The 532440-nt window shown below is 42.8% G+C and overlaps 11 protein-coding genes across 31 annotated transcripts in view; 5 read left to right on the top strand and 6 right to left on the bottom strand.

Annotated features, from left to right (window-relative positions):
* The window catches only part of LOC123991163 (matrix metalloproteinase-16-like), a 77558-nt gene extending 42602 nt beyond the window's left edge, over positions 1-34956 (top strand). For both annotated transcript variants that reach the window (XM_046292443.1, XM_046292444.1), the window contains exons 5-10: positions 9716-9877; positions 11645-11862; positions 19718-19856; positions 25274-25424; positions 25925-26040; positions 29688-34956. In XM_046292443.1, the coding sequence (XP_046148399.1) occupies positions 9716-9877; positions 11645-11862; positions 19718-19856; positions 25274-25424; positions 25925-26040; positions 29688-30016 (1115 nt within the window). In that variant the 3' untranslated portion in view covers positions 30017-34956. The remainder of the gene's footprint in view (positions 1-9715; positions 9878-11644; positions 11863-19717; positions 19857-25273; positions 25425-25924; positions 26041-29687) is intronic.
* Positions 34957-110259: 75303 nt separating this feature from the next.
* On the bottom strand, positions 110260-169324 carry cnbd1 (cyclic nucleotide binding domain containing 1). 5 transcript variants are annotated; one of them, XM_046290769.1, is made up of 14 exons: positions 169166-169324; positions 168750-168828; positions 168359-168475; positions 164816-164935; positions 152684-152875; positions 134877-135022; positions 132412-132509; positions 129989-130126; positions 129626-129758; positions 117451-117569; positions 117020-117170; positions 116823-116890; positions 116577-116636; positions 110260-111486 (listed from the first exon to the last, which is right to left on the bottom strand). In XM_046290769.1, the coding sequence occupies exons 1-14, from the start codon at positions 169197-169199 to the stop codon at positions 111265-111267; spliced, it is 1677 nt and encodes a 558-aa protein (XP_046146725.1). In that variant the 5' UTR covers positions 169200-169324; the 3' UTR covers positions 110260-111264. The 5 variants fall into 5 exon arrangements, with proteins under 5 accessions (XP_046146725.1, XP_046146726.1, XP_046146729.1 ...); XM_046290770.1 differs by having other exon boundaries at positions 117463-117569; XM_046290772.1 differs by lacking the exon at positions 110260-111486 and adding an exon at positions 113155-113210.
* Positions 169325-174444: 5120 nt separating this feature from the next.
* Positions 174445-203396, top strand: LOC123991162 (cyclic nucleotide-gated cation channel beta-3-like). 3 transcript variants are annotated; one of them, XM_046292441.1, is made up of 18 exons: positions 174445-174816; positions 175428-175485; positions 176179-176350; positions 183128-183288; positions 183548-183850; positions 184226-184434; positions 185140-185190; positions 185361-185447; positions 185717-185781; positions 187691-187813; positions 188128-188269; positions 194822-194981; positions 195335-195432; positions 197904-197987; positions 201228-201346; positions 201656-201808; positions 202106-202250; positions 202420-203396. In XM_046292441.1, the coding sequence occupies exons 1-18, from the start codon at positions 174628-174630 to the stop codon at positions 202444-202446; spliced, it is 2346 nt and encodes a 781-aa protein (XP_046148397.1). In that variant the 5' UTR covers positions 174445-174627; the 3' UTR covers positions 202447-203396. The 3 variants fall into 3 exon arrangements, with proteins under 3 accessions (XP_046148397.1, XP_046148398.1, XP_046148395.1); XM_046292442.1 differs by lacking the exon at positions 188128-188269 and adding an exon at positions 188587-188728 and having other exon boundaries at positions 174446-174816; positions 175431-175485; XM_046292439.1 differs by lacking the exon at positions 188128-188269 and adding an exon at positions 188587-188728 and having other exon boundaries at positions 174447-174816.
* A 497-nt stretch (positions 203397-203893) lies between these two features.
* On the top strand, positions 203894-243815 carry LOC123990397 (cyclic nucleotide-gated cation channel beta-3-like). Its single transcript, XM_046290954.1, has 18 exons — positions 203894-204022; positions 205723-205801; positions 207314-207443; positions 215114-215274; positions 215569-215880; positions 228465-228673; positions 229156-229206; positions 229456-229542; positions 229817-229881; positions 232974-233096; positions 233420-233561; positions 233820-233979; positions 234164-234261; positions 234376-234459; positions 241111-241229; positions 241587-241739; positions 241907-242057; positions 243470-243815. The coding sequence occupies exons 1-18, from the start codon at positions 203894-203896 to the stop codon at positions 243503-243505; spliced, it is 2289 nt and encodes a 762-aa protein (XP_046146910.1). The 3' UTR covers positions 243506-243815.
* A 208-nt stretch (positions 243816-244023) lies between these two features.
* cpne3 (copine III) lies at positions 244024-279426 on the bottom strand. 5 transcript variants are annotated; one of them, XR_006830760.1, is made up of 16 exons: positions 278296-278429; positions 276128-276268; positions 275640-275819; positions 271681-271755; positions 271523-271594; positions 271245-271325; positions 270061-270150; positions 263067-263165; positions 262840-262986; positions 262491-262624; positions 262005-262059; positions 247938-247989; positions 247714-247847; positions 247288-247524; positions 246644-246895; positions 246178-246316 (listed from the first exon to the last, which is right to left on the bottom strand). XR_006830760.1 is itself a non-coding variant. In XM_046292436.1 (16 exons), exons 2-15 carry the CDS (start codon positions 276257-276259, stop codon positions 246758-246760), a joined length of 1626 nt encoding a protein of 541 aa, XP_046148392.1. In that variant the 5' UTR covers positions 276260-276268; positions 278296-278429; the 3' UTR covers positions 246178-246316; positions 246726-246757. The 5 variants fall into 5 exon arrangements, 4 of the variants coding, with proteins under 4 accessions (XP_046148391.1, XP_046148390.1, XP_046148393.1 ...); XM_046292436.1 differs by having other exon boundaries at positions 246726-246895; XM_046292435.1 differs by lacking the exons at positions 246644-246895; positions 278296-278429 and adding an exon at positions 279155-279426 and having other exon boundaries at positions 244024-246316.
* On the top strand, positions 278849-287719 carry rmdn1 (regulator of microtubule dynamics 1). The gene is made up of 10 exons (XM_046292438.1): positions 278849-279358; positions 280323-280428; positions 280628-280715; positions 281609-281768; positions 282543-282632; positions 282728-282783; positions 284729-284816; positions 286156-286186; positions 286755-286888; positions 287458-287719. The coding sequence occupies exons 1-10, from the start codon at positions 279227-279229 to the stop codon at positions 287500-287502; spliced, it is 930 nt and encodes a 309-aa protein (XP_046148394.1). The 5' UTR covers positions 278849-279226; the 3' UTR covers positions 287503-287719.
* Positions 287720-293032: 5313 nt separating this feature from the next.
* Positions 293033-350528, bottom strand: LOC123991159 (NEDD4-like E3 ubiquitin-protein ligase WWP1). 4 transcript variants are annotated; one of them, XM_046292433.1, is made up of 24 exons: positions 349468-349774; positions 334433-334492; positions 329541-329770; positions 321154-321278; positions 320664-320804; positions 320462-320528; positions 316251-316450; positions 311769-312135; positions 311560-311655; positions 311181-311355; positions 307199-307253; positions 302673-302757; positions 302405-302533; positions 302015-302087; positions 301823-301894; positions 301427-301515; positions 301052-301211; positions 300813-300946; positions 298451-298591; positions 297839-298064; positions 296776-296872; positions 296490-296562; positions 296193-296320; positions 293033-293426 (listed from the first exon to the last, which is right to left on the bottom strand). In XM_046292433.1, the coding sequence occupies exons 3-23, from the start codon at positions 329747-329749 to the stop codon at positions 296221-296223; spliced, it is 2814 nt and encodes a 937-aa protein (XP_046148389.1). In that variant the 5' UTR covers positions 329750-329770; positions 334433-334492; positions 349468-349774; the 3' UTR covers positions 293033-293426; positions 296193-296220. The 4 variants fall into 4 exon arrangements, with proteins under 4 accessions (XP_046148389.1, XP_046148388.1, XP_046148386.1 ...); XM_046292432.1 differs by lacking the exon at positions 349468-349774 and adding an exon at positions 350479-350528 and having other exon boundaries at positions 293033-296320; XM_046292430.1 differs by having other exon boundaries at positions 293033-296320; positions 349438-349774.
* Positions 350529-375035: 24507 nt separating this feature from the next.
* Positions 375036-388802, bottom strand: LOC123990197 (agouti-signaling protein-like). The gene is made up of 3 exons (XM_046290767.1): positions 388489-388802; positions 382017-382093; positions 375036-377500 (listed from the first exon to the last, which is right to left on the bottom strand). Exons 1-3 carry the CDS (start codon positions 388631-388633, stop codon positions 377342-377344), a joined length of 381 nt encoding a protein of 126 aa, XP_046146723.1. The 5' UTR covers positions 388634-388802; the 3' UTR covers positions 375036-377341.
* An 84199-nt stretch (positions 388803-473001) lies between these two features.
* snx16 (sorting nexin 16) lies at positions 473002-494378 on the bottom strand. 2 transcript variants are annotated; one of them, XM_046292425.1, is made up of 8 exons: positions 494206-494378; positions 492356-493004; positions 489868-489954; positions 482397-482545; positions 481847-481916; positions 480713-480849; positions 480484-480615; positions 473002-476275 (listed from the first exon to the last, which is right to left on the bottom strand). In XM_046292425.1, the coding sequence occupies exons 2-8, from the start codon at positions 492827-492829 to the stop codon at positions 476158-476160; spliced, it is 1167 nt and encodes a 388-aa protein (XP_046148381.1). In that variant the 5' UTR covers positions 492830-493004; positions 494206-494378; the 3' UTR covers positions 473002-476157. The 2 variants fall into 2 exon arrangements, with proteins under 2 accessions (XP_046148381.1, XP_046148382.1); XM_046292426.1 differs by having other exon boundaries at positions 492356-492957.
* Positions 493921-527116, top strand: LOC123991155 (WD repeat-containing protein 37-like). 5 transcript variants are annotated; one of them, XM_046292421.1, is made up of 14 exons: positions 497755-497974; positions 498980-499114; positions 499692-499879; positions 504082-504178; positions 504741-504836; positions 505236-505300; positions 506095-506230; positions 506493-506609; positions 507017-507093; positions 510358-510595; positions 517144-517285; positions 524989-525123; positions 525390-525504; positions 525975-527116. In XM_046292421.1, exons 3-14 carry the CDS (start codon positions 499733-499735, stop codon positions 526104-526106), a joined length of 1497 nt encoding a protein of 498 aa, XP_046148377.1. In that variant the 5' UTR covers positions 497755-497974; positions 498980-499114; positions 499692-499732; the 3' UTR covers positions 526107-527116. The 5 variants fall into 5 exon arrangements, with proteins under 5 accessions (XP_046148380.1, XP_046148377.1, XP_046148379.1 ...); XM_046292420.1 differs by lacking the exon at positions 497755-497974 and adding an exon at positions 498150-498432; XM_046292424.1 differs by lacking the exons at positions 497755-497974; positions 498980-499114 and adding an exon at positions 493921-494014.
* Positions 495212-498000, bottom strand: idi1 (isopentenyl-diphosphate delta isomerase 1). 2 transcript variants are annotated; one of them, XM_046292427.1, is made up of 5 exons: positions 497598-498000; positions 497099-497277; positions 496521-496613; positions 496272-496402; positions 495212-496066 (listed from the first exon to the last, which is right to left on the bottom strand). In XM_046292427.1, the coding sequence occupies exons 1-5, from the start codon at positions 497744-497746 to the stop codon at positions 495749-495751; spliced, it is 870 nt and encodes a 289-aa protein (XP_046148383.1). In that variant the 5' UTR covers positions 497747-498000; the 3' UTR covers positions 495212-495748. The 2 variants fall into 2 exon arrangements, with proteins under 2 accessions (XP_046148383.1, XP_046148384.1); XM_046292428.1 differs by having other exon boundaries at positions 497099-497274; positions 497598-497999.
* Positions 527117-532440: the final 5324 nt, after the last annotated feature.

Raw genomic sequence — 532440 nt, 5'->3', positions numbered from 1 at the left:
ATATACATTTTATAGTGAAAAATCGGAGTCTCAGCGTAATTCTGCAAGCATGGAATTGCCCCAAAGCAGAGAGCACAGGTATGCAGAATGGGGGCGGACAGAGAGAGAGAGAGGGGTGGTGAGAGAAAGAGAGAGAGTGTAAATCAGGGCGATAGAGAGATAATATTGTGGCGGGGTGCTGTAGCTTGGCTGCAGCCACAATGGCCAGTCTGTCTGTTCACACCCAAAAACCAGGCCAGGCGCAGCAAAAGAAACAGAACCTGAGCCCAGCTGGCAACAACGCAGACAGGCATGGGCACCAAGCTCCCAGACTACTCTTGGAATCTCAGCACTCAGCTACTGCTTCCCTCCCTAACTTCCCTCCCTTTTCTCCCTCCCTCGCCTTGCTCTCGTTCACTCTTTTCCTCTTTAGGTTCGACTCTCCAGTTCGTATGCGTGACATGTTATTGACAATGAACTGAAGCGGCGCTGCTGTCAAAATATTGGGAATCACTGTTTTCCTTGTATTTCTTCAGCCTCTTTCTCATCTTTCTTCCGTTCCGTCTCTCTCCTCTCCCATTTCCTCTTCCTCCTCTCACTCACCTCCAGTCCTTAAGTTCCGCACGCCGACGCCCGCACGCACTCACACCTCTCAGACGGCTGCTCTACTCTTTAGGGGCCTCGACCCAGGGAATTCTGGGTAGGAGGAAGACAATTTAGCTCCTCCAGGGACAAAGGAAGTGCTTATTCTCGGTGCTAAGACCCGGGCGTAAACAACAACAGCAACAGCAAGCATGCAATAATAACACAGTTGTCAACACAAGTGTCAGGCCTTGAGTTGAGGGGGAAGGCTGATGGACGGCAGATCTGTCTTTCCTTGGGGAGCTCTGCTAGAGATGGGAGTGTTGTACTACATCGTTGGTAATTATATGGCATGCGGACGATAACAGTTCAATTGTTTTTTGTTTTAGTTCCTGCGGAAGATGCCGTGTCAGCCTTTTCATATCGTTCAAACAGCCCTCTCTGTCGCTGTTTCTGTCTCGCCCCTCGCTCTCGTTCTCCCTCTCACTCCCCGTCTCCCTACCTCTCTCTCTCCCTCCCTCGCTTGCCCTTTCACAAACCCATGATGAATTGAATGAGTAGAGAAATATAGAGCTACTGAAACAGCATTCATGGCAAAAGCAATGATACGCTTTGATTTTGTTAAGTTTGGAGCAGAAAGAGAGAGAGCGAGAGTAAAGTACAGTACTGTACGTAAAGAGGTAGAGCAGAGAAAGGTACAGTAAACCACAGTCCAGATCCATATGAATTTGTTTCTTGTCGAAGCAAAAGTTTATTCTGGTGAAATACTGTCGTCCCTCTCACTGTATGGGGGATAGGAGGTCGGAGTTACAAGCCCCGATAGAGGCCAGCACTGCCATGCAGAGCAATAAAACTCCTGTGTGTCGAGAGCCCTAGATCTAGTGGAAAACGAAGGACTCAGAGTCAGTCTGGTGAGTAAGAAACACAGTCAGACTGAGTCACGTGCGTCCCCGGGAGCAGCCCTGCACTGTGGCATGTGCAGCTAGCCACGTCACCAATCAATTATGAAGAAAGGCCAGATCCAGTAGAGCTCCAGGTTCCTAATCACAGCTCCTGTTTATTTTGCTGCTGCTGTGAGAGAGAGAGAGAGAGAGAGAGAGAGAGAGAGAGAGAGAGAGAGAGAGAGAGAGAGAGAGAGAGAGAGAGAGAGAGAGAGAGAGAGAGAGAGAGAGAGAGAGAGAGAGAGAGAGAGAGAAAGAGAGAGAGAGAGAGGCAGAGAGAGAGAGAGAAAGAGAGAGAGAGAGACAGAGACAGAGAGAGAGAGAGGCAGAGAGAGAGAGAGAAGCAGAGAGAGAGAGAGAGAGAAAGAGAGAGAGAGGCAGAGAGAGAGAGAGGCAGAGAGAGAGAGAATAGAAAATGAGATGGTGATCATAAATCTCCTGTGTCTTCCCCACCCTTTATTTACTTTCCCTTTCAACTACTAGCACATTGTTACAACACTGTACAAAGCCAATAATATAACCTTTGAAATGTCTTTATTCTTTTACATTTTTGTGAGTGTAATGTTCACTACTGTTTATCTTGTTTATTGTCTATTCCATTTGCTTTGGCAATGTAAACATGTTTCCCATGTCAATAAAGCCCTTTGAATTCAATTGAGAGAGAGAGAAAGAGAGGGAGGGAGAGAGAGAGAGAGAGAGAGAGAGAGAGAGAGAGAGAGAGAGAGAGAGAGAGAGGGGGGCAGAGAGAGAGAGAGAGAGAGAGAGAGAGAGAGAGAGAGAGAGAGAGAGAGAGGGGGGCAGATAGAGAGAGAGAGAGAGAGAGAGGGGGCAGAGAGAGAGAATAGAAAATGAGATGGTGATCATAAATCTCCTGTGTCTTCCCCACCCTCCCTTCCTCCTGCCCTCCCTCCTTCCCTCCCTATCTCTTCTCTCTGTGTGAGAGGGTTAGCTTCCTCCCTGACTCATTTATAACAGTATGACCTCCAGTGTCTGTTTAGTAGGAGAGGACTGTAGTGGCAGAGAGAGGAGAGGAGAGGAGAGGAGAGGAGAGGAGAGGAGAGGAGAGGAGAGGAGAGGAGAGGAGAGGAGAGGAGAGGAGAGGGAGAGGAGAGGAGAGGAGAGGGGAGGCGAGGCGAGGCGAGGCGAGAAGAAAGGGGGAAGAGGGAAGGAGAGGAGAGGAGAGGAGAGGAGAAAGGGGGAGATAGGGAAGGAGAGGAGTGGAGAGGAGAAAGGGGGAGAGTGGGAAGGAAAGGAGAAAGGGGGAAAGAGGGAAGGAGTGGAGAGGAGAGGAGAAAGAGGGAAGGAGAGGAGTGGAGAGGAGAAAGGGGGAAAGAGGGAAGGAGAGGAGTGGAGAGGGGAATGGGGGAAGGAGGGGAGCGGAGAGGAGAGGAGAAAGGGGGAAAGAGGGAAGGAGAGGAGAAAGGGGGAAAGAGGGAAGGAGAGGAGTGGAGAGGGGAATGGGGGAAAGAGGGAAGGAGAGGAGAAAGGGGGAAAGAGGGAAGGAGAGGAGTGGAGAGGGGAATGGGGGAAAGAGGGGAGGAGAGGAGAAAGGGGGAAAGAGGGAAGGAGAGGAGAAAGGGGGAAAGAGGGAAGGAGAGGAGTGGAGAGGGGAATGGGGGAAAGAGAGAAGGAGAGGAGAAACGGGGAAAGAGGAAGGAGAGGAGAATGGGGGAAAGAGGGAAGGAGAGGAGTGGAGAGGGGAATGGGGGAAAGAGGGAAGGAGAGGAGAAAGGGGGAAAGAGGGAAGGAGAGGAGAAAGGGGGAAAGAGGGAAGGAGAGGAGAAAGGGGGAAAGAGGGAAGGAGAGGAGTGGAGAGGAGAATGGGGGAAAGAGGGAAGGAGAGGAGAAAGGGGGAAAGAGCAAAGGAGAGGGGAATGGGGGAAAGAGGGAAGGAGAGGAGAAAGGGGGAAGAGGGAAGGAGAGGAGAAAGGGGAAAAGAGGGAAGGAGAGGAGAAAGGGGGAAAGAGGGAAGGAGAGGAGAAAGGGGGAAAGAGGGAAGGAGAGGAGAAAGGGGGAAAGAGGGAAGGAGAGGAGTGGAGAGGAGAATGGGGGAAAGAGGGAAGGAGAGGAGAAAGGGGGAAAGAGGGAAGGAGAGGAGAGGAGAAAGGGAGAGAGAGAGAGGGAAGCAGAGGAGTGGAGAGGAGGAAGGGGAGAGAGGGAAGGACAGGAGTGGAGAGAGGAGGAAGGGGGAGAGGGAAGGAGAGGAGTGGAGAGGAGAATGGGGAGAGTGGGAAGGAGAGGAGAAAGGGGGAAAGAGGGAAGGAGAGGAGAGGAGAAAGGGAGAGAGAGGGAAGCAGAGGAGTGGAGAGGAGGAAGGGGGAGAGAGGAGAGGAGAGGAGAGAGGAAAGGATGGGAGAGTGCTGAGAGGAGAGGTGAGAAGGGGGATGAGATGGGAAAGGGGGAGAGATGAAAGATAAAAGGGAGACATGGGGAGGAGAGGAGATCTCCAGCAGGTTTTCACAATGCGACTGTCTGTTGGTCACGCGGGATGGAGATATAGAGAAGAAGATATACATACAGTAGTTGTTTTTAAACTGATATCTGAAGGACAGTGATCCTCCCTTCATCCGGTTCCATTGTTGGAGGACGAGATATGACTATTGACAGGATATGATGTCACAGAGACTACAGGGGTCAAGGTGAGAGTCAAGGTAGCATATGAATCTCTCTGCACTCTGTACCATTTACTGTACAGCAGGGCTCTTCAACTGGTAGCCCGCGGGCCAGATCTGGCCCTTTTATCAATTTAGGCTGGCCTCTTGATCAGTTCTGAAAATTAATTTAAAAATCCATATGAACCCAATGATTCTTGAAGAATATAACTTAGAAATGCCTCATGAGCTTAGTTCAACTGTCACACTACATGAGAATGTAGTGTTTTTCTCCAATGTTTGTAAACAATGTAAATGCAAACAATAACTGTATAGCCTCAAAACGTGGTTAAAACTATCATGTTGATATCATGGATGGTCAGTCCTTGCTTCCCTAGTTCTGTCTATGAGAGTGGTTCCATTTCTCCAGCTCCATCCTTCAGCTTTTTACCGAAACAGGGGTCTGGAGGCACTTTGTTATTGTTTAAACTGCTGATTGCCTCTTTAAATAAATGTGCACACATTTGTTTGCTAAAATAGAGAATCAAATGGTCCATGTCATCACTGTCTGTGAGTTAGGGCAGTAAAGAGAAAACACGTCATTTTCAGAGGGTTTTAAAATGACCTAGTTACACTAAGCAACATCTAAGTGACATATGTTTTTGATACAGTTCATCGGAGGAATAATCACATGCTGTCCAATAGATAAAATTTGTTAAAGATGCTTTCAAATTGACACATATCGTTTTCCTCATTGAGCAAATCCTGATATAACGTCTGCAAGCAGCAATGAAACAGTAGCATGGACTCAATATACTCTTTAAGTTGATAAAGGGAAGAGCAGTGAAGTTATTAGGGCTTTTTTAAATTCGTTTTTTATCGCTTCGGTTTTCTTAAACGATCATTATAGCGCCACCTATGGGTATATTTTTGTATATATTTTGTTTTTACAGTTTACAGTTGCCAATCGGGCATTGAGATGTTGTGACAAAGGCGGAAGAATAATATGACAGAAAGAAGAATTCCATCAAAAGCAACTTCGCTGCCAGCACCCCTAATAAAATCTATCAACGGAGATGTGTTCCAAAAGTTCTATCACTTGATGAGAAATGTGTCTTCTCCAAAAAAGTGTGTTTTTCATGGCCCTAAGCTCCCAAAATATATATATATATATATATATATATATATATATATATATATATATATATATATATATATAGTGATGCTAGCTCTTCTGCTCAAAAGAGTGTGTGTAAAAAAAACTGGTAACCAAGTAACCACTGAACAATACTGGAACCGCTTGAAAACAAAGTATTATGGTAGATGTAAGCAGGAACAGGAAGACCAAAATTGGGCATGCATTTTGTAGGAAGAGGTAGTCCATATATGGGCATGATCAAAGAATCTCTGGTTGCTACTCAATTCGATCAGACCTGCTTTAGCCAAAATCCGCATGGCGGTGGTTTTGGTGGTGTCGAAGATGGAACTGCGTTAGAGCTGTCAAATCCACAAGTGACTCCCGGCATTACACCTAAAGCGGACATTGCCATTGGCTGCACATTAACAGAAATGCAGCCTTGTTTACGAGTTCTGGAATGAGAGATGTAATCTACACCTCTATTAGGATGATAGAAACCCTCACTATTTAATTGAATCATTTTTCTATTTGAGCGGCATTCTTTCTGTATAGCCTCCACTTTCTCGTTCTGACTCATTAACAGAGTGGGACGGGTGTGGGACGGGTGTGGGACGGGTGTGGGACGGGTGTGGCTTTGTGACAATGATCAAGAGCAGCTGGTCACTGATTAAACGGCTTCAAGGAAGTTCCACCTCTGACACCTCCACCTCTGACACCTCCACCTCTGACACCTCCACCTCTGACACCTCCACCTCTGACACCTCCACCTCTGACACCTCCACCTCTGACACCTCCACCTCTGACACGGCCAAAACACCCGCTGTCTGCTATTGCTGGTTAACGCTGGATCTGATTGAATCCAGGCCTACGTTGATTCCCAACTTTCACCTTAGCAACAGTGCTAAGACCGAGACAGCGCAAACAGCAAATGTCCCTGGAATCTGGCGGTAGATAGTGACAGGTGAGCAAACAACAGTGGATAAAAGACTGGAACTATTCAAATATCAACAGCCAGTGTGAGACTTTCTGTACAGAGACAAACTGTGACTTATTGAGAGATTATAGTGAGACATTTGAGAAATGATGCTGGTGGTGTGTGTGACTGTTGTCCTGGGACTTCTCCTCACTGGGCGGCTCCCAGGTGGCCCCTTCAACCTCTGCGGATCTCCTGAGTTCACCGGAGCAGCACAGCCTCAATCAGACTCTGGGTAACTCTGTGGCTGAGAGTTCAAAGCGTCCTTCTTGGGAGTTAATCCCTGTTGGTAACCAGAACAATCCACTTGACATCACCCAGTTCCATGATCTAAGAGGAACACGCTTCAGGATACTCTCTAACTTGTCTCGCAAGCTCCACTGCTCGAACCCCTGATAATAATTAACGCCAAGAATAACAATGGGGTTTCTTGTAGGTTCTGTTACAATTGTTACAGGAAAAAGATGTAAATGTTTCTAAATACCAGGGTCAACAGCATCATCGCATTTCTCGTTCCATGATGGGCATATGGACACATGGCAACGCCCGCTCACTGATTTGCTGCACCCTAAAATAAAATGAAGATTTGTTTCAAGGCGGTCTCAACTCTGTCCTCAGTTGGTCCACATGGGCCAGCTCAGGAGAATCACTTCCAACGATATCATCAGTCTCTCAGTGTCTCTCTCTTCTCCTCAACTCTCCTCTTTTTTCCTCACCTCTCTTCTCCTCACCTCACCTCTCTTCTCCTCACCTCTCTTCACCTCACCTCTCCTCTCTTCTCCTCACCTCTCCTCACCTCTCCTCTCTTCTTCTCACCTCTCCTCGCCTCGCCTCCTCACCTCTCTTCTCCTCACCTCTCTTCACCTCACCTCTCCTCTCTTCTCCTCACCTCTCCTCACCTCTCCTCTCTTCTTCTCACCTCTCCTCGCCTCGCCTCCTCACCTCTCTTCACCTCACCGGTCCTCTTTTTTCCTCACCTCTCTTCTCCTCACCTCTCTTCACCTCACTCTCTTCTCCTCATCTCTCTTCTTCTCACCTCTCCTCTCTTCTCCTCACCTCTCCTCTCTTCTCCTCACCTCTCCTCTCCTCGCCTCGCCTCCTCACCTCTCCTCGTCTCGCCTCCTCACCTCTCTTCACCTCAACTCTCCTCACCTCTCCTCTCTTCTCCTCACATCTCCTCTCTTCACCTCACCTCTCTTCTCCTCACCTCACCTATCTTCTCCTCACCTCTCCTCTCTTCTCCTCACCTCTCTTCACCTCACCTCTCTTCTCCTCACCTCACCTATCTTCTCCTCACCTCTCCTCTCTTCTCCTCACCTCTCTTCTCCTCACCTCTCCTCTCTTCTCTTGTCCTCACGTCTGCTATTTTCTCATCAGCTCTCCTCACCACTCTTCTCTTCCACTCACCTCTTCTCTCCTCTCCTCTCTCCTCTTCTGCTCTCCATCAGGGAAATAGATTGGAGTAGACATCTCGCGCTCTTCATTTGCATAGCAATATGCCCCAATTTCCCAAGTGATTCTTAAACCATTGGACTCTCTCTCTTCTCGTTCTCTCTCTCTATCATTATTTATCTCATTCACCCTCATTATATTCTTGCATAAATCTTTTCTGTGATTGTTAGCATTTTGCTCACATTTTCATTTTTGATGTCAGCTAAACCATAACAGTCATTTACATAACAAACTACAGCTGGAATCATTTTTTACATTGCCTATTATAACACTGTGAGACACGACCCACTTGGGCACAGATGTCAATTCCACTTCTATTCCACTTTGGTTCAAAATAATTTCATTGAAATGTAGTAGAAACCATGTTGATTCAACCAGAGTGTGCCCAGTGGGTACTATATTTTATTTTATACTGCCATCTATTTTATTTGCTGTATACACAAATCCAGACCCAGTCGTGTGTGTTTGTCTATAGCAGCATACTTATTGAGAGAGCACATCTGGACTGGTACTGGACTGGTACTGAATCTGCATGTCCTGGTACACATTCCTCTGTAGATAAGGGCTTCAAGTCAATGAGAACAGAATGAATCAACTATGCTCCTTGTAACCATGCCGGGTGCTTCAGAAAGAGTGAGAGTGAGGGGGAGAGGAATATGGAGGGAGAGAGAGGGAGACGGTAGGAGGAAGAGAGGGAGGGAGAGAGAGAGGGAGGGAGAGAGAGCGATATACAGGGGAGAGAAGAGAGGGGGGAGAGGAATAGGGAGGGAGAGAGAGGGAGACGGTAGGAGGAAGAGAGGGAGGGAGAGAGAGGGAGACGGTAGGAGGAAGAGAGGGAGGGAGAGAGAGGGAGGGAGGGAGAGAGAGGGAGACGGTAGGAGGAAGAGAGGGAGGGAGAGAGAGGGAGGGAGAGAGAGGGAGACGGTAGGAGGAAGAGAGGGAGGGAGAGAGAGGGAGGGAGAGAGAGGGCGACGGTAGGAGGAAGAGAGGGAGGGAGAGAGAGAGAGCGATATACAGGGGAGAGAAGAGAGGGGGGAGACAAAAAGAGGAAGAGAGAGGGAGACGGTAGGAGGGAGAGAGATAGAGACAGCGGAAGAGAGAGAGAAAGAGAGAGACTAATTGATCATGTGGCTTTCCAACTGTTCTCTAATCATTCTGGGTTTTCTGGTTCCTGTCCTCTGTCCCAGTTAGTGAATGGATCTAAATCTACGCCCCAAAAGGCATCATATTCCCTATGTAGTGCACTATATGGAATAGGGTGTCATTTGGGACGTACACTCTGACTGGGACGCGGCTGGTTGCCACTGGAGCCTTCTGGGGTCAGAGATCAACCCAGCGTAAAATCACCGGCTTACCCGCATAATTACAAAGGGGACCAGTGCTTCCCATGCTCTCACAGAGGGAAGACACTCCAGTTTCTTTTGATCTGTGTGTGTGTGTGTGTGTGTGTGTGTGTGTGTGTGTGTGTGTGTGTGTGTGTGTGTGTGTGTGTGTGTGTGTGTGTGTGTGTGTGTGTGTGTGTGTGTGTGTGTGTGTGTGTGTGTGTGTGTGTGTGTGTGTGTGTGTGTGTATTAAGACCATAATGGTTCCCATCAGTGGTAGTGGTTGTTTTTACTGCGCCATCCTTTAATTTGGGGAATCAATGGGGGACCACACACACTCTCTGTCGCTGTCACACACTCTCTGACCCTGCTCTGATCCTGCCAACCCTGCTTTGACCCTACTCTGACCTTAGTCGCCTCTCACACACATATGACTCATCTCTTTCTGTGTGTGCATATTTAGCGATTGTGGGTTTCTTGGGTGTATAGTAAAACTCCAAGAAAAGTTTCAGCATAAATTGCGCTGCAGATTATAATTCACACATCCTGACCATTTGAAGTATGATGGTGCATTTTCTCATAGGGATTGTATGTGCGCGAAAGGCAGATGTCACCCTTAGTGCTCTGATCTGATTTCACACTACACATGTCTCACACACATCTCTCTCTCTCTCTCTCTCTCTCTCTCTCTCTCTCTCTCTCTCTCTCTCTCTCTCTCCCTCTCTCTCTTTCTCTAGGTAATGATCTGTTCCTAGTGGCAGTCCATGAGCTGGGCCATGCCCTTGGTTTGGAACACTCCAACGATCCCACAGCCATCATGGCCCCCTTCTACCAGTACATGGACACAGAGAACTTCAAGCTGCCCCACGACGACCTCCAGGGCATCCAGAAGATCTACGGTAGGCTAGCCTTCCTCTCGTTCAATACAACCATCTGCTTATATCATCAGTGTGCTGCCAGAGGGAGGGAGGGAGGGAGGGGCAGACCTGGGTACACCATCAAACCTCTCCTCCTCCTTCCTTCTTTTCCTGTTCTTCCTGCGCCACCCTTTCCTTGTCATTTTGGTCTTCAAGGGTAGCGGGCAGGACTCTTATAAAGCGGATGGGACTTAACCTTTTCCCCTCTTCCTCCTCTTCAAATCAGGGTTGTATTGGAGAGATGTGTGTGTGTGTGCGTAGCAACATGAGGGTTTACCGTCATAAGGGATAGCATCGAGCGCAGACGGTTTCTGTTTATGGTGTGTGGTTTATCTCTCCATCATTCTCGCTATCATTATGTAATTGCAAAGTGCTTTGCCCCCACTAATCCAGGGTCTATTTCAAGAGATTTAATTCAGTCAATGAATACAATCCCTGTGGTCTTCCCAGGAAGCAGCTGATCAGTTCACTGTACTGACTGACTGGGATGATGATGATGATGATGATGATGATGATGATACCTAGTGGAGTAGTACTGTTATCTGCTGATCCTATGGGCCTACAATCCCTGGGGATGATTGCCTACGGTCATGTGTTCATCCATGTATTCATTTGTTGGTTAGTTTGTCCGTTCATTCATTCATTTGTTTTTTGTTCATTCAGTCATTCACTCATTCAATCACTCACTAATGCATTTATTCACCCTCTCTTTTTCTATTTCCTAAAGCTGTCACCTCTGTGTAATAGTCCTATCACTGTTGTTGGCCCCAGCCTTGTTATCCGGCTGCATGATTGGCACCGGTCCTGTCCAAATGGGATTAATGATAATTGAATAACCCACAGCTATGGACAGACATCCATTGTAGAATTTCAGCTGTTTATTTATATAAGCTAAATAAGTACACCAAACACTGAACCCAAGCCGCTTAACATTCAATAACACTACTGAACTAATAATGTCAAAGAATCACAGTCAATTCATTTAATAAGAACAAAGTGAGAGTTGAGTCTGTTTGGATAGCAGGGCTGAGTCCCAAATGGCACCCTATTCCCTGTGAAGTGCACTTCCTTTGACCCATATGCACTATATCGGGAATAGGGTGTAATTTGTGATGCAGGCTAGGCCTCGTCTCCTTTTATTGGCCGTAGTCTAGCTAGGTTAACATTGGACTGTAATTGATGTGTTAATGATGACAGTGTGTCACGCTGTGTTCCTCTGTTCTTTATTCCCAATCTAAATGACTATTACATTTGCTAAGCCAATTGCACCACCTCTCTGTAACAGGTGGTTTAAGGGGGGATTAGCGTCGAGTGTTTTGGTGGAACCCTGCGACACAAAGCTCCGCTGAGATTGACTCATGCGTGTCTGTGTCCTGTGTCCGTCGGCTATTGCGTTAGGACCAAAAGTTTCAGATACCCTTAGGTCCGCATCTCAGATGGCAACCTATTCCCTCTACAGTGCACTGCTACTTCATAGAGCCCTATGGACATAACGTAGAGAACAGGCTGCGTAGACCCCCCCCCCACCTTCTAGCTCCGAGTCTACGGATAGCTACGCTATTGAGGAAAAATGTACTTTCTTTGCCTGTGATATGTGGTTGTCCCACCTAGCTATCTTAAGATGAATGTACTGTAAGTAGTTCTGGATAAGAGCGTCTGCTAAATTACTCAAATGTACTGTCGTCTTTTGAGCGTTTTTGTTCATTTGTTTGTTTGTTTAGTAATATTGTTGATGTTGTTTTCATTCAGGTCCACCAGATAAGGTACCGCAGCCGACCAAGCCTTTACCAACAGCCCCCCCACACCGCTCGCAACCCCCCTCGGACCCTCGCAAGCCTGACAGGCAGACGCGACCCCCCAGGGTACCTACGGGGGACAAGCCCAGCCAGCCCAACGCCAAGCCTAACATCTGTGATGGGGGCTTCAACACCCTGGCCATTCTGAGGCGAGAGATGTTCGTGTTCAAGGTGGGAAGTCACTGTGTTTGACCATCCACTACTTTGACTACATTCCAAATAACTACCTGAGTGGCCAATGACCTTTGGCCATGTGAGAGTTTGCAACAACAAGAAAAACAACAACATCATGACGGCATACAACAAACATACCACATATGACCAACACAGCAACTTCACAGTAAGATAGCACAACATCAACATGTCATGTTCCTGGGTGTGTGTGTGCATGCCGGCTCGAAGGACCAGGGCTCGCTTGCATAAAACACCTTCAGTTCATTTTCCCCTTATATCTTCCCTTATAGTTTCCTTAACTTTCAGTCAGTCGCACAAAACATTTGAATGTGAATTTCCCCCTTAAATGAAGTGAACAATTGAAGTGTGCCCATGAGGTCCCTTAAACACCTCATTCAGTATGGATATCAATTTAAACAGCATTTGTGGAGATGAATGTTGCTTTCATCTGCTCTGGTTACAAAAGAGAAATGTCAACCAACCAACTTAGCTACTTAGGTAAACAAGGGAAGATGCACAATCCATGGCTATAAAGCTAGCTGGCTAGTTAACTATAGCTACTCTGGGAGCTTGCTTGACGTACTACAAAGTGATATAATGTATTTTGAGAAAAAAGTAACTACAAGAAATGTGGTTTATTATCTTCTGAAGCAATATGGTTATCCTATATTTGATTGTAGAAGTTCTTTTTTTGATATTTTACAAAATGAAAGCAACCTTTTTAATGGTACATTTTTGTACTTAATATTTTGAATATAAAGCTACAATCATCACGCACTCTCAAAAACCATTCCCATTATTATAATATTTCCCAGCATGCTCTATTTCAGGTTGATGTTTAGATTTTTTTGTTTCAATATGTGTGTTTTTGATTGATAGCTTGATCTTATGCTACACAAAGATAAATTGCATACGTAGTAGTTGCAGCCGTTTTTGAAATGGTTGTTTCCATTTTAGATGGTTTAGGTTGTCTCATTTATCAAATTTCCCCTACCTTTGGCAGTCATTCTAAATGCAGGTTACAGGTGAATAACTCTGGCTGGATTCCAATAAGAATTACTATCACTTTGCAAACAGCATAATGTGACTCGTCCGATGTGGCCAGGAAACCAGGAGTTTCAGACCACTGTTTTGGGCTAAAACTAGACTCAACATATGGTTTTATATGTCAGGTAGCAAAACGGATCTGTTAGTAGTTGGATTTATTGCACCTGGTTGTTTTTGCATGCACAAAACAGACACCCTGGGAAATATTCAAATAAGGTTTTTACACCCTGCAGTGTTAAAACAACACCTAAAACCTGTTTATGACGTACATTTTTGCCCCTTAAAAAGAATTAAAAGGCAACCACAAAAAAAGGGAAATGTTTACCTTTTCCAAATGTATGCGTCTGTGGACTACATGTAGTAAGGTACTATCTCATCCCCTAAGGTACACTATTGGCTCTTTTAAGGTACGAACTGCAAGGGTACAACTATATATCTATAACTAAAGGTACAAACGACCAGGATACCACAACAGTGACAAGCGTTTATACCCCTTTAAGAACAAATATATACCTTTATTTCGGAGAGTGTGCTTTCAGTTAGTCAGGTCTCAGAGTCAAACTAATGGAAAGGCTCTGTGTGGGAGGGCTTCATATATGTGCCTAATATGTACTAATGTAGCAGATAACTGAAGCACTCTGGGTAGTGTGTATACCCGTAGTTATATATAGCTACAGAGTAGTCAGTACATATGTACTGCACTGTAGCTCATGTAATTTACACTTTAACATCTCTAAAATGTAACTCTCTTCCACATTCATTTTCTTGAGAGGAATTTAACAGACTGCACTGTAGGATAGTCTACATATAGCACTTTATAGTGATTATGTAAGTGACTCACACATTCTAAATGTGAGGTCTGTACGCTATGGCAGGGATGCGTTCCAAATGACACCCTATTTCCTATATAGTGCAATACGTCTGACAAGAGCCCTGGTCAAAAGTAGTGCCGTAAATAGGAAGTAGAGTGCCATTTGGGAAGCAAGCCCAGGACTTGTTTGAATATCTATTAGCTTACATAGAAATAACATCTAGTCCAGATGGAATATGGTTTTCTCTTCCCAAACAAACCCCACAGTAGTAACCTCATCTCAGTTTACCCAGAACAAAAATGGTGCATAATTTGGTTTATGTTTACGTGGTCTGTCCACGAGAGATTATCCAGTAACAAACCCCACAGTAGCTTTCTGTCCAGTAACAAACCCCACAGTAGTAATCTCATCTCAGTTTACCCAGAACAAAAATGGTGCATAATTTGGTTTATGTTTACGTGGTCTGTCCACGAGAGATTATCCAGTAACAAACCCCACAGTAGCTTTCTGTCCAGTAACAAACCCCACAGTAGCTTTCTGTCCAGTAACTAACCCCACAGTAGCTTTCTGTCCAGTAACAAACCCCACAGTAGCTTTCTGTCCAGTAACAAACCCCACAGTAGCTTTCTGTCCAGTAACAAACCCCACAGTAGCTTTCTGTCCAGTTTAACACAGAGTCGTGATGTGTCTATGCTTATGTATCCTCATCCAGAGACTCAGAGTCTCCGAGTACAAGGCCCTGGCAGCTCACAGTCAGCTAATGCACGCCCGCACACACATATACATATGCACACACACAGGAGGAAAGGGGAAAGCCCTCCAGGCAACACAAAGATCAACTATGTTCTCCACCAAAGAGAAAGAGAAAGAGAGAGAGCGGCTGTTCTTTTGTGTGTATTTTTCAGGGGTTATAAATAGCTAGTATTCATTGGTTAAGTAGGCTAAAACACGTGGAACTCACTGGGGAAATACCCCTCTCATAGAATATTGCCAAACACACTTACACTGTGGTTTGGTTTATTTCATTTGAACAGTGATTCTACTTGTGTCTTACATTGCTTGGAAAAATCCTCATTCTCACTCGGCTTTCCAAAAAACAGTAACAGCCATTGCACATTTTTCTCTTCTCCTGTCTCAGTCCACTGTACTTAATCATGGAGACAAGGCAAATGGACAAATGTATAATATTTGTGTGTAGGAAAAACCTTCAGGCCAACAGTCTCAGTGACCTGTGTCTCCATGGAAATGTCTGCCTAAGAACCCCTCTCACATGGTTTCTCCCTCCTCTCCCCTGGCAAAGGTTGGCGTGGAATAACCCGGCTTTGGTGATAGTCAGTAGTGGAGAGAGACATGAGATTTCAAGACAGAGCTAAGAAGGATAGATAGTACATCAAATAGTGTCCCATAGGGCTCTTGACGAAAGTAGTGCACTATATAGGGAATAGGGTGCTATTTGTATGTACACAAAGGAACACAGGAAGTCTCAGTCTGATCGTTTATGAGTTTGGCACCTCAGCTCAGGGATGGATGGATGGATAGATTTCCACAATAACGACTCTGTGGATATGAATCAAAACACTGGCCAACTACTCATGATTCAGGCCGTGGATAGAGGTCATATTTAACTCGCAGATCAAAGGGAGCATTGACCCGTTTTATTTATTGGTTTGGTTTAGTGGTATTTCCCTCCAATCTTTCAACTCCAGAAAGAGTTGGTTTCAAGGGCTTGTTGTACTATTGTTTATTTCGTTTTGTTTTTCAGCTGTCAATGAGCATATTTAACGAAGCTACAATGAAAATAAATCACATTCCCTGTTCTAACCATCATCATTATCTCCTCTCATGAAGAGACAACACAAAATCATCTATTATGCAACTTCCTTTATGTAAATGAATTGTGTTTCTCTAAGTTGTTTTTTTACACTATGCGTTTAAGCTCATTGTAATTATAGTGTGTGGCTTGAATCCGGTTTTCAAGAGAAGCTCTCAGCTTGTCCATCGTCTGCAACAAAAGCACAATGCATGTTTTTTCCCAAATCCAAATGTGCTCCGCATGGTCAAGACACATCTAAGCTAGGTATTATGAGAGAGAGAGAGGGTGAGGGGGATTCTATTAGCATCACTTAACCAGCAGCAGGGGAGATGAAGAGGAAGTTAGTGCTACTCTCTGACTGGCTCACAGCTACTCAGAGCCTATCACAATCCCTCCCACACACATCAGACAGGAAGCAGGACGCTGAGAGTATGGATGTTCTGTTCAGGGTAACTGAGGTTGCCATGGTGGAGACCGACTGGTTAAGAGTGGGTGATTAACAACAGAGGGAGAGAGGGAGGGAGGTTGGGAGGGAGGGATATGTAAGTAGATAAAATTCATGATGTGTAGAGATAAACAGTTTCCTGAACAAATAAGTCCTCTAATTGAATAGCAATTTGGAAGGACGTTTACTACTCATACTTAGGGCTGTATTCTGCAATGTACATGAATTGGCTCCAGTAACAAGTAGAGTTGGAATCTTCATTAGTCTGTGCCTGTGGTATTTCCTCTGAAGCAGGCCTGTGTGCAGAGTGACTGTCTGTCTGGTTGATGGGTTACTGAGGAGGGAGGGAGGCAGGGAGTACGAGCGAGCTTTGGCTATTTTGGCTCACCTAGTCCTCCAGTTGATTGTGTTGGAAGACACGCTGTCACTACCTGCCAAGTCATTTAAAGATGAAATCTCCTCAGCCCTGAAAGACTGAAACACAGGTGGTCCCATAATGGGAAATAGGACTAGAGAGGATGGTGTGGTAGACCTACAATCGTTTTCAGCTGTAAGTTATATGAAACATTGAAGGAATATCATACGCTTCCATCAAACATCAAGAGACCCCTTGAGGGAGTATCTCTCATCATAACTACAGTTGCAGTCTCAAACGCTGGGGCCTCTTCCGTACCCCCCCTGCCTATCTGACGTACCACAGGGATGTATAACGGAGACTTTCTGCATTCAGACGGAGTCACCTTTCCTCCTCTCCGCTCTGCTTTCAACAGGAAGAGGAGGGAACGGATGAAAGGAAAACACATGCTGTTCAGTAGCTTTCCAGTGTCCTTGACGGAGCTCAGAGCCAATGGTAAAACCATACAGCCAAGTCTGGATTTACAGTTATTACGACCCTGCCGTCTTCAGTGGTGGAGAGGAGGGGTTGAAGAGGGTCGGCAAGGTTTTAAGAGAGAACAGTAAATTGTACAGGCATGACATGTTGCGTCCAGCAATCACCACCACATGATACCGCACATGCCCCCAAAAATGGCACACTTCCTTATGCTACCCCCTGCCTCCCATCCACCTCCTCCTACCCCCCTCCTCTCCCGTGCCCCTGCGTACAGGGATTGAGGGACACATTCTCATGCGAGAGCCCGATTTATACCAGAGCAGCAGAGAGACACTTCTTTCCTGTCCTGAATGTGTGAACAGATTTAGTGCTGGACTGGCAGTGGCAGAGCAGGAAGATTCATCCCTCTGTCCCTCCACCTTTCAATCTCCATCTCTTTGACTGTGACTACACCTTTTGTTTGGTAAATGGTTTCTCTTGTTCTCTCTCTTTCTCGCCTCCCACCCTCTATTCCCTCCTTCTCTGCCCCTCTCCTCCCTGCTCCTCACTGCTCCTCCCTGCTCCTCACTGCTCCTCACTGCTCCTCCCTGCTCCTCACTGCTCCTCACTGCTCCTCCCTGCTCCTCACTGCTCCTCCCTGCTCCTCACTGCTCCTCCCTGCTCCTCACTGCTCCCCACTGCTCCTCACTGCTCCTCACTGCTCCTCACTGCTCTCCCCACTGCTCCTCACTGCTCCCCACTGCTCCTCACTGCTCCTCCCTGCTCCTCACTGCTCCTCACTGCTCTCCACTGCTCCTCACTGCTCTCCACTGCTTCCCCTGCTTCCTCTGTCCTCTTCGGTTGGGCTTGAAGAGAAGAGCGCGCGTCACTTAACTAGGTGTCTTTCACTCATCCATCCCCACCCATGTTTCTCTATTATTCCCTTCCTCCTTGTCTTAACTGGAGTAGTGTGCTTGTCTCTACTGCCTGACTTCCCCTCTCTGAGGCGGTAGGTAGCCTAGCTTTTAAGAACGTTGTGCCAGTAACCGACAAGTCGCCGGTTTGAATCCCCGAGCCGACTAGGCGAAGAATCTGTCGGTTGTGCCCCTGAGCAAGGCTCTTAACCCTAATTGCTCCTGTAAGTCACTCTGGATCAGAGCGCCTGTTAAATGACTCTGATGTATACGTACGTGTGCGTTGATGTACGAGGTCTACTAGGAGGTGTGTATTATCTGTGCTTATCCCTCTGAGGTGAACCCAGACCCTGGCTTCTTTCATCTCCACTCGTTTCACCCCACTGTCCTCTCACCTTAACCCACACGCACATCAGATCAGCCCCAATTGGCTTGTTTAGCCTCAGCTAACCTCATTGTTGACCTCTGTCACATTCAGTCTCTCAGGGATGCCCCTATGCAGCTTTATGGCTGTTCTGTGGTTAGGTGCTCTTACTTACAGGACTTTTGATGCAGGTCATTTATTAGTCAGTTGTTGACTTATTGCCCTACATGCAAACCTGCAGTGATATTTGCACTACATTGAGGAACATCTGTGAACTCAAACATTCCGTGTTAAGAGTTTTTTATTTTCTTGTTGTCCTTTTTTGACAGCTGTACCTCTGTCTAAATGCATCATCAGTATTGCAAGGTAGCAATACCTTGAGTCTGTTTGTCTGCATTTGTAACAGGTTTTCGCAAACAAAGCAGAAATGAAACAGAGCCATAATCTTCTGTTACAGAGGTTATAGTAGTTATTTTGATTAGTTTGGACATTTGGGTAATTCCAAGTTGGCTCAGTGTCCATATTTTCAGAGCAGGAGAAAGAGGGAGATTGGAACATTTTGTCTTCTACAGAGTCGAAAGGAATCAAATAGCTCCGATTTCACAGTTTGATCTGTTTTCAATTACCGGGCTGAGTCCCATACTGAAGAAAACGCTGAACAATTGAAATCAATCAGGGCTTAGTGTAGAGTGGAGGGGCCATGGGACGCTGTGTGTGTGTGTGTGTGTGTGTGTGTGTGTGTGTGTGTGTGTGTGTGTGTGTGTGTGTGTGTGTGTGTGTGTGTGTGTGTGTGTGTGTGTGTGTGTGTGTGTGTGTGTGTGTGTGTGTGTGTGTGTGTGTGTGTGTGTGTGTGTGTGTGTGTGTGTGTGTGTGTGTGTGTGTGAAAGTGTGAAAGTGTGTGTACATGTCCTCCACACACACACACAAGAGAGCGACAGAGGGAGTTTGATAAATGGGCTGTGCAGGTTTTAATATGAATAAGGCGTGGTGTTGTGATGATGCCAGTGATGAGGTATCTCTATCCTTCTCTTTCCCCCTCACTCCCCTCATCCTCTCTTTCTCTCTCCCTCTTTCGCCCCTGTCTTTCTCTCACTGTCTCTCTTCGCCCTCTCTCTCTACCCCCCTTTCTCTGTCTCTTTCTCTCTGTCTCTACTTCTCCGAGGGCAGGTCACTGTGTGTTTGGCCTCTGTGGAAGGCTAGAGCGGCCATTCCGTGCCAAGGGTGTGGTGTCTTACTGAGCCATAATGTCTTTCTCAGCTGGGCCTGTGAGCTCTTTCCTCTGAGTTTTGGCCCAACTCTCTTATCTTCAGGTTACATCCAGCATCAAAAAGACAGGCACACCTTAAACTTGGCTATGTGCATTTTTCCATTAGATTGTTAGATTTTTCCTCAAGTTTCTTTAAAAAACTGAGCCATTTGACCTGAATAGTTTAGCATGTTTACAGTACAGGTTACATACTAATAAGCCTAATGGATGTTGATGCAGAGTAATGGAATCATCTCTCGGTCATTAAGCTTCACAGCTGTCAAACTATCCAGCTGGATTTCCAACACATTTTAGCTTGTGTTGATATGTTGGTATGCCAGTGTGTTAATGACCCTTTCTCTCTCCTCTCCTCTCTCTCCCTCCTCTTCTCTCCTCTCAGGATCACTGGTTTTGGAGGGTACGGGACAACGCAGTGATGACGGGGTACCCCATGCTCATCAATGTCTTCTGGAGAGGACTGCCCCCCAAGATAGACGCTGTCTACGAGAACAGCGAGGGGAAATTTGTCTTCTTCAAAGGTAAGGATGCCCGCAGATGTATTATACATGATCTATATCAGGTATTGGCACCTGGGGGTCGCATGGCCCCCCTTTTGGGGGGGCTCATTCTTACTTACTGTTGAGAGTTAGAATAATAGTACACAAAGTGCAATTTTCGAAATTTGGTTGTGCATCAGCAGTTACTCAATTAGCCCATGTCAGCTCATTTTTGGGGGGTTTGGTAAGTTAGTCTAGCGGCCAGCTATCTAAACTTGTAGTAATCATGGTCGAATTACTGACCAGGGTGGGGCCCATTGATCATCAGTTATCATATTAAAAGCTGCACGCATTTGCCTCCAACCTACAGTATTGCAACATGTGTAGAATAGCAGGAAAATAGCTGTAAAACTGCAACTGACCAATGTTGCCCATCCCTGATCTGCATAATCAGACAAATCCTAGACCAAAAAGCATTTTCAATAGGATACAGTAGGATGGGTCCTGCTCCTTATTCTTGGTTATGTGTGTGTGTGCGTATGCGTACATGTGTGCGTGGAGTGACGTTGCTGTAGTAGAAGGATTAACCAGAGGCTTATCTCTCTAGACTACGGGACTACAGACCCTGTACTTACTGTAACCCAGGCAATTTGCCTCTTAATCTCAGACAGTCAAAAGCAGTTTGTCCTTTGAAAATGTGCGCGTGCTTTCATGCATTGTCTCTTCCATAATCAGTCCATTCGAATGTATGACCTCACTAGCCCCACTGCAGCACAGATTAGTCTCTTCTCTGAGCGTGTTTACATCGTATAAACCTATAGCAGACGAAGGGGATGTCTCAATATATACATTTACTGAAAGAGACAGCAAATAAACAAACAAACAGGCTTGTATACTCCCATGAGAGAGGAAGGGAGGGATGTGGGGAAGAGAGGAGACGGGTGTAAATCTGGGTCTGTCTTGATAATAACTACAAATCACAGATGGCTCGCAAACACATTTCTGTTTTTCACAGTTCCTCGAAAAACAGACTAGTTGTCCCCTGTGTACCCGAGAGCTCCTGAAATCCCTTTCTTCTTCTTTTTCTTTCTCTTTTTCTGGTTGTAGAGTTGAGATTTCCGTGAAATGAGAGGGTTTACTACTATGTGCTGTAATAAAACAACAGTGAGCTTTAAAAACAGAAGAAAGTGACTCTATAGGTGACAATGTAGGCTACGCCTATTCAAGTAGGTGTCTGTGGAGATAAGCATCCATGGACGTTTCTTAATTGACTTTGAATGCCTTATGAAGACGTTCTGCCGTTGTTTGCAGCAGACTCATGCAGACTCAAATGGCACCTCATTTCCTATTTAGGACATTACCTTTGACCAGGGAATATATATTTACATGTTTTATATGTAACCTTTATTTAACTTGGCAGGTCGGTAAAGAATAAATTCTTATTTACAATGACGGCCTACCCCGGCCAACGCTGGGCCAATTGTGCGCCGCCCTATGGGACTCCCAATCACAGCCAGATGTGATACAGCCTGGAATCGAACCAGGGACAGTGGTGCCATCTCTTGCACTGAGAGGCAGTGCCTTAGACCACTGCGCCACTCGGGAGTCCTAATTTAGAGAAAAGGGTGCCATTTGTGACGCGGACTCCCTGTTTTTTAAAGCTGTGTTATACAAACACTGAATCGGCATGTAAATTAGACCCTCATTTAAATAAATATGCATCGCTCATAACAACCTTGTTTCTTAGCTGTCTGCCTTTACGACTAGGGATGTATATGTTTGGCGAAATCTGCTCATAAAGAAAGTCATTGACTCAATAATGTCCACTCATACACTGCTGACCTTTAAATGGGAGCAATGCGATAAGATAGAAAGTTATAGTATCAAAGTGCACTGACTATAAGGTTGTGTCCCAATTGCCAACCTATTCCCTATATAGTGCACTACTTTTGAACAGAGCCCTATGGGTTCTTGTGAAGTGTAGTCCACTATAAAGGGAATAGGGTTCCTTTTGGGACTTAGACTAAATGTAGAAGAGCTACCAGAATAACGGCATCAACCCGTTAATTCGGTAGCACTGCATCCATGGTCTTTCTGATTAGCCTGACAGAAACACACACACACACACACACACACACACACACACACACACACACACACACACACACACACACACACACACACACACACACACACACACACACACACACACACACACACACACACACACACACACACACACACACACACACACACACACACACACACAATGGGTATATCAATGCTTGGTTCTAAGAGAATTATGCATCTATACAATCTACCACTCGGGGGAGAGAGAGACAATTTAGCTACGTATACTGCTAGAGCCAATCAATGATTTATTTAACTTGGCCTTGATTATGTTTTGTTTCTTCATACAGAGAAAGCTAGCCTACACGGTCAATGCATGCACGGTGTTTTGTAATGTTTTGTGTGGTCACTATGTGAAAGAGTGTAGCAAAAGGGTGTGTGTGTGTGTGTGTGTGTGTGTGTGTGTGTGTGTGTGTGTGTGTGTGTGTGTGTGTGTGTGTGTGTGTGTGTGTGTGTGTGTGTGTGTGTGTGTGTGTGTGTGTGTGTGTGTGTGTGTGTGTGTGTGTGTGTGTGTGTGTGTGTGTGTGTGTGTGTGTTTGATCTGTTTTCAATTACTGGCTCCATACAGAAGAAAATGTTGAACAATTGAAGTCAATCAGGGCTTAGGGTAGAGTGGAGGGGCCATGGAACCCTGTGTGTGTGTGTCTTTACGTAAAGTGTGTGTGTGTGCGTGTCTGTGTGTCTGTGTGTCTGTGTGTGTGTGATCTACACACAAATACATGTGTGTGTACAATACACTCTGTGTGGTCCATGTGGAGGAGGAAGGAGCCTGTTGTTCTTGGCACCTTGCCCAGACTCAATGATCACCATCCCCTGTACAACACTGTACAACACTGTTTAGACATTGTTAGGAGATAGCAGGAGATTATCAGTGTTCACTGCAGGAGGAACATCTGAGCTAACATTAAATACTGACAGTTAAAGTTAAAAGATGTAGTCAGTCTAGTCTGAATCATTATTTACTCCCCAAATATTTCAACCTGGTGAGTTCTGAGAAGCCCCTTATGTCCAATATCCTTCACACCCCTCTTAACACACACACACACCCATACATACACACACACACCCCAATGCCCCCTGACCCAGTTTACCCAGACTTCCTTAGTGCCTGTGCCAGGGGGAGGGGCTTGGCAGGGCTGGAGTAACCGTGGTAACCATGAGCCTACAATGTATGGAGCATGAGAATAAAACAGGTGTAATGACAGGCATTTCCTGTGACATGGCCCTGTCACGAGAGCTAGGCTATACTCCTGCGACCTTCCCTCCCCTTCCTCTTCCCCTAAAACCATCTCCAACCTTCACACATCTCTATGTCCCACCCTCACTCCCTCTCCCTTCTTCCCTTCTTCCCTCCCTTCCTCCCACCACAATCACAGTTGCCCTTCTCTTCCACAGACATTAAAACCAGTTCATTTCCTCCCCAGACCTATGCCAGTGAATTAAAAAAACACTTCCTGGGCTCACCAAGTCAAAACCGTGCCACAACCTAATTACCAGAAACATATCACTCCTCCTCATCCCTCTCTACCTCCCTCCTCTTTCTCCATCCCTCTCTACCTCCCTCTTCTTTCTCCATCCCTCTCTACCTCCCTCTTACTCCCTCCTCAACTCTCTCCTCCTCCCTCCGCTCTCTCTATCCCTCTCTAACTCTCTCCTCAACTCCCTCCTCCTCCCTACCCTCTCTCCATCCCTCTCTACCTCCCTCCTCACCCTCCATCCCTCTCTACCTCCGTCCATAACTCTCTCCACCCCCTCCGCTGTCTCCATCCCTCTCTACCTCCCTCCATAACTCTCTCCACCCCCTCCACTCTCTCCATCCCTCTCTAACCTCCCTCCTCCTCCCTCCATTCGTCACACAAGACAACACTTCCTCAAGTCTCGGCTTTGCACTTCTCAAACCTGATCATAATGAATAACACTATATGGACAGCACTCCTGCTTTGAGATACTTCTTGAATACAGGCCCTGGCATCTAGACTCTTAACACATTGCCCCACGTGGCACCCTATCCCTGAGCCATGGTCAAGTGTAGCGCACTTTTTAGGAAATTGGGTGCCATTTGGGACTCAGAATAAAGACTGCCTCTTGGTTTGTGAGAAGTAAAAAATCAACAACTGACAAAACAAATATGCCACTTACCACTATTAGGCAACAATTAAGAGGTTGAATACTACTGGAACAGTGGGAAACCTGCTTGGTAGAAGACCCACGTGTATCTTGTCTCCACTAGCAGTGAGGAAGATGGTTCGGGAGGCAAAGAAAAGAACAAGGGCCACAGTTGGAGACGTACAGAACTTGGTTTTATCTTGGGGTCAACAAGTCTCCAAATCTACAATTAGATGCCAACTCCATGCCAGTAGGCTATTTGGAAGTGTTGCCATGAAAAAGGCATTCATTTAGAGCAACCACCACATGTAAACAAACGCCTGGAGTTTGTTAAACCATTGACACTTTGATTGGAACCAGATGAGGGGGAAATGGAGCTCCACACACACCAGTGGTGGGTTTGGCCTCAGAGTAAGGATGCGTACAAGTATGCAAAAACAAACCTCACGCCTACTTTAAAATACGGTGGTGGACCTTTGATTTTATGGGGCTTTTTTTTACGTCCACTGGTCCTGAGGCCATTGTTAAGGTCAACGGCATCATGAACTCTACCAAATACGAGGCTGAAACTTGTCCACAAGTGGATCTTGAATGTTTGTTCCCCCTAAATGTCAAGTCAGACCAAATAATGCAAATGTTAGACTAATGCTTAGATATTGTAGTTCCCTACTGAACCAACATTTTATGATTATTGATTGTTCCAGAGAGAATGTTAAGGTATTATCATTGAACAGATGACCCACCTAATATATTATCATGTGGTTATATATAAACAAAATTGAAAATGCTGCAACTCTTGTGCAATGTGATATGACTCTAACAACCTTGCTGTACTGTAACATTCATGATCTCCAGTGATGTAGTAGTCTAGCAAGAAACACTACAGCTTCAGATATGGTACACCTTGGGGTTCTGAAACTGATTTGGTATGGCTCACGTTAGGCAGGCTGGATTATAGTTACCCTGCCTGGCCAACCAAATGTCATCCCCAGGTTTTAGTAACCCCTCCTGGCCAACCAAATGTCATCCCTGGGTTAAATCCCCTCAGTGCTGGTGAGTGAGTGGATTCGTCCCAAATGGCACCCTATTCCTTGTATAGTCCAATACTTTTGACCAGAGCCCTATGGCAAAAGTAGTGCACTATAAAGGAAGTAGGGTGCCATTTGAGACGTGTAATGTCCCAGCAGTCCCTCTGAGCCCTGTTGTCCTTGTGTCTCTTCCAGGGAAGCAGTTCTGGGTGTTCAAGGACACCATGCTCCAGCCCGGCTACCCCCAGGACATCTCTATGTTCGGCCACGGCATGCCAACCCAGAGCATCGAGACTGCCGTCTGGTGGGAGGACGTAGCCAAGACATACTTCTTCAAAGGGGACAGGTGTGTACACTGAGCTGAGCTGTGTGTGTGTGTGTGTGTGTGTGTGTGTGTGTGTGTGTGTGTGTGTGTGTGTGTGTGTGTGTGTGTGTGTGTGTGTGTGTGTGTGTGTGTGTGTGTGTGTGTGTGTGTGTGTGTGTGTGTGTGTGTGTGTGTGTGTGTGTGTGTGTGCCTGTGTGTGCCTGTGTGTGTGTGTGTTTGTGCTTGCGTGCATGCGTGTGTGTGTGTGTGTGTGTGTGTGTGTGTGTGTGTGTGTGTGTGTGTGTGTGTGTGTGTGTGTGTGTGTGTGTGTGTGTGTGTGTGTGTGTGTGTGTGTGTGTGTGTGTGTGTGTGTGTGTGTGTGTGTGTGTGTGTGTGTGTGTGCCTTCGTGGGGAATTGGGGATGTGTGTGTGTATGTGTGTGTGTTTCTAATGTATTGGGACTGGGATGCCCATGAAATTGTGAGATGTGTGTTTTGATGTCTGATTATCCCACACCCTAATCCCCATGGCTGTCTGTTCAGGTACTGGCGCTACAATGAGGACATGAGGACAATGGACCCAGGCTATCCTAAATCCATCACTGTCTGGAAGGGCGTCCCAGACTCTCCACAAGGAGCCTTCGTAGACAAAGCCAATGGTATGTCCACCTATCTATCACATAATATCATTACCTAGACAGTAACATAATGACACTCATGTCTCCCTATCTATTAATCCTCTCCTTCCATCCGCTAGACAGTAACACTCACATAATGTATACCAAACATAGTCTTTACTTCAGCCTCGTAACGACACATTTTAATACCTTGCAGCTACAATAAGCTATGATTTTAGTAGCCATGTTTTGACAGTATATTGTAAGACCCAGTTGGAATATGACAGGGAAGCAGAAAACAAAATACCACAGTCTGCTGCCCAATCCGGTTGAGGCCAGTTGGTCTGCACAGAGGGTGGGAAAGATGAGGTTTCTATTTTTTTTGTCAGGCCTGCGGGCTAGACTTATTAGAGAAGTGGATCGTACAAAAAGCCTGAGAATGGCTACTATTGGTTGGTAATGGCCAGCAGGGCGGGGTTTGAGCGGACCTGGCAATGCCTCTATGGGAAAAACAGGCCAGGTTGGGAGGCGGAGCACACTCATGCCATCTGTCCCCGTCCCTCTCAAGGGGAACTGCCCCATCCTACCTTCAGGCTATGCTCAAACCCTACACCCAAAACCGCACTCCGTTCTGCCACCTCTGGTCTCTTGGCTATCACAACCCTACTGGAGGACTGCTCCCACTCAGCCCAGTCAAAGCTCTTCTCTGTCCTGGCACCCCAATGGTGAAACCAGCTTCCCCGTGAAGCTCAGACAGCAGAGTCCCTGCCCATCTTCTGAAAATGTCTGAAACCCAGGTAAACGTCTGGTACCCTGTTAAATGTCTGAAACCCAGGTAAACGTCTGGTACCATGGTAAACCTCGTAAACCCAGGTAAACGTCTGGTACCATGGTAAACCTCGTAAACCCAGGTAAACGTCTGGTACCATGGCAAATGTCTGAAACCCAGGTAAACGTCTGGTACCATGGTAAACCTCGTAAACCCAGGTAAACGTCTGGTACCATGGGTAAATAAACGTCTGTAAAACCCAGGTAAACAGGTAAACGTCTGGTACCTGGTACCATGGTACCAATGTCTGTAAAAACCCAGGTAAACGTCTGGTACCATGGTAAATGTCTGAAACCCAGGTAAACGTCTGGTACCATGGTAAATGTCTGAAACCCAGGTAAACGTCTGGTACCATGGTAAATGTCTGAAACCCAGGTAAACGTCTGGTACCATGGTAAATGGTAAATGTCTGGTACCATGGTAAACGTCTAAAACCCAGGTAAACGTCTGGGACCATGGTATTTTCCTACCAGCACTGACTTAGTTGACTTAATTGCTTTATTGAGGGAAGGTGAATTCCACAATAACGGAATTGAGCTTCGATTCAGATTTTTCACTTTACAATGTATGCCAAACAAAAACCATTGATTTCAAAGTTTAACAAACCATACAACTCTATGCACAAGGACTATTTTGAACATTTTACGCTGAACATTTTATTATAACACATTTACTGGAAAACTGCAGATGTGAAATTTGTAACAGAATTATGGTAAAGGTTTTTATGTGACCACATTTTCCTAAAACAATGTTAAATATCTGCTCTGAATTAATATTCAAAGATGTTGTTAGGAGTGTGTATTGGAGGCGAAGTCAGGTGCAGGAGAGCAGAGTGTAGTGAACAGGCACACTTTTTATTCCGGTCAAAATGACAGCACAAAGTAACATAAAATGTGCCCAAAACACGGAACATAGAACAAAAAGTAATGCGCGTAACAATATCCATAATCTCAAAATACACGTAACACAAAACAATCCTACACAAAGACATGATGGGGAACAGAGGAATAAATACATATGAAATTATTGGGGAATGACAACCAGGTGTGCAGGGAACAAGACAAAACAAATGGATTCATGAAAAATGGAGCAGCGATGGCTATAAAGCCTGTGACGTTGACCACCGAACGCCGCCCGAACAAGGAGAGGACAGTACCCCCCCCCAACGCACGGCCTCGGGGACGACCCGGAGGGCGAGGTGCAGGGCGATCCTGCCGGCGACGGTGGAACTCACGCAGTAGTTCAGGGTCTAATACATCAGTCACCGGAACCCAGCACCTCTCCTCCAGACCGTACCCCTCCCACTCCACGAGGTACTGAAGGCCCCCTGCCTGAAGCGTTGAATCCAGGATGGAACGGACGGAGTACGCCGGGGCCCCCTCGATGTCCAGAGGGGGCGGAGGAACCTCCCATACCTCAGACTCCTGGAGCGGACCAGCCACCACCAACCTGAGGAGAAACATGGAACGAGGGGTTAATATGGTAATCAGGGGGAAGCTGTAATCTGTGACACACCTCGTTCACTCTCCTCAGGACATTAAATGGCCCCACAAACCGCGGACCCAGCTTCCGACAGGGCAGGTGGAGGGTCGAGAGCCAGACCCTGTCCACTGCAGTGACAGCCCGCGCTGGTCTTTTGCTCGGCCCGCGCTGGTATCGCTCATCCGCTCCTACACACACCTTCACTCAGTGCTCGGTCTTATGGTGGGATTATTTGTCTCTCTGAAATGAGAGACAAACAAATACATGTCTGTCATTGAACAACTGGGCCATGAAACCACACCAATCTCTTCTATAATTTCTTTAAATAATAAAAGCTAATTTACCAACATTTCTGAAAATGGATATGGAAAATGGATATATAGGGTTTTGGAATTAAACTCTTCTTTCGCCCACACCAGTCAGAGCTCAACTAAAAGCCAAGTCTCTCCCTCTCTTCTTTCCCAAGATGAATCTTTCAGGACACTGCTCTCTCTCGCGCGCGCTCTCTCTCACTCCCTGGGTTGCTAACCGTATAAACAACTCAGCTGCCCATGTGATTTAGAACCCCATTCCCTCTGTTTCTCTCTCACTCTCACTCTCTCTCTCTTTCTCTCTCTCTTCCCTTCTAAAGAACTCCTCTGCTCTGTGCACTTGGAAATAGAGCGCATATCTCATCTGTTCTTCCCTCTCTCTTTTTCTTTGAAGAATTCATGAATAATGCAGAGAGGTATAGAGGAGAGGAGAGATGGGGAGTTTAGCCAGGTTGTCATGCTGGGGATATGTCACTGGTTTACAGTGTGTTTGAGGTCCAGTGTTTCAGGTCATCCAGAGAGGAGTAAGCACTTGTCTTTATCACTGCCAGGCTTTATTCTACTGGCCTGTAACCCCCAGGGATATATTGGGCACCTGGAATAAAGAGAGAATTACAAACTACAGGGAAACAAGTTCTTTACCAACCTCAGATTGACATCCAAATGAATCCTGTGGAGACCATATTAGGACACTTAGACTGTGAACAGATTGTACTTAATTGTATTCTCTCTCTCTCTCTCTCTCTCTCTCTCTCTCTCTCTCTCTCTCTCTCTCTCTCTCTCTCTCTCTCTCTCTCTCTCTCTCTCTCTCTCTCTCTCTCTCTCTCTCTCTCTCTCTCTCTCTCTCTCTCGCTCTCTCTCTCTCTCTCTCTCGCTCTCTCTCTCTCTCTCTCTCTCTCTCTCTCTCTCTCTCTCTCTCTCTCTCTCTCTCACTCTCTCTCTCTCTCTCTCTCTCTCTCTCTCTCTCTCTCTCTCTCTCTCGCTCTCTCTCTCTCTCTCGCTCTCTCTCGCTCTCTCTCGCTCTCATCCCCCTCTGTCACTTTCTTTCCATCACTTTATCTCTCCAGGTTTCACCTACTTCTACAAAGGGAAAGAGTACTGGAAGTTCAACAATCAGAGGTTGCGAGTCGAACCCGGTTACCCCCGCTCCATCCTGAAGGACTTCATGGGCTGCGACCTGACCCCCATCGACCCCGAGTGGCCGCCCACGGAGGACGTCGACATTGTCATTGAGCTGGAAAACGAGGCCAACACAGTGAAGGCCATTGCCATCGTGATCCCCTGTGTCCTGGCGCTCTGTCTTCTTGTCCTGGTCTACACCGTCTTCCAGTTTAAGAGGAAGGGAACGCCCAGACACATACTGTACTGCAAACGCTCCATGCAGGAGTGGGTGTGATGACTCTGGGTGACACACAGGGGTCCGCTAGTTGGACCAATATGACTTTATTATACCCTCTAGTATAATGGAATCAATGGTCCGGAAATGACATCCAGACAGGTGGTGGCGGTTGCAGTACGTCGGTGACTCCACTATGATCTGATCTCACTTTAGGCCTACTCCCAAGACTCCCCCGTCTTTTCAAATGGGGGCGGGAGAGGGTGGGGCCTTTGCCTAGATACCCCTCCACCCTGAGATTGAACAGAGGGTACTGTTATTTTGTATCCCTTCAACCCCCATTCCTAGCCCCGCCCTTTTAGGACGGCGCCTGGTGCAACCGCTCTTAAACGGGGAAGAACTTTCATGTGGCGTTCAACTCTTCCCATGGTGCACTGCGTCAGTCATCTTCCTGTTGTCATATCAGGCTGTCGCCCAATCAGAGGAAAACAGCCGGTTCTTATCTACAGTATCTTAGGTCTTAACCCCTACTGCACGCGCTCAGAAAGACAAAAGAACCCCAATAACAAATGTTGCTGAAGTTAACCACCGAGTTACCAACTCCTGTCTCTTTTTATTGTTTTTTTCCTTCAAAATATAATTTATTTTTCAAAAATGAACGTTTTTTCAGTCCCCTTTAAAACAGTCCTGAAGAAAAATACAACCCAAACCAAATAAATACGTTTTTTCTCTCTAAAGAGGATGCTTTTTTTTTTTCTTAATCATTTTTGCTATCACTTTCTTTTTATTTTCTTTTCTTTTTTCTATCCCTGCTCTTCTTGATCGTTTATGCAGTGGAAACTTTGACTGTTGTGGCAGTCTGTCTCAAAAACAGGGGCCAAAATATTTTGCAATATTTTTAATCGCCTTAATTAAAGATCAATTGTGTTCTTCTTGTGTTTAATTTTCTTGTTTTTTGCTATTTTGTATACTGCTTTGTTTGTTTATTTGTTTACTTGTTTATTGAAAGAGCTGTTGGGGCCATATTGGTTGCTATCCAAGATAAATAGTCATGGGTTCAACAAGCTGCGTGCCAAATGACACCCTATTCCCTAGATACTAGTAGTATATAATATCTAGGGAGTAGGGTGCCATTGGGGGCACAGACCATGTTCTATTACCCAGAGGCATCAGCGCTGGTTTGCCAGACCACCAGAACAGGAGAAAGATTCTGCCTGTATATAGAGTTTAAGATATTAGTCAAAATAGGGAGGATGATGGTTCTTGAAAAAAAGCCACTAAAGTTGAGTGTTATGGTAATGTTATGGTATCTGACTTGATATATATCAGTTTGATAGGAAAGACTGATAAGTTAAAGAGATTAAAATGCTGTTACACTATAGATTAGCTTATTGTTTGGTCCTGTCAACCGACACTTACCCCTCTGAAATGGTAGTTCTGTATTGGTTAAGTTTGCATCCAAAATAATTGTATGGTCTTTGTAAACGTACGGACAGACCGTATTTAATCTTCTTGACTGCCTTGTTGAGAGAGTTCTACTTAAGTCACAGACGCCTACTACCCATGATGCACTTGTCCCTCGACCGAGGACCAATAGGAGTGACAGTGACGTCAGTCAAGACAATGCAGTGTCTTCTCCTGTGTCCAAGTGCATGCAAGCATCTACATCCACGTTTGGACTGCTCAGAAAACCTCTACGGAAATCAAACAGAAGAAGTGGAAACCAACGATATGGACAAACCGGATTCACAGATACAGCAGTTTGTTCCTCCAGTGCTTGAAAACAGGTTGCAGTTACAGTTCGGTGGAACATTCCTGCAGGTTCCTTGTATGCGAATAGAACACACCATGTGGCATGCAGCTTGACCAGTGGTTCTGTCCAAAGCTTACGGAAGGACTCGATGACGATGCTCAAACTCTTGAATATACCTTTGTCTGCATCTATTTGTTTATGTTTCATGGCTGCGGGTTCCCTTCCTGGTACCATAAAAACAAAAAGAGTCATTGGAACCTCACGATTCAAATGGAAAATATCTCACCGGAGCTATAGGAAGCAGGCATTTAGGTCATTTCTTGGTAATTGGCGAGTTTAGGTTAGGTTGGCCAGAGGAAACTTGATTTGATTTGGTCACTGAATTCTAAAAAAGTAACTAGTGTCGTTGCTTCATGGTGAGCAGTGTTTGAATGTGTGTCTGTTTCATGATAATGGTTTCTACTTTCTTTCTTTTTGCAAAAACAAATGCGACATCCTTCTTCCTTCTTCGTGTAAGACAGATTGGGACAATGGAAAATGTCCTGACAGAATTAATAAATTGATCAGTATATGATTAAAAAATGATGCCTTGAAACTCATTGTTTATATTTATATATACATGATATACCCAATGACGTTGTGGCGTAAGGGTGTGTTATGTGAATAGTTTTGCTATGGGGGTGTGAGGTGGGATTTGACATGTTTTAGCTATGTGTGTAAGCTTGCCCCTTGCTGTGTTCTTAATGGTAAATCCTCACCAAATCCAAACCACTTCGGCTCACAATCCATTTCTCTCAGAAGAGATTAACTCACACATGTCTGATGTGTAGAAAACAACTCAATTGGTTTGAGATGTCAAGACACAGTACAGTGCTCTCAATAGACATGTACTTAAACCTTATTTACCAGACACTCAGCAAGTATCCGGCAGCCAGGGCAAATACAACAAACTCTAAATATATTCTCCAAACTCTAGGGGGATTTCCTTCGTCTAATCCGACCACAAAAGGAAAAATGACAACATTTATATTTCAGACTTAAACCATGTTGATGTTTATGCGGGAAATACCAAGACTGAAAGCTCAACATCCTTCTAACTGGTATTATGTGTCACATTAAGTCGCGTGATAAAAATCAGACCTTTTAAAGATATGCAGGCATTTAAAGGCCCACTCTGTGATTCTTACAGCTGTTTTGGATCATTTAAAAGCATGCTGGATAGCAGGCTACAGGGGCAGACGCCAGACAGTAGTGTTTATTCTACTGCCACTGCACTCCAGTCCAGACGGTAACTAACTGCCATCAACAAAGAGGTCGACCCAGTTCACTTACTTGGGCTTTGGTTGTGGTCATGGACACATACGGGGAGTAAGACGATAGTCCTACTGTGGCTAGAGAGTTCACTGTTCCCTCGTCACAATACAACTCAGCTGCAAAATGGCGTCTGTGCTGTGAGTCTGACTTAGACAATGGCATAATGGTTACAGTTATGTTTAGGGCACAATCCAGCCATGGCTTTCTTCTAGGGCTTTTTGTCTTCTGTTTGCACTTTTTACCACTTAGCAAGTGATGCAAATACACTCCTGTTTCTTTTCAAATGCCTGTGTGTGTGTGTGTGTGTGTGTGTGTGTGTGTGTGTGTGTGTGTGTGTGTGTGTGTGTGTGTGTGTGTGTGTGTGTGTGTGTGTGTGTGTGTGTGTGTGTGTGTGTGTGTGTGTGCGTGTGTGTGTGTGTGTGTGTGTGTGTGTGTGTGTGTGTGTGTGTGTGCGCACGGGCGTGTTTGCCGCCTGCGTGTCTGCCTTTTACGTCTCTAGCATTACTTACCACTGGCTGTGTGCTTATTCACAAATGTAAGTCCGGGTCTCTTGTCTACGTCTACATGTCATTCAGTGTGTGTGTGTGTGTATCTACGTCTGTATCTGGTTCTGTAGCTCGAGACTGGAGCCTGCACTGTCCCTTGGAGACGTGTTGCTCTGGGAGGCAGGCTGAAACATTGGTGCTAACCGAACCTACAGAACACTAGCCAGGGCTGGAGCTATGGCCAAGCAGGGCTAGTTTTATGGTGCTGTTTTTTGGTTGTTTTCCCCCCCTATTCTGTCATTGACTTAAACTTGAGTGATTACAACGTGAACAAGAGTCATACATTTTCATTTAACACGAGTCGTTACGGTGCAGTGTTTAATGGCTGTAGGTAAATGGAAAGCATATATCATCCTGGTGGTTGTTAATGTAATGTATCCCAGCAGCCACTCTGCTAAGAGACTAGGGTCGCTACTAAAAGGTCACAGGGTCAAGTAGTCACCCAGACCCAGTGGTGTATAGCCTGCGTCCCAAATGGTACCGTATTCCCTTTATAGTGCTCTGTGGGCTCTGGTCAAAAGTAGGACACTATAAAGGGAATAGGGTGCCATTTGGTACGCTCCCGTAGCTTACGAGGTCTGATGGTAGGTATGGAGGAAAGAGAGGAGGGAGCAAGACATTGAAAAGGTGAAGGTTATTTATGTTTCACTGTAAAATACACCAGCGAATGGAAGTGGGTTGGAAATACAGGTTGAACCTCTGTTTTCTGGAATAGCGAAGAAATAGAAATAATTGTTCAACCATCTTCTTACCTCTTCTCACCATGGTCCACATCTGTTATCAACGTGTGTATCAGGCAGAGAGTGGAGGGGTTAACAGTGATAACCACAGGACTTGTGTGTGTGTGTGTGTGTGTGTGTACTGAGTCAGATGTATGCTGTTCCATTGTATATGTGTGTGTACAGTATGTGTGTATCAAGGGGACTGACCCCCCCCCCTCATGCAAACACTATGCTATGTCTTCATTTTCCTGTATTCATGTCATTACATTTGGGGAGGGGTCTTATTAAGATAAATAAGAAACATAATGAACTACACATTAACCATCTTTTGTATACTATTTTCCATCTTACCTACATGCTGAGCATCATTCTCTACATTGTGTTGTATCAATGGAGCCTGGATCCGTCTTGTTGATCAATAAAGACATTTTGAAGATGTCCTCATTTGCGTTTTGTCATGTTCATGCAAGTGTGATACTAACACATCTTTTCCATGTCAAGTTTCAGTTGGTTTTCCATTGATGTTCACTAATATTCATTCGACCTCAGCGATATAAAATAAGTGAAGTCACATTTCAGCTGTGTTTTCACTGTCATGAGCCAGGTCTTACTATGGCTGCAGTAGAGTATGTATCAAGGCAGGAAAGCATTAAACTATTTCCTCCATGGATGGTTTGGTCAATTAACTATTTTTACATCTTCATTATTGCTCTATCCGTACGTACAATACCACACCAGGGGTCATGTTGGGTCAAACATATCTTCCCACAGCACCTCAGTATTTTTACTGAACCTCCCACAAGGATAAAAAACACTTTAGGAAGGAAGTGACAGGTGAGAGGTTTCTCCCAGGCCTTCAGTTAGCTCCCATATAGAAACAAAATACAGTACATTGAGTTCCATTCCATATATAAACTGTACATTAGAGTTCCTTTCCATACAGTACAGTACAATCCTCTCCAGCTGTGGTAAAGTAAAGGTCTGATCCAGAAATAAGGCTGTGTCCCAGATGGCACTCTATTCCCTGTATAGTGCACTACGTTTGACTAGGGCCCATGGTCGAAGTATTGCACTAAATAGGGAATAGGTAGCCATTTGGGACACCCTACTCTAACGCCTGGCTGTATCCCTTGGCCTCCAATAAGGTGTTCAGAACACACTGGATGGACATCTGTTTTCAATTTCTATCAATGGTTCCAAAGTTTCCCCCATTTCAATGATACTTGCTGAAATGTACTTAGAACAACATCTAGTGTGGTATGAAAACATATTCAAGATGTGTTATATGTTCCAGACACTCAAATGAGATCGATCACTTAAAGGATTCCTGACTGTACAGTACTTCAGCTGTTTTAATCGCTGACCCATGATTCAGTGATTCCCAGGAGTTGCTTGAGACCTGAAGCCTGGTGTTAGCTCTCCGAGAGAATGCCTAGGCTTTAGAGCAGTGGGCAAACATAGTCTTACAGGAGACCCAAACTAAAACAGTTATACTGTCTAGTGGGTCTCAGTCCTAGGTGCGTACATACACACTGAGAAACGACAACTTGGCTGTGTACACGGGGTACCAGTGTACATTGAGGTAGATATGCACATATAGGTAGTAGGTAGGGATAAGGTGACTAGGCAACAGGATAGATAATAAACAGTAGCAGCAGCGTATGTGAGGAGTCAAAAGAGTTGGCGCAAAAAGGGTCAACTATTTGAACCAGTCTTGTTGATGTGGATGAGGGTTTGCTTGGCTTCCATTTCCTGTTGTCCACGATCAGCTCCTTTGTCTTGCTCACATTGAGGGAGAAGTTGTTGTCCTGGCACCACACTGCCAGGTCATTAACCTCCTCCCTATAGGCTGTCTTAATGATGGTGTTGGAGTCGTGCACGGCCACGCAGTTGTGGGTGAACAGGGAGTACAGGAGTGGACGAAGCATGCACCCCTGAGGGTCCCCTGTGTTGAGGGTTAGAGTGATGGGTGTCTTGTTGCCTAGCGTCACCACACGGGGTCTTCCCGTCAGAAAGTCCAGAATCGAGTTGCAAAGGGAGGTGTTTAGTCCCAGGGTCCTTAGCTTAGTGATGAACTTGGAGGCCACTATGGTGCCAACCTTAGCTTAGAGGGCACACAGGGACTATGGTGGTCTGCTTGAAACTGGGTCAGGGACAGATCGAAAATGTCAGTGAAGACACTTGCCAGCTAATCATTAGTGATCGCTGTTCTGATGTCCAGAAGCTGTTTTCGGTCATAGGAAATAATGGCGGAAATATTATATGTAAAAAAGTTAAGATCAGAGTAAATAAATTGGTCAGGAGCCAGTAAAACAGCAGCTATCCACTGCAGCACCGTTTCCCTTTTCAATTCTACACTTATTCCACATTGGTTCAACGTAATTTTATTGAAATGGCGTAGAAACACTATGGATTCAACCAGTGTGTGCCCAGTGGGAAAATAATTAGAAAGAAGAAATAGAAAAGGAAAGAGTGAGAGAGGACAAGAGAGGACAGGAGAAGACTAGAGAGGAAAGGAGAGGACAGATGCATGGTATGAGACTAGCCCAACACTCCCAGGCTGGCTATACGACTTGTACAGTACAATGCACTATACATCCATGTTTAAAACTCATTAGTAGAGAGGTTTCATAGGGTCATACAGGAGGAGTTAGAGACCAGAACCCAAGCTACGGTAATGATTGGAGGTAGTTATTGGTTTGAGACTTTCCCTACACTACACTTCTCTGTGCATTCAGAGAGACAAAGCTTAGGTAATGATTGGAGCATCCAGGTGAAATTAGTTCCATTTATCACTCCATTGATTCCACTACCATTCCACTACCCAGCATGCTGTGCTTTGTGCCCCGCCTGCCTGCCCTTCTACAGTCCCTCCCCTCCTCCCTCCTCTCTTCTCTCCTCTCTTTCACAATCCAGCTCCTGGAAGGATACACTCAGTGGGGCCTGAAACTAGTTCAATGTGAAAGTATATGTCAAAAGTGAGGAAAAATACTTTGAAAATTTGAAATGGTTTGTGTTTTCCTATTTGCGGAAATAGATCTGCAATCAATAACTGTCGTCATTTAGATTAAGTATCTGGCCTGAAAACTTTCCCATTCTTTGTTCATTCGCAGGAGACTCTCAACTATAATTTGTCCCCAAACACGTCTCATTTCATCTTTCAAGAGAGCTCTCAGCCAGAGTCAGATCCAACACCAGAGACTATTATTTTTTTCAGAGACCATTAACTGCTCTCATTTTGAGGGGCCAAACTTTTGGGTGAGAAAGATTTATATCTGATTGATGTATCGCATTTCCTACCGTTCAGGGGAATACACTGTTACCATGGCGCTTGTGTGTGTCTGAGAGAAATAGAAATACTCTACAGTTGTCTTCTGAACCAATTGAGCGTTCACACCGGCGACTCACACCACTGACTCCGGCTTACAACTGAATAATAGTTGTGGGCCCTGGTCAAAAGTAGTGCACTACTTCAGAAACAAGGTACCATTTGGGACGGAGTCAGTGAGAATTCAAGCTTGGGCTTAAGACGAACGGTAACAATAGTTTCTGCTGAATATGATACGTTATCTCCTTTGTCTGAGAGGTAGGACGTGGTTGGATGATCATCAGACGCTAATGCGTGGATTCACCTGTGTTTTGTTACCGTTGTCATGGGGATCTCCTGTCTAAAGACGTGCGGTCAGCCAGGCTAAATGATGTGGTGATATCGATCTAATCCATCTATCCTCTCACCTGCTCTCGCTCTCCTCTCTCGCCCTCTTTCGCACCCTCCCTGTCTCTCACGCTCCCTCTCTCCATGAGAAAAAGAACAGTAGATGGGATTTCCATTTATGTGTTTTCCCATCCCTGCTTTAGTCTTTGAAGAAGAGACCAAGGGAAATGATGTTTCTGGTCTCAGTCATGAGAATGAGAGAGGAGGAAGAGAAAACGAAAGGCTGGGAGAGAATGAAGGAAAAAAAGACTGAGTGGGAGAGGAGAGAAGAGACGTTCCCTGAAAACTGGCAGGGGTGGATGAGGTCAGTGATGACTGCAGCAGATGTTTCAGCTGCCACTGATCATGACAGGATACAACTTTGCCATGTACACTAGTTATTTATTTCACTGCCAACAGAAATATCTTATTTTACAGACCTCTTGAATAATGTTCCAAACCTTCTTTTTTTTGCAGGGGGTTGGGGGGTATTAAGTACACATAGGCCTATTGTTGAGATACATATTTTTACTGTACAACATAGTCCTGAGGGCAATTCTATATCTGAATTTCTGTGGTTCTGTAATCTCCATAGAAGTATCAGTAACCCAACCACTCTGTCAACATTGACTGTTTGACCATGTACAGAAGTCAAACAGCCCATTTCCAAAAATCCATATATATTGAATGAATGTGGCTGTTTGTCCTGTGAATTCTTTCTGCGTTCAGAAACTGTGAAGTTCTTTTCTTGATTGTTCTCAAAAGAAGACATGAGAGGGACACGGGTTAGCTAGTCTACAGACCCACATGTGATCTTTTGCACCATTCTGAATACCCCAGCAACACGTTTTTTATAGCAAACAGCCACAGACATATTTCCTTTGCTTTCTCTCCTCTGCTCATTTATTTTCTCATGGGTTCCTTGTGGAAACACAGGTTTAGGAAATGTAACTCATTCATTTCAAAAACTGAAAAACACTGGCTACTCGTTAGTCGGCAGTCTGATATATTTACTTTCCATTTATTTGTGTTGTGTCTAGCCTTGTGAAGTTAATTGTGTCTTTGCTCCAGTTATTTTTGTGTTGGGCAGCCTATTGGCAACAATGTTAGCCTCATATCCACTTACACTGTTGAGGTTCGGCTCCCTAGATCCACAATTGTACAGTATAGCTCTAACAGACCATCATGTTTAGTTTAGTGTGTCGTGTTTAACAATTATTTTCTGCTGAAAGTTTTACACTGAGCACAGCAAGTTTCATACTCAGTGAATGAGTGATCCATCATTTTTACAATAGCAAACCAAAGTCTACATTAGTTCTCACGGAAAAACTGTCTCAGATTTTTGCTCACAAATCTTCTTTTGTCCTGTCCAGGGGACAGTCTGGAGAGTGTGTCCCTGGCTCCAGTCCTACTGAGCTGTGTCCTCGTGGCAATCTGCTGCACGAAATTGCATCCCAAATGGCACCCTATTTACCCTTTATAAAGCACTAATAATTTAGCATTTTTCAAACAGCTGAATAGAGACATAATCTAGAGACATAATCATTATGCCTAATTATATGTCAAATAGATTAAATATATATATATATATTAAATCATTTCTGCAAAGGTTAACTAAGCATACCTCTTTACCTGTTCAATTGTCATTTTAATGACAGGGTCACGCTGCCTGTTATAAATAGCACATGTCAATATACTGCACTAACATGCATAGGCTATTACACCCACATTGCAACACAGCACATGGAATCATAACACACATCATCAATACAGGCACATATCATGGCATCGGAATGAATACACAAATATCATGATATTATCATAAGGTGCTAGATTACATTGAAACCAAGTATTTTTCTTCATATCTAGCATACCTCTTGAGCTGTCTGTATCTTCCTGAACCTTCGTTTAAAAAAATAAAATAAACTAAATATCTCTGCATCTCTGCAAAAAATCTGGGGAAATTACTGAAAAGAATGTGAGTCTTATTCAGTACATTTACTAATTGCTTGCTTTTCTAAAGTCTAGCAAACTTGCCAGCAGACACGCAAGCTAAAATGATTGATAGCCTGAAATGGCTTGGTAGCTAGGTATGAGGTTGGGAGATTAGGAACCTATCTAGCTGGCTACCTAAAGCCAACTTCATAACATTTCTACGTGGCTGGTATTACAGAGAAACAAAACATTTGAAGTATTATTTATTCATCAAGAAGAAATAGGCTACATAGCTTGATCAAATAAAATTAACAAACATACTGTACCTCCTGCGAGTCCTTGCCAATCACTGGCAGCTAAAATTAAATCAAATGCTTTGTGTGTCTCTCTGCACTCTCACTCTTGCTCTGTGTTACACCTTGGAAGGAACCACTTACTAGCCCAATATTACCAACATGTGATGAGAAAATACTATATTATATTTGTTCTTCTGACATTGGGACACTTTGTTAATGTATAGGTACACAACAAATGAGATGCTCAAAACATGTACATGTTCACATGAGCTATCATTCCAAGGTGTTTACTAAATGGTTTGTTGAATGGAGCTGAGAGTAAGGATGGTCTGTTCCTCTAAGTGGTAATTTTCCTCCACCATCTGTTTGAACCATCACTTCTTGTCCCTGTTCTCCCTGCTCCCTCCCTGCTCCCTCTCTCTCTCCCTGCTCCCTCCCTCTCTCCCTGCTCCCTCCCTCTCTCCCTCTGTCCCTGCTCCCTCCCTCTCTCTCTCCCTGCTCCCTATCTCTCTCTCTCTCCCTGCTCCCTCCCTCTCTCTCTCCCCGCTCCCTCTCTCTCTCCCTCTCTCCCTCTCTCCCCCTCTCTCTCTCTCCCTGCTCCCTCCTTCTCTCTCTCCCTGCTCCCTCTCTCTCTCCCTCTGTCCCTGTTCCCTCCCTCTCTCTCTCCCTGCTCCCTCCCTCTCTCCCTCCCTGCTCCCTCCCTCTCTCTCTCTCCCTGCTCCCTCTCTCTCTCTCCCTGCTCCCTCCCTCTCTCTCTCCCTGCTCCCTCTCTCTCTCTCTCTGCCCCCTCCCTGCTCCCTCCCTCTCTCCCTCCCTCTCTCTCTCCCTGCTCCCTCCCTTTCTCCCTCCCTGCTCCCTCCCTCTCTCTCTCCCTGCCCCCCCCTCTCTCTCCCTGCTCCCTCCCTGCTCCCTCCCCCTCTCTCTCTCTCTCTCTCTCTCTCTCTCTCTCTCTCTCTCTCTCTCTCTCTCTCTCTCTCTATCTCTTTCTCTCTCTCTCCCTCTTTCTCTCTCTCCCCCTCTCTCCCTCCCTCTCTCTGCCTCTCTCTCTCTCTCCCTCTCTATCTCCCTGCTCCCTCCCTCTCTCTCCCTCCCTCTCTCCCTCCCTCTCTCTCTCCTGGTCCCTCCCTCTCTCCCTCTCAGGGGTAATCAAAACATATCTGCTTAATTAAGCCTGCCATGAAGGAATAGAGGGAAGACAGGGAGAGAGAAAGAGAGAGAGAGTGAGAGAGAGAGAGCGAGAGAGAGAGAGAGAGAGAGAGAGAGAGAGAGAGAGAGAGAGAGAGAGAGACAGACAGACAGACAGACAGAAAGAGGACAGACAGACAGACAGACAGACAGACAGACAGACAGACAGACAGACAGACAGACAGACAGACAGACAGACAGACAGACAGACAGACAGACAGACAGACAGACAGACAGACAGACAGACAGACAGACAGACAGACAGACAGATGATGATGATGCCTGGCTGCCGTGGAGGAAGAGAAGATGCTGATATCGACTCTACAGCAAGAATGAGGATGGGAGAACATTTGAGAAAGAGAGAGAGAGAGAGAGAGAGAGAGAGAGAGAGAGAGAGAGAGAGAGAGAGAGAGAGAGAGAGAGAGAGAGAGAGAGAGAGAGAGAGAGAGAGAGAGAGAGAGAGAGAGAGAGAGAGAGAGAGAGAGAGAGAGAGAGAGAGAGAGAGAGAGAGAGAGAGAGAAAGAGAGAGAGAGAGAGAGAGAGAGAGAGAGAGAGAGAGAGAGAGAGAGAGAGAGAGAGAGAGAGAAAGAGAGAGAGAGAGAGAGAGAGAGAGCACTCAACATAGACAGGTCCAAGGTGTGTGTATCTGTGTGTAAGAGAGAGGACTCAGAGGAAGATGACTGCAGTGATCCAACAGAGCAGTTAAGTGCTCTATGGCCAGACAGACAGACGGACGGAAGGACGGACAGGCGGACAGACAGAGTTTCTTTCTCCATCTCTCTGCCCTGAGGCCTGTAATGTATGATTCATGAAGCTGGACTCTAAACCAGGTCAGTCCTCAGCCATCATGTCACAACCACCACTGAGCCTAACTAACATCACCATGGAGACCTGAGACCCTAGCATCTCAAACTGGGGGATGGGGGGGATGTGTGTCTAGACATATCTTTTTTTATCCACCGGAAAGTATCAACAGTACAGTACATTAATATTCTTGTGAATATTTATTGTACTAGAGATTTCACAAATGATGTGTAATGAGTGTGTGTGCGTTCTCAAGACACTGGGTTTGTATACAGTACCCTTACTGAAAAAACGCCTACATTTAACATGTGAAGTTAATGTGATAACAAGTGACAACATGTAAAAGCCACGTGATAACGTGAAACTACACATATGAAAACATTGAGCACATGTGCAAACACTGAGCACATGTGAAAACACTGAGCACATGTGAAAACACGATCTCATATGAAATGAATCTGACAACATGGGGATGCAAAATTTCAGCAATTGATACCATGAAACTACACGTGACAACATTTAAAAGTCTTCGGGAAAAAAAGATGACATTTTCCTCACATGTGAAAAGGTGGTGTGAACGCCTGACCTCACACGTGTCTCTTTTGTTTCACATGTGAAAGTTTCAGCTCAACGTGAAAACAGCTATTTCACATGTGAAATTGCACATTTCGCGTGTTCTTTTGGAAGGGAAGTAGCATTAGACACTTTGAAATTTGACGTTTGGAACAATTTTCGAAATGTGATGTTTGAGAAACATGGATGAATGTCTAATTCTGACGTGAGACTGTGAGAGCTTGTAGGAAGAGAGAGCTTCATGTCTATGAGAGCTTCAAGTTCCTTGGTGTCCACATCACCAACAAACTAACATGGTCCAAGCACACCAAGACAGTTGTGAAGAGGGCACCACATAACCTCAGGAGACCGAAAAGATTTGACATGGGTCCTCAGATCCTCAAATGGTTCTACAGCTGCACCATCGAGAGCAACCTGATTGGTTGCATCACTGCCTGGTATGGCAACTGCTCGGCCTCCGAACGCAAGGCGCTACAGTGGGTATTGCGAACGGCTCAGTACATCACTGGGGCCAAGCTTCCTGCCATCCAGGACCTCTATACCAGGAGGTGTCAGTGGAAGGCCCAAGCTTCCTGCCATCCAGGACCTCTATACCAGGCGCTGTCAGTGGAAGGCCCTAAATATCGTCAAAGACTCCAGCCACCCTAGACATAGACTGTTCTCTCTGCTACCGCACGGCAAGCGGTACTGGAGTGCCAAGTCTAGGCCCAAGATGCTTCTAAATAGCTTTTACCCCCAAGCCATAAGACTCCTGAACATCTAATCAAATGGCTACCCAGAATATTTGCATATCCCCCCCCCCCTCTTTTATACCGCTGCTATGCTCTGAATGTCCTTGAGTTGGCCCAGCCAGAACCCAGACTTGAACCCATTCAAACATCTCTGGATAGACCTGAAAATAGCTGTGCAGCGACGCTCCCCATCCAACCTGACAGAGCTGGAGAGGATATTCAGAGAAGAATAGGAGAAACTCCCCAAATTGTATTTTATTTAACCAGGCAAGTCAGTTAAGAAAAAACTCCTATTTTACAATGACAGCCTACCCCAGCCAAACCCTCCCCTAACAACACTGGGACAATTGTGCGCCACACTATGGGACTCCCGATTGAACCAGGGTCTGTAGTGATACCTCTAGCAGCACTGAGATGCATTGCCTTAGATCGCTGCGCCACTCAGGAGTCCAAATACAGGTGTGCCAAGCTTGTAGCTCCATACCCAAGAAGACCCAAGGTGGTAATCGCTGTAAGTGCTTCAGCAAAGGACTGAGTAAAGGGTCTGAATACTTATGTAAATGTGATTTTAGTTTTTAGTTTTAATACATTTGCAAACATTTCTAAAAAACTGTTTTTGCTTTGTAATTATGGGGTATTGTGTGTAGATTGATGAGGAAAATAAACACATTTAATCCATTTTAGAATAAGGCTGTAATGTAACAAAATGTGTAAAACGGTTATGAATACTTTCCAAATGCACTGTATGTCGAATATGTAACAATGTACTCGTGTATGTCAAATATGTAAGCTGAACACTGATTGCGTAACGTTCCGGGGACATCCTAATGACACATTTTTGTTTGCAAGGTATCACCTGTGAAAAATATCCACGTGAAACTTCTTGTGACATTACATCACATGTAAAGTGTTCAAAGACCTGTGAAATCATGTGGGTTTTCATGAAGGTATACACATAAGATGGGCTGTGTTAAACTATTTATGAAATGCTGGTTGCCTTTCACACAGATCTGCCATCTGAGAGTGTGGGAACATGTAAGCTCAAGTAGAGTATCTGTCTCCGTAAGCCTGCAGTCTGTCCCTGGACTTGCTTGTACAGTCCAAAGAGCAAACTGACAATGTAAATGAAAAGGTCTTTGAAAGGAAAACCAAGTCCAAGTCTACATAAATATTTGTAATCCAATGGGGAATACAAATGTAATGGAAATCAGGGGCTGTAGACATGGGTGGGTGTGGGTGGACACAGGCCCACCCACTGCGGAGCCAGGCTCTGTAAAGGCCCACAATCAGATTCTGCAAAAAACAAAAAATTATATATGATTATTTTTAAATACTCCTCAGTCCCCCCTCCCCCGAATTTTGGTCTATGCCCCTGAAATGGAAAATGGATTGCTCTTAAAAGGGCAGCTGACCTAAAATGTATCTGGTTGAAAATGCTTATGGTTCTAGTGTAAACATGGCATAAGGGAATGATGAGCGGATAAAAGGCAATCTGTCATTTTGATTAAGACATTAATGAGCGTGCTAAGACAGACATAGTCAATATAACTATTTGTTCAGCACTTTTGAAATGTACAGCGACAGAATTCAGAACATGGGCCGTTCTTACAGTATTCTCCCTGTACACCAAGTCAGAACAGTAGTATAAATAAAGGGGGCATATAAGCAGACAATGAAAGCTCTTACAATATTCAATGATGACATTTCTCTAAAACAGGCTATAGGCTACATGTGCACCACCAAGTCAGAGCAGTAGGCTAAGTTATGAGGGGAAAGGGACCAAATGATTAGGGTGAGGCACATGGGCAACTAGCAGCTTACTAAACAACATACACTCAGTAATACTTTCTTAGCTACAGTATACATATCTCCCTGGCATATTACATCATTTATGCAGCAGCATACAATACATTTCTGGACTCACCGTTGTGCTGTTCTCACTTGAACAGGAAGGAGGTGCAGCAGTCCTTCTTGTGGGCAAATTTTGTCATGAAACTTTGTCATCAAAGTCTGACATTCTCTGGATTTATTGTGCTTTCAATACAACTGGGAACTCAACAAGGTTGAATCATGAGGTCAGTGATCTTCAGGTCAGAGCTCTAGAAAGATGCCAGATTTCCCGAGTTGGAATATTTTTCCAGTCAGAGCTAGTTTTTTCCGAGTTCCCAGTTGTCTTGAACTCACTGAAGTCTGAGATTTCCCAGAACCGAGTTTCCAGTTTATTTGAATGCGGCAGGTGTCATGCTGGATTGACAGCATGGCCAATGTATTCAAACTTTTCTGGCCCATGGTTTTGCGAGTGAATGTTTATCTGTTTATGCTTGGAAAAGAGACCCTTAAACCTAGACTTGGACCCTTTACACCGAATAGCAGGGGAAGCAAAATAATGATTGCTTTGCAACGCTTGCAGTTAGCCACTGATTCTTTCCAAACCACTCATTGTTGAATTTTCAATTTCTTGTGTCATTTTGATGTCAAGTGGCTGAAGGGCACTGATACATTTTATCTACAATTTCTCTTCATATGAAAAGGATTGAAAAGGTTTTGCCAGTATATTGTCGACGTGATTCATGATGATGACTGCTTGTCTAGCTTGCTTGCTAAGATTTTGAAGGTATGATGTTGACATGAACAGTCCAATCAGAGCTACTTAGATATAACATGATTTGACATCATTTTATCTGTGGCCAATTATCTTGAGCCATCTTGGATGTGCACTTCTAATGTAAATCTATGGCAGCACCCAAGGGGGCTTGAACATTCAAGCTCTCCCTGTAGATTTTGCGGTGATTTAGTGTCCCCATGAGTGACAGAACACTGAGCCAATCACGCGCAACTAGAGAAGATTACCAACCCCTACACTTTGTATTTTTCTCTGGCTGCCCCTCCACCATAGAAAGCACTGAGCTCGGCTGAAACACCTGCATTTTGCAGCTGGAAAACTCAATAAACCAAAAAAGAGGTATGATTGCTGTTTTATCAACTCAATACATTTTTTGTTTTCAAACTGATTTGTGACACGTATTAATGCCAAAATGACATGCAAAACAGGCAACAACAAAAAATTGCTAAACAGGTAGGGCTCAAAACAGGTGGGGATCTGCCTCACATGCCCTGAATGATGGGTCTTATCCTACTATTCTGACTTGGTGTACAGGGAGAATACTGTAAGAACGGCCCATGTTCTCCACTGTGCCTGCGGAGAATTGTCATGTACGCTCTATCCAATCGTATTGCAGACAGACCTGCCCACATTATGCAGAACCTCAGACAATACTCGCCAATATTATGTTAAAATAACACTTGGTCCCTAAGCCCTTTATTGAGCGGCTACTTGCTGATATGTTTGATAGTCATCACTCGAGTCTACCACTGTTTTGTGCAAAGTGAGATTTGAGAAGGCGAACACTTGCATCCTAACTGCCACTTGACAATATTCCAAAATTCAAAACCTATTCTTGTGTTCATGATTCGCTATGAAACAATATTAGACAAACGCACAATCCGGTAATAGATTGTGAGAACGTTGTAAAAACGAAACCAAAGCACTTTGCCACATGCCTGTGACTTGGTAAGCTGATTTACTGTAGCTAGCGTGGACTGTCTGCTCAATGTGCCAGCTTCATTGACAAACACAGAGATTGAGCTTGGCTGGCTAGTGATTTTGTGCACAGATAAAGAGAGTGGACCTTGTGCTTTAGAGTATTTAAGATAGTTTTACAGCTTGCTGATGAAGTTGTTGACATGTTCTCAGAAATCTTTCATGGGCAGCAGCAGCAGCTGACTCGATACGGTCTGCAGTCATGTAAAAGGTTTTACTTGAGAAATACCGCACCAAACACTTTAGCTAGATGTTCAATTGTGCCTCAATTGTGCCTCGGCTGGCGCCTATCCGAGCTTGCATACTCCCTTAAACCTCTTAGATGTAAGGTCTGTGGGAGGATTTTCCAGGCATCTGGTGACTCTCAGTAACTATATGTCATGTTTTGTCTTATATTGTCTTGTCATTTTGCTTTTCCTTCTGTTCGTTTTCCCCCTGCTGGTCTTTTTAGGTTTGTTCCCCTTTTTCTCTCTCCCTCTCTCTCTCTCTTCTCTCTATCGTTCCGTTCCTGCTCCCAGCTGTTCCTATTCCCCTAATCAATCATTTAGTCTTCCCACACCTGTTCCCTATCTTTTCCCCTGATTAGAGTCCCTATTTCTCCCCTTGTTTTCCGTTTCTGCCCTGTCGGATCCTTGTATATTGTTCACCGTGCTGTGTCTTTGTATCGCCCTGTCGTGTCGTGTTTCCCTCAGATGCTGCGTGGTGAGCAGGTGTCTGAGTCTGCTACGGTCAAGTGCCTTCCCGAGGCAACCTGCAGTTTATTATCGAGTCTCCAGTCAGTTCTCGTGATTACGAGTGAAATTGTTTTTATGCTTTATTTACCGCTCCGATTTGTCTAGGAGTATTGCTATTTCCTTAAACTGGATTAAAGACTCTGTTTTCGCCAAGTCGCTTTGGGTCCTCATTCACCTGCATAACAGAAGGATCCGACCAAGGAATGGACCCAGCGACTACAGACGCTCGTAACACTGCCGTCGAGATCCAAGGAGCCATGCTCGGCAGACACGAGCAGGAATTGTCTGCTGCTCGTCATGCCATGGAGAACCTGGCCGCTCAGGTTTCCGACCTCTCTGGACAGTTCCAGAGTCTTCGTCTCGTGCCACCTGTTACTTCCTGGTCTGCCGAGCTTCCGGAACCTAGGGTTAATAACCCACCTTGCTACTCCGGGCAGCCCAAGGAGTGCCGCTCCTTTCTCACCCAGTGTGATATTGTGTTCTCTCTCCAACCCAACACATACTCTAGAGAGAGAGCTCGGGTTGCTTACGTCATTTCACTCCTTACTGGCCGGGCTCGAGAGTGGGGCACAGCTATCTGGGAGGCAAGGGCTGATTGTTCAAACAATTACCAGAACTTTAAAGAGGAGATGATTCGGGTTTTTGACCGTTCAGTTTTTGGTAGGGAGGCTTCTAGGGCCCTGGCTTCCCTATGCCAAGGTGATCGATCCATAACGGATTACTCTATAGAGTTTCGCACTCTTGCTGCCTCTAGTGACTGGAACGAGCCGGCGCTGCTCGCTCGTTTTCTGGAGGGACTCCACGCAGTGGTCAAAGATGAGATTCTCTCCCGGGAGGTTCCTTCCAGTGTGGACTCTTTGATTGCTCTCGCCATCCGCATAGAACGACGGGTAGATCTTCGTCACCAAGCTCGTGGAAGAGAGCTCGCGTCAACGGTGTTTCCCTGCTCCGCATCGCAACCATCTCCCTCCTCTGGCTCAGAGACTGAGCCCATGCAGCTGGGAGGTATTCGCATCTCGACTAAGGAGAGGGAACGGAGGATCACCAACCGCCTGTGCCTCTATTGCGGATTTGATGGACATTTTGTCAATTCATGTCCAGTAAAGCCAGAGCTCATCAGTAAGCGGAGGGCTACTGGTGAGCGCTACTACTCAGGTCTCTCCATCTAGATCCTGTACTACTATGTCGGTCCATCTACGCTGGACCGGTTCGGGTGCTACATGCAGTGCCTTGATAGACTCTGGGGCTGAGGGTTGTTTCATGGACGAAGCATGGGCTCGGAAACATGACATTCCTTTCAGACAGTTAGACAAGCCTACGCCCATGTTCGCCTTAGATGGTAGTCATCTTCCCAGTATCAGATTTGAGACACTACCTTTAACCCTCACAGTATCTGGTAACCACAGTGAGACTATTTCTTTTTTGATTTTTCGTTCACCTTTTACACCTGTTGTTTTGGGTCATCCCTGGCTAGTATGTCATAATCCTTCTATTAATTGGTCTAGTAATTCTATCCTATCCTGGAACGTTTCTTGTCATGTGAAGTGTTTAATGTCCCTCCCATTTCTTCTGTCCCCACTTCTCAGGAGGAACCTGGCGATTTGACAGGAGTGCCGGAGGAATATCATGATCTGCGCACGGTCTTCAGTCGGTCCCGAGCCAACTCCCTTCCTCCTCACCGGTCGTATGATTGTAGTATTGATCTCCTTCCGGGGACCACTCCTCCTCGGGGTAGACTATACTCTCTGTCGGCTCCCGAACGTAAGGCTCTCGAGGATTATTTGTCTGTGTCTCTTGACGCCGGTACCATAGTGCCTTCTTCCTCTCCGGCCGGGGCGGGGGTTTTTTTTGTTAAGAAGAAGGACGGTACTCTGCGCCCCTGCGTGGATTATCGAGGGCTGAATGACATAACGGTTAAGAATCGTTATCCGCTTCCCCTTATGTCATCAGCCTTCGAGATTCTCCAGGGAGCCAGGTGCTTTACTAAGTTGGACCTTCGTAACGCTTACCATCTCGTGCGCATCAGAGAGGGGGACGAGTGGAAAACGGCGTTTAACACTCCTTTAGGGCATTTTGAGTACCGGGTTCTGCCGTTTGGTCTCGCCAATGCGCCAGCTGTTTTTCAGGCATTAGTTAATGATGTTCTGAGAGACATGCTGAACATCTTTGTTTTTGTCTACCTTGACGATATCCTGATTTTTTCACCGTCACTCGAGATTCATGTTCAGCACGTTCGACGTGTTCTCCAGCGCCTTTTAGAGAATTGTCTCTACGTGAAGGCTGAGAAGTGCTCTTTTCATGTCTCCTCCGTTACTTTTCTCGGTTCCGTTATTTCCGCTGAAGGCATTCAGATGGATTCCGCTAAGGTCCAAGCTGTCAGTGATTGGCCCGTTCCAAGGTCACGTGTCGAGTTGCAGCGCTTTCTAGGTTTCGCTCATTTCTATCGGCGTTTCATTCGTAATTTCGGTCAAGTTGCTGCCCCTCTCACAGCTCTTACTTCTGTCAAGACGTGTTTTAAGTGGTCCGGTTCCGCCCAGGGAGCTTTTGATCTTCTTAAAGAACGTTTTACGTCCGCTCCTATCCTCGTTACTCCTGACGTCACTAGACAATTCATTGTCGAGGTTGACGCTTCAGAGGTAGGCGTGGGAGCCATTCTATCCCAGCGCTTCCAGTCTGACGATAAGGTTCATCCTTGCGCTTATTTTTCTCATCGCCTGTCGCCATCTGAACGCAACTATGATGTGGGTAACCGCGAACTGCTCGCCATCCGCTTAGCCCTAGGCGAATGGCGACAGTGGTTGGAGGGGGCGACCGTTCCTTTTGTCGTTTGGACAGACCATAAGAACCTTGAGTACATCCGTTCTGCCAAACGACTTAATGCTCGTCAAGCTCGTTGGGCGTTGTTTTTCGCTCGTTTCGAGTTTGTGATTTCTTACCGTCCGGGTAGCAAGAACACCAAGCCTGATGCCTTATCCCGTCTTTTTAGTTCTTCTGTGGCTTCTACTGATCCCGAGGGGATTCTTCCTTATGGGCGTGTTGTCGGGTTGACAGTCTGGGGAATTGAAAGACAGGTTAAGCAAGCACTCACGCACACTGCGTCGCCGCGCGCGCTTGTCCTAGTAACCTCCTTTTCGTTCCTGTTTCCACTCGTCTGGCTGTTCTTCAGTGGGCTCACTCTGCCAAGTTAGCTGGTCATCCCGGTGTTCGAGGCACTCTTGCTTCTATTCGCCAGCACTTTTGGTGGCCGACTCAGGAGCGTGACACGCGCCGTTTCGTGGCTGCTTGTTCGGACTGCGCGCAGACTAAGTCAGGTAACTCTCCTCCTGCCGGTCGTCTCAGACCGCTCCCCATTCCTTCTCGACCATGGTCTCACATCGCCCTAGACTTCATTACCGGTCTGCCTTTGTCTGCGGGGAAGACTGTGATTCTTACGGTTGTCGATAGGTTCTCTAAGGCGGCACATTTCATTCCCCTCGCTAAACTTCCTTCCGCTAAGGAGACGGCACAAATCATCATCGAGAATGTGTTCAGAATTCATGGCCTCCCGTTAGACGCCGTTTCAGACAGAGGCCCGCAATTCACGTCACAGTTTTGGAGGGAGTTCTGTCGTTTCCGGGTTTCATCCCCAGTCTAACGGTCAAGCAGAGAGGGCCAATCAGACGATTGGTCGCATACTACGCAGCCTTTCTTTCAGAAACCCTGCGTCTTGGGCAGAACAGCTCCCCTGGTCAGAATACGCTCACAACTCGCTTCCTTCGTCTGCTACCGGGTTATCTCCGTTTCAGAGTAGTCTGGGTTACCAGCCTCCTCTGTTCTCATCCCAGCTTGCCGAGTCCAGTGTTCCCTCCGCTCAAGCGTTTGTCCAACGTTGTGAGCGCACCTGGAGGAGGGTGAGGTCTGCACTTTGCCGTTACAGGGCAGAGACTGTGAGAGCCGCCAATAAACGTAGGATTAAGAGTCCTAGGTATTGTTGCGGCCAGAGAGTGTTGCTTTCCACTCGCAACCTTCCTCTTACGACAGCTTCTCGTAAGTTGACTCCGCGGTTCATTGGTCCGTTCCGTGTCTCCCAGGTCGTCAATCCTGTCGCTGTGCGACTGCTTCTTCCGCGACATCTTCGTCGCGTCCATCCTGTCTTCCATGTCTCCTGTGTCAAGCCCTTTCTTCGCACCCCGTTCGTCTTCCCTCCCCCTCCCGTCCTTGTCGAGAGCGCACCTATTTCCAAGGTACGTAGGATCATGGACATGCGTTCTCGGGGACGGGGTCACCAATACTTAGTGGATTGGGAGGGTTACGGTCCTGAGGAGAGGAGTTGGGTTCCGTCTCGGGACGTGCTGGACCGTTCACTGATTGATGATTTCCTCCGTTGCCGCCAGGATTCCTCCTCGAGTGCGCCAGGAGGCGCTCGGTGAGTGGGGGGTACTGTCATGTTTTGTCTTATATTGTCTTGTCATTTTGCTTTTCCTTCTGTTCGTTTTCCCCTGCTGGTCTTTTTAGGTTCGTTCCCCTTTTTCTCTCTCCCTCTCTCTCTCTCTTCTCTCTATCGTTCCGTTCCTGCTCCCAGCTGTTCCTATTCCCCTAATCAATCATTTAGTCTTCCCACACCTGTTCCCTATCTTTTCCCCTGATTAGAGTCCCTATTTCTCCCCTTGTTTTCCGTTTCTGCCCTGTCGGATCCTTGTATATTGTTCACCGTGCTGTGTCTTTGTATCGCCCTGTCGTGTCGTGTTTCCCTCAGATGCTGCGTGGTGAGCAGGTGTCTGAGTCTGCTACGGTCAAGTGCCTTCCCGAGGCAACCTGCAGTTTATTATCGAGTCTCCAGTCAGTTCTCGTGATTACGAGTGAAATTGTTTTTATGCTTTATTTACCGCTCCGATTTGTCTAGGAGTATTGCTATTTCCTTAAACTGGATTAAAGACTCTGTTTTCGCCAAGTCGCTTTTGGGTCCTCATTCACCTGCATAACACTATACTGTTCTCTTTGAAGTAGAAAGAATAATCAATATATGTTCAAATATTAGACATGTGTAAGCAGAATGAAGGCTGTATAAAGCTAGATCAGCTATCGAATTGACCATTGGACATGTGAAAAACAGAACGTAAGCAGAATCTGTGTGGATTAGTCAAGGTAAACCAAAAAGACTTGTATGGTCTGGGCCATGTCTGATCTTGTGAAGGCTACTGGACACACACATGGGTTAATCATACATAGACAACTTCGGTCTGAACTTGTGAAAACCTTTGGTCAGGAACATTAGCTAATCAGTGATAGGCAACAGTAGGAGTGTGCATGTCACGCCACCACTAGAATCTATGCCCCAATGTCTGAGCCAATAAGAGAATGGAAACTATGTAAGACAACAAGATTCGTAACGTGGAGTGATGATGATGTGTACAACAGAGAGTTTCCTAAAAAAAACAATAATTGCCAAAACATTTCTAGCCTGTTTATTTATGGGTAACAGGGTTGACGTGTTATGCTTGACCCGCTTAGTCTCACACCCAGAAACACCCAAAAAATGGCCAAGAGTAGAACCAGCTCACCTGTTTTTTAAACTATGATTTGAACAGTAGGATTAGGAGTTAGGATTTCATTTGGATCCCCGTTAGCTGTTGCAAAAGCAACAGGGTCCTCTATATGGGGTCCACACAAAACATAACATAATTCAGAACAATAATAGACAAGACCAGGTCAAGGATAGAGATACATACATATATTATTAGATGTTCAATTTTAAAATGAGGGACAGATGTAAATGAATCACTAATCACATGAAATAAATAATCATCTTCAGAAATTACTTTGTCAAAGCAACAAAATAACTCGGGCTTTACAATGATGGTGAAATTTGGAGAATTTTGGGGATTAAGTGGGTTGAAATCTTCCTAGAAATGACACGGGTTGACAGAGGGACATTGGCACTTTGGCAAGCCTTTATTCATAAGGCTCAGTGTACACAGCAGAGAGAGTGAGAGAGAGCAATGACGTTGTGCACACACAGTGTCTGCACATACACTATGTGAGTAGTACGAAATATTCAGGGACCATTTTTGGCTTGTAAGTGCTACTTTCAGAACTACTGGCTAAAAAGTATAAAAAAGTACCAGAGAATCTCTTTAAAGGGCACTTAATTGAATATAACAGGCTTTTAAAATGTTATATTGGCGAACAATGTCTGCTTAAAATATCAAAGGGATGCAATAGGCACCCTTTTCGTGGAACAACCCTGCTAGGCTCTCTCAAACAATGGGCCTGAAGCCTAATTCAAAATGGCACCTGTGGGTTGGACACACCTCCAACCATAACCATACCTGCAGCCTTAAAGGACTACTGCTTATTAGGTAATTATCAGTAAAATAGTGTTGGTCGAATACATACAATAACACATTATTTTCACCCCAAAATTTTTTAGGGGCCGTGTTTCATTTCATTTTCATTTTATGTTTTCATTTAGCGAGAGAAGGAAGAGTGAGATAGATAAAGGGAGACAGAAAATACAACGTCTGAGATAAAAGAAACATGGTCCCATTCCTATGGGGATTTTAGAACACCTCAGGGATTCATGATGGACACCTCCCAAATCCCCAAAGCCTGTCATTTTAGGGAGGTGGCAGCGTAGCCTTGCTGCTGACCTCATTGAGGTTGACCAATCAGGTTCACCACAGACAACCACAGATACAGTAGACCGCAGCCTGTCGTTTCGATTGGGAACAGACGAATCATAGTGGGCAGAACAAGTAAGGAGGTGGGCAGAGCCAAGCACGAGCTAGCAAGATCTTATTGGCCCGTTCTAGCATATATCTGCATATTTCCATTTGGGAACACCTACTCTGTGAAATGCACGTGTGCAAGAAATCAATTCGACTTTGCACTCCTTCTAAACAATGAGATTTTATAAAACTTTGGCAAAGGGTAATATCCACTCTGTTCATAACAGATTCTAGTTTAGGGAACAGATAACTGTTTTGAGATCAAACATTTTATTGATGAGAAAATGTAGACTGTAGGCCAAAATCCATCTTGTTCAATCTTCCACCACTTCCTGCCCATGGGCTTCCTCACACTACCATATTTGGTAGTGAGTGGAAACGCCAAGTAGATGCTTCATATTTATACATCCAGTGAAATATCTGTCTCATTGTTCTATCTGTGCTATACGTGGTTCAGCCAACACAACCGGGGGGCATTTTAAATGACCAAGGTCTTCCTCCTAAAATAAACACACATAAAACATCTGTCTAAGAATGTAATATCAGAAGCATTCGATTTCATATCACGTTCAACAGCGTACAGGTGTCGGCAAGCTACTGAAGTTGACTTTTTTTTGGAACCAATCAATACCCAACCTGAACTGTCCGTTCCTCTGCCCAGGTTACAGCTGGCTTTAGGCTTTACACAATAGTGCTGGATGATTATATAATGAGCTGTATTATGTAGAGTATAACCCAGTGTTAGATCCTTTTCCTCCATCTCCTTCACCACGTATCAAGAGAGTCCCATTTGTGAAAGTTGTACAGTATTTTTATATTACTGTCTATTCCAATAAAACCTTGAGGATAATATTAGAAGTTTCTATGCCATTATCTCTCTAGAGCTTCCCTTAAACTGGTGGCTGTAACAGTCTAAAATAGGAATATAACGACAGTACAGAGACTTCTCTTGGCCTTACAAATCGCTCTTACAAAAACCAGCTAATTAAAACCGACCTTAAGTTCACGGTTATACAGTATCTGATCTACCATGATCTGCTGTGTGTTGTGTCAAAAGCAATTAATGGCCCTCAATCGACTCGGCTCAGCTTTTTGTTCCTTCAGAAACTTGAATTAGATTTCTGAGTGAATGTCTTCAGAAAAACGAGGACACACAAGTTCTTCAGATAGAAGCCGGAGACAAAAAAAATGGCTTGTTCTGTTCTTCTTCGGCTATTCAATAAACAATAGGCGTGTTAAATCATGATTCATTTTGACTGGGGAAATGTAAACTCGCTTATGTCCCTTTTACTCTAGCACTGCTAATGGCCTTTAAAAAAGATATCATTTAACTCCTGTACATAATTCTAACAGTTGGAGCCTCATTCAATAAACAAGAACAGTACAACATCCGTTAAGTACTCTGCAAAGCCAGGGACCAATATTGGAAGAATCAAACCAAAGCACTTTTACATAGTCCTATAAGGGCACAGGGGCGAGACCCAGATGCAGACACGGGAGGCAGATGGTTCGAGTCTCTGATATTCATTAGTATCCAAGGGGCAGGCCAGAGAATGGTGGTGGACAGGCAAAAGATCATAACAAGGTCAGAGTCCAGGAGGTACAGAGTGGCAGGCAGGCTCGAGGTCAGGGCAGGCAGTATGGTCAGGCAGGTGGGTTCAGAGTCAGGGCAGGCAAGGGTCAAAACCAGGAGGGCTAGCAAAATACAGAACAGAGAAAGCAGACGCACAGGAAATAAATGCTGGTTGACTTGACAAGACAAACTGGCACAAAGAGACAGGAAACACAGGGACGAATACACTGGGGAAAATAAGCGACACCTGGAGGGGGTGGAGACAATCACAAGGACAGGTGAAACAGATCAGGGTGTGACAGTCCATCTCTGATCAAATCATGTAGCTACAGTAGCCTGATCCAGACTAATATCTGGTTAGTCTCTGTCTATTACCCCACATGAGTGTCCTTGAATCATAAGTGGTGTCCCATATTCCCGTTACTCCCAGTCTTTTCCATGGATTCAATAATTCTGACTTCCAGATAGATTCCTGGAGGCTCAGAGCACAGTGGCCATGAAGTGGCTTAACATAAATAATTATTCCCATTGTGACTTGTAACTGGAGACAAGGCAAGGCACATGGGGCTGCAAGAGGAGACAGGGTGTGGTGTGTGTGTGTGTGTGTGTGTGTGTGTGTGTGTGTGTGTGTGTGTGTGTGTGTGTGTGTGTGTGTGTGTGTGTGTGTGTGTGTGTGTGTGTGTGTGTGTGTGTGTGTGTGTGTGTGTGTGTGTGTGTGTGTGTGTGTGTGTGTGTGTGTGTGTGTGTGTGTGTGTGTGTGTGCAAAGCTTTCATCAAGGCAAAGGGTGGCCACTTTGAAGAATATATTTTGATTTGTTTAACACGTTCTTGGTTACTACATGAATCCATATGCGTTATTTCATAGTCTTCACTATTTTTCCACAAATGTAGAAAATAGTCCAAATAAAGAAGAACCCTTGAATGAGTAGGTGTGTCAAAAGTTTTGAGTGGTACTGTACGTGTGTGTGTGTTATTCTCTCCACTATCCCTCATTTTGAGATAATGTCCTTATCTTAGTTGACCTTTTGGACTAGAAAGACAATGCAAAATCTTCCATTCCAAATAGTGTTGCGGCCCCACCAGGTAAACCATTTAGGAGTGAAAAACACTTAATGTTCTTGTTTCACATTCAATTACAGAAGTGATTTGAAAAAGCACCCAAGTGGTGCAGCAGTGTAAGGCATGGCACCTCAGTGCTAGAGGTGTCACTTACAGACCCTGGTTCAACTCCAGGCTGTGTCACAACCCATTGTGATTGGGAGTCCCATAGGGCGGCGCATAATTGGCCCAGTGTTGTTAGGGTTTGGCTGGGGTAGGCCGTCATTGTAAATAAGAATTTGTTTTTAACTGGCTTGCCTGGTTAATCAAAATAAATAAAGCAGAGGTAGGTCGTTTAATTTACACATTTTAATACAAACATTTCTACGATACAATTATTTCCCATTTGAGCTCGTTCTGACTGTCTGACTCCTGTTTTAGAGATGATCTTGAAAGATAAAACAGGAGGTAGCAAACAGACAGAGAGCAGGCTAATGGTCCCTGGGAGAGAGATGCTAGCAGAGCTGCCACGGCCACCGTTAGGTGTTGTGTTTATAGAGATCACTCCATTGATATCCCTCAGGTCTTGTTATAAAGGAGAGGAGACAGAAAGAGAAAGAGGGAAAAAGACAGAGGAAAGTGACAGATAATAAGCCAATTCAACATCAGTACACCAACACATGGGATAATAACTAGAAGGTGTGTGCAGTTTGCTTGATCGCAGTGCCTGTGACTTGCTCTGCTGTGCATGCTTGTCTGGGTGCATGCGTGTGTGACATTGCTCAGTACAGTCCTTCTGCCATGATAATAAAGGATTTATAGGGTGTATAAGACGGTAATAAAAATATGAATTGTGTTATTTTAGAGAACGCTCCAATAGTTATTGGGGTGAAAGGATAAAATAAGTAACCTCAGACATATAGAAAAATTTTATCCTATCTCTTTGTTGTTAACTACAGGATAAAACAAGGCTCAGTGCTGTTATCCTTGCAAGGGGAGGGTGCAAGAGTATTAAAAACAGAGGTGCCAATAAAACATTTTTTTACTTGATAAACAAAATCTCTTTCTCTTAGCAAATGTATTAGTATAAAATAATATAACTTTCCAACTTTTTTAAATATACAATACAGCTCAGTATTTGTATTATTTAGTTTATACAGTCTTTTTTGCTCATCTTTATCAACGGTGCCAATAATTTAGGTTGTGACTGTACAGTATGTCCAGTATTGCAGAGATTGGCCTCTCATCCCTGTTGAGCGGTTATCTGGCCAGAGGCCTCCATTGGTAATTAACACAGAGAGAACACCCTTCAGTTATTAAGCCTTACATTCACACACGTACAAAAAACACACATACAGGAGGAGGCTGGTGGGAGGAGCTATAGGAGGACAGGCTCATTGTAATGGCTGGAATGGAATAAATGTAACGGTATCAAACACATCAAACATACAGAAACCAGGTTTGACTCTGTTCCATTAATTCCATGCATTACAATGAGCAAACCCTCCTATAGCTCTTCCCACCATCCTCGACTGACACACACACACACACACACACACACACACACACACACACACACACACACACACACACACACACACACACACACACACACACACACACACACACACACACACACACACACACACACACACACACACACACACACACACACACACACACACACACACACACACACACACTCTAAAGATAGATGGCATCCCCCCTCCAATCTCAATGATACAGAACACGTTAGTGGTTATAGCATCCTCTCCCTCTTCAGTCCACCAACCCTCACCCCAGGGGTCAACAATAATCTACATTTCAATGAAAGTGGAAAACAGGGTTTAAAGATGCTCAATGAATGATGATAATGCTCTGTCCCGGGGTGCAGGAGGTTTCAACTGCTGCGCTGAGGAAAAGTGGACTGCTGCGTTTAGGCATAATTATTTCATTATCTGAAATCCTGCTAACACCAGAGCAGTGGCACAGTGAGACTACAGATTAGCCCAAAACACAATTATTATTACAATTAGAATTGGAATAGAAGGCCCAGAAACGTGGCCTTGGGAAAATGTGAATGTCAAGACCGCAATTAAAGTGTGGAGAAGGAGAAAAAGCAAGTGACAGGAGTTTGGGAGTAAATATTGTGTGAGTTTGGGGGGGGTACTTGTTTGTCTCACCCCTGATTGGTTGAGATTGTTTTGACATGGATGGCTGTTGTGATGGATAAGGGTTGCCTGGGAGAGACAAGTATGTCAGGTGTCACAGGTGAAACTTGTAGCCCCGCATAGTAGTGCAAGAACTCATAATGCCATTTCCTGTATGGGAAAAACATGATTCTCGATCCAAAGAGGTAAGAATGTCTAGGCAACAATTCAACATCAGTACACCAACACATAACTATAACTAGGTGTGTGCAGTTTGCAGTGCCTGCGATTTGTTCTACTGTGCATGCTTGTCTGTGTAAACATTTCCCAGTATGGGCCTTCAGCTATGATAATAAAGAATTTATAGAGGGTGTGTAAGTCGTTAATAAAAACATTTCATGATGTTCTTTTGGAGAACGCTCCAATAGTTATTGGGGTGAAAGGATAAATTAAGTAACCTCAGACATGTAGAAAATATGTTTTCCTTGTGTGTTGTTAACTACAGGATAAAACAAGGCTCAGTGCTGTTATCCTCTCAATTCAAGTGTGCCGGAGTATTACAACTGATATAATAAAATAGAACCCAGCTGCAACATGCGGTCATGTTAAACCAATCATCAGAAAACACAAGACAAACGCATATTTAGTGGTAAATATCTTTGAACATAAGTTCATACAGGAAAGTGAGAGAGAGAACACATGTCGACATTTGAACAGGGGGATTTCCACACGTTCTAACATTTCAATGTTTTTGAACAATCTCATTCTGATGAGACAAAGTTAATGGTATTAGCTGTCAGCGGCGCTGCTATGGTAACGGCGGTAAAGAATGGCTCCGTTATAGGCCATAATTACTACCAGTTCTGCTGAGGTCATGACCGGTCTGTGAGAAAACTTGTCATACTGAAACAAAGGAAAGTCTAATAGCGTATCACATTGCCAGCAGCATACCACCCTGCATCCCACTGCTGGCTCGTATCTGAAGCTAAGCAGCGTTGGTCCTGGTCTGTCCCTGGATGGGAGACCAGATGCTGCTGGAAGTGGTGCTGGAGGGCCCAGAGGAGGGACTTTTTCCTCTGGTCAAAAAATATGTATATCCCAATGCCCCAGGGCAATGATTAGGGACACTGCCCTGTGTACGGTGCCGTCTTTTGGATGGGACGTTAAACGGGTGTCCTGACTCTCTGTGCTCACTAAATATTCCATGGCACTTATCGTAAGAGTAGGGGTGTTAACCCCGGTGTCCTGGCTAAATTACCATACCATTATGGCCACCTAATCATCCCCAGCTTCCAATTGGCTCATTCATCCCCCTCCTCTCCCCTTTAACTATTCCCCAGACTATTGTTGTAAATGAGAATGTGTCAACTTACCTAGTAAAAAAAATTGTATAAAATATTCACTGGATCCATACAGTACATACTGTATTTATCCATTTCCCACTTCAGCAAACACCACTGGCTCCCCAAGGACACTTGGTAAAAGATAATGTATCAACAATTCAGTAAGTTATGATGTTTTAAGTCTGTCCCGGGGAAAGTTAGAGAAATGTAATGTATTGGATAATCATATGTACAAAGTGAAAAAAATCACACTGACTGACGGCAAAATCACATCTTAGTATTATGGTATCAAAATATGAACCAACTCTCTATCAAGCAAACTGTCTAAACATATACCATACACATACACATTCCATTATTCCTATATCCCAGATGGTTTTGTCAAATTGAGCTGGACTTACTATTGAAGAAGTAATACAGGCATCATCCCTTCACATAAACAGGCTTTAGCCATACTTTACAGGATAACTGAAAAGGACATTAAAGCTGGGAAGCTTCGCTCAGAGTAGAGGCGAGGAGAGGATCAACTAGAGAGGCATTAGCTGGTGGAAATCATTGGGTATTGGAATAGGTCATCATCAAACTAATGACTGAGGCTTAAGTGGACCCAGGTCAAACATTCCCTTTCTTCAAAGTTGTTATGAAATGGCACCCTATTCCCTATTTAGTGCGCTACTTTTACCCAGGGCCCATGGTCAAAAAAAAACATTTGGGACACATGGACCCTGGACTAAAGGAGGGTGCATATACAGTGCATTCGGAAAGTATTCATACCCCTTGACTTTTTCCACATTTTGTTACATTACAGCCTTATTCTAAATTTGATTAAATCATTTTTTCCCGCTCATCGTTCTACACACAATACCCCATAAGGACGAAGCAAAAACAGGTTTTTAGACATTTTTGCAAATGTATTCAAATTACAAAACTTAAATATCACATTTACATAAGTATTCAGACCCTTTACTCAGTACTTTGTTGAAGCACCTTTGGCAGTGATCACAGCATTGAGTCTTCTTGGGTGTGATGCTACAAGCTTGGCACACCTGTATTTGGGAAGTTTCTCCCATTCTTCTCTGCAAATCCTCTCAATCTCTGTCAGGTTGGATGGGAACGTTGCTGCACAGCTATTTTCAGGGCTCTCCAGAGATGTTCGATCGGTTTCAAGTCTGGGCTCTGGCTGGGCCACTCGAGGACACGCAAAGACTTGTCCCGAAGCCACTCCTGCATTTTCTTGGTTGTGTGCTTAGGGTCATTGTCCTGTGGATCAGGGGTGGATCAGCTTAATATTGCAGAAAGATTGTTGCTTCCATCAATGTAATTGTATGCATCATTTCCAATCCCCCATATATTTTTGGGGTAAATATATATATCCCTATACATACACGTATTCATACATATACACATACAGTGTCATGCAGGTGAAAGAGGACCCAAAAGCGACTTGGCGAAAACAGAGTCTTTAATCCAGTAAAGTAAATACAAACAAAAAACACAACTTTCACTCGAAATGACGAGGACAAACTGGAGACTCGATCTTGAACAGCAGGTGAACAGCAGGTTGCCTCGGGAAGGCACTTGAACCAGACAGACTCAGACACCTGCTCACCACGCAGCATCTGAGGAAAACACGACACGACAGGGCGATACACAAACACAGCACGGTGAATTCTAGACAAGGAACCGACAGGACAGGAACGGAACACAAAGGAAGAAATAGGGACTCTAATCAGGGGAAAGGATCGGGAACAGGTGTGGGAAGACTAAATGATTGATTAGGGGAATAGGAACAGCTGGGAGCAGGAACGGAACGATAGAGAGAAGAGAGAGCGAGAGAGTGAGAGAGGGGGGAGGGGGAGAGAGAGGGATAGAAAGAGGGAAAGAACCTAATAAGACCAGCAGAGGGAAACAAGATAATAGAATGGGAAGCACAGGGACAAGACAAGATAATAAATGACAAAACATGACAGTACCCCCCCCATGTCCATGATCACCGAGGCGCCTCCTGGCGCACAGGATCGACGAAGAGGAATCGCACAGCCAGGATTGGACCTGGGAGAACGGAGGAAATCATCAATGAGTGAACGGACTCTTAATCCAGCACTGTGCCCTGTAACCCAGACCTCACCCTCCTCCAGGTGCGACGTTGGAACCCAACTCCTGGGATGAGAACAGAGGAGGCTCCTCAGGACCGTAACCCTCCCAATCCACTAAGTATTGGTCTGACCCCTTGACCGTTAGACCCCGAGAACGCATGTCCATGATCTTATGTACCTTGTAAATAGGTGCGCCTTAGAGAATCACAGTCTCGACAAGGACGGGAGCAGGGGGAGGGACCTGTCTTTCAATTCCCCAGACTGTGATCCCCTCGGGATCAGTAGACTGTCGCCATTCGCCAGGGGCAGATGGCGACGAAGACGAAGGGGGGTGCGAAGAAAGGGCTTGACACAGGAGACATGGAAGACAGGATGGACGCCCACTGAAGAACAGCCAAGATGTTCTAGGACAAGGAAGACGCAGCGTGAGTCGCTTAACCTGTCTTTCAACAGAGTTAACCCGACAACACGCCCAGGGAATTGATCAGTAGAAGCCACCTGGGAGACACGGAACGGACCAATGAACGAGCGAAAAACAACGGAGTCAACTTGGCAGAACGGAGAAGTTCTGGTCGTCCAAACGACAAAAGAGGAACTGGCCATTGCCTAGGGCTAAGCGGATGGGAAAGTTACCCACATCATAGTTGCGCTCTGGCCGCAAGGATGAAACAATACCTAGAATGGACTCTTAATCCTCGACAATGAATTGTCTTTATTGGCGGACGTAAAACGTTCTTTTAGAAGATCAAAAGTCTGTAAAACACGCCCTGTGAAGGGGCGGCAAAGTGCAGAGCGCTGCACTCGACACTGACCTTGGAACGGGCCAATCAGACAGTGCGCGGAATCCATCTGAAACGAAATAACGGAACCGAGAAAAGTAACGGAGGAGACATGAAAAAGCACTTCTCAGCCTTTACGTAGAGACAATTCTCTAAAAGCGGAGGGAACGCTGAACATGAATCTCTGACGGAGAAAAAATCAGGATATCGTCAAGATAGACAAAAACAAAGGGATGAACATCATTAACTAAGAAAAACAGAGGACCAAAGCAGCTGGTACTCAAAATGCCCTAACAGACTACTCGTCCCCCTCTCTGATGCGCACGAGAAACGGAGGATAACCTGGCCCTGCAGAATCTAGGCTGATGACATAAGGGGAAGCGGATAACGATTCTTAACCGTTATGTCATTCAGCCCTCGATGACGCAGGGGCGCAGAGTACCGTCCTTCTTCTGCCCAGGGGAGCTCAAGAGACACAGACAAATAATCCTCTGCCCAAGACGCAGGGTTTCTGAAAGAAAGAAGGTAGTGTCTCTTCTGGGAAGATGACTACCATAAGGCGCTGCGTAGTCGGGACCCGACTGAAGACCGTGCGCAGATCATGATATTCCTCCGGCACTCCTGTCAAATCGCCAGGTTCCTCCTGAGAAGTAGGGACAGAAGAAACGGGAGGGATGTCTGATTTAAACACTTCTGACTTGACTAGACCAATTAATAGAAGGATTATGACATACTAGCCAGGGATGAAACAACAGGTGTAAACGGTGAACGAAAAATCAAAAAGAAATAGTCTCAGTTACCAGAGACTGAGGGTTAAAGGTAGTGTCTCAAATCTGATACACCAATCAAACGACTGAAAGGAACTCCATGAAACAACCCTCCAAAACGAACCGGTCCAGCGTAGATGGACCGACAAAGTAGTACAGGATTTTGATGGAGAGACTTGAGTTGCGCTCACCTGTAGCCCTCCGCTTACAGATGAGGCCTGGACATGAATTAACAAAATGTCCAGCAACTGATCCTCCGTTCCCTCTCCTTAGTCGAGAACGAATCCCTCCCAGCTGCATGGGCTCAGACTCTGAGCCAGAGGAGGGGAGGCCACGTTGATGCGAGCTCTCTTGAGCCCTGTCGTTCTATGCGGATGGCGAGAGCAATCAGTCCACATCTGAAGGAACCTCCCGGGATAATGATATGTGCCGTCTCCACTCACTAGAGGCAGCAAGAGTGCGAAACTCAATAGAATAATCCGTTATGGACCGTTCACCTTGGCATAAGGAAGCCAGGGCCCTAGAAGCCTCCCTACCAAAAAACTGAACGGTCAATGATCATCTCCTCTTTAAAGTTCTGGAACTTGTTAGAGCAATCAGCCCTTGCCTCCCAGATAGCTGTGCCCCATTCTCGAGCCCGGCCAGTAAGGAGTGAAATGACGTAAGCAACCCGAGCTCTCTCTAGAGTATGTGTTGGGTTGGAGAGAGAACACAATCTCACACTGCGTGAGAAAGGAGCGGCACTCAGTGGGCTGCCCGGAGTAGCAAGGTGGGTTATTAACCCTAGGTTCTGGAGGCTCGGCAGGCCAGGAAGTAACAGGTGGCACGAGACGAGACTCTGGAACTGTCCAGAGAGGTCGGAAACCTGAGCGGCCAGGTTCTCCACGGCATGGCGAGCAGCAGACAATTCCTGCTCGTGTCTGCCGAGCATGGCTCCTTGGATCTCGACGGCAGTGTAACGAGCGTCTGAAGTCGCTGGGTCCATTCCTTGGTCGGTTCCTTCTGTCATGCAGGTGAAAGAGGACCCAAAAGCGACTTGGCGAAAACAGAGTCTTTAATCCAGTAAAGTAAATACAAACAAAAAACACAACTTTCACTCGAAATGACGAGGACAAACTGGAGACTCGATCTTGAACAGCAGGTTGCCTCGGGAAGGCACTTGAACCAGACAGACTCAGACACCTGCTCACCACGCAGCATCTGAGGAAACACGACACGACAGGATTTTGATACACAAACACAGCACGGTGAATTCTAGACAAGGAACCGACAGGACAGGAAGAACACAAAGGAAGAAATAGGGACTCTAATCAGGGGAAAGGATCGGGAACAGACTAAATGATTGATTGGGGGAAGACTAAAACATGACATACAGTATATACATACACATACCTATATAGATATACATACTTTTAGCTGGGAACTGGAGAAAAGCAGGATATGCCTCGGATAGACAGAACCAAAGATGTTCAGCAGAATGCCTGATATACTGAGACCTTTATTAAAGGGAAAGAACCTAATAAGACCAGCAGAGGGAAACGAATAGAATGGGAAGCACAGGGACAAGACAAGATAATAAATGACAAAACATGACATACAGTATATACATACACATACCTATATAGATATACATACTTTTAAAGAATATACTGTACCTTTATTATAAGGTGAACCTTCGCCCCAGTCTATGGTCCTGAGTGCTCTGAAGCAGGTTTCTATCAAGGATCTCTCTGTACCAGTGGAGGCCGGTGACTCGAACAATTGAGGAGGATGGGAGACTCACGGTATGTCACAAGGTATGTTTCAAAAATCATCAAAGACTAATTATTTTACCCTAAAGCATTTAAGACGATTATAGTACAGTATCATGGGGAAGGGGAATGAGAGGGCTACTTACACAGGGTTGGAAAGGGATCACAGCAGTGATTGAATGAGGGAGTGAGGCATGAGTTGAGGTGTTCAGAGGCTTGACCAGTGCAGGATGGGATTTGACTGGGAAGACAAAAAACAATAACACAAGACACTACACCGTTAGACAAAATAGCTAAGGATGAATTAGTCCAAAAGGAGTAAAATCGTTGCTGTGTAATAATGTGATTGTGTATGTGATTGACTCTACATACAGTAATGAGATAACATTGATAGGGGTACTCACAGTGCTTGGAAGGGAAATATTCTATGTGCCAGTGGATGAGTGGGCACATGAGACATCGTGGCTTCAGTCCATGTCAGGAGAGAGTTGACAATGGTAGTGAAGTGGAGTAGTCATCACCTCTTAATCAGGGATTCCATTACAGCTGCGCCATCGTAGGTTTGGACAACGAGTTTCTCTATGAAGTTCCACTCAGACATCTCAAAATTCATAAAGTCAAACACAGACTGCGCATCTCGCCCACTTGACACATAAAAGTAGCCCAAGAAACATTTGTGAATAAATCCCTGAACATCCACATACCACTATGGTGGCACCATAGATCCCAGAGCGGTGGGGCAATTTTTACCCCTTGGGGCCTGGAGTTTTCTTTATATGTTAACTGAACTAGGAAAACTCCGGACCCTATAAGGTATGACAGTGATTCATCATAAAACTGTTTTATATGGGCTATGATGGGACCAGTTTTCATAATCAAGTCACATGGTTTAAAAAAGAGTTCCTCTTAGAGTTCCTCTGTACAGTGTCTGTGTTCTTTTGTCCATCTTAATATTTTATTTCTATTGGCCAGTCTTAGATATGACATTTTCTTTGCAACTCTGCCTAGAAGGCCAGCATCCCGGAGTCGCCTCTTCACTGTTGACGTTGAGACTGGTGTTTTGCGGGTACTATTTAATGAAGCTGCCTGTTGAGGACTTATGAGGCGTCTGTTTCTCAAACTAGACACTCTAATGTACTTGTCCTCTTGCTCAGTTGTGCACTGGATCCTCCCACTCCTCTTTCTATTCTGGTTAAAGCCAGTTTGCGCTGTCCGTGAAGGTCTTAGTTCACAGCATTGTGCGAGATCTTCAGTTTCTTGGCAATTTCTCGCATGGAATATCCTTGATTTCTCAGAACAAAAATAGACTGAAGAAGAAAGTTATTTGTTTCTGCCAATTTTGAGCCTGTAATCGAACCCACTGATGCTCCAGATACTCAACTAGTCTAATTGCTTCTTTAAATCAGGACAACGGTTTTCAGCTGTGCTAACATAATTGCAAAAGGGTTTTCTAATGATCAATTAGCCTTTTAAAATGATAAACTTGTATTAGCTAACACAACGTGCCATTGGAACACAGGAGTGATGGTTGCTGATAATGGACCTCTGTACACCTATGCTGATATTCCATAAAAAATCAGCTGTTTCCAGTTCCAATAGTCATTTACAACATTAACAATGTCTACATTGTATTTCTGATCAATTTAATGTTATTTGAATGGACAAAAAAAAAGTTTTTCTACTACAGGTTATAGTCAATAATATCAAACGTTGCACTGAAATCTAACAGTACAGCTGTCATGTCTTATCATATTATGTCTTGTTCCTGTTCCTTCTCTTCACTCTGTCTCCCTCTGCTGGTAGTATTAGGTTACCTTCTCTTTCTCTGCTCCTCCAGCTGTTCCTCATCCCCTCTAACTACCTCGTTCACCCTTTTCCCACCTGTTCCCTTTTCCCTCTGATTAGGTCTCTATTTCTCTCTCTGTTCCTGCTTCTTTCTTTGTCAGATTCTCGTTTGAGTTTCTCATGCCAGAAACAAACTATCGTCTCGTTTGCTTCATCCCTGTCCCGTCCCGTCCTGTCGGAATCTGCCTGGCAAGTGCATCCTGTACTCAGCTAACTGTCTTATCGTTTGTACTGTGTCCAGTTCATCTGATGCTACGTGAGATCAGGTACCACTGTTCCTCTCCGACCCGCGACTACCCAGAGAGACCTGCAGCCTGTCGCCGCTAACCCAGCTATTCTCCTCTGCTGCTAAGAAGGGGGCTCTTTTGACTCTGTTTTTGAATACCGCTTTTGGGTCCTCACTCAAGTGCATAACAGAAGAATCTGACCAAGATGGACCCAACGACTCTGGATCCTTTCCACTCAGCCGTCGAGATCCAGGGAGCGATGCTAGGCAGACACTAGGAGGAATTTTCTGCTGCTCGACATGCATTTGAGACTCTGGCCGCCCAAGTCTTCGACCTCACAAGACAGATTCACCATCTCCGCCTCGATGCACCGGCCACTTCCAGGGCTTCCAAATCTCCGGAGCCCAGAATCAATAACCCGCCGTGTTACTCTGGGGAGCCCACTGAATGCCGCTCGTTCCTCACTCAGTGTGATGTTGTGTTTTCTCTCCAGCCCAACACTTACTCCAGGAGCACAGCTCATATCACCTACGTCATATCTCTCCTTACTGGACGGGCTCGTGAGTGGTGCACGGCAATCTGGGAGGCGAGGGCTGAGTGTACTAACCAGTATCAGGACTTTAAGGAGGAGATTATACGGGATTATACGGGTGTCTTCCCTATGTCAAGGTAATCGATCCATAACAGATTACTCTATTGAGTTTCGCACTCTTGCTGCCTCCAGTGACTGGAACGAGCCGGCTTTGCTCGCTCGTTTTCTGGAGGGTCTCCGCGCGGAGGTTAAGGATGAGATTCTCTCCCGGGAGGTTCCTTCCAGCATGGATTCCTTGATTGAACTCGCTATTCGCATAGAGCGACGGTTTGATCTTCGTCGCCGAGCTCATGGAAAGGAGCTCGCGTTCTCCGTTGCCCCCCTCTCCGCATCACTACCCTCTTCCTCCGCCGGCTCGGGTTCTGAGCCTATGCTGATGGGGGGTATCCGCATCTCGGCTAAGGAGAAGGAACGGAGAATCACCAACCGCCTCTGTCTCTATTGCGGTTCCGCTGGTCATTTTGTCACTTCATGCCCAGTAAAAGCCAGAGCTCATCAGTAAGAGGAGGGCTACTGGTGAGCGCTACAATTCTGGTCTCTCCTTCAAGATCCTGCACTACCTTTTTGGTCCATCTCCGCTGGACCGGTTCGTCAGCTTCCTGCCTTGATAGACTCTGGGGCGGAGGGCTGTTTTATGGACAAGACCTGGGCTCGGGAACATGACATTCCTCTCAGACAGTTAAGGGATCCCACGGCCTTGTTCGCTTTGGATGGTAGTTCTCTCCCCAGGATTCAGTGTGAAACGCTACCTTTAACCCTCACTGTCTCTGGTAATCATAGCGAAACCATTTCTTTTTAAATTTTTCGTTCACCTTTTACACCTGTTGTTTTGGGCCATCCCTGGCTAGTTCGTCATAATCCTTCTATTAATTGGTCTAGTAATTCTATCCTCTCCTGGAACGTCTCTTGTCTCTTGTCTCTTGTCTCTTGTCATGTAAAATGTTTAATGTCTGCTATCCCTCCTGTTTCCTCTGTCTCTTCTTCACAGGAGAAGCCTGGTGATTTGACGGGGGTGCCGGAGGAGTATCACGATCTGCTCACGGTGTTCAGTCGGTCCAGGGCCACCTCTCTTCCTCTGCACCGGTCGTATGATTGTAGTATTGATCTCCTTCCGGGAACCACTCCCCCCCGGAGTAGACTATACTCTCTGTCGGCTCCCGAACGTAAGGCTCTCGAAGATTATTTGTCTGTAGCTCTCGACGCCGGTACCATAGTTCCCTCCTCCTCTCCCGCCGGAGCGGGGTTTTTTTTGTTCAGAAGAAGGACGGGTCCCTGCGCCCCTGCATAGATTATCGAGGGCTGAATGACATAACAGTTAAGAATCGTTATCCGCTCCCTCTTATGTCTTCAGCCTTCGAGATCCTGCAGGGAGCCAGGTTTTTCACTAAGTTGGACCTTCGCAACGCTTACCATCTCGTGCGCATCAGGGAGGGGGACGAGTGGAAAACGGCGTTTAACACTCCGTTAGGGCACTTTGAATACCGGGTTCTTCCTTTCGGCCTCGTAAACGCTCCAGCTGTCTTTCAGGCATTAGTAAATGACGTCCTGAGAGACATGCTGAACATCTTTGTTTTAGTTTACATTGACGATATCCTGATTTTTTTCACCTTCACTCCCGATTCATGTTCAGCACATTCGACGCTTCCACCAGCGCCTTTTAGAGAATTGTCTTTATGTGAAGGCTGAGAAGTGCACTTTTCATGCCTCCTCCATCACATTTCTCGGTTCTGTTATTTCCGCTGAAGGCATTAAGATGGATCCTGCTAAGGTCCAAGCTGTCATTAATTGGCCCGTTCCTAAATCACGCGTCGAGCTGCAGCGCTTTCTCGGCTTCGTGAATTTCTATCGTCGTTTCATCCGTAATTTCGGTCAGGTGGAAGCTCCCCTCATAGCCCTTACTTCTGTCAAGACGTGCTTTAAGTGGTCCGTTTCCGCCCAGGGAGCTTTTGATCTTCTCAAGAATCGTTTTACATCCGCACCTATCCTTGTTACACCTGACATCTCTAGACAGTTCGTTGTCGAGGTTGACGCGTCAGAGGTGGGCGTGGGAGCCATTCTTTCTCAGCGCTCCCTCTCTGACGGCAAGGTCCACCCTTGCGCGTATTTTTCTCATCGCCTGTCGCCGTCAGAACGTAACTATGATGTGGGAAACTGCGAACTGCTCACCATCCGCTTAGCCCTAGGCGAATGGCGACAGTGGTTGGAGGGGGCGACCATTCCTTTTGTCGTTTGGACTGACCATAGGAACCTTGAGTACATCCGTTCTGCCAAACAACTTAATGCGCGTCAGGCTCGTTGGGCTCTGTTTTTCGCTCGTTTCGAGTTCGTAATTTCTTATCGTCCGGGCTCTAAGAACACCAAGCCTGATGCTTTATCTCGTCTCTTCAGTTCTTCAGTAGTCTCCACCGACCCCGAGGGGATTCTCCCTGAGGGGCGTGTTGTCGGGTTGACTGTCTGGGGAATTGAGAGGCAGGTAAAGCGAGCACTCACTCACACTCCGTCGCCGCGCGCTTGCCCTAGGAACCTTGTTTTCGTTCCCGTTCCTACTCGTCTGGCCGTTCTTCAGTGGGCTCACTCTGCGAAGTTAGCCGGCCACCCCGGCGTTCGGGGTACGCTTGCTTCCATTCGCCAGCGTTTTTGCTGGCCCACTCGGGAACGTGACACGCGTCGTTTCGTGGCTGCTTGTTCGGTCTGCGTGCAGACTAAGTCCGGGAACTCCTCTCCTGCCGGCTGTCTCAGACCGCTTCCCATTCCCTCTCGACCGTGGTCTCACATCGCCTTAGATTTTATCACCGGACTGCCTTCGTCAGCGGGGAAGACAGTTATTCTTACGGTTGTCGATAGGTTCTCTAAGGCGGCTCATTTTATTCCCCTCGCTAAGCTCCCTTCTGCTAAAGACACGGCACAAATCATCATCGAGAATGTTTTCAGAATTCATGGCCTTCCGTCAGACGTCGTTTCGGACAGGGGCCCGCAGTTCACGTCTCAATTTTGGAGGGAGTTTTGCCGTTTGATTGGGGCTTCCGTCAGTCTCTCGTCCGGCTTCCACCCTCAGTCTAACGGTCAAGCCGAACGGGCCAATCAGACTGTTGGTCGCATCTTACGCAGTCTTTCTTTTCGTAACCCTGCGTCTTGGTCAGAACAGCTCCCCTGGGCAGAATACGCCCACAACTCGCTTCCTTCGTCTGTGATCTCCTTTTCAGAGTAGCCTCGGGTACCAACCTCCGCTGTTCTCGTCTCAGCTCGCAGAGTCCTGCGTCCCCTCCGCTCAGGCTTTTGTCCAACGTTGTGAGCGCACCTGGAAGGGGGTCAGGTCTGCACTTTGCCGTTATAGGGCGCAGACTGTGAGAGCCGCTAATAAGCGTAGAACTAAGAGTCCTAGATATTGTCGCGGTCAGAGAGTATGGCTCTCCACTCAAAACCTTCCCCTTAAGACAGCTTCTCGCAAGTTGACCCCGCGGTTCATTGGTCCGTTCCGTATTTCTCAGATCATTAATCCTGTTGCAGTGCGACTTCTTCTCCCGCGTTATCTTCGTCGCGTCCACCCGGTCTTCCATGTCTCCTGTGTTAAACCCGTTCTTCGCGCCCCCGCTCGTCCCCCCCCCCCATCCTTGTCGAGGGCGCACCTATCTACAGGGTCCGTAAGATTTTGGACATGCGTCCTCGGGGCAGTGGTCATCAGTTCCTAGTGGATTGGGAGGGGTACGGTCCTGAGGAAAGGAGTTGGGTTCCCTCTCGGGACGTGCTGGACCGTTCGCTGATCGATGATTTCCTCCGTTGCCGCCATGTTTCCTCCTCGAGTGCGCCAGGAGGCGCTCGGTGAGTGGGGGGTACTGTCATGTCTTATCATATTATGTCTTGTTCCTGTTCTTTCTCTTCACTCTGTCTCCCTCTGCTGGTAGTATTAGGTTACCTTCTCTTTCTCTCCTCCTCCAGCTGTTCCTCATCCCCTCTAACTACCTCGTTCACCCTTTTCCCACCTGTTCCCTTTTCCCCCTGATTAGGTCTCTATTTCTCTCTCTGTTCCTGCTTCTTTCTTTGTCAGATTCTCGTTTGAGTTTCTCATGCCAGAAACAAACTATCGTCTTGTTTGCTTCATCCCTGTCCCGTCCCGTCCTGTCGGAATCTGCCTGGCAAGTGCATCCTGTACTCAGCTAACTGTCTTATCGTTTGTACTGTGTCCAGTTCATCTGAGGCTACGTGAGATCAGGTACCACTGTTCCTCTACGACCCGCGCCTACCCAGAGAGACCTGCAGCCTGTCGCCGCTAACCCAGCTATTCTCCTCTGCTGCTAAGAAGGGGGCTCTTTTGACTCTGTTTTTGAATACCGCTTTTGGGTCCTCACTCAAGTGCATAACAACAGCTCCCACAATTTTCTTATTATCAATTTCTTTCAACTAATCATCAGTCATTTGCGTCAGTGCAGTACATGTTGAGTGCCCTTTTCTATAAGCATGCTGAAAGTCTGTTAATTTGATTACAGAGAAACAGCATTGTATTTGGTCAAACATTTTTTTCCAACATTTTGCTAAGAGCTGGCAGAAAGCTTATAGGTGTGCTGTTGGAAACAGCAAAGGCTGCTTTACCACTCTTGGGTAGCGGAATTACTGTGGGTTCCCTCCAGGCTTGAGGACAAAGACATTCCTCTAGGCTCAGATTAAAGATATGACAGATAGGAGTGGCTAGAGTTAGCTACCATCCTCAGTAGCTTTCCATCTAAGTTGTCAATGCCAGGAGGTTTGTCATTATATATCGATAACAACAATTCTCCCACTCTAACTTTACAAAATTCTAACTTTCTTTCATTATTTGTTTTGTTATGCATGAGTACGATGGCTCACTGTTCTTTGTTGGCATTTCCTGCCTAAGTGTGTCCACTTTGCCAATGAAGTAATCATTCAAATAATTGGCAACATCAAATGGTTTTGTGATGAATAAGCTGTAATGGGAATTGCAATGTTTGTGCTTTTCTGATGACTAATTTCTGTGTTCTATTTATGTGCTGTTCTAATAACCAATTTCCGTGTTCATGCAAGTGACTGATTTAACGAATCCTCACTTATCAGTATCTGCAATTTGGCAGTACGCCCAGACTTTATTTTGAGAACGAAAGAAGATACCTGTCACACCTGCTCCCGCTCCCCAGCATTACGCACACCTGCCTTTCCCCTGTTACGCGCATCAGCGATTATTGGACTCACCCGGACTCAATCACCTCTGTCATTACCTTCCCTATATCTGTCTGGTTCCCTGCTCTGTTCCCTGCTTCAGCATTCATTTCCGTTTGTCATTGTTTACCTGTGTGCTGACGCTGTTCCTGTTTTGTTATCTGTCTGTTCCTGAATAAATATTGACTCCCCATACCTGCTTCTCATCTTCGGCGTCGGCCGTTACAATATCTCAGTTTCCATGTCTCAGCTTAGAGAGAAGAATCCTTGTGAGATATTGGCCTGTCACATGTTATGAACCATATTGGTCAGTCATATGAATAAAACAAAATGGTAATTATTCATTAATTACGCTAAATCTTGCAAATATAACGTTTCTATGTATAGCTGTATATAAGACAACTGCTGGGACTGCCCAGGCAGAGCTTCTGATTAGCATGTGTACTATGGTGCATTGAGTTGGTTGGAACCTCTCCAGCGCACTGACAAATAAAGCATGATTCATTTAAGATTGACTTTGAGTGTCCTTGTGTAAGAATTTCCACAACAAAGCCATCTCATTTGATGAAAGATGGAGTTGAATGTCTTTCTGCCCATAATTTCATTTAAAGAACTCCAAAGTTTTTTTCCACCATTCTTTATATCATTGATCTTGGCTTCATATTACAGTTTCTTCTTATTTTTGTTAAATTTAGTCACATACAGTAATTTCTCAATTTGCAGTTAAGTCAGCCAGTCAGATGTGCAGCCAGACTTACCAGCCACTCCTTTTGCCCCATCTCTTTCAACTATAAAGTTTTTCAAATTATCATCAATCCATGGAGCCTTAACAGTTTTATCAGTTAGTTTCTTAATAACCTGAACCAGATTACATGCATCCTGATCTGTTTCACCTGTCTTTGTGATTGTCCCCACCCTCCTCCAGGTGTCGCCCATTTTCCCCATTATCCCCTATGTATTTATACCTGTGTTTCATCTTGTTTGTTCAAACCTACCAGCATTTTGTCTCAGCTCCTGCTTTTCCCCAGTCTCTCTTTTTCCTTGCCCTCCTGGTTTTGACCCTTGCCTGTCCTGTCTCTGAGCCTGCCTGCCTGACCACTCTGCCTGAGCCTGCCTGCTGTCCTGTATCTTTGCCTTACCTCTGGATTACCGATCTCTGCCTGACTTGAGCCTGCCGCCCTGTACCTCTCCCCCACTTCTCTGGACTATTGACCCCTGTCTGCCTTGACCTGTCTATTTGCCTGCCCCTTTGGGATCATTAAACTATTGGTTATCTGACGTGGTCTGCATCTGGGTCTTACCTTCATACCTGATAAGGCACTGGTTACAGTGAGAAGCTTCCTCTTGAAAGGACAGCTTGAAGAAGACCAGTCAATATTGAGGTCCCCAAGAAAGTAGACCTCTCTGTTTACATCACATACACTGTTAAGCATTTCACACACATTATTTAGATACGGACCTCTTAGCACTTGGTGGCCAAGTGAACCTGCAACCACAACACTTCAATAACACTTGACATACGATCTTCTCTAAGCATTACAGGGATATGGCTCTGAATATATACAGCAACACCTCCCCCATAAGCATTTCTGTCTCTTCTGTAGATGTTATATTGCTACTGCCCTATCATCAAATGAATTATCTATGTGAGTCTCAGAAATGGATAATATATGAATACATATATTAATATACGTAAATATGGGCTGTTTTCATCCCTTTCCTGGGTAGCTTATCAGAGAGAGACATAATATGGAAAAGAGCAAACAAAGCAAGAGAAAATAATATATATGCACATGGAGTAAGCAATAAACACAGTGGAAATAATTTAAAAAAGAGTCTATATACATTGTGTGCAAAATGCATGAGGAGGTAGGCAGATAATTACAATTTTGCAGATTAACACTTGAGTGATAAATGATCAGATGGTCATGTGCAGGTAGAGATACTGGTGTGCAAAAGAGCAGAAAAGTAAATAAATATAAATAGTATGGGGATGAGGTAGGTAAATTGGGTGGGCTATTTACCGATGGACTATGTACAGCTGCAGCAATCGGTTAGCTGCTCAGATAGCAGATGTTTGAAGTTGGTGAGGGAGATGAAAGTCTCCAACTTCAACAATTTTTTCAATTCGTTGAGCTACAAACCCATGGTTTGGCTCTCTCCTCCCTTCCAGGCTTCTGGGAGGGAGGGTGGACAATGAGCCTGTCATAGTGGATGTAAGCAATCACCCCACGTGCTCTGGCAGCTTTCATGGCTGGGATAAGTTCTTTCCTCTTCTGGTGCATAGCTTCAGGATAGTCCTCATTGAGGAAGATATATGTTCCTCTCAAGTTTTTGGTATCCAGAACAGCTATCTTGTCCTTGAATCTCAGGAACTTGAACACTATTGGCCTGGGCCTGTCACCTGGGACCATGGTGGGTTTTCCAGTCCTGTGGGTGTCTTCCTATGGTCCATCTTCAATTTCTTTAACTTTGTCCATCCGGGTCTCATGTGGAGATTCTGAAATTCCGTCCACAACCATGTTATTCCGCCTTGAATGTCCCTCTGATTTCTGCGTCATTGTAATCATGGATTCACACTGATAGAACTGATGTCCTCTCTCAATGACTTACAGATTGCTTTCATCTTGCCATTCTCCTGTTTCAACTCATCGAGCTGACCCTGGGAGAACTGCAAGCTGTTCTTCAGGTCCTGGATCTCTCTGGTCAGGCCGTCCATTCTTTTTATAAGTTGAATCCACCAGTATTGTTGTAACAACTGTTGTTGTAACATCCTTCACCTGCGATAGAGAGACACCACTGTCCTCAACAGTACTCCCGCCGGCTCTGGTCTTTGTCATGGTTGCTAGCAACGTAGGTTACACTGTTACTCCTCACAGTTCCAGACAGAGCAGGTCACAGAGAAGATTGAAAACAACAAACAGCAGGTATCTAGACAGACACCAACTCGGGACAATCCGTAGTCCCAGCCACAATGGCTAACTGTGTCGTGGGCTGTGTTCAAGCCCACAAGAAACCCTGCTAGCTTGATAGGCAGCTAGCTAGCAGCTAGGCTACCTGCTATGCCAAATAACTCCTCAGATCCGGCCTTGGTTGACAGGATCATGGGCTAGAGAGTAGCAGTCCCAGCAACTGATGCAAACTGCGTTGCAGGATCCAAAATAAAATGTTAGCTAGCTACTAATTTCTTTTCCAAAACAACAAACCGAGCTCTCCCTCATTCTGCATTCAAACAGGAAGTCAATTGAATTTACCACAGGTGGACTCCAAGTTGTAGAAACATCTCAAGGATGATCAATGGAGACAGGATGTACCTGAGCACAATTTTGAGTCTCATAATAAGGCGTCTGAATACTTATGTAAATGAGGTATTTCATTTTTAAAAATATTTCTAAATGTTTTCGCTTCGTCATTATGGGGTATTGTGTGTAGATTGATGAGGAAAAGGGTAATTTAATCCATTTTAGAATAAGGCTGTAACGTAACAACATGGAAAAAGTCAAGGAGTCTGAATCATTTCAGAATGCACAGTATCTAGGAGGTAGGGGGTGACATTCAGACACAGCAGGAGAATGTCTAGTAGTCATTTCTGATGTTGTTTCTCTCATTCAGGGAAAATGGAAGGATACCAAATCTCAGCTGCTGCTGGCTATTTGCTGTTGCTGCCTCTTTGGTCCATGCAGGAATACAGGTCATAACCATAACATTAGCGCTTAAGTGTTATGATGTTCTGAGAAGGGCTAATGGTTAATGGGAAGTTAATGACTATGGGTGTGAGAGGGGTTGTGAGGTGTGGAGGAGTGTGGGGTTCTGGAATGCTAAGCAGTTCCATTCGAGAACATGTGATAGTACATGACTATGATATAATGGGGGGAAAGATGGGATTGTACTGGGAGCTGAGGGTGCTGTGTGTGCCCCTCAGATGGGATCGTACTGGGGGCTGAGGGTGCTGTGTGTGCCCCTCAGATGGGATTGTACTGGGGGCTGAGGGTGCTGTGTGTGCCCCTCGCTTTGGTTATGATGGAACTGACATATCTAACCTCTCTAGGGAGAGTTCCATCATTACTTATTCATCATAGAGCTCCTTCCTCTGCTTAAGAGGCCGGATCAGGTTACCTCTCCAACAGGTGCAAGCAACGATATTCCCCAACTCTTCTGAGAGAGACAGACTGTTGACTGTTTCAAAGAGAAAGATACAGAGCAATACTGGGTCTGGGAGACTAATAGAAAAGATAGGGAAAATCCAAACTGAGACTTAAATGCAAAAATATAAATGAGTTATTAGGGCATACATATTAGGCTGGGACATCACACTTTACAATCAGTGGAGGATGCTGAGGGGAGGATGGTTTATAGTGATGAATGGAATGGAATGCTGGATACCATTCCAGGCATTCCACTCCAGCCATTATTATGAGCCGTTCTAACATGTATAAGTGTAACATGTATAAGTGTAACTAGCGTGAATAGAGAAAATAATTTTATGTTTTCCTCTGTCTGCCTGTCCCTTCCTCCCTCCCTCCCTCTTAATCTGTAAATTAAACTGTCAGTAGCAGTCAGTCTTTAGCGTCCTTGCGGAAATCAACGCTAAGATAATCAAGCTGTGCAGGTCAGGGGGAGCGGTAGGAGCAGAGGCAGGAAGTTGTGTTTATAGGCCGCTTAGGAGCCCCATTCTGATTGGCTCTTGTCTCCATGGAGTCTTCCGCTCATCAGCCAGACTTTATGCACACACACACACACACACACACACACACACACACACACACACACACACACACACACACACACACACACACACACACACACACACACACACACACACACACACACACACACACACACACACACACACACACACACACACACACACACACACACACACTTCTGACAAATGCCAGATGTGCTGGACCATTTTTTTTTGTGTGAGCTGGTCGTAATTGACACACACACGTTTTCTATACGGTGAGGGGAAAAAGTATTTGATCCCCTGCTGATTTCGTACGTTTGCCCACTGACAAAGAAATTATCAGTCTATAATTTTATTGGTAGGTTTATTTGAACAGTGAGAGACAGAATAACAACAAAAAATCCAGAAAAACACATGTCAAAAATGCAATTGCGGGACAAACACAGCTTTGGAAACTTCTTCCTTTGTCCCTGTAGAAAAGAGGTGGGTCTCAAATTTCTGTAGATATACGTGTCATTTGTCAACTGTCAATATTCAGCTCAATAGCAATTAATTTAAAATCAAGATATTTTAAATGGCTCTGACATACAGATCTAGGATCTTAATTTGACCAGTTATTCACAGCGGGAAAATAATCCTGCAGCAACAGGAAACTGTATTACAGTGTGGATTATAATTCATGGAAATGTTTGTAGGGGTTGATACATTTTCAGTTAGGACAGATCAAGTATGAGCATTTTAAGTGGAAATTGCAAGCTTTAGAAGTATTTTTACACCTTGAAAATACTACACGTTTGCATTTCCTGCTGTGCATGTAATGTCCTGCAACAATAGGGTGATCAAGCAACTATAGTCTAATTGTCAACGCAAAATTCATGACAATCAGTGGATTAGGTTGCACATCAAAATATATTGAATCATGCATTCCTGCATAGTCGTGTAATTTCTTGAATACCTCAGTAGTCTTGCCACTCCCACAGGCTTCTAATTGTCTCCAATAACCCTAGGCCAAACCCCTTCCCTCCATACCTGTTACCACTCCTTTTATCACCTCTCCTCTACCTCTCATATGTTACCCCATTTCATCTGCATGCTCCTTCCTACAGGATTAGTTTATGGTTGGTGATGCCATGGGGCGGCTCATTTCTTCTTCCTTCCATTGTGTGCGAAATAATCAAGTGCCCTTTATATTATACTGTTAGGAGAATGTCCTAAATAATATATATATATAAAGGGATCACTTAAACAACACAATGTAACTCCAAGTCAATCACACTTCTGTGAAATCAAACTGTCCACTTAGGAAGCAACACTGATTGACAATAAATTTCACATGCTGTTGTGAAAATGGAATAGACAACTGGTGGAAATTATAGGCAATTAGCAAGACACCCCCAACAAAGTAGTGGTTCTGCAGGTGGTGACCACAGACCATTTCTCAGTTTCTATGCTTCCTGGCTGATGTTTTGGTCACTTTTGAATGCTGGCGGTGCTTTCACTCTAGTGGTAGCATGAGACGGAGTCAACAACCCACACAAGTGGCTCAGGTAGTGCAGCTCATCCAGGATGGCACATCAATGCGAGCTGTGGCAAGAAGGTTTGCTGTGTCTGTCAGCGTAGTGTCCAGAGCATGGAGGTGCTACCAGGAGACAGGCCAGTACATCAGTAGATGTGGAGGAGGCCGTAGGAGGGCAACAACCCAGCAGCAGGACCGCTACCTCCGCCTTTGTGCAAGGAGGAGCAGGAGGAGCACTGCCAGAGCCCTGCACAATGACCTCCAGCAGGCCACAAATGTGCATGTGTCTGCTCAAACGGTCAGAAACAGACTCCATGAGGATGGTATGAGGGCCCGACGTCCACAGGTGGGGGTTGTGCTTACAGCCCAACAACGTGCAGGACGTTTGGCATTTGCCAGAGAACACCAAGTTTGGCAAATTCGCCACTGGCGCCCTGTGCTCTTCACAGATGAAAGCAGCTTCACACTGAGCACATGTGACAGACGTGACAGTCTGGAGACGCCATGGAGAATGTTCTGCTGCCTGCAACATCCTCCAGCATGACCGGTTTGGTGGGGGGTCAGTCATGATGTGGGGTGGCATTTCATTTGGGGGCTGCACAGCCCTCCATGTGCTCGCCAGAGGTAGCCTGACTGCCATTAGGTACCGAGATGAGATCCTCAGACCCCTAGTGAGACCATATGCTGGTGCGGTTGTCCCTGGGTTCCTCCTAATGCAAGACAATGCTAGACAGATGGCGCTGTACTGCAGCACCAGCTGTGCCACCAGACCCCCTGGGTTCGCGTCCAGGCTCTGCCGTAACCGGCCGCGACCGGGAGGTCCGTGGGGCAAAGCGACAATTGGCCTAGCGTCGTCCGGGTTAAGGTTTGGCCGGTAGGGATATCCATGTCTCATCGCGCACCAGCGACTCCTGTGGTGGGCCGGACACAGTGCACGTAACAGACACACAGTGCACGCTAACCAAGGTTGCCAGGTGCACAGTGTTACCTCCGACACATTGGTGCGGCTGGCTTCCGGGTTGGATGCGCGCTGTGTTAAGAAGCAGTGCAGCTTGGTTGGGTTGTGTATCGGAGGACGCATGACTTTCGACCTTTGTCTCTCCCGAGCCCGTACGTGAGTTGTAGCGATGACAAAAGATAGTAGCTACTAACAATTGGATACCACGAAATTGAAGAGAAAAAGGGTCTAACATTTAAAAAAATAAAATTTTAAAAAATGATTTAAACTCCAACAAATCAAAAGAAATCAGCCAAGACCTCAGAAGTGTTTTTTTAAACAACACGAATCTGGTTCATCCTTGGGTGCACTTTCCAAATGCCTGAAGGTACCACAATCACCTGTACAAACAATAGTATGCAAGTATAAATACCATGGGACCACACAGCCGTCATACCGCTCAGGAAGGAGACGCGTTCTGTCTCCTAGAGATGAACGTACTTTGGTGTGAAAACTGCAAATCAATCCCAGAACAGGTACAAAAGTATCTATATCCACAGTAAAATGAGTCCTCTATCGACATAACCTGAACGGCCGCTCAGCAAGGAAGAAGCCACTGCTCCAAAACCGCCATAAAAGATCAGACTTTTTGAAGAAATTACCTCTGGTCTGATGAAACAAAAATAGAACTGTTTGGCCATAATGGCCAACTTTATGTTTGGAGGAAAAAGTGGGAGCCTTGCAAGCCAAATAATACTATCCCAACCATGAAGCACAGGGTGGCAGCATCATGTTGTGGGGGTGCATTGCTGCAGGAGGGACTGGTGCACTTCACAAAATAGATGGCATCATGAGGGAGGGAAATTATGTGGATATATTGAAGCAACATCTCAAGACATCAGTCAGGAAGTTAAAGCTTGGTTGGGTATTCCAAATGGACAATGACCCCAAGAATAATTCCAAAGTTGGCAAGATGGCTTAAGGACCACACAGTCAGTATTTGAGTAGCCATCACAAAGCCCTGACCTCAATCCTATAGAAATTTTGTGGGCAGAACTGAAAAAGCGTGTGCGAGCAAGGAGGCCTACAAACCTGACTCAGCTACACCAGCTCTGTCAGAAGGAATGGGAACAAAATTCACCAAACGTATTGCGGGAAGCTTGTGGAAGGCTACCGAAACATTTGACCCAAGTTAAATAATTTAAAGGCAATGAAACCAAAAACGAATTGAGTGTATATAAACTTCTTACCTACTGGGAATGTAATGAAAGAAATATAAGTTGAAATAAATAATTATCTTGACTATTATTCTGACATTTCACATTCTTAAAGTAAAGTGGTGATCCTAACTGACCCAAGACATGAAAATTTTACTGGGATTAAATGTAAAGAATTGTGAAAAACTGAGTTTAATTGTATTTGGCTTAGGTGTATGTAAACTTACAACTTCAACTGTATGTGCAGTTTTAGCTAGCAAACTAGCCAGTAACAAAAAAGAAGCTCACCAGCCAGCTAATGTTAGCTATTTAGCCAACAAACATTAGCTCTTAGCCTAGCAAGCCTAGCAAACCAGCATGGCTATAGTCGGCACGCTAGAGCCCAACTACTGGAGTCCAGTTAGAACACAACTAACACATAGCCACAAATGAAAAGAGCAGAGACTTACAGATTGTCGGCTGGAGGCTAATCCAATTTCTATAGCGGAAAATCCAAAGTAGATTGCAGATGTCAGTCAGTTAGCAAGCTAGCACTACGACAAGTTGCTTTTGGAGTTTTTCTGATGTAGGCTGAAAAGTTGACAAAACAAAACGGAGAACAGACAAGGTACCGCCGGTTGGAGAAAGCAGGTATGATTTTTTTCCGTTTTGAGCCCATGGCAAGAAGGCACCAGAGCCTGCAGTGCTAACGCGTTCTCAATAGATTAAAGTCCCGAAGTCAATGAAGAGCATGAGGTGTGGCTAACATTAGCAAGCTTGAGCTAGCTTGTAGTTATAGGTAACCAGATCGTGACTACAACTAAGTTACTAAGTCTTTGACCACACTGCTGTTACTTTGGTGATTCAAAATCATGCTTCCTACCCTTTAAGCAGACACAGACAGACAGACAGACAGACAGACAGACAGACAGACAGACAGACAGACAGACAGACAGACAGACAGACAGACAGACAGACAGACAGACAGACAGACAGACAGACAGACAGACAGACAGACAGACAGACAGACAGACAGACAAGAGTGATGTGGGCTGGTGTGGATCAAATTTCAGAGCCAAATTCTTGTCCCAGTCCACACCTGCCTACACACACACACAGACAGATTTTATGTAGAAATCACTCTTGCCTCACCTCGTTAATAGGACTGGGGCTAATTGCTAATTACCGATTCCTAACGAAGGAACTGAGTGCGTACAGCAGGAAGGAGCTGATGAATCAGAGGTGTGTCAAACGAACGCCCCTGAACGCACCCCTGAATCACCCGAATAATTTCTAATTTAGCCAAGACTAAAGAGAGATACACTCACTCAAAGGCATGCTGTGCACCATGAAAATGGGAAGATTATAAGGGAAAATAGAGAAAGAAAGACCTGTCGAAAAAAATATATAATGTAGACGCTAACCTTTCAAGAACTATTACCTTTTCAGTTTGACTGTTCATTATCTTTTGGAAGTTAATCTGAATAGGTTAGCGCCCTATATGTTTTTTATTTAACAGTGTTGCTTTAAACCAAGGAAACCAACTATGGTTGGTGAGGTGCATAGAGTTGCATAGAAAGAGGGCACATCTTTCTAATAAACTCTATGGCTATGTCTCATGTATCTCTCCTTCCTCCCAATGTGTGCTTTTGTTTATTTCCCTTCACTGATATGAAAGTAATTGACATAAATATGGTGGAAACCCACACTAGCTCAGACATCCACCAATCCAATGCTTTTAGATTTGTGGGAAGTGGTGAATGAGTGCACACTTCAGGAGAAAGGAGACATTATTGGGATGAACCCCTTGATTTAAACCGAAGATGGTTGATAAATGAAGAGTTCACTCAGGCTTTTTACTATAGCAAAAAAATGGTCAGTTCCTGTCTGCTTAACGGGGTGGCACTCCTATAAAGATCAATGCGATAGCATCTGTGTCTGGTATATTTAGTTCATTGACTTTAATTGAAACACAAATAACCAGAAAAAACTGCGAGGGGGGTGTCTCGCTTCCTCTACCGTCTCTGTTTCAAATACTATATTCCATCCATTGGCACTTCCTGTTACTGACACTTGTTGCCTCAATGAAGGATGGACTAAATTACTAACCTTGAGAAGCAAAATGCAAATGAAGGAAATCACTCTTCCTGTTTTTAATTCCTGTATATTTAACATTCAAGCTTTCTCCTGTTGGCTTGCAGCTAGGTCATTTCCTGTAAGTCTCAGCGATATGGATTTACATTGCAAATCACATAGCTTTCCTTGTTTCTACCCCACAACAGGCACTCAAAAGATGGGCAGATCATAAAACAGCATGCGCTCTCCAAATATGATGTGAGAGTCATCGATTCTTACAGTACATTCCGGAAAATATATTTTTCTCTCATAATAAATTTGTCATGATAATGAAAGCCCTGAGTGGGCTATACCAAAAGAGCATACATACCCTGATCTCTGGAATGCAATGCAGTTAGCCATACAAGTACACTGTTCAGTACACCTCTCCACTTTCAATCAACTATACGCTCACACAGCGCACACACACACAGCACGCGCGCACGCACACACACACACACAGCACGCACGCGCGCACGCACACACACACACGCAGCACGCGCGCACACACACACACACACACACACACACACACACACACACACACACACACACACACACACACACACACACACACACACAGCGCACACACACTCACACACACACACACACACACACACACACACACACACACACACACACACACACACACACACACACACACACACACACACACACACACACACACACACACACACACACACACACACACACACACACACACACACACACACACACACACGCACACGCACACGCACACGCACACGCACACGCACACGCACACGCACACGCACGCACACACACACACACACACACACACACACACACACACACACACACACACACACACACACACACACACAGTGCACACACACACTCTCACACACACACACAGTGCACACACACACACACACACACACACACACACACACACACACACACACACACACACACACACACACACACACACACACACACACACACACACACACACACACACACACACACACACACTAACACAGACTAACACCCACCCAAATGGGGACATCAGTTCTTAGTGGGGCCATTGCACAGCAGCCTCATCAGGAAGAGTGCCACACAGTGCAGATGAATACGTCTCCATGGACATTCACAGGAGCCCAGGGGCTGTTAGGGGATTTATTGGCAATGACAGTAATGAACTGACTCAGCATTCAACTCATGTCTTGCCCGGGACGTCCTCAGAGTGTTTGTAACACACACGCGCATGCGCACACACACACTGAACGTTTGATGACAAACAATGTCCGAACAAGCAAACGTTGAATGTGAAAAGCATACTGTTCTCTATCACCAGCAAATCACACATTCCATAGGTAAACCTATATTGATTGCACTAATTATTTCACAAGCTTCTCTTTCCTTTCCCCTATCCCAATTCCACTTACATGGTGTGCATCCCAAATGGCACCATATTCCCTTTTTACTGCACTTTAGGGCTCTGGAAACAAAGTAGTGCACTGTCGAGTAGACAGAATATGTTGCCATTTGGGAGACACCCACCTTTCCTTTACCTCTCCTGATTCCATTCAAATAGCCAGCCTACTCTGGTGAAATAACTGTCTTCATCATGTAGAAATATGGTCCCAGACAATAGAGTAGAGCTGCAGCTTAGAGAGACTCTGGGGGGACCAGGGTGAGAGTACTGCAGCTGTCGTCTTAACAATGATAAATGGAGGAATGACAGGTTTAGATTGTTTTTCTTTGTTTTCCTAGGCCCTGCCACATCAACATCAATTGTCCCCCTGAGCAACGTGATCATAATCCCTTTAATGCCTCAATCTCCATCAACTTCAGTAGGAAAAGAAGGGAGGAGGGACGAGAAACGAGGAGGAATTCCCCTGCCGACCAGCTCCTCCTTCTCCCCCATATGGCTCCTCTCCTCGCCACAACTCCCTGGGTTTCCCCCATCCCATCCTGATGTCATCCCTCCCTCTCCCTTCCTCTCATCTTTGTATTATTTGTTCCACCACGCGCTCAATTGATGTTCTAACCCGCCTAAACGATGAAAATCATGAGCCAACATCTCTCTCTCTTCCCATCTTAAACCTTTCTAGTTTCCAAAAGCACCACAGTGGAAGAAAAGATGTCATCGATTCGTAACTCAGTGAACGGTGGGTCACAGGAGACAGGAAATGGTCCCGATTGACCTCTCAGAGGGAGCCAGAGAGACAGTAAAAGTCATCTGTGTTTGTATACACGGCAGAAGGCAGACCTTGTGTACACAGCCGTGGAGTGCACCAATAATGTTTTCCAAAGGAGATGATTCTGTTTTTCTTTTTGCGGTGTCCCTCAGAGACTTCGTTTTGCTGAATTAACAGAAACCAGAGCGGATATGTATTGTTACTGCCGGCGTTAAAGGTCAACGGCATTTTGGAAAGTGTGACAATTGAGACTGTCAGACAGAGGGACCGACGGAAGCTTGGACGGTCATGTAAAATGACGAGTGAAACTTTCCATTAGGCCAGCCCACAACCCATTGTGTTTCAGCTCAGATTGTTGTCCTAGATACGTTTATTTACCCTTTACTGCGTCATTGGTCTGTGTGGTTCGTGTGGAACAAGAAAACTGGGGAAACGTGATTGAAAGTCAATACATAGAATGAGAGCCATTGATCAATGTAGATGGTGACAGTGGGAATCCAGACGGAGCCTGACAACCCAAGCCCATTTAATTGTAATGTGTAAAGCCAAGGTATTGAATCTCCTTCTACAGACATCAATACTGGATGGTCCCTACAGGATCAAATGGCCTGCACTGACAATCAGCTTACTCCTGCAATAGACTAATACCACTGAAACAGACTAATACCACTGAAATGAAGGTTTACAATCTCACAGCTGACTGTTACCATTTAATAGGAAAGTTCAATTGCAGGGGACTGTCTACACAAACATGTCAGCTGGAGACATTAACAGATCCTTAATCTCAATAGAATGTTTGTAATTGTTTATGGAAGTAGCTCTTGGACGCATGCAATGTGTATCCGGGACAAAGTTACACAAATAAAAGTACGCTCAACAGGAAATAGCAGGAGGTCAAACCAATTTCCAACGTGAAGGAAATGGGATAAACCAATTGAGTAGTGTCCATCTTCCATTTCACCCACCATCTGCTTGTGTTTCGTAGAAGTAATGTGATGATCTGCCGTGAGGACCTCCAGAATGGTGGAGGTAGAGCTCATATACGGGATTACCTGTTGGTGTCTTGGGCTCAAGGATAAAGCAACAACTAACTGGAAAGTTTGGGAAATTCCCTGATGTGACAGCGTGTGCCGAGGAAGGACACAAGGTTGACTGTTGTTTCAGGCCTACAGTATCACCATAGAAACATTATAACATTGGTCAAGGAGACGCAGTAGATATCAGCTATAACAACATGGTTAACACACAAAGGGGAGGATGGCTTTGGATCCCAAGCAAGCAGTGAGTCTGAACCACCCACAGTGATTCGTCAAGCCTGTCAGTGGTTCCTTGTGAATGTCTTCAATGACAGATCCATCCACCCAAAGACAATCTCCCCCACTGTCTGTCCTGTCTGTGGAGCCGGTTCATATTTCCAGGAGCCCTCAATTCCCCTAAACTGACATCAAAGAAGAGGAGAGAGGCTAGGTCTGGAGGCCACATTTCATTACAGATGGGAGTGAAGGGAGCTGGTGAGAACTAAGAGCTGATTCTCCTCACTGAATATGCATCGCAAATGGCATCCTATTCCCCATATAGTACACTACTTTTGACCAGGGCCCATATGACTCTGATCAAAAGTAGTGCACTAAAGAAGGAATAGGGTGCCATTTGGTACGTAAGAGCAGAGCGGTTGGCTGGTTGGCTGAGTTACAACGTTCCTTCCTGCATCACCCTGAATGGGCCTCCCCTTATTGGTCTAATAGTCTTAAAATGAGCAGGTGCTGAAGGACCCCGGTGATTAATAGATCATTCTGAGGAGAGATGAATAAGGGGGCGACCATGAAAACTTGCCTTCGTCAAAGCCATTACATTATATGGCCATTTTACAACCCAAGGCAAAGGTGAGGGGTAATGGTCAAACTGCTATGACTTTAGATTTGGTCTGAGAATAAGATTCCCAAGTTAGGTCTAATACTCACACATACTTTGTCCCATAAAACACAACTCAACACAACACACTTCACCTCAAATTGAGCATGCCCCCCCCCCCCCCCCGCCTCCTCTGGCCCATCTGGCGTGGGAGCGCCAGCTCCTGTCACTAGTGGCCGTCTGAAGCCTCCTCAGAAAGCCCGGCCAGATGTATCCCATTATATGGACATGGTTCCACAAAAATTGTCTTTCATGGCGGCAGACATCACAGTGAAGTCGAGCTGCCTGGTCTGCGCTGAGACGGCGCAGCACAGCCGCCCACCCCACACACACAAACACCAGCTGGTGCATATTTAACAGTCCATTGGGTCCTGATGCGCACCATGAACCCCAACGCTGTCGAAACACTATGATGGAACATTGGGTATCAAAGAGACAGACAGAGAAGGACACTCATCTCCTTCTCCTCTTCTTCCTCCGTCTCCTCTTCGTTGTCTGCCCTCTGTACGGGGACAGGAAATGAAAGGGGAGGGGGAACACTTTGACATTTGGCAACTGGAAAATAGGATGGAGAGTTTGTATCGACTAACCTTGGAGCCATTTCAACATTTCTGCAGCGCCTATATGTCTTCATGGCTGCTGCCTAACCTAATTTACAAACAAATAAATACATTTGAATAGCAGAGGCGTAGACCAAGACTTTGTATGTTGTAAGATATAAATCCCTGTTTAGTTTTATGGAGAGCCAACAACACATTAAAACACTCATTAACTGTTCAGATGCAATATGGCAGTGGACTGAACATGGGCTCTATTTCAATGGGAACACAGGCTCTATGTCCATGCTACCATTCTACTTACACTGCACTACTCTATTTGTCACACATTGTATGCTAGTATGGATGTTGAAAGTACAGGGAATAAAAAAATACTCTGTATGCATCCTAAATGACACTCTATCCCCTATATGGGCCCCTATGGGCCCTGGTCAAAAGTAGTGTACTATAAAGAGAAAATGGTGTCATTTGGGATACAAACCCTGTCCATTTTGTTATATTTCTCTTTTTATCTCCTCTGAGAATTAATGTTCACCTCTTCCACAGACGTCCTATAAAAAGCAGCGGTGTAATGTTGTGAAACCAACAAAGCTTTCCCATGCTACTTGTGCATCACACAGTATTGTCTGGTCAATCTACCATTGCTTCAGACTGGCAGGAGAATTTATCACACAGATAAAGTTAGCCAGCGGCTGAAAGTAAACAGGGGGACAAAAAAGCATTTCTCCTTTCTCTCTCTCTGCTCTCTTTCTGTCCCTTTCCCTTTCATAAAGTAGTAGGTAAACTACACACTACAAAACCTGGCTGCATTTAACACCAAGAACCTGGTGGGAAATCTCTCACTGCCTTTCTTTTAGAGGAAGGCTACAAAACCTGGCTGCATTTAGCACTTAGTAACCTGCTGGCTATATACCACCCAATTTAGCTGAAGATGTGTTACTGATGCATAAAAAAAGTGAGAAATCCACAGCGCTAAGGAGATGGTGAAAGATGCAGCGCCATGTGGGCCAGGAAATAGCATAGCTGGCAATAAAAAAAGTTGAAAATACAAAAAAAAACACAACTTTTTACGGCATCACATTAAAATGATAGGACATCTTATAAAATACAATTTGTATCCCATTGAGGGTGATTTTTATTTCTTGCCAGATGTGTAAGGAGTTAGGACTGTTGCTATTAGCTGCAGGGGTATCGCCCATGCAGCTCTCTACTAAGGCCAAACATGAGCTCAGCTATAGAGGTTCTGGATGCATCCCAAATTGCACCCTACTCCATATGTAGTGCATTACTGTTGACTAGGGCCTGGGTCTCTGGTCAAATTAGTGCACTAAATAGGGAAAAGGGTGCCATTTGGGACGCAACCTCTGAGGAGAATTAGGGTGGAGGGGAGAAGGATGTTCTGGCTGGCTGCTGTGACCCAGAGGGAGAACAATCTGGAACAGTAACAGGTGTTTAATGTTGTTTTACCAACAAGGGCTCCCAACACCACTCCTTCCTTCCGCCAAGCTGCCAACTCCCCTCCACCTCCCTGATAGATAATGTCCCTTTCTTCCATCTGTAATACAATGAGAAAATTGACTAGCTGTATCCTGTTCCAATCCCCTTATTCCCTCCTCTCATTATTCAACTAATTACAGTCACATAATTCACTGGTTCTTCCTTCTCTAACACGTTTGACTAAGCATTAAACTATCAGCAGAAGGGAGGTTTTACACTGACAGAATGATGAACATTTGTTTGGAGTAAAAAGACATTTGGATAGATTTGATGGATAAGAGCAGTAGCGCAGTTCTCCCATCAAAGTTAAGGAAAAAGCTTTGTCTAAATATGTCATGTTTTGTCATTTATTATCATGTCTTGTCCCTGTGCTTCCCATTCTATTCGTTTCCCTCTGCTGGTCTTATTAGGTTCTTTCCCTCTTTCTATCCCTCTCTCTCCCCCTCCCTCTCTCACTCTCTCGCTCTCTCTTCTCTCTATCGTTCCGTTCCTGCTCCCAGCTGTTCCTATTCCCCTAATCATCATTTAGTCTTCCCACACCTGTTCCCGATCCTTTTCCCTGATTAGAGTCCCTATTTCACTCCTTGTTTCCCGTACCTGCCCTGTCGGATCCTCATGTATAATTCACCGTGCTGTGTCTATGTTTTGCCCTGTCGTGTCGTGTTTTCCTCAGATGCTGCGTGGTGAGCAGGTGTCTGAGTCTGCTAGGTTCAAGTGCCTTCCCGAGGCAACCTGCAGTTCTCGATCAAGTCTCCAGTCTGTTCTTGTCTTTACGTGTAGTATTATGCTTTTTGTTTTGTAAAGTTTATTCTGGATTAAATACTCTGTTTTCGCCAAGTCGCTTTTGGGTCCTCATTCACCAGCATGACAAAATAGCCTAAGACTGAGATTAGCACTTGAAGTAATTGTGTGTGTGTGTGTGTGTGTGTGTGTGTGTGTGTGTGTGTGTGTGTGTGTGTGTGTGTGTGTGTGTGTGTGTGTGTGTGTGTGTGTGTGTGTGTGTGTGTGTGTGTGTGTGTGTGTGTGTGTGTGTGTGTGTGTGTGTGTGTGTGTACGTATGTGCATGAGTGTGTGTATGTGTTGAAGTATGCAACTGTAACCACCGAGTATATACAGGTATATACAATGCATTTGGAAAGTATTCAGACCCCTTGACTTTTTCCATATTTTGTTATTTTACAGTCTTATTCAAAAAAAGGATTAAGTAGTGTTTTCCTCTCATTAATCTACACACAATAGCGCATAATGACAAAGCAAAAACAGTTTTTTAGAAATGTTTGCACATTTATATGCATTTAAGTCCAGCCAGAGGCCGGATTTAAACCTAATTGAACATCTCTTCAGAAACCTGAAAATAGCTGTGCAACAATGCTCCCTATCCAACCTGACAGAGCTTGAGAGGATCTACAGAGAAGAATGGGAGAAACTTCCCAAATACAGGTCTGCCAAGCTTGTAGCATCATACCCAAGAAGACTCAAGGCTGTAATTGCGGCCAAAAGTGCTTCAACAAAGTACTGAGTACTGAATAGTTATGTAAATGTGATATTTCAGTTTTATATATAAAAAACTGACAAAATGTGGAAAAAGTCAAGGGGTCATAATACCTGCCAAATGCACTGTGAATGAAACCTCCTACATCTATTACCACTAGCCTTTTCAAATCATGTCTATCTTTATTTCCCAAACACAATTCAACACAATCACAATCGCTTTTGGTCTTTTAATAATGTTAAGCATCTTTTTGCACAGGCTTAACCACTAACAAACACTTTTAACATCAGCCGGGCCCTGTTGTTACTTTATATCCCAATCCCAGTGATAATGCCTTGCATTACGCCTGGGAAGAAAACACTTCAATTTGCTCATCTTGCCATTGTCATGCAGGTGAAAGAGGACCCAAAAGCGACTTGGCGAAAACAGAGTCTTTAATCCAGTAAAGTAAATACAAACAAAAAACACAACTTTCACTCGAAATGACGAGGACAAACTGGAGACTCGATCTTGAACAGCAGGTGAACAGCAGGTTGCCTCGGGAAGGCACTTGAACCAGACAGACTCAGACACCTGCTCACCACGCAGCATCTGAGGAAAACACGACACGACAGGGCGATACACAAACACAGCACGGTGAATTCTAGACAAGGAACCGACAGGACAGGAACGGAACACAAAGGAAGAAATAGGGACTCTAATCAGGGGAAAGGATCGGGAACAGGTGTGGGAAGACTAAATGATTGATTAGGGGAATAGGAACAGCTGGGAGCAGGAACGGAACGATAGAGAGAAGAGAGAGCGAGAGAGTGAGAGAGGGAGGGGGAGAGAGAGGGATAGAAAGAGGGAAAGAACCTAATAAGACCAGCAGAGGGAAACGAATAGAATGGGAAGCACAGGGACAAGACAAGATAATAAATGACAAAACATGACAGTACCCCCCACTCACCGAGCGCCTCCTGGCGCACTCGAGGAGGAATCCTGGCGGCAACGGAGGAAATCATCAATGAGTGAACGGTCCAGCACGTCCCGAGACGGAACCCAACTCCTCTCCTCAGGACCGTAACCCTCCCAATCCACTAAGTATTGGTGACCCCGTCCCCGAGAACGCATGTCCATGATCTTATGTACCTTGTAAATAGGTGCGCTCTCGACAAGGACGGGAGGGGGAGGGAAGACGAACGGGGTGCGAAGAAAGGGCTTGACACAGGAGACATGGAAGACAGGATGGACGCGACGAAGATGTCGCGGAAGAAGCAGTCGCACAGCGACAGGATTGACGACCTGGGAGACACGGAACGGACCAATGAACCGCGGAGTCAACTTACGAGAAGCTGTCGTAAGAGGAAGGTTGCGAGTGGAAAGCCACACTCTCTGGCCGCAACAATACCTTGGACTCTTAATCCTGCGTTTATTGGCGGCTCTCACAGTCTGTGCCCTGTAACGGCAAAGTGCAGACCTCACCCTCCTCCAGGTGCGCTCACAACGTTGGACAAACGCTTGAGCGGAGGGAACGCTGGACTCGGCAAGCTGGGATGAGAACAGAGGAGGCTGGTAACCCAGACTACTCTGAAACGGAGATAACCCGGTAGCAGACGAAGGAAGCGAATTGTGAGCGTATTCTGCCCAGGGGAGCTGTTCTGCCCAAGACGCAGGGTTTCTGAAAGAAAGGCTGCGTAGTATGCGACCAATCGTCTGATTGGCCCTCTCTGCTTGACCGTTAGACTGGGGATGAAACCCGGAAGAGAGACTGACGGACGCACCAATCAAACGACAGAACTCCCTCCAAAACTGTGACGTGAATTGCGGGCCTCTGTCTGAAACGGCGTCTAACGGGAGGCCATGAATTCTGAATACATTCTCGATAATGATTTGTGCCGTCTCCTTAGCGGAAGGAAGTTTAGCGAGGGGAATGAAATGTGCCGCCTTAGAGAACCTATCGACAACCGTAAGAATCACAGTCTTCCCCGCAGACAAAGGCAGACCGGTAATGAAGTCTAGGGCGATGTGAGACCATGGTCGAGAAGGAATGGGGAGCGGTCTGAGACGACCGGCAGGAGGAGAGTTACCCGACTTAGTCTGCGCGCAGTCCGAACAAGCAGCCACGAAACGGCGCGTGTCACGCTCCTGAGTCGGCCACCAAAAGCGCTGGCAAATAGACGCAAGAGTGCCTCGAACACCGGGATGACCAGCTAACTTGGCAGAGTGAGCCCACTGAAGAACAGCCAGACGAGTGGAAACAGGAACGAAAAGGAGGTTACTAGGACAAGCGCGCGGCGACGCAGTGTGCGTGAGTGCTTGCTTAACCTGTCTTTCAATTCCCCAGACTGTTAACCCGACAACACGCCCATAAGGAACAATCCCCTCGGGATCAGTAGAAGCCACAGAAGAACTAAACAGACGGGATAAGGCATCAGGCTTGGTGTTCTTGCTACCCGGACGGTAAGAAATCACAAACTCGAAACGAGCGAAAAACAACGCCCAACGAGCTTGACGGGCATTAAGTCGTTTGGCAGAACGGATGTACTCAAGGTTCTTATGGTCTGTCCAAACGACAAAAGGAACGGTCGCCCCCTCCAACCACTGTCGCCATTCGCCTAGGGCTAAGCGGATGGCGAGCAGTTCACGGTTACCCACATCATAGTTGCGCTCAGATGGCGACAGGCGATGAGAAAAATAAGCGCAAGGATGAACCTTATCGTCAGACTGGAAGCGCTGGGATAGAATGGCTCCCACGCCTACCTCTGAAGCGTCAACCTCGACAATGAATTGTCTAGTGACGTCAGGAGTAACGAGGATAGGAGCGGACGTAAACGTTCTTTTAGAAGATCAAAAGCTCCCTGGGCGGAACCGGACCACTTAAAACACGTCTTGACAGAAGTAAGAGCTGTGAGAGGGGCAGCAACTTGACCGAAATTACGAATGAAACGCCGATAGAAATTAGCGAAACCTAAAAAGCGCTGCAACTCGACACGTGACCTTGGAACGGGCCAATCACTGACAGCTTGGACCTTAGCGGAATCCATCTGAATGCCTTCAGCGGAAATAACGGAACCGAGAAAAGTAACGGAGGAGACATGAAAAGAGCACTTCTCAGACTTTACGTAGAGACAATTCTCTAAAAGGCGCTGTAGAACACGTCGAACGTGCTGAACATGAATCTCGAGTGACGGAGAAAAAATCAGGATATCGTCAAGATAGACAAAAACAAAGATGTTCAGCATGTCTCTCAGAACATCATTAACTAATGCCTGAAAAACAGCTGGCGCATTGGCGAGACCAAACGGCAGAACCCGGTACTCAAAATGCCCTAACGGAGTGTTAAACGCCGTTTTCCACTCGTCCCCCTCTCTGATGCGCACGAGATGGTAAGCGTTACGAAGGTCCAACTTAGTAAAGCACCTGGCTCCCTGCAGAATCTCGAAGGCTGATGACATAAGGGGAAGCGGATAACGATTCTTAACCGTTATGTCATTCAGCCCTCGATAATCCACGCAGGGGCGCAGAGTACCGTCCTTCTTCTTAACAAAAAGAACCCCGCCCCGGCCGGAGAGGAAGAAGGCACTATGGTACCGGCGTCAAGAGACACAGACAAATAATCCTCGAGAGCCTTACGTTCGGGAGCCGACAGAGAGTATAGTCTACCCCGAGGAGGAGTGGTCCCCGGAAGGAGATCAATACTACAATCATACGACCGGTGAGGAGGAAGGGAGTTGGCTCGGGACCGACTGAAGACCGTGCGCAGATCATGATATTCCTCCGGCACTCCTGTCAAATCGCCAGGTTCCTCCTGAGAAGTAGGGACAGAAGAAACGGGAGGGATGGCAGACATTAAACACTTCACATGACAAGAAACGTTCCAGGATAGGATAGAATTACTAGACCAATTAATAGAAGGATTATGACATACTAGCCAGGGATGACCCAAAACAACAGGTGTAAACGGTGAACGAAAAATCAAAAAAGAAATAGTCTCACTGTGGTTACCAGATACTGTGAGGGTTAAAGGTAGTGTCTCAAATCTGATACTGGGAAGATGACTACCATCTAAGGCGAACATGGGCGTAGGCTTCTCTAACTCTCTGAAAGGAATGTCATGTTTCCGAACCCATGCTTCGTCCATGAAACAACCCTCAGCCCCAGAGTCTATCAAGGCACTACATGTAGCACCCGAACCGGTCCAGCGTAGATGGACCGACAAAGTAGTACAGGATTTTGATGGAGAGACTTGAGTAGTTGCGCTCACCTGTAGCCCTCCGCTTACAGATGAGCTCTGGCTTTTACTGGACATGAATTAACAAAATGTCCAGCAACTCCGCAATAGAGGCACAGGCGGTTGGTGATCCTCCGTTCCCTCTCCTTAGTCGAGATGCGAATCCCTCCCAGCTGCATGGGCTCAGACCCTGAGCCAGAGGAGGGAGATGGTTGTGATGCGGAGCAGGGAAACACCGTTGATGCGAGCTCTCTTCCACGAGCCCGGTGACGAAGATCTACCCGTCGTTCTATGCGGATGGCGAGAGCAATCAAAGAGTCCACATCTGAAGGAACCTCCCGGGAGAGAATCTCATCCTTAACCACTGCGTGGAGTCCCTCCAGAAAACGAGCGAGCAGCGCCGGCTCGTTCCACTCACTAGAGGCAGCAAGAGTGCGAAACTCAATAGAATAATCCGTTATGGACCGTTCACCTTGGCATAAGGAAGCCAGGGCCCTAGAAGCCTCCCTACCAAAAACTGAACGGTCAAAAACCCGAATCATCTCCTCTTTAAAGTTCTGGAACTTGTTAGAGCAATCAGCCCTTGCCTCCCAGATAGCTGTGCCCCATTCTCGAGCCCGGCCAGTAAGGAGTGAAATGACGTAAGCAACCCGAGCTCTCTCTCTAGAGTATGTGTTGGGTTGGAGAGAGAACACAATCTCACACTGCGTGAGAAAGGAGCGGCACTCAGTGGGCTGCCCGGAGTAGCAAGGTGGGTTATTAACCCTAGGTTCTGGAGGCTCGGCAGGCCAGGAAGTAACAGGTGGCACGAGACGTAGACTCTGGAACTGTCCAGAGAGGTCGGAAACCTGAGCGGCCAGGTTCTCCACGGCATGGCGAGCAGCAGACAATTCCTGCTCGTGTCTGCCGAGCATGGCTCCTTGGATCTCGACGGCAGTGTAACGAGCGTCTGAAGTCGCTGGGTCCATTCCTTGGTCGGTTCCTTCTGTCATGCAGGTGAAAGAGGACCCAAAAGCGACTTGGCGAAAACAGAGTCTTTAATCCAGTAAAGTAAATACAAACAAAAAACACAACTTTCACTCGAAATGACGAGGACAAACTGGAGACTCGATCTTGAACAGCAGGTGAACAGCAGGTTGCCTCGGGAAGGCACTTGAACCAGACAGACTCAGACACCTGCTCACCACGCAGCATCTGAGGAAAACACGACACGACAGGGCGATACACAAACACAGCACGGTGAATTCTAGACAAGGAACCGACAGGACAGGAACGGAACACAAAGGAAGAAATAGGGACTCTAATCAGGGGAAAGGATCGGGAACAGGTGTGGGAAGACTAAATGATTGATTAGGGGAATAGGAACAGCTGGGAGCAGGAACGGAACGATAGAGAGAAGAGAGAGCGAGAGAGTGAGAGAGGGAGGGGGAGAGAGAGGGATAGAAAGAGGGAAAGAACCTAATAAGACCAGCAGAGGGAAACGAATAGAATGGGAAGCACAGGGACAAGACAAGATAATAAATGACAAAACATGACAGCCATTGGCTCAACTTACTCCTTAGCCCACACAGCTACAATGATGCACTTTCATGCTAGGTTGAGGGACCTCATATTGAAGCTTATAGAGACCCCAACTGATGTATAGAACAATCTTAAACGTATCTACTTATACAAGAATCATGAAAAGTATAACACAATAAATGCATTTGACTTGGTGAAAATCTGTTTTTTTGGACCTAACTTGCTTACCAGCATCAACCCTACACTAGGGTTTCTACTGGGTTGTGTGCCAGGATCAGAGTGTGCAGCTGAACAGTTGGTGTGTTGCTTTTGAGGAAAACATAATCAATCTTCATTAAATATAAATACTGAACATGTTTTTGCATGGATTCCGCGACACGGTTAGCTTTAACCAGCTCGGACCGCTATTTCTTGTCCCATAATCCCACTTAACAAACAGGTTGAAGCCTGCTTGACAGAGCCACTAGCCATCAAGCCATCAAGCTAACGAAGTTAGTCCCCGATGAGTTTTGCAATGGAACCCTCTTTGTCTGGAGAAGTTAATGAACAGTTAATGAACAGCGCTGTAGGAGCTGTATCTACAGTGCCTTGCGAAAGTATTCGGCCCCCTTGAACTTTGCGACCTTTTGCCACATTTCAGGCTTCAAACATAAAGATATAAAATTTTATTTTTTTGTGAAGAATCAACAACAAGTGGGACACAATCATGAAGTGGAACGACATTTATTGGATATTTCAAACTTTTTTGTAACAAATCAAAAACTGAAAAATTGGGCGTGCAAAATTATTCAGCCCCCTTAAGTTAATACTTTGTAGCGCCAACTTTTGCTGCGATTACAGCTGTAAGTCGCTTGGGGTATGTATGTCTCTATCAGTTTTGCACATCAAGAGACTGAAATGTTTTCCGATTCCTCCTTGCAAAACAGCTCGAGCTCAGTGAGGTTGGATGGAGAGCATTTGTGAACAGCAGTTTTCAGTTCTTTCCACAGATTCTCGATTGGATTCAGGTCTGGACTTTGACTTGGCCATTCTAACACCTGGATATGTTTATTTTTGAACCATTCCATTGTAGATTTTGCTTTATGTTTTGGATCATTGTCTTGTTGGAAGACAAAATCTCCGTCCCAGTCTCAGGTCTTTTGCAGACTCCATCAGGTTTTCTTCCAGAATGGTCCAGTATTTGGCTCCATCCATCTTCCCATCAATTTTAACCATCTTCCCTGTCCCTGCTGAAGAAAAGCAGGCCCAAACCATGATGCTGCCACCACAATGTTTGACAGTGGGGATGGCGTGTTCAGGGTGATGAGATGTGTTGCTTTTACGCCAAACATAACGTTTTGCATTGTTGCCAAAAAGTTCAATTTTGGTTTCATCTGACCAGAGCACCTTCTTCCACATGTTTGGTGTGTCTCCCAGGTGGCTTGTGGCAAACTTTAAATTACACTTTTTATGGATATCTTTAAGAAATGGCTTTCGTCTTGCCACTCTTCCATAAAGGCCAGATTTGTGCAATATACGACTGATTGTTGTCCTATGGACATAGTCTCCCACCTCAGCTGTAGATCTCTGCAGTTCATCCAGAGTGATCATGGGCCTCTTGGCTGCATCTCTGATCAGTCTTCTCCTTGTATGAGCTGAAAGTTTAGAGGGACGGCCAGGTCTTGGTAGATTTGCAGTGGTCTGATACTCCTTCCATTTCAATATTATTGCTTGCACAGTGCTCCTTGGGATGTTTAAAGCTTGGGAAATATTTTTGTATCCAAATCTGGCTTTAAACTTCTTCACAACAGTATCTCGGACCTGCCTGGTGTGTTCCTTGTTCTTCATGATGCTCTCTGCGCTTTTAACGGACCTCCAAGACTATCACAGTGCAGGTGCATTTATACGGAGACTTGATTACACACAGGTGGATTGTATTTATCATCATTAGTCATTTAGGTCAACATTGGATCATTCAGAGATCCTCACTGAACTTCTGGAGGGAGTTTGCTGCACTGAAAGTAAAGGGGCTGAATAATTCTGCACGCCCAATTTTTCAGTTTTTGATTTGTTAAAAAAGTTTGAAATATCCAATAAATGTTGTTCCACTTCATGATTGTGTCCCACTTGTTGTTGATTCTTCACAAAAAAATACAGTTTTATATCTTTATGTTTGAAGCCTGAAATGTGGCAAAAGTCGCAAAGTTCAAGGGGGCCGAATACTTTCGCAAGGCACTGTACTACACTTTGTTTCGGGGCAATCTGGATTACTTAGAGTTCCAATGCGGCAATTGTTTGCTTGCCGAGGATAATATAATTGAAGTTGCTTCCATGATCAAGCAGGTCGCCAGCCTAAGTAAGAAACTGGGGAAAACGCAGAGTTGAATGTTTACCTTTTCCACGCCTGTTGCTGGAGGGCGTTCGCTCTTGTTGGATTGTCGTTTGTCTTTGTCCGACTGATTGTTGTTGACTGGAGTTTGTTCGCCAGAGGAGCCATCTCCTGCCTCTCCTCCCCATCTGATTCTGGAGTCGAAGGAGCACAGCAAGAGGAGTATGCAACTCAACGATGGTTGCATGTCACGAGCCGTGGAAGCCGAAGATAGCGGCCTTCCGCAAAGTAGGCTATACTCCCAACGAGAGGCCTGGAGCTGATACAAACAACAAATAGTTTCGACGCCCAGGAGCCTGATCTTCCGAGAACTTTGTCCTTGCGGGTACCTGTATCTGCGGCCGCTGTGTCTATACCTTCCCCTACGATTCCGAAGTCGACGTTGGCAACCTTCTGTCCCTGTTTTGGATCGAGCTGTGCTTCTCCATCTGTCAAAGGCCTGCACTTGACGCCGGCAGCTACAGGTTCAAGTTATCCTGCCTCTCGCCCGTCCTTAAAGGATTCTCCGGATCTTGTGAAGTGGGGAGTGGGCGGATTTTCCTCGTTCTTCTTGTCAGCCATGATTTGGGCAGCTCCGTGGTAAGAAATGTGACTGTTCCTGGTGCAAAAACAATGTCCTATCCCGGAGCTTGAGTAAATTACATTACTAAACTGCTCCTGAATGTTTTACGCCAGGACATGGAAAGCGATTCTATCATAGTCCATGTGGATTTTATTGAAATTATGAAGGGCAGCTCTGAACAGTTGAAACTGGATGTTAAAGAGCTGATTCTCTTCTAGACACATTACATTTACATTTAAGTCACATGTAAAAGACCCATCATATCTGTCCCTGTGGCCTCTCTGAATCATGGCATTGAACACTTTAACAGGATTCTTTCTCTTCACAATTGGCTACATGATTTTTGCAGCTCAATGTGTGTAAATTTTGTTGACAATTTTGAAACCTTTTGAAGACAAAGCATGTTTTATAAAGAGGATGTTCCTGGATCCATTCATAGCATTATAAGGCTGCATTGAGACAATAACTTATCAATGACCCAAGCCCAGATCAGTTAATCCTTACCATTGTGTCGCTGAGTTGTCGTAAATATACATTATAACAGAGGCGTTGGTAGACACAATGTAAGTAACCTAATTTATGTCCCTCTAACTGCCCTGAATGCCGCTGCTGATCCAACATTTATTGTATGCAGTAATCATGTGTCTATGAACCAGAGTTATTCTGTTAGCAATGAGGCATTGTGCCCTAGTAGGAAGTCTACTGTGTGCTGTTAACCTTCCACTAACATAAATAACATGAGCATGTCTACTTCTGCCAAGCTTCCCAGTAAAGCAATGAAACAATCAAGCATCCCAGAAAAGTGCAAAAATAGCCCACGTTAACATATGTAGCTTAAGAAGCAAGGTTCATGGAATTAATAACTTGCTAGTAACAGATGACATTCACATAGTATCTCTGAAATGTACTTAGATAATAGCTTTGATGATACAGTGGTAGCAATACATGGTTATAACATTTACAGAAGAACAGAAATGCCAATAGCGGAGGTGTTGCTGTTTATATTCAGAACCACATTCCTGTAAAGCTTAGAGAGGATCTCATGTTAAATACTGTTGAAGTAATATGGCTACAGGTTCATCTGCTTCACCTAAAGCCCATTCTTGTGGGAAGCTGCTATAGACCAGCAAGTGCTGACAGTCCGTATCTGGATAATGTATGAAATGCTCATCAACAGTGAGGTATATTTTCTGGGTGATTTAAATATTGACTGGCTTTCATTAACCTACCCACTCAAGAAAAAGCTTCAAACTGTAACCAGTGCCTGCAACCCGGTTCAGGTTATCAGTCAGCCTACCAGGGTAGTTACAAACAGCACAGCAATTAAATGATTAACATGTATTAATCAGATCTTTATGAATGCTGGAGAAATTATCTTGAAAGCAGTATCCAGATCCATCCGATGTAGTGATCACAATATATATTAGCCATATCTATGAAAACCAAAGTTACAAAGGCTGGGCCTAATATAGTGTATAGGTCATAATATAAGTTTTATTGTGATATTTGTTGGTATGTGGTGTGTAATGAGGAGCAACCAGACAGTGCATTTGAGACATTTATGAAATTGCTTATTCCTGTTACTAATAAGAATGCACCCATTAAGAAAATGACTGTAAAAACTGTTATGATGAATTGAAAATGGTATGGTTGAGAGGGATGAGGCTAAAGGAATGGCAAATAAGTCTGGCTGCACAACCGATTGGCAAACTTACTGCAAATTGAGAAATTGTGACTAAACTGAGTAAAAAGAAGAAACTATACCACGAAACAAAGATAAATTATATAAAGAATGATAGCAAAAAGCTTTGAGGAACCTTAAATTAAATGTTGGGCAAAAAGGCAAACTCAGCTCCATCATTCATTCAATCAGATGGCTCATTCATCACAAAACACACTGATATTGTCAATTATCTTAATGATTTCGTCATTGGCAAGATTAGCACACTTAGGCATGACATACCAGCAACAAACACTGACACTACACATCCAAGTATAACTGATCAAATGATGAAATACCAATATTGTAATTTCGAATTCCGTAGAGTGAGTGTGGAAGAGTTGACATTTTTTGTTGTTGTTTATCAACAATGACAAGCTACCGGGGTCTGACAACTTACTGTGGATAATAGCAGACGATATTGCCACTCCTATTTGCCATATCTTCAATTTAAGCCTACTAAAAAGTGTGTGCCCTCAGGCCTGGAGGGAAGCGAAAGTAAATCCGCTACCTAAGAATAGTAAAGCCCCCTTTTCTGGCTCAAGTAGCTGACCAATCAGCCTATTACCAACCCTTAGTAAGCTTTTGGAAAGAATTGTGTTTGACCAAATACAATGCTATTTTACAGTAAACTAATTGACAACAGACTTTCAGGAGACTTATAGGGAAGGACATTCAACAAGCACAGTACTTACACAAATGACTGATGATCGGCTGAAAGAAAATGATGATAAAAAGATTGTGGGGGCTGTTTAGTTTGACTTCAGTGCAGCTTTTTACATTATCGATCATAGTCTGCTGCTGGAAAAACATATATGTTATGGCCACAGGAGTCGCTGGTGCGCGATGAGACAAGGATATCCCTACCGGCCAAACCCTCCCTAACCCGGGCGACGCTAGGCCGATTGTGCGTCGCCCCACAGACCTCCCGGTCGCGGCCGGTTATGACAGAGCCTGGGCGCGAACCCAGAGTCTCTGTGGTGGCACAACTGGTGCTGCAGTACAGCGCCCTTAACCACCGCACCACCCGGGAGGCCAGCTCTGCCACTTTCAACAGCAGATGCGGAAGGACTACATAGGCGGATGCGGTGCCCATGCAAAATGTATTTTATTTTATTATGTTACTTAGATTGATGCACAATTCATATTTAAATAATAGTTTTGGCAAACGTAATTCATATTAACAATGTTTTGCTTGTTTGTGAATGGGAGAAAGGAGGAAAGCAACCATGTTCGATCAGGAACTGGCTCAAGTGGGCGGGGCGTCATGAAGTGAATAAGTAAAGTTGTACCTGGTTGACATTGGGATACAGAATCCACGTAAAGAAAACTCTGAATTAGGTCAGAGATATCAAAACACCTCCCCCTCCTCTGATGGAGTGTTTAAAGTTCCCTGAGGTCTAACTTAAGATCCTTCAATGTCATTTCCCCGTATGGCTAATGACATCATAAATAATGAGTAACCAGACCACTACATATATATGAGAGAGAGAGAGAGAGAGAGATGCATCTTCATGACAGTAGACTGCATCGAGATGACAGTATAACCGATGTGGTGTCCAGGCCAGAGGGGGCCAGAGAAATGAACCACGCTCGCCCTTTATATTGTAGATAATGATAAGAAACGACAATGCAGACAGTCATAAAATCAGTGAGTAAATGAATCCCTGTTCTGAGTATTACTATGGTAGTTTGTAGCTGGCAACAGTTAGATAGAGTAAATATTGGTTTATAAAAGACAAGATTGGATATTGGTTTATAAAAGACAAGATTGGATAGTAGTGTATGTGTCAAAGGATGACATAAGCTTCTTTAATCGATTCTTTAAAAAAAAAGAGTGAAACACCTAAGAACTGTCGAGGCAAGGTGTGAGATGTGTCACTGTACGTAGCGGCACCATAGGCTCCCGTTTGGTTTTGACAACGCGCCTGACAGAATGCAATTTGGTATATTGTAGTTTTCTTGCCACCTAATCAAGCCACAATACAAATGGGTTTTCTTTTACCTGACATGTAATCTGCTTGAAATGCTTCTTCTTGACAATGAAGTAATGTCCTGAGCTGTGCAGTGTAGTATAAATGAATAAGGTACCTTCTATAAGACAGAGGACACAGCGGGAGACAGAATCATTCCACTGACCACTGCTCTGAGGCTAGTATGGCTTCCACCTCTAAGAATTCAATGAAAAGTGTTGTTTTTTCATTATATTTTAGGATTAGTGCTTAGGGCTGTAATCAGTGGTAGGACCATATCTGTCTGCCTGCATAATGTCCAACTCGGCAACGCTAATCTATTGTTGAATATGAATCATCATAACTCCAAAAACAATAGTGAAGCAAGTAGCCTATTTTAGGCATATAGGAATATTTAGGCCAGTTTAAATGCCAAATGTGATGCCATGCAATCCATCATTTGGATCACTGTCTATAATCTAAAACTACTGGAGCTGACGACAGAGGGCCTCTCTCTCTGACCTTTCTGCTCTGGGATCCAAATGGAGATAGATGTACTGTAGGAGAAGGAATGATGCAGATCAAGCTTTTCTCAGACTCAATTTCACACACGTCTCATTTGCTTAAGCCCCAAGAAGCTCTCCACCATCCATCAACAATTGAGATGAAAACAGGTTTCAATGATATGACATCCATTTACTTATTCTATTGTGAAGTCAGAGGAAGGGGGTGCACATGTTGAGAACTCTCTTTCAGCAAAGTGGTGCAGTTTACAGGGGTGTATTAACTGTGCCAAAACCAACAGACTCTTCAGAGAAGCTTTAACCTCAGACAGTGACTGGGAGGACTGGAACCCAATGTGGTTGCAAAATGACACCCTATTCTCTATGTAGTGCACTACTTTTGTCCAGAGCCCCATGGGAGCTGGTCAAAAGTAGTGCACTATATTTAAGACACAACCAGTGACTCCTGGGCATGGATACAGACTACAAACTCACCACTACCGGAGGAGGATCAAACTGGAGCGTGGTCTGACGATACCACAGCGTGACCACAAAACATTACAGTATTAGGCTACACCAACTAATAGGCACTTTTTCTAAAAATAACTCTTTACTTTGATGATGTCATCGCAATTAGGGCTGCCCAATTCTGGTAACTCCTAAAATTCCCAGGTTACCAGAAATCCTGGTTAGAAGATTCCTGGAGTAAGGAGGGAATAAACTGGGAATCCAGGGATTCTCCAACAGGGATTTCTGTAAAACCTGGAACATTTGGGAAAGTTATCCCAATTTTCCAGCCTTAACCTCTGATGTCTAATGACAACCATCTTTGTTAATATATGTCAGATGACTCTCACCAAGTTGAATGAGTGATTACCATAGCAGTTGTGAGGAAAATGTTTTAATAGTATTCCATTCAATGTTAAGAGCGATCCATACTGCATTACACGGACAACAGACAATAGTGGCTCCTTTGAATAATTTCTGCGTAGACTGTGCATTTGTATGCAACCATTCATCTTTTACATCATCAGAACCACATTGAAATGTAAATAAAACACATTAAGCACAGCCAAAAATCATATCCATCTCTTTCCTTGAAAGTGCTCTAAACCAGAAATACACTAAAGCATTTGACTCCCGTCTGGAAGGAGTCACCACACCAAACGGCTGTATTTGTTGGTTTGGACGACTGAACAGGCGACGCTGCTTCCTACCATATGGTTCCACTTTCCAACAGAGCCAATGCCCTAAAGGCTACCCACTTTTTTTGTTTTGGACTTTCTTCCTTTCTCAACCGTACATTCTCGATTTAGAAACAGATTTAATAGAACCCAGTGTGAGTCTCAACCGGCACCATATTCCCTACATAGTGCACTACTTTTAGCCCAGATCCCTATGGGCTATAGGGAATAGGGGGCCATTTAGGATGCCACCCCAGACTCACTTGACCTCCCCCATCTGGTACAGGCAACAGTTAAGTGTGTGTTCTAACCGCCTTTGTTTGTATGTCTACACTTCTTTTATACAATAGGTGTAATATGCAGAAGTATCTCTGTTCACAAATTAAAGCTCTAATGCAGGTGTTTTAATGTCAATATCAAACCATTTATGGGTAACAATAATTATGTATCTTACTTTGATTGTTTTCAATTAACATTGTCAAAAAGAAACAAAAACAAGTTGTTAGCTAAATGCCATTTCTCAAGCAAGATTTTTGCTAGGACTGTCTGGGAGTGGTCTGAAAGAGGGGTCTAATTGGAGGAGCCTAATGGGAGGGACCCCTCCTGTCTCAGCCTCCAGTATTTATGCTGCAGTAGTTTATGTGTCGGGGGGCTAGGGTCAGTTTGTTATATCTGGAGTACTTCTCCTGTCCTATTCGGTGTCCTGTGTGAATTTAAGTGTGCTTTCTCTAATTCTCTCTTTCTTTCTCTCTCTCGGAGGACCTGAGCCCTAGGACCATGCCCCAGGACTACCTGACATGATGACTCCTTGCTGTCCCCAGTCCACCTGGCCGTGCTGCTGCTCCAGTTTCAACTGTTCTGCCTTATTATTATTCGACCATGCTGGTCATTTATGAACATTTGAACATCTTGGCCATGTTCTGTTATAATCTCCACCCGGCACAGCCAGAAGAGGACTGGCCACCCCACATAGCCTGGTTCCTCTCTAGGTTTCTTCCTAGGTTTTAGCCTTTCTAGGGAGTTTTACCTAGCCACCGTGCTTCTACACCTGCATTGTTTGCTGTTTGGGGTTTTAGGCTGGGTTTCTGTACAGCACTTTGAGATATCAGCTGATGTACGAAGGGCTATATAAATACATTTGATTTGAGGGATGTGTAACCTGAAAACTAGCTGTTATTGGCAGTGAGGAGGGAAAACTCTGTTATTTGTGTATTAACTTATACTGCCTGGCTGTTCTGAGGGCAAAAGGGGGGACTGGTGGTGCAACTCAATATTAGGAAGGTGTTCCTGATGTTTGATATACTCAGTGTATATAAAACATAGGGAAATCATGTTTTTGACTGCACTGCCCTTTTAACAAAAGAATATACTTATTCTGAAAAACTCAAACTGAATCAAGTTTGTTCTGACGAAATGTACTCTTTTGTACATCAACCTGACTCAAACCTGCCTTTGCCTTTAATGCCACAGCGTTGAGGTACACAAAATAGATGCATCACATCAAAAAGACTGTTCAAGACATGCATTAACCAACATCACAACATTGTCTTACACCAGATAGCGCATTGACTTTGCGTCGTGTTGGAGTGACGCCACCTGTCAGAAGACAATAACATCACAGATACCAATCTAATCTATGATAGGAAATGAATTTGAGGTGCCTGCTTCTGAGGGGATGTGGAGCATGTCCCATATGGTTTAACTAGCTACCTCTCAGCCCGTGTCCCAAATGGCAACATATTCCCTATTCACTATCCTATGGACCCTGGTCAAAAGTAGTGCACCATATAGGAAATAGGGTGCATCTTGGGACGCAGCCTCTGTCTGCCGATGTAGGAAACAATGAGAAGGGCATCCTTATTTCCCCTGGGGTTGGTCCTCTGTGACACTGCATTGACAACAGACAGAGACATAGTAGAGCTAAATGGAAACCACGAGATATGGAAGAGAGATCCCATTGAGATGTGAGATGTAGGTTACAGAGACACAGACAACACAACACTACATAGCAGACATCAGGCCTGAACATGAGTCATGACCCAGTTCGCTTAGTGTAACCTTGTGTTATGAAAGTGTGTGTGTGTGTGTGGGTGGAAGAGAATTGATGTCCACATACAGTACGGAAGATTTGCCTTCAACTAAACAATATCTGACATTCTCCCATGCACTTAGGGTATATCTGGAACCATGACAAGTCTTGACACTACTTTATATAAAACAGGAATGGAAAATTATCAAAATACTTGAAGATCCGATAGCTTGACAAACAATTTGCCATCTAACAACCAGGAAACATGGATTTCGAATTCCCAGCCAAACAAGACCCCTGCATTTTATGGGGGGGGGGACAAATCAGTTGCTATTTGTTTCATTTTGCTATAGAACAACTTGAGTGCTTTTTCCTACTTGGGGACACACAGCAGAGAGAGCCATGATAGATTATGCCCCCAACTTCAGGGGTTAGAGTTCATTATCAAGAAGACAAAACTCTGTGCCAAGATAATTGGCTCTGTTTTTCTATTACGGTTTCCTTTCTCAGAGTAGAGAAACAATGGTTGATGTCAATAGGTCCACTGACACGGCCAGGCAGACAACTCCCATACAGTATGTGTGATGTGTATATCCTTGGGAAGAGCTCCAGCCTCTCTACTGCTTAATAAACAAGAAATTAACAGGTCAGCAGCAGCTATGATGGATCACCTTGACAGGCCCAAGACAGTGGGTGTCTCCCAAATGGCACCCTATTCCCTAGTACAATACGTTTGAACAGGGCCATAAGGGTTCTATTTAAAAGTAGTGCACTATATAAGGAATAGGGTGCCATTTAGGTCTATCCCATGTTCCATATAGCCTGCACTGTTTATTATAACATGTTGTATGAAATCCCAGGGGAAATAAATGCCAGGAGAATTAAATTCTCAAAGACAGGTAAATAAATGCAGTGTAGGACCATGTCCCAGGACTACCTGACATGAGGACTCCTTGCTGTCCCCAGTCCACCTGGCCATGCTCCTGCTCCAGTTTCAACTGTTCTGCCTTACTATTATTCAACCATGCTGGTCATTTATGAACATTTGAACATCTTGGCCACGTTCTGTTATAATCTCCACCCGGCACAGCCAGAAGAGGACTGGCCACCCCACATATGCTCTCTCTAATTCTCTCTTTCTTTCTCTCTCTCGGAGGACCTGAGCCCTAGGACCGTGCCCCAGGACTACCTGACATGATGGCTCCTTGCTGTCCCCAGTCCACCTGACTGTGCTGCTGCTCCAGTTTCAACTGTTCTGCCTTATTATTATTTGACCATGCTGGTCATTTATGAACATTTGAACATCTTGGTCATGTTCTGTTATAATCTCTACCCGGCACAGCCAGAAGAGGACTGGCCACCCCACATAGCCCGGTTCCTCTCTAGGTTTCTTCCTAGGTTTTGGCCTTTCTAGGGAGTTTTTCCTAGCCACCGTGCTTTTACACCTGCATTGTTTGCTGTTTGGGGTTTTAGGCTGGGTTTCTGTACAGCACTTTGAGATATCAGCTGATGTACGAAGGGCTATATAAATAAATTTGATTTGTGTAATTGAACAAGATATGCACCAGTCATTTTTGGAAGAATCATCTGACCTGAGCAATCCATTATCTGACCAGTATTCTGTTATTTTACAGATAAGAGGAGGCTCCACAATGCTTGGCTATTACCATTTTTTATATACACATGTGGTGAAATGCCCTGGAGTCCAGTAAAAGTGTTGTGTGGGATAGCATGTCCTGTTGTGAGGTCATGGGAAGTGAATGGGATATTTCAGGCTTCATCACCTCGTTTCCTAGTAACACCCCCTACCGTGACTGTGTCACACCACACCTAGGTGACACCTCTCCTCTCGCCTTGGAGACACATGCAACACCTCTCCTCTAGCCTTGGACTACGTTCTCACGGGGCCTTGTCCAAACAAAGGAAACAGCTTCGTCATTTCCCCCTGCACCTTGAGGGAAAACATCTCACCTCACCAACCTAACCTGCCAAACATTGTATTGAAAGCAGCTCTTGGACTGTGTGAAATGACCGTGCGTGTGTGGACAAAACCACGTGAAAGCATAATTAATCTTACTTGTGTCAATGTTATGGGTTAAGAGCCTCACTCATCTTGGGAATTAGCTATTTGTTTGAGTTTCTGAAATCTCTGCTAACATGAAGGTACACTTTTGGCGGGGATAAAAGGTGATGATTAACCAATGAATAGGTCAAATTTCCATAACACACACGCACAAAAACATTTAATCAAATTAGGCTTATGCAGACGAGGAGATGCTACAATATTTGCTACAATAAAACCATACCATTTACCACAGCTCGTTTCAAGCCCATTCTCATCTCAAATCATTCTCCAGACTGAGGGACAATTTCAGTAGGTCATTTCAGTACAGAACTGTCATCTGAGGAGAAAACAAAAATATGTACAAAGAAGCAATAAAGACGTATTTTCCTTAGGGAATGGGGAACAAACAGTCTCTGTCAAGGTCAGTTGCGGTCTGTCAAATCTAAACAAACACCATGTATTTTAAGGTCTGTGTTTCTGTTTCCATACAGATCCCAGCAATCTAAAAAGTCTATGTCTCGACCCAAATATTTAGACATAAAACTAATTATACGGTCAAGTGTCATTTCAGTTTCTCTATGATACGGTTCAGCATTGTCTCTTTCATAAAGAATTGTTTTCCGTTCTCTACAGTATTCACAGTATCTGCGCAACAAGATGTTGTGTTGGGCTCTATATGTCATTGCAGACTTGTTGCCTGTCTTGCCCAACACTGTTTCACACAAGTATAAGATCCAATACGGCTGTGTTGTTTTGGCCTGTGTTGGGGGTGTTGGTTTATGGTGGGTTGTTTTGGACTGGGTCAGGCTCTGTATTTGCACACGTAGGACATGTCTGGTTACGTTATACTAAGTGGGAGAGAGACAACATGATGTGTCACTGTCCTCAAGAGTTCCTCTGGCCCTGGCAGGGATATAGGAAGCACTGCAGTGAAAGCTGCTAGCTGATTGACAATAACTGCCTCTTTTTTCAAAGGCTTTGAGTGAGAGTGAAAGCTGGGGAGAATAAAAGTTTATTTTCTTTGACGCTATATTAGTGTACATCTGGAGTGGTCACTGTACGTTGAGTCCAAAGATACAGGCAGAGAATGAAAGTGTATGTGGAGGGATATTGGAGGGTGTGGTGTCAGAAGTTGGATTGGAGCATGGGACTGGAGTTATACTTTTAAACAGCAAATTAGGGTTTGGCAATGTCAGTTCCTGTGTTTTCTTGCGTTGTTGTTGTAACATCTGGAGTCAAAGCAGGCAGTATACGCTGGGGTGTTTGTGTGTGTGCTGTGTTTATTGGATGGGGGTTGCTCTTGTCCACAGGTCTTCTTCCACCTCCCCTAGTGAAGGTCCACTTCCCGTCCCCCTGCTGGATCCCGTTGTAGAGCAGGGCATCAGACAACACTCTCTTCTGTGGAGGAAATAAGAGACAAAACATGACATTAAAATACACACTTATGGTGAGCATTACAGGATGTCACACTGCATTGCAGTACAGAGGCGGCATGCCCATAAGCACAGGGGTACGTGCTCCCTCAGAATTGTCCAGTAAAAAAACAATATTATAATATTAGAAATTGTAATTACACATTTGTTTTCCTTCTGTAATACTACTAGCGACTTTAACAATTTTAGGAAGTTGGCATTAGCTAGCCCAGATGGTTTGCCAATTTCCCAACCTTATAAATAGCTACCAAGAAGCCATTTCAGGCAATCAATCTAGTTAGAGTAGCTAGCTTGTCTATCTTAGCTGACATGCCTGCTGGCAAGGTTGTAGACAATCAATAACTACATGTACAAATAACACTCAAATTCCTTTGAACCTTTTACCCAGATTTTTTAGCAGAGAAGCATATTTTGTTTCTTTAAGAAAATAACCACCAGTCAGAAGGAGAGAGCTCAAGAGGTATGCTTCAATATGCAGAAAAATCGACAGAAAAACTTTATTTTTATTTTTTTACAAAGAATTAAACATAATGAATATGGCTGTAAATAGCAGGAAAATACTATTTCACGTGTTTGAAAAATGCTAAATTCTCCAACTTCCGGATGGGGAGCCTAGCGCCACTACGAACCACCCTTCAGCCATCCTCACATACTTTGTGCCTCCTCAGATTTATTAGGTGCATGATGCCCCTGCCAGTATATCACACTGTATGCCCAGTGCTAAAGATCAGAAGAACCAATCAATGGAGCGTTATTACATTGGTCTGTGGCACACCACACTACCTGGGTCTGATTATAGGAAACAGATAACCAATTATACAGTACCAGTCAAAAGTTTGGACACACCCGATTCATTCATGTTCCGGTTTTCTTCCGTCGAAAGAGAGTCGGACCAAAATGCAGCGTGGTAATTTTGATACATGTTTAATAATGAAGAAACACGAACAATACAAAAGCAACAAACGGAATGTGAAAACCTATACAGCCTATCTGGTGACAACTAACACAAAGACAGGAACAATCACCCACGAAACACTCAAAGAATATGGCTGCCTAAATATGGTTCCCAATCAGAGACAACGATAATTACCTGATTAAGAACCACCTCAGGCAGCCATAGACTTTCCTAGACAACCCTACTCAGCCACTATCCCAATACCTACTAAAACCCCAATACAAAAACACACCACAAAATAAACCCATGTCACACCCTGGCCTGACCAAATAAATAAAGAAAACACAAAATACTAAGACCAAGGCGTGACAATTCAAGAGTTTTTCTTAATTTTTTACTATTTTCTACATTTTAGAATAATAGTGAAGCCATCAAAACTATGAAATAACACATATGGAATCATGTAGTAATCAAAACAAGTGTTAAACAAATCAACATATATTTTATATCAGAGATTCTTCAAAGGAGCCACACTTTGCATTGATGACATCTTTGCATGCTCTCAACCAGCTTCACCTGGAATGCTTTTCCAACAGTCTTGAAGGAGGTCCCACATATGCTGAGCACTTGTTGGCTGCTTTTCCTTCACTCTGTGATTCAACTCATCCCAAACCATTTCAGTTGGGTTGAGGTTGGGTGATTGTGGTGGCCAGGTCATCTGATGCAGCACTCCATCACTCTCCTTCTTGGTCAAATAGCCCTTACACAGCCTGGAAGTATGTTGAGTCATTGTCCTGTTGAAAAACAAATGATAGTCCCACTAAGCGCAAACCAGATGGGATGGCGTATCGCTGCAAAATGCTGTGATAGCCATGCTGGTTAAGTGTGCATTGAATTTTAAATAAATCTCTGACAATGTCACCAGGAAAGCACCCCCCCACACACACACACACCTCCTCCTCCATGCTTCATTGGAGATCATCCGTTCACCTACCCTGCGTGTGAATGTATTCGGTCTGTGGATGAATTTTGTCTTTCCGACGCGTTTTCTCTTGCTCGACACACGCCACACACACACACGCTCTCCCACTATATAGCACTGGTTATAAGTGAAGCATTCAACACAATCAGCATCATCCTTCATATCAGTGTGGCTAAGATGTAACATCAGGACCATTTTAATATTCCGATGCAGAATTTTATCTTGCCCAAACAGTCTCTTGCAAACTGGTGCTCTGTATTCAGTCTGGTCAGATATTGATTGGTTCAATTCAGATGGTTCTGTCTGAGAAATTAATTCATGCAGTTCCTCAGTATGAAACAATCACATAACGGTTAGGACTTGTTATTTTGGGGAATGTAAAGAATTTCTTGAACAAAAGGCTTTGCTCATTATTATTTTCCTATTAGACAATCATGTATTTGTTAGGATTTTTTCTTTTGTGTCGATTGAGTGATATTTTGAGGAACTCAAAACCTTTAATAAGAAAATGTAAATCGGGCACATTCTGAAAGGAAAAACTGATGAACATTTTTCCGTTGTCTGGTGAAATTTCTAAGTCATTTATTCTTTGAGTGATCCGTCCATATTCTCAAGGGCATGACACTTGCAAACATGGTAGTGTACCACAAGACTGTTTAGCAATCAGAGCCAAAAACTGGGCATTAGCTCCGGGGACTAATAGAAGTCTTCAGGTCTCAAGCAAGGTTACTCATCAAATGAGCATTGTTCACTATCTTTGTTACGTAGGAGTACAGTGTTTCAAACGCTGTCTGTTTGTGACTCGGGGAGCTAATTCAAGTCATTAGGTCTCAGACAAGGTTACACAAGTAAGGAATAATAGTCACTGTCTGTCTGTTTGCGTTTTTTTCCCCCACCACACCCACATTCATGGAGATGTCTGTCGTAACAGTGACCAGAGACTAAAAAAACCAGGAAGACACAGAACCTCTCCTCCAACCCATATTTAGAACCTACCGTCTGACGTAAAACTCCACCGCCCAAAATTACACACACTCAGCCTAGATTACTGAGCATTACATGGGAATAACACATCATTTATAGGTGATTCACCCATGTCCCAATACTTTGGAAACTCTTAACTCCTAAATCTATTTAAAAGGCAAAAAGGAGTTCCGATATTTGGCTAAAAAAGGGCTGTTGCGTCAGAAACGTGAACACTCGCAGTCCTATTAATCATAGCCACTCTGGGTTCTCCATGTGAGAGCATAAACAAACAAATCTGTCCTGATTCTGGAGCTGAAAAATAAAGCCTGACAACAAACAAACGCTGTGACTGTTGTCATTCGTCAGCTCAACAGTAAGATTAGCAATCAAACAGGCATAATAACTGCCCGTCTCCATCAAAGAGAGACTAGACATGTAAACAGTCGTTTTTTCCAGCTCTGTGCTCCTGCTACAGATCGTAAATGATCTAACACCATTTAGCGATGGCAGATGGAAAATGCCATCAGCTGTAGCAAGAACGAAAGGTTTCAATAGACACGTCCTTTGTTTCTGTTTAGGTTCATCAGTGTCCATTTGTCAGACTGTGTAATTGCGATAAACAAGCATGACATACAAGCAAGCACTGACACTGGAGCTTTAAAATGTCTTTTAAATGTTAAATGGCATGAACCACAGTTCAAAAGGCACTTAACATGAGAAGGAGACGTATCTGGCTCCATGCAGAGAGAGGCTGCATTAACCTGATGGGTTGTATAGATAACTCCCATGATCTTGGAAATACGGCACAAGCAGATCTGGGATCAGTAAAAGGCTGCATATAAGAGAGAAGCTACAGTGGTGCTAGAGGCCTCCCTGTAGAACAACGGGCCGATTCATACCAGTGCAGAACAGCTGACCATATACTGTACAACAACATGCTGTTTGAAACAACTAGCTACAGCTGTCTGTTTTAGTCTCTATGTGTTAGCTAGGATGACAACACCCAACAACCTGCCCCCACTGAGCTCTATGTCACTATCAGTACACTGTTCATGACAGTTGATTGTTACGGTAACGGTTGGCTTTGTGAGGCTTTCATCGGTCAAGATCCTCCTCTCTCATTGGCCGTGGGACACTGCATGTCGGTTCCCACCACACCCCAACAGGCTGGGGCTCCCGAACTCCAACGCCTCCTGTCTGTTCAGCCGAGAAAGCTTGGCAGTGAGATCCAGACCACACACTAAACCAAACCAAACCATGACAGAGGCAGACAGCTGGGGCTGATGATCACTTTAGCCTCCTGACAGACAAACTGTATAGTGTTCCTGACAAAATGCACAAAGAGACCCTTTCTATTGGCCTACAACCCAGAGCTACATGGGAAGGGTCTGAAAGGTTATATTCCTGTGAAACAAGCAGCCAGAGAAAGGGAGGTTGGCCGGCCTGTCCGTCTGTCTTTATTACGTGGGAGATACACAAGCTGTAGCTGTAGAAAGGTACCTCGGAGAGGACTGCACTGGACCAGTTAGCCAGCGTCCATAATGAATTTCCTTCCAAGTAAGGATTTTGCCATGGCAATAACAGAGCAGAGCTACACAGTGGTGTAATCATCTATGGGAAACTGGCACGCATACCCGCATACACAAGCGAACAGGCGCAAATACACACACACACACACACACACACACACACACACACACACACACACACACACACACACACACACACACACACACACACACACACACACACACACACACACACACACACACACACACACACACACACACACACACACACACACACACACACACACACGGTTGGTTGAGAACAAAGGCAGACATTGGCACTCAGGCCTGGGAATTAGTTAGGGCTGGCTGCATGGCTGCTGATTCTCAGAAGAAACGTTGTGTTTGTGTTCTGGGTTTGGACAAGGCACAGGGATTATAACGTACTGTGCTGGGTATTCCATAAGAGCCTAAGACAGAGAGAGACCCTTTTCACACTACTGAGCCGACCCGTACTGTGCTGGCTTGTTATTTTCTATTCACATTGTCCTTCACTGCACAGGTCCAGAAACTATGGCGGATGCATAATCAGGCCAGTGTTGTACAGCTCTGTAATGTGAAAAGGCTTAGTAGAATTTAAAGGCTCATTAGTGAGAAAAGGAAAGTCGGTAACAATATGCTTTACTGAGACGTATACACTACACCTTTATGTGGTCCCACTCCTTGTGCCGCTCTTGTCTGATGTATTCCTTGTTAATCTCTTCCTGGAATAAGACAGGGACAAGTCATACAGAACCAAGCGGTCAACAATATTCTAGGTGAATGCATCAGAATATTATTCACTATTCGAACCAGTGCTTTTCCACTTGTTCCATAACACAATAGTATCAGGGTATAGGGAAAGGGTGAATAATGTAAGGTTAATATGTTGGACAAATTGACTGCAGTACCTGACTCAACTTCCCGTAAGTCGGCTGTGCTGTTTGTAACATCAGTGCCGATGTCACTGAATCAAGTCCTAAGCAAAATATGAACATAAATCAAATTAACGCACAGTAATGAACTCAGTTTTTATTTCCTTTCAAACATCAAACAGTTTAAGAGAGTGTATAGGCTACCAGATATGATATAAGAGCATGTGACTAACCTTTCAGAGCATCTGGTTGGATGATCCCTACTTGCACCTCTGTCGCCGTGACGATGCTGCAGGGGGAGGGCTGATCAAGCAGGATGCTCACCTCACCGAACGATTCCATTGGTCCGAGCTTCCCCACGACAACAAACTTTATTCTGCTGCCCTGGAAACCAACAGCCAATGAAGAAAAAATAGCCAAGGCCCAATCATTATCACAAATGACATGTTCCTGGAATTGATATTCCCATTTCCCGGTATAAAATGTAACACAATTATGGTAATCAGTCTTAACCATGTAATTAATATTCAAATCAAGTCCTGCACTTTCACTCCTTGATTTAGATGAAGTGGTTTTTAATCAAACAGGGAACATGCAGCAGCCTGGAGGAAGGCCTACTGTTACAGTGTGATGTGTGTGTGTGCGTGTGTGTGTGTGCACGCACGCAGACCGACACCTTCTCCTGTGGGGTCCTCATCAGCGAGTTAATGTCCTGGAGGATGTTACACTCCCCCTCTCGGATGTAGGCCACAAAAGGACACACCTTCCCTTCCTTCACCAGTACTACAGAAAGAAGAGAGAAGGAAAAAGAGGAGGAAATAGGGAAATAAGTTCTCTACCTGCATGCCTACTCATTTCAGATCAAGTAATGTTCTTCTGCTTCTTCAGGTCAGAGTGTGGGCTCCTTTATCATAGGATGGATGAGGTTATGAACCAGCATACAGTACGTGAGAAGTGTGGGTCGGTGTGTGTAACATCGACCTTGTAAGTATGTTCTGTACTCAAATCAAAATGTTATTCATCACATGCTTTCAAAACAGGTGTAGACTAAGAGTGGAATTTTATTTACGGCCCTTCCCAACAATGCAGAGAGAAAAATTGAAGAATTATAATATGGGGAATAAATACACACTGAGTGATGATAACTTGGCTATATGCACGGGGTATGTACCGAGTTGATATGCAGTGGTATAAGGTAATTAAGGTAGATAAACACATATAGGTAGAGATAAGGTGACTAGGCAACAGGATAGATAATAAACAGTAGCAGCAGCGTATGTGAGGAGTCAAAAGAGTTGGCGGAAAAAGGGTCAATGCAGATAGTTAAATAGTTAACCAACTAGCTTCCCAGACAAACTAATTAGCATTATTACAGTTTGGGAGTATAAGCTGTCCAGAGTTCTGTTGGTTCCAGACTTGGTGCATCAGACGAAGGCCCTAAAAATAAATCAGACTCCAGCCAACCATCATAGACTGTTCGCTCTGCTACCGCACTGCAATTAGTAGCAGAGAGAGCAGTCTTTTAGGGCCTTCTTCTGACACCGCCTGGTATAGAGGTCCTGGATTGCAGGGAGCTCGGCCCCAGTTAGATACTGGGCTGTACTCACTACCCTCTGTGGTGCCGTGCAGTCAGATGCCAAGCAGTTGCCATACCAAGAAGTAATGCAGCCAGTCAAGATTATCTCAATGGTGCACACTAACACCGTCAAGATGCTCTCCCAGCTTCCTGAGGGAGAAGAGGTATTGTTGTACCTTTTCACGACTGTGTTAGTGTGTGTGAACCGTGATAATTCCTTAGTGATGTGGACACCAAGGAATTTGAAGCTATCAACCCTCTCAACTACAGCCCTGTTGACGTGGATGGGGGCGTGCTCTGCCTTTCATTTCCTGTAGTCCACGATCAGCTCCTTTGTCTTGCTGATGTTGAGGGAGAGGTTGTTGTCCTGGCACCAGGTCACTGACCACCTATAGGGAGGCGGTCTCTTCATCGTCTGTGATCAGGCCAACCACCGTTGTGTCGTTAGCAAACTTAATGATGCTGCTGGAGTCGTTTGTGTCCATGCAGTCTTTGGTGAACAGGAAGTACAGGAGGGGTCTAAGCACGCATCCCTGAGGGGCCCCTGTGTTGAGGGTAAGTGTGGCAGATGTGTTGTTTCTTACCCTCATTATCTGGGGGAGGCCCGTCAGTAAATTCAGGATCCAGTTGCAGAGGGAGGTGTTTAGTCCCTGGGTCCAGAGTTTAGTGATGAGCTTGGAAGACACTATGATGTTGAACACTGAGCTGTAGTCAATGAACAGCTTTCTCAAAAAGGTGTTCCTTTTGTCCAGGTGTGAATGGGTAGTGTGGAGTGCAAGAGATCTGTGGATCTGTTGGGGCGGTATGCGAATTTGGGTGGGTCCAGGGTGTCTGGGATGATGGTGTTGATGTAAGCCATGACCAGCCTTTCAAAGCAGTGCTACGGGGCGATATTCATCCCCCTCCTCTCCTTTGTAACTATTCCCCAGGTTGCTGCTGTAAATGAGAATGTGTTCTCAGTCAACTTATCTCCTAAAATAATGGTTAAATAAAAAATGTAGACAGGTTACCTTGTCAATGTCAATGAAGACACTTGCCAGCTGGTCCTGGTAACCTGCCTTGCCTTGCGGCCTTGTAAATGTTAACCTGTTTAAAGGTCTTACCCACATTGGCTACGGAGATCTCACAGTCGTCTGGAACAGCTAGTGCTCTCATGCATGGTTCAGTGTTGCTTGCCTCCAAGCAAGAATAGAAGGCATTTAGCCCGTCTGTCAGGCTCGTGCCACTGGGAAGCAACTGGGTTTCTCTTTGTAATCAATGATAGTTTGCAAGCCTGCCACATCCAACGAGTCTCAGAACCAATTTAGTAGGATTCGATCTTAGTTCTGTATTGACTGTTTGATGGCTTGTCGGTGTTCGTAGCGGGATTTCTTATACAGTTGAAGTCAGAAGTTTACATACACTTAGGTTGGAGTCATTAAAACTCGTTATAACCACTCCACAAACTATAGTTTTGGCAAGTCGGTTAGGACATCTACTTTGTGCATGACACAAGTAATTTTACCATCAATTATTTTCAGACCGATTATTTAACTTATAATTCACTGTATCACAATAACAGTGGGTCAGAAGTTTACACGAAGTTGACTGTGCCTTTAAACAGCTTGGAAAATTCCAGAAAATTACGTCATGGCTACAGAAGCTTCTGATAGGCTAATTTACATAATTTGAGCCAATTGGAGGTGTACCTGTGGATTTATTTAAAGGCCTACCTTCAAACTCAGTGCCTCTTTGCTTGACATCATGGGAAAATCAAAATAAATCAGCCAAGACCTCAGAAAAAATGCTATACTTCCACAAGTCTGGTTCATTCTTGAGAGCAATTTCCAAACTCCTAAACGTACCATGTTCATCTGTACAAACAATAGTATGCAAGTATAAACACCATAGGACCACGCAGCCGCTCAGGAAGGAGAGGCGTTCAGTCTCCTAGAGATGAACGTACTTTGGTGCGAGAAGTGCAAATCAATCCCAGAACAACAGCAAAAGACCTTGTGAAGATACTGGAGAAAACAGGTACTAAAGTATCTATATCCACAGTGAAAAGAGTCCTATATCGACATAACCTGAAAGACCGCTCAGCAAGGAAGAAGCCACTGCTCCAAAACCGCCATAAAAAATCCAGACTACGTTTTGCAACTGCACATGAAGACAAATATCATACTTTTTGGAGAAATTACCTCTGATCTGATGAAACAAAAATAGAAATGTTTGGCCATAATGGCGATTGTTATGTATGGTGGAAAAAGGGGGAGGCTTGCAAGCAGAAGAACACTGTCCCAACCGTGAAGCACAGGGGGTGGCAGGATCATGTTGTGGGGGTGCTTTGCTGCAGGAGGGACTGGTGCACTTCACAAAATAGATGGCACCATGAGGGAGGGAAATTATGTGGATGTATTGAAGCAACATCTCAAGACATCAGTCAGGAAGTTAAAGCTTGGACGCAAATGGGTCTTCCAAATGGACAATGACCCCAAGCATACTTCCAAAGTTGTGGCAAAATGGCTTAAGGACAACAAAGTCAAGGTATTGGAGTGGCCATCACAAAGCCCTGACCTCAATCCTATAGAACATTTGTGGGCAGAACTGAAAAAGCGTGTGCAAGCAAGGAGGCCTACAAACCTGACTCAGTTACACCAGATCTGTCAGGAGGAATGGGACAAAATTCACCCAACGTATTTTGGGAAGCTTGTGGGAGGCTACCTGAAATATTTGACCCAAGTTAAACAATTTAAAGGCAATGCTACCAAATACTAATTGAGTGTATGTAAACTTCTGACCCACTGTGAATGTGATGAAATAAATAAAAGCTGAAATAAATCATTCTCTCTACTATTATTCTGACATTTCACATTCTTAAAATAAAGTGGTGATCCTAACTGTCCTAAGACAGGGCATTTGTAATAGGATTAAATGTCAGGAATTGTAAAAAAAAACGGAGTTTAAATGTATTTGGCTATGTATGTAAACTTCCGACTTCAAATGTAAGTGTCTGGATTATTGACCCGCTCCTTGAAAGTAGAAGCTCTAGCTTTTAGCTCAGTGGGGATGTTGCCTGTAATCCATGGATTCTGGTTAGGATATGTACGTACGGTAACTGTGGGGACGATGCACTTATTAATGAGGCCGGGGACTAATGTGGTTAACTCTTCAACGTTATCGGATGAATCCTGGACATGTTTCCAGTCTGTGCTAGCCAAACCGTTCTGTAGCTTAGCTTCCGCTTCATCAGACCACTTCCGTAATTAGGGTGTCACTGGTACTTCCTGTTTAAGTTTTTGCTTGTAAGCAGGAATCAGGAGGATAGAGGATCAGATTTGCCAAACAGAGGGTGAGCGAGAGCTTTGTATGTGTCTCTGTGTGTGGAGTAGAGGTAATCTAGAGCTTTGTATGTGTCTCTGTGTGTGGAGTAGAGGTAATCTAGAGCTTTGTATGTGTCTCTGTGTGTGGAGTAGAGGTGATCAAGAGTTGTGTATGTGTCTCTGTGTGTGGAGTAGAGGTGATCTAGAGTTGTGTATGTGTCTCTGTGTGTGGAGTAGAGGTGATCTAGAGTGTTGTATGTGTCTCTGTGTGTGGAGTAGAGGTGATCTAGAGTTGTGTATGTGTCTCTGTGTGTGGAGTAGAGGTGATCTAGAGTTGTGTATGTGTCTCTGTGTGTGGAGTAGAGGTGATCTAGAGTTGTGTATGTGTCTCTGTGTGTGGAGTAGAGGTGATCTAGAGTTGTGTAGGTGTCTCTGTGTGTGGAGTAGAGGTGATCTAGAGTTGTGTATGTGTCTCTGTGTGTGGAGTAGAGGTGATCTAGAGTTGTGTATGTGTCTCTGTGTGTGGAGTAGAGGTGATCTAGAGTTGTGTATGTGTCTCTGTGTGTGGAGTAGAGGTGATCTAGAGTTGTGTATGTGTCTCTGTGTGTGGAGTAGAGGTGATCTAGAGTTGTGTGTGTGTCTCTGTGTGTGGAGTAGAGGTGATCTAGAGTTGTGTATGTGTCTCTTTGTGTGGAGTAGAGGTGATCTAGAGTTGTGTATGTGTCTCTGTGTGTGGAGTAGAGGTGATCGAGAGTTGTGTATGTGTTTCTGTGTGTGGAGTAGAGGTGATCGAGAGTTGTGTATGGGTCTCTGTGTGTGGAGTAGAGGTGATCTAGAATTGTGTATGTGTCTCTGTGTGTGGAGTAGAGGTGATCAAGAGTTGTGTATGTGTCTCTGTGTGTGGAGTAGAGGTGATCTAGAGTTGTGTATGTGTCTCTGTGTGTGGAGTAGAGGTGATCTAGAGTTGTGTATGTGTCTCTGTGTGTGGAGTAGAGGTGATCTAGAGTTGTGTATGTGTCTCTGTGTGTGGAGTAGAGGTGATCTAGAGTTGTGTATGTGTCTCTGTGTGTGGAGTAGAGGTGATCTAGAGTTGTGTATGTGTCTCTGTGTGTGGAGTAGAGGCGATCTAGAGTTGTGTATGTGTCTCTGTGTGTGGAGTAGAGGCAATCTAGAGTTGTGTATGTGTCTCTGTGTGTGGAGTAGAGGTGATCTAGAGTTGTGTATGTGTCTCTGTGTGTGGAGTAGAGGTGATCTAGAGTTGTGTATGTGTCTCTGTGTGTGGAGTAGAGGTGATCTAGAGTTGTGTATGTGTCTCTGTGTGTGGAGTAGAGGTGATCTAGAGTTGTGTATGTGTCTCTGTGTGTGGAGTAGAGGTGATCTAGAGTTGTGTAGGTGTCTCTGTGTGTGGAGTAGAGGTGATCTAGAGCTGTGTATGTGTCTCTGTGTGTGGAGTAGAGGTGATCTAGAGTTGTGTATGTGTCTCTGTGTGTGGAGTAGAGGTGATCTAGAGTTGTGTAAGTGTCTGTGTGTGGAGTAGAGGTGATCTAGAGCTGTGTAGGTGTCTCTGTGTGTGGAGTAGAGGTGATCTAGAGTTGTGTATGTGTCTCTGTGTGTGGAGTAGAGGTGATCTAGAGTTGTGTATGTGTCTCTGTGTGTGGAGTAGAGGTGATCTAGAGCTGTGTAGGTGTCTCTGTGTGTGGAGTTGAGGTGATCTAGAGCTGTGTATGTGTCTCTGTGTGTGGAGTAGAGGTGATCTAGAGCTGTGTATGTGTCTCTGTGTGTGGAGTTGAGGTGATCTAGAGTTGTGTAGGTGTCTCTGTGTGTGGAGTAGAGGTGATCTAGAGCTGTGTATGTGTCTCTGTGTGTGGAGTAGAGGTGATCTAGAGTTGTGTCGTCTGGTTGCACAGGAGACATGCTGGTAAAAATGAAGTAAGACAGAATTCAGTTTCCCTGTATTCAAATCACCGGCCACAAGGAGCGCCACCTCTGGATGTGCATTTTATTTGTTTGTTTATGGCCCTTTTCAGCTCGTTGAGTGCGGCCTTAGCTCGCTCAAGTAAACAGACATCTATGTAAGGTCTGCAGCTTATCACAAGGTATTCTAACTCAGGCGAGTAAAACCTTGAGACTTCCTTAGCATTAGAGATTGCTCACCAGCTGTAGTTAACAAAGAGACACACACCTCCCTCTTAACCTTACTTGAAGCTGTACTCCATGTGTCTATTCATCGTCTGGAACACTCTTGGGTTACTGCGCGCGCACACACACAAACACACACACATCCTACTAACCTCCACAGCAACACCCAATCCACCACTTCATGACTGATGCATCACAACTGACAAAATATACCAAAAGTTTTGTGAAAAAAAAGTAGGCTACACTGTAAATTACAGAAGAAGTCCTCTTGTTTTAGCAAGAGGCTCCAAAGTCTGCGCTGGAGGATTATTTTGTCATGTGACAAATCTTTGGTTTGTGTGCATTGGGAGGTGAGCATTATATTGATTCACGGCCCTCTAGCCTTTAACGGCTAGGAGAAACACGGTATATTAGTGCTGACAGGTGTTTTTAAACGCTATCTCTATGTAGGGGAAAGTTGGACAAACGGGGCCCATTTGTTATGTGTGCTGACAGTACGGGAGGGCCCAGCCTCACATACAGTGGTAGACATCACTGGGGGAGCCATGTGTGTGTGTGTGTGTGTGTGTGGGTGTGTGTGTGTGTGTGTCATTCTCGGGCCTAATTTCATCCCGGCCTATTCCAATGAAACGCTTGGCAGCTTTTATTTAAGACCTCAGAACCTCAAGATCCCCTTTGACCTTTCTCACTCACTCAGGCCCCGGAATAATCAAACAGTTAACAGGGCCTCACCTGGGAAATTACCCAGTAGGATCCCCTGGACTGTGTCTGTCTGCTCCAACTCTCTGTCAAAGACTGCGTTCCAAATATCACACTATACCCTAGTGCACTACTTTTGACCAGGACACATAGGGCTCTGGTCAAATATAGCGCACTTTATAGGGAACAGGGTGTAATTTCTAACACAGTCATAGTCAATGTTCCCTCCAGAACAGGCTGGGGCCAAGGTTCACTCAAACTGCCGTCACATATTAAGTGAGAGGGCTGTTTTCCCCTGGCGATCAGGTTCATTTAGTGGCCATGTCTGTATTGTTATCCTTTTTCACATAGAAAATGAAAAATGGGCAATGTGCAGGGTATTTAGGATAAACTGCTCGATGGCAGGGTTAGTGTGAGGTTGTCTTTGGTATGATTTCCCCATACATCAGAGTGCATTGGTTGTGCTTACTATATCTCCAAGCATACAGCATCTACCGTGAAATGAAAACATCAAGCGTGCAGTCCATTATCTTTCCTGGAGCTGATAGTACCTCTTGACTGACAAGCCATATCGTCTCTAGCCTCCCCGTCCTCTCCCCTTAACGTTTAAGTTGCTGCCTGACAGACTTTTGATTGTCACAGAACTAATGGGTAGTTAATGCCAGTGTTTTTACTGGTGTGATGGGAGACAGCCAAACCCTCTCTCCTCTCCTCTGTGTGTGCATGTGCATTCATGCGCCAGACAGAGAAAGATTCGGAAGGGAGTTTTGTCCAAACACTGTGGTAGACCTCATTCACTGTATATAGGGACGGAGGGAGGAAATCCAAATAGGGGTTGAATTAGCCACTCTAATAGGGCCCTAATAGTCAGTTATTAGTCTGTTTGAGGCCCTCGTCTACAGTAATGAGCTCTCTGAAACAATAATCAGCCAATGATGGATAGTAGAGCCTTGCCACAGTTTGGAGAAGGGGAGGAGGGTGAGGTGGTTGAAGAAGGGGTGAGAAGGGCACAAAGATGACAGCTGAGAATTATTAAGAAGAGGAAATGACTACAACCGAAGGAAAGGGATATTTTCTAAATGAACCGTTTTATTTTCTATTACCAGTATACGTTGAAATTGTCTTGGCTTCACCAGATTCCAGGAAGGGGAAAAGCATACTTATCAGCTTGTGATCAACCACTACTCTACCTGTCGGCCTCGGAGGCATTCGACGTACGTCATAAGGCAGAGCGGTCATATTCAATTAAGTGTAACAGGATACCTCGCTGAAGACGTATGCGAGTCTGTAAGACCAAGACATGGTGAATCACTCAACTCTTTACAATACCCCGAAAACATGTGTTTCATTCATGCCATGCACCACTATGAAAATATCCATCAGCCACTTTACACACAAAGCGTAATGTAATCCATCTCTTGCTTGGATTAAGATACCGGCTGGATGTTTGATCCCCGTGAACAATCAATGTAAAACAGTCTGCCAGACTATGTGCAGTGTGTGTGTGTGTGTGTTTGTACGCGCCCGCGTGTGTTAGAGGACTACATTCCAGAGGAGAGCTCTTGGACAAGCATGACCGTCTGGGATGGGGACACAGTATTCCCATACAGACAGCCTTGTCTATCGGACGTTCTGAAAAAGCCTCGCGTGGGAAAACGCCTTGGTCTCCAGCCAGACTGCTGTTTCTGTTGTGTTGGAGCCAGAAGGGAAACGAATGTACCCTTTTTACACTACCGAGCCAAGCCAGGTTACGCAACTACAGTTCCTTAGTTGCTTGAACCATGTTGGAAAGGACAATGTGAAACGCATAGTAATGTAAAAAGGGTACTGGATGGACCAGAGCCAGCCTGGAGAGATGTTGGCGCTGTTAAAGCAACCAGCCAGCCAGTCGGCCAATCAGTCAGCCGGCCAGCCAGCCTGTCCAACACATTCACTGTGACTGAGGTCATCTCATATAGACAAAGGATCCGTATGTGGAAACTTGAAGCAGCTACTGGAGGACAGTTGTGACTGTGGTGACATGAAGTGTTAACACCAGAGTTAGACACACACCCCTCTGAGATGAAGAGTCACCCTGCAGTGGTGAGGTCATAGCCTTCTGTAACACTGCCTTTCTCCACTGACTTGTACATCTCACCTATAGTACTGTATACAGGCGCTGGCATAACAGATGTGACGGAAGGGGTCATAGAGAGATTTAGGATGCATCAAAATGTTAAAATGGCTATTACTTTAACAGAGGGGCCCCAAATTGAGGTGGCCCCAAATGTCATGGCCCGGCCTAACCTCCAGAGTTATTGTCTGTTCCGACAGTAGTTGAATGTCTCTATGGTGGCATCAGCAGATAACAGTCTTCATTCTGCTCTCACAAACCTTTACATGAAACACTATCCCTCTCAAAGCCACTGAAGCATCAACATGGAGCCAATCAAGGTGATCAAGTAGCCTGTTGGGGATTGAGAGACAGGCTTAGGCGTCCGTATAGGTTAACATGGCAGGCAGGTAAGCCAGATGGTTATGGTATCCTTGCCATGTCACAGGCCAGAGAGACAAATGGGGATATTGTGTTATAGGGTTGAATTACAAATGACACCCTATTCCCTATATAGTGCACTACCTTTGACCAAAGCCCTATGGGGTAGTAGTTCACTAAATAGGTAATAAGGTGCCATTTGGGAGGCAGACTAGGCCTCTGATGATAGGCAGCAGCATGTAAACAAGTCATTCATCTGTACAAACCTCAGGACAGGAGTCCTGCCCTCTAGGCAGACCGTTCATCTATCCAGGATACATAAACCCAGATACAGCCGGCTGGCTAGCTACAGCTTCCCCACTGGGCAAATAGAGCTAGAGATCGTCCCTATAGCAATCAACGAACGGCACACACAGCACACACCACTCGCTCGACTTATTCCAGCCTGGGATGAGATCCTATCGTTTGACAGTATGATACTATCCTATACCCCACCCTTACCCCCAACCAACATATCCAATCACTAGCGGATGCACGTATGCACACCCACCATTTCTTCCGTCTTTCACTTTCCCTCTGATATAGGTAATGTATCATTGCATTCGGATGAAGGGGATGAAGAGGAAAATGGGGATGGAGAGAGTATGGTCTCCTGTTGGAGGGAGCTGTAGGAAGGCCCTGGCTCGCTCTCTCCTTAAAAGACAAGAAGGTGAGAGAAGAGGGAGGGAATCAGTGATGATGACATGCGCTACAAGTAGTGGAAAAGACAAGGTTCTGAGTTAAGTGTTTGATATAAAACATTTTGTACGGTGCCTTTAGCCTCACTGCGTAACGTCTCCATTCAACGTTCACCATATGCTCTCCTGTCGCCTCGACTACATCTAAAGATGGAATAGGGATAGGTAGAGGCTAGAGAGAAAGAAGAGAGAAAGACAGAGAGAGAGAGAAAGAGAGAGAGAGAGAGAGAGAGAGAGAGAGAGAGAGAGAGAGAGAGAGAGAGAGAGAGAGAGAGAGAGAGAGAGAGAGAGAGAGAGAGAGAGAGAGAGAGAGAGAGAGAGAGAGAGAGAGAGAGAGAGAGAGAGAGAGAGAGAGAGAGAGAGAGAGAGAGAGAGAGAGAGAGAGAGAGAGAGAGGAAGAAGTAGAGGATGGATCTAATTTGTTGTTCCCCCAAATTAAATTGGGGAGGGGACTGTGCATCTATCTCTGTCCGTTAGTACGTTAGTCACGCAATATCTCAGACAACACGAGCCCAATTTTGACTAAACTTGGGTGAATGATGCGTCTTGTCATGGAGATCTGGCATTTACTGATTGGCCAGATGGTGGAGCTATAACAGGAGATTGAAAACGCAAACTTTAAAAGGTCACGCCCCTCACCCCATTTGACCTAGTCATGAAATGTGGTACATAGGTCCCTGTTCTCACAAAGAACACATTTCCCTCAAGGACCCATAAGGTCCACCATGATTGATTTTCTTCCATTTAAAATGTTTGGCAAAACGCTACTTTTCTGGCCCCGAATGACCAATCTGTACGAAACTTCATATGTGACATCTATGGACAAAGGTCTCTCAATGCAATTTATTCCAGACTACTACGCTAAACAATTTGGCCGACATTGACGAATACATATTCAAGCAGGCGTGCTCTAGCACATTAATAAATATAAATTGGTCAAGGATATTCGTATTGTAACAAAATGTGGCACACATGTTGCAAACACTACCATCACTCAACATGTGCAAGAATATTAATATTGACCACCCAGTGGCGCTATAACGGGCAATTCTTTATATCTCTTGATTTGTTTGACTCAGAGTGATGAAATTGGTGAATGATGCGTTTGCCATAGTGATCCGACATTGACAAAATGACATTGACTGGCCCAAGAGGGCGCTACAGGAATCAACTGTTGGTACACGATATCTCAGACGCCACTGGCCCATTTTTGACGAAACTTGGGTGAATGATACATCTCGTCACAGAGAGCCGCCATTTACACAAATGACACTGATTGGCAGAAGGGGGGCGCTGTATCATTCGTGGGGGACGACATTTTTACTGCCGCCTTGCTTGTGTTTGTTTGCTTGGCAGACGGCACAAACTAGGGCGGGGAAGTTAATGCATAAGCTGTTCATGTCGCTTTGATGATGTATTGAAGTTGTTAAGATCTAGTGGTATACTACAGTAACCTCGGTTTCATATGCAACCATCTGCGTCTAGGTCTAAGTCTGTCTTGTTTTCAATGAAGCATACAGCGTCTGTACCTAATTACGGACAAATAAAGATGTAATAAAAAAAACTGCCACACATTACAAAGACTTATTTCATACATGATGTATCATATTTTCCCAGATAAAAAAACAACAAAGGGATTTAATTGAACTCATACAGAGATGAATGTGTGGAAAAGAGAACAAATATGATTCATTACAGGAACACACAGCCTAACTCCCATGCACTATGGAATTACCATGTACTACCATGATTCGAATAAGGTAGTAGTACAGTATTACCATGATCGGCTGACTGTGAGGCGAGTATTAGCGTGATTGGCTAATACTAGGGGGGTATTACTGTACCATGATTGGGTGACAGAAATGGGTTTACAGTGATTGGCTGACGGAGGGGAGGTTATTACTGAACTGTACCGTGTTTGGCTGGTAAGTTCTTCATCTGGATGAGGTTGGCAAGCCTATCGATGGAGAGCTTGGGCCACTGCAGGTAGAAGTGACAACCCTGGATCAGAGATTCCTTCAGAGCATAGTTCTGGGCCAAGATCTCCTACAACAAGAGACACACAGCACAATACAGATTCAAGACAGTGAGCAAGGACACATGTCTTAGTGTAAAAACAAAGTTGAAAACATTGAGGGCATGTCTAAAGACATTGAAACATGTGGAAGTATAAGTAACTTGTATTTGTGGTTGATTAATACAGTCGCATATGCTGGTATGCATATAAATCAGGTAGGTAGCATATTCATTTTGGATAGTAAATGTAGCTCCTTCACCTTCTTCAGCTTGGCGTAGCCTGAGTGGGAGATTTTCAGGATCTCGCAGGGTTCCTGTGTTAATGTACACTGGATGGTGATGCCTGCCTCAGTACCTGCACGAGGTTCAAACGATCCAAAACTGCCACCCACACCTATCTGAAACACAATCAATCACTCAATCAACCAACAAATCAATCAACGAACCAAAACTGCCACCCACACCTATCTGAAACACAATCAATCACTCAATCAACCAACAAATCAATCAACGAACCAAAACTGCCACCCACACCTATCTGAAACACAATCAATCACTCAATCAACCAACAAATCAATCAACGAACCAAAACTGCCACCCACACCTATCTGAAACACAATCAATCACTCAATCAACCAACAAATCAATCAACGAACCAAAACTGTCACCCACACCTATCTGAAACACAATCAATCACTCAATCAACCAACAAATCAATCAACGAACCAAAACTGCCACCCACACCTATCTGAAACACAATCAATCACTCAATCAACCAACAAATCAATCAACGAACCAAAAAACTGCCACCCAATTAACCAACCTATCTGAAACATCTGAAACACAATCAATCACTCAATCAACCAACAAATCAATCAACGAACCAAAACTGCCACCCACACCTATCTGAAACACAATCAATCACTCAATCAACCAACAAATCAATCAACGAACCAAAACTGCCACCCACACCTATCTGAAACACAATCAATCACTCAATCAACCAACAAATCAATCAACGAACCAAAACTGCCACCCACACCTATCTGAAACACGCGATCAATCACTCAATCAACCAACAAATCAATCAACGAACCAAAACTGCCACCCACACCTATCTGAAACACGCGATCAATCACTCAATCAACCAACAAATCAATCAACGAACCAAAACTGTGAAAAGACCTTAAAGCTTAACCCTTGTGTTGTCTTAAGAGTAAAAAATGACCCGCCACTATGTTTAATAGCAGAGAAAAACACCTTAAATTATATGTTTTCAACTTGACATTTGATGGGTGACCCCAACATTACAAAAAGTCAAACATCGCCTTTGTTCACATTTCCATGAAAGCTGTACACCACCAGGGCACAAAGATTGTCTTAGGGTCATTTTTGACCCGGCAGTTATAAAATAACTTACACACCACAAAGATACACACAATGAGAGATTGAACTCAGCTTGGCCCCTGGTCATCTTCCATAACATTATTGATGTGTCCTCATACAATGCCTTCATGATATGGAACAAGATCAACCCTACCTGGATGCCTGATAAGCAGAACAAAAGGAGGGTGTTCCTGGAGCAGCTGTAAAAGGCACTTGTAACCCCACACATTCAAAGAAGGGAGTGCCTCCCCCACACAGCAGCCTCTGCAGCGCTTGTGAAAGCTGTTTAGGGGGCTGAATCTTGTCCTGATCCACCTGAGGCTGCAGCTGGGGCAGGCAAGAGGAGGAGATTCCAATTCTGCCCCCCAAAGAAGGACTGTAAAACAAATACTATGTGCTGCACATGTGAGAAATACATCAGCAAAGTCCATGCACACACACTTGCATACTGTCCCTGTGCTAATTAGAGTTGATTGATTTGTGTTTATCTTATTATCTTATTTTATTCTTATTCATTGTTGTTGTTTATACACCTTGTGGGTGAGGGCAATGGTTAAAAAAATGGGAAGAGAAGTATTTTGTAGTTGAATTCCTCATTGTACAGTATATAAAAATATATCACTATGTACCCAAAAAAGTTCAAGACCGTTAATATTTCCCTTCAATAAAATGCATTCAAAACTACTTGCTTCACATTTCTGCTACTTCCTTTGGCTATATAAGTGCTATCTCTTGCTAAAAAACATATGTTTACACCTATGTAGTACCTTTATCAATAATAATAATAATAATAAGTGATAAAACAATTATGACAAGTGTGTTGTAATAAAAACGAGTGGTGTCCACTGATTAAATGCAGTCTTTCTGCATCGTGAAGAGGGAAAACCCAGATATTCACAAAGTTTGTGATGAATGACAGGTTGTTTCTTCATGCAAAAAAATATTTGGGGTTTAAAATTAAATTAAGCTGCTTTATTTTAGGGGTTTAGTGAAGGTGGGCAATTTTTTACCCTTAGGACAAGGGGAGTATACCGAATGTTAAGACTACACAAGGGTTAAAGAATCCTTAATGGTGAAACAGCCACATTCCATTGCGAGATTACAACAGAGAAGTCACTGCAAACGACGAACACGGTTCTTTCCGCTTTTACCATGCTGCACGATGCTCCTCAGCTCGGCAACAAAGACGATAACAATGGTGGTTTGGGTGGCCAGTGTCGCCGTTTCCCCCTACAGCAGATACCATCTTTAACACTCTGGAGTAACATTGTGGCAATGCCATGGTGTGGTTGCTTACCACTGAGCCCTTTGGATCAACAGCCTCCTTGGATCTTTCTTGAGTGTACGGAGCTACTGAACCTTTCAGGATGAGGTAGAATCCATTGTGTCCAAATACTGCGGGAGGAAAGGGATGTTAAAGTGTTCAAATGAAATACAAACTTTAAAAAGTAAAGAAATGCCTCTGTCCATCACAGAAGAACATCACAGAATCTGCCTGCATCCCAAATAGCACCGTATTCTCTATATAGTGCACTACTTTAGACCAGTACACTATAGTAGACAGAAATAACTCTCTCACAGCAAAACAATTATCCCAAATGCACCGGTCTCGTCTTTTCAGAACGTTTCAAATAGCTTAGTCTCAGACATTAAACCATGCCATCATATTTTATATTTGAGATTCTTCACAGTAGCCAGCCTTTGCCTTGGTGACAGCTTTGCAAACTCTTGGCATTCTCTCAACCAGCTTCATGAGGTAGTCACCTGGAATGCATTTCAATTAACCGGTGTGCCTTGTTAAAAGTTTATTGGTGGAATTTCTTTCCTTCTTAATGCGTTTGAGCCAATCAGTTGTGTTTTGAGTAGGGGTGGTATACAGAAGATAGCCCTATTTGGTAAAAGACCAAGTCCATATTATGGTAAGAACAGCTCAAATAAGCCAAGAGAAACAACAGTCCATCATTACTTTAAGACATGAAGGTCAGTCAATCCGGAAAATGTCAAGAACTTGAAAGTTTCTTCAAGTGCAGTCGCAAAAACCATCAAGCGCTGTGAAGAAACTGTCTCTCATGAGGACCGCCACAGGAAAGGAAGATCCAGAGTTACCTCTGCTGCAGAGGATAGGTTCATTAGAGTTACCAGCCTCAGAAATTGCAGTCCAAATAATTGCTTCACAGAGTTCAAGTAACAGACATCTCAACATCAACTGTTCAGAGGACAGTTGATGTGTGAATCAGGCCTTTGTGGTCAAAATGCTGCAAAGAATCCACTACTAAAGAACACCAATAAGAAGATAATATATTTAGAATTCAAAGCACATTTAACCACTCTTAACCAGTATGGCTACCACAGCATTCTGCAGTGATAAACCATCCCAACTTGTTTGCGCTTAAAAATAAAGAAAAACCCTGGAATGAGTAGGTGTGTCCAAACTTTTGACTGGTACTGTATATATATATTGATCTCTGCTTATGTACACACTATGTACATATATATATATATATATATATATATATATATATATATATATATATATATATATATATATATAGTGTACATAGTGTGTACATAAACAGAGATCAATTTATTTAAAGTATGCATTTCCCTCTCTAGAATATAGAGTACTTCTCTCCCCTCATCAAAATCTACAAAAATATCAGCCTCCCGACTCAAGCTCCTGGGAAAGGTAACAGAAAAGCAATATCCAACCACCAAATCAAACATAACAGGAGAGGGGATTGAGTCTAAGCATTCCGTTGATAGTGCTGCCTGCCTCTATGGATGACAGTCATTTCAGAAGCCAAACCACCTCGCAGAGTTTCATATACAAGCAGCTTCTATATTTCCCTGTGGTGCTCTGCTGCATATCTCACCACCACTTGTAGATGTTCTATCTCAGTGAGTAGCTAGAGGGGTTTCAATCTGCCCAAATCGGTGCACGCACACACGGTGTACGCGCACAGATGAGGGATGAATGATGAAAAGAAACGGACACAGATAAAACTGCTCGTGAAACCAGTCAGGCCTCACAGAAGGGAAGCAAAAAGACTCCATTTCAGTACTGTATGTTCACAGTCAGATGCACTGAGGGCAGGGGTGTGAAGGGAGCGATGTACTTCTTGGGGTGAAGGGGTGTGTTTTGGGGTGAGGCTGAAGGGTGTTTGTATGCGTGTGTGCGCATGCACATGATGCATAATGTATAACCGTGTGTGTGTGTATCAGCTTAGGCATGCGTGATGAGAGTTTATTGTTTGTCTATCCCCACCAGCCTCCGCCAGTGAAATGGGATAGATAGAACAGCCTAGGAGCACGTGTGATGTACTCAGATTACTGTTGAATAGCATGAATAATAGATGGTGAATTTGGGATGATTGAGGTCTACAGCGCTGGAATAGTGCTGTCTCAATCAATAACATCACCGCATGCACAGCCCTCCAGTACTTCTTAAGACAAACAGTAGCTATAACATTGACTGTGAGCACTCTGACAGACAGCATCTCCTGTTAAAGACCATGGGAATGGACTAGAATGAATACCTGAGAACAAAATCAAGGCCTTATAAAACCTGTATGAGTATTTCTCTGTGTTTGTGTGAGAAAACGCTCTAAATAAGGCTGTGTTCTTATGCATTTATGTGCCAACGCAGTATTCAGGAAGATGCAGGGAGTTTTCCAAAGACAAAATGATATATGGCCAATGCTATGCTAGAGCATGTTTAAGTTTACAATGCAAGAAGAATATGTGTGTGTGTGTGGGACTCACTGATCTGTGCCCTATCCCAGGTCTCTATGATGGCGATGGTGCTGATCTGCTGTAACTCATGTCTGGAGAGGTGGGCTGTCAGACACGGGAACACCTTCAGCATCTTATGGATAGAATGGTGCTCCAACTGGGACCGCTCTATAGGGCTGACAGACAGACAGAGACAGACAGACAGACAGACAGACAAAGAAAACAACATTTTTCAAAACTCCCCCAAAAAATGATTTTTGCGCGTGCATGGGAGGACAGACGTGCACACGTGCGCATTAATTGATGATGATCGCTGGGTATTTCTCTATTAATTTGGAGAGATGATGATGACCGGGCAATTAGGATACAGACATGTCAGATTGGAATTGGATTAAGGTCTGGGCTTTGACTAGGCCATTCCAAGACATTTAAATGTTTCCCCTTAAACCACTTGCTTTAGCAGTATGCTTAGAGTCATTGTCCTGCTGGAAGGTGAACCTCTGTCCCAGTCTCAAATCTCTGGAAGACAAACAGGTTTCCCTCAAGAATTTTCCTGTATTTAGCACCATCCATCATTCCTTCAATTCTGACCAGTTTCCCAGTTCCTGCCGATGACAAACATCCCCACAGCATGATGCTGCCACCACCATTCTTCACTGTGGGGATGGGGTTCTCGGGGTGATGAGAGGTGTTGGGTTTGCGCCAGACATAGCGTTTTCCTTGATGGCCAAAAAGCTACATTTTAGTTTCATCTGACCAGAGGACCTTCTTCCAAATGTTTGGGGAGTCTCCCACATGCCTTTTGGCGAACACCAAACCTGTTTGGCTTTTTTTCTGGCCACTCTTCTATAAAGCCCAGCTCTGTGGAGTGTACAGCTTTAAGTGGTCCTATGGACAGATAACCCTGAAAAGCTCCACAGCGGAGATTGGAGTATCTTTGGTCTCTTTGTTGCCTCTCTGATTAATGCCCTCCTTGCCTGGTCAATGAGTTTAGGTGGTCGGCCTCTCTGGTCAGGTTTGTTGTGTTGCCATATTCTTTCCCTTTTTCAATAATGGATTTAATGGAGCTCCGTGGGATGTTCAAAGTTTCAGATATTTTTTTATAACCTAACCCTGATCTGTTCTTCTCCACAACTTTGTCCCTGTCCTGTTTGGAGAGCTCCTTGATCTTCATGGTGTCGCTTGCTTGGTGGTGCCCCTTGGTGTTGCAGACTCTATATACTGAGATCACGTGACAGATCATGTGACACTTAAATTGCACATAAGTGGACTTTATTTAGCAAATTGTGACTTATGAAGGTAATTGGTTGCACCAGATCTAGATTTAGGGGCTTCACAGCAAAAGGGGGTGAATACATATGCACGCACCAGTTTTCCGTAAAAAAAAAAAAAAGTAAGACTTTTTTTAAATAAGTAATTTTTTCTAGTAGAAAGAAGAGGAAGAGAAGCACTACTAAGGTACATAATAGTCAATTTTGGTAGACAGAAGGTGCTCTTTGGTAAAAGGGGTGAATTGGTCATCTAAAATAAAGGAGGACCAAGGCACTCTATATAATTAATTAAAATTCCTTTATTTGTATGGCGTGTTCAATAGAAACAAAGTTTTAGGGCTATTAGGGCTAAATGGAAAAGCTGTTCAAAAGAGGACATGTATTATTACTTTGTACTCCCTGACGAAGGCCATGCAGCCGAAACGAGTCAGATTTGTAACACTTTGTTTCTATTGAACATGCCATACAAATAAAGGCATTTTAATGAATTATATGAAGTGTGCCTTGGTCCTCCTTTCTTTTTGAATATTTCTTTTTAATTTCACTTCACCAATTTGGACTATTTTGTGTATGTCCATTACATGAAATCCAAATAAAAATACATTTAAATTACAGATTGTAAGTCAACAAAATAGGAAGAACGGCAAGTGGGATGAATACTTTTGCAAGTCACTGTATATGGAGCAGGCAGGTAGCCTAGTGGTTAGAGTGTTGGGCCTGGAACCGAAAGGTTGCTGCATCGAATCCCCGAGCTGACAAGGTAAAAATCTGTCATTCTGCCCCCAAACAAGGCAGTTAACCCATTATTCCCCTGGTAGGCCGTCATTGTAAATAAGAATTTGTTCTTAACTGACTTGTCTACTTAAATACAGGTTAAATCATTTTCATTTTAAATTTTTATGTTTAAATATTGTGGTCAGAGAGAGACGGCATGAGTGTGCATAGGAGAGCAGCAGGTAAAAAAACCCAAAGAAACTGTTCCCTCATCTCAGATTCAAGGCAGTCACAACTGAGATGGCCCGCTTTGAGAGAGGAGACCGGGAAGGAAGCGACTTCACCCTCACTCTCCAGAAGGCAATGTTAAGATGGGTGCTATTGTGGTGTCTCCCTACCATAGTTCACATATACTATGAGTCAGACTGTCTGAACTATGGAGAAACACACAACCTATTGAACGGCCAATGCACAAAAGTTTCAAAACGGTGAGAGACATTCAGACGGAGACTTCTGACACCAGTCACTCATCTCTAGCCATACCTGAACTAGAACAATGTGAGATTCTTATTATTATCAGTTAAGTTCTTAAAACACTCATCTTCACGACAGTTATAGAACATATCTAAGATCTGAATTAGGTCCCTTTAGTGCTTAAAAAAGACAAACGTGACAAGCCAGCCAGTCACCTGCTTGCATGTAACACGGGACTAGACAATCATTCGCGCCATATCCGTCCTTAAGGGTCAGAGGGCATCTCCTTATCCATCCATTAAAATGGGGCAATCTGCGATTGACACATGATATATACCCCTTGATTCTTGAAGAATATAACTTTTATACATGCTTCATGAGCTCACGTCAACTGTCGTTCTCTATCAGAACCCAAAATATAAGCTTGTTTTATTCCAATGTTTGCAAACAATCTACATCTAAACGAACACTGTATATAGCCTCAAAACATAGTTAAAACTATCATTTTAAAATCAAGTCCTTGTATCCATAGCGGTCTATGCATTTGAGAGTGGTTACAATTTTCCAGCCCCGTTCCTCAGCTTTGATGATGGCTTTCTTATTGTTTGAAACTGCATGCAGATTGCTGCTTTAAGTTTTCAAACTGTATAGAAATTGTTCTAAATTTGTCACTGAGAATTCATTGTTCTTGTCCTTTTAAAACGCCTTTTAAATGTGTACATGATACTGCGATGACTTTTCCCTATACGGGAACCATAAAGTCAGTGGTGTAACCAACCCAGCATCCCGAGGGAGTATCCTCTTTGATAGTAACGCGTGACTTATGCTGAGCTCTGGTTAATATCGCAGCAGGCTATTTCAAGGTTCAGCAGGGACGAGCTAATAATTCTAAACACATCACATCTAAATCAATGCATATGCACAAACTGTACAGCGTACACTCAGTATACACTAAGCCCATGGGAAATATCAAGGAACTATGGGCATCTGTATTCCATTTCCTTACCATATAATGATTGCTATAGCAGCTGTGTAGGGGGAAAATATAAATGAATATGGGCGGGGTAGTGGTACTATCTATTCTATCATTGGGAGAAAGGGGAGAGACTTGCAAGAAAATTACGCTTTGCATGTCGAAGCGGTGCAGCGCTACATTCAACCTCTGACTGTCTTTACAACATCCCTATAGATGGGATGACCTAGTGTCTGTGTAGGTGGAAGTGGTTCAGTGATCTACACTTGTGTGATGACTAGCCTTGTCTGAGACTTGAAAACTACTGGCATACAGATGTGGTCAAATATATTGGCACCCTTGTAAGATTCACTTTGTCTTCTAAAATAAGTTGAAATTGAAAACACTGAAATTGAGAAATGTCAAAGCCAAACAATGGCCTTGACTAAATTATTAAAAATTATTATTATTAAAAAGAATTTAGTTGTTGGCAATGATTCTCATTTACTGTGCAATTTAACCTCTGGTAAGTTGCAGGTGCCTACAGGGTAAAAAATAGCCATTCAACCAGTTTTGAAAAGAAAAAACAGAACATTCTGCTCCATTGCAAGAGTTCCAATATATTTGACAACATCTGTAAAAATCTTACCCTCTCTTCCACGTCAGCCATTGAGAGTACATACAGCACCCCTCCACCCTGCCTTCTCACTTCCTGGTACCCTTTCTGTGCCCCCAACATGACCTTTGACCCAGAGTTATGCACTTCCTGCTTGCTTGACGCTGCATCATCAGACACATCTGAGGTTGGACGTTGGAATGCTTTGGTGTCTGCAATGTGTATACCACTGCCTTCCTTCCACATAATTATCCAGATAAGTCCTTCTAGAGCATCCCACAGCATCTGATTACATATCCTAATTGGTAGCTCGTAGTGATGTCCTTGGAAATTCTAGGGCCACATTTACTACATGTTTACAGTATAGACATTACATCAGTCATTTTTCCCTTTCAACTTAATCCCTTCTAAAAAAACATCAGTCCCTTAAATCGCAATGGTCCTCAGTCATATTCAGGAAAAATCGATTAATTAAACAGTTAACTTGATTTACAACGTAGTAGCTTATAAGATACATGTATAATCAAAAGGTTGAACTATGAGGGTCACTTTGGTAATGTAAACATTTTTACACCACCAATTCCAAGACTTCCAGTTGACATTTCCATACGCTGGTATTAATCATAAATTCCCCAATGATAATAGTAATTGCTATCGCTAATCCCTTTCCATAAGTTTCTAATTAACTGGATGAAGGTTTATCATTGGAAGGACAGGGAAAGACTCATTTGTGTGAATAAGTCATTTCTGCAAACGTGAAGGATTTGTAGCCTCTAACACACACACAAGGTTCTTTCTCCCACTCTCTCTCACAAACACACAGTGAGGAGCTGAGCAGACAGAAAGTGGTGGTTGTGTAAACAGAGTGGCAGATTAATTTGCAGGGCGCGGGGCTGAGGCAGTGTGTGTGTGTGTGTGTGTGTGTGTGTGTGTGTGTGTGTGTGTGTGTGTGTGTGTGTGTGTGTGTGTGTGTGTGTGTGTGTGTGTGTGTGTGTGTGTGTGTGTGTGTGTGTGTGTGTGTGTGTGTGTGTGTGTGTGTGTGTGCGCCGAAGGGGGCTGCTGGCTACGGTGTACTAACCGTGGTGCTTAGAGGAGCTGAGAGAAGAGATCCTATAGAGGACACACCAGAGGGTTTGTGGCTCAGAGAACAGCATGGGGGATTGAGAGGGAGAGAGATGCTCAGCTCAGTTTAGCTCAGGCCTGGAGGGATGCTGACACAGTCCATCCGCTTGCTCCACTCCTGACTCGCATTCTCTTTTTTCAATCTATCTAGCATTTGCGTCAAGCATTGGATCAAGCCGAATCTAAAGCACACATTGTTGTTCAAATAAAACAACGATGTTACTGCCGTGTTGGTAGTTACATGGACTCTTAACAATGTGATGAAACTTTGCTCCTTGCTGAAACAAATTCAGCAGCAGCACACAGAAATAGAATGAATAGAACATGTTTGGAACCTCTAACCCTGGCAATTTTACTGGTAAACTCATGGGTACACTCGCAATGGCTGCCTGATATTGTGATGCAATAATTTCCATGATGATGTAGAATTTCCATTCAAATTATGTTAACTGATGTGGCTCATGCAATGGAATGTATTTCTTGTAATGTCAGTTGAGTTCAATCAACAAATCACAGCACATTTTTAGCTCATATTTTACTTCCTGCTTTGCTATGGATACACTCGCAATGGCCGCCTGTCTTCTCATTATGCCATCATTGACTTGAATCGGAATGACGTTTCTAGTCACAATATTTCTATTGCAGCACATGCAATCAGGAGTGGAAAAGAGGAGAAAATATGTGTAAAAAAACAAAAACATTGCCATTCGAACGGTTATTACGGTGACCGCAGTCCTTTCACTGGCCAATTACTGTCATCCAAAATTCCATGACCGTCACAGCCCTACTAAGCAGCACATTTAAAATTCTCACGCTTTATACTAAATTAAAATAGAAAAACACAAATCGCCTACAACAGAGGTACTCAACTACTTTGAGAATGTACGTCCACACAAATTTCCTAAGTGGCAAAGGTCCGGATGGATATTGTTAGTGACTCACGTAAATCTAGACATATTAACTACACAAATTAGATAGGTAAATTAAACTAACCAGCAATATGGCTAACATGGGCTAGTAATTGATCAACTGGACATGTCTGACAGGTTATAAATAGCTTGAGGATCTGTCAGTGAATGACATGAGAGGAAAACTGCCCATGCACTTCCAAATGGTGAAATTGCACCTTGTGCATTCTGCTACTACAACCATCAACAGCAGCAAGTTGAAAGCCCAACGGAGCATTCAACTTGCGGTCCGCCAGTTGAGTATGGCTGGTCTACAAGGTCTTATCAGGACAAACGTTATTACCAAAGTTCAGGAAGCTCAGGAGAGAAGAGACCCTGGCCTGCACTCTCCTTGGCTTACAGGCTTTTAAAGTGTCATCACCATCGAGAGCTTTTAGACAAGACAAAAGTCCTATCAGATCGGTTTCAACACTGGACCCTTGCTTTTAGGAGAGGAGAGGCAGCAAACGCTATTTTTCTTCTCACAAATAACTGTAATCAGCCTTATCTACAGCCTCCTACAGCCTGCTCCGGCCGCTCCATCACCATCTTATCGCCCCACCAAATGCCTTCCTTTCCTCTCACCTATCACCAAAGGACGCTGGGGGAAAATTGCCCCTAAAGCGGACCCAGCCAGTGACATAAATCACAGGGAGAGAAGAGCTTGATAAGAGCTATCTGTCTGGAAGTTAGAGCCACAAGGCACTTTTCTTCAGATGGCCGGCCGGGGCAAAAAAAGAAAAAAATGCTGGCTAGGCTAGCCAACTTAATTCAAATTCAAAGTCCACTTTGAAGATAACAGGGGGGACCTTCGAGGTAATCAATTTAAATCAGGAAGACTCAAATCACAGCTCCAGTGGCCTCTGTCTCTGTCTCTTTTTTTCTTTTAATCTTTTCAACTGCACTTTTTCTGAAAATGGGAAAGAAAATTATAGGGGGGGGGGGAGAATTGGACACCCTTGTCTTTGACTGAGCATTCACTTCCCATAGGAGAGGGGACGTAGAAAGGCAATGTCTTGGGGACCACAGTGATAAGATTTGTGTTATACAGCAGTTTAGACCTTTATCAGAGATGGCTGATGCCTGCGGCCTGTGCAGAGCAAGGAAGCCAATCAATCTTTGGTTGGAGGGGAGAAGACAAGAGAGCCTTGAACCTTTCTGCCACTGTCTAATTCATTCTGAGGGGAAAACAAAGAGCCTTTGTGAACACATATAGATCACATATACTCTATTAATGTTCACACACATATGTAGCAGATAGGGATCTGTCCAACTCCCTCCTCAGCCTGAAGTGTCGCCCCTTGCACAATTATCCTTTACAATGGTGCTGTGACCCGGATCTGCACTTGCGCTCAGTTCAACCGCTGGGGTCGCCTTGGAGTGAATTTGGGGTGTGAATGTAGAAGACGGGGATCTCTGACACTCACTCAGTGAGTGTCGACCCTTACGCAATTATGAATTGCCTTTTCCAATATCCTGATGGGTTGGAATACTTCACGAGGGTGGTCACGTGTGTTTGCGAGGCAAAGGTCCTGAGTCTCTGTATGAGCCAAATCAGGGGGAAGCGGTACTCGCTAAGCAAGCAGCATGACATCCTTTACACATAGTAAGGGTGTAACGGTACATGTATTCATACCGGGGACCACTCTTTGGTTCACACTGTGAACCCGAATGACTACAGAGATATATCAAAAATGAAAACAATAGGCTGGTGGAGGATTTGGACACCCTTGTCGAGTAAATTTGAGGTGAAAAAACATTTCAGGCTATTTCCGTTAAAACAACTAGAGCCTATGCCCACGTTGTAATAGAAATTCAAATCTTAATTGCCGCATTTCAAACTGCCCTTTTGTGAGGCGCAGCCAGGAACTAGTTCTGTACGATGGCGAGTGGTGGGGTCGATAAACCAGGAGAATTCTCCATCGTTTAAATCTTCAGTTTGGCTACATTTTGTCTTTCCAGTAGATGACAATGGCAAATGGACAGAGAGAGCATGTCACCACTGATCAACGAGAATACCCTACGTACCCGACGTCGACCCAGTATTCCTACCACCAGAGCAAGACCGAAAGGCAAAAAAACAACACAACTTCGTCTCCTCTCTGCATTCAAGCAACCCATCAAAGTTGATTCTGACAGGGCCAAAGAAATTACAAGAGCGTAATCGCTCCCCTTTCACCAAAGCTGCCAAACTAACCCTGATTCAGAGGACCATTTTACCCATGCTAGATTACGGAGACGTAATCAAAGATCATACTTTTTGGAGAAATTTCCTCTGGTCTGATAGAACTGTTTGGCCACAATGCCCATCGTTATGCTTGGAGGAAAAAGGGGGAGGATTGCAAGCCGAAGAACACCATCCCAACTGTGAAGCACAGGGGTGGCAGCATCATGTTGTGGGGGTGCTTTGCTGCAGGAGGGTACATGTGCACTCCACAAAATAGATGGCATCATGAGGCAGGAAAATGATGTGGATATATTGGAGCAACATCTCAAGACATCAGTCAGGAAGTTAACCTTTCTAGCGCAGGGGTTCCGGCTCGACAACATGTCGCTGAAAAGGCAGTGCGCGAAATTCAAAAATATTTTTTTGAAATATGTAACTTTCACACATTAACAAGTCCAATACAGCAAATGAAAGATAAACATCTTGTTAATGTACCCATCGAGTCCGATTACAAAAGGGCTTTACAGCGAAAGCACCAAATATGATTATGTTAGGTCATACATCGAAGAAACACACAGCCATTTTTCCAGACAAAGATAGGAGTCACAAAAAGCAGAACTGTAGATCAAATTAATCACTAACCCTTGATGATCTTCATCAGATGACACTCATAGGACATCATGTTACACAATACATGCATGTTTTGTTCGATAATGTGTATATTTATATCCAAAAATCTAAGTTTACATTGGCGCCTTACGTGCAGTAATGTTTTGATTCCAATACATCCAGTGATTTTGCAGAAATACTCATAACAAACATTGATAAAAGATACAAGTGTTTTTCACAGAATTAAAGATAGACTTCTCCTTAATGCCCACCGCTGTATCATTCAAAAAAAACTTTACAGAAAAAGCATAATCTGAGAACGGTGCTCAGAACCCAAAACAGCCAGAGGAATATCCGCCATTTTGGAGTCAACAAAGTTAGAAAAAACACCATAAATATTCACTTACCTTGATGATCTTCATCAGAAGGCACTCCCATGAATCCCAGGTTGACAATAAATGACTGACTTGTTCCATAAAATTCCATGAAGTCCATCATTTATGTCCAAATAGCCACTTGTTGTTAGCGTGTTCATCCCAGTAATCCATCTTCATGAAGCGCAGCAGGTACTTCATCCAGACAAAAACTCGGAAAGTTCCGAAACATGTCAAATGATGTATGGAATCAATCTTTAGGATGTTTTAAACATAAAACATAAAACATCAATAATGTTCCAACCGGAGAATTCCTTTGTCTTCAGAAAAGCACTGGAACGAGAGGTAACTCTGTCGGGAGCGTGCATCATGAGACCAAGGCACTCTGTCGGACCACTGACTCAAAGAGGTCTCATTGAGCCCCTCCTTTATAGTAGAATCCTCATTCAAGTTTCTACAGATGGTTGACATCTAGTGGAAGCCGTAGGAAGTGCAACTTTATCCATATCTCAATGTGTATTCGGTTGGCCAAGCTTTGAAAAACTACAAACCTCAGATGTCCCACTTCCTGGTTGGATTTTTCTCAGGTTTTCGCCTGCCATATGAGTTCTGTTATACTCACAGACATCATTCAAACAGTTTTAGAAAGTTCAGAGTGTTTTCTATCCAATACTAATAATACTATGCATATATTAGCATCTGGGACAGAGTAGGAGGCAGTTCACTCTGGGCATGTTATTCATCCAAAAGTGAAAATGCTGCCACCTATCCCAAAAAGGTTCAAACTTGCTGGGTCTTCCAAATGGACAATGACCCCAAGCATACTTCCAAAGTTGTGGCAAAATGGCTTAAGGACAACAAAGTCAAGGTATTGGAGTAGCTATCACAAAGCCCTGACCTCAATCCTATAGAAAATTTATGGGCAGAAATGGAAATACATGTACGAGCAAGAAATCAAAGCTGAAATAAATCACTCTCTCTACTATTATTCTGACATTTCACATTCTTAAAATAAAGTGGTGATCCTAACTGACATAAGACAGGGAATTGTTACTAGGATTAATAATAATAATAATAATATATGCCATTTAGCAGACGCTTTTATCCAAAGCGACTTACAGTCATGTGTGCATACATTCTACGTATGGGTGGTCCCGGGGATTAATTGTCAGGAATTGTGAAAAACGGAGTTTAAATGTATTTGGCTAAGGTGTATGTAAACTTCCGACTTCAACTGTACATATTGATATCACGCGCACATTGCACTTTATTTTAGTGTTGAGTAATCGTGTGTTTTCATTTGTTATAGTAAATACAAAGTGTTAGGATTCCTGATTGTGCTATCAACAGGTATTATAGGACTCATGATCATATATGGAATTAGGAACACCAACGCTTTGTATTTTCTTAACAAACATTAACTACAGTAACTGTCGGAATTTAAACTTTCCTGCTGTACCGAAATATGACCCCAAAAGCGCAAAACTGTGGGTTTGGTGAAGCGTTACAGCTCTAACACATAGACTCTAAAATGAGCCAGACACAGAAATCGTAATAGTCACAAGTGAACCATTTTCATCAAGGTAATATCATATAATTAAGAAATGTTCTGTATTGCATCAGCCACTGATAGTCCTGCTAAAGCTCAGCAGTATGGCTGGAACCACAGACACCAGCTAGCTAGGCCTTGGCAGGGTAGACGTGGCAGTGGAGATAGAGGTTAATTGTCCACCATCACCCAGTTTGGAGAGCATCCCGCCAGCCAGCCAAGCCATCTAACACTGGACGTGATTAAATACCCTGTCTCCTGTTATTGTTTACACTCCTGGGGGAAAGAGGGGGGGGGGGGCATTCAGAAGAGGAAGAAGTCATCCTTTTTTGTGGGTTTCCCCCCAAACCCAACCCAACAGCAGCTGTCATAGAGAGACAGCTGTCAGAGAGAGAGAGAGAGAGAGATGGAACTGACTGGAGGCCAGGGCAGACAGCTGGATCTGAGGTCATGTCCCTCTGTATGCCAGAAAGAGTCTTGACAACGACAAAAAAAACACAGATTACAAAACTATTATAACTCAGTTTAAATCAGATTCCCAGGCCAATATGTGTGTCATCAAATCTGGGGGATGGTTTTCTGGACCGCAGTCAGCTGGGAGAGAGGGAGTAGAAGTAAAACTGGGCACCTTGCAACAACGAATGCAGAAATAGAGATATTTTGCAATACGTGACAGACCGAAAAAGACAGATTGTATATTCTCCAAAAATATTGCTTAATCCCCCCCTCTACTGAAAACGCCAATCAGATACGTGTCCTGCTGATATGAGTGGACTGCAATAACACAGCTTCAACAAAGCACTAGAGAGTTCCATGGCAGAGCCCAGTAGGTGAGGCACGAGTGGCTGTTGCTCAGTTTTGTTTACATTTCAGCAATATCCATAACTGATCTTAATCTTGATCATACAGTAACATTACAGCATCGACACTCACACCGACGAGACGTAACATGAGAGTTCTTCTGTTTAGCTTGGGGACAGGAGGGACTGAGACCTCTAGCTGTTTGTGTTATCTGCTGACTGGGGTAAAAACCTCTAAAAGTCTAAGCCTTTGGGGGGTTGAGGGTTCTACTAAGCTGACATATGAAATTGTTTAAAGATGGTCATACCATGGATCATTGAGCTATTTCATTTAGAATTTTAGGACCACTGTTGTTATAAAAAGTACACTTTATATTCAAAACTATGTGGACACCCTTTCAAATTTGTGGATTCGGCTATTTCAGTTACACCCATTGCTGACTGATGTATAAATCATTGGAATGATGAATCACACTTGACCATCTGGCAGTCCAACAGACGGATCTAGGTTTGGCAGATGCCAGGAGAACACTACCTGCCCCAATGCATAGTGCCAACTGTAAAGACTGGTGGAGGAGGAATAATGGTCTGGGACAGTTTTTCATGGTTCAGGCTAGGCCCAATTAGTTCCACTGAAGGGAAATCTTAACGCTACAGCACACAATGACATTCTAGACAATTCTGTGCTTCCAACTTTGTGGCAACAGTTTGGGGAAGGCCCATTCCTGTTTCGGTATGACAATGCCCCCGTACACAAAGCGAGATCCGTACAGAAATGGTTTGTCAAGATAGGTGTGGAAGAACTTGACTGGTCTGCACACAGGCCTGACCTCAACCGCATCAAGCACCTTTGGGATGAATTGGAACGCCAACTGCGAGCCAGGCCTAATCGCCCAACATCATTGCCCGACCTCACTAATGCTCTTGTGGCTGAATGGAAGCAAGTCCCCCCTAACAATGTTCCAACATCTAGCGGAAAGCCTTCCCAGAATATTGGACGTTGTTATAGTAGCAAAGGGGCACCAACTCCATATTAATAACCATGATTTTGGAATGATATGTTTTGACGAGCAGGTGTCCACATACTTTTGGTCATGTAGTGTATTTGATAAAATACTGAATTTGGCCTTTACTAATATATCTCATAGAAACACATTGAATAATACTTTTTTTTTTAAAGACAGTCAAAACATAAATCATAAGGAATAAAGTTTTGAAGTGTCTGTCCTAAATCTGGGAGATATACGAAAGCTCATATTAGTTTGTAGCCCAAACGGGTCGGACGCTACAGACAGAAGTTCGCACATCAGCGGTACCAACTTCAGACAAGTCCTGTAGCTCAGCCGCCTTCCAGCGCAGATGCGGAAGGCCGACATAGGCGGATGCAGCCCATACAAAAAAACAGATATCTCTATCTTAAACTGACTGATTCTGATGGGGATTTCTTTATTATGTTACATTGATTGGCGCACGGGTGTATCAATAGACTTAAGGATTATGAATTAAATGGAAACTCAGAGAGACAGGACCAACAAACCATCTCAACGTGGCCAGTCATCCCAGACCTGTCTGTCTCCAGTTTGACTTCTCCCCCTACTTTTTTTCCACAACCTAATGTACTCTCTTCTCACATAGTTGGATGGTGTAGTGACTAGTCTCTCCATCGACAGACAGCTGGTGAAGAGTTCCCGTACTTGCAATCTGAAATGACGCTCTACCTCCTTTGACCTTCCACTGTGTCAGGAAAATACATTTACCATAGGGTGACTCACTCTCACACACCAGACAGACCAGACAGGAACTTTCCCGTTTCTCTCCAACGACTCCCCTCCCCTCGCCTGTGTTGATGTTTCCACAACAAGATGGACGCCTGTTTGATATTTATGTTCCTAAGTCTTTTTTCGTGGCCGGCGGATTGTCAGACAGATTGGATGGAAAAAAGAGCAGAGAGTAATCTACAGGGACAGGATATTTCAAGTCTTTCCTACACTGTAGTTATAGATGGGAGATGGTTTTATCACCAGTGGTGGTGGGAGTGTGGTCCAGGCACCTGTCTAATACCAGAGAGTGATGAACAGGGCCAGTAGAGGTAATCACTTAATAATTCATGCAGAGGCAAGCATAGTGTTGGCTTGGCACACCACATGCTGGCACACATGCACACCCGTGAGTACACCCCTATATACAATAATAGAATATATGCCATTTCAATGCCACTTTTATAGTGTACACATTTTACATATGGATGGTCCCGGGAATCGAACTCACTACCCTGGCGTTACAAGTGCCATGCTCTACCAACTGAGCTATAAATGACCACTTCTCACTCTGTTACTCTAAACACATGTGGTGAATCATTATGACTACTGCATATAACAGCCTGGTCATCCATAACACCACACATGGCAAACTACTGTTCTGTAGCCACGCTAGATCTCACATGGAGTGAAACAACGACATGGGGTCTGCTGCATGAGATGACGCATCGTTAGACTGCTGGCGTCAAACCTTCCGACTACATCCAATCCATCTGCTCAGTATTTGCAATGTAAATGACACTTCTGCATCCCAAATGGAACACTATTGCCTATGTAATGCACTACTTTTGACCAGAGCCATAGTCAAAACACGTGCAATAAATAAGGAAAAGGGTAGTAATTTGGGACACACACACTGGCTGTACTGTATAAAACATGTTGCAGTCGTCAGCTTTGATTAATTTTGCGTACAAACCACATTAGGATCTGGATATTAAACAGACATAATGGTTAAGCAATTTACTCATGAGGCATAGACATCATGCGGTCCCACCCAGAAACACAAGCCTGCTGCCTACAGTTCTTGGGCCACATTCAATCTTTTAAATATTCTTTGCAATGATATTCTCAATATATACAGTGCATTCTGAAAGTATTCAGACCCTTGACTCGTTCACATTTTGTTACATTACAACCTTATTCTAAAATGTATTTTTCCCCCTCATCAATCTACACACAATACCCCAGAATGACAAAGCAAAAACAGGTTTTAAGACATTTTTACAAATGTATTCAAGATACAGTGCCTTGCGAAAGTATTTGGCCCCCTTGAACTTTGCGACCTTTTGCCACATTTCAGGCTTCAAACATAAAGATATAAAACTGTATTTTTTTGTGAAGAATCAACAACAAGTGGGACACAATCATGAAGTGGAACGACATTTATTGGATATTTCAAACTTTTTTAACAAATCAAAAACTGAAAAATTGGGCATGCAAAATTATTCAGCCCCCTTAAGTTAATACTTTGTAGCGCCACCTTTTGCTGTGATTACAGCTGTAAGTCGATTGGGGTATGTCTCTATCAGTTTAGCATATCGAGAGACTGAAATGTTTTCCCATTCCTCCTTGCAAAACAGCTCGAGCTCAGTGAGGTTGGATGGAGAGCATTTGTGAACAGCAGTTTTCAGTTCTTTCCACAGATTCTCGATTGGATTCAGGTCTGGACTTTGACTTGGCCATTCTAACACCTGGATATGTTTATTTTTGAAACATTCCATTGTAGATTTTGCTTTATGTTTTGGATCATTGTCTTGTTGGAAGACAAATCTCCGTCCCAGTCTCAGGTCTATTGCAGACTCCATCAGGTTCTTCCAGAATGGTCCTGTATTTGGCTCCATCCATCTTCCCATAAATTTTAACCATCTTCCCTGTCCCTGCTGAAGAAAAGCAGGCCCAAACCATGATGCTGCCACCACCATGTTTGACAGTGGGGATGGTGTGTTCAGGGTGATTAGCTGTGTTGCTTTTACGCCAAACATAACATTTTGCATTGTTGCCAAAAAGTTCAATTTTGGTTTCATCTGACCAGAGCACCTTCTTCCACATGTTTGGTGTGTCTCCCAGGTGGCTTGTGGCAAACTTTAAATGACACTTTTTATGGATATCTTTAAGAAATGGCTTTCTTCTTGCCACTCTTCCATAAAGGCCAGATTTGTGCAATATACGACTGATTGTTGTCCTATGGACAGAGTCTCCCACCTCAGCTGTAGATCTCTGCAGTTCATCCAGAGTGATCATGGGCCTCTTGGCTGCATCTCTGATCAGTCTTCTCCTTGTATGAGCTGAAAGTTTAGAGGGACGGCCAGGTCTTGGTAGATTTGCAGTGGTCTGATACTCCTTCCATTTCAATATTATCGCTTGCACAGTGCTCCTTGGGATGTTTAAAGCTTGGGAAATCTTTTTGTATCCAAATTCGGCTTTAAACTTCTTCACAACAGTATCTCGGACCTGCCTGGTGTGTTCCTTGTTCTTCATGATGCTCTCTGCGCTTTTAATGGACCTCTGAGACTATCACAGTGCAGGTGCATTTATACGGAGACTTGATTACACACAGGTGGATTGTATTTATCATCATTAGTCATTTAGGTCAACATTGGATCATTCAGAGATCCTCACTGAACTTCTGGAGAGAGTTTGCTGCACTGAAAGTAAAGGGGCTGAATAATTTTGGATGCCCAATTTTTCAGTTTTTGATTTGTTAAAAAAGTTTGAAATATTCAATAAATGTCGTTCCACTTCATGATTGTGTCCCACTTGTTGTTGATTCTTCACAAAAAAATACAGTTTTTTATCTTTATGTTTGAAGCCTGAAATGTGGCAAAAGGTCGCAAAGTTCAAGGGGGACGAATACTTTCGCAAGGCAATGTATATAACTGAAATATCACATATACATAGTTTGGGATCTGGCTAGGCCACTCAAGGACATTCAGAAACTTGTCCCGAAGCCACTCCTGCGTTATCTTGGCTGTGTGCTTAGGGTTGTTGTCCTGGTGGAACCGTTCTGGACCAGGTTCTCATCAAGGACCTCTCTGTACTTTGCTCCGTTCATTTTTCCCTCGATCCTGACTAATCTCCCAGTGACTGCCGCTGAAGAAAATTCCCACAGCATGATGCTGCCACTACCATGCTGTTGCCACCACCATGCTTCACCGTAGGGATCGTGCCAGGTTTACTCCAGACGTGATTCTTGGCATTCAGGCCAAAAAGTTAAATCTTGGTTTCATCAGGCCTGATTGGTGGAGTGCTGCAAAGATGGTTGTCCTTCTGGAAGGTTCTCCCATCTCAACAGAGGAACTCTGGAGCTCTGTCAGGGTGACCATCAGGTTCTTGGTCACCTCCCTGACCAAGGCCCTTCTCCCCCGATTACTCAGTTTGGCCGGGAGGCCAGCTCTAGGGAGAGCTGGTGGTTCCAAACTTCTTCCATTTAAGAATGATGGAAGCCACTGTGTTCTTGGGGACCTTCAATGCTGCATACATTTTTGTTGTACCTTTACCCAGATCTGTGCCTCAACACAATCCTGTCTTGGAGCTCTACGGACAATTCCTTCAACCTCATGGCTTGGTTTTTGCCATGACATGCACTGTGGGACATTATATAGGCAAGTGTGTATGGTAAATTGAATTTACCATAGGTGGATTCCAATCAAGTTGTAGAAATATCTCAATGGAAACAGGATGCACTTGAGCTCAATTTCAAGTCTCATAGCAAAGGATCGGAAATACTTATGTAGTAAGGCATTTCAGTTTTACATTTTCTATAAATTTGCTAAATTTTCTAAAAACCTGTTTTCGCTTTGTCATTAGAATGTATTGTGTGTAGATTGATGAGGATTTTTTTGTTGTATTTAATACAAATTTAGAATAAGACTAACGTAACAAAATGTGGAAAAGGGGGTCTGAATACTTTCAGAATGCACTGTATATATAGTACCAGTCAAGAGTTTGGACACGCCTACTCATTCCAGGGTGTTTCTTTATTTTTACTACTTTCTACATTGTAAAATAATAGTGAGGACATATAAACTATGAAATAACACATATAGAATCATGTAGTAACCAAAAAAGTGTTAAACAAATCAAAACAATTTCATATTTGAGATTCTTCAAAGTAGCCACTCTTTCTCTTGATGACACATTTGCAAACTCTTGGCATTCTCTCAACCAGCTTCGTGAGGTAGTCACCTGGAATGCATTTTAATTGTCCTTGGTTCAAATTGAATTAGTGGAATTTCTTTCCTTTTTAATCTGTTTGTGACAAGGTTGGGGTGATATACAGAAGATAGTCCTATCTGGTAAAAGACCAAGTCCATATTATGGTAAGAACAGCTCAAATAAGCAAAGAGAAATGACAGTCCATCATTAATTTAAGACAAAGTCAGTCAAGCCGTACAATTTCAAGACCCAACTTCATGAGGTAGTCACCTGGAATGGTTTTCCAACGGTCTTGAAGGAATTCCCACATATGCTGAGCTCTGGCTGCTGAGCATTGGCTGCTTTTCCTTCACTCTGCGGTCCAACTCATCCCAAACCATCTCATTGGGTTGAGGACGGGGGATTCTCCTTCTTGGTGAAATAGCCTTTACACAGCCTGGAGGTGTGTTTTGGGTCACTGTCCTGTTGAAAAACAAATGATAGTCCCACTAAGCGCAAACCAGATGAGATTTGATTAGGATATTTTTTAGTCCTGATTTGGACTAATCTTCCAAGAGTCCTTAAACATTAAAATACAATTTATAATACGATCACATTTTCACATATAACACTGTTACAAAGAGACATAATACTGACATATTCACCAGATAAATACTATAACAGTCTAAAAAAAATAGATTGATTCTTCAGCACAACTTTCCTATGTATTATATTTAAATGGTTTCAAAGTATTGTTTGAATTTATATATTGAGAGGTTTCTGGTTTGCGCAGGTAAATTATTCTATTTCTTTATTGCTCCAAATCGAAATGTTCTTTGCCAATTTCTCTTTTTTGTATGGACAATCTATTCCAAGTATTTACTGAATGTCTGTCTCTTACCAACTGAATACTGTTGTGAATAGAGTTAGGCCATTTTAAATGGTGTATATTATGAAATAAAATAAGCATGTGTTTTTCAATTATCTTGTCGATTGATGACCAACCAAGAGCATTGAGCATGACTACAACAGAAGAACCATATCTCCACCTTGAAACATTCCTTGCTGCTTTGTTCTGTTCAATATGCAGCCTCCAAATTTCACTAGCTGATGCATTTCCCCAGACTATGAAATAACACAGAACAGGAGTTCACCTGACTCTCAATAAATGCTTGAGTTATTTGCTTAAGAATTTTTTTCCGGTAAATATTTAGCTATCCTTCTGATCATGGCATGCAGTTGTAATACTTTTATTTACATAGATGATTTATTTGATATGACCATGATAATCAGTTGTCTAGCTGCACTCCCTGTAGTTCGGTTTCTGCCACTTCCTAAATTTGTACTCCCCCCATACTTGTATCCATTGCTGTGTTGGCCTTTTCCTGGTGGAACAGACCAACATAAATTTGGTTTTCTTGGTGTTTAAAACAAGTTTGTTCCGACAAACACACTCGCTGATATTTTCCAAATCTACTTGTAGAGCTTGCTGTACCTGTTGAACTGATTGTCTTGCTGTATAAATTGTAGTATGGCATATCGCTGCAGAATGCTGTGGTAGCCATGCTGGTTAAGTGTGCCTTGAATTCTAAATAAATCACAGACAGTGTCACCAGCAAAGCACCCCCATATCATCACACCTCCTCCTCCATGCTTCACGGTGGGAACCACACATGCAGAGATCATCCGTTCACCTACTCTGCGTCTCACAAAGACACGGTGGTTGTAATTTGGACTCATCAAACCAAAGGACAGATTTCCACCGATCCAATGTCCTTTGCTCGTGTTTCTTGGCCCAAGCAAGTCTCTTCTTCTTATTGGTGTTCTTTAGTAGTGGTTTCTTTGCAGCAATTTGGCCATGAAGGCCTGAGTCGCACAGTCTCTTCTAAACAGTTGATGTTGAGATGTGTATGTTACTTGAACTCTGTGAGGTGCAATCCAATCGGAGGTGCAGTTGATTGCCGATATCTGAGGCTGGTAACTCTGAATGAACTTACCCTCTGTCTTCCTTTCCTGTGGCAATCCTCATGAGAGCCAGTTTCATCATAGCGCTTAATGGTTTTTGCGACTGCACAAAGTTCTTGACATTTTCCGGTTTGACCTTCATATCTTAAAGTAATGATGGACTGTCGTTTGTCTTTGCATATTTAAGCTGTTCTTGCCGTAATATGGACCTGGTATTTTACCAAATAGAGCTTTCTTCTGTATACCATCCCTACCTTGTGACAAACAAAACTGATTGGCTCAAACACTTTAAAAAGGAAAGAAATTCCACAAATGAACTTTTAATAAGGCACACCAAATGCATTCCAGGTGACGACCGCATGAAGCTGGTTGAAAGAATGCCAAGAGTGTGTAAAGCTGTCATCAAGACAAAGGGTGGCTCTCAAATATAAAATATGTTTTGATTTGATGAACACTTTTTGTTACACATGATTCCATACTGTGTTATTTCATAGTTTGGATGTCTTCACTATTATACTACAATGTAGATAACAGTAAAAATAAAGAAAAACCCTGGAATGAAAAATGAAGAGACCACTGCAAAATGATCCGTTTCTCTGGTTTTACTATTTATTGGTATGTGTTTGGGTAAAATGAACATATTTGTTTTATTCTATAAACTACTGACAACATTTCTCCCAAATTACAAATAGAAATATTGTCATTTAGAGCATTTATTTGCAAAAAATTACAACTGGTCAAATTAACAAAAAAGGTGCAGTGTTGTCAGACCGAGAATAACGCAAAGATAATAAGTTCATTTTAAAACAACATAATACTAAATGTTTGAACTTAGGAAGAGTTCAGATATCAATATTTGGTGGAATAGCCCTGATTTTCAATCCCAGATTTCATGCGTCTTGGCCTGCTCTCCACCAGTCTTTCACATTGATGTTGGGTGACTTTATGCCACTCCTGGCACATCATTTCAAGCAACTCGGTTTTGTTTGATGGCTTGAGACCATCCATCTCCCCTTTGATCACATTCCAGAGGTTTTCAATGGGGTTCAGGTCTAGAAAAACCAGTCTCAATGTCAACGGTGAAGAGGCGACTCCGGGATGCTGGCCTTCTAGTCTAAAGAAGGCCAGTTTTATTGCTTCTTTACAACAGTTTTCAGCTGTGCTAACATAATTGTAAACGGGTTTTCTAATGATCAATTAATTTTATGTTATTTAAATATATGGTGGTTGTTTTGCCTACTTTAGTTGAATATACTTCAAATGAAGTCACTCTAGATAAGAGCCCCAAAAATGTAATGTAGATCTTAGTTCTCTAGTAAAACCCCGAGAAGACTTGATTTGCCTGGGCTGCATGTGATGGTTTTACCTGTGGTTTTAGACATTGACATCACAATAGTCGTCACAGACACATTGTCTGATAAATACCTCTGAAGCTTTCAGCCATACAAGTTTGCATCCTTGATACAGATCCCCACAGCATTGTATATCCACTTTAGCTTGGAGTAAGACACCCTGTTATTACCCTCCATAAAGATGAAGAAATATATATATATAATATTTTTTTGATATATACACACACACATACACACAGATTTACTGTAAGAGGTAATATTGGATAATGGTGTCTGCCAAATAGATGGATAATGATAATAGATGGGTTTCAGAGCACCAGCCCATCAGTGGAGGAGGATGAATCAGGCAAATTAATAGCTGAAGGCATACAGCAACATTGATTTGCTGTGTTCTGAGAGTATATCACATAGAGGTAGATTCTAGGTCTGTCTGGCTCTTCTCCCTCTCTCTGTGTCTATTGTATTTGACTCATCTTTTGAAATAGATTGAAAAGGCCTAAATGTGCAGACAGACCGTATACTGAATGGTCTGATTATCTTGCAGTCTCTCTCCCATCACTACCTCATAATGAGATGCTTATATCTGGGCTCCAGTGTTACAAGATTTTCTTGGATTTCTGGTTTGTGTTGTCATTGTGCTATTGATATAAATCCTTCAAGGTACAATAATCTAGTCACAACGCACACACACCATTCTAGGGTTGCAAAGAGAGGGTATATTACTGGTACCTTTTGAAGTTTAGAGGTAAACTACCAGGTTTTGGGGAAAATATTATCGCATGACATCTAGTGGCCTTATGGGTACGTCTGAAATAATCTCTGGGCCTCTGTGTTGCCTTATCACGGGTAAAATATAAAATAATCAAATAAGAGACTGGGAAAGCTGTAAAACATTATGCTAAATGTAAACCATCAACTTAGTGAATACTATTGTGTTTAATATGAGGGTTTCAGCATGAAATCTCCTTTATATTTTTTTACACACTTATTTATTTTACTGTGTCAATGTCTTTGTTTTAAAAGTGTTGGTGCCAAACTGGTGGCAGTTGTGAAAAAAGTTGATAGTTGGGAGAATTGTAGAGCTTTTTGAAAATAATGCCAAATCTCTCTTGAACCATATGGTCTATCCACTAGAAACTCATGGACAATATGGACACAAAAAATAATACTATACATAAATACATGTCCAAAGACACAATAGATTGCCTGTTAATTACCGAAAGTTCCTGTAACTTTGGTAAATTACCAGTAGGTTTTGCAACCCTACACCAGTCACAACACACATGTAAATAAAGACATACACACAGCACAATAAATCTTTGCCCACAACCTGGTTGGATTGGACTACAGACAAGACAGACAGACAAAAGAAAAGTAGGTAGGTTACCCCATTTTCCCCAAACCAACCCATAGCGGCATCCCGTAGCTGAGGAAGCTCCCAACACTAGAGCGGTTGGAAAGAGGAAATCCTTTCGGAATGGAAAGCATAGAGGAGTGGAGTGGGACAGGACAGAGCAGAGCAGGGCGCTGATTCATAAAGAAAAATAAATACATGAAATAAAACAAAAACAGAGTGAAAGTGCAGACAAAGCAGGTTGTGCGGGCCAGTTTCCTTCATAAAACAAGCCTACTTCTTCCTGCTGGCCAGAGCATCAGAGGCCCCCTTCTCCCTCGGACCATTACCCAGAAGCACCGGCCCTGAGGCCGTCGGCCTGGGTTGTCCATCGAGGCACGGGTGGGAAGGGGCAGGGTGGTTGCAAGGTACACACACACACTTCCTGCTCCCAGTGCTAGCACACAGACTTTGAAGAGACGTGTGTGTGTGTGTGTGTGTGTGTGTGTGTGTGTGTGTGTGTGTGTGTGTGTGTGTGTGTGTGTGTGTGTGTGTGTGTGTGTGTGTGTGTGTGTGTGTGTGTGTGTGTGTGTGTGTGTGTGTGTGTGTGTGTGTGTGTGTGTGGTCTCGTTCTTCTATCCTCGCGAGGACCTGAAATCCCCAAGTGTCCCCACAAGGTTAGGAAAACAAGGAAAAGTCTCCCTCGTGGGGACATTTTCCACATCCCCATGAGGACAAAGGCTATTTTAGGCAAAAGAGGATTTTGAATTGAAAGACATTTTAGGTCCCCACGAGGATAAAATAAAGAGTATATGTGTCAGCACAGAATGTAGAAATCACACTGTGTGTGCAATACACAATCAGTGCCTTTAACTCCCATTTATCTGTTCATGACATGTTCAAAACAAAAGTGTGAATCTATTTTCAAAAGATCAATAGGAAGCACAACATGCACCCTTTCACTGATGCCAATTTTCTTTTGCTATTTCAACAAGACTGTTTAGTTATTTCTCTCTGAAGAGACATGTGTAATACCGTAACTGGACTACAGACAGATTATTCCCTTAACTCTATTTTGAGTATACATATTTCACAGGCAGAGAACTACAATAACTGCACTTGTTAGAATAGATTAAAACTAGGCCTGACCCTCAACACAGGGGCCCCTCAGGGGTGTGTGCTTAGTACCCTCCTGTACTCCCTGTTCACCCAGGACTGCATGGCTGTGCACATCTCCAACGCCATTATTAAGTTTGCTGACGATACAACGGTGGTAGGCCTGACAACCGATGACAATAAGACAGCTTATAGGAAGGAGGTCAGTGACCTGGCAGTGTGGTTCCCTCAACGTCTGCAAGACAATGGAGCTGATGGTGGACAAAAGGAAATGGAGGCCCACATCCACATCAACAGGGCTGTAGTGGAGCGTGTCAGGAGCTTCAAGTTCCTCGGTGTCACCATCACTAAAGAATTAACATGGTCCACACACACCAGCACAGTTGTGAAGAAGGCACGACAACGCCTCTTCCCCTTCTGGGGGCTGAAAAGATTTGGCCTGGGACCTCAGATCCTCAAAAAGTTCTACAGTTGCACCATTAAGAGCATATTGACTGTCTGCATCACCGCTTGGTATGAAAACTGCTTGGCATCCGACCAGAAGGCGCTACAGAGCGTAGTGTGTACGGCCCAGTACACTACTGAGGCCGGGCTCCCTGCCATCCAGGAGCTCTATTTTTTTTAATTTTTTTTATTTCACCAGGTAGGCTAGTTGAGAACAAGTTCTCATTTGCAACTGCGACCTGGCCAAGATAAAGCATAGCAGTGTGAACAGACAACACAGAGTTACACATGGAATAAACAATTAACAAGTCAATAACACAGTAGAAAAAATGGGCAGTCTATATACAATGTGTGCAAAAGGCATGAGGAGGTAGGCGAATAATACAATTTTGCAGATTAACACTGGAGTGATAAATGATCAGATGGTCATGTACAGGTAGAGATATTGGTGTGCAAAAGAGCAGAAAAATAAATAAATAAAAACAGTATAAAAACAGTATGGGAATGAGGTAGGTGAAAATGGGTGGGCTATTTTCCTATAGACTATGTACAGTTGCAGCGATCGGTTAGCTGCTCGGATAGCTGATGTTTGAAGTTGGTGAGGGAGATTTTTGCGATTTTTGCAATTCGTTCCAGTCACAGGCAGCAGAGTACTGGAACGAAAGGCGGCCAAATGATGTGTTGGCTTTAGGGATGATCAGTGAGATACACCTGCTGGAGCGCGTGCTACGGATGGGTGTTGCCATCGTGACCAGTGAACTGAGATAAGGCGGAGCTTTACCTAGCATGGACTTGTAGATGACCTGGAGCCAGTGGGTCTGGCGACGAATATGTAGTGAGGGCCAGCCGACTACATTACATTTACATTTAAGTCATTTAGCAGACGCTCTTATCCAGAGCGACTTACAAATTGGTGCATTCACCTTATGACATCCAGTGGAACAGTCACTTTACAATAGTGCATCTAAAACTTAAGGGGGGGGGGGGGTGAGAGGGATTACTTATCCTATCCTAGGTATTCCTAGAGCATACAAGTCGCAGTGGTGGGTGGTATAAGGTGCTTTAGTGACAAAACGGATGGCACTGTGATAGACTGCATCCAGTTTGCTGAGTAGAGTGTTGGAAGCCATTTTGTAGATGACATCGCCGAAGTCGAGGATCGGTAGGATCGTCAGTTTTACTAGGGTAAGCTTGGCAGCGTGAGTGAAGGAGGCTTTGTTGCGGAATAGAAAGCCGACTCTTGATTTGATTTTCGATTGGAGATGTTTGATGTGGGTCTGGAAGGAGAGTTTGCAGTCTAGCCAGACACCTAGGTACTTATAGATGTCCACATATTCAAGGTCGGAACCATCCAGGTTGGTGATTCTAGTCGGGCATCCTGGTGCAGGCAGCGATCGGTTGAAAAGCATGCATTTGGTTTTACTCGCGTTTAAGAGCAGTTGGAGGCCATATACCAAGTGGTGTCAGAGGAAGGCCCTAAAAATTGTCAAAGACTCCAGCCACCCAAGTCATAAGACTGTTCTCCCTGCTACCGCAAGGCAAGCAGTACCGATGCATCAAGTCTGGAACCAACAGGACCCTGAATAGGACCCTGAACAGTTAAATAGTTAACCAAATAGATACCCGGACTATCTGCATTGACCCCCCTTGGCACTAACTCTTGACTCGTCACATACTATTTATTATCTATCCTGTTGCCTAGTCACTACCTATGATACATATTTACCTCGTACCCTTGTCATTATCGTTAATCATTGTATATTTATTCCTTGTGTTATTACCTCTTATTTAAAAAGAATATATATGCGTTGTTGGGAAGGGCCCTTAAGTAAGCACTTCACAGTTAGTCTACACCTGTTGTTTTACCAAGCACATGACAAATGACATTTGATTTGAACAACTGATAAATGTTTTAACATAGAAACAACCACAACACTTGTTTCCTCATGCCAGAGTGCAGATCTTTTAGACAGACTTATTCTTAAACCTGACAGATTGCAGTTGGCATCCACAGCCTAGATATGAAGATACCCCAGCCTAGTGCAAACAGTTTAAGGAGAGGAAGAGAAAAACTAGGGAAGCAGCGAGGAAAGCAGGGCAGGAGCCTAGGGCCAAAACAGTGCAGGCAGGGCTGCATAGTCAGTCAGACCAGCCATATGGATGGGAGGGAAAGAATGGTGCTATCTGTAGTTCCATCTGTGTAGGCCAGGTGGCAGAGAGGAGAGAGAGATACCTTTCATTAACCTTGACCTTCCTCCTGTTGTTGCTGATGCTGACACACTGACCTCAGATCAGAAGATAAGCCGATGGTAAAACAACACACTGACAGAGCTTTAAAGTAGGAATAATACAGTAGCTTAATACTGCACAAAGGTTGGTGGGAGGTTGGTGCAGTTCGTTTTGTCTCTGATTGCTTCAGACAATGGATATTTCGAGGCAGGTGTGTAACATGGGTTTTGTACAAAACCCTGCCAAACCTGTGTGGCGCTTTTTCGGATTCAGAGCAATTCTGGGAGCCTTACTGCAGTAATATAAAATGCTTTCTCTAAATCCTTTGTCTTTATATAACAGAGCACTGTGTCAGGAACATAGAGAAGACATGAGTTGGGGTCAATTCCATTTCAATTAGTCAATTCAGAAAGAAAACCAAATTCAAATTTCAAATGTTCCTAATTGAAAGCATTCAATGGAATTGGAATTTCAGTGTACTTTCTGAATTGACTCATTTAAATGGTATTGACCCCAACGCTGATGTAATGTTTGAATATCGAGTCGGTGATGACACTGAGGGGCTTCGTTCTAATAGTACTTCACACACCTACTGTACAACACATTATATCCCAATGATCCCCTCAATGAAATACTACAGCACTCTGAGGCCTCTCTCTCTCTGCACAGGTCCTGTCCTGTCCAACACTACCAGAGAAAGAGAAGCTAAAAACACCACATAATAATGCAACTTTGTAAAAACCCACTGCCTCGATGAAAAGGAAAGAAAACGAAAAAAACACTAGGAATGTCAATGAATCCATTCTACACAGGCAGGCTGGAAACAGACACCCCAAATAGAAACATGTCGGCCAGGAGGATGTTGCTACCTTATCTCACCAGAGGGACGTCCATCTCGGCATCTGAAATTGCACCGTATTCGCTATAGGAAGAAAGTACTGCACTACAGAGTCCTCAGAAAGTATTCACACCCCCTTGACTTTTTCTCACATTTTGTTGGGTTATAAAGTGAGACTAAAATTAATTTCTTTGCCATTTTTTGTCTACAATCTATACAAAATACTCTGTAATGTCAAAGTGGAAGAAAAATGCTAACATTTGTATTTTTTTATATATATTTAAAATAAAACACTAATATATCTTGTAGAAAGAGGAGGGAGGGAAGCACTACTAAGGTACACAATAGTACATTTTGGTAGATAGAAGGTGCTCTTTGGGGTAAAAAAGGGGTAAATTGGTCATCAAAAAGAAAGGAGGACCAAGGCACTCTATATACTTAATTAAAATGCCTTTACTAATAAAGGCATTTGAATTAATTATATGAAGAGTGCCTTGGTCGTCCTTTCTTTTTGATGACTAATATATCTTGATTAGATAAGTATTCATCCCCTAGTCCTGGGTTAATACATGTTAGAAATACTTTTGGCAGTGATTAAAGAGTTTTTCTGGAGAAGTCTCTAAGAGCTTTTTCACACTTGGATTGAGCAACATTTTCCCATTATTCTTTTCAAAATTCTTCAAGCTCTGTCAAATTGATCACCCAAACATTTTCAGGTCTTGCCATATATTTTCAAGCCGATTTAGTGTCAAAACTGTAATTCAGCCACTCAGGAACATTCACTGTTTTCTTGGTAAACAACTCCAGTGTAGATTTGGACTTGAGTTTTAGGTTATTGTCCTGCTGACAGGTGAATTCATCTCCCATTGTCTGGTGAAAATAACCAGGTTTTCCTCTAGGATATTGCCTGTGCTTAGCTCCACTCTTTTTTTAAATCATGAGTACAAGCATACCCATAACATGATGCAGCCACATCAATACTTGAAAATATGACGAGTGGTACTCAGTAATGTGTTATATTGAATTTGCCCCAAATATACTATTTTGTATTCAGGATAAAAACGTAATTGCTTTGCCAATTTTTTTTTGTGCAGTTTTACTTTAGTGCCTTGTTGCAAACAGGATGCATGTTTTGGAATATTTGTATTCTGTACAGGCTTCCTTTTTTCTCTGTCAATTAGGTTAGAATTGTGGAGTAATTACAATGTTATTGATCCATCCTCAGTTTTCTCCTACCACAACCATTAAACTCTGTTTTAAAGTCACCATTGGCCTCATGGTGACTGAGTTAGGAAGGACAAATGTATTTTTATAGTGACTGGGTGTATTGACACACCATCCAAAGTGTAATTAATAACTTCACCATGCTCAAAGGAATATTCAAGGTATGTTTTATTTTATTTATACCCATCTACCAACAGGTGTTTGAAATACACTGGTCAACTGAGGGACCTTACACTTTTCAACTGAGGGACCTTATGTGTGGAGTAAAGAGATGAGGTAGTCGTACAAAAAAATACTATTGTTATGCATAGTAGATTGCCTGGACTCAGTCTGTATGACTTGTTAAGCAAATATTACTCCTGAACTTATTTAGGCTTGCCATAACAAATGGGCTGATTTCTTAGAGTAGACTAAAGACATTTCAGCTTTTCATTGTTTATTTATTTATAAATATTTCTAAAAACATTTCCACTTTGACATTATGGATTATTATGTGTAGATAATTGACACAAAATCTCAATTTAATCAATTTTAAACTCAGGCTGTAACACAACAAAATGTGGGAAAAGTAAAGGGGTGTGAATACTTTCTGAAGGCACTGCATGTTGGGATTAGGGTGCCATTTCAGACACAGCCTTTGTCACGATATGGCCAGGGAGGGCCAAATAAACTCACTTACTGAACATGTTGGTCTGGAATAATCACACAGTGATTAACCATGATAGCAGGGAAATCAAAACATGAAGGCAAAAGGGCATACATAAACTGTCTGTCCCATCCAAATGAATCAAGGCTACAAGGAGCTTTGATGATTACAAGGAGGTCTGGGGCTGGTATAGTGATTTGGTTCGTTTACTTTGAGACAGTTCCATGTGTAGTAGAGGCACCAAATGCTATTGATTTGACATTCTTAATATGTCATGCTGCTGAAGTTGTTGTTGTAGAACTCAGGGCTCTGACCCAAATGGCACCCTATTCCCTACAATGTGCACTACTTTTGACCAGAGCCATATGGACCCCAGTCAAAAAGTGCACTGTATAGGGAAAAGGAATATGGTGCCATTTGGGACGCAGCCAGAATGATCCTCGACTGCATCTGGCTAATTCTAATGAAAACAGTACTTCATCATCCGTTGGCCAGCCAAGGGGGGAAATGTGAAGAAGGAGCGCAGCGCAGCACATGTTCAGAAAATTTGATGACGAGACAGTTACAAAGGGAATACACTGCCCCCTTCTGGTTTTGGAGAGAAGTGCAATATTCACAGCATTGTTTGTCTATGACTCAACCAGAGATACTGTACTGTACAGTACAAACCTGAATTAATTTAAGCTACAGAAGTTATGTGCAGGGATATTATACAGTAATATCTACTACTTCAAGGTAATACCACGTTTTTTAAAAGATGCAACGAACGCATGCAATAATATATCGTGGACAGGAGTTCTGTTCTTGCACTTAAATGTGCATAGATCACAGTATATACTCTTTACTTCAATATAACTAGAGTTGCGTTCAACAAGGGAAATAATTTGCTGACGTTGGCTAATATATTCCAACAGTCTGAGATGATAATGTGCAGTGAACGTAAGTGTGTTTCGGGTCTAAACTGCTGCTAAAAATAATAAAGTGGCCATGTAGACTTTCTACTATATTTAGTAGGAATAGTTAAGTTGTTTTATGTTTGAATATTGTCGCTAAAAAGCCACAGTAATCCTTACAAAAAGTAACTGTTCGATGTTTCACCGAACATATTGGAATGCTCATTCAAATCGTTCCAACTGAAATTGTCACTCTGGCAACATGTTCGCTGCAAACGAGCCTTTATTGAACTTGCCTCAGTATTAGATCAGGATTTATCTCGCCCATCAGCTGGTAGATCAGGACATGGCTTTATCACCATGACAGACAATTCTCTACTCACAACTTTTTGAGGGCTTTGATCATTTGGTTGATGAGTGTCTCTTGAGTCTGTCTCCCGTGACCTTGGTTCCTGTTCACTTCCTGGCTCTCACTGGCCTTCAGCTTCTCAGGGCCGGGAGCGCTGGTGGGAACAATGACAACAATTATTTTTTACCCCCCTTTTCTCCCCAAATTGCAATCTTCTCTCATCGCTGCAACTCCTCAAGGGCTCGTTAAGAGTCTTATTTTACCTTTATTTAACTAGGCAAGACAGTTAAGAGCTTAAGAACAAATTCTTATTTTCAATGACGGCCCAGGTCATTGCCCAGGTCACTCACTGCCTTGTCAGATCGACAGATTTTTACCTTGTCAGCTCAGGGATTCGAACTTGCAACCTGTCGGTTACTAGTCCTACGCTCTAACCACTAGGCTACCTGAGTCATGCGATGAAGGTCGATGTGTTCTCCGAAACATGACCCGCCAAACCACGATCCTTAACACCCACCCACTTAACCTGGACGCCAGCAGCACCAATGTGTAGGAGGAAACACATGTCAACTGACGACACTTAAGTCCTCTCAGGGGAAAACGTCACATTGAGCAGGTTTACTTTCTGTCAACCAGAGAAAGAGACCCCACTGACAAACTCACTTCATTGAACTAGGTTAAGTTAATCATAGTGGCATGTCCTATGTAGACTAATCCTATTAACAGTACTTGACTTGGGCAGGAGCTCACCGGAGCTGAGTACCAGCACCTACCATGTTTTGCTGCTTGAGCTCCTGTTCCTCTTCTATAATATTAGATAAAAGTATTGTGCAGCTCCTGCACCTACAATACCGTTCAAAAGTTTGGGGTCACTTAGAAATGTCCTTGTTTTCCTTGAAAACGCACATGAAATGAGTTGCAAAATGAATAGGAAATATAGTCAAGACATTGACAAGGTTATAAATAATGATTTTTAATTTAAATAAGTGTCCTTCAAACGTTGCTTTCGTCAAAGAATCCTCCAGTTGCAGCAATTACAGCCTTGCAGATCTTTGGCATTCTAGTTGCCAATTTGTTGAGGTAATCTGAAGAGATTTAACCCCATGCTTCCTGAAGCACCTCCCACAACTTGGATTGGCTTGATGTGCACTTCTTACGTACCTTACGGTCAAGCTGCTCCCACAACAGCTCAATAGGGTTGAGATCCGATGACTGAGCTGGCCACTCCCTTACTGCTTCGGTGACTGCTTCTTCCCGAAATAGTTCTTGCATAGTTAGGAGCTGTACTTTGGGTCATTGTCCTGTTGTAGGAGGAAATTGGCTCCAATTAAGCGCCATCCACAGGGTATGGCATGGCGTTGAAAAATGGAGTGATAGCCTTCCTTCTTCAAGATCCATTTTACCCTGTACAAATCTCCCACTTTACCACCAAAGCACCCCCAGACCATCACATTGCCTCCACCATACTTGACAGATGGCATCAAGCACTCCTTCAGCATCTTTTCTGCGTCTCACGAAAGTTCTTCTTTGTGATCGAAATAGTCTGTCCATAACACTTTTTAACAATCGTCCTCTGTCCCGTGTCTGTGTTCTTTTGCCTATCTTTTCTTTTTATTGGCCAGTCTGAGATATGGCTTTTTGTGGCAACTCTGTCTAGAAGGCCAGCATCCCGGAGTCGCTGAGACTGGTGTTTTGTGGGTACTATTTATTGAAGCTGCCAGTTGAGGACTTGTGAGGTGTCTGTTTCTCAAACTAGACACTCTAATGTACTTGTCCTCTTGCTCAGTTGTGCACTGAGGCCTCCCACTCCTCGTTCTATTCTGGTTAGAACCAGTTTGCGCTGTTCTGTGAAGGGATCTTCAGTTTCTTGGCAATTTCTCACGTGGAATAGCCTTTATTTCTCAGAACAAGAATAGACTGACGGGTTTCAAAGGAAAGTTCTTTGTTTCTGGCCATTTTGAGCCTGTAATCGAACCCACAAATGCTGATGCTCCAGATACTCAACTGGTCTAAAGAAGGCCAGTTTTATTGCTTCTTTAACAGTTTTCAGCTGTGCTAACATAATTGCAAAAGCATTTTCTAATGATCAATTAGTCTTTTAAAATTATAAACTTGGATTAGCTAACACAACGTACCATTGGAACACAGGAGTGATGGTTGCTGATAATGGGCCTCTGTACGCCTATGTAGATATTCCATTAGAAATCAGCCATTTCCAGCTACAATAGTCATTTACAACATTAACAATGTCTACACTGTATTTCTGATCAATTTGATGTTATTTTAATGCACAAGAAATGCGCTTTTCTTTCAAAAACAAGGACATTTTGAAGTGACCCCAAACATTTTAACAGTAGTGTAAATATAAAGAATACTGGCACCCAAAATGAGTACCGGCACCGGCATTCTCATGGCAAGGCCTTTTCAAGCGGCCTAACCCCGACTGAGAGCGGATCTATATTCACGGCAATTAAAGCTGTGACTCATATGTCACTGCCCACCAGAACACTAATTTCTACAGTAGCTGAAAGTAGTGCTTCCTTTCTTTCCACTGTAACACATTATGTATTACTCAATGCATCTGTCTCTCTGTGAGTGGGTTTGTTGTTGTGTTGTCAAACCCTGTTTGATTGACAGGTTTCACTATTGTGCGTCACTCCACTCCAGGGCACTTAGTAAAAACAGCCCACGCTGCTTTTCACTTGTTTACCTTTTTTTTCTTGCTTAAACGTTTGTCAAAGTTAAAGTAAAATGTTATGAATATATATATTTTTATATTGTTCTTCTTCCACTATGGAGAGGTCTATTTCTTAAACGTTCTGTGAATTCATTACAGTGCAAAGCAAGATCTACATGCACTTAGCTTTCTGGCTTAGGGAGTGAGTGAGAGCTTTGGTGAAAAGGTCCGCAGCTCGAACTCTGAGCTTAATCAGTTTAATGGATGAGATGGAGAGATCTAATGACCGCCCTCCTTGCATCAGTAAACATTGGAAAGGTATAAAATAGTGGTGCATCTGCACTCTTCACCCCCTCGCCTCTCTCTCTCCATGTGGTTATTTACTAGATGGAGAAACAATTTCTTTTTTTAACTGGATGCTACTGAAAGCATCCCCCTCTACTTAGGTTCATAAACATGTAGCCTCATAAGACGTGGAAAACCTCAATCATTTCTTGCGACACTAGTCTGGCTTTGAAAACAATTAGCTACGAACATCTGCTGGTATCTAGAAAAAGCACAGTGCACAGAAAGGCAGTCATCCCATTTTCTTCCACACAAACTTCTATGGGCGGTTTCACAGACAGGGATTAAGCCTAGTCTTGGACTAAAAACTATTTCCGATGAAGATTTCCCATTGAACTTGTCTTTTAGTCCAGGACTAGGCTTAATCTGTGTCCGGGAAACCACTCCTACTGTTAAATTGACCAATTTCTTATGTTAACTCTTTATTTAAAATAATGATCCGTGAGAACTGTATGCTGCTATCTGGCTGTCCGTGATTCATTTATAAAAGTAGTCTACCCAGAAGAGGACATCGGTTTTGCATAGGGTGTTGTTGTCTAGCTGTAAGATACTTACACTTTGCTATCTGTCTGGAAAGGGTTCCGGGCAACCATTTTCTTTGGCAGGAGAAATATATTTCGATAGGAGTTCATGAAATCGTTATGGGCCTCTTCAGTTGATTGGTATCTGTTGCTGTAAAAACAAGTTTATCAAAGGAGTAAAACAACAAACTGATTAAATGTGATGATGTGATTTAGAGTGCAACAGCTATTCTGAATCATGATGAATTTTTTTTAAAGTGCCCGTGGTAGCCTACAATATTGATATTGTAGGCATCTGTTGGTATTTTAGAAACCACCACATTAAATACAGGTCTCCGATGTACACTGTCACTGACTGATATGAATAAACTGAAACTGAAAGAAGCTTAACTCATAAAAGGTGGAGTAGAGAGTCATAGGCCTACCTGTCTCTGAGTCTAAGACCGTGGATTCTGCACAAAGCCTTCAAATTAGTGTAATCTATTCCCAGGATTTTCTGATCATCTGATGAGAGACATGAATAGAGTTTGGCGTAATAAATGTGACACTCAATAAATCAACAGCAACTTCACTTGGCAGGCAGTTGATCCATTTTTTTGTAGTTAGCTCCGATAATATTTCTCAGAAGTTAAAACTTTTTTTTCAAGGTCACCACCACATTGTTGTAGGAATCACGTGATGCGACACCTACAGTAAGTAGCTAACTAGATACAAAGTGTAATTTTTGTGCGCACAATGTATCAACATGATACCTCTATGAAGTTAGCTGCCGATGCTAGCATATTAGCTAACTACTGTAACATTGTTTCTCTTTTGACCACCTGAAAGAAGCAAAGCATACCCTTGCGCTGCAAACTAGAGGGATGAAGCTGCATTTCACTCGGGATAAAATAATATAATTGGGGTAAAGAAAAGAAAGAAAACGAAATAACAAAATACCCCTGACAACCCACAGCCCAGTGTCCCCCAAGCTCTGAAAAGATACTACTGACATTTGTTTGGCTAGTTTCCTCTCGCCATGGTAACACCCTCACAGGTTTGAACAGCCTGGTCTCAGAATAGACGTAACATAGTAAACGAAAATCGGGTATTATTATGATATGTAACGTTTGGTATGGTTACATAAGACAGATGGTTACATAAGGCAACCCAAAGGTTGCGAGTTGGAATATCATCACGGACAACTTTAGCATTTTAGGTAATTAGCTACTTTGCAACTACGTAGCATGTTAGCTAACTCTTCCCCTAAACCTAACCTTAACTCTTTTAGATAATCCTTCCCCAAGCCATAACCGTTTCAGCTAACCGTTCTCATAACCATTTAACATAACTCCTAAACTTAACCCTAACCATTGACCCTAACCTCCTAGCTAACGTTAGCTACGTAGCTAGAATTTGTAACATGTCATACATTTTGAATATTAAAATAAAATAAAATTGTATTTGTCACATGCGCCGAACACAATAGGTGTAGACCTTACAGTGAAATTCTTACTTACAAGCCCTTTTAATCAACAATGCTTTTAAAAAGTGTTCAGTAAAAAAAATGAAAATAAAAGTAACAAATAATTAAACAGCAGCAGTAAAATAACAATAGCGAGGCTATATACAGGGGTACCGGTACAGAATCAATGTGGGGGCACCGGTTAGTCAAGGTCAAGGTAATTGAGGTAATATGTACAGTGCCTTGCGAAAGTATTCGGCCCCCTTGAACTTTGCGACCTTTTGCCACATTTCAGGCTTCAAATATAAAGATATAAAACTGTATTTTTTGTGAAGAATCAACAACAAGTGGGACACAATCATGAAGTGGAACGACATTTATTGGATATTTCAAACTTTTTTAACAAATCAAAAACTGAAAAATTGGGCGTGCAAATTTATTCAGCCCCCTTAACTTAATACTTTGTAGCCACAGTGAGAGACTTATTTCTGGAGAGAGTCATTTTCAAAATTAGTAGTTCGAACTGTTTGGGTATGGACCTGGAAAGTATGACATTACTTTGCAGGCTATCTCTGCAGTAGACTGCAACTCCTCCCCCTTTGGCAGTTCTATCTTGACGGAAGATGTTATAGTTGGGTATGGAAATCTCAGAATTTTTGGTGGCCTTCCTGAGCCAGGATTCAGACACGGCAAGGACATCAGGGTTAGCAGAGTGTGCTAAAGCAGTGAGTAAAACAAACTTAGGGAGGAGGCTTCTGATGTTGACATGCATGAAACCAAGGCTTTTTCGATCACAGAAAACAAATGAGGGTGCCTGGGGACATGCAGGGCCTGGGTTTACCTCCACATCACCCACGGAACAGAGGAGGAGTAGTATGAGGGTGTGGCTAAAGGCTATCAAAACTGGTCGCCTAGAGCGTTGGGGACAGAGAATAAAAGGAGCAGATTTCTGGGCATGTTAGAATATATTCAGGGCATAATGCGCAGACAAGGGTATGGTGGGGTGCGGGTACAGCGGAGGTAAGCCCAGGTACTGGGTGATGATGAGAGAGGTTGTATCTCTGGACATGCTGGTTGTAATGGGTGAGGTCACCGCATGTGTGGGAGGTGGGACAAAGGAGGTATCAGGGGTATGAAGAGTGGAACTAGGGGCTCCATTGTAAACTAAAACAATGATAACTAACCTGAACAACAGTTTACAAGGCATATTGGCATTTGAGAGAGACATACAGCGAGGCATACAGTAATCACAGGTGTTGAATTGGGAGAGCTAGCTAAAACACTAGCTAAAACAGTAGGTGAGACAACAACAGCTAATCAGCTAGCACAACAACAGCAGGTAAAATGGTGTTGACTAGGCAGGGAGGGTCGGATTAACTATACACAGAGCCTGAGTGCGGCTGGGGCCGACAGATAAAACTTAAACAAGCAGAATGGAGTACCGTGATTAATGGACAGTCCAGCATGCATCAGCTATGTAGCCAAGTGATCAGTGTCAAGGGGGCAGTGGTGGATGGGGCAGGGAAGCTGGACTGGCGAGTGTTATCCAGGTTTAAAAAAAATATCTGGCTGTGCAGAAGGTAAAAGGTAAAAGCCGCTAGCAGTGGCTAACAATGACTAAATAGCTTGTAGCTAGTTAGCTGGTTAGCTTCTGGAGGTTCTTGAGTGTGTTCTAAAAATTACAAATAATAGCGATTCCGTATCACATTGGGTGAGGCAGGTTACCAGAAGGTATAAACAAATGAAAAATCGAAAAGAGATAGAAAGTAAATATGGGTCCAGTGAGTGTTTGGGACACGGCGATTCAGACGGTTAGCAGGCCTGTGCTAACAAGCTAACAGTTAGTAGGCCGGGGCTAAACAAGGTAGCAGTTAGCGGACCGGGGCTAAACAAGGTAGCAGTTAGCAGACCATGGCTAAACAAGCTAGCAGTTAGCAGGCCGAATTAGCAAGCAAGGAGATAGCAAGGGCTAGAAAGTTAGCCTTTGGGGGACGTCGCAATGGGGTGAGTCTGTTTATTCCTCTTCATGCTGTGACATCGATAGACCGGTCGTGGGTCCGGATATTGTAGCCCAGGAGTATGCTTCGGTGGTAGCACAGGAGCTCTGGCCGGGCTAGCTTCAAGCTAAGTGGGTAGAAACGCTAGCCAGGAGTAATCATCCGGGGTTGCGGTTAGCTAGTTAGCTAGTTGTGAAGATCCAGCTGAAAATCCGGTGGGAATCCGGGGATAAAAAATAATAATAGGTCCGTTATGCTCTGGTTAGAGTCGCGTTGTTCGAACTGGCGAGAGCTTTCCGAGCTAAAGGTTAGCTGATGACCGGTTAGCTGAAGTCTGCTAGCAATGGTTTGCTGACTGATAGCTGGTAGTTAGCTAGCTAGCTTCAGTTGAGGGGTTCCGGATCCGAAGTAAATATAAATACTTTAGAAAAAATAGCTACATTGGGTGAGGCGGGTTGCAGGAGAGTATTTAGAATTTGAGGTTTAGCAAAATGTTTTAAAAGATGTAAAAATATGTTTAAAAAAACAATATATACAAGGGACACGACACGACAAGACGTCTGACTGCTACGCCATCTTGGCTATCCTTGGCCCCCCCAATCATTTTGTTTGTTTTTCCCTCTGGTTGCACATTTAACATGCTGGTAGAAATGAGGTAAAACGGATTTGAGTTTCCCTGCATTAAAGTCCCTGGCCACTAGGAGCACCGCCTCTGGATGAGTGTTTTCCTGTTTGCTTATGGCCGTATACAGCTCATTGAGTGTGGTCTTAGTGTCAGCATCAGTTTGTGGTGGTATATAGACAGCTTTAAAAAATACAGATGTAAACTCTCTTGGTAAATAGTGTGGTCTACAGCTTATGATGAAATACTCTACCTCAGGTGAGCAAAACATCGAGACTTCCTTAGATTTTGTGCAGCAGCTGCTGTTTATAAATATACATAGACCGCCACCCCTTGTCTTACCAGAGGCCGCTGTTCTATCCTGCCGAAAAAGCATAAACCCGCCAGCTGTATGTTATTCATGTCGTTGTTCAGCCACGACTTGGTGAAACATAAGATAACACAGTTTTTAATGTCCCGTTGGTAGGATATATACGTGATCGTAGTTTGTCTATTTTATTTTAGATTGATTGTACATTTGCTAATAGGACCGAAGGTAAAGGTAGATTACCCTCTCGGCGACAGATCCTTACAAGGTACCCGGACCTTCGTTTACAATATGTCCGTCTCTTTCTCCTGAGAATGACTGGGATGAGGGCCATTGTTGGGCGCCTGAAGTAAATCTTTCCCGTCTGTCTCGTTGAAGAAAAAGTATTCCTCCAGTATGGGGTGAGTAATCACTGTCCTGTTATCTAGAAGCTCTTTTTCGGTCATAAGACACGGTGGCGGAAACATTATGTACAAAATAAGTTACAAATATCGCGAAAAAACATACACAATAGCACAATTGGTTACAGGATAGTAAAACAGCATCCATCTCCATCAGCGCCACTATTCCTATGTTGGATGTCACCAAATTAATACATACCATACGAAACGTACCCTATCATACTAAAAGTATTCTCTCGGATTTACATACAGAATAATATGAAATGCTCTGAGACCAAGTTGCAGCAAACCTTAGGTATTTTTCTTAAAACTGCATTGTTGGTTAAGGGCTTGTAAGTAAGCATTTCACTGTAAGGTCTACAGCTGTTGTATTTGGTGCACAAATACAGTTTGATTTGATTTGACCTCAGCAGTATTTTATGGCAGGTTCTTAGTTCTGGAACCAAACAGTGCATCAAAATTCAGTTGAGATGCTTGAACATGGAAGAAAACCCCTTCTAAAACTAAATGCAAAACAATGGCACATTTTATAATAGGCCTACCAAAGTAGCTTACATTACACTTACTGGTCTATGCAGAAGGCAAATAGTTGCCTATAAATTGGGGGCATACTGTTGGCAGTAACTTGGTTTGAACTTTAAAAGATTTCTTCACTGTAGCATGTTGTATTTGTTTACCTGTGTCACATTCACCTAGGAGACACTAAAGTAATCCCCCCATTGGCAAGTATAGCTTGTGGCTTGTGTGGTTTAATTAAGTAAGTGATATCTAAGTTTATGGGCCAATTGACGCACCAAGCTCCAGAATGCCTGTCTGCCAGTTCTTTATTTACTCTACTGAATGCCTGCCTGGCTGTGGACTAATGTAATTGATGGTTCACAAGAAGAATGGACATTATCATAGCTGTGGGAAGTAGGGGTGCTGAGGGTGCTGCAGCACGCCCTGAAAAAAATCAGAATTAATCAAAAATACAAAAATTCACAAAAAGTATTGTACTGGGCGTTTACTAGTCATTTATTAGTGGGTCAATATAGCAGTTCGTAGCGTGGGCCCAAAACAAATTCTGCATATATCATATCGTAGCAAATAGATATAGGCATAATAACTTAACCTCTGATGAAATACTCTGGGACAACTTCTTGAGTCTGGCAGATAGTCTGTATTGTACTTTCAGTGTTCTGAGATTATCCTGATTCCCACCCCCACCTCGGTGGTGACTTACAAAGCCAATTTGTTCTCATTATGATAGCTGGCAATGGACTTACAAACCCTGCCAGGCCGGCCCCTAAAGTGGGGGCTGCTTGCCTCAGAGGAGGTTATTAGTGTTCTGTATTAGTGGGTCTAACAGCATCAGAGGCCTATTTCTATCAGAGGTCCGCAGGTTATGGGGACAGCAACCTAGAGGACTGTATAGCTGAGCATGACATAGAGAGACAGAGAGAGAAGAGAACAGAAGGGAAAGGCTTGGAGGGGAACTCACTACCACCACCTCTGTCCACAGCAGAGTCTGTTAGCTACCCAGCTATACAGCCATGTTTGGCAAATTGAAGAGGATGTTTATCCCCCAACCCCCAACAGCCCCGGTCTCTGCCTCAGCCGCGGCCTCTGCCCCAGCCCCGGTCTCTGCTCCAGCCCCGGCCTCTGCCTCAGCCGCGGCCCCTGCTCCAGCCCCGGCCCCTATTCCAGCCCCGGCCACAGTCCCAGCTCCTGCACCTGCTAAGGTAAGACACCACTGGTTCATCCCAATACTGTAGCAGCATTAGGCTGATCCACTGTGTTATGTGCAGCATATTGTAGGCTAGTGTAGCTGAATGATTATCCCTGTGCAATGATGCTTGGACAAAGTAATGCTTATGTTAATGATGGTTATCATAAAATAAATTTGTCTTTTTCATTTCTGTTTTCTCGTCACATTTTGTAAGGACCAACAATGTCTAACATTCAGAAACATCAAGCAACTTCATTTTGCATTATCATGTTTTTGCTATGAGATTTGCACTCTGGATTCCAATGCTTTACTTGTAGCAATCAATTCCTCTCCATTCTCTATGTGTTTCTATTCTTCAGGCAAAAAACTATTGAATCATGATTATTGTTTTTTTCTTTCATTTGTCCCATATCAGTTGTTCATTACTTAAAGGCACGTTCAAATTCATTGCATTATGATTAGACCTTAATTTGAAACTGTCTATCACAAGTAGTGTTTTGTTGCTGAATGGTAGATCTACTCCCTCTGTTGGAAATTGTCTCCGAAATTAAAATGTCCTCTAATCACAATGACTTGAATAATGAAGATGAGAGTTTGACTTTGAGGCAATGTTACTCATCTCAGCAGGAACATAAGCCTGCAGATAAAGAAAATGGGGCCAAGAAAGAGGATAAACCAGCAGGTAAAGCGTCTTGACTGTTGGCTCATTCCTGCTGCTTCTCATTGCTTAGAGCTAGCTCCTGAATGTTTTGGATCGTGTTTATGCTTGATTAAATATAGTTTGAGCTTTTCTACTGTCCTTGTAAGGCAAGCCGTTACTGACAAGGTACAAGCAAACAAAAACACAACTTATTTCAAAATGTTGGCTGTTGTCCTGTATGTTTTACTTTACTGTGAGGCTGAGGTGGGGGCATGTCTTGGCTGGTTAGCTATTGTAGTTGGATATAGACAGCTCAACTGTCTGCTTATACTTTAAGTGGAGCAGCGAGGTGAGCAAGAAGTTAAAGCTATGCAGGTCAATGGTCACATTGGTTCATCTGCATTAATGCATTAGCGTCCAGTCTGTTACTGTAGCAGATGGCCAAGATTCACATGACTGGTTACAGAGAAGCACCCCCCCCCCCATGTCCCCCATCTCCTTTCTGTTGTGACCATGCAGGAAACTACTTAGGAAGCTCCTCACAAAGGCTCATACACCCCAACATTTAATGTCTAGATGTTTCTGTGGCAGATTAAATAGTTGATAGTTATTTGATGGATTTCTCTTATTAAATAAAGACAACAGAATGCCTCTTAGACCTGGTATATATTGTTGTTTCTCTGGTTTTTCCTTGTACACCTTGATTGAAACTGCCATCCCCGCCGGTCTTTGCAGAGCCTGCACATAACCCAGCCCCGGCCTCAGCCACTTCCCCAGCATCTGCTGCGGCTCCAGCTGCAGCCCCAGCCGCTACTCCAGCCCCGGCCAATGCCCCAGCATCTGCTGCGGCTCCAGCTGCAGCCCCAGCCGCTACCCCAGCCAACCCTGGCCAGGAGGAAGCAGAGGGGTAAGTGCAGTACCTTGTGTTCATTCTCCATTAGTCTCTCCCAACACTTATAGCTGGAGATTTGGTTATGGCTTTGGTAACTCTCCATAGAAGGCTCTCTTCAACTTCCAACACTGGCACTTACTTACAGGATGTATAGTAAATATTGAAAAACACCCTTAAGGAGAAGAGTGTGAGTGAAAGTAACCTACTCACCTTCTCTTGAACCACACAATGGGAGGTTGACCGAATTTGAACCCCTTCCAAAATGGCCACGTCCCAAGAGATCTTAACACCAATTCAGTATCAAATTAATAATCTAATCAAGGCTGACACAGAGAGTGGAGAGGATCTCTCAGTCTCTACAGGATCTATATCCCACAGCAAAGAAACATGCAGATTAAAGGAGAGAGAGAGGAGCTGAAACGAGATAAGAAGATTAGCTGATCGAAGCTCACTGGAGCTGTTTATGGTTAGCGAGGCTATGAAACAACAAAAAAAATGAAAACAAATCCAATATTAATGTCATGGTGATCCCTTTAGCCAAGGGGATCCCTTTAGTCATGGGGATCCCTTTAGTCATGGTGATCCCTTTAGTCATGGTGATCACCACCTTCCGGAGACACCTGAAACCCCACCTCTTTAAGGAATACCCAGGATAGGATAAGTAATCCCTCTCCCCCCCTTTAAGATTTAGATGCACTATTGTAAAGTGACTGTTCCACTGGATGTCATAAGGTGAATGCACCAATTTGTAAGTCGCTCTGGATAAGAGCGTCTGCTAAATGACTTAAATGTAAATGTAAATGTGATCCCTTTAGTCATGTTGGTGCAACTGCAGTTTGACAGTTCGTTAGTAGCTGAACAAGTTAATTTGTAGTTCTAGCCTACACTGTGTGATGACTGAGTGTGTTTTTGTAAAAAATTAAGGCCTATATAAAAATAGATATGGAACACTTGGCTACAGGGGCAGTAGAAAAGTATGAATAGAGTTAAGGTAAAAATAAATAATAATAATTACCATGGCTTTGCACACCAATATTGTTTGTTAAAGGGTAATCCACTCAAAAACCATTTTTTGGTATTTTTTTCATTATACCACTGTTCAGTCCTAAAATGTTTTGCATGTCAGCAGTCAAGTTTTCAAGAAACTGGACTTTCAAGAAGCATGTGGCGGTGACTCTTGGTTCTTGAAAGTCCAATATCTTGAAAACTTTTATTGCTGACACACAAAACATGTTGGGACTGTATCAACAGTGGACAAAGGAAAAATAACAAAATATCAGTTTTGGGTGTCATTTCACTTTAAAGCCAAACCCAAAATGTTGCATTTTATACTGATCAAAAATATAAAAACACAACAAGAGATCGCTTATGTGCACAGGTAATTTCAGGGATATTGTCTCTGCGTATTGAAACAGGTAAAATCAGGGATCTTGGCTCTGTGTATTGAAACAGGTCAGTTCAGGGATATTGTCTCTGTGTATTGAAACAGGTCAGATCAGGGAAATTGTCTCTGCGTATTGAAACAGGTAAAATCAGGGATATTGACTCTGTGTATTGAAACAGGTTGGTAATTGTGGTGAAATGGAAGAGGAAAGACTATAATTATTGTGACCTCAAAGAAATAGAGAATGAAATAAATGTTTATCCTCTATTGCCCTTTCTACTATTATATACACTTGCTCTTATTCCAGAAAGCACACAAGATAAACCCTGGCATTATGTGGCGTCTACCATATGAATCTTCTCTTTGTGTCAGACTGGGTTCAAAATAGAGAATGAAATAAATGTTTAATCTTTCTACTATTATATACACTTGCTCTTATTCCAGAAAGCACACAAGATAAACCCTGGCATTATGTGGCGTCTACCATATGAATCTTCTCTTTGTGTCAGACTGGGTTCAAGTGACTTCTGTTTCTTTTTTCTGTATTTATTGGTCTGTATATGGTATGTATGTATATACAGTGGGGAGAACAAGCATGTAGAGGTCTGTAATTTTTTTTATCATAGGTACACTTCAACTGTGAGAGACGGAATCTAAAAGAAAAATCCAGAAAATCACATTGTATGATTTTTAAGTAATTCATTAGCATTTTATTGCATGACATAAGAATTTGATCACCTACCAAGCAGTAAGAATTCCGGCTCTCACAGACCTGTTAGTTTTTCTTTAAGAAGCCCTCCTGTTCTCCACTCATTACCTGTATGAACTGCACCTGTTTGAACTCGTTACCTGTATAAAAGACACTTGTCCACACACTGAATCAAACAGACTCCAACCTCTCTACAATGGCCAAGACCATAGAGCTGTGTAAGGACATCAGGGTTAAAATTGTAGACCTACACAAGGCTGGGATGGGCTACAGGACAATAGGCAAGCAGCTTGGTGAGAAAGCAACAACTGTTGGCGCAATTATTAGAAAATGGAAGAAGTTCAAGATGACGGACAATTACCCTCGGTCTGGGGCTCCATGCAAGATCTCACCTCGTGGGGCATCAATGATCATGAGGAAGGTGAGGGATCAGCCCAGAACTACACGGCAGGACCTGGTCAATGACCTGAAGAGAGCTGGGACCACAGTCTCAAAGAAAACCATTAGTAACACACTACGCCGTCATGGATTAAAATCCTGCAGCGCATGCAAGGTCCCCCTGCTCAAGCCAGTGCAATTCCAGGCCCGTCTGAAGTTTGCCAATGACCATCTGGATGATCCAGAGGAGGAATGGGAGAAGGTCATGTGGTCTGATGAGACGAAAATAGACCTTTTTGGTCTAAACTCCACTCGCCGTGTTTGGAGGAAGAAAAGGATGAGTACAACCCCAAGAACACCATCACTACCATGAAGCATGGAGGTGGAAACATCATTCTTTGGGGATGCTTTTCTGCAAAGGGGACAGGACGACTGCACCGTATTGAGGGGAGGATGGATGGGGCCATGTATCGCGAGATTTTGGCCAACAACCTCCTTCCCTCAGTAAGAGCATTGTCATGCTGGGTCTTCCAGCATGACAACAACCCGAAACGTACAGCCAGGGCAACTAAGGAGTGGCTCCGTAAGAAGCATCTCAAGGTCCTGGAGTGGCCTAGCCAGTCTCCAGACCTCAACCCAATAGAACATCTTTGGAGGGAGCTGAAAGTCCGTATTGCCCAGTGACAGCCCCGAAACCTGAAGGATCTGGAGAAGGTCTGTATGGAGGAGTGGGCCAAAATCCCTGCTGCAGTGTGTGCAAACCTGGTCAAGAACTACAGGAAACGTATGATCTCTGTAATTGCAAACAAAGGTTTCTGTACCAATTATTAAGTTCTGCTTTTCTGATGTATCAAATACATATGTCATGCAATATAATGCAAATGAATTACTTAAAAATCATACATGTGATTTTCTGGATTTTTGTTTTAGATTCCGTCTCTCATAGTTGAAGTGTACCTATGATAAAAATTACAGACCTCTACATGCTTTGTAAGCAGGAAAAACTGCAAATATTGGCAGTGTATCAAATACTTGTTCTCACCACTGTATGTATGTATGTATGTATGTATGTATGTATGTATGTATGTATGTATGTATGTATGTATGTATGTATGTATGTATGTATGTATGTATGTATGTGTGTGTGTGTGTGTGTGTGTGTGTGTGTGTGTGTGTGTGTGTGTGTGTGTGTGTGTGTGTGTGTGTGTGTGTGTGTGTGTGTGTGTGTGTGTGTGTGTGTGTGTGTGTGTGTGTGTGTGTGTGTGTGTGTGTGTGTGTGTGTGTGTGTATGTATGTATGTATGTATGTATGTATGTATGTATGTATGTATGTATGTATGTATGTATGTATGTATGTTATTGTACTGCTCTAGGGATGTAGTTATTGTTTGGATAACCTTATTTACTATTATGTATTGATGTATTGTATTTTTCTGTAATGCAGCGAATGCCAGGAGGAAATATTATCATTTCATTCCAATAGTGAATCATTGAAATGTTTGTTCATGTGTCAATTAATCCCTTAAGGGATGGGTTGCCAATTGTTGATAAACGAAAATAAAATGTCCTTCATTTATTCATTCATGCAACAATTCCAGCCGCACCAATGTGTCGGAGGAAACACCTTACACCTGGCGACCGTGTCAGCGTGCACTGTGCCCGGCCCGACACAGGAGTTGCTAGTGCGCGATGAGACAAGGATATCCCTGCCGGCTAAACCCTCCCTAACCCGGACGACGCTGGGCCAATTGTGTGCCGCCCCATAGGCCTCCCGGTCGCGGCCGGCTGCTACAGAGCCTGGGCTCGAATCCAGAATCTCTAGTGGCACAGTTAGCACTGCGATGCAGTGCCTTAGACCACTGCGCCACTCGGGAGGCCCAGAACTGGGAGATTTTCAACTTCTAGGAATGATGTACAGATCCTTGTGACATGGGGCTGTGCATTATCATGCTGAAACATGAGGTGATGGTGGAAGATGAATGGCATGATAATGGGCCTCAGGATCTCATCACGATATCTCTGTACATTCAAATTGCCATCAATATAATGCCATTGTGTTTGTTGTCCGTAGCTTATACCTGCCCATAACCTAACCCAGGGGTGGGCAACCTTTTGGCTCAATGGCCACATTGAGTTTTTGAAACCAAGTGAAGGGAGACGTACTATATGCGTGACAAAACATGTGAAGCCTTTATTCATTTGCAAATTGACACAGAACTACTAGTGTACTGTAGGTGTACAAATGCTTTCAGAACAATTATACCATTGCACCATCACTACCCTTGTTTTTAGTGAACAGATTTCACAACATTTATATAATTTATAACTACAAATACACAGTCAAAAACACACACAGATCCTGCATCTCTACCCTTGTAAAGTACAATCTTATAGTCACAATATGCAAACTTAAAAATGGATATACTGTACATTTCATGACTGGAGACATGCAACATGTAGTAGCAGTTGTGTAAAAAAAACGAATCTCAAATTTGAGTGAAACATTTGGTAAGGACATCCGTTTCATTTGGAATGGTCTGTTTTTTAAAGCATTTTAAGGCACAATTCTTATCTCCATCGTGAGCCATATTTACAGTTATCCAATCACCTCAGCCCAAATCTGACTGATTAGTTATTACCTGTATCCAAGTGCATTGCTGGATCATTTTCACTGCATAACCATCACCATGAAAAAGCGTAATCCTTGCCTTCAAGTCTTAATATGAACAATGGGTCTGGTCACCTCTCTTGGCATTGGCATCAAAGTCTGGTGTCATCATTAATGTAGACATTCTCAGAACAGCTGACAAGTGGTCATTTGTTCAATTTGACCTGTGACGGGATTTGTTGTAATTCATGACCGAGAACATTTGTTCACACACATATGTGGACCTGAATGAAACAAGCCTCCTTAGGGCGTGTTTTATATTGTTGCCGTTTTGTACCCCTACTCCAAAACACTGTCACGTTGGATGTCGATGAGCTCCAATTGTGTGTCTGGTGGTGCTTTCTCACTGTCGAAAGACAGGGGGCATGAAACAAGCTTCAGCTCAGTCTCAGTCTTGGTGAAGTCTGAGAAGCGGTGGAGAAACTCAGCATGCAGGTCGATCAAAGTGCTACTGTATGTCTCAGTGCGGCCCTGCGATGTGGGCTGTTCAGTACGGCCAATGTCGGAAAATGAGCAAGAGACCGGCTGCTCATTTGTCTGGAGTACAACATAAGCATTGAATGCTTTGCCGTTGGAATACAGTTCATGCACAAAAACACAATTTGCCTGCAGTTCCACATTTAGATTGTTCAGGTGCCCAAATATGTCCACGCCGAAAGCAAAGTCGCCCAGCCAGTCTGTGTCTTTCAACTCGGACAAGTTGTCAGGAACATACCCATCTCCTCTGTTGAATCTTGTTATGTTCATACAAATATTTACACATTTTAAGTTTGCTGAAAATAAATGCAGTTGACAGTGAGAGGATGTTTCTTTTTTTTGCTGAGTTTTTATATATATATATTCTTTAGAATATTTCTTCCACTTTGACAGAGTATTTTGTGTAAATCATTTTAATCCCACTTTTTAATACAACAAAATGTGGAAAATGTCAAGGGGTGTGAATACTTTCTGAAGTCGCTGTAATTTAGAATGTTTACAAAAAATAAAGCAATTTCATTGTTCTCATATTACTCTGTAGGCTACTGAACTATTCAAAGCTTCATCCGACATATCACCATACTGTACATCTTAGTTATTGAAATCAACCTGCAGGGGGTTTGTTTGTTGTTATATAGTGGCAGGAGACACCTTCAGGCAAAGTTCTGACAGATTGGTGGCAAGGACACACACAGGAAACACCCACATCAAACCACACCCCCAAGCCAACTCATGGTAGGCACAGATTGAACAATGAGATCAGTTAATAACATCTTTTGCTTCTGTCATGGCCATCAGCATTTCTTGAGGAGCAAGCCAAAAAAATGAGGCCAAATCAGCAGGTGCAGTTCCCTTTTAAAGCATGGGTGTAATGTGGTGTTTTTTCCAGCAGAGGGAACACTTTATTCGTTTATAGTGTTTCACCAACATATACAGTTGAAATTGAGCAAAACTGAGATAATGTCTGAGGTCCCAGATCTGTCGGTGCTCTGGCATGAATTGGCACAAAATGACTGCCACTCAAAACAGAAACTTGAGACAGTGTTGACACAGTTAACTCCCTGAAAGAGCTGTATTTTTTAAATAATTCTGCAATAAGGGCAATGTAATCCGGGTCTTATTCTGTGAATCAGTAATGGTGAAACTCACTGTCAAGTGATTTTATTTTCCTTTCCAGAGAAGAAGTTCCCCCTCCTCCACCACCTCCTATAGTGGTAAATAGGTACTCTGATGATCAGCTCCGGGTCATAGTGAAGAGGATGAGAGAGAGAACAGAAATATACAGAGAGAAGCTCATAGACCCACACGCATCCTCACCCGAATTCAGCCCTCCAGTCAGTAAGTTTCCACACTCAAGGTAGTCATAAGAAATAACGTGGATTCATTGGGAGTCATAAGGGATTCAGAAGAGTCATAAGGGATTCAAATACACAGAGGATACACATATTTAGCGTGTTCTTTAATTAGTTGTACCCTGATAACCTGTTAGATATTTGACACAAAACGGCGCTGAAGCTATCTGACTCCTTAGCTATATTTGTTGACTACTATCATAGGATGTAACTTTGTAACGTTTGAATCCTTTATTCTACTCAAGCTCCCATTTATCGAAAAAAGGATTATGAAATATTAATGAACGAGAGGCTAATAAAAGAAGAGCAAGATAGGATAAAGAAAGAAGGGGAAGACTTACAAAAGAAAGAGGCGGCAGAGAAGAAAAAGCAGGAGATGGCGGAGAAGAAAGCGGCAGAGCAAAAAGCGAAAGATGAAGCCAAAGCATCCGAGCCTGTGGTCAAACCGACCGTCGGCCAGGAAGTTGCCGCCTTCCTTGACAGGAGGCTAAAACCCATCGAGGATGCGATGGACTCGGTGCTGCCATCCACCATAGATCCATTCTCAGGTATGCCAACTCTGCTGCTGCCCTGGTAAACTGCTAAGCAACATCTACTGAAACTGTTTTGAAAATATTCGGCCATGCAATACGATGATGTATTGCATGTATGTTACTTTTCAGTGTTTAATGCAGTAAGTCGCTCTGGATAAGAGCGTCTGCTAAATGACTTAAATGTAAATGTAAATAGTAAAGAGTTTGGATTCGGGCCTTGCAACTACCGTAGCTTTTTACATTGATTCATTATGTATCTCACTCTGTACCCCTCTCTTGTTCTCTCTCTCTCTCTCTCTCTCTCTCTCTCTCTCTCTCTCTCTCTCTCTCTCTCTCTCTCTCTCTCTCTCTCTCTCCTCATACGTTCTCCCTTTCCTCCTCTCTCTGTAGATCGCACGTATATCGCGTGGCTCACTCTGGTGACTCTGGCTTTCAACTACAACACCTGGTTCATGACAGCTCGTCTGTGTTTCCCCTACCACACCCCGGAGTGGATCCCTTACTGGATAACCATGGACCTTGTGGCTGATTTCATCTATCTCATTGACTCAATCTTCTTCCAGGCCCGCAAGCAGTTCGTCAAAGGAGGGGACGTCGTTGTAAGTCCCCCAGCTCTCCCTCTTTCTCCAGAGGAAGTAGGGCTCCTACTGTCCTTAAACTATGAGGGCATTTTGTGAGTGTTACAGTTTGAACACTTGTGAACAATTAAAAATGGAAAATAAAATGGCCAAGATGACAATTCCAACTCAATTTAAGCATACCTGCATTGCATACGTTTTGCAGCAGGGTATAAATGTCAATCTTCTCCCGTAGTCCAATGACATCTCATAATTATATGTTAATAAGGTGTTTAGAAAGACCAGATAGACTTCCCCTTCACAGGTAGACCCTTTCAGTCTTCTCCCGTAGTCCAATGACATCTCATAATGACATGTTAATAAGGTGTTTAGAAAGACCAGATAGACTTCCCCTTCACAGGTAGACCCTTTCAGTCTTCTCCCATAGTCCAATGACATCTCATAATTATATGTTAATAAGGTGTTTAGAAAGACCAGATAGACTTCCCCTTCACAGGTAGACCCTTTCAGTCTTCTCCCGTAGTCCAATGACATCTCATAATTACATGTTAATAAGGTGTTTAGAAAGACCAGATAGACTTCCCCTTCACAGGTAGACCCTTTCAGTGTTCCGGTATTCAAAATGAGACTTGTGTGCAAGACTGGCAGTAGTTGTGTAAACAGGTATTCTACATTAACATTGCTAAGGTAGATGTGATTTCATCTTTTTAATGTTCTGTCTTTCAGAAAGACAGGATTATGACCAAAGCGTACTACAGAAACTCTGAGAGATTTAAGGTACTTCAAAGATGTAATTGTTTGTTATATAAACTGCAGATCATTTTTCATGGCTTTAACACAAACATCTAACATTTATGTATTTGATTAAAAAACTTTTTTTCTGTATGTATTCAAGGCAGGGGCTTCAGAGTTACCACCTACTGTAAATGATTTGTCTCTTTTCTCAGATGGACATGATAGCAATGGCACCCATAGACTTGCTATGCTTCCATTTCGGGTACAAATCCATCTTCAGATTCAATCGAATGATAAAGGTAAAGCATTGTCTGTTACGGTCAACTTATGCAAACTCATCTTATGCTGAAACAAGCATGACTCAACTGTTAACACTGATTCTACTATTTTATGTTTGTTACTCTTTTGATTTTATTTGACAATTTAACTATTTAAAATGCTTCAAATGTACAACAGATACATATACCAAATCCATTCGAGGATAAAACACAATAACGTAAAAAGACTTTCATTGCGGTCCTCTTTTTTTATGCTACTTTTGGGGTGTTGATTTTGAGGTCTTCTTTAGGTGGACACATTCTTTGAGTTCAGTGATCGTCTGGAGAGCCTCATGTCCAAGGCCTACATTTGGAGGTGTGTCACTAAATTTACAACTTAAGTATGCCTATGTTTTGCCTAGAATCAATCCTTTATACTGTACCAAACTCCAAATATGATGAAATCCGACATGACTGTCAATCAAACAACCAATCAATCAAATACAGTACATTTCTATATTCATTTTTACAGCAACAGTTACAGTACCAGTCAAAAGTTTGGACACAACTACTCATTCAAGGGTTTATCTTTGTCTTTACTATTTTCTACATTGTAGAATAATAGTGAAGACATCAAAACTATGAAATAACACATATGGAATCATGTAGTAACCAAAAAAGTGTTAAAACAAATCAAAATATATTTTATATTTGAGGTTCTTCAAAGTAGACACCCTTTGCCTTGATGGCAGCTCTGCACACTCTTGGAATTCTCTCAACCAGCGTCATGAGGTAGACACCTGGAATGCATTTCAATTAACATGTGTGGCTCTTCAAGTGCAATCGCAAAAACCATCAAGCGCTATGATGAAACTGGCTCTCATGAGAACTGCCATAGGAAAGGAAGACCCAGAGTTACCTCTACTACAGAGGATAAATTAATTAGAGTTAACTGCACCTCAGATTGCAGCCCAAATAAATGCTTCAGAGTTCAAGTAACAGACACATCTCAACATCCACTGTTCAGAGGAGACTGTGTGAATCAGGCCTTCCTGGTTGAATTGCCAAGAAACACAAGCAATGGACATTAGACTGGTGGAAATCTGTCCCTTGGTCTGATGAGTCCACATTTTTGGTTCCAACTGCCATGTATTTTTGAGACGCAGAGTTGGTGAATGGATGATCTCCGCATGTGTGGTTCTCACCGTGAAGCATGGAGGAGAAGGTGTGATGCTGTGGGGGTGCTTTGCTGGTGGCACTGTCAGTGATTTATTTAGAATTCAAAGCACACTTAACCAGCATGGCTTCCACAGCATTCTGCAGTGATACACCATCGCATCTGGTTTGCGCTTAGTGGGATTATCATTTGTTTTTCAACAGGACAAGGACCCAAACACCTCCAGTCTGTGTAAGGGCTATTTTTCCAAGAAGGAGAGTGATGGATTGCTGCATCAGCTGACCTGGCCTCCACAATCACCCAACCTCGACCCAATTGAGATGGTTTGGGATGAGTTGGACCGCGGAGTGAAGGAAAAGCAGTCAACAACTGCTCAGCATATGTGGGTACTCCTTCAAGACCGTTGGAAAAACATTCCTCATGAAGCCGGTTGAGAGAATGCCTAGAGTGTGCAAAGCTGTCATCAAGGCAAAGGGAAAAACTAAAATATAACATACACTACCGTTCAAAAGTTTGGGGTCACTTAGAAATGTCCTTGTTTTTGAAAGAAAAGCCTTTTTTTGTCCATTCAAAATTGATCAGAAATACAGTGTAGACATTGTTAAAGTTGTAATCAGCACAACAGTTTTCAGCTGTGCTAACATTATTTATTTATTAATGATTAATAAGCCTTTTAAAATGATCAACTTGGATTAGCTAACAACATGCCGTTGGAACAAAGGAGTGATGGTTGCTGATAATGGGCCTCTGTACACCGATATAGATATTTTATTAAAATCAGCCGCTTCCAGCTACAGTACAGTACAATAGTCATTTACAACATTAACAATGTCTACACTGTATTTCTGATCAAGAAAATAACATATTTTCTTTCAAAAACATTTCTAAGTGACCTCAAACTATTGAATGGTGGTGTATATTTTCATTTGTTTAACCCTATGTTGGTTACTACATGATACCATACGTGTTCATAGTTGAAGTCTTCACTGTTATTCTACAATGTAAAAATAGTACAAATAAAGAAAAACCCTTGAATGAGTAGGTGTGTTCTAACTTTTGACTAGTACTGTATCTTGAAGTGCTATACCCTTGCTTGCTGTGTTACAAGAGTGGTCCGCACCATTGGCTACCTGCTCTTCATGCTCCACCTCAACGCCTGCGCCTACTACGTGGCCTCGGCCTACCAGGGCATCGGCAAGACCACATGGGTCTACACTGGCAAAGGCAGCGCGTATGTACATTACACCAACTCAATTGTATATCTCCCATTGTCAGTGCACACCAATGCAGAGCTCAAGTTATTGTTCAATTTTAGTTACTGCATGACCGTATCTCCTGTATAACATTAGTCATTTGCAGTTTGTTCATTTGTCATGTACTTGTGCACTGTATATCCATGTCAATATTGTAAGGAAGGGTTAGGAAGTACTGTTCTAAAGCCATGCATGTCACATGTAGTTGATTATATATATACATAATTTAGACATACAGGACTATGTATACATTTTTTCGCTATTTGGACTGCCTTATGTGTTTTTTTTTTAGTTACCTGAGCAGTTTCTTCTATGCGGAGAAATCCCTGCTGATGATCGCAGAGTTGCCATTTCCCGACACCTTATTCGGACAGTTGTTTCAGATGGCCAACTATTTTTTCGGCGCCTTCTTTTTGTCCATCTTTCTTGGCCAGGTAGTCCTCTAAGTGTGCTTGATTTGTGTCACATTTTTGTCTTTTATTATGTTTTGGTGTTTGACAATTTCCTTTTTTCTACAATTTTTTTGTTTTGTTTGTTTTGGTGCAGTTTCTCTTAAAAAAAAAAATTCCCCCCCAAAACAATTTGAACACTTTTCCCATCTCAGGTCATAACCTTTGATTCAGTGCCAGGGAGGTCAAAAACACACAACCAAATGACCTAGCTACTGCGGAGCAGAGAGACAAGCACCCCTCCTAACGCCACCCCCTCTCCACACACAGATACCTGTCTAATACCCCACTCCTCTCTACAGGTACTTGCGTTGTTACTATTACGCAGTCCGCAGTCTGATCAACATCGGTGGTCTTCCAGAGCCCCACACAGTCTTTGAGATTACCTTTCAGTTGACAAACTTTTTCGTGGGTGTCTTCGTGTTCTCCAGTTTGATTGGACAGGTAACAGGAAGAGACATAGTCAGATAGATCTCCCATTGGCTTTCCCATCTAGGCTCTAGAGCTCCTATTGACATAATCAAAGCCCCCCATTACCCCGATTCATCTGGAAACCTTAACCTTAGCAGTGTTTCTTACATCACAACCTAGTCTCTGTCTTTGTCATAGCCATAGCATAGATGTCGTAGAGAATAACTGGGTAGGCGGTTCTCTTTCAATTATTAGTTTCAGCAGGTTTTTCAGTTCTCATCTTCTGTGTTGGGTGACTTTACCGAAAGGAATGTTTTCACTTCGGGTAAGAACAAGCTACTGAGACTTGGCTAGCTTAGCTGCAAGGCTTAGCAAACCTGGCAAGCTCGCTGCAAGTCTAGCTAGCTTTTTTTAGGTCGAGAGACATGCTTTTGTTCGTCGCAAGTCCAACAAAGCGCTAGCTTCCTTTGGCTAACATTGTGCTTACTAGCTAAGTTGCTAGCACATGAGGCGAATGGAATTGTAGCTACGTTCACATTGTTAAATGATTAGCTTTCTCCGGCTAGTACTGTGCCAGGCTATTAACCCACGTGGTGAACGCTAGTTTAGTTTCACTTTATTCTCGGATTTGCTGTTTTTTTGGCACCATGGAGCCTGCCAGGCCCGGCCCGGCCACTGCCCCAGCACATCTATGTCCATGCAGTTTAACCATATCATGCTGTCTGCCTGGGTCCTGAACTCATGGGGGTGGCAGTGCAGAGAGGGACTGGAACGACGGGAAGAAACTCCCCTCTCAAACTGTTCCAGGCAAGCAACTCCTCTCATCCATCCCAGCTTGTGTGACGGAAGCCAAACGTAACTAGGACAAACCCTTGACTGACAAGTTCCAAACCTGACTTTTTGCCAACCGGTGGTCGAGCCCTCACTGGTCAACCACCTCAACCCCAGTGCCTCATCACTGAAAGGCACTTCCTTCTATGGTAAGATGGACAAATGTTTTGCATTTATCTGCCAAAAGTTTACGTGTTCTGTACAGGCATTGCAAGTTTTTCCTTACTGCTTGCCTACCAATTCGATAAGATGCTGGAGATGCATACTCTTTTAGCAAGTCTAACCCAGACTTTTGGGATGAGATCTGTGTCGTCACAGACCTCTACCTCAGATCCTCCAGAGGCACCATTCAAGGCTGTGGCTGTGCCATGAGCCTTGCAGTGGTGGGGTGGAGAGCCTTTTGGCTCAACTTGTCCAGCCTGTTGGACAAAGCGAAAGCACATTTCCTTGACCCTCCTGTCAAGCCAGCCCACAGACCTGGGAACAGCAGAGACCGAACCCACAATTCTGGTCCCCGAACAGGGGTTGACAGTGGGGAAAATCAAGGACCCACCCAGCTGATTTATTTCCATATATGGGGGAAGGGGTACACCCCCTGCAGCAGAGAGGGGCAGCCAGCAGTTCACCTCTGTGCTCCTGGAACCCATGTCCTTGCATTCGCTCTCAAGGAAGACGAGGGGAATCGGCCATTGTGTCAACACTGCCCTTGTCAATAAAAAAGTATCTGCTGTATCCAGGTGTCATACCAAGGACATAGAGCAAAAATTGTGAGAGTCTACTGACCTGTGGCCTACTTGCCACCTGTGGCCTACTCGCCACAAGAGCAGGGAACTGGCGCGCATGCACAGTCCAGCCCTGGGCCTGGACCATGGTAACAAAGGGGTACAGACTGCAGTGTCGTGTCTTTGGCATCATTAAACTAAAGACTTATTATTTAATAACTCTGTAATTATTATTACGCGATTAAACTGATTAATCATGTGACTGTAATTAACTAGGAAGACGGGGCACCGAGGAAAATATTAAGATTATAAGTAATAATTTTCCTAATATATAAATTTCAGATATTAATATCTGATCACTTAGTCTTCTGATTAATGAATTATTCTTTACCTCACGTTAGTCTCATTCCAAACGTCGTAAATGGTTGGTTATCTGCACAAACCCTGTCTTCACTATGAGTCATCCATACATCAATTGTCTTAAATGATTTATTTACTAACAAAGTAATTCACAGAAATGCATAACCAAACAGTAGATAGTTACAAGGAAATGATAACGGAGTTTCCCTAGTGGGCTAAACCGGCATCGCGGCTTGGTGTACAAAAGGGAAGTGGGGGTCAACTGAGATGAGACACTGGAAAGTTGATAATTATAACAATTGAAATGCTAATCCTTTGCACATGAACGCTCACTGATTCGGGAACAATTGCAATCAATATATATATTTACATTCAGTGTGTCGTCGGGATCTCGGTTGAAAAGTTTGTTTCTGTTGGAGAGTTTGTCCGCTCTCTCTCTCTCTGTCGTGGTTAGAATGGATAGTTCAGAGTGACATTCATTCATGTCGTTATAGAATAGATGTTTCGGCGGTTGTCTGTCTTCACGTTCAATGATACCGAATTCCTAGCTGCAGACTAGTAATTAATATCAAATACTTGTTCTTATTCTGTCGGTATCGATAGTCTAAGAGTTTAACCACGTGGTATAGTTAAAAGATTCAGCCATCTACTCAAATCTTAGGTTTATGGTCTCCTCTCAAACCTTGGCCCTCTCGTTATCGAGGTAAGCTGGTCTGCAACCTTTGTCCTCTCGTAAATTGAGAGAAACATGGTCTGTTGAGAAATTCTCAAGGTGGGGGTTTTATTCGGAAGAGCAGAAAGGGGCCTGTCCCAGGACGCCAGACCATAACTGTGCTCATGGGGGGTCCTCTGATTTAGTTAAACTCCAAAGGGAATTTGAGTTTCCTTCATTAAACAGTCCAAAATCACATTACACAATTTCACAAACAGTATCATCCTCACTCATTCATCTTAAACAACAATTAGATGTAAGCCTCATATCTGAGGCTATTGTATAAACAGCGTTATGGTAATGTGGCCGTATTGTCTCCCATGAGTTTCACAAAATTGTACCAAACGGACCAGTTCGTAGCTGGATTCTTTGCCGATCTTTGACAGTGGGAAGGCATTCCCCACTGTTAATGTCTATCTAGCTGCTATCTCGGCCTGTCATATAGGTTTTAACAATAACAGTGGGAAAACACACCTCGTTATTGTTTCATGAAGGGGCAGTCCACTTACCTCCTGTATCAAAGCCTTTGCTCCATCTTTTGGCTATTTCACGAGCCGCTGGAAAGCGCTGACTGGTTTACTGGTCGCCTTTATGTCCGCAAAGTGAGTGAGTCAGCTCACTATTCGTGTCTACAGTTTGCCCCGGGCTTTTCCAAGGTTTCTTTGTTGCCCAACCTTGTCTTTATGCCTAAGGTCAGCGACCTTGGCTTTACACCCGCCACCCTTCACTTCTACGGAAGAAGAGCATATCCATAATTTGTGACCAGTACGTACATTACATGTATACTTGGATAGAACAAGAGCTTTGCACAAAAGCGACCAACTCTTTGTGTCCTGGGCACCTCCTTGCAAGGAGGCCCCTCTCTTGTCAACGGTTATCACATTGGATTGTGGAAGCTATTATATTGGCCTAAAATAGCAAGGGCTTACAGTCTGCAGAGAGTCTGAGGGCTCACTCCAGAGGTATGTTTACCTCTTGGGAATTGTTCAAGGCATCTCCTTACAGGAGATTTGCGATGTGGCTTGTTGGGTATCCCCTCATACTTTTATGAGGTTCTACCAGTTAGACATCATTGTACCTTCTTTGGCGCATATTGTCCTCAGTATCGTGGCCTTTGAGGGTTGATATGTCGAGACTACCTGGCTTTGGAGAGCATGCTTGCGATACGGGAGTTGGCCAAAATCCCACATGTGAGATATGTGGGATTTTTGAAAGAGAACTCAAGGTTACTTTCGTAACACCGGTTCTCTAATATTATAGGTGAGATATCTCACCGCATTCCCCTACTCGCAAGAGTGTGAGGAAGTTCGGAATGCTTGAAAATGACTAGAGGGCGGGCGAGTTGCTCCTTATTGTGAGGGGAGGGGCTCACCTCATTTGCCACTCGACCTGTCTGTCTCCAACAAATGTGTGCAATTGATTCTTTGAGCTTCTGAGATTCAGGTCAATCCCATATGTGAGATATCTCACTCATTATATCAGAGAACTGGGGTTACGAAAGTAACTCAGTTTCCTGGATACAGATTAAGCCTAGTCCTTGACTAAAAAGCAATCTCACTGTTGTGTTGAAGGTGCCGTTTAGTCCAGGATTAGACTCAACCTGTTTAAGTGAACAAAAGAAGATGTTTGATAATAGCGTTATTTCCCTGGCCCATAGCCACCTCAGTCTCCGGACTCTGATCTATCCAGACGGATATAGATATAAACTCAGCAAAAAAAGGAATGTCCTCTCACTGTCAACTACTTTAATTTTCAGCAAACTTAACATGTGTAAATATTTGTATGAACATAACAAGATTCAACAACTGAAACATAAACTGAACAAGTTCCACAGACATGTGACTAACATAAATGGTATAATGTGTCCCTGAACAAAAGGGGAGTCAAAATCAAAAGTAACGGTCAGTATCTGGTGTGGCCACCAGCTACATTTAGTACTGCAGTGCATCTCCTCCTCATGGACTGCACCAGATTTGCCAGTTCTTGTTACCCCACTTTTCCACCAAGGCACCTGCAAGTTCCCGGACATTTCTGGGGGGAATGGCCCTAGCCCTCACTCTCCGATCCAACAGGTCCCAGGAGTGCTCAATGCGATTGAGATCCGGGCTCGTCGCTTGCCATGGCAGAACACTGATATTCTTGTCTTGCAGGAAATCACACACAGAACGAGCAGTATCGCTGTTGGCATTGTCATGCTGGAGGGTCATGTCAGGATGAGCCTGCAGTTAGGGTACCACATGAGGGAGGAGGATGTCTTCCCTGTAACGCACAGCGTTGAGATTGCCTGCAATGACAACAAGCTCAGTCCGATGATGCTATGACACACCGCCCCAGACCATGACAGACCCTCCACCTCGATCCCGCTCCAGAGTACAGGCCTCGGTGTAACGCTCATTCCTTTGACGATGAACGCGAATCCGACCATCACCACTGGTGAAACAAAATCACGACTCGTCAGTGAAGAGCACTTTTTGCCAGTCCTGTCTGGTTCAGCGATGGTGGGTTTGTGACCATAGGTAACGTCGTTGCCGGTGATGTCTGGTGAGGACCTGCCTTACAACAGGCCTACAAGCCCACAGTACAGCCTCTCTCAGCCTATTGAGGACAGTCTGGGCACTGATGGAGTGATTGTGCATTGCTGGTGTAACTCGTGCAGTTGTTATTGCCATCCTGTAAATGTCCGGCAGGTCTGATGTTCGGATGTACCGATCCTGTGCAGGTGTTGTTACACGTGGTCTGCCACTGCGAGGACGATCAGCTGTCCGTCCTGTCTCCCTGTAGTGCTGTCTCAGGCATCTCACAGTACGGACATTGCAATTTATTGCCCTGGCCACTGCAGTCCTCATGCCTCCTTGCAGCATGCCTAAGGCACGTTCACGCAGATGAGCTGGGACCCTGGGCATTTTTCTTTCGGTGTTTTTCAGAGTCAGTAGAAAGGCCTCTTTAGTGTCCTAAGTTCTCATAACTGTGACCTTAATTGCCTACTGTCTGTAAGCTGTTGTGTCTTAACAACTGTTCCACAGGTGCATGTTCATTATTTGTTTAAGGTTCATTGAACAAGCATGGGAAACAGTGTTAAACCTTTTACAATGAAGATCTGTGAAGTTATTTGGATTTTTACAAATTATCTTTGAAAAACAGGGTCCTGAAAAAGGGACATTTCTTTTTTTTGCTGAGTTTAGTAGATTATAAACCTGTAGAAATGCAGGTAAGTAGTCAAGGTGGTGGATTGGTAATGAATCAAATATGATTTTATCCTTCTGACCAGCCTCACTGACCTATATTTAGCTTGGAATTCCTGTGACATGTTTATTTGATATATTGTAAATGTCACTTATTACATTTGTTTCAAGTTGGTGTGTGCGCGCGGGGGTGGGGGTTTGTAAAAAAATATATATTTACCTGTAATTTTGCTGACAACCAACTTGTAACAAATGGACCTATGAATATAAATTGAACTTGAGCCCAGTTGACTTATGTGTCTAATATGATCCATTCCAGATGAGAGATGTCATTGGGGCTGCCACCACAGGCCAGACCTACTTTCGTGCCTCCATGGACAACACTGTGTATTATATGGTGTCAAATAACATCCCCAAAATATGCCAGAACAGAATACGCACCTGGTACAACTACACCTGGGACGCCCAGGGCATGCTGGGTAAGGAAACTCTCAGGCTGCGTCTCAAGTAGCACTCTATTCCCTATTTTAGACGCAACCTCAATATTTTACTTCAAGCATTAAAGGTAGACTCTACAAAATGACGTTGCCAGGAGCAGCACCAGAAACAGTGAGATGAGCGAGATGCAACACTTCGCTCTCCCACAGTATCTGTGCACGCCTCGCTCTTAGTTGTCCCAGAAATTGACCCACTATGCCGTTTACTTTCTGCATCTACATCATATCGCCGAGTCTACCTTTAACAGAGGCTCAGGTCTAAGTGAATACGAGTTCTGTTCGATAAGACATCCGTAATTACCTGTGTATTTATGGTTCATCTTGCCTGCCTTTAGATGAGTCTGAGCTGCTGGAGCAGATGCCTCTCGTCATGAGGACAGCCATTGCTGTTGACATCAACCTGGCTACCTTCCAGAAAATTGATCTATTTAAGGTACACACGAAAGCACGTATGCAAGCACACTAGTGGTGCGTGAGTCCGCTATGTGATAAAGTGAAGAGCTGAGGCCCTAACCCGACCCTAACCTGCTAATATAGAACATGCGCTATAGGCTACAGTCAGAGACTGCGGAATTATTTTTTGAAAGGGGGTGCAGGATTGTTTTGGTCCTGATTTAGATATATTTCTGTTTATAAATTCCAATATTTTTTTGTAGGCTATTTGTTAGTCAACTTGTCTATAGTTAGATACATGTAGCTTTTCTTTTGACCTTATATGTTGCCCTAGAAAACTAAATAAACCCTTGCTCACCAGAATAATATCATAGATCGATACAATGAATGATTCAGTGTCTATTGTAGTGGTAGTGTAGTGTTGACATCGATAAAGTTATCTCTGTCATCTCTGCTTCTTTCGCGGAACAAAGACGTTTAGGGACCTGTGATAAAATGCAATACATTTTTTGACTGGAAATATTTTCTGTGCAAAATTTCCAAATGACAAATATTTGACCAGTTGTAAGGACATAGAAAGCTGTAAAAACGACCCAACATGTTTCTGGTAATATTTCAGGTTGGATTGGATGCATATTTTATGTGGTTGAAATACTATCAGCTTTTATGATGCTGATAAAGATAGCACCACTACAGACAGTATCTAACTGCGAGTTCACATTCTCTCAAGATGGTGAAAGAAAGAAATCACTCCACTCCTGTTCCCAAGTCAACATTTACCCTACATTTGGTGTATAATTTTAATACAAGACATACTTAATTCTGCAGTAGTTAATATTAAGGCTGTGTGAGAGGTTATAGACCTACAGTCAGTGTCCAGATTTCAGTTTCCATTTAGACCATCTGAACAGTAGGCTACGGTTCCCTTGATGTGCCCTAGGCCTATTTGAAGCTACCACCTCTCACAGTCTCACTTCAGAATTAGACGTTCATCCATGTTTCTCTCAAATGTCACATTTCAAAGTTGTTCCAAACATCAAATTTCCTAGTGTTTAAGGTTAAGTTTAGACATTAACTCTGAATGTTTAAGGTTAGGGTTAAGTTCAGGCATTAACTCCAAATTCTTACGGTTAGGCATTAACTTTGAATGGTTAAGGTTTGGGATAGGCTTAAAACTCAAATGTAAAAATCAACTTTCTATCGCTGGATTCAAACGTGCAACATTTGGAATCCGAGGCAAATACTTACGCCCATCTGCCATCCCCATCTGCCACCACCTACTTGAACGTAACAGCTCTCGCTGTTGCCCCTAGTGGCCGGTATCCACGTCATCTCCTGACATACTCCGAAATGGATGTACGTCGAATACTGACTTGTATCACTGGTGACCTGGCTGATTTTAAGTCCCCATCTTGTTATTGTAGATTTTATATAGCACCTCACAATCATCACAAATAACATAGCAAGCACTTCTATCATCCTCTTTTACCACTTCACCAAATCTTTCCCAAACATTACTTTTTTGGCCCTCTCTTCTCTTTGTTTTCAACACTCCATTTTGCAGCTTTTCACTTATTGAATTAAACTATGACATTTTCGTTATTGCCTCTGTGGATTGATATGTATTTTTTCTGCCTGTTCCCAAAAGCATTGGGCGTGTAGTGTATTTGGCTCATGTACAGTACAGTTAGGCCTTAGAACGAGTGCCTCATGTCCACCAGATACATCATACACTTTGCATTCAGTTGGAAGTCATTCATTGCCAATGGAGCAGTCTGCAACACTATGTTAGGGGTGCCGTGGTGCGTTCTGTGTACCACGTGTTCAATATTTTCAGCTCATTCGTTGCTTTACCATGCGGTGGTACAAACAGAAGTGCAAACACAGACTCCAACCAGCTAGCTTTTAGCAAGATGAAAAGCAAAGCACATAGGTCAAGTACTGAAAATGCGGGGCCAGCAAAACAAACAAAATGCATCTGGTGGACATCAAGCATTAGGCTTACACACTAATGCCAGATAGCCTATATTAATTCAAGGAAAACCTAAATGTAGCCTATAGACATAAATTGCACAAGAATTATACATTTATGGATTTTTTAAGGTATTGTTTTCTCTTTATTCAAACCGCCCGGCTGCAACCCACCCGCCCTTTATCCATACAATATTTCATGACCCTAAACCCGCCAGGATATGAGTCAACCCGCGCATCACTAACACGCACACACACACACTTACAAAAAGCACAGACAAACATTACTTAAAGGAAAACTCCACCCAAAAACTATATTTCGGTATTTGTTTCATTAGGCCATTGTTGATATAGGCCCAAATTTTTTTGCATGTCAGCGATCAAATTTTCAAGATACATCACTTTCAAAGTACAGAAATACAGCCAGTATGATGCATTTTGCATCATATCTTGAATGTTCCTTTAATCAACCTCACAGAAATGTGTACATGTAATACCTTGTGATGCTTTAGTCTATGATGTTGAATTGTATTTCCTCAGGGTTGTGATAACCAGATGTTGGTAGACATGTTGCTGAGGCTTAAGTCTATTATATATCTACCTGGGGACTTTGTGGTGCAGAAGGTGAGTTTGTGTGTGAGTGTGTTTTATTGACTACCTTCTCTATCTGCTGCTACCTAAGCACTTCCTTGACCATGTCAAACATAATCCTGTCATCGCTGGAGGTGAAATTACGTAGAGGGAGAGAGGGAGAGAGAGAGAGATAAACAAAAAAGGGGTGATAGAGAGAGACGCGGTCATGGAATTAGCTGTTTCATGTAGTCTATAAAGGAACTGTTAAATGTGGTCAGCTCACACTATTTCGTCCGCATAGGGTAATATTGGTAAAGACATGCAGTATACTCAGCTTTTTAAAATCATCTATATGTGTGTATATTTGGTTCCCCATAGGGAGATAATGTTAAAAGAGATGTACAGTGCCTTCAGAAAGTATTCATACCCCTTGATTTATTCCACTATTATTGCACACAGAGTGAATTCATGCAACTTATTATGTGACAATTGTCATAACTCTCCTGTGACGATCTGAAGGATCAGGTTACAGGGGGGTCCGCTCTACAGCATGCTCTCTCTCATAGAGGGGGAGAGCGGAAAGTAGACTGCTTTATGGTCAGTCATAAAATACGCTGTCCCTATGCTCTGTAGTGTTCGAGGTTGGAATGTAAACTAGAACACAGAGAGACCCTTGGCCATCAAAATATTTAATAATGATGTTTCTATTTTTGAGAATGTGGGAATGGTCCGTGGACACTTAAGGGACAGTCATGTGGAGTGTGTTTCATTTGGTGACCTAATGAAGGACAGGAAACACACATAACTGTATCTCTTAAAGTGTACAGTCCCCACGTTGGAAGGGCTACACTTCTACAGGCCACGTAGACGATGCAGCTGTAGATTTGGCTACACGGCTGGAAATGGTTCAACTCTGAGACTATCGATCACTACAGAATTTCCTAGACGTGTATAATTACTAGTCTGAAGCGAGAAATTACAGTTGAAGTCGGACGTTTACATACACTTAGGTAGGAGTCATTATAACTCGTTTTTCAACCACACAAATTTCTCGTTAACAAACTATAGTTTTGGCAAGTCGGTTAGGACAGCTACTTTGTGCATGACACAAGTCATTTTTCCAACAATTGTTTACAGACAGACTATTTCACTTATAATTCACTGTATCACAATTCTAGTGGGTCAGAAGTTTACATAGACTAAGTTGACTGTGCCTTGAAACAGCTTGGAACATTCCAGAAAATAATATCATGGCTTTAGAAGCTTCTGATAGGCTAATTGACATCATTTGAGTCAATTGGAGGTGTACCTGTGGATGTATTTCAAGGCCTACCTTCAAACTCAGTGCCTCTTTGAATGACATAATGGGAAGATCTAAAGAAATCAGCCAAGACCTCAGAAAAAAAATTGTAGACCTACCTTCAAGCAATTTCCAAATGCCTGAAGGTACCACGTTCATCTGTACAAACAATAGTACGCAAGTATAAACACCATGGGACCACGCAGCCGTCATACCGCTCAGGAAGGAGACTCATTCTGTCTCCTAGAGATGAACGTACTTTGGTGTGAAAAGTGCTTATCAATTCCAGAACAACAGCAAAGGACCTTGTGAAGATACTGAAGGAAACAGGTATAAAAGTATCTATATCCACAGTAAAACGAGTCCTGAAAGGGCACTCAGCAAGGAAGAAGCCACAGCTCCAAAACTGCCATAAAAAAGACAGACTACGGTTTGCAACTGCACATGGGGACAAAGATCGTACTTTTTGGAGAAATGTCCTCTGGTCTGATGAAACAAAAATAGAACTGTTTGGCCATAATGACCATTGTTATGTTTGTAGGAGAAAGGGGGATGCTTGCAAGCCGAAGAACACCATCCCAACCGTGAAGCACGGGGGTGGCAGCATCATGTTGTGGGGGTGCTTTGCTGCAGGAGGGACTGGTGCACTTCACAAAATAGATGGCATCATGAGGGACTAAAATTATGTGGATATATTGAAGTCTTCCCTAGCATACTTCCAAAGTTGTGGCAAAATGGCTTAAGGACAACACAGTCAAGGTTTTGGAGTGGCCATCACAAAGCCCTGACCTCAACCCTATAGAAAATGTGTGGGCAGAACTGAAAAAGTGTGTGCGAGCAAAGAGGCCTACAAACCTGACTCAGTTACACCAGCTCTGTCAGGAGGAATGGGCCAAAATTCATCCAACTTATTGTGGGAAGCTTGTGGGAGGCTACCCGAAAAGTTTGACCCAAGTTAAGCAATTTAAAGGCAATGCTACCAAATACTAATTGACTGTATGTAAACTTCTGACCACTGGGAATGTGATGAAAGAAAGAAATGCTCAAATAAATCATTCTCTTTACTATTATTCTGAGATTTGACATTCTTAAAACAAAGTGGTGACCTACTGACCTAAGACTAAGACTTGGATTAGAAGTCAGGAATTGTGAAAAACGGAGTTTAAATGTATTTGGCTAAGGTGTATGTAAACGTTAGACTTCCGAAGTCTAGTACGAGAATACTGACAACCGCGGAACTATCTATTCTAAGCAACGACCAACGGTAGGCCTGACGTATCCATTATAACAGACACTATCCAGAGCTGCGGAGAAAGCTACAACCACAAAGAACATTGTGACTTCTGGGGAAGTTAACCAGAGACTCTCTGATGAACTGACTCTCCAGCAGACGGACCGGTGAATCCAACAGAGAAGACAGCAACGGCATACGGGCGTAAATATATACATTGCAATTATTCCCGAAAAAGGTGCAAAGGATTATCATTTCAATTAATATAATTATAGACTGTGTATAGTGAATCCATTTTTCCTTGCCTGCTCTTTCTCAGTCCCCACCCCCTTTCCTTTGTCTACCAAGCCGTCATATCGGCTTCGTCCGCTAGAGACTTTGTCTTTGTATCATGTAGTAACCCAAATATCTAATGTTTGTTTGTTATCTAATTCTGTGTGATTATTTAGTTACTTAGTAAATAAATAATTATGCCAATTTGTATATCGCTGATTCATGATTTAGGCTAGGGTTCGTGCAGGTCTCCAAGGGTTTGCGACGTTCAGTAATGAGTACTGATGCGGTAATAATAATTCATTAACAGAAGACTGTAATTGATCAGATTTTAAAATATATTTTCAATTCAAGCTGTAACACAACAAAATGTGGAAAAAGTCAAGGGGTGTGAATCATTTCTGAAGGCACTGTACATAATGGGGTGTGAATACTTTCTGAAGGTACTGTACATCTATAGCATCTATCCAACTATCTTATCCCGTAGGGAGATATTGGCAAAGAGATGTACATAATCAAGTCTGGAGCAGTACAGGTGGTTGGTGGACCAGATAACTCCATCGTGTTCGTTACACTGAAGGCCGGCTGTGTGTTTGGAGAAATCAGGTACAGAACAGAGCTCTCCTGTGAACATGAAACAACGGGCTGCATCTGAAATGGCACACTATTTCCTACAGTGCACTATTTGACCAGGGCCCATATAATAAGGCTCTGTTAAAAAGTAATCCTCTATGCACTCTAATCAAAAGTAGTGCACTATCGGCCTCCCGGGTTGCAGTGGTTAAGGGCGCTGTACTGCAAGTTGTGCACTATGTAGGAAATAGGCTGCCATTTCGGAAGCAGAGATGGTGTAGCCAACACCAAGAGGCTTGTTGTGAATTTATGTTATACAATTGGAGTGTTTTTCTTCAACAGTCTGTTGCAATCGTCTAAAGATGGCGGGAACAGGAGGACGGCTAATGTCAAAGCTCACGGCTTTGCTAACCTGTCCGTCCTGGAAAAGAAGGATCTCTTTGAAATTCTGGTCCACTACCCAATGGCTCAGAAGGTTCTAGCCAGGAAAGGAAAGTAAGAGAGGAGATTGGCTGTATTATTGGTACTGCATTGGATTAGTTCCTAGTTTTAATCTAAGATAATTAGTTAGTAGTAGTAGTCTCTTGTAGGGGAAACATTTAAAATGCTAAAGAATACTGCTTCCCTGCTAACCTTTATCAATACAAATATGTATCTGGATAATCCATCTATACTGTAATAGCTCATCAAACTCTATTTATAGTTTATTGAGCTATAGATGGACTATTCAAATAAAATGTTGTCATGTAATGGAGATATACTTGACTCCTTTTTGACTCATTATTTTCCAAGGAAACTGATGAAGGCTAAGGGTCCAGCTGCTGCTAAGGCTGTTGAAGATAAAAAGAAAGGACTGGCGCTGTTCGGACCCAAACCCCCCACTCCTAAAATGCTGCGTGTCTTAGGGGGCAGCAAAGGCTTTTTGGAGAAACTCAAGGTAAGAAACATCCCTTACTCTCACTTTGACCTGTTGTTAACAACAGTCATGTACCGTATATGTTCAGTTTACAGTTGATAATGTACAAGGCAACTATTATAAATACTGTTAGTGGCTCGAGCTGGTTTGTAATCTACTGTACTGTGTTGTGGTTTTCTTTCTCTTGTAGCATGCCACTCAAAATCATAAAGATTGAGAATATCATCGTATCATCTGCATCGTTTCTCATATGTATTACTTTTGTGGTGAATTTACAGTGCATTATTGTTCAATCCCCTCTTTACTCACAGCTAAATGAACAGTATGTGAGTGTGTGTACAGAACACTATTTTGAGGGATTTGTGTAAGAGGGATACAACTACCCTCTCGCATATTATCGTTTAGAATTGTTTAATCTTTCAAAAACTTTATTAAGATGTGCAATAATTAAAGAAAAGACAAAGTGGAAAAAATGAATATTTCTAGAAGCATTTTGATCATTTTTCTTTTCATATCAATTATCAACTATATTTCAGGTTTAGAAACTGTTATTTTTGTGACCAATGACGATTTATATTTGCCAATACACAACTCATGTAGTTTGTGGTGACAGTTATGGATGCAGTGCCAATCAAAGGATTTATTTTTCCGTGTAACGGGTGAGTAACAGTTCAGCTACGAAACAAGCTACTTAAGTGACATTTAAGACGATCTGTCTGCTTTGTAAGATACACATTTACCTAAATAAATACATTCTCATTTACTAACAACTGCATCAGTTCCATAGTATCATATTCTTCTTCGTGATCTATTTATGTGTTGTGTTGAATAGTAGTTGAATGTGAAAGCAAGCCAACCATGGAGATCTCAGTCCAATAACCCCCTTATCCAGGGTGGGACATTTTGAAGTCTTAGCTAGGAAAGGGGTGGGACATTTTGAAGTCTTAGCTAGGAAAGGGGCGGGACATTGTGATGTTTAATTAAGTAAGTGGTCTCCTCTCTGTATCTGTCCCCAGCTTTAACACACGGTAGCCAGTGAAGCTAAGAATAACCCAAATACTATATTCACTTTAACATAGCTGAGTTTAGCCCCTACCTAAGAGTCACGGTGCAATTATTCTATTGCTACTTTACTATTGTGTATTAAAGAAATGTACCTGAATCTGGTGTTAAACTTGTTTGAAGTTTGTTGATCAACTCTTGGACTTCTCTGATTGATCAATTCATTGATTTGAATTCATTGTCAATTATCCAAACCTACTGTCAAGATTGCTGCAGCCATGGACAAGAAACAAAATGGCCTCCTACGGTAGAGTTGCTGCTCATTCAACACCTTTGAGTAGAGTACATTTACCAAACAGTCCAACGTCACAGGAAGAGTGTTGGAGACGTGAAGCAGCCATAGGTGGCAGTGATAGCTGCTCTTTGTTGACCCATCCCATAGGAAGAGTGGAGAAGTGTGAAGAGCAGAGGGGGAGTTCCTATGAAGGAATTCATGGAACTGGAGATTAATTACCTGAGGCAGGCTGTCGCTCCGACTGTCAGGCATTCAGGGTTAGACAGTTAGTTAGACAGACGAGAGAATCTAAGGATCAGATCTGTTACCCTGGATAGGCTCGCCGGGTTCTCTGTTGCTCACACTGCCCACTAGCCAAACAACCACCATGTTTGGCAAGCTCAAAGCACTGTTCTCGGTACCCGAGCCACCTCCGAAGCCGGATGCCACTGCTGCTCCTGCCACGGCTCCTGCCCCCGCACCAGCTCCTGCTCCTGCCCCAGCACCTCCAGCAAAGGTAAGGCATCGCCTCTCTTTCCTAAACACTACAGCGGGATATATCATTGAAAGTGTTTTCCGGCAGGATGAATACTTAGACATAGGGGTAGAAATGTATTCATTTTTAGAGCGGTTGAATAAACACTGCCTATATTATTACCACTGATTATATAGATATTGTGGGACTTTAGTATAATGACTGGCTGTTATTGATGTATGTAAATGTTGTTTAGGATTGTTTCTGAATGTCTTAAACTGTACACAGGATGAAATGGCCCTAAAGATGTAATATAATATGGTTGACATATACAGTCAACATACGGTTTGACTAATTAACCTTATCCCATGACAAATTGCTCGAAACAGTATTTTGTCTTTATATTTTATAATGCTTGCTCTTTACCAAAAAAGTGGTGGGGCATCCAGTCTGCTGTTGTTTGAATCCCAGATGGCCCCTTTAAAGTGGACAAAATGTCATGTTCTAAATTAATATTAGATTCAACAGTATCTCTCAGTGATTGTGACACTGGCCAGTGACTCATGAGATGGTGAGATGGACTGGACAGCAAACCATGTCAGCTGAGTCAGTCGGATTAGGGAAAGCCTCAGGTTGAAACAGGCTGGACTCTGAAGCATTGAAACCAAGCTATCTCAAATACCTCCTATCAACAGTATAGCATAGCACTAGGGTTGAGAAGCACTTATAGCCTGGGTTTCAGGCTGAGTAATTGGCCTTTGTAGAGGAGAAGAAGTTGTCAACCAACATGAGATGAGGTGTAACCAAACATCATAATGGCGTTTAGAAGGAATATGTGTGACTCTTGCTCACAATTAAATAATTGATTATTTATCGAGTTAAAGTTCAAATTGTAACGTTTCGGCCGTCAGTGGCCTGAGTAATTGGCCTCAGTCTGGAAAGACTCTTATAGAAAGTGTTTGTTATTGAAGAGGAGGAGGGAGTTCATGTATGAAAGACACCGAGAGGATTTTCACTGATTTAATTATTGGATCATCCTTTTCTTAGGATATGATTAAGATGTTTGTTAATAAGACAAAAAACATTAATCTATCATAGACTCCAAAGTAAGAAAATGCTCACTTTGGAGTTAGACAGATGTACTGTCTACAAGCCATGAGTTTTCATACACTTTATTTCCAACATGGATTCTGCCCCTGTCCCTCCAAGTGCATCCTGGGCATTGAATGAAGAACCCAAGCCCTCCGAAAAAAATAATAGTTTGATTTTGTGAGATGGGATACACTTAATTGTTTCCACAGCATCATACTTATGAGTACTGGCATACCGGACACCCCCGCACACCTCACAAGGTGGGAGGGCCCACGAGCTCTGGGGGCCCATGCGCCTGTCATCGATGCCTATTTTTTTGTTGTTGTAATAAATCATTTTGACAGTAACCCTCCAAAAAGTAATTCATGAACCTTTTTAATTTCCATATGTACTAGAAAGGTAAGTGTTTCTTTCTTGAGCTTCAAGAATATGACTGGTCAAAAAGCCTCAGGCCTTAAAAAATAATAATTGAACTGTGTCACTTCGGTGCTATTTGGCACCTGTCTTCATGTCTCATTGGACCATATCTAATAGTAGGAGTGCTGATCTAGGATCAGTTTAGCCTGTTCAGGTAATAATGAATAAAAGGGGAAATCTGTTGGTGAATATTGGCTATTGTTTTTAGTGAGGTAACAGCATTGTTTTCCCAGGAAGAGGAGAAGCCTGCAGAGAAAAAGGATGAGGAGAAGAAAGAGGAAGAACCTAAGAAGGAGGAGGCTAAACCAGCAGGCAAGTTTGTTTGTTTTCATCTAGCATTTTCTCTTGCTTCTATATGCTATTGAACTTGCTCAGTTTGTGTCATATAATACTCAAACACAAGGGGACAGAATTAAGACTTTTCATTGTTGGCGTTTTGGCTGTGGCACATACCCAGAAATGTTGCAGCCACAACATTAACGAAGTCTCATTCTACCCTCTTGTCTATGGATTTCCTGGAACTCCAGGAGATGTATATTAACTTTAGCTTTATTTTACCCAACAGTACTATATATAACAATGGGCTGGGTTTCAAGTAAAGAACAAAAACAAAGCAGAAGTTGAAGGTTTCTGGCAAAAAAAACGTATGTTTGATTTGGGATCCAGTTGAGTTTATTTTTGCGTAACTAACAGAGTATACTGCAAAAAAAAACATTTTTTGTTGATTACATTATTCCAAAAATACTTTTTCTTACACTGGGAATCTGGCAGACCTCTACATTTGATTTAACAAGGCCCAAACTCCCAAAGTGATTGTGACATGTGAAGCTTTGGCTCCCTGATTCTTCAATATCCTCCCTTTCTCTCAGGCTCTCATTCAAAGATAGTAACTTACTACTTACTACATTTTACTCCATCATATCATTCAATTATTTTATTTAGTAACAACTCAATTTGATTCCATGATATAATTAAATTGTTTGTTTATCATATCATTCCAGTTAACTATTTCAATGCTGAGGTGAAAGATAAGCTAATGTTTGATCTACCTGTGTTGTTGAGACATGAGTGCTGGTTTGGGAAGTAGGACACACATGACAGCCTGCTCCCTAGTCCATCTGTCTGTTCCTATACATCAGCAGCAGAAACAACACATGTCCACTCCCTCGGCACCTTTTCTCTTTCACTAATCCACATCTCAGAGACACACACTGACACTCAGTGCATTCTAGAACAACAAATGCTTCATTTATGATAGCTTTTTGTGTGTAATGGCAGTAACCAATTCCGTTACTTTCAGATGTTGTCATGTTGTTTTTCCCCTTTTTCCCCTAAGTAATATATATTGAGTATACAAAGCAAGCTCTTTCCATGACATATACTGCCCAGGTGAAAGCTACGATCCCATATTGATGCCACTTGTTAAATCCACTTCAATCAGTGTAGATGAAGAGGAGGGGACAGGTTAAAGAAGGATATTTAAGCCGAGACAATTGAGACATGGATTGTGTATGTGTGCCATTCAGAGGGTGATTGATTTGTTAAAAAAGTTTGAAATATCCAATAAATGTCTTTCCACTTCATGATTGTGTCCCACTTGTTGTTGATTCTTCACAAAAAAATACAGTTTTATATCTTTATGTTTGAAGCCTGAAATGTGGCTAAAGGTCGCAAAGTTCAAGGGGGCCGAATACTTTCGCAAGGCACTGTATACTCAGTGTATGGTCTAAAATGGCATATATTATTATTATCTTAAGTTTCAGTCTCTACTCACGTTCTACACTGATCCACTTGCTCATATTATCTTTTGTACACTACCCATAGATCCTGCCCCAGCCCCTGCCCCAGCCCCAGCCCCTGCCCCAGCCCCAGCTCCTGCCCCTGCCCCTGCCCCGGCCGCTGCCCCAGCACCTGCACCTGCAGAAGGGGACAAACCCGCTGATGGGGCTGAAGGGTAAGAACATGAATAACACCTGGCTGTGAAACTGTCTATGGGCTATTAGTTCAGCCAGTACACCCCACAGGAACTGCCAAATAGGGGTAGTAGGACATAACAGTTGTTAAAGAGATCGGGGAGAACATGGGGAGTGAGAGAGAGTTCATACTGGGGCTGTTCATCTACTGAGATAAGATGTGTTAATAATAATCTCATTTTATTTGACACGTGCCGAATACAACGTGTAAAAAGCTTATACATGTGTTGTCCGTACACAGCACAGTAACATGTAGACTAGTCTCTTCCCACAACTGCAGTGACTGTGGCTTGTGGGAAGACAATAGTCTACATGTTTACAGTACTAAGGACAACATAAGCAAGATTACAAATAGACTATTAGTGCGGTGTAGGCCTATATTGTGTCTGCAGGCAGCTGCTTAGCGATGGCTTGATGTTTTTCCTCCTCACTACAGAATGACTTGCAGCTTATGACTCCCAAAGTAGCTGAATAAGATTATGGGATTATGGGTATTTGTGATTTAAGGAGGTCAGGGGATGGGTGGCGGTAGTTCACGTGTAAGTTTTATTTTAAAAGGTTTTCTTTGCTTTCTCTCTGTACTCTAGCTAATTTCTGACTTCAAGGAAGTAGGCTAACTTTTACAGTGGAATAGTCGCCGGTCTTGATTGAGAGAACTTCTATTCTGTATTTGGCTTCTGTAAAGGCTTGATTTCACATACAGTGTGTGTGACTTGTGCTGAAATCCTATTTCCTTGTTGAGGTACAGCCAAGTAAAAACAGAACGGAAATCCCACCTGCTACTATTTCTGGCTATACAGAGTAGTAAGCTCCATACCTCTTAATGTGTGTGTGTGTGTGTACTCTTAAATGCTTCATCTGGTATAGAATTCTTATAAGATGCTAGTGGGAAATATCTTTAAGCACAGTGCAGAGAAACGAGAACCATTCCTGCAGTGGAATTATTGATTTGATTTGATTTGACTGACCAAAGTGCCCTCTAGTGGCCTCATGGGTGGAATGTCAATAATATTTTTCATAATTTCATAATTAATAAACAGTATTTCAAAGAATATGCTGAAAATCAGCTGTTTCTATGTCAAACGGTTTTGTTATTTTTCAGTCTTCTGTGATGAATATAAAAGTGTAATATTGGGATGCAAACTCAACATTGAATACATTACAATTCTATATCTGACATGGTACAACCATGTATGTGATGTGTATACTTTTGTTTCAAAGTAGAATAAATATGATGTGTGAACCTGATTTAGCCCACTGCAGTAAATTAAAAAGGGACAGATAAAATATGAATACCAGTCCAATACAGCATCTTCTCAGAGTATATTAGGGATATACAGTACAGATGGAAAGTATTCTTAGTTTCCTGGCACACCTGGCAATTACTTTGTAACCAACTAATCACTAGCACCAGGATTACCTCCAGTGCGTCTGGAGAGAGCACGAGAGAGAGAGACGGTGATTATATTTGTTCCTAGTACTAAGATGGCAGGTGGGTGGTATGCTGCTGTGCTGAGTATGACTCAATAGGTCCCCATGGACAACACAGCCATGGTGGTCCCACTGAGTTTACACAGGCAGCTCAATTCTGATCTTTTGCCAAATTATCAGTGATCTGACTGGTCAAAAGACCAATTAGTTGCAAAAGATCAGAATTGGGCAGACTTTGTAAACACAACCATAATGATTGCGAGGAGTTCTGTGCATGTAGCGAATGCAGCTCTGTACACCCAGGATCAAATCTAGGCCCTATCTAATACCATACTGTCGGGCCGGGTTTCCCGACTTAATTTGGCCCAGGGGTGGTTTTATTTTGCTTTTAAGTTTTAAGTTTTCTGTGGGAAAAAAAATCATATATTCTGTACCAGTCAAAAGTTTGGACACACCTACTCATTCCAGGGTTATTCTTTATTTATTTTTTTACTATTTTCTACATTGTAGAATAATAGTGAAGACATCAAAACTATTAAATAAAACATATGGAATCATGTAGTAACCAAAAAAGTGTTAAACAAATCAAAATACATTTTATATTTGAGATTCTTCAAAGTATCCACCCTTTGTCTTGATGACAGCTCGAAGCAAATCAAATCAATTTGTATTGGTCACATACACGTGGTTAGCAGATGTTAATGTGAGTGCAGCGAAATGCTTGTGCTTCTAGTTCCGACAGTGCAGTAGTATCTAAGTAATCAAACAAATCCACAACAACTACCATTATACACACAAATCTAAATGAATAAGAATATGTTCATATAAATACAGTTGAAGTCAAAAGTTTACATACACTTAGGTTGGAGTCATTAAAACTTGTTTTTCAACCACTCCACAAATGTCTTGCTAACAAACTATAGTTTTGGCAAGTCAGTTAGGACATCTTTGAAGCAACATCTCAAGACATCAGTCAGGAAGTTAAAACTTGGTCGCAAATGGGTCTTCCAAATGGACAATGGCCCCAAGCATATTTCCAAAGTTGTGGCAAAATGGCTTAAGGACAATAAAGTCATGGTATTGGAGTGGCCATCACAAAGCCCTGACCTCAATCCTATAGAGCATATGTGGGCAGAACGGAAAAAGCGTGTGCGAGCAAGGAGGCCTACAAACCTGATTCAGTTACACCAGCTCTGTCAGGAGGAATGGGCCAAAATTCACCCAACATTTTGTGGGAAGCTTGTAGAAGGCTACCCAATGTTATGCAGGTGAGTGAGGACCCAAAAGCGACTTAACAGAAACTGAGTTTATTAAAGTCCAAACAGAGAAAACATAATCCTCAATCCTTTACAGGAAATGTCCAAACAGGGAAAACATAAATCCTCTTAGTTGTTGAGGAGAATTGCAGGATAAGCGGCAACAGACTGCAGGTCCCTTCGGGTAGGCGCGGGCCGTAGCGGACAGAGACACCTGCTCACACGCAGCATCTGATGAAAAGGCAAAACATGACAGGACGGAACAAGGACACAGCAAACAGCAAACAAGAATCCGACAAGGACAGAGGCAGAAACCGAGAGAGAAATAGGGACCTAATCAGAGGGCAAAATAGGGGACAGGTGTGAGAGAGTTAAACGAGGTCGTTAGGAGAATGAGGAACAGCTGGGAGCAGGAACGGAACGATAGAGAGAGAGAGGGATAGAGAGAGAGAAAGAAACCTAATACGACAGCAGGGGGAAACGAAGAGAAGAGAAAGCACAGGGACAAGACATGACAATACATGACAATACATGACACCCAAGTTAAACAATTTAAAGGCAATGCTAACAAATACTAATTGAGTGTATTTAAACTTCTGACCCACTGGGAATGTGATGAAAGAATTAAAAGCTGAAATAAATCATTCTCTCTACTATTATTCTGACATTTCACATTCTTCAAATAAAGTGGTGATCCTAACTGACCTAAGATGGGGAATTTTTACTAGGATTAAATATCGGAAATTGTGAAAAACTGAGTTTAAATGTATTTGGCTAAGGTGTATGTAAACTTCTGACTTCAACTGTATATTGATGATTGATGGCTGTTCGGCATAGGCAAGATGCAGTAGATGGTATAGAATACAGTTTATACATATGGGATGCGTAATGTAGGATATGTAGACATTATTAAAGTGGCATTATTTAAAGTGACTAGTGATACCTATATTAAATTATTAAATCGGCCAGATATTTGAGTCTCTATGTTACCAGCGGCCACTCTGTTAGTGATGGCTGTTTAACTGTCTGGTGGCCTTGAGAGCTGTTTTCAGTCTCTCGGTACCAGCTTTGATGCACCTGTACTGACCTCGCCTTCTGGATGATAACGGAGTGAACAGGCAGTAGCTGGTTGTTGTCCTTGATTATCTTTTTGGCCTTCCTGTGACATCGGGTGATGTAGGTGTCCTGGAGGGCAGGTAGTTTGCCCCCGGGAATGCGTTGTGCATCTGGAGAGCATTGCGGGTCTGGGCAGAGCAGTTGCCATACCAGGCGGTGATACAGCCCGACATCTGTCAAATTTGTGAGGGTTTTATGTGACAAGACAAATTTCTTCAGCCTCTTAAGAGGCACTGTTGCGCCTTCTTCTCTACGATGTCTGTGTGGGTGGACCATTTCAGTTTGTCCGTGATGTGTACGCCAAGGAACTTAAAACTTTCCACCTTCTCCACTACTGTCCCGTCGATGTGGATGGGGGAACGCTCCCTCTGCTGTTTCCTGAAGTCCACGATCATCTCCTTTGTTTTGTTGCTGTTGAGTGAGAGGTTATTCTCCTGACACCACACTCCGAAGGCCCTCACCTCCTTCTTGTAGGCCATCTCGTCGTTGTTGGTAATCAAGCCTACCACTGCAAACTTGATGATTGAGTTGGAGGCAGGGTCGAAAGCCCAGGACCCAGTTGCACAGGGCGGGGTCGAGTTAGAGTTAGAGTAGTAATGGTCCAGAATGCTACCAACTTGTCACGCATTCAATATGTAGATAGAATTTAGGAAGCCTTGTTCTCAGATTAGGTTTGTTAAAATCCGCAGCTACAATAAATGCAGCCTCAGGGTATATGTTTCCAATTTAAATATAGTCCAGGGAAGTACTTTCAGGGCCGTCAAGGTATCTGCTTGGAGGGGCGGGGTAGGGGTATACACGGCTGTGACTATAATCGAAGAGAATTCTCTTGGTATACAATGCAGTCGGCATTTGATTGTAAGGAATTCTGAGGTCAGGTGAACAATAGGACTTGAGTTCCTGTATGTTGTTATCATTGCACCATGAGTCGCTAATCATAAGGCATACACCCCAGCCTTTCTTTTTACCAGAGAGATGTTGTTTCTGTCGGCGCAATGCGTGAAGAAACCGGGTGGCAGAACCGACTCTGACAACATATCCCAAGTGAGCCATGTTTCTGTGAAACAGAGAATGTTACAATCTCTGATGTCCCTCTGGAAGGCAACTCGTGCCCTAATTTCGTCCACCTTATTGTCTAGAGATTGGATTTTTATCTGGGTTTCACCTGTAGCATCATTTCTGGGGCACTCACAGATAATATCTTTGCAGTTTTGAAAACGTCAGGGTGTTTTCGTTCCAAAGCTGCCAATTATATGCATAGTCGAGCATCTTTTTGTGACAAAATATTGCACTTAAAACGGGCACGTTTTTTTTATCCAATAATGAAATAGCGCCCCCATAGCTTCAAGAGGTTAATGCGTCTGAGCCAATCAATTATGTTGTGGCTAGGAATGGGTGGTATACAGAGGATAGCCCTATTTGGTTAAAGTACAAGTCAATGTTATGGCAAGAACAGCTGAAATAAGCAAAGAGAAACGACAGTCCATTATTACTTTAAAACATGAAGGTCAGTCAGGAAAATGCCAAGAACTTTTAAAGTTTCTTCAAGTGCAGTCACAAAAACCATCAAGCGCTATGATGAAACTGGCTCACATGAGGACCACCACAGGAAGGAAAGACCCAGAGTTACAGTACCTCTGCTGCAGAAGATAAATTGATTAGAGTCAACTGCACGTCAGATTGCAGCCCAAATAAACAGACACATCTCAACATAAAACGGTTCAGAGGATACTGGGGGTGAATAGGAGGGTGAATAGTTATGCATGCTCAAGTTTTCAGTTCTATTGTCTTATTTCTTGTTTGTAACACACCCAAAAATATTTTGCATCTTCAAAGTGGTAGGCATGTTGTGTAAATCAAATGATACAAACTCCCCCAAATCCATTTTAATTCCAGGTTGTAAGGCAACAAAATAGGAAAAATGCCAAGGAATGAATACTTTCTCAAGCCACTGTATATATACACTACCGTTCAAATGTTTGGGGTCACTTAGAAATGTCAGTGACTCCGGGATGCTGGCCTTCTAGGCAGAGTTGCAAATAAAAGGTAATATCTGGCCAATAAAAGAAAATATTAAAATGGGCAAAAGGACAGACACTGGACAGAGGAACTCTGCCTAGAAGGCCAGCATCCCGGAGTCACCTCTTCACTGTTGACGTTGAGACTGGTGTTTTGTGGGTACCATTTAATGAAGCTGCCAGTTGAGGACTTGTGAGGTGTCTGTTTCTCAAACTAGACACTCTAATGTACTTGTCCTCTTGCTCAGTTTGGCACCGGGGCCTCCCACTTCTCTTTCTATTCTGTTTAGAGCCAGTTTGTGCTGTTCTGTGAAGGGAGTTGTACACAGTGTCGTATGAGATCTTCAGTTTCTTGGCAATTTCTCACATGGAATAGCCTTCATTTCTCAGAACAAGAATAGACTGGCGATTTTGAGCCTGAATCGAACCCACAAATGCTGATGCTCCAGATACTCAACTCGTCTAAAGAAGGACAGTTTTATTGCCTCTTTAATCAAAACAACAGTTTTCAGCTGTGCTAACATAATTGCAAAAGGGTTTTCTAATGATAAATTAGCCTTTTAAAATCATCAACTTGGATTAGCTAACACAACATGCCATTGTAACACAGGAGTGATGGTTGCTGATAATGGGCTTCTGTACACCTATGTAGATTTTGCATAAAAATTTGTCATTTCCAGCTACTATAGTTGTTTACAACATTAACAATGTCTACACTGTAAAACAAGGTTGTCCACTATCGACATATTATTTTGGCCATCAAAATGTTAGCTATTAAACTCAGATCCAACAATAATATCAAGGGGTTAGAAATCCAGGGCTTAAAAACAAAGGTGTCATTGTAATCAAATCAAATCAAATCAAATTTATTTATATAGCCCTTCGTACATCAGCTGATATCTCAAAGTGCTGTACAGAAACCCAGCCTAAAACCCCAAACAGCAAACAATGCAGGTGTAAAATCAAATCAAATTGTACACTGATGATTCATGTTTTCTTTTAAATCCACAACTTGGATCCCTACACAGTCTCATAGAGGTATAGAGATCGAGATACTTTTTCTAACCTCTCTGGATTTACAACCAAATTAATTATTAAGTGTACTATATTACGTATTGGATCGCAAACAAATACAACTTTTACATTACAGTGTAGTTTACCAATAAAATGGTCTAATGGTGATGTGGACATGATTAAATATTAATGCTTTAGACCTCTCACTTTAAAAAAAAGTATAATCTTTGTAAATTATATCATAAATACTGTAAGACTGATTGATTTATGTCACACATGCAGCTAACAAAAATATATGGAAATGTGTGCTCTACCCAAAATTACAACCAACTAATTGCAGCATTACTGCAAAAAAATAGGGGAGGGTTAGAAAGTAATAAAGGAAAATATATATATATTTTTAAGATGTGTGTGTACGTATATATATGGATTCTTGGATTTGATGCCTTCTTGGATTGCACTTGTAATGTAACTCATTTAAGTTAATATATATTAATATAATATATATATTAATATATATTTTTACATTGTTTGCAAACTGATATGTGACACGCATTAATACAAAAATAACATGTAAAACAGGCAACAAAAAAAAATTTTTTTTTTGACCGGTCACCACTGTACTGATGTAATCAGTAGCCCGCCAAAAAAAATCTCAGCACCTGGTCCGGACTGCCCTTACATGCAATATCTATTTAAGGAACATGCCATGACATTCATCCTCCTTTTATTTGAACACAAATCATGTTCTTCTTCTGATTATTTGAATTAATTAGAACCCTGTTAAACAATTTGTCCTCTTGTCTCTTGATGCAGTGAAGAGCAGCCCCCTCCTCCACCTCCGCCGGTTGTGTACAGCAGGTATGCAGATGACACACTCCGGGAAGTTGTCAAACGGCTAAGAGACCGGACAAATACCTACAAAGAGATTGCCATTGACCCCTATGCTACCACACCTGAAATCAGCCCCCCTATCAGTAAGTGGACCTACTGTAAACAGATGTTGTTGTGTCAATCAGTCAGTCAGTCAATCAATCAATCAATCAATCACTTTGGTTTTTGATTAGTTAGAGTTGTCTAATAAGGAACCGTATATGTATCATACTGTATGTATAATATATTGTACTTCAATACATATCGACCATGTTAAAATTTAGAAGGCCTGATATGCTCAATGATGAAGCCCAAATGTTAGACTATATAATTAAAAACTCCTCTGCTATTCCATACCACTCATATCATTCATAATGGTTTCTGCCTGTTTTCTACAGCCCCGGTCTTGAGGAAACCAGACTACCTGAGGAAGAAGGAGGCAGAGAGGATAAAAGCAGAGGACGATGCAATAAAAAAAGCAGAAGCAGACGCGATAAAGGCAGTAGAGATGGCAAAGAAAAAGGAGGAGAAAGCGAAGGCAGATGCGGAGAAGAAGGAGGCAGAGCGGCTAAAGAAACAGGAGGAGGAGCAGGCAGCTAGAGATGCATCCATTTGTCCCACGATCAGCTTTTCCTTCATTGACACTATGCTCCAACCAGTTGAAGACGCCATGGACTCAGTGCTTGGTAACACCATAGATCCATTCACAGGTAGTGCTCAGTTACATACTAAAGTACACCTACACACTACACTACAGCTACACATTAGGTAGGCAACTAGCGGTGAAGAGTGCTGGGCCAGTAACCGAAAGGTTGCTGGTTTGAATCTTCTAGCCGACTAGGTGAAAAATATTTCGATATGGCTTTGATCAAGGCACTTATCCCTAATTGCTCTGGATAAGTGCATTGGCTAAATGACAAAAAAATGAGCAGCTTCATAATACAGTTACAGTGCATTCACAAAGGTATTCAGACCCCTTGACTTTTTACACATTTTGTTACGTGCCTGGTCTCCAGACGTGACACTTGGCATTCAGGCCAAAGAGTTTAATCTTGTTTCTCATGGTCTGAGAGTCCTTTAGGTGCCTTTTGGCAAACTCCAAGCCTTTTAACTTCTTATGGCTGTAGAGGCAGTATTGAGTAGCTTGGATGAAAGGTGTCCAGAGGTGCCCAGAGTAAATGGCCTGCTCCTCATTCCCAGTTGCTAATATATGCATATTATTATTAGTGTTGGATAAAAAACACTCTGAAATTTCCAAAACTGTTTGAATGATGTCTGTGAGTATAACAGAACTCATATGGCAGGCAAAGTGAGAAATCTGAGGTTGGTCGATTTTCAACCCAGGCCCTATTGAATTCACAGTGGGATATGGATGATGTTGCACTTCCTAGGATTCACTAGATGTCAACCATCTTTAGAAACTTGAATGAGGCTTCTACTGTGTTGTGGGCCTGAATAAGAGCTGAATGAGGCAGGTTACTGGCAGAGCCATTTCCTGGTCATGCGCATTCCACATGATATCGACCTGCGTTCCATTGCTCCTCCTCTACACACAAAGGAATTCTCCGTTTGGAACTTTAAGATTTATGATAAAATCATCCTGAAGATTGATTCTATACTTAGTTTGAAATGTTTCTAAGACCTGTAATATAACTTTTTGAAGTTTTTGTCCGAAGTTATGGGAGACCTGCACAAGCGTTTGGATTTGTATACCTAAGCGCTAACAAAAGTAGCTACTTGGACATAAATAATGGTCATTATTGAACAAATCAAGCATTTATTGTGGAACTGCGATTCCTGTGAGTGCATTCTGATGAAGATCATCAAAGGTAAGGGAATATTTACAGTGTAATTTCTGATTTCTGTTGACTCCAACATGGCAGAAAATTGAATTTGTTTTCTGAGCGCCGTAATTCTTTTTGGAAATCTGACACTGCGGTTGAATTAAGGAGAGGTATATCTATATTTCCATGTCTAACACTTGAATTTATCAACATTTATAATGAGTATTTCTGTAATGATGTGGCTCTCTGCAATATCACCGGGTGTTTTTGGAACTAGTGAACGTAACGCGCCAATGTAAACTCAGATTTTTTTATATAAATATGAACTTTATCAAACAAAACATACATGTATTGTGTAACATGAAGTCCTATGAGTGTCATCTGATGAACATCATCAAAGGTTAGTGATTAATTTGATCTCTATTTGTGGTTTTTGTGACTCCTCTCTTTGGCTGGAAAAATGGCTGTGTTTTTCTGTGGCTTGGTGGTGACCTAACATAATTGTTTGTGGTGCTTTCGCTGTAAAGCCTATTTGAAATCGGACACTGTGGTGGGATTAACAACAAGATTATCTTTAAAACGGTATAAGAAACATGTATGTTTGAGGAATTTTAATGATGAGATTTCTGTTGTTTTGAATTTGGCGCTCTGCACTTTCACAGGCTGTTGTCATATCGATCCCGTTAACGGCAACCCTACCATAAAGGCCTGATTGGTGGAGTGCTGCAGAGATGGTTGTCTTTCTGAAACGTTCTGCCAAGCTCTGTCAGAGTGACCATCGGGTTCTTGGTCACCTCCCTGACAAAGGCCCTTCTTCATCGATTGCTCAGTTTGGCCGGGAGCCAGCTCAAGGAAGAGTCTCGGTGGTTCCAAACTTCTTCCCTTTAAGAATGAGAGAGGGCACTGTGTTCTTGGGGACCTTCAATGCTGCAGAAATGTTTTGGTACCCTTCCCCAGATCTGTGCCTCGACACAATATTGTCCCGGAGCTCTACGGACAATTCCTTCAACCTCATGGCTTGATTTTTGCTCTGACATGCACTGTCAACTGTGGGACCTTATATAGACAGGGGTGTGCCTTTCCAAATCATGTCCAATCAAGTGAATTTACCACAGGTGGACTCCAATCAAGTTGTAGGAACATCTCAAGGATGATCGGTGGCAAAGGGTCTAATAGCAAAGGGTCTGAATACTTATGTAAATAAGGTATTTCAGTTTATTTTATTCTATATATTTGCAAACATTTTGAAAAACCTGTTTTCGCTTTGTCATTATGAGGTATTGTGTGTAGATTATGAGGAAAACAATTAATTTAATCAATTTTAGAACGAGGCTGTAACGTAACAACATTTTAAAAAGTGATGGGGTCAGAATACTTTACGAATGTTCACGTTAGCATCACCTTTTCACCATTGCAGATTCAGATGTAACATTTGCAGTTTCACATGGGAAAAACATTTACATGTGAAAGCCTTTCACATGTGAAAATCAAACTCTGACATGTGGAATTGCATTTTCACATGCAAAAACTTTCAATGTGGAAATCAAACTCTCCCTTTGTTGAAATTTTGCATCCCCATGGAGTCACATTTATTTCACAAGATTATGTTTTCCCATGTGTAGTTTCATGTTTTCACATGTTGATTTCACATGTTATCATGGAAATTAATGTGTTTTCTTCTGTAAGGTTCGCTACACACTACACTACAGCTACAACTGCACACTGCACTACAGCTACACACTACAGCTGCACACTACACTACAGCTACACACTACACTACAGCTACAACTGCACACTGCACTACAGCTACACACTACAACTGCACACTACACTACAGCTACACACTACACTACAGCTACAACTGCACACTACACTACAGCTACACACTACAGCTGCACACTACACTACAGCTACACACTACACTACAGCTACAACTGCACACTACACTACAGCTACACACTACAGTTGCACACTACACACTACAATACAGCTGTAGACTACACTACAGTTACACACTACACTACAGCTACACTACAGCTATACACTACACTCAGGGTTGGGTAGGTTACTTTCTATATGTAATCTGTTACAGTAAAATTGTAATCAGTAATGTAGCTTTTGGATTGCCCAAACTCAGTCATGGAATCTGATTACATTCCATTACTTTTAGATTACTTTCCCCTTAAGAGGCATTAGAAGAAAAACAAAATGTATGTTATCAATTGAACGACATCTATTGCAGGATAAATCAATGTTAAAGTTTATATAGCTGGCCATATATGGATGTTACATTTTACTTTATGGGTTTGTTATGTAGACTTCTTCTAACCCATTGCTTTCTACTACATATAATAATACGATTACATAATATCACACTACAGCGAAATACCACTAAACTCTATAGCTGTACACTACAGCTACATAGTACACTACAGCTACATACCACACAACTCTACAGCTGCACACTACAGCTACATACCACACAACTCTACAGCTGCACACTTCACTACAGCTACACGACAGCTACACACTACACTACAGCCACATACTACATCTCAGCTACACACTTCATTAGAGCTACACACCACATTAGAGCTACACACCACATTAGAGCTACACACTACATCTCAGATACACACTACACTACAGCTACACACTTCACTACAGCTGCACACAACACTACAGTTGCACACAACACTTCAGCTACACACTACACTACAGCTGCACACAACACTACAGCTGCACACAACACTACAGCTACACACTACACTACAGCTACACACTACACTACAGCTACACACTACAGCTACACACAACACTACAGCTGCACACAACAGCTACACACTACACTACAGCTACACACTACAGCTACACACTTCACTACAGCTGCACACAACACTTCAGCGACACACAACACTACAGCTACACACTACACTACAGCTACACACTACAGCTACACACAACACTACAGCTGCACACATTTACATTTACATTTAAGTCATTTAGCAACAGCTACACACTACAGTAACACATTGCACTATAGCTACACACTACAGGAGAACTACACACTACAGTTACACACTACGCTACATCTACACACTACAGTAAAACACTAAAGCTACACACTACAGTTACACACTGCACCACAGTTACACACTACAGTTACTCACTACACAGCAGCTACACACTACAGCTACACACTACACTATAGTTACACTACAGTTACACACAACAGCTACACACTACAGTTACACACTACACTATAGCTACACACTACAGTTACACACTGCACCACAGTTACACACTACAGTTACTCACTACACAGCAGCTACACACTACAGCTACACACTACACTATAGTTACACTACAGTTACACACAACAGCTACACACTACAGTTACACACTACACTATAGCTACACACTACAGTCACACACTTTCACTACAGCTACACATTACACTAAAGTTACACACTACAGTTACACACTTCAGCTACATACCTGAGGACGGGTCACCTCTCACAGTTCTGGGCGACTTTAACCTCCCCACGTCTACCTTTGACTCATTCCTCTCTGCCTCCTTCTTTCCACTCCTCTCCTCTTTTGACCTCACCCTCTCACCTTCCCCCCCTACTCACAAGGCAGGCAATACGCTCGACCTCATCTTTACTAGATGCTGTTCTTCCACTAACCTCATTGCAACTTCCCTCCAAGTCTCCGACCACTACCTTGTATCCTTTTCCCTCTCGCTCTCATCCAACACTTCCCACACTGCCCCTACTCGGATGGTATCGCGCCGTCCCAACCTTCGCTCTCTCTCCCCCGCTACTCTCTCCTCTTCCATCCTATCATCTCTTCCCTCTGCTGAAACCTTCTCCAACCTATCTCCTGATTCTGCCTCCTCAACCCTCCTCTCCTCCCTTTCTGCATCCTTTGACTCTCTATGTCCCCTATCTTCCAGGCCGGCTCGGTCCTCCCCTCCCGCTCCGTGGCTTGACGACTCAATGCGAGCTCACAGAACAGGGCTCCGGAAGGCAGAGCGGAAATGGAGGAAAACTCGCCTCCCTGCGGACCTGGCATCCTTTCACTCCCTCCTCTCTACATTTTCCTCCTCTGTCTCTGCTGCTAAAGCCACTTTCTACCACTCTAAATTCCAAGCATCTGCCTCTAACCCTAGGAAGCTCTTTGCCACATTCTCCTCCCTCCTGAATCCTCCTCCCCCTCCCCCCCCTCCTCCCTCTCTACAGATGACTTCGTCAACCATTTTGAAAAGAAGATCGACGACATCCGATCCTCGTTTGCTAAGTCAAACAACACCGCTGGTTCTGCTCACACTGCCCTACCCTGTGCTCTGACCTCTTTCTCCCCTCTCTCCAGATGAAATCTCGCGTCTTGTGACGGCCGGCCGCCCAACAACCTGCCCGCTCGACCCTATCCCCTCCTCTCTTCTCCAGACCATTTCCGGAGACCTTCTCCCTTACCTCACCTCGCTCATCAACTTATCCCTGACCGCTGGCTACGTCCCTTCCGTCTTCAAGAGAGCGAGAGTTGCACCCCTTCTGAAAAAACCTACACTCGATCCCTCCGATGTCAACAACTACAGACCAGTATCCCTTCTTTCTTTTCTCTCCAAAACTCTTGAACGTGCCGTCCTTGGTCAGCTCTCCCGCTATCTCTCTCAGAATGACCTTCTTGATCCAAATCAGTCAGGTTTCAAGACTAGTCATTCAACTGAGACTGCTCTTCTCTGTATCACGGAGGCGCTCCGCACCGCTAAAGCTAACTCTCTCTCCTCTGCTCTCATCCTTCTAGACCTATCGGCTGCCTTCGATACTGTGAACCATCAGATCCTCCTCTCCACCCTCTCCGAGTTGGGCATCTCCGGCGCGGCCCACGCTTGGATTGCGTCCTACCTGACAGGTCGCTCCTACCAGGTGGCGTGGCGAGAATCTGTCTCCTCACCACGCGCTCTCACCACTGGTGTCCCCCAGGGCTCTGTTCTAGGCCCTCTCCTATTCTCGCTATACACCAAGTCACTTGGCTCTGTCATAACCTCACATGGTCTCTCCTATCATTGCTATGCAGACGACACACAATTAATCTTCTCCTTTCCCCCTTCTGATGACCAGGTGGCGAATCGCATCTCTGCATGTCTGGCAGACATATCAGTGTGGATGACGGATCACCACCTCAAGCTGAACTTCGGCAAGACGGAGCTGCTCTTCCTCCCGGGGAAGGACTGCCCGTTCCATGATCTCGCCATCACGGTTGACAACTCCATTGTGTCCTCCTCCCAGAGCGCTAAGAACCTTGGCGTGATCCTGGACAACAAACTGTCGTTCTCAACTAACATCAAGGCGGTGGCCCGTTCCTGTAGGTTCATGCTCTACAACATCCGCAGAGTACGACCCTGCCTCACACAGGAAGCGGCGCAGGTCCTAATCCAGGCACTTGTCATCTCCCGTCTGGATTACTGCAACTCGCTGTTGGCTGGGCTCCCTGCCTGTGCCATTAAACCCCTACAACTCATCCAGAACGCCGCAGCCCGTCTAGTGTTCAACCTTCCCAAGTTCTCTCACGTCACCCCGCTCCTCCGCTCTCTCCACTGGCTTCCAGTTGAAGCTCGCATCCGCTACAAGACCATGGTGCTTGCCTACGGAGCTGTGAGGGGAACGGCACCTCAGTACCTCCAGGCTCTGATCAGGCCCTACACCCAAATAAGGGCACTGCGTTCATCCACCTCTGGCCTGCTCGCCTCCCTACCACTGAGGAAGTACAGTTCCCGCTCAGCTCAGTCAAAACTGTTCGTTGCTCTGGCTCCCCAATGGTGGAACAAACTCCCTCACGACGCCAGGACAGCGGAGTCAATCACCACCTTCCGGAGACACCTGAAACCCCACCTCTTTAAGGAATACCTAGGATAGGATAAAGTAATCCTTCTCACCCCCCCCCCCCCCCTTAAAATATTTAGATGCACTATTGTAAAGTGGTTGTTCCACTGGATGTCATAAGGTGAATGCACCAATTTGTAAGTCGCTCTGGATAAGAGCGTCTGCTAAATGACTTAAATGTAAATGTAAATGTACTACACACTACACCTACACACTACACTAATGTTACACCCTACAGTTACACATTACACTAAAGTTAAACACTACAGTTACACATTACAGCTAAAGTTACACACAACAGCTACACACTAAACTATAGCTACACACTACAGCTAAAGTTACACACTACAGTTACACACTCCACTACAGTTACATACCACAATTACACACTTCACAACAGCTACACACTGCACTACAGTTACACACTACACTACAGATACAGCTGCACACTACAGTTACACCCTAAACTACAGTTACAAACTAAACGACAGCTACACACTACAGCTACATACTACACAACTCTACAGCTGTACACTACAGCTACACACTACACTACAGCTGTAGACTACAGCTACACACTACACTACAGCTACACACTACACTAGAGCTACACACTACACCACAGCTGTACACTACACAACAGCTGCACACTACACTACAGCTACACACTGCACTACAGCTACACACTACAGTTACACACATCACTACAGCTACACACTGCACTACAGTTACACGACACTACAGCTACATGCTATAGCTAAAGTTACACACTACAGTTACTCACTACACTACAGTTACACACTTAACAACAGCTACACACTGCACTACAGTTACACACAACAGTCGTGGCCAAAGGTTTTGAGAATGACACAAATAATCATTTTCAGTCTGCTGCCTCAGTTTGTATGATGGCAATTTGCATATACTCCAGAATGTTATGAAGAGTGATCAGATTAATTGCAAAGTCCCTCATTGCCATGCAAATGAACTGAATCCCCAAAAAACATTTCCACTGCATTTCAGCCCTGCCACAAAAGGACCAGCTGACATCATGTCAGTGATTCTCTCATTAACACAGGTGTGAGTGTTGACGAGGACAAGGCTGGAGATCACGCTGTCATGCTGATTGAGTTCGAATAACAGACTGGAAGCTTCAAAAGGAGGGTGGTGCTTGGAATCATTGTTCTTCGTCTGTCAGCCCTGGTTACCTGAAAGGAAACACGTGCCGTCATCATTGCTTTGCACAAAAAGGGCTTCACAGTCAAAGATATTGCTGCCAATAAGATTGCACCTAAATCAATCATTTATCGGATCATCAAGAACTTCAAGGAGAGGGGTTCAATTGTTGTGAAGAAGGCTTCAGGGCACCCAAGAAAGTCCATAAAGCGCCAGGACCGTGATTAAGCTGCGGGATCGGGGCACCACCAGTACAGCGCTTGCTCAGGTATGGCAGCAGGCAGGTGTGAGTGCATTTGCATGCACAGTGAGGCGAAGACTTTGGGAGGATGGCCTGGTGTCAAGAAGGGCAGCAAAGAAGCCACTTCTCTCCTGGAAAAACATCAGGGACAAACTGATATTCTGCAAAAGGTACAGGGATTGGACTGCTGAGGACTGGGGTAAAGTCATTTTCTCTGATGAATCCCGTTTCCGATTGTTTGGGACATCCGGAAAAAAGCTTGTCCGGAGAAGACAAGGTGAGCGCTACCATCAGTCCTGTGCCATGCCAACAGTAAAGCATCCTGAGACCATTCATGTGTGGGGTTGCTTCTCAGCCAAGGGAGTGGGCTCACTCACAATTTTGCCTAAGAACACAGCCATGAATAAAGAATGGTACCAACACATCCCCCGAGAGCAACTTCTCCCAACCATCCAGGAACAGTTTGGTGACTAACAATGCCTTTTCCAGCATGATGGAGCAACTTGCCATAAAGCAAAAGTGATAACTAAGAGGCTCAGGGAACAAAACATCGATATTTTGGGTCCATGGCCAGGAAACTCCCCAGACCTTAATCCCATTGAGAACTTGTGGTCAATCCTCAAGAGGCGGGTGAACAAACAAAAACCCACAATTTCTGACAAACAGGATGTGGCCCAGAAGTTAATTGACAGCATGCAGGGCGGTTTGCGAGGTCTTGAAAAAGAAGGGTCAACACTGCAAATATTGACTCTTTGCATCAACTTCATGTGATTGTTAATAAAAGGCTTTGACACTTATGAAATGCTTAATTATTAATTATACTTCAGTATTCCATAGTAACAACTGACAAAAATATCTAAAGACACTGAAGCAGCAAACTTTGTGGAAATTCATATTTGTGTCATTCTCAAAACTTTTGGCCACGACTGTACAGTTACTCACTGCACTACAGTTACATACTACAGCGACACACTTCACAACAGCTACACACTGCACTACAGTTACACACTACAGCTACAAACTACACACAGCTACACACTTCACTACAGCTACACACTTCACTACAGTTACTCACAACAGCTATACACTACACAACAGCTACACACTACAGTTACATAATTCACTACAGCTACACACTACACAACTCTACAGCTGTACACTACACTACATCTACACACAACACTACAGCAGTACACTACAGTTACCCACTACAGCTGCACACTTCACTACAGCTACACACTACACTACAGTTACACACTACAATTGCACACTACAGCTGCACACTTCACAACAGCTATACACTACAGTTACACACTACAGCTGCACACTTCACTACAGCTACACACTACACTACAGTTACACACTACAGTTGCACACTACAGCTGCACACTTCACAACAGCTATACACTACAGTTACACACTACAGCTACACACTTCACTACAGCTACACACTGCACTACAGTTACACACTACACTACAGTTACATACTACAGTTACACACTATAGCTACACATTACACCACAGCTACACACTACACTACAGTTACACATTACAGTTACACACCACAGTTACACACTACAGCTATACACTACAGCTACACACTACAGCTAAAGTTACACACTACAGTTACACACTACACTACAGCTGCACACTACACACTACACTACAGTTACACACTACACTACAGTTACACACTACAGCTGCACACTTCACTACAGCTAGTGTAGTGAAGTGTAGTGTGTACTACACTAAAGTTAGTGTAGTGTGTACTACACTAAAGTTACACACTACAGTTGCACACTGCACTAAAACTACACACAACACTACAGCTACACATAACACTACAGCTACACATAACACTACAGCTACACATAACACTACAGCTACACACTACACTATAGCTACACATAACACTACAGCTACACACTACACTACAGCTACACATAACACTACAGCTACACATAACACTACAGCTACACATAACACTACAGCTACACACAACACAACAGCTGCACACTACAGCTGCACACTACACAACAGCTACACACCACACTACAGTTACACACTACAGCTAAAGTTACACACTACAGTTGCACACTGCACTAAAGCTACACACTACAGCTACACACTACAACTACACACAACACAACAGCTGCACACTACAGCTGCACACTACACAACAGCTACACACTACACTACAGCTACACACTACACTACAGCTACACTGCACTACAGCTACACACTGCACTACAGTTACACTACAGCGACACATTACACCTACACACTACACTAAAGTTACACACTACAGCTACACACTACACAACAGCTACACACTCCACTACAGTTACACACTACAGCTACAAACTACACACAGCTACACACTTCACTACAGCTACACACTTCACTACAGTTACTCACAACAGCTATACACTACACAACAGCTACACACTACAGTTACATAATTCACTACAGCTACACACTACACAACTCTACAGCTGTACACTACACTACATCTACACACAACACTACAGCAGTACACTACAGTTACGCACTACAGCTGCACACTTCACTACAGCTACACACTACACTACAGTTACACACTACAGCTGCACACTTCACAACAGCTACACACTACAGTTACACACTACAGCTGCACACTTCACTACAGCTACACACTACACTACAGCAGTACACTACAGTTACACACTACAGCTGCACACTTCACTACAGCTACACACTACACTACAGTTACATACTACAGTTGCACACTACAGCTGCACACTTAACTACAGCTACACACTGCACTACAGTTACACACTACACTAAAGTTACATACTACAGTTACACACTACAGCTACACACTACAGCTAAAGTTACACACTACACTACAGTTACATACTACAGTTACACACTACAGCTACACACTACACCACAGCTACACACTACACTACAGTTACACATTACAGTTACACACCACAGTTACACACTACAGCTATACACTACAGCTACACACTACAGCTAAAGTTACACACTACAGTTACACACTACAGCTGCACACTACACTACAGCTACACACTACACTACAGTTACACACTTCACTACAGTTAAACGCTCAGCTACACACTACAGCTAAAGTTACACACTACAGTTACACACTGCACTAAAACTACACACTACACTACAGCCACACACTACACTACAGCTACACATAACACTACAGCTACACACAACACAACAGCTGCGCACAACAGCTGCGCACAACAGCTGCACACTACACAACAGCTACACACCACACTACAGTTACACACTACAGCTAAAGTTACACACTACAGTTGCACACTGCACTAAAGCTACATACTACAGCTACATACAACACAACAGCTGCACGCTACAGCTGCACGCTACAGCTGCACACTACACAACAGCTACACACTACACTACAGCTACACACTACACTGCACTACAGCTACACACTACACTTCACCGCAGCTACACACTACAGCTATACACTGCACTACAGCTACACACTGCACTACAGTTAAACTACAGAGACACATTACACCTACACACTACACTAAAGTTACACACTACACTTAAACACTACAGTTACACACTGCACTACAGCTACACACTACACTTACACTACACTAATGTTACACACTACATTACAGTTACACACAACACTTACACACTACAGCTACACACTGCACTACAGCTACACATTACACCTACACACTACACTAAAGTTACACACTACACTTACACAATACACTTACACTACACTAATGTTACACACTACAGCTTCACACTACACTGCAGTTACACACTACAGCTACACACTACAGCTACACGTTACAGCTACACACTACAAAACACTACAGCTGTGCACTGCAGCTACACACTAAAGCTGCACAATGCACTACAGCTACACACTACACTACAGCTACACACTACATTACAGCTACACTACAGCAACACACTGCACTACAGCAACACACTGCACTACAGTTACACACTACACTACAGCTACACATAACACTACAGTAGTACACTACAGCTGCACATTACGATACAGCTACACACTACACTACAGCTACACACTACACTACAGGAGGAGGTATGGACTACACAGTGTATTTCGGCTTCTTTAACATTTGTTCATTCATTTTCTTTCTCTGTATCTGTTTTTCTCTCTCCTTCTGTAGATCGCAAGTATATTACTTGGATAACACTTGTAAGTTTGGCATTCAACTACAACGCTTGGTTTACACCGGTTCGTTTGGTCTTTCCCATCCACACTCCAGTGTCCGTTCCTTTCTGGATATTTGCTGACATTCTTGCAGACAGTGTCAATGTCATGGATATCGTCCTCTGGCAACCCCGACTGCAGTTTGTGAAAGGAGGAGACATTATTGTAAGTCATTCTAAATATCACTAGAGAGATGAAGGTCTTGATATTGCGTGTGTGCGTGTGCGTGTGTGTGTGTGTGTGTGTGTGTGTGTGTGTGTGTGTGTGTGTGTGTGTGTGTGTGTGTGTGTGTGTGTGTGTGTGTGTGTGTGTGAGAGTGGAGGCCGCTGAGGAGGGAACGGCTCATAATAATGGCTGGAATGCAGTACGATGGAACGGTATCAAACTCATGAAAACCATGTTTATTTTTATACCATTCAATTTATTCCATTCCAGCCATTATTATGAGCCGTTCTCCAATCAGCAGCATCCGCTGGTGTGTTTGTGTGTGTTTCTGCATCTGTGTTCATACACACGAGTTTGTGTATGTGCAAGTACGCATGCATATGCTTTTTATGTACTTCTAACATATATTCTATTATTAGGCAACAATTCCGCCGTAATGTAGAGAAACATGCAGGTAGATAAGACTTCATGTTGTATTTCAGAAAGACCGGACTGTGACGAAGCTACATTATCGAGAGATTTCGAGGTTTAACGTGAGCTCTTATTTAATCATTTCTCACGTTCACCTTGCTGATGGTGTTCACTCTGCATATATTATACTATACCGAGATACACACAGTGCAACATTGTTCATTCCACTTCGAGGCATGATTCAAGTAACATATCACACATGTTGATGTAGAAATATCCAGACCATGTACTGTACTGTAGATATGTTGTACTTGTTTCAAGTGGAGTGTATTATTTCCACCTAACATTATATTTTCTTTCTGTTGGGGCAGTTGGATATGATCAGCATCATCCCATTCGAACTGCTCGGTATCCCGTTTGGATTCTCTGCTTTATACAGACTCAACCGTCTACTGAGGGTAGAGACTGCAGTTATCTTTATCACCAAACATGCTATGTTTCATTCTTCATCTTTTATTACATTTGATTAAATTGCTATATATTACATTAGACTAGAGGGTGACATTAGATAGTGTTTGGGGAACAACGTGCATGCACATCTATGAAGCTATGACGTATGCTGACTCTGTTTACAAATATAATGATGGATATCTGATGATAGATGCAATTCGTTTCCTTTTGTTCTCTCATGACAGTTACTGTACCAATGGTTTTCTGGCTTTCGTTCCACAGATAGACATGTTTTTCGAGTTCAGCGATCGGCTTGAGAGTATCATGGCCAAGGCTTACATCTGGAGGTATTCTCATCAAACAGACACCGTCACATCCAAAATTACTGGCACTCTCAATAAAGAATACTGTATAAAATATTTTATGAATATACTGCGGTATATTGTATGCAAAAAAAGGGAAATAAATATTTTATTCTAATACAATTGCTCAGGGGAAAATATAAGATGGGTGTGAAAATTATTGAAACTTTGCAAGGATAACGGCACTTAGCTTTTTCCTATAATGTTTTATGATATTGAAGAACACACTGGGAGGGACTTTAGATCATTCCTCCATACAGAATCTTTCCAGAACCTTGATTTCCTTCGTCTGCGCTTATGGGCTGCCCTCTTCAATTCAAATCACAGGTTTTCAATGGGGTTCAAGTCCGGATACTGAGATGGCCTTTGCAAAATGTTGATTTTGTGGTCAATTAACCATTTTGTATATTTTGATGTGTGGTTGGAGTCATTGTCTTGCTGGAAGATCCACTTGTGGCCAAGTTTCAGCCTCCTGGCAGAGACAACCATGTTGTTTTGGCTAAAATGTCCTCGTACTTGGTAGAGTTTATGATGCTGTTGACCTTAACAAGGGCCCCAGGACCAGTAGAAGGAAAGCAGCCCCATAACATAAATGATGCACCACCATGTTTACAGTAAGTATGAGGTTATTTTCTGCATATGCATCCTTCTATTGAGGCCAAACCCACCACTGGTGTGCGTCGTCTGTCCACAGCACCCAGTTCCAATCTAAGTGCCAATGGTGTTTAACAAACTTCAGCCGTTTATATTTGTTGGTTGCTCTCAGTAAAGGCTTTTTCATGGCAACCCCTATTGGTATGGAGGTGGCGTCTGATTGTAGATTTGGACCCAAGATGCATTCTGTAAGTTCTGTAATTCTCCAACTCCTTTCCTTGGACTTTCTTTGCCTCCTGAACCATTTGTCTCACTGTGAGTGGGGAGAAGATACATTTGGGTCAAGTTTACCATTGTCCCAGTGGTATTAAACTTCTTAATTGTTGCCCTAATAGTGTAAGTGGTATATTTAGTTTTCAGTCGTTTTTTTTACCCTTTTGCCTGATTATTGAAAGTCAACAACTAGTTGTCTCTTTTCATTTGTGAGTTCTTTGCCCATGGTGATGACATACACATTAACTCGTTTTTATACTCCAGTGAAACAGGAAGCCATGAAAGTCCACAATACAGTTCCTTAAATTGAGATTTTAAAAAATTGAATGTTAATGCAGATTACAATTCGTTTGATTTTATTTGGAAGAATCAGGGTGCCAATGCTTTTTTGTTTGTGACCAACTTTTTACTCAGTTTTATCATTTTATTTTTCAGAGAGATTATCTTTGTATGCATTTATTTAATTGTTTTTGTACCTGCAACCTCTCTCTGAAAAATAAAATGACAAAGCTGAGTAAAAAGTTGGTCACAAACAAAAAAAGATTGGCACCCCTAACGATTGTCCCCATTGTCCTCATATTTTTCCATATTCTGTTCCACCCCGCCTACCTGATTTAGGGGACACAGTGAACAGTCAGATGTTGTGATCAATTTCATCATAAAATGTTTAGTTGGTTGTAAATACAGTCTGTGAACAAACTTAAAATGTATAAATTGTTGGTTCGGATTACAGGTTGCCAAAGTCATATTTTTCCATATTCTGTTCCAGTTAAAGGGTGATTCAGATTGAGTTAGATCTGTGGCTAGCTCAGAATATGAGCTTTCCAAAAGTTATTTATATATTATAGAGATCAGTCCTTTCAGGAGCACAGATCATTTATTTATAAATCCCATCTTTGGAGATTCCTCGTAGTTGCGTTTCCAAGGGACTCCATAGGCCAATATAGTTGACCTAACTTGTAAATATAATGAAATAAAATATCCCAGAAATGTTCCATACACACAAAAAGCTTATTTCTCAAAAGTGTTGTGTACACATTTGTTTACACTGTTAGTGAGCATTTCTCCTTTGCCAAGATAATCCATCCACCTGACAGGTGTGGCATATCAAGAAGCTGACTAAATAGCATGATGATTACACAGGTGCACCTTCTGCTGGGGGCAGTAAAAGGACACTAAAATGTGCAGTTTTGTAAAACACAATGCCACAGATGTCTAAAATAGGAGGGAGCATGCAATTGGCATGCTGACTGCAGGAGTGTCCACCAGAGCGGTTGCTGGAGAATTTAATATTCATTTCCATAAGCCTCCTCCAACGTTGTTTTAGAGATTTTGGCAGTACGTCAAACTGGCCTCACAACTGCAGACCACTTGTAACCATGCCAGCCCAGGACTTCCACATCCGGCAGCTTCGCCTGCGGGATCATCTAAGACCAGCTACACGGACAGCTAATGAAACTGAATAGTATTTCTGTTTGTAATAAAGCCCTTTTTTGGGGGAAAAAAATAATTGTGATTGGCTGGGCCTGGTTTCCCAGTGGATGGGCCTGGCTCTCAACTGGCAGGCCTATATAAAAAGGAGTTACCCAGTAATGTGTATGTATCTTTCAAATCTTGGAATGTTCTCAAACCATCACTGTCCATGTTATTGGTAAGGGTATGGACTCCACATTTGGAACAATGGGGGGGAATGCAAAAGACCGCCCTCCAGATTGCAAGCCAATATTGGAGTATGGTTATGCCATTTTGATGTCCAGTTACATTGCTTTAAAATGTGGCACCAAATGGAAATTGTGTGAGCAGTAATAGGACCAAAGTGTAGTTTACACTCTTAAGGGATATATTAGTGAAGACCACCTGTTCCAGGGCAATAGGAGACACCAGGGGGCAGAATAATCATTTCTAAACCAATTCAGGATGGGGTAAAATGCTAGCGCCTGGAAATACATTTTAAAGTTTGGTACGGATATTCCTCCTCCTTGACATCTTTATCAAGGGTGCGAATAATTTCAGATGTGACTTTTTTTCAAATCTATAAAATGGAAGTGTCTGCTATGTGGCATAGTCTAGTTAGATGTGTGATGAATGACGGTAATAAATTATGAAAATGATGATACAGGATGAATGGAGGATGATAGAATACTGTAGCTTGAGCAGAGCCGCAACAGAAAACCGTTATCTAAGACTTCTTCTTCCCTGCGTTTATTCAGAGTTGGTCGCACTACTGGTTACTTGCTGTACATGCTCCATCTCAATGCCTGTTTCTACTATGTGGCGTCAGTGTACCTTGGCATCGGCACCTCCAAATGGGTCTACGATGGAGATGGAACCGCGTACGTATTTTATTGTGTAGAGTATATAGGGTTTCAGATTTGCCAGGTTTTCCAGAAATCCTGGTAAGAGGACTCCAGCTGTCCTGCTTATTCTCTCCTGATTTTGGGAATATTCCAACTGGGACTTCTGGTAAAACCTGGGGATTTTGAGGAAATGGACAGAATTTTGCATCCTGAGGAGTAAAACGTTCTATACTTCTAATATAGTCTCTTGTCTCCGAGACTTCTGCTACAGTTTCTCAATATGTAGTTTTCCCTAAACCAGTGTCTCCATTGCCTTCACTGTGGATTAGGGGTTTGAGTAACCGTCTTCCTTCCCACAGGTACCTGCGTTGTTATTACTTCGCTGTTCGTAGTCTGATCAACATTGGGGGTCTTCCTGAGCCTGGCACTGTGTTTGAGATCTGTTTCCAGATGACCAACTTCTTTACTGGTGTCTTTGTGTTCTCCAGTTTGATTGGACAGGTACAGTATCACTATTCTAAAGACATGCAGAATGCAATCCAGGCAAGAGGCAGCCATCCTCTTGTAACAATTATGATTGTGGTAAATTCCATTTCAATTCAGGAAGTCAACTGACATTGCCAATCAAATTTCTTTTAAATGAGGAAATGGACTAAAATGTCATTCTGGAATTGACGAGATTGAAATGGAATTGACCCCAACACTGGTTTGTTGTGTGGTCCTGGATTGAAAGTATTTGATTGGTTTCTTCTGGCACAGATGAGAGATGTCATCGGGGCTGCCACGCAGGGCCAGACATATTTCCGGGCCTCCATGGACGGCTGTGTGGAATACATGAACACTTTCACCATCCCCGACTTGGTGCAGAACAGAGTACGCACCTGGTACAACTACACCTGGGACGCCCAGGGAATGCTGGGTAAGCAATAAATAATAGTGGGGAATAAATTCATCTTGACTCCATGCTGTCATAATTGTGCTGTAAATAATGTTAAAATGTCATTTTATGGCAAATCATCAATTAACATGGTGTACATTTACTCTGTAGTAGTGTCTTGAAAAAATGTTTCTTCCTCTTACATCTCTCCCTACTCTCTCTCCAGACGAGTCTGTACTGCTGGAGCAGATGCCTCTTGTTATGAGAACAGCCATTGGTGTGGATGTAAACTTTGCCACCTTTGATAAAATTGCTCTTTTTCAGGTAAATATAGGTGGAAATGAACATGTCATTATGCCAACAGGCAACTAACAGCCCACCTGCATCACCCTCTGAACGTTGGCTAAATGTTATCTGACTGTTTTCTCTATTCCCAAGGGCTGTGATAAGCAGATGTTGGTAGACATGTTGCTGAGGCTCAAGTCTATTATATATCTACCTGGGGACTTTGTGGTGAAGAAGGTGAGTGTATGGGATTGTCACTGTTGCATAATATACTCAATATGTATTTTCTTCATACACTTGGAGGTTGGTGGCATGTTAATTGGGGAGGATGGGCTCATGGTAATGGCTGGAGCGGAATGGGTGGAACGGTATGAAATACATCAAACGCATGGTTTCCATGTGTTTGATGTCATTCCATTCGCTCCAGTCCAGCCATTATTATGAGCCGTTCTCCACTCAGCAGCCTCCACTGACTTGGATTTGAGTCTTTTTCAAAACAATACAGCGAAAAAAGCAACAGAAACAATGAAACTGAAGAATAAATCAAAGCAAACAGAAGATGCCATCCAATACATACTGAATAATATATAAAGTATAGAGAGAGTTGTATTGTTAACAAGATATTAGTTAATCAGGTCTTCCTGATTTGTGGATATCCATTTGTCCCAGTTACTTTCAAATAGAGGTTTTCGGAGTCTTAAAGCATATGTCAAGCTTTCCATATTAAAGATTTATTGGATTATACTTTGCCATTCTTAACATTTTGGGCTTCTACTTTATACCAGTTCCTGGTAATGGCTTTTCTAATTGCAGCAAGGATAACTTTTATCAGGTATCTGTCACTGCCCATCACATTCTCTGGAACATTACAGTTCTAGGGACTTCATATACTAGGATATCTTTTAACACCGAACACTCATAATCCCAAAAACAATGACATCTTCTGACATTCCCCAAAACAATGGGTGTGGTTAGCATCCACATGGTCCCACAGCCGGCAGCATGGCTGTTGTATGCCTAGCTGTTGACTTTTCATTCTAGGAGTGATAAAAAAAAAAAGCCAATTTTGTTTTCCAACAAAACTCTGAGTACTGCATCTATTGTCCCAGTCTTCCTCTGAGATGTCTATATTCAGTTCCTTTTCTCAATTTCACTTTAATATAAAGAGTTGAGTCTTTTCTAGAGGCTATCTGGCCATGACAAAGTAAATAGTAAATAGATTATCTTCGACATTGCCTGATTTATTTGCATTTCAAATCACATGGTTAGCCATATTTGGTTTGGTATTGAAGAATACATTTCTCTCTTTTTAGAAATAGTCCCTTAACTGTAAGTTTCTGAAGAAATCTTGGTTTTCCATGCTATATTTCTCTTTTTAAATTCTGAAAACCTAAGAATTCTCCATCTTCTACAATGTTACAAAGTTCTGTAATGCCTCTCTCAGGCCATTCCTTATTTTTTAAAATCATAAATACCTGGTTTAAATTTTGGATCAAAACGCAAACCATTTCAACATTCCTGTTAATGTCCCAAATGTGTCTTTATCCCCAGCTACAGACTGGATTGGGCGACCTTGAACGGCAGCCTCAATATCTTTCCATATAGCACTGTATTGTGTCACACCAACACACTATTGGCCTAAATTGTGCAGCTAAGTAATATTCCCTAAGATTAGGTAGTGCCATCCCCTTTGTCTTTAGGGAGCTGAAGAGTCTAATATCTAATCCTTGGTTACCTCCAAATGTAGTGATATTAATTGTTTCGAGGGGACTGCAACTGATAGAGACTGGAATAGGTAAAGCAATCTGGGGAAAATATAAATGTAACTGTCTCTATTATAGAGCTGAAATCTAGATGAAGAAGGGACCATCTTTCTACTGTATATTTTTAGGAATATTTAGGATAATTGGTTTATAGTTTGTTATATACACTGAGTGTGCAAAACATTATGAACACCTGCTCCTTTCATTACATAGACTAACCAGGTGAAAGCTATGATTCCTTATTGTCACTTGTTCAATCCATTTCAATAAGTGTAGATGAAGTGTAGGAGGGATTGATAAGCCTTGAGAGGATTGAGACATTGTGTATGCGTGCCATTCAGAGGGTGAATGGGCACGACAAAATATTTAAATTCCTTTGAACAGGGTATGGTGGTTGTGCCAGGCAACCCCATTTGTGTCAAGAACTGCAATGTTGCAGGGTTTTTCACACTCAACAGTTCCCAGTGTGTATCAACAATAGTCCACCACCAAAGGACATCCAGCCAACTTGAATATTAGCTGTTTACTTTGCAAGCTCATCAGCAATTGGGCAACAATTACTAGCATAGGTCTACTGATATTTTGGATATGTAACAATTGCTTGGAATTGATATTTTACTTATGAAGCTTGCATTTGGATTTTAAAAAGTAATTACACAACATGACCAAAAGTATGTGGACACCTGCTTGTCTCAATACAAAATGAATATGGAGTTGGTCCCCCTTTGCTGCTATAACTGCCTCCACTCTTCTGGGATGGTTTTCCACTAGATGTTGGAACATTGCTGCGGGGACTTTCTTCCATTCAGCCACTAGAGCATTAGTGAGGTCAGGCACAGATGTTGGGCGATTAGGCAGTCAGCGTTCCAATTCATCCCAAAGGTGTTCGATGGGGTTGAGGTCAAGGCTCTGTGCATGCCAGTTAAGTTCTTCCACACCGACCTCGACAATCCATTTCTGTATGGACCTCGCTTTGTGCATAGGGGCACTGTAATGATAAAACAGGAAAGAGCCTTCCCCAAACTGTTGCCACAAAGTTGGAAGCACAAAATTGTCTAGAATGTCATTGTAAGCTGTAGTGTTAAGATTTCCCCCATGCCAGAACCATGAAAAATAGCCCCAGACTATTATTCCTCTTCCACCAAACTTTACAGTTGGCATTATGCATTTGTTTTCCTGGCATCTGCCAAACACAGATTAGTCAGTCAGACTGCCAGATGGTAAAGTGTGATTCATCACCCCAGAGACCACGTTTCCACTGCTCCAGAGTCTAATGGTGGCACGCTTTACACCACTCCAGCCTATGCTTGGCATTGCGCATGCTGATCTTAGGCTTGTGTACGGCTGCTCAGCCATGGAAACCAATTTCATGAAGCTCCTGAAAAACAGTTCATGTGCTGATGTTGCTTCCAGAGGCAGTTTAGAACTTGGTGGTGAATATTGCAACCGATTTTTACGCGCTATGCGTTTCAACACTCGGCAGTCAAATCAAATCAAATCAAATTTATTTATATAGCCCTTCGTACGTCAGCTGATATCTCAAAGTGCTGTACAGAAACCCAGCCTAAAACCCCAAACAGCAAACAATGCAGGTGTAAAAGCACGGTGGCTAGGAAAAACTCCCTAGAAAGGCCAAAACCTAGGAAGAAACCTAGAGAGGAACCGGGCTATGTGGGGTGGCCAGTCCTCTTCTGGCTGTGCCGGGTAGAGATTATAACAGAACATGACCAAGATGTTCAAATGTTCATAAATGACCAGCATGGTCAAATAATAATAAGGCAGAACAGTCCCGTTCTATGAGTTTGTGTGGCCTACCACTTTAAGGCTGAGACATTGTTGCTCCTAGACTTTCCACTTCACAATAACAGCACTTCCAGTTTACCGGGGCAGCTCTAGCACGGCAGAAATTTGACAAACTGACTTGTTGGAAAGGTGGCATCCTATGACAGTGCCACACTGAAAGTCACTGAGCTCTTCAGTAAGGCCATTCTACTTCCAATGTTTGTCTATGGAGACTGCATGGCTTTGTGCTCAATTTTATGCAACGGGTGTGACTGAAATAGCTCAATCCACTAATTTGAATGGGTGTCCACATACTTTTGTATATATAGTGTATTACTGTGGCAAAGACGTACCATAGGCGTGGCTCTTAACTTGCGCTCTCCAAACTACCGCCAGTGGAGTGTTTTTTTTCTCTTGTTGAAATGCTTGCTCTCACACATTTAAAATGCATAGGCCGGCCCCATGTGGTAAATCTACATTCCATCTCATACTACAATAACTGCTGGCGGTTCATCATTCCATCCCCGTACAGTTTATTGCAACACAGCCATTTCTGTTTGATAGGCCTACGATACATTGTTATGCAGCCAACCATTTCTTACCCTCAGTGGGCACAATGTTTATTCTGCACATGAATGTTCACAAGACTCATGGAGGTAGAAGTTCTGTTTAAATTCCATGTTTTAGTTTTCTTTGTTCATATTTCCCGGGTTATGTCAGAGTTCTGTGTCCTATGTCTCTGTCATTCTGGTTGTGCGTAATAAGAGCGTGTAATAGGCTATGTGGACTGCACTCCACACATTGGAGTCGTTGAATAAGATAAAATGATTGTTTCGTATATGCAGAACCAGTTTATTGTTTGTAATTGCCAATTGGGTAATTGTATGGTCCTGGGGTCCCTATTTTACAATTACATAATTAAAATGTGTTATAGACAAAGTAATGAAAAGGGCTGTCTGGCAGACTCAATAAATTGACAAAACTTTGTAGTTGAACAAGTCCTTGCAGGTATAGATTTTTTTTAGAGGCTTGCTCTTAGAATGCACAACTTGGACTTGACTTGAGTCTAAACCCATTCTACTTGGGACTCGATTTTAGATTCAGACCTTGTGACTTACTTGTGACTTGGCGTCAACATGGGCCAGCATCCCTGTGGAACGCTTTCGACACCTTGTCCATGCCCTGATGGCATATTCTTCCAGAATGTTCATTAGTTTTGGGAAGCAAGTGTTAGGGTCAGTAAATGTTATGCTCTTTTCCTCTGATGCTAATAACTCGAAAATCATAATTTTGCTTTATCACTCTGCTCAATGTACAAGGCAACGTACAAGGCAATGTACAAGGCTCAGGTGAGGTGCAACATCCCTGACGTGTGCCACGTTGTAAAGTTATTTTATTTGTCAGATGGCCATTCCCTTTAATGACAAATGTTTTAAAAATATTGGATTGCGTCCTTTTTAAAGCCAAATCTCTCTAAAACTTGACATAAGTAAAATTAACGCTAAATGCCTTTTCTGCATCTAAATGGACCAATAAGTGCATTCTTTTAATCTTATTTATGATATGTAGTTATCTTGGGTTTGACGGCCTCTAATAGACCCAGTTTGGCCCAACTCAATTTGATCCGATAAAGGTTTCAAGTCTCTTGGTAATAACCGAGGTGTATAGCTTATAGTCATAATTCAAAATCGAGATTGGCCTATAATTACTGATATGTTCTTTGTCTTTACCCTCTTTTGGTAAGACAGTTATGATGGCTTCCTTCCATGAGGGAGGGGCTTCTTCCTTTTTAAAAGGTCTAATGCAATGAGGATAAAAGTCAATATGTAATTTCAGAGCATCCACAACGTCACCCTGTGATTTTAAACTAAACTCAGCAAAAAAAAGAAACATCCCTTTTTCAGGACCCTGTCTTTCAAAGATGATTCATAAAAATCCAAATAACTTCCCAAACCTTAATTTGTAAAGGGTTAAAAACACATTTTTCCCATGCTTGTTCAATGAACCATAACCTATTAATGAACATGCACCTGTGGAACATTCGTTAAGACACTAACAGCTTACAGACGGTAGGCAATTAAGGTCACAGTTATGAAAACATAGGACACTAAAGAGGCCTTTCTACTGACTCGGAAAAACACATAAAAGAAAGATTCCCAGGGTCCCTGCTCATCTGCGTGAACGTGCCTTAGGCATGCTGCAAGGAGGCATGAGGACTGCAGATGTGGCCAGGGCAATAAATTGCAATGGAAGTACTGTGAGACACCTAAGACAGAGCTACATGGAGACAGGATGGACAGCTGATCGTCCTCGCAGTGGCAGACCACGTGTAACAACACCTGCACAGGATCGGTACATCCAAACATCACAGCTGCGGGACAGGTACAGGATGGCAACATCCACTGCCCGAGTTACACTTGGAACGGACAATCCCTCCATCAGTGCTCAGACTGTCCGTAATAGGCTGAGAAAGGCTGGACTGAGGGCTTGTAGGCCTGTTGTAAGGCAGGTCCTCACCAGACATCTCCGGCAACAACGTCGCCTATGGGCACAAACCCACCGTTGCTGAACCAGACAGGATTGGCAAAAAATGCTCTTCACTGACGAGTTGCAGTTTTGTCTCACCAGGGGTGATGGTCGGATTTTGAGGTGGAGAGTCCGTCATGGTCTGGGGCAGTGTGTCACAGCATCATCAGACTGAGCTTGTTGTCATTGCAGGAAATCTCAAAGTTGTGCGTTACAGGGAAGACATCCTCCTCCCTCATGTGGTACCCTTCCTGCAGGCTCATCCTGACATGACCCTCCAGCATGACAATGCCACCAGCCATACTGCTCGTTCTGTGTGTGATTTCCTGCAAGACAGGAATGTCAGTGTTCCTCCATGGCCAGCGAAGAGCCCGGATCTCAATCCCATTGAGTACGTCTGGGACCTGTTGGATCGGAGGGTGAGGGCTAGGGCCATTCCCCCCAGAAATGTCCGGGAACTTGCAGGTGCCTTGGTGAAAGAGTGGGGTAACATATCACAGCAAGAACTGGAAAATCTGGTGCAGTCCATGAGGAGGAGATCCACTGCAGTACTTAATGCAGCTGGTGGCCACACCAGATACTGACTGTTACTTTGGATTTTGATCCCCCCTATGTTCAGGGACACATTATTCCATTTCTGTTAGGCATATGTCTGTGAAACTTGTTCAATTTATGTCTCAGTTGTGAATCTTATGTTCAGACAAATATTTACACAAGTTTGTTGAAAATAAACGCAGTTGACAGTGAGAGGACGCTTCTTTTTTTGGTGAGTTTACATTTTCCAATCTGTGTTCTGTTTGATCGTTTTCTTCTGTAGGGTGACATTGGTAAAGAGATGTACATCATAAAGGGTGGAGAGGTGCAGGTGGTTGGTGGACCAGATAACTCCATTGTGTTTGTGACGCTGAAGGCCGGCTGTGTGTTTGGAGAAATCAGGTATTATAATTATCATTACACTACAATATTCCAATGTAATAATATTAACCTCCAGTAGAAGAGCTTCCCACTGGGCAAAAACTGGTTGGATCAAAGTTAGTTTCCAAGTCATTTCAACCCAAAGAATCTGTGATTGACCTTGAATCAACGTAGAAAACTGGATTATATATATTTTTTAAAGTCAATGTAAGGGAATATTTGTTTTTCAGACAAATTCACATTAGTTGACAATACAAACAAATCAAAATCAGATGTTGAACTGTTGTCTGTGCCCAGTGGGTTACTATTACAGATGAATTTCTAAGTGTGAGTGTTGGTCGAGGATCTTCAGAGCTCTGAATCGATGCTCTTCCTCAGTCTGCTACAGTCTGCCAAAGATGGCGGGAACAGAAGGACTGCTAACGTAAAAGCTCATGGCTTTGTCAACCTTTTTGTCCTGGATAAGAAAGACCTGGTTGACATCTTGGTCCACTACCCAAATTCACAGAGAGTGCTGGCCAAGAAAGGAAGGTAAGTTCTTTGCGTGGGCTAGCTAATGTATGAGACCTATACTAAGAATGAGCAAAGTTAGACTTACCATAATTAATCAAGTTCTGTGTGTTTTTAATCAACCGCTCTGCAAGATTGTGATCATTGTGTCTCTAAGAATGTTGACTGTTGTGAGTCTGCTCTGAAAGGAAACTGATGAAGGCGAAGGGTCCAGCTGGTGCTAAGGGTGAGGTTGACAAGACGAAAGGAATAGCGCTGTTTGGACCCAAACCCCCCACTCCTAAAATGGCGCGCATCTTTGGAGGCTTTGGCAAAGGAGGCTTCTTGGAGAAACTCAAGGTACAGTCCAGCTACAGCTCCCTTTACATTAGTATTACGCACTACGACAGAGCACCCACATTACACATGGCATAGCACCCACTGACAAGCTATAGCTCGACATTGCAGCATGCCCATGTTGTCGACCAGACTGTGTTCAATATTGAGGGCATGCACCCAGAGTTGAGCACTGTTACAGTGCTGTGAAAAAGTTTTAGCCCCCTTTCTAATTTAGCATATTTTTGATATTGAATGTTATCAGATCTTCTTCAACTAAAACATAACATTAGATAAAGGGAACCTGAGTGAACAAATAACACACTTATTTCATAAACAAAGTTATGCTACACTTAATTCCCCTGTGTGAAAAAAGTCATCCTTACACTCACTAACTGGTTGGGCCACCTTTACCGGCAATGACTCCAACCAAATGTTTCCTGTAGTTGTTGATCAGTCTCTCACGTTGTTGTTGAGGAGTTCTGACACACTCTTCCATGTAGAATTGCTTTAATTCAGCAACGTGGGTTTAAGCATGAACTGCTCGTTTCAAGTCCACCACAACATCTCAATTGGGATTAGGTTTGGACTTTGACTAGGCCATTCCAAAACATCAAATTTGCTGCTTTTTAACCATTTTCATGTAGACTTTTTGTTTTACGGCCTGACATTCTCCTGTAGAATTATCTGATATAGAAGGAACCATGAATTCTGCTCTGTTAGGCAAGTCGTCCAGGTCCTGAGGCAACGAAGCATCACACAACACCAACATGCCTGACCGCTGGTATAAAAGGTTCTTCCTGTGGAATGCAGTGTTTGGTTTTCGCCAGGCATAATGGGACCAATCAGTCTGTGAGCCGAAGCGCAGCTGGATCACGCAGCAAGACAATGATCCAAAACACACAATCAAGTCTACATGCAAATGTCTAAAAACCAACAAATGTGAAGTTTTGGAATGGCCTAGTCAAAGTCCAAACCTAATTCCAATTGAGATGTTGTGACAGGACTTGAAAACCACATGTTGCTGAGGTACAGCATTTCTGCATGCAAGATTGGGCCAAAATCCCTCCACAGGAAGCATTTGGTTGCAGTGATTGCAGTTAAAGGTGGCACAACCAGTTATTGAGTGTAAGGGGGCAATTACTTTTTCACACAGGGGAATTGGGTGATGCCTAACTTTAATAAAATAGGTATCCATTTTCTTGTTATTTGTAAACTCCGGTTCCCTTTAATATTAGGTTTTTGTTGAAGATCTGATAACATCCAGTATAAAGAAATAGAGAAAATCAGAAAGGGGACAAATACCTTTTCATGGCACTGTAGATGCGATCTGGCTTAGGTGATCAACTCTTAGATCTCATACAGTATTTGATTTAGGATAAAGGCTACCTACAGCAGAAATATCTGACTGAGGTTCATGTTTTCTTTCTTTCCAGGCTGCACAAGCAAAGGAGCAGCAGCAGGGGAAGTAAAAGAGTGGAGGGTGAGACATCTGATCCTTTACTTGGATCTGCCATCTTTGTTTATATTCCTCTACTGCACTGGAGTGTATTCATTAGTACACACCGCAGCAAAACGTTTAGCAATGTGTTAGAAATATTTTTGTTTCGATTGATCTCAGAACCCAGAACCAAATTTTGCGTGTGTTGTTGACAATTTATTATGCTTGGATTAGTCAGTGAGTTCTGATCTCTGTGCTTTTAGCATTATGATGGAGAATACCAGCATGTTAAACTTTGTACACTGTAAATAGTACTTTTCATAAAACTATTAAAATGTTTACTACAACTACAGTGTCTTATCTTTTTCATTTCAGTTAACATCAGATATTTTTTCAGCTGATCTGACTGGTCAAAAGACCAATTAATGAAATTAAGAATTGAGCTGCCTGTGTAAACGCAACCTTAGAATCCTATGGAATCAATGTAACATTAAAAAAACAAGTTGAAGAAGCAAACTTTTTTTCCCCACCTAAGAAACACACATTGTGGTAGATAAACAACGTTTACTTGTGATCATCATACAATATTAGAAATATGCTCGATTCCTTTGGGGGAAAAACAGCTATAAATGGCACAAGGCACACACACGTAAGGCCAGAGGGGGTGTGGTATATGGCTACGGGCTGCTCTTATGCACGACGCAAATAATTAGAACAGTAAAAAGTACTTTTTTTTGTCATACCCATGGTATTCGGTCTGATATACCACTGCTTTAAGCTAATCAACATTTAGGGCTCGAACCACCCAGGATATATAGGACATTCACATAACTTGGAAGAGCAGAAAGAACCATTTGATTGTGTTACTTACTATACTGTAGTAGTATCTATAATATAAGGCCCTCAATTTATAGGAACCCATAAACAAATTATGAATGACAAAATAACTAATACAGCTGAAGTTCCAGTTTAAACCTGATCAATTATCAGTGGGGAAGGAGAAGTTAAAGTAAATCGTTTATCAATATTAACACAAAATGTATGCTGAAGCTGACATTTACATAATGAATATGGTCATAATTGAATTCAATTATTTATGCTCAAATGGAATAGGAACTCTGCAAGCTAGTCCATAAAGTGTCTCTGCAAGCATAATTGGCACAAGAGGAAGAAAAATGAGCGCTCTATAGCGACTCAATACACAAACATCAAGAAATCAGCATTATTCTGGAGTGGAACGATTAATACACTATGAATGTCATTCACTCAAAAGCTGCATTCACAACACAATATCCAATTTGCTAAACTGTCAGTTTAAAAACCATCACTTAAAAAGAAGCATGCATTTAGCCTGTTTGAATAAACAAAATTTACCTCAACTATTTTGAGGACTGGATAATTACTGTAGATACAATGCTACTCACAGCTGGAAAACTAATCTATACTGAGCATTAAATTTAGTAAAAATATACAAATGTGCCAAGCTATAATAAAAACATCTGATGAAGCAAGGTTTATAGTAAAATAGGGTGGCAGATAGCCTAGCGGTTAAGCGCGTTGGGCCAGTAACTGTAAGGTTACTGGTTCGAATCCCAAGCTGACAAAGTGAAAAATATGTCGTTGAGCAAGGCACTTATCCAGAGCAACTTACAGGAGCAATTATGGTTAAGTGTTTACTAAAAAAGGCAAAACGGTATAAAATAGGAGTAACTAAGAAGCATTAGGCTACTTAAAAAAGATTGCCATTGCCTAGTGAGTCTACACGACCCTTCCACAGTTGTCACATTTTACATCTCTAAAAGGGATTTCATTAGATTTTTTTCATACTGATCTAAACAGCCTGCTCCACATTTTCAAATTGAATGAAGTAAAGAAAATTGTCAAAATGAATTACAAAAAAATGTACATCTTTTTACACTCCAGAGTTAATACTTGGTGGAAGCACCTTTGGCAGCAATTAAAGTAGTGATGGGGCAGTAATTAAAGTAGTGATGGGGCAGTAATTGATAGTTACATGTCATGATATTATATCGATACTTTGACAAGTATTGATTTGTAAAAAAATATATAAAAATAGTTTGGCTCGTCGGCTGTTCCAAAACGCCAGTATTTTTCATCCTATAGCTTGTTCTCCATCTTTTTAAATAGTAAGCCAACACTTTCCTTTCCATGACTGATATAAAAAATAATTATCATGCGTTCAGCAGACATATAGTGAGCAATATGTTTGGAACATCAAATCGCAATATATATCGTAGGAAGAAATACAATTTAATCCCTTTTAGATTTAGTTTTAAGGCAGCAAAATGTGACAACTGTGCAAGGGATGTGTAGACTTTCACTAGACACTGTGCATATGGGTATATGTACACATGCTTCTGGGACTGGCTTACTGACGGAGATTGGGAACAAGCCAGACTGGACCAATGTGTTGTTGGTTGCTGTAAGTACACATGCAGTGTTTTGTAGAATTTCCTCCTAAAAAACTTCCATCCTGCTCAATTCAACCTGACACATGCTAGTTAGTAATGGCTAGAGCGTTGTATACCTGTCATGATCCCTTTGACACAATGATAAATAGCAGAGAGTGCTTATGGTAGCTACTGAGATGAGCGACTGTCTACTCGTCTTCGATCAGGTGGGGATGGGTTGGTACTGGGGTTGGTTCCTCTCCTGGGCACTAGGAGGTCAGGGTGGGCATGTCTGCCGTAGCTGGCGGTGTAGGGACGGGGGCAGGGGGAGTGTCAGTGTTTGGAGGACTCAGCTTGTTCATGTTGAAGTAGGTGACCACCTGACCAGGGACTTCAGCCAACACAGACTGGGCCAGAGCTTCTTTAGGAGACTGGAGATGGAAAGAAAAGAGGGGGTATGGAGAAAGTAAAGAGACAATTAAGGAAAATGCAGAGAGAGGCAAAAAACATTTGAGAAAATGAGTATCTATTTGTGACAACTGATCATATAGGGCAGGCATTTTCACAATGATTAAATACCAGGCTGACAATACAGGCGTGAGCAGAACCATGCATTGAATAGGACTACTTTCATTCAAGTCCCTTGTACTTTCATTTTCATACAAAATAACCAATGACAACAATAGGGCTGGGTGAGCCCTGCAAGCAGCCATGCTTTATGATTATTCTAAGCTAGCTAGTAGCTAGGACAGGCGTACCATGGAAGCAAGCACACAGGCAGGGGTTGGGTTGAAGAAGCCAATGGGGAGTAGCTGAAGCATTTGGGGGATGTATCCCTACATTTCTACGAAGTACTGGGCTGAGGCTGGGACTCATAGGGCTGAGGCTGATGGGGCTGAGGGCTGGGACTCAGGGTCATGGGGAGGCTTCAGTTTGTGTATACTGAAGTAGGACACCACTTGTCCAGGCAACTCTGCCAGTACGCTTTGAGCAAGAGCTTCCCTGGGTGCCTGAAACAAGATGAGAAGGTACAGTAACAATGCTGGGTGGGAGAGGCTCTAAGGGTTGGGGGGGGGGGGGTAGTTGAAGTGATGCAGATTTCAACAATTGAGGATCCATGATGATTGGAAAGGAGATGTTTTTGATAATTTGAGGTGGTTAAACGTATGCTGGGTGGCCTTAAAGCAGGCAGTTAGTCAGTACACAGGAGACTACACCCACAGACATAGAATGAGCAGAACAGGATTCACACTCAAGTCAATGATGCCATAATTGTGGTTATTTTTCTATGGTATCAACACCTCAGTCATCCTATAAACAACGTTGTAGAAACATATGGATACCATCATCCAAGCCTTTCCAGAGAGCAGAGCAGCTTTAAGCAGCATGACGATCTACTCACGTTCTGGAACTGTCTGAAGGGGACAAACTGGACTATGTCCCGTGCAGCAGTCTCTCCCGTTGGCGCTCTGAGCCGCCCGTCGTCACCGTCCAGGAACTCCATGGAGGTGAAGTCGGCCCCGCCCACACCGATGATGATAATGGACATGGGCAGACGGGAGGCATTAACGATGGCGGAGCGTGTCTGGTCCAGATCCGTGATCACGCCGTCCGTTATGATCAGGAGGACAAAGTATTGCTTGGAAGAGGAGGGAGGAGAAGAGGATGAGGAGTATGAATTAGGCTATTTGAGGTTGGAATCAACAATACATGTTGTTTGAAGTACAGTAGACCAACATAGCTACTGTAGTAGGTCAAAGCTGTGTGCTGGAAAACCTTACAGTACAGACAGAGGCAGTACAGTATGTAGCATACTGTAGCTACTCACAGAAGCAGTTTTCTGCTGGGTAGCCTGCATAGCGAAGCGGGCTACATGGTTGATGATGGGAGAGAAGTTAGTGGGACCGTAGAGCTTCACCTGGGGAAGACACACTCTGTAGGCCTCCACTACACCCTCGATACCTGTAGACGCACACACAAACTGTGAAAAACTCCCAAACCCTATATTACCATATTATAACTGTTTCCTTCAAAAACTGTCTGCACACATACCTGCACAGAATGGATTTGCAGGGTTGAAATTGAGAGGGAACTCATGAGAAACCTGTAAAACACAATACATCCAGAACAATTTAATGAGAATTTCTGATAGAAATAATACTTGTAGACCCAAATGGGTCCCGATTGAAATGTTCAGCTTATAAAGGCTCCATAAAGCCTTTATAAAACACCACATAAGTGTTAATCTATAACTGTATGTCACGCATTATAAAAGGTTTTAAAAATGTGGCACAACCCACTGTCAAATATGACAAACCTATGCTTTATAAAAGGTGGCATAAGCACTACTTAAAAAAGGCCTTATATATACAGTTGATGTCAGAAGTTAAACACCTGAGCCAAATACATTTAAACTCAGTTTTTCACAATTCCTGACATTTAATCCTAGTAATAATTCCCTGGCTTAGGTCAGTTAGGATAACCACTTTATTTTAAGATGGTGAAATGTCAGAATAATAGAGAATTATTTATTTCATCACATTCCCAGTGGGTCAGAAGTATACATACAGTCAATTAGTATTTGTTAGCTTTGCCTTTAAATTCTTTAACTTGGGTAAAACATTTTGGGTAGCGTTCTACAAGCTTCCCACAATAAGGTCAGTAAATTTTGGCCCATTCCTCCTAACAGAGCTGGTGTAGGCCTCCTTGCTCGCACACGCCTTTTCAGTTCTGCCCACATATTTTCTATAGGATTGAGGTCAGGGCTTTGTGATGGCCACTCCAACACCTTGACTTTGTTGTCTTTAAGCCATTTTGCCACAAATTGGAAGTATGCTTGTGGTCATTGTCCATTTGGAAGACACATTTGCGACCAATCTTTAACTTCCTGACTGATGTCTTGAGATGTTGCTTCAGTGTATCCACATCATTTTCCTGCCTCATGATGCCATCTACAGTGGGGCAAAAAAGTATTGAGTCAGCCACCAATTGTGCAAGTTCTCCCTCTTAAAAAGATGAGGCCTGTAATTTTCATCATAGGTACACTTCAACTATGACAAACAAAATGAGAAAGAAAATCCAGAAAATCACATTGTAGGAATTTTAATGAATTTATTTGCAAATTATGGTGGAAAATAAGTATTTGGTCACCTACAAACAAGCAAGATTTCTGGCTCTCACAGACCTGTAACTTCTTCTTTAAGAGGCTCCTCTGTCCTCCACTCGTTACCTGTATTAATTGCACCTGTTTGAACTTGTTATCAGTATAAAAGACACCTGTCCACAACCTCAAACAGTCACACTCCAAACTCCACTATGGCCAAGACCAAAGAGCTGTCAAAGGACACCAGAAACAAAATTGTAGACCTGCACCAGGCTGGGAAGACTGAATCTGCAATAGGTAAGCAGCTTGGTTTAAAGAAATCAACTGTGGGAGCAATTATTAGGAAATGGAAGACATACAAGACCACTAATAATCTCCCTCGATCTGGGGCTCCAAGCCAAATCTCACCCCGTGGGGTCAAAATGATCACAAGAACGGTGAGCAAAAATCACAGAACCACACGGGGGGACGTAGTGAATGACCTGCAGAGAGATGGGACCAAAGTAACAAAGCCTACCATCAGTAACACACTACGCCGCCAGGGATTCAAATCCTGCAGTGCCAGACGTGTCCCCCTGCTTAAGCCAGTACATGTCCAGGCCCGTCTGAAGTTTGCTAGAGAGCATTTGGATGATCCAGAAGAAGATTGGGAGAATGCCATATGGTCAGATGAAACCAAAATATAACTTTTTGGTAAAAACTCAACTTGTCATGTTTGGAGGACAAAGAATGCTGAGTTGGATCCAAAGAACACCATACCTACTGTGAAGCATGGGGGTGGAAACATCATGCTTTGGGGCTGTTTTTCTGCAAAGGGACCAGGACGACTGATCCGTGTAAAGAATGGGGCCATGTATTGTGAGATTTTGAGTGAAAACCTCCTTCCATCAGCAAGAGCGTTGAAGATGAAACGTGGCTGGGTCTTTCAGCATGACAATGATCCCAAACACACCGCCCGGGCAACGAAGGAGTGGCTTCGCAAGAAGCATTAAGGTCCTGGAGTGGCCTAGCCAGTCTCCAGATCTCAACCCCATAGAAAATCCTCGTTTGCTAAGTCAAACGACACTGCTGGTTCTGCTCACACTGCCCTACCCTGTGCTCTGACCTCTTTCTCCCCTCTCTCTCCAGATGAAATCTCGCGTCTTGTGACGGCCGGCCGCCCAACAACCTGCCCGCTCGACCCTATCCCCTCCTCTCTTCTCCAGACCATTTCTGGAGACCTTCTCCCTTACCTCACCTCGCTCATCAACTTATCCCTGACCGCTGGCTACGTCCCTTCCGTCTTCAAGAGAGCGAGAGTTGCACCCCTTCTGAAAAAACCTACACTCGATCCCTCCGATGTTAACAACTACAGACCAGTATCCCTTCTTTCTTTTCTCTCCAAAACTCTTGAACATGCCGTCCTTGGTCAGCTCTCCCGCTATCTCTCTCAGAATGACCTTCTTGATCCAAATCAGTCAGGTTTCAAGACTAGTCATTCAACTGAGACTGCTCTTCTCTGTATCACGGAGGCGCTCCGCACCGCTAAAGCTAACTCTCTCTCCTCTGCTCTCATCCTTCTAGACCTATCGGCTGCCTTCGATACTGTGAACCATCAGATCCTCCTCTCCACCCTCTCCGAGTTGGGCATCTCTGGCGCGGCCCACGCTTGGATTGCGTCCTACCTGACAGGTCGCTCCTACCAGGTGGCGTGGCGAGAATCTGTCTCCTCACCACGCGCTCTCACCACTGGTGTCCCCAGGGCTCTGTTCTAGGCCCTCTCCTATTCTCGCTATACACCAAGTCACTTGGCTCTGTCATAACCTCACATGGTCTCTCCTATCATTGCTATGCAGACGACACACAATTAATCTTCTCCTTTCCCCCTTCTGATGACCAGGTGGCGAATCGCATCTCTGCATGTCTGGCAGACATATCAGTGTGGATGACGGATCACCACCTCAAGCTGAACTTCGGCAAGACGGAGCTGCTCTTCCTCCCGGGAAGGACTGCCCGTTCCATGATCTCGCCATCACGGTTGACAACTCCATTGTGTCCTCCTCCCAGAGCGCTAAGAACCTTGGCGTGATCCTGGACAACTCCCTGTCGTTCTCAACTAACATCAAGACGGTGGCACGTTCCTGTAGGTTCATGCTCTACAACATCCGCAGAGTACGACCCTGCCTCACACAGGAAGCGGCGCAGGTCCTAATCCAGGCACTTGTCATCTCCCGTCTGGATTACTGCAACTCGCTGTTGGCTGGGCTCCCTGCCTGTGCCATTAAACCCCTACAACTCATCCAGAACGCCGCAGCCCGTCTAGTGTTCAACCTTCCCAAGTTCTCTCACGTCACCCCGCTCCTCCGCTCTCTCCACTGGCTTCCAGTTGAAGCTCGCATCCGCTACAAGACCATGGTGCTTGCCTACGGAGCTGTGAGGGGAACGGCACCTCAGTACCTCCAGGCTCTGATCAGGCCCTACACCCAAATAAGGGCACTGCGTTCATCCACCTCTGGCCTGCTCGTCTCCCTACCACTGAGGAAGTACAGTTCCCGCTCAGCCCAGTCAAAACTGTTCGCTGCTCTGGCTCCCCAATGGTGGAACAAACTCCCTCACGACGCCAGGACAGCGGAGTCAATCACCACCTTCCGGAGACACCTGAAACCCCACCTCTTTAAGGAATACTTAGGATAGGATAAAGTAATCCTTCTCACCCCCCTTAAAATATTTAGATGCACTATTGTAAAGTGGCTGTTCCACTGGATGTCATAAGGTGAATGCACCAATTTGTAAGTCGCTCTGGATAAGAGCGTCTGCTAAATGACTTAAATGTAAATGTAAAATCTTTGGAGGGAGTTGAAAGTCCGTGTTGCCCAGCAACAGCCCCAAAACATCACTGCTCTAGAGGAGATATGCATGGAGGAATGGGCCAAAATACCAGCAACAGTGTGTGAAAACCTTGTCAAACGTTTTCTGTAAGTCTTCACCTCTGTCATTGCCAACAAAGGGTATATAACAAAGTATTGAGATCATCTTTTTTATTGACCAAATACTTATTTATTTTCCACCATAATTTGCAAATAAATTCATTAAAAATCCTACAATGTGATTTTCTGGATTTTCTCTCCTCATTTCGTCTGTCATAGTTGAAGTGTACCTATGATGAAAATTACAGGCCTCATCTTTTTAAGTGGGAGAACATGCACAATTGGTAGCTGACTAAATACTTTTTTGCCCCACTATTTTGTGAAGTGCACCAGTCCCTCCTGCAGAAAAGCACCCCCACAACATGCTGCTGCCACCCCCATGCTTCACAGTTGGGATGGTGTTCTTCAGCTTGCAACCTCCCTCTTTTTCCTCAAAACATAACGATGCTCATTATGGCCAAACAGTTCTTTTTTTCCCCCCATCAGACCAGAGGACATTTCTCCAAAAAGTGCTATCTTTGTCCCCATGTGCAGTTGCAAACCGTAGTCTGGCTTTTTTTATGGAGGTTTTGGAGCAGTGGCTTCTTCCTTGCTGAGCGGCCTTTCAGGTTATGTCGATAAAGGACTCGTTTTACTGTGGATATAGATACTTTCGTACCTGTTTCCTCCAGCATCTTCACAAGGTTCTTTGCTGTTGTTCTAGGATTGATTTGTACTTTTCCCACCAAAGTACGTTCATCTCTAGGAGACAGAACGCGTCTCCTTCCTGAGCGGTATGACGGCTGTGTGGTCCCATGGTGTTTATACTATTTTTTTGTACAGATGAACGTGGTACCTTCAGGCATTTGGAAATTACTATTTGGAAATTATAAGTGAAATAATCTGTCTCTAAACAATTGTTGGAAAATTACTTGTGTCATGCACAAAGTAGCTGTCCTAACAGACTTGCCAAAACTATAGTTTGTTAACAAGAAATTTGTCGAGTGGTTGAAAAACAAGTTTTAATGACTCCAACCTAAGTGTAAGTAAACTTCCGACTTCAACTGTATGTGATTCGGCCACCAATGGAAATAGGTGGAGTAAAAGGCCAGCAACACTCTGTGTTATTCAGAGCCCCATGAAATCACATCATATATGCATTCTACAGACCCTACTGAGCATTCCCTAAAATACCTATACTGCTGCACTGAGAATGATTCTTGCTCTAAGCAAATATGTATTCCATATACAGTGATTCGCATTGTGTGCATTTACTTGACCATGGAACAGGTTTTAAAAGCCAGATTGAATTCAAATGTCACTTAAATATGAACAAATATGAATCATTGTTAATTTGTAGACATATATCATGAATGGTGGGGATATTTATTTAGAACATTTCTGAAAATCCATGATCAGGCAGTACTTTTTTAGTGTTGCTGACGAGACGCTGATCGGGTGATGAGTTCGCAAAACAAATGCCACTGGACAGCGAAAAACAAGTTAAGCTTTTTTTTTTTTTTTTTACATTTAAATTAGTTTGTACTGAGGTAGTTAAGTGTCGAGTTAAATTACATACTGTAGCTAGCTCAGTCGTTGTTTCAAATAATGTCGGTGACATCACAGCAGTTAGATTACATTTAGCTAGCTAGCAGGCTCAGATAAATACAAATCCCCTTGATAGAGCCATGTCACATCATGAGATTTGTAAATTAAAGTAGTATAATATACTACTTATAGTATAACATTATAATATGAATTGGAGTTTCCCAATCTTCCCCTTATCCAGATGCTGTGACAAAGGCATTTCCTAACAGACCTGCTAACTTTCTCTGATGTTACTTTAAGGTAGGAACCAACATGCAGTACCTCCAGCAGGAAGAGCGGCAAGAACCATTCGTCCGCCAGCTCACGGACAAGCTACACTATTCACAGCCCCATGTACTATTTCATGTAATTGCATTGCTGAACTTTTTGAAACTTAATGTATTTGTATTGTTTCAAAAATGTACAAATAAAATGTATGGTTTAAACATGTCTAATGATTATTGTTTCAGCTGTTAGTGATAATTCCCTAAGTGTTAATACATTTGTGTATAAATAATTAAGCCTTTATGTATGTGTTATGAATGACCATAGGTGTCTGACCTTAATAGTTAATGACTTGTTTCAGGAAACTAGGCGTATGGTCGCACATCACTACTAAACAGGAACATGGAACTTTCATGTGCCTTAATAACAAATGTGTATGTCATCTGTAAATATAAATAAAATTGTTATAATACAAGCCTAGTTGGTTTAGCCACAGAAAGAGTCAGGAACCTTCCAAATAGCCATTATTGGCTGGACATGATGAGTTCAGATTGGTCTACCATGTGGCACACTTCTCTGTAACATGAGCTGCTCAGGTAATCCTTTCTAATGTGGCTTTTATGAAAGAAGAACTGCAAAAGTGTTGCTAATGCTCTCCACTTTCTGGAAGACAGAGTTTTGAAATCAGTGGCCAGTGGAAGCAGAGTATGATAGCTAAGGAGATGGAAAAAATTCTGCCGTTTGATTGCAAATATGCGGAGGGAGTCGAAATGAGAACACACAGAAGGCTGTTGTATAAAACACGTGTCTCTGGACTATATCTTCAAACTAAGGGCAACCATGGCATCTGTGACAGAGGGAGAAGCATTCATCCATGTATACTGGTAAGAGTCTCACGAGCAACATTTTCTGATATACGTTTCTAATTTTGTCAGTCATTTTCATTGCAAGGTAAAGCATACGGTTAGCTAGCTAGCTAACATTAAACCTAGTTGGTTCGCTTTAGCTACCTGCAGATTCATGCATGGTAGTAACGTTTTGAGTTGGGATTAAACAAAAGACTCCATTATGCAAGTAACCATTTCACTGTACTGTTTACACCTTCTGTATCCTGTGCATGTGACAAATACACTTTGATTTGACTTGATATGTGTGCTTACCAGAGACGGTAATGTGAAGAACAACATGACCTGCACCAAAGTCTAATTAGGATATAACGTTAGGCAAACGAGACAGTGTCCAAGTTCAAAAATTGTCCAGTAGAATGCCCTGCTTTTATTTCATCGCACTCACAACTATAAGCTATTATCGGTAATTAGCTCGCCATTAACTTGTAAATAATTATCTTATTGTGAGTTTATTTTCTGTAAAAATGAATACAAATTAGCTAAAGTTAAGACATTGTAAGCTATGATATGGTCATTATTTGAATTGGCTAGCCAGCGAACTTAACGTTAGCTAGCTAACAAGCAAGAAACAAACCAAAACATTGGTTAGAAAGTTGCATGGTTTGCTAGATTGACATATACTAAATACATTTTTAAACAGATGGATTTGTTGTTAAAATACACTACGCTATTTTGGACTAACAGGCTGCTGATGTCATGCAGCCTGTCGTTTTTGTGTTTATACTATTTCATAATGACAATAGAATGTTCATGATGTCACTGTGACAACTGTCGATAGACGTAGTATAAACCAGCCTTTAGTCTTGAAATCTTTGGTTGCTTGTACCGTACTCACTCTGTTTCGCACATGGCCTCACATGTGAATCCTTAAAGAGATGGGTGGGGCTAAAGCTTAAGAGGGTGTGAACAATGCTGAATGGGTGTAGACAAAATCTCTCCAGCAGGTGTACCAAAACATTCAAGGGCTATTTTCTCAAAAGTGGGGTTACAAGTGTTTCAATTTTCAAAGTAGAATTACTTTCCCATTGTTCCTCAACTGTAGTGTATGATATACCATTTTCTAGCTCTGAGTTTCTACTTTTATCCAATGTAAAAAAAAAACACAAGTGTCATGATACAAGAAATGTATGTATGTGTTATAAAATTACCAAATGGATCTGACTTTAAATTAAGTATAGTGTCATGCGATAGTCTTTATGGATGTCTTATGAATGACCGAAGGTGTCTCACTTCAAACTAAGTATTACAGGACACTACATAAAGTGTCATTAAATAAGTTATTAACATTCTGCTGATTTATGAAGATTCTCACGATCCACAGGTTACTGTAGGGAAAAGCTTGTGTGTGTATGTGTCAGAACCAAGATGATTTGGAATAGTCCAACCTGAGACTAACGCACCAAGTATTCCTCTTCTGTTCCCATGTTGGAGTCCAGGCCTCGATTACAACCTGTTACATTGGTGCCAACATTTTGTGGCTAATCTTTCAGCAAGGGGAAGTGGGTGAATGTGTCAAAGACTTGACTGGGCCCAGCACCGCGCGGTATGGCTTGTTTTTGTTGTGTGCGTGTTCGTTTACTGAGGAACATGTAACTTGGTTCCAGAAAAAATACATTTTCAATTTCTTTAGGTTGGGGGGCTTTCTTCAAGGTAAGAGTGTATTGGTGTAACGTCCTCCCCAGACTATTGCACACACAGCACATATAAGCCTGGGACATCAATCATTCAAAGTTGGCCTTAGTGGGAGTGACCATAGAATTCTAAGGGAGTGACCTTACTGAGTAAAGTATTTGTCATTGTCACTATTTAACGCAGTCAAAAAGTCATAATTATTGCTAATCCCTGCCCATCCATCTTCTTAAAATGTGATTTTAAACCTAACCCTAACTAATGAAGGCCAAGTTTGGTGCGTTGGGCCACCCGACCTTCCGGGCATTGTGGCAGAAGTGTCTGGGAATGAGATTAGGTGTAATGTGACAGGACATCACTTCAGAGCGTATACCATTCCTCATCACTACATGCAACCCTTTATAAAGCATGTGCTTACATCATATTTGACAGTGGGTTATGTCACATTCGACATGGGTATTTACGCCACATGACAGATGCTTTCTAACACATGTAGTGCTTATAAAGGCATTATGTCTTTATTTACATTTACATTTAAGTCATTTAGCAGACGCTCTTATCCAGAGCGACTTACAAATTGGTGCATTCACCTTATGACATCCAGTGGAACAGCCACTTTACAATAGTGCATCTAAATCTTTTAAGGGGGGTGAGAAGGATTACTTTATCCTATCCTAGGTATTCCTTAAAGAGGTGGGGTTTCAGGTGTCTCCGGAAGGTGGTGATTGACTCCACTGTCCTGGCGTCGTGAGGGAGTTTGTTCCACCATTGGGGAGCCAGAGCAGCGAACAGTTTTGACTGGGCTGAGCGGGAACTGTACTTCCTCAGTGGTAGGGTGGCGAGCAGGCCAGAGGTGGATGAACGCAGTGCCCTTATTTGGGTGTAGGGCCTTATCAGAGCCTGGAGGTACTGAGGTGCCGTTCCCCTCACAGCTCCGTAGGCAAGCACCATAGTCTTGTAGCGGATGCGAGCTTCAACTGGAAGCCAGTGGAGAGAGCGGAGGAGCGGGGTGACGTGAGAGAACTTGGGAAGGTTGAACACTAGACGGGCTGCGGCGTTCTGGATGAGTTGTAGGGGTTTAATGGCACAGGCAGGGAGCCCAGCCAACAGCGAGTTGCAGTAATCCAGACGGGAGATGACAAGTGCCTGGATTAGGACCTGCGCCGCTTCCTGTGTGAGGCAGGGTCGTACTCTGCGGATGTTGTAGAGCACATATGTCAGAGTCAAGGCCCGCGGGCCACATCCGGCCCACGAGAAGGTTTTTTACGGCCCCTGGGATGATCTTGATTTGTTATTAGAACCGGCCCGCAGACCGCAGCAAGCCGGCAGCCCGCAGATCTTTTACACGCACCAATACTACATTTCCCACAATGCAACGGTGACGCACCGAGCAGTAGGCTGCTTCATTTCAATATTTATTGGCACAGCAGTTGTCAGCATCACAGTAAAATTAACTTTCAGATACCCATCAAAAATGGCAAAACGGAAGGTGGACACTGAGAACCGGGGTTTCAAACAAGGTGGGAGTCGGAGTATTTGTTCACGGAGGTAGCTGGAAAACCTGTGTGTCTTCTGTGTGGAGAAAGTGTGGCGGTACTGAAAGAGTATAATCTGAGACGACATTATGAAACGAAACACGCGGACAAAAACAAGAATATGGACATGGAACAAAGGCTACAAAAGGCAGAGGAATTAAAACGAGGCCTCAAATCTCGACAGGCTCTGTTCAAAAAAGCCAAATCACAAGGCCAGGCTGCTGTCAAGGCCAGTTTTATTTTGGCAGAAGAGATCGCTAAATCAGCCCGGCCATTTACGGAGGGGATTTCATCAAAAACTGCATGATTAAAGTTTGTGACGAAGTTTGCCCAGAAAAAAGGCAACTCTTTTTAAATGTGAGTCTGAGCAGAAACACCATTGCCGAGAGAGTAGACCAGTTGTCCATCAATCTAAAAGAGCAGCTTGTGAAAAAGGGAAAAGATTTCATTGCATATTCCTTGGCTGTGGATGAGAGCACCGACATTTCTGACATTGCCCAGTTGTCAATTTTCATCCGCGGAGTGGACTCCAGCCTAAGCGTGACAGAGGAGTTTTTGGCTTTACGTCCTATGCATGGCACAACTACGGGGCATGATTTGTATGAAGAGGTGTCAAGATGTGTAAATGAGATGGAGCTGCCTTGGGAAAAACTCGTGGGTTTGACAACCGACGGAGCACCTGCGATGTGTGGACACAGGAGCGGACTGGTGGGGAAGATACGGGAAAAGATGCAAGAGGAAAACGCGACAGGTGAGCTGACAGCTTATCATTGTATCATACACCAGGAAGCGTTGTGCGGTAAAGCCTTGAAAATGGAGCATGTAATGAGCATCATCACGCGCACAGTTAACTTTATCAGAGCCAAAGGTTTGAATCACCGTCAGTTCAAGGCATTTCTGACGGAGTTAGAAACGGAGCATGGTGATTTGCCTTATCACACAGAGGTGCGATGGCTAAGCCAGGGAAAGGTGCTTCAAAGATGTTTCGAGCTTCGTGAGGAGATTTGTCTGTTCTTGGACAGCAAAGGGAAAGACACAACACAACTCCGAGACGAAATGTTTCTGTGTGAAATGGCTTTTCTGTGTGACATTACGAGTCATCTGAATGCAATGAACTTGCAGCTGCAGGGTCGGGATCGTGTCATCTCTGATATGTACAGTACAGTGAAGGCATTTAAAACCAAACTGACTCTGTGGGAGACGCAGATGCGGAAAGAAAATTTGAGCCACTTTCCCAGCTGCCAGACCATGAAAGAGAAGCTCTCTACCAGTGCGTTCCCGAGCGCACAGTTGGCTGATAAAATAGGTATGCTTGCCGCTGACTTTCGACGCCGATTTGCTGACTTTGAAGCACAAAAAGCAGGTTGGAACTGCTCGGTAACCCATTTGCTGTTGACGTGGAAAGCTCACCACCAAACCTCCAAATGGAGTTGATTGACCTCCAATGCAATGATGCACTGAGGGCAAAATATGCGGCAGTGGGTGCTGCGGAGTTCGCCCGTTTCCTCCCCGACAATGCCCCAGCTGCGCATCCAGGCTGCTCAAACGTTGTCTATGTTTGGCAGCACATACCTGTGTGAACAACTGTTTTCTTTGATGAACTTGAACAAAACATCACACAGAAGTCGACTTACTGCTGAACACCTCCACTCAATTCTGAGGATTTCCTCAGCTCAGAGCCTTACCCCGAACATTGATGAACTTGTGGAAAAGATGGGACACCACCAAGTATCACCCTCAACCTCAAACAAGTGAACATTACTGTGCAATCACATATTTAGAGTTTTTACTCAGTTCAAGTTTAAAAGTTAAAGTTTAATATTTGTTTTCACTGCATGTTACTTCTCCTTAAACAAAGTGTTGTTTTTGATTAATAGATTTTTGCACTTTATTTTATTGTATTTCAATCCAATTATATTTTAAAAATATTTCAGTTGAGTGGATGATAGAAAATTGCTATTATTGTTTTTTTCTTTGAAGTAAATTTAGCCCACTTTTGCTAAAATAGAAAATATAGGCTACTGATGGTACCTTGAATACCAGTTTCTTTCATTTAATGTTCATGTTATGGGGATTTTTATATAAAGGAAATTTGTCTTTTGTGTCTGTTGAAAATTAAAGATTACTGACAGAGCCATAAGAAAATATTGCTTTATTTATCTGATCATATTGGAATATATTTGTTAGGTTTTCAGTAGGTTCAATTAGGTTCACTAGACTATATGCGTCATTTAAAAATTTTCAATGAACATTCGAACAGTCCGGCCCTCGGCTTGTAGCTAAATTTTTTATTTGGCCCTCCGTCCATTTGACTTTGACACCCCTGTTGTAGAGCATGAACCTACAGGAATGGGCCACCGCCTTGATGTTAGTTGAGAACGACAGGGTGTTGTCCAGGATCACGCCAAGGTTCTTAGCGCTCTGGGAGGAGGACACAATGGAATTGTCAACCGTGATGGCGAGATCATGGAACGGGCAGTCCTTCCCCGGGAGGAAGAGCAGCTCCGTCTTGCCGAAGTTCAGCTTGAGGTGGTGATCCGTCATCCACACTGATATGTCTGCCAGACAAATTTATGAAGCCTTTAAAAACTGAACGTCATTTAATGCGGGATCGCGATGTTCACAATCTCAGAAACGCAGAACTAAAATCTTGCCTAATAGATTGGTGAGAAGGTAGAGCTCCACGGACCCTTTGTGTCTGGAATTCATTTAGCCTTTCATTTTAGTCATTGAGTGCTGTAGAGTTTTTTTCTTGTGTCAATGAACATATGACATTCCTGGATTACTCATTGCATTAATAAAGTCTGATTTAAATCAACAAATACAATTGTTTAAACAAAGTTAAGGGTTAAAGATTGTGAATATCTGGCTGTGTTGGCAAAATCACTAAATAGTCAAGCGGGGAGAGGCTGACAATTGCCACAGTTGTCACAGTTCTTAGACCAATCAGAAATGTCCAGCTAACCCTACGCTAATGACAACATTGGATATCAAAACTGAACTTGGATCTGCGTTAAGTAGCAATGATAGCCGTCGTAAAATGACAGTGGAGAAGGATATCTCAAACCAGTCATGACTATTCAACAAAAAAATTAACTTTCTTTCCAGCAAATTTCTTAGTTACATGGTAGGGTTGGACGGTATTCCGTATATGCCATATACCAGGGTATTTGGGAAAAGCCATGGGATGGTTTTTCAATACCATCAAACCTGTTTCTTTGAAGTTTTTCAACAAAATGTAATATTTGTGGCTACTTTTTAAAGTTAATCCCTGCTGTTAACTTGTGCAATACGTTAGGAGATAAAGCAGACTGCGTTCTTCATTTCAATGGTTACATTTTACATTATGATGCTTACCATAGTTCCCTAGAACAGCTGAGCCAGTCAGGTGTTTGTAAATATCACAACGGGAGAAAGTGGGAGCTGGTGAGTCCATAGCGTTCTATTTCTACCGGCGAGTCCCTGTTATGCAGTGCAGGAGTTGACGATGTTATACTTGCATGCAATTCACTACTAAATGTTTGCCATCAGATATCGTATAATGTCTTTCTGCCAGAAGTCAGAGCTCTGGATGACATTTTTTCCCTGAGCTTCCTACTAGTGTTTTTTACTCCTTCGTTCTCTTCTCTGCTCTGTGTACACATGCATGCTTTTTTGAAGGAAGAGTAGCATCACAACTTTGTTCATTTGCACAATTTCGCTCATAAAATGTCCACACTCACCAAAAATGACATTCGTTAGCAGCTAGCTTGTTTGACTTTGTGGATTTGCAATTAGTTTGTTCGTTTTCGCTCATTAGCGTTTAGCTAACAGTGGCGACCAAATGTGATTTTGCTATTAGTTTGTGATAGGGTTTTCTTGCATTATCCTGTTACATGCATCTGTCCACAAGAGATAATGATGTTCACCATATGCATTCTACTTTGCACATTCTTCCACTGCAAATCTACCATTCCAGTGTTTTACTTGCTATTTTGTATTTACTTTGCCACCATGGCCTTTTTTTTGCCTTTATCTCCCTTATCTCACCTCATTTGCTCACATCGTATATAGACTTGTTTATATTGTATTATTGACTGTATGTTTGTTTTACTCCATGTGTAAATCAGTGTTGATGTATGTGTCGAACTGCTTTGCTTTGTCTTGGCCAGGTCGCAATTCTAAATGAGAACTTGTTCTCAACTTGCCTACCTGGTTAAATAAAGGTGAAATAAAATAAATAAATAAATATGAAAATCCATATTTACCTGCCAGGTAGGTGGGATCTGTGCTCCAAAGCCAAAGGCAGGGAACATTTTGTCACTGCAGGGAACATTTCAGTCAGATACTTCCCTATCATTCAAAACAATGATAAAACCACAATGGAAACTAAGAGGCAGGATTATATCCTCACACCTCGTCTATGGAAACCACCTCAGCCTAACTAAAGAGCTAACTTGCATCAGCACATTCCATCATTAAACATGAAAATCCACACACACACACTATCCTAATCATTAACATTCACACAAACAACTATTGCCTAAGGTTAACAGAATGCAAAGCCAGATAAAGGGCAATAATGGTATTTTTGCATCCAACAGTTCCAGGGGCAGGCAGTTCAAGCAAAAACATACAGCACCATTGCATTTACATGGGGAAAAATAAATAATTCAGCATATTATGGGTGTGAGTTTCCCAGACACTGCACCATATATAATGTAGCATATGGGGAGTAGTACAGGTCAGATTACCTGTCATAGTCTTGGATCACCATGCCAACGGACCAGATGGCAGACAGGTATTCATTGACCCCTTGTGGACTGATGTAGTGGAGAGACTGGGGAGACTTGGGGTCACCGTTTGACCCTGTGAAGTCAATACCCACCTACACATGAGAGGGAGACGGAGAGACAAGGCTTATTGTGGCGGCAGTTCAAGTCAATGAACTTTATTCAATACATTTTTGCTGGCAGGCATAGGACACAAATTGAAAGACAATGAATAATAAAAACAGACAAGTGTGATGTACAACACAGAAAAACTCTGCATGAAAGAACCATTTCTGTGCTAGAGGTCATTTAGAGAGAAATCTTTACTCACAGTGAAGTTGATCTGGCAACCTCCCATGATGTAGTCCAGGAAGGTATACTCCTTCACCACCTGACACAGCTTCACACTCACCACACCAGAGTTTTTGTATCCCTTCTTCTTCTGTTGCTTTTTACTGTTGATACACTCAAACTCAGCCTGGGGAGGGACAGAGGAGCAAGGATGAGAAGAACCACACAGGCTGACACACGCAGAGTAACCCTTGCACTCAATCTCACCGGTGAGGAGCGCGTTGCCTCTTGCAGACGTGTCATGGTGGTCTCAAAGATTCCAATGAGGTCATGAGATCCATCATTGTCATAGTCGTAGCACTCCACCTTAGGACGAGCATAGAGTCGGAGTTAACAGGTTAGCAACAAGCCACAAAACGACTCCTCAAAAAGGTGAACACACGAACGGTTTCAAACCCCAAACAAACATCATTCACATCACACTCAGTAAGAATCAGACCGCGGGTGAACAAGATCATGCAATGGAAAACACCAAACCAAGACGGCAAACCAAACTCAGAGCAAAGGTAACACAAGTTAACTAACACTAATGCACAACAAAAAGATGCCATGATGACAGAGGCTTCATCAACTTCCGCCATTTGTCCAACAAAGACAATATGGATGTCTATGGAAGGGCTGGAACTGTGGCTATCAGTACAGGATGGATACAGCCTACTACAGGGTAAGTGTTCCCCACCCACTCCAGTCTTCCACTACTGACTAGTCACTTCACCCTTCTACTGAAGGCACATGAGGTTGGAGTTGGACACACACCGGGCTGATGACGGTAGATGACCTGGGTTTAAATAAGATTTGTTTCCTGCTCGATTGAGCTTGTCTGTGACATTGAAACCAATGAAAGAGTCCTTAAAGTGTAGGCACAGGCAGGCTCAATCAAACCTCCAAAAATTTGAACCCAGGTCCGAGGGTAACTCACATGTCCTCCAGTGTGGGTATCAGTTGTTCCTTAAAAGACTGCATTAGGGGTATTTACAGCTGAAAAATCACCAATTGTCAACATCAATCAATGCCCTCAAATGCTGTACAGATTATGTACAGTAGTAGTCCACTTAGCTAATAGTAGAGAACGATAACCATTTAAAATCTACTATAAAACGTGAGAGTTAATGCAGTTATTTTCCCCCCGCTCTGTTTAAAACTGTTAACAAGTACAGTCACCTCCAACATTATTGGCACCCTTAATAAAGATAAGCAACAAAAAGACTATAATATAAATAATACAAATACTAAGCTATATTGTATGCCCTCAAATTGGGGAAATTATATTATTTTACACTAATACAATTGCTCAGAGAAAGAGACTGTTAAACTAATACAAAAAAATCTGAAAAAGATAGGTTTTAAAATGATTGGCACCCCTGAAGTCTTATAAAATCTGCATTAACATTCTACTTTTTTCAAGTTAATCTCAGTTTAAGGAAATTTATTGTGGCCAACCATAGCTTCCTGTTTCACTGGGGAATAAAAATGAGGCAACCCACATGTAAAAAAAAAAAAAAAAAAAAAAAGAATAAAAAATACTTTAAAAAAACATGTCAACCATCACATTGGAGAAAGGCAAAGAACTCAACAATTAAGAGACGGGGTAATTATTTTTGCCCTTCATACATTGTCTCCAGAAAGTATTCATACAATAACACATTATAAAAGTGAGAACATAAGTGAGAAGTTTTAGCAAATTTACTGAAAATGAAATACAGAAATAACTCATTTACATAAGAATTCACAGCCCTCAGTCAATACTTTGTAGAAGAACCTTTGGCAGCGATCACAGCTGAGTCGTTTTTTGGTAAGTCTCTACTGAAAGTCAACAAAGGAACATACCCCTAGAGCCTGCGAGAGCTGGGGCCCCCGCAAGATGGCTCAACGACTGATCACACGGTTACGGACCCAGGAACGGAAACGACTACGAGTAGGAACACAGCACATGAGACAACCATAACAACAGCAGGACACACATTTCAGGTGCGCAGCTGTGGTTGGGAGAGAGTAACATCGGCAAGGGGGTTAAGGATCCATCAAGGGAGGAAAAGGTGCTTGGGAGAGCAGAGACAGGGACCTCGCATTGACCAGTACTTCTTACGAAGCAGCCAGTCAAATCAATGAAGCACAGCGACCGGACGCAAACCAAAGTTCACAGAGCATCAGCACCCCTGTAACCGAGGAGGATAACACAAGCACAGAAATGCCGGTGGATGAACACACCCAACCACAGAGACCTCTAAAAGAGGAAAAGATCAAAGGGCACAGACCGAGTGTGAAGTGGCCCAAAGCTGTTGAAAAGAGAGAGTGGGAAACAATCAACAACGACCTGACAAAAGTCTTGGAACAACAGGTAGGAACAGCAGAGAAAAAGCTTGAAAGGATGGGAGACATCATCTACCACTACGGAGAAGAGCGCTTTGGAGTAAACGAAATGAGAAGTGGAAAGACACCACCCGCGCCAGCCAAATCTAGGAGGCAGGTTGAGATACTTGTCAGAGAGAGAAGGCAGCTGAGGAAGCAGTGGAAGAAGGCCTCTGATGCAGAGAGAGAAGGTCTCATGCTACTCCAAGCAGACATTACATGTCGGCTGGCAACCTTGCGAAGAGCGGAAAACTTATGGAAACTTCGTAGGAAGAAGGAACACTCAAGAACACAGTTCTATAAAACAAACTACGTTTGTCAAAGATCTCTTCGCAAAGGAAAAGTGCGGGATCCTAAAAACTCCAAAGCCTGAACTGGAAGAACATCTGGAAAAGGTCCACCAGGACATGAAAAGGCATGAGCAGATAATCATCCCACATGACATCCCACCTATTCAACCACCAGAATTCAAACTGGATACTGACCCTCCAAAATGAAGGGAAGTAGAGAACGTTGTCCGAAGAGCAAGAGCGGCCTCGGCTCCTGGGCCTAATGGAGTACCATACAAGCTCTACAAGAACGCCCCGGATGTTCTACGCTTTCTTTGGAGGCTCATGAGGATAGTGTGGCAGAAGGAAATAATACCAAAGGCATGGCGAAGGGCTGGTGGTGTGCTAATCCCGAAAGAGAAGGATGCGACAGACATCAGTCAATTCCGACCAATCTCGAAGGGAAGATCTTTTTCAGTATAATAGCACAAGAGGCTGTCCACTTATCTGGAAAGGAACAAGTACATTGATACATCTGTACAGAAAGCAGGCATTCCTGGTTTCCCTGGTTGCCTGGAACATACTAGTATGATTTGGCACCAGATCTAAACAGCTAAGAAGGACATCATGTCATCTTTTCGACCTGGCCAATGCCTTTGGCTCAGTTTCCCATGAACTCCTCTGGGTACAGAACCCATCACTACACTGGTAAAGGGCAAGACCTGCAATTGTGTTTCACAACACCTGACTTCACAACAACATGGCAGCGCTTGGAAGTAGGCATAATGGCAGGCTGTACAATTTCTCCTCTGGCCTTCACTATGGCCATGGAAGTCATCATCAGGGCATCGAGATGGGTGGTCGGCGGTGAGAGAATAAGGAATGTCTCCCACCTATCCGAGCATACATGGATGACATGACTCCACTGACCACCACTGCAGCATGCACCAGGCGGTTACTTGCAAAACTGCAGGATAACATCAAGTGGGCCCGGATGAAAATCAAGCCAAGCAAATCTCGAAGCATCTCCATAGTCAAGGGACAGCTTATAGAGGTGAGGTTCTGCATTGGAGATGACCCGATACCAACGGTGTCTGAGCAACCCATCAAGAGCCTGGGTAGATGGTACAACGAAAGCCTCCGGGATAAAGATCAAGTGCAGCAAGTAAGGCAGGACATCGCCGACGGTCTTGAGAACATCAACAAGACCCTACTGCCTGGGAGGCTCCTGGTCACAGTTTGGACTTCTCCCCGTTTTGGCCACCACCGTCTATGAGGTCCCAATAACAACAGTGGAGAAGATGGAGCAAACCATTACCTCATAAGTGAAGAAATGGCTGGGTGTCCCACGATGCCTGAGGTCTATGGCAAAGGGGTCCTTGAACTACCTTACAAGTCTAACGGAAGAGACAAGTGCTCTAAAGTAAGACTTCAGATGACATTGAAGGACTCCAAAGACCAGACCATTGCAAGGCTGCACCTCCCCTACAAACTGGACGGAAATGGACATCATCCAAGGCTGTGCAGCAAGCAACATCAGCCCTGAGACACCAAGACATTGTGGAGAATATCCAGCATGGAAGAGGAGGCTTTGGCCTGGCAGCAAGCAAACCAACGTTCCATAAGGCAACAACATCTGGTGGTCGAGGAGGTGCGCAGACAGGAGGAGACTGCAAGAAGTGCAAAGGCTGTCTCTCTTGCTAAACAAGGGCAATCGGTTGGAAGGCCTGGAGAGGAGAAAGATCAACTGGAGTAAGCTTTGGCAAATGGAGCAACATCAGCTTCATCATAAGAGCTGTTTATGATGTGCTTCCATCACCAAAAAAATCTACATCAATGGTAGACCTGCCCCCTCTGCCCAGCTCCAGCAACTCTCAGGCATATAATGACAGGTTGCAAGACCAGCCTCTCACAAGGCCGCTACACCTGGAGGCACAATCAGGTCCTCAAGAGCCTGGCTGCAGCACTTGAGACCAAGAGGAGTGCAACCATTCATTACCTCCGAAAAACAAGCAATCCCGACCAAAACAACAACATTCATCCGGGAGGGACAGAAAAGGCCCAAGTATCCTCCTACAAAGCCAGAAACTGGACACCTAGCCATGGCCCGGGACTGGAAGATGCTTGGATATTGGCCAGCAACTAATTATTCCACCTGAGATTGCTTCTACCAACCTTAGGCCAGACATGGTACTCTGGTCCCCTTCACGAAATACATCATAGAGCTCACAGTCCCGTGGGAAAACTCTGTTGAAGAGGGAGCGTAAGAAAGCTTACACAGAGTTGGCAGCAGACGCAACTCAGCGTGGATGGAATGCAAAAGTCTGGCCAGTTGAAGTGGGATGCAGAGGATTCGTGGCTTCTTCCACCATCAGGTTGCTGAAAGAACTTGGAATCCATGGACAGGCTCTGCGGCAGACCGTCAGAGCAGTTTCTCAAGCAGCTGAAAGAGGCAGCCAGCCAGTAGATCTGGATCAAACGGAAGTACCCTTGCTGGGCTATAACTTCATGACCCCCCACCCGAGAACCCAATTCAGATCCCTCCAACTTGAGGAGGGCATATGAGGTATGCGGTCAGCTGTAGGGCTGGCTCAGGGAAGAGGACGCCCCTGCCTTGCATAGTCACGTGGGACATCGCAATTGGGCATGGGACACAAGCTAAGGCTTGATCACCCTTTAGCTGGCCACCTTTGATGAGGGTGTTTAGTGATTAAAGGCCGAAACACCCACTGATTCGAAAGCACACTACTGAGGATGTGTCCCAAAATTGACATCTTAACCCAGTCTAAGAAATAAACCTCCCATGCCACTGTCAACATCACGCAAATCTTGAGTGCATTCCATCTATTGGCACAATGGACAGTTTTTAACATCTCGTCCCTTGTTTTATGATTCTAAGAGCTTTGCACACATGGATTGTACAATATCTGCCCATTATTCAAGCTCTGTCAAGTTGATTGTTGACCATTGCTAGACAGCCATGATCAGGTCTTGCCATAGATTTAAGCAAATTTAAGTCAAAACTGCCTGTGTTTAGCTGTATTCCTTTTCTTACCATCCCCAAAAAAACATCTTAGTCATTCCACGGAGGGCCGAGTGTCTGCAGGTTTTCGCTCCTCCCTTGTCCTTGATTGATGAATTTAGATCACTAACTCCCTTCACCTGGTTGTCTAGGTCTTAATTGAAAGGAAAACCGAAAAACCAGCAGACACTAGGACCTCTATGGAATGAGTTTGACACCCCTGCCATAGCTAGTCTTTGCCGATGATAGGTATACCCATAACATAATGCAGCCACCACCATGCTTGAAAATGTGAAGAGTAGTACTCGTGATGTATTGGATTTGCCCCAAACATAACACTTTCTATTCTAGACAAAAAGTTAATTTCTTTACGCCCATTCGCCCATACGCCCATGTTTCTTTACGCCCATCCCCCCCATTCTGTACAGGCTTCTTTTTCTCTCTGTCATGTAGGTTAGTATTGTGAAGTAACTAAAATGTTGATCCATCCTCAGTTTCCTCATATCACAACCATTAAACTGTTTTAAATTGCCATTGTCGCCAATGCATCATGGTGAAATACCTGAGCAGTTTCCTTCCTCTCTGGCAACTGAGTTAGGAAGGACTCCTGTATCTTTGTAGTGACTGGGTGTATTGATACACCATCCAAAGTGTAATTAACTTAATTAAGAGATATTCATTCAGCATCTGCTTTTTTGCTGTTGTTGACATCTACCAAATCGGTGCCTGCCCTTCTAAGCGAGGCATTGATAAACATCCCTGGTCTTTGTGGTTGAATCTGTGCTTGAAATTCACAACTCGATTGAGGAACCTCACAAGTATCTGTATGTGTGGGGTACAGAGATAGGGTAGTCATTAAAAAATCATGTTAACCACTATTACTCAACTTATTATGCAATTTGCTTGGCACATTTTTACTCCTGAACTTATTTAGGCTTGCAATAACAAATGGGTTGAATTCTTATTGACTCAAGACATTTTAGCTACACATTTTTTTAAATTAATTTCAAAACATTTCTACAAACAAAATCCACTCTGATATTATGGGGTATTGTGTGTAGATCAGTGACACAACATTTAAACATTTAATCAATTTTAAATTCTCCAATCTCAAAACATTATAGAAAAAGGTTCCGTGGCATTATCCTTGCAAGGGGAAGAGGCACAAAGTAGATGCCAATAATTGACACCTATCTTTCTGATGCAAAAAACAACAACTTGTTAAACAGAATCTTTCTCTGAGCAACTGTATTCGTATAAAATAATAATTTCCCCCCTTTTCTTGCATATAATATAGCTCAGTATTTGTATTATTTATACAATCTTTTTTGCTTATCTTTTTATCAAATGGTGCCAATAATTGTGGAGGTGAACGTATCTTAAGGTTATTACCTGTGTTATTATCATGCAAACCACACACAATTCCAGAAAAGGTGTTACACCAAAACATTCCCCAAATCAAATACAAAAGATATGGAATAGTTCAGTGTCTGTGCGGTAAGAGTTGCTGATGTATAAGGTAGGTTAGTACTGGTACAGGTGTGGTTGTGGGTCTACATACCTTTATATGTTTGTCCATGTCTCCTCCACACAGGGACTGCAGGGGGATCCTGAAGGGTTTCCATGTTGGGTTCAGGTTGTTCTTCACCACCTTATTTATGCAGGGCACAGGGACAAATATGGTAACTGTTATCTGTATTGCATTACCACTAACCACAATCTGTATCACAACACCAGTGTCTGGACACAGTACAAGAGCAGACACTGATTAGCTACATAGCATTTGGTTCAATCACATTAGAGGCATCTGGACAAAGAATATGAGGAGAGTAATGGGTTTCTAGACAAAAGGAGGAAACCATGCAAATGTTATACTGTTTTCAGTGTCAGTCAGTGAACACAGTGCACAATACTGATTGATGGGCATTTGAAATTATTTCACGATTTGAATAATAACGAAGTAAATAAAAGAAATGCGCTACTCTCGACCAATCAGAATGATGCAAAATGCCACAACAGCGCGCAGTTGTTTTCAGGGTGCTAGCTCGGGAGCTTTTGGGCTAAGGGTAGCCTCGGCTAACAGCAAAGGTGAAAGAAGTCAGATGTTCACTATCAAATAACTGATTGTTTAAAAAATGATATCTGGTGAGTATTTTGCATTGATCCGTTGGCGCGCATGTAGGTGAATCCCTGAAGTGGGGAAAATAGCAAAACGTTGTAGGCTACATTTACAATGCCCAACTGTAAACAACGTACTGTCAAAGCCACATGTCTGAAGCAGCAGTGGCTCAATGCGGTGTACATAAACACGACATTCTTACGTTTGTTGTTTTATTAAATTAAGCATTTCAAATGTCATATTTCTTGTGTGCAACAATGTCACAGGGACAATTTCATTTAGACAACGCTTTTTCATTGTTAAAATAGGCCTCTTTTTCATTGTTGACAAATTTGAACTCACAAGGGTCCTGATGTCTGTTAGGATATCCGGATATTCGATTAACCGTGCCATCTCTAGTGTGCAACAGGATATTACGTAGTCTATGGTTATTGCCGTCACATTTCACAAAGACAAAACCGCCTTTAACATTCACAATATACAAAAGAAGACCAGGAGTACAGTATGTGCTGCATAACTGAATGGAAGTCGTATGTAGTTGTAAAACCAGTTAATAAGTCTCCTTTGAAATGGGCAGTATGAGAGTCTGTGTTGTACTCCATAGAAATGTCTATGGTGTATTGTACCTCCGTTCTGTGAGCCAGCTGCCATCCCGTCTCTGTCTGCTTGTAGAACTCCAGGTAAGGATCAGACTTCCCAAAGAAATCCTGGAAACAGCCTTATATGTCAAAACATTGTAAGTCATAAAATGTCACACAACAGACACAAGCAAATCAGCTAACTATTGTGATGTTTTATTTCCCTCAATTATTGGCTTTACAGAGCAGCAAGTATCACTTCAAAAGATTCGTCACTCATGGGATGACCCGTGCTTGGTGCACATTCTTCAATATTGTATCAATACCTTGTTGTCCAGTTTTCTTGCTTCAGCCTCAAAATTCACCACCCTGTTGTCTTTTATTTCTTCAGCAATTATCTACAAAGAAAATAAAACAGTAAATAAAAAAATAAAAAGACAACGACAAACATGATAAACAACAAACATCTCTGTAAATGACTCACTGTAATGGTTCCTCTTCCTGCAGGCCTGTTGTTCTTCAACACCAGTGGTCTAGTATGCTTTCTACTAGACACCACCTGGAAAAGACAATTTGAAGCGTAAGAAACACTTGTAATGTAAATGACCACTTAAGCAATAATGCCCGAGGGGGTGTGGTACATTGGCCATATACCACGGCTAAGGGCTGTTCTTATGTGCGACTCTAAGCGGAGTGCCTGGATACAGCCCTTAGCAATGCTATATTGGCAATATACCACAAACCCCTGAAGTGTCTTACCTCTATTATAAACTGGTACCCGGTTTATAAAATCTATTACAAACCAGGTAGTTTGAATTCTGGATGCTGATTGGTTGAAACAGCATTCAGCTGTGTGTATATAAGACAATGTACCAGATTTATGATGAAGAAATACTTGTTTACAGTTCTATTTATGTTGGGTTTGTGGCCAATGTACCATGGCTGAAGGCTGTATCCAGGCGCTCTGCCTTGCATCGTGTACTGTGACTATCATAAGTATTCACCCTCCTTCAAATTTCATTGTTACAAAGTGGGATTAATCACTAAAATGTAACTAAATATAATCAAACATTATATCTACGCAATCCATAAAAGTAATTATTTATCACGAGGGCCATAAACTATAACTATTAATGCTGCATACTCAAAAGGTCAAAATATCACCTTCCTGGTAAAACTAGTTATAAATTGCTAAGGTGTAATCACTTTTGAGGAGAAGCTCAAGTACATATTCATATTTTATAATTTTTACTATTTTATGATTATTTCCCATTCAACAATAACTATGAATAAGGCTTGAAATTGCATATGCTTTCTAAATATAGCATAATCAAATTATAAAATGACTAACTAAGATTTCACCTTCCTTATAACTGTAAAATACATTTTTGTATGTTTAGCATTAGAGAAAGCATTTGCATATTTTCTAAAGCTATCTCCTGATCAAAACGTATTGCTGTGAATGCCTCACAAAACTCTATCTTAGCTTCCTGAACTCGCTAGGAACTCACCTTTCATCTCGTGTCAACATTGTCCGTCTACGACAAACAGAAAGTGTTTGTTCAAAATCAATTAATTATTTTCGATCTCTGAATGGCCTACCGTGGTGAAACCACTATCTCTTGCTGCGCTACGATGTAACGATTGCAGGCATGTCAGTGGCTGTGATGTAGGGTTCAGACAGTTTATGTACAGTCAGAAGAGCGAATTAAATGGTAGGAGGGACATCCCAGTTTCAAGCGGTTTCAGATTTCACATCCTACATCACACATGCTCAGACAAAAATACTAGTTTGTCTGCGGGAACCAGGGCTCAAAGCAAGCCATTTTGATCTACGGTGTCTATAGATCGATTTATAAGCGGAAATTTCAGTCGGAACCGGTACCAGAACCACGCAGGTTCCTGTTACATCTAAGAGGTTTTAAAATGCGACTGAATGACCGAATCTCATCTCATATGTATATACTGCACTCAATACCATCTACTGTATCTTGCCTATGCCGCTCTGTACCATCACTCATTCATATATCTTTATGTACATATTCTTTATCCCCTTACACTTGTGTCTATAAGGTAGTAGTTTTGGAATTGTTAGCTAGATTACTTGTTGGTTATTACTGCATTGTGGGAACTAGAAGCACAAGCATTTCGCTACACTCGCACTAACATCTGCTAACCATGTGTATGTGACAAATACAATTTGATTTGATTTGAAAATGATTTGTCAGCGATCAACACAAAAAACATAACTTTTTTTTTGAAGATTAATGAAAAATAACACACTACCATATCTTAATAAAAATAAGCATTCACCCATGAGTCAATACATATTAGAAACATGTTGGGTAAGTCTCTTAAGAGCTTTGCACACCTGGATTGTGCAATATTTGTCCAATATCTGTCAAGGTGTTGGGGATCTTTTCAAGCAGATTTAAGTCCAAACTAACAAGGCCCCTCACAAACATTCACCGTCTTCTTGGTAAGCAACTCCAATGTAGATTTGGCATTGTGTTGTAGTTTATTGACCGACTGAAAGGTGAATTCCTCTCCCAGTGTCTGGTGTAAAGCAGACTGAAGCAGGTATTCGTCTAGGATTTTGCCTGTGTTTAGCTCCATCCAGATTCTTTTTAGGCCATGGCTGCGGATCTGACTTTTTCGGGTTGGGGGATCTTTAGTCAGCTGACTAAAAGATCCAGAGCTTCCCGAAGATTCTGCAGATGTTTATTCTCTACTTTATGCGCAGAGAACAGGCTACTCAGGCGAATGGTGGTTGTTTTATTAATAAAGTTAAATCAAGCTGAATCAATGTCTGCAAAATCTCACATAATGATCACAGTATTCTACAGAACAGAACCAAATATAATAGCATAGTATAACATTACTGTAAGACACAAACACCACCGCATTCAATTGGGAATGAGTTTTACCCATAGTAAATCAGCCATTTGATCTCAAATCAGTTTCATGGGGATATGCACTTTGATCTTGAGTTAAAGTGTTGTCGTAGTAGCCTACAGTGTTGTTTTGAATGATGTACAGTGAGCTAATTTTAGTGCAGATGGTGTTAAACTGTAGCATTAGCATAGCCTACCTGTGCATTTTGCCTAGTGGCACGCGATGTTGAGAAGAATGTGGTGGTGTTTTCATCTTATAGTAACGTTATACTACTACGCTATTATATTCGGTTCTGTTATGTAGAATACGGTGATCATTACGTGATCATGCAGACATTGATACAGCTTTATCTCATGTTGATCTAACCTCACCTGTAGCCAGTTATCTGCACGTAAAGTAGAGAATATACAGGATACAAGTTTTGAAATATGTTTTACTCTGAAAAAATAGGGGGGGGTGAATACCACACCACCTCAGGCCTTATTGCCTACATTGACACCGGTGCTCTTGAGACAGACAAAGTCCATACAGACTGTTTGTTCAGCCGCCTGAACAAACAGTTAAAAGAAACCTTTAGTGTCAAGTCACAGATTGCACAGCCACTGCACGTCTACATAGGGGTTTGTATGCACTGTGCATGATGCTAACTCTCTACGTGAGTGACAGTGGGATGCTGACCGGATTCACCAAAACAGACGACTGCAACGTCTTTCAATATTTATACAATGGGTCGGTCTAATCCTGGACGCTGATTGGTTAAAACCGCAATCCAGCCGGTGTCTATTCCACAAGTTACCACCGGCTAAAGCTATGATGTTGAAATGCCTATTTACCCTGTTCCATCTCACTGCGCAATTCACTGTCTCATTAGCCCAGCCAGACAATTGATTAACTTGATTTCCACTGTAAAAAGCATCTAGACATTATCTGCCATTTCTTTTAGACTAGCAATTGATTTTCAATAGTGGAGATTTATATAAAACGACGAGACAGACAGGCAGCTTCTCAGCCAGTCAAAATCATGAAGCAGCATCATTTCTACAGACTTACAAATAAATGTCTGTAGAAAACAGCTTAAACAAATGCAAATACTTTGCTGTTATTCTAGCTGCACTGTTTTACGTGACTAAGTTAGCCGTAGTTGGCTAGCTAGCAAGCAAGGGATATTGCCAGCCAGTATGGCAATATAACATCTAGAACGAACAACTGGGTGGTTCCATAGATGCAGAACTAAAAAAGACTTAATGACTGGGTCACGTCTCGGGCAACCGAACCGATAGAACAAACGACCAGCCAGCTTGGGTAGCAACCCTAGATTTGTGTCAGGACTATATCTCGTGGAAGAATGAAATAGTATGAATAAATTCATCAAAATAAAGTTTAACTAAAATATATCAATCAATATTTGAATATGTTGGTAACCTGTTATATGAAAAGTGATGCCCTCGAAGTCGGTGTTTGGCCTAACAACATCCGTGCCAATATATCCTCCAAAACACCGGCTTCTCGGGCTTTATTAAGTGAGGAGGGGAAAGAAAAAGACCTCACCTGACCCAAGGTACACTCCAGCTCTCCCAGGAAATCATCATCACTTAGGTCAACAGTTTTATTGTCGATGTCGTAAATTACAAACTTCAGCTTTTGCACTATTTCAAAGTAGTAATCGACGATGAACTTCTTGGCAAACTTTGGCGCAAGGCAATTCTGTACCTTCTCTGTGCGGCCCACCTACGAACACAAAAAATTCAGCCAGTTAGTAATCAAAACATACACATTCTCACACCCTCATGAAACTAATCAACAACATCAAGTTATACTGAATTGGACCAACATTTCAGATTCTTCCTGGAAATAGTTAATGCTCGCTTTAGCCATTCTACAACGCTGAGATGCTTTTCTAAACAGTCAAGTGGAATACTGATTCAAGCGAATTAATTATGCATGATGATGGCTTTGGGGAGAATTTGTTTTTTTGCCTAGTTAACATTTTAACAATGTCACAGTGTTTCTTGGGCAAACAAGAATCTGTGACTGACCTCGTACCACTGTGACCCAGTAGTGTTCATGAGAAGAACACACAGTGGGTCAGACTTGGAGCCAATGTCCTTGTCCAGAAGATTCTCACAGGAGACAGTCAGCTCCACCTTTGTCACACACTGTGTCGCCATTGGACCTGCCTGTAACAGAGGAGAGACAGATAATGTCCCTAAGCAAAATTAAACAATCTGTGAGCTACTGTACATACAAGCATCCAAAGATGTGTTTTTTCTAACTAGGTTTGGTGTAAGTTTGCTTTTATTACAGATACTTTACCAACATTAACTGTGAGGCAAGGCAATAAACCTGAGTAGCAAGGGTGTGAACAGCTAAGCTAAATGTCTAACGTCACTATTGTTCTGACTGTTGACGCACTACAGTAGGAAACATTAGCTATTATTATTTTATTTTTAAAAATTACAAATATTATATAAATACAGCTGAGTTAAAGCTGCAATATGTAACTTTTTGAGCCAAATGTGAGTTATAGATCTGTCTATCTCATTGAAAGCAAGTTGAAGAAGAGGTAGAGCTGTTCTGTGTCTGCTATTTCTATGCTTCCCATTCTTAAGTTTCGTTTGTCTTTTACTTTCGTACACCAGATTCAAACAGCTGAAGATAAAATATTTTTGGTCATTGAAAATATATTTCACAGCAGTTTAGATGGTACATTTACATTTAAGTCATTTAGCAGACGCTCTTATCCAGAGCGACTTACAATGATTCTCTACACTATGCATTGCTTGTTTTGTCACAAACTGAAATTAGGCAAACTGTTTTAGCAACCTGGAAATAGTGGAGCGATTTCCCCACAAAATGGCTTCATTAGACAGAAATACCCCCTCAGACTATCCCGCAGGTGAAGAAGCTGGATATGGAGGTCCTAGGTTGGCGTGGTCTGCAGGTGTGAGGCCAGTTGGATATACTGCCAAATTCTCTAAAATAATGTTGGAGGCAACTTATGGTAGAGAAATTAACATTCAATTCTCTGGCAACAGCGCCGGTGGACATTCCTGCAGTCAGCTTGCCAATTGCACACTCCCTCAAAACTTGAGATATCTGTGGCATTGTGTTGTGTGACAAAACTGCACATTTTAGAGTGGCCTTTTATTGTCCCCAGCACAAGGTGCACCTGTTTTATTTTATTTCACTAGGCAAGTCAGTTAAGGACAAATTTAGATTTACAATGATGGCCTACCCCGGACAATGCTGGGCTAATTGTGCGCCGCTCCATGGCACTTCGAATCATGGCCGGCTGTGATGCAGCCTGGATTCGAGCCAGGGACTGCAGTGCCTTAGACCGCTGTGCCACTAGGGAGTCAAATAATGATCATGCCATTTAATCAGGTTCTTGATATACCACCTGTCTGGTGGATCGATTATTTGCAAAGGAGAAATGCTCACGAACAGGGATGTAAACAAATTTCTGCACAACATTTGAGATTTAAAAAAATGTTGTGCGTATGGAACATTTCGGGGATATTTTATTTCAGCTCGTGAAATCAACACTTTACATGTTGCGTTTATATTTTTGTTCAGTGTAGAAAGAAAATCGTTTATCGTCCCTGAGCTCTGACTTCTCCCACATGCTGACCTCTGGCATCACAGACTTAAAAAATGACCTCAATTACAGCATTTTCTTTCAGGAGTCAAAATATAACAGAACATAATTTATGAAAATAAATACTAATGATTTTTGAACCCTAATTTTACAAGCATGATAGCTGTACCTTTAGTTTATGAATTACCATTAGCTAATTAGCGTTTCTCAACGCATTCGAAGCACATCCAACTAGTATTTACGACTTAACTAATAGTAATTATCACCTTCCCACTTGGTTTTGAACGTAGCACAAATGAATCATACTGTAGATGGGGCGTGGGAGCAGAGTTAGGCTACTTGTTAGCTAGCTAATTTATTAACATAACTAGCTATATATCAGTATTAGCTATGACATAATAACGAAAACAGTTGTGGCGGTCTTTCTATCCTGGTTTTGGTTTGACATGTAACGTTAACTGACAGCTGGCTAGCTTGCTGTTTCTCTAGCAAGCTAACGTTAGCGGTTTCTATTAGCTCCTGAAACACAACGCGTTAAACAATTTTACATCAATAGCTAAACATAAACAAGCCATGCACGGTATTACTTATTAACTATATTCTTACCTAAATTAGTTTACTTTACAATACTCTGAGTCCCTGAAGTAATCTGTGTGCTACTCGGATCAAGAGCTGTTCCACAACTGTTCAGTGTCGAATGGACCCTCCGGCCCAAACCCCGCCTTGGGTGTGTCCCAGATACATACTTTGCGTAGTGTCGAGACCAAAATGGAGAGGGACCACTGAATGTTTCCAATTAGAATCCTTGTTTTTTTTGTCGCAAAGCCTTTACGGTTGGTAGAGCATGGCGCTTGTAACGCCAGGGTAGTGGGTTCGATTCCCGGGACCACCCATACGTAGAATGTATGCACACACGACTGTAAGTCGCTTTGGATAAAAGCGTCTGCTAAATGGCATATATTATTATTATTATATATTCTGTTGATTTCCGTTCTGACTACGGAACCTATGAAGTAGCTTATTGTTTCTAGTCGACACCATAACCAGAGGACGTATTTTGCCAGGATACATTTAAGATAGCCATTAAAAAACCGTTTTGAAAAACATTTTATTTTACCTTTATTTAACTAGGCAAGTCAGTTAAGAACAAATTCTTATTTTCAATGACATCCTCGGAACTGCCTTGTTCAGGGGCAGAACGACAGATTTCTACCTTGTCAGCTTGGGATTCGATCTTGCAACCTTATGGTTGCTAGTCTAACGCTCTAACCACAAAGCATACCCACCAATGCAATGGTTTCGAAGTTGAACACTTGATACCGGAAAAAATACTGTGGGAAAAACAAGTTGAATTGTAAAAATGCCCGATCAATCTTTACAACAACCTGATTTGAAGTTCGTGTTGTTTCTCAACGTTTTCGCTAATTGCGATCTTGAATGACCCGCGTTTGTATCGTATTCTTACCTTTCAAAGTCCAGGCTGTTCGGCTCAGACTTAGAAGTGATCATTCAGCTCTTGACTTCATTAGGGAGAAGGATGGCAGGAGCAACTTTCATGCGATTTGCTGCCCGGACTGTGCTATCGGCACCTGCTTGTAAAGCCGTCAAGATCAGAGGATATCATCGACAATACTTGACTACTTTCAGGAGCAATACCTCAACTATTAACGTAAATAAACCTCCATTTACGTCATCTGCCCAGTTTCTCCTATTGCTGGTGTGAAAGTGTTACATGCGCCTGGTAGAATAGAACCAGAGTGGTAGGCTATTTGTTGAAAGTATCTATGTAAAACATACAGTAACTAGATACACTATCCTGATCTGAATGGATGTAGGTGAAAGGTCAGTAGGGCTACACAGTACAGTAGGTAGGGTATTCTTATGTGATGTGATTGCCTCTGCACATTGTTTAACATTTGTTCAGTATCACTATTGAAAGGATAATAGGATGCACATGATAGAGAATGAACATGACAATATAAATTACATTTGACAATATTTGATATGTTGTTATCGTCATTATTGTTGTTGTGTTCATTTGATATTACTTGAATACAATAGATTTTCTCCCCTGCAAAGCCTGGACAGGTTCCAAGACAAACAACAACAGTGTGTCTTGAATAAATAGGCCAAGGGGCCTACTGCCTTGATTAGGGGGAGAATCTCAGTTAATATCATCCCCGTGTCCTCTCTCCACACCTCCTTCTCAAAACTCATTGGATGAGAAAGCCAGAGGTCCTGCACCTCTAACCTTCTCCAATGGGTTTTGAGAAGGAGGCGAGGAGTATGCAATTGAAATTCTCCCTCAGAATTGTCGCTCTGCATTTGTTGTGACTCGGGTACTTTCGTTAGGGCTACTTTCTGTCAGAGGGACCTGAGCCAGTATGAAAAACATCATGTGGATTCCTCACAAGTAGTGAAAGGGGGGGGGGGGGGGGCGGGCAGGGGGTCTAATATAGACTAGCCAGAGAGGTAACTGTGATGGAATTTTTGATATAGGCTTGGTCTATCTACTGAGCATATAACGTCTTGTGAAGCAGTCTTTAGTCATATCTGGTTTTATCAGGCTGTGACTGACAAGTGTTTTATGTCTTCAACTCAACTACCTCTGTCTGTTCCGTTCTCTGGTGCAGGGTGGAAGAACTGCATTCTTGCTCACCTTACCAGTACTATCTTATCTAGGCGTGGAAGCCTACAGGAGGGTGCAGAGTGCAACTGTGGTCCATGCTCTGGAAAAAGGTACACACCACCTGGAAATTAGTAATTCAGAATGGTTTTAATTATATGTAATATCAACATAATTTGAAAGGGATACAGCTATTGAATCAGACAGAAAAAATCCTGATTAAACATGCAAATGTATGATTTGGGCCTTTTTCCTATCCAGATTCTCTATCTAATGGCACCTCTATTTTGCAATCTCTATTTTGTATTCTAGCTGAGGAGGCTGTGGAACAAGCAGACTACCTGTACAGCTGTGGGGAGACAGAGAAACTCTACCAGCTTCTGCTACAGTATAAGGACAGGTAGACCTACTGTATTTCATAAACATGTTACGGCATGTGTTGTCCATTGCATGTGTATAAGACAGACAGACAGTGACAATTGCAAAAACAGAATGGTAGTATGTATTGATTGGGTTTGGTTGGGATCCAGAACGATTTTGCAAGTCAGGTTGTCTCACTGTTTAGGCATCAGTTTGAGGTCTTTGTACTAACGAGTAAAAATCTGTGACAAAGCTACAGTACCGTTCAGGAACTCAGCAATCAAGGTCAGATTACATTTACATTTACATTTAAGTCATTTAGCAGACGCTCTTATCCAGAGCGACTTACAAATTGGTGCATTCACCTTATGACATCGAGTGGAACAGTCACTTTACAATAGTGCATCTAGATCTTAAAGGGGGGGGGAGAGGGATTACTTATCCTATCCTAGGTATTCCTTAAAGAGGTGGGGTTTCAGGTGTTTCCGGAAGGTGGTGATTGACTCCGCTGTCCTGGCGTCGTGAGGGAGTTTGTTCCACCATTGGGGGGCCAGAGCAGCGAACAGTTTTGACTGGGCTGAGCGGGAGCTGTACTTCCTCAGTGGTAGGGAGGCGAGCAGGCCAGAGGTGGATGAACGCAGTGCCCTTGTTTGGGTGTAGGGCCTGATCAGAGCCTGGAGGTACTGAAGTGCCGTTCCCCTCACAGCTCCGTAGGCAAGCACCATGGTCTTGTAGCGGATGCGAGCTTCAACTGGAAGCCAGTGGAGAGAACGGAGGAGCGGGGTGACGTGAGAGAACTTGATGACTTAAGCCTTAAAACAACACTGAATGCCCTCCAAATACTGTTAAAATGTTCTTTCTCTTTCTGTCCCACTATATTTTACTGACCATTCAGCAATGACATTTTTGGAAATACAATATTTGTGTGTCCAGTGATGATGCAGAGTTCCTGTGGAGGCTGGCGCGGGCATCTCGTGACCTCTCCCTCCTCGCTCACATTGCTGCTGACGAGAAGAAGAGGCTGACCTTTGAGGCATTTGAATACGCCAAGAAGGCCCTGGAGAAAAATGAGGCCTGCTTCGCAGCACACAAAGTAATAAAGCCTATGGTTTCTTCTCATTGAATCTCTGAAGAGAACCTACTACACTATTACTGCTGTGAAACTAAGCTAAATCATGGTTTTGATCAGGTTCATTTGCCTGCATAATGTTGGGTCTACTATAATAAGATTAATCCGTTAACGCCTGGTTTGCTGCTATCGACCAAGTGGACAAGTTGCTACAAGTCCGGTTGAGGTAAACATTCTAATAGAGCTTTGGTGAAAGGACAATTGACAATTCAATCCCTAATAGCACAGAGGCTAAAAAAGCCAAGGCCAATAGCACAGTGAAAAGGTCATGGCTAAATGTCTTCATGGGCTGCTGGCAAAAAATCTTAATTATTCTTCTGTGTCTCAAGATTATATAGTAATTCTGAATTATGTATACATGCATCAGTACAGACGTTGGTTCATAGGAAACTGATACAACTTTCAATTGAACAGTGAAACATTTGCTACTTTGTCATGTTTACTGGCACAAAGAGGAAAATTCAGCAGTTAACCAAGTGCAAGGTAGGATTCTCTGTTTTTGAGACCTAGAATCCTCTGAAAATGGAATACAATTGGAGATCTATAAAATACTTCGGACCGTTTAAGTTGCTCAAGCAATTAAGTAGGCTAATCATATTAATGCTAATACAAATCATAAGCAAATATATGTGAGAATATGGATGACGATCTTGGTCATGGTTCAGGCATCCTGGTCGGCCCCTGCAGTATTTATGTGGGTATTCTAATTTCTATATCTCTCGTCTCTCTCTTGGTTAGTGGTATGCAGTGTGCCTCAGTGACATAGGCGATTACGAGGGGGTCAAAGTAAAAATAGGAAATTCTTACATCATTAAAGAACATTTACAGGTAAGTGTTTTTTTAAATAATTTACAGTATGTCATATCATATGATTATTCATTTAAATATTGGCAGCATTCTAAAACAAAATGTATCTTCCATAGAGGGCTATCGAGCTAAATCCTAAAGATGCCACATCTATCCATATCTTGGGTTATTGGTGAGTTATACACTTTCCATGACAGACTGACCAGGTGAATCCAGGTGATAGCTATGATCCCTTACTGATGTCACTTGTTAAATCCACTTCAATCAGTGTAGATGTGGGGGAGGAGACAGGTTAAAGAAAGATTTTTAAGCCTTGAGACATGGATTTGTGTGTGTGTGCCATTCAGAGGGTGAATGGGCAAGACAAATGTAAGTGCCTTTGAACGGTTATGGTAGTAAGTGCCGGTTTGTGTCAAGAATTGGGTTCACGCTCAACAGTTTCCCGTGTGTATCAAGAATGATCCAGCCAACTTGACACAACTGTGGGAAGCATTGGAGTCAGCATTGGCCAGCATCCCTGTGGAACAATTTTGACACCTTGTAGAGTCCATGCCCCAATGAATTGAAGTTGGTATGAGGGCAAAAGGGGATCTATATTAGGAAAGTGTTCCTAATGTTTGGAATACTCAGTGAAGGTTATTTATTATGGAAATTATGTACACTACCGATCAAAAGTTTGGGGTCACTTAGAAATGTCCTTGTTTTGAAAAAAAAACATATTTTTTGTACATTAAAATAACATAAAATGGATCAGAAATACAGTGTAGACATTGTTAATGTTGTAATTGAATATTGTAGCTGGAAACGACAGATATTTTATTTAATGGAATATCTACATAGGTGTATATAGGCCCATTATCAGCAACCATCACTCCTGTGATACAGTGGCACGTTGTGTCAGCTAATCCAAGTTTATGCTTTTAAAAGGCTAGTTCATCATTAGAAAACCCTTTTACAATTATGTTAACACAGCAGGAAACTGTTGTACTGATTTAAAGAAGCAATAAAACTGTCCTCCTTTTGACTAGTTGAGTATCTAGAGCATCAGCATTTGTGGGTTCGATTACAGGCTCAAAATGGCCGGAAACAAAGACCTTTCTTCTAAAACTCATCAGTCTATTCTTGTTCTGAGAAATTAAGGCCATTCCATGCGAGAAATTGCCAAGAAACTGAAGATCTCATACAATGCTGTGTACTACTTCCTTCACAGAACAGCGCAAACTGGCCCTAACCATAATAGAAAGAGGAGTGGGAGGCCCCAATGTACAACTGAGCAAGATGACAAATACATTAGAGTGTCTAGTTTGAGAAACAGACGCCTCACAAGTCCTCAAATGACAGCTTCATTAAATAGTACCCGCAAAACACCAGTCTCAACCTCAACAGGGAAGTGGCGACTCCGGGATGCTGGCCTTCTACGCAGAGTTCCTCTGTCCAGTGTCTATGTTCTTTTGCCCGTCTTAATCTTTTATTTTTATTGGCCAGTCTGAGATAAGACTTTTTCTTTGCAACTCTGCCTAGATGGCCAGCATCCCGTAGGCATCTCTTCACTGTTGAGGTTGAGACTGGTGTTTTCAGCTGTGCTAACATAATTTCAAAAAGTTTTTCTAATGATCAATTAGCCTTTTAAAATGATAAACTTGGAACACAGGAGTGATGGTTGCTGATAATGGGCCTCTGTACGCCTATGTAGATATTCCATAACAAATTTGCTGTTTTCAGCTACAACATTAACAATGTATACACTGTATTTCTGATCAATTTGTTATTTTAATGGACAAAAAAAATGGTCTTTCAAAAACATTTCTAAGTGACCTCAAACTTTTGAACGATAGTGTATATAAAAATGAACTGTTACTTCTTAGGCAAGTTTTTGTTGCGTGTCTAAAGATACACAACCTGTTTTGCCGGAGTCTGGGGTAGTGGTCTAAGCTCCCGATTCCAGACCACACATGGCAACAAGGTTTTCAGGGGTTCGAGGCCCAGCTTGGTAAACTGTCTGTGCTGTACCTTCAGTACCCCTCTTGATGTCAGTCTCCCAATACTTAATTACACGTTTCCTGTCTAAAACAATCTCAAAATGATGGGTTAGTGACACCGCCTGTTTTCTCATTTAGGTGTTTTGCCTTCGCTGAGTTGGCGTGGTATCAACGTAAAGTGGCAGCCATGATCTTCGCCTCTCCTCCCACTGCTACATACGAAGAGGTGTGCTACATCCTAAATGGCACCCTATCCTCTATATACAGTGAGCTCCAAAGTATTGGCACAGTGACATGTCATTGCGGAAAATGTGTCACTGTCAATGAGTGCAAACTTGAGCAGTATGAAAATTCTGTGTGACTTTCAGCGCGGGTTTACTGTGAACACTGAGGCTGTACCCACTTTAAGTTTGTTTTAACAGTGGCTAAGTAGGCTACTGTGGCTATTTGATCATAATGTAGGCCTAGCAGTTGCCTACCATCAAAAACAATGGAGAAAAACACATCCCATAACATTTTGACATGGAAATAATTGTTTTATCATTCAGCCTACAGAAGCAGGCAATGTGTAGTGTTCAATGCCTACATCCTATCAGACTTCTGAAGAAGAAAAAAAACATGCATTAACCTGTTTATTCACTTGTCCTTCAGACAAGTTGACTGAAATGTTGTATTTGATGCAAGAAACCACTTTACAAAATAAAATTCTTTATTATTCTCATACCATTATTACAGAGAATCAAACAAATTGTTACGCTCTGCCTATTGGCTACTTAGTTTATTCAAGACATCTCAAAATACAACACTTTCAGACATGGAAAAGCCCGACTCGCTTTTCTGAGTCGCTTTTGAAAGATGGCTAGAAATGCACAGATTTTATGCTCTTGATGGCAGCAACAACTCCCCCATTGTTGACTAGAACTGGGCTAATAACTCACTAACTAGCTAAGAATATGCAGTTCACTTTGATCTCAAAACAAGCGCATCTACACACGACGAATGGCACATATCCATATATGGCAATGGCTATTTACATATAGGCCTACTGCAGCTCTGATTGGTTATGCAGCAGGTCGTGCCTGTCAATGCAATAGAATCCTACTCCAATGCGCTCTGTTTACAGTAAAAATCTCTTGCATAGTTCGTTTTGCAAAATACATCCTGAATAGTTGTTTCGGTATATTATATTGAAAGTGGCTAATATTGTGTTGATTCGTTCACAATTGCCACAGTAGTGAAACGTTGAGAGAGTTGAGTGAAATTCAATCTCGAGCCTCTCTGTGCTGGCTCATATTTCTTCTGTGCGGCAGTCTGAGGTGAGCTGCGCAGTAGATGGAACATTGGACTGTTCCAATAGCTTTGGAGCTCACTGTATGCACTACTTTTGACCAGGACCTATGGGTACTAGTCAAAATAAGTGCACTATATAGGTGATAGGGGGCAATTTGGGATAGATCCGTGATGTCATACTTGTTTTTTACCCACAGTTCTTTGTATATGAACAGTACAAGATCATTGAAAAATGTAAGGCATCATGTTTGACTATTATTTTTGTTTCACCTCAGGCTTTGGCGTTCTTCCTGAAAGCTGAAGAAGGTGCGTTGTTCTAAATGCTAAATTTTAACACAATACAATGTAAAGATTAACCACAGCCTGTCGTTTCCAATCGGAACAAATTCGTCATAGTGGGCAGAACAAGCAAGGAGGAGGGGCAGAGCAAAGCATGAGCTAGCGAGATCCTATTGGCACGTTCAAGCATGTATTTGCATATTTCCGTTAGGGAACGCCTACAATGACGTGCAATCACCCAATTTACCCTTGAACTCCTAATCAACGCAATTTTAAAAACTTTGTCAAAGGGTAAAATCTAGCAAACTTATTCCACTCTGATCGTAAGAGATTTTAGTTTTGGGAACAGAAAACTGTATTGAAATCAAATCTTTAATTGATGAGAAAATTAGCATAATATCTGCAAAAATCTCTCTCGCTTTCCCCAATGCCGGTCTCATCACCATATTTGATAGTGAGTGGAAACGCCAACCGGAAGCTTCACACTTATACATTCTATGAAATATCTGTCTCATTGTTCCGTCTGTGTTTCTAAAGCCAAATTTTATGCAATTACAAGTCAACGTTTATCTCTCATTTGATCATCTTTCCATAGTGGACCCAAACTTCTACAGTAAGAATCTACTTATGCTGGGGAAGTCCTACATGTCATTGAAGGACCATGGGAATGCTGTGCTCTGGCTGAGAAAGGCACGGGACTACCCCCCTCACACAGAGGAAGACAAGGAGGTAAAATGCAATACTGTGTGGGCCGGTTTCCTGGACACATATTTAACCTGGACCAGGAGATTCTCCATTGAAAGGGTGTTTTAGTCCAGGACTATGCTTAACCTGTGTCCAGAAACCGGCCCTATAACTGTTACCTGTATTTTAATTGGACATTTACGTGCTCGCCAGAAGTGGGAATCTTCACAATAAAAAAGTCGCAAGTCTGACATTATATTCAAGTCGGAAAAATTATTAAACAAATAACATTTTAGCTAGATAGATAAGCTAAGTTTGCTAATAATCAAGTTAGCCAGAATTCATTTACATTGACAATATGGTCATGCTAGTTACATTATCCACATTTACAAGTTTGTAATAGCCAAACTGAGTTGTCATCTTTTGATTGAAAGATCAGTGGTGAAATGTCACAACATGTTCTGAGTTTCCCACAACAACTTCGAGGGTGAGAATTAAAATGTCCCAGTCGGAACTCAGAACTTCAGATAACTCCCACAGCATGTGAACACACCATTATCACAGTATACTCTGATTGTATAGGAGCTAATTTGTTTATTTCCTGTTCTTCATAGGTCCATAAAGAAGCCCTTGACCTTCTGAAGAAGCTCAGTGCATAAGATGACCTAGTCACATGGAGGCAAGAGTGGACTGTGTTGATAATAGGTGTAATCTATGTCTATCTACTAAATGTATATTTTTGTTCCTAACGCAAGAGTGTACATAGGCTATACTGTACGGCCTTAACAGGAAATGATACATGCTTTTTCACTAACCTGTGTATAGTGATTTACAGATGCTGTGATTTAACTTTAATTAAATGTTATTTTAATTTAATATGCGTGTCAAGTCTTTTGTGATAGCTTGGGATTGTTACATTCAGGCAGGCATTTTATTGTCTTTGTAAATAGAAAGTTGAATAGGTGTCTGATTTTAAAAATCCCAATATGCGGTCAATGAATGGGATTCAATGTGTTCCATGCAAATATTTGTTTTTCCCAATTGTTTACATACTAAAATTGGAACTTGAAACACAATCACCGAAACCTGAAACTCATGTACCAAATCCCTAAACCAAGTCTGCAAAATTGCAAGCACAATTCCTGCTTTACACTCAGTTTTCAATTCTACATCACACTTTTTGTGAAACACTACACAAAGTTCTCTACATTAGACACAACATTCAAAATAAAAATGTCTTTAGTCCCTTTGGAAAGCATCGCCAATCACAATGCCAAGCTCTATACACCAATTGGCAACACCCACTCCTCACAGGTATAAACACTAGTTGCTGAATTGTTCACTGAGAAATCTGAGCTTTAGCACTATAAAAAGGCCACAGATGAGCTCTCCTGTTTTGGAGGAAAATGGAAGTCAGTGGTGAAGCAAGAGCTAGAGGTGAAGGAGTGAAAGTAAGAGGAGAATGAGGATGAGGAAGGACAGTTGTCTCAGGTGAGATCAGGGCCACATTGGTTGCCCATGTGCTCAACCATATTAGCCAGCAGCATACCACTGCTGGCTTGCTTCTGAAGCTAAGCAGGGTTGGTCCTGGTCAGTCCTTGGATGGGAGACCAGATGCTGCTGGAAGTGGTGTTGAATGGCCAGTAGGAGGCACTCTTTCCTCTGGTCTAAAAAATATCCCTATGCCTCAGGCCAGTGATTAGGGACACTGCCCTGTGTAGGGTGCTGTCTTTTGGATGGTATGTTAAATGGGTGTCCTGACTCTATGCGGTCATTAAAGATCCCATGGCACTTATCGTAAGAGTAGGGGTGTTAACCCCAGTGTCCTGGCTAAATTCCCAATCTGACCATCACGGTCACCTAATAATCCCCAGTTTACAATTGGCTCATTCATCCCCCTCCTCTCCCCTGTAACTATTCCCCAGGTCATTGCTGAGAATGTGTTCTCAGTCAACTTACCTGGTAAAATAATAAATAAAATAAATAACCGTGAATTGAGTATGAGGGAGGCTGGGCAGAGAGTGCAGGCCAACCTGAGCCGCTACACGGTTGCATCTATCATCAATACATTCAGAAATGACAACCGGTAAGTCGGCTACCATCTACACCATGCTCTGTATGTATACTGCAGTCCAACATATCACTAGGCCTATGTTACTCAGTGATTGTTGGCCAATGTTACAGTAATGTCATTTCATATTGAAAGAAAATAGATTATTTTAGCTTACTATAACCAATAATATCATATTTATGGATCTTCTGCAGAACTGAGAGACAGTCAGGCCATGGTTGAAGACGCCGGCTGTTCACACCAACACAGGAGACCGCTATTGTGAACATGGTGGTGGCAAACAATACCATTAGACTAGGAGAAATCTTGAACCACATAATTGCAGACAACACGATATTAAATAACATTCACCATGTGGGCTTGTCTACATTGGACCGTGTATTACAGCGCAACCGAATCTGCATGAAACAGGTCTACAGGGAGCCATTTGAGCGAAACTCAGAGAGCGTTAAAGAACAGTGCTATGAATATGTGCAAGTAAATAAACTCAGCAAAGAAAGAAACGTCCCTTTTTCAGAACACTGTCTTTCAAAGGTAATTCTAATAACTTCACAGATCTTCATTGTAAAGCGTTTAAACACCGTTTCCCATCCATAAACAATTAATGAACATGCACCTGTGGAACGGTCGTTAAGACAATAACAGCTTACAGATGGTAGGCAACTAAGTTCACAGTTATGAAAATTTAGGACACTAAAGAGGCCTAAGGACTCTGAAAAACACCAAAAGAAAGATGCCCATGGTCCCCGCTCATCTGCGTGAACGTGCCTTAGGCACGCTTCAAGGAGGCATGAGGACTGCAGATGTGGCCCGGGCAATAGATTGCAATGTCCGTACTGTGAGACGCCTAAGACAGCCCTACAGGGAGACAGGACGGACAGCTGATCACCCTCGCAATGGCAGACCACGTGTAACAAACCCTGCACAGAATTGGTACATCCACACATCACACCTGCGGGACAGGTACAGGATGGCAACAACAACTGCCTGAGTTACACCAGGATCACACAATCCCTCCATCAGTGCACAGGCTGTCTGCAATAGGCTGAGAGAGGCTGGACTGAGGGCTTGTAGGCCTGTTGTAAGGCAGGTCCTCACCAGACATCACCGGCAACAACGTCGGCTATGGGCACAAACCCACCGTCGCTGGACCAGACAGGATTGGCAAAAAGTGCTCTTCACGGACAAGTTGAGGTTTTGTCTCACCAGGGTGATGGTCTGATCCGCGCTTATCGTCGAAGGAATGAGCGTTACACTGAGGCCTGTACTCTGGAGCGGGATTGATTTGGAGGTGGAGGGTCCGTCATGGTCTGGGGGTGGTGTGTCACAGCATCGTCGGACTGAGCTTGTTGTCATTGCATGCAATCTCAATACTGTGCGTTACAGGGAAGACATCCTTCTCCCTCATGCAGTACCCTTCCTGCAGGCTCATCCTGATATGACCCTCCAGCATGACAATGCCACCAGCCATATTGCTCGTTCTGTGCATGATTTCCTGCAAGACAGAAATTTTAGTGTTCTGCCATGGCCAGCGAAGAGCCCGGATCTCGATCCAACAGCCCGGACCTATTGGATCGGAGGGTGAGGACTAGGGCCATTCCCCCCAGAAATGTCCGGGAACTTGCAGGTGCCTTAGTGGAAGAGTGGGGTAACATCTCACAGCAAGAACTGGCAAATCTGGTGCAGTCCATGAGGAGATGCATTGCAGTACTTAATGCAGCTGGTGGCCACACCAGATACTGACTTACTTTTGAACCCCCTCGCCTCCCCTCCCCTTTGCTCAGGGACACATTCCATTTATGTTAGTCACATGTCTGTGGAACTTGTTCAGTTTATGTCTAAGCTGGTGAGTCTTATGTTCATACAAATATTTACACGTGAAGTTTGCTGAAAATAAACAGTTGAAAGTGAGTGGACATTTCTTTTTTTGCTGAGGCAATAGAGGACGCATATGATGAAGTTGATGTGGGGGCTTTCGGCAGCTGGATCCGTCACTTCTGAAGATTCTTTCCCGGCTGTTTAGCCAGGGAGAACATCGCTAGTGATCTAGATGAGGTGCTGTGGTCAGACCAAAATTGGAGGCAGCCTGTCTTTTTTCTTACATTTTGCAAGTGTTTTTGTCTTTCGAGTTTGAAAGAATGAACCACTCATTTATTTTTGAACAGAAAACCCTTTGACTGAATGTTTTTCCACTGTTGGGTATGGAAAGTGTTACAAACAAAACAAGTGTTCAAAAATAATGCATTTTGGAAATAAGTGTGTCTCACTGTATTGCTTTTGTTTTGTTTACATTTGAGTAGGTATACATTACTGTAACAATCCTTTTCAACCGGCTACAGTGCAACACTGAAAAAATGCATAAACATACTGATGGGCTATTCATAGTAGTGTTTTGTGTTGAGCACATCAGTATGGTGTTGGTTGGTAGACAGATCTTCAGTTGAAGTCGGAAGTTTACATACACCATAGCCAAATACATTTCAACTCAGTTTTTCAAAATCCCTGACATTTAATCCTAGTAAGAAATTCCATGTCTTAAGTCAGTCAGATCACCACTTTATTTTAAGAATGTGAAATGTCAGAATAATAGTAGAGAATTATTTCAGCTTTTATTTCATTCACATTCGCAGTGTGTCAGAAGTTTACATACACTCAATTAGTATTTGTTAGCATTGCCTTTAAATTGTTTAACTTGGGTCAAACATTTTGGGTAGCCTTCCACAAACTTCCCACAATAAGTTGGGTGAATTTTGGCCCATTCCTCCTGACAGAGCTGGTATAACCGAGTCAGGTTTGTAGTCATCCTTGCTCGCACACGCTTTTTCAGTTCTGTCCACAAATAGGATTGAGGTCGGGGCTGTGATGGCCACTCCAATACCTTGACTTTGTTGTCCTTAAGCCATTTTCACATAACTTTGGAAGTATGCTTAGGGTCATTGTCCATTTGGAAGACCCATGCGACCAAGCTTTAACTTCATGACTAGATGTCTTGAGATGTTTCTTCAATATATTCACATAATTTCTGACTTCATGATGCAATCTATTTTGTGAAGTGCACCAGTCCCTCCTAAGCACCCCCCACAACATGATGGTGCCACCCCCGTGCTGGTGTTCTTCGGCTTGCAAGATGCCCCCTTTTTCCCCCAAACATAATGGCTTTCAGGTTGTCAATATAGGACTCGTTTTACTGTGGATAAAGATACTTTTGTACCAGTTTCCTCCAGCATCTTCACAAGGTCCTTTGCTTTTGTTCTGGAATTGATCTGCACTTTTCACACCAAAGTACATTCATCTCTATGAGACAGAACGCATCTCCTTCCTGAGCGGTATGACGGCTGCGTGGTCCAATGGAGTTTATACTTGCGTACAATTGTTTGTACAGATGAACGTGGCACCATCAGGCATTTGGAAATTTCTCCCAAGGATGAACCAGACTTCTGGTGTACAATTTTTTTTGGGGGAGGTCTTGGCTGATTTCTTTTGATTTTCCCATGATGTCAAGCGCAGAGGCACTAAGTTTGAAGGTAGGCCTTGAAATACATCCACAGGTACACCTCCAGTTGACTCAAATGTCAATTAGCCTATCAGAAGCTTCTAAAGCCATGACATTTTCTGTAATTTCCCAAGCGGTTTAAAAAGGCAGTCAATTTAGTGTATGTAGAATTGTGAGACAGTGAATGATAAGTGAAAAATAATGTCTAAACAACTGTTGGAAAAAGTACTTGTGTCATGCACAAAGTAGATGTCCTAACAGACTTCCAAAACTATAGTTAACAAGAAATTTGTGGAGGTTGAAAAAAAAAAAAAAAAAAGTTTAATGACACTACCCTAAGTGTATGTAAACTTCAGACCTCAATTGTATTCAAATGACGTGTCATTTTGACATTTTTTTGCAATAATAGTTTTGAATGCAATGTTTGCTTTTGCTAGAGATTTGTAGAGAGTTTAGCGTTTTGTGTTTTTGGGAAAATTAGCCTCAAGATTCAAATGTGTAAACAATTGTGGAAAACTAAGTCAGTTGTGGTCAATTAATTGTTGAAATGGTATTCAGTCCCAACCATGGCCTTAAATCTATGCAGTTTCACTCACAATAATTTGAATGAACTCAAACCCAGTTGTAAAGATGGTCAGATATATTTATTAAATATGGTTCTTTCCACAGGCAAGACCCAACCAAAAAAAAAAAAACATGTTTTTAAGAACAAAAATAGGTGACAGGTTTGAATCCTGAGCAGAAGGCCTCAGACACCCCCACGTCTCTCAAAACAGAAAAGCATGAGGGGTATGGGTTTATTTCTTTGTCTCATAAATCCATCTTCTAGTCATTCATTGACTAGGGTTAAAGCAGACAAATGCATTTTCTATAGTCTCCGGTAGAGGGGGAGGGGCGCGCTCTGTACAGTGTAGTATTAGGTGTTTTACAGTGTGCATCTACGTCGATATGTTACAGTTCATCTCTGATATGAGTGAGGCGTCACAGAGCCCAGCCCGTCTGTCGATGTTGGTGAGGCTCTGAAGAATAATTATTAAGTACTTTACTTTTTTACATTGTTCATTTACAATTGATTTCTTTGATTCGTTCAAAAGGAAGCATGTCATTAGGTGGCGGGTTGATTTCCGTCTGTCATTCAGACAGGGGTAGTTACACAAACGCTCCTTTTCCTCTGCCATCCCTCCGCTCACCAATAGGAAGTGAATAGATGTTATATACACACACACATGACATAGGTTCATGGTGGAGTTCTAACTAATCGAAATGATGGTTTGCAGTGGTCAGGACAGATTTCAACGCAGACTGCTTTGTCACAGCTGATGGGCTAGGGCTTGTCTCTCCCTCACCAGACCATCAAAACAAAAGCACCAGGTGTTGGTAGAGATTTCACATTTCAAGAGAGAAAAATGTCAACAAAAAAAATAAACATCTGCAAAATAAGAAAAGGACAGCCTAAAGCATCAAGGTTGGCATGGCAGGTAATGTGTTGCTGACATACTAATAGCACTTGGACTGGCATGGTGTGGAGTTTACTACTTATAGGAGAATGTGGACTGGCATGGTGTGGGGTTTGCCATCAATGGAAGAACTTGCACTGGGGTGGGGTTTGCACTGCAGAAGGTTATCGCAGGTTATTCTATTTGACCGCCAATGGCACAATACCACACTATAGCTCAAGGGAGCTGGAACACCTATGCATCCTTGCACAGAGATGATGCATATGACCTTGTAGGGTTTCAAGGTGGGATATCCACTGCGTAACACTAACAATCATTGTCCCTTCAGAAGGCTGCTCAGTTACTTAGCTACTAAGTCTATGAGTAAGAAAAAAGTTCATGGCAAGGAAACATTGTGATTTTACAGCATTTTTGGACATCTTTTGCTGAATACATGAGCATTCATTTAGTGGGTAGCAACTAGCACGAGGAAGCACTTCTGGTACTGACATTTCTGTTGTATGCATGTGACATACAGATCAACATTCTTAGCAGGGAAAGTCAAGTAACTAATCAATTTACTATCCCAGAAAGGGAGTTCGTGCACCACACACACTTGCAAAAAAATGAAATAAAAAATGGCCACAGGAGATAGATACATCCGTAACTAAATGTCTTCTTTTCATTTTGTGTTTATTTCTCTCCATTAGTAGCAACTGCTTTGCTTCGGGTGAACATACAGCATTTGAGACAAAGTCTATATAATCTCTCTCTCAAAAAAGAAAATGACTTAATAAATTAAAATAGGCAGGTAAATGATAAGAGTAGCAAGGTGCAGTGCCATGGCAAAGCAAAGCTATGAGTGCCAGTGATAAACCTGCCACTGCAGCAGAGACCTAGAAGCCCCCAACCCCAAACCACTGCCACCAGTCACAACATGTCTCTCAGTGCTGGTGTACACAAACTGACAGTAACAACCACCCATCGGGGGTCCTAGAATTCAAAAGTATAGGATCTCTATGCAAGTACCAGTCTATCAGGCAACTACTACTACAGAAAAAGAAGGGGGTGGGGGGTCCCATTAACTCATTCATACAATGGAACCGCTTATTTGATCCATGTCCTCTTCTGAAGCAACAAACCCGTGTAGGCTACACACAACCACAGAGTAAAAACTGATGACCGTCCTCTCCTTGAGTCATGTTCTCACAAATCGACAGTAAAGGCAGTTGGTTCTTGACTCGAGCCCAGAAAAAAGCAAGCGTTTCCTTTTAGTCGACAGCGCCAAGTTTACACATAATCCAAGGTACAACACAACTGGATAATCTCACGTGAAGGTACCATCCACTCATCCAGACTTTAAAGGCCCAGTGCAGTCAAAAATGTGATTCTTGTTTTTATGAATATACATCTCCACACTATGAGGTTGGAATAATATTGTGAAAATCATAATGACCTTTTAGTGTAAGGGCTGTTTAAAAAGAACGGCCTGAAATTTCTGCCTGTTTTGGTGGGAGGGTTTTGGCATTCCATGGTGACTTCACCCTGCTGTAAATGGGTTAATAGACCACTAAGTTCCAAACCCCTCTGCCAATAACAGCCATTTACAATTTCTACCACCCATCTCGAACCACACCCAGACAGTCCTAGTGAAATTCTTCCTTGCAAAATTTCTCTTTGCCAAGAAGCTATTAGTGTTGTTTAAATTTAAAATGATTAGAACAATCTCACAGTAAGGTACTTAATTGTTACCCAGAAATTATTTGATATAGAGATAAAAACAGCTGCATTGGAACTTTAATCACCATACGCTTATCTTGGTGCAGAGTTGGAGGGGACTCGAGTCAGGGCTACTGAATACTGGTTTTTATTCAACGACAATACTGACAGGCTGATGGGTAGCTGGCTTAAGTTGATAGGAGTGGATGTGCAGTTGGGGTTGGAGGCAGTCTTCCTCTTTTCTGGAGGCAGCCATGCAAGCGCAGCACAATCACAACTACAGGTCCAAAAAAACCCAGGCACCGGACCAAAAACACTACAATCACCCTTAAAAGCTCTATAAAACTAGAGCCATAAGTTATGGTTCAACTATAAAATCCTCTCCACGTTTTCAGTCTCCTTTTAAAAACCAGCCAAAAAGGGGAGAAAAATAATAATCATACATAGATTTTTCAGTTTTTAAAAGCAGAGGAAAAGCTGAAATTCTTGCATATTTTATGGGGTATAGTATAAGGGGGATTGCTAAAATGAGGTTGTGAATCAAGATTTGGTTTTTAAAATGACAAAATAGCTTATGTACATTGGTAGTTGTGTGCAATGTTTCATTTGTTGTTTTACATGGCTGGATACACTGTGGTAGAGAGCGAGACATCTTTCTCTACTCTTGGCCAAATCCTTCGGTTTCCTCGATAGCAAAGAGCAGCTTCTCCTTCAGCTGTTCAAAGCTTTTGTACGGGGGCAAGTCCAGCCTGTTAAAGCTAAAGAAAATAAGCAAAAATCCAGTAATTGAGTTTGAAAGCAAAACAAGAAAGTCAGTATATTCAAGTATGACATGATTTACACCCAACACATTATTATTTGACATTGAAACATCATTCATTGATTTGATTTACAAGCAGGATGTTGCCGTGGAGCTGGACCACTCACCAAGTGTGACTCCGAGGGAGCCAAGTGTCTTTTCCGACCTTCTCAATGCAGAACTTCTGGGGCCCGTTACTACCTACAGAGACAGAGAAAGATGGTGAACAAAATAAATCACTGCAAATACTTGAACTACATAGCCCATTCCCCCAGTACTACCTACGTTCTCCACAGAAGAGGGTAATTAACAAGCAAGCCTTCTCCGAGCCAGAACGGCACATAGATAAATCCTGACTAATTGTTCAACCCCATATCGGTGGACATGAAGGTTAGTCGTGGGTGTGTCACTAACCCATGAGCTCAGCGAAGCCCCCTAGAGGCAGTCTGCAGGTCCCCGTAACAAATTGCATGAGTCTCAGACGCACCTCGTTGTCCACCTCCTTCACCAGCTGTACGCACACAGACACACGCCACACAGACAGACGATTAACACTGCGACAACATACAACATAACACATCCTTACCAACATACCTGTACAGAAACATATGGGAATTCAGGGCAGGTAGTGTCCAAATCACTAAGGACTTAAAATGCTCCACACACACAGTCGTGAAGGCGGCGTGACAGCACCTTTTCCCCTTCAGCAGGTTGGAAAAGTTTGGCAAAAGGTCCTACAGCTGCACCATTGAGAACATCTTGACTGGCTACGTTACTGCCTGGTATGGAAACAGCACCACCCTTGATTGCATGGCACTACAGAGGGTGGCGCGGACAGCCCAGTACATCACTGGGGCCGAGCGCCCTGCCATTCAGGACCTCTATATCAGGCGGTGTGAAAGGAAGGCCCAAGCCAGACTGTTCACTCTGCTTCTGCACAGCAAGTGGTACCGGTGCATCAAGTCTGACACCAACAGGCTCCTGAACAGCTTCTATCCCCAAGCCATAAGTCTGCTAAATAGCTAACAAAATGGCTACACGGATTATGAGAGTTGACGATTATATTTTATTTTTAGACTGTAAACACACCCACAGGGCCCTACACTAAGACACTCCAGCACACACACAATCCATAATTTGGTTAAAAACACACATTTATACGGACTCTACACACAATCATATATGCTGCTGCTACTCAGTTTATCATATATCCTGATGCCTGGTCACCTTACCTCAATACACATCTACCTCTGGCACTCCAGTATCCCTGCTCATTGTAAATAGTATGCTTGCCTACTTTCTCATGTTGTTATTTTTATTCATCTTGTGTTTTTGTATTACCTTGTTATTTTCTTGCATGACATTGTTATTGATTACTGCATTGTTGGGTTTAGAGCTTGGAAGAAAGACATTTCACTGAAAGGAAAGGCTGTCGCGGAGATTGAACCCATGACCTTGGGGGATTGGATGTACCTACCTGCCAGAACCAGATGATCTGCTTACTGTTCCTGGTGTAGTGGCGATACACAGTGTTTCTCTGCCAATCCTGTAGGTCCACCTCCTGCATGCCACACAGCATCACCTCAAGCTCCTTCTCATCAAAGTACTGGAGCCACTGCAGAGGCACCACCTCGTTGAAGCCGTCCAGAAAAGCTTTGGTCTGGCCCTCCACACCGCGGGAGAACCGCCACTCTGCCATCAACCTGTAGGAAACATGATGTAGTGACAGTTAGGGTCTCATCCTTATAATCATAAGCAGCCTCAGGTTTGAGCAATGTAAGGAACGCAAAGATGACAAATATTTAGCTAGTTGATATCAGGCCAGTTTAGGACACAGATCTAGCACAGCCCTGGATTCAAAAGCTTGTTCAATGGAGAATATCTATTGCAAGTACCTTGAAGCAAAAAAATCCATTATAACAGCAGTAAGATTAGCAAAATGAGGATGTACGTCACTAAGCGGCAGCACTATTATCACCATGTTAACATCATACTAAAATACATGGGCACAGTTGCCCATCGCATATCATTGGATGCCTCTGCGTCGCCGTGAACAAGCTGCTCTGTGATCGGTCCGTCACTTCCTTACCCGATGTACTCCTCTTTGTTCTCCTCAGTCACCAGGAGGTCGCTGCCGTCAGGCTTCAGGTCATGTGACGTGAGCTTCCCCAGGATCTCCATGTCCACAGAGAAGTACATCTCTAGGCTACACTCCTCAATGTTGTTATCCCTGTCATGAAGGACAAGCACCATTATATATAGCACATCTCTAGACCACACTGCAGGAAGTTATTATCCCTGAAGTGAAGGACCACAGACTCAAGGCTCCCAGGTCCAATGTTAAGAGAGAAATAAATCTCTAGCCCCACACTTGTCTATATTGTTATCCCTGGAGATGAGAGCACCACAGTGTACGCTGGCTAGCACAGGACCAATGTTGATTTCCTCGATGTTGTTATCCTTGGAGAGACCGGGAGAACGTTATGGACTAACAATGTAGTAAGCAGGCGTAAAATAAAACACCTAACCTGGGCCCCCACATCCGGTTTTCAGGAAAAAAAAATACTATCAAGGTGATGCTGTATCCCTGAAAACTGGATGTTTTACGGTTTCTTCTGACCCGATAAGGGTGGCTCAGGAATAAACTAAGTACATCTCTAGACCACACGGTTGTTACCCCTACACAGGAGCGAATTGCTTAGGGGTTTGGTAGTCAATGATTAAAATGGGTAATCATCTTCCTCATATTGAGTTGCACCCCCTTTTGCCCTCAGAACAGCCTCAATTTGTCGGGGCATGGACTACAAGGTGTCGAAAGCTTTCCACACGGATGCTGACCCATGTTGACTCCAATGGTTCCAACAGTTATGTCAAGTTGGCTGGCTGTGCTATGGATGATGGCCCATTCTTGACACACAAAGGAAACTGTTGAGCATGAAAAACCCACCGGTGTTGCAGTTCTTGACACATTTGAACCGGTGCGACTGGCACCTACTACCAAAACCCGTTCGAAAGGCACTTAAATATTTTGTCTGGTCTGTTCACCCCCTGAAGGGCACACATACACAACCCATGCCTCGGCTTAAATTCTTCTTTAACCCGTCTCCTCCCCTTCATCTACACTGACTGAAATGGATTTAACAAGTGGGATCATAGCTTTCACCTGGATTCACCTGTTCAGTCCATGTCACGGACAGAGCAGAGTCTTATGTTTTGTACACTCAGTGTACAGTGCATTCAGAAAGTATTCGGACCGTGACTATTTCCACATTTTGTTACGCTCCGGTCTTATTCTAAAATGTATTAAATAAAAACATTTCTCAGCATTCTACACACAATGCCCCATAATGACAAAGTGAAACCAGGTTTTAAAAATAAAAACTGAAATGCCTTATTTGCATAAGTATTCAGACCCTTTGCCATGAGACTCGAAATTGAGCTCAGGTGCATCCTGTTTCCATTTATCATCCTTAAGATGTTTCTACAACTTGATTGGAATCCACCTGTGGTACATTCAATTGATTGGACATGATTTGGAAAGGCACACACCTGTCTATATAAGATCCCACAGTTGACAGTGCATGTCATAGCAAAAATCAAGCCATGAGGTTGAAAGAATCGTCTGTCGAGCTCCAAAACAGGACTGTGTCGAGGCACATATCTGGGGAAAGTTATTAAAACATTACTGCAGCATTTAAATAACCAAGAACAGTGGCCTCCATCATTCTTAAATGGAAGAAGTTTGGAACTACCAAAACTCATCCTAGAGCTGGCCACACTGAACATTCGGGTGAGAAGGGCCTTGGTCAGGGAGATTACCAAGAACCGGATGGTCACTGACAGAGCTCTAGAGTTCCTCTGTGGAGATGGGAGAACCTTCCAGAAGGACAATCATCTCTGCAGGACTCCACCAATCAGGCCTTTATGGTAGAGTGGCCAGGCGGAAGATACTCCTCAGTAAAAAGGCACATGGCAGCCCACTTGGAGTTTGCCAAAAGGAACCTAAAGACTCTCAGAACATGAGAAACAAGATTCTTTGGACTTTTGAAATCAAGATTGAAGTCTTTGGCCTGAATGCCAAGCGTCACATCTGGAAGAAACTTGGCACCATCCCTACGGTGAAGCATGGTGGTGGCAGCATCATGCAGTAGGGATGTAATCACTGCCAAAGGTGCTTCAACAAAGTACTGTATAAAGGGTCTGAATAATTATGTAAATGTGATATTTTAGTTTTTGCTTTGTCATTATGGGGTATTGTGTATAGATTGATGGGGGGGGGGGGGAATGTATCAATTTTAGAATAAGGCTGTAACGTAACATGTGTAAAAGGTCAAGGGGTCTGAATACTTTACGAATGCCAGTTAGCAGATACTTTGATCCCTGTGCGAATGGAACCCACAACCTTGTGGTTCCTGGCCAGGGCGGGTGACGAGAGCGGTAGGTCTGCCTACCTGATCCAGATCAGAGAGTTGTAGAACTCAGGGTCGATGGACTCCAGGTCTTTGATGATGAGCTTCTTGTTCAACATGCGTTTATAGAACGGCAGAGAGAAGCCTGTGTCGATGAACTTCCCGTGGAAGAGGGCCTGTGGACAGGAGAGAGAGAGACCAGGAATGTTCACATGATTCTGCTGAAGGAGTGTTTGTGTATGCAAGACTATGTACATGATCTCAGTGTGTGTGTGTTGTACCATGGCTATGAATCGTCCTATAAAGCAGAAGTAGGAGAGGTGGTCAGGGTTGATGGTGGAGGCTGGGTTTATCTGCAGACAGTAGTTACTCTTGCCAGCGTACTCAAAGAGGCAGTACATGGGGTTGAGCACCTCGTGGGATAACAGGAAGAACCACTCTCTGTGGGAACAACGCGAGAGAGTGAGGGAGTCAGAAGTGAAGACTGGCAATGGAAAAAAGAAGATCTGGAACATATAATTTTACTATGCATGTTTCTTTCAAACAACAAGTCTGGAATAATCTTACTGACAGGCATATGGTTACAGAAATGGCCTAAAAAGACTAAAGGGTGATTATCAGTGTGTGCAACTGCGATGTGAGTGGTTGTGACAGACCTGGCTAGGCCACCGTAGTCCAGTCCCTCTTCTCCTCTGAAGATGACGTACAGTCTCCTCCTCAAGTCGTAAGGCTTCAGGGCCATAATCTGGAAACACAAATACTAGCATTAGCCAACAGAGAACCGGCCACTGTAAAAACATTTTACCCAGAGTGAAATGTGGTTTGCAGGCAGGGGTAACATAGTCCATAATATTAAAACACAATCATCATCCTGCAACTTAACACATGTCATCATACAATTGTCTTACTTTGAGTTGCACAAATGTTATAGTCAGTGAGGAACAATGTGACATGCCATAAGGAACTGTACGTGTGTTTGTGTGTTGCTGCCTGTGTCTCCTGTATATTATGTTCTTACAACCGGTTCCACACAGACAAAGACCAACTCTTACTTGTTGGAAAGAGTCTTCGAACAACGTCTGCCTAGACACGGTGATCTTAACATGGCTGGGGAGTGCGTTGGACTGGAGAAAGAAAGAAAAAGTGGCTGTGAAATCAAAACGTGACTGGAATGTGCAAAACAACCGTCCCTTCATCCAAACGAAAACAATCCAAACAGAAGAACATAGGGAGCATAATAATACCTGACAGAGGTAGCGGAAGTGTGCTAGTTTCCACCTGAAGCTGCGCTCGTACGCTATCTGTGGGCCTTTGGTGCTGAGGAGGGAGTGGCAGAGGTCAGAGGTCAGGGACACAGTAACAGGATATAACTGATCATCGTCATATGGCCAGAAGAATTGTTTGAAGCCATAATGAACTAGAAAAATATCCAAAAAGATCTTAGTGATTCAGAGATGGTTTTCCTGAATATGTAAATTAAACAATAACAAGCAGAGAGGTTTGCTGCTCATTGCATCACAAGACACCGTAACTAATGACCGTTTTATGAGCAGCTGCTCTTAAACAGGCCCAGTCTGTCATAAGTACAGCCCCCCCCCCAAAAAAAGAAGTCAAGAGTTCAGTCCACTACTTACACAGAGGACTTCCCTGTGCGCGGATCACTGAAGGTGGTGGTCCGAGTGTTGTGATCTACGAAGTAGCGGACGCCCTCCCGCGTGTACCGGATCTCCCAACCCTGAGGAAGAGGGTCCTCATTCTGGAGCCTGGAGAGAGGGGGTTGAGAGACAGAGCAAGAATATTAAAGGGAGAGAGAGAGAGAAAACTACTAAATTCTGTTTTTGTTAGATACTATCAGATCAATATGGCAGGACATGGCGTTGCCACAGAGCTAGCTGTGCTCACCCTTGTGTGCGGGGATCTTCCCACTGTGTTGTCTTGGTGCTGTGGTTGACAAAGTACACCCGGTCGTTGGAGTCCACACGTCGCTCTGGAGGGGGGACAGAACAGGTTTATCTCACACATCAACATGCAAGTAGAGGGAGAAAGAGAGCTGGTAGTCCCATCCACCAAACTACCAGGTGTGGAAACTGAAAGAGACTCTGGAGGTATGATCATTTGGTATAGAGCAGACCTAACCCACTATTAAATTAGTCAAAACATTTTACATCTGGCAAATTAAATAAGGAAATGATCTCAGAGAAAAATGTCCTCATGTGTGCTACCTATATCCCCCCAATAGAATCTCCATACTTTAACAATGACAGCCTCTCCATCCTAGAGGGGAAAATCAACCATTTCCAGGCCCAAGGACATGTACTAGTCCGTGGCGACCTAAAACCCAGAACCGGATACCCTCAGCACACGGGGGGGACAAACACCTACCTGGAGGTGACAGCATTCCCACCCACATATGCCCCCTAGACGCAACATAACCAACTAAACGTGTCATAACTCCTGCAGCTCTGTTGGACGCTGGGAATGTACGTAGTCAATGGTAGGCGTTGAGGGGACTCCTATAGTAGGTACACATATAGCTCATCTCTTGGCAGTAGTATTGTAGACAACTTTATCACTGATCTCAACCCAGAGTCTCTCAGAGCCTTTGGTCTGGTTTGCTAACTACCTCTCTCAAAGAGTGCAGTGTATAAAGTCAGAACATCTGCGGTCTCAGCCACTGCCCGTCACCAAGGGTGTACCCCAAGGCGCTTCTCAATTTACATCAACATAGCTCAGGCAGTAGGAAGCTCTCACATCAATTTATATGCGGATGATAGTCTCATACGCTACTGACCCCACCCCGGACTTTATGTTAAACACTCTACAACAATAGCTTTCTTAGTGTCCAACAAGCTTTCTCTGCCCTCAACCTTGTTTTGAACACCACCAAAACAGAAGGTCATGTGGTTTGGCAAGAAGAACACCCCTCTCCCCACAGGTGTGTTTACTACCTCAGAGGGTTATACCTTGAGGTCATCACCTCATACAAGTACTTGGGAGTATGGCTAGACAGTACACTGTCCTTCTCGCAGTACATATCAAAGCTGCAGGCTAAAGTTAAAGCTAGACTTGGTTTCCTCTATTGTAATCGCTCCTCTTTCACACAAGCTGCCAAACTAACCCCGATTCAGATGACCATCTTACCCATGCTAGATTACGAAGACATAATTCATAGATCAGCGGGTAAGGATGCTCGTGAGCGGATAGATGTTCTTTACCATTCGGCCATTGATTTACCACCAGTGCTCCTTATAGGACACATCACTGCACTCTACACTCCTCTGTAAACTGGTCATCTCTGTATACCTGTCGCAAGACCCACTGGTTGTTGCTTATTTATTAACCCCTCCCCCATCCTCCACATTCAACACCCGTTCTGCCAGTCACATTCTGTTAAAGGTCGCCAAAGCACACACATCCCTGGGTCGCTCCTCGTTTCAGTTCGCTGCATCTAGCGACTGGAACGAGCTGCAACAAACACTCAAACTGGAGAGTTCTCAATCTCATCATTCAAATCATGGACACTCTTACTGACAGTTGTGGCTGCTTTGCGTGATATATTGTTGTCACTACCTTCTTGCTCTTTATGCGGTTGTCTGTGCCCAATAATGTTTGTACCATGTTTTGTGCTGCTACCATGTTGTCATGAGTTGCCGTCTTGCTATGTGGTCGTCTTAGGTCTCTTTAAATCAAACTTTGATTTGTCACGTGCGCCAAATATAACAGGTGTAGAACTTAGTGAAATGCTTACTTACACGCCCTAACCAAGAGTGTTGTCTCGCTTGTCGTGATGTGCGTTTTGTCCTATATTTATTTTTAATCCCAGCCCCTGTCCCCGCAGGAGGCCTTTTGGTAGGCCGTAATTTTAAACAAGAATTTGTTCTAAACTGACTTGACTAGTTAAATAAAAAAAGAGCATTCAGTCAGTCCACTGACACCCCCATCAGATCAGAGCAAAATCACACTACTTGAACAGAGCTTTGCTCAAACATGAGGCATCAAAGCCAAAGGAGCTAAATAATACACTGCTCAAAAAATAAAGGGAACACTAAAATAACACATCCTAGAGCTGAATGAATGAAATACTCTTATTAAATACTTTTTTCTTTACATAGTTGAATGTGCTGACAACAAAATCACAAAAATTATCAATGGAAATCAAATTTATCAACCCATGGAGGTCTGGATTTGGAGTCACACTCAAAATTAAAGTGGAAACCACACTACAGGCTGATCCAACTTTGATGTAATGTCCTTAAAACAAGTCAAAATGAGGCTCAGTAGTGTGTGTGGCCTCCACGTGCCTGTATGACCTCCCTACAACGCTTGGGCATGCTCCTGATGAGGTGGCTGATGGTGTCCTGAGGGATCTCCCAGACCTGGACTAAAGCATCCGCCAACTCCTGGACAGTCTGTGGTGCAACGTGGCATTGGTGGATGGAGCGAGACATGATGTCCCCAGATGTGCTCAATTGGATTCAGGTCTGGGGAACGGGTGGGCCAGTCCATAGCATCCAGGCCTTCCTCTTGCAGGAACTGCTGACACACTCCAGCCAGATTATTTCTAGCATTGTCTTGCATTAGGAGGAACCCAGGGTCAACCGCACCAGCATATAGTCTCATAAGGGGTCTGAGGATCTCATCTCGGTACCTAATGGGAGTCAGGCTACCTCTGGCGAGCACATAGAGGGCTGTGCGGCCCCCCCAAAGAAATGCCACCCCACACCATGACTGACCCACCGCCAAACCGGTCATGCTGGAGGATGTTGCAGGCAGAAGAACGTTCTACACAGCATCTCCAGACTGTCACATGTGCTCAGTGTGAACCTGCTTTCATCTGTGAAGAGCACAGGGAGCCAGTGGTGAATTTGCCAATCTTGGTGTTCTCTGGCAAATGCCAAACGTCCTGCACGGTGTTGGGCTGTAAGCACAACCCCCACCTGTGGATGTCGGGCACTCATACCACCCTCATGGAGTCTGTTTCTGACCGTTTGAGCAGACACATGCACATTTGTGGCCTGCTGGCAGTCATTTTGCAGGGCTCTGGCAGTGCTCCTCCTTGCACAAAGGCGGAGGTAGCTGTCCTGCTGCTGGGTTGTTGCCCTCCTACGGCCTCCTCCACGTCTCCTAATGTACTGGCCTGTCTCCTGGTAGCGCCTCCATGCTCTGGACACTACGCTGACAGACACAGCAAACCTTCTGGCCACAGCTCGCATTGATGTGCCATCCTGGATGAGCTGCACTACCTGAGCCACTTGTGTGGGTTGTAGACTCAGTCTCATGCTACCACTAGAGTGAAAGCACCACCAGCATTCAAAAGTGACCAAAACATCAGCCAGGAAGCATAGGAACTGAGAAGTGGTCTGTGGTCCCCACCTGCAGAACCACTCCTTTATTGGGGGTGTCTTGCTAATTGCCACCTGTTGTCTATTCCATTTGCACAACAGCATGTGAAAAGTATTGTCAATCAGTGTTGCTTCCTAAGTGGACAGTTTGATTTCACAGAAGTGTGATTAACTTGGAGTTAAACACAATCTAAGTGTTCCCTTTATTTTTTTGAACAGTGTATAAAAACAATGCTATAGATAGACTTCTACACTACTCTCCTATCAAAAAACAAATTGGGCAACACAAAGTCAATCCCTTCTAGACAATTTCCTGGACAAAATGACTCACTGTAATAGCGAAGGTGTAACTTGGCAGTAAACCTAAACAGTATATTTGACCTCTCAGCTTCCTTATCAAATCTAAAAAATGTCAAGACAACCTAAGAAAATGAACATCAATGACAAATGGTTTGATGAAGAATGCAAAAACCTAAGGATGTTGAGAAAACAGATCCAACCAAAAACAGAGCCACAGAAAACCAGAGCCTACAGCTTCGCTATGGTGAATCACTAAAACGATACACCACGGGGAAAAGAACAGCACATCAGAAAATCAGCTCAATGTAATTGAAGAATCCATTTATTTATTTTCCCTTTTGTACTTTAACTATTTGCACATTATTACAACACACAATGACATTTGAAATGTCTATATTCTTTTGGAACTTTTGCAAGTGTAATGTTTATCTATTTCACTTGCTTTGGCAATGTAAACATATGTTCCACATGCCAATAAAGCCCTGACATTCAAATTGTGAGAAACAGAAAGAGAGAGAACAGGAGGAACTACAACAGACAAGACTGCAAATGGAGGACAAGAGGTGAATGTACAAAAATAGTCCGAATATGCATGGAGAAAAAATATACAAGATAATTTCAGTATCAATCTTGTACATCTAGCCACAAACCAAGCCAAGATAAACCATGATGAAATCCAAAAGGTGATAGACAGTGAGCCAACTATGGAACAACCTCACTACAGATAAAATAGTGAACACACTGAGTCAGAAATTGAGAACATCACAAATTCAGAACTGAACTTACCCCAACCAGGAGGCAGCGGTCCCAGAGGGTCGTTTTCTGCCGACATCATGGAAGCCTGGATGAACCGTGGAATAGAGATCACAAACACGTCCATAAAGCACCGATAGGGAAGAGAAGGAACAAAGGGAAAATAGTCCAAATGAGATGATTTCCCAACTAGTGAGTAACTGAGCAGTTAGCTAGCCGGCCATCAGCAAAATGCTGACTACATCAGATCCCTCCGTGGTAGTCCGTCAGTGTAGTGTGCTTATCATCGTCAGAGCAGATGAGATTACAGGAGAGTTCAAAGGGTTAGGGGAGCCCAGTGAAACCTCTCAAAGCACTACATCAGAGGTGTCAATGTTGGCTATAGGGACCAGGACTGAGTGATCACTAACACTGAGTGATGTGAGGACATGGGGTGACTACACACAGACATGTTTATCGGTAAGATTAAGATTCACTCATGTCTGTGCCTTTACAAACAAGCAATCAATGATATAATTTATTTTAAAAGGCTGATTAAATGAACACATGGATATGCATACAAAAAGTGAAATATACTAGATTTGTTTGACATAAAAGCCAGGAGTTCTCCTGTAGCTTCAGACCAGAGGCCCTTTCAGGTTTGTTTATCCTGCTGAGTAATTGGTTGATGATCATTCTGAGAATAATGTGAAAACGCATTCTATAATTTGATTGGCAGATTAACGTTTAGCTGTTGGCAGGGACCCTGGGTTTATTCGATGGGCCAGAAAGGTCAATATGAATATGCAATATGTTACACTGAACTGACATTTGCTCTTCACAAAACAGAGGTGTATCGGTTGCCTACAACTGAGAATTTTATTTCCTCTTAAAATACAAAGGTATCTTCAATGTAGCTAACATACAGTACATTAAGTATTCACTTTTTGGTTGTGTTAGAGCCTGAATTTAAAAACGGATTCAATTGAGATTTGTCGTCACTGGCCTACAAGCAAGACCCCATAATGTCAAAGGGTAATTATGTTTATTTATTTTTTAGAAATGTTTACTAATTAATTAATGAAAACTGAAATGTCTTGAGTCAATAAGTATTCAATCCCTTTGTTATGGCAAGACTATAAATGTTCTTAACAAGTCACATAATAAGTTGCATGGACTCACTGTGTACAATAGACTAACATGATTACCTCATCTCTGTAACCCCACAAAGACCAAGGAGGTTTTCCAAAGACTCACAAAGGGCAACCATTGGTAGATGGGTTTAAAAAAAGAAGTAAGAAAACATTGAATAGCTCTTTGAGCATGGTGAAGTTATTACACGTTGGATGGTGTATCACTACAAAGATTGATCAAGGTGTCCTTCCCACCTCAGTTGCCGGAGAGGAAGGAAACCACTCAGGGATTTCACCACGAGGCCAATGGTGACTTAAATACAGTTAGAGTTTAATCGCTGTGATAGGAGAAAACTGAGGCTGGATCAACATTGTAGTTACTCCACAATAATAAACGAATTGACAGAGCAATACGAAGGAACCCCTGTATAGAATAAAAAAAATATTCCAAAACATGCATTCATTTTGCAATAAGGCAGTAAATAAAAATAGCAAAAAAATAAATAAAAATAAACAATATATCCGGAATAAATAGCATTAAGTTTTGGGCAAATCCAACACATCAATGAGTATCACTCAGGTTAACTTCATTGGGATAGGGGGCAGCATTTTCACTTTTGGATGAATAGCATGCCCAGAGCAAACTGCCTCCTACTCAGTCCCAGATGCTACTATATGCATATTAGTATTGGATAGAAAACTCTGAAGTTTCTAAAACTGTTTGAATGATGTCTGTGAGTATAACAGAACTCACACGGCAGGCAAAAACCAGAGAAAAAAATCCAAACAGGAAGTGGGAGGTTTGTTGTTTTTGAACTCAGCCCTATCAAAATACACAGTGAGATATGGGTCAAGTTGCACTTCCTACAGCTTCCACTAGATATCAACCATCTTTAGAATGTTGTTTCAGGCTTCTACTGTGAAGTGGTACCATATGAGAGCTCTTTGAGTCAGTGGTCTGGCAGTGTCACAGGCTCATGACGCGCGGTCACGAGAGTTAGCTCTCGTTCCATGGCTTTTCTAAAGACAATGGAATTCTCCGGTTGGAACGTTATTGAACGTTAATGAACATTTATGATAAAAACATCCTAAAGATCTATTCTATTCTATGATTCTTGTCAAGTTTCTTCGACCTGTAATATAATTTTTCTAACTTTTCGTCCGACTGGACCAGAACGCGCTTTTGGATTTGTTTACCAAACGCCTTAACACAAGAAGCTTTTTGGACATAAATGGATATAATCAAACAAAACAAGCATTTATGTGGAACTGCGATTCCTGGGAGTGCATTCTGGTGAAGATCAAAGGTAAGTGAATATTTAATGCTATTTATCACTAATGTTGACTACCCAACATCGCGGATATTTCTCTGGCTGGTTTGGGCTCTGAGCGCAGTTCTCAGATTATGCTTTTTCCGTAAAAAAAAATAATAATCTGACACAGCGGTTGCATTAACCTCTCTGCGCACGGAACCCGCTAGCGGGCTGAAATTCCACAACATACGGTGATCGCTACATAAATAGTCATATTAAACCTTCATGAAAATACAAGTGTCTCACATGTATCGAAAGCCTAGAATCTTGCTAATCCAACTGCGTTGTCAGATTTAAAAAAGGATTTACTGCGAAAGGTTACGATGCGATTATCAGAGCATAGAGCCTCATAAAAATAAAGTAACCAGCACAGGCGTAACATAATCACAAACTGCATTAAGATAAATTGTTTACCTTTGACGATCTTCGTCTGTATGCAATTCCAATGCTCATTGTTACACAATGAATGATCTTTTGTTTGATAAAACACAAAACATTTTGTGAACCGCTTGAGTCATGAATTCAGTCTCATTCCATTTTCGACGACACATTCCAGGTAAATAACCCACACAGAACGTGACTTTTCCAGTCATGTTTGGTTTCACTGCAATCAACTGGTTTGTTTGTAACACAATCTGGAAAAATGGCAGGGTTTTTCTGTGAGTTGGTGGTGACCTAACAATCGTTTGTGGAGCTTTCACTGGAAAGCATTTTTGAAATCAGACACTGTGGCTGGATTAACAAGAATTTTAATCTTTAAAAATGGTGCCTAATACTTGTATGTTTGAGAAATGTAATTTATGAGATTTGTTGATTTGTATTTGGCGCCCTGCAATTTCATTGGCTGCTGGTGAGGGGTTCCACTAGCGGAACCCCTAACTCATACATATATTGTATGTGTGCCATTCAGACTGCGAGCAGGCAAGACAAAATACTTAAGTGTCTTTAAACAGGGTATGGTAGTAGGTGCCAGGCGCACCGGTTTGAGTGTCAAGAACTGCCACGCTGCTGCGTTTTTCCACACTCAACCGTTTCCTCTGCGTCTCAAGATCGGTCCACCACCTAAAGAACATCCAGCCAACTTGACATAACTGTGTGAAGCATTGGAGTCAACATAAGCCACTGAGTGTACAACGCATGCTCTTAATGTTTTGTACACTTGGTGTACGTGGAAGTTGCTTACGAAGACAACATTGCATGTTCCTGAGTGGCCTAGTTACACTTGACTTAAATGTGGCGCTAAAATATTCAGCAAGACTTTAAAAATGGCTGTCTAGCAATGACCAACAACCAGCTGAACAGAGCTTTAAGAACTACCCAGAAAGGCTCATAGCTGTAGCCACGTATATTGACTCTGGGGTTTGAATACTTATCTAAATCTAGATCTATTCGGGTTTTATTTTTCATACATTTTTTACAAATGTAAGAATTATTCTTCCACCGACATTTAATCCCACTTTGTAAAAACAAAATGTGGGAAAAGAATGGGTTTGAATACTTTCTGAAAGCACTAATATTTCCTATCCGCCACATTCTCTGACATAACCAACGAATTGGTATCTGGGGGCAGGAGGAAGACGAGGTCCCTACCGAGTAGAGGTATCTCTGGTTGAACTGGTGCATTGCCCCCTGGAGCTGGCTGCGCTGAGACTGCCATGCCTCAAAATTACGCACCGACTCCATGGTGGGCCTCTGCCACGTGGTGGTTCTGGTATTGTGGTCCACATAGTAGATCCTGCCTCGGTCATCCACACGCCTTTCCCAACTGAGAGAGCGAGAGAAAGTATATTTACTATTATATGCCATTTAGCAGCGGCTTAGTTATGCGTACATACATTTTTGACGGATGGAGACAGAAGACCAATATGCAATGTCCTACTATAAGGGATCGAAAAATAACAGATGGCAGATCCTGGTAACATGCTGACATTGTGTTAGTCAACACAGCGCAAATAGCCATCTTACTGACCCTGGCGGGAGTGGCTGTGGTCTCTCCCATGTTGTGGTTTTAGTGTTGTGATCCACATAGTAGGTTCGTCCATGGGGATCCTTCCTCTGTTCCCACCTACAGAGCAATACACATGGTCACAAGACCGGATGACAAACACTCACAGATATTAAACACGACTGACACAGGTACAGCACAAACTGTTACAAATCCAGTGAGACGTCACTTACCCAGGGGGGAGGGGGTCTGAAGTGCCTGCGTTGGGGGCCTGTTGTCTGGGCTTGGCCTCATCTGCTTCCGCCCCACTGGAGCCCCCTGCTGCCTCCACAGTGGAACTGGGTGTGGAGGAGGCTGGGGCTGCCTGGCCCGAGGCTGAAGAGGAGGAGGAGAAGGGGGGAGCAGCAGTACTGTCATGCTCAGTGGAGGGAGCCTCTGTGGTGGGTTGAGGGGGAGAGGGACCAGTTGTGGAAGTGAAGGCTGGGTTGGTGGCTGGGGCAGGGCCAGAGGTGGCTTCGCTGCAGTCCTCAGGGCCGTCTGCAGGGGGCAGGGTCTCGTCTGTGGTGGGGGCAGGAGCAGCGGCCTCACCTCTAACTACAACTATTGAGGGAAAGACAATTGAAAAGGTGTGAAAAAGAGCAAGGGGAAAGGACAACATCTCTTTTCTTCACCGATTTTGACAGCAGTGTTAAAGGTATCAAAAAGAATAAACATTTGTTTTGATGAAACATTGAATTTGGCCTTATGGCTATTAGCCCATAGAAACGCATTGAATCCTATATCTGAGAAACAGAAAAAAAAGACCAAACCACTAGTTTACGCCAATTGGAGTAAATGAAAAGAAAATGTACACACACAACACAGTGTGTATATGCAAAAAAATATTTGGGGGATTAGAAGTGATGCAGACAATTAGATTGCAGCTTCCATCAATCTGCAATATTAAAGCTGATCTACCTCCTGAAATAAAATACCAGGAAACTACTGCAGTTTCCATTAGATTTTTTAGATGTATTTAACCCTTTATTTTAAGCAATAATATACATTTCCATTCATTTTTTAAAAACTGGTACCCGGCTACCTTCAGATTAATCTTGTGGGCGTCCTTGAACAAAACAACCGATATGTACGTGCTCATGAGAGTCTTATAAGTGTGTCAGATCGGCTATACAGACTTCAGGCGAGTCCCGTGATGCTTGTGGGGGTCGTATAGCAAAGCAGAGAACCCCCATCATGTTCACAAGTCTCAAAAATAAAATAAAAACACAACATGCAAAAATTTCATTGATTTTACGGAGTTAAAGCTCATGAGGAAATCTGTCAATTTAAATACATTCATTAGGCCCTAATGTATGGATTTCACGACTGGGAATACAGGTATGTGCATCGGTTGTTCACAGATACCTTAAAAAAAAGAAAATGGGCCTCAGGATCTCTTCACAGTATTTTTGTGCATTCAAATTGCCATCTATAAAATGCAAATTGGGTTTGTGATCTGTGGTCTACGCTTGCCCATACCATTGCCCCGTGGTGGGGTTCTCTGTTCACGTTGACATAAGCAAACCGCCCGCCCACAACACCATACACGTGGTCTGCGGTTGTGAGGCAGGTTTGACCTACGGCCAAATTCTCTAAAATGACGTTGAAGGCGGCTTATGGTAGAGAAATTTACATTCAAATATCTGGTAAAAGCTCCGGGGTACATTCCTGCAGTCAACATGCAAATTGCACACGCCCTCAAAACATCTGTTGCATTGTGTGACAAAACTGCAAATTTCAAAGTGGCCTTTTATTGTCCCCAGCAGAAGTTGCACCTGTGTAATGATCATGCTGTTTAATCAGTTTCCTGAAATGCCACACCTGTCAGGTGGATGGATTATCTTGGCAAAGAGATAAATGCTCACTAACAGGGATGTAAACAAATTTGGCACAAAATGTGGTAGAAATAAGCTTTTTGTGTATATGGAACCATTTCTGGGATATTTTATTTCAGCTCATGAAACCTGGGACCAGCACTTTACAGGTTGCTATGATATTTATTTTCAGTGAGGTTTGTAGAACAAACTGTTCGGATGCTAAAGACACCTTTCACTGCAGATGTGGAAGGGCGACATTGGCGGATGCAGTGATTGAGACGCAGCCCATGCAAAAAAAACATCTCTAGCTTAAAATGAAGGACATCGGGGCGTGGACATAGACTCTAAGGGGTTAAACAATGATTCCAATGAACTACCTTGCTATGGTTCAAACCTTACTCCAACCATTGTCTGAGAGCCTAGCTAACCATATTCCCCCTCTCCACTGTGGCTTGCCGAAATATGTAAACTTAGTCACTGCTCTCCTCGGTGTCTGGCTGATCCCTCCTAGGGGCTTTCTTAGAGCCAGAGGTGCTGACAGGACAGCAGCAGAGAGGGATTACAGGCTGATCTAAATGAATCCATTCTGTTCTCTCGGATCAACTCAACCATGAACAAGGCTAGAATAAAACAGTAGGGAAATTAGCTCTGCAGTAGGCCAGCTATGTACACTGCAAACGTCAGGATATTTAATATGAATAAAGACTTGCTAAAGGGCAAAAATTCTGTATTTTGCTGTCCCACTGGGCACCCTCTGTGACTTCTAGGAAGAGTACATTTTCACCATCATTGTAAAGCCTTAATCATTCCTAGAGATTAATATTTACTTCATGTGATTAATTTTAATGTAAAATAAATACAGGTCAATTCTGTTACATGAACTGAAATCTCACTTTAATATGGTTTTGCATTTTTTAAAGAAACATTGAACATCTAATAAGCAGTACTTAAACATTAAAGTGACCAGTGATTCCATGTCTATGGCCTAGTCTATAGCTGTTTTTCAGTCTCTATCCCAGCTTTGATGCACTTGTACTGACCTTGTCTTCTGGATGGTAGCGGGGTGAACAGGCCGTGGCTCGGGTGGTTGATGTCCTTGATTTTTTTTGGCATTCCTGTGACATCAGGTGCTTTAGGTGTCCTGAGAAGGCAGGCAGTGTACCCCTGGTGATGCGTTGGGCAGACTGCCAGCGCCACACGAGCCACCCTGTGGTTGCGGGCAGCGCAGTTGCCATACCAGGCAGTGATACAGGCCAACAGGATGGTCTCAATTGTGCGTCTAAAACATTGAAAGGGTCTTGGGGGCCAGATCCTTCTTCACCACACTGTCTGTTTGGGTAGACCATTTCAGATCGTCAGTGATGTGTACACCGAGGAACTTGAAGCTTTTCACCTTCCCCCTGAGGTCCCGTTGATGTGGATGGGGGTGTGCTCCCTCTGCGGTTTATTGAAGTCCACAATCAGCTACTTTGTTTTGTTGACGTTGAGGGAGATTATTTTCCTGGCATTACTCTGCCAGGGCCCTCACCTTCTCCCTGTAGACTGTCTCATTGTCAGTGATCAGGCCTACCACTGTTGTGCCGTCAGCAAACTTAATGATGGTGTTGGAGTCGTGCTTGGCCATGTAGTCGTTGCGCATTTTGGCAGCTGTTATTTTCTGGATCAAATGCGCCAAATAAATTGACATTTTGGATATATATGGACGGAATTAATCAAACAAAAGGACTAATTGTGATGTTTATGGGACATATTGGAATGCCAACAAAAGAAGCTCGTCAAAGGCAAGGCATGTTTTGTATTTTATTTCTGCGTTTTGTGTAGCGCCTGCAGGGTTGAAATATGCTACCCTCTTTGTGTACTATTGTGCTATCATCAGATAATAGCTTCTTATGCTTTCACCAAAAAGCCTTTTTAAAATATGACATGTTGGCTGGATTCACAATGAGTGTAGCTTTAATTGAGTATCTTACAAGATAGATTTTATATCAATTTATTTGAATTTGCCGCGCTGCATTTCCCCTGGTTTTTGGCCAGGTGGGACGCAAGCGTCCCCTATACCATAAGACGTTAATCGCAACCGACGTGGCGGCACCACAGCCTTGTGAATTTTGGCCTGTTTAAAAAGGTCTTACTCACATCGGCTACGGAGAGAGTGATCAGTCATCTGGAACAGCTGGTGAACTCATGCGTGCTTCAGCTTATTCCCATGAAAACTGATTGAGATCAAATGGTTGGTTTGCATATACCGCATAGACATTTCACCTGTAAAACTTTGTGTTTTTGTCTTTCAGTAACATTATACTATGCCATTATATTAGGTTCTGTAAAGTACAATAGTGGAATCATTATGTGAGATCATGCAGTCATTGCAGAGTAGCCTGTTCTCTACGCGTAAAGTAGAGCATATACACATTTGCAGAAGGTGATATACACATGCGCAGGAGCTTACTAAAAAAGTAAGATCTGCAGACAGACTACTTTATTTGGCACCTAATAAAAAAAATGTATAATAAGTACCTATTAAGTTGAAGATGTGCGCTTTATGACCATGTTAAAATTCTGTGAAATAAAGTTCATTTTCACCAAGTTACAGTACCCAAACAGAACTAAATTTGTGGACCAACCCATATAGAGAAGTTTGGATTTTTTTGGTAGTCAAAATCAATAAGGGACAGTTTCTTAAACTAAAAGTCACTTCAATGGAGAATCTCTATTAAGCAGGCTTTATTTTTAGTCTTACTACAACAGTGACAACGTGTTTTTCTCAGCATGACATGTGGGTGAGTGAACATAACCCATTGGTAGAAAAACTATGGATAACTCCAGAACTTCAATATTCAAATGAGGTGCTACTCTCACCAGTACTATTGGCTACGTCACTGTCGGTGGGGGCGAGGTTTGGCGTGGGCTTGGCCGTCTGGTGGGTCGGGGAAGATGCTGCGTCGCCGTTGACAACAGGGGCGGGGCCGGGGCTGGAGTCGCTGTGGGCAGAGGAGGTGGAGGGACCCTCACTGTCCACCCCGTTATAGGTGGGAGCACACCCCGTACCATTCACTGAGCTGTAGGATTAGAAGTTTACAATTGTAATCTCTGCATGTGAATAGAATATTTGATATGAAGGTAATGTATTGTATACAGTGCATTTGGAAAGTATTCAGACCCCTCGAGTTTCCACATTTGTCTACGTTACCGCATTCTTTTTAGCCCCTCAATCTAAAACACAATACCCCATAATGACAAAGAAAAATCAGATTTAGACATTTTTTGCCAATAAATATTAGTAAAGTATTAAGTATTCAGATCCTTTACTCAGAACATAGTTACATACTTCGGTATGATGCTACTAACTTGGTACACCTGTATTTGGTGAGTTTCTCCCTTTCTTCTCTGCAGAGCTCCTCAAGCTCTGTCAGGATGGATGGGGAATGTTGCTGCACAGCTAGTTTCAAGTCTCTCCAGAGATGTTCGGTTAGGTTCAAGTCCTGGGTCTGGTTGGGTCACTGAAGGACTTGTTCTGAAGCCACTCCTGCGTGGTCTTGTCTGTGTGCTTATGGTCGTTGTCCTGTTGGAAGGTGAACCTTCACCGCAGTCTGAGGTCCTGAGAAGGTTTTCATCAAGGATCGCTATGTACTTCACTTCGTTCATCTTTTCCCTCGATCCTGACTGGTCTCTTAGTCCCTGCCGCTGAAAAACATCCACACAGCATGATGCTGCCACCACCATGCTTCAACGTAGGGATGGTGCCAGGTTTCCTCCAGACGCGATGCTTGGCATTCAGGCCAAAGACTTCAATTTTGGTTTCAGACTAGAGAATCTTGTTCCTCATGGTCAGAGTGTCCTTTAAAAGCTTTTTGGTCAATTCCAAGCGGGCTGTCATGTACCTTTTACTGAGGAATGGCTTCCGTCTGGCCACTACCATAAATGGCCTGATTGGTGGAATGCTGAGAGCTAGTTGTCCTTCTGGAAGGTTCTCCCATCTCAGAGGAACTCTGGAGCTCTGTCAGAGTGACCATTGGGTTCTCGTTCACCTCCCTTCTCCCCCAGATTGCTGAGTTTGGCCTGGCGGCCAGCTCTAGGAAGAGTGTTGGTGGTTCCAAACTTCTTCCATTTAAGAATGATGAGGCCACTGTGTTCTAGGGAACCTTCAATACTGCAGAAACTTTTTGGTACCCTTCCCCAGATCTGTACATCAACACAATCACGTCTCGGAGCTCTACAGACAATTTCTTTGAATTTTGCTCTGACGTGTACTGTCACCTCTGGGACCTTATCCACACGCACACCTTTCCAAATCATGTCCAATACATTTTATTTACCACAGGTGGACTCCAATCAAGTTGTAGAAACATCTCAATGATGATCTATGGAAACAGGATGCACCTGAGCTCAATTTCAAGTCTCACAGCAAAGTTTCTAAATACTTGTGTAAAAATAGGGTATTTCTGCTTTATATTTTTTGCAAGTTTTATAAAAACCTGTTTTTGCTTTATCATTATAGGGATTGTGCCTAGATATATTTTTTTAAACTATACCATTTTAGAATAAGGCTGTAATGAAATAAAATGGAGAAAGTCAAGGGGCCTGAAAACTTTTCAAATGCACTGAAGGTACAAAGAGACTGAAACTTTTTCAATAAACCGTGAAATAAATATCAAGTAAAATATCAGTACAAATAGATAGGGCTGGGCAGTATACCGTATTTTACTATACTGTATACCAGTATTGATAAATGGACCAGTTTGAGTTTTTACTTAACCTTTAAAATGTAATTTCAATGTTTGGTTTGTTAAATGTGATACACAACTCCGGCGTTTAGAGTTTACCCCATTTGATACTGGAGTCCTCTCCCTCTCCTCCTGCATGCCGCTAAACACACCAAGCCGTACCCCGTTACTCAAAGAGAAAGCTGTTGCGTGACCACAGAGCCACGGGCACTGCCATTCACTTAGCATGGTCAGATGAATGCAACTATGTTGGTAACATGCTGCTTTCAACAAGCGTTCAAAGATTACACAAACTAACAGTGTATCCTACGGTCAGCAAACTACTGTCTGCTCGTTGTCTTTTCTGTTAGTTCGTCTTTTCTTAGCAAGGTGCTGCCACTATATTACAATTGGAATCACTATATTTTCATGATTTCAACAGTTCAATTAACTAGGCCTAGGTGTTTTGCCCATATCATACTGCGTGGCAGAGTCTACTTGAGTATTTCTGTTTGGAGTTGAATTGAACAGTATAAAATAAAAATGAAGACTGATTTTCAATGGGGCTATCATGTATGTGTTGCAACCCTAAGATCATGAACTACTCAAAGCATTTTTCCAACGTTTATTTTTTAAACATAAGATACCATTTCAAAAAATATATATATTTTTTAATTGGTATGGGTTTCAAATATATATATATATCCATATCGCCTAGCCCTACAAATAGGACATGGCAAATAAGGATGTAATGCTGAGTTATCATCCACATATGCAGAGACAGATCCTATGACCTATGTGATGGGGGGGTTAAACATGGGGCAGTAGGCTAGACTCCCCATCATGTGTCAGGAGGCCCCTCGTTTAGACAAACCACGACGCGTCTTCCCACAACACAATGGGGGTGATGAATCACTGTCTGAAAGCACTACTAATGATGGAGCGTGCCTGACAGCACTCTCTCTGTAGACTAGTGTGTGTGGTGTTTTGAGTCTGTTCTAAAAATATCTAAAAATATCTGTTTTCTGACCAGGATAACAGCACCACCACAGTACCTCAGAGCAGCAAGCAGAAACGTTACCACCTCCACTAACCCTCTTCCTGTTTTTCAGGCAGGTCACGCACATGCAGCCAACTCCACTTCCTCTGTAACAATGCTTCTGTGGCACTTCAGAGTACAGAGGGTATGTGAATGCGTCTATGTGAGTGTGCGTGCGTCTGTGTGTGAGGGAAGGACTTGTGATGCCAGTCTTTCAGAGTGGGAGTAAATGGAGCTTGGGCGCTCCCCACCCTGCGTATGTCCTGTTCTGTACGGGGCACTAGTGACGCAGTCCTTGTTCTGAGAAGAGGCAACGCTTTGTGACATTGAGGCTATTGTCATGCAGGGCAGAGGACGAGGGAGAGAGGAGGGGGCAGGGTGTTATGGTGATGAAACAGGCAAGACTGAAGGAGAGCCTTTGTGTTGGTTCACAAGGTTGTTTCTGCACTCATTGCCACAGACAGACAGACCCCAGGGACAGATGTAACTAGCCTACATGAGGCAGGCAGCACATACAGTATATTGCGCCACAATGTGGACAACCCAAACACACCACTAACACAATCAGAGTCTGGGCAGCGTTTTTGCTGGAGGTGGGCACACACACACACACACACACTATCCACAGTAGGTTGTGTATACTGTGACAGTCAGGCCTAGTGGGACAGTGGATGTGTTTTAACAGCTGGGAGAAGGGGCACAGGGGCTATAGGAAGTGTAGGAGAGAGGGCGAAAGGGGGGAGACGGAGAGAGGGACAAAGCAAGTGCAAAGGCAGTGTATGCAGTCATCACAGGCTGGACGCAGCAGTAACTGCAATGCAGATGAAGTCTGTCTGCCATCTCCTTCACCTCCCGGTCTGAATAAATTGCCAACATCCACTTTGAGGATTCTAATAAAACACATATTAGCCCTGTTAACTGCACTTCGACAGAGTGAGTGAGATCAAGATCAGGGTTGTGGCAAGGCCTGCATACAAACTGTCCTGATTTAGGGACAGAGGGAGACAGAGGGACAGAACATGTGCAGTCGGAGCTCTGATAAATTACACGGTGAGAGTTCTACTATCCCAGGCTTCTTAGAACGCGCCAAGAGCCGGACAAATATAGTCCCTACCACAATGATGTAAGGCAGGAAAACTGGGGCTCTATCGGTGTGTGTGTGAAGACCGCATTGCCTTTCAGCATTGGTTTATGGTTGCCTCCAATATAAGCGGCACCACATTTTCTGCTGATAAAATTATTTCCGCCGCCATCTAAACCAAACGTCTCTGCTGACTCAGTGCCCATTCATTCACAACATGGTTTTCTGCCAGGAGATCTTATCTTACCTGCTGGGAGCCCTTGATGGAGTGTCCCCTCCATTTTCATGAATGGCATCACCGTTCTGATGGACTTCTGAAAGGGAGGCGAAGGCACTGTTATCCTAAACAATATTCTACAACTAAACACGCATACATACTATAAATAAATCCAAAAGGTATGACGACAAGCCACACGCATACTAAAACAGACAGACACAGCGGTACTCACTGGTAGAGGTGGCAGCGTTGCCGTTGAGCAGTTGTTCCTGGTTGACGGTCAGACCGTCTAGGAACACGGTCAGCTCTCCCGTAGCAACCACGGCCCCCTTATTGTCCAGCACCAGCTTCAACACCTCCTTCACGTTCTCCACTGAGGAGGGAGGGGAGACATGGCAGAGACAGGGGAGAAAGGAGGAGATGGGGACAGGGCATGGCAAAGACAGGATGGAACACAGCTATTAGTAACTCATTAGCGAGAAAATGTCTGATACAGTATTTGAGGCCCTACTTGAAACAGCATTCTTTCTAAACCATTTACTGTGGAATACTGTGCCCAACAGCAGAAAGGCATACTGCAGTTCATCCTGAAGAGCAAGAACTAATTATTTCAGGGGAAATAATATCAGAGCTGATATCCTGTTGCCTATTGACATTGTTCTTGTCAAGGTTGGAACATAAAAAGGAGGAATAAGAGATGAGGCGGGTTGCCAACTACGTACATTTCCTGTCGTGCTGCTCCAAGGCCTGGAGGAGGTCCAGAGTGGCTTTCCCCAGGAGAGCATCAGCCTTCAGGGTGTGGTGACTCCACACCTTAAAGTCCACCTGCGTGTGTGGCCTGACATTTCTGCAACACAGCACAGAGGTCACACATCAACTATACCGCATGCACACGCAAGTGCGCATACACACAGAAAGTGACCTGGACACCTGTTAGACTACTCAAGTGTTCATTCTTTATAAAGCAGTAATGTGCATCCAAGCCAATTTTCGCCTTGGGAGCAAGCATGTTTTACTTATATCTTACACCAACTAACTAGTGGTTTCTTTATCCAATTCTTCAGATATAGAAATAAACTACTAGCACTATTACAGCGCATTCAGTGCTGATATGCTTTTCAGGATGCATAGCATGCATTACAAACAGTCACAACATCACCATGACTCAATGCAATGATTGTAGGGCCTGTTACCCCACTAATTAAACTTTAAGTGGCTCCACTGGTCAATGGGCAGACAAAAAAACAGGTTTCCATCCAACCATTTCATGCAGATTAATTACCCGACGTGAAAAAAAAGTCACAACTAGGCTTAAGGAAACATGGAATGCCTGAAAAATTTTATAAAATGTGGACAGACAATTTAAATCATTCGACAGGGTGGGATTTTTTTGTGCCTGTAAAATGAGTTATTCATTATTTTTATGTGCACTACGTTAACACACACACTTTATTCCCAATAAATCAGTTTGATGGAAACATGTCTGGTGGGAAAATGTGAAGTGTTATCCAGATTTTTGAATATTCGCTTGAAAACGTGTCACCAACTGGAGGAAAACTTAGCTACAGACAGCCAGCCAGACAGGATCTTCTTGTGACTTCTAGCAAGGTGTCACAACCTGGGGTGATATGCAGCATTTGATAATAATTGTAATTGTTTTTCAGCAATCCTTAGAAGGGCTCCCTCGTCAATCTGAACACGTCTCCCGTCGTCTGGGCACAGCCACTGACAGCGCTCTAATCCAAATCAGCTCTATACACAGGACACTCTTTAACAGGGAGAGGTCTCAGCGGTCTGTCTGTGGCATACACATCTGAAGGGAGACTCAGGTGTCCGCCTTGTCGTTACCCTGCTAAGACTTCAAAGAGTTGTGTTTAGTCATTGATTTCAAATCGCACCTCCATGATATACTAGGACTATTGCATTGGCCATTTCCCTTGACAATTACAATTTCTTGAGCCTTTCGCAAACGCTTGTTTTTGGTCACACTCCCTCTCCCAGACCACTTTTCCTCCTCTGCAGATCAGACTGGTTAGTATTCCTCACACGGGCACGGGTCCCTTCCCCCTCAGAGAGCGACTGAGGGCTGCCTCTGACTGCAGAATAAAGAACTACCCTGGTCTATAGAAACACAGGCAACCAAGAAGAGAGAGAGTGCAAGAATGAGAGATGAGCGTTAAGACAACAGAGACGACCAGAAAGCGTGCAGAGGCAGACGGAAGTAAACAACAAAAAAAGACAAAAGGTAGTAAACACATCCAGATTGTGCCCCAAATGGCATCCCCTGGCCTAGTCGTTTAGGTCAAAAGAAGTGCACTATATAGGGAATAGAGTGCTATTTGGGACACATTTCCAGTAAATCCTTCTAGAAGCAGTTTGATTAAAGGAAAAGCTGATAGCTAACCAAGTGTGTTTAACGCCAATGCAAATGGTGGCCCTCTCGCTGCATTCAGAAAATACAGTGCAATATACCAGCAGTGTTTTGCACTAGTGTCAGCTGTCTGCAGACTCACTTTCAGCCAGGTACTTTTTCCCACTTAAAGTACCCATTGATAGAACTGGTGATGAAGAGAAACACTCCTGGTTTAACAGTCTGCCCCACCTCTTGGTACAAGGGTGTGTGTGTTGTGTGTGCTGAGGTTGGTTGCATCGGAATTTCTTCACATGGAGTGTGGCAACGACGAGTCAAAATCCACTTAGCCCATTGTTCTCTGGCACATTAATGTATTAATTTTCCTGTGCACGGTCCGACATTAACATCTCGTCATTCATTAAAAATCCTACAATCCCCCCCCCCCATTTTGTCTTTCATAGTTGCAGTGTACCTATGATGAAAATTACAGGCCTCTCATCTTTTTAAGTGGGAGAACTTACACAATTGGTGGCTGACTAAATACCTTTTACCCCACTGTATGAGATGAGTAAAGCAGTATGTTAACATTATTAAAAAGTGACTCGTGTTCCATTAAAGTGGCCAATGAATCCAAGTCTATGTATATGGGGCAGCAGTCTATAAGGTGGAGGGTTGAGTAACCGGGTGGAAGCCGGCTATTTAACAGTCTGATGGCCTTGAGATAGAAGCCGTTTTGTCCCAGCTCTGTTCCGTCCCAGCATTGATGCACCTGTACTGACCTCACTTTCTGGATGAAAGCAGGGTGAACAGGCCGTGGCTTGGGTGGTTGAGGTCTTTGATCTTGATCTTATTTTTGGCCTTCCTGTAACATCAGGTGCTGTAGGTGTAATAGAGGGCGTCTTGAGAGCCCTGCGGTTGCGGGCGGTGCAGTTGCCGTATGAGGCGGTGATACATCCTGACAGGATGCGCGCAATTGTGCATCTGTAAAACGGAGGGTTTTAGGGGCCAAGACAAATTTCTTCATCCGCCTGAGGTTGAAGAGGCGCTGTTGCTCCTTCACCACACCGTCTGTTTGGGTAGACCATTTCAGATCGTCAGTGATGTGTACGCCGAGGAACTTGAAGCTTTTCACCTTCTCTGCAGTTCGGTTGATGTGGATAGGGGCGTGCTCCCTCTGCTGTTTCCTGACATTGAGTGAGAGGTTATTTTCCTGGTGCTACTCTCCCAGGGCCCTCACCTCCTCCCTGTAGGCCATCTCGTCATGGTTGGTAATCAGGCCTACTACTGTTGTGTCGTCTGCAAACTTGATAAACTACAGATAAATCCAACAGGAGAATGTGAGTGATGAAAGTTGAACAGAGGATATCAATCTCTGCAGAATAAATACTTGGACCAGCTTCTTTTCTTTTATTTAAGTTGAATAAAAATGTACGCTATTTTCTGGCAATTGTGCCGTTACTTTGTGCCAGATATTAAGACGACAAACCATTATAAAATGGCCCATTTGTGAGATTATAGAAATTACAAGTCAGAGCACAACAGTATGAGTACTCCCTCTTAGACGAGGTGACTTTAAAACCAATATGTTTGCCTGTATTTACCCCAACAAATGAAATGCTAATTAGCTGCTAATTTGGCTATCATAAAGAAATACAAATGCAATGATGATCTGGACGAGACTACCGAATCAAGGCAAAGGTCAGAATCTTTGGATCGGCCTCCCGAGTGACGCAGTGGTCTAAGGCACTGCACCGCTAGTTGTGCCACTCGAGATCCTGGTTGAGTCCAGGATCTGTCGCAGCCAGCCGCAACCGGGAGACCTATGGGGCGGAGCACAACTGGCCCAGCGTCGTCCGGGTTAGGGGAGGGTTTGGCCGGCAGGGATCTTCTTGTCCCGTCGCGCTCTAGCAACTCCTGTGAGGGGCCAGGCCAATGCAAGCTGACACGGTCACCAGGTGTATAGTGTTTCCTCTGACACACCGAGTCCGTACGGGAGTTGCAGCGATGGGACAAATTTGGGGAGAAAAAGGGGTAAAAGGTTAAGAAAAACATCTCTGGATTAACTATCAAATGTTAGCTAAATGTAGTAATTAATAAATTGCCAACATTTATTTACATGTTAGCAAAGGTGCCAGCTAGAGATGTGCAGGTGCTTGCAGGAAATTGTAGTCTTGCGTGATGTCTAACTTTGACAACAATTAGCATTTTCGAATAAAGAGACAAAAATATTGATAAAAGTCAACTTGCCCGAGAGATGTACATAGTTATCAAAATATCCCGCCAGGGTAATGCTACACAAAGCAACTCTTATTTGAAGTGTTTTTAAAAATGAATGTAACCATTTCCGTGTTTGACCGCTAGGTTGACATCTCCACTGTGGGGCTCTATTGTCATAGGCTACAGCAGGGTTTCCTAAACTCAGTCCTCAGTACCCAAGGGGTTCACGTTTTGGTTGTCTTAACACTACAAGGCGGATTTCAAATTAAGACAAAAAACAAAAACGTGCACACCTTGGGGTCCTGATGACAGAGCTTGAGAAATGCTGGAATACAGACTAAAATGACTGCAATTCAAATTTGCCATGGTTTTCTTACCTAGACGCAGGTAGCCTATAGCCCTACATCTAATTTCAGATTGCCTACATGTTGCGTAGGCTAAACGCTTTAGCAGCTTGCTTAGTTAAAATTGACAAACTAATTCATTCAACATGAATAGTGAGGCGATTTCTAAGAAAGAAGTGATTGTGTTGCCCAATAGCCTGCAGGAAAAGGCTACAGAGGATGGGGTTGTAATTTCAAATCAATGAATCAAATAACATGAACTGAATATGTTTGTCAACAACAGTGTTTCTTCTGTAGCCTATTCCGACTTAACATCAATTTAATTAAACAAGTCCATTAATATGCATAATAGAGTTATAGGCTATTTATTAAATATGTTTACTAGCTCCGGTTAGGCTACACAAGTGGCACAAATTGATTTGCAAGGACTTTAACATATTTATCAAATGGTGGGCTACAATGGCATATCATTTAATAGGATACTTGGATGGCCAACAGATGCAAATGTATTATTGGCCACATTTAATGGAATTTTCCAGAGGAACCCCCCCGCAATAAAATGTTCCCTATAATAGGAGCACGCAAAGGAGTTCTGAGCATGTGTAAAACACTTCGCTTGATGAGGCTTTCCATGAGCAAAGTAGACATTAAAATGCCATTTAAACCACCTCCAAGCAACTTTTTCTAATGTGCTCTAGTGCACCCCTAGTAGTTTTCCAGTACAATATCACCGTTATTTCTTGATGCGCATCAGTTCTAGCGTGTTAATATGTTTTATGGAAAATAGGTTGGAAAGTAATAGGTAATAGTCTCCATAAATGACAATCTACAACTGGTAAGTCCTGTCTGCTCGGTCTCCTCTCACATGACTCAGCTGCAGCACTCTCAAACACTCCTGCGCTCACTACCTGATCGTGAAATATATTGGAAGAGAAATGCCATGGCATTCACCGTGCAACTTAGAAGTAGCTCAAAAACCTGCAACCAATACATTTTCACCCGCAACATTGTTTTCATAAAGTAGCCTAATTTTGCGGGAAAATCAAGGACATGGCAACCCTGCCTAGCATTCCTCTTGGCAAGCAGACTATAGCCATGTCAATATCTCTTTTTGGAACGTCTGTCTTAAAAGGGAAGCGTCCTATTCTCAAATCACATACCAATTTAGAAACAAAAATGAATGCAATTAATACAACAAAGAACAGAGTAATGACTTGCAATGTTAAAGTATACATACACTACATGACCAAAAGTATGTAGACACCTGCACGTCAAACATATCAATCCAAAATCATGGGCATTAATATGGAGTTGGTCCCCCATTTGCTGCTTTAACAGACTCCTCTCCAGGGAAGGCTTTCCACTAGATGTTGGAACATTGTGCCTGAATGGAAGCAAGTCCCCCCAGCAATTGCATTAGTGAGGTTGGGCACCAGTCAAGTTCTTCCACACCAATCTCAACAAACCATTTCTGGATGGGACCTCGCTTTGTGGATAGGGGAATTGTCATGCTGAAACAGGTAAGGGCCTTCCCCAAACTGTTACCAAAGTTGGAAGCACAGAATCGTCTAGAATGTCATAGTATGATGTAGCGTTACAATTTCCCTTCACTGGAATTAAGGGGCCTAGCTCAAACCAGCCCATTACACCTCCTCCACCAAACTTTACAGTTGGCACTATGTAGTCGGGCAGGTAGTGTTCTCCTGGCATCTGCCAAACCCATATTCGGCCGTCGGACTGCAAGCTGGTGAAGTGTGATTCATCACTCTAGAGAAGTCCAAAGGCGGCGAGCTTACACCGCTCTGGCCGACACTTGTCATTATGCATGGTGATCTAAGCTTGTGCTGTTATTGTGAAGTGGAAACGTCTAGGAGCAACAATGGCTCAGCCGCAAAGTGGTAGGTCACACAAACTCACAGAACAGCACCGCCGAGTGCTGAAGCACTTAAAAATAATCTACCCTCGGTTGCAACACTCCTTACCAAGTTTCAAACTGCCTCTGGAAGAAATGTCAGCAAAATAACTGAAGCTCGTCGAACAGTTCTTGTGCTGACATTTCAACCAGAGGCAGTTTGAAACCTAGTAATGAGAGTTGCAGCTTATTTTTACGCACTATTCGCTTCAGCACTCGGCGGTGCTGCTTTGTGAGCTTGTGTGGCCATTGTTGCTCCTAGACATTTCCACTTCACAATAACAGCACTTACAGTTGACCGGGGTAGCTCTAGCAGAGGAGAAATTTGACAAACTAACTTGTTACTAAGACTGTGCCATGTTGAAAGTGCCATGTTGAAAGTTACTGAGCTCAGTAAGGCCATTCTACTGCCAATTCTATATAAAATAGCTAAATGATCCATGGTACAACAATCTTAAAACAATTCCATATGTTAGCAGAGCGAAAGCATACAAACCTATAGGCCCTGCATGACCCCAATGCATTTAAGAACTACACCATGCCAGGGCCAGCAAAAATTATGTTCGGACCAGTAGATTTTTGGTAAAATGGCGCGATCGGGCCAGAGAGAAAAAAAAGTCAACGTTGGACCATGGTGTGTTTCATAGGCAGCCACAGAGTGGTGGCACATAGGCTGACTGCTTTGATTGACGAACAGCAAGCTGGACTCGTTAATTTTTTTATGTTAAAAAGGTGTCAAAATGACTGAATTAAAGTCCCTCATAAATCCTTACCATTCATAAATCATACAACGTAGTTATATATATAATAATATAATAATTATAATTATATATTGATACCATGGAGATAATTATATCTCCATGGTATCAATTCAGGACAACTAAACTAAAGATCCCATTTGTATTTTCGATATGAAGTCCATAAGGACTTGCAAGACATTAAAGTGAGTGACTCGTCAGTAGCCGATCGAATTGCATCGTTAAGAGAGCTTTTCATTTGGCTCCATAATTTGCATACTGGTAGGCTTTTTGCCAATTACCTGCTGTTAAATTAAGTCAGGAGACTATTACAGGATGCTTTAAAGGCCCTTTTGCATTCAAAATTATTTTTGTCCTATCTTACAACAGCTGATGAAACCAACACTGAAACTGTATCAGTGTTATTTCCTGACAGTTGCTGGTTGAAAATACAATCTAGCATTAGAATGTACTAGAGGCCACCATAATAGAGCTTGTTTAAGAACCAGTGGACTTTGACTTGAAGGCCACAGTGGAGCTTCAGACAAGTAGCTAGCTACTCCTATAACATGTAGCATACACAAAAACAAACCAAAAAAACAGAGCCCTGGTGCTTGTCCGAGATAAATTACCCCATCATGGCAATTAGCGGCCTGGTGAATGAGTTTGAGGGCAAGTTTGAAATGGCATCCTTTTGCATTAATAGTGCACTACTTTTGAGCAGGCCCATAGGGCTCTGGTCAAAACTAGTGCACTATTCATACGGGATAAGGTGTCATTTGGAACACAACCTGACATTTGGCTTTGACTCATTAAAGCCAGAGAACCATAAAAGCTGCTAGGTTACAGGCAGCTCTGCTGGAGCTGTAACTGAACAGATACAGAAGGATCTTTTCAGCAAAGTTCAAACCTCCGCACCAACAAGGGAAATAAAACAATAAAGCCAACAGGGTCTTTTTGGGAACAGAGTGTTCAGAGGAAAGATATAGTATGTCTGCTTTGGTTTTTCAATCATCGTCATTTCCTTGTGCTGTAGGCCATCTGCCCAGATTGGATGACATCTGCCCAGATTGGATGAAGTATTTGGAGATATTCAGACTGCTCAGACTTCTAGTAGTTAGTCAGCTCTCCCACAAGCCCACTAAGTGTTCCAATGAATCCACACTGTTCCCATCTCAGAACCACCCCCAGATAAGTAAGACCTTTGCCAAAATTCATCTTTTGTGTTTAACCACAAATGCTCAGACATCATGTGTAGCCTGGATCCTGCTAAATATTTAAAAAAGTCTAGATTCTTTCTCCCTCTCGTCTTCCTATTCCAGTACAGAACCGTTTAGGTTGAAGAAGCACTACAGAAAACGATTCATACCGAATTAACACACCATTGGTCTAACTCTAAAAAGAGTGAGACTTGATTCAGAAAGGAATACAACGTTGCTAGAGCATACCAAACAGACCACAGTAAGTGATTAAGGTGGTGAGCGAATTAAATGGGCTACTCACGACACCCATTAAGAACACACACACAGAAGGTAGGGTTCCTTACAGAGTGAGCAGCTCATCCCACTTGGGGTTGGAGGAGCTGTGGGACTTTGCCGTGCGGCGCGACTCCCCTTCCGCTGTCACCTCCACATAGATGGATGTCCCAAACAAGCTCTTCTTCCGCTTGAGTTTGGCACAGGCAACGACGGCATGTAGCTGCGACGTCGGTCCGTGGTTATTGCTACACTCCGTTCTGGAAGAGGCCGTGGCCATGTCATACACCACAGTGGAAGCCTGAAGACAAAAAAAACAAAGGTGGTCAAAACGAGGACAACCTTAACTTCTTTGGGGTAGGGGGCTGTATTTTCATGTCCGGATGAAAAGCGTGCACAGAGTATACCTGCCTGCTCCTCAGGCCCAGATGCTAGGATATGCATATTATTAGTAGATTTGGACAGAAAACATTGAAGTTTCTAAAACTGTTTGAATGTCTGAGTATAAACAGAACTCCTAGGGCATGCAAAAACCAGAAGAAAAAAATCCAAAACAGGAAGTGGGAAATCTGAGGTTTGTAGGTTAAGTCTTAGCCTATCCAATATACAGTGTCTGTGGGATCATATTGCACTTCCCAAGGCTTCCACTAGATGTCAACAGTCTTTAGAACCTTGTTTGATGGTTCTACTGTGAAGTGGGGGTGAATGAGAATGGAATGAGTCAGAGGTCTGCCAGAGGCCATGTGCTCAGTCAGGCGCGCTCGTGAGAGTTAGCTCTTCACTTTTAATTACTAAAGACAAAGGAATTCTCTGGTTGAAACGGTATTGAAATTTTGATAAAAACATCCTAAAAATTTATTATATACACACACATCATTTGACATGTTTCTACGAACTGCAATATAACCGACTTTGTCTGGACCTAGTGCCTGCGCATTTGGATTACTGTACTAAAAGCGAACGAAAAGGAGGTATTTGGACAAATTATTGACTTTCTCGAACAAAACTAACATTTATTGTGGAACTGGGATTCCTGGGAGTGCATTCTGATGGGAGATCAAAGGTACGTGAATATTTATAATGCTATTTCTGACTTTTAACATGGCGGGTATCTGTATTGAAAATAAGACACAGCGTTTGCATTAAGGTGTTTATTTAATTCCACGTATAACGGTTGTATTTTCATCAACATTTATGATGATTATTTCTGTAAATTGACATTGCACTTCCACCAGATGTTGGAGGCAAAACATAACTCAAAGTAAACGTTGATTTTTGGATATAAATATTAACTTTATCGAACAAAACATACATGTATTGTGTAACATGAAGTCCTATGAGTGCCATTTTATGAAGAGCAAAGGTTAGTGATACATTTTTCCTCTTTTTGGCTGGAAAAATGTTTGTTTTTTTGTGACTAGGTACTGACCTAACATAACTCGCAAGGTATGCTTTTGTCGTAAAGCCTTTTTGAAATCGAACACTGTGGTGGGATTGACAAGTTTCTTTAAAATGGTGTATAATACATGTATGGTTGAGGGATTTTAATTATGAGATTTCTGTTTGAATTTGGCGCCCTGCACTTTCACTGGACGTTGGTCAGGTGGGACGTTAACCTCTCTAGGGTACGTGGGACACTAAGAAAAGTCACCAGCAATCTGAAACACTGATAGTGTCGTCGGAAAGTATTCAGACCCCATGACTTCGTCGCCTTTGTTACATTACAGGCTTATTCTAAAATTGATTAAATAAAACATTTATCAATATACACACACAATACCCCATAATGACAATGAGAAAATAGGTTAAGACATTTCTGCTAAATTGACCATAACAGAAATACCTCACATAAGTATCCAGACCCTTTACTATGAGGCTCGAAATTGAGCTCAGGTGCATCCTGTTTCCATTGATCATCCTTAAGATGTTTCTACAACTTGGAGTCAACTTGTGGTAAACTCAATTCATTGGACATGATTTGGAAAGGCATACACCTCTGGATATGGTGCTACTGTTGACAGTGCATGTCAGAACAAAAACCAAGCAATGAGGTCGAAGGAATTGTCCGTAGAGCTCCGAGGCAGGACTGTGTCGAAGCACAGATCTGGGGAAGGGTACCAACAAAAACAAAAATCAGCCGCATTGAAGGTTCGAGGATACAGCGGCCTCCATTCTTAAATGGAAGAAGTTTGGAACCACCAAGACTCTTCCTAGAGCTGGCCACCCGGTCAAACAACGCAATCAGGGGAATAGGGCCTTGTTCAGGGAGGTGACCAAGAACCCGATGGTCACTGACAGAGTTCCTCTGTGAAAGTGGGAGAACCTTCCAGAAAGACAACCATCTCTGCATCATTCCACCAATCTGGCATTTACAGTAGAGTGGCCAGACGGAAGCCACTTCTCAGTAAAAAGGCACATGACAGCCCACTGAGAGTTTGCCGAAACAAGATTCTCTGGTCTGACGAAACCACGATTTAACTCTTTGGTCTGAATGCCAAGTCTGGAGGAAACCTGGCACCATCCCTACGGGTCACTGCATGGTGGTGGCAGTATCATGCTGTGGGGATGTTTCGCAGCAGCAGGGACTGGGAGACTACTCAAGAGCGAGGCAAAGATGAACAGAGAAAAGAGATCCTTGATGAAAACCTGCTCAGGACCTCAGACTGGGGTGAAGGTTCAGCTTCCAACAGGACAACAACCCTAAGCACACAGCCAAGGCAACACAGGTCTGGCTTCGGGACAAGTCTCTTAATGTCCTTGAGTGGCCCAGCCAGAGCCCGGACTCTAACATCTCTGGAGAGGCCTGAAAACAGATGTGCAGTGACACTCCCCATCCAACCTGACAGAGCCAAGCTTGTAGCATCATACCCAAGACTTGAGGCTGTAATCTCTGCCAAAGGCACATCAAAGTACTGAGTAAAGGGTCTGAATACTTAAATGTAATTGTGTTTAATATTTAAAATTTGCAAACATAAAAAAATGTTTTTGCCTTGTCATTATGGGTATTGTGTGTAGATGGAAAAAACAATTTAATCACTCAATTTTAGAATAAGGCTAACATAAAATGTGGAAAATTCAAGGGGTCTGAAGACTTTCCAAATGCATGAATATGGGCTTCCAATTACAATACAATGAACTGTATTCGGACATTGAACTCCTTATCCATTAATGACTTGCCCCTGCAATAACTTTTGACTTTCATACTGGGTATCACAATACCAAGAATGACACCACAGCAACAAAAAAAATGAAGGTATATTAGCCAAATCTTTGGGCAATATAATCACAAGGGGGACATCAGCTGCGCTGATATACAGAGTTGATCCGTGAGACATTTGACAGAAATGGCAACCGGCGGAACAATACAACCTAAAATTTAGGTTGTCGTCACTGGCTTACCACACACAATAAATACCCAATAATGTCAAAGTGGAATTATGATCTATAAATTTGTACAAATTTATACAAAATTAAAAGTTGAAACGTCTTCAGTCAATAAGTATTCAACCATTTTGTTATGCAAGGCTAAATAAGTTGAGTAAAATTGTGCTTAAGTCACATAAGTTGCAATAATAGTGTTTAACATGATTTTTGATTAACTACCTCATCTCTGTACCCCACACACAATTATCTGTAAGGTCCCTCAGTCGAGCAGTGAATTTCAAACAGATTCAACCACAAAGACCAGAGAAGTTTTCCAATGCCTCGCAACGAAGTGCACCTATTGATAGGTGGGTGAGAGAAAGAAAAAGAAAAAAAACTTTGAGCATGGTGAAGTCACTAATTACACTTTGGTGGGTGGCATAATCTGTCAGATTCTCTGTAATGATATGGGAATAATAATTAATTTTTATTTTGTAAAGTAGTTTCTTACATCAAACACTGTCACCTTGTCTACTGGACAAGTGGACAAAAACAGGTTACTGTCAAGCTGCATGTTTTTTTAAATCTCAGAGAATGTATTGTAGGCTGAATGATAGAACAGCTATTTTAACATGTTTTAAATGTTAACATGTTAAAATGTTACGGGACTCATTTTCTTCATTGTTTTTGATGGGTAGGCCAATCTGCTAGGCCTACATTATGATCAAATAGTTAAGTGGGCAAGAAGGCTACTGTGGCTAACTTAAAAAGAGGGTACAGCCTCTGTTCACAGTAAACATGCGCTGGAAGCATTGCACCGAATTTTCACAACGTTCAAGCTTGCGCTCAGCAGACCAGAACTGATCTGTCAAAAATTTGAGGGAACATTGGTTATAGGTATGACTGTCATCAGCAAGGACTAGGGATTTTTTTTGGGGGGGCAAAGCACAGGCAAAATCATTGAGGAAAACCCATGTTTCGTCTGCTTTCCAACAGACACTGGGAGACAAATGAACCTTTCAGCAGGACAATAACCTAAAACACAAGGCCAAATAGAACAGTGGAGTTGCTTACCAAGACGACATTGAAATGTTCTGTGACTCAGTTGGACTTAAATTCAGCTTGAAAATCTATGGCCAGACTTGAAAAGGGCTGTCTAGCAATGATCAACAACCAACTTGACAGAACTTGAAGAATTTTTAAAAGAATGTGCAAATATTGCACAATCCAAGTGTGCAAAGCGCTTATTAGCCAGAAAGACTCACAGCTGTAATCGCTGGCAACGGTGATTCTAAAATGTATAGACTCAGGGGGGGTTGAATACTTATCCAATAAAATATATATATTTTTCTTTCATATTTATTTTTTATACAAATTTTGGAATGTTTGTTCCACTTTGACAGAGTATTTTGAGTTGCCAAAAAATGGCAATTAAATTAATTTTAATCCCACTTTTGTAACAACAAAATGTGGAAAAAGTCAAGGGGTGTGGATACATTCTGAAGGCACAGTACCTTTCGTATCCTTGGCTAACATGAGCTCGAGCTCACATCCAGGGGGGTAAAAAGTCATAGAATGGCACATTTACATGCCTACTCACGATTAGTGCGTTTTGCAGAACCCTCCGGATCCTCAGCCGACTCCGTGGCCCATGATTGCCCTGTAACAGGAGACCGGGAGTAGTTAGTCATGCACTGTCAGCTGTTATATTAACACTGATCTGGGTTGTGCAAAGAAGGCTTTAACCTAACAGAACCAGTCACAGGGAAAAGAAAAAAGGGGGAACTTTCTTTATCTGAACAAAGTGCTGATGTATGGTTTGTTTGGTGAAGAAGAGTGACAACATATGAATGTCCTTAAACTGCCAAGATAAAATGGTTACCACAAGATCCCTTCCCTTCCTGTCCAAACACAGATGGGGTGCTAGGAGTTGTGTACTCAGAAGCTGAGAGCCACAGACCCAGGCAGCTCCAAACTGATAACGGTGCAGATGGAGACGAGAGATGGAGCGCGGGCTAAGAAAATTATCCTTTGTCAGCATACATACGCCACCACCACTCAATTCTGAGGGAATAACACCACACAGACATAGCCATCTGATATTGCTACAAACAAAAATCACAGGAAAATCATGTTACTCACTGGCAAAGCAAAAGGACATGAAAACAGCCATAAACCATTATTATTAAAGTGCAGATATGCACACCAATTGTCTCAGACTGCCTCAAAGTGTAAAATACTCTCACGAGTAAACAGGGCAAGCAAGGGCATCATCTCAGAGCATTAAAGGCTGAGATGAGTGGCGCCAGAGGACTCCCAGCTGACTATGGGTGAAGTGCTGTTCATCAGGACAGGAGAAAGCCTCCATTGTCTTTAGACCAGGGGGATCAGGTCCCGCTTTTCCATATAATCAATAGGCTATGTATTATGATCTTCAGGCCCAAACTAATCCGAGATCAACACTCCAACTGTGAGATGCCTGATATAGATGGCCCCGGGGCTTCATCCAAACATCTCATGGAAGTCATTAGAGAGGGAGCAAAATCCAGAAGACCTTGAAGGGCACTTCACCCTATTCCAACACACTGCACTCGTCCCCTTCCCTCACTTCTACACGGCACTTTAGCAATCCTCTGCAAAACGCCTCTCAGTCCTTCACTCACCTTTTAACTCCTGTCCTCTCCTTCACACCACTGCTCTCCTGTACCCATCTGGCTGGCATAGGGGGACGGACGGTATGAGTCTGCCCTGCATTAGCTCCAGCTCAGCCGAGTGGCACAGAGACTACCAGCAGGCAGGCAAGATTTAAAAAAACCTTTCCCCGATCCCCTCCAAGCCTCAGTCTTGAGACACAGAGCAGCCCAACCAGAGGAGGATAGAAGACTAGGGGAGGATGTGGGAAGCGAAGTACAGGGGAGAGTGGGGATGTTGGCATCAGAACCAATGACACAGCATTACGGAGTGCATCTGCCATGGAAACCAACCAATGTCTGAGATTAACAACCACTGACCAGCTGAAAGAACAACCAAGAGACTTGCAGATTCATTACGCCTCCAGCTGTAACAGCGACATGACAGGGGAACAGATAGTTGGCATAACCTTAAAAGGTGAACCGGCGTGATATCTAGGGCTAGCACAATTACTGTATAACCGAAGGCTATGGATGAAGTCAGTCATGATAACCATTTTAAAAAATAACACTTTAAATAAGACGTTTACTTCCCGCTTTGCTCCTATGGGTACACTCGCAATATTCTGTCACGACGTTGGCCTGGGGGCAGGTTTATGACAGTCATAAACACCTCTTTCCCCCTTTTTCCTCTCTCTACCCTACTGATGTTACATTTGCAAACACGTTGGTTAACATAGAGATTCTGGGAATTAACTATATTCTGGTAATCCGACCAATGGAACATATGCGGTGGTACGTAATGAATATGATGTCAGTTCAGTTGTCATCAGAGACATTCAATGATCAGATGACAAAACTCTACACAGTTATTGGATTCACATGGAATTGTTGTTCAATTTAAATATTAAATTATTCGTGATGGGATGAAATGTGATTTTAACTTCTAAAATGTGAGATTTGGGCTTTCATAAGATGGGGACGGGCCACTGATTGAGCAGAGCCCTGTGAAGGGACATGGGCTATAAAACTTTTCAAACACGCCCTCCTCTCCCTTCCTATATAAAGCCTTGGCGACAATATAACCTCCTGTTCCGAGGACTACGGTCCGATGTCAGAATGGTTCAGAGAACTACAGAACGAAGCCAACATCAGCATGAGCTTTGGTTGCGAATGGTATGAACTTTGAACTCTTATTCACTACAGAAGTGATACCTCCTAGCTGTTGAGTTAGCAACAGCAGCTGCAAACGCAGGTTAGGAAGGAACAGACAGAGTATCCCATCTACCACACAACAACGTTACTACAACGTATCAAATTTACCACCAGACATTCTTCAAAGGACAAAGGACTTGGTTGGGCAACACAGCCTTCCATCTACCACTAACCTACCGAAGCGCAGCTCAGAGTAAATATGTATTGCATTTTCCAAATGGGCGGTAATTTAGAATGCATAAGAAACTATTTACGATAGCACAGCGTCGCCCTTTCTTCCTCAGTCTTCCCGCTCTTTCACTCAAACCCAGCCCCCTTTCTTTTGTGTAACAAGCAGTCATAACTGTTCCGCCCGCTAGGGACGTTTTCCTTTATGACGTAATTTGTAATCAAGTTATGATTAATGTGTAATTAGTTAGGCATTTATTAAATAAATAAACTCAATTTTGTATTGCTGATTCAACTTGTTAGCCAGGGTTCATGCAGATAACCAAGAATTTACAACTTTCAGATGAGACTGAATTAAGGTGACAATTCATATTTACTGCTATTGATGTAAAATATTACTAGGTCTTTAAGAGTTTATTCAGAAGATAACAGCTCTATAAATATTATTTCATGGTGCCCCGACTAGTTAATTACATTTACATGATTAGCTCAATCAGATAATATTAATTACAGAGAAATTATTTTATAGAATAGCATGTCATAGCACTTAATCCGGCATAGCCAAAGACACGACAATTCATTCTATTTCTATGGCAGCACATGCAGTCAGAAGTAGAGGAGAAAATGTGCGTCAAATATTGCTTTCAAAAACAGTTATTAAGGTGACCGCGGTCATTTGACTGGCCAATTATGGTCAGCAAAAATGTCATGACCATTATAGTGATGTCGTGCCTCAAAGACAGAAGTGCTCAGCCGGTCTGGCGCTGAATGAACAGGCTGCATTAAAAAGAGAAAGAGCATAGCTGTCCATCCTATATGTGCAGATTGCAAAGGAAATTCCATTTTTTCCTCTGTGGATAAAAAGAGTGATGTTCTGCTTAATCTGACAGCATAGCAGATACCTATAGCAATATCTCATCAAGAGTACCCTGGCCTCTCAGACTAGAGAGAGACAGAATAGGAGTAGAGAGACATAGGACTTGGGCAGAGCAGAGACCAACAGTAAGCTGCCATCAGTCTCTAATTCAGAAGGCTGACTAATGAAAAATGGATACTGCCAGCCAGACAGGCCAGGGAGCAGCTTATAATCCCCTCGGCCCTGGAAGTCTGTCTGGGGTTGGAGGGCAAGAGCACAGGTAATCTCATTCACAGGCACTTTCCCACCCCAAATGGTGGACTAACGCAAAGAACTTGGCCTTCGTTAGCCTATACAGAAAGACCGGGAGAAACTCCTGGCACATAGGCATTGGTTTGACCGAGAGGTCAGCAAGAATTAAATTATTTACTCAGAAATTAACTGATGTTTGATTTATTTTTTATAATTATTAATTAAAAAGTTTGCCAAGGTGGGAACTTGTGTGTTTGCAAAATTAATTATGCAAGAACGGCAGTGGAAGCGCCTTTATTGGCATGTGCCAAGACCAGAATGGGCATATTTGCTCTATAAACAGTTGACAAACCCATTTTTAAAACAATTAAAAAGAGTTTAAACCCATTGAATTTCTTTGTATTCGGTACATGGCAATGTAACCGTAATTTTTTTAAATGAACACTAATAGGGCAGGTACACTTGCCAGGGACCTCACCATACCATATTACCACGCTACTTACGAGCCGATACCATATGTATTGCAATTTGATACTGTGATTTTATTGCGATTTGATGTTTCAAACATATTGCTCACCATACGTCTAGTGCAGAGGGACGAGAGCCATCAGAAAACGAGTTTTGATCAGTCATGCAAATAAGTCCTGAAATCGAATTAGCTCCCTATATAAAAAGCTGGAGAACAAGCTATGAAGAGAATATACAAAAGTTTTGGTGCAGGTACAGCCAACAGGCAAAAAAATTATATTGCGATATTGACAAAAGTGATACGATATAGTTGGTAATAATATTCCGATATTGAACTATTGATCCCCCCCCCCCCATCACTATGTCATCACACACCCTTTCAGACGCAATAAGTCTGATGGAAACATGTCTGCAGATTTGAGAATTCTCACATTAAAATCTGTCACCAATTGGCTGGAAACCATATTGCTGGTGATGAAAAAACATCAACGTACCGGAATAAAGTTCCTCGTTAGTCATCGCATCCCTAAGTCTGTCGACCACTACCATTTATGTTATGTGCGTCTGTCCACAAGAATTTTGCACGCTATGAATGTTTGAGGGTGACAGTCAGTGGCTTGATTATTCCCTTCCTCTTTCTAGTCTACATATCATATTTCAAAGATGGCGACAAACTGGACCTTTGTGCTGGCATTGTAAAGCAGATGGAGCTAATTTTGACAGAACAGGAGACTCATGCAGATAAAATGCAGTATGCCAAAACATTTCCCGGGCCTTCCTTTCACACCGCCTGATATAGTGGCCCTGGATGGCAGGGAGCTCAGCCCCAGTGATGTAATGGGCTGTCTGGACCACCCTCTTTAGCACCATGCGATCAGAGGTGCAGGTGCCATACCAAGCAATGATGCAGCCAATTAAGATGCTCAAAGGTGCAGCTGTCATCTGCTAACTTGATGTTGGAGTCATGCGTAGCCACACAGTCATGGGTGAACAGGGAGTACAGGAGGGGACTAAGTACACATCCCTGTGGGCCCCCCGTGTTGAGGGTCAGCGTCGCTGTGCTGATATTACCTAACCTCACCACCTGGGGGCGACACGTTAGGAAGTCTAGGATCCAGTTGCAAACAGAGGTGTTCAGTCCCAGGGTCCTAAGTTTAGTGATGCATTTTTGAAGGGGACTATGGTGTTGAACGCTGGTCTGTAGCCAATTAACAGCATTCTCACATAGGTATTCCTCTTATCTAGGTGGATGAGGGCAGTGTGGAGTGGAAATGAGATTGCCTCATCTATGGATCTGTTGGGGTAGTATGCAAATTGGAGTGGGTCTAGAGTGTCTGGGATGATGGATGTGTGCCATAAGCAGCCTTTCAAAGCACTTCATGCTTACAGGTGAGTGCTACAGGGCAGTAGTCATTTAGGTATGTAGCCTTAGAGTTCTTGGGAACAGGACTGATTGGTGGTCAGCTTGGGACATGTGGGATTACAGACCGGGACAAGGAGCGGTTGAAACTTACTGTGAACATGCCTGTTGTCCAGTGCATGCTCTAGGAACATGCCCTGGAATACCGTCCGGCCCAGCGACCTTGCAATTGTTGACCTGATTAAAATAAGCTTACGTCGGCCTCTGAGAGATCAGCCAGTCTTCTTGTTAGTGGGAGCGCTCACGCACGGAGATGTTTTTGTCGAGGTGTGCATAAAATGCATCGAGTTAGTCTGGTAGAAGCATTGTTGGGCAGATCAAGGCTGGGTCTTCCTTAGTAATCCGTAATGGCCCTGCCACATGCGGCGGGGCCTGTGTGATAGGATTCCACCTTTTTCTAGGGCCCTATGATTTCCGCTATGCAGAAAATGTAGACAAAAGCAGAATTTGGTCAGAAAAATTTAATCAACTAAAACGTGGAATATGCAGCTTTTCCCATAATTTGGCTGAAATCGATACCAAAAATGGGCCTAATTGTAGTAACCTAAATGATTTAATAATTGTAAAAATTACAGATGAGTAGGCCTAAAGAAATGATTGGGTTTTGAGAGGGGGGAGGGTCCCTTACATCACCCAACAACTTGGCATTTACTTTGAGAGACATGTCAACCAAAACGTCGTCGTAAAAAAAAAAAATGTTATATATATATGTATATGTATACATATACATACACACCTAAATTCAGAGCATAGCAATACCCAAAGGACTAGGAGTCAGACAATAAGCTGTTTTAAAATTCAGTCAACATACTATTGATTAGACCCGTAAAAATGTGTGAACACTTAGTCTAAAGCCCATGTGAAAAACAAAGAAAAGTACCGTGTTAGCCAGAACATGCCTCTTCAAAACAACCATTACTAGTGCAAGCGCATCAGCAGATTCAAGACAATAATTTATTCAGGACTTTGTGGCTGTGCGCGTCGAGTCCGACATTCCCTTAGAAAAGCTATGAACGTTTCTAGTGAAGCATTGCAAACAGGGAGGAACGTTGCCCGAAAATGAGAGCAGCCCCTCTCAAATTCACCTGCCCCGTGTGTTCGACCAACATGACTGCCGTTCTACAGAAGATCCGATGGAAGTTTGCGGTGGTTGTTGACGAGACAGATGCAAGGGATTGCAGCATTCTAATCATTGGCGAGTTAACAGCCTATTAATATACCATTGCAATAGCCTACATTTACATTCCGCAGTGTGAATTGTCCGCACGCAAATTGTGATATTCCAAACGACGAGCTATCATATAGCGATGCATAATGTCAGCAGCTGTCTCTACATCTCTATATTGTTTTTACACTTGTATTTTGTCACAATATTATTTTAGGGTAAAACGTTTCCTCAACTTTCATTGCAGGTATTGAAAACCAGTACTTTCTGGTGGATGTCATTTTCACAGAGATGCAACTACTCAACAACTTCCCAAGTTATACTAGCCTCACTCCACAGCAACAAACTGAACAGTGCCTGGGCAATGGTCAAAGATAATACCCCGTACTGACTGAAGACATACAAGGAGGTTCTGAAAGGAGTGATACAGTGTCCATGTAACCAGTCTCTGCCATGTCATCAATCTGGTGGGTGAGATCTGGCATTACTACAAACACTTGCAAACACTGAAGTTGCATCACTTGTAACATGGATGAGATCTGTCTTCGTCAAGAAGCCTGCCAGAAAGAGATGGGGGAGCTTCCTCATTATGAAGGAGTTCGTGCAGGCCAAGGCACCTCCTGAAGCAGTGAGCCCCCGATGGAATAGCTGGTTTGAGGCAGTGAAGTACCATGCAGAGCATGTTCATCAGTACAGAGTTTTTGTTGGCAGAAAAGTCACCATCCCAAGCAGTCACAAACATCCTCAGCCAGCTGGAAACAGAGAAGGTGCAGGCCATCACTGTTAGGGTAACCATCTCGGAGGGCTGCGCCAAACTGATAACAGCTCTGTCAATCCTGAAAGGAAACCGCCGTCCCACAGCAGTGTCTGCATTCAATGTCATGGAAGATCTGGGCTCTTACCTAGTGAACGGACTGGCAAAAACATGTGGGTATAGTGCAGAGACCGATGAGCTATTGAGAAAGATGGAGATTGGAGAGAGAGAGAAGGGAGGTGCTTGACCATCTCCATGATGCATTCCACTTGGACTCCAAAATTGTCAAAGCACTGGGACACACATCCAGCCAGAGGTCTACAGGCTGGCTAGGGTGTTCGATCCCAGGCAGGCTCCAGCCATGGAAAAGCAGATTGAAGCTTACACACACACACCTGAAACCCATCAACAGAGCTCAGTGAAGAAAGGATTGCCTACCAGAACTGTGTCCAGGAAGCCCTCAACTGCTTTGGAGCTTGCTGATTAGTGGAGGGGCCTGAGTGCGAGATTCCCAAGAGTTGCAGAAGTGGCAGTGCCCAACATCTACTTCCCTGTCAACTGAGAGGAGTTTCAGCAAATACAAGACTACTCACAGACAAGTGAGAGGTACTCACCGAGCTCAACAAAGAGGCTGACAATCATGTACTTCAAAGGGTAGTTCCATAGGTTGCCTATTGCATGAATCTTTATTTGTGATAAACTTATGTGAAACACTTAATTTCACAAAAAAAAAACAATGAATGCAAAGTTGTTACACAAGAATACCCGTTTTTCCGATTGCATTGTTGCCTATATTATTGCATTACTTTTTATTATTTAAAATGAAACACTTTGTAGAACTGTATTGAAGCACTTGCCTTGGTAAAAAAAAAGTGCAATGTGTTGCACCATTAATGTTTCTTATTAAATTGTTTTATTCATTCACATTAGACATTTTATGATGATAAAATTAGCTTAAATCATAAAACAGAGTTCAGAAAAATAAAGCTAAAAAAGGGAATTTGGGAAGAAAAGAAAATGGATTTCATAGGGCCCTATATTGTTATTTTTCTTGTTAAAAGGCTCTGCGGAGGTCGTAGCAGGACTTCTTGTACTTGTTCCTTTCCTCAGCCTTGGCCTCAGGTTTGGCTGTTGTGTGCGGTAGCCATGTCCTTTCACTTAACACCAACCTCTGTTAATCCAGGGCTTTTGATTGGGGCAAAATCTCTGAATCATTTCCTAACGAAGCCGGTGACGGAGGTGGTTAGCTCGTCGATGCTATCAGCGGAGAATGGGACATGTTCCAGTCAGCATTAGCAAAGCAGTCCTGTAGCATAATTTCTGAGGACCATTTCTCAACAGAGCAAGTCACGAGTACTTCCTGTTTGAGCTTTTGCTTGTATACAGGAAGCAGGAGTATGGAGTCATGATCTATTTGCCGAATGGGGGACGAGGGTGGGCCTTGTATGCTTTCTTCTGGGTAGAGTAACAACGGTCTAGGGCTCTATCACCCTTAGTGGCGAGGGAGACGTGTTGATGGAAGTTGGGTATCACGTGTCTTAAAGGAGGCGGAATTAAAAATCGCCGGCAATAAGAAAAGCAGCTTCCGGGTGCAAAGTTTCCTGCTAGTTTATAGCCTCGTACAGTTGGTTACTTCTTTTGTCCTTAGGTGAGGGAAACAGAGGGAAAACTAAGGACAGAACAGAGAGGGAGGATGAGGTGTGTGTTTAGTCATTTAGGCTGGTTGACAAAGCCTGACTAAGGGCCAGTCAGTCAGGCAAGTGACATCATTGGTTGTGACAGAGAGACTGAGGCATCTAATCGTACAGTGTTTCAGAGCAGTTGCAACACCAAGACATTTCTCTTAGAATTCTGAGATACCGTTTTGCTTTCTTGGAAGCCATCAAAGATGTGCAACACTGTCTAGAAGAAACATTGTCTCACTTATGGGATGAATAACTCAAAAATATGCTTGAATCAAAGTATTGTTACATGGGGGGGGGGGGTCCGATTTACAGGGTTGTGTGATATTTGGTATTCATAGTGCATGCGAGTAGCTTTCCAGTGCTACCATATAGGCCTAGGCTAGAACTAGGCTACACAGACACAGTAAAAGGAAGACCATGTGCTCAATACTCTTGTAGTGTTGCACGTTAAACCAAAACTTTAGTACTTTGCCAATACTAGAACTTTCTGTACTTCTGTCAAATGTATCACACGTCATCGACAGAGAGAATCAAGTCTAGCAGCGCAGCCGATGTCTCCTTTATAGTTTGAGAGCACCGTGCCTGCTCCACTTGCTCACTGCTAGCTCCAGTCTAGCCTGTCCTGAGGAACCACTGCACCCCCACTGGGAGTCTGGTTGCATCACCACTTACACTGCACAGATGTTAACACACTCGAATAAAGCAACACGGCATGTAGAGATGTTGATTTATTTACTGTTCGCAACAATGTCCATTAGACGACAATGGTAGCTTCCAACTTTGTAGGCCAACTTTCCTTGCTAGCGTACAGCTGAACCTAACATTAATTAACTACCCTAGTACTTTGCTTGTGATATTCAAACCAAAATATTGCTGATTTCAAAATAGTCACCAAAACTGTATTAATTCACTTCCTCTCCCCATCAATATCATCTTTGCTGGAGCTGACTGTGAATGAGGTCATGGGTCTTCAAGAGACAGCGCACACTTTTACAAAAAGACGTGGTTGCTTCTTCTACGCAAATGTTGATCAGGACAATAAGTCCCAAATGGAAGACTAATTGTTTATCATCTGTAGCCCCATGAAATCAGCCAAAACAAGCTCAGTAACTCAATGAATGTGCACACTCCTATTGAATAGGCAGTCACCTGTACTTGATTTACCCAGTTTATCAATAGACTACAGATTTACCATTCAAATAAAATGACCGTTATGTAGGTAGTCAGTTTCCCAAAGTCAAATGAGTTGTATAATTGATTAATTAATGCATACATCCAAAAATTCAAAAATTTCAATAATAAATGATACTGAACTTAAGAGAGCCTTCTGGATCAAGTTCCAGTCTGTGACTTTGGCTAATACGCCTTTTTTTGGCAGTTGTATCGTTTTTGAATCAAAGTCAATTCTGCTATCGTGACAACACTATCCTTGGTGTAAACAAGTAAAAAGCATGGTTGGATTTGGAACCCAAATTCTAATAATCACAGGAAAAGTATGTGCTGACATTCATTTTATATTTAGACAGACATGCCCAAATCTCTGTACATCTGCTTGGGAAAACAACACATGGACAAACTGCACACATACAGTGAGTAATAACATGTCCACTATAAATTCTATAGCTGCCATTTAAAGTGGAACTGAGTGTTTTAGCAACATTAAATGTTTTTTTAAACTGTTCATATACAGCCTCAGGAAGAACGGCGCATGTTTTTCTATTTTCTGACAAGCGAGCACTTAGAATTAAAATATGAAAACTTGAAAATGACTATAGCAATATAGATTGGGAAAGCCGCCGTGCGTTTGGACAACGAATAGACACTTCAGGAAATAAACTTGTCCAGGACCAGACTCTACACAAACTGGTGTTTGTAGGCTCCAGTAGGCCTTCATGCAAATAAGCCATTTGCCACACAGGCCTGCCATCCTTCATTTTGAACTGGACTGTGTTTTTACAGGAAGTAACATCGTAACTTTTGATCATTAGAAAACATTCACCAAAATGCCACAAAACACACCTGAATGGATTTCTGAAAATATCTAAATCCCAAGGGAGTCCTTTTACATTTGGGAACTTTGCAATCCCATTGACCAAACAACTATGAATAGGTAGGCTCCCTCGCTCTGTTTATGCACATCAACAACTAATGTTAGCCTGAGCAAAATCACCTCAAAATCTAACAAGGGAACAGTAGATAAACCCTCTCAAACTTTTAGCTTGCTAAAATTGCACTGATAAACGACGGGGAATAGTAGCCTGCTCGCCCTTCTGCAGCTTGCCTTCTTGTCCCAACCCACGTTTTGACAACTGAATGCGAACGTGTCTGCCCATTTGACTGATGCCAAATATAAATTGACAACTAAAAGATATTCTAAGTGTGGATAACAGTTGCTCAAGTTAAGCATTGCTAGCTAACAAAGTGATTCACATTTCTTGCTAGCTAACCAAATGACACCTGTATCTCAAGCTGTAGCCACCGAAAAAATTATATCGGTGGAAAAGTCAGCAACTCATCCAATGACATGAAATCCTTCCAGCAGCTAGCTGGCGGCATTAGGCTGTTTTTATCTCACTAAATAAGTAGCTACATGAATAAACATGACTGAAGTTATCCTAACATGGCTAATTTGTGATCATAGCCCCTGCTAGTTTAATTATATTGACATTCCCAGCCGTAGTTACATTAGTCTTTTTTCTTCTTCTGAAACAGTGCATCCTGAATGACTGTCAGCAGCAAACAATGTACACGGCCAGCTGTGATTTACAACCTGATAGCAATATTTGTTAGACTAACAAGAAATGTGTTGGGTGAATTATATTAATCATCCATTGAACAGCATCCATCTATTCTGCCAACAATGCCTTACTGTACAACATGGCATCTGATGCAGCACTCCATCACTCTTCATCAAATAGCGCTTACACAGCCTGAAGGCATGTTGGGTCATTGTCTTGTTGAAAAACAAATGATAGTCCCACCAAGCGCAAATCATATGGGATGGCATATCACAGCAGAATGCTGTGTTAGCCATGCTGATTAAATGTGCCTTGAATTCTAAATAAATCACCAACAGTGTCAACAGCAAAGCGCCCTCACACCTCCTCCTCCATGCTTCACGGTGGGAACCACACATGTGGAGATCATCCGTTCACCTATTCTGCGTCTCACAAAGACAAGGTGGTTGGAATTTGGACTCCTCAGACCAAAGGACAGATTTCCACTGGTCTAATGTCCATTGCTCATGGTTCTTGGCCCAAGCAAGCCTTCTTATTATTGGTGTCGTTTAGAAGTGGTTTCTTTTCAGCAATTCGAACATGAAGGCCTGAATCACACAGCCTTCTCTGAACAGTTGATGTTGAGACGTTTCAGAGTTCAAGAGACATTTATTCGGGATGCAATTTCTGATGCCGATAACTCTAATGAACTTATCCTCTGCAGCAGAGGTAACTCTGGTACTTCCTTTCCTGCGGCGGTCATCAAGAGATCCAGTTTCATTATAGCGCTTGATGGTTTTTGCGACTGCACAAAGTTCAAGAAATTTTCCAGATTGATTGACCTTCATGTCTTAAATGGACTGTTTCTCTTTGCTTATTTGAGCTGTTCTTGCCATAATATGGAATTGGTATTTTACCAAATAGGGCAACCTTCTGTATACCACCACTACCTTGTCACAACACAACTGATTGGCTCAAACACATTAAAGATATACCACAAATTAACACGGCATACCTGTTAATTGAAATGCATGACTACCTCATGAAGCTGGTTGAGAGAATGCCAAGAGTGTGTAAAGCTGTCATCAAGGCAAAGGGTGGCAACTTTGAAGAATATCAAACCTATTTTGATTTGTTTAACACTTTTTTAGGTTTCTACATGGTTATTCTAAAGTTATCTTCACTATTATTCTACAATGGTAGAAAATAGTAAAAAGAAAAGTAAAAACCCTGGAATGACTGGTACTGTATATATTTATTTGTTTGTTTATGAGTTTTCATATAGTTGGACATAAGCCTGTAAAAACAACAGGAAATCAGTTTCAAGTTAATTTAGGCAATTTTGGCAAGTATTCCAATTAGGTGGCCCCCGACCCCGGCTGAATATAGATATCTGATCTAGGCCTAGTAGCCTCACTCCATGCAGGCCCAAACTTCAGCCAACACTAAGGCATTGAAATCTTATTCATATTTAAAAAGTGATTGACCTACAAGGAGCAGCAGACTTTATGCATTAGAGGAGTCTTCATTTCAAATAGACAAATTAGGCTAGCTAGACGCCTGCAACCACACCAGCACAAAACACTGACTTCACTCTAAAACAATTAACCGTTTTACCAAAGTTTACACTGATATATTTTTGCATAAGCTTAATGAGATATATATATATATTTAAACACAGAAATGATTGACAAACTGACGTTACAACACCCACCCAGACATATCTACCAAAAACAGGAGCATTGCCTTTTTAAACTTGCAACATTTATTTACCTTGGCATGAGCCACTAGCCTCACACAGTTGGGTGCAAGAGACAACAACTCAAGAATTCCCACACATGGCAGTTTCCTTGTGAAACAGAGGAGGAAACAGAGGCAAAATAAGCATTATGGACAGAGCCTGCCAAAGGAGCTTCTCAAGTGACAGCATCAAGTAACTAATGCCTTCACACTGTGACAGCCAAAGCATACAATACTACTGTCAATGGGAGGATGCTACCCGCAGGCCTGCAATCACAAAAGCCCAACATGTGTGGAAGAGCACTTAGAAAAAAACTGAAGGCCTTTATTTGTTTCAATCTCTCCCAAGTCACAGGCTTGGTCTCCAAATAGCTTAGGCCTCTATAGGGCTACAGAGGACAAATGATTTAATCTAGGTTCGTCATCAAAACCTCACACAAATTTGAGATTATAATGAAGGCAGCCAAATCTATAGGATCTAAAAAAAAAATGACGTATCTGAGGGAAGTGTCTGTTATTAGAAAATCGTCATATTTTCTCAAAATAGTGTCCAAACAGGTTAGTTAGTCTCTGTAAAGTACCATGGCAATTTCTAGGCCACATTGACAGACCTGCATCATCACGGACACTAGCCACTTAATCGTAACGTTAGCTAGCTATAACGTTACATCAATAGTTCAATTCGTGTGGCAACAAAAAAACTGTGGAACTAGCGTTAGCTAGCTTTATTTCTTTAACCCTAGATGGAGTTCCCTAGGGCACGAACCATGAAAAGTTACCCAGAGTACACAAAACACCGACAACATTAGCTACAAGTCAAGTGTAACTAGTTTTATGAAATGGTAAAGGTGCTAATAAGCTAACGTTAGTTTATCCCCAACTTATCTAGCTAACGTTTGCTAATCTTTAGTAAAATTGCAAGGACGTTGGCATTAATGACCATGAGAAATATTGGGTGATTCCGTGTATTTTAGCTAACCAGCTAGCTAAGTTTAGTTAACTAGATGGCTAGCCAGATATGTAACTTAAAGTTAACTGTCTCGCAATCATTTGGGAGTGTATTAGACCGGGCACACTGACCACAACGGACGAAAACAAACAATGGTGTGGTTAGACACAGCTAAGTTAGCTAGCTACTTAGCGAGGCCATAGCAGCAATTGGATAGCTAGCTAGTAGCTTGGTTAGGTGTCCGCCATCTTTTGCTGGCATTACTTACTGATGATAGCACGGTCCATTACCAGTTAACGTTAGCTAAAGTTAGCTAGCCATTTCAAACAAATATATTGTAGCTTGCTAACGTTACCAGCTCGCTAGTAGTAACCAATCACTTGGTATATAGTTAAACTATTTCATCTGTTATTTCAGTTAATTAGCTAGCTACTATCTAGTTCGCTAAACAAGATCCTATGCTACCTCAAGCAAAGATCTCAAGTCAGTTGAGTTGGAGGAACGTAGCTAGCCTAGCTAATGTTAGATAGCCGAAATACAAGCAAACTCAGCTTGAAGCAGGAATGTACAATTGTATAGGACAGACCTCCAATGTCTCTAAGTTTGGGTGGTTTACCGTGCCTGTAGCTCCAACCCGGTGTTATAAACTCCCTGTAGCTATGTTCTCTCGATAAACAGCAAGGCATTAACCTCTCAGGCCGAGCGTCCAGCTACGATTGCCGTCTCTCGTCACAAACAGGTTCTCGCATACACCGTAGTAGCCTACTAAACTCAACTCCACGATTTATGAAGGAGTTGTGCGACAATTTGCGTGTGCGGACTGAAGCTCCAACGTCACATACACATATTTTATTTTAATAAAAATGACGTTTTTATCCATAACGACTGATTTCCGCAGCCAGCGAATAGCCCACATATAACAATGTAATGTGTAATAAGGGCTATTCTGTGGGCCCGGAAATCAGGCGTTTTGAATAAAAACGTAATTTTATGTGATGTCGGAGCTCCAGTCCGTCCACACTGGTCATCGCTCAACTCCACCGGACATGTTTTATTGTTGGACATAAACTGTAAAAATATATATATATATGTATTTTAGAAATCTGTTCCAAAGTATTCCCACGCATAATAGAGTATATATATATATGATCATATACACATGTAAGCAAAGTTTGAAGTGATTATGCTTTAGTCAAATATTATATATTTATGTGCTTCTTGTGGTCAATTTCCAGTCTACAAAGTATTAGTAATTAGGTTCCGGTAACCTGACCATCCGCTCATGAAAAAAAAAAAAATCGGGCATTGGCTGAATCTAGTTGATAAATCCTGCATTATATTGACAAGATAACAGAGTGACCGCTCTAACAATGGAAAATATATGTCCTCAATGAGTGAAGGCAGAAGAGAGCAGATGGGACCGTTCTAGCCAATGAGAGGGGCAGATACCCATAAACAACAGGCACAATACGTCGTTTTTCTCAACGTTTACGGAATGCCAACGGAATCCACTTATCACAGTACATTTGTAACAGCTTATACATGACTAAACTATGTTCAATCAAATAAGCCTCAAGTAATTCGACACTTTCTAATAGATCTCCATACAAAAAGGGGCTTATCTCACGTAAACAGATTTTGAGCAGAGTAAATCCTCTCGCTTTTGCCTCTCCCTCTCTTGGTGGCAAGACACCCTGCAGCAAAAACAGACGCAGACGGCGACGTCTGACGCCACCCCAATATGTCACTACGTCTACGTCAATTGACAGACAGCCCAATTCCCACTAATTAGACATTTGACCAATCACGTCTTTGATTCATGTCTTTTCACTTCTGATCTTTTTCAGATCTCACCTGATTGGTCAAAAGACCAATTCGTGAGAAAAAAATATCAGATTTGGGCTTCCTGTGGAAACGCAGGCTCGTAGCTGGCCTGGACCGAATACTTTGATGGCTACGAAAATAAATGTACATTTCAACCAGTGACCATAATAAGAAGAATTTGTAAAAAATAAAATAATGCGTGCTGGATTATCTCAGTCTGTTGTAGAGATTGCATTGTCATCGTTTTTGGTGCTGTTATGGCTAGATTTGTCAATAGGCTCTCTAAAAGTAATTTTAACACTATTCAAACAAACTTCATATATCACTGAAACACCTGAAAATGAGATTGTTTGTTCCTGAGACAACAAATAGGTACTATGAGTATATAATCTTATTGTTACAGGCACCAAGATTATTGTTGCCTCCCCTATGGCTCCTCCAGACAGATATAAGCTATGTAGTGGTTATAGTCTTTGCAAAGTCACTGTGCTTCCTCCCTGTATACATCTTATGTCTCTAAGCACTTTTCGGTTTATTGGCAGGTGTATGATGGCCTGCTTGTGGCCACCCCTTTGCCCTTTTGTTGTGTGCAAGTGTGAAGACGGGCCACAGCAGAATTAACAAAAACAAGCAGTCAGGAGTCATTGGCTCCCTGCACCCAACCCCCCCAGAGATAAATATTGTTGGGCCATTCAGCCACTGTGTTGCTTATTCAAGAGGCCAATGCCTCATTCTCCAATCAATTAACAATCAATTAAGCTGCTGCTACTCTATGTTGATTATCTATGCATAGTCACTTTACCTTGACCTACATGTGCATATTACCTCAATTACCTCAGCTAACTTGTACCCCTGCACATTGACTCTGTACTTGTATCCCCTGTGTATAACCTAAATTTTTCTATTTTTACATTTTTTAGTAAATACTTTCTTAACACTTATCTTTCTTAACTGCATTGTTGATTAAGGGATTGTAAGTAAGCATTTCACTGTAAGGTGTACCTGTACCACCTGTTGTATTCAGCGCATGTGACAAATAACGATTTGATTTGACATTGCACAAGTATTGAAAGCATTTTGAGACAAAGATCTGAGGTTGTATAATGCAATCAGTGAATAACTGACAATAAGACAGCATGTATACTGTATTTTGAACTGAAACTTAAATAACAATATCATAGTTTTCCTTGAAAGTGTGTGTGTGTGTGTGTGTGTGTGTGTGTGTGTGTGTGTGTGTGTGTGTGTGTGTGTGTGTGTGTGTGTGTGTGTGTGTGTGTGTGTGTGTGTGTGTGTGTGTGTGTGTGTGCGCCCGGGCCAGCAGAGGACGCCAAAGTATTTCTTTTAGTGTTGACTCGAGCCATAATGTTTACAATCTTTCCCATGAAAGCTGTGTCTGTGGACTCAACCCGAAAGAGAATTAGAGACAAAGGCAGAGAGAGAGAGAGAGAGAGAGAGAGAGAGAGAGAGAGAGAGAGAGAGAGAGAGAGAGAGAGAGAGAGAGAGAGAGAGAGAGAGAGAGAGAGAGAGAGAGAGAGAGAGAGAGAGAGAGAGAGAGAAAGAATTCTGTTATGCAGGTGAATGAGGACCCAAAAGCAACTTGGCGAAAACAGAGTCTTTATTCCAGTAAAGGAAATAGGCAATACTCCTGGACAATCAGAGCAGAAAACAAAACATAAAAAACTTAATTCCACTCGTAGTGACGAGGACAGACTGGAGACTCGACCATTAACTGTAGGTTGCCTCGGGAAGGCACCGACCGTAGCAGACTCAGACACCTGCTCACACGCAGCATCTGAGGGAAACAAGACACGATAGGGCGAGACAAAGACACAGCACGGCGAACATAATACAAGGATCCGACAGGACAGAAACGGAAAACAAGGGGAGAAATAGGGACTCAAATCAGAGGACAAGATAGGGAACAGGTGTGAAAAGACTAGATGATTGAGTAGGAGAATGAGGAACAGCTGGGAGCAGGAACGGAACGATAGAGAGAGGAGAGAGAGGGAGGGGGAGAGAGAGGGATAGAAAAAGGGAACGAACCTAATAAGACCAGCAGGGGGAAACGAACAGAAGGGAAAGCATAATGACAAGACAATATAAGACAAAACATGACAAATTCAATCACATCTATGAAATAAAGCTCCATTACTTTACAATACACCAATATTCTCATTAATTACTTAAGAATTACACAGACTATAGATTTGATTAATGAAGGAGACATAAACTCTGTGTAATTATATCCAGATTGAATTCTCCCAGGAACCTCTAAGTTTCTCACAGTTACTTCATCATTCCAATTAGACCTTGATCTAAATTTAGACAACAGAAACAAAAATACTGTTTCATCCATACAAAAAAACAAGTTGTTGGGTGTCCAAAAATGTGCCTAGGTATTCTGCAGTAGATCATTCATGGATGTGTTTCGTAAATTATTTTGTGATAAGTTAAGCTTGGTTCTAAGAGTTGGATGAAGTCTTGGAAGGGGCTTTGGCTACAGTATGTGTGTGCTGCTGCTCTCTCTGATTCTCACCATTTACAGGTGCAGTGCACATGTGAGCTGTTTATCATGTGAGCACTTTATTAAACCTCCTCGTTGAATGTAAACAAGTTTCAAGTTTTATTAGTTGTACAGGATACACATGGTATACACCGTCCAACAAATGCTTACTTGCAGGTTCCTTCTCAATGCCACAGAAGAGTAATAATAAATAAAAATACGAACATAAAGTAAATGGCTCAGTAGAATATAATTAATCATAGTACAACTAGTCCAATAACCAACTTCTTTGCGAGTAGATGATGTGTGTATGCATATAAACATGGGCCATTGTTAAAATTATTCAGTGATCTTGCTGAGTGTTGTTTATGTATGAATATAAATCCATGTTTGACTGATGCTGTACACAACAACAAAAATATGCAAATATGAATTTCTGGGACAGTGCAATAAAAAAATATACCAGACACATCATTCAGAATGGGATTCTGATGTAACATGATTTGGTTAGGAGTGTTTTGTAACATTCTATAACATGCTTGAGACACATGAGCATAATGCATTATATTTAGTGACAAGCGATTACTAAAAAAAAATGTGTTGACCAGTTCTCTGTAATGAAACTAAATGTAAAAAAAAACGGTTTTGGGGATCAGCTACAGTCAAAAGTTTAGAGAATGACACAAATGTTAATTTTCACAGTCTGCTGCCTCAGTTTGTATGATGGCAATTTGCATATACTCCAGAATGTTATGAAGAGTGATCAGGTGAAATGCATTTACTTGCAAAGTCCCTCTTTGCCATGCAAATTAACTGAATCCCCCCAAAAACATTTCCGCTGCATTTCAGCCCTGCCACAAAAGGACCGGCTGACATCATGTCAGTGATTCTCTCGTTAACACAGGTGTGAGTGTTGACGAGGACAAGGTTGGAGCTCGCTCTGTCATGCTGATTGAGTTTGAATAACAGACTGGAAGCTTCAAAAGGAGGGTGGTGCTTGGTATCATTGTTCTTCCTCTGTCAATCATAGTTACCTGCAAGGAAGCACGTGCCGTCATCATTGCTTTGCACAAAAAGGGCTTCACAGGCAAGGATATTGCTGCCAGTAAGATTAGATTGCACCTAAATCAACCATTTATCAGAGCGGTTCAATGTTGTGAAGAAGGTTTCAGAGCACCCAAGAAAGTCCAGCAAGCGCCAGGACCATCTCCTAAAGTTGATTCAGCTGCGGGATTGGAGCACCACCAGTACAGAGCTTGCTCAGGATTGGCAGCAGGCAGGTGTGAGTGCATCTGCACGCACAGTGAGGCGAAGACTTTTGGAGAATGGCCTGGTGTCAAGAAGGGCTGCAAAGAAGCCACTTCTCTCCAGGAAAAACATCAGGGACAGACTGATATTCTACAAAAGGTACAGGGATTGGACTGCTGAGGACTGAGGTAAAGTCATTTTCTCTGATGAATCCCGTTTCCGATTGTTTGGGGCATCCGGAAAAAAAGCTTGTCTGGAGAAGACAAGGTGAGCGCTACCATCAGTCCTGTGCCATGCCAACAGTAAAGCATCCTGAGACCATTCATGTGTGGGGTTGCTTCTCAGCCAAGGGAGTGGGCTCACTCATAATTTTGCCTAAGAACACAGCAATGAATAAAGAATGGTACCAACACATCCTCCGAGAGCATCTTCTCCCAACCACCCAGGAACAGTTTGGTGATTAACAATGCCTTTTCCAGCATGATGGAGCAACTTGCCATAAGGCAAAAGTTATAACTAAGTGGCTCGGGGGACAAAACATCAATATTTTGGGTCCATGGCCAGGAAACTCCCCAGACCATTGAGAACTTGTGGTCAATCCTCAAGAGGCGGGTACACAAACAAAAACCCACAAATTCTGACAAACTCTAAGCATTGATTATGCAAGAATTGCAGATTGCAGAGGTCTTGAAAAAGAAGGGTCAACACTGCAAATATTGACTCTTTGAATCAACTTCATGTAATTGTCAATAAAATCCTTTGACGCTTATGAAATGCTTATAATTATACTTCAGTATTCCACAGTAACATCTGACAAAAATATCTAAAGACACTGAAGCAGCAAATTTGGTGGAAATTAATATGTGTCATTCTCAAAACGTTTGGCCACGACTGTACAATCACAGAAAGATTGAAAATAAAATATTTCAGATATGATCATTTATCACAAAATAGTTTAGATGTAGTGAGTGAACTACTTTTTCAAAGTAACTTGAGTTGAGTAAACTATATTTTTCTTATGGGTAGTTTTACTGTAGCTTAACTTCTTCCAACTTCCTCAGCTGCTTGTTACGGTGCAGTAAACCAGGATGGGGGGGGGGGAATAGCTTCTGGTGAGCTTCCCCTCACTGGCACCACACGTAAGGCTCCTTTGGCCAACAGAGACTGTGTCTCATCTCTCAGAGTCTACGTCTCGTGCAACCTGTTACTTCCTGGCCTGCCGAGCCTCCAGAACCTAGGGTTAATAACCCACCTTGCTACTCCGGGCAGCCCACTGAGTGCCGCTCCTTTCTCACGCAGTGTGAGATTGTGTTCTCTCTCCAACCCAACACATACTCTAGAGAGAGAGCTCGGGTTGCTTACGTCATTTCACTCCTTACTGGCCGGGCTCGAGAATGGGGCACAGCTATCTGGGAGGCAAGGGCTGATTGCTCTAACAAGTTCCAGAACTTTAAAGAGGAGATGATTCGGGTTTTTGACCGTTCAGTTTTTGGTAGGGAGGCTTCTAGGGCCCTGGCTTCCTTATGCCAAGGTGAACGGTCCATAACGGATTATTCTATTGAGTTTCGCACTCTTGCTGCCTCTAGTGAGTGGAACGAGCCGGCGCTGCTCGCTCGTTTTCTGGAGGGACTCCACGCAGTGGTTAAGGATGAGATTCTCTCCCGGGAGGTTCCTTCAGATGTGGACTCTTTGATTGCTCTCGCCATCCGCATAGAACGACGGGTAGATCTTCGTCACCGGGCTCGTGGAAGAGAGCTCGCATCAACGGTGTTTCCCTGCTCCGCATCGCAACCATCTCCCTCCTCTGGCTCAGGGTCTGAGCCCATGCAGCTGGGAGGGATTCGCATCTCGACTAAGGAGAGGGAACGGAGGATCACCAACCGCCTGTGCCTCTATTGCGGAGTTGCTGGACATTTTGTTAATTCATGTCCAGTAAAAGCCAGAGCTCATCTGTAAGCGGAGGGCTACAGGTGAGCGCAACTACTCAAGTCTCTCCATCAAAATCCTGTACTACTTTGTCGGTCCATCTACGCTGGACCGGTTCGGGTGCTACATGTAGTGCCTTGATAGACTCTGGGGCTGAGGGTTGTTTCATGGACGAAGCATGGGTTCGGAAACATGACATTCCTTTCAGAGAGTTAGAGAAGCCTACGCCCATGTTCGCCTTAGATGGTAGTCATCTTCCCAGTATCAGATTTGAGACACTACCTTTAACCCTCACAGTATCTGGTAACCACAGTGAGACTATTTCTTTTTTGATTTTTCGTTCACCGTTTACACCTGTTGTTTTGGGTCATCCCTGGCTAGTATGTCATAATCCTTCTATTAATTGGTCTAGTAATTCTATCCTATCCTGGAACGTTTCTTGTCATGTGAAGTGTTTAATGTCTGCCATCCCTCCCGTTTCTTCTGTCCCTACTTCTCAGGAGGAACCTGGCGATTTGACAGGAGTGCCGGAGGAATATCATGATCTGCGCACGGTCTTCAGTCGGTCCCGAGCCAACTCCCTTCCTCCTCACCGGTCGTATGATTGTAGTATTGATCTCCTTCCGGGGACCACTCCTCCTCGGGGTAGACTATACTCTCTGTCGGCTCCCGAACGTAAGGCTCTCGAGGATTATTTGTCTGTGTCTCTTGACGCCGGTACCATAGTGCCTTCTTCCTCTCCGGCCGGGGCGGGGTTCTTTTTGTTAAGAAGAAGGACGGTACTCTGCGCCCCTGCGTGGATTATCGAGGGCTGAATGACATAACGGTTAAGAATCGTTATCCGCTTCCCCTTATGTCATCAGCCTTCGAGATTCTGCAGGGAGCCAGGTGCTTTACTAAGTTGGACCTTCGTAACGCTTACCATCTCGTGCGCATCAGAGAGGGGGACGAGTGGAAAACGGCGTTTAACACTCCGTTAGGGCATTTTGAGTACCGGGTTCTGCCGTTTGGTCTCGCCAATGCGCCAGCTGTTTTTCAGGCATTAGTTAATGATGTTCTGAGAGACATGCTGAACATCTTTGTTTTTGTCTATCTTGACGATATCCTGATTTTTTCTCCGTCACTCGAGATTCATGTTCAGCACGTTCGACGTGTTCTACAGCGCCTTTTAGAGAATTGTCTCTACGTAAAGTCTGAGAAGTGCTCTTTTCATGTCTCCTCCGTTACTTTTCTCGGTTCCGTTATTTCCGCTGAAGGCATTCAGATGGATTCCGCTAAGGTCCAAGCTGTCAGTGATTGGCCCGTTCCAAGGTCACGTGTCGAGTTGCAGCGCTTTTTAGGTTTCGCTAATTTCTATCGGCGTTTCATTCGTAATTTCGGTCAAGTTGCTGCCCCTCTCACAGCTCTTACTTCTGTCAAGACGTGTTTTAAGTGGTCCGGTTCCGCCCAGGGAGCTTTTGATCTTCTAAAAGAACGTTTTACGTCCGCTCCTATCCTCGTTACTCCTGACGTCACTAGACAATTCATTGTCGAGGTTGACGCTTCAGAGGTAGGCGTGGGAGCCATTCTATCCCAGCGCTTCCAGTCTGACGATAAGGTTCATCCTTGCGCTTATTTTTCTCATCGCCTGTCGCCATCTGAGCGCAACTATGATGTGGGTAACCGTGAACTGCTCGCCATCCGCTTAGCCCTAGGCGAATGGCGACAGTGGTTGGAGGGGGCGACCGTTCCTTTTGTCGTTTGGACAGACCATAAGAACCTTGAGTACATCCGTTCTGCCAAACGACTTAGTGCCCGTCAAGCTCGTTGGGCGTTGTTTTTCGCTCGTTTCGAGTTTGTGATTTCTTACCGTCCGGGTAGCAAGAACACCAAGCCTGATGCCTTATCCCGTCTGTTTAGTTCTTCTGTGGCTTCTACTGATCCCGAGGGGATTCTTCCTTATGGGCGTGTTGTCGGGTTAACAGTCTGGGGAATTGAAAGACAGGTTAAGCAAGCACTCACGCACACTACGTCGCCGCGCGCTTGTCCTAGTAACCTCCTTTTCGTTCCTGTTTCCACTCGTCTGGCTGTTCTTCAGTGGGCTCACTCTGCCAAGTTAGCTGGTCATCCCGGTGTTCGAGGCACTCTTGCGTCTATTCGCCAGCGCTTTTGGTGGCCGACTCAGGAGCGTGACACGCGCCGTTTCGTGGCTGCTTGTTCGGACTGCGCGCAGACTAAGTCGGGTAACTCTCCTCCTGCCGGTCGTCTCAGACCGCTCCCCATTCCTTCTCGACCATGGTCTCACATCGCCCTAGACTTCATTACCGGTCTGCCTTTGTCTGCGGGGAAGACTGTGATTCTTACGGTTGTCGATAGGTTCTCTAAGGCGGCACATTTCATTCCCCTCGCTAAACTTCCTTCCGCTAAGGAGACGGCACAAATCATTATCGAGAATGTATTCAGAATTCATGGCCTCCCGTTAGACGCCGTTTCAGACAGAGGCCCGCAATTCACGTCACAGTTTTGGAGGGAGTTCTGTCGTTTGATTGGTGCGTCCGTCAGTCTCTCTTCCGGGTTTCATCCCCAGTCTAACGGTCAAGCAGAGAGGGCCAATCAGACGATTGGTCGCATACTACGCAGCCTTTCTTTCAGAAACCCTGCGTCTTGGGCAGAACAGCTCCCCTGGGCAGAATACGCTCACAATTCGCTTCCTTCGTCTGCTACCGGGTTATCTCCGTTTCAGAGTAGTCTGGGTTACCAGCCTCCTCTGTTCTCATCCCAGCTTGCCGAGTCCAGCGTTCCCTCCGCTCAAGCGTTTGTCCAACGTTGTGAGCGCACCTGGAGGAGGGTGAGGTCTGCACTTTGCCGTTACAGGGCACAGACTGTGAGAGCCGCCAATAAACGCAGGATTAAGAGTCCAAGGTATTGTTGCGGCCAGAGAGTGTGGCTTTCCACTCGCAACCTTCCTCTTACGACAGCTTCTCGTAAGTTGACTCCGCGGTTCATTGGTCCGTTCCGTGTCTCCCAGGTCGTCAATCCTGTCGCTGTGCGACTGCTTCTTCCGCGACATCTTCGTCGCGTCCATCCTGTCTTCCATGTCTCCTGTGTCAAGCCCTTTCTTCGCACCCCCGTTCGTCTTCCCTCCCCCCTCCCGTCCTTGTCGAGAGCGCACCTATTTACAAGGTACATAAGATCATGGACATGCGTTCTCGGGGACGGGGTCACCAATACTTAGTGGATTGGGAGGGTTACGGTCCTGAGGAGAGGAGTTGGGTTCCGTCTCGGGACGTGCTGGACCGTTCACTCATTGATGATTTCCTCCGTTGCCGCCAGGATTCCTCCTCGAGTGCGCCAGGAGGCGCTCGGTGAGTGGGGGGTACTGTCATGTTTTGTCATTTATTATCTTGTCTTGTCCCTGTGCTTCCCATTCTATTCGTTTCCCTCTGCTGGTCTTATTAGGTTCTTTCCCTCTTTCTATCCCCTCTCTCCCCCTCCCTCTCTCACTCTCTCGCTCTCTCTTCTCTCTATCGTTCCGTTCCTGCTCCCAGCTGTTCCTATTCCCCTAATCAATCATTTAGTCTTCCCACACCTGTTCCCGATCCTTTCCCCTGATTAGAGTCCCTATTTCTTCCTTTGTGTTCCGTTCCTGTCCTGTCGGTTCCTTGTCTAGAATTCACCGTGCTATGTTTGTGTATCGCCCTGTCGTGTCGTGTTTTCCTCAGATGCTGCGTGGTGAGCAGGTGTCTGAGTCTGTCTGGTTCAAGTGCCTTCCCGAGGCAACCTGCTGTTCACCTGCTGTTCAAGATCGAGTCTCCAGTTTGTCCTCGTCATTTCGAGTGAAAGTTGTGTTTTTTGTTTGTATTTACTTTACTGGATTAAAGACTCTGTTTTCGCCAAGTCGCTTTTGGGTCCTCTTTCACCTGCATGACAGTGAACCCTTGTATTTAATAACTGGTTGACCCTCTTTTGGCAGCAATAACCTCAACCTTACGTTTTCTGTAGTTGTGGATCAAACCTGCACAACGGTCAGGAGGAATTTTGGACTATTCCTCTTCATTCCTCTATTCCTCTCTTTTTCAGTTCAGCAATATTCTTGGGATGTCTGGTGTGAACCGCTCTCTTGAGCTTATGCCACAGCATCTCAATCGGGTTGAGGTCAGGACTCTGACTGGGCCACTCCAGAAGCCATATTTTCTTCTGTTGATATTATACCTCCGTGTTTTGGGTCGTTGTCCTGTTGCATCACCCAACTTCCATTGAGCTTCAATTGGCAGACAGATAGCCTAACATTCTTCTGCAAAATGTTTTTATAAACTTGGGAATACATTTTTCCCTCAATGATAGCAAACTGTCCAGGCCCTGATGCAGCAAAGCAACGCCAAACCATGATGCTCCCTCCACCATACTTTACAGTTGGGATGAGGTTTTGATGTTGGTGTGCTATGCCTGTTTTTCTCCACACATAGTGTTGTGTTCCTTCCAAACAACTCAACCATTGTTTCATCTGTCCACAGAATACTTTGCCAGTAGCGCTGTGGAACATCCAGGTGCACTTTCCCAAACTTCAGACATGCAGCAGTGGCTTCTTCCGTGGTGTGCTCCCATGAACACAGTTCTTGTGTAGTGTTTTACGTATCGTAGACTAGTCAACAGAGATGTTAGCATGTTATAGAGATTTCTGTAAGTCTTTAGCTGACACTCTTCTTAACCTCATTGAGCATTCTGCGCTGTGCTCTTGCAGTCATCTTTGCAGGACGGCCCCTCCTAGGGAGTGTAGCAACATTACTGAACTTTCTCTATTTATAGACAATTTGTCTTACCGTGGACTGATGAACATCAAGGCTTTTAGAGATACTTATGTAACCCTTTCCAGCTTAATGCGAGTCAACAATTCTTAATCTTAGGTCTTCTGAGATCTCTTTTGTTCGAGGCATGGTTCACATCAGGCAATGCTTCTTGTGAATAGCAAACTCAAATTTTGTGACTGTTTTTTACAGGGCAAGGCAGCTCTAACCAACATCTCCAATCTCGTCTCATTGATTGGACTCCAGGTTAGCTGACTCCTGACTCCAACTAGCTTTTGGAGAAGTGTTGGGGAATAATCAGAATTGGTGGGTAACATAGATAAGATGTTTTATATTCATCATATGCTTATGAGTTATTTTTCATAAGAATGTATTTTGTTGTACTATAGTGGTGGCCATTGTCAGTTATCTGTTCTATGTCAAGACTAAGTTGCATGGGCCGCAGAGAGGGGAGAGGTCAAGGGGTCATCATGTGTTAACATATCTTTTGCTTTTTTGCTCCACTGTGTGTGTGTGCCAGTCACTCCCTACTTTTCTCATCAGGGAAAGGAGGATGGCAGTGTCTGGAATCATTCTATGCTTCCTCTTTGTTGACCTATAGGGTCACTCTTCTCTCCGTGAGTTTGTCCAGGATTGGTTGTATATATATCATAGGGTGGGGGTAATGTCTTGGTACCATTTTGTACCAAGGACGAGATAAGAGCTTTGTTTAGGAGACCAAACTGAACGATAATTTATAGCCCACTCTGTCTGACTAGGGGATATTCTCTCTGAAGTAAGGTTTTTTCTTTGTGTAAATTCCTAAGACCTGTGTTTTGTCATGTCGTCTAGGAGGGGGTGGATCATTGCTATAAAGGAACCAATTTGCCATTATGTTGGAGACTCTCAACTTTTCATTAGAGATACTGAACTGTTGAAAGTCAAAATGCTATTGCAAAAGCTGAATTATTATTAAAGGTGAAGATTAAGCATAACTCTGACTCGTGTGTGATGTGCTCTCTCATCATTTGGTAATTAAGGAAATTTCCACGACAGAAGTCATTAGCCTAGGGGTTCACATACTTTTTCCAACCAACACTGTGAATGTTGAAATGATGTATTCAATATAGGCAAGAAAAATACAATAATGTGTGTGTTATTGTTTTAAGCACACTATGTTTGTCTATTGTTGTGACTTAGATGAAGATCGATCAAATTTGATGACCAATTTATGCAGGTAATTTCAAAGGGTTCACATACTTTTTCTTGCCACTGTACATAACAATTGTAAAAAATAATTTTAAAAAATGAACAAAATAAAATATAGTATGGCGCTGATTTATCAATGAAAACATGTACAGTGTATTCAAACACCTTAAATTTTTCCACATTGTTACGTTACAGCCTTATTCTAATTTATTTTTTTTTTTAAATAATCCTCATCAATCTATACAAAATACCCCATTATGACAAAGTGAAAACAGATTTTTAGAAATTTAGGCAAATGTATTAAAATAAAATAAACGATATACCCTATTTACATAAGTATTCATACCCTTTTCTATGAGACTCGAAACTGCATCCTGTTTCCATTACAACTTGATTGAAGTCCACCTGTAGTAAACTCAATTGATAGGGCATCATTTGGAAAGGTCTATATTTGGTCTATATTTGGTCCCAGGGTTGACAGTGCATGTCAGAGCAAAAACCAAGCCATGAGGTAGAAGGAATTGTCCGTAGAGCTCCGAGAGAGGATTGTGTTGAGGCACAGATCTGGGGAAGAGTGGCACATTTTTTTGCAGCATTGAAGGTCCCCAAGAACACAGTGGCCTCCATCATTCCTTAAGAGCCCAAATTACATTTAATCTTTTCACAAATAGTTTCATATTTAAACATTTAAATTGCACAACAATTCTATGTGAATCTGATAACTATAATGTGTAGACTTTCCAAGATACAGTTTATGTTGTCCTATCATCAGTAATAATGTCTCAGACACCAACTGATCTGGCATCATAATCATTTAGTACCAACGCATATTTTCAGCTGGTTGGATTACCGAAATATGGTTCCTTTCCCCCCACCTTTTGATGTTCCCAGACCCTCTATGTTTAACAAAGACTTTTCAAGAGTCCTTCTGTAGAGTCAAGAGAGAGGAAAGGGAGAAAGGTATTTATGGGGGGGTCATAAACCTCATCCACAGGCCAACGTCATGACAGTGGCCAGACGGAAAACCACTCCACAGTACAAGGAGTTTGCCAAAAGGCACCTAAAGGACTCTCCGATCATGAGAAACAAAATGTTCTGGTCTGATGTAACCAAGATTGAACTCTTTGGCCGGAATGCCAAGCTTCACATCTGGAGGAAACCTGGCACCATCCCTACTGTGAAGCATGGTGGTGGCAGCATCATAATGTGTGGATGTTTTTCAGCTGCAGGGAATGGGAGACTAGTCGGGATCAAGGGAAAGATGAACGGAGCAAAATACAGAGAGATCCTTGATGAAAACCTGCTCCAGAGCATTCAGGACTGCAGACTGGGGGAGAAGGTTGACCTTCCATCAGAACAACAACCCTAAGCACACAGCCAATACAACGCAGGACTGGCTTTGGGACACGTCTCTGAATGTCCTCGAGTGGCCCAGCCAGAGCCCGGAATTCAAACTGATCGAACATCTCTGGATAGACCTGGCAATAGCTGTGCAGAAATGCTCTCCATCCAACCTGACAGAGCTTGAGAGGATCTGCAGAGAAGAATGGGCGAAACTCCCCAAATAAAGGTGTACAAAGCTTGTAGCGTCATACCCAAGAAGACTCTAGGCTGTAATTGCTGCCAAAGGTGCTTCAACAAAGTACTGAATAAAGGGTCTGAATACTTATGTAATTGTGAAATTTCAGCTTTTTATTTTTTATACATTTGCAACAACTTTAATAAAGTGTTAACCTCTTGAGATGGGAAAACATGTTCTTTCTGAAGTTGAATGTGTGCTCTTTATGACAGAATGTTAGCATTAGGTCAAATGTAAAGTCATGTTTGATCAAGTAACACTCCCCAAAAGGCACCGAATTGGTGGAACGACCCAATTTCAAAAAGTTAACCTGAGTTAACTGATTAACACTGACATCCCTAAATTGTTTACATCACTCTTACTGAGCATTTCACCTTTGCCAAGGTAATCCATCCACCTGACAGGAGTGGCATATCAAGAAGCTGATTAAACATCATGATCATTACACAGGTGCACCTTGTACTGGGGACAATAAAAGGAAACTTTAAAATGTGCAGTTTTTTCACACAACACAATGCCACAGATGTCTCAAGTTTTGAGGGAGCGTGCAATTGGCATGCTGACTGTAGGAATGTCGACCAGAGGTGTTTGCAGAGAACTGAATATCTCTACCATAAGCCGCATCAAATGTTGTTTTAGAGAATTTGGCAGAGCTTCCAACCGGCCGCAGACCATGTGTAACCACGTCAGTCCAGGACCTCCACATCCAGTTTTTTCCCCTGAGGGATCGTCTGAGACCAGCCACCCGGACAGCTTATGAAACTGTGGGTTTGCACAACCAAAGAATTTCTGAACAAGCTGTCAGAAACGTCTCAGGGAAGCTCATATGCGTGCTCATCGGCCTCACCAGGGTACTGACCTGACTGCAGTTCGGTGTCGTAACCGACTTCAGTGGGCAAATGCTCACTGTCGAATGCCACTGGCATGCTGGAGAAGTGTGCTCTTCATGGATGAATGCTGGATTCAACTGTACCGGGCAGATGGCAGACAGCATGTTTGGTGTTGTGTGGGTGAGCGGTTTGCTGATGTCAATGTTATGAATCGGGGTGCCCCATGTTGGCATAAGCTACGGACAGGACAACGAACACAAATGCATTTAATTGATGGAAATTTGAATGCACAGAGATACCGTGACAAGATCCTGAGGCCCATTGTTGTGCCATTCATCCGCTGCCATCACCCCATGTTTCAGTATGATAACGCACGGCCCCATGTCGCAAGGATCTGTACACAATCTCTGGAAACTGAAAATGTCCCAGTTCTTGCATTGCATACGCACCAGACATGTCACCATTTGAGCATGTTGGGATGCTCTGCATCGACGTGTACAACACCGTGTTTCAGTTCGTGCCAATATCCAGCAACTTCGCACAGCCATTGAAGAGGAGTGGGACAACTTTCCACAATCAACAGCCTGATCAACTCTATGCAAAGGAGATTTATCGCACTGCATGAGGCAAATGGTGGTCACACCAGATACTGACAGGTTTTCTGATCCACGCCCCTACTTTCGTTTTACGTATCTTTGACTAACAGATGCATATGTGTATTCCCAGTCATGTGAAATCCATAGATTGGGGCCTAATGAATTTATTTCAACAGACTGCTTTCCTTATATTAACTGTAACTGTATGTTGTCTTTGAAGTAACATCTAAAGAAGAGTGTAAGATTACTCAGTTTACACAACTCCACAAAACCAGCCCTGTAATATAAGAATGATAGAGAGTGTTGAAACTCATCCACATGAGGCACAGGCGATGTCCATATTTTGTTACATCTAAAGGTAAACGTCTGCTCACTTTCTACTGCTCCAAATAGACAAACACTTGACCAACATGGTCTTATGGTTTATTTATATTGGGGAGATGTGGGTGTTACAGTTGTCTGCATAACAAGGGTGAGTTTCCATCACTTTGGGAGCAGAAATACTGAGAAATACTGAGAATTTCCTTTGTGAACTCCATAACTAGTTTAATATTAGACTTAACATTTTCACAATCACAAACATATAACTTACTTTTGTCGAGCATCAATAGTTTGCTATATTGGCCTCGACACACAGCTGTCCCCAGTCCACCTGACTGTCTGCTGCTCCAGTTTCAACTGTTCTGCCTTATTATTATTCGACCATGCTGGTCATTTATGAACATTTGAACATCTTGGCCATGTTCTGTTATAATCTCCACCCGGCACAGCCAGAAGAGAACTGGCCACCCCACATAGCCTGGTTCCTCACTAGGTTTCTTCCTAGGTTTTGGCCTTTCTAGGGAGTTTTTCCTAGCCACCGTGCTTCTACACCTGCATTGCTTGCTGTTTGGGGTTTTAGGCTGGGTTTCTGTACAGCACTTTGAGATATAAGCTGATGTACGAAGGGCTATATAAATACATTTGATTTGATTTGAATTTGATTTGATAGACAAGGGGAATCGGACCTGTTTTCTTTGAACTATGGTTTACAGTATCCAGAAAATTCAGAAGCATGTAGCAGCATTTGGCCTCAGAATTCAACCTGAGTGTGAGGAATGAAGCCCTGGGGATGGGGATGAGAGCCAACATCATAGAGAGGTACAAAATAGGGGAGGGGCTCCAAATGCTTCAATGGTGTGGGAGACTTTTTCCTCCCTTTTTCTGCTTCTGCCTCCCGTTTTCTATCTCAATCAAAGTTACATTCCATATCAGAAAGGAGTCAATCCTCTACCTCAAATCAATTCAAACCACATGGAATGTTATGAGAAAGCAATTTTTAGGCTCGCTGCTTGTCGGCCTGTCACAAAACATCCCAGTCATCACCTTTCTGGGTTCAGTGTTGGTTTGACAGCATCTTGACTAATGTCCCTAGATGTTAAAGGTGACAGGCAAAGGTTTTCCTGTTTTTGAAAACCTTTCTATAGAAAGATCACAAGCACTGATTTGAGAACATATATTTCACATGGGGAAAGTCCAACGTGCCGTGAGGGAATATGCCTTGCCATCATGAAGACAACACGATAGCATGCCTGGGTTACTGAACAGGCTGTGCTTTTGTCCTTCTGCAGTGTGCACTCAAGGCCCCCCAAGATTTTACGACCAGGAGGCTTGAGACGAAAGTCAAGGAATTCAAGCTCACCCTTTGGGTGTTGGGGTCCACTCCCTGATTTGTTTTGTTCTGGAACTTAAAGGGTTTTCCCCCCAACTCTTATGTACAGTTGAAGTCGGAGCTTTACATACACTTTGGTCAGAGTCATTAAAACTTGTTTTTCAACCACTCTACAAATGTCTTGTTAACAAAGTATTGTTAAAGAAAGTCGGTTAGGACATTTATTTTGTGCATGACACAAGTAATATTTCCAACAATTGTTTAGAGACAGAATATTTCACTGTATCACAATTCCAGTGGGTCAGAATTTCACATACACTAAGTTGACTGTGCCTTTAAACAGCTTGGAAAATTTCAGAATATTATGTAATGGCTTTAGAAGCTTCTGATAGGCTAATTGACATCATCTGAGTCAATTGGAGATGTATCTGTGGATGTATGTCACGACTTCCACCGAAGTCGGTTCCTATCCTTGTTCGGCGGCGCCGGTCTTCTGGCCATCATCGATGCGCTTTTCATTTTCCATTTGTTTTGTCTCGTCTTCCCACACACCTGGTTTCAATTTGCTCATTACATGTTGCGTATTTAACCCTCTGTTCCCTCCATGTCCTTGTCCGAAATTGTTTTTTGTACGTGCATGTGCACTTTTATCTGGTGTGCGACGGGTTTTGTACCCATTTAATTGTTTTTTTCTGGATGCCGGTGGTTTTATGTATTAAACTGCTCTGTGGTAAACCCAGTTTTTGCTCTCCTGTGCCTGAGTTCACTTCCGCCAGTACGCACCCCTTACAATGTATTTCAAGGCCTACTTTCAAATTCAGTTCATCCTTGCTTGACTTGAGAAAATCAAGACCTCAAAAAAAAACTGTAGTCCTCCACAAGTCTGTACAAACAATAGTAAGCAAGTATAAACACCATGGGACCACGCAGCCGTCATACCTTTCAGGAAGGAGACTCGTTCCGTCTCCTAGAGGTGAAAGTACTTTGGTGGGAAAAGTGCAAATCAATCCCAGAACAGCAAAGGACCTTGCGAAGATGCTGGAGGAAACAGGTACAAAACTATCTCTATATCCACAGTAAAATTAGTCCTATATCGACATGACCTGAAAGGCAGCTCAGCAAGGAAGAAGCCACTGCTCCTAAACTGCCATAAAAATTATTTTTAAAGATTACGGTTTGCAACTGCACATGGGGAAAAAGATTGTACTTTTTGGAGAAATGTCCTTTGGTCTGATGAAACAAAAATAGAAATGTGTGCCAAAATGACCATCGTTTTGTTTGGAGGAAAAAGGGGGAGGCTTGCAAGCCGAAGAACACCATCCCAACTGTGAAGCATGGGGGTGGCATCATGTTGTGGGGGTGCTTTACTACAGGAGGGACTGGTGCACTTCACAAAATAGATGGCATCTTGAGGCAGGAAAATTATGTGGATGTATTGAAGGAACATCTCAAGACATCAGTCAGGAAGTTAAAGCTTGGTCGCAAATGGGTCATCCAAATGGACAATGAAAATGGCTTAAGGAAAATAAAGTCAAGGTATTGGAGTGGCCATCACAAAGCCCTGACCTCAATCCTATAGAACATTTGTGGGCAGAACTGAAAAAGCATGTGCGAGCAAGGAGGCCTACAAACCTGACTTAGTTACACCAGCTCTGTCAGGTGGAATGGGCCAAAATTCACCCAATTTATTGTGGGAAGCTTGTGGAAGGCTACCCGAAACATTTGACCCAAGTTAAACAATTTAAAGGCAATGCTACCAAATACTACTTGAGTAAATGTAAACTTCTGACCCACTGGCTGAAATAAAAGCTTAAATAAATCATTCTCTACTATTATTCTGTCAATTCACATTCTTAAATTAAAGTGGTGATCCTAACTGACCTAAGACAGGGAAGTTTTACTAGGATTAAATGTCAGGAATGGTGACAAAAGGAGTTTAAATGCATTTGGCTAAGGTGCATGTAAAGTCCATGAAACGGCAGGAATGTAAATGTTGTTTCATTGCATTTAACGCAAGATCTCCCTCTCAGTCAAATGTATTTATAGTCAGCTGATGTCACAAAGTGCTGTACAGAAACCCAGCATAAAACCACAAACAGCAAGCAATGCAGGTGTAGAAGCACGGTGGCTAGGAAAAACTCCATAGAAAGGCCGGAACATAGGAAGAAACCTAGAGAGGAACCAGGCTGAGGCGTGGTCAGTCCTCTTCTGGCTGTCCAAGGTGGAGATTATAACAGAACATGTCCAAGATGTTCAAATGTTCATAGATGACCAGCAGGGTCAAATAATAAAAATCACAGTGGTTGTTGAGGGTGCAACAGGTCATCACCTCAAGAGTAAATGTCAGTTGGCTTTTCATAGCAAATCATTCAGAGTATCTCTTTCGTTCCATCTGTCTCTAGAGAGTTGAAAACAGCAGGTCTGGGACAAGGTAGCACGTCCGGTGAACAGGTCAGGATTCCATAGCCACAGGCAGAACAGTTGAAACTGGAGCAGCACGACTTGGTGGACTGGGGACAGCAAGGAGTCATCAGGCCAGGTAGTCCTGAGGCATGGTCCTAGGGCTCAGGTCCTGAGAGAGACAGAGAGAATATTTAAATTCACAGGACACCAGATTAGACAGGAGAAATACTCCAGATATAACAGACTGACCCTAGCCCCCGGGCACAAACTATTGCAGCATAAATACTGGAGGCTGAGACAGGAGGGGTCGGGAGACACTGTGGCTCCATCCGACAATACAGGGCCAAACAGGCAGGATATAACCCCACCCACTTTGCCAACGCACAGCCCCCACACCACTAGATTGATATCGTCAACCACCAACTTACTATCCTGAGACAAGGCCGAGTATAACCCACGAAGATCTCCCCCACGGCGTGAACCCAAGGGGGGATGGGGGGGTGAAGATCACGTCAGTGACTCAACCCACTCAAGTGACGCACCCCTCCTATGGACCGCATGGAAGGGCACACCAGTAAGCCAGTGACTCAGCCCCCGTAATAGGGTTTGAGGCGGAGAATTCCAGTGGAGAGAGGGGAACCGGCCAGGTAGAGACAGCAAGGGTGTTTCGTTGCTCCAGTGCCTTTCCGTTCACCTTCACACTCCTGGGCCAGACTACACTCAAAGGACCTACTGGAGAGATGAGTTGTCACGAACCGGCTCAAAGCCCATAACAAAAGGGAGACAACGTGGAGATAAGGCGTAACAAAATATATATTTATTAACTAAAGCAACTAAGTAAAATATACAATGGTGTGTGTAATCAGTAATCAGTAGTGTAAGTGGAGAAAGCCCTGCCTCCAGCTGTTTGCTTAGAAATTCTAGGGACAGTAAGGAGGCCTGCATCTTGTGACCGTAGCGTACATGTAGTTATGTACGGCAGAACCATGTCGAAAGATAGGTAGGAGCAAGCCCATGTAATGCTTTGTAGGTTAGCAGTAAAACCTTGAAATCAACCCTTGCCTTAACAGGAAGCCAGTGTAGGCTAGCACTGGAGTAAAATAAATCACGTTTTTGGGTTCTATTCAAGATTCTAGCAGCCGTGTTTAGCATTCACTGAAGTTTATTTAGTGCTTTATCTGGGTAGCCTAGAAGTGACAAAAGCATGGATAAATTTGTCTGCATAATTTTCTTCAGTTTTATTTGAGACGACTGTACAACCAATTAATCAAGATTAATTGTCAAATTCAACAGAAAATCTTTGTTTCTTGGGACCAAAAACAAGCATCTCTGTTTTGTCCGAGTTTAAAAGTAGAACATTTGCCTCCATCCACTTCCTTAGGTCTGAAACAGGCTTCCAGGGAGGGCAATTTTGGGGCTTCACCATGTTTCATCGAAATGTACAGCTGTGTGTCGTCTGCATTGCAGTGAAAGTTAATATTAAGTTTCTGAATCACATCACCAAGAGGTAAAATACTGTATATAGTGAAAACTGTAGTCCTCATACGGAGCCTTGAGGAACACCAAAATTTACAGTTGATTTGTCAGAGGACAAACCATTCACAGAGACAAACTGATATCTTTCCGACAGGTAAGATCTAAACCAGGCCGGAACTTGTCCGTATAGACCAATTTCCTAGACCAAGGTCTAGGAGCACGAGGAATGCAGAACCTCGGACTGACGTCATTAAAAAGGTTATTTACCACCTTCACAAGTGCCATCTCAGTGGTATGATGGCCTTCAGGAAGGCAGTGAGTTGCTGCGCAACAGCTTTTTCAAAAAAAAAAACAATTAAAGAGCTCGCCATGGCAGTTATATACACTGCTCAAAAAAATAAAGGGAACACTAAAATAACACATCCTAGATCTAAATGAATGAAATATTCTTATTAAATACTTTTTTCTTTACATAGTTGAATGTGCTGACAACAAAATCACACAAAAATGATCAATGGAAATTAAATTTATCAACCCATGGAGGTCTGGATTTGGAGTCACACTCAAAATGAAAGTGGAAAACTACACTACAGGCTGATCCAACTGTAATGTAATGTCCTTAAAACAAGTCAAAATTAGGCTCAGCCTGTATGACCTCCCTACAACGCCTGGGCATGCTCCTGATGAGGTGGCGGATGGTCTCCTGAGGGATCTCCTCCCAGACCTGGACTAAAGCATCCGCCAACTCCTGGACAGTCTGTGGTGCAACGTGACGTTGGTGGATGGAGCGAGACATGATGCGCAGGTCCTAATCCAGGCACTTGTCATCTCCCGTCTGGATTACTGCAACTCGCTGTTGGCTGGGCTCCCTGCCTGTGCCATTAAACCCCTACAACTCATCCAGAACGCCGCAGCCCGTCTAGTGTTCAACCTTCCCAAGTTCTCTCACGACACCCCGCTCATCCGCTCTCTCCACTGGCTTCCAGTTGAAGCTCGCATCCGCTACAAGACCATGGTGCTTGCCTACGGAGCTGTGAGGGGAACGGCACCTCAGTACCTCCAGGCTCTAATCAGGCCCTACACCCAAATAAGGGCACTGCGTTCATCCACCTCTGGCCTGCTCGCCTCCCTACCACTGAGGAAGTACAGTTCCCGCTCAGCTCAGTCAAAACTGTTCGCTGCTCTGGCTCCCCAATGGTGGAACAAACTCCCTCACGACGCCAGGACAGCGGAGTCAATCACCACCTTCCGGAGACACCTGAAACCCCACCTCTTTAAGGAATACCTAGGATAGGATAAAGTAATCCTTCTCACCCCCCCCCCCCTTAAAATATTTAGATGCACTATTGTAAAGTGGTTGTTCCACTGGATGTCATAAGGTGAATGCACCAATTTGTAAGTCGCTCTGGATAAGAGCGTCTGCTAAATGACTTAAATGTAATGTAAATGTACATGATGTCCCAGATGTGCTCGATTGGATTCAGGTCTGGGGAACGGGTGGGCCAGTCCATAGCATCAATGCCTTCCTCTTGCAGGAACTGCTGACACACTCCAGCCACATGAGGTCTAGCATTGTCTTGCATTAGGAGGAACCCAGGGCCAACTGCACCAGCATATGGTCTCACAAGGGGTCTGAGGATCGCATCTCGGTACCTAATGGCAGTCAGGCTACCTCTGGCGAGCATATGGAGGGCTGTGCGGGCCCCCAAAGAAATGCCACCCCACACCATGACTGACCCACCGCCAAACCGGTCATGCTGGAGGATGTTGCAGGCAGCAGAACGTTCTCCACGGCGTCTCCAGACTCTGTCACGTCTGTCACATGTGCTCAGTGTGAACCTGCTTTCATCTGCGAAGAGCACAGGGCGCCAGTGGCGAATTTGCCAATCTTGGTGTTCTCTGGCAAATGCCAAACGTCCTGCAGGGTGTTGGGCTGTAAGCACAACCCCCACCTGTGGATGTCGGGCCCTCATACCACCCTCATGGAGTCTGTTTCTGACCATTTGAGCAGACACATGCACATTTGTGGCCTGCTGGAGGTCATATTGCAGGGCTCTGGCAGTGCTCCTCTTGCTCCTCCTTGCACAAAGGCGGAGGTAGCGGTCCTGCTGCTGGGTTGTTGCCTTCCTACGGCCTCCTCCATGTCTCCTGATGTACTGGCCTGTCTCCTGGTAGCGCCTCCATGCTCTGGACACTACGCTGACAGACACAGCAAACCTTCTTGCCACAGCTCGCATTGATGTGCCATCCTGGATGAGCTGCACTACCTGAGCCACTTGTGTGGGTTGTAGACTCCGTCTCATGCTACCACTAGAGTGAAAGCACCGCCAGCATTCAAAAGTGACCAAAACATCAGCCAGGAAGCATAGGAACTGAGAAGTGGTCTGTGGTTTTGCTAATTGCCTATAATTTCCTCCTGTTGTCTATTCCATTTGCACATCAGCATGTGAAATTTATTGTCAATCAGTGTTGCTTCCTAAGTGGACAGTTTGATTTCACAGAAGTGTGATTGACTTGGAGTTACATTGTGTTGTTTAAGTGTTCCCTTTATTTTTTTGAGCAGTGTACATGCGGAACTGGGGCCAAATTGTAGATAGTGATCCAACTGACAGAGTTCTTGTAATGTGAAGAGTGGGGGGGGCCCACCAACTCACTCCAAACATGTTACATTTGACCATATTTAAACTTTTGCATTGATTCATTTTTATCCGTGTACTATAGGAGACATCTATAGCAGGCAGTAGTAGTTTTCTACAAAAAATAACACATTTCATGGAATTTAGTTTAACACATTTCTCTGTGTCGCCCAAAATAATATTTTCTGTCCCGCTGCGTTACAGTATTACCTCTCTGCATGGAACAGATCTAAAACATATGGTCCAGAAAAAAAGAAACCACAATGGGCAAGATTGTCTGAGGCCTCATTGGAGTTGAATGTACTGTTCCACTGGGCACAGACGTAATTCAACGTCTATTCCACGTTGTTTCAATGTCATTTCATTGAAATGACGTGGAAACAATGTCGATTCAAACAGTGTGCGCCCAGTGAGGTATGTTCAAGGGTCACTGTAACCTGCATGCCTTTAGATGTGCCTTTCAGTTATTTTGCATGAATAGGTTCTGTGAAATGCTATATAGAATTGATTTGTGTGGTCCAATTGGTTGTGGGTTCAATTGTGAGTTCAATTCTAGCTGGGTTCGCATAATAAAAAACATAATGCAGTCATTGTAAGGATCTTAAACCCATAGCTCTCTAGATTCTTCTTTAAACACAGGTTCATCTTTAAATGTGTAGAGTAAGATAGATAATGTTCTCTCTGAGATGTGCAATTTGTTAAATGTTTGTACTGATGTTTTGGTCTTGGTGAAATGCATGCATTATGGAAATCTTTCACGCTGTTGTGACATACAAAACTGAAAAAATATTTATATAATGTTAAACAGTGCCACACGCCTGGCAAATGCTGTTCAAATATAGTTGCTCGCATGTCTCAGTTTTGATTAAATACACTTAAGATATTCCTTTTGAATTGATTAGTTCAACTATAGGTATGGATTTTAAAATACAGCCTAATTCATTTCAGTCTTAGCACAGCCTCCTTCCCACTCTGCATATTTTCCCCTCACATATGTAACGTATGGCAAGTTAACAACAACATTCTTAAACAGACAATGCACTGTATTTAAAGACTCACTCCATCTGTGTAACAGCTTTCGTCGTCGGATGAGGAAGAGTAGTCGGACCAAAGCGCAGCGTGGTAAGTGTTGTTTGTTTGTTTGTTTGTTTGTTTGTTTATTTATTTATTGAACTGAACACTGATACATAACAAGAGAATAAATTAAACCGAAACAGTCCGTAAGGTGCAAACACTAAACAGAAAATACCTACCCACAAAACCCATGTGGGAAAAAGCGACCTAAGTATGGTTCCCAATCAGAGACAACGATAGAAAGCTGTCCCTAATTGAGAACCATACCCGGCCAAAACAAAGAAATACAAATCATAGAAAAAGGACAGAGAATGCCCACCCAAATCACACCCTGACCAAACCAAAATAGAGACATAAAAAGCTCTCTACGGTCAGGGCGTGACAATCTGTTTTTGAACTTTTCTTGTTGAAATCATTTCACACAGTTGTTGAAAATGAATGAAGTACAATGAGTTAATCATGAAGTTTGTTTTATTATAGAGCTTTATTTAGACCATGCAGCTTGGTTAAAAACATTCATTCAGTGTTTGATTATCAAAAATAGTAAGATCTCGCTTACATTTATAACAGTAAGATTCTGTTTTTATAAAAAGTACCTGTTTAACACACCATTCCTTTAATGGCAACGGGACATTGATTATCATCAAGTGGATTGTACGAGTGTGGGATCAATATGAGCCAAAAGAGTACAGATGTATTCTGCCCTACAAAGGCAAAACGCATTAACTATGGAAACAGTTAAACTGAGAAAAATGGCTTTAAAGTTTTTGGGATAACCAGCCAAATATGTTGTAGGTAGATAAGTGACAATGCACTGATGTATAATTTTATTATGAAGTAATTTTTATGCATATCAACCATGACCACTGATTTTACCTATGCAGATACTACACTCTGCCTTTGTATGACTTTAAACAACTATATGGGTAATGCAAAGGCAAAGTGCAGCATCTACAATCTAAAAGTTTTCATCCAACTATCTTGTTTTTATGTTTGATAGAAACAGTTTGACAGTTCTGCAGTTCGATAATTCTAACTACATTCCAACTGTATTTAAGGGTGTTATGTAGTTATGTTTTCATCTTTTGAATGTTGTATCGTAGCAACCCTCGAGCATTTTTTCACCATAAGGTTAGGACTACTTCACCACGCAGAATGTTTATACTTAAAAAATGTTTTGACTTCGTGCAGTATATACAATCTAAATGTGTTTATCCAACTTTCTTGTTGTTTTTCCTGTTTGACGCTGTATGGTAATATATTTGACATAAGGTTAAATAGGTTAAATCAGTGGTCATGTTTGATATGTGTAAAACAAAATACTTCACTTATCTACCCACAACATACTTGTCTGGAAAGAAAATCAACTTTAAAGCCATTTTTCTCAGTTTCACTGTTTTTGTAGTTACTGCTCTTTGGCTTCGTATGGCAGAGCGGGTAGCTGTTGTGTGGTACCAGTTCCTTCCACTTCTCTCTATTTCCAACGATTTTACGGAACTCAAATATTATTTTCAGATCACCAGGTTTTCCCTTGGTTTTTACTTGGATTCTGCAGTTAATGCAAAATTTCACACACCACTTTCTCTGAAACGGAACATAATTGAACCAGAAAACTTTGTCACAAGATAAAACAGATACTACAAAGCCTGATTTCAGTCTTAACTCAATTTTGATCAAAAGTGTAGTTACTGTGTTTTGCCTTTGTAAGGCAGTATTGGTTTGTATTGGGTAAAGTTTGTGCTGACAAGCAGTCCTTTTATTGAAAAGAAGAGGTAAAATAGGCTGCAACATTGGCACTACCAGAAGCAAACTACTGTATCACTCTTAACCTAGATATTTTTTAGCTCTCCATGCTGTCCTTGTCAAGCCAAACGCACAGAATGACAAGGAGTTGGCATGATAGCAAAAACAGACTGGCACTCAGGCCATCCTACATTTGCTAGTTTCTCACTAGTAAGGCTAGTGGAGCTTGCCACTAAGTCACCTAACATCAACGTAATACGTGCTATTTTCTGCAAATATTTGCTTGAAGCCTGCAACATAATGCATTATGTCTTTACAGCTACCTAAATAAATGTTGAGTAATTTTGGCATATCATGAATATAAAATGTGTATTGCCATTCATTAGCATACATAATGTAAAACTATGCCACCATTATTCCACTTGTGGGTTTTTGTCTGCTCTCAAACCGACAGTAAAAACCAATTCAAACCAATTACACAATGGAGAGAAAATACATGGTAAGTATATCCTTAGCCCTTGTAAAAACTACTGCTTATTAAGACATTTGGGCAGTCCAAACAAGCTTAATTGCAGTTTCACAGTCAGGTATAGCCTAATTATATTATACCCCACAAATATCTGACTTTACATGTAGATAGTGTTGACATATACAGTAAATACATGTAAACATAATGTAGTCTACAAATATTGTATAATATTGTAGCACACGATGAGTGTGTAAGGTGGTACAGGTGTTGAAAGGGAGGTAGGTGGGCTACTTCCAGGCAGCACTAGAGGATAAGTGATTGTGTGTCCCGTGGTGTGTGAGTGTGCACGTGTGAGTGTATGTAAACGTATGTCTTCAGATCTTCAGGTATGACAGCCCAGTGCCCAGCGGTACAGTGGAATGTTTTGTGTGTGTGTGTGTGTGTGTGTGTGTGTGTGTGTGTGTGTGTGTGTGTGTGTGTGTGTGTGTGTGTGTGTGTGTGTGTGTGTGTGTGTGTGTGTGTGTGTGTGTGTGTGTGTGTGTGTGTGTGTGTCAGTATGTTTAAGATTTCTTCTGGCAGTGGCATCCCAGTTTCCAGCAGTAGCAGATGGAATTGAAGAAGCGACAGTGACAGGAGGCACAGGGATCACAGCAGCGAGAGTGGGGAATACAGCTCTCCATCACCTTGGAACAATGAGGGGTTGGGGGGGCAGGCTTCACCTTGGGATTTTATAGCACACACACACACACACACACACAAGGGAAAAGTGATTAACTGACAAGCCCTTACCCTCTGACTGTTTCAAGATGTATGACCTAACTGAGCACTCATGCAACTGCGTTCGAAATGGCATCCTATTCTCTACTATAGAAATAGGGTGCCCTATGGATCCTGGTCAAAAGTCAGTGCACTATATACAAAATATAGTTCCATTTGGGACGCAGACATGCAATCATTATGCCAACACATTATAGCCAATACTATATTGGACTGTCAACCACTCAGAACTAAGTACACTCCATTTCCCCAGCAGCTTCGCCTCCAGCTGTGCAAAATACATTTTGTTGATGTTCTGTAAGCTAGTAATCATCATACTGTATGAGAAATAGGAATATAATTAGATATGGTTCGAAATTGTTGAGGTCTTACTACCCAATACGGGTTTGTAGACAAATCTAACACATTCATCTTGCATTGATGTCAATGGGATATTTGTGGTCTAATGTCTAGAAAGATAATAATAATAAATGCCATTTAGCAGACGAGTACACATCCCATGCCATCTGTTGTGTGGGACAGATTGGAAAGAAAACGGTGCCCATCACATAGGTTTGAGGCACATATGGATATAGACAACAGGTTGCGTGGGATGTGGAATCATATCGATATTACACTGTAAAGGTCAGGTCTATTTGTATTAACATAAGGTTCAACAACTGAGACATAAACAGGACAAGTTCCACAGACATGTGACTAACAGAAATGGAATAATGTGTCCCTGAACAAAGGGGAGGGGGGGTCAAAATCAAAAGTAACAGTCAGTATCTGGTATGGCCACCAGCTACATTAAGTACTGCAGTGTTTCTCCTCCTCATGGACTGCACCAGATTTGCCAGTTCTCGCTGTGAGGTGTTACCTCACTCTTCCACCAAGGCACCTGCAAGTTTCCAGACTTTTCTAGAGGGAATGGCCCTAGCCCTCACCCTCCGATCCAACAGGTCCCAGACGTGCTGAATGGGATTGAGATCCGGGCTCGTCGCTGGCCATGAAAGAACACTGACATTCCTGTCTTGCAGGAAATCACACACATAACGAGCAGTATGGCTGGTGGCATTGTCATGCTGGAGGGTCATGTCAGGATGAGTCTGCAGGAAGGGGACCACATGAGGGAGGAGGATATCTTCCCTGTAACGCACAGCGTTGAGATTGCCTGCAATGACAACAAGCTCAGTCCGATGATGCTGTGAAACACCGCCACAGACCATGACGGACCTTCCACCTCCAAATCAATCCCGCTCCAGAGTACAGGCCTCGGTGTAACGCTCATTCCTTCAAAGATAAACGCAAATCCGACCATCACCCCTGGTGAGACAAAACCGCAACTCGTCAGTGAAGAGCCCTTTGCCAGTCCTGTCTGGTCCAGCAACGGTGGGTTTGTGCCCATAGGTGACGTTGTTGCCGGTGATGTCTGGTGAGGACCTGCATTACAACAGGCCTACAAGCCCTCAGTCCAGCCTCTCTCAGCCTATTGCGGACAGTCTGAGCACTGATGGAGGGATTGTGCGTTGCTGGTGTAACTTGGGCAGTTGATGTTGCCATCCTGTACCTGTCCCGCAAGGTGTGATGTTCAGATGTACCAATCCTGTGCAGATGTTGTTACACGTGGTCTGCCACGGCGAGGACGATCAACGCTCTGTCATGTCTCCCTGTAGCGCTGTCTTAGGCGTCTCACAGTACGGACATTGCAATTTATTGCCCTGGCCACATCTGCAGTCCTCATGCCTCCTTGCAGCATGCCTAAGGCACGTTCACACAGATGAGCAGGGAGCCTGGGCATCTTTCTTTTGGTGTTTTTCAGAGTCAGTAGAAAGGCCTCTTTTAGTATCCTAAGTTTTCATAACTGTGACCTTAATTGCCTACTGTCTGTAAGCTGTTAGTGTCTTAACGACCGTTCCACATGTGCATGTTCATTAATTGTTTATTGTTAATTGAACAAGCATGGGAAACAGTGTTTATAGCCTTCACAATGAAGATCTGTGAAGTTATTTGAATTTGTACTAATTATCTTTTCAAGACAGCGTACTGAAAAAGGGCTGTTTCTTTTTTTCCTGAGCTTATTAAGGACCCCTGCTCATCAAACATCTCATTCCAAAATCATGGGAATTAGTATAGAGTTGGTTCCCCCTTTGCTGCCATAACAGCCTCTACTCTTCTGGTAAGGCTTTCCACTAGATGTTGGCACATTCCTGCAGGGATTCCATCCAGCCACAAGATCATTAGTGAGATCGGGCACTGATGTTGGGCGATTAGGCCTGTCTCGCAGTTGGTGTTCCAATTCATCCCAAAGGTGTTCGATGAGTTTGTGGGCAGGGCTCTGTACAGGCCAGTCAAGTTTTTCCACACCAATCTCGACAAACCATTTATGTATGGACCTCGCTTTGTGCACGGAGGCATTGTCATGCTGGATCAGGAAAGGGCTTTCCCCAAAATGTTGCCTCAAAGTTGGAAGCACCGAATCGTCTAGAAATGTCAATGTATGCTGTAGCGTTAAGATTTCGCTTCACTGGAACTAAGGGGACTATCCCAAATCATGAAAAACAGCCACAGACCATTATTCCTCCTCCACCAAACTTTACAGCTGACACTATACTTTGTGGCAGGTAGCGTTTCTCCTGGCATCCGCCAAACCCAGATCCGTCCATAGGATGTGTTCTCTCTCATCACTCCAGAGAACACATTTCCACTACTCCAGAGTCCAATAGCGGCAAGCTTTACACCACTCCAGCCGACGCTTGGCATTGCGCATTGGTGATCTTAGGTTTGTCTGTAGCTGCTCGGCCATGTAAATCCATTTCATGAAGCTCCCAACGTTCTTGTGCTGTCGTTGCTTCCTAAGGCAGTTTGGAACTCGGTACTGAGTGTTGCAACTGAGGACAGACAATTTTTACGCACTACACGCTTCAGCGGCCCCATTCTGTGAGCTTGTGTGGCCTACCACTTCACGGCTGAGACGTTGTTGCTCCTAGACGTTTCTACTTCACAATAATGGCACTTACAGTTGACCGGGGCAGCTGTAGTAGGGCAGAAATTTGATCATTACTTTTTGGAAAGGTGGCACCCTATGATGGTGCCACATTTCAAATCCTACCGTACCTTCTCCGCTATGCAATATGGTTTCCGAGCTGGTCATGGGTGCACCTTAGCCACGCTCAAGGTCCTAAACGACATCATAACCGCCATCGATAAGAGACAATACTGTGCAGCTGTATTCATCGACCTGGCCAAGGCTTTCGACTCTGTCAATCACCACATTCTTATCGGCAGACTCAACATCCTTGGTTTCTCAAATGACTGCCACGCCTGGTTCACCAACTACTTACGCACGCCTACCCACCTGTCCAGCATCACTACTCTGGACGGTACTGACTTAGAATATATGGACAACTACAAATACCTAGGTGTCTGGTTAGACTGTAAACTGCTTCCAGACTCACATTAAGCATCTCCAATCCAAAATGAATTCTAGAATCGGCTTCCTATTTTGCAACATAGCATCCTTCACTCATGCTGCCAAACATACCCAAACATGACCCTATCCTACCGATCCTTGACTTCTGCGATGTAATTTACAAAATAGCATCCAACACTCTACTCAGCAAATTGTATGCAGTCTATCACAGTGCCATCCGTTTTGTCACCAAAGTCCCATATACTACCCACCACTGCGACCTGTATGCTCTCGTTGGCTGGCCCTCGCTTAATATCCGTCACCAAACCCACTGGCTCCAGGTCATCTATAAGTCATTGCTAGGTAAAGTCCCGCCTTATCTCAGCTCACTGGTCACCATAGCAGCACCCACCCAAAGCACTCTCTCCAGCAGGTATATTTCACTGGTCACCCCCAAAGCCAATTCCTACTTTGGCCGCCTTTCCTTCCAGTTCTCTGCTGCCAATGACTGGAACAAACTGCAAAAATCACTGAAGCTGGAGACTCATATCTCCAGATACTACTAGATTTAAGCACCAGCTGTCAGAGCGGCTCACAGATCACTGCATCTGTACATAGCCAATATGTAAGTAGCCCATCCAACTACTTAATCACCATATTGTTATTTATTTTGCCCCTTTGCACCCCAGTACCGCTACTTGCACACTCATCTTCTGCACATCTATCACCCCAGTGTTTAATTTGCCATACTGTAAGAATTTTGCCATTATGGCCTATTTATTGCCTCGCCCCCCTTGTCCTACCTCATTTGCACACACTGTATATAGACTTTCTCTATTGTATTATTGACTGTATGTTTGTTTATTCCATGTGTAACTGTGATGTTGTTTGTGTTGCACTGCTTTGCTTTATCTTGGCCAGGTCGCAGTTGTAAATGAGAACTTGTTCTCAACTAGCCTACCTGGTTAAATAAATGTGAAATAAAAAGGGGGGGAGTATGATGTTATCAAAAAGCAGTAGAGTACTGTAACTCAGAAATGATCCTAACATAATCCCCAGCAGTTTACCGTCACATGCAATCTCTGGTGTTCCTGGATTCCTCTTCTGGCAAACAACCTTCTGGGTTTCGCCTGGTTCCACAGCTCTGTTGGAAAGAAAGAAGGAATAGTCATAAGAAACCTCCTTAATTCCGATTAGAGATTACAACATTCTGGGGTTGAAGTAAATCGAATAACAAGAATAACCGTCCAAAAATATAGTGAAACGCCAAACAGCATAATAGGAAACAGATGTTATTGCTATTATTGATCTGAATATCAAAACCCCATGTTCACTTCACTTACCGTATATAAGTTGTCAGCCATGGCAGCAAGGTTAACAAATGGAAACTGTATGCATTTGTCGTGTGTGTCTATCACCAATAACAAGCAGAACTTTTGTACATCTTCATCACCCCTGTCACAAATCAGGGCTATTTAAATGTAGCAGGGTGTAACCAGAGATTTCTGTTACATGCATTTGAAATACCTATTTCAAAGATTTTTGAGTATTTTGTTTTTCACTGGCCTGACTTATAATGCAATGTATTTTGTAACAAGATATGTTTCAAAAGTAAAAAGTAAACTAAATAAACAACTACATAAAGTAAACTAAATAAACAACTACATACCACAGTCATAAACCCTGTTTCCATTCACAGTTTTTATGCAAGTAAAGTCAAAATAAAAAACAGCTGTGATGGAAATACGATGTTTCGGTGTAATTTCATAAATGCAGACAGATAATTTGTTTGTTCGAAATGGTGGGATCTTTTTGTGTCTGTAAAATGTATTATGCAGGAAATTGTGGTGGAAATGCCTTTATGTGCAGATATTGATACAATAACCATCATATCGAAGTAAATTGAGTTACACAATGATATGATCTGTGGTCCTCCCACTATGACTTCAGAAACCATGCAGTTTATTAGGCTACAGATTAAATAAGTTATGAACTTCAAAGAGTGGTGAAAGTGCAAGGTGATGAGCTTGATGCTCCTTTCCAATACATATCGAGGGTCTTATTCTGGTGACATGATCATTGATGCTTGGCAGCTGTTTGACAAATAAAAAATATTCTTGCCCTTTTACACATAATAATCTCATCATGTAGGCTATACGTGCACTCTAGCAATCCAGCTGGCTATCTGCTCGCTGTTGGCTAGAGCACAGGTGCCAATACCAAGAGTGGGCACACTTGCTAAATAACACAATTTTTTTTGTGAGAAAACCATCAGTCGAGTTGATGTTAATATTCAGAACCACATTCCTGTAAAGATTAGAGTTATATACTGTTGAAGTAATATGGTTACAGGTTCATCTGTCTCACATAAAGCCCATTCTTAAGGGAAGCTGCTATATACCACAAAGTGCTAACAGTCAGTATCTGAATAACATGTGTGAAATGCTTGATAATGTGATATCAACAGAGAGGTATATTTTCTGTGTGATTTAAATATTGACTGACTTTCATCAAGCTGCCCATTCAAGAAAAAGCTTCAAACTGTAACCAGTGCCTGCAACCTGGTTCAGGTTATCAGTCAACCTACCAGTGTAGTTACAAACAGCACAGGAATTTAAATCAACATGTATTGATCACAATCTTTACCAATGCTGCAAAAATGTGCTTGAAAGCAGTATCCAGATCCATCAGATGTAGTGATCACAATATAGTAGCCATATCTAGGAAAATCAAAGTTATAAAGGCTGGGCCTATTATAGTGTATAAGAGGTCATACAATACATTTTATAGGAATTCCTATGTTGGAGATTTAAATAATATTTGTTGTTCGAAGGTGTGTAATGACGAGCAAACAGATGTTGCTGTAACGAGTGTGCTGAGAGTCAGGAAGCAAGTTCAGGGAGTGAGTGTTTAAATAAATAAAATAAACAATGAACACAAAATAAACGAACCGACATGAAAACAGAGTCAATAACACCTGGGGAAAGAACCAAGAGGAGTGACAGATATAGGGAAGATAGTCAAGGAGGTGGAGTCCAGGTGATTGTCATGAGGTGCAGGTGTGCGAAACGATGGTGACAGGTGTGCGGGATAATCAGCAGCCTGATGACCCAGAGGCCGGAGAGGGGGTATACATGATAGTTGCACTTGACACACTTATGAAATTGCTTATTCCAATTACTAATAAGCATGCACCCATTAAGAAAAGGACTGTAAAAACGATTAAATCCCAGTGGATTGATGAGGAATTGAAAAATTGTGTGGTTTAGAGGGATGATGCAAAAGGAATGGCAAATAAGTCTGGCTGCACTTCTGAGTGGCAAACTTACTGCAAATTGAGAAATCATGTGACTAAACTGAATGAAAAGAAGAAACTACACTATGAAACAAAAATAAATGACAAAGAAGGATAGTAAAAAGCTTTGGAGCACCTTCAATTACATTTTTGGAAAAAAGGCAAACTCAGCTCCATCATTCATTGAATCAGATGGCTCATTCATCACAAAAATGATTGATTTTGTCAACTACTTTAATTACTTTTTATTGGCAAGATTAGCAAATTTAGGCATGACATGCCAGCAACAAACTCTGACACTACACATCCAAATATATCTGACCAAATTATGAAAGACAAGAATTGTAATTTTCATAAAGTGAGTGTGGAAGAGGTGAAAAAAATACTGTTTATCAACAACGACAAGGCAACGGGGTCTGACTACTTGGATGGAAATTTACTGAGGATAATAGCGGACGATATTGCCACTCCTATTTGCCATATCTTCAATTTAAGCCTACTAGAAAGTGTGTACCCTCAGGCCTGGAGGGAAGCTAAAGTCATTCCGTTACCTAAGAATAGTAAAGCCCCCTTTACTGGCTCAAATAGCATGTTGCCAAACCCTTAGTAAAGTTTTGGAAAAAATTGTGTTTGACCAGATCAATGCTATTTTACAGTAAACAAATTGACAGACTTTCAGCATGCTTATAGGGAAGGCCATTCAACAAGCACAGCACTTACACAAATAACTGATGATTGGCTGAGAGAAATTGATGATAAAATATTGTGGGGCTGTTTTGTTACACTTCAGTGCAGCTTTTGACATTATTGATCATAGTATGCTGCCAGAAAAACATGTGTTATGGCTTTACACCCCCTGCTATGTTGTGGATAAAGAGTTACCGGTCCAACAGAACACAGAGGGTGTTCTCAAATGGAAGTCTCTCCAACACAATCCAGGTAGAATCAGGAATTCCCCAGGGCAGCGTTCTAGGCCCCTTACTTTTTAAAATATTTACTAACGACATGCCATGCTTTGAGTAAAGCCAGTGTGTCTATGTATGAGGATGATTTAACACTATACACATCAGCTACTACAGCAACTGAAATGACTGCAACACTTAAAGAGCTGCAGTTAGTTTCAGAATGGCTGGCAATGAATAAGTTAGGACTAACTATTCAAAAACTGAAAACATTGTATTTGGGACACATTCACTAAACCTCAACTAAATCTTGGAATAAATAATGTGTAAATTGAGCAAGTTGAGATGACTAAACTGCTTGGAGTACCCTGGATTGTAAACTGTCATGGCCAAAACATATTGATACAACAGTAGCTAAGATGTTTTATTTCACCTTTATTTAACCAGGTAGGCCAGTTGAGAACAAGTTCTCATTTACAACTGCGACCTGGCCAAGATAAAGCAGTGCGACAAAAACAACACAGACTTACACATGGGACAAAAAAACAATAACACAATAGAAAATCTGTATACAATGTGTGCAAATTCAGTTAGGAGGTAAGGCAATAAATAGGGCACAGTGGCGAGGTAATTACAATTTAGCAATTAACACTGGAGTAATAGATGAGAATGTGCAAGTAGGAATACAGGTGTGCAAAAAAATATGGGGATGAGGTAGGTAGTTGATTGGATGGGCTATTTACAGATGGGCTGGTTACAGCTGCAGCGATCGGTAAGCTGCTCTGACAGCCGATACTTGAAGTTAGTGAGGGAGATATAAGTTTGGGGAAAAGTCTGACCATAAAAGGGCTGCTGTACCTTCCTCACAGCACTATCCTACAGGCTCTAGTTTTGTTGCACCTGGACTACTGTTCAGTCATGTGGTCAGGTGCCACAAAGAGGGACTTAGGAAAATTGCAATTGGCTCAGAACAGAGCAGCACTGCTGGCCCTTGTATGTACACGGAGAGCAAACATTAATAATATGCATGTCAATCTCTCCTGGCTCAGTGTAGAGGAGAAATTGACTTAATCACTAGTATTTGTGAGAGGTATTGACATGTTGAAAGCACCCAGTTGTATGTTTAAACGACTAGCACACAACTCAGACACCCATGCATACACCACAAGGCATGCCACCAGAGGTCTCTTCACAGTCCCCAATTCCAGAACAGACTATGAGGAGGCGCACATTACTACATAGAGCCATGACTACATGGAACTCTATTCCACATCAGGTAAATGATGCAAGCAGTAGAATCAGATTTTAAAAACGGATACAAATACACCTTATGGAACAGCGGGGCCTGTGAAGCAACACAAACACGTGCACACACACACACACACACACACACACACACACACACACACACACACACACACACACACACACACACACACACACACACACACACACACACACACACACACACACACACTCACACACACACACACACACACACACACACACACACACACACACACACACACACACACACACACACACACACACACACACACACACACACACACACACACACACACACACACACACACACACACACACACACACACGATAACATGACATTACTTTTTGCGGTTAAATTCCCATGTACCAAATAAAAAATACACGTTAAGTGAGTTTCCATCGCATTTTCAACTCTACATCGTATTTGTATTTATTATGGATCCCCATTAGCTGCTGCCAAGGCACTCAGTGTGTGCCCTCAGTCCCATACTCCACTGCCACATATCTACAACACAAAATCCGTGTGTATAGTGCATGCACTACGTGATCACACAGCATTAATTTTCTGCAACAAGTACATTTTATGGAAACACATCTCTGGTGGGAAAATGCCCATATTGTTTTTATGCAGATTTTAGAATATTTGTATTAAAATCTGTCACCAATTGGATGGAAACTTAGCTATAGCAAGTTTTTAGAAAAAATTGTACCGTTACTGAGAATGTTGTTGTAGTGAAAGTGTGTACTTTCAAAAAAGTATTGTATTTAATAAAAATAACTATTAAGATTAAATACAATACTTTACAAAAGTATTTGGTATTTATTTTTATACATTGGTCTTCCAAATATTTTGTAATAGTAACAAGATAGTATCGTTGCTCATCTCTGAATGTAACGGAGTGAGTGAGCAGCAGCAGAGTCTCAGAGAGAAAAAGTGCTTGAGATGGCAACTCTGTGTTGAGGTGGCAGACCTGGGTTCAAATAACATTTAAATATGTTGAGTTTAGCCTACCATGAGTGGCAAATTGGTTTTACAATTTGGGACTATTCTATTGGTCCATTACACCAGGCAAAGATTTATTTTTTAAATGTGATTTTGAATAGTATTTGAGCCAAGTCTGGTGCATTGTGGCTTTGGATGATTAGGTGACCTTCCAGTAAGATGGTCATGACATGCTGTGACCTAAGAACCTGCTTAGGTCAAAGCTGATCAGAGCAGGAGGGATATGTGTAGACTCTGGGGGATGTATTGCTATACAAGGGTTTTTATTAGTCACATTTACAATAAACATGACATTTGTTACCCCAGTGCAAAACAGTCTCCATTACAAATACATAAGGTACTGCAATAAATCAAGTCTAGGGCTCTCCAAACCTGTTCCTGGAGAGCTCTCCTCCTGTAGGTTTTCTCTCCAACCCCAGTTGTAACTAACCCAATTCAGTTTATCCACCAGCTAATTATTAGAAAGAGGTGTGCTAGATTTGTGTTGGAGTGAAAACCTAGAGTTTGGTAGCGCTCCAGCAACAGCAATATTAATTTTCAAAATGAAAATCCCTTGCATGTAAATTATTGACAGGATGATTTGGTAGGCTACTGAACAGTGTACTGAATTAAACATGTTTAGTAATGAATTCAGGTTACAATTTCTAATGTTTTGAATAAAATAAAATAAATTACCAGTTCAGACAAATATGAAGAACAAAATCTTAGGCAACTAAGTGCCCACATGCATGTTAATAGCATATTAATTATTATCTTTTCCATTCCTATATATTATCTCCAAAGTGTGATTCCCGACTTCCAGTGGTGGTCACATTGACAATACATACACACAAAATAAATATATACAGCATGTACACAAGAAGAGTGGCAATGTATGGCAATGACTTGAACCATACATTGTGCAAAGTTCATAGCATGATAACATGCTTTTCTCATCATCAGTCTATATTTATCATTTAGCTAATACAATAAATGTACAACTGAAGAGAAATAAGACAATTGGATTTTTGGATGACGAATTAAAGGGAATGAAACTAGGATAGACTACTCACCTATTTCCTTGGCCGTAAAATAATTTGATGACAAATTATTGTCGGTCCTTTTAATTTTAACAAGATGTGTCTTGTCACGCGCTGCAAGCCTACAGTTGACAGCTGCAAATTGAAGAAGGCAAATACATAATATCGCAGGCTTCATTTCGATTCCACTCAAATATTGCTAATGTGGGGAGAAACAAAAATTAGCGTTATTAGATCAATTAAGACTGCAGAAATGTCGACGCGATAAAGCAGCAAAATATCGCTTCTCACTCTCGGACATATAGTCTCGTTGTCAACATTATTTGGTCCTTCGAGACAAAAGTAACACTTTATAAACCGGAATCTTTTTCCCGCACCCGCCCACCTCCTTCGTATTTCCATAAGTGAGAGCAAGAGACCATCTGGACACTGAAATTTTGGCTCAATGATCATAGTAAAGTAGCCACCTGAGGATATTCAGAGGCAGTTTTATTCTGGATATTCACTGAACAAAAATATAAACACAACGTGTAAATTGCTGGTCCATGAGCTGAAATAAAAGATTCCAGAAATGTCTCTCAACTTTTCAGCACACATCCTGTAGTGAGCATTTTATCCTTTAGTCAAGATAATCGTGAAACCAGCAAACGTCACAATATCATAGGCCTGCAGTAGCTAAAGCTTAATAATAACACATTCTTATTTTCAATGACAGCCTAGGAACCTGACATGTGTGGCATATAAAGAAGCTAATTAAATAGGAGCACCTTTTTTAACATACCTTTATTTAACTAGGCAAGTCAGTTAAGAACAAATTCTTATATTCAATGACAGCCTAGGAACAACTGCCTTGTTCAGGGGCAGAATAGCAGATTTTTACCTTGTCAGTTCAGGGATTTGATCTTGCAACCTTCCGGTTACTATTCCAACATTCTAACCACTAGGCTACCTGCCACCCCACCTTGTGCTGGGGACAATAAAAGGCCACTCTAAAATATGCAGTTTTGTCACACAACACAATGCCACAGATGTCTCAAGTTTTGAGAGCGTGTGCAATTGGCATGCTGACTGCAGGAATGTCCACCAGAGCTGTTGCCAGATAATTTAATGTTCCTTTCTCTACCATGAGCCGCCTCCAACGTCGCTTTAGAAGTACGTCAAACCGGCCTCACAACCGCAGACCACGTGTAACCACGCCATCCCAGGACCTACCTCCCGGCTTCCTCACCTGCGAGATGGTCAGGGGGGTGGGGGGTGTGGAGGAGTAATTATGTCTGTAATAAAGCCCTTTTATCATTCTGATTGGTTGGGCCTGGCTCCTCAGTGGGTCGGCCTGGTCCCAAGTGGGTGGGCCTATGCCCTCCCAGGCCCACCTATGGCTGTGCCCCTAACCAGTCATTTGAAATCCATATATTAGGGCCTAATGAATTTATTTCAATTGACTGATTTCCTTATATGAACTGTAACTCAGCAAAATCCAAAATAGGGGAGGGTTGTCTTTAAAAAAAAATTGCTATGGGGAGGGTTGTGTGGTTTTTGGGGTGAGGGGGGCACACAGGGCAGGGTAGTGTGTTTTTTTCCCTGGTTTACATTTGCTCTTCTGGTTGTATTTTACTTATATACAATTGATTGACTTACTTTTGATATTACTGTCATGTTTTGTCTTATATTGTCTTGTCATTTTGCTTTCCCTTCTGTTCGTTTTCCCCCTGCTGGTCTTATTAGGTTCGTTCCCTTTTTTCTCTCTCCCTCCCTCTCTCTCTTCTCTCTATCGTTCCGTTCCTGCTCCCAGCTGTTCCTATTCCCCTACTCAATCATCTAGTCTTTTCACACCTGTTCCTTATCTTGCCCTCTGATTAGAGTCCCTATTTCTCCCCTTGTTTTCCGTTTCTGTCCTGTCGGATCCTTGTATATTGTTCGCCGTGCTGTGTCTTTGTCTCGCCCTGTCGTGTCTTGTTTCCCTCAGATGCTGCGTGTGAGCAGGTGTCTGAGTCTGCTACGGTCGGTGCCTTCCCGAGGCAACCTACAGTTAATGGTCGAGTCTCCAGTCTGTCCTCGTCACTACGAGTGGAATTAAGTTTTTTATGTTTTGTTTTCTGCTCTGATTGTCCAGGAGTATTGCCTATTTCCTTTACTGGAATAAAGACTCTGTTTTCGCCAAGTCGCTTTTGGGTCCTCATTCACCTGCATAACAATTACCCTAATAAAGTTTAGAAATGTTTGTGAAGGTTTGGTATGTGTGGCTATTATTAAGCTTTAGCTACTGCAGGCCTATGATATTGTGACTTTTGCTGGTTTCACGATCGTATAACTTTGATAGCTTAAATAAAAAACCGGGTAACAGGGAGCTGAACAAAACGACCAACAAAACAACCAACCTAGCCTGAACTAGCTAGCCATAATCCACAGTCCAGCAGGAGGTATCTCCCCGAGAGATAAACATGAGAGACAAAATGTGGCTCTCCCCACTAGTTATATCCTCACAAAACCAATGAGTAGCCCCCACTCTCTGTTACCATGACAACCCCATAAACAATGAATGTGGCTGGTGCTGCCAGGTTGGGGCAGGGTCTGCCCACCCTAACTCCCTGAGGGTCATTACATTGCTAAGTGGTCAATGGTGCCCATCTCTGAGTGAGAGAGGGGCACCAGTGCCCCCCATCAGGGTTACCACTTCACCTGAAAGTGGCTCTGATGTTGCCGGGGAACAGCCGTTGAGGCCATCCGGGACTTTGGTGACTGGGGGGGTTCAATGGGTCAGGGGCTCATCCATAGGCCAGTTCTTTAGGGGTTCTAAGCTCCCGACCCAACATGAAAAGCGCAGGAGTGCGTCCCGTATCTTGCACCACACTACAACATGCCAGGAGGACTAATGACAGCTGGACATCCTAGTCCCTTTGGTCTCAGGTGGTGATGAGGTCCAGCTGTGCACCCAGAGTGCGCATTAACCCCTCTACCAGTCCATCACTTTGTGGGTGAATGGAGGTGGTTCTGATTTTATGAATCCTGAGTATCGGTCACATTTCAGCGAAGTCCTTGGACTCGAAGTTCCGCCCTTGGTTCAGATGAATGACTGAGGGCTGAATATGTCCCCCACCAAGGTGTCAGCCACCGTCTCTGCTTCCTGGTTTGATAGTACATAGGCCTCTGGCCACTTTGGGAAGTAGTTGATCGCCACAGGGATGAAGCGATTACCATTGGTGGATTTGGCCCAGCACATCCACGGCGATCTGGTCCATGGGAGCACCAACTCCATGTTGCTGCAAGGGGGCTTGCAATCGACCTTGGGGGCCTTTTTTGGTTGTGCATGAATCACAGCAATGGCAGTTATCCGCCACATCCGGTCTACATTGTCCCCAGTAGAAGGATTGGCGGATTAAGAAAGAGTGTTTTGATTACTGATGTTAACCTTCCTGGATATAACCTTTTTTTCGGCAAGACGGATCTTCCAAAGGTGGGGGAGTGGCAATGTTTACCAAGGATGTTCAGTTGTCTCCACAAAGTCTGTCTCCAAACAATTTGATTTGCTGGTTTTAAGCATTAAACTTTCAAATAGCGCTTTGTTGACTGTTGCTGGGTGTTATCGTCCTCCATCAGCACTGGCCTGTACCCTACCTGCCCTAAACTCTCTCCTGACCCCTTACACTAAGTCTTAATTTGTCCTGCTAGGTGACTTAAACTGGGACATGCTTAAACCACCTGACCAAGTCCTAAAGCAATGGGACTCCCTAAATCTTTCTCAGATTATGACCAATCCCACAAGGTAGGACTCCAAACACCCAGAAAAGGGTACTCTCCTCGATGTTATCCTCACAAATAATCCTGATAGGTACCAGTCTGGTGTTTTCTGTAATGACCTTAGTGATCACTGTTTTACAGTCTGTATTTGTAATGGCTGCTCAGTGAAGCGTTCTGTTCTGATTTGTCATAGACGTAGGTTAAAAACATTCATGAGCAAGCCTTCCTCCATGTGTCATGTTTTGTCATAGATTGTCATGTCTTGTCCCTATGCTTTCTCTTCTATTCGTTTCCCCCTGCTGGTCTTATTAGGTTCTTTTCCTCTCTCTCTCTCTCTCTCTCTCTCTCTCTCTCTCTCTCTCTCTCTATCGTTCCGTTCCTGCTCCCAGCTGTTCCTCATTCTCCTAACTACCTCGTTTACTCTTTCACACCTGTCCCCTATTTTGCCCTCTGATTAGAGTCCCTATTTCTCCCTCTGTTTCCGCTTCTGTCCTTGTCGGATCCTTGTTTGATGTTTGCTGTGCTGTGTTCTTGTTCCGTCATGTTTTTGCCTTCATCAGATGCTGCGAGTGAGCAGGTGTCTCTATCAGCTACGGCCTGCGCCTATCCAAAGCGACCTGCAGTCTGTGGCCGCTTCTCCTGTTGTTCCCCTCTACAGACTAGAGGATTTCTGTTATTCCTGTTTGGACATTACCTGTGAAAGAATTCAGGATTAGTCGTTTTCTGTTAAGACTGGAATAAACTCTGTTTCTGTTAAGTCGTTTTTGGGTCCTCATTCACCTGCATAACACCATGACCTGACCTCTGTAAATTGGTATAGAATCAGCTTGATCCCCTCTGTCGAAGAAGCTTGGACCTTCTTTTTTGATATCTTCAGTGATATTGTTAACAAACACGCCCCCATAAAGAAAATTATAATTAAAAACAGGTTCAGCCACTGGTTCGACCGTAATCTTGCAGAGTTACTCCACCTCAAGAATTGTATTTGGAGAAAGGCTCGGCACACGCATACTCCGGCTGACTGGTTCTCGTTCGGGAAAATGAGAAATAAGTGCACTCAGGCTATCCAGAAGGCCAAAGTTAGTTACTTTAAGGAGCAGTTCACTCTCTGTGGGTCTAACCTCAAGAAGTTCTGGAAAATGGTTAGCCCTGGAAAATGAACCCTCCTCCTCACAGCTGCCCATGTCCCTTAAAGTTGATGTGGTTGTTACTGACAAGAAGCACATGGCTGAGTTCTTTAATCACCACATCATTAAGTCAGGATTCCTATTTGACTCAGCCATGCCTCCTTGCCCGTCCAACATTTTCTCATCTCTCACCCCTTCTAATGCGACAAGCCCCGATGCTCCTCCCTATTTTTCCTCTGCCCCACTACAAAGTTTCTCCCTGCAGGCAGTCATTGAGTCCGAGGTGCTAAAAGAGCTCCTTAAACTTGACCCCAAAGGGTTAAGACCCTTTCCTCTTTAAGGTTGCTGCCCTTATAATCGCCAAGCCTATCTCTGACCTTTTTAACCTGTCTCTCCTCTCTGGGGAGGTTCCCATTGCTTGGAAGGCAGCCACTTAGTCCTTTATTTAAAGGGGAGATCAAGCTGATCCTAACTGTTATAGGCCTATTTCTATTTTGCCCTGTCTATCAGAAGTGTTGGAAAATCTTGCCAGTAATCAACTGACTGGCTTTCTTGATATTCTCTCTGGTATGAAATATGGTTTCTGCTCAGGTTATGGATGTGTCACTGCAACCTTAAAAGTCCTCAATGATGTTACCATTGCCTTTGATTCTAAGCAATGTTGTGCTGCTATTTTGATTGACTTGGCCAAAGCCTTTGATAAGGTAGACCATTCCATTCTTGTGGGCAGGCTAAGGAGTATTGGTGTCTCTGAGGGGTTTTTGGCCTGGTTTGCTAACTACCTCTCTCAAAGATTGCAGTGTATAAAGTCAGAACATCTGCTGTCTCAGCCACTACCTGTCACCAAGAGTGTACCCCAAGGCCCCACGCTCTTCTCAATTTACATCAACAACATAGCTCAGGCAGTAGAAAGCTCTCTCGAGCTTATATGCAGATGAGACAGTCTTATACTCAACTGGCCCCTCCCGGGAGTTTGTGTTAAACACTCTACAACAAAGCTTTCTTTGTGTCCAACAAGCTTTCTCTGCCCTGAACCTTGTTCTGAACACCTCCAAAACTAAGGTCATGTGGTTTGGTAAGAAGAATGCCCCTGTTACGCTCCTCGTTTGTAAATGATCGGACCAAGGTGCAGCTCTGTAGGCGTATATTTTCTTTATTAATGTACCACCAAAAAAACAATAAACAACACAACAAACGTAAAGCTTCGTAGAGCAAAACTTGCAAAAAACAAAGACAAGATCCCACAACCTAACTGTGGGAAAAAGGGCTGCCAAAGTATGATCCCCAATCAGAGACAATGATAGACAGCTGCCTCTGATTGGGAACCACTCTGGGCCAAAAACAAAGAAACAGAAAACATAGAATGCCTACCCAAATCACACCCTGACCTAACCAAATAGAGAAATAAAAAGGCTCACTAAGGTCAGGACGTGACAGCCCCTCTCACCACAGGTGTGATTACTACCTCAGAGGGTTTAGAGCTTGAGATAGTCACCTCATACAAGTACTTGGGAGTATGGCTAGATGGTACACTGTCCTTCTCTCAGCACATATCAAACCTGCAGGCTAAAGTTAAAACTATAAAGGGAAAGGTTTCCTCTATTATAATCGTTCCTCTTTCACCCCAGCTGCCAAACTAACCCTGATTCAGATGACCATCCTAATAAAGCTAGATTATGGAGACTAGTAATTTCTAGATCGGCAAATAAGGGTGCTCTCAAGCCGCTAGAAGTTCTTTACAATTCAGCCATCAGATGTTTTATTTAACCAGGTAAGTTGACTGAGAACACATTCTCATTTACAGCAATGACCTGGAGAATAGTTACAGGGAAGAGGATGAATGAGACAATTGTAAGCTGGGGATCATTAGGCAACCATGGTGGGATGATTCGGTGACCATGATGGTATGAGGGACAGCTTGGAAATGTAGGCAGGACAACAGGGTTAACACCCCTACTCTTGCGATAAGTGCCATGGGTCCCATCCAAAAGACAGCCCCCTGCACAGAGCAGTGTCCCCAATCACTACCCTGGGGTATTAGAATATTTTTTAGACCAGAGGAAAGAGTGCCTCCTACTGGCTCTCCAACACATCTTCCAGCAGCATCTGATCTCCCATCCAGGGACCAACCAGGACCAACCCTGCTTAGCTTCAGAAGCAAGCCAGCAGTGGGATGTAGGGTGGTATGCTGCTGGCTTAGAGGACACATCACTGCATTCTCTGTATACCTGTCGCAAGACCTACTTGTTGTTGCTTATTTATAAAACCCTCTTAGCCCCCCCCCTCCCCTCATCTGAGATACCTACTGCAGCCCTCATCCTCCACATACAACACCCGTTATGCCGGTCATATTCTGTTAAAGGTCCCCAAGCACACATATCCCTGGGGCGCTCGTCTTCTCAGTTCGTTGCATCTAGTGAGTGGAACGAGCTGCAACAAACACCCAAACTGGACAGATTTATCTCAATCTCTTCATTCAAAGACTCAATCATGGACACTCTTAACTTTCAACACTCAACTTTTCCCCCAATGCCTTGAGACGGATGAAATCATACCTTGAAAGCAGAACTCAGTGTGTCAGAGTGAGCAATGAGCTGTCACCCACTCTTAGCTATGATGTGGGTGTGCCCCAAGGGTCAATACTGGGGCCCCTCCTGTTCAGCCTGTACATTAATGATCTGCCTTCTGTCTGTACTGGGTCTGAAGTTCAAATGTATGCAGATGATACAGTGTTATATGTGCATGCAAAGAGCAAACAACAAGCTGCACAAGAACTCACTACTGTAATGGTCCAGGTTGCAAAGTGACTCAGTGACTTGTGTTTGCATCTCAATGTGAACAAACTGTCTGCATGTTCTTCACAAAGATGGCAACAGATGCTACTGAGCCAGATGTCTATGTGTCAGGGGAGAAGCTCCAGGTGGTATCTGATTTTAAGTACCTTGGCATCATACTTGATTCCAACCTCTCTTTTAAAAAGCAGGTGAAAAAGGTAATTCAAATAACCAAATTGAACCTAGCTAATGTACAATTTATATGAAATTGTACTTCAAATCTATGATCCTCCCCTACTTAACATACTGCTTGACTAGTTGGGCCCAAGCGTGTTGTACAACATTAAATCCCATTCAGTCTGTCTACAAACAGGCTCTCAAAGTGCTTGATAGAAAGCCCAATAGCCATCATCACTGTTACATCCTCAGAAAGCATGAGAAAGCATGAGCTCCTGAGTTGGGAAAATCTTGTGCAATACACCAACACATGTCTTGTATTCAAGATCCTAAACGGCCTGGCTCCCCCTCCACTCAGTATTTTTGCTAAACAGAAAACCCAAACATATGGCAACAGATCCACAAGGTCTGCCATGAGAGGTGACTGTATGAAAAAGCACCTTTGTAAATCTGCTTTCTCTGTGAGAGCTTCCCATATCTGGAATATATTGCCATCAGACACACATAACTGCACCACCTATCACTTTCACAAAAAAACATGTAGACATGGTTAAAGGTCAATCATATTTGTGAACATAATCCCTAGCTGTGTATTGCCTCTTGCCATGTTGTCTGTAGCTTGTGAGGTGTAGAAACACTTAGTTGCTTTTATGGATTTTGTCTTGTTGCTTTTTGTTCTATGTTGCTCTGTCTGTATGCTACATATTGCTTGTCTTATGTTGCTCAGCATGTGCTCACTGCTCAATGATTGTCTGTATTGTAATTGTTTTTAATAGCCTGCACTGGGACGGCTGGCTAAAACCGGCACTTTTACTGAAACGTTGATTATTGTGCACTGTCCCTGTAAAAATAAATAAACTCAATAAACTTACTGACAGTTGTGTCTGCTTGGCGTGATGTATTGTTGTCTCCTTCTTGCCATTTGTGCTGTTCTCTGTGCCCAACAATGTTTGTACCCTGTTTCATGTTGTTACCATGTTGTTGTCATGTTGTGTTGCTACCATGCTGTGTTGTCATGTGTTGTTGCCATGCTATGTTGTTGTCTTAGGTCTCTCTTTATGTAGTGTTGTATCTCTCTTGTCGTGATATGTGTTTTGTCCTATATTTTTGTTTTTATTTTTTTAAATCCCGGGCCCCATCCCCGTAGGAGGCCTTTTGCCTTTTTGGTGTAAGAATGTGTTCTTAACTGACTTGCCTATTTAAATAAAGGTTAAATAGCATTTACAAACAAATACAAAATCTTCCAGAAATACAGTTGCTTTTAAACTAGGGATTGGCTACTTGAGTTTAAGCAGTAATTCTGCTCATAGATTATGGACGTATGAACTACGCATTGACACATCCATTCCAAAGCAGGAGGTTTAAAAAATACTTAGTGGTCACCAAAGTACCAGAGCGTCTTTAGCTAATACAAGCTGTGCGTTCCTAAATAGTGTTATTTATTTACTATTTGATATAGTACAGATAAGCTCTAGCAATATTTACGTTGTAAGACTCCACTCTCTAAACTTGTCTGCAGTGTTTTGTTTCAAGTTGAAACAGATATATTCCAATTATGAAGAGGCAAATCTTCCTACAAACTTATGATAAACAAGGATCTTAAAGATGTAAGTTTACACCAGCTTGTTTATTTTAAAACCTGCAAGATGTTATCATTAGCTTGTGGCTCCCCATTTATTTAGGGGAAAAATTGTTCCCAGGCCTGCCTCGCTCCACTTCCTTATCTTCACCAATAACGTAAATCACCCACGTGCAGAGCTGTGCTCAGACTAATCTCTCTCTCTCTCAATTTAATTAAATTCAAATGGCTTTATTGGCATGAGAACATGTGGTTTCATTTCCAAAGCAAGTGAAATAGATAATAAACAATAGTTATATAAACAGTGAAAAATGCCCTGCAATAAACTAGCATCCTGTGGTCTACTTGTGCATTAAGCTACCACATGCTACAGACACAGGAAATAGGCTCTTGCCCTTGTCCACTGGCTTGGACAAGGCTTACTACCACAATGTTATAGATTGCTTCAGATATTACTCTATCTATCTCTCCTACCCTACTACATGCACTTTGGCACTTTAAAACCTTTCATTTTGTATGCCCCCAAAAATACAGACATGATTTTCCTGAATAAAGAGGGGTGTCTTTAAAGATGTACTATGCAGAAATCTCTCCTCCATTTCCTGGTTGCTAAAAGTATAGTGTAGAGAATCATTGTACCATCTAAACCGCTGTGATATAACTTTTTCATAACCAAAAAGATAGTATTTTCAGCTGTTTGAAGATGGTGTACAAAATCGAAAGTAAAAGATGCAAAAATTAAATGTAAGCACATGAAGCATAGAAATAGAATAGATCTTCCACTTCTTACACTTGCTTTCAATGAGAATGACATATCTATGACTAACATTTCTATGTGAATTTGGCCTGGTCGCCCAAAAAGTTACATATTGCAGCTTTAAGTAGTTGAAAATCTTACAGATGGTTTGAAAGCTTTGGATTTTAGAGAATAACACATAGGAATTGAAAGTGGCATTTCCTGTTAATTATTCAGTTTTGTGTAGGGTAAAATAACAGATGTGTATTTGGTGGTGCTGAGCCCTTTCCTCTCAGAAAATTGATGTCATTATTCAACAACAACGCAGGCAGATCCAGGTTGCAGCATCAGCAGTTGTCTGTATGTATTCCCTGTACTGTTCCCACCAACCAGGCTGAATTAATATTGTTATGCATTTTAGTCATGGTAACCTCTTTAAGTACGATTTATTCTTTCCACATGAATTACAACATAGTAAAATATTAGGTGAAGGCACATAAGATACAGAAGGCTATTCATATGTCATATATTGTATTTATTAATGAATGAATGAATGATGGATGGGTGGAAACAGTGAAAATGTGTTATATGCATTAGAAGAACAGTTTGACAGGAAGTTATATATTGATCATACATAAATATGTATTTTATTTATTTATTTAACCTTTATTTACTAGGCAAGTCAGTTAAGAACAAATTCTTATTTACAACGACGGCCTACCCCGGCCCATAATATGGAGTCGTATTTCATATACATTAACGTGATTAAGTGATATAACAAAGAGTAGCAACCAGCAATGTGGCGTTTATTTTCTACACCCCCATGTGATCTTATGTGAAGTTAATGTGGTAATATCACAACATGTAAAAGCAACATGTGATAACACGAAACTACAAATGTGAATACATGATCCCATGTAACACGGGTATGCAATATTTTTCACATGTTTTTTTAGTCAGCACTGAAATTGGAAGGATTGGGGTACAATTCAGGGTTGAGTCATACCATAGACCAAATGGGACCCAATGCCTCCCTGTTTGGCACCCAACATTAAGGAGATGGATTGAGGGTAAGGCCTTGCAATAAACTAGCGTCCTGTGTTGTATTTGTGCATAAGATCACATGCGAATCCGATTTTTACATATGAATGTTTTTCACATGCTAAAATGCAATTCCACATGTGAGAGTTCGATTTTCACGTGTTTGTTTGTATGTGAATGAAATGATATGGGGGGTAAGTGGTACGCTTTTCACGAACAAAATACACGTGAAATTTGCAGTTTCACATGTGAAATAGCTGTTTTCAAATGTTGGGCTGAAAATGTCACATCAAAAAAAGACACATGAGGTCAGTAGTTCACATGTGAAACCTGTATTATAGTACATTTTGAGTTCACATGCTAACACCGCCTTTTCATATGTGAGAACAACATGTTTTCACCTTATGTGAATTTCAGATTCACATGTGAAAATCGAACTCTCACATGTGGAAAAGCATTTTCACCTGGGAAAAACCTTCACATGTGAAAATCGGATTTACATGTGAAGTTAATGTGATAACTTATCAACTTCCTTAATTAATGACAGTATGATTACATTTGACATGATCACTTTGTACTGACTTTTCAATATGACCCCATCTGGGGTACGCTGATCTTTCTGCTGCGACGCAAAGTCTGTAAGATTCCTTTCTACACATTCATTACCTATAATACATCTCCGCACTTCAACAAGAGTGCCATCTGCACTGCTATTTTAGTTACCACTTAATCTGACTGTATAGTTGTTTAATGTTGGTGGGGCATATTATTATGTTTTAATGTTACTCCTGAATCACTATGATAAATATAATCGTTTTTTGTTTGTTGTGTATTTTTAACAAAGCTGAGATTTACTTTACTTAAGTCTAAAGTGTAGGAATACTGGTGAAATCAGTCATTGACACAGACATAGTGGCAGAGCAGGAAGATCAGAATGCCGTGAACCAAGAGATTGTGAGTGTAAATCCAAGGTGAGGACGTTGAATAATAATTACTGTATAAATAAACATACAATGTAATCATGTATGTCAAAGCATGTAAAATATGTATGTTTAAAACACTGTATGTTAAAAGCACTGTTTGTGTGTGTATTCTGTGAAATCTCAAATGAAAAATATGAATGTCAAAATTGATATTCACATGTGAAAATTCATGTGCAGGGTAGGTAACCCAGCCACCAAAGTGACTCTTATTAACTGTATGCTGAAGATGTTATCATCTTCTCAGGAATTCAGCCTTCTCTGTGCTGCTCGCCAAACCCCATTGACTCACAGTTCTTTGAAGCAGAGATGCAGTTGTCTTTACATCCTGTAGGTCTGATATCTGATTGGAAGTTAATTTAAAAGTAATGCTATTGGTAAACTCAGATTTTAAATCTAAACAACCTAGATGTTATAAAAGGGACTCTCTCTTTGTCACTGACCTGCCGTGATGAGATACACTCTCTCTCTGTTACAATATCCAGCAGACTGATTACTGAAATTAAATCAAATGAAACTGTATTGGTCACATCCGATCCTCGTTTGCTAAGTCAAACAACACCGCTGGTTCTGCTCACACTGCCCTACCCTGTGCTCTGACCTCTTTCTCCCCTCTCTCTCCAGATGAAATCTCGCGTCTTGTGACGGCCGGCCGCCCAACAACCTGCCCGCTCGACCCTATCCCCTCCTCTCTTCTCCAGACCATTTCCGGAGACCTTCTCCCTTACCTCACCTCGCTCATCAACTTATCCCTGACCGCTGGCTACGTCCCTTCCGTCTTCAAGAGAGCGAGAGTTGCACCCCTTCTGAAAAAACCTACACTCGATCCCTCCGATGTCAACAACTACAGACCAGTATCCCTTCTTTCTTTTCTCTCCAAAACTTGAACGTGAACGTCCTTGGTCAGCTCTCCCGCTATCTCTCTCAGAATGACCTTCTTGATCCAAATCAGTCAGGTTTCAAGACTAGTCATTCAACTGAGACTGCTCTTCTCTGTATCACGGAGGCGCTCCGCACCGCTAAAGCTAACTCTCTCTCCTCTGCTCTCATCCTTCTAGACCTATCGGCTGCCTTCGATACTGTGAACCATCAGATCCTCCTCTCCACCCTCTCCGAGTTGGGCATCTCCGGCGCGGCCCACGCTTGGATTGCGTCCTACCTGACAGGTCGCTCCTACCAGGTGGCGTGGCGAGAATCTGTCTCCTCACCACGCGCTCTCACCACTGGTGTCCCCCAGGGCTCTGTTCTAGGCCCTCTCCTATTCTCGCTATACACCAAGTCACTTGGCTCTGTCATAACCTCACATGGTCTCTCCTATCATTGCTATGCAGACGACACACAATTAATCTTCTCCTTTCCCCCTTCTGATGACCAGGTGGCGAATCGCATCTCTGCATGTCTGGCAGACATATCAGTGTGGATGACGGATCACCACCTCAAGCTGAACTTCGGCAAGATGGAGCTGCTCTTCCTCCCGGGGAAGGACTGCCCGTTCCATGATCTCGCCATCACGGTTGACAACTCCATTGTGTCCTCCTCCCAGAGCGCTAAGAACCTTGGCGTGATCCTGGACAACAAACTGTCGTTCTCAACTAACATCAAGGCGGTGGCCCGTTCCTGTAGGTTCATGCTCTACAACATCCGCAGAGTACGACCCTGCCTCACACAGGAAGCGGCGCAGGTCCTAATCCAGGCACTTGTCATCTCCCGTCTGGATTACTGCAACTCGCTGTTGGCTGGGCTCCCTGCCTGTGCCATTAAACCCCTACAACTCATCCAGAACGCCGCAGCCCGTCTAGTGTTCAACCTTCCCAAGTTCTCTCACGTCACCCCGCTCCTCCGCTCTCTCCACTGGCTTCCAGTTGAAGCTCGCATCCGCTACAAGACCATGGTGCTTGCCTACGGAGCTGTGAGGGGAACGGCACCTCAGTACCTCCAGGCTCTGATCAGGCCCTACACCCAAATAAGGGCACTGCGTTCATCCACCTCTGGCCTGCTCGCCTCCCTACCACTGAGGAAGTACAGTTCCCGCTCAGCTCAGTCAAAACTGTTCGCTGCTCTGGCTCCCCAATGGTGGAACAAACTCCCTCACGACGCCAGGACAGCGGAGTCAATCACCACCTTCCGGAGACACCTGAAACCCCACCTCTTTAAGGAACACCTAGGATAGGATAAAGTAATCCTTCTCACCCCCCTCCCCCCTTAAAATATTTAGATGCACTATTGTAAAGTGGTTGTTCCACTGGATGTCATAAGGTGAATGCACCAATTTGTAAGTGGCTCTGGATAAGAGCGTCTGCTAAATGACTTAAATGTAAATGTAAAATGTAACATACATGTGATTAGCAGATGTCATTGCGGGTGCAGTGAAATGCTTGTGTGTTAGTGATGCTGTTGCATTCATGTTTGTTATCTATCTAAAACTTGTTGTCTGGGGAGAACTTTGATGCCATCTATATGGATGTATGATCTCTGTGGTTACTTGTAGTTGTTCAGAGTGAACACAGATGACACCATATGCAAGGATCTCTTTTGTCAATTTATTTTGCACGTTTGATCCAGAAAAACACCGGTTCCAACTTGAGCAACGTGACTACAAAATATCTCAAAAGTTACCTGTAAACTTAGCCAAAACATTTCAAACTACTTTTGTAATACAACTTTAGGTATTTTTAAAAGTAAATAATCAATAAAATTGAAGACGGGATGATCTGTGTTCAATACAGGAAGAAAACAAACTGACGCTACCTTTCTGGTCACGCGCCTCCATCTAACAGTACACTTGAAGTGACCCTCGTTTTGAACAGGGCTACATCTTCATTACACAAAAGAAAAACCTCAACTAATTTCTAAAGACTGGTGACATCCAGTGGAAGCAGCAGGATCTGCAAGAAGGTCCCTTAGAAATCTGGATTCCCAATGAAACCTCATTGAAAAGAGAGTGACCTCAAAGAAAATATTCTGAATGGTTTGTCCTCGGGGTTTCGCCTGTTACATAAGTTCTGTTATTCTCACAGATATGATTCAAACAGTTTTAGAAACTTCAGAGCGTTTTCTATCCATATCTACTAATAATATGCATATCTTATCTTCTGAGGATGAGTAGCAGGCAGTTGAATTTGTGCATGCATTTCATCCAGACGTGAAAATACTGCCCCCTGTCACCAAGAAGTTTTAATGTCAATATGCCTTTTCCATTGCTGTTCTGGTTAGTGTTTATTGGCTTATTTCACTGTAGAGCCTCTAGCTCTGCTCATTAAACCTTATCCAACCCTTCAGTTCCACCACCCACACATACAATGACATCACCTGGTTTCAATGATGTTTCTAGAGACAATATCTCTTTCATCATCACTCAATGCCTAGGTTTACCTCCACTGTATTCACATCCTACCATACCTTTGTCTGTATAATATTTTATCGCCCCCAGAAACCTGCTCCTTTTACTCTCGGTTCCGGATGTCCTAGACGTCCAATTCTCATGGCTTTTAGCCGTACCCTTATCCTACTCCTCCTCTGTTTCTCTGGCGATGTAGAGGTGAATCCAGGCCCTGCAGTGCCTAGCTCCACTCCTATTCCCCAGGCGCTCTCTCTTGATGACTTTTGTAACCGTAAAAGCCTTGGTTTCATGCATGTTAACATTAGAAGCCTCCTCCCTAAGTTTGTTTTATTCACTGCTTTAGCCCACTCTGCTAACCCGGATGTCTTAGCCGTGTCTAAATCCTGGCTTAGGAAGACCACCAATAACTCTGAAATCTCCATCCCTAACTACAACATTTTCAGACAAGATAGAACGGCCAAAGGGGGCGGTGTTGCAATCTACTGCAGAGTTCTGTCCTACTATCCAGGTCTGTACCCAAACAATGTGAACTTCTACTTTTAAGAATCCACCTCTCTAAAAACAAGTCTCTCACCGTTGCCGCCTGCTATAGACCACCCTCTGCCCCCAGCTGTGCTCCAGATACCATATGTGAACTGATTGCCCCCCAAATATCTTCAGAGCTCGTGCTGCTAGGTGACCTAAACTGTGACATGCTTAACATCCCGTCCATACTACAATCTAAACTTGATGCCCTCAATCAGCATAAATACTGGAGGCTGAGACAGGAGGGGTCAGGAGACACTGTGGCCCCATCCGATGATACCCGAAGACAGGGCCAATCAGGAAGGATATAACCCCACCCACTTTGCCAAAGCACAGCCCCCACACCACTAGAGGGATATCTTCAACCACCAACTTACCATCCTGAGACAAGGCCGAGTATAGCCCACAAAGATCTCCGCCATGGCACAACCCAAGGGGGGCGCCAACCCAGACAGGAAGATCACATCAGTGACTCAACCCACTCCTCCTAGGGACAGCATGAAAGACCACCAGTAAGCCAGTTACTCAGCCCCTGTAATAGGGTTAGAGGCAGAGAATCCCAATGGAAAGAGGGGAACCGGCCAGGCAGAGACAGCAAGGGCGGTTCGTTGCTCCAGAGCCTTTCCGTTCACCTTCACACTCCTGGGCCAGACTACACTCAATCATATGACCCACTGCAGAGGTGAGTCTTCAGTAAAGACTTAAAGGTTGAGACCGAGTTTGCGTCTCTCACATGGGTAGGCAGACCATTCCATAAAAATGGAGCTCTATAGGAGAAAGCCCTGCCTCCAGCTGTCTGTTTAGAAATTCTAGGGACAATTAGGTAGCCTGCGTCTTGTGACCGTAGCGTATGTGTAGGTATGTACGGCAGGACCAAATCAGAGAGATAGGTAGGAGCAAGCCCATGTAATGCTTTGTAGGTTAGCAGTAAAACCTTGAAATCAGCCCTTGCCTTGACAGGAAGCCGGTGTAGGGAGGCTAGCACTGGAGTAATATGATACTTTTTTTTGGTTCTAGTCAGGATTCTAGCAGCCGTATTTAGCACTAACTGAAGTTTATTTAGTGCTTTATCTGGGTAGCTGGAAAGTTGAGCATTGCAGTAGTCTAACCTAGAAGTAACGAAAGCATAGATACATTTTTCTGCATCATTTTTAGACAGAAATATTCTGATTTTTGCAATGTTACGTAGATGGAAAAAAGCTGTCCTTGAAACAGTCTTGATATGTTCCTCAAAAGAGAGATCAGGGTCCAGAGTAATGCAGAGGTCCTTCACAGTTTTATTTGAGACGACTGTACAATCATTAAGATTAATTGTCAGATTCAACAGAAGATCTCTTTGTTTCTTGGGACCTAGAACAAGCATCTCTGTTTTGTCCGAGTTTAAAATGAAAAGGTTTGCAATCATCCATTTCCTTATGTCTGAAACACAGGCTTCTAGCGAGGGCAATTTTGGGGTTTCACCATGTTTCATTGAAATGTACAGCTGTGTGTCATCCGCATAGCAGTGAAAGTTAACATTATGTTTTCGAATGACATCCCCAAGAGGTAAAATATATAGTGAAAACAATAGTGGTCCTAAAACAGAAACCTTGAGGAACACCGAAATTTACAGTTGATTTGTCAGAGGACAAACCATTGACAGAGACAAACTGATATCTTTTCGACAGATAAGATCATAACCAGGCCAGAACTTGTCCGTGTAGACCAATTTGGGTTTCCAATCTCTCCAAAAGAATGTGGTGATCGATGATACCAAAAGCAGCACTAAGGTCTAGGAGCACAAGGATAGATGCAGAGCCTCGGTCTGATGCCATTAAAATGTCATTTACCACCTTCACAAGTGCAGTCTCAGTGCAATGATGGGGTCTAATACCAGACTGAAGCATTTCGTACACATTGTTTGTCTTCAGGAAGGCAGTGAGTTGCAGCGCAACTAAAATTTCTGAGAGGAATGGAAGATTCGATATAGGCCGATAGTTTTTTATATTTTCTCGGCCAAGGTTTGGCTTTTTTCAAGAGAGGCTTTATTACTGCCACTTTTAGTGAGTTTGGTACACATCCGGTGGATAGAGAGACATTTATTATGTTCAACATAGGAGGGCCAAGCACAGGAAGCAGCTCTTTCAGTAGTTTAGTTGGAATAGGGTCCAGTATGCAGCTTGAAGGTTTAGAGGCCATGATTATTTTAATCATTGTGTCAAGAGATATAGTACTAAAACACTTGAGTGTCTCTCTTGATCCTAGGTCTTGGCAGAGTTGTGCATACTCAGGACAACTGAGCTTTGAAGGAATACGCAGATTTAAAGTCTAGTCCGTAATTTGCTTTCTAATAATCATGATCTTTCCTCAAAGAAGTTCATGAATTTATTACTGCTGAAGTGAAAGCCATCCTCACTTGGGGAATGCTGCTTTGTAGTTAGCTTTGCGACAGTATCAAAAATACATTTCGGAATGTTCTGATTTTCCTCAATTAAGTTGGAAAAATAGGATGATCGAGCAGCAATAAGGGCTCTTCGATACTGCACGCTACTGTCTTTCCAAGCTAGTCGGATGACTTCCAGTTTGGTGTGGCGCCATTTCCGTTCCAATTTTCTGGAAGTTTGCTTCAGAGCTTGGGTATTTTCTGTATACCAGGGAGCTAGTTACTTATGAGAAATGTTTTTAGTTTTTAGGGGTGAAACTGCATCTAGGGTATTGCGGACAAGGTTAAATTGAGTTCCTCAGTTAGGTGGTTAACTGATTTTTGTCCTCTGGCGTCCTTGGGTAGGCAGAGGGAGTCGGGAAGGGCATCAAGGAATCTTTGTGTTGTCTGTGAATTTATAGCACGACTTTTGATGCTCCTTGGTTAGGGTCTGAGCAGATTATTTGTTGCAATTGCAAACTTAATAATATGGTGGTCCGATAGTCCAGGATTATGAGGAAAAACATTAAGAGTCACAACTTTTATTCCATGGGACATAACTAGGTCCAGAGTATGACTGTGACAGTGAGTAGGTCCAGAGACATGTTGGACACAACCGACTGAGTCGATGATGGCTCCGAAAGCCTTTTGGAGTGGGTCTGTGGACTTTTCCATGTGAATATTAAAGTCACCAAAAATTAGAATATTATCTGCTATAAGGTCTATAAGGACTACAAGGTCTGATAGGAATTCAGGGAACTCAATGAGGAACGCTGTATGTGGCCCAGGAGGCCTGTAAACTGTAGCTATAAAAAGGTGATTGAGTAGGCTCATAGATTTCATGACTAGAAGCTCAAAAGACGGAAAACTGCATTTTTTTTTGTAAATTGAAATTTTCTGACATAAATGTTAGCAACACCTCCGCCTTGGCGGGATGCACGGGGGATATGGTCACTAGTGTAGCCAGGAGGCGAGGCCTCATTTAACACAGTAAATTCATCAGGCTTAAGCCATATTTCAGTTAGGCCAATCACATCAAGATTATGATCAGTGATTAGTTCATTGACTATAATTGCCTTTGAAGTTAGGGATCTAACATTAAGTAGCCCTATTTTGAGATGTAAGGTATCACAATCTCTTTCAATAATGACAGGAATGGAGGTCTTTATCCTAGTGAGATTTCTAAATTGACCTCATCCCGTCAGTAGAGGATGCCTCGTTATTTGTTTTTAAATACCTTCCTCACCATCTTAAATAAGCATGCCCCATTCAAGAAATTTAGAACCAGGACCAGATATAGCCCTTGGTTCTCTCCAGACCTGACTGCCCTTAACCAACACGAAAACATCCTGTGGCGTTCTGCATTTGCATCGATCAGCCATTGTTAAATGCAACTTTTTAGAGAAGTTAGAAACCAATATACACAGGCAGTCCAGCAGAAATTTGCTTCCTGCAACACAAACTCCAAAAAGTTCTGGGACATTGTAAAGTCCATGGAGAATAAGAGCACCTCCTTCCAGCTGCCCACTGCACTGAGGATAGGAAACTCTGTCACCACCAATAAATCCACTATAATTGAGAATTTCAATAAGCATTTCTCCACGGCTGGCGATGCTTTCCACCTGGCCACCCCTTCCCCGGTCAACAGCACTGCACCTCCCACAGCAACTTGCCCAAGCCTTCCCCATTTCCCCTTCTCCCAAATCTAGTCAGCTGATGTTCTGAAAGAGCTGCAAAATCTGGACCCCACAAATCAGCCGGGCTAGACATTCTGGACCCTTTCTTTCTAAAATGATCTGCCGAAATTGTTGCAACCCTTATTACTAGCCTGTTCAACCTCTCTTTCGTGTCGTCAGATTCCCAAAGATTGCAAAGCAGCTGCGGTCATCCCCCTCTTCAAAAGGGGGCACACTCTTGACCCAAACTGCTACTGACCTATATATACAGTGGGGCAAACAAGTATTTAGTCAGCCACCAATTGTGAAAGTTCTCCCACTTAAAAAGATGAGGGAGGCCTGTAATTGTCATCACAGGTACACATCAACTATGACAGTCAAAATGAGAGAAAAAAAATCCAGAAAATCACATTGTAGGATTTTTAATGAATTTATTTGCAAATTAAGGTGGAAAATAAGTATTTGGTCACCTACAATCAAGATTTCTGGCTCTCACATACTTTTAACTTCTTTTTTAACAGGCTCCTCTGTCCTCCACTCGTTACCTGTATTAATGGCACCTGTTTGAACTTGTTATCAGTATAAAAGACACCTGTCCACAACCTCAAACAGTCACAATCCAAACTCCACTATGGCCAAGACCAAAGAGCTGTCAAAGGACACCAGAAACAAAATTGTAGACCTGCACCAAGCTGGGAAGACTGCATCTGCAATAAGTAAGCAGCCTGGTTTGAATAAATCAACTGTGGGAGCAATTATAGGAAATGGAAGACATACAAGACCACTGATAATCTCCCTCGATCTGGGGCTCCACGCAAGATCTCATCCCGTGGGGTCAAAATGATCACAAGAACGGTGAGCAAAAATCACAGAACCACACGGGGGGACCTAGTGAATGACCTGCAGATAGCTGGGACCAAAGTAACAAAGCCTACCATCAGTAACACACTACGCCGCCAGGGACTCAAATCCTGCAGTGCCAGACGTGTCACCCTGCTTAAGCCAGTACATGCCCAGGCCTGTCTGAAGTTTGCTAGAGAGCATTTGGATGATCCAGAAGAAGATTGGGAGAATGTCATATGGTCAAATGAAACCAAAATAGAACTACTTGGTAAAAACTCAACTCGTCGTGTTTGGAGGACAAAGAATGCTGAGTTGTATCCAAAGAACACCATACCTACTGTGAAGCATGGGGGTGGAAACATCATGCTTTGGGGCTGTTTTTCTGCAAAGGGGCCAGGACGACTGATCCGTGTAAAGGAAAGAATGAATGGGGCCATGTATCGTGAGATTTTGAGTGAAAACCTCCTTCCATCAGCAAGGGCATTGAAGATGAAACGTGGCTGGGTCTTTCAGCAGGACAATAATCCCAAACACACCGCCCGGGCAACGAAGGAGTGGCTTCGTAAGAAGCATTTCAAGGTCCTGGAGTGGCCTAGCCAGTCTCCAGATCTCAACCCCATAGAAAATCTTTGGAGGGAGTTGAAAGTCTTTGTTGACCAGCAACAGCCCCAAAACATCACTGCTCTAGAGGAGATCTGCATGGAGGAATGGGCCAAAATACCAATATTTCCAACAAAGGGTATATAACATAATATTGAGATAAACTTTTGTTATTGACCAAATACTTATTTGTTGTTGTTGTTGTCTGTCTTAGTTCAAGTGTACCTATGATGAAAATTACAGGCCTCTCTCATCTTTTTAAGTGGGAGAACTTGCACAATTGGTGGCTGACTAAATACTTTTTGCCCCACTGTATCCTACCCTGCCTTTCTAAAGTCTTTGAAAGCCAAGTTAACAAACAGATCACAACCATTTTGAAACGCACCGAACCTTCTCCGCTATGCAATCTGGTTTCAGAGCTGGTCATGGGTGACCCTCAGCCACGCTCAAGGTTCTAAACGATATCTTAACCGCCATCGATTAGAAACAATACTGTGCAGCCGTATTCATTGACCTGGCCAAGGCTTTAGACTCTGTCAATCACCACATCCTCATAGGCAGACTCAACAGCCTTGGTTTCTCAAGTGATTGCCTCGCCTGGTTCACCAACTACTTCTCCGACAGAGTTCAGTGTGTCAAATCTGAGGGCCTGTTGTCCGGGCCTCTGGCAGTCTCTATGGTCTCTTCTCTGTATATAACAAGGATGTTGCCCTTGCTGCTGGTGAGTCTCTGATCCACCTCTCTGCAGACGACACCATTCTGTATACTTCTGGCCCTTCTTTGGACACTCTGTTAACAACACTCCAGACAAGCTTCAATGCCATACAACTCTCCTTCCGTGGCCTCCAACTGCTCTTAAATTCAACCGATCGCTGCCTGCACCTGCCAGCCGATCCATCATCACTACTCTGGACAGTTCTGACTTAGAATATGTGGACAACTACAAATACCTAGGTGTCTGGTTAGACTGTAAACTCTCCTTCCAGACTCACATAAAACATCCAAAGATAAATCTAGAATTGGCTTCCTATTTCGCAACAAATCATCCTTCACTCATGCTGCCAAACATACCCTTGTTAAACTGACCATTTTACCGATCCTCGACTTTGGCGATGTCATTTACAAAATAGCCTCCAACATCCTACTCAACAAATTGGATGCAGTCTATCACAGTGCCATCTGTTTTGTCACCAAAGCCCCATATACTACCCACCACTGCGACCTGTACGCTCTCGTTGGCTGGCCCTCGCTTCATACTCGTCGCCAAACTCACTGGCTCCAGGTCATCTACAAGACCCTGCTAGGTAAAGTCCCGCCTTACCTCTGCTCGCTGGTCACCATAGCTGCACCCACCCGTAGCACACGTTCCAGCAGGTATATCTCACTTGTCACCCCCAAAGCCAATTCCTACTTTGGCCGCCTCTCCTTCCAGTTCTCTGCTGCCAATGACTGGAACAAACTACAAAAATCTCTGAAACTGGAAACACTTATCTCCCTCACTAGCTTTAAGCACCAGCTGTCAGAGCAGCTCACAGATCACTGCACCTATATTGTATTTACTTCGCCACCATGGCCTATTTATTGCCTTTACCTCCCTTATCTCACCTCATTTGCTCACATTGTATATATACTTATTTTTCTACTGTATTATTGACTGTTGTATAGCACACTGTATTACTTATACAACTAATATAAGGACAGGACATGAAACGGGAGTAGAAATTAACGTGGGCATTGTTTAATGCTTTTTACAGGAAGGACATTCCAAGCATTTCAACGTAGGTAAGCAAGGGGGGGGGTTACAGGTGCCCTAAAGGGACAAAACTAGAATATCAATACACAACATATTCCTCCCCCTTTACCTTTGATGACTCATAAGGAAAAAGTAAATATTCATTGTTTTGCCTATTGTTTTCTTTTTAATATAAATTCTCTAAATGTAATTTAATTAATTTTTCAGAATAACCTTTTCTAAACTAGGGATACAGGGTAGACTGCCTCAGTCCCCCGACTTAACCCAGGGGTGTATTCTGCCCCAATGTCGGAGGTTAGTCTGAACTAAATAGTCAACCTGTCAGGGGGTCGTCTTTCTCTTGCAGGGTAATGACGACAGGTGAGTCTACAGTCACATTATCTCTGAGTCTGAATGGTGATGGTGTATGCCCAGACTGGGGTGCAACAGTACCCTGAGTAGGCACCCTGGAGCACATTTGTAGGTTGCTGCAGTGGATGTTCAGGTTATAGCTCATAGTCATCGTAGGTCTCCAGTTGCTGATCTTGATTTGTCATTTGACATGAGTCATCTCTGAGGTTGGTTCCTGGCAACAGTTGATCCATGTGTCTCCTCCAGATTATGTTTTCTGGTGTGTGAAATGTATAGGACACAGGCCCTGTTTGTGCAACCACTGTGGCTGGTATCCACTTTGTACCTTTGCAGTAGTTCCGAGCAAGAACTCTCCCTCCAGCTATGAAGCTTCTGTCTTTTTCTTTGCTCCGTCTTTCCACCTGTGCTCTCTGTTGTGTCTGTACAACCTGTCTCGTCTTTGGAGGTCTTAGGAGGTTGAGTCACGTGCGAAGCTGTCTTTTCATCATGGCTGACGCGGGTGCCACTTTGGTTGTAGCGTGGGGAGTGTTTCTGTAGGTTAACAGGAAGGTGTTTAGACGCCTATTGAGGGAGCCGGTCCCTTGTGGTGATTTTAAAGCTTGCTTCATCGTTTGGACAAACCTTTCAGCGAGGTCGTTCGTTGCAGGGTGATACGGCGCTGACTTCATGTGCTGAATTCCATTTGCTTCCATGAATGACCGGAACTCTTCAGACACCAGTTGGGGGCCATTATCACTAATGGGTTGCGTTGGCAAGCCGAAGCGACTGAAGATTGACCGTAGCTCTTCGATGGTTCTCTCCGCTGAGGTGCTCTTCATCACTGTGACCTCAGGCCATTTGCTGTGTGCATCAACTACGACTAAGAACATACAATCCTCCAGTGGGCCTGCATAGTCCATGTGGACTCGCTGCCAAGGCTCCTCTGGGAAGTCCCGTGGGTGTAGTGGCGCTAGCTGAGGCATGTTCCTCATCTTTTGACATGCAGAACATGACTTGACCTTGTCTTCGATAGCTGCGTCCAGGCCTGGCCACCAAAAATAGCTGCTTGCAATCTCCTTCATTCGCACCATGTCACAGTGCCCTGAATAGAGTTCTACAAGCACCTGCCACCTCAGTGGCGGCGGCGGTATGATGACTCGAAAACCCCATAGCAAGCATTCAAACTGAACTGTGAGCTCGTTTCTCCTCACTAGGTAAGGTTGTAGGCTGTCCGACATCTCTCCTTTTCCACGAGTGACAATGTCCACGACCTCAGACATCACTGGATCAGAGTGGGTGAACTTTTTCACTTGGACAGATGTAACTGGGGCGTTCATCACTTCCTTGAAGTAGAAGATTTCAGTCTGGGAGTGCTCAGTGTGTGCGACAGGTAAGGGAAGCCTTGAGAGGCCGTCTGCATTGCAGTGCTGCTCAGACCTTCTGTACTTGATATCGTACTGGTGAGCAGATAACAATAACGCCCATCGCTGCATGCGGCTGGCTGCAAGCGACGGAATGCCGGTGTGGGGACCAAATATGGAGGTTAGGGGTCTACGGTCCGTCAGCAGTGTGAATCGTTGGCCAAACAGAAACTGATTAAATTTCTTAACTCCAAACACAATGGCGAGTGTTTCACGCTCTATCTGTGCATAATTGCTCTCGACTGTATTTAAGGTCTGTGATGAGAAAGCAATTGGCCTTTCTTCACCTGATGGCATGTTGTGTGAAACAACCGCACCAACGCCATAAGGTGATGCATCACATGTCAACTGTAATGGCAAGTTGGGTTTGAAGTGGGTTAGGGCCTCTGACTGAGCTAAGGCTGTTTTCAGTTTCTTGAAGGCCTCCTCACATCTGTCTGTCCACTTCCACTGTTTGGTTTTGTTCAAAAGTTCATGCAGTGGCTTTAACATGTTAGCTAGGTTTGGCACAAACTTTGCGTAGTATGTCAGTAGTCCTAAGAATGATCTCAGCTGACTCACGTTCTGTGGGGATTGAGCTTCCGCAACGGCCTTCACCTTCGATGGTGCCTTGTTAAGCACCAAACTGTTGATGACGTGGCCCAGGTACTCAACAGAGGGACAGAAAAACTCGCATTTGTCCTTCCGGACCCTCAGACCATACTCCTCCAATCTCTGTAGTGTACCATTCAGGTTTCTCAGGTGCTTCAGCTCGTCTTTGCCGGTGATGAGTAGATCATTGAGGTAACATTGGACCCCAGTGAGTCCGCTCAGTATCTGGTCCATAGCTCTCTGAAACAAGACCGGAGCTGAGGTGATTCCAAAAGGAAGCCTCCGGTACCTGTACCGGAGTCCTTTGTGAGTCACTATGGTCAACAGTTCTTGTGACTCTTGGTACACATGCATCTGTAGATAGACTTACGTCAGGCCTATCTTACTGAATTTTTGTCCTCCAGCTAAACCAGAAAAGAGGTCGTCAATGAGGGGTAGTGGATATTTTTCAGCAGTCAAGACTGGGTTAATGGTTGACTTTGAAATCACCACAGAGTCTGAGTGATCCATCTTTTTTTCATGACTGGAACAACGGGTGTAGCCCATTCACTAACATTCACTGGATCCAATACTCCACTCTCGACTAGTCTGTTTAGCTCAATTTCAACTTTGGTTTTATGGCGTATGGGACAGGTCTAGCTTTGAAGCATTTTGGCTTGCTGTCTGTTTTCACTGTCAGTTTAACTGTTATGTCCTTCATACTGCCAAGGTCTCCTTTGAACACATCCGCATGTTTCCTCAATATCCCTCGTAGGTTTGTGTCCTCGTTTGCAACCATGTGAATTTCCTGCCAGTTTAGTTTGATCTTTTCCAGCCATGTGCGTCCTAGCAATGCTGGATAGTTGCATTTCACTATGTAGAGTGGTATCTTTATCTTCTGTTTGTTGAGCTCCACTGTAACAATCACACTTCCTCTCACTGGAACAATCTCACCGGTGTATGTTTTCAGTGTCATCTTTGTGCAAAGCTATGGCTGCTCCAGTGCCCACTTGCATCCGTACTGCGTTTCCATCCAGTAGTGGTGTCACCCAGAACCCGTATCCATTGTCTGAAATTGACATAACATGCAAAGATTCTTTCCCTTCAGACACTTTGTTCATCATCTGTGTGCTCCATTTTATGCACTTTCTTTTTGTACTTCCTGAAGTCGCTTTTCCTTTGTTCAGTACTTTTGTTTGATTGTGTCTTTTTGATTTTACATGCACGTTCGATGTGACCCTTTTCCCCACAACTTCTCCAGTGTATGTCTTTGCACCAACATTCCTCTGCTTGGTGCCCTGGTTTCCCACAGCGATATCATGGTTTTTCCTCCCATAACAGTCAAAAATGTTGGCACAACGACTTCTGCTTTAATTCCATTTGTCAACACAAAGTACTCAAAACGTTCTGTGTAAGAACTCCATTGTTCCACAGATTCATCAAATGTTCCTATATTTTCAATCAATGCAGACATTTTTGGTTTATTTTTCTATCTCACACTTTTTAGATGGTCCCTTACTCCCAGGCCCTTTTTTTTTTCTTTATTTTAAGTCACGGTGACTTCACTTCCTCCCGCAGCGAAACTCTTCTTATCCCTCGAGGCTCTCGTTGCCGTGTCATCAAAGGCTAGCTAGCATCACTCGACTGGCTAGCTCCACGTTTTGTTTGCGCCTTTCTACAGAGAGAAAAAAAATAACGAATTTAACTCAGACTTTCTGCCGAAGATGATGAGCACAAACGTGAGAACGTTTCTTCCCCGTCGCCAGTTTTGTTGTATAGCACACTGTATTACTTATACAACTAATATAAGGACATGACATGAGACCAGAGTAGAAATTAACGTTGGCATTGTTTAATGCGTTTTACAGGAAGAACATTCCAAGCATTTCAAGGTAGGTAAGCAAGGGGGGGTTACAGGTGCCCTCAAGGGACAAACTAGAATATAAATACACAACATTGACTGTATGTTTGTTTTACTCCAACTCTGTGTTGTTATGTGTGTCGAACTGCTTTGCTTTATCTTGGCCAGGTCGCAGTTGTAAATGAGAGCTTGTTCTCAACTTGCCTACCTGGTTAAATAAAGGTGAAATAAAGAAAATTGAAAATAGATGTAATCCCCTAGAGGATGTTGGCTGGTTCAATTTGATTGGATATCTAATTTATCTTTAGTTTGGTCTGTGAATTGGTCAACAATTTATTTTGAAAATTAACAAGTCAGATCTGGTATAAATGAAATGAAAGTCATGAAATTCATGAATCGATTTGTTTTTTAATATGTGACAAAATTGGACATGGAATAACAGAACATTTATAACATCTTGGATTTTAGTTGGGGGTTTTTATACGTGGAAGTGCACACCCCACTCATAGAATATTAATGAGCTTAGGGAGTGTATTTACAGCCTATGTTAGCACCACAAAGAAATTATTAGACTGTGTAACAGGGAAAAAAATACTTATGTTAGCTAAGATGCAGAACTTAATATGAAGTTAGCATGCTAATAGAACAAACTCAACAACAACTTAACAAAGTTGGCTTGCACTAGTGAACTAGCTAGCCCTAACTGGTTACTGGCTATATTCATGCTAGCTAGTGGAAGTAAGTTAGTCCATCAACCTGATACAAGATGAAGCTGCCCGGCCAGAGCTACCTGCTGCAGAAAGGTTAGATTTCTCCATTGCTTTTCTGTCCCTAACTTCGCTAAATGTTCTGCCAGCTGATGATGCTTATTGACTGAGTAAAATGAACAGCAGTTACTGTAAATGGTTACCTATCTGGTACTTTGCATAGCTAACTTTGCTTACACATACAGTGCATTATGAAAGTATTCAGACCCCTTCACTTTTTCCACATTTTGTTACATTACAGCCTTATTCTAAAATGGATTAAATAAATGGTTTCCTCATCAACCTACACACAATTCCCCATAATGATAAAGCGACAACATTTTTTGTTGTTGCAATTTTATAAAAAATAAAGACAGACATTACATTATTTAGATAACCATTCAGACCCTTTGCTATGAGACTCGAAATTGGGCTCAGGTGCATCCTGTTTCCATTGATCATTATTGAAATGTTTCTACAACTTGATTGGAGTCCACCTGTGATAAATTAAATGGATTGGACATGATTTGGAAAGGCACACACCTGTCTATAAAATGTCCCACAGATGACAGTGCATGTCAGAGCAAAAACCAAGCCATGAGGTCGAAGGAATTATCCGTAGATCTCCGAGACAGGATTGTGTCGAAGCACAGATCTGGGGAAGGGTATCAAAACATGTCTGCAGCATTCAAGGTCCCCAAGAATACAGTGGTGTCCATCATTCTTAAATTGGAGAAGTTTGGAACCACCAAGACTCTTCCTAGAGCTGACCGCCTGGTCAAATTGAGCAAATGGAGAAGGGCCTTGACTGACTGCCTGCTTGGCTGCCTGCTTGGAGTTTGCCAAAAGCTACCTAAAAGACTCTCAGACCAAAAGAAACCAGACTCTGGTCTGATGAAACCGAGATTGAAGTATGGTGGTGGCAGCATCATGCTGTGGGGATGTTTTTTTCTGGGGCAGGGACTGGGAGACCAGTCAGGATCAAGGGATAGATGAACAGAGCAAAGTACAGAGAGAGATCCAAGATGAACACCTGCTCCATAGCGCTCAGGACCTCAGACTGGGGAGATGGTTCACCTTCCAACAGGACAACAACCCTAAGTATACAGCCAAGATAATGCAGGAGTGGCTTCTGGACAAGTCTTTGAATGTCCTTGAGTGGCCCAGCCAGAGCCAGGAATTTAAACTGAACGAACATCTCTTCAGAGACCTGAGAATAGCTGAGCAGCGATGCTCACCATCCAACCTGATAGAACTTGAGAGGATCTGCAGAGAAGAATGGGAGAAACTCTCCAAATACAGGTGTGCCAAACTTGTAGCGTCATACCCAAGAATAATCGAGGTTGTAATCACTGCCAAAGATGCTTCAACAAAGTACTGAATAAAGGGTCTGAATACTCAAGCAAATGTATTATTTCAGTTTTTTATTTTTAATAAACTTGCTGAAATTTCTAATCCATTTCAGAATACGGCCCACGGAATCATGCTCAGATCAAAGAATTTGCGATAGTAAGGTTTTTAAAAATGGTTTGTTATTCAAATTAAAAGCCAGATGAATACTCTCCTTTGTGTAATGACTTAACTCCCACCGCATGTGGGACATTTATTTTGAAGGCACGTATAAATAACTGCACGAGGACAGACGGTGACTGACAGGCTGACACACACGTTACAGTTACAAATAGTAGCTTCTAGAAATTGCTAAAAAAAATGTTTTTCAAAGAAAAGGAAAGTAGACAATGAATGTAGGGTGTTCAAGGAAACTGTGTGCTTGGCAAGCATCGCTGTCTTGAAAGACTACAACTTGTCCCGACACTTCCAGACAAAGCATGCAGAGAAGTATAGGACTATGTATTTTGAGTGCATCGAAATAGTTGCTTTCTTAGTTGCAAAAGCAGCAAGGACTTTTCACAAACTGCATTCAGCAAACAACGGAATTGCGATTCTGGGCCGATGCCTTACTGCTAGTTGGGATTTCTCCTTGGCCCTGGATGAGAGCAGTGATGCACGTGACACAACGCAGATGTTGATATTCTTAAAAGGCATAACCCCAGACATTGAAATTACAGAGGAGCTTGCTTCAGTGCAGCAAATGAAGAGCACAACAACAGGGAAAGATTTATTGGAGGAGGTTAATACGTGTGTGGCAAAGCTGGGACTGAGTTTGGAAAAGTTTTCCAGTGTGACAACTGATGGGTGCCCAAACTTGACAGGAAAAAGCATTGCCCATAGCGACATCAGAAACTATACCTGACTTCACTGCTCTAGTCAACGCCCATCAGAGACTTCACTCCTCACACGGATTGAGTAGTTTAAATGTAATGTTGAGCTCTCTCTCTTTCTTGTGTTTTTGTGTATCCCCATTAACAAGAGTTCTGTCCGTGGTGCTGAATGCACAGTGTACTTTTCCCTCCGTGTAGTTCATTGCATGTTTAATAATGAAAATACCTACCAAAAGGAGAACATGGATGTGGTTTATTTCTGTGCATGTTAAAAAGGTAAAATAAGTAGCATATCTGGACAGGATTTACAGTAGATGTATCTGTCAACACATGATATAATCCTGTAATATGATTCTGGCCTGCGATGGCATAAATATATTCTAATGTGGCCCTCCATGGAAAATAGTTGCCCAGGCCTGCTATAGGGCCTAACTGTAGTGCATGGGTGGAGAAGCACAGAGCAAAGTTGTACTTCAAATTAAATTAAATTCTATAAAATTATAGGATATTTACATTGACTAGAAATACACTATATATACAAAAGTATGTGGACACACCTTCAAATTAGTGGATTCGGCTATATCAGCCACACCCGTTGCTGACAGGTATATAAAATAAAGCACACAGCCATGCAATCTCCATAGACAAACATTGGCAGTAGAATGGCCTTACTGAGCTCAGTGACTTTCAATGTGCCACTGTCATAGGATGTCACCTTTCCAACAAGGTCGTTCTTTAAATTTCTTTCCTCCTCAAGCTGCCCCGGTTCCAACAAGGTCGTTCTTAAAATGTATTTCCTGCTAAGGTCAACTGTAAGTGCTGTTATTGTGAAATGAAAATTTCTAGGAGCAACAACGGCTTGGTCGCGAAGTGGTAGACAACACAGGCTCACAGAACGGGACCGCTGAGTCTGTCCTCAGTTACAACACTCACTACTAAGTTCCAAACTGCCTCTGGGAGGATTGTCAGCACAAGAACTGTTTGTCAGGAGCTTCATGAAATGGATTTCCATGACCGAGCAGCCGCACGCACACAAGCCTAAGATCACCATGCGCAGTGCCATGCGTCGTCTGGAGTGGTGTAAGCCGCTGGAGCAGTGGAAACAGTGTTCTCGATAGTGATGAATCACGCTTCACCATCTGGCAGTCCGACTGACAAATCTGGGTGTGGCGGATGCCAGGAGAACGCTACCTGCCCCAATGCATAGTGCAAACTATAAAGTTTGGTGGAGGAATAATGATTTGGGATGTTTTTCATGTTTTTGGACTAGGCCCCTTAGTTCCAGTGAAGGGAAATCTTAACGCTACAACATACAGTGAAATTCTAGACGATTCTGTGCTTCCAACTTTGTGGCAACAGTTTGGGGAAAGCCCAGTGTGTTTCTGCATGACAATACAAAGTAGGCTAAAATAAAAAGTAATAATGAAAAGTAACACAATAAGAATAACAATAATGAGGCTATATACAGGGGGCACCGGTACCGAGTCAGTGGGCGGAGGTACAGGCTAGTTGAGGTAATCTGTACATGTAGGTGGGGGCGAAGTGACTATGCATAGGTAACAAACAAACAGCGAGTAGCGGCAGTGCACAAGAGGGGGGGGGGGGGGGGTCATTGTAAATTGTCAGGTGGCGATATTTATTAGTTGTTCAGCAGTCTAATGGCTTTGGGGTAGAAGCTGCTGAGGACCTTTTGGTCCTAGACTTGGTGCTCCAGTACCGCTTGCCGTGCGGTAGCAGAGAAAACAGTCTATAGCTTGGGTGACTGGAGTCTCTGACAATTTTATGGGCTTTCCTCTGACACCGCCTATTACATAGGTCCTGGATGGCAGGAAGCTTGGCCACAGTGATGTATTGGGCCATTGGCACTACCCTCTGTAGTGCCTTACGGTAAGATGCCGAGCAGCTGCCATACCAGGCAGGGATGCAACCGGTCAGGATGCTCTCGATGTTGCAGCTGTAGAACCTTTTGAGGATCTGGTGGCCCATGGCAAATCTTTTCAGTCTCCTGAGGGGGAAAACGTTTTGTTGTGCCCTCTTCAAGACTGTCTTGGTATGTTTGAATCATGATAGTTTGTTGATGATGTGGACACCAAGGAACTTGAAACTCTCGACCCGCTCCACTATAGCCCTGTCGACCCGCTCCACTATAGCCCTGTTCGGTCTGCCTTTTCCTGTAGTCCACGATCAGCTCCTTTGTCTAGCTCACATTGAGGGAGAGGTTGTTGTCCTGGCACCACACTGCCAGTTCTCTGACCTCCTCCCTATAAGACGTTGCATCATTGTCGGTGATCAGGCCTACAACTGTTGTCAGCTAACTTAATGATGGTGTTGGAGTCGTGTTTGGCCACGCAGTCATGGGTGAACAGGGAATACAGGGGGGGGGACTAAGTACACACCCCTGAGGGGCCCCAGTGTTAAGGATCAGCATGGGGTAGTAAGAGTCCAGGATCCAGTTGCAGTGGGAGGTGTTTATTCCCAGAGTCCTTAGCTTAGTGATGAGCTTTGTGGGCACCATGGTGTTGAACGCTGAGCTGTAGTTGATGAACAGCATTCTCACATTGTTGTTCCTTTTGTCCAGGTGAGAAAGGGTGGTGTGGAGTGTGATTGAGATTGCGTCATCTATGGATCTTTTGGGGCGTTATGCAAATTGAAGTGGGTCTAAGGTGTCCAGGAGGATACAGTTGATGTGAGCCATGACCAGCATTTCAAATCACTTCAAGGCTACCAACGTGAGTGGCACAGGGCGGTAATCATTTAGGCAGGTTACCTTTGCTTCATTGGGCACAGGGACTATGGTGGTCTGCTTGAAACATGTAGGTATTACAGACTCGGTCAGGGAGAGGTTGAAAACGTCAATGAAGACACTTGACAGTTGGTCCGCGCATGCTTTACACATCCTGGTAATCCGTCTGGCCCTGTGGCTTTGTGAATGTTGACTTGTCTTAAGGTTTTGTTCACATCGGCTACTGAGAGCGTTATCACACAGTCATCCAGAACAGCTGGTACTCTCGTGCATGCTTCAGTGTTGCTTTCCTCGAAGCGAGTATAAAAGGCATTTAGCTCGTCTGGTAGGCTGACTGCAAGACAGGCCTAATCTCCCAACATCAGTGCCCGACCTCATTAATGCTCTTGTGGCTGAATGGAAGCAAGTCCCTGCAGCAATGGACCAAATTCTAGTGGAAAGCTTTCCCAGAAGAATGGAGGCTGTCATAGCAGCAAAGGGGGCACCAATTGCATGTTAATGCTCATAATATTGGAATGAGGCGTTCGAAGAGCAGGTGTCCACATACTTATGGTCATGTTGTGTACTTCAAGGGGTCTTAAAATTCTAAATCAAATAGCTAAAACATCATGGCTTAGACAGGGTTTGGTCTGTAGAGGGTTAAGGTGAATTACCACCAACTGGACTGGAGTATGAACCTCATTCATCTTTCAATTGCCCACATAGGTATATGCTTGTAAAAACCAATGAGTATATGGGAGAGGCAGGACTTGCAGCGTGTCATGCGTCTGAAATAGAACCTAGTTTTGTTTTAGTGCCTGGCTAAGCAGACACCCGCGAGCAGTTTGGATGAAATGATTGCAGAACATGTATGTGTACATTTGTTTTGCAAAGCTTGTGCACACAACGCTTGTGCACGCAACAAGGGGCGTCTGGTCAGCATGTCACTCGTCAGTGTACGCTCCTGCTCTACCCCACTGTTTTATGCAGTTGTCTGGAGCATCTGGACTAACTGTAATTCTAACATAGCCAGGTAGGCTGCGACAATGTAGTCTCTAACATATGTTTATAACATTAACCCTTTTAATCTTGTGTGGTAGTCAGTTGTTAGATTTCTGTGGGTGATTCTTAGTAGTTTCTGTTCCTATGCACATTGTGCATTTGGCCAAGTCCTTCTGATTTGTGAGATGGAAAAATCTGTTGGTGTCCTTGAGCAAGGCACTTAAAATGAATATCTGACTCCTTAAAGATGATTTAGCAATATGCAAGAGACTATAGTGGAGTTAAAGGAATTGGCTATCAAGAAAGGTCTGAGAATGGAATTCTAAATGCAAGTGTATTTAATTAACATTGTAAAATTAATGATAACATTATACAAAGGCATAAAGCTTAAGTTACAAAACAATACTGGCTTAACAAGGCATTATTCTAGGCATGATCAGAGAGTGAGAGAAAGGCATTTTGTCCCCTCCATGGGGGAGGGCTGACTACCCCTTAAAAGTCTTGGGCCATTTGCCATTTAGAGGCGACAGAGAGCACAGTTTAGGGCCAAGCCTACAAAATCACCCCTAGACAGAAGCTGTATGTTATTGTACATGAGCAGCCTGTGTCCAATACATGAAGAAACGGCTCACACCACATGAGAGTTTTACTTTCTGGAGTTCTAAGTCCAGCTTTTGGAACCCAACCTCTATAGTCTTCGAGCCGTTTATTTTTCTGGGGGAGATTTGACAATGCACTTCAGACATGCACATGTCCCTAGGTACATATTACTTCAACCAAGCCAAAGAAAAAGTTATTCTTTGTTGAGGGCAGAGAAATTACATCAGGGCAGAGAAATTACATCAGATCAATCAGTTCTCAACATTTGGTTGAACATAATTACGGTTAAGAGTTTCCAGTCACTGTTTGGCGTTGTGTGTTGGTCAGATCGGTTGATCTGGTCAAAGATAACCTAGAAGTTTATCAAGTATGAATCAGATGGATATGAATGGAATGCAAGACCAATGAATGCATAATTAATGTTACACTCTATCAGAAGTGTTAAATTGTACTTTCCTTTGAGAAAGAGAGAAAGTTCAGATTGAAATTGCTCCCCCTCCCCCGGAGGAGGTTTACCTTGAAAATATGAAAACCATTACAAATCATCTCAAGACCAATTTCTGTTGTTGAATACAAATAGAACATGACAATGAAATAAACTCATCATGTTAAAAGCATTAGAATTTTCTCTAAAACAGTTAGATAACAACATGAAAGGTGACACATACAGTATGTCTGTGTAGTGAGAATTACCATCAATCAATATAAGAATTTTAAAAACGAATCTGTTTGGTCGCAAAATTATCTCTATGTTCTCCCTTTATAAGAGTAATTGCAATGTCAAACTGGTTTCTAAACCGGCAGAGGGTTGCCAAGTAAATGTGTTTAGACACAATCAGGAATTAGAGAAAGGACTGCGTCTTTAAACATGGATTAAATGGTATGTGACTAAATCCCTATTCTGTCTCTGCAGACAGCTGTCGTATGCAGCAAAATTTATTTCAAACCTGACAAAATCATATTCAAAGATGAATTAAAAAACAATGCTATCTTTAGCAAGTCACCTATCAGATGCGGATGAGAGTAAAATTATCAACAAAACTTGGGAGTGAGATCCAAAGCTCAACCACCGCTTGTATAAATCAAATATTAATAATTCAGTAGTTTGTAAACCCAAAGTGCAGGGGCCTAAGGTCTAAAGGCCTGAGTTAGGCAGTGAGCCTCCATCTTGAACACACATCATGGTGGGTGTGGTCAGCAGGAAGATTTAGGCATATGGGCCATATCAACATTAAATGATCGCTTGCACATCCACATAAGCCATTTGCCTAGCACCGTGTGTGGAGAACAAAGGGACAGTGCGATTTAATGTGAACACTGCACAAGGGTTGGAATTGTTCAGGCATACCCTAAAACAAGACGTGAGATGTGTGTTAGTAAATGTCAGCTGTGTGTTAGTAAGTCTGTAAGTACAATTCTTGAGAAAAACGTTGGGTTATTCTCAAGACAGGACAGAAACATTCAACAAGTAAGACATATAACATACATTGAACATACAAGATAGACAAACGCAGGCCTCTATTTGGGACAAAGTGAAGGAGTTGCCTTGGCCAAGGTCTTATCACTGTTTGACAATGAGAGCTGAGTTTGGTAAAGAAAACCAGCAGACATGATTCCCAACTGAAAATGTTATCTTGTTTGATGTAAGAAACAACTTTACAAAATATAATTTATTATTATTCCCACACCATTATTACAGGGACTTGGGAAAATTATGCTACCCTCTGCCTATTGGCTAATTATCTTATTCAAGACCGCCTCAAAATACAATAGATCCCCTTTAAGACCTAACAAAAATATATTTACCTGACTTGCTTTTAAAAGAGGGCGAGAAATGCGCACATTTTGTGCTCTTGTAGGAAGCAACTACTCCCCCATTGTTGACTGGAAATAAACTATAACTAGACTAATAACTTACTAACTAGCAAATAATATGAACAAATTTGCACAGGTTTCTCCATGCAGCTCTTGCTTTGATCTCAAAACAAGCGCATCTACTCGCAACATCTCATCTCATAAACACAGTCCAGTTCAAAGTGAATGGAACAGATCCATATGGCAATGGCTATTTGCATATAGGCCTACTGCAGCTCTGATTGGTTATGGCGCACCAGTCTGTGTAAAGTATCTGCCTGAGTCATGCCTGTCAATGCAATAGAATCCTACTCCAATGCTAAGAGAAAATCTCTTGCACAGTTTGTTTTGCATACTAAGTCTTGCATAGTTAATTTTGTTTTGGTATGTTAGATTGAATGTGGCTAATATTGTGTTGATTCGAGAACAATTCCCACAGTAGAGCAAAATGTTGATAGTGTTAACTAAAGAGGAAAACTTCAATCTTGTGCTTCTTTCTCTGATATTTCTCTGTGTGGCAGTCCGAGGGGAGCTGCGCGCCCGTGTGCAGCTTAGAGGGAACATTGGTACTCAGTAATGTGTTGTATTGGATTTGACCCAAACAAAACACTTTGTATTCAGGACAAAAAGTGAATTGCTTTGCCAAATATTTCAGTATTGATTTAGTGCCTTGTTGCAGGATGCATGTTTTGGAATATTTTATTCTGTAGAGGTTTCCTTCTTTTTAATCTGCTAATTAAGTTAGCATTGTGGAGTAACTACAATGTTGTTGATCCATCCTCAGTTTTTTCCTGTCGCATTCATTAACCTCTCTGGGATATGTGGGACGCTAGCGTCCCATCTGGCCAAAACCAGGGAAAATGCAGAGCTCCAAATTCAAATAAATTACTATAAAAATCTAACTTTCATGAAATCACACATGCCAGATAGCAAATTAAAGCTACACTTGTTGTGAATCCAGCCAACATGTCAGATTTCAAAAAGGCTTTTCGGCGAAAGCAAACGATGCTATTATCTGAGGATAACACCTCCGTAAACAAAGAGAGAAAGCATATTTCAACCCTGCAGAAATAAAAAATATCATTAATTCCTTACCTTTGATGAGCTTCTTTTTTTGGCACTCCAATAATATGCATATCTTGTCTTCTGGGGATGAGTAGCAGGCAGTTGTATTTGGGCATGCATTTCATCCGGAGGTAAAAAAAACTGCCCCCTGTAACCAAGAAGTTAAACTCATTAACTGCTTTAAAGTTACCATTGGCTTCATGGTGAAATCCCTGAGCGGTTTCTTTCCTTGCCGGCAACTGAGTTAGGTAGGATGCCTGTTTCTTTGTAGTGACTGGGTGTATTGATGCACCATCCAAAGTGTAATTAATAACTTCACCATTCTCAAAGGGATATTCAATGTCTGATTTACCAATAGGTGCCCTTCTTTGCAAGGCATTGGAAAACCTCCCTGGTCTTTGCGGTTGAATCTGTGGTTGAAAAGCACTGTTCCACTGAGGGACCTTGCAGATAATTGTATGTGTGGGGTACAGCAATGAGGTAGTCATTCAAAATTGATGTTAAATACTATTATAGCACACAGAAACAGTGACGTGTTATGTGACTTGTTAAGCAAAGTTTTACTCCTGAACCTATTTAGGCTTGCCGTAACAAAGGGGTTGAATACTTATTGACTCAAGACATTTCAGCTTTAAAAAATGATCAATTTATATAAAATATATATATATATCTTTTTTTTCTTTTTTTTACATAATTCACCTTTGACATTATGGGGTATTGTGTGTAGGCCAGTGACAAATAAAATCTAAATTTAATCTGGAACACCACAAAATGTGGAAAAAGCCAAAGGGTGTGAATACTTTCTGAAGAAAATGTATGTCAAAGTATGTTAAATATTGTTGGGATCAGCTAAACTTTGAACATTGAGATATTAAATAAATGATAGAGACAAAAGCCTTGAATAGAAAGTTTGTAAAAAGCCAGAAGGCTTTGGAATGTGTTTGATGGAGAAGAGGAGAGCGATGTGTTGATATAGGGAAGACGGATGGATATCTGTGGGTCAGGAGGTGAGGGGTGATGTCAGTTCCCCTTAAGGGAGTAATCAGGGTTAGTATCTGGTTACCTTCTTTCCTGTGGAGCCATAAACTGTAAGGAAGAGGAGTGTCTTAAGTAGGATATATATAAACTGTGATGTCTGAAATCTTTAGCTGTCTGTTTTCAGCTCTACAGAACCTTTGTGGAATTATTAAACTTGGTTAAAGGTTCTATAGTGTCCGTGGGTTATTTACTCTGAAAAATAAGAACCTAACAGTTGGGCGTTGTCAACAGGATTCACCACGATTTTTTATCAAACCAAAGACTCCAGATTAGTGGAATAGGAGCCAGCACAGTAAATAAGGTAGGCAAGTTCCTACACCTGTTACCACTCATTTTGACATCTTGGAGAGATGAGAATCATAGGCTGAATAATTCTAGAATATGGATTTAGGAAGCCTGAGTTTATTCAAAAGGCCCATTGTGTAACGACCGGTCGTAGCTTTATAGTAAATGGTAAGTCCCGGAAGGTAAACTCATACAGGCTGGTACCTGTAGGGTAAGTCCTAGGGGGTAAATGCCAGCGGGGTTGGTTCCCTGTATAGCTACAACGGGGTGAGAGCCTAGTTGTATTGGCCATAAAAGTGTGAATGGAAGGTTAGTTGTGTGCCTTGTTGGGGTGGTGAACCATGGCAGATTATGTGGAAATAGGAAGACAAATGTGAATAATTTTGGTGAAGTATTATCAATAATAGGGATATTGGAGGAGATACGGCACAAAGACATTAAGAAATCCGTATTCTCCAGTAATAGATTCGCAGACGTTTATGGTATCGGTTTTTGAATTATTATCCGGGGAAGTGTGTAGTGCTATCTTAGGAAATAGTGAATAGATGGTGTGTATAATCAACGGGAGTTAAGGAATCTAAGATACCCTGAACAACGTCGGGTATCTATTGATATGGCGACAAACAAACCCGCTTCTCCCTGTAATATAGAGATAGCGGAATTGAATAAAGCCATGGAGGCACTAAAAGAAGCACACGAGCATTCTACCAATTCGGCTGGAATATGGGAAAATATTTTGCAAATTAGATAAAATTTGACAATATTTTCCTTCTGACGGTGAATTAAAATCAAATAAAGAATGCAGGGAGGCAATTATGACTTGGCACAAGGACATAAAAACAGAATCAAAAACTTAATATACCCATGTTTTAATGTCAGCATTCTATCAACAGAAAATGCGTAAACCCATAAAGTGTAACATCAGTACTTTACTACAGAAGGCCTGGGAACGGGAGTGTATTGAAAAAAAAAATGCGCTTCTGCTTTAATGACGGGGTTGAACCCTCAAAACAGTAATTGCGGGGGTAGTAGATTTAATTCAAGACAATGTTTTGAGAGTGGAATATGACTCCGCTCACCTTGCAGACGTGCGAGGAGTTAATAAGGCCATAGAGGAAATCGCTAACAACAGTTTCAATGGCCAGGATAAAACTAAGAAACGTAGCGAGAAAAAAAAATCTAAACGTAAGGAGACAGCTCCCTGTTTTAGATGTGGGACTATCGGGCATTGGAAGAATGAGTTTAAGGTGATACTGGAACCTAGTGCATTAGCATATCACTTTATGACGACTCATGTGACATGGATTGGTTATTGGTAACTGGGGGACCAATGGGAGGACAGAGAATGCTGTTATTCAAATATTACAAATGATGTTTGTTTGGAAATAACCCATGTGTTACAGTGTGCATATCCTCAGGTGGAACCAAGATATAACTAAGGGCACGGGCTGAATTCTGGAGATTGAGTGTACATCAGGCGGGGGTGTTGAGCATTGATTTGAGAGACACACTACTTCGAACAGTACCTGCAGTGGTTAAGATTGTCATGTCTCCCCTTGGGGGGTGCATAGTTTGCACGTGAAGTGAGGTCCAACTGCATAATGGGTGAGTGAAGACACCATGACACAGGAAGAGGAGCGAGAGACAGACTAGATTCCACTGTAAGACATACAGATGGGTTGGGTCTGGAAACTACTGTAAACATCATAGCTGGTTTGGGGTTCAGCTGCTTCATGGGTTAATGCATCATATGATAGAGGATAGAGGGGTAATTGTACTGTGAACAATATGTTGAAAGCATTGATGTAAAAGCAGATGCAGTGCTGAGTTCCCCTCAAGAGGATGGAACGTGGATTAGGGATATGCACTTGCATATCAGGTGTTCGTGCCTATCAAGTGAAATGGAGAAGATGGGGAATAAAGTGAAAATGACATGACTTGGGAACACCTCTCAGAACCTGGGGCCTAAAGGGGAGCTTTCCTTTTTGTGGAACCCAGCAGGAAATTATCTTGGAGGCATAGAGTCAGGTGAAGAGAGAGTGGGAATTGTCATGGTTTCAGACTTTGGGTTTCATGCATATATAAATATGCATAGCTTATCACATTGTTTTAATACTGTTATGTTTTATGTTCGTTTTTGTTGCTTTCCAAGTATTGTGCTATCACTCTCTCAGGAACCAGAAGGGGGAAGTGGAGAAACCACAGCCACTCCATCTGACATATAACAAGACCGCAGATTCAGCTGGAATGGCATTTTGTGATGTGATGATAGATGGGAATACAATTGTGTGATCATAGTACAGAGGCCATAAGTCGCTTACATATGTGAACCTCGCGTGACTGGTTGTTTATTGTTTGTTCATTTGTTTGTTTGTTTAATTCATGTTCTATAATCTTTAATTTTTTTCATGTTTTATTATAATTGTTTATACATTTAAGTCGTTTCCAAGTTTATGTAAAGTGAACATTAGGATGCTATTGTTCAAGAGGAAGGACTGTTGGGATCGGCTAAACTTCGAACATTGAGATATTAAATACATGACAGAGACAAAGAGGAGAGGAGAGCGATGTGTTGATATAGGGAAGACTGATGGATATCTGTGGGTCAGGAGGTGAGGTGTGAGGTCAGTTCCCCTTAAGGGAGTAATCAGGGTTAGTATCTGGTTACCTTGTTTCCTGTAAGGAAGAAAAATACTGTAAAAAAAACTGTAAGGAAGAGGAGTGTCTTAAGTAGGATGTATATAAACTGTGATGTCTGAAATCTTTAGCTGTCTGTTTTTTTTGTCTGCAAGCTGTACAGAGCCTTGCAGTATCAGTGGAAGACTGCAGTGACGTGACATTCCGGGGACATCCTAATGACAAAATGTTTGTTTGGAGGTTATCACCCGGGACATTTCCTGTGAAAAATATCCAATTGAAACTTCATGTGAAGTATCATCAACTGTGATGTGTTCCAAAATCACATGGTTTTCCACATGTGAAATCATGTGATTTTCCACATGTAAAATCATGTGTTTTTTCTGTAACAAGGGGCAATCTTGACCATTCCGAAGTCGAGGTTGAAAACGAAAGGAGACCAAGCATTTGCCGTTAGGGCCCCAAGACTTTGGAATTGTCTGCCATAAGATATTCAGTGCCTCTTTTGATATCCCTGCTGAAGACAATTTTATAAAGATGTTTTAATGAATGATTTAAATGGATGATTTTAATTAGCTATGCTTTTTTCATTTCTCCTGCCTCTTATTTTTGTTTCTTGTTTAGTACTTTTATTTTATTACTTTATGATGTGAAGCACTTTGTTGATTGTATTGAAAAGTTATTATTAACATCCAGTCCAACATTAACTCATTACACTATTTGAGTATATTTTGTTCACCTTTTAGACTGTGGTCTGTTAGTTTACTGTGTCTGGGTCTTGTCATTTCTGATTCACATTGTGATAGCGGAAGTTCAACACAACCATTGGAAGAGACTAATGAGAAATGTATCAGAAATGTATGGTATTTGGGGCTTTTGGAGATGCTAGTGTAGGGAGAACATATATATGATCCACTGCCGATTTTGTAGGTTTTCTCACTTACAAAGCATGTAGAGGTCTGTAATTTTTATCATAGGTAGTACACTTCAACTGTGAGAGACAAAAATCCAGAAAATCACATTGTATGATTTTTAAGTAATTAATTAGCATTTTATTGCATGACATAAGTATTTGATACATCAGAAAAGCAAAACTTAATATTTGGCACACAAACCTTTGTTTGCAATTACAGAGATCATACGTTTCCTGTAGTTCTTGACCAGGTTTGCACAAACTGCAGCAGGGATTTTGGCCCACTCCTCCATACAGACCATCTCCAGATCCTTCAGGTTTTGGGTCTGTTGCTGGGCAATACGGACTTTCAGCTCCGTCCAAAGATGATCTATTGGGTTCAGGTCTGGAGACTGGCTAGGCCACTCCAGGACCTTTAGAGGCTTCTTACGGAGCCACTCCTTAGTTGCCCTGGCTGTGTGTTTCGGGTCGTTGTCATTTTTATTTTATTTTTTATTTTATTTCACCTTTATTTAACCAGGTAGGCTAGTTGAGAACAAGTTCTCATTTGCAACTGCGACCTGGCCAAGATAAAGCATAGCAGTGTGAACAGACAACACAGAGTTACACATGGAGTAAACAATTAACAAGTCAATAACACAGTAGAAAAAAGGGGGAGTCTATATACAATGTGTGCAAAAGGCATGAGGAGGTAGGCGAATAATTACAATTTTGCAGATTAGCACTGGAGTGATAAATGATCAGATGGTCATGTACAGGTAGAGATATTGGTGTGCAAAAGAGCAGAAAAGTAAATAAATAAAAACAGTATAAAAACAGTATGGGAATGAGGTAGGTGAAAATGGGTGGGCTATTTACCAATAGACTATGTACAGCTGCAGCGATCGGTTAGCTGCTCAGATAGCTGATGTTTGAAGTTGGTGAGGGAGATAAAAGTCTCCAACTTAGCGATTTTTGCAGTTCGTTCCAGTCACAGGCAGCAGAGTACTGGAACGAAAGGTGGCCAAATGAGGTGTTGGCTTTAGGGATGATCAGTGAGATACACCTGCTGGAGCACGTGCTACGGATGGGTGTTGCCATCGTGACCAGTGAACTGAGATGACGCGGAGCTTTACCTAGCATGGACTTGTAGATGACCTGGAGCCAGTGGGTCTGGCGACGAATATGTAGCGAGGGCCAGCCGACTAGAGCATACAAGTCGCAGTGGTGGGTGGTATAAGGTGCTTTAGTGACAAAACGGATGGCACTGTGATAGACTGCATCCAGTTTGCTGAGTAGAGTGTTGGAAGCCATTTTGTAGATGACATCGCCGAAGTCGAGGATTGGTAGGAGTAGTCAGTTTTACTAGGGTAAGCTTGGCGGCGTGAGTGAAGGAGGCTTTGTTGCGGAATAGAAAGCCGACTCTTGATTTGATTTTAGATTGGAGATGTTTGATATGAGTCTGGAAGGAGAGTTTGCAGTCTAGCCAGACACCTAGGTACTTATAGATGTCCACATATTCAAGGTCGGAACCATCCAGGGTGGTGATGCTAGTCGGGCATGCGGGTGCAGGCAGCGATCGGTTGAAAAGCATGCATTTGGTTTTACTAGCGTTTAAGAGCAGTTGGAGGCCACGGAAGGAGTGTTGTATGGCATTGAAGCTCGTTTGGAGGTTAGATAGCACAGTGTCCAATGACGGGCCGAAAGTATATAGAATGGTGTCGTCTGCTTAGAGGTGGATTAGGGAATCGCCCGCAGCAAGAGCAACATCATTGATATATAAAGAGAAAAGAGTCGGCCCGAGAATTAAACCCGGTGGCACCCCCATAGAGACTGCCAGAGGACCGGACAGCATGCCCTCCGATTTGACACACTGAACTCTGTCTGCAAAGTAATTGGTGAACCAGGCAAGGCAGTCATCCGAAAAACCGAGGCTACTGAGTCTGCCGATAAGAATATGGTGATTGACAGAGTCGAAGGCCTTGGCAAGGTCGATGAAGACGGCTGCACAGTACTGTCTTTTATCGATGGCGGTTATGATATCGTTTAGTACCTTGAGTGTGGCTGAGGTGCACCCGTGACCGGCTCGGAAACCAGATTGCACAGCGGAGAAGGTACGTTGGGATTCGAGATGGTCAGTGACCTGTTTGTTGACTTGGCTTTCGAAGAACTTAGATAGGCAAGGCAGGATGGATATAGGTCTGTAACAGTTTGGGTCCAGGGTGTCTCCCCCTTTGAAGAGGGGGATGACTGTGGCAGCATTCCAATCCTTGGGGATCTCAGACGATATGAAAGAGAGGTTGAACAGGCTGGTAATAGGGGTTGCGACAATGGCGGCGGATAGTTTCAGAAATAGAGGGTCCAGATTGTCAAGCCCAGCTGATTTGTACGGGTCCAGGTTTTGCAGCTCTTTCAGAACATCTGCTATCTGGATTTGGGTAAAGGAGAACCTGGAGAGGCTTGGGCGAGGAGCTGCGGGGGGAGGCAGAGCTGTTGGCCGAGGTTGGAGTAGCCAGGCGGAAGGCATGGCCAGCCATTGAGAAATGCTTATTGAAGTTTTTGATAATCATGGATTTATCGGTGGTGACCGTGTTACCTAGCCTCAGTGCAGTGGGCAGCTGGGAAGAGGTGCTCTTGTTCTCCATGGACTTCAGTGTCCCAGAACTTCATGCTGGAAGACCCAGCCACAACCATCTTCAATGCTCTTACTGAGGGAAGGAGGTTGTTGGCCAAGATCTCACGATACATGGCCCCATCCATCCTCCCCTCAATACGGTGTAGTCGTCCTGTCTCCTTTGCAGAAAAGCATCCCCAAAGAATGATGTTTCCACCTCAATGCTTCAAGGTTGAGATGGTTTTCTTGGGGTTGTACTCATCCTTCTTCTTTCTCCAAACACGGCGAGTGGAGTTTAGACGAAAAAGCTCTATTTATGTCTCATCAGACCACATGACCTTCTCCCATTCCTCTGGATAATCCAGATGGTCATTGGCAAACTTCAGACGGGCCTGGACATGCGCTGGCTTGAGCAGGGGGACCTTGCGTGCGCTGCAGGATTTTAATCCATGACGGCGTAGTGTGTTACTAATCACCCTCGGTCTGGGGCTCCATGCAAGATCTCACCTCGTGGGGCAACAACTCTCTTCAGGTCATTGACCAGGTCCTGCCGTGTAGTTCTGGGCTGATCCCTCACCTTCCTCATGATCATTGATGCCCCACGAGGTGAGATCTTGCATGGAGCCCCAGACCGAGGGTAATTGTCCGTCATCGTGAACTTCTTCCATTTTCTAATAATTGCACCAACAGTTGTTGCCTTCTCACCAAGCTGCTTGCCTATTGTCCTGTAGCCCATCCCAGCCTTGTGCAGGTTTACATGTTTTTCCCTGATGTCCTTACACAGCTCTCTGGTCTTGGCCACTGTGGAGAGGTTGGAGTCTGTTTGATTGAGTGTGTGGACAGGTGTCTTTTATACAGGTAATGAATTCAAACAGGTAAAGAGTGGAGAACAGGGGCTTCTTCAAGAAAAACTAACAGGTCTGTGAGAGCTGGAATTCTTACTGGTTGGTAGGTGATCAAATAATTATGTCATGCAATAAAATAGTAATTAATTACTTAAAAATCATACAATGTGATTTTCTGGATTTTTGTTTTAGATTCCGTCTCTCACAGTTGAAGTGTACCTATGATTTAAAAAATTACTGACCTCTACATGCTTTAAGTAGGAAAACCTGCAAAATCGTCGGTGTATCAAATACTTGTTCTCCCCACTGTATGTCCAGGTCATGACAACAAACCACGTGACCACCTGGTAAGTATCTATAGACAAATAGCCACACATATCTTCCATTGATGACATCCATTCATGATTATTAAAGTCAAGTTAGGAGTCCGCCCAGTTTAATAATCAAGTACAAGGTTAAATTCGGCATACATACGACAACTTAACCAGCTTCCATACGGCAAAATAAGAACGGATTTCCTCCTATAGGGGAATAGAGCACCATGGACTCTGTGACAAAGCTCATGGGTGATCAGAGATTTATGCCAGATTTTACAATCATGTTTTATGCTTGAATTTTATTCTCCCATTTGTCTTTTCTCTCTTCCAGGGCCCTCCCTGCTCTCCCTCGACTCCCATGAACACCTGTGTCCCCCCATCCCACTCACACGCTCCTTCACCTACTCCTCACCCAATCTAGGCAGCAAGGTGACTGGGTCCTTCATTCCCTTACTATTATAAATTCAAGCAGTTTGGGTAAAATCCTCAGTAAATGTGTTGTTTTCAATAACCAACCAGTGAAATAAAGCTCCATCTGGTCCTGTTTCTGTATGAGCTCAGCCGGATGGATTTTTCTCTCCTAATGTGAACATGGTGGTTTGACATCTGGTGCCAAAAACCATTAAAAATTTGACAGGTAGGCCAATGAAATGCAGCATTTTTTTGTTTCATAATGACATACAGTTGAAGTCGGACGTTTGCATACACTTAGGTTGGAGTCATTAAAACTCGTTTTTCAACCAGTCCACAAATTTCTTGTTAACAAACTATGGTTTTGGCAAGTCGGTTAGGAAATTTACTTTGTGCATGACACAAGTAATTTTTCCAAAAATTGTTTACAGACAGATTATTTCACGTACAATTCACTGTTATCACAATTCCAGTGGGTCAGAAGTTTACATACACTAAGTTGACTTTGCCTTTAAACAGCTTGTAAAATTCCCAAAAATTATGTCACGGCTTTAGAAGCTTCTGGTAGGCTAATTGACATAATTTGAGTTAATGTGCGGTGTACCTGTGGATGTATTTCAAGGCCTACCTTCAAACTCAGTGCCTCTTTGCTTGACATCATGGGAAAATCAAAAGAAATCAGCCAAGACCTCAGAAAACAAATTGTAGACCTCCACAAGTCTGGTTCATCCTTGGGAGCAATTTCCAAACGCCTGAAGGTACCATGGGACCACACAGCCGTCATACCGCTCAGGAAGGAGAAGAAGAACCCCATCCCAACCATGAAGCACAGGGGTGGCAGTATCATGTTGTGGGGGTGTTTTGCTGCAGGAGGGACTGGGGCACTTCACAAAATAGATGGCACCATGAGGAAGAAAAAATGTGGATATATTGAAGCAACATCTCAAGACATCAGTCAGGAATTTAAAGCTTGGTCACAAATGGGTCTTCCAAATGGACAATGACCCCAAGCATACTTCCAAAGTTGTGGCAAAATGTCTTTAGGACAACAAAGTCAAGGTATTGGAGTGGCCATCACATAGCCCTGACCTCAATCCTATAGAAAATGTGTGGGCAGAACTGAAAAAGCGTGTGCGAGCAAGGAGGCCTACAAACCTGACTCAGTTACACCAGCCGAAATGTTTGACCCAAGTTAAACAATTTAAAGGCAATGCTACCAAATACTAATTGAGTATGTGTAAAGGTCTGGGTGTAACTGGTACAGAGGAGTCAGGCGCAGGACAGAAGAGATGAGTAATAAAAGTAACTTTACTCAAAATGACCAAATACGTGTAGTAATACCAAGCCGACATGAAAGGACCGAAATACATAAAACAAACAGGCACAAAACAAAAACCATGTGGTTAACAGAGGGTTAAATAATGAACATGTAACTGGGGAATTGAAACCAGGTGTGTAAAACAAAGACAAAACAAATGGAAAATGAAAAGTGGATTGGCGATGGCTAGAAGGCCGGTGACTGCCGAACTGCCGAACGCTGCCCGAACAAGGAGAGGGACCGACTTCAGCGGAAGTCGTGACAGTATGTAAACTTCTGACCCACTGGGAATGTGATGAAAGAAATAAAAGCTGAAATAAATCATTATCTATACTATTATTCTGACATTTCACATTCTTAAAATAAAGTGGTGATTTTAACTGACCTAAGACAGGGAATTTTTACTAGGATTAAATGTCAGGAATTGTGAAAAATGGAGTTAAAATGTATTTGGCTAAGGTATGTAAACTTCCGACTTCAACTATATGACCATATTAGGACTGTGGAAATGAATGGGGAAAATATGTGATTTTGTTTGGAGGTGAAATAAGTCATGTTTACAACTGCGTAACCCTCCCTAGTGGTTTATTAAAGGCCTAGTGCAGTCAAAATGATTCTGTGTTTTGTGTGTGCAACAGCTGATGAAACTAACACTGTAAAAGTGTGAACAAATTTGATCATTGTTATTTCCTGATAGTTACTGGTTGAAATACAATATACACAGCACCTTATAATCAGCAGGTTTGCATGAGAGGGGGGTTCAGCTTTCCATGGTGATTTCACCATGTGGAAAATTGGTTAATACACCAATAACAAAGAGAGCTAGTTTTCATATTTACACTTTACACTCAGACCACTCCCAGACAGTCCTAGCACTTTCATGGAAATCTATTACAGTAATGTACTTAATTGTTACCCAGAAATGATTTGATATTGATATAAAGACGACTGAATTCAGCCTGTAACACATATTACACAACACATCCCCAAAAATCTAAGTTTGTTGGTGATGTACACAGTTTAGCAGATGTGCTTGTGTTACTAGCTCCTAACAGTGCAGTTAAAAAAAGACACAAATAACTAAAATCAATAAATGTCAGAACGAATCCAATTAACAACCCAACTAATACTTTATCAGTAATCCAAATGCAAGCTATGCATATATACACAAAAAAAATATATACAAAAAAATATGTGCAGCAGTAGATACAATGAACAAAAATATAAATGCAACATGCAACAATTTCAAATATTTTACTAAGTTTTCAGTAAATTCAAATTAATTTAATAGGCCCTAATCTATGGATTTCACATGACTGGGAATACAGATATGCATCTGTTAGTCACAGATACCTTATTAAAAAAGGTAGGGGCTTTGATCATAAAGCCGGTATCTGGTGTGACCACCATTTGTATCATACAGCGCTACACATCTCCTTCGCATAGAGTTGATCAGGCTGTTGATGTTGTCCCACTCCTCTTTAATAGCTGTGTGAAGTTGCTGGATATTGGCAAGAACTGGAACACTGTCGTACACGTCAATCCATAGCATCCCAAACATGCTCAATGGGTGACATGTCTGGTGAGTATGCAGGCCATGCAAGAACTGGAACATTTTCAGTTTCCAGTGATTGTGTACAGATCCTAGCGACATGGGGCTGTGCATTATCATGCTGAAACATTTACAGTTTCCGTTTACATGTTAGTCATTCAGCAGATGCTTTTATCCAGAGCGACTTACAGTTTGTGCTTTCATCTTAAGGTAGCTAGGTGGGACAGCCACATATCACAGGCATAGAAAGTAAATTTTTCCTCAATAACGTAGCCATCAGTAGAGTCATAGCTAGAAAGGGGGGGGGGTGTTAGTTATTATTATTAGTTATTATATTATTATTATATTATTAGTTATTATTAGTTATTATATATTATTATTATTTAATTTTGGGGGGGCCGGGGGTTTGGGTCGAGGTGAGGAGGAAGATTATTTAAGATACTGTTTGAAAGAGGAGGTGATGGTGTCAGATGAATGACTGCACGATTGCAAGGAGGAGGGAAGTTGCTCATTCACAGAGACAACTGGCTCGAAATCATGAAAATAATTTTCAATCAGATTGGCTGATGAAATGTGTCGAGATATCGTAACATCTCCTTGGATCGTATTCTGCCCCAAGAGGTTTCTAAACGTCTTTTTCCCAAGGGGTGCTTTCGACAGATACCCCTCGTGAATGACTGCATTGCAGCTAGCATTAGGGGAGGACAGTGTGGTCTGTGGAGAAGGCACTGTAGCCTGTGACCATACCTGGTTTTCCAATCCATCAATGGGAGTAACGGATCCATCAAGTCTGCTCCAAGTAGCAGGTGTACAGTTTCGAGGCTGGTAACATACACAGGGTGAACGAGCGATAGGTCCTTGAAGTGTAGTTTCAGCATGACTCTCAATGTGAGAGGCGAGGTAGTCTGAGTGACCCCTCGAATTGTAGTGTTGCATCGTTCCACTTTTAACCAATGTTTAGTTGGCTTCAAAGCCCTTTTTATATCATCAAACAATGTTTGAGAGATGAGTGATATTGTCACACCCGAATCAATTAGCGCATGACAAGTTAAGCAGTTCTCCAGGACTGTTTCCAGGTATTGGCGTTTCGATTCGTGTTTAGTGGCCATATTCCCCACAAAGTGGAGTGGTCGTTCGCAATGACGTGATGTGTCAATTCTGTTCAAGGTGGAAACAGATCGACTTTTCAGATCAACTTTTTTTTGTGGGCTTGGCTGAAACGAAGCGTTTGACCTTTTTCTTCGCAACTTTTGTATCAGAGTCTATAGACAAATCCCGTGGGCTTGTTTCTTGATCAAGCGGGTCCTGGATAGGGTCTCGAGTGAGAGCGGGAGAGATTTGAATTTTAACGTCCTTGCTATGGGTGTTAATTCCTGCGGACCTGGTGTCCGGTAATTTCCCGTCTAGTCCTTGTGACTTATCTTTTACCCTTTTCTCAAATGTTTCTCGCTTTGAGTTCTTCACGCAGTGGAACTTCTGGAGAACATTGGTCTACGTTTCGATCATCCTTCAACCCTTTGTTACCCTTGTGCTCTGACACTTTGTGTGGGTTGGGTGCAGGAACGTAGTGAACAGGTCGATTGTAGCGGTAGTCGTTTTGATGGCGACGTACTTTACAGTTATTTCGACCGCGGAGGTTATTGGAATCATAGTTTCGTGGTAGAAACTGTTGTTATGCGTCATCTCTTAACGCTCCAATACCTGATAATGCACCCTCTGACTGGAGTGAGTGCTCCTGGTCAAACTTCAAAACCGAGTGGTCAGGGCTCTTAGCGTTGTGAGCTTTTGATGCCTCAAAAGCTGTGCTTGCAAGCTCTCTGAGTTGTAGGATAGGCAAGCCAACGTGGGCTGCAGGGCCCAAGTAGGTAATGAACTTGGGATACATGTTCGACAGGAACATTTGTTTAAATGGTAACAGGTCTTCCATGCCTGTTTCAGTGAGTAGGCCAAAGTAAACTGACCGAAGCCTATGATAGTAAGCTTGTGGGTGTTTGTTCCCGAGCTTGTTTGACCGTGTTAGCCCTTGAGCTATCGTGTTTGCGAGTCGTAGAACCACTGAATTCTAATTTCAAAGCTATGGCAAGTTTAGCATAGTCATCAAATCAAATCCAATCAAATTGTATTTGTCACATACACATGGTTAGCAGATGTTAATGCGAGTGTAGCGAAATGCTTGTGCTTCTAGTTCCGACAATGCAGTAATAACCAACAAGTAATCTAACTAACAATTCCAAAACTACTCTCTTATACACACAAGTGTAAGGGGATAAAGAATATGTACATAAAGATATATGAATGAGTGATGGTACAGAGCGGCATAGGCAAGATACAGTAGATGGTATTGGGTACAGTATATACATATGAGATGAGTATGTAAACAAAGTGGCATAGTTAAAGTGGCTAGTGATACATGTATTACATAAAGATGCAGTAGATGATATAGAGTACAGTATATACGTATACATATGAGATGAATAATGTAGGGTATGTAAACATTATATTAGGTAGCATTGTTTAAAGTGGCTAGTGATATATTTTACATCAATTCCCATTATTAAAGTGGCTGGAGTTGAGTGTTGGCAGCAGCCACTCAATGTTAGTGGTGGCTGTTTAACAGTCTGATGGCCTTGAGATAGAAGTTGTTTTTCAGTCTCTCTGTACCAGCTTTGATGCACCTGTACTGACCTCGCCTTCTGGATGATAGCGGGGTGAACAGGCAGTGGCTCAGGGGGTTGTTGTCCTTGATGATCTTTATGGCCTTCTGTAACATCGGGTGGTGTAGGTGTCCTGGAGGGCAGGTAGTTTGCCCCCGGTGATGCGTTGTGCAGACCTCACTACCCTCTGGAGAGCCTTACGGTTGTGGGTGGAGTAGTTGCCGTACCAGGCGGTGATACAGCCTGCCAGGATGCTCTCGATTGTGCATCTGTAGAAGTTTGTGAGTGCTTTTGGTGACAAGCCAAATTTCTTCAGCCTCCTGAGGTTGAAGAGGCGCTGCTGCGCCTTCTTCACGATGCTGTCCGTGTGGGTGGACCAATTCAGTTTGTCTGTGATGTGTATGCAGAAGAACATAACTTGCTACCCTCTCCACTACTGTTCCATCGATGTTGATAGGGGGGTGTTCCCTCTGCTGTTTCCTGAAGTCCACAATCATCTCCTTAGTTTTGTTGACGTTGAGTGTGAGGTTATTTTCCTGACACCACACTCCGAGGGTCCTCACCTTCTCCCTGTAGGCCGTCTCGTCGTTGTTGGTAATCAAGCCTACCACTGTTGTGTCGTCAGCAAACTTGATTATTGAGTTGGAGGCGTGCGTGGTCACGCAGTCGTGGGTGAACAGGGAGTACAGGAGAGGGCTCAGAACGCACCCTTGTGGGGCCCCAGTGTTGAGGATCAGCGGGGTGGAGAAGTTGTTGCCTACTCTCACCACCTGGGGGCAGCCCGTCAGGAAGTCCAGTACCCAGTTGCACAGGGCGGGGTCGAGACCCAGGGTCTCGAGCTTGATGACGAGCTTGGAGGGTACTATGGTGTTAAATGCCGAGCTGTAGTCGATGAACAGCATTCTCACATAGGTATTCCTTTTGTCCAGGTGGGTTAGGGCAGTGTGCAGTGTGGTTGAGATCGCATCGTCTGTGGACCTGTTCGGGCGGTAAGCAAATTGGAGTGGGTCTAGGGCAGAGGTGGGCAAACTTTTTGACTCGCGGGCCACAATGGGTTCTAAAATTTGACAGAGGGGCCGGGCCAGGAGCATTTGGAGGGAGTGTTTGGGCCGGATATACTAAAGCATTAAATGTAGTGTGTGCAAACCTCATAGCACAGTAAGAACACTACAACCCAATTTATTAACTGTCTTTCAAATGTGAAAAATAGCCCTTATCAGTTAATAAATTTGTCTCAAGGAATATGCAAGATATGGCATTTACATACTATTTCGCAGATACTGGGAGGAGGAAATGTAAATAGATTAAAATAACATACGCACTGTGATTTATCAAGATCGTCTGTTTTTAATAAGTTTCAATCGAAGGTGCAAAGTTAAAGAAATCAACATTTATTGAAAAATGGAATCACTTTCAACATTCAAAACATATTATTACACAACGAAATACTCAAGCTCAATAATATCTACTTGTGTTAAACTCCGCAAAATCATGGATGGATTGTCCTGACCGCGCGCTCTACAAACTCGCCACGGACGCCCTCGCCTTCACGCGCAAACAGTACACGTGTATCGTTGCCAAGCACACAGACATAGGCTGTATTAAATATCCTACCTGCAGCTGAAAATTAGCCTTTGCTAATTTGAATGCCAGCAAATAACTTGCCTTGGTACTTGACTCTTGAATTGCAGTTTGTCGGTGAAAAAAGTTCTGTTGACTCTGTAAATTAGCTGCCAACCTCTGAGCAGTAGCCGCCCGTTCTTGTGTTGACTGCTTGCTAGCATAGTTTGCATGCTTCGTGGCAAAGTGACAGCTGATATTGTACTCTTTGAAAACCGCAACAGCTTCTTGGCATATCAGACATACAGCCGTTGATCGGACTTCAGTGAAGAAGTATTTTGTTGTCCACTCCTTATTAAACACTCGGCATTCGCTGTCCACTTTCCTTCTCTTTGGTCCGCTCATTTTCACAGAAGGGCTTAATGGTGACGTGAAACGAAGTGAAAATTAAAGTGAAATAAAGAGAAATACGCGCCACTCCAACAACGGTCAATGTGTTTTGAGTGCGCCATCTATTGGGGAAACGTGGGCATTGCAGGGAAAGGGGAAAAAAGGAGGTTTTTACTATAATTTGGACAAGTTCGGCGGGCCGGACTAAAAAGCCTAACGGGGCCGTATGTGGCCCGCGGGCCGTAGTTTGCCCATGTCTGGTCTAGGGTGTCAGGTAGGGTGGAGGTGATATGGTCCTTGACTAGTCTCTCAAAGCATTTCATGATGACGGAAGTGAGTGCTACGGGGTGGTAGTCGTTTAGCTCAGTTACCTTAGCTTCCTTGGGAACAGGAACAATGGTGGCCCTCTTGAAGCATGTGGGAACAGCAGACTGGGATAGGGATTGATTGAATATGTCCGTAAACACAGCAACCAGCTGGTCTGCGCATGCTCTGAGGGCGCGGCTGGGGATGCCGTCTGGGCCTGCAGCCTTGCGAGGGTTAACACGTTTAAATGTTTTACTCACTTCGGCTGCAGTGAAGGAGAGGTCGCATGTTTTGGTTGCAGGCCGTGTCAGTGGCACTGTATTGTCCTCAAATGGGCAAAAGAGTTATTTAGTCTGCCTGGGAGCAAGACATCCGGGTCCGTGACGGGGCTGGTTTTCTTTTTGTAATCCGTGATTGACTGTAGACCCTGCCACATACCTCTTACATTTAACATTACATTTACATTTAAGTCATTTAGCAGACGCTCTTATCCAGAGCGACTTACAAACTCTTGTGTCTGAACCGTTGAATTGAGATTCTACTTTGTCTCTATACTGACGCTTAGCTTGTTTGATTGCCTTGCGGAGGGAATAGCTACACTGTTTGTATTCGGTCATATTTCCGGTTACCTTGCCCTGATTAAAAGCAGTGGTTCACGCTTTCAGTTTCACGCGAATGCTGCCATCAATCCACGGTTTCTGGTTTGGGAATGTTTTAATCGTTGCTATGGGAACGACATCTTCAACGCACGTTCTAATGAACTCGCACACCGAATCAGCGTATTTGTCAATGTTGTTGTCTGACGCAATACGAAACATATCCCAGTCCACGTGATGGAAGCAGTCTTGGATTGTGGAATCAGATTGGTTGGACCAGCGTTGAACAGACCTCAGTGTGGGGAGCTTCTTGTTTTAGTTTCTGTCTGTAGGCAGGGATCAACAAAATGGAGTCGTGGTCAGCCGAAAGGAGGGCCGGGCAGGGCCTTATATGCGTCGCGGAAGTTAGAATAGCAGTGATCCAAGGTTTTGCCAGCCCTGGTTGCGCAATCGATATGCTGTCCAATGAAGTCAAATAAAGTTAGTTCAGAGCCATCGATGTGTCTGCTTGGGGGGGAATATATACGGCTGTGATTATAATCGAAGAGAATTCCCTTGGTAGATAATGCGGTCTACATTTGATTGTGAGGAATTCTAAATCAGGTGAACAGAAGGACTTGAGTTCCTGTGTGCTTTTGTGACCACACCACGTCTCGTTAGCCATAAGGCATACGCCCCCGCCCCTCTTCTTACCAGAAAGATGTTTGTTTCTGTCAGCACGATGCGTGGAGAAACCAGCTGGCTGCACCGACTCCGATAGCGTCTCTCCAGTGAGCCATGTTTCTGTGAAGCAAAGAACGTTACAGTCTCTGATGTCCCTCTGGAATGCAACCCTTGCTCGGATTTCATCAACCTTGTTGTCAAGAGACTGGACATTGACGAGAAGTATACTGGGGAGTGGTGCACGATGAGCCCGTCTCTGGAGTCTGACCAGAAGACCGCTACGTTTCCCTCTTTTACGAAGTCGTTTTTTTGGGTCGCCGGCTGGGATCCATTCGTTGTCCTGGGTGAAAGGCAGAACACAGGATCCGCTTCGCGAAAGTCATATTCTTGGTCGTACTGATGGGGAGTTGACGCTGCTCTTATATTCAGTAGTTCTTCTTGACTGTATGTAATGAAACCTAAGATGACCTGGGGTACCAATGTAAGAAATAACATGTAAAAAAAACAAAAAACTGCATAGTTTCCTAGGAACGCGAAGCAACACACTAGTCATTTAGCACGTGTTGCTGTTGTAGACGAATTAACCTCGTCACATGTCTATTCGACGTTCGCTTCAACAGGTAAACCCTGTCAGAACCCGTAGTGTTCGGGTAGCCATCCAACGCGTCCTCTATGTCAGCTAGGGACGTCTCAGTATCGTTTGGCTGCTCTGGAACGGGGTCAAAGGTGGAGAAATTCTGAGTTTGTTAAGGTATTCCGCTTCAAGCGGGCGGAGAGGGTTGGCTTCATCCTCTGGGGAAAGTGGGGCCGAAAGGCCAAGAGGAGAAGCCAAGCTTTGACTTTGTTGGCCAAGAGGCGCCATATTAGTGAGTGCCGAATGGCCAAGAGGAGAAGACTGAGGGACACTTAATGGAGGCAATGTCTGAAACCTATCGTCTTCACTCCTTTGAGTACAGGGCTCCGGTTGCTTGGATGGATAGTCATGCTGTAGAGCGTGACCATTCTGGACTTCCTCCAGATGGTACCTAAGGGTGGTATTCTGCTGCATTGCAGAGTCCACTTGAGCGTTTAGAGTACTGATTCTGGACACGTGAGTGTCGCACTTGCTCCTTTCGGTCTCAAACTTATCTGTCATGGTTTGCTGTTAGAGGTCTTGAGTACGGAGGGAGAGATTCAGTGAGGAGATTTCTTCCGCTTGCTTAGAAATCAAGATTTCCATGTTCATCACCCGAGTTCTCTCATCATTCATTTGGTCAGCGACTTCAATGAGTTCTGCTGATTTGTCATCCAACTTAGTCATTGTTTTCATCAATTGATTGTCTTTGGTCTGCAGAATTTTGAGTAGAACCGTGTTACTCTGAGTAACGTTCAACAAAACTGCCTGCATGTTATCAAATTGTGCGCTCCTATTTGTAGATAACTCAACAGATTTATCTAGTTTGGAGTGGACTACTGTTGTATAAATATTCATACACATAGCTCATATATTATACAGCGCTAAGCTAATCCGCCTGACTCAAGTCATCTTACGTACCCCTGCTAAAACAGGAACTAGCTCACACAGCCAGCAATAAAACTACCCCCCTAACACTATCCCCTCAGCTTTGTTGTCTCACCCCAGGAAACAAAGACATTCCATCGCATGAACACATACACCCAGCCATAAAACTGCCCCTCTACCTCACGAACCCCTGACACAAACATCTCCTAGTATAAACACACATCTCACCCCTTCTACTGGTCGGGAGCTCAGAGAACAAGACTCTGTTCTGTATCACTGGGGCTCCTGCTCTGATTAGAGCAGGTCCGCCTCCAACCTTTTGGGACCAGTCAGAAGACCAACACGACAAGACTCTACCTACTTTATTCTATGTATAAAAATGAATAAGCTCTCTTTTTCACCTGAATCGTTACCGAGTTATATGAACTAGATCCGTGCACGTAAAACTGCGGGACAAGATATCTATTGACTCATTAAAACTGCCTTTTGTTACAACTGAAATCCACTCTGTCCAGCGTCCGTGATTTGGTCTCAACTCTCCAATATATAAACACTAACACTACCTCGTATTTGGTTTTGGCTAAATCGAGTTGTTCCTGGAGACAACGATTTTGTTGAAGAGTTTGTCCTCATTCATTGTCATAAGTATTTGCAATTACTTTTAATTGTTCAGATTTCAAACGCAGTTCCTCGACTAGCAGAATGTTTTAATTTCCTGCTTTTGTCAATAGTTGCTCAGTTCTCTCCACCTGTCCCCTCATGTTAGCCATGTCAGGCACGTGCTTCAGCTGTGGACCGATGCCGATGCATTGGACCGATGCCACATTTTTATGGCGATACATCAGTGCAAAAGTGGGGGAAACCGTCAAAAAGCCTGTGTTTGATGGTTTATTTTGGAGAGCGTTCGCAATTTCGGCTGTTTTTTTCGCTAATGGCATAATTAGGGTTGATATCGCTGCTGAGGTCAGAGATCAATCATTTTATGGGTGGAGGTTCACTAATTAATGGAGGAGTGGTGACCACCCCCTTTGATAGCTTGCACATTATTAGAAAAATTTAGAGGAAAAATGTTCAGTGTGGGTTTGGAATTCATTGGAAGCTGCAAAGAAAAGTTTAATCTATTTATAGATGTTGACGAACCATCAGTACCGTACCAGTAATGTGGAAGTTGGACGTGAATGAATTTGCAAAAGCAAATTGAATTAATTAATCAATGCCAATGATTAATCCTAGCTGGGTAGGCTATCTGGGTATTAAACTTTAATTAACCTGAGATGTTTCTTCATCTAGGTTAATATGAGAAGTTTAAACCTCTTGCTCCTACCTGACACGCAGGCGTCCCATCTAGACATCTGGAAATGCAAATGCGCTACGCTAAATGCTAATAGCACTCGTTAAAACTCAAACGTTCATTAAAATACACATGCAGGGTATTGAATTAAAGCTACACTCATTGTGAATCCAGGCAACAAGTCAGATTTTTAAAATGCTTTTCGGCGAAAGCATGAGAAGCTATTATCTAATAGCATGAAACACCCCAAAAGAACCGCAGGGGACGTAAACAAAATAATTAGCATAGTCGGCGCTACACAAAACGCACAAATAAAATATAAAACATTCATTACCTTTGACCATCTTCTTTGTTGGCACTCCTAGATGTCCCATAAACACTATTGGGTCTTTTTTTCGATTAAATCGGTCCATATATAGCCTAGATATCGATCTCTGAAGACTGTGTGATCAACGAAAAAATAGCGTTTTATAACGTAACGTCATTTTTTTAAATGAAAAAAGTCGACGATAAACATTCACAAAACACTTCGAAATATTTTTGTAATGCAACTTTAGGTATTCGTAAACGTTAATAAGCGATCAAATTGATCACGAGGCGATGTATATTCTATAGCTGTATGTCTGGAAATAATGTCCGGGTAAATCTCAACCAAAATATCCGGTCGGAGACCGGAAGAACTGTGCTGCCTTGTTTCTGTTTGACCAAGAAACAAATAGTAGGCAAATGACAAGACTGTTGACGTCGTGTGGAAGCTGTAGGTATTGCAACCTCGGCCCCATTTAATGTGGTTCACGTTTAACAATTGGTTGAAGTGACGCATGGATATATTTTCCCATTTTCAGTGATCAGATTTTCCTGTACTTTTCGATGAAACGCGCATTCTGTTATAGTCACAGCCGTGATTTAACCAGTTTTCTAAACGTCTGAGTGTTTTCTATCCACACATACTAATCATATGCATATACTATATTCCTGGCATGAGTAGCAGGGTGCTGAAATGTTGCGCGATTTTTAACAGAATGTTCAAAAAAGTAGGGGGTAGGAGTAACAGGTTAAAAGTGTCTCATTTGATTGGAAGAACATTAAGTTATGTTCAACAATTTAACTTATTAAATTGAATGAGACGATAATCGATTCAATCTCCATTGATTGGATATCATAAGTGTAAACAGTAGATCAAATGTTGGGAACATTCAACACTGACACTTCTCTCGAAGGCCGAAACCACATGGGATTCCTGCTGGGGCGGGGCTTCTGTCAGTACTGGATTACTGATGGTTTTGCAAAAACCAAATTTTACTGATTTATCAATTTAATGACAAATCAGACCTGTATAGGCTATTTGGGAATTAAACTTTAATTAACCTGAAGTTGCTTCATCTAGGTTAGTTTGGAAAAAAGTTTACAATGTCTTATTTAGAAAACTCATCAATTTGGATATTATTTAAAAAATCTATTTCAGAATGTAAATGGCCAGATTTACATTTATTAATTCAATTGGATAAGACATTGATATCCGTCTGGATATCATAAGTAATGACTTGAGTGTGACCTGAATAATTCTTCATGAACGAATATACTGTATTAGGGCACACGCCAGTGGTCAATGATTTCACACGCTGAAATCCGGGGCGGAACTTCTGTTCCGCAAGGCGGAGGAGTTTCATCATAGCACAAGAAAATAAAATAGCTCTCTTCCCTTGTTAGCTTTAGCATGCAAGCTAAACCCTCCTTTGTGCTTGAAAATGCAGCACATAGGATTCCCTTGGCAAGGGAAAGGTTTTACTTATAACGTATTATGTTCAAACCCTTTTCGGCTGTTTTTGACAATGTTTTAACCGGAACACGCAGCAACAACGAAATGCGCCTTGGTCTACTCGCGCGAGAGACCGAGATATATATCACTGGTCAAACTTATCTCTCCTGAATTTCAGTCTGCTGGCTCTTTGTCCTCGCTCGAGAAATTAATAATGACTGAGCCTACCCACGTCTGAAAAGCGCCAGGCAGATATAGCCCTGCGTTTGACCAAACGCTCTATTTCTCAGGTTTATATAATTAGCTTTCTCGGCCCTCATACAGAAACGTTACCCACTGACTATGTCAGCGAACAACACAGAGGCGGGGGAATCTTCAGCACACACTTCAGCCACTCAAAAAAATAAATAAACTTGGTATATTATGTAATCTGCTTTTCAATTTTATGCAGGCTGAATCAAAATGAATGCGTCATTCTATTTTAGATTCCTATCAGGGGGCTCTAATAATGTTGTGTCTTTGGCTATGCCGGATTAGGTGATATGACATGCTATTCTATAAAATAATTTCTCCGTAATTAATATCACCTGATTGAGCTAATCATGTAAATGTAATTAACTAGAGAGTCGGGCACCACTAAATAATATTTATAGGGCTGTTATCTTCCGAATAAACTCTTAAAGACCTAGTAATATTTTACATCAATAGCAGTCAATATCAATCGTCATCTTAATTCAGTCTCATCTGAAAGTTTTAAATGGTTGGTTATCTGCACGAACCCTGGCTAACAATTTGAATCAGCAATACAAAATTGTGTTTAATTGTTTATTTACTAAATACCTAACTAATTACACATACACATAATTAAATCATAACTTGATTACAAATTACATCATAAAGGAAAACGTCCCTGGCGGGCGGAACAGATATGACAGCTTGTTACACAAAAGAAAAGGGTCTGGGTTTGAGTGAAAGAGCGGGAAGACTGAGGGACACAGGGAGAAGCTGTGCTATCGTAAATACAGTATCTGATGCATTCTAAATTACCGCCCATTTGGAAAAGGAAAATGCAATAAATATTTACTCTGAGCTGCGCTTCGGTAGGTTGGTGGTAGATGGAAGGCCGTGTTGTCAAACCGAGTCCTTTGAAGAATGTCTCTGATTGTCAATTGGATACGTTGTAGTAACGTCGTTGGGTGATAGACGGGATACTCTGTCTGTTCCTTTCTAACCCTCGTTGCATCTGCTGTTGCTAACTCAACGGCCAGGAGGTATCACTTCTGTAGTGAATAAGAGTTTAAAGTTCATACCATTTGCAACCAAAGCTCACGCTGATTTTGGCTTCATTCTGTAGTTATTATCTGAACCATTCTGACATAGGACCGTCGTCCTCACATCTTCGGAACAGATAGTTATATTGTCGTCAAGGGCTAATATAGGAAGAGAGAGGAGGGCGTGTTTGAAAAGTTTTATAGCCCATGTCCCTTCACCGGGGCGGGCCACTGATTGAGCAGCCCTATCTTATGAAAATCCGAATCTCTCATTTTAGAAGCTAAAATCACATTTCATCCCATCATAAATAATTTCATATTCAAACATTTAAATTGAACAACAATTCCATGTGAATCCGATAACTCTGATGTATAGACTTTCCACTGTAGAGTTTGTCATCTTATCATTGATGAGAATGTCTCAGATGACAACCGAACTGACATCATATTCATTAAGTACCACCTCATATGTTCAATTGGTCGCATTACCAGAATATAGTTCATTTCCCCCCACCTTCTGATGTTCCCTGAATCTCTATGTTAAGCAAGGGTTTTACAAATGTAACCTCAGTAGGGTAGAGAGAGGAAAAAGGGGTGAAGAGGTATTTATGACTGTCATAAACCTACGTCATGACATTACCGTGGTTGTGCTTTGTGCTGCCTCGCCTGGCCTTTGGGCCAGGGTGTATATTAAAGTTCTCCTGTTATCACCCATCTCTGCTCTCCTGCGCCTGACTTCCTGGCAACCTGTCACTCACCCCATTAGTCACTCACCCCGTTACAGAAATAATCTGTCTGTAAACGATTGTTGGAAAATTACTTGTGTCATGCACAAAGTAGATGTCCTTACCGACTTGCCAAAACTATAGTTTGTTAACAAGAAATTTGTGGAGTGGTTGAAAAATGAGTTTTGATGACTCCAACCTAAGTGTATGTAAACTTCCGACTTCAACTGTATGTTTTCACCCTTTCCCGATAGGATCCAATTCGGGAAAGCCGCATTCCTAGTCGTAATGCTAGTGAGTTACCGCCACTGATATCCAAAAGTTATTTCCGGCTGCAAAGTTGCTTCGGAGCTAGAAGCAAATCTGCCATATCTGTAGGTGCCATCTTCATAAATATAGGAGCTGGGTCGAATCAAGGTGCCGAAGACAGGCTCCTTCATGACCAGTATCTGTGACGAGACGAGCCTGGAGCTGATCTACGCTGCAATGCCCAACAGGTGTTGGCAAACACCTCCGATGTGACAAAAGGTGATTACTAATAAGACAGTACATCACAAGTGTTTAGTAATATCACCCTTTCCTTACACGTGTCACTCATGAACTCTTCCCCGTTTCTATACAGATGGAGGACAGAAGAGCTGCTTTTGTCATGGAGTCCTCTTACTGAAAGACTGGTTGATACTGATGTATGAATTGGGAGAGAGCTTTCACTCAGCATTAAAATTAAACTAGACACATATTACTTTTTAGAGTCTTTTGTTATTATTGAATCAAATGGTACTATGGGGTGTGGGGGGGGGGGCTGTGCATTCGTCAAACATGTCAGAGAACTCATTTCTTATATGGGACACCGTACAGGAAGGTATGACAACTGACATGTTTGGCGAGATATCCCCAGAACTACTAGATAATAGGCAAAGTATATGTCTCTGATAGGTTATGTATCTGTACCGGCTATGAATTACGTGTAATATGTGCACGTTGTTATATTAGCAGAACACTGCTTCTACAGTATTATGTGAAGTATGGTTTATTCTACATATAACTGTTACACTTTAAATGTATCAATACACTTTGTTTGCAATCACTACAAAAGTTCAGCAAATGCACTCTTCTCATATTCCTCTGGAGGAAGCTTTGAATTGGGCAGTGGCCTACAGAGTGGTTTGAGGAGAGTGCCATCCTCCTGCATCTGACATCTGCCTGTAGTTATTGAACTCTGCCTGCTGGAATCATGGTTTGAGGCAAACTCTGTCTTAACCAGGATGGAATGTCATGCACTCCACCCCTCCTGCCAGCTGACTGCACCTGTCCATGACCTATAATACATTACAGATGGAAGGGACTTCATCGCCCACTGGAGACGTAAAGACAGAACATCACCCAGAGAGCTGGGGATGTCCGTGTGTGGTTAGACAGCTAAACTCATAGATTTGACCAAATAGACAAATAGAATGCCATTCTAGTTCTGGTCAGACAGCTAAAATTGTACTCTACACACAACTTATTTGTAGTTGCTAGTTAAGTGTAGGCATACATTCTTTATAAGCACATTAAATATCATATTTACAGCAGAAAATGTTTTGTCTTTGTAACATGAACACAACCATAGATTTTTTAAAAATTGAAATATATCTACAGTCAAGCTGGGCGATGTTCGTGCAATGTCCACATATAGAGTACACCTGTAGGGATATTAGTAGTTCTGGGATTTGTTCCCCTGGAAAAGATCTTACAGCAGACATAAGGAGAAATGAGAAGAGATAAAACCAGCCAGTTATAGAATAGCTGACTCAAGACCGGGAAGAAGATTGTCAGAATGTCATATGTCATATGTCATATGTCATATATATAACTTTTTGGTGAAAACTCAACTCGTCGTGTTTGGAGGACAAAGAATGCTGAGTTGGATTCAAAGAACACCATACCTACTGTGAAGCATGGGGGTGGAAACATCATGCTTTGGGGCTGTTTTTCGGCAAAGGGACCAGGACGACTGATCCGTGTAAAGAATGGGGCCATGTATTGTGAGATTTTGAGTGAAAACCTCCTTCCATCAGCAAGAGCGTTGAAGATGAAACGTGGCTGGGTCTTTCAGCATGACAATGATCCCAAACACACCGCCCGGGCAACGAAGGAGTGGCTTTGTAAGAAGCATTTCAAGGTCCTGGAGTGGCCTAGCCAGTCTCCAGATCTCAACCCCATAGAAAATCTTTGGAGGGAGTTGAAAGTCCGTGTTGCCCAGCAACAGCCCCAAAACATCACTGCTCTAGAGGAGATCTGCATGGAGGAATGGGCCAAAATACCAGCAACGGTGTGTGAAAACCTTGTGAAAACGTTTGACCTCTGTCATTGCCAACAAAGGGTATATAACAAAGTATTGAGATAAACTTTTGTTATTTACCAAATACTTATTTTCGACCATAATTTGCAAATAAATAAATTTAAAATCATACAATGTGATTTTCTGGATTTTTTTTCCTTCTCATTTTGTCTGTCATAGTTGAAGTGTACCTATGATGAAAATTAGAGGCCTCATCTTTTTAAGTGGGAGAACTTGCACAATTGGCGACTGACTAAATACTTTTTTGCCCCACTGTATTGCAGTTAGATTACTCCTTCATTTTTATTTTTTTATTTGTTTATTTCACCTTTATTTCACCTTTATTTAACCAGGTAGGCTAGTTGAGAACAGGTTCTCATTCATGATGAGTATTTAGCAAAGTACATAACCAAGCACACAGGTAAAATACATATATTATAATAATTTAATTGAATTAAAAATGAAAAAACATTTAAACCAACGTCACAGGGGTCTTATACATTCAATCATACGTATCATATCAGATTGTATGTTTCAAAGGCAGCAATCACTTTCAGGGCATGTTTGTTTTAACAAATCTTTAAAATTGCACAACAATATCAAGATCGCTTTCAAAATCAATCTTAATTTGTGTTTCAAGAACTTAGCTAATACAATGAAATTATTAACCAGGAAATTGAAATCATTATCATCTTGGAATAAACCAAATTTGACATCATTGCATTGTGAAATTGGAAATATTCATATTCTTTGAAAATAATGAAACAAAGTGGTAATATGATCACAAACTGCATTTCCATCTACAGTTTTTATAAGAGTAAAGTCATACCTAATAAAAATGGAAACAGGAAGTTTCAGTCCAATTTCATAAATGCAGACAGATACTGTGTTCGTTCGACATGGTGAGATCTTTTTGGGTCTGTGTCTGTAAAATGAATTATGCAAGAAATGGAGGTGGGAACGCCTTAATGCGCAAATATTGATATAATAATAATCATATTGAAATAAACTTGGAGTCAAGCGATGGTATGGTGTGTGTGGTCCTCCCACTTCGACTCGGGAAACCAAGCAGTTTATTAGGCTACAGATTAAATAAATTATGTTGAACACAGGGTGGTGAATGGTGATCTTGATGCTCCTTTCCAATAAATATTGATGGTTTTATTCTGGTGACATGATAATTGATGCTAGAATGGCAATTAACAAATCAATATATCAACATATTCTCTTATCCATAATAATCTCATCATGTAGACTAGCCTACCTGCACAGCATACCTGCAACGTATCTGTGAGCAGCATACCACCCAGCAGCATACCACCCTGCATACCACCGCTGGCTTGCTTCTGAAGCTAAGCAGGGTTGGTCCTGGTCAGTCCCTGGATGGGAGACCAGATGCTGCTGGAAGTGGTTTTGGAGGGCCGGTAGGAGGCACTCTTTCCTCTGGTCTAAAATAAATATCCCAATGCCCCAGGGCAGTGATTGGGGACATTGCCCTGTGTAGGGTGCCGTCTTTCGGATGGGACGTTAAACGGGTGTCCTGACTCTCTGAGGTCATTAAAGATCCCATGGCACTTATCATAAGAGTAGGGGTGTTAACCCTGGTGTCCTGGCTAAATTCCCAAGCTGTCCCTCATACCATCATGGTCACCTAATCATCCCATCATGGTCGCCTAATGATCCCCAGCTTACAATTGGCTCATTCATCCCCCTGTAACTATTCCCCAGGTCGATCTCACACGCCCAATTTTTCAGTTTTTGATTTGTTAAAAAAGTTTGAAATATCCAATAATTGTCGTTCCACTTCATGATTGTGTCCCACTTGTTGTTGATTAATTCACAAAAAAATAGTTTTATATCTTTATGTTTGAAGCCTGAAATGTGGCAAAAGGTCGCAAAGTTCAAGGGGGCCGAATACTTTCGCAAGGCACTGTATGTACAGTATACAGTGGCTTGCGAAAGTATTCACCCCCCTTGGCATTTTTCCTATTTTGTAACCTTACAACCTTGAATGAAAATAGATTCTTGGGGGGTTTGTTTCGTTTGATTTATACAACATGCAAACCACTTTGAAGATGCCAAATATTTTTTATTGCGAGACAAGAAATAAGAAAAAAAAAACAGAAAACTCGAGTGTTCATAACTATTCACCCCCCCAAAGTCAATACTTTGAAGAGCCACCTTTTGCAGCAACTACAGCTGCAAGTCTCTTGGGGTATGTCTCAATAATATTGGCACATCTAACCACTGGGATTTTTGCCCATTCTTCAAGGCTAAACTGCTCCAGCTCCTTCAAGTTGGGTGGGTTACGCTGTTGTACAACAAGTCATACCACAGATTCTCAATTGGATTGAGGACTGAGCTTTGAATAGGCCATTCCAAGACATTTAAATGTTTCCCATTAAAAAACTAGAGTGTTGCTTTAGCAGTATGCTTATGGTCATTGTCCTGCTGGAAGGGTGAACCTCCGTCCCAGTTTCAAATCTCTGGAGGACTGAAACAGGTTTCCCTCAAGAATTTCCCAGTATTTAGCACCATCCAACATTCCTTCAATTCTGACCAGATTGCACACGGGTGGACATTGTTTAACTAATTATGTGACTTCTGAAGGTAATTGGTTGCATCAGATCTCATTTAGGGGCTTCATAGCAAAGGGGCGTGAATACATATGCACGCACCACTTTTCCAACAAGTTGTTTTTTTTCATTTAATTTCACCAATTTGGACTATTTTATGTATGTCCAATACCTGAAATCCAAGTTGATTCCAAGGTAATACAAAAAAAACGTAAATACAGAACTTTGAAGCAACCACATTTTTAGCCATGGAGCACATTATGATTGGCCAGTGAGGGACCAAGCCTCGATACACCCACAACTTGTTAATTCCTTAAAATCTCAGCCCTTTCACGCTAAGTCCAGTATCTGCGCCGATAATTGTGCTTGTGAAAATAGCTAAATTATTTCTGACACACCCCTGAACCTATAGCGCTACTGCCCAGCGTTGAGATTGACCATTGCCTTTGGTTTGTTAAAAAAGAGCCCCATGGTCTTTAAGCCATGACAGAGGAGCTATACTCCCAGAATGCTCATTTCTCACCCTGTAAAAAAGGTCTTCGTCCACCAGCGAGCGTGTATGAAGCTTTAAGAGCAGCTTCATCATCTTGTGTATCATCATACTGTATTTCCCTTGACTAACCCTTGATATTTTTTTATTATTAACGGAGTGATGCTGAATGTAACAAAATAGCTCAACTTACCCCACTCTCCCCAATAAGTAGAGCCACATAGGTCATTTGAGAGGTATATACAAAACACTTTTTATTCAAACTCCTATTGGATTTTTGCACAGTTGTATTCCAAACAGCATATGAGTACGTTTATAGTAGGTGTTTTTTATTTATATGCAAAGCTGGAGTCTGGTTTTGGTTGCAGTGTTCTCCCTTTGGACTGGAATATACAAGTGAATGCCAAAATAATGGAAACACTTGAGTAAATGAGGGATACGAGGTGTATTGAAAGCAGACGCTTCCACACAGCAATTAACATCCCATCATGCTTAGGGTTATGTATAAATATGCTGGGCAGGCCATTATGCTCCCATAGGATGACAATGCCCCCATCCACAGGGCCAGTGGTCAGTGAATGGTTACTGAATGGTTTGATGAGCATGAAAACGATGTATGCCATGGTCGTCTCAGTCATCAGATCTCAACCCAATTGAACACTTATGGGAGATGCCGACAGAGTTTTCCACCACCGTCAACAAAACCCCACATTTTGATTGGTGTCACATCCCTCCAATAGAGTTCCGGACACTTGTAGAATCTATGCCAAGGTGTATTGAATCGGTTCTGGCTTGTGGTGCCCAACACCCTGTTAAGACACTTTATGTTGGTGTTACCTTTATTTGGCAGTAACTTTGCCACAGTATTGGATTGACATTTTATACATTCAAATGTATTTAAATTAGATTTAAATGACTGTAGTGTTGTTTCCAAGAGAGCGGTCAAAGAACAGTGCATCCCATGCAAAATAATTGGACTATAGACATATTACACATACAACTAAATACATCGTTAACCTGTTAAGCCTACCCCTGTTTACTGCCCCTTCTGGAGGAATTGGGTACCCATATAAAACAGGATACATTTTTGTCAAAAGTTGCTAATATATGCATATAAAAAATATTATCGAATAGAAAACACTCTAAAGTTTCTAAAACCGTTTAAATTTTGTCTCTATGTAAAGCAGAAGTCTCAGGGCATGCATTCTCCCAAAGTCTCTCTTGTCATGGAAAAAGTTGGCCCAACTTTGACGTCATCGTATACGCCTTCCCAAACAACTACCGCTCTGGGAACAGTCTGTACGTGTTCAGCGCGAAGCCTGCTTTCAATGGGGCTTATCATTGTGAGAATCGCGAGCTCACGAGACGTTGAGCGTGCCGAAAGGTCTCGGTCACGCGAAAAAAAGTGTACGATTATGCGCGCTCTGCTCCGGTGAAGTCTTTTCTTCAGGATCGATTAAAAGACGTGTGTGTTTCGCTTCGTCCTCACAATTGCTGTACACCTTTATAACATGTTAAAGCTTAATTATGAACATAGTTTGACAAGTTTACGAGAGAGGAGAGAGATGAGGTTGCACGTCCTGTTAAAAGCCTGCCAAAAACCACAAATCTGGGAAAATCCCTGGTTTGCAATTGTAGAAAACAGCACGATTTTGAAGTATTTTGAGTCACCAACGTGGTAAGATAGACTTTCTAAGCAAACAGCTCGACATATAATATATATTTTCGACGTTTTGGTGCGCATCCACTTGAATTTTGCCTACATTTGCATTTTGTTTCTGTCACCAACGTGGTAAGTGTAACACACTCCTAATTGACCGAAATGTGGCTATTTTAAGAACCGAAAGACGCAGACTTGAAAACTAAACGCTGTTTTGGTAAGTATAATCCCTTCCAGGTCTTTTGATGGAAGAACAGCAAAGGTAAGGGAATATTTATGTGTTAATTTTGGGTTTCTGTCGACTCCAAGATAGAGGAGGCATAATGATACATTTGGAGCGCCGACTCCTAGTATAGCCTAGTGAACGCTACCTGTAACGTTAAAAATAAATGTAACACAGCGATTGCATTTAGAAGAAGTGTATCTTCCTATACATTTGTAAAACATGCATATTTAGTCAAAGTTTATGTTGTGTATTCCTTGTTAGCTGACGTTATCTGCCGGAGCTATTTCATTTCTCCTGACATTTTAGTAGCATTTTTTGAACGATGCGTCATTGTAAACAGAGATTTATGGATATATATTGCAGATTATTGAAAAAAATGAATGTACTGTGTAACATGTTATATTACTGTCATCTGATGAAGATTTCAAAAGGTTAGTGAAATGATTTTTTTTTATCCTGCGTTTGTTGATTGCATATTTTTTCCTACTTGGCTATGCTAATGAGCTATGTCTGCGGTGGTGGTTTGACATAAATATGTGCTATGTTTTCGCCGTAAAACATTTTAGAAATCTGACTTGTTGCCTGGATTCACAACGAGTGTAGCTTTAATTCAATAACCTGCATGTGTATTTTAATGAACGTTTGAGTTTTAACTAATACTATTAGCATTTAGCGTAGCGCATTTGCATTTCCAGAGCTCTAGATGGGACGCCTGCGTGCCAGGTAGGAGCAAGAGGTTAAGGGGAATATAACACACCCAATAAAACTGTCTCTCCGTAACATTTGAAATCTGGCGCATATGAAACATACTGAGTGTAAAATACATTAGGAACATCTGCTGTTTACAAAACATAGACTGACCAGCTGAAAGCTAGGATCCCTTATTGATTTCACATGTTAAATCCACTTCAATCAGTGTAGATGAAGAGGAGGAGACAGGTTAAAGAAATATTTTAAGACTTGAAACAATTGAGACATGGATTGTGTATGTGTCCTATTCAGATGGTGAATGGGAAAGACAAAATATTTAAATGCCTTTGAAATGGGTATGGTAGCAGGGGCCAGGCCTATGGGTTTGTGCCAAGAACGGCAACGCAGGGCCTCCCGGGTGGCGCAGTGGTTAAGGGTGCTGTACTGCAGCGCCAGCTGTACCACCAGAGACTCTGTGTTCGCGCCCAGGCTCTGTCGCGACCGGGAGGTCCGTGGGGCGACGCACAATTGGCCTAGCGTCGTCCGGGTTAGGGAGGGTTTGGCCGGTAGGGATATCCTTGTCTCATCGCGCACCAGCGACTCCTGTGGCGGGCCGGGCGCAGTGCACGCTAACCAAGTTTGCCAGGTGCACAGTGTTTCCTCCGACACATTGGTTTCGGCTGGCTTCCAGGTTGGATGCGGTTGTGTGGTTGGGTTGTGTATCAGAGGACGCATGACTTTCAACCTTCGTCTCTCCCGAGCCCGTATGGGAGTTGTAGCGATGAGACAAGATAGTAGCTACTAACAATTGGATACCATGAAAAAGGGGTAAAAACAACAAAAAAAGAACTGCAATGCTGCTGGCTTTTTCATGCTCAACAGTTTGCCGTGTGTATCAAGAATGGTCCACCACCCAAAGGACATCCAGCCAACTTGACACAACTGTGAGCGGGTATGAAGCTTTAAGAGCAGCTCATTATCTTGTGATGCCTGTCTGAGTTCCTGCATTGTGACTGTAGATTCCAGTGGGCCATGCAGCATGTAAACCCAGTTCTGTCATCCTCCTTTGATGTCCTGCACACCATTGATGCAGGTGAGATTGAACTCAAGGTCAAAATTGTTCTGGTTCAGATGGTCTGTCCATCTGAAAAGTGGTAGAGGTGTGTGTCCGGAGCCCTATGTGGCCAGCGGTGCTGTGAGGGTTTGATGATCTGTGCAGAGTTTGCCATACAAGTACAAGTTCCAGCACTCGCTCGCACACACACATGCAAGCCAGGGCCTCCCGCTCTCCCACATACTTTTGTTCAGTTGGAGGCAAGGCCCAGAAAGTGAATGCCACTGGCTGTTCCACACAGTTCCACATGGGCAAATGAGACCAAGGGGCCAGTGCTGAAGTTGATGTGAGCTGCACCTTGAGCTGCTGCACAGAATCCCCACAGTCCTGAGTACATGTCCATGGTACATCTTGGCTCAGGTAAGGTGAGAATTTCAATTCACATTCACATGGAGAGCCAGGGCATCACAGCCCCCTGTGCGTTATGAACACAGTGAAATCTTGACTCTCGGGTGCCAGGAGAACCTGGAGGTCTAGTTTGCTGAACTCTCTGAACACTCGCTTTGTTCACAGCCCTGAGGTTCATGCAGCTCCAAAGGATGCCATTTTTCTTGGGCGCGACAACCAGGTTTGATGTCATCCTCCAGGATGTTGTCAATCACCAGTGAGATTTTCACACCCTCAATGGAGCATTCGCATTGCATGAACACAAGTGAGTCACAATGTGCAGAGGTAAAGTAAGTAGCCTTCCACAAGCTTTAGCGAGCCTTAACACATCACCATTTCTTATTTAGTGAACCTTGTTCTCCATATATAATTGAAGTTAGTTTGGTTGATCATTTTTATAAGCTGAGTGGAGACAGCTAATGACAAAGCTGGACAAACTTGGCATTTTCTTCAGTAAAATTGTTCCAAATATACAGTTGAAGTTGAAAGTTTAATTACACCTTAGCCAAATACATTTAAAGTCAGTTTTTCACAATTCCTGACATTTATGTCCCAGTAAAAAAAATCCCTGTCTTAGGTCAGTTAGGATCACCATTTTATTTAAAGGATGTGAAATGTCAGAATAATAGTAGAGAGAGAATTATTTATTTCAGCTTGAATTTCTTTCATCACATTCCCAGTGGGTCAGAAGTTTACATATACTCAAATAGTATTTGGTAGCATTGTCTTTACATGTTTTAACTTGGGTCAAACGTTTCGGGTAGCCTTCATCAAGCTTCCCACAATAAGTTGGGTGAATTTTGGCCCATTCCTCCGGACAGAACTGGTGAAACTGAGTAAGGTTTGTAGGCCTCCTTGCACGTACACGCCTTTTCAGATCTGCCCACAAATTCTCTATAGGATTGAGGTCAGGCCTTTGTGATGGATACTCCAATACTTTGACTTTTTTGGAAGTATGCTTGGGGTCATTGTCCACTTGGAAGACAAATTTGCGACCAAGCTTTAACTTCCTGACTGATGTCTTAAGATGTTGCTTCAATGTATCCACATAATTTTCCTGCCTCATGATGCAATCTATTTTGAGAAGTGCACCAGTCTCTCCTGCAGCAAAGCACCCCCACAACATGATGCTGCCACCCCTGTGCTTCACGGTTGGGATGGTGCTCTTCGGCTTGCAAGCCTCCCCTTTTTCCTCCAAACACAACGATGGTGATTATTGCCAAACAGTTCTCTATTTTTGTTTCATCAAACCAGAGGATATTTCTCCAAAAAGTACGATCTTTGTCCCCATGTGCAGTTGCAAACCGTAGTCTAGCTTTTTATGGTGGTTTTGGAGCAGTAGCTTCTTCCTTGCAGAGCTGCCTTTCAGGTTATGTCGATATAGGATTTGTTTTACTGTGGATATAGATACTTTTGTACCTGTTTCCTCCAGCATCTTCACAAGGTCCTTTGCTGTTGTTCTGAGATTGATTTGCACTTTTCGCACCAAAGTACATTCATCTCTAGGAGACAGAACGTGTCTCCTTCCTGAGCGGTATGACGGCTGTGTGATCCCATGGTGTTTATACTTGCGTACTATTGTTTGTGCAGATGAACGTGGTACCTTCAGGCAGTTGGACATTTCTCCCAATGATGAACTAGACTTGTGGAGGTATACCATTTTTTCTGAGGTCTTGGCTGATTTTATTTTTATTTTCCCATGATGTCAAGCAAAGAGGCACTGAGTTTAAAGGTAGGCCTTGAAATACATCCACAGGTACACCTCCAATTGACTCAAATTATGTCAATTAGCCTATCAGAAGCTTCTAACGCCATGACATCATTTTCTGGAATTTTCCAAGCTGTTTAAAGGCACAGTCAACTTAGTGTTTGTAAACTTCTGACCCACTGGAATTGTGATACAGTGAATTATACGTTAAATAATCTGTCTGTAAACAATTGTTGGAAAGATTACTTGTGTCATGTCCTAACCGACTTGCCAAAACTATAGTTTGTTAACAAGAAGTTTGTGGAGTGGTTGAAAAACTAGTTTTAATGACTCCAACCTAAGTGTATGTAAACTTTAGACTTCAGCTGTGGATGCATCTCTTTGAAGCCAACTGTGCAGTGGTGATGTTGCCTACCCTCACCACCTGGGGTCGGCCCGTCAGTATGTCTAGGATCCAGTTGCAGAGGGAGGTGTCCAGTCCCAGGGTCCTAAGCTTGGTGACGAGCCTGGAAGGGACAATGGTATTGAACGCTGAGCTGAGCTGAGTTGTAGTCAATGAACAGCATTCTCACATATAGGGATATTAAAGAGATTCTCCCGTACTTTTGTATACTTTTAGCCAGTTGTTCTGAAAGTAGTGCTCACAAGCCAAAAGTGAAAATTGCATACTACATCACATTATGTGCAGATATGTGCACCACGTCATTGTTCTTTCTCTCACTCTGCTATGGGTGTGCATCTTGCTAGCTCTCACTCATATGGCGAGGAGCTGAAGCTCAGTGGTTGAAATCGAATTGCAAGGGGGTTGGCCCACGTGGGGGAGGGAAAATGGCGTAATTTTTCAGTTTTTGATTTGTTAAAAAAGTTTGAAATATCCAAAAAATGTCGTTCCACTTCATGATTGTGTCCCACTTGATGTTGATTCTTCACAAAAAATACAGTTTTATATCTCTATGTTTGAAGCCTGAAATGTGGCAAAAGGTGGCAAAGTTCAAGGGGGCCGAATACTTTCGCAAGGCACTGTAACTGTTGGATGCATTGGAGTCAACATGGGCCAGCATCCCTGTGGAATGCTTTCAACACCTTTTAGAGTCCATGCCCCAACAAAAATAAACTGTTTTACACACTCAGTGTAAATCCTAGTTGAACCAAAAGATTTCTGTAGCAATCAACTTTGGTTCGGTTCTTTTGATCCCATTAACATACAATGAATTACACTGAACAAAATTATAAATGCAGCATGCAATGTCTTGTTCCCATGTTTCATGTGCTGAAATAAAAAATCCCAGAAATTTTCCATACGCACAAATAACGTATTTCTCTGAAGTTTTGGGCACAAATTTGTTTACATCCCTGTTAGTGAGCATTTCTCCTTTGCCAAGATAATCCATCCACCTGACAGGTTTGGCATATCAAGAAGCTGATTAAACAGCATGATCATTACACAGGTGCTGGTGACAATTAAGGGCCACTCGAATATTTGCAGTTTTGTCATACAACACAATGCCATAGATGTCTCAAGTTTTGATGGAACATGCAATTGGCGTGCTGACTGTTTCCAGAGAGTTCAATGTACATTTCTCTACCATAAGCCACCTCTAACGTTGATTTAGAGAATTTGGCAGTATGTCCGACCGCAGACCATGTGTAACCACGCCAGCCCAGGATCTCCACGTCAGGCTACTCTTTGATAAGCCCATCCCATATGGCACTTGTCACTGAGGCCACAACCTTTGCCACTGTCGACACACCCACACAATAGCTTGATTCTATGGTGCTGTAGGAGTCCGCATTTGCAAGGAAACTGCAAATTAACAAAGATAATATCAAATATTATAATTAATTACAACTCTGCAAAACAAAGCAGCTAAAAATATAAATGTTTTGCACTTCTAGCTACACTACATCAACAAAAGTATGTGGACACCTGCTCGTCCAACATCTCATTTCAAAATCATGGGCATTAATATGGAATTGGTCCCCCCCTTCGCTGCTTGAACAGCCTCCTTTCTTCTGGGAAGGCTTTCCACTAGATGTTGGAACATTGCTGCGGGGTCTTGCTTCCATTCAACTAAAAGAGCGTTAGTGAGGTCAGGCTCTGATGTTGGGCAATTAGGCTTGGCTCACAGGTGGCGTTCCAATTCATCCTAAAGGTGTTCGATGGGGTTAAGGTTAGGGCTCTGTCAAGTTTCTACCACACCAATTTTGACAAACCATTTCTGTATGGACCTCGCTTTGTGCATGGGAAAGGGCCTACTCCAAACTTTTTCCACAAAGTTAGAATCACAGAATCGTCTAGAATGTCATTGTGTGCTGTATCACTGAGATTTCCATTCACTGGAACTAAGGGGCCTAGACGGAACCATGAAAAACAGCCGCACACCATTATTCCTCCTCCACCAAACGTTAAAATTGGCACTATGTATTAGGGCAGGTAGTGTTCTTCTGGCATCCTCCAAACCCAGACTTGTCCGTCTGACTGCCAGATGGTGAATGGTGATTCATCACTCCAGAGAATGCCTTTCCACTGCTCTAGAATCAAATTGCAGCGAGCTTTACACCACACCAGCTCACGCTTAGCATTGCGCATGGTGAGCTTAGGCTTGTGTGCGGCTCCCGACAAACAGTCATTGTGCTGACTGACGCGCTTCAGCACTTGGTGGTCCCGCTCTGTGAGTTTGTGTGGCCTACCACTTCGCGGCTGAACCGCTGTTGCTCCTAGACGTTTTTACTTCACAATAACAGCACTTACAGTTGAACGGGGCAGCTCTAGCAGGGCAGAAATTTGACAAACTGACTTGTTGTAAAGGTGGCTTCCTATGATGGTGCCAAGTTGAAAGTCCCTGAGCTCTTCAGTAAGGCTTTTCTACTGCCAATGTTTGTCTATGAAGATTGCACGGCTGTGTGCTTGATTTTATACACCTGTCAGCAACGATTGTGGCTGAAATAGCAGAATCCACTAACAATGTAAAAAAATCTAATAATAATATATTTTAATGTAAATGGCAAATTATAGCACAAAATAATGAGATGAATAGTGTGTCTCATTAATCAATCATGACAAGATATACATAGGTGATTTTTGGGTGTCTGTGAATCCATACCCTCCTGCCTCTACTCATGAGATAGCATCATAATCTAGTCTCCTGGTTGTAACAGTCTTCATAGTGGATGTCAGCCATTGGGAGGTGAGAGAGAGCAGAGCTGTCAACGCCTGTTATAATGGCCCTGTCTTATCCTCACGGCCAGCGGTCATGAGGTGCCGTAAAAATATGGGTGTGTGCAATGTGTGCATGTGTATGTGGTTCTTACTTACACCAACTTCCCCCGATAGAAAAAGTGATGAGGCTGTCTAGAATAACTAATGTTGTTTTTGTTTCCTATACCAGTATTCCACTCAGCAGTAGGACCAGCTTTCGGGAAGATTTCAACACATCCTTTATTGCACAGCTAAGTGCAGCTACATTTTTGCATTAGTCCAACTCACCACGAATCTGGGCTGAAGGATCTGGCGTGGCACCAAAGTTATAATAGCACCTCCCAGTAAACAATACGTTTCTGGGAAGCAGAAAGTTTAGGAAACAAAAGATGCCATAGCCACTCTCATCACTTCATGCATGACCAGTTCCCTAAACCACAATATTATGACAAATGTGTCATGTCTGTCATCCTATGCTTCCATGTGGAAGGTTATGTTTTGTTTCCTGGAGAAAGGAAATAGTTGTAATACTTTAGTTTGATGTTGCCATGATGTCTTGGGTTTTCTCAGCAATTATGACTAGCAATGGTGATGAGGAGGTGATGACAGTATGCTGGAATAACACCCGGCATCATGCAGGACCGAAGAGAACTAGTTGATGACCTGCTGCCTATTTTCTATACCACGATGGCCACCTAATCATCCCCAGCTTCCACATTTCATTCACCCCCTCATCTCCTCTCCACTCCACTGCATTCCACTCCTCTCCTTTCCACTCCTTGAGTCCCCTGCAACTCTGCCTGAAGGTTATGATAATGTACAGTGGTCCAAGACCCTCTCTTGTATCTAGTCCATAGAGGAGAGTGGGCTAAGTTGAGCCAATGGGGTAAGTTGAGCCACCATTGTTTCTATGAAGCCAAATACAAAATTCATGATTTGACCAAACACAATATGTAGGAAGAGGTCATAATTTCATGGAGTCTGTAAAGGACGAAACCACATGGAAAAAGTGAAAATGGTCCAAAGAGTGGATTTTCACCAAGTCAAAATGAATTTATTGTGTTAGAGGTTTCATGACGCTTGTATCTCAACCAAAGTAGATCATTTGAGAATTCTATTCTATATAGTCGGGTTCTCTATAAGCTTCAATATAAGGTCCTCAAACTAGCATGAAAGTGTGTTCTTGTAGCAACCTTGTCAAAATGTTAATAGTGTCAAAATGTTTGCCTTGGAGTAAGTTGAGCTAATGGCCATGACGTAAGTTGATGGCCATTAGGTAAATTGAGACAATGGCCATAAGGTAAGTTGAGACAGTGGCAAGTTTTTGTTAAGTACAAAATGTTTGTTAGGTGTTAAGGTTGTGTTGAAATAAAATATATATATATATTTTAATTATTAACGGAGTGATGCTGAATGTAACAAAATGGCTCAACTTACCCCACTCTCCCCAATAAGTAGAGCCACATAGGTCATATGAGAGGTATATAAAAACATTTTTTTATTCAAACTCCTATTGGATTTTTTACACAGTTGTATTCCAAACAGCATATTTATAGTAGGTGTTTTTTTTATTTATATGCAAAGCTGGAGTCTGGTTTTGGTTGCAGTATTCTCCCTTTGGACTGGAATATACAAGTGAATGCCAAAATAATGGAAACACTTGAGTAAATGAGGGATATGAGGTGTATTGAAAGCAGATGCTTCCACACAGCAATTAACATCCCATCATGCTTAGGGTTATGTATAAAAATGCTGGGCAGGCCATTATGCTCCCATAGGATGACAATGCCCCCATCCACAGGGCCAGTGGTCAGTGAATGGTCACTGAATGGTTTGATGAGCATGAAAACGATGTATGCCATGGTCGTCTCAGTCATCAGATCTCAACCCAATTGAACACTTATGGGAGATGCCGACAGAGTTTTCCACCACCGTCAACAAAACCCCACATTTTGATTGGTGTCACATCCCTCCAATAGAGTTCCGGACACTTGTAGAATCTATGCCAAGGTGTATTGAATCGGTTCTGGCTTGTGGTGCCCAACACCCTGTTAAGACACTTTATGTTGGTGTTACCTTTATTTGGCAGTAACTTTGACCACAGTATTGGATTGACATTTTATACATTCAAATGTATTTAAATTAGATTTAAATGACTGTAGTGTTGTTTCCAAGAGAGCGGTCAAAGAACAGTGCATCCCATGCAAAATAATTGGACTATAGACTGCAACATATTACACATACAACTAAATACATCGTTAAGGGGAATATAACACACCCAATAAAACTGTCTCTCCGTAACATTTGAAATCTGGCGCATATGAAACATACTGAGTGTAAAATACATTAGGAACATCTGCTGTTTACAAAACATAGACTGACCAGGTGAAAGCTAGGATCCCAAATTGATTTCACATGCTTAATCCACTTCAATCAGTGTAGATGAAGAGGAGGAGACAGGTTAAAGAAAGATTTTAAGACTTGAAACAATTGAGACATGGATTGTGTATGTGTCCCATTCAGAGGGTGAATGGGAAAGACAAAATATTTAAATGCCTTTGAAATGGTTATGGTAGCAGGTGCCAGGCCTATGGGTTTGTGCCAAGAACTGCAACGCTGCTGGCTTTTTCATGCTCAACAGTTTGCCGTGTGTATCAAGAATGGTCCACCACCCAAAGGACATCCAGCCAACTTGACACAACTGTGGGAAGCATTGGAGTCAACATGGGCCGGCATCCCTGTGGAACGCTTTCAACACCTTGTAAAGTCCATGCCCTGATGAATTGAGGCTGTTCTAAGTTAAATAAAAGGTTAAATAAATACAATAAAATACAAATTCTGAGGACAAAAGAGGGTGCATCTCAATATTAGGATTCCTAATGTTTTGTACACTCAGTGTATGTTTACATGTTACGATACAGCTCCTCATTGAAAACAGATTGACCTCAGCTTTGCGGCTGTCCACAGAGTTTGACATGGCTCAGTGTTTACCAAAAACAGAACTTACCCCATGACTATCCAAAAAACGAGCACTCCGTTTCTGCATAGATCTGATTTATTGACGGGATTTAAACAGGTTGACGTTTCGGCATGAATCACCTTCCACAGAGCCTTGGGTATGAAAAAGTGGGCCTCTCAAGGGCGTGTCCCACTTCCCATGTCAATCACACATCAATCAAACATGTCAATAGTAGCAACTAGACATGGCTATTCAAACAAGTGTGTGTTACGTATTAGATATTCCTACACATACATGCCACTTAAATACTAACAAAATAAATGGAAATAAACAGAGAAAAATAAAGAGAAAATGGAGCATTTCATTCAGACCTTTTGGCTCGACTGCCTCTAAGCAGTCCGTCCAAAAGGGCTCACTCTGTAGCAATTTTCTCACGATATTGCCTCCTCTGGTGAACAATGAAATGTTCTCAATTCCCCAGAATTTCAAAGTGGAGGCTGAGCCATTGTTTGCACTCAGGTAGTATTGCGCAATCGCATAATCCATATTTGTTTGCGCAAACAGCTGTTTAGTGTTCAGCTATTCTTAATTTGAGCGAGCGTTTCATCGGGTCCAATGTAGACTTGACCAAACGGACACTTGAGTACGTAGACGATATGTGTTGTACTCAGATGCTTCATGCCAATAGAGGGCTTCACCCCACAGCCATCCTCACGTACTTTGTGCCCCCTCTGGTTGTACTACAGTTTATGAAGTATTTCATCTTGGAAGCCAGATAGGTAGAGGGTGCAGGATTCGGAGCGCACAACGCGGTCTTTGATATTATGGCCACTCATAAAGCGTAGGAGGATTCGATGAAAAGTCTTAGACGGGGATGGGGGGTCACTGGAGAATGTGCCCGTGTTTGAGGATCACCATTTTTATCTGCCCTGCAGAGGGGTTGTCTTCAGTGGAAACCAAACAGCAGATTTCTCACGTTTATCTTTTTTTTTTTGGTGAGGAGGGAGGGTCTATCAGTCTCCCTTGTCAGCCTATGAGCCATTTTGAGGAGACTTGTAGCCGCGTTCAAGGAACCTCTTTTGCATTGTTACAGCTTTAGTCTCAAAATCATCAGAAGCACGGCGGTTTCACTTGAGTCTGTGTTTATGAATGTTCAGTGAGAACTGCCTGGGACCTGCTGCCAAAGTGCTGGATTCCCTTCAAGCCTTACTAAAGTGTTCCAGACCTGCTAAACAAAGCAAAACACAAATAACGTCCCAAATGGTAGGATATTCCCTAAATAGTGCACTATTTTTGACCAGAGCCCTATGGGTAGTAGTGCAGTATATAGAGAATAAGGTACCAGTTGGGAAAAAAGGAAAAAAACAGTATACTGATATACTACCACATTTGACCTTTACACGGCAACATGTCTTTGAGAGAAGTGTTGTTGGCAGAGTCCTCACTCTCTCCCACATGAACCTTAGCCACTTTCTTATTTCACACATTGGGTATAGTCTGTCTGCATTGTTCTTCATAAGAGCCGATGTAGCTAGAGTTGATACAAACGTGTTGCTTTATTATAGGCCGACATTGATCAAAAATTAGAAAAACAAAATACATAAATATACTTAATTGAACCTAAAAGCTGGAATCCTTAATGGTGAAACTGCCATTTCCATTTGCGATATTACAATAAAACTGAAAACAAAAAACACTTATTTTCCCTCGGGCATCATTGCAAGTGCAATGTAGTGCAGAAAATGTGTGCCCCTGTTGTCAGATGTTTAGGCTCACTGGGGCAGAAAGCAGACACTTCTCATTTGTCTAATAGTCTGACTACTTCAACAAAGGGCTGTTTGAAGTGAGCATGGACCAGTAGAAAACGACGACAGGTTCACTGAACATCAACCTTTCAGAAGGCACTGGTGGCCCCAGAGATCTACGGATAATAAATCCTTTACACTAAATGATGTTACCTACAGAGTAGACTACTAGGCTGTGTGTCCGATATGACACTCATTTTTACATCAGCTGTAAGATAGTCCTTTCTAGTTATGTCCAACCAATGTAGATGCAAAAAACAGTGGCTAGGAAAAACTCCCTAGAGGGCAGGAACCTAGAAATCGTTAGACTGTGGCTTCACAATTTATTTCAATATACCTCTTTATACCTCTGATGTTGATTCAAACATAACATTTTACTATCAACATTGAAACAAGGTCAAATAAAATATGTAATCTAATCTAAATTTCAACATAATTTCAAACCACCCAATAATATATACATTTCTATGTGGAATTTTCAACGCAATTTCAACGTATACATAGTTCTAATGATTATGTTGAAATTAGATTGAAGTAACAACCTGTTACTCAGGTAATGTCAATGTTTAAGGCAAAGTTTTACTCATTTAAAATGTTTACAACTCTTGTTGAAATTAGATGAAAACAGAACTGGTTGATGACTTTTTTCAAATCCGATGTATATTCCACGTTACAATATGTTGACAAATAACATTGATCCATTCAACCAGTGTCTGCCCAGTGGGGAGGCCTGTGTCTTGTGATCGTAGTCTCCTGTACGTGTAGGTATGTACGGCAAGACCAAATCGGAGAGAGAAGTGGGAGCAAGTCCCTGCCATGCTTTCTAAGCCTAGTGTGTTGATGTTTCCTACTGATCATTGTTCAAATCGAAATAGAAAAATAATCAATCAGTGTAGACAAAGAGGTACTGTGTTACTGTGTACATAACTACTGAAGATGATTTGGTTTGATGTTTCCGAGTAACTTAGGCATGTCTAAGAACCTATCTGGAAATTATTGTACTTAGCCTTGATTACCCTCACTAGGTGAAAGCCTATGACAGAGGGTGTATTCTACTCAACAGCTGTAGGCGGTATTTGGCGCAGTATTTTGATTCAGTATTTTGTGCATTAAACATGCTGCTGTCTCCCCCTTGTGACACACTGCGCTTTGAAGAATGTACACACACTCATGCACAATTTTACATCGATTATTTAGGTGACGTATTCATTGTGTTACTTCGGGATATTTAGGCAAGGTCTAATTGACTCAACAACCAAAAACACATATGTAAGTTTAGCTTTCTAAATGAACAAAATACTTTTTTTCTGGTTGTTCATCAAAGTTAGTTGGCTAACTCATTGAACCTACTTTGTAGTATACCCCTCAGGCATCTACAATGCCTTCAGAAAGTATTCATACCCCTTGACTTTTTCCAGACTTTGTTGTGTTACACCCTGAATTCAAAAATGTTTTTTTTTTTTTCTCAACCATCTACACACAATAGCCTATAATGACAAAGTGAAAAAGAGCGTTGCACGCCTGGATTGTACAATATTTGCATTATTCTTTATCAAATTAGTCAAGCTCTGTTAAATTGGTTGTTGATCATTGCTTGACAGCCATTTTCAAGTCTTGTCATGGATTTTCAAGCCAATTTAAGTCAAAACTGTTACTCAGCCACTCAGGAACATTTAATGTCATCTTGGTAAGCAACGCCAGTGTATATTTGGCCTTGTGACTTAGGTTATTGTCTTGCTGAAAGGTTCATTTGTCTCCCAGTGCCTGTTGGAAAGCAGTCTGAAAAAGGTTTTCCTCTTGGATTTCACCTGTGCTTAGCCCAGGTAACATACATTTTTATTCACTAGTCCTAGCTGATGAGAATCATACCCATAACATGATGCAGCCACCACGATGCTTGAAAATATGAAGTGTGGTACTCAGTCAGGTGTTGTGTTGGATTTTCCCCAAACATAATGCTTTGTATTCAGGACATAAAGTTAATTCCTTTGCCACTTTTTTTTAGCAGTTTTACTTTGCCTTAAAATGCAAACAGGATTCATGTTTTTGAATATTTTTCTGTACAGGCTTCCTTCTTTTCACTATGTCATTTAGATTAGTATTGTGGAGTAACTACAATGTTACTCGGTTTTCTCCCATCGTAGCCATTAAACACCAACTGTTTTAAAGTCACCATTGGCTTCCTGGGGAAATTCCTGAGCGGTTTTCTTCCTCTCCGGCACCTGAGTTAGGAAGGACTTTGTGGTGACTGAGTGTAATGACACACCATCCAAAATGTAATTAATAACTCAATGCCTGTTTTTTTATTATCTACCAATAGGTGCCCTTCTTTGCGAGGCATTAGAAAACCTCCCTGGTCTTAGTGGTTGAATCTGTTTGAAATTCACTGCTCGACTGAGGGACCTTACAGATAATTGTGTGTGTGGGGTACAGAGATGAAGTAGTCAATCAAAAATAATGTAAAACACTAGTATTTCACAGTGTCCATGCAACTTCTGACTTGTTAAGCACATTTTTACTCCTTAATGTATTTAGGCCATAACAAAAAGGTTGAATACTTATTGGCTCAAGACATTTCAGTTTCATTTGTAATAAAACATTTCTAAAAACATAATTCCACTTTGACATTATGGGGTATTGTGTGTAGGCCAGTGACACAAAATCTCAAGTTAAATCAATTTTAAAATGTGAAAAATGTCAAGGGGTGAGAATACTTTCTGAACAGGAACACGCTGACACACGTAGTATACAGAGATGGGGAAGAACTCTTTTGAAAAAGGTCACGCATGAAAGGATCATGGCTGCATAAAGACAAGTCATTGTTCTGAACAGAACCCAACCAACAGCCCACAGTTTAGAAAAAAACAAAACCCACGTCATTTGACCATTTATCCCAGATAAAACTGTATGCATAAAATCACCAAAACATGGATATCACCAAATGATCACTAAAAGAGAATCGCAGGATTAATAAGTAGTTGTCCACAAACAGCTATGTATTGGAAAATGCTTGACTTTAAAGTAATTATGAGGTTTGATCCATCCTGTCTAACAAACACATTTTTGGGGGGGTGAACTATTCCTTTAAGCACACAAAATGATTCCGACAACAAATCCCATTGATTTTAATAACAGTTGTTACATACACAGTTCATACTTGATTTTGTCCACAGGACACTAGCCATGTGTTCAACTTTAACGTGACACTAAAACTAGTTCAAAACAAAAGGAAATGTCATTTAAACCTTTTTCCATCAAAATAATTCTATGATCATTTTTCTCTCTTCACATTTCACACTAAAATCTATGGAGCTAAAAGTGGACTAGAGCAATATCAAAAGCAAGTGGCAGAAACTCAAGGCACTTCAAATTAGTTTGAGGGACTACACAAATATGTGGGATGAACATTGAGCCAACATCAACCACAAGTAATATGGAAAGCTATGCAGCGTGTATGAAACAACAACAAAACAAACAGAAAAGGCACTCTGCTTCAAATAAGCTGTTATAAAATGGAGGCTATGCTAACCAAGCTAGCAACATGCTCCTATGTCATACAGTACATACATAAAGTGCATCATACAGCCACTACTGGCCAAGTCCCAAACATAAACTCTGCAATAGAGATAGGAGCTAAAGCGGTCTGTGAAAGCTCTCAGCTCATAACAAGAAACAAAACACACCAACATGTGACATTTTGAGAAATGGTGTACTCACAGTCCATTGTACTATACACACAGTGCACAAAACTTTAAGAACACCTGCTCTTTCCATGAAGTGCTGCCCAGGTGAATCCAGGTGAAAGCCATGACCCCTTATTGATGTCACCTGTTAAATCAGTGTAGCTGAAGAGACAGGTTAAAGAAGGATTTTTAAGCATAGAGACATGGATTGTGTGTGCACCATTCAGGGAGGTGCCTGGTTAAGACAAAATATTTAAATGCCTTTGAACGGGGTATGGTTGTAAGTGCCAGGCACACTGGTTTGTGTCAAGAACAGCAATGCTGGTGGGTTTTTCACACTGTATATCAAGAATGGTCCACCACTTAAAGGACATAAAGCCAACTTGACAACTGTGGGAAGCATTTGGAGTCAACATCCCTGTGGAACGCTTGACACCCTGTAGAGTCCACGCCCCGACAAAGAGGCTGTTCCGAGGGCAAAAAGGGGTGCAACTCAATATTAGGAAGGTGTTCTTAATGTTTTGTACACTCAGTGTATACATTGTACTGTATTGAGTATTGCTTTTTGGGATGTTAGTGTACACTCAACAATGTGCTCACATTATGGCTTATCGTGATTGAGTGTGGTCAATATATTCTCTCTCGCATGCATTCACAAAGACAAAAGTGACATTCACAAGGGAGCCGGAACCATAGAATGGAATCCTTAATTCTAGGATTTGAATACCCGTAGTTCACAGGCAGTGAGGTCAGTGATAGTGGTCTGGTAAGTTTGAGGAAACCGATTCCATGCAGACAGGGGTCATTCTGCTCAACGTTGATATATTCATCATACCATCCACCAATCATATCAGCATGTATCAGTGGACAATTAAAAAATATATATTTTGTCCTTTTGAATGTGAATAGCAGAGCAATATACAGTATCTCTTTATGAGCATTCAGCCACATCTGTCTGTTTTCAATGGGGATCTTCTGCTAATGTATTTAGGCAAAATACATTTCTTAGTGTAGAAATTAGGTTAACATGGGCATAAAAGATATAATTTCATGGAATGTGGGACTGACATGATAAACAAGAGGTGTCTGAACGCTAAGGATGTCAATGCTCTCTCCAACGGGGCCCGTAGACTGATATGTTAAGGTTCACTCTGTGTTTAGACATTCAGAGATGACGCTTAGTAGTGCAAGCAACGCATGACATCAAACATAACGGGGGCAAATCAACAAAATGTCAGTTCAACAATGTGTAGGGTCAAAAATCTAAACTATCACAGAACCAAAATAACACACGAAACATGTATTTGATGTACCACCCCCACAAATACTTTCTGTTCTACTTTTGTTGAAGATACTGTATGTCAGATGGGCAGTATAAAGCAATGAGATGTGACTACAAGGACAATATTAGTAGACAAGCTAAAACATATGAGCTCTATCATTCTCCAAATATCTGCCAACCACCCCATAACAGCCTTGACCTTTATAATAACAGGAAATGACATGTTAATCCCTGCCATCTTGAACACATCATTGACCAGCAGAATATTCCCATGCGCCTTGTCCAGTCATCGTCTGTGGCCATACCTACTATAGCCACAGGGTGGTGTTGTTTCACTGATGAAGAGGTGCTGTAGTAGTCACGCTTTGCGAGGTTCCATTTCTCGGTCTATGGATTTTCATATGGTTCATCATATTGCAAGACCCAATTATCCAATCGGCTTTAAGGTGGTGTTAGAGTCCCTCTCCGGGTTTTGGTTGTGTCTGAAAAGGCACCCTATCGGCTATTCAATGCACTACTTTTGACCAGGACCCATATGGCTCTGTTCTATATAGGGTGTCATTCCAGACACATCCACTCTTTGGCTGGGAAACCACAGGATCTGGGGGCTCTGGAAACCTGTTTCATACAGATAAGGTGTGGAACCAACTAACCCCAAGAACTAAACTAATGAGCTACAGTACTAGCTACAGTTACCAGTTCATTAGATATATGCATTCCTCCTACGTGGTCTGATTGCACCATTCTGAGGTGGATGTATGGTCTTCAAGATTAGATTAGCAAATGGACTAGGTGAATCTGAGGACTGCTCTCAGTTAAAACATTTTTATTATTATTATTTTTTTATTTATTTTTTTCATAGTAAAGTGTCCCTGCAGGTCTATGCAAGGTCCCTCAATTACTCGATCCACAACTTCATGGGGACAAATCAACCATTGAAGGAGTGATACGGGATAAAGTGTCCCTACTCTGCTCCTGTCAGTATCATTGAGTCCAGTCAGATTAACTGGCAGCTGGGATAACCTGGGGGTGTTACTGAATAAAGTGCCCCCACCCAATTCATATTCTCTCTGAAAAACAGTGGCCAGGGTCTGTGGAAGTCTAAATGAGCAGCAAGGCAGGGGGTTGATCAACTATCCTGCCAACAAACTAAACAATGTTTGGAAGGGGGATCACATCCAAAGTCCCACCCTCAGAATGTTTCAGTCCCAAGATCCTTGAGTAATAGTGATCAGTCATGAAGGAGGGAGGAGGGGATGAATTGAGGGAAGAGCAGAGTTGTCCCAGGTGGCTCAGTGCTCCAGCCGAGCGTCACACACCTGGGTCACCTCGATGACAGGTGGAGAGCTGCCTGAGGCAGGCCCACACCAACACCCTGAGAGACGCAGAGACTGGTGGGCCTCACACTTCCTGGAGAGACAGAGAGAGGGGAAAATTGAAAAGGTGACACGAATCGATGGACCAGTGTAGGTCGAGAGAAGAGGGGATGAACATTTCAAACATATGAGCAGTATATGATATGATAAAAGACAGTGGTAACACATTGAGACACACCAGAATAAGTACAGAGACCATCACTGCACATGTGAAAAGAGCTTTAAGTAAATACTCTGGGGTAAAGACGCACATGGTGGCCCACAGGTCAGTCAGAAGACATGGACAACGGTACTAGACACCATTATCATGATACCATATAATGTGAAGTATTCAGCCCCTCCAACTACTGCACCCTATCTCAGGGGCCGCACAGCTGTGTAACATGGAGGGAAAAACACAAAGGATGGATATGGTCAGGGTCATTCAACTAAGAAAGAACCCCCCCTGCTGTTGCCACCAATCCATCTACTGTATGTCCACATTGTCTGGCGCTGCAATTAACCATACACATAGCCCTTTAGACCAGGGATCATCAACTATACTGAACAAAAATATAAATGCAACAATTTCAAAGATTATACTGAGTTACAGTTCAAGGAAATCAGTCAAATGAAAAAAAAAATTAGGCACTAATCTATGGATTTCACATGACTGGGAATACAGATATGCATCTGTTGGTGACAGAACTTAAATTAAAAAGGTAGGGCCGTGGATCAGAAAACCAGTCAGTATCTGGTGTGACCACCAACATGCAGCGCGACATCTCCTTCACATGGAGTTAACCAGGCTGTTGATTGTGGCCTGTGGAATGTTGTCCCACTCCTCCTCAATGGCAGTGTGAAGTTGCTGGATATTGGCGACAACTTGAACACACTGTTGTACACGTCGATCCAGAGCATTCCAAACAGGCTCAATTGGGTGACATGTCTGGTGAATGTGCTGGCCATGGAAGAACGGACATGTTCAGCTTCCAGGAATTGTGTACAGACCCTTGCGACATGGGGCTGTGCATTATCATACTGAAACGTGGTGATGGCGGTGGATGAATGGTACAACAGTGGGTCTCAGGACCTCGTCACGGCATTTCTGCATTCAAATTGCCATTGATAAAATTACAACTGTGTTTGTTGGCTGTAACTTATGCCTGCCCATACCATAACCCCATCTCCACCATGGGGCACTCTGTTCACAACGTTGACATCAGCAAACCACTTGCCCACATGACGCCATATACATGGTGTGGTTGTGAGGCATGTTGGAAGTACTGCCAAATTCTCTGAAATGACATTGGAGGTGGCTTTTTGGTAGAGAAATTAACAGCTCTTATGGACGTTCCTGCAGTCAGCATGCCAATTACACGTAACCTCAATTTGAGACATTTTGTGGCATTGTGTTGTGTGACAAAACTGCACATTTTAGAGTGGCCTTTTATTGTCCCCAGCACAAGGTGCACCCTTGTAATGATCATGCTGTTAAATCAGATTCTTGATATGCCACACCTGTCAGGTGGATGAATTATCTTGGCAAAGGATAAAATGCATACTAACAGGGATGTAAACTAATTTGTGCACAACATTTGAGTGACATAAGCTTTTTGTGCGTATAGAGAATTGCGGGGAGCTTATTTTAGCTGATGAAACACTGAACCAACACGTTTATATTTTTGTTCAGTGTAGATTCAGCCACGGGCCAATTTCTTATTGAGCAGATGGTCAGGGGGCTGAAACATAATTAAAAATCATTTGTAGACTAGAAATTGACAGCAAGAAACGCAAACATATATAATATTTGACTAAAACAAATATTTCAATCCTTGCTTACATTTGTATATGATCACATATAAAGTACCAGTCAATAGTTTGGACACCTGCTCAGTCAAGGGTTTTTCTTTATTTTAACATGGTAGAATAATAGTGAAGACATCAAAACTTTGAAATGACACATTTAGAATCATGTAGTATCCCCCCCCAAAAAAGTGTTAAACAAATCAAAATATATATTTTAGCCTCAAAGTAGCCACCTTTTGCATTGATGACATCTTGAACACTCTTGGCATTCTCTCAACCAGCTTCACCTGGAATGCGTTTCCAACAGTCTTGAAGGAGTTCCCACAAAAGCAGCTCGCATATGCGGAGCTGCTTTTCCTTCACTCTGTGGTCCATCTCATCCCAAACCATCTCAATTGGGTTGAGGACGGGTGATTGTGGATGCCAGGTCATCTGATCCCTCTCCTTCTTGGTCAAATAGCCCTTACACAGCCTGGAGATGTGTTGGGCCATAGTCTTATTGAAAAACAAAAGATCGTCCCACTAAGCACAAACCAGATGGGATGGCGTATCGCTGCAGAATGCTGTGGTAGCCATGCTGGTTAAGTGTGCCTTGAATTCTAAATAAAAATCACAGACAGTGTCACCAGCAAAGCACCCCCACACCTCCTCCTCCATGCTTCACAGTGGGAACCACACATGCAGAGATGATCCGTTCACCTACTCTGCGTTTCTTGAAGAAAAAGCAGTTGGTACCAAATAATCTCAAATTTGGACTCATCAGACCAAAGGACAGATTTCCATTAATGTCCATTGCTCGTGTTTCTTGGCCCAAGCAAGTCTCTTTTTCTTATTGGTGTCAGTGGTTTCTTTGCAACAATTTAACCATGAAGGCCTGATTCACGCAGTCTCCTCTGAACAGTTCATTTTGAGATGTTTTACTTTAACTTGGTGAAGCATTTATTTGAGCTGCAATTTCTGAGGCTGGTAACTCTAATGAACTTATCCTCTGCAGCAGAGGTAACTCTGAGTCTTCCTTTCCTGTGGCGGTCATCAAGAGAGCCAGTTTCATCATAGCACTTAAATGGTTTTTGCGACTGCACAAAGTTCTTGAAATTTTCCGGATTGACTGCCCTTCATGTATTAAAGTAATGGACTGTCCTTTCTCTTTGCTTATTTGAGCGGTTCTTGCCATAATATGGACTTGCTCTTTTACCAAATAGGGTTATCTTCTGTATATCACCCCTAACTTGTCCCAACCGTTTGGCTCCAACACATTAAGAAGGAAATAAATTCCACAAATTAACTTTTACCAAAGGCACACATGTTAATTGAAATGCATTCCAGGTGACTACCTCAAGAAGCTGGTTGAGAGTGTGCAAAGCTGTCATCAAAGCAAAGGGTGGCTACTTTGAAGAATCTCAAATATATTTAGATTTGTTTAACACTTTTTTTGGTTACGACATTTTTCCATATTTGTTATTTCATAGTTTTGATGTCTTCACTATTATTCTACAATGTAGAAAATAGTCAAAAATAAAATAAAAACCCTGGAATGAGTAGGTGTCCAAACTTTTGACTGGTACTGTATCTCTCTATTCTGTGTAGGAATACTGTGGAACAGATTTCTCAAATCAAAACCACTTGGAGCTGATTTGCTGGTGTTTAGTCTTTTATGTCCAATAATTAAAAATAAATCTTTGGGGGGGCAAAGAAAATCACTCACAGGACAAAACTGGTATAATATTTATATGGTTCAAGGCCCATTCCTGTCTGAGGTTTAATGTTAAGTCAACGAAATAAAATGTTCAGTCTGGTCTGTAATCAATATCTCTAATCCGATTAGCCGAATGAGGTAGCCACCCGATGTCTTTCCTTTCCCAACCACTAAACACAGCTGTCAGTTCTGCAATCCTCAAGGCTTTGTCATTTTTCACTGGACAACTATTGAGGAAACACACTATGCCTTGATATGATGATATTTTGTAATGCAGCTAGCTACCTTCACTACTTCACTAGCATTAGGAAAATTAAGTTAGGGGTGGGTGGGGGTTGCTGTTTTCACAAAGGCATTCAAGGTCATTTCTGTTTTTGAAAGTGAATGCTCTGGGGGAGGGGATACAGTAGTATGCCGCTTTAAAAGAGGCACTCCAGCAAAAATCAGCTAACGGCAGTTGAAGTCATAAGCACAGTTCACTTTGAGGAGATTGATAGTGATGGCCACTGCTATAACAGGTGGCATGATGCCAGCTGGTCTTCAGGAAGAGGGGTTGATCATCTGAAGAGACAGCTAACTGAATGAAGGGAGTTTGAGCATTATACAAAAGGGCTTCTCGATGTGAGTGTGTGTATAGTGCAGTGAAAAATCAGTTATGAGTAAGAAAACCACGGAACTGGTGAATAGTATCTTGAATAAATAAATTGAGGCAATGTTAACGGGATATAGTGAAACCTTGGATTGTGTGTGTGTCTTACCCGTTCTCCTCTGACATAATGTCCTGGTCTGCCTCGGCGGTTGATGACTCCACGTCTCCATCGGCGTCTACGCTGCTATCACTGCCCTGAGCTGACAACCCACTCTGGCTCTCTGGGGTCAGAGACTCCCCGCTGTAACGCGTGCACACACACAATCTGTTACACACCCTAGAAACACAAGCCATGTAACACAATTGCAGTAAACCTGTGTGTGTCTGTTGTTCAGTACCTGAGGCGCTTCTCCAGAAGGTGGATGTGACGGTCCTTCTCCTCCAGTCTCTTCTTGAGGGAGCTAATCTCTCTCTGCTTCTCAACCAGCTCTTTCTGCAGACGATAGTTACTCTCCTCCAGAGTCTCACAGAATGCCTGGTAGGGGGGCGGGAGCGAGAGACAGACACAGAGTTATGAAAACCTGACAGGACAACAACTTACATGGCAAAAAAAAACAAGTTGGGTAAGTTGAGCCAAAGGAATAGTTGTTACTAGGAAACCATACACAAAATGTAAAATTTGACCACATATTTAGGAAGAGGTCATCATTTCATGGAGTCTGAAGAAAGAAACCACATGGAAAAAGTGGTAAGCAAGTTAGGTCCAAAAAAACAAATTTTCACCAAGTCAAATTAATCTATTGTGTTAGAGGTTTCATGATGCTAAGTAGATCGTTTTAAGATTGATGTATAGAACAGTTGGTGTCTCTAAAATACAATAGGAGGTACTTAACCTAGAATAAAAGTTATCCATCCTTCTAGCTGTGTGGGCTAATATAGTTTAAATGTTTGCCTTGGGGTAATTTGGGCCAATGGTTGAGCCAATTGAAAGAGTTTCCTTCCCAGGCATTATCGCCGGGATATGAGGTAACACCAGGGCCTAAGGGTTTAAGTGTTTAAATGCTTAAAATTATTAAAAAGACAAAAAAAGCTATTGTGATTGTGTTAAGGAAATAAAGATAGACATGGTTTTAAAAAGGTAGTGGTAATAGTTAATTCAGTACAGAAATGTGTAGGAGGCTTAATTTACCCTGTACCGCGGCTCAACTTACCCCCCTCTCTCCTAGTGGAGCACTTAGAGGAGAGGAAGCCAAATCCTAATCCACCACTAACCAAAGACTGTAAAAGCTATTCTAATGACAGTTATGCTAATGAATGTATATACTAATTAGATGTGGTGCTGGCATCAGAGGCTCATTCCAGCTAGAGAACAACAAAGCCCGTCCCAAATTACTCCCAGGATTATGGGTCACAGAAACAAACACTGCAGAAACTGGATTGAACTGGTCTCGTTTGGGTCTACGCGACTTCTCAATAGGCTTTTGTGAAAGTCGACCTCAAGTTGCATGCTGGTAACAGAAGATCGGTCTTACCCGGCTCTCCTCCAGACTGTCAAAAGGACCTGGTGGATCATCTAAACACAGGAACTCTCGCACTGCTATGCTGTTAAAGAGACAAGGAAAGACAGCGTTTTAATAATCAACAAGAACTTATCTTTCCATACCAACCAAGCAACTTCAGGGTACTCACACACAATCCCCCAAAAGACCGTGTATCTATGATGGGTATTGGTTTTGCTGTCCATGTCACCAGTATTGGTGCCAAGGAAACTAGACAGGGTATTAGAAAAGGTTTGTATTACAATGCTAAATACAGTTACTGTGTAATATATGCTTTTAACATTGACTACATAACTCCAATATAGCCTAAATAAAGTGTGTGTGGATACATTCAGCTGCTTCCATTGACGTTCATTGTTGTTGGCCAGGTGTTAAGTCTGTCTCAGGTCATAGGCAACCAGCAAGTCCATCAGTAAACTCAAGACTGTGTGTGTATATATATATATATATGTGTGCGTGTGTGAAACCTCAAAGCACTTGAGGTTTGCACTGCATGATGAGACATGTTCACGGAGACACGCACCAGTTGGCAATGTCTTTGTGTGCCACCAGGTTCTGTAGGAAGGCCTGCAGGCCCAGCTGTCTGTCCTCTAGGAAGTCAGAGTTGTAGTTGTCTTTGAACCAGCGCTTTGGAGGCAGAGAAAGTCTGAACCCTGGGAACATCTCCTTTAGCTGAAACTCACACACACAGAGACAGGTTAGGCAGGGGAAAAGCAACACCGATACACACACACGGCATCTTAACACACCCAGTACACACAGATTACACACCGTACAAACAAACACACGGAAAAGAGACGAAGAAGCACAGGCTAATTATCGCAATAACACCACCAACACACCCTGAACAAATGTAACATTACATGGTTTGTTATGTCCAGGAAAACCAAACAAGGCCTGTTTGCTCAACAGTGAAGGGAGGGGCTTGAGTTATTGATCTTTCAAAAACACATCCATGTCAACTCTGGAAAAACTCTTCAAACAATTTTCCCAAATTCCAGTTAACAAGTACAGCACATGCAGCCCAGTGTTCATCCCTTTAGGCCAATGCCCTTATTCACAAATCAGAGTAGGAGTGCTGATCTTGGATCAGTTTTTAAATACATTATTTTAAATCATAAATAACCCTGATCAGCACTCTTACTTTGAGTCTTTGTGAATAGGTGTCCAGATTGGTTAGTTCTCTCTTCTAGAGCGAGAGCGACCACAGGAATGGCTGTGCTGCCTGTCCACAGCCTCTGTGTGTCTGATGGAGGGTGTGGCCTTTTCCTACCTCACCCCAGGCTACTGTGTCTAGTAGCAAAACCGGATTTGTAGGTGTATAGTCGACATTTAGCCTTCTGTAGTCTGTTTTATTACAAAAAAAAGGGTATTGTTGGCAGTGTGCTGACTTAAGGATAGACTAGATTTAAGAAAATAGTTGATTATATGGACGTCACATGAAGCACTCAGCTGTAAGACTTTTAAAAAGTGAATGATTATTATACCTAATCCACATAGTATTTTTCTCCCCTTGTCCATCTCTGACCTGTCCCGCTAGGAGTTGGCTTCCTGTGGCTGGCTAGACAAAGCTACTGCTGCTGTTGTTTGTGGAACACTGGCTCTTTGTGTGCTGGGGGGGGGGGGGGTGCACAGAGGGTTTCACTTAATTTCTGTATTACTCTCCAACACAAAAGAGCTACTTCCACAGTACTGATGATTACAGACGGTCTCGCCCACAGTACTGATGATTACAGACGGTCTCTCCCACAGAACTGATGATTACAGACGGTCTCTCCCACAGAACTGATGATTACAGACGGTCTCTCCCACAGAACTGATGATTACAGACGGTCTCTCCCACAGTCGTGAGAGGGTGCTGCTTTACGGGTTCCTGACCAATTTTGTGTTTCTTTTTTTTGTAGATAATGTCTCGGACATAATTTCCTACCACCGAACACACCTTCTGGACATTAGAACAGCGATCACAAAACTCAATTTGGATGACAATGTCTACTTCAACGAGTTGGCAGCTAATAATAATATAATATATGCCATTTAGCAGACGCTTTTATCCAAAGCGACTTACAGTCATGTGTGCATACATTCTACATATGGGTGGTCCCGGGGATTGAACCCACTACCCTGGCGTTACAAGCGCCATGCTCTAGCTCGGAACAAAGGGAGAAGTGATGTCTCTATCGTAAATACAGTATCTTATGCATTCTAAATTACCGTCCATTTGGAAAAGGAAAATGCAATAAATATTTACTCTGAGCTGTGCTTCAGTAGGTTGGTGGTAGATGGAAGGCAGTGTTGCCCAACCGAGTCCTTTGTGTCAGGATTTGGCCAGGGTTGTTCCGGTTTTTGGTCACTAGATGCCCCCATTGTGCTTTTTGACCTTTTCTTTTCCCTTACATTTAAGTCATTTAGCAGACGCTCTTATCCAGAGCGACTTCCAAATTGGATTATTATTTGCACCTGTGCCTCGTTTCCCCTGATTGTATTTAAACCCTTTGTTTTACTCAGTTCTTTGCTCTGTGTTTGTATGTTAGCACCCAGCCCTAGTACTCTGAAGTCTTGTTGATCCCGGTGGACTCTCTTGTGGAATTCTGTTTTTTGTTCTTGTTTGTTTGTTTTTAAATATCTTTTGAGGCTTTTTTGTGCTATACCTTCCACCTTGTGGATTTACCTTTTTGTCTTGGAGGATTACCTTTGTTCTTGTGGAATTCCTTTTGAGGTTGTGGAGTTACATGTTTTCCTGAAGAACTTCACTTTTTACTTAATTAAATACACCGTCTCAAGTACTGCTGTGTCTGCCTCATCTTCTGGGTTATGCTGACTATTCGTGGCTCAGTTGGTTTAGTGACTGTTTCTCACTCCGGAGACCCGGGTTCGTAACCGGGTCCTGACACTTTGTCCTTTGAAGAATGTCTCTGGTGGTAAATTGGATACGTTGTAGTAACGTCATTGTGTGGTAGACAGAATACTCTATCTGTCCTTTCCTAGCCCACGTTTGTAGCTGCTGTTGCTAACTCAACGGCTAGGAGGTATCACTTCTGTAGTGAATAAAAGTTCATACCATTCACAACCAAAGCTCACGCTGAGGTTGGCTTAGTTCTGTAGTTGACATGTTAGTCCTTTTAACGTATGGACCATCATCCTCACATCCTCGGAACAGGAGGTTAAATTTTCGTCAAGGCTTTATATAGTGGAGCGAGAAGGGTGTGTTTGAAAAGTTTTATAACCCATGTCTCTTCACAGGGGCGGGCCACTGATTGAGCAGAGCCCTAACCTTATGAAAACCCAAATCTCTCATTTGGAAGCTAAAATTACATTTAATCTCTTCACCAATAATTTTATATTCAAACATTTAAATTGAACAACAATTCCATGTGAATCCGATAACTACAATGTGCAAACATTCCACTGTAGAGTTTGTCATCCTATCATTGATGAGAATGTCTCAGATGGCATCATATTCATTAAGTACCACCGCATATGTTCAATTGGTCGGATTACCAGAATATAGTTAATTTCCCCCCACCTTCTGATGTTCCCAGAATCTCTATGTTAACCAAGGGATTTTCAAATGTCACATCAGTCGGGTAGAGAGAGAAAAAAGGGGGGAAGAGGTATTTATGACTATCATAAACCTACCCCCAGGCCAACGTCATGAAAGTGGTAAGCAGCCTGAAACTCCTGGAACCTATAGCAGTAGCCATTGCATGGATTGAGGGAGACAATGCCATTCTGTCTGATGTTCAGACTCTGCTTGCAGATGTAAGAGAATAAATCTGTACTGCCCTGTACTGCACTTCACTGTTGCTCCAAGCAAAGGAAACTGCAGTTTTGAAATACATCAACAAGCATGAAGACTTCTGCCTGAAGCCCATACACGCCGCAGCATACATATTGGACACCAAGTATGCTGGCAAGAGCATCCTGTCTGGTACAGAGGTCAACGAGGCCTATGGTGTCATCACTACCATAACTTGCCACCTTGGTCTGGATGAGGCTCTGGACAGTGTTGTCATGATACCGAAATGTTTACTTTGATACCAGGTTTAGTATCACAATACCACAAATAAAGGCATATTGGCCAAGGTCACAGAATGGCACTTGATCCAAACAGATCAAGATCATTACATTTAACATTTTAGAATTTTTGATGTATGCATTAATCAATCAAATAATCATACAATCCATTTGTATTTGTTACCATAAGAACATAACAGTAATATTTTTTTTGAATGGTAAATCTCTATTGATAAACTGGGCAAATCAAGATGTAGCCTATTCACAATACAGGTGAATGCACGTGTGACCCACCACCAGGATTCAGTCCTATGTAGCAAACATTTTAAATAGTATTCTTTTTACAGTAAAGTAGAGAGACTCAGAGCTAGAAAATGGTATTTCAAACACTGCAGTTGAGGAACAATGGGAAAGTAAATCGGCTTTGAAAGTTGATAAACTTGTAACCCCACTTTTGAGAAAATGGCCCTTGAATGTTTTGGTACACCTCCTAAAGGAGCTTGTCTACACCCATTCAGCATCATTCACACAGTCTTTAAGCCTTGGCCCTACCCATCTCTTTAACGGATTCACATGTGAGGTCCTGCTAAACAGTAAGGTAGTGAGGTAAACAACCAAGGATTTCAAGACTAAAAGTGGTAAAAGTAGTAGCCTACAATAAGGGAAAACTCCAGGTAAAAAATAAATAAGAAGGTGGAAACTGTACAGTTCACGCTGACAGTGGCGTGTGCAGAAAGTAGCACACCGTGCTCGGGTAGCCGATGCGAGTAAGACTTTCCTACCTGGACAAGAGGAACACCTACAGCGTGCGTGCATCATCCCCTTCTGTACTCCTGGTTCACCCACGACTGCATGACTCAAACACCATCATTAAGTTTGCAGACGACACAACGGTGGTAGGCCTGATGGCCTATAGGGAGGAGGTCAGTGACTTGGCAGTGCAGTGCCAGGACAACAACCTCTCCCTCAATGTTGGCAAGACAAAGGAGGTGATCGTGTACACAGTAGGAAACGTGTGTGTCGAGCACGCCTCCATCCACATCGACACGGTTGTAGTGGAGCAGGTTGAGAGCTTCAAGTTCCTCGGTGTCCACATCACCAAGAAATTAACATGGTCCACACACACCAACACAGCTGTGAAGAGGACACGACAATACCTCTTCCCCTTCAGGAAGCTGAACATATTTGGCATGGGCCCTTAGATCCTCAAAGAGTTCTACAGCTGGACCATTGAGAGCATCTTGACGAGCTGCATCACAGCTTGGTATGGCAACTGCGTGGCATCAGACCGCAAGGCACGACAGAGGGTAGTGCATACGGCCCAGTACATCACTGGAGCCGAGCTCCCTGCCATCAAGGACCTCTATACCACGCGGGGTCAGAGGAAGGCCCTAAAAATGGTCAGACTCCAGCCACCCAAGTCACAGACTGTTCTCTCTGCTATTGCATGGAACGTGTTACCAATGCACCAAATCTGGAACCAACAGGACACTGAACAGCTTTTACCGCCAAGCCATAAGACTGCTAAATAGTTAACCAAATAGCTACCCGGAATATCTACATTGAACTCTTGATTCAACACATATGCTGCTGCTACGGTTTATTATCTATCCTGTTGCCTAGTGAATTTACCCCTACCTATATGTACGCATCTGCCTAAATGACCTCTTACCCTTGCACATCGACTCGGTACTGGTACCCATTGTATATAGCCAAGTTATCTTTACTCATTGTATATCTATTCCTCGTGTTATTTTTATAGATTTTTTAAATCTCTGCATTGTTGGTAAGGGACCATTTCACTGTTAGTTTACATCTGTTAAAGACGTGTGATTTGATTTAGATTTGTATTACACACTGTCCATCCCAGGGTACTGACTATTACACACGGTCCATCCCAGGGTACTGACTATTACACACGGTCCATCCCAGGGTACTGACTATTACACACGGTCCATCCCAGGGTACTGACTATTACACACGGTCCATCCCAGGGTACTGACTATTACACACGGTCCATCCCAGGGTACTGACTATTACACACGGTCCATCCCACTATTGGGTCCATCCCAGGGTACTGACTATTACACACGGTCCATCCCAGGGTACTGACTATTACTGTCCACACGGTCCATCCCAGGGTACTGACTATTACACACTGTCCATCCCAGGGTACTGACTATTACACACGGTCCATCCCAGGGTACTGACTATTACACACGGTCCATCCCAGGGTACTGACTATTACACACTGTCCATCCCAGGGTACTGACTATTACACACTGTCCATCCCAGGGTACTGACTATTACACACTGTCCATCCCAGGGTACTGACTATTACACACTGTCGAATACCCATACTAACATACTGTATACTACCTATTTAATGAGCATACACTACATGCTATTAGTTCATTTTAGTATACTGTAAACAAACAGTATCCTTTCAATTGAGGGCATTAGCGCCTTGCCAGTGACCGGAGGTTGATGTTGTTGCTATGCTAGTTAGCATAACAAATGACGAGTTAGACATTTTACAACTCCGGGTGTGTTGTTAAATTCAAATCTGGAGTGCCAGAGTGCACTCATAAATTCAGAGCATTGTCAGATTGTCCGTTTGTAAATTCCGAGCATTTCGCTCTGAGCGCACACTGGACGCTCTGCCAAGAAGTAGGGTTGATTTGAGCGTTCTGACCTTACAACGGCAGTCAAGCACCCAAGCTAACATTGGCTAGCTACTTCCAGACACAAATGAGACCACTCTGACCATTTTACTCGCCCTAGCAGAGCCGGTTAGGCAGTTTTCATGTTATCAAGAGCATTGGTGACTTAACTGCTGTTGGCAACAAATTACTTCTGCTTTTTTTGCCGACGTTTACTGACAACGGCCATATTCAACGGGTGTTGAGCACTCGCAAATTCATTATTCTGTGCTCTGAAACACTCAGACGAGTGTGCTCTGAAATCGGAATTTACGAAAGCACCCGAATGTCAATTGAGAATGTACAACGACGATACCTTTTAGCTAAGATAAGAATGCCGGGAATAATCAAACTAATAAAATTAAAAAAATGGGTAGTTAGCTTATAGTTAATCTACTGGCAAGTTTGATGTATTATTAGCCAACTATCGTTAGGTTGCTAGCTAACATACCGGTAACATACTGCTGTAATGATATGCTATGTGGTTCGTAAGGACAGCGTAGCTAACAAATTGTCATCCAACATAACGTGTAAGGTAACTTGTTTGAAAAGTCATTACATTGTTCCAACATTTTCTTAACATTTGTCATAATTAGATAAAGCGATGAATTTGTATCCGCTCCTGTTGTACTTCAGCTGCATTTTCCCCCCATTTTCTTCTTATGGGCCCTAAAGTACGGAAATAGTGTCCTCTGCATGTATACTTCATATTTTGGCGAATTTAGTACGACGTCAGGGAACTTTTGGTATATTAACTATATCCATACTATATACTCAATTCAAGTCAAAGATTGTATGGTACGTGCGGTTAGTATGAGTATCCGAACACATCTATGGTTTCTCCTATAGTACTGAGTATAACCCTGTCTCTCCCACAGTACTGAGTACTGTCCCTCCATCCGAGAATCTACAGCCACAAACACATATTGTGTCAGGGCAATTGAGCACTGGATAGGCCTACATTATTGACAACAGTAATAGGGTTTGTTACTTAGACTATTCAGATGGGGTACAGATCAGGAAAAGTGGAAACCAGGGCATGTGTGTGACGAAGGGTTATGTCACATGGATGAGTCGTATGCTAGCTAGCAATGATGTCATAGATGGTAAAGTTTAGATACCTTTGAGTTTAGATAGCAGCCCATTTTTTGACATACAGGAGGATAGTTAGTCCACCCTAATGTATTCATAAGACAAACCTTTCCTCTGTCCTTTCCTCCTACGAGGCCCAGGACAGTCTCTGGGAGGAGTAACTATCCTCGAGTGAGGACGTACCTTGTCGTTGAGTCTGGAGAAGTCAGTGTATCTTCTGAAAACCACCCAACTTTCATTCTGAGTCTTCCTCACCAGGACCTTATACACCTGCAGCAGGAGACCAAACACACACACATGTTAACAGCTCACCTTTGACCTTATGATAGCAGTTAACTTATATTCAATTACAGTCATAGATTAACAATGTTTCCTTCAAAACCAAACCAGCACAGTGCGCCGGAGACTGAATCTGAACCTAACATTTATTTTCTCAATATTAGTAAAGACGTATAATAGAAGCTTAGGAATACCAAGACACAAAGACAATATGGATGTGAGCTTGCTTTTTAGAAGAGACAACTTTCTCCCTTCCATAACCAATGTCTTTTTAAGAAAGTCAGACATTTAGCATTTCTTCATCTTGTCCATCTCTGACCCTGTTCAGTCATTTCAAACCACAGGCATTCAGAACACACTGCCTGCGTCACAAATGGCTCCATATTCCCTAAATAGTGCACTAAATAGGGAATACATGTGCCATTTGGGATACAATCCCACTGATTTGGGGTTTTATGGAACACCTTTGATGCCGAAAGCTATTCTAAGCATGACGGCTCAGAGATAAGCATTTATAAGTCCAACTCCTTGGGTTTTGTTAGAGCGGTGTGTCTGAGTGAAAGGATAGACTGAAGAGAAGGTGATCCAGCCAAGGCTCACAAGAACACACTGGCACAAGAACACACTGGCACTAATATCAAATGGGTTAACAGGAACTTGGAAGCCAGGAACAGTACCTAACCGACAACAGGGACACCATGCAAAAGAAAGACTAATAGGTGTAAATATAATAGAAACCCTGGCATCATCATGTGTACGTTATATGTCCACAAACTGAGGTTATGGCCCAATTGGCACCCTACTCACTATAGTGCACTGTGTTTGATCAGGGGCTCTGGTAGTGCACTTTATAGGAAACCATTTTGGAGTTACACTAAGCAGTTGTGTACTTGCATTAAATGATGCAGTCTATTTTAGATAGCATTAAGGGAAAGCAGTGGGAATGCAGAAGCCATTTTAGGAGTGAGTTAATTACTGGACTTGACCTTTAAATCAATGACTGAAGTCTTCAGCAGCATATTCTGATTCCTTTTAATTAAAGTGCTGCTGGAGAGTGAAATTACAACGCCTGTTTGAGTGGAAGGGGCAGTACACTGCAGTACCAATCTGAAACTAGGCTAGATCATGAATACAACTTGAAGCCATGAGCAGCAAACACTTTATACAATAGTGTTAGGCCTTCAATACAATTAATGTTGCAAACTATAAATGAGAGAGAAGAATGTGCAACCACTCAGTTGCTTTGAGTCAAATCCTTATTCTGCTGTATCATCGTCCATCTGTACTGGATGAGAGGGATGCAGGGGGGTTAACAAATGGTCATTGATGACAGGGCTGATGTATTGAGATCCTGATCAGCATGATTTCACATTCCAACACATCCCTCAGTCGCTCCTAATAACCTCCAGCAGTTCGCACACCTCTCGCCATGATGTTGCCACTTTTGGCTGGCGCTAATAATCTGTTCCTGATCCAATGGCACCTCCATCTCCCTAAAACTCCTAAACATCTGCCCAGGCAGCAGTAACATTACAGGGCTTCTAATCCCATCTACGGGAACAAATACAGGGGGAGAAGGCAGACTACAGACAATCCAGACTACCCATTGACAACAGAGTGACTATGCGTAGACTACAAACTATCCACAGCGATCTATAGCATAATTTTGTTTGTGAGTGTTGACCAGACCTTAGCCACCTGGGATAAACTCTAAACACACAGGAAATAGCCTTGGGGGGGGGGATCATGAGCTGGATTTGGGGACACAACAGTCAGGAAACAAACAGACTAGCCAGACCATGATAAATGAATGGTAATGTAGCCTAACCAAAGCCAACTGGTCATTTGAGCCACTTGGTGCTTAGCCCAGAGCTTAAAGGGATACTTCGGGATTTTGGCAATGAGTTCCGATATCTACTTCCCCAGAGTGAGATTAACTTGTGGATATGATTTTTATGTCTCTGTGTCCAGTATGGAGGAAGTTAAAGGTAGTTTCGTGAGACAATCCTAACTAGCATTAGCGCAATGACTGGAAGTCTATGGAAGTCTATCTGCTAGCTTGCCAAAATTTTAAAGTATCCCTTTAAAAAAGTTCCAGTAATGACATTAACGACATTCCCAACAAGTCCAGGTATCAAAACAGAAAGGAAGGATATTTCAAATGACTTGCAACTTGGGAAAAAGTGGTTAAAATAAGGACAATATTTTTGCTGACTAGTTGAGTTTGGCATATAGCTTCCTGCTGGTCCCAGTCTCCCTGGCATGTTTGAATTGCATAGCCTGGTCCCAGATCTGTGCTATAAAGCCAACTCCTTGCATGACAATAGCCATAGGTAAGACAACACAAAGATCTAGGACCAAGCTAAGAATTGCCTCCCTCTCGCTCTCTCACCGTCAACTTGGCCCGCTCCTCCATGACCTCGTAGCCCAGCACGGTGGGGGTGATGGGCCTCTCTTCCCAGGCTGAGGACCCTGTGATGGATCCTGGAGGTCCTGGTGGTGATTCCTGATCCAAGTTCGTCCGGGCGGAGGTGGAGTACTTCACCGTGGGGTCCAGCCCCAGCCCGTTCAGCCTGGCCCGGGTCACTGGGCTCTGACACTGCAACAGGGAGGGTGGAGAAGTGAAGCAGCAGCCTCTCTCTGAGCTTTGGGATCGAGGCCCTCCGACTCGATTCCCTCTCCTCCCAGGGTCACGGCCAGGGCCAAGGATCTCATCCCCGGGGCCTCTAGTGGAGGAGGACTCAGAGCTGCTGGAGACACTGTTCAAAGATGAGGTCCTCTGAGGGCCCCGCCTGGGCTTCCCATTGGCCCCTGGCAGGGTCCTATCTCTGATGGAGACAGGTACAGGCACGAAGGGCGAGGACATCTGGCTGGGCTGTCAGTGTCCTCCCTCTGGTTGTCAGATACCCCAACCCTCCTCACCCACCTCTACCGCCAAACTCTTACTCTCACAGCCTTGCAAACTGGCAGGGCAGCAGGTCAGCATAGGAGGCGCTGGTGAAAAAAAGACAAGGCCAGTACTCACTCTAGGATCCAGCACCCTATAAAAAAATAGAGGATACAGAAAATAAAACTGACTTATCATCCCACCTTTTGCTTGCTGATCATAAGGACGCAGCATACATTGATCATGTTATTAAATACAGTATTGTCCCCTGAATGAGGCCAACTCTTTGCAAATTGCAACCAAGATGCACATAAATTATTGATAAAGCCAGATGTCATTTATAATTGATAGATGTGTGTATGAGTAAAATGCATGGGGGGGGGGGGGTCTAAGGTGAGAATGGTCCCTTGCACATTAAATAAGCTTTCATTCAGCCTGAAACTGTATCGATTGTCTGGTGTCTGTCTGACAGAGCTCCCTGCCAGTCAATGTCTGCATCGCAAATAACACCCCATTTCCTATATACTGCACTACTTTTGACCAGGACCCATAGGTAATGCACTACAATGGAATTAGGGTGGCATTTGGGAAACACATAATGACAGAGCACTAATTGAGCATGGTAGAGTAAGTCAGTGGAGTGTGTCTGGTCTTTATAGATTAAAAGACTAGGCTGAAAATACATGTGACACAAACATCCCAGATTTATTGTGTTGCTGCAGAAAATGCAGAATAGATCAATGTCTTCCTAACTAGGTCCTGGTTGCTTTGTTCACATCAGCACACCACATAACTAGATAGCCACAGTGTCGTGTGTGACACACACACACACACACACACACACACACACACACACACACACACACACACACACACACACACACACACACACACACACACACACACATTACGAGCCTTTGGACTATTTTATCTCCACGCGGAAAAGTCAGGACCCAATTTTAGCTGCAGATGTAATCTTGCCTAACCCTGTGATGTGTAATGAGCTTCTTGTTGACTGTAAAACAGAACCCATGTAGGGAGGTGAAGAAGAGTTGTAAACATGAAAGGATCTCTCCATAATGAGGCGCCTTGGCGGAGTACCGATTGTTTAAAATGGCAAGCTTTTGTTCAAGCTGGAGCAAAGGTTACATCACTGAAAACGAGGTAGAGTTAACACCATTATTATTTAACTAACGAACTTGCCATTTAATTCGCACAATAGCTATTCAGCAAGCGTATCACCTGGCTAGGCTAACGTTAGCTACTTGCTAGCATCAAGCCAGTTAACGTTACCGCAGACACTTTTTGCTTGATTCAACAGCACAGAAGAACGATATTGGCATAACGTTACTCACCGCAGGATGTTCTCGCTCCACGTTCAGTTGCTTCATCATAGATGTTAACATTGCTGGTTGTTTATAGTGAAAGATATCCTACTTGCTTTTGTCAACTGTCATACGCAAGACTGGTATACAACGCCGACTACAGTCCCTCCAGAAAAAATGGACGTCATCACGCATATGCCCAGGGCCAGTACGCGCCAACAAATCTTTGCCCAAATATATATATATATTTTTAAGGGGGGGGGGGGGGGGCAAATATAGGCTGTATATCTATGGCTTCGGTACGGTATAAGAAACAGTGAATTATAATGCAAGAGAGTGTTATAAAAAATCATAACAAATGTTAATTGGTATGGTATTTGGGTGTACAATAGTATTTTGCACAAAGAATTGAACTGAAGTGCACAAAGGACATTTCTGTTCAATCACTGCAAAACATCAGTTACTTATGTTTCCTTTACAAAGTAATGAACACTGATGGAAATTGGTGAACGCACTGTTGGATTTAATAACCGTTCAGGAATCCCTCTTACCTAATAAATTTGGGGCAAGAAGGTAGGCTGAAGGCTGCACAGCAATCTGACTGACCAATGGCTATGACAGTCATTGCCTACTGTGTATGTAACAGGCCTCTCTCAATTTATCTGGGCCTACTACCCCGCCTGTGACCTGATTTTGGCTAAGCAATTTTTTTCAGGGCATTCAAAATAGCAGATGCAAGAAAGCATCTCAAAAAAGGACTCTCACCCTGGAGCACAAAAAAATCACATTTAAAATGTTGTCATTGTTGAATGTTAAAGTAGTGAACATATGCATGGAGGCATTTTTATATCGTTGAATTAACACCAAACATGAAAAGGTTGAGGCACAGCAGTTTAACACATTCCTGAAAACCCCCACACTAAATGAGCCTTTGAAACTACGGTGGGTGTTTACTGCCACCTACTGTTCAATGCTGTGAAGTGCATTGTCAGAGGTATCTGGCTCTATTTAAGAACATATTTACTGGACAATTCTATTACTTGTAAAATTATTTGATTTCCTAATTAGATATTTTATTGAAGTCAAACGCAACAAAAATTCTGCTTATTCATATTAATACATTTACATTACTATACAATGGGAAATGGGAAACAGTGCCAGATCGCTAAAAACAATGTTCATAACAACCTTAGCCTCAGTGACAGTCAGGCACTTATATAGCTACTGCATAAAACAAATGCTATACAGAACAAGCTATACAAAAATCATATCTCAATACAGCCTCATAATCATTCCTTTTTTAACAAGAGTCAATTCCATATGATTTCCATTCCTACCACATTCTTTCTATTCAATTCACAGAAATCTAAAAAAAAGTATCAACTCTCAAACTCTAGTAAGACTAAAGTACCCTACATCCCTCATAGCAGCTTTCCATGTAAACCCAACACAAACATTGTCTACATCCCAAATGGTACCTTATTCCCTATGTAGTGTACTGCTTTTTACCAGGGCCCCTAGGGAATAAAGTGCTATTTTGGGAGGTAACCAAAGATTCACATCCCACGCAGAATCACATCCTGTGTATTTTGTCATGATCCATGAACTGTTTGAGGTTCTGCAGGTTGTCCCACCACTGGAACAGGAAGGTCTCTGCGATGAGGCTGAACCAGGGCGTGATCAGTAACTCGTTGTTCTTGGCCTTCTTCAGCATCTCTTTCAGCTCCTCTTTGGTGACATAACAGTGGGTCTTGATCTCGTTGGGGTCTGGGTTCACCTCTATGTCTTTCTGCATGAAGAGGATGTAGTCGATCTCATGTTCCCCCCACACACCGTCTGACTGGGCCTTGTAGTGGATACGGGTCAAATAGGTCATCTCCTCTGGTGGAACCTGAGGGTGAACCATTGGACACGCTACATCTTACAACATCATACAAAGCTCTCAAACACCGTCTCAATACTATATACACTTCGTAAAATAAAGCCAGTCGCACTTTAATTTACTGTGCACAACTTACTAGATATTTACTAAGAAATTACATGATGAAATGGTGAGTACATTGTAATAACCTGGGAATAACCTATGAAAGCTGTACCTGATCCATGGGAATTCCCAGCTCTGCTTCCAGTCGTCTTGATGCAGCTCTCCTCACCCCGATGGCCTCTAGCTCCTCCAGCTCACTGGATGTGTGTAAGGGGTGACTGCAGCATGTGTTGGTATAACACCCTGAACAGAAAACAGGGAGGGAAACAAGTCATTATTCCACTACTGATCTGATAACCATAGGTATGGATGCACACAAAAGTTACATCAGTGATTAAGAATCAGCGGGAGGTTTACTGACCTGGAAAAGTGATCTTAGCATCAGATCTCTGCTGTAAGAGCAGCTTGTCTTCACTGTTGAACAGGAAGACGCTGAATGCACGATGCAATAAGCCTGGAGCAGAAGAAAGGATCTGATTAGTTACCGTTCAACATGACCGTGAGCTGCATGGCTTTGCAACACAGCTTTCATATGTGTAGTATATAGAGCAAATGTTATAGTGGGTTAAATCATCTACATTTCATATCTGGCTCCACTTTAATATTAGAGTTAAACAATGTGCAATCAAGTATTATGAATTTCACTGACTAAGATCAAGGCGAATTATTGAACTCACATACAAGGTATAAAACTTAAGTTACACAGCATTATTATTATTATAGTCATTATAGAGCTTTGAGAAGGGCGGACTGGCTCTTGATCATTGCGTTTTTGGGGCAATTTGCCATGCGTCCCCATGGTGACAGAGAGTACAGAAATTAGGGCAATTACTCCATGTCAATGTGAGTTGCAACAATGTTGACCAACTTGAGATACACGTGGGGGTATATATCAGCAATAATCAGAAATGACACATAACCATAGGGCTGTCACTCTACCTTTGTCAATATTAGAGTTGAGGTGGCAGTTCTTTTTGCTGTCTGCTCCAGTCTTCTGGTCGTTCTCATCAATAAGGATACACATCTCTGCCAGCAGCTGGACCTGCTTCTCGTCCAGGTTATCTGTATTAATTTCAGGCATCCCGACTGCAGACCCTCGCAGCTTTCTCACCTCACTGCTGAGCAGAACAACTATTTGATTAGCGGATGGGCGCATATAGGTTACAGGTTTCCCGACCTACATTGGAATGACTTGGTTATTGGTGCATATGACATTATATTTAGACAGGAGACTTTTTGAAGATATAGTTGAATTCAAGTACAGTAATATGAGGCAATAAGGCTCTAAATACATGCCTATGTAGGCTATTAATAGAACAGGCGCATGTAACGTTTAACGGAAACAATACACAGACACGAGAAACGATGCGTTTGCTGCTGCAGACAATAGCAAAATAGTAAACAAATGCATACATGTAAGTAAAAAGCAAATACCTACCTTGATATATTCGTCAAAGAGACAGACGTGGAGTGAAATATAGGATTTCTTGGAATGCCTAGTCTTCCAGAAACAGGTATATTTGGCTTTAACAAAGCCCGTCCCTCGCTGGACACCACCCGAAGCACCGCCCACAAGCCGCGCACCATCGCCAGACCAAAAACGAAGACCAATCAGATAGGATGGGGTCGCCAACACGCCATCGAACCACCTCCCGCTTTCAAGTGGAATTAAACCTTGGACAACGACCTATCCACGTAGAATACGGTCTACACAATCGCTGACAAGAAAGCACAACTCCTTATAAATGCAGTTTCAGCACTAGAAATGATGTTTTACTTACATCCTGTTTCCGACGATTATCAGTACACACATTGGTAAGCCTCCTTGTAAATTTGCTTATCGCTGACGTTTGAGTTGATCATTGGTTCTTACAGAAACGGAAATCGTATTGGCTAGTGATGGGAAACGTATGCCTTATCACATGACATAGCAGCACTTGCAGCATCACCTAATTTTTTATGAAAGCTACATCAGCTAAAACAGTCAAACGTATTAATTTGCAACGTTTTAGCTTCTCACAATATATTAGATCTTTGTCCCCTAACTATCTGAGATATCTTTACGACTGTCAAATCAAATAAGTAACTTTTTGACAATTCCTTGGTTGCCTTTCTCGTCCACCAAAGCCTCGCGTTGCTTGTGTCCCATGACGCTTGATTCATGAGCCGACTCGTATCATAAACCGAGAGCCAATTTTCTGGAAATATACGTGATCTCTCCCTTTATTTTTCTACAACCTTCAAAAGACACTTGCGTAGTTACCTTTTATAAAGTAAGTAGCTTAGTTAGAGTACTACTGTGTTGAAAAAAAAAGACTTTTCAGAGCCAGTTAGTTAGCTAGCTAACGTTAGTAGCGTAGTTAGAAATTGAGGCTAGCTAGCTGCGTTCTCCGTCTGAGTATGTACTCCAACTAACGTTAGTTAGGTACCGGTAGTAATGGCCTTGATATATAAGGCAGCCTTGCTAACCATAGCTACTGCTTGAAGGCCTGTCTGCATGACTATAACAGGTTGCATGCAAACATTTTTAGCCTGCTAGCAAGCTAGTTATACATGCCATTGGTAGCTAATTGACTGGTTCTCTCATAGCTAACTAATTCACATTGTTAACAGCTAATAGTAAAGCAACTCAAAATCAAACAACCCCTACTACCGATGCAGCATCATCTCGATCAATACGTTGTTTCGCATTTGTTGTGTTCTCATTGCTGTCTTGTCTCTTCGAATCCAAGTGTGGAAGTCAGATTTATAAGCAAATTGCTCTCCAGATCACTCTTTTGCCCGTTTATTGACATCTTGTTTTTCCATCTGTCTGTCCAGCCAGTGGTGTCTTTGAGGGCTTTCTCCATCAACTGTGGAGACTAGGCTACTGGCCACCCACATCATTGTGATCACCTTCATTACCTGCCAGTTTAGGATGCAACGATGTACTTGTCATGCCGCTTCTCACTAATGGTATGCATCCTTATTTCCATGTCCCAGGTTGTGTCCATAATATCACCCTATTCCATATCTATATAGTGCACTACTTTTGACAAGAGCACAGGGTTTTGTACTAAAGTAGGGCATTTTATACTAGGGAATAAAATGCCATTTGGGAGTAGTCTTACTTTCTTTGGCTTTTGAAATGCTCACATCTTTTGCATGATCATATTGAATGTCTACTACTCTAGTATATGGACAATTGACTCATTCTCATTGTCCTGATAACTTGCCTAGATAGAGTGAATGTTTACTATCCTGTAGCTACACTACAAGGGAAGTCTATTAAACAGCAGTGCTATGACCAGAACAACAAAGCCTCTGGCTTTGTCTCAAATGGCACCCTATTCTCTTTATAGTGCACTACTTTTGACCAGGGCCTGTAGGACTCTGGTCAAAAGTAGTGCGCTATATTGGGGCCTATGGTTGAAAGTAGTGCACTATATAGGGAATAGGGTTCCATTTAGGACATCCATTCTCCAGGCGCCAGCAGAGAGCAGTAATGTGAAACCTGACAGCCAGGGTTGAACCATGGGTTGTGTTTGCTCAGCCTCAGGTAGGAAGTGAACCGGAGGACGTCACAGAGGAGGGATGCCTGTAGAGAGTGGAAGCAGTGCCGCCGCCCGTCACACCAAGCAGAAGCGCAAGTCCCACAGCCTGTCCATTCGGCGCAGCAACAGCACTGACCAGGAGCAGCGCACAGTGACAGGCATGCAGAGAGATATGCTGGACGGACAGGTGAGTGAGCTGACTACCGCAGTAAACACACACAAAGTAAACACACACAGTAGACACTGTACCTTAATACACAAACGTACATGTGCACACACGCATGCTCTATCTCTCTTTCTCTAAAACATATGAACGTTTTAAAAAGCATTTGGCTTGTATCTGCTTATAATGTTAGTTATAAGTAGTAGTGATGTACTACTGAAATTGAAACCATTACAGTAAAAAAATAAAAATAGCCAATCATTGTATGTTGATTAGCATGTAAATTGTCAACCTGTTGTTGGTTGGGAGGTTTGTTTCTGTAATATTACCAGGGAGAGAGGACTGTAATCTGACGGTTTTTGCGACTTGCTTTCTACCCGGTGTTGCAACATGGTTTAAGTAAGATGTACTTTCTCAGAGAAAGTGTAGACATACAGTACCAGTCAAAAGTTTGAACACACCTACTCATTCCAGGGTTTTTCTTTATTTTTACTATTTTCTACATTGTAGAATAATAGTGAAGACAACACTATGAAATAACACATATGGAATCCTGTAGTAACCAAAAAAGTGTGAAACAAATCAAATATATTTGATATTTGAGATTCTTCAAAGTAGTCACACTTTGCTTTGATCACAGCTTAGAAAATAGTAAAAATAAAGAAAATCCCTTGAATGAGTATGTGTGTCCAAACTTTTGACTGGTACTGTACATCATGTTTCTCATGGTCTCTTGGGGACCGAGGTGGATATTTAGCCTAGTTTTTTTATTTTTTATTTTGAAACGGAAACGTGTGTAGTTAGTCAAGTGTGTACACAGTGTGTGTGTAGGCTAGTTAATCAAATGTGTGTGCTGTTAGCCATGGTAGTAGCCTATTAAAAATCCTCCTTCAGAGAAGAGGATAAAGACATTGTCTACTTTAGTGCCAGAGTTGCTGAAAATACATGAATGTTAAATTATTGACTCAATACATTAAATAAGTGAATTAGCCTATCTCTATTTACAATTCCTGGCTTAATTTTTAAGTCAAATAAGTTAGTGATTAACCATACCTCCACAATCAATCAGATAGTGTCTCACATGTAAGATCTATTTGGAATTCAAATACAGTTGATTTGTCTCCAACAGCAAGACTAAGAGCTTTTTGATGAGACAGACAGTCAGGCACCATCTCTGATGCAAACAGTGTTTGCTACCTCAGTCAGTGAGATAATAAATCCTAGGCATACTGTTTGATCAAGACCATCTTATCATTATACCAATAAAAAGGAAGTTGACAGCAGTACAGTACAGAAATTACGTTAGAATTTGTCCTCTCAATGTTTTGGGCGTTGTTAATAAATGGTGTAGGCTAGCCTCAAGTGTCAGTTGTCATGCTGAATAAGCATAACCTAGACCTAAGTATACTGGGGTGACGTTGTTTTCAGGTGACTGGCATCAGTTCTCTAGACAGTCCCTAGCCTGTCATTGGCCTGTCTATCCATTCTATTTGCTCTGAGCATACAGTAACAGTACCACAAGCTGCTGTTGTCTCATCAAGTTTTAATACCGTCCGCTTGTGCAGGTATGAGTATTCTTTTCATCAAGGCTCTCCATCTCCAGTACCGTTGGCTCATTGTTGACCGTATCCATCCGCCAGCCACTGTATCAAATCAAAATATTTGGGTCACATACACGTGTTTAGCAGATGTAACTGCTTGTGCTTCTAGTTCCGACAGTGCAGCAATATCTAACAAGTAATATATAATAATTTCACAACATATATCCAATAAACACAAATCTAAGTAAAGGAATATTTGGACAAGCAGTGTCAGAGCGGCATAGTGCTGAGTTACCGCCACTCTGATATCTTCTGGGCTAACAGTGTAAGAAATAATACATGAAAAACAAAATACTGCAAAGTTTTCTAAGAACTAGAAAGCGAGGCTGCCCTCTCCGTCGGTGCCATCTTGGCAGAATCTACTACTACACTAGAGGTTAGGCCCTCATATCCTTTCACTCGCTAACCAAGGAGATCTTTATGCACATGATTGAGCAGCTTTGAAAGACTCAAGGGGCTGGCTGTTTGCTGCAAATTGCCTTTAAAAAAAATGTATACATAGGGTGTTTACATGTGCCATTGACTGAATGGCGAGAGAGTGGTTAACCTCATTCTCACTCACTCTCGTGGTCTTGAACGTGTTGGGTGTGTGCCAATTTAAAGAACTGAGATATAGGCTATTTGGTTTCCTCATGTCATATTACAGTTTAGTGACTAAGCTACAGTTGAAGTCGGAAGTTTACATAGATCTTAGCCAAATACATTTAAACTCAGTTTTTCACAATTCTTGACATTTAATCAGAGTAAAAATTCCCTCTCTTAGGTCAGTTAGTATCACCATTTTATTTTAAGAATGTGAAATGTCAGAATAATAGTAGAGAGAATTATTTCTTTCACCTTTTATTTCTTTCATCACATTCCCAGTGGGTCAGAAGCTGGTGTAACTGATTCAGGTTTGTAGGCCTCCTTGCTCGCACACGCTTTTTCAGTTCTGCCCACAACTTTTCTATCGGATTGAGGTCACTGCTTTGTGATGGCCACTCCAATACCTTGACTTTGTTGTACTTAAGCCATTTTGCCACAACTTTGGAAGTATGCTTGGGGTCATTGTCCATTTGGAAGACCCATTTGCGACCAAGCTTTAACTTCCTGACTGATGTCTCGAGATGTTGCTTCAATATATCCACATAATTTTCCTTCCTCATGACGCCATCCATTTTGTGAAGTGCACCAGTTCCCCCCTGCAGCAAAGCACCCCCACAACATGATGCTGTCACTCCCGTGCTTCACAGTTGGGAGGGTGTTCTTCAGCTTGAAAGCCTCCCCCTTTTCCCTCCAAACATAGCGATGGTCTTTATGGCCAAACAGTTCTATTTTTGCTTCATCAGACCAGAGGACATTTCTCCAAAAAGTACCATCTTCGTCCCCATGTGCAGTTGCAAACCGTAGTCTAGCTTTTTATGACGGTTTTGGAGCAGTGGCTTCTTCCTTGCTGAGCGGCCTTTCAGGTTATGTCGATATAGGACTCATTTTACTGTGAATATAGATACTTTTGTATCTTTTTCCTCCAGCATCTTCACAAGGTCCTTTGCTGTTGTTCTGGGATTGATTTGCATTTTTCGCACCAAAGTACATTCATCTCTAGGAGACAGAATGCGTCTCCTTCCTGAGCGGTATGACGGCTGCATGGTCCCATGGTGTTTATACTTGCGTACTATTGTTTGTACAGATGAACGTGGTACCTTCAGACGTTTGGAAATTGCTCCCAAGAATGAACCAGACTTGTGGAGGTCTACAATTTTTGGGGGGCTGATTTCTTTTGATTTTCCCATGATGTCAAGCAAAGAGGCACTAAATTTGAAGGTAGGCCTTGAAATACATCCACAGGTACACCTCCAATTGACTCAAATGATGTCAATTAGCCTATCAGAAGCTTCTAAAGCCATGACATAATTTTCTGGAATTTTCCAAGCTGTTTCAAGGCACAGTCAACGTAGTGTATGTAAACTTCTGACCCACTGGAATTGTGATTCCGTAAATGATAAGTGAAATAATCTGTCTGTAAACAATTGTTGGAAAAATGACTTGTCATGCACAACGTAGATGTCCTAACCGACTTGCCAAAACTATAGTTTGTTCCCAAGAAATTTGTGGAGTGTTTGAAAAACGAGTTTTAATGACTCCAACCTAAGTGTATGTAAACTTCCGACTTCAACTATATGGACAGCAGCCGTTTCAGTAGCTTTCAAAACCGTATGACTTTTCATGGTGGCCTACTTTTCTTTGCATAGTTTTAATCTGTGTACATGCAAACTGTTCACTGGGAACTGTTAGTTGTAGAGAATGGAGATACTGGTAAGTCAGAACAAAAGGTAGTTCAATATCGTTTTGTAATGAGACATTTATGGCTGTGTTCTTGTGATGGACTACTGTCTGTAACTTGGTTTTACGGTCGTGACATCTGTGTTAGTTAGTGAATTTACTTACTATAGTTACAGTCAGTGCAAAAAATTGTGTCTATTTTGCATCAGTTACAGAAAACAATGGCTTGTCATGTCTGGATAGATATTCGCCTGTCAGAATGTGAAGTTGTTTAATGAAACTGCTTCCCTTTTTCCGTCCAATGGATACGTAACTGCTGTTTATTTTATGACGTTGAAGTTAACAGTTCTTGTTTGTTTGCAGGACTCCAAATTGCCCCTGTCCTTGCGGAGCAATCTACTAGACCTGTTTGGCCAGATAGAGCGGGAGTTTGAGAATCTCTACATCGAAAACTTAGAATGTAAGTGAGAACAAGAGGGCGTGTCATGTGTATTTAATGTAATGCACAAAATGGATGATTAATTGATTTGCCTATTTACATATAGTAACTGATCAATAGGTAATGTTATGGAGGTATTGTAGGAAGGAACGCCTGCCCCCTTTATGTTTATGTCAAACTCACTATTTGTAACCCAAATCATATTTCCAATGATCTTTCTCTGCTTTTGACCATATGCTACATTCCTCTTGTGTACTGGTTGTCCAATAATGGTGCTTTTGAGTCTGAATGTAACCTTTATTTAACTAGGCAAGTCAGTTAAGAACAAATTACTTTTTACAATGACGGCGTACCGGGGAACATTGGGTTAAACTGCCTTGTTCAGGGGCAGAACAATAGATTTTTACCTTGCCAGCTCGGGGACTGATTGGCTGCCACAGTCGTCTACTGCTCATCCACCGGTTTGTTGTATGTTTGTGGGGGTGAAATACTGATCTTGAGGAAGCTGATTGACTTCCTTGTGGTTTTGTAGTGGCTGTCTGTCATCTCTGTTGTCCGATAACCGTGTGCACTAATTCTGTAGTGCGCCGGGAAATTGATACACTCAACGAGCGCCTAGTATCCGAAGGACAAACCATCGATGGAGGAGAGCTGAGCAAAGGAGCTCTAAAAGCGAAAGGTACAGTTAACCTGAAGTATAGTATTTAGTCTTCGCTTGAGGAATAATAAAGTTGTATTGCGTTTGGTAAAGGCTTAGATATTGTTAATTGATGAATTGATTTGCTAGTTTCTTTTCACTGGCTTTTCTTGTCGTAAATGTAAGTGCTACCCTAGTGTTAAACCATTCAAATGAACAAGGTACAGTTTTGTTATCTTTGCATATAGTCTGAATCACCTCACAGTATTACTACGTGGGTTGACACAGCAGTAAAGCCAAGATTGTGACGAATAGATTGTTTTTTAAATTTATTTTTATTTTTTATAGTCTACGGGTGTTTATTCCTTCCTCTCTGAGAATGAAATCCAACCTGTTTCTCTAACAATCGAACCATGTATTCATCTTCGTGTGCGTACACAGCCAGTCACAGTACCAGCCAGCTCTCTCAGAAACTGATGACCACGTACAAAGCCTCCACGAGCAAGGTATGTTTGATTACACACTGTGCTACACACTGGTGCTCATTCATTGTTGATTATGAGGAAGTAAGAGTAAGCTTCTATGTAAACATTCTAGCTGTTTCAGATCATTAGAGCTTGTGTAATGATTTACTGCTATCAAAAGCCCTTTTGTAACTAAGTTGTGGTTCAGATGAATACTTCCTTTCCCGCAAATGTTTATTGAACGACAGAACAGATCTGTATTGACTGAAAGCTTTTCCCTGTTTCAATATTTAACTCCACAGTTAAGTGTTGTACTTTTATGTTTATGTCAAACTCACTATTTGTAACCCAAACACTATTTCCAATGATCTTTCTCTGCTTTTGACCATATGCTACATTCTTCTTGTGTACGGGTTGTTCAATAATGGTGCTTTTGAGTCTGAATGTAACCTTTTATTTAACTAGGCAAGTCGGTTAAGAACAAATTATTTTTTACAATGACGGCGTACCGGGGAACAGTGAACTGCCTTGTTCAGGGGCAAAACAACAGATTTTTACCTTGCCAGCTCGGGGATTCGATCCAGCAACCTTTCGGTTACTGGCCCAACGCTCTAATAACTAGGCTACCTGCCTCCCCAAAATAATAATGAATCAGGCACAGTTACTGTTCACAGGGTAGTAGTGAGCCGGTGTGTCAGTAATGGATTGGACTTTTACAGAGCCTTTTTACCAGGTGAGGTACTCAAAGTGCTTTACATAGTAAGGGGGAAACTCTCCTCATCCAGCACCAATGTGTGGTTGGTGAGTGAGAACATTGTGGTGTCTCCTCTCTGTAGATAGTGTCGAGTTTCAAAGCCACCACGTCCAGAGCTGTGTGTCAGATCCTGAGGGAGTATGTGGGCCACCGAGATGGCATCTGGGACCTGGCGGTGACACGGAACTCACCTGTGGTTCTTGGGACCGCATCAGCAGGTCAGATATGTCACCTCTAAGGTGGACCTGAAATCGAAATGTATACATTTGAAAGGATAAACTTCAAAAATAACAAGAGAAACGCTTACACATTTAGGCTACATGTTAACATATGAAGAGGTGGACATCATTGTCTAATGACTGGGGTCTGGAATTGTGCTGATGAAGTACTAGGAGGTGTTTTTAGATATAAACTTGCTGGGAAATGTTTTGCCACTAAGTTTTGGATAAATACTTTTGTTTTGTTCAATATTCCCCACAGACCACTCTGCTGCTCTGTGGAGTATAGAGACAGGAAAATGTCTGCTTAGATATGCTGGCCATGCCGGATCTGTCAACTCCATCAAGTTTCACCCTACGGAACAGATGGCCCTGACAGGTATGCTAACGCATGGTAATGCCACGAAAACACCACATGCAGGTGTTAACCTGTGTTGTAGATTTATCAATGACCGTTGTAGTTAGTTCAGCTGTTGTTCAACTGTGCTTGTTGTTTAACTATTGTTCGACTGTGCCGTCACCTCAGTACAGATGTGTTGAAACATCCCTCTCATCAGAGAGTGTTCACTTACATTTCCCTCCATTTTGACGTGTTTCATCGTCCCATTTATAATCTCTGTTCTCTCTGTGTTTGTTTGCTATGGTAGCTATGAGTTGGCACATCGTTAGAACTACGAGATGTGATCGATGACTGCCTGTGTGTGTGTGTGGTGGTGTGTTTGCTGAAGTGACACTTCTCAGTCCATCTGTGTTTATTCATGTTTGTGTGTGTTCGTGTTTCCTCAGCGTCTGGGGACCAGACGGCTCACATCTGGCGCTACATGGTGCAACTGCCCGTCATCCCGCCTCTAGCAGATATCAGCGTGAGTCTCATTCCCTGTCCTCTACTCACAGCCCCATTCACTCACTCACTGATTCATTCACCACCCTTCATCATATCTCTCATATAACTGCCTGCAATCCCGTGATATGACAACAACCAGTGAAAGTACACGGCACCATATTCAAAAGAACAGAAATCTCATAATTAAAATTCCTCAAACATACAGTGGGGCAAAAAAGTATTTAGTCAGCCACCAATAGTGCAAGTTCTCCCACTTAAAAGGGGCCTGTAATTTTCATCATAGGTACACTTCAACTATGACAGATAAAGTGAGAGAGAAAAAAATCCAGAAAATCACATTGTAGGATTTTTATGAATTTATTTGCAAACTATGGTGGAAAATAAGTATTTGGTCAATATCAAAAGTTTACCTCAATACTTTGTTATATACCCTTTGTTGGCAATGACAGAGGTCAAATGTTTTCTGTAAGTCTTTACAAGGTTTTCACACACACTTGCTGGTATTTTGGCCCATTCCTCCATGCATATCTCCTCTAGAGCAGTGATGTTTTGGGGCTGTTGCTGGGCAACACAGAATTTCAACTCCCTCCAAAGATTTTCTATGGGGTCTAGATCTGGAGACTGGCTAGGCCACTCCAGGACCTTGAAATGCTTCTTACGTAGCCACTCCTTCGTTGCCCGGGCGGTGTGTTTGGGATCATTGTCATGCTGAAAGACCCAGCCACGTTTCATCTTCAATGCCCTTGCTGATTTACGGAGGTTTTCACTCAAAATCTCACGATACATGGCCCCATTCATTCTTTCCTTTACACGGATCATTCGTCCTGGTCCCTTTGCAGAGAAACAGCCCCAAAGCATGATGTTTCCACCCCCATGCTTCACAGTAGGTATGGTGTTCTTTGGATGCAACTCTGCATTCTTTGTCCTCCAAACACGACGAGTTGAGTTTTTACCAAAAAGTTATATTTTGGTTTCATCTGACCATATGACATTCTCCCAATCTTCTTCTGGATCATCCAAATGCTCTCTAGCAAACTTCAGACGGGCCTGGACATGTACTGGCTTAAGCAGGGGGACATGTCTGGCACTGCAGAATTTGAGTCCCTGGCGGCGTAGTGTGTTACTGATGGTAGGCTTTGTTACTTTGGTCCCAGCTCTCTGCAGGTCATTCACTAGGTCCCCCCGTGTGGTTCTGGGATTTTTGCTCACCGTTCTGGTGATCATTTTGACCCCACGGGGTGAGATCTTGCGTGGAGCCTCAGATCAAGGGAGATCATCAGTGGTCTTATATGTCTTCCATTTCCTAATAATTGCTCCCACAGTTGATTTCTTCAAACCAAGCTGCTTACCTATTGCAGATTCAGTCTTCCCAGCCTGGTGCAGGTCTACAATTTTGTTTCTGGTGTCCTTTGACAGCTCTTTGGTCTTGGCCATAGTGGAGTTTGGAGTGTGACTGTTTGAGGTTGTGGATAGGTGTCTTTTATACTGATAACAAGTTCAAACAGGTGCCATTAATATAGGTAACGAGTGGAGGACAGAGGAGCCTCTTAATGAAGAAGTTACAGGTCTGTGAGAGCCAGAAATGTTGCTTGTTTGTAGGTGACCAGATACTTATTTTCCACCATATTTTGCAAATAAATTCATTAAAAATCCTAAATGTGATTTTCAGCATTTTTTCCCCCCTCATTTTGTCTGTCATAGTTGGAGTGTACCTATGATGAAAATTACAGGCCTCATCTTTTTAAGTGGGAGAACTTGCACAATTGGTGGCTGAGTAAATACTTTTTGCCCCACTGTACATGTATCTTATATCGTTTTCAAGGTAGTCTTGTTGTTAATCCCACCACAGTGTCCTATTTCAAATAGGATGTACGGGAAAGCACCACAAACGATGTTGTTAGGTCACCAACAACTCACTAAAATACACAGCCAATTTTACCAGCCAAAGAGAGAGAGAGAAAAAGCACAAATAGAGAAAATTCATCACTAAACTTTGATAATCTTCATCAGATGACACTCATAGGACTTCATGTTACACAATACATGTATGTTTTGTTTGATAAAGTTCATATTTAAATATAAAAAAATCAGAGTTTACATTGGCGAGTTACATTCACTAGTTCCAAAAATATTGTGATTATGCATAGCCACATTGATTCAACAGAATTACTCATCATAAATGTAGATGATAATACAAGTTATACACATGGAATTATAGATATACCTCTCCTTAATGCAACCGCTGTCAGATAAAAAAATAAAAAAAACTTTGCGGAAAAAGCAACCCATGCAATAATCTGAGACGGCGCTCAGAAGTAAAAATCACCACAGCCACAACGATGGTGTCAACATAAACAAGAAATTACATGATAAATATTCCCTTACCTTTGATTATCTACATCAGAAAGCACTCCAGGAATCCCAGGTCCACAATAAATGTTTGTTTTTTGTTCGATAATATCTGTTTATTTTTATGTCCAAATAGCTTATTTTGTTAGCGCGTTTGGTATACATATCCAAACGCTCATTCTGGTCAGCGTTACATCGGATAAAAACTTCAAAACGTTATATTACAGGTCGAAGAAACATTTCAAACTAAGTACAGAATCAATCATTAGGATGTTTTTAACATATAGCTTCAATAAAGTTCCAACCGGAGTATTCCTTCTTGTCTTCATGGGCAATGGAACGCAAGTGGGTACCATGAGGAATAAGCGTGATCAGAAAATGGCTGCTTGATAGACACCTGATACATTCTGCTCCAATTCACTCCCACAAAACCATAGTCTCATTAAAATGTATATTATTGGTTGACATCTAGTGGAACCCCTAGGCAGTGCAACATCATTAATATCTCAAGGGGATTTTATTGGGGACTCTGGTGAATACATACAAAGCTCAGATTTCTCACTTCCTGTTTTGATTTCAACTCAGGATTTTGCCTGCCATATGAGTTCTGTTATACTCACAGATATCATTCAAACAGTTTTAGAAACTTTAGTGTTTTCTATCCAATACTAATAATAATATGCATATATTAGCAACTGAGACTGAGGAGCAGGCCGTTTACTTTAGGCACCTTATTCATCCAAGCTACTCAATACTGCCCCCCAGCCATAAGAAGATAAGGACCTTTCTCTCATGTGTACATTTACTCATACACTGTCCTCTCTCTCACATACCACTAACTCACTCATAGTTACTCCTAAATAGGAGGAGATACATTTTAAGATAAGGGCCCTGTAAAGAAACTCTGTTCCTCTTTTTTCCCCCGCTGCCCTAGGCACTGTGTGATGACGAGCTGGACTTCTCAGACAGGGAGGATGGTGACGGGGACGGGGAGGGTCCGTGCAGTGAGGTCCCCACCATCCGCGTGGCCACCACCACCTTGAAGAGCCACCAAGGGGTGGTCATCGCTGCAGACTGGCTGGTAGGGGGCAAGCAGGTGGTCACTGCTTCCTGGGACCGGGCTGCCAACCTATATGAGGTGGAGACCTCAGAGCTGGTCCACACACTGACAGGTAGGCACAGAGGACGCACACATCCCGCCTATAGGAGTGTAGTGGAATCTAAGTATAGTCCATCTGCATATGTATTATCAATGATTATCTTTATTGCAATCTCCTCTCCCCTCTACATTCTGTGGTGGGCAACGATACAATGTAAAAAAATACATTCAAACCTGTGCCCGAGCGAGCCCCTGGCTGTTGTTTACGAAAACCAATAAACTAGCCTGCCAATATTGTTGCACTTCTGAAGTCTAGGGTCCTAAGCCTAGTTACATGGTCTGTAACCTGAATGAATGGGTACATTTATGTGAGAAATCGGTGTTTGAGGACAGTGCTCTGTGCCCAGGAAACAACAACTTGCCAAGTTCAGGAGAAGCTCTGTCTTAACGATCCACTTGGACGAGAGGTCATGTTCAGATGGGGACAAAAATAGATATATACAAAAGGAGAACCACTATAAAATCTACTGAGTCAAGTCTGCCCTTTTACCTCTATTTAATATGGGAGATTATTCAGTAGCAACCAGTGCCTAAAATGGACACCTGCCAAATGTGGGTATATTTTGGCGTTATATATTTATTGGGTATATTTTGGCGTTGGCGTGTATATTTCACCAACCACGTTGGCGGGTGGTCAGGGCTCCACAGTGCGAGCATTTCACTCGTGTTTCCCGAACAAAAAAATATTGCAGTTTTGTAACTGCAGTCGACTGTGGTGTTTTGGTCACAGTAATAGCATAATAACTGCAGTGTACTGCAGTTCAACTGCAAAATTGCTACAGTTAAAAAAAGGTATTATTTTGGACGCAGTAGTTTTGTACTGCACTCTAACTGCAGTTATAAACTGGGTGGTTCGAGCCCTAAATGTTGATTGGCTGACAGTTGTGGTATCAGACAGTATACCACTGGTATGACAAAACATTTCAATTTACTACTCTAATTACATTGGTAACCAGTTTATAATAGCAATAAAGCACCTTGGGTTTGTAGTATATGGCCAATATACCACGGTTAAGGGCTGTATCCAAGCACTCTGTGTTGTGCATAAGAACAGCCCTCAGCCGTGGTACGTTGGCCATATACCACACCTCCTCGGGCCTTATTGCAGTCAAAGTGCAGTATAATGAAGCAATCTCTTTTCGTAGGGGTTGTGAATAGAAATATGATTACATTTATAGTCAAATAAATGCTGCAGTAGCTGTTCTCAAAGTATTTCTGACGTTTTGTTTCATAGCTGGTAAATGAATGGTACAAAATCAAAGGACTACGAATCTATAGAGCTTATTCCACCTCGCACGGTGACACTGTCTGGCTAGAGGCTTTGCCCACGTAAAGAGCTGTGTAAGATTCATTTTTAGAAGCGCTGCGCACAAGCACAAACGTTGGTCTGATTTCCTTTAAATGAAAGACTACTGAAGTGAGACTTTGTCCTTGTGTCTCTTGGCTATTTACATGGTTTTGTACACAAGCTAGGTTGTTTTTCTATGTTTGAGTTTCAACTTCTAGTGAAGTGAAGACGACGCTTCTACTAGTCAGACTCACACATACGAAAAAAGATTGCAGTCAGAGTGCAGTATAACTGCAGTTTGTTGCAAATACTGCGTCCAAAACAACAATGTTCAGTGCAGTAACCGCAGTTACAGTGCAGTAACCGCAGTTCAACTGCATTGTACTGTAGTTATTCTCCAAAATACCATTCGACTGTAGTCATTGCACTTTTAATGCAGTTTAAAAACTGAAATATTTTTTTGTAAGGGCAATCTCACAGGCACAAACATGACTCAAGTCGCACTACCACAGTAACCACCCGCCAACCATTAAAGGGGCAGGTGAATTTGTCTCTGTAATATTTTGGTCAAATTAAGTTCAACAATATACCACATGACTTCTTACTAGTAATACATTTGTTTTAGAAACATTACAAACATGCTCATTTGTTTTTGTTTTTTGAGTAATTGAAGTGTAAAAAATATATTTGGGCTGGTAAAAAAAATCTTGAGTGGCTGGTAAATGTTATGCCCTGATGGAAACGCTTGGTATCCCTGGAGTTAAACAGTTTAGATACCTGGGAGTTGATGTCCACCCCACAGTCCAATTCATAGTTACAAATAATTACAACAAGATTCTCAACATTTCCAAATTCATTAAAATCACAGATCTCTATTATCAAGATGAACAAGCTTTAACTTTTCAGCTCAATGCTCCCTCTGGCACCACCGACTGGATATTGGAATAAATTGCATTCCTCCGTCTCTAAAACATGCCTCCATTGCATTAAACGACATACTCAGTCAAGGAAAAATAGGGCAGGTGGCCAATGCCTTCCAATTTTGTATTTATTATTTCTGGTCATTTGTTCTCTGGCCTCTTTCCACATGGTTTGATCCAGATGCTAAGGTGGCTTGGCATCCCATAGAGGACCTACCTAGTACAACCTACCTACTACATTCGCACAGGTTTAAGGATCTGGTCCACGCCAACGTCTCCTTGAGATACTCCAAAACAAAATGTGTCCCCTAAATAACACTGGCCATCTCTGTGTGTCGCACCGTTGAAAAATGATCCAAAACCAATTGATGCAATCACTCTCCTTTGTTCCACAATTCCGACATCTGTTTGGGGGGGCCGCCCTATATCCTTCCACCACTGGAGTGACAAGGGTGTACACATCAAGGTAATGTTCTCGATGAGGGAGGGCTCGGTACATTTGAGAATTTACAAACAAATTTTAACTTACCGGGAAAATAATTTATTTACAACTTTGATCTGCCATGCAAAACACTACCAATTCACCCCCCCCCCCCCGGAAAATTGTTGAGATCTGGACTAAACCCAGGGCACTGGTTTCTGAGAAGCGTCTCAGAAGCCCCATCAATTGACCACTACGGAAGAGAGACTTCTGACCTTCAGTCACTGAAATTAACTGGCAAACTGTAATCGAATTCCTTCTAGAAATCCTCATCAATAGAACAACCATTTACATTTTGTCTTCAGATCTTATCTGACCAGCGCTGTTCCAAATGAAAATAAATCCAACATTGAAATGTTCTCTATTGCCCTCAGGATGCTCCTGGTACCTTAATTCATATGGTCTGGGAGTGCCCTGAGGTATCCCAATTCTGGAGACTAGTCTTCAATTTGCTCTCCACAATGCACTCTAAACATGTTCCATGCTCAGTGCAGATTATACTCTTCAGTGACACCTCCAAATTGGATCTCTCTTTGCAAGAAAAGCAATTATGGCTGGCTGGCCTCACGGCCAATGTTTACCTGTCGATGGAAACCTCCCCATTCACTGTCTAAACATTAATGGTTACTGTCTTTTACGGACATGACTCAATAAGAGCTTTCGGTGGTGCGACTGCATGGCGCATAATGCCATAACATTCACTATTGGACTTCTGCAGTGGTTAAGATAAAATAATACCTTTTTAAATGACCTTGAGTATCTGTAGCGGTCATGTGGGTGGGTGCTGCTGTCCTGTGGGGGGTAGGGGCAGGTGGGTGTAGTGGTCCTGTGGGAGGGTAAGAGGGGGCTGTGCTTAATTTGGATCCGGCACCTCTTGAGTTTTGGATTGTTCCAGGATCCAGTAGGCCTACCTCTCATGACATTGTTTTTTTCACTGTTTGCAAAGTAACATTCTGAATAAGAGCAATGAGAGTTGATTTGAGTTTGCTTTGTAATTCTAATGTCCCCGAATTGTAAAAAGGAAGACTTTCAGCCTGTGCCTAATTTTCTAATAATTGATCTGCGTTGGGCGGCCTGTGTTTATCATTTGCGAAACGTAGCCTAGAGACCAACACGTGGCCGTTGCTGTGGGGACAGAGAGAAGCGTGCCTGTATCTCTTACAGAACTTGAATGACATTCACTTTATATTACAGTACCAGTCAAAAGTTTGGACACACCTACTCATTCAAGGGTTTTTCTTTATTTAAAAAAATGTATGCATCGTAGAATAATAGTGAAGACATCAACACTTTGAAATAACACAAAAAGTGTTAAACAAATCAAAATATATTTTATATTTCATATTCTTCAAAGTAGCCACCCTTTGCCTTGATGGCAGCTTTGCACACTCTTGGCATTCTCTCAACCAGCTTCACCTGGAATGCTTTTCCAACAGCCTTGAAGGAGTTCCAGCATATGCTGGCTGCTTTCACTCTGCGGTCCAACTCATCCCAAACCATTTCAATTGGTTTGAGGTTGGGTGATTGTGGAGGCCAGGTCATCTGATGCAGCAATCATCACTCTCCTTGGTCAAATAGCCCTTACACAGAATGGAGGTGTGTTTTGGGTCATTGTCTTGTTGAAAAACAAATGATAGTCCCACTAAGCGCAAACCAGATGGGGTGGCGTATCGCTGCAGAATGCTGTGGTAGTGATGCTGGTTAAGTGTGCCTTGTATTCTAAATAAATCACAGACTGTCACCAGCAAAGCACCATCACACCTCCTCCTCCATGCTTCACAGTGGGAACCACACATGCGGAGATCATCCGTTCACCTACTCTGCGTCTCACAAAGACACGGCGGATGGAACAAAACATTTCTAATTTGGACTCATCAGACAAAAGGACAGATTTCCACCAGTCTAATGTCCATTGCTCGTGTTTCTTGGCCGAAGCGAGTCTCTTCTTCTTATTGGTGTCGTTTAGTAGTGTTTTTTTGCATCAATTTAACCACGAAGGCCTGATTCACGCAGTTGAACAGTTGATGTTGAGATGTGTCTGTTACTTGAACTTTGTGAAGCATTTATTTGGGCTGCAATTTCTGAGGCTGGTAACTAATGAACTTATCCTCTGCAGCGGAGCTAACTCAGGGTCTTCCTTTCCTGTTGCTGTCGTCATGAGGAGCAGTTTCATCATAGCGCTTGATGGTTTTTGCGACTGCACTTGAAGAAACTTTCAAAGTTGTTGACATTTTCAGGATTGACTGACCTTCGTGTAATGATGGACTGTTCTTGCCGTAATATGGACTTGGTCTTTTACCAATTAGGGCTATCTTCTGTATACCACCCCTACCATGTCACAACACAACTGATTGGCTCAAACACATTAAGAAGGAAAGAAATTCCTAAGCTGTGCAATGCTGTCATCAAGGCAAAGGGTGGCTACTTTGAAGATTTTCAAATATAAAATCTATTTTGATTTGCGCAACACTTTTTTTTCTTTTTTGGTTACTACATGTTTCCATATGTGTTATTTCATGGTTTTGATGTCTTCACTATTATTCTATAATATAGGAAATTGTAAAAATAATGAAAAGCCCTTGAATGAGTAGGTGTGTCCAAACTTTTGACTGGTACTGTATATCTCTCCCTCTCTGCTCAGATTGACATGAGCCTGCAACTATCGTCTCTCCTGCGTTGCAAATCATCATTTATTTCCTTATAGAATAATAGCCGCAGGAAGGGTGTTGCAGCACCCATGAATTGAAAAACATTTGCCAACATTATAGAATTACTGCTGTCTGTTCAGAAAATAAATTAAATCATTCAGTACTCTACACCAGGAGAAAGCCTATAATTTAGCCACAGAGGATCAATGGCTTTTAAATGTTTTATTATTGCCTAGCTGTGGATTGTGTGTAGCCCAATCACAGTCCAGAATGTGTGGCAAATCTGTCAGTTAACAGCATGCAGCCAAAACAGGACTTGCGCAATATTTCAAATACAATCCCAGGAAAACAAAGGTTGGAAAGCAAATGGCTCCTGCTGAAAAGAGAAGACTCTAATCTGTCTGTGGAGGCTACCAAAATATTCAATCAACTTCCAAATAGGCCTATTGAGTGGACAGCATTGTTTTACAAAGTAAAACAAGAGAGATGCTTTTGGCACGAGCGCATCAGCCATCTCCGGTGTGTGAGCTGTACATCATTGGGCGAGTTAGTGAAGCTGGAAAGCTTTTTTAGGACTATAATATCCTAATTTTGTACAATATGTGTGTCTCCACACACCTAGCCCTAGGCTATTGATGGATTCAAGACAAGGTCGTTTTTATTGACCTCAGATTCTGTTTGTCAGTGTCAAAGTAGCCTGTCATTTTGATCATTTGTGCGGTATTAAAAAATATTCTGCTAAATGTCAAATTACATGAAATGCGTTTAGAAAAGGACACATTTTGTCCTGGACCCGAGGCTACAAAAAGTGGCGTGAGGGTAAAGTTTTAGAATCCTGCTATTTTCTCATTTGTTTAATTTTATGATTAAGTGTGTGTTATTTTTACCCCTCTGTCAATAGAAATGAAATGAAATGTTATACAAAGATTCAAAACCAAACGAAAGGTCTTATGGACACCAAACAAACCAGCAGCCTCACGGATTGCAAGCTGAGACCCTGAATGACGATCACCTTAATTATCAGCACCTGATACGTGTATCAACCAGGCTCAGCACCTGGACAAATTTGCTGCTGCCCCCCGTGGGAATGAATTGTTGAAGTGTATCCTGGATAGTGTATTTGTCTCTGCCCTAACACTAACCTTGCCCTCATATCATAACACTGTCATGTTAAGTACAGTTTTACACGGACCCAAATCTTTAATACTGTATGTGTGTGTCCAGGCCACGACCAGGAGCTGACCCACTGCTGTACCCATCCAAGCCAGCGTCTGGTGGTCACCTCGTCCAGAGACACCACCTTCCGTCTGTGGGACTTCAGAGACCCCTCCATCCACTCTGTAAACGTGTTTCAGGGACACACCGAGTGAGTTACACACACACACAGTCCCCGACAAGCAAGTTAGGTGCTTAACGTCACAAGTGATGTCATATTGTTATTTCAGTGGCTATACTATACATAATATTCACTAAAACAGAAGCAGTTGTAAGGTTGGAGCTAATTCCACCACAAGATGGCAGTGCAACATCTTATTTCACCCATAGAGCAGTCGCTACATCACCACTCTGAAGCATTCTCCAACCATTTTCAGTGTTTTTATGTTTTTCTTTCTTTTTAAAAACATGTCACATTAATTTCCTGTGCCCGACTGGCTTTAGGCAAAATCCTCCACTTGCCTCTTTATCATTTATTATTGAGCACTTCATCTTCACCACTTTGACCACCTTCTGAGACTCTCTCTTCCTCCCTTCAGCTCTCTCCATTTATCACTCCGTTTCCCCGTTAATCCCTCGCTCATCCTCGCTCTGTGTAATTTGGCCCCTCTCGTTCCAATGCTGTTAAAGGCTCAATTTGAGTGGCTCATTTGAAAACGTGGACTGTCAGCTCCCCCCAAACCCTCCACCCTCCCCCTTACTCTCAAACCATTTGAATGTGACTCCTGTCGTCAGTCTCGTTAATGCAAAGTGGTGTAGTACAGGCAGGCTGCTTCTGGCAGCCTTTGATTGCTGGGGATTACATGGTGCTCATTATGTTCGACCCCAACATGTATAATTCCTACAGATCCCCACTTTCATTCTCTCTCATAGACAATCACTGTAATGAGATTAGCACAAGCACACAGCCAGCCACTCAGTGTGTGTGTGTGTGTGTGTGTGTGTGTGTGTGTGTGTGTGTGTGTGTGTGTGTGTGTGTGTGTGTGTGTGTGTGTGTGTGTGTGTGTGTGTGTGTGTGTGTGTGTGTGTGTGTGTGTGTGTGTGTCGGCTGTCTGTCGTGGCCTGTTAGTGCTAAGGCAATTACCTTCTCCTTCCTCTCTCTACGTTCACAGCATCTCAAGCAAGTCAACTGATACCTCCTCCACTCACCTGAATCACTCCCTCGCTCGCCCTCACTCTCGCCCTCGCTCTCTCTTGCTGGCCTTTTTGTAAGACAAAAAGGGATAGTTTTTTGAGCTAAGTCAACCATTGAGCAACAGCTGCAGTTCATTGTAGTCAAAACTACCACATAAAGCTCATCCATGATGTGAAGTGCTTTAAAAACATGGCTGCGTATAACTTTGTAGCTTTAGTACTGATAAATGCAAGAAAATTGTCCAAATTGAAAATTACTCAAACTATCCACGTGTGAACAAAGTCTGTGTCCATCTTAAACCATTCATAGTTATTCATCTTTATACGAGCTCTTTAACTAAGAACTATATCATAACTCAGTCCCTCAGAACCCTTAGCAGTAATGATGAGTGGGAGGAGGTTTATTTATATTCATAGGTAGGCAGTGAGATCGTGTCTTACTGTTCTATTTCTAGACCTGGAATAATAAATTACTTGTTTAAGAACGTATTTACTTTAACACGTGCAAACTGTATCTGAAAAACTGCTCTCTCGTGTGTGTGTGTGTGTGTGTGTGTGTGTGTGTGTGTGTGTGTGTGTGTGTGTGTGTGTGTGTGTGTGTGTGTGTGTGTGTGTGTGTGTGTGTGTGTGTGTGTGTGTGTGTGTGTGTGTGTGTTAGCTGAGACAGCTGTTAGTCCTAATGAGTGTCAGTCATAGCAGTGTGTGTGCTGATTGAGGCCCTCTCAGGGAACCCAGTGTTGCAGTAGACTGTTTGTGTGTGTACTGTCAGCTGTAGGGAGACGCTTGGCTGCCCTGCACCCAACAAGATGAATGAGGCCCACACACAGCCTGGCAGGAGGCCTCCCTGTGAAGGCACAGTCGGACACACGCAAGCGCGCACACAGACTCATGTCCCCTGGCCCTGGAACTCCCTACAACCGCTTTGTCCCGCCACACACACACGTCATGTGGAGCCATGAGTTATGAGCTGCTGAGTGACACCACAGAGGGGCTTTCCCTTAGGGAGCTCCTGTCGTACACACTGACAGCAGGGGGTTAGAAATGCTGCAATCTGTTTCAGAAGGGACAAATATGTGACAAACAAAATGCCTGATTAGTTTGACTATTGAGAGTAGCTGTTGGTCATATCACTGCTACCAAATACCAAGGCCCTCATTTGGACACACTTTGTACCATTTGCAGAATGTTTTTCGTACAGTACTTTAAAATGCCAATTGTAATCATTGGTTAAATCGCAGAGGGGTGTCTTAGGATGGTTAGGATGTTTGGATTAATGTTTCTTCCCACAGTATCTGTCTCTTGTTCAGAGGTTTGTCTTGTCTGAATTGGCTCCGCAGTGTGACTGAAGAAGAATATAATGGCCTAGCTGTTAAGCGTTGGGCCAATAACAGAAAGGTCGCTGGTTCAAATCCCCGAGCCGACTAGGAAAACTCTGTGCCGTTGAGCAAGGTGCTTAACCATAATTGCTCCTGTCAGTCGTTCTGGATAAGAGTGTATGCTAAATGACTAAAATGAACAGTTGAAGTCAGAAGTTTACTTAAACCTTAGCCCTCACAATTACTGACATTTAATCCTAGTAAAAATTCCCTGTTTTAGGTCAGCTAGGATCACCACTTTATTTGAAGAATGTGAAATGTCAGATTAATAGTAGAGAGAATTATTTATTTCAGCTTTTATTTCTTGCATCACATTCTCAGTGGGTCAGAAGTGTACATACACTCAATTAGTATTTGGTAGCATTGCCATTAAATTGTTTAACTTGGCTCAAATGTTTCGGGTAGGCTTCCACAAGTTTCCCACAATAAGTTGGGTGAATTTTGGCCCATTCCTCCTGACAGAGCTGGTGTAACTGATTCAGGTTTGTAGGCCTCCTTGCTTGCACACACTTTTTCAGTTCTGCCCACAAATCTTCTATAGGATTGAGGTAAGGACTTTGTGATGACCACTCCAATGCCTTGACTCTGTTGTTCTTAAACCATTTTCCCACAACTTTGGAAGTATGCTTGGGGTCATTGTCCATTTGGAAGACCAATTTGCGACCAAGCTTTAAGTTCCTGACTGATGTCTTGAGATGTTGCTTCAATATATCCACATAATTTTCCTGCCTGATGATGCCATCTATTTTGTGAAGTGCGCCAATCCCTTCTGCAGCAAAGCACCCCCACAACATGGTGCTGCCACCTCCGTGCTTCACGGTTGGGATGGTGTTCTTCGACCTGCAAGCCTTCCCCCTTTTTCTCCAAACATAACGATGGTCATTATGGCCAAACAGTTCTATTTTTTTTTCATCAGACCAGAGGACATTACAGAACGCGTCTCCTTCTTGAGCGGTATGATGGCTGCGTGGTCCCATGGTGTTTATACTTGCGTACTATTGTTTGTACAGATGAACGTGGTACCTTCAGGCGTTTGGAAATTACTCCCAAGGATGAGCCAGACTTGTGGAGGTCTACAATTTTTTTTCTGAGGTCTTTGCTAATATCTTTGGATTTTCTCATGATGTCAAGCAAAGAGGCACTGAGTTTGAAGGTATGCCTTGAAATACATCCACAGGTACACCTCCAATTGACTCAAATGATGTCAATTAGCCTATCAGAAGCTTCTAAAGCCATGACATCATTTTCTGGAATTTTCCAAGCTGTTTAAAGGCACAGTTAACTTAGTGTATGTACATTTCTGACTCACTGGAATTGTGATACAGTGAATTATAAGTGAAATAATCTGTCTGTAAACAATTGTTGGAAAAATTACTTGTCATGCACAAAGTAGATGTCCTAACCGAATTGTCAAAACTATAGTTTGTTACCAAGAAATTTGTGGAATGGTTGAAAAACGAGTTTTAATGACTCCAACCTAAGTGTATGTCAACTTCCGACTTCAACTGTAAATGTAACAATTGAATGTTTTCCTATAACATGTCCTCTTGACAGAGCAGCACAGTGTAATGTTGCAGGGGAGCATCAGTGTAAAGGGTTTAATAAATAGAGAGCTTTGGGAAGGAGTAGCTCATTTGCAGTGTCTTCAGATGCAATTATAGCTAATGCACAGTGACAGAGCATGGTGGCAGTCAAAAGCACAGCATATTCAGCCTCTAAGTCCCCCCTCTTTATAATTGTGAAATAATTGAAAGTGTGCCCCAAATGGCACCCTATTCGCTGTGTAGTGCACTATTTTTGACCAGGATCCACATAGCTCTGGTCAACAGCAGTGCACTGTATAGGGAACAGGGTGCCTTTTGGGACACAGCCAATGTACATGAGCTAACACGTAAAGTGCAGATGAGAAGTGGCAGCAGACTTGCTTTACCAACGGGATGCCATGTCGCGTTTGTCTCTCGCTTCTGTTCTGAGGCGTTTGATCACAGGCAGGCATCTGTGTGTGTGTCTGTGTGTGCGTGCATGTGTCTGTGTCTGTCTAACACAGCGCTTCAGAGGAATATGCCAACATAAATCTGATTCTATAGTCACTGTGAATGTTCGTCTCAGTGCAATTTAAACATAATGTCACGTTGTAAAAAATATAGAGAACAGGTTCTATTTGACAGGCTAGAATCTTCTATAAATATGATATGCATAGAAACGGGGAGGAAATGTTTGATCGTTATGATACTCAAACAAAGAAATGACACCGAATTATTTTATGTACGCCAAATATATGTTCAGGATATTTGCTGAAAAATGCTGTGTATTATTTGTAATGCAGAATCTACACTCACATTAATGATAGCTAAGGATGTAGAAGATCATGTCCAGGGTTAATAGGTGGATGTTTCTCGTTAGCCTTTTAACAAAGACTGGTCCAGTCACTGATACCTCTGGGCCTTCTCCTTCCCTCCTACCCCCTTCTCCCCTTTTCCTAATGAGCCTTGACCCTGCTTGTCAGTCGACTCAGGAGAGACATTCAGAATACCTCCCAAGTTATAATAGCACTTTAATAACGTAACCTTACCTTACAATGTCGAAAAGTGCATTGGACTGGTTAGCTACTCCCTATATAGTGTACTACTTTTGACCTGAGCACTATGAGCCTGGGTCAAAAGTAGTACACTATATAGGGGATAGGGTGCCATTTGGGATTTAAAATTGCCCATGAGCGAGCCCCCCCCCCCGGTGGTCATATACGTACAGTTGGGCAGGGCCCCACATCTTTAATACGGCAGAGTTTAGCCCCTTAATTAAACCGTAATATAATGTCAATTTAAATTAAAGATGGCTAGGAGTTAGCCAGTGAGTGAGGCTAAGGTGGTGCTGCATGGGGCTTTTCTGCTGCTAATCTTAATCAGAACGAACAGAGCGCCAAATCGAATCCTCCTGGCTCCTTCAGTTGAGAGAGAGAGGGGGGGTTGGAAGAAAAAGATGACAGTGATGTGTGAAATGAATAAGAAATCCTAAATGAGTCCATTAAAGGAATGGTCCTGACCTCAGCGACGTGTGAGAGCGACGCGCTACATCACGCCTGGCTCCCGCCTGGGAAGTTGTGCTGAGGTGAGCACTTTTGGGCCAACCGCTACTGACCCTCAGAGACTATGGTGACTTTCAAGACACTCGCCCCCCCCCCCCCCCCCCCCCCCCCCAGGCTAAGCACTGAGCACATCCTCAGGCTACTGATGTCAGAACATGCCCTCTACACTGTCACTCTGCTCCAGTAGCTGTGGCTCACAGATCCCCCCACCAACCAGCCTCCCCAGTGCCGGAGGCAGGCGTACCCAGTGACGGCACACTGAGAGGCAACCACAGGGCTGAGGAGAGGAGCTCCACTCTGGAACTGCCTGATTGTTACACCCCCGCTGGTAGATGATTAAAAATAGCCTTCACCTCCCTCCTCACGGTTTATATCACTCTCATTTATGAATGACTGTGTGACGGCAGGGAGATGACTCTCCCTACAGGCTGAATGACCTCACTTGAATCACACATAATGAGTCTTAGAAGAAAAGTAACACACCTTTAAAGATCCACATAAAGTGAAACCGCACCACTGGTCGCCCCCAGCGGGTTAGTTATTAGTTAAATAAATGGTGTTTGTTGTTTGAATGAACGCCTTTGATGTTGTAATATCGCAAACTGATGTGGTAGTTTCACTGCTACGAATTCCAGCTTTAATAGACTCCATCTTCCTGTTTGTCAGCAGTGTTTTGATGTGATCTCTTTGAGATACTTTTTAGTTTGTTTTTGATTTGATACGCTACATGGCCAGAAGTATGTGGACACCTGCTCGTCGAAGATCTCATTCCAAAATCATGGGATTAATATAGAGTTGTTCCCTCCCTTTGCTACTATAACATCATCCACTCTTCTGGGAAGGCTTTCTAGTAGATGTTGGAACATCTGCAGGGATTTGTTTCCATTCAGCCACAAACATTATTGAGGTTGGGCACTGATGTTGGGCTAGGCCTGGCTCGCAGTCGGTGTTCCAATACATCCCAAAGGTGTTCGATGGGGTTTAGGTAAGGGTTCTGTGCAGTCCAGTCAAATTCTTCCATGCTGATCTCAACAAACTATTTCTGTATGGACCTCGCTTTATGCACAGGGACATTGTCATGCTAAAACAGGAAAGGGCCTTCCCAAAACTGTTGCCACAAAGTTGGAAGCACAGAATCGTCTAGAATGTCATTGTGTGCTATAGTGTTCAAATGTCCCTTCACTGGAACTAAGGGGCCTAGCCCGAATCGTGAAAAGCAGCCCCAGACCATTATGGTAGAGCATGGCGCTTGTAACGCCAGGGTAGTGGGTTCGATCCCCGGGACCACCCATACGTAGAATGTATGCACACATGACTGTAAGTCGCTTTGGATAAAAGCGTCTGCTAAATGGCATTTATTATTATTATTATTATTCCTCCTCCACCAAACTTTACAGTTGGTACTATGCATTTGGGCAGGTCGCGTTCTCCTGGCATCCGCCAAACCCAGATTCATCCGTCGGACTGCCAGATGGTGAAGCGTGATTCATCACTCCAGAGAACGTGTTTCCACTGCTCCAGAGTCCAATGGCAACGAGCTTTACACCACTCCAGCCGACGCTTGGCATTGTTCATGGTGATCTTAGGCTTGTGTGCGGCTGCTCAGCCATGGAAACCCATTTCATGAAGCTCCCGAAGGACGAAGGACAGTTATTGTGCTGACGTTGCTTCCAGAGGCTGTTTGGAACTCCGTACTGAGTGTTGCAAATGAGCATAGACAATTTTTACCGCGCTTCAGCACTCGACAGGCCCATTCTGTGAGCTTGAAAGTCACTGAGCTCTTCAGTAAGGCCATTCTATTGCAACCGAGGACAGATGATTTTTACCGCGCTACACGCTTCAGCACTTGGCGGTTCCATTCTGTGAGCTTGTGTGGCCTACCACTTCACAGCTGAACCGTTGTTGCTCCTAGATGTTTCCACTTCACAATAACAGCACTTACAGTTGACCGGGCAGCTCTAGCATGGCAGATATTTGACGAAGTCACTTGTTGTAAAGGTGGCATCCTATGAGAGTGCCACGTTGAAAGTCATTGAGCTCTTCAGTACGTGCCATTCTATTGCCAATGTTGTCTATGGAGATTGCATGGCTGTTTGCTTGATTTTATACACCTGTCAGCAACCGGTGTGGCAAAAATATACCCGAATCCAGTCATTTGAGTGTCCACATACTTTTGTCCGTGTAGTGTAGATTTGATGGCTTTGAGAGATTTTAACAATGATCATTCTGTTTTTTTTGTGCGTGTGTGTGTCTCTCCAGCACGGTGACGTCAGCTGTGTTCACAGTGGGGGACAACGTGGTGTCGGGGAGTGACGATCGCACCGTCAAGGTGTGGGACTTGAAGAACATGAGGTCGCCCATAGCAACCATCCGCACAGACTCTGCTGTTAACAGGTAGGAGAGACATTTAATTGCATGTGAAGAGCTGAAAAAAGACCAAGAGATCATACAATTCAGAACATTTCATGGTCATGTTTTCCAAAATGTTTGTTTTAGTTTGAACTCTAGCACAGTTCGGATTGATAGTTTAGGTGTAGTGGTTGAGTGACAGCTCCACCTGTACATATAGTTATTAATAGCGTTGTCAAGAACACATCAAGTCAAGCTTTATTCCCTTCTCTTGTCTAACACGCCATACTCTCCGTCTGAACTCCTTCCAGGATAAGTGTCTCAGCCAACCAAAGAATCATCGCTCTCCCACACGACAATCGGCAAGTCAGGCTGTTTGACATGACTGGAGTAAGACTGGCACGACTACCACGCAGCAACAGACAGGTAGGTGCTGAGGGAAGAGAGCGGGAGGGAAGGAGGAAAGATTCTCCATCTATCCTTCTGTCACACAGATAGTCCCTTCCTGAGAGGGGGAGGGAGGGAGAAACAATGGGAGCGAGATGAGGAGGAAAGATTCTCCATCTCTTTCTGTCACACAGACAGCCCCTTCTGTAGAGAGGTAGAGAGTGGGAGGAGAGAGTGAGCGGAGGAAAGATTCTCCATCCTATTTCCACACATAGTCACTTCCTGCAGGCTGAGTGCTGACACTGCCTCACTGTCTATAGCCATTAACACTGCTGATGTGGAAATGTACTGCTGCGTACCAGTGAGGTCAAAGGGTTGTTGTTGGGGGTTCTAACTTGTGTGGGTTGTGTGTAGCCGTGTGATACTGTACACAACTCCATTGAAGTCTGTTATCCATGTTGTGTGGTCTTTGAGGTTTTTCTGTGTTGGTATGTGCCTGTGTATTCCAGGGTCATCGACGCATGGTGTGCTGCTCGGTGTGGAACGAGGAGAATGCGTCATGTAACCTGTTCACCTGTGGCTTCGACCGGCAAGCCATCGGATGGAACATAAACATCCCAGCTCTGCTGCAGGAGAAGTGATGCAGGACAAGTGACACACACACTGCACATACACGGGCGTGCAGACACACACACACACACTACACACATACCACTGTATTTGATGTATATTATCTCCATCCACTTTGCATGGACTGAGTGTTTTTGTGTGTTTTAATGGAGAGGACAAAGTCATATTTTAAACCCATCTATATATGTAAAAATATATTTGGTTGACTCCAGAAAACACTACTTCTATGGTGTTGTTTACTGCTGATGAACATGAATGGGTGAATAGCAAGCCCTAGTTGATCTTGCATGCACTCAAACTCCCGTCAATGTATTTGTAAAACTGTCTGAAGAACGATAGGAGAGGCAATACATTTGTACCATGCGTATCATATGGTGGCCTGGTCTAACCCAGATGGATGATCTTTGCACTGAGTGGGTAATCTTGGCTGTTTTCACCCTCGTTGGCCTGCATGATCAAGGGCTAGGAGTTTACTATACTGTATCATCTAGAGACCTACACATTTGACCTACTGAGTTGTTTTGAGTCAGTCACATTTTACACTGTCCATTGTACAGATTTCCTTTTAAAAACACATTTAAACAATTGTTTGCCATACTGTTAGGATACATCTGCCTTGTTCTTTCTATACTGTGTAGTACTCAATATGACTATGTGGGTGTACTGTAGCTTTGACAATAGGGAACCTGCAATTATGTTTTTTTTGCAAGAAAATGCATTCATGCATGCAGCAGCAATGGGGCTTGTTCAATATCATATTTCACATTTCCTCCATGGGTCACAATGTGCTGATATGGTTACTGGTCACCTGCTTAGATAAATATGCTTGACTGATATTGATGTTTGCTGTACATAGATCTCAATGAAAATGATAGATGATCAGCTTGAAGTGTGTAGTCCCCCTGGCCAGTACACTGTTTACTGTATTGCATGGGCTAATCTAATGTTGAATATGTGATCATAACATCCTCCAATAGCAAAGCCACAAAAGAGCTCAATAAAATGATTTGGTTAATTATCACCATGGTTACACGGGAAATTGGCTGAGGTGCGTCAGGATGATGTATAGTTTGGATGATTAGGGCCAGGAGTTTTTCCTGACTCATGTTACCTGACCACGAAGAAATTAAACCGTAGTTATAGGATACACAGAGCCTTCAGAAAGTATTCACACCCCTTGATTATTTAATATTTAATTGTCATTTTCTTGGCAACGATCTACACAAAATACTCTGTCGAAGTGGAAGAAAAAAAATAATATTTTTTTATCTTTGGAAAATAAACACTAACATATCTTGATTAGATAACTGTTCAACCCCCCCCCCCCCCCCCCCCGAGTCAATACATGTTAGAATCATTTTTGCCGGTGATTTGCAACTGTGAGTATTTCTGGGTATGTCTCGCAAGAGCTTTGCACACCTGGATTGTACAATATTTGCCCATTATTCTTAAAAAATGTTTTGATTTCTGTCAAGTTGGTTGTTAATCATTGCTAGTCAGCCATGATCAAGTCTTGCCATAGATTTTTAAGCCGATTTCTAAGTCGAAACTGTCTTGGTAAGCAACGCCAGTGTATATTTGGCCTTGTGTTTTAGGTTATTGCCCTACTGAAATGTTAATTGTCTCCCAGTGTCTGTTGGAAAGCAGACTGAACAAAGTTTTCCTCTAGGATTTTTCCTGTGCTTATCTCTATTCGGTTTCTTTTCATTCCTAAAAACTCCCTAGTCCTTGTCGATGACAAGCATACCCATAACATGATGCAGCCACCACCGTGCTTGAAAATATGAAGAGTGGTACTCCGTGATGTGTTGTATTTGCCCCAACCAAAACGCTTTTTATTCAGGACAAAAAGTTAATTTCTTTGCCACATTTTTTGCAGTATGTGTACAGGCTTCCTTCTTTTCACCCTGTCATTTAGGTTAGTATTGTGGAGTAACTACAATGTTGTTGATCCATCCTCAGTGTTCTCCTATCACAGCCATTAAACTCTTAACTGTTTTAAAATCACCATTGGCCTTCCTCTGCGGCAACTGAGTTAGGAAGGAGGCCTTTATCTTTTTAGTGACTGGGTTTATTGATATATGATCCAAAGTGTAATTAATAACTGCATTATGCTCAAAGGGATATTCAATGTTTGCTTATTTTATTTTTTATCTACCAACAGGTGCCCTTTGCGAACCCTTGGAAAACCTCCCTGGTCTTTGCGGTTGAATATGTACCATAACAAAAGTGTTGAATACTTATTGATGCAAGACATTTCAGCTTTTCATTTTTAATTTGTAACATTTCAAAAATAAATTCCACTTTGGCATTATGGGGTATTGTTTGTAGATCAATGACACAAAATCCCAATTTAACCTATTTTAAATTCGGGCTTGTAACACAACAAAATGTGGAAAAGGTCAAGGGTTGTGAATACTTTCAGAAGGCTCTGTATCTAGTTGCTGCTGTAGTTTTCCCTGGTCAGAAAGGTGTGTTAACACTGTTACAGTACAACCCATCCTGAGTGACAACCATTCCTATCAAGTGCTCTTTGTATCGACATAATGTATAACCCACCCACGCTTGTTGTGAATCTGATCTCTCTTCAATAGGGTTTGTTTCGATGTTCTGCATGTGCTGTACAATAGTTATCAACTCTGCTCATGGTTGTATGAGCTGAAATGTCACCAAGTGGCTTTGTTGCTGTGTTGTGTGTCTGTCACTTTCTACTGTACCTCATCTGTGTTGCGCATCAACACCACAGTTATACTGCTGTGATGTTTTCACAATAGATAATATAAAGAGAACTGCCTTTACAATAAGTTATAATTTACACATTCAAGATAAATTCAGTATGGATAAAAAAGTTTAACGTATAAGAATGTTGTACAATGTAGTTACACATTTGCATTAATCTTGTTACCAGCATCTGTCAGAATATCAAATTACATCTGCTAATAAAATAACTTGGGCTGTGTCCAAAATGGCACCCTATTCCCTTCATGGTGAGCTACAGTACTTTTGATCAGAGCCCTATGGACTCTGGTCAAAAGTAGTGCACTAATATAGGGTGTAGGGTGCCATTTGGGATGTACACGTTCTGTTTTTAGCATAAAGCTCAGATTTCTTCACCATTGTACTTTTCATTTTATTCAGGCAGTTTGTACGTCACTTTCACTGTATCAGAATCATCTTTAATCTTCAAAGAGGTATGGCTGGACAGAGAACCCTCATGTATGAATTATAACGAAGAGGGAAAAAGGAATAGGATTTTTTATATTTTGAACTGTGGTATGAGATTGGAAAAAGTACCGGTAGATAGGCAAGGCACAGCGGCTTCATTGTAAGAAAATATATTCACCCTAAACCTCATTCTTTTATTATACTTTTTGCACACTGTATTATCATTTTTGGGATAGATGTATTCTGCACAGATGCTTGTCAAAATCCAATTAAAAGTATGATTCCTTTTCCATTCGTTGAAATGTTTTTTATTTTCATTATGAATCTAACAATAATTATAACTCATAACTGAATTTATTTGACTTAAATTGAATGCTAAATTAATTTGAAAGTTCATTGAATTAATTTAAATGATACATCTCAGATAATAATAGAATGAGTGAACATGTTGAGTGCCCTAGTTATAATACTTAGTGTGTTATAACACTAACTGATTTTGTGCTCAAGCTCACAATTTGTTTAAAAATACAGAAGTAGTTTTCCTTCCTCCCTAACACAGTTATTAATTGAGTGATGTTAGGTTGTCAACTTGATTCGTTACCTTTCTAAAGCAGAAAGGAGGCAGCAAAAATATACGAAGCTTACAGAATGTTAGCCTTTGTGTGTTTTACAGATCAATGTGTGCCCATGTCAAGCAAGCCAGTAAAAAAAACATATAGACTTGGTCAAACACTGTTTTCTGATCTGGTTAACGATTGGTTTAAAAGAAGAGAATACAATCAATGTTTTACTGAAACTGGAAGGAAATCTCATCCAAGTGAAGTAAATAGAAATTGAGACAGTAATAAGATCGGTCTCGAAGTAAAGTCAATACAAATAAGACTGTAATAATGCTTGGTCTACATCCCAAATGGCACCATATTCCCTACAAAGTGCATAGGGCTCTGGTCAAAAGTAGTGCACTATATATGTCCTTCCCAATAGGAGGCACCCTTGGTGGCAGCCTCCAAGTAAATACAAATGGACAGTAATACATCTTGGTGGCGGCCAGGTAAGTAGATTTCACAGCCCCTGGCTGCCTCCCAAATGGTACCCTATTCCCTTTATGTGGCATTGAGGAGGACATGAGCCAAGTCTAATAAACAAGCAGGTGTGAAGGAGATGATGCATGATGGTCTGGAGATCAATACGGAGGAGAGACTGGCTGTCCGTGAACCCCAGCAAGCTCTCTCCCTCTTTCTATCAATCGCTCTCTTGTTTTCTTGTCTCCTGTCTGTCTCTCCCTTCCTCTCTGTAAAGCCCCTCTGACTGGGGATAGTAAGCAGTCTAATGGAAAGGTCAGGGGTTAGGGGTTAGATAAGGGTCGCTTGTCATCCCTCAGTGGGAATGTGTTTTATAACACATTTGGATTGGTTGACAGTTGACACGATCAAGGTTAGATTTCTATTTAACTTTATCAGACGATACCTAACGGCGTTCTATTGATGTCTCTTTTCGTGTTAAATCCAGAATTGGATCACCTTCAGGCTATTCCAAATCTCCTCCAGTCATGTAGGATGTTAATGTGGAATTACAAGAAGCAGTATTTTTTTGTGTTTGAACAAGTTGGGAAAATCCCTGGTCTTGGTACTAAGCTCATACAGTACAGTAGATTTCATTCATTACCTCTGAACGGAGTGGTATCCAGAGAGCCCAGCCCTAGCTCCCGATCATGTCTATTAGATTACAGTTAGATGACCAAGCACAAGGGCCAGGCTGTGGAGTAAATAGTCAATTATGATGTTTGTTGTAGTGTGGACAGTCATGAGACATACCTGCCCTGAGGGGAAAAGAGAGAGACACACAACTCTCCCTTCTCATAGCTCATTTGGTGACTCCCCACCCAGTTTGACACCTGCCACTGAGACAGGATGATTACCATTTCCAATGTATTTCCTTGGGGAAGGGAAGAGTCTCTAATATTTGTGTGTGGAGGTGATGCATCTGTGGAGACAGACAGTCATGAAAACAGTGTTTATTTCAAGTCATAGTGGAAAGGGCCACATACTGTAGACCTAAAGAACATTTTGTGTGTTTTAGGTTGATAAATTGTGGTGCACACGTTGCACGGTTTTCTCTTCCCACAGACCAAGCTAATGCGTATCATACAGACGAAATATTGCACAGTAACCTATATCATCACAAATAACCAAGACCGAGATAAAATGACCAGATTTTCAGATTTTTATTCACATGTACAAACATTCACTTTTAAGGTATTACTGAAGTGCAATTTACAACCTTAGCAGCATGTATTCATATAACTTCAATTTACATCTGAATTAGACATATCTTCATTATCGTCTTCCCATATTGTATTTTTTTATTGTTTAAATTTTTTACAAATATACACTCATTTAATACAACATTACCATTCAGTCATGCCATACTGTTAATATCTCTCAAAATAATCAACGGGTTTTTAACGAGGAATCAGTTTGTTATATTTGCCAGAAACCACAAAACTACACCACATGACCAAAAGTATGTGGACACCTGCTTGTCGAACGTCTCATTCCAAAATCATGGGCATTGATATGGTGTTGGTCCCCCCTTTGCTGATACAACAGCCTCCACTCTTCTGGGAAGGCTTTCAACTAGATGTTGGAACATTGCCGAGGGGACTTGCTTCCATTCAACCACAAGAGCATTAGTAAGGTTGGACAATTAGGCCTGGCTCGCAGTCGGCATTCCAATTCATCCCATTCATCCAAAAGGTGTTCAATGGGGTTAAGGTCAGTGCTCTGTGCAGGCCAGTCAAGTTCTTCCACACCAAATTCGACAAACCATTTCTGTATGGACCTCAATTTGTGCACAGGGGGCATTGTCATGCTTAAACAGGAAAAGGCCTTCCCCAAACTGTTGACCCAAAGTTCGAAGCACATAATCGTTTAGAATGTCATTGTATGCTGTAGCGTTAAGATTCCCCTTCACTGTAACTAAGGGGCCTAGCCCGAACCATTATTCCTCTTCCACCAAACTTTGCAGTTGGCACTATGCATTGGGGCAGGTAGTGTTCTCCTGGCATCTGCCAAACCTAGATTCGTTTGTTGGACTGCCAGATGGTGAACCGGGATTCATCACTCCAGAGAACGTGTTTCCACTGCTCCAAAGTCCAATGGCAGCGAGCTGTACACCTCT

The sequence above is a fragment of the Oncorhynchus gorbuscha genome, linkage group LG12 (genome assembly GCF_021184085.1).
Source record: "Oncorhynchus gorbuscha isolate QuinsamMale2020 ecotype Even-year linkage group LG12, OgorEven_v1.0, whole genome shotgun sequence".
Taxonomy (NCBI): Eukaryota; Metazoa; Chordata; class Actinopteri; order Salmoniformes; family Salmonidae; genus Oncorhynchus; species Oncorhynchus gorbuscha.
The sequence above is the reverse complement of the archived record's forward strand: the minus strand, read 5'-3'. Positions and strand labels throughout refer to the sequence as shown.

What these genes read in the sequence shown, in the direction of transcription:
- cnbd1 (XM_046290769.1), bottom strand. Translation starts at nt 169,199, where the DNA reads ATGCAGCTTCATCCCTCTAGTTTGCAGCGCAAGG. An exon ending in CCGTTGGAAAACCATTCCAG is followed by an intron (nt 135,023 to 152,683) that starts GTGACTACCTCA and finishes TCTGTCTGTCAG; the next exon opens with CCCTATAGAGCGGTCCCAGT. An exon ending in TTGATCCAAAGGGCTCAGTG is followed by an intron (nt 130,127 to 132,411) that starts GTAAGCAACCAC and finishes ATTGTGTTTCAG; the next exon opens with ATAGGTGTGGGTGGCAGTTT.
- LOC123991162 (XM_046292441.1), top strand. Translation starts at nt 174,628, where the DNA reads ATGTTTGGCAAATTGAAGAGGATGTTTATCCCCCAACCCCCAACAGCC. An exon ending in TCCAAGGCCTACATTTGGAG is followed by an intron (nt 185,782 to 187,690) that starts GTGTGTCACTAA and finishes CTGTGTTACAAG; the next exon opens with AGTGGTCCGCACCATTGGCT. An exon ending in GCTTTTTGGAGAAACTCAAG is followed by an intron (nt 202,251 to 202,419) that starts GTAAGAAACATC and finishes TTTCTCTTGTAG; the next exon opens with CATGCCACTCAAAATCATAA.
- LOC123990397 (XM_046290954.1), top strand. Translation starts at nt 203,894, where the DNA reads ATGTTTGGCAAGCTCAAAGCACTGTTCTCGGTACCCGAGCCACCTCCG. An exon ending in CACCATAGATCCATTCACAG is followed by an intron (nt 215,881 to 228,464) that starts GTAGTGCTCAGT and finishes CTCCTTCTGTAG; the next exon opens with ATCGCAAGTATATTACTTGG. An exon ending in TGAAAGGAGGAGACATTATT is followed by an intron (nt 228,674 to 229,155) that starts GTAAGTCATTCT and finishes GTTGTATTTCAG; the next exon opens with AAAGACCGGACTGTGACGAA.
- cpne3 (XM_046292435.1), bottom strand. Translation starts at nt 276,259, where the DNA reads ATGGCGACACAGTGTGTGACAAAGGTGGAGCTGACTGTCTCCTGTGAG. An exon ending in AGGCAACGCGCTCCTCACCG is followed by an intron (nt 262,987 to 263,066) that starts GTGAGATTGAGT and finishes GTCCCTCCCCAG; the next exon opens with GCTGAGTTTGAGTGTATCAA. An exon ending in GTTGCCAGATCAACTTCACT is followed by an intron (nt 262,625 to 262,839) that starts GTGAGTAAAGAT and finishes TCTCATGTGTAG; the next exon opens with GTGGGTATTGACTTCACAGG.
- rmdn1 (XM_046292438.1), top strand. Translation starts at nt 279,227, where the DNA reads ATGGCAGGAGCAACTTTCATGCGATTTGCTGCCCGGACTGTGCTATCG. An exon ending in TCATTAAAGAACATTTACAG is followed by an intron (nt 282,633 to 282,727) that starts GTAAGTGTTTTT and finishes TATCTTCCATAG; the next exon opens with AGGGCTATCGAGCTAAATCC. An exon ending in ACACAGAGGAAGACAAGGAG is followed by an intron (nt 286,889 to 287,457) that starts GTAAAATGCAAT and finishes TGTTCTTCATAG; the next exon opens with GTCCATAAAGAAGCCCTTGA.
- LOC123991159 (XM_046292432.1), bottom strand. Translation starts at nt 329,749, where the DNA reads ATGGCCACGGCCTCTTCCAGAACGGAGTGTAGCAATAACCACGGACCG. An exon ending in TGACGTAGCCAATAGTACTG is followed by an intron (nt 312,136 to 316,250) that starts GTGAGAGTAGCA and finishes TTCCCTCAATAG; the next exon opens with TTGTAGTTAGAGGTGAGGCC. An exon ending in AACAAAGAGGAGTACATCGG is followed by an intron (nt 298,065 to 298,450) that starts GTAAGGAAGTGA and finishes TGTTTCCTACAG; the next exon opens with GTTGATGGCAGAGTGGCGGT.
- LOC123990197 (XM_046290767.1), bottom strand. Translation starts at nt 388,633, where the DNA reads ATGAAGCCTGCGATATTATGTATTTGCCTTCTTCAATTTGCAGCTGTC. An exon ending in TTTTACGGCCAAGGAAATAG is followed by an intron (nt 382,094 to 388,488) that starts GTGAGTAGTCTA and finishes TCTTTCCAACAG; the next exon opens with AGCTGTGGAACCAGGCGAAA. An exon ending in ACCAGAGATTGCATGTGACG is followed by an intron (nt 377,501 to 382,016) that starts GTAAACTGCTGG and finishes TAAAATCCCAAG; the next exon opens with GTGAAGCCTGCCCCCCCAAC.
- snx16 (XM_046292425.1), bottom strand. Translation starts at nt 492,829, where the DNA reads ATGTCCTCGCCCTTCGTGCCTGTACCTGTCTCCATCAGAGATAGGACC. An exon ending in CTTCTGGAGAAGCGCCTCAG is followed by an intron (nt 480,616 to 480,712) that starts GTACTGAACAAC and finishes CACGCGTTACAG; the next exon opens with CGGGGAGTCTCTGACCCCAG. An exon ending in ATTATGTCAGAGGAGAACGG is followed by an intron (nt 476,276 to 480,483) that starts GTAAGACACACA and finishes CTGTCTCTCCAG; the next exon opens with GAAGTGTGAGGCCCACCAGT.
- idi1 (XM_046292427.1), bottom strand. Translation starts at nt 497,746, where the DNA reads ATGGTGCGCGGCTTGTGGGCGGTGCTTCGGGTGGTGTCCAGCGAGGGA. An exon ending in CAACTCTAATATTGACAAAG is followed by an intron (nt 496,614 to 497,098) that starts GTAGAGTGACAG and finishes CTTCTGCTCCAG; the next exon opens with GCTTATTGCATCGTGCATTC. An exon ending in TGCTAAGATCACTTTTCCAG is followed by an intron (nt 496,403 to 496,520) that starts GTCAGTAAACCT and finishes TTTTCTGTTCAG; the next exon opens with GGTGTTATACCAACACATGC.
- LOC123991155 (XM_046292424.1), top strand. Translation starts at nt 499,733, where the DNA reads ATGCCTGTAGAGAGTGGAAGCAGTGCCGCCGCCCGTCACACCAAGCAG. An exon ending in GAGATATGCTGGACGGACAG is followed by an intron (nt 499,880 to 504,081) that starts GTGAGTGAGCTG and finishes GTTTGTTTGCAG; the next exon opens with GACTCCAAATTGCCCCTGTC. An exon ending in GTGTTTCAGGGACACACCGA is followed by an intron (nt 517,286 to 524,988) that starts GTGAGTTACACA and finishes GTGTCTCTCCAG; the next exon opens with CACGGTGACGTCAGCTGTGT.